This window comes from Kogia breviceps, chromosome 3 (genome assembly GCF_026419965.1).
Source record: "Kogia breviceps isolate mKogBre1 chromosome 3, mKogBre1 haplotype 1, whole genome shotgun sequence".
NCBI classification, from domain to species: Eukaryota; Metazoa; Chordata; class Mammalia; order Artiodactyla; family Physeteridae; genus Kogia; species Kogia breviceps.
In genome coordinates this window covers 2,398,030-2,948,094 of record NC_081312.1, presented here as the reverse complement: position 1 = coordinate 2,948,094, position 550,065 = coordinate 2,398,030, and the positions used below count along the sequence as shown (strand labels likewise).

The 550,065-nt window shown below is 50.0% G+C and overlaps 7 protein-coding genes, 2 long non-coding RNA genes and 1 pseudogene across 29 annotated transcripts; 7 read left to right on the top strand and 3 right to left on the bottom strand.

Annotated features, from left to right (window-relative positions):
- The first annotated feature begins 63,406 nt into the window (after positions 1-63,406).
- On the top strand, positions 63,407-178,027 carry RCOR1 (REST corepressor 1). The gene is made up of 12 exons (XM_059058253.2): positions 63,407-63,954; positions 64,030-64,089; positions 137,922-138,005; positions 156,751-156,803; positions 158,281-158,442; positions 159,451-159,569; positions 162,083-162,161; positions 166,123-166,317; positions 172,419-172,496; positions 172,724-172,781; positions 173,419-173,648; positions 176,973-178,027. The coding sequence occupies exons 1-12, from the start codon at positions 63,657-63,659 to the stop codon at positions 177,012-177,014; spliced, it is 1,458 nt and encodes a 485-aa protein (XP_058914236.1). The 5' UTR covers positions 63,407-63,656; the 3' UTR covers positions 177,015-178,027.
- LOC131753216 (ribosome biogenesis protein NSA2 homolog pseudogene) lies at positions 86,151-87,021 on the bottom strand (annotated as a pseudogene).
- A 48,353-nt stretch (positions 178,028-226,380) lies between the features above and the next one.
- On the top strand, positions 226,381-344,331 carry TRAF3 (TNF receptor associated factor 3). Of its 11 annotated transcripts, XR_010839376.1 has the most exons (14): positions 226,461-226,625; positions 288,159-288,282; positions 310,476-310,721; positions 312,415-312,466; positions 315,254-315,358; positions 315,977-316,144; positions 323,119-323,199; positions 325,852-325,926; positions 327,567-327,659; positions 331,843-331,983; positions 338,166-338,340; positions 339,117-339,931; positions 342,391-342,511; positions 342,627-344,331. XR_010839376.1 is itself a non-coding variant. In XM_067027698.1 (13 exons), the coding sequence occupies exons 3-13, from the start codon at positions 288,272-288,274 to the stop codon at positions 339,686-339,688; spliced, it is 1,719 nt and encodes a 572-aa protein (XP_066883799.1). In that variant the 5' UTR covers positions 226,549-226,625; positions 265,754-266,210; positions 288,159-288,271; the 3' UTR covers positions 339,689-344,331. The 11 variants fall into 11 exon arrangements, 6 of the variants coding, with proteins under 6 accessions (XP_066883803.1, XP_066883802.1, XP_058914233.1 ...); XR_010839375.1 differs by having other exon boundaries at positions 342,391-344,331; XR_010839374.1 differs by having other exon boundaries at positions 339,117-340,869; positions 342,391-344,331.
- A 3,944-nt stretch (positions 344,332-348,275) lies between these two features.
- AMN (amnion associated transmembrane protein) lies at positions 348,276-363,982 on the top strand. Of its 9 annotated transcripts, none has more exons than XM_067027704.1 (14): positions 348,276-349,710; positions 352,199-352,317; positions 352,422-352,466; positions 358,750-358,837; positions 358,979-359,196; positions 359,315-359,452; positions 359,645-359,753; positions 359,876-359,958; positions 360,154-360,331; positions 360,772-360,865; positions 360,936-361,793; positions 362,407-362,545; positions 363,441-363,607; positions 363,760-363,982. In XM_067027704.1, the coding sequence occupies exons 1-11, from the start codon at positions 349,638-349,640 to the stop codon at positions 361,288-361,290; spliced, it is 1,500 nt and encodes a 499-aa protein (XP_066883805.1). In that variant the 5' UTR covers positions 348,276-349,637; the 3' UTR covers positions 361,291-361,793; positions 362,407-362,545; positions 363,441-363,607; positions 363,760-363,982. The 9 variants fall into 9 exon arrangements, with proteins under 9 accessions (XP_066883805.1, XP_066883806.1, XP_066883809.1 ...); XM_067027705.1 differs by having other exon boundaries at positions 363,110-363,607; XM_067027708.1 differs by lacking the exon at positions 360,936-361,793 and adding an exon at positions 360,420-360,609.
- CDC42BPB (CDC42 binding protein kinase beta) lies at positions 363,195-473,835 on the bottom strand. Of its 2 annotated transcripts, none has more exons than XR_010839371.1 (37): positions 473,413-473,835; positions 434,731-434,822; positions 428,361-428,444; positions 424,447-424,542; positions 416,583-416,731; positions 408,006-408,099; positions 405,990-406,190; positions 403,925-404,173; positions 402,233-402,312; positions 400,143-400,309; positions 399,945-400,064; positions 398,958-399,091; positions 397,530-397,772; positions 395,539-395,649; positions 393,628-393,872; positions 393,418-393,523; positions 392,925-393,049; positions 392,365-392,470; positions 389,678-389,826; positions 389,269-389,363; positions 387,338-387,417; positions 383,114-383,203; positions 382,738-382,815; positions 381,026-381,131; positions 380,248-380,384; positions 379,546-379,685; positions 378,279-378,360; positions 376,862-377,078; positions 376,673-376,735; positions 375,268-375,680; positions 372,217-372,314; positions 372,040-372,124; positions 371,800-371,917; positions 371,603-371,720; positions 371,066-371,171; positions 370,895-370,965; positions 363,195-364,566 (listed from the first exon to the last, which is right to left on the bottom strand). XR_010839371.1 is itself a non-coding variant. In XM_059058195.2 (37 exons), the coding sequence occupies exons 1-37, from the start codon at positions 473,585-473,587 to the stop codon at positions 364,435-364,437; spliced, it is 5,139 nt and encodes a 1,712-aa protein (XP_058914178.2). In that variant the 5' UTR covers positions 473,588-473,834; the 3' UTR covers positions 363,195-364,434. The 2 variants fall into 2 exon arrangements, 1 of the variants encoding a protein (XP_058914178.2); XM_059058195.2 differs by having other exon boundaries at positions 375,084-375,680; positions 473,413-473,834.
- Positions 473,836-478,213: 4,378 nt separating this feature from the next.
- On the bottom strand, positions 478,214-489,862 carry LOC136793752 (uncharacterized). The gene is made up of 3 exons (XR_010839369.1): positions 489,687-489,862; positions 478,699-478,930; positions 478,214-478,385 (listed from the first exon to the last, which is right to left on the bottom strand). It is a non-coding gene; the product is annotated as an uncharacterized lncRNA (long non-coding RNA).
- LOC136793753 (uncharacterized) lies at positions 489,222-491,834 on the top strand. The gene is made up of 3 exons (XR_010839370.1): positions 489,222-489,535; positions 490,946-491,381; positions 491,516-491,834. It is a non-coding gene; the product is annotated as an uncharacterized lncRNA (long non-coding RNA).
- A 1,495-nt stretch (positions 491,835-493,329) lies between these two features.
- On the top strand, positions 493,330-496,245 carry LBHD2 (LBH domain containing 2). The gene is given in 4 exon segments (XM_067027594.1): positions 493,330-493,356; positions 494,915-495,008; positions 495,011-495,088; positions 496,116-496,245. Coding segments are annotated over 4 exon segments (297 nt in total). The 3' UTR covers positions 496,214-496,245.
- A 9,255-nt stretch (positions 496,246-505,500) lies between these two features.
- Positions 505,501-514,546, top strand: EXOC3L4 (exocyst complex component 3 like 4). The gene is made up of 11 exons (XM_059058214.2): positions 505,501-505,912; positions 506,796-507,447; positions 508,425-508,536; positions 508,891-509,013; positions 509,381-509,481; positions 509,680-509,760; positions 510,883-510,997; positions 511,573-511,692; positions 511,777-511,929; positions 512,605-512,726; positions 513,994-514,546. The coding sequence occupies exons 1-11, from the start codon at positions 505,501-505,503 to the stop codon at positions 514,184-514,186; spliced, it is 2,184 nt and encodes a 727-aa protein (XP_058914197.1). The 3' UTR covers positions 514,187-514,546.
- An 11,292-nt stretch (positions 514,547-525,838) lies between these two features.
- Positions 525,839-540,746, top strand: TNFAIP2 (TNF alpha induced protein 2). 2 transcript variants are annotated; one of them, XM_059058215.2, is made up of 12 exons: positions 525,839-525,866; positions 528,724-529,087; positions 529,395-530,040; positions 532,191-532,305; positions 532,461-532,583; positions 532,771-532,871; positions 533,481-533,579; positions 534,115-534,238; positions 535,145-535,267; positions 535,467-535,622; positions 535,811-535,932; positions 538,902-540,746. In XM_059058215.2, exons 2-12 carry the CDS (start codon positions 528,745-528,747, stop codon positions 539,041-539,043), a joined length of 2,094 nt encoding a protein of 697 aa, XP_058914198.1. In that variant the 5' UTR covers positions 525,839-525,866; positions 528,724-528,744; the 3' UTR covers positions 539,044-540,746. The 2 variants fall into 2 exon arrangements, with proteins under 2 accessions (XP_058914198.1, XP_066883797.1); XM_067027696.1 differs by lacking the exon at positions 525,839-525,866 and adding an exon at positions 525,885-526,009.
- Positions 540,747-550,065: the final 9,319 nt, after the last annotated feature.

Below are 550,065 nucleotides of genomic sequence, written 5' to 3'. Positions count from 1 at the left end.
CGGGAAGCGTAGGGCCTTGAATGGCTAGACAAGGAGCTTGGGTTTGTCCAAGGACCCGGAGGTTTGGAAGTTAGTGGATTATTATTTCAGGCATACAAAATGATAATGTAACTTTGAAATGCCTGGGAGCCCATGAGCCAGTTTAAGAACTAACGTGAGGAAATCTGAAGGCCTGCGTGTCTGTCCTGCCGCCCAGTCCCAGCGCCGGCGCTTTCCCACGGTGGCAGCTGACACTGTAACCCTCTCCATCACCCTGTCAGCGCTCCCTCTCAGCAGCTTGCCTTTTTCTCCCACGGTCACTTTTATTTATATGTATTATTTATTTTTTTATTTTTTTATTTTTTTGCGGTAGGCGGGCCTCTCACCGCTGTGGCCTCTCCCGTTGCGGAGCACAGGCTCCGGACGCGCAGGCGCAGCGCCCACGGCTCACGGGCCCAGCCGCTCCGCGGCACGTGGGATCCCCCCAGACCGGGGCACGAACCCGCGTCCCCTGCATTGGCAGGCGGACTCTCAGCCACTGCGCCACCAGGGAAGCCCGCCACGGTCACTTTTAGACTCACCCTCTGGGGTAGGCGCCGCTCTGAGTCACACGTCATCTCTGTTGAGTCTTCTTCTGATGAAAGCTGTCCCCTGTGCCCAGCGCTGCCGTGAACAGCCTGCCCGCGCCTCCATGGGGCTGTGGCAGAGTCTGGGGCGGAGACGGGGGGGGGGAAGTGCTCCCCCTAAGGAAGCAGCGTCCTGTGTCGGGTTGCTGCCCTCTGAGGCTGCGAACCCTGGGGGTGGGGTCGGGGGGATGGGCAGAGGACTCAAGTCCCAGAGAGACTAAGGGGGCCGGGGGTGGGGGGACTGCCCGGTTCAGGCCTGGCTCACCAGCACAGCCTTCTAAGTATGGCTTTGACCTTTGACCCCGTCATGCGCCCCTCTCTCCTGGGAGAGCTTGTCCCTCCCCCCACAGGCAGGCGGCGTCTGTGTGCAGCCAGGTCGGAGGGATAGTGGGCGAGGCTGGCTGCCTCAGGTTTTCTCAGGCTCCCTCTCGCCGCGGGGAGCAAACCCCAGGAGGAGAGGGTGGAAGCCCCAGTAGCCCACTGGCCTGGGAAGGGGTGGCAGGGCGAGCGGCATGGAGGCACTGGGACAAGCAGCGAATTCTGTGTGGACTCTGACCAACTGGGGTGGGTGTGAGAGGGAGAGAAGAGTCTAGAATGCCGCCCGGGTCGGGGGAGGAGCAGGGGGTGGGGCGTCCCCCGAAGATGCCTGTCAGCCACATTGGGGTGTCCATGGTAACGGGAGGTGGAGGGGGAAGCCCCGCTGGTGACATACAGCTGGGGGTCACAGGAGCGAGAAGGTACTGAAAGCATGACCCCCGGAGAAGTCTCGGGGACTCCCCTGGCGGTCCAGTGGCTAAGACTCCACGCTCCCAATGCAGGGGGCCCAGGTTTGATCCTTGGTCAGGGAACTAGATCCCACATGCCGCAACTAAGACCCAGGGCAGCCAAATAAATTAATTAACTAAATAAAACATTAGGAAAAAAAGAACAAAAACGGAGTGAAGGCTCGGAGGCCAGGCTGGAACATCTAGCATGTAGGGATGGGGAGAGGCCCTTGGAAGTCAAAAGGGCCCAGGTGTCCGGAGGAGGAGGGAGTGGCCACCTGGGACAAGTGCCCCCAGCGGGATTTGGCTACATGGAGGTCATGGTGCCCTTTGCAGAAGGTCATGGGACTGCAGGAGGAGCCTATGTGGAGAGGGGCGTTGGGGGAGGGACTGGGAAAGACCTGTAGGGAGGAAAGGGGGCCTGGAGGTAAGTGGGTTAAAGAATAAAAGAGCAGAGAGACGCCCCTGGTGGTCCAGTGGATAAGACTCTGGGCTCCCAGTGTAGAGGGCCCGGGGTTTGATCCCTGGTCAGGAAACTAGATTCCGCATGTTGCAACTAAGACCTGGTGCAATCTCAGTAAATAAATATTTTAAATAATTAAAAAAAAAACTGGAGCCACGAGTGTGTGTGTGCATGCGTGTGTGTACACGTGTCTGTGTGCTGCATCTTGCCCATGTGTGCACGTGTGCTCATGTGTGCAGCACACTGGTGCACCAGAACACTGACGCAGGAGGGACCTATGGAGCCCTGACCTGGAGGCCGGCAGGGACTGGGCTGCCATGGGCATGGACAGTCTTTCCTGGGGGGCAGAGTGTCGGGCGTGGATGCTAGTGAGAGCACAGGTAAAGGGGAGTCAGAGAAGTCTACTCAGATGGCTTCCATCTTCAAGGTCGTTCGCTGAGAGTGACAAGGGGTGGAGGGCAGCGCTCGAGGAGAGGGTTTCATTGACCACGGGGAGATGCTCCCTGACCTGAGCCCCAGCTGCCCCCGGCAAGCCCAGCAGAGCCTGTCATCCGAGCAGGGGGGATCTGGCAGGTGGCCCAGGACTGGGAGCACAGCGTGGGGTTTGTGCTGCAGGTAGAGAGGAGGGAGGGCAGCTTCCTGGGGGAGGAAGCTGGTGCCAGACGAGCTGGGTTCTAATCACCACTCACCAGCTGTGGGACTTGGGCTGCGTAACTGCACCTGTCTGAGTGCCAGTCTCTATCTGTGACATGAGTCAGGTGGATTTTCGGATCTCAGAAGGAAGTTGTTCCAGGGGACAGGATTGGCCAAGGCCAGAATGGGAAGTGGCCAGGACCAGGGGAGGGGGAGGGGTATCCCTCACCCACCCCCACCTCTCCTGGGTCCTGCACCACCACTACCTGGCTGGACTGGGCCAAAGCCCACCTGGCCTCCACGGGGTCTGCATTCAGAATGTGTATAAGGAGCTCCTGCAACCTGTTAGAAAGATTAACCCAGGAAAATGGGCAAGAGGTATGAATAGGCAATTCACAGATTGGCCAATAAACCCGTGAAGATGTTCAGCTCTGTAAGAAATGGGCAAACGTACAAGCTCTTGTTTTGCCTATTGGCAAAAACTGAGGATACCAAAAACAGCCTGTACTGACAAGGTCAGTAATCAAGCCCTCACTCTCATGCAGAGGAGGGGAGGGCACCTTGGAAGGCGCCACCAGCAGGGAAGATGCTCGTGGTCTTGGGTCCACCAGTTTCTTTTGTAGGTATCTTCTCCCAGGTAAATACTGATCCAAGCGCCGAATTCCATGTACGACGCTCACTGCTATGGTTTTGTTCACGTGTTTAATTCTTTACAGTTTTATGAAAGAATTCAACCTTAATTTTACAGGCAGACCTCAGAGGTATTGCAGGTTCTGTTCCAGACCACCACAGTAAAGCAAATATTGTAATAAAGTGAGTCACACAGATTTTGTGGTTTCCCCAGGCATATAAAAGTATATTCATTCTATACTGTAGTCTATTTTTTTAACATCTTTATTGGAGTATAATTGCTTTACAGTGGTGTGTTAGTTTCTGCTTTACAACAAAGTGAATCAGCTATACATATACATATGTCCCCATATCTCTTCCCTCTTGCGTCTCCCTCCCTCCCACCCTCCCTACCCCACCCCTCTAGGTGGTCACAAAGCACCGAGCTGATCTCCCTGTGCTATGCGGCTGCTTCCCACTAGCTATCCACCCTATTTTTGGTAGTGTATATGTGTCCATGCCACTCTCTCACTTTGTCCCAGCTTACCCGTCCCCCTCCCCATATCCTCAAGTCCATGCTCTAGTAGGTCTGTGTCTTTATTCCTGTCTTGCCCCTAAGTTCTTCATGACCTTTTTTTTTTTTCCCTTAGATTCCATATATATGTGTCAGCATAAGGTATTTGTTTTTCTCCTTCTGACTTACTTCACTCTGTATGACAGACTCCAGGTCTATCCACCTCATTACAAATAACTCAGTTTCATTTCCTTTTATGGCTGAGTAATATTCCATTGTATATACGTGCCACATCTTCTTTATCCATTCATCTGTTGATGGACACTTAGGTTGCTTCCATGTCCTGGCTATTGTAAATAGAGCTGCAATGAACATTTTGGTACATGACTCTTTTTGAATTACGGTTTTCTCAGGGTATATGCCCAGTAGTGGGATTGCGGGGTCGTATGGTAGTTCTATTTTTAGTTTTTTAAGGAACCTCCATACTGTTCTCCATAGTGGCTCTATCAATTTACATTCCCACCAGCAGTGCAAGAGTGTTCCCTTTTCTCCACACCCTCTCCAGCATTTATTGTTTCTAGAGTTTTTGATGATGGCCATTCTGACCGGTGTGAGCTGATATCTCATTGTAGTTTTGATTTGCATTTCTCTAATGATTAGTGATGTTGAGCATTCTTTCATGTGTTTGTTGGCAATCTGTATATCTTCTTTGGAGAAATGTCTATTTAGGTCTTCTGCCCATTTTTGGATTGGGTTGTTTGTTTTTTTGTTATTGAGCTGCATGAATTGCTTATAAATTTTGGAGATTAATCCTTTTCCAGTTGCTTCATTTGCAAATATTTTCTCCCATTCTGAGGGTTGTCTTTTGGTCTTGTTTATGGTATCCTTTGCTGTGCAAAAGCTTTTAAGTTTCATTAGGTCCCATTTGTTTATTTTTGTTTTTATTTCCATTTCTCTAGGAGGTGGGTCAAAAAGGATCTTGCTGTGATGTATGTCATAGAGTGTTCTGCCTATGTTTTCCTCTAAGAGTTTGATAGTGTCTGGCCTTACATTTAGGTCTTTAACCCATTTTGAGTTTATTTTTGTGTATGGTTTTAGGGAGTGTTCTAATTTCATACTTTTACATGTAGCTGTCCAGTTTTCCCAGCACCACTTATTGAAGAGGCTGTCTTTTCTCCACTGTATATTCTTGCCTCCTTTATCAAAGATAAGGTGACCATATGTGTGTGGGTTTATCTCTGGGCTTTCTATCCTGTTCCATTGATCTATATTTCTGTTTTTGTGCCAGTACCATACTGTCTTGATTACTGTAGCTTTGTAGTATAAGTCTGAAGTCAGGGAGCCTGATTCCTCCAAGCTCCATTTTTCGTTCTCAGGATTGCTTTGGCTATTCGGGGTCTTTTGTGTTTCCATACAAATTGTGAAATGTTTTGTTCTAGTTCTGTAAAAAATGCCAGTGGTAGTTTGATAGGGATTGCATTGAATCTGGAGATTGCTTTGGGTAGTAGAGTCATTTTCACAATGTTGATTCTTCCAATCCAAGAACATGGTATATCTCTCCATCTATTTGTATCATCTTTAATTTCTTTCATCAGTGTCTTATAATTTTCTGCATACAGGTATTTTGTCTCTTTAGGTAGGTTTATTCCTAGATATTTTATTCTTTTTGTTGCAATGGTAAATTATACTGTAGTCTATTAAGTGTGCAATAGCACTATGTCTAAAAAAACGAGGCACATACCTTAATTTAAAAAAAAACTTTATTGGTAAAAATACTAAGTATTATCTGGGCCTTCAGTGAGTTGTCGTGGTAACATCAAAGATCACTGATCATGCATCATCATAACAAATATAATAACAATGAAAAGATGTGAGATATTGTAAGAATTACCAGAACATGGCACAGAGACGGGGAGTGAGCAAATGCAGTTGGAAATATGGTGGTAACAGACTTGCTAAACGTAGTGTTGCCACAAACCTTCAACTTGACAAAAACATAGTATCTGTGGAGCACAGTAAAGTGCAATAAAATGAGGTCTGCCTGCATATTTTATTTCTAACTATTTCAGAGTAAAACCTTTGAAGAGAATACAGGTTAACTACCAACTGTTAAGGAGGTACAGTCCCTGCTGTGTTTTTAATAATAAAAAACTGGAAACCTGGGACTTCCCTGGTGGTCCAGTGGTAAAGAATCCACCTGCCAATGCAGGGGACATGCGTTCGATCCCTGGTTAGGGAACTAAGATCCCACATGCCACGGAGCAGCTAAGCCCGTGCGCCACAATCACTGAGCTCGTGCGCCTCAACTAGAGAGCCCGTGTGCCGCAAACTACAGGAGCCTGCGCGCCACAACTAGATAAGAGAAAACCCACACGCCACAACTAGAGAGAAGCCTGCGCACCGCAATGAAGAGCCCACGCGCTGTAATGAAAGATCCCACGTGCTGCAACTAAGACCCGATGCAGCCAAAAATAAATAATAAAATAAAATCTTAAAAAAAAACCAAACCGGAAACCTCCTAGTTGACCATCCAAAGGGGAACACCAAAAATAATCATGATGCATCCGTCCCAGCTGGGATGATTTTTGCATCCTTCCCAGCTGGGCACTGCTCCTCTCCTGGCTCTTGGAGAGGAACTTGCGTCGGCCTGGATCCTAGGGAGCATCTCCCTCGAATCCGCCCCCACCACCAACCCGGTGTGAGACTCTTGCTGGTGTCTCTGCGTCCATGTAGGATCCCTGGAAACAGCCGTGCCCGAGGACTCAGGCTTCCTCATTAAATGAGCCAGTTGAGTTTTTTATTTTTTAATGTAATATTTAATTAATGAAATAAGTGTTTATTTAATATTTATATTAAAGGACATTTCATCTTTAATAATTTTATTTAATCTTTTATTTAATATCTAAATAATCCAGTTTGGGGATCAGGCCAGTTGGAGACGGGGGTTTATCTCTTGAAAAATTCCTGACTGATCAGGACAGTGCTTGCCATCCCAGCGGAATTATAACAGTGTACCCCTCGCTCTCAACACGTGCTGGTTTAGGAGGTGAAACCTACCGCTGCTGCGGGACTAACTAGCACAGCCCAGGTATCATGCAGCCACAGGCGGCAATAAAGCGCCTGAGTTTCCTCATCTGTCAAGAGGAGATAAGAGAGCCTTCCTGAGAAGTCACTGAGTTCTTGCAGGACACGGCAGTAACAGAGCTCCTAGGATTAATTTTCACTAGTTCAACATAAAGATGTTAAAAGACCCGTGCCCCTTGCGTTGGGAGCGCAGTGTCTTAACCACTGGACAGCCAGGGAAGTCCCCATGTTGTTTGAAAAATACTGGAAGCCACACAGTCATCTGTGGACTGCAGGGCCTCCTGGGGAGAGCATGGGGGGGGGGAAGGAAGGGGGGAGGGGGAGGGAGAGGAGGAGGAGGAGGAGGAAGGAGCTCTTAGTTTTTATTCTCTGTGCCTTCTTTATGGTTTGAGTCATTCACCAGGGGCACATATTCAAATATTATTTGCATAATTAAGGTAAGTTTTTAAAGAGGCAGGTCCCGCGGGCAAAATGCTCTCTCAGCCGTCATCTCATGGGCTCACAGGGGAGGTAGGCTGGATTGTCAGCCCACTTTACAGGGAGGGAAACAAGCTCAGAGAAGGGACAGGGCTTTGCCCACAGGGCTGGAGCGTATAAGCCTCGTCCGGGCCTAGGAAGGGAAAGGCTTTGGTTTCGTGAGTTCCCAACCCCTTGTGAAAGCTGAGGAAAGTTCTGCTAGAAACATCTCCCACTCCCAGGATGGAGGGGCCTCAGATGCAGGTTGGGATGGTGGGCTGGGGCCCCACCATCCCTCGCCAGGGGACTCAGACGGTCAGCCAGCCCTTTTGAGCAGCTTAACTCAGTAATTCAACTAACAAGCCCCTGCAGCCGGCCCTGAGGACCACAGGTGGGTGGGCAGGAGAGGCTTCCTGGAGGAGGAGGCTACCTGAGATGAAGAGGAGTCACCTGAACCCCTCACATCCCCTCCTGGACTCTGTGTCCAAACACCCCGCCCCACCCCCCTCGCTACTCCATCCCACCTCCCAGGGCCAGGCTGCCCTGGACCCTCCAGGCTCCAGCTTCAGCCCCAGCCTCTTGAAGCCTGAGGGGATCCCGTCAAATGCAAGTCAACTCAGCCCTTCTGCTAGGAGCCCTCCCTGCTCAAAGGTGCCACCCACCCGAGTCGAAAACCCCTGCTCTGCCTCAGGACCAGAGCCCGTCCCGTTCCGCGAGAACCTGGGCCTTCAGGCTTAAGGGCCTGGAGCCCTTGCGCTGCAGTCGCCTGCTCCCGGACTGCCCATCCCCAGCAGTCCGCACGGACTCACCGCAGGTGCCACCCGGCTAAAGGAGCTCGCCCAGCCTCTCTGGGCTCCGCCACAGGGTCCTGCACTCCCGGGGGCTTCTCCTGGGGGAGGCCAGCTCTGGCAGGGCCAGGATGCTGGCGGGGCAGGCCGGCTGGCCCTCTCCCTGAGCCTCCCAGCACGGAGGGGCTGGATGCCGGCCTGGCTGTGTCACCTTGAGCGCGTCGCTGCCCCCTCGGGGCTCCACGCCCAGGCCTCGGGCTGCCCTGGGGAGAGCGGGCAGCGCCCCGTCCCTGGGTGCTGAGGGGCCACAGCCGAGGTGGACCGGGCCAAGGGCAGCCCCCCACTTCGTTGCACCTCCCGCTTTCTTTTCCACTGTCCCCTTCGGTAAATAGTTGTGGTTTGCAGTGAAGAGAGTCAGCAGGGGAAACTAAGGCCTGGCCCTGGTCACACAGCTCAGATGAGCCCGAAGGATAACAGCGGCCCCGCCTGCCAGCCGCGCCCAGGAACCTCCCGCTCCCCAAGACCCCCCGAGCAGTCGGGCCTGGATCCCCGAGTCTCACTATCACTTTCTCTCGGGTGACACGAGGGGACACTAAGGTCCGGGGAGGCGGAGCCACTCAGCAAGGGGCTGGAGCGGGCGTGGGGGGACGGGGACGTCAACTAGGCTTACGGGACTCATCGGGTCCGCGGCTTGGGGAGGGAGGTCCCCTTATGGGATCCCGCTGTGCGGCCCCACGGGGGAGGGGGCGAGGCCCTGGCTGGAGCCACTGAGGGCCGGGCCTCAGTTTCTCCGTGCGCTCAGGCCTGGAAGCGCTGGCCTGTCACAGCGCCCGGCGCGGGCCGACACCGCCCCCTGGCGGCCGCGCGCGTCGTCGCGGCCCTCGGCCTGGCACGGGGCTCAGCGAGGGAGCGGGGCCGGGGCGCCCCGGGTCACTAGCGGACAGGGGACAACGGAGCGCCTTGCCCCGGCGGCGGGATTCGCGGGTTCGGGTCTCCACCCTCGAACAGCCCACCCGGGTCTCCACTCGCCACGTGGCCGCCGCAGGCCCCTTCCCATTCTGGGTCTCAGTCTCCGCCGTGAAAGAGCGACAATCGTGCCCAGCCCACGCCTGTGGCCACTCGGCCGCCCCCTCGGGCTCCTCGAGCCCCGCTTTCCTTACCCACGTCGGGTCCCCCGGGGTTAGCGGCCCCTCCCTTTCCTCGTGGGCGGGATCACTGCCCCGATAGGCCAATCCGAAGTCCGGGGGCGTGACAGGGAGGGGGGGCGGTGTCCGATGGGGAGAGCGCGAAAAGCGAGGGGGCCCCCCGCTCTGCGTTTCCCCCTCCCCTCGCATCCCTTCCTGGGGCGCCCCCTTCCAGGGAGTCCTCGAACCCCGGCAGGGCGCAGGGTGCGGAGGGCAGCTCTCCGGGAGTGGATAGAGGCCGAGGGGTGCTTCTGTTTCCCGTCTTCGAAGTGAGGACGATCGCTGCCCCCCTGGTCCCCGTAGCTAGACAGCCACAAGGCCCCCAACCCCGCCTCTGCCCTCCAGCGCCTGCAGCGGCCTACGGGCCACAGTGGCCCCCGGTGACCCGCTCTGCCCAAGCGCTTCGCTCAGCCCTGCCTCTCCCCCGGGGAACAGAACTTCCTGCTAGCTAGCTGTTCCTTCGCTTGGAATGCTGTCCACCCAGCTGAGCCTGCTGCTTCTGCAAGCGGCCTGACTGCTCCTCTCCAGGGGAGGGTCCATCGTACCCCGGCCCATTTTACAGAAGGCTGACACTGAGACCAGAGTGTGCAGAGAAGCCAGCCACAAGGTGCCCAGCTGGAGGGAACCTAGCTGTCGGTTGTGACCCACTCCTGGGCCACCCACCCCCATGTCACTGTGTCCCAAGCCTGTCCTCTGCTCCCACTCCAGGGAGCAATGGACGGGCCATGCCTAGCAGAGCCCCCTGACGGTCCAGTGCAGTCTGGATGGGAGGGTCAGGGATCCTCGGGCTGTGGCCCCTCCACTCTGCCACCCCTTGTCCAATGGGGCGCTAAGGTCCTAGAGGGGCAGGGAGGGCCTTACCAGGTGTTGCTAAGGTCCTAAGCTTTCCTGATGACTCCTGTGGGGGGAGCACAGAAGTGGGCAGGTGAGGAGACAGGTCAGTAAGGCCTGGGAGGGGCTGCCCGGCTCCAAGGAGGGGAAGGGTTAGGCAAACTGCCAAACTCCAAGAGCAGTGAACAGGAAAGCAGGAAGGAGGGTTGGATGGGTAGGTGGGCTGCAGTTATGCCAATGAACCCTGAGAGACAAAAGTGACTTCCACAGGTGTATCAGTTACCTACTTCTGTGTAACAAACAACCCCACAACTGTGGCTTGAAACAACAATGATTTTTTATTTCTCACCATCCTCTGGATTGACTGGACAGTTCTTCTGCTTCATATTTTGTCCTCTGGGATCATTTATATAGCTACAATTAGCTGAGGGCTCAACTGGGGTGAAACGTCCAAGGTGGCTTCTCACACATGGCTGCAGTTGATGTTAACTGTCAGCTTGGGAACTCAGCTGGCTGCCAGCGTGGGCTGTCATCTCAGGTACAGTGGCCCTCTGTATCCACAGATTCCACATTCCTGGATTTAACCAATCAAGGATCGAAAATATTTGGGAAAAATATTCCAAAAAGCAAAACGTGAATTTGCCTGGTGCCAGCAAGGATTTACAGAGCATTTACATTGTCTTAGGTATTATATGCAATCTGGAGATGATTAAAAATACAGAGGAGGGGGTGCCTAGGTTATATGCAAATACTATGCCATTTTATATAAGGTATTTGAGCATCCTTGGCTATTGGTATTTGCGGGGGTCTTGGAACCAATCCCCTGTGGATACCAAGGGATGACTGTACTTTGGTTCTCCTCTGCTTGGCCTCTACCCAGGGCTAACTTGGGCTTCTTCACAGCATGGCAGCTACGTTCCACTGAGAACAATCCTCAATATGCAAGAGAGCATCAAACTTCTACTTCCATCATATTTGCTAATATTTCATTGGCCAGAACAAGTGACATGGCCGAGCTCAGCAACAATGTGGAATGAGACCTCCCCAGGACATGAATACTGGGAAGCATGGTCCATTGTGTGGCAGCAACTTTACAGCTTACTGCAGTGGGAAAGGAAGGAAGACAGGAGACAGGAAAGCTTTAGTGGCCGGAATAACCAAGGAAGCCTCCTGAAGGAGGAAGGGCTTGGCTAAAGAGGGCCTGGGAGCTCTGTTCTCCTCCCTGCTCCCATCTTGGGGCCCATGGAGGATGGAGGATAACCATCCACTAAGTCAATATATAAACTGGGAAAATATCTGGAGATAAGTGCTCTGTGGACAATGAAAATAGGGTGGTGATAGTGTGACGGGTGGGTGGGACAGCTGTTTTAGGTGAGGTGGTCAGGGAAGGCTTCTCAGAGGAGGTGATGTTTAGGCTGAGTTCATACTGACTAAAGGAGCCAGGCTTGGGGAACGCAGAGGGAAGTGAATTGCAGGCAGAGGGAACAGCTGAAGCAAAGGCCCTGAGATGGGAATGAGCTTGACACCTTTGAGGATTAGAGGGAAGATCGGGGTGGTAGGAGGGGAGTGGGCAAGGGGGCAGGGTGGGTACGGTGGGATTGTGTTGGATCTTGTAGGCCTGGACAGTGAGGCTCGCCTTTTCTCCAAGTGCGACGCCTCCTGAGGAACACTATGACTCAACCCAAAGTGCATCTACCGAGCACCTACTGTATGCCAGGCATTGTTCTAGGCACTTGGGACTCATTGGTGAACAAAACAGAGGAACATCCCTGCCCTTGTGGAGTGTGATGTGATTTGGGGATTTTTTTAAAAAATCACTGCTGAAAGGGAACAAAAGGAGGTGGCTGAGTGCAAAGAGAAAAAACGGAGGAGGTGGAACTGTCAGGCCTAGGAAGTGGGGGGTGAGGGATAAGAAGATAAATTAAAGAATGAGCTTGGGAGATCGTCTTCATGACCTTGGGTTAGACAAAGAGGTCTTAGATTTTTTTCCTATAAAACAAACTAACAAAAATGATAAATTGGACCTTATCAAAATTGAAAACATTTGCACTTCAAAAGATACCATTGATAAAATGACAAGATAAGCCACAGACTGAGGTAAAATATTTGCAAATCACATATCCAGAGTATATAAAGAATTCTTTGAACTAATAATAAGAGACACAACCCAGTTTTTTTTGGCGGGTGGGGTGGGGTGGTGGGTTGGCCGGGTTGCGCCGCCCTCAGCAGTGAAAGCGCGGAGTCCTAACCACTGGACTGCCAGGGAATTCCCACAACCCAGTTTTGTTTTTGTTTTTTTAATGTGCTGTAGTTTATTTATTCATTTATTTATTTATTTAGGCTGCGCTAGGTCTTAGTTGCAGCGTGCGGGATCTTTTATTTGCAGCAAGTGGACTTCTTAGTTGCGCCATGTGAACTCGTAGTTGCGGCATGCATGGAGGATCTAGTTCCCCCACCAGGGATCGAACCTGGGCCCCCTGTGCTGGGAGCACGGAGTCTTACCCACTGGACCACCAGGGAAGTCCCCCACAACCCAGTTTTTAAAGGGGGCAAACAATTTGAACAGATACTTCACCAAGGAAGATATATACAGATGGCCAATGAGCATATGAAAACGTGTTCGTCATCATTAGTCATTAAGGAAATGCAAGGTAAAGCACAATGAAATGCCACTACACACCTATTAGAATGTCGAAAATGGAAAAGATGGACCGTATCAACTGTTGACAAGGACGTGGAGCTAACTGGAATTCTCATACATTGGGAGTGGGGTGCAGCCACTTTGGAAAACAATTTGGCAATTTCTTAAACTTACCGTATGACCCAGCAATTCCACTCCCAGGTATCCATCCAAGAGAAATGAAAATCTATGTCCCCACAAAGACTTGTACATGAACATTCACAGCAGCATTGTTCGTAATAGCCAAAAGGTGGAAGCACATGTCCACATGCCATTAACTGGTGAATAGATCAAGGAATTGTGGTCTATCCATACAACGGGAAATTATTCAGCAATAAAAAGGAACAAACTCTGATATGTGCCACAACAAGGAGGAACCTCAAAAACATGATGCTAAGTAAAAGAAATCAAACACACCAATGGTCAACAAGAATGTATTGCACACTTAAAATTGTGTTAGGATGGTAGACCTTATCACAATAAAATACAGCTTAACAGCGCTATTTACAATAACCAGGACATGGAAGCAACCTAAGTGTCCATCGACAGATGAATGGCTAAAGAAGATGTGGCACATATATATACAATGGAATATTACTCAGCCATAAAAAGAAACGAAGTTGAGTTATTTGTAGCAAGGTGGATGGACCTAGACCTAGAGCCTGTCATACAGGTGAAGTAAGTCAGAAAAACAAATACTGAATGCTAACACATATATATGGAATCTAAAAAAAAAAAAAAAATAGTTCTGACGAACCTAGGGGCAGGACAGGAATAAAGACGCAGAAGTAGAGAATGGACTTGAGGACAGGGGGAGGGGGAAGGGTAAGCTGCGACGAAAGAAGTGAGAGAGCGGCATGGACATACATACACTACCAAATGTAAAATAGCTAGTGGGAAGCAGCCGCATAGCACAGGGAGATCAGCTCCTGCTTTGTGACCACCTAGAGGGGTGGGATAGGGAGGGTGGGAGGGAGGGAGACGCAAGAGGGAGGGGTATGGGGATATATGTAAAAAAAAAAAACCTTAAAAAAAGAGAAAGAAACCAAACACAAAAGACTGTGTATTGTATGATTCCATTTTCATGAAGTGTACAGAAAAGGCAAGTGCAATATATAGATATGGGAGCAGGTGGGTGCTTGCCTGGGGCTGGGGGTGGGGGCAGGGATTAACTTCAAAGAGGCGCAGAGAATTTTGCTGGAGGGTGGAAATGATCTAAAACTAGATTGTGGTGATGGTTGCACAATTCTATAAAAGTACTAAAAATCATTGAATTATGCCCTTTCAACTCCAGAAATTTCATGGTATATAAGTTATACATCAATAAAGCTCTTGAGAGAACAAGAGAGAAACCAGGGCTAGGCCTTCAGAGTGGGCTGGGGCTCAGCTGAGGGCCCACCAGTGCTGGAGACAGCCCTGAGCCTTCCAGGTTTCAGATCCCAAACGCTTGTGGGCCTGTGTAGTATTGCAGTGCCCTGGGGTGCCACCCCTTGTCCCTTAGGCCAGGAACCCCAGCTGGGTAGGAGCCCAGATGATGTGGGGATACCTTCTAAGTTGTTTACAGAAAACCCTCCATAAGGGAATGAGGCCTGTTTTGAATGATAAATGCTACAAACCAGAAGAAGTTACCCCCCCACAAGTCTGAATTCTCCCAGTCTGGAGAAATGCGTTTCCTCCCAGTAACTAGCTCCAGGCCCAGCGGAGGCCCCGCCCAGCTGCACAGGAGACGTGGCAATTGGTACAGGGCAATTAGAGATGCTCCTCTCTTGGGATGGGGGGCCTGGCTCCCCTGGGCAGACACTTCGGGGAGGGGAGATCTCCTGGGAGAAGTAGACAGAGTGTGTGCCTGGCGGAGACAGCAGCACACACACACCACTCCTCCCCCGAGCCCCGTGGTCTGGAACCCACAGACCGCTGTGCTCAGAGACTCGCTGAAGAGCCCGTGCAGAGGGTCCCACCTCCCAGCAGGACACCCTAGGACCTGGGTTTTTCTGATCTAGGCAAGGCCGACAAAGCACAGGAGCTGAAGTCCTCACTGTCGGGCTCCCTGAATGAGAAAAGGGGCGCTGGCAGGAAGGCACGGCTGCCCAGGAGAGCAAGGCGGCGTCTGGAGAGCCCCTTGGCCCCTCTCCTCCACACACACAGCTGCAGCAACCAGTTCCCCAAACACCAAGACCCGGGTGCCTCGTTAGGAGAAGGGGAGCTGGCGGGTCTCAACCGAGCAGCAAGTCTCCCCCTCACTCCTCCCGCCCTTGTTTATCGGCAGGCTCGGGGTTCAGACCCCGAGAGCCAGGGTCAGCTCAGACCCTGACCCTCGGCCTCCCGCCTGCAGGGGGTCCTCCAGGGCCCACCTCGGAGGAGCCACGGGAGCTAGAAATCTGAGGGCGGCGCGGGCCGCCGGGAGAACCACGGGTCCCCAGGCAGCCTCACGTGAGCCCGCTCTCCCCACCACTGATTGGACCAGGCAGAGCACCTGACCATGGAGAGCCCATCCATAGGCTGACCAGTGACCTATCAGGGTGGCCTGGTGAGAGCCATGCCATTAGCCACAGCTAATCAGATGCCTTCTGGGATTTGAAGCCAAAAGAGACCGAGAGGGACACGCTGGGCCGTGGCTGGCCTCCGGGCTTGGTCTGGGTAGGGCTGACGAGAGAGAGGAGGGCCTTGGAGACGGAAAGACAAGGAGAGAGGCCTGGGCTTGGCCTCCGCTTGACGGGGCTCCGACTTTCTCAAAACCTAGTGGTACCCAAGGCATGCGGGGCCTTTCACTCCTCCACCGTCATTCTTGGATGTTTATACTTACATCACCATCACTTGGGCGGCGCCCTAAGCATTCATGTCTGTGAAGTGTGGTGTACTTGTCATTTGCTCCAATATGTGTTCAAGTGAATTCGCCACCATCAAAAAAATCTACCTCATTTGCACACCCATGTTCAGAGCTGCATTCTTCACAGTAGCCGAAATGTAGGAAAAGACCAAGTGTCCATGGATGGATGGATGAATGGATAAAAAAAAAAAAATGGAACCTATACGGACAATGGAGTATTGGCCATAAAAAGGAAGGAAATTCTGGCACATGCTGCAACATGGATGAACCTTGATGACATTATGCAGAGTCAAAAAGGACAAATGCTGCATGATCCTACTCAGATGAGGTACCAAGAGCAGTCATATTCGTTGAGACAAAGTAGAAACGGGTGGTTGCCAGGGACTGGAGAGAAGAGGAGAAGGGAATTCTTGTTTAATGGAAACAGTTTCGATTTTGCAAGATGAAAAAAAGTTCTGGGGGGCTTCCCTGGTGGCGCAGTGGTTGAGAGTCCGCCTGCCGATGCAGGGGACACGGGTTCGTGCCCCGGTCCGGGAAGATCCCACGTGCCGCGGAGCGGCTGGGCCCGTGAGCCGTGGCCGCTGCGCCTGCGCGTCCGGAGCCTGTGCTCCGCAACGGGAGAAGCCACAGCGGTGAGAGGCCCGCGTACCGCAAAAAAAAAAAAAAAAAAAGTTCTGGGGATGGATGGGGGTGACAGTTGCACAACAATGTGAATGAATGCATGTAATACCACTGAACACTACACTTAAAAATGGTTAAGGTGGTCAATTTTATGTAATTTGTATTTTAGCACGATTTTTAAAAATGAAATTCCTCCAGGCACCCAAGAGCTCATCCTACCCTCGGATCCACCCACTGAGCGAACCTGGAGGGCCTCTATGCTGTACAACCAGAAGTATTTGTCTCCTGGGTGGACTTGCTGTGGTCCCGGCCAGGGCAGAGCAGCCAAGCCAGAACGCCCTCACCCAGCCAGGCCTTGAGACTGAACAGTGAAATCTGGGCATTTCACCCACCCGCAAGGAGACATCACAGTTGCCAGTGGGAAAACTCGGATTCCAGTGGCCGGGCAGGCTCTCCTGCTGGACCCTCAGTCCTAAGTGAACTTAGGAGCCTGGAGTCAGGGGAGTCAGTTATGGGGGTCAGCTGGATCTGCTCCATGTGGCCGCCCTGGAGAGAAGCCTCACAGCAAGGCAGGAAGCCCTCATGAAGCTCCTCTTCCTGGAAGCGGTGAATGGAGGACAGGCACTGCTTACAGCAGCCTCAGTAACTCTGCTTCAGTCTCCTGAGTCTGCCCAAGACAGCTTCTGATGGACCCGGTCTCCCTGTACAGAGTGAAGCCCTCCACAGAGCCTCTTGAAAGTTCTTGGGGACCTGCTCTGTGCCAGAAAAGAAAACAGCATCCTGACTACCACGCCACCTACCTCCATCCCCACACTGGCCTCGCTGGGGAGTGAAAGCCGAGAGGAAATGGAGGCTCAGAGAGGTTAGGTGACATGGTCAGGGTCACACAGCTGACAGCGTCAGAGCCACAACTGGAAACCAGTCATTCTGACTGCAAAGCTCATGCTCTCCTAAAACTTTGTTTCTCAACTAGGAGTGTGAGTGCGTGTGTGCATGTGTGCGTGTGTGTGTGTGTGTGTGTGTGTCTGGCATGGGGTGTGGAGGAATAGCCACGATAGACACAGATCAGCTTCCAGAGCATCAGGTTTAGTCAGGCATTTGGGGTGAGAAGCAGGAAATTGAGTGACTGCATAAAACCTAACTCTTGTTACTGAAGCATTCCCATCTTAAAGGGAAAGAGCCCAACACCCACATGAATGTTTCGATAAACCAAGGGATTCTGTGCCAGCATCAGGTCCCATCCTCTGAGCTCACTGGCCTCCACAATTAAGGAAATGTTGGTGGAGAAGTTCGAGAAGCTTGTGTTCCATCTGCCACTTTGGGGAGAAAGCACCACCCTGTCTCGTGACGCACTTCATGATGACTCAGCAAACAGATGGATGGGTCCCCTGGAACGCAGGGGTCAGCAAGGGTGTCGTCTGTGGCCGCCTCCGGGCCCCCTGGGTTGGCAACGTGCACGCCGGCCCCTCACCCCAGAGTCCTGCTCATCTGTTCTCTCTGAGTCACAGAGAGAGGCAGGCAGGGCAAGGTGCCATGTGCCCACTTGACAGAAGGTAGCCCTGGCACCCAGAGAGGCCAGGGGCCCATACACGCAGGAGGAGAGGCGGAGAGGTGCTGAAGGGGTCTGGTGGGGGGACTGTGGCCCCAGCCCCTCGTGCTCCTCTGGGCTTGACCCTGATTCCAGCTGCCCAGCCATTGCCAGGCAGTATCTTGGAGGCGGCGAGGGGGCCGCTGCTTCTCTCACGTCTCTCGGCAGGGTGAGGAGGGCTCGGGGAGGGATACAGCTACACCCTGAATTGGTGGAGCCCGTGCCCGGCCCCAGGGGGTAATGGTTGTTGGCACCTGCAGGCTAAGTCATTACAACCTTCCGTTAGTCAGTCTGTTTGTCAATAAGGGGGAGCAGGCAGGCGCTTCTGAGAACAGAGCCTGGGCAGGTGCTGGGTGGGCTCAGGGGCTTTGGGGCCCGTGAGGGGAGGCTGCGCAAGGGAGATCCCACCCCATGCCTTTCAACCGGAGCTTCTCGACCTTAAGAAGGGATTTTGTTGTTGTTCTTGGGCCTCTGAGTAAGATTTCCTTCCTCGGGGGTTAAGCTACTAAAACGACATTAGGGGCCCCTGCACTCCCATGAGGCATCAGGTCCCAAGCCCCAGGGTCTGCTCTGCACCAGGACCTGCTTGTTCCCTGTGGGGCCTCCGTAGAGAAGACACCCTGGGAGAGGAAGCAGACGCAGCTGGCAACCCAAACTGCCAGTGGCTGCCATAAGACGGAAGTCTAGTTTTCTCTCACCAGGAGCCTGGGCTCCTCCTATACGTGGCCCTGCCACGCACAGGTTTCGTTCCAAAGATCACCTTGTGCTGCAAGATGGCTCCCGAAGCTCCTGCCATTGTATCTGCATTACAGGCAGCAGGAAGGAGAAAGGGCAGCAGGGTGTGCCTCGTCCTTTAAGGACCCTTCCTGAAATTAAACACTATTTACATCTAGGCCAAAACCTAGTCATACGGCCACACCTAGGTGTACGAGGGGCTGCGAAGTATCTTAACTCCAGGCAGCAAATGGCCAGGTAAACCTTCAGAGGTTCTATTTCCTTGGACAGTGGAGGTGGTGGAGTGGGAACAGGAACCTGAGGGGCGGTGAGAGGTCTCTGCCCCAACCACTGGCAAGCTGTGTGCCCTTGGGCAAGTCCCGTCACCTCTCTGAGCTCCTGCGTGTCTCTGTGAAATGGGGGTGAAGGAAGACTGTCTCCAAGGCCCTTCCCTGCCCTGACGTTTCGCGACCCTGCAGCAGAGAGCTCACGGAGGCCAAAACCAAGGGTAGAACAGCTCCTGTTTAAAAGGCTCCTGTTCCAAGACTTACAGATTCACAGCAGCCTAAAACTTGATTATTGATTTTCAACCTGCAACCTGATTAACACAGACAGGGAGACCGCTGGGGGGGGGCCTCCAGGGTCATCCTGAGACAGGAGGGGTCTGAGGGGACAGAGGACGGCTGGGCATCATATCTCTTAGGGTCACAGAGGTGGCAGGGGGAGAGAGGACCAAGACTGGGGGTGGGTGCCATGGGGGAGGGACTCGGGGGCTGGTGAAGAGGGACGGGGGGCAGGGAGGAGGCCACCACCGGGAGCTGACATGGCTCTCTGGGGGCGGGCGGGTAGGAAAGAAATCATGGGTGCTTTTCCTCCCAAGCCTTTCTATAGCTCCCTTTTCTCCTAACCTCCCCCCTTGTACTACTGTGTTAACAAATATTAAAGAGCTCTAGGGAATTCCCTGGTGGTCCAGTGGTTAGGACTCTGCGCTTTCACTGCCGGGCCCCATGTTCAATCCCTGGTCGGGGAACTAAGATCCCACAAGCAAAAAAAAAAATTGAAGTAAGGCAAAGCCATCTGGCCTGCTGGGGAGCCAGGGCTCCGGGACACTCCAGTAGCTGTTCTCAGGCCCCTGAGGGGCTGGCAGGAAGGGGTAGGGCCCTGGGGAACTGCAGGGGGTCTGCTATGACCCAGGCCTGGGGGTGGCTCGCGACTTGTGTGTAATCAAAGGGCGATTCCGGGCACCCAGGCCCTGGGAACGGCCCCGCCTTCCTCCCTTCCTGTCCCTTGACCCCCATCTCTGTGGGGTGGCCCTAGCAGTCAGGCAGCCGGGAAGCATGTCCCTGTGACAGAGCAGATTTCCTAGTCTTTCTCCAGGCCTGAGCAAGGCCCAGGAGCGCCTGGACTTACTGTGGATGGGGTGAGGGGGCCAGAAGGGCAAGAAGGACATTCTCCCTGTTTCAAGATGGGTGCTCAAGCGGTTTAATACAAAAGCCTCGTGACCTTGGTGGTTAAGAGCGGGGATTCTGGGCCAGACAGCCTGGGTTCAAGTCCCGAGCCCTACACATACCAGCTGTGTGACCCCAGACAAGTTACATAGCTCTCTGTGCCTTACTTTCCTCATCTGCAAAATGAGGAGTTGTGAGGTTAAGGGAGATCCTCTACAGCAGCCCTCAGAGCAGCCTAAGTAAGTGCTTAGTGAAAGCTAATAGTATGATTGAGACGGTCAGGGACAATGGTGGGAAACGTAGGGGACTGACCTGCCCCCGGAACGTTGAGGGCACTGGCCACACCACGGCCGTGCAGATAAGCCAGATCCACACTGGCCGGCCTGCTTCCCCTGGCGAGGCAGACAGGAGAGGGCGGGGACGCGAGGCTTGTTTAAAAGGCAGACGCCAGCCTCCTGCCCGCCCCGCCCCCCCAACCCCACCCCCGCATCCCTGTCTGGACTCTCCGCTGTGATTCGCTCCCGGGCAATTCCCACACAGACACTCGGAGGGCAACAGGGCTGGCAGAGGGCTTCTGGGGTCCCCCAAGCCCTCAGACCTCGACTGCTGTGGAGAGGTGACCTCCAAGGGGGCCCGGAGTAAGCAGTGGGCACCTCGACCCTCACGGATGCTCAACACAGTGCTGTCCCTGGGCCTGCAAAGCCTGGGACCAGCTGCCCAGTCACAGCCCCAGCCAAGCCCCCGAGCAAGGCCCTCAGGGGCCTGCGTGCTCTCGGAGGCCCCAGGCCAGGGCACACCTGCTCTCTTGGTATCTGAGCCCCCCTCTCCATGGGCCTCTGAAGTGGAAAACTTCCTTCCCCAGGCAGGAAGCGTCCTCAGGCAGTTCCCCCTCCTCCCAGGGCAAGATCTGGAGTCTCTGTTCCTGTGTCTGTCAGCCCGACGGTGAGGGCCACGGAGTCTCCACCTGCATCTTGTCAGGGGCCCAAGAGGCCAGTGCTGAAGGCTCACTGACCTGGCTTCAGATCAGCTTGGCCACTTCCAGGCTGTGTGGCTTTAGGCAAGCCACTTAACCTCTCTGAGCCCACTTCGTCCGTAAAATGGGGAAAACGTGAGATTCTTGTGAGGCTGTGAATAGCACCTGTTGATCTGTGTGTTTCTGTCATTCAGACTTTCCTACTTTCCACGGACATTTGCTCAGCAGCACTTGGTGCCGTGTCCTTGGCTCCCAGAGCGGGAGATACAGGCGCCTGCCCTGGGGTTGCCCGCTTCCGCGGGGGATGGGAGGTCAGGGCCCACCACGCTGGCTGGTGTAAATAGCAGGAGCTGTGATAACGTGGGAGGGGGGAATTAGTTCTGAGGACGGACAGGTGGGGAGGGCAGGCAGAGCCTGGCCAGCAGGGCCACGGCGTGAGCGAAGGCCTGAGGTGTGGACACTTAGGGCTGCAGGCAGGGTGACCAGCAGTGTGTAGCACGGTGGGGGTGGAGGGGGAGCCCGGGCACGCAGGGAGGGGCCATCGGTAGGGCTGAGCTGCGGGGAGGGGCCGGGGGGAGCTCCAGGTCCTGTGGTCCTCCCCACAGCCCCTGAGATGGGTTATTACCGTTCCACAGACTGGAGACTGAGAGCAGGGAAGCGTGAAATGCCAGGGCTTTACATGGACCCCTGGGGGCTCAGATCCCCTCCTCTAGGCCTGGCCTCCGCCACCATTTGGGGCTCACTGAGGCTCTGTGGAGGTCCAAGGTCTGATTAGGGCATCACTTGACGCTCTAGTCAAAGAAGCTCCTCCCAGGGCCTCCAGAGACACTCGGGGTGTGCCCACGCCCCAGCCTGGGGTGGGCTCCGGGCATGCCCTCTGCACCCATGACCGTGATGCTCCCGAGGCTGGGCACGTGCCAGCTCCCCGGCCGCCCGAGCAGGGCTGTGCAGGCCCCCTGGCCAGGTTTCTCACACGGCCCCAAGTTGGGGAGGGGGGGATGCCTCAGAGAGCACAATGGGAACTGAGACGCTGGAGGCCCCGCCCCTGGGTTCCTGGAGCCCCGCCCCATCCTGAGCAGCCGCTGGGGCCAGGGCCAGGAAGACATCCTCAGGACACTGCAGTCCTGTCCTGAGAAGGATGGGTGGGTTGGTGGGTGAGCTCCACGGGGCCCTGGTTTCCTCCTCCACAGATGTGGACATTGCTCCCTCCCGGTGACCCTGCAGGGCAATGACAGGAGCCTCCAGGATGGGGCTGAGCCCCAGTGGCAGGATTCACTCACCCAGGCTCGGAGACTGGGAGAGTCCGGAGAAGAGCCCCAAGATTCTGCAGGAAGAGCTCCACTCTGCCCGGCCTCGGACCTGGGAGACTGAATGAAAAGCACTAAGCTGCATAGAGGACAGTGAAGATTTTACACTCCACCCCCAGCAGCCCAAGCTCTGGAGCACGTTCTTGGTCCCGCATTCCCTGTGCTGGGGTTCTGGAGTCTGGGATCCCGGGAACTGGGTTTTGAGGCCCTGGGTTCTAGCATCTGGGGCCCACAGCCCCTCTAGTGATCTGGGAGGGAGGTGAACGTGGTGCGGTGGGGAGGGCAGCTCCCAAAGTCCACGAGGTCCGGCCCAGCTCAGAGCCCGGCCCCGCCCAGGCAGCTGAATCGGAAGCCCCTCGTTGCACAGAAGTGGAGCCTGACGCCTGGGTCTTCGGAGGCGGCCAGGGATCTGTCCCAGAGCGCTTTTGAGCCAGGGGTCTTGGGGGTGGGGGGTACGGCCCCCCATGACCCAAGACAACACCCGGGTCCCCTCCTCCATCAGCAGGAGGCCACTGCCCTTTGGGGCCCAGCCTCTCTGGGTGGGGAGGATGGAGGCCCTTCCTAGGGAGCCGGAGGCTGTGCTGCCCCTTCCCCCAGAGCTGGCAGCCTCCCATCCCCATCCGGTCTCCTCCTCCAGAGCCCGGGACTGGCTGGCTGCTGCCAAGACCGCCCACAGCCTGCCAGGCCGGGTGGGGAGCATACACATGCCCGACCCCGCCCCGTCCTCAGGGCTCCTCTAGGCTCTAGGTGGGTCTTCGTGGGAGAAACGGAGGCCCAGGGGGCGTCGGGGCCCCCCGGCCCCCACCCAGGCTCCACAGGAGTTTCCACGCATACTTTGGAGGCTGTGCTTCAGTGGGGTCTCCCCACCCCCTCTTGAACCGTGAGAGTGGTAAAGGGCCGGCTGCCAGGCCTGGAGCCAGGGCGGGGGGCGGGGGAGTGGGGAGTTGGCAGGGGTCCTGGCGGGAGGCCGGCAGGGAGAGAGACCAGGGCCCCTCTCGGGGCGCCCTCGTGACGCCTGCCCCACCCCCTCCCCAGCCCCCCTCCGTAGCCCTCATCTTCCCAGCAGGCTGCCCAGCAGGCTAGGAGGGGCCCCGGGGCCCAGAGGGGCTCCAGGGCTGCGCTGGGAGGCCCTGTCCGCCACACACACTCCCCGGCGGCACAGAGGAGGGTCCTGATGGGACCCAGAGCTGGGGCGGCTGGACACGCACGGCCTCTTAGGAAGGGTACACGTCGCCCCTGCGGTCTGTCCTGGGGTGCTTGGCAGGGCGGTGTCTGAATTCAGAATGAAGGAGGCCAAACATTTTCTTCCGCCTGCTGTGTCACCTCCCAGGATGGAAGTTATGCCTGCCCGCGGGGTGAGCCTGTTGGGTGACAAGTGCATAGGGGCATTTTTGTGTGTATGTGGTGAGGCTCTGGGCTGGGATGTGCCTGTAGGTGATATAAATCTCTGTCTCTCTCTGTCTCTCTGTCTCTGTCTCTCTGTCTCTCTGTCTCTCTCTCTCTCTCTCTCTCTCACACACACACACACACACACACACACACACACACACACACACACACACACACACACACACACACGGCTATTGGGATATCCAGGGCAGACTTCCTGTTCCAAGCACACCTCTGCCCCTCCGTCAGCTTGTCTGGGATTTCTCCGGAGCATCTTCTAAGTAGAGCACACTGTTCCCTAAAATGGAGGGGCCGCGCCCAAGCCTGGAAAACAGACAAGGCTTAACCTGCCTGAGTGGCAGCTTCCCCAGCCGTAAGGCAGGTGACTTACCGGCTCCCTCCTCACGGGGTTCAATGCAAGCATGGCACATGCTGACGCATGAGAAGAGCTCAGACGACATGCCCAGGACGCTGGCAACGTGGATAGGGTGTGGAGGGCTCCTGTCCCTCAGCCTGCGCTGCTCCTTCCTCCGGAGGGGACCCCAGCAAGGGCGGTGGAGCTCTGTGCACCGGCTCTAGTTCCCCCGCCTCCGTTTCACCGGCTGGACAAGGAGGAAAGGGTCTGTGCTCTCCAAAGGTTTCCTCCTACCTGGTTCACTCTACTCCCTCTTTCTTTCTCTCCTTTCACACTTTCTTCATCTTAATCCCTTTAAGCCCCACGAGGCCTGGAGCTTGTCGGCCTCTCTCAAACTGAGTCCCAAGTGCCAGAGCAGTGATCAGAGACCCCGCTGGATGGGTGGATGGAGGAGCCCCCAGCCTAGCACCCAGGCTGCATAGCTCACTCATTCCCACACGCTCATACAACCACACCCATGCTGGAGGCCAGGAAACTGAGGCTCACGATGTGAAAACCTTGCCCAGAGCCCAGGGCCACGCCTGACTCTCAGACACCGGAGGGACTAGGCCTTCCTGGGCTCCTTCCTCCACACAAAACACAAAACAAAAAAGTTCCACAAAACAAATAACAAAAAACAAACAAAAAAAGTTCTATTTTATGACTGCATTCGTATAGAGAATATATTAATAATATATATTAGAACATTTTCTTTGCCCTAAAAGTTCCTCTTTTTTCTCCTTTCTGATTTTAAACAGAATTGAAACAATTCATGGGCCCCTAAAGGGCTGTGGCCTCAGGCACTGTGTCGCTGTATCTGAGGAAGGGGAGTTGGCCTGGCAGCCTCCTCCCATTGGAAGCTGATTTGAACCCGGGTCTTGAACCCGGGTTTTCTGCACCCCCAACCTCTTCTGCCCACCGCCTGCCGCTTGGGGAAGGACCTGGTGGATTGTTGCTGCTTTCTGGCATTTCTTACTAGCCATCCTATGGCTTTGAATGTCTTGTTTCTGAGTGCTTATAACAACAACGATAATTAATAATAAAAATAGGGTGGGATGAATTGGGAGATTGGGACTGACATATACACACTACTATATATAAAATAGGTAACTAATGAGAACCTACTGTATAGGTAGGTTCTCATTATACCTACTGTATAGGTAGGTATAATGAGAACCTGCTGTAGAGCACGCGGAACTCTACTCAATGCTCTCTGGTGACCTAAACGGTAAGGAAATCCAAAAAAGAGTGGATATATGTATATGTATAACTGATTCACTTTGCTGTACAGCAGAAACTAATACAACATTGTAAAGCAACTCTACTCCAATTAAAAAAATAATAAAATAAATAAAATGTTAGCTGTAATCGAAAACAAAATAAAAAATAAAATAACAACAGCAAGAATAATAATGCTAGTCCTTCACAAAGCCCTTGACACTTTTCAAGCCCTTTCATCTCTGTTTTCTGGTTCCCCCAACAATCTAGGGAAGAGCAAGGACAGCCACCGTTACTTCTGTTTTATAGCTGGGACAACTAGGACACAGAGGACAGATAAGTGGTCCCAGCTGGTAGGACCAGAGCCCCAGGCTCTTTGCACACCCTCTAGCTGCAGTCTGGGTGAGCAGGTGGCAAGAAGGGGCCTCGGAAACATACATACCTGGGTGAGGTGGGAATATTGGACTTCAAAGGGCAGGAGGGGAGCAGTGAAAGGAGGGGTGGGCAGGTGAGGGCAGAGGGTGGGCTGCAGCGGAGGAGAAGGAGGTGTAAGCAGGGGAGTGAGAGGTAGCTTCTGGCTGCCCATGGGAGCAGGAAGAGCCCGGTGCAGCTTTCTGGAAGGAGCTGAACTGAGGGGGGCGGTGTGATTACGCGAGGAAGCGAAGGGGACCACGGGATACCTGGGAGGCACAACCACTGAGCCTTGGTGACTGATGGGGTACAGAGGTAAATGTGGGGCTCGACAGAGATGTTCCCCAGATTTAAGCACTTAGAAGCCCCAGAAGCTGAAAAGGCCATAGCACGGTAGGTAATTACACCATAACAACGCAGCAGAAGCTTTCTTAACCCAGCTGCACTTAACCAGCTCACTACACGGAGCCACTCCACACCCTCTGTAAAGCACATGGGCAAAAACTGACGTTCGCTACTGACCCTTTGCAAAGCCCACACACACCCATCCATGACAATAAAGTGGGTACACTTTCTAGGAGCTCCTGGAACCTGTAAGCCATCCTCCCACCCCAGCCAGGGTAGAAACCCCTGAGAGAGGCTGCTCTGTGCCTACGCTAAGCTTCGGCCCTACTCGGTGAGATCACTGCCTTGTTCTCCAACCTCTTTATACCCTGAAACACATTAGTGTGAGTCCTTTAATTGAGTGATACACAAAGTGCTGAAATATAAGGGTGAAAAGAGAGTCACTGCGCCTATGCAAACCAAGTTGGCAAGTTGGAAAGACCTGTTCATAGCGATTTAATTTTTAAGATTGCTATTGAATTAGGTATCGATGAGACAGTTGTAAAGACCAGGAGAAAATGTAAACTCTTAGAAAGACCCTGAGCGTAGATCTGCTTCCAAGCTCCCCTACGGGAGGCTGGCGGCTTCAGGGCCTGGCGAAGGGGGCCTGGCCACAGGGCTGCTCAGGGCATGGCACCCCACACCCCCAGCGAGAGAGGGAGAGAGAGCACCGCAAACAGAAGTCAGTCTTTTTATAAACTAATCTCAGAAGTGAAGATGCCATCAAGCTTGCTCTTTTCTATTGCCTGGAATAGGTCATTACTTTCCGCCCACACTGAAAGGGGCGGAGATTACGCCCAGCTGTAAACGCTGGACCCGGGATCATTTGGGGTCTTTCTTGAAGGCTGCCCGCCACAATCTCCCGGAGAAGATGTCCCTTTTGAGTGGGATGAGGGGTCTTCTTAGAGTCTAACACCCTCGGAACGGAGCCCTTACTGTGCCGGGAACTTTACGCGGACCCCTCTGTACCACCCTATGAGGTCAGCACTATTGGTACCCCCATTTTGGGGGTCACAGGGAGGGAAGTAGCTCGTTCTCAAATCCCACAGCCTGTAAGAGCTGGAGCAGGCTGGAATTCGAATCCACACGGCTTTCAGCCCGAGGAGGAAGTTGGGCCGGGCCTGGTGTGTCCGCGGAACGTGGGCGCTGAGTTCCCCCAGGGCAGCCGTTATTTGGGTCTGAAGTTCAGGAAGAGGCAGGTTGGAACTGGCACGGGGTGGGCGCCCTTAGCTGGGGGGGCGGAGGTTGATGAATCCCGGGAGGGGAGCTCCCCCCAGGGAGAGTGGGTACAGATGGGACAGAAGAGGGCTCTGTGTCCCGGGGCGGCCAGGGGAAGCAGAAGGCAACGGAGGCGGCAGGGGAGGCGGCGGGCAGGAGGGGTGGATGCCTCGAGGCAGCAGCCTGGCTGTGAGGGGGCACAGAGGGCTGGACAGCTGTGGAGGAGGCGGGGGGTCAAGGGATGAGGGGTTAAGATTTCTGCTCCGGGTGGCCAGGTGTGGGGCTGGGGCCACGCCCTCTGCGCTCTCTACAGCGCAGTGTTGCCCCAGACCCCAACCAGGGCGACACCCCCGGATGCGGCCTCTGAGGTCACCGGCCTCCAGGCAGGGGTGTGTCACGGGCGCCCCACCCAGAGGCTGTGCCCCCTCCCCAGCCGGTCCAACCAGCTTGCACCCTGTTGGCTGTCCTCTGCCCTCAGCCCCTGCTGCCCCTACCGCCTTTCATGGAGGAACGCACCACCTCAGACCAGGCTGTCACATTGCCAAATGCCTCCTCCTCCAGGGAGCCCTCCTCCTCTGGGAATGGTTAGGCCTCCTAACCATTCCCAGGCCTTTGGAGGGGGCAGAGGAGGGATTTGTGCAGAGAGGGCTGCTAGAATCACCCCCCTCCCCCGGCAACAAACGCAGATATTTGGTGGTCTCTCCCCAGAACCAGCTTCCCGGCACCCACCAGATGCAACAGGCCCCGCAAGCCCTGTCCTCCTTCCCAGTGGCCCTCCCTGCCCCACTCCTGATCAGAGGCAAAATCTCTCCAGCAAACACTGGACAACCTCCTGGCTGCTCCCCTGATTCCATCTGACCGCCCGGCTCCTCAGATGCCCAGCTAAGCCTCAGTGCACGGGGGGCGGATGCCATCCAGCGTGCTGGGCCCTCGCCATCTGGCCCGACCTCGCTCCCGGCTGGCTTCCACCCCTCTTGGTAGCCCCCGCGTCCTGGCCCGCTTCCCTGCCTTTGCCCAAGCTGTTCCCCTGCCTGACACCAACCCTCCCTTCTCCACAGGAGCAGGTCTCTCCCATCCTTCAAGGCTCGGCTCAAAGCTTGCCTGCTGAGCTTGAAAAAGCTCCCTCACTTCTCTGAGCCTCAGTTTCCCCGGCCGTAACAGGAAGCAAAGCGGTGCCTCCCTTGGGAAGCTGGGAAGAGGGAAGAAAGCTCTGCTTGTACGGGGCCCGGCGTACAGGAGGGGCCCCCGGAGCCTCGCGGCCTTCTGGGCACATCCGCCCAGCCCGCTGTTCTCCTCATGCCGGCCAGGTGCTCGCTAAGCCTTGCCAGTTGGGGACGAAAGCACGGGTGGCCCATCCCCATCCCCCAAGAGCCAGCGAAGGGCCCCTAAAACGCGGCCCAGGAGGCCCAACGGGAGAACATCTGGGATGAAATCCGAGAGCCCGAGGCTCCCCTCCCAGCCGCGCCACAACCGCGGACGCACAGCCTGACCCGGGGCTGGTGTGTGTGTGTGTGTGTGTGTGTGTGTGTGTGTGTGTGTGTGTGTGTGTGTACGCACAGCCTGACCCGGGGCTGGTGTGTGTGTGTGTGTGTGTGTGTGTGTGTGTGGACGCACAGCCTGACCCGGGGCTGGTGTGTGTGTGTGTGTGTGTGTGTGTGTGTGGACGCACAGCCTGACCCGGGGCTGGGGTGTGTGTGTGTGTGTGTGTGTGTGTGTGTGTGTGTGTGTGTGTGGACGCACAGCCTGACCCGGGGCTGGTGTGTGTGTGTGTGTGTGTGTGTGTGTGTGTGTGTGTGTGTGTGTGTGTGTGTGTGACTGTTTCTGACCGCTCAGCCCCAGCGGAGCTCAGGGAGGACCCAGCCCCGCCCCCAGCCGTGCGCCTCGGCTTCCGCGACTGTAAAATGGGGCGATGGCACCGCCTCCAAGCCGTGCCCCTAACTGCGGGCCTCTTGGAGGACAGTTTATTGTCCAAGACCAACAGTAATGAACAGTCACTGGAAAAAAACCACAAAAAACTCAGAAAAGAACTCCCCCTCCCCCCCAAAAAAAAACCCCAAAATATTTGTGAGCCGGGCTCCACCCCCAGAAATACCCTCGCAGCTGCCGGGAGCCACTAGAGGTGCGCTCGACTTCACGAGGCAGCTTCTATTATTATCCCACGTTTCGGGTGAGGAGAGGGAGGCACAAAAGGGACTAGGTGGCCTCCAAGGTCTCAGGAGGGTGGGGTGTCGTCGAGATTTGAACTCCCGCCCCCACCCCATCAAGGGCTGCAGGGTTTTCCTTGGTAAGGACGCGCCCCTGCCGCGTCACCTCCCTCAGCTCAGCCTGGGGGGCCGCACCGCGCGCCACCGCGTGGCCTGGGGACCGAGCCTCCCGCTTCGACACCCGCAGGGCTTGCGGACGGGGGTGTCGTGTGCGGACGCGCAGTCCGTGGACTTGGGGCTCCGCGCCTCCGGGCACCCGCGGGTGGGCGGCTCCCCCAGCCCAGTGCGCATGCACCCCTCCGCGTCACACCCGAGGAGATTAAGTTGGAACTTTGAACCCTGTCCCCAAGAGCTGATGGGGAGAATTAATCCGATTGCTTTCAAACCCTGGCCTTGCAAACTCCCCCGCAGCCAGCCTGCCCGTCCCCTCTCTCGGGCTGGTCTGCAGTGCTCCCTGGCCTCGTACGGAGGGGGATCGTTGACCCATTTTACAGGCGGCAAATGGGGCAGGGCAGTGACTTGGCCAGGGATTTGAGTCTTCCAGTGCTCTTTCCCGTGCTTGTGGACGCCTCCCTCCCCCCGCTGGAGGCCCACCTTATCCCGGAAGCCTTCTCTCCACTTAGTGACTCACCCCGCCCTCCCGCCTGGGCTGGGTCCTTTGTTCAGTGCCCCGGGTTCCTGCTGGGGCGGGCACACATGTGACTGCTTCTTCCTCCGACTCGCCAGCCCTGCTGTCTGGGCTGGACCACTGTGGGGTCTGGAGCCGTCATCCTGCAGCCTTGCACTCCAGGCGCTGGGCTCCGTGACCTGTGACCGCCCTCCAGGGCTGAGTCTCCTGGGGCCGGAGGGCTGCTCCCACCCCTCTGGGCTCACCCTGAGGGGTCCTCTGGCCAGCTTCCAATGCCTTCTTCTTCAGATAAGAGCACCCCGGGTTTCCAGGGGGAACCCTACCCAGCCAGCCTGCAGGCATATGGTATGGTGGGTGGCACCCCACCCTCCTAGTTCTGGGCCTGGCAACCAGCATTCTGCCCCATTGGTTTGGAGAAGAGCACCCAGCCCTGAAGGTCGGGGGGGGGGGGCTGGTGACCTGATGCTGCCAGGGCTACCTCAGGCAGGGACCCCATCTGAGGGAGGCTGAGGGGGCAGAGAGCATAGTTCTGGTGTCACAGAGCCCTGGGCGCAGCTGAGGCTGAGGCTGGGTCCACACTGCACTTGTCCGCTTGGCTTTTTGGCTTCAGGCTGCTTACAGCACGTTCCCCTGACCCTGAGCACCCTCTGGGCTTGGTTAATCTGTGCACTCTAAGCTGCAAAGTGGGTTTCGCTGTCCCGAGTTCCATATTCCTGCTTTCAACACCTACTCTCTGAGATAGCCTCGGGACATGTCCTGAGTGACACAGCCACAGCCACGCCCCCCCACGGGTCTTACAGCCTGGGGATGGTACAAGGTGGTCTGTGCCCCAGAACTACAGAGAGGGGGATGTCAGAGGGGCAGGGACCCAGAGAGTCCCTGAGGAAGAGACACTGAGAGACCTGCAGCGTGAGCTTGGAAATGACTAGGGAAAGGTCTGGAGTTGGAGAGACAGAAAGGGCTCTAAGCAGCTGGCCCTGAGAGTGGAGAGGACTCCTGGTCTCCCTTGAAAGAACAACGAGCTGGGGGCAGGGAACAGAGACGGCCCCGCAGAGCACTGTGGGCCACTCGCAGGCCTTTGGATTTGGGCCTAACAGCACAGAAGGGCCACGGATGTGTTGTAAGCAGGGGCGTAGTGCAGCCAGTTAGGGTTTTAATAGATCCCTCTGGCCCTGGTGCCTTCTCAGGGCTCTGACAGCTTGGGGAGAAAAGAATGTCTTACTCCATCAGGCAACCCTGCAACCTCCTCGCCCGGGTCGGCTTTGTGGGAGGATGAGGGAGATCGATGGTATGCCCATTTTGCAGATGTTTGTCGATGCAAGATCCTGGACCACTTAGAGAAGGCTTCTCAGGAGAGGGGCCCTAGCCTGCAGATGAGTAGGAATCACAGGAAGATATGCCAAGAGGCAGGGGGTGGGGGTGGAGGAGTACCAGAGAGGGAACAGCATGTGCAAAGGCCCAGTGGCAGGAAAGAGCACAGTGCGCCTAGAAAACCCCCGAATTAGAACTTGAGTGCAAAGAATTTGGAGCGTGTCTGCGCAGGTGTCAGTGTCTCTCTCGGAGGCTGCGAAGGTGCAGGCAAGGAGCAGCAAGAGGCCTCTGAATTGGGTGGGCTGGTGGCTGCAGGAGGTGGGTGGTGGAGGACAGGCAGGGGGCAGGGAAGACCACATCAAAGCCAAGGCTGTCAGATGGGGGAGGGTTAGCTGGTGCATAGAGCCAGGAGGTTAAACCTGGAGAATCAACCTCATGCTTATCTCAGCTTCCTCTGGAAACTTTATAAAAATGATGGCCAAAAAGTTTAAAAAGGTATAAACACGAGAGAGGAGAGAACTGCAGATGAGAGGTCCAGCACATTTTAGGAAGGTAGAAACTGACAGGACTCAGCAGAGAAGGGGGACAGCTACCTGTGTGCCTCCCTGAGGTGGTATATACCATAGACCAGCATGCACAGACCAGCAGAGACCGGGGGGACTGGGCTGGGCACTGTGGAAGGTGGGGGCGGGTCTGATGACAGCCCTCATGGTGGACAGGCCCTAATGTGACCTCCATGATTCTGTCCCCCAATGTTCACACCCCTGTGTGATCCCTTCCCCTGAGTGCAGGCAGGACCTGTGACTTGCTTCTAACCACTAGAACATGGCACAGGTGATGGGACGTCCCGCCTCCACCTCCGTCTAAGCAGATGAGGGAGAGACTCTCCTGGCGGGCTGGATGAGGTAAGCAGCCCTGTAGGCAAGGGACCGTGTGTGGCTTCCAGCCGCCAGCCCGCAAGAAGCCAGGGCCCTCAGTCCCACAGCCACAAGGACAGAAATCCAGCCAGCGACTGACAGAATGAGCTTGGAAGCAAATTTTTTTTCCCCCAGCCAACTCTCCAGATGAACACACAGTGGGTGGCACCTTGATTGCAGCCAAGTGAGACCCTGAGCAGAGGACCAGGTCACCCAGACCTCCAACCCCTGGGAAATGTGGAAGGATAAATGTGTGTTGTTTTCAGTTGTTCAGTCTGTGGTCATTTGTTACACAGCATAGAAAATGTGTACACTCTCAAGTCCTCCCACAGCTGCTCACCATCTACTTCCCTGTTTCCACCCACCCCACCCTGCCCCCCCTGCAGAAGACAAGGTGCATCGTCTCTGGAGAGAGATTCCAAAATCAGGGCATCAGGCGTGGCAGAGGCAGGAATGAGTGTGGAGGTGAAAAGGATGCTTGAGTGAACAACAGCTTCACAATCCTTCCCTGGCCTGCTCCTAGAATGCCAGGAACCAAGCATGTGTCCCCAGGTGGGAGATTAGAGGGGTCTTCTGTGGAGACCCAAAAGCACCAGCATGGGAAGATTCCTGATCACTCACTGCCCCTTGCTGTAAAGGCCATGTGGCCTGCTTTGGTGAGTGAAGAGAGAGTGGAAGCGCCATGTTGCACTTGCTGAAAACTTGAAGAGTCATCCTGTGGTCCCGCCATTGCTCTTTTCCCTCTGCCATAGAAGAGCGTGTCCTAGAAGGGGGCAACTCCTTCAGCCCAGGTCCCCGTATGAAAAGGACACATGGAGCAGAGCTGCAGCAACCTGCAGACACCGCATAACACGAAGGAGAAAGAAACCTTTGCTGTTGTGTGTCACTGAGATTTGGGGGGTTGTTTGTTACTGTAGCATAACTTAGCAAAGCTGACTGATGCACCCAAGAAAGCTGTCTGGATGCCTGAAAATCCAACAGGGAGTCCTTCAACACAGAGAGATTCCAACTGGCCTGTCCGTGCTCTACGGTAGTGTGAGTGGCAGCCGAGGATCACCAGGCCTTAGAGGAAACCCTCCAATGGAAGAACAGAGACCAAAACGAAGAGAGAAAAGGAAGTAGGATGAAAAGAGAGGATTCAGGGGGCAGAAGAAAATGTCAAAATACATCCTAATTCCTTAGAGAGGACATTAAACCAGAACAATGTTATTTGTTTTAATGGAGCAAAGAGCATGTAGACGTTTAAAAGACAATAGTCAAAATAAAGGGTGGAAGTAAAAGTTAGGGAAATCCCCTAAAGAGGAGCCCTAAATGACAAAGAAATAGAAAATAGGAAAAGAGAAAAACAACAAAATTAGAGCATGAACTCAGGAGTGCTAAGTCCAAGTACAGGAGTCCCAGAAGGAGAGGTCTGCAGGGTTTGAGTTCCCAGAGCACAGAGGCCTGCCCTGCACAATAGCTGCACAAAAACCACCCTACCCTGTCCCCCGGCAGAGGGGTTGCAGAGCACCAGGGCTAAATCAAAGATCCTAAAAAGTTCCAGAGAGGAAGAGCAAGTGTCATGAAAGGATTGAGGGTCAGAGAGGCTGTGGGCTTCTCAACAGCAGCACTGGGAGCTAAGAAGGCAAAGGAGAAATGCCTTCAAAATGCTGGTAAAGGGCTTCCCTGGTGGCGCAGTGGTTGAGAGTCCGCCTGCTGATGCAGGGGACGCAGGTTCGTGCCCCAGTCCGGGAGGATCCCACATGCCGCGGAGCGGCTGGACCCGTGAGCCGTGGCCACTGAGCCTGCACGTCCGGAGCCTGTGCTCCGCAACAGGAGAGGCCACAGCAGTGAGAGGCCCAGGTACAGAAAAAAAAAAAAAAAAAAAAAAAGATTTTCAATTTGAAATTCTATATCTAGCCAAGCTATCACCATGCATGCTGTTGAATGAAGACCTTTTCAGATGTGCAAGGATTATACTAATCAATTTTCCATGCACCTTTTCTCAGGAAGCTGCTGGAGACAAGGGAACCAAGAACAGAAAAGATGTGGGATCCGGGAAACAGGGATCCAACCCTAGAGAGAGGCAAAGGGGGATCCCAGTTCAACAGTAGCTGTGCTGAAGGCCCAGAGAGCAGCTAGCGTGGACTGTTGCAGGAGGGGGGGCTTCTGGGAGGGAAGATGTGGGGTGGTGGGGAGGACAGATTTTGTGATAGGTAGGAGATAGTATTGCAATATTATTCAAGCATTGGGAAGATTTAGCGATGGATACAAAGCAAACCATTAGTAATCTATTGCTGTGTAACAAATTGCCACAGATTTATCTTACAGTTTCTGTGGAAGTCTGGGCATAATTTAGCTGGGTCCTCTGCTCAGGGCCTCGCAAAGCTACACTCAAGGTGCTTGCTGGGACTGCAGACTCATCAGAGGCTCGGCTGGGGAAGGATCCACTTCCAAGCTCACTGAAGTTGTGGCTGGAATTCATTTCCTTGCTGCATGGGACTGAGGGCTTCAGTTTCTTGCTGACAGTTGACCAGCAGCTGCCTTCAGCTCCTAGAGGCCACATATAGTTACCGTGGCCACACAACATGGCAGCTTGCTTCTCTAAGCCAGCGAGGCTGCAAGAGATGCCAGCATGATGGGCTCTGCAATCTTATACTGTATCACATAATCATGTATATCCTATCACCTTTGCCATGTTCCATTGGTTAGAGTGAGTCACCGGTCAGGCCTGCACTCAAGGACAGGGGCTACAAAGGGGTGTGAACACCAAGTGGTGGGGACCTTTGGAAGCCACTTTTGAAGCAGCCTAAACAAAGCTAATTATTAACTTCGTGAAAAACTACAAGTTAAACCGGAAAGGAAATTCAGCCATAGTGCATTACTTGATTCAGTAGCAAACAATGTTTATATAATCATTACGATGAAACAACTGAATATTGGTTGAACCAAAAATTCTTACATATCGGTAATGAGAAGTGACACAGGGAGAGTGTGTTGTGTGGGTGTGTTGGGGGGGGATATGTGAGAAAGCTCAGCCCTTGTCTTCTGTAAGAGGAAGTCACTAGATAATGGCTCAAATTGGTAAATCAAGTAACAGCAGCACAAGCGTGCTGTTTATAAACATGGAGATAAAATCCAGAAGAAGCCCAAAGCTTTGACTGGGGTTGTTTCCGGGGAGGGATGGGGGTGGGGCAGTTGGGGAGGGGCTGCTGCTTTACATTATAGGCCCATTTATCTTTTAAAATTCTTTGCATGTCATGTGCGTATACTTTAAACTATTGCATTGCTTCGATAAAAATACACGTTAATTAATAGAGAAAGAGATAAGGAGGAGGAGGAACATTCCCTGGTGTGAACAGTGAAGTCCCCAGCGGTCCTGAACAATCCGAGCTTCTCCTTACCCTGGGGGAAGGGGCTCCACGGATCCAGGGGAGCACCCAATTGGCACATACACGAGGGAATATGGTAACCGGAGCTTCCACAGGGAGAATACGGTAACAGCCTGGGGACGGGGAAGTCGTGGTGCTTGGAGGGTTTGGGAAGGCAGTGGGGAGGGCGGGAATGGGGATCCCTCCCCTAGGGTGGGGGGAACCTCAGGCCCAGGGTGATATGCCCCCACCCTGCTAGTCCCCCTCTCAGTAGACATTTTTTCTTGGGAAAACTCTGAAGGCTCCAATGAGGTTTCGCTTTGTTTTTAGTTCGGTAGATTTTGTATAACTTGTTCTTATCTACGTAATAAATGTTTCCGGTAAAAACCCTGGGAAGCACAGGGTGGCTTGGAAAAAGCCCAGCCCAGCTCTGGTGCCCAGCGGGGTGACCGCTGTCAGGCTGTCTGGGTTTCCAGGTGTCCTCGGGTTCCTGTCGATGTCAGTCTCTCTCTTCCAGGCACACAGTGGTCTCTCTCTCCGTGCCCATGGTCTGTGCCCGCTTTATTCACTTAGCCACCTGTCCAGGCGCTCTTTCCATGACAAGACCTCCAAAGGGGTCCATCTTACTCGTTTTCCAGGCCCCTGTGCCGGGAGCGCCCATTGGAGCGCCCAGTCCACAGTGCGGGTGGGGGGTGGTGTTCGGGTTGAGCAGAGGATTTTGCTCTTAGTAACTCAGCTGCAGCTGGGACACCTCCAGGTGGCCTGCCAGGCTTTCTTGCCCCCAAGGCCCTGGGAGTCTGGCTGCAAAGGCCCTCACGACAGTGTGGCCTGAACATCTGAGGAGGGTCTGGTGCAAAGGAGCTGGGAGGAGAGGACAGGTGTGAAGGGTGGGAGGAGAAAGGGATTTCTGGGGTGTCTGGCAACCACTCAGGGCACAGGGACATGCTGGGCTGCCCACCTGCGGGGTGGGGCTGGGACTCGCGGAGCCACCCCTTACCTGGAGCCTAGTGGTTGGAAGGCAGCTCTGGCTCCGCCACTCCCTCCCTGCACATACTTTATTTTTAAAAATTAATTAATTAATTAATTAAGTAATGTTTGGCTGCGTTGGGTCTTTGTTGCTGCACGCGGGCTTTCTCTAGTTGCGGCGAGCGGGGACTACTCTTCGTTGCGGTGCGCGGGCTTCTCACTGCAGTGGCTTCTCTTGTTGCGGAGCACGGGCTCTAGGCGCATGGGCTTCAGTAGCTGTGGCGTGCAGGCTCAGGAGTTGTGGTTCGTGGGGTCTAGAGCGCAGGCTCAATAGTTGTGGCGCACGGGCTTAGTTGCTCCGCGGCACGTGGGATCTTCCCGGAGCAGGTGGGATCTTCCCGGACCAGGGCTTGAACCTGTGTCCACTGCGCTGGCAGGTGGATTCTTAACCACTGTGCCACCAGGGAAGTCCCCCTGCACATACTTTAAAGTGGCCTTGACAACTTGCTTAACCTCCCTCGGCCTCGGTTTCCTCATCTGCAAAATTCGGGTGACACCAGCGCAGCTGTCGTGGGAGGCGAGGCAGGAGACAGCGGGAAGGGCAGAGACAGGAGTCAGGGGACCCTCCCCAATGGGACTGGGCTGCGAAGGCAAGAAAATCCTCCTGAGTTGCATCGGAAGTGGGTGTGTGTCAGAATTTTGGTCTTAATGGCCTGCCCCTGTGGCTCCAGCCCCTCTTGTGGCAGGGCCGGCAGCCCGGCCCTCCTAGCCTCAGCTTCCTCAACCTATTAATGGGCACGGCAGCCCCACCCTGGAGACACGTGGCTGTGAACGAATAACCCTACTTCATTTCCAGCCCACGTGCCCAGGGGACCCTGCAGCCCTGGGATGCGCCAAGCCCAGCGCCCCCTGCTCTTCCTGGGGACAGTTTGGCCAAGTCCCATTTGCTGTTCTGCTGGGGACAGGCACACGTCCAGAGACAAGGAGTGTCACCGAGTCCGAGGCCCTGGGGGTGTCTGGGCTCCTTCCCTGAGCTCCTTGGCCTCCCACAGTCATGGCTTGGGACCTAGCAGTGGAGGAAGTCCTGACCATGGGGGTGGGGTCCCAGAGGAAGGGCTGCTGAACAGCAGGAGTGGGGCTGACCACCAGGCTTTCCCTCACTCTAGAAGCACAGTTGGGACCAGCCCAAGTGCAGGGGCCTGAGAGCAGTAATGGCCCGAACACTCTCCCAGGGACTGTTGGGGGTCCCAGGGCCTGGTCCCAGATCTCCAGGTCAGGTGGGGGTCTCTTTCCGGGCACGGACCATACTCCCCACTCCTACCCTTGCTCAGAGCAAGGCCTGCAGAGTTCTGATGCAGACCCCCACTTGCCCCTGACCAGGGACAAGTGGACTCCAGAGCTGGCTGCTCCACCATGGCTGCGGGAAGGATTATATTCCATCCCATGTCCAGTGCATTCCTGTTCCCTTACAGAAAGGAAAGAAAAGCTTGTGGAACAGAGCTTACCCTTACAAAGTACCGTGTCTAGCCTATCCGATTTAATTTTTTTTTAACGCTTTATCCATAGTTCGTCCCAAACTGGAAACAACCCAATTTCCCATCAACCATGAATGGATAAGCAAATGTGGTATATCTGTAAAAAGGAATGCTGCTTTGCAGTGAAAATAAACAGACTACTAATATACACAACACCATGCGTGAATTTCACAGACATTACAGTGAGTGAAAAAAATCCATGTACAACGGCTACGTACTGTATGATTCCACTTATGTGAAACTCTAAAACAGGCCAAGTTAGTCTGTGGTGACAGAAAGTGGATCTGGGGTTGCTGGGGCCCCGAGGATCGATGGGGAAGGGGCACTGAGGGACATCTTGGGGTGATGGAAACGCCCTATATCATAATTGATGCATACATTGGCCAAAACGTAAAGAACTAGATACTTAAAATGGGTGCATTGCACCGTATGACAATTTTGCATAAAAGAAAGAAAATGCTAGTTGTTCCATGAATTGATTTCATGACCCACTAATAAATCAGTGGTCTGCCACCGGGCTGTGCTAACATCTGTGGAAAAGAGGGACAGGGGAGTATCGAGGTGTACAAGGGAAACCTGGCCGTGGTGGTGAGGTGGGGAGATTGTTTGGGGAAAGGAGATTTGAGGGGGGAGCAGGACAGCAGCTAAGCAGGAGGGACCAGCACCTGCAGGGGAGTTGGAGGGCTGAAGACCCTGAGGTGGGAGGTCACAAAGCACTGGGGAGAACTGGTGGCCCTTGTGGCCTGAGTGCCCCTGGAGGTCGGATCTTCGTCCACTTTGCTCTGTGATGTATCCCCAGCGCCTGATATGTGGTAGATTTTCATTAAATGATGGACGATAGAAGAACGAGGGCTGGGAGAGCAAGGGAGGGGAGCGTCAGGTGAGGCTGCGGCTCAGCTGGTGAGACCGTGAGGGGCTCGAGGCCACAGGGAGCCCACCGGCTTTATCCCCATGGGAGGATGAATGGATGAATAACGGGGTTTATCCCTCCAGTGGAGTATATTTAGGCCTTAGAAAGGAAGGACATTCTGACAGATGCTACAACATGGATGAACCTTGAGAACGTTATGCGGAGTGAAATAAGCCAGTCACGAAAGGGCAAATGCCCATGACCCCTCTTATGGGAGCGTCCCTAGAGTAGCCGAAATCTTACAGACAGAAAATAGAATGGTGGCTGCCAGGGGCTGGGAGAGGGGGAAACGGGGAGTCGTTTATGAGCATAGAGTTTTAGTTTTGCAAGATGAAAAGAGTTCTGTGGATGGACAGTGGTGGTGGTCACACAACGATGTGTATTACTTAATGCCACTGAGCTGCACACTTTGTTATCCTTATTATTTTAGTTGAAGTATAGTTGATTTACAACGTTGTGTTCAGTTTCTGGGGTACAGCAAACCGATTCAGTTATACATATGTATAAGTATATATGTATATATTCTTTTTCATATCCCTCCATTATGGTTTATTACAGGATATTGAATAAAGTTCCCTGTGAACTGCACACTTTAAAATGGTAAATTTTATGTATATTTTTACCACAATTAGAAAATAATAATTAAACAAGAAATCCTCCCTTGGCTCTGCATTGCCTCATGGCAGACCAGCTACATAATTTACAGGGCCCAGTGTAAAATGAAACTGCAGGGACCCCGCTCAAAAATTAAGAATTTCACATTGGCAACAGGAGAGCGTTAAACCAAACATGGGCTCTTCTGGGCAGGGGAGCCCCATGGCATTGCACGTGCCAGAGCCCAAGGGGCTGGCCTCCCCCCCACGCCGCCCCCTGGGGTCCTCCTGTGACCGGGCTTTCTTTCAGCTTGGGGAAGGGCCCCAGACTTCTAGCCTCTGGGACTTTGTCTATGCTGTTCCCTCAGCGTGAAATGCCCTTCCCCGGCAGTTTCCTGCATCTTCAGATCCAGGCTCAGCTCTTCTTAACAGCAAGCGGGGTAGACAGTGCTGTCTGCTCAGTGAGGGTGGGGACATCTGGGTCTGGTCCTGACGCAGCCCAGCACCCACCCCGGGCCTGTCCAGACCCCAGCTCGCTGGCCATTCGATGACTGAAGCAACTCAAGCCAAGTCATCATGTTTTATTCAGAATAATGACAGTGGCTCTCAAGTAGTGGGTAACTGCCGCGTCGCAAGGCTCCTGTGGCCTTCCCGCCACATGAGCCTCACCCATGTGACAAGGGCGGGAAGGGGCGCAGCAAGGGGAGGGGCCCGCGGAGGGGCCCGCCCCAGGACACTCAGGCCCCGCCCCAAGGGGGAAAGTCAGGGTCTCCGCCTTTCGGACAGGTGCCCGGGCTCCGCCCTGGCGGCGTGCCCGCCCACTTGCCGGGTCAGGAGACCGAGGCCCGGCCTGGAAGTGGCGGCCCACCGCCGGCCGCTTCCCCCCCGCCCGCGGCCGGGCCCTCGCAGGCAGCGGGTGGAGGAGGCGCGGCCGGGAGCTGCCGGGAACCGTAGTCATGGTGACCGCGGGAGACAAAGAAGCGGCGGCGGCGCCGGAGATGCGGGCTGCGGGGGAGGCGCCGGCCTCGCGGAGACCCCCACGGAGGCCCCGCGGCCCAGCCGCCGCCAAGCCCTGGCCTCCCGGTGGCCTTGGGCCAGTCTCGCGCCCTCTGGGCCTCAGTTTCCTTATCTGGACAACGGGGTGGGGACCCAGTAGCTCCTCCAAACTCTCGCTGGGTTTGGCGGTTCTTTTCTTTCCTTTCGCCTCCTCCTCCCTCGGAAAAATAAATCGATCTGGAAGGTCCTCTCAAGGGGGACCTGGGGAGGGAGTGCTGAGTCCTGCGGGGGGCGAGGGTGGGGGCAGACTCCTCCCTCCATCGTAAGAGGAGACGGGCCTGCCAGGGAGGAGGGGAGGGTCACCTGGCACCTGTGGAGGCCCGGGGCAGCCCCTCCCGGCGTGGGGTCAGGCTGTGGGGAGCCGTGGGGTGACCCGCGTGATCCCCTCTCTTCGCCTGGCCCTGCCTCAGCATCTGCCACAAGCCAAGGGTCCCACAGGACCAGGCCCTATTCCCCTGGTGACAGAGGGCCACGTCACTCCTCTTCCGGGACGCTTGTGCCCTCCTGGTGGGTAGGCCAGGCCCTGCCTGGCTCCCCAGCTCCTTCCTGAGAGCACTGTTAGTCTACAGGCTGGGGGACACTGGTCCTACCCTTTACCCCAAGCTGGGCCTCAGTTTCCCCATCTGTAAAAGGGGATGAGCAGAGGTTTAGACTCAAGCCTCTTGCAGCCCTAGGCTCCCCAAGGCCTGTTCCAGTCACCACAGGCTGGTCTGAGGTGCGGTAGGGCTCAGGGCCCCTCTGGGCTGTGTGTGCCACCCCAGGTGCGTGAGGAGTGTCTGCAGGTAGCAGGTGGCTTCCTTCTGTGCCCAGCCCCCTTGGGCTAGGCTCCAAGGCAGAGCCCACAGACCCAGGACCCAGCAGAGGAGGCCAGGTGGGGCCCTGAGCTTGATTCCTCACCTGACACTTGGGGGTGACCCCAGTTCCTCTCAGTTTGTGGTGATTCTGACCAGTGGGGATGGGGATGGAGTGGAGAGGCCATTCCTAGTGGGCAGAGAAAAGTGATAGGTCACGCCGGGGGGTCATCAGAGAGGCTCAGCCACTCCTGCTGCTCTAGCCCACCCTCGGGGGGCTCGGTGAGGGCACCAGGACCCCCTGCAGGTGTGACATCCTCCCTGCAGGTGACCTAAGGCAAGCCCCACCCGTGTTCTCCCACTAGGAAGCAGGACCTGCCGAAGTGCAGCAGTGCCTGCAGCAGCATGAGATGTAGATAAACTGTGTCAGAGGATGAATGTCCTCCTGTCCTGCAAATCCCACCCCCTGCAGCCCTCAGTCCCCCTGGATCCTGAGCCCCGGGGCTGCTGTCCTCTTTGTCCTTCCCACCCTGGCCCCTTGAACCCTGCTCGTGTGTCTGAGGAGCTGCCTGTGATACCGTGGGGGCACCCCATGGAGCCCAGTACCCCTGCCCAACTGGGAGCAGGAGACTTGGTGGGGTGGGAGGGGGCACTTGGTGGCAGCCCTGCCAGGAATCACTCAGCCGATCAACAAACTGCAGCATCACCCAGCCCATGAGGTGGGTGTGGGGAGGCAGGGAGGGCCCTGCCGTGTCCTCCAGCCGAGTCCTTCCCCGAAGTTCAGAGATCCTCAGCCCAACCTCCCTGGGATGGGGAGTTCCCTTCCCCATCAGGGCAGCCACGGGCCCCCAAACCCTGCCCCATGACAAATGCCAGCCTTCCTGCGCACACCTCGGCTAACATCCCTACGCGCTCAGGTCCCATCGGCAAAGATGAAGATCTCATCTCGGCCTCGCTTCTGTGGAGACTCAGGAAATGTCCATGATGTGGCCCTGCCCACCCCCTCACCCTGGAATGCAGGGGCCAGCCTGGGTTACCTGGGCTGTGGTCGGGGTGGGCTGTGCGCTGGAGAGTGCCCTCCAGCTGAGCCTGAAGCCTGGACCAGGACAGATTCAAAGGAGCAGGAAGGGCATTCAGGCAGGGGGCCCAGCCTGGGCAAGGGTGCCTCGACTTGCTGGCAGCAGCAGGAAGACAGGCCTGCCTGAAACTGAGGCTTTTCAGTGGGTGCGGCGCAGGACGACGGCAGGTTCCGCAGGGTCTCCAGCAGCCCCTCCTCCCTGCTCAGCCACGTGGTCCCAGAATTTGTGCACGGGGTCAAATGTACCTGCTGGGTTTTCCTCATGTATAATCTGCGATCCATACCACTCTGTCTTCCAGAAAGAATTAGCAACAGCCTACGGAAAGTCAGAAACAATGAACTCGTAACAGTAGGAGCAGATAACATTGAACAGTGAAGAATGTGGAGAGACGTGCCTTTTCCAATACCAGGGCATTAATGATCAGTAAGTAATTGGGCATCAAATGTAGCTGTGAGTTTACTGGCAGGCAAAGCATAAAGGGAATGAGAATGGGAATGAGAGCTTCAGTATTTGATCAAGGGAATTACACCAGGAGTTAGGAGACACACACTTATTCCCAGAAAGAAGCTCTCCAATGAACATATACCCCACACCTCAGGCAGCAGATGTTTTTTTGTGGGTGGGCCTGTGGGAACAGACCAGAAATATCTGTGAGCTGGGTGTGCGCCCTTAGGGCCCTGCCTGCTGTGTGGTACCAGGGTGTCCTGTCTTCTCTGGGCCTCTGGGCCAAGGCTAGCCCAACCCTGCTGCTCTGGGTCTCGGGACCTTAGGGGCCCGGGGGCAGGTGATCAGGGACGCTGCCCTGGGTCCTCACGCAGGCTTCCCCCGAGGCATCACCCTGCCCTCCCTCTCTACACTGCGGGGCGCCTGCGGGCAGAGGCTCTGCTCACACTGGCGTCTCCCCTGCCTTTGCACATGCTTTCCCAGCGCCTGGCATGCCCTTCCCACCCTTGTCTGCCTGGCAAACCTCGAACTGTTCTTCACCCTTCACTCAGTTCACAGGTCCTCTCCTCCAGCCCCGGCACCGACCCAGACAGCACTCGTCCCCACCCGGGTCACACAGTCCCTTTACTGGGCTGTCTCCCTGACAGCCAGGGACAGGACACCGCCTCTCTGGGTGGGCGTGACATCTCTGGCCCTCCAGGCCTCAGTGCTCATGCCAGGCTGGCATCGGGAGAGCCGGGCCTGGTGTATTTGTGGAACCATCTGATAGAGAGTGTCCTCTGGGTGAGAAAAGACAGGATCAGCCTCCCCTCGGTGCAGATGGGGAAACGGAGGCCCTGCGATAGTAAGTGATGGGGCCCCAGGCTGCCCATGGTGCCCAAGCTGGGGCCACGACCAGTGTGGCTCCCTTAGGTGGGGGACAGCGGCACTGAGATTCAGAGGGTCTGGCTCCTTGGGTTTGAGTTCCCGCTCTGCCGCTTTCTCACCCACGTGAGACAGAGCAGATCACTTCTCCCTCTGGGCTTCAGACTACTCCTGTGCTCAAGAGGACAATGACAGGGCTTCCCCGGTGGCGCAGCGGTTGAGAGTCCGCCTGCCGATGCGGGGGATGCAGATTCGTGCCCCGGTCCGGGAAGATCCCACATGCCGCGGAGCGGCTGGGCCCGTGGGCCATGGCCGCTGAGCCTGTGCGTCCGGAGCCTGTGCTCCGCAACAGGAGAGGCCACGGCAGTGAGAGGCCCGCGTACCACAAAAAAAAAAAAAAAAAAAAGAGGACAATGACAGTTGATAGCTTCACAGGAGCCAGTGGGTTAATCCACGGAGGCAAGAGCTCAGCTGGGCTGACTCCGATGAGGGAGCCTTGGCTACCACCTCCTTGACCTCCATACACCCTTCACCAGCCCGAGGCAGAGCCAAGGGCTGCTCTGCTGCCCTTTCCCCTCCTACCCATCATCCAGCAGCAGAGACTTGGAGCAACGGGACAGGCGAGGGAACGCAACGAACCAGACGGAGGGAAGGGACCAGGCAGGGACCATTCTGGGAACAATTTGGGATCAGCTTCCTTTTCCAGGAGCCCCGGGCCCTCAGGGGATGGGAGAGGCTGGAAGGGACCAGACCACGAAGGGCCTCAAATACCAGGCTGAGGAGCTTGCCTTTTGCTTGGAAGTGGCTGGGAGTCATCAGACGTTTGGAGCTGGGGTGGGCCGTGCTCGTGTAACTGGGGGCTGGACTGGAGGGTCTGGTGGGGACCAAGTGAGTGGTGTGACGGCCTCCGGGACAAGGCGGCTGTTGGGCTGATGCAGTGCTGGCCCCAGTACCCAGCTCAGGACGGCACAGAGCAGACCCTCCATGAATGAATGAACAAATGAGGCGTGTACTTGGGAGGTGGGCCCACCTGTCCCGTGAGTACAGCAGCCCTAGGGAAACTGCCTGCGAAGGGGCTCTGCACGCGGCTGTGATTCCCTCAGGCCCACACTGGGCCCGAGAGAAGAGCGCCTCTGTGTCCAGAAATGGGAAATCACCGGGTTCCGTCTCGGCTGCAATTATATTTGGGGATCCAGCTGCCCCCGGCATACACCTGCCAGGCAGTCTCTCTAGGAAGCCACAGCTGTCCTCCAGGGTGGGACAGGTGGCATAGAGGGGGGCTGCCCCTGTAGTCACCCTAGAGCTCTCTCAGACCACCAGGCGACCCAGGACCTGGGACCCACCAAGATCACAGTTCCCATTCCACAGCCAGGGGACTGAGGCAGGTGGTGAGTGGCCAGCCCTGCTGCCCGCTAGCCGTGAGGTATGGGCAAGTCACTTCCTCTTTCTGAGTTACATCATAGGGAAGGGCTGGAGTATGGGATAGTAACAAATGACCCCAGAATCTTTTGTTCTTTTTTAATTGCCTACAGATTTTTTTTTTTTTTTTTTTTTTTTTTTTTTTTTTGCGGTACGCGGGCCCCTCACTGCTGCGGCCCCTCCCGTTGCGGAGCACAGGCTCCGGACGCGCAGGCCCAGCGGCCACGGCTCACGGGCTTATTTGCTCCGTGGCATGTGGGATCCTCCCGGACCAGGGCACGAACCCGTGTCTCCCGCATCGGCAGGCGGACTCTCAACCACTGCGCCACCAGGGAAGCCCTACAGATTTTTTAAAAATAAAAGATTTACTGAGATGCCATAAAATTCCCCATCTGAAATGTACAATTCAGTTAGTGTAGTCACGGAGTTGTGTAACCGTCACCACAAACAATTTTCGAACATTTTCATCAGCCCCCAAAAGAAACCTTGCACTCATTAGAAATCCATCTCCATTAACCCACGTCCCTCCAGTTCCTGGCAACCACTAATCCTTCTGACTCTATAGCATTATCTATGCTGGATGTTTCATATAAATGGAATCTTATATGTGGCATTTTGTGACTAATTTACTTACCATAACGTTTTCAAAGTTAATCCATGGTGTACTTAATTTCCTTTAATGGTTGAATACTATGCCATCATACGGATAGACCACATTTAAAAAAATATTTATTTATTTATTTGGCCGCGTCAGGTCTTAGTTGCGGCACACGGGATCTTTCATTGAGGCGTGCAGGCTTCTCTCTAGTTGTGGTGCACGGACTCAGTAGTTGTGGCGCATGGGCTTAGTTGCCCTGTGGGATCTTAGTTCCCCCACCAGGGATCGAACCCACGTCTCCTGCCTTGGAGGGTGGATTCTTTTTTTAAAAAAATAAATTTATGTATTTATTTTTGGCTGCGTTGGGTCTTCGTTGCTGCACGCGGGCTTTCTCTAGTTGAGGCGAGTGGGGGCTACTTTTCACTGTGGTGCGCTGGCTTCTCATTGCGGTGGCTTCTCTTATTGCAGAACAGAGGCTCTAGGCGCGCAGGCTTCAGTAGTTGTGGCTCGTGGGGCTTAGTTGCTCCACAGCCTGTGGGATCCTCCCAGACCAGGGCTCGAACCCGTGTGCCCTGCATTGGCAGGTGGATTCTTAACCACTGAGCCACCAGGGAAGTCCCTGGATAGACCACATTTTGTTCATCCATTCATCAGTTGATGGACATTAAATTCACTCTACTTTTTAGCTATGATGAATACAGTAATGCTGTTATGAGCATTTGTGTACAAGTTTTTGTGTGGACATAAGGTTTCATTTTTCTGGGGCATAGACCTAGAAATGGGATTTCTGGGTATTATGTTTAACATTTTGAGGAACTGCCAGAATGCTTTCCACAGTGACTGCACCATTTCACATTCCCACCAGCAGGGCATGAGGGGTCCAGTTTCCACACGTGCTCACCAACACTTGTGATTGTCTACCTTCTGGGTGTGGGATCTCACTGTGTTTTTTTTTTTTTTTTTTTTTTTTTTTTTTTTCGGTACGCGGGCCTCTCACTGCTGTGGCCTCTCCCGTTGCGGAGCACAGGCTCCGGACGCGCAGGCTCAGCGGCCACGGCTCACGGGCCCAGCCGCTCCGCGTCATGTGGGATCTTCCCGGACCGGGCACGAACCCGCGTCCCCCGCATCGGCAGGCGGACTCTCAACCACTGCGCCACCAGGGAAGCCCTCACTGTGGTTTTGATTTGCATTCCTCTCCTGACTAACGGTAGTGAGCATTTTTTGATGTGTTTATTGGCCATTTATGTAGCTTCTTTGGAGAAATGTCTATTCAGGTCCTCTGCCCCATGTTAAATTTTTAAAAATTTTTATTGAAGTATAGTTGATTTACAATGTTGTGCTAGTTTCTGGTGTACAGCAAAGTGGTTCAGATATATATGTATATATATTCTTTTCCATTATGGTTTATCACAGGATATTGAGTATAGCTCCCTGTGCTGTACAGGAGGACCTTGTTGTTTATCTTCCTGTTGTAGTTGTTGTTGTCTGAGGTTTATTGACTATATTACAGCCCAGCAGGAAGAGTCGAATGGCTGCACACAGTGCTTTGAAATTCACCCCAGCTGGAGGCTAAGCGACCTGCAGGTTGGACAGACTGCCAAAGTCCAACAGCTTCAGCATTTCCTTAGTGTCAGGATCTACTTCAATGACCTCCTGATCCAGGGCTGAGACCTCAGGCTCGTAATTATCTCTTCTCTCTCTCTCCTCCTGCAGCTTGATGGAGATACCTCTCACTGGGCCCCTCTGAATCTGCTTCATCAGACATAGCCTGCTATCTTGTTGCAGAGCATCTTGCTGGGAATAAAGATGATATCCTCGCGCACGTGCTTGTTGGTATGGAAGTCGTTGCCCAGATGAATGTAGTACTTCTCAGTGATGACCCGGGCCGCCTTCTTCACGTGGTTTTTTTTTTTTTTTTTTTTTTTTGCAGTACGCGGGCCTCTCACTGCCGTGGCCTCTCCCGTTGCGGAGCACAGGCTGCGGACGCGCAGGCTCAGCGGCCACGGCTCACGGGCCCAGCCGCTCCGCGGCATGTGGGATCTTCCCGGACCGGGCACGAACCCGCGTCCCCCGCATCGGCAGGCGGACTCTCAACCACTGCGCCACCAGGGAAGCCCTCACTGTGGTTTTGATTTGCATTCCTCTCCTGACTAACGGTAGTGAGCATTTTTTGATGTGTTTATTGGCCATTTATGTAGCTTCTTTGGAGAAATGTCTATTCAGGTCCTCTGCCCCATGTTAAATTTTTAAAAATTTTTATTGAAGTATAGTTGATTTACAATGTTGTGCTAGTTTCTGGTGTACAGCAAAGTGGTTCAGATATATATGTATATATATTCTTTTCCATTATGGTTTATCACAGGATATTGAGTATAGCTCCCTGTGCTGTACAGGAGGACCTTGTTGTTTATCTTCCTGTTGTAGTTGTTGTTGTCTGAGGTTTATTGACTATATTACAGCCCAGCAGGAAGAGTCGAATGGCTGCACACAGTGCTTTGAAATTCACCCCAGCTGGAGGCTAAGCGACCTGCAGGTTGGACAGACTGCCAAAGTCCAACAGCTTCAGCATTTCCTTAGTGTCAGGATCTACTTCAATGACCTCCTGATCCAGGGCTGAGACCTCAGGCTCGTAATTATCTCTTCTCTCTCTCTCCTCCTGCAGCTTGATGGAGATACCTCTCACTGGGCCCCTCTGAATCTGCTTCATCAGACATAGCCTGCTATCTTGTTGCAGAGCATCTTGCTGGGAATAAAGATGATATCCTCGCGCACGTGCTTGTTGGTATGGAAGTCGTTGCCCAGATGAATGTAGTACTTCTCAGTGATGACCCGGGCCGCCTTCTTCACGTGGTTTTTTTTTTTTTTTTTTTTTTTTGCAGTACGCGGGCCTCTCACTGCCGTGGCCTCTCCCGTTGCGGAGCACAGGCTGCGGACGCGCAGGCTCAGCGGCCACGGCTCACGGGCCCAGCCGATCCGCGGCATGTGGGGTCCTCCCGGACCGGGGCACGAACCCGCGTCCCCTGCATCGGCAGGCGGACTCCCAACCACTGCGCCACCAGGGAAGCCCTTCTTCACAGTTTCTGTGCAAACATGGCCCATGTTGGCAGGTCCTTGGTAAAAGAGTGTTTATTTTATATACAGTAGTTTTTATCTGCTAATCCTAAACTCCTAATTTATCCCTTTCCCCCTTTCCCCTTTGGTAACCATACGTTTGTTTTCTATGTCTGTGAGTCTGTTTCTGTTTTGTGAATAAGTTCATTTGTATCATATTTTAGATTCCACATATAAGTGATAGCATATGATATTTGTCTTTGTCTGGCTTACTTCACTTGGTATGATAATCTCTAGGTCCATCCATGTTGCTGCAAGTGGCATTACTTCATTCGTTTTTATGGCTGAGTAGTATTCCACTGTATATATGGACCACATCCTCTTTATCCATTCATCTGTGGATGGACACTTAAGTTGCTTCCATGTCCTGGCTACTGTGAATAGTGCTGCTGTGAATATTGGGGTGCATGTATCTTTTCGACTTAGAGTTTTCTCCAGATATATGCCCAGGAGTGGGATTGCTGGATCATATGCTCTGCCCATTTGTTTTAAATTAGACTTTATTGTTTAGGTTCACAACCCAGCTGAGTGGAAGGTAGAGCTTTCCCATATGCCCCTCCACCCCTGTCCATTTGTTAGTGGCACAACACAGCAAGGGACATTTTCTTGCTCTGGTTTCATGTCCATCACGGGCTGGCAGGGTCTCTGTTCCAAGTCTTCTCACTCCAGGGCCCAGGCTGATGGAGCTACACCGATTGTCATGGCAGGGGGAAGAGGAGGAGGAAGTGTTAAGTCACCCATGGACTCATAAAGCTTCCACTCAGAGAGAATGCATGTCACTTCCACTTGCATTTCAGTGGCAAAGTGAGCCACCCAGCCATGCCTACCTCCAAGGAGATATGCAGTCTTCCCATGGGCTTGGAAGGAGAGGATTCAAACCTCTGTGAACATGGGCTTCCCTGGTGGCGCAGTGGTTGAGAGTCCGCCTGCCGATGCGGGGGACGCGGGTTCGTGCCCCGGTCCGGGAGGATCCCACGTGCCGCGGAGCGGCTGGGCCCGTGAGCCGTGGCCGCTGAGCCTGCGCGTCCGGAGCCTGTGCTCCGCAACGGGAGAGGCCACAAGAGTGAGAGGCCCGCGTACCGCAAAAAAAAAAAAAAAAAAAAAAATCTCTGTGAACAGCTCTAATGACTCATCGCAGTTAAATAAGGTTCTTTCCTGCAGGACTTCTCAGTGCCTTTACTGTACTCTCGCTCACCGTCCCTCTCTGGAGGGAGTGGGATGCAGCAGGCAGAGCAGGCCAGATTTACTCACCTGGGGAACCCTATTCTCCCAGAGCATCTCACGGGATGAGTGTTCCCTGGAATCCCCTTTGGGAACCACTGCCACTTCCTAGAGCAGAGGTGGGCAGACCTTTTGGAAAGCGTCAGATAGAAAATAGTTACTCAACGCCGCTGTTGTAGTGAAAAGCAGCCACAGGTAATATGTAAACAAGTGGGTGTGGCTGTGTTCCAATAAAATGTTATTTATAGACACTGAGTCTTGAATTTCATATAACTTTCTGTGTCACACACAGTATAGTCTTTTTCTTTTGATTTTTTTTCCAACCGTTCAAAAAAGTAAAAACATTCTCAGTTCACGGGCTGTACAAAAAGCAGTGGTGGGCTAGATGTGGCCTGTAGGTGGTAGTTTGCTCACTCCTATCCTAGAGGATAAAGGCCGGCACCTTCGCCCGGCATTCAAGCTCCCTCACGCTCCCGGGCCTCGTCTGCCATCACATCTCCATGCAGAACCTGGGCTTGGGAAATGGTGGGTTGTTTTCCACGAAAAACTCATATTCTTTCACTCCCGGGGGCCTTTGCACAGGCTCTTCCTCCTGCTGGGAGTGTCCTTCCAACTATTCTCGGTTTGGGAACCCTGCGGCCTCTCTCGGCCCCGGGTAGAATCAGGAGCTGCCACCCCCATTGGCTCCTTCACTCCCAAGATGCCGTCGCCTCCTTGTATTCTGATTTTTCATAGACGTATCTGCTTCCCCAACTAGGCCCTGAGCTTCTGGAGGGTGGGGACCTTGTCCTCCTGAATTCTGATCTCCAGGACCACGGGAGGGAGAACTGGCATGGAGTAAGGGCTGCTGAGGAGGGAAGGAAATGGGACCAGGTGGGTGGGGGAGCTCCACGTGGGGATCCCCGCCCCAGCAAAGGTGCCGAGGTGCGGATGAGTTTGGGGCCTGGGGGAACCTGAAGACCAGTCTGCTGCAGCTGGGTGGGGGGTGACAAGGGACACGTGTGGGGCTTTAGGGTGATGCTAGGGAGGTAGGCTTGGTGCGGCTCAGCAGTGGTAGCCATGGAAGGTTCTTTAGCAGAGGAGTGGCTTGATGAAGTTGATGTTTGGGGTGACCTAGCTCCCACCTCGGTCCTGGCCGGTTCCAGCCCCTCTGGCCATTCTCCGCGGCCCCAGATCCTGGTGGAGTCTGTGAGCTGAGCTTGGGTCCATCTGTCTGTGATTGAGAATAGGGGGCCCTTCCCAGCTTTTGAGGCTCCCTCTTGACACTTCTCAGAGGTGTCCAGATGAGAGTCCTGAACCAGCAGTCAGAAGGCCCATGGTCAAGCTGTGGTTCTACCCACCCAGCTTCCTGTAGGGTCTGGAACAAGTCACTTGCTCTCTCAGGGCCTCATTTTGCACATCTGTCAAATGGGAGCAATAAGCCCTGTGCTGGAGGCCTCCTGGGGTTGCTGCAAGGGTCAAATAAAGCCAGGTCTCAAGGGGACTGGGACCGGGATAGGGCTGACCTGGCTGCGGGAACCTGTTGCTGCGTCCCTAGCAGCCGGCATGGCGGGACACTCAAGATGTGTGGGGCTAACCTGAAGAGGGAAGGAGGCTGATGGGAATTCCCTGGCAGTCCAGTGGTTAGGACTCAGCATTTTCACTGCTGGGGCCCGGGTTCAATCCCTGGTTGAGGAACTAAGATCCTGCAAGCCGTGTGGCATGGCCAAAGAGTGAAAGAGGCTGAGAGTGGGCTTGAGTGAGAGGGGCTCAGGTCTCTGAGATTGTTCAGAAAGAACCGCTCAGACCCCACTGGCACGTGGCACGTGGCACGTGGGTCCTGCGCTCTAGGATGGGGGCAGAGCAGCTTCCTGTAGCAGGTAGCATCTGGACCTGAACCTGAGGCAAAAGCCCTCTCATTTTACAGATGGGGAAACTGAGGCCAGAGAGGCCCAGGATGGGCTCAGGGGCCCTCGGGCTGCCAGAGGTAGAGCCAGTCCTAGCCCAGGTTCAAGGCCCCACTGCCCTCTGCCCTGGTCCATGTGCAGTGCCCAGAGAGTCTTGGCCACCGTGCCCTCTCCCTGGGAGACACAGATGCCAGGATGTGTGGGGAGCTGGTGCCGCTAATTAGTCCCATCATTTCTGGCATCTCACACAGCCTTGGGGAAGTGTCATTGTCAAAGTATTTTTGAATATTTGCCTTCTCAGCAAGAAGATGCTGTGAGAACACTGTGTCTTGAATATGAGTGGATACTAACAAAAATAACAAGCACCGAGAGCTGGAAGGATCGGGGAGCTCCGGAGAGAGGCCTGGGGGAAACCCTGGAGCTGCCGGTCACAGTTGCATGACTCTGCCCCTCTGGGCCCTGTGTCCTCACCCTAAAACGGTTCATTCATTTATCAGATGTTTATGGAAGCCCACCGTGTGCCATGCACTGCTCTAGGTTCTGGGGAAACAAGAGTGAACAAAACACACAGAGATCCTTGTCCTCAAGAGGTTGCCATCCTAAGGGGGAGACAGACAGTACAAGTCCGTAAAATATGCGAGCTGATGACACGTGCAAACGAAAAAGTGTGTTGGGTGGAGGGTGGCCTGTTTCAAAAGAGTGGTCAGATCTGAAGGAGGTGAGGAGTGAGCCGAGGGGGTCTTTAGGTGAAGAGCATTCCTGGCACAGAGAACAGCAGGTGCAAAGGGCCTGAGGTCTGGGTGTGCTTGGTTTGTTCGAGGATCAGCGGGAAGGGTAGTGGGGCTAGAGCCAGCTGGTGACACAGAGGAGGCCAGTTGACAAGACAGGGTTCAAGAGGTCACTGGGGGCCTGCTTGGGTAGGGCCTTAGGAACCACTGGAAAGCCTTTTTTTCCTTTCCGAGTAAGATGGGAGCCAATGGAGGGTTTAAAGCAGGGGAATGATGTGATCTGGTTTCTGTTTTTTTTAATATTTAAAAAAAATTTATTTTATTTATTTATTTTTGGCTGTGTTGGGTCTTCGCTGCTGTGCGTGGGCTTTCTCTAGTTGCGGCAAGTGGGAGCTATTCTTCGCTGTGGTGCGCGGGCTTCTTATTGCGGTGGTTTCTCTTGTTGCAAAGCACGGGCTCTAGGTGCATGGGCTCAGTAGTTGTGGTGCGTGGGCTCAGTAGTTGTGGCTCACTGGCTCTGAAGCGCAGGCTCAGTAGTTGTGGCACACGGGCTTAGTTGCTCCACGGCATGTGGGATCTTAGTTCCCCGACCAGGGATCAAACCCGTGCCTCCTGCCTTGGGAGTGCGGAGTCTTAACCACTGGACCGCCAGGGAAGCCCTGGGCTCCAACTTTGGTCCCTCAGTTCTCCTGTGTGTGTGTGTGTGTGTGTGTGTGTGTGTGAGAGAAAATACACATAACATAAAATGTATCACTTTTGCCATTTGGGCTTGTATAGCTTGAGTGGCTGTTAAGTACGTTCACCGTGTTGTGCAACAATCTCTAGTATCTGTTGCAGAACCGACAGGAAACCCCGTCCCCATAAACAGCCACTCCTGTTCCCTCCTCCCCCAGCACCTGACAACTCAGATCCGCTGTCTCTATGGACTAGTCTGTATTTCATAGAAATGGAATCAGACTCCATGTGACCTTTGGGGGCCGGTTTCTTTCACTTCGCATGTTGTTTTCAGGCTCATCCACTTTGTGGCCGGGTCCATAAACAGTTCATCCCTTTCTTTGGCTGGATCCCTCCATCCTGGGCCAGCTCTGCGAACCTGAGTTGCACAGTCTCCCACCCTCCATCATCGGGTTGTCAGGAGGACCCTTAAATACACCAGGAAGTAGTGAGCCCACTTCCCACTGGGCAGAGGGGGAGGGCCTGGTGCCCACAGTGTGGACGGGAAGGCTTTGGGGGTTTGCATAGTCCGGGGTGACTCCTCAGATTTCCCCACAGCTGGATCTGGTACCAGCTCTATCTGGTGGGTGAAGTCGGTGACCACTCTCCCATCTGATTTTCAGCTTCCAAGATTCTGCTGTTGTTTTTGTCCCTTCGTTTTCGTTTTGGTGGGGTTTGGGGCAGGGCCGAAGGTGAACAAATGGGCTCCACCAACCATCTTTCCATTCCTTCTAAGGATTTCTGAGATTTTTGAAGCAGCCCTTGGGGACAGGCTTCACCGCTCCTCAGAGGGGAAGCAGGGTCACGGAGGCTGCATGTGCGGAGGCCACACCCAGGAGAAGGAGCAGGGCTGGCCCAGGTCTGCCTGATTCCTCCACTGGCTCTGCCGATGTCAGGCATTTGGTAAAAGGGCCCTGATGTTATTTGTGCTGTGCCCCGACCTAAAAGGATGCCATCCTCTTGGGCCACTCATCAGAACCCCTCACCTTTACCGAGGCCCACGTGTTCTAGGTCAGTGAGGGGACAGACGCCGGCAAGACAGAGGTTCGGGGGAATTCCCTGGTGGTCAAGTGGTTGGGACACCGCGCTCTCGTTGCTGAGGGCCCGGGTTCCATCCCTACTTGGAGAACTAAGATCCCACGAGCGCGCACAGGCCGCAGGGAGGAAGGCTGGTGAGACAGCGGGAGGACCAAGGAGGGGCTTTGGCTGAGCCCTGCCCTGGGGCCACGGCAGTCCTTCTCGAAAGCGGCCAGGTGGCCTTCACCGGGCCTCCCCTTCGCCTCCATCACCCCCAGCACCCCCCGACCTGCGTGCGCGCCATGGGGGGGGGACGCTGAGGTGTATTTTGCTCTCGGCCAGGCACCGGCCAGGGCTGGAGGGCGCTGTGCGCAGGATAGACGGACATGTCCCGGTGCCCAGGTGGGCTCTATTGAGTGAGTAACAGCAAACAAGAGCAAAGAGGCACAGCTGTCACTGCGAGAGGGCTGAGAGGGCGCTGCGGGGTTGGGGGTGGGGCGCTGGAGGTGGGAAGGCTCTCCGAGCAGCTGATGGCCGAGTCCGGTGCGGAGAGGTGTTCCAGGCCAGGAACAGCCTGTGCAAGGTCCCCGAGGAGGCGAGGGAGAGTGGAAGGCGGGGAGGGAGACACGTCCCTGGGGGCTGGAGCTCTCGAGGGGGCTTTGAATTCTATCCTCAGCAGGAAGCCCTGGGGGTTGTGAGCTGGGAAGGGCTGGATCCCGTCCACGCTTCAAGGCTATCCTTGGCTGTTCCGGGGCGAAGGGATGGTGTCCGACATCCAAGCAGGGAGGGGAGGACGAACAGCGCAGGTACCTCCCCACCCTGCCCAGGAGAAGGCCCCCTGCGGCTCCTGTGGCGGTGACCTGGCTCCAGGACTAAGCGCTCCCACGCCAACTGCCAGGGCCACCTGTCTGCCCTGTCTGTGTGTCTGTCTGCCTCAGGGGGCTTTATCAGGTTTGCCTTTTTCGGACACAGCATCCTGTGGGGTGAGGGGAGGAGGGGGTCCTACTCCCACGGTCGCTCCTGTAGATAAGGAGTGGGTCCTCGGACAGGAAACCGCACGGTGGAAGGCAGGTTCTAGGTGAGGGAGGAGCACTCCTGTCTCTGAGGGTCTGACTGTTTTTTTTTTGTTTTTTTTTTTTTTTTTTGCGGTATGCGGGCCTCTCACTGTTGTGGCCTCTCCCGTTGCGGAGCACAGGCTCTGGACGCACAGGCTCAGCGGCCATGGCTCACGGGCTTAGTTGCTCCGCGGCATGTGGGATCTTCCCGGACCAGGGCACGAACCCGTGTCTCCTGCATCGGCAGGCGGATTCTCAACCACTGCGCCACCAGGGAAGCCCCGGTCTGACTGTTTTGAGTGCAGCCGGGCGGCAGCCTGAAAGCCGGCATCTGCCAGCCACGGGGCTACCTGGGAAGCCAGTGCTCGGCTCAGCATTTACTGCCCAGCGATGTTTACGCTCTGACTCAGGTCTTGTTTAAATGTCTCAGCCTGACCCCGCGACAGTCAGCGGTGGTGATTTAATGAGCCCTGTTGTGCGTGGGGCTCACAGACCGCAGGGTCGCCTCAGGGAGCTCACTTTCCAGGGGAGAGAAAGACAGTGCCACACACAGACCGTTATAATTGTGATCGGTCCCAGGAAGGAGGAGCACAGGGACCTGGGCTGGGACAGGGGCCTCAGGTGGTCAGGGAAGTCCGAAGGGCTCCCTGGAGGCTGTGACCTGTGAGCTGAGACATGAAGGAGTGGGCCACGTGGCCTGGTGGGAGCAGCAGGCTTGGGGCAACCCCGGGAAGGGAGGGCTCCCCAAAGTGTGGAAACTTGAGACAGACCTAGGGCTGGAGGGCCACTGGTCTCTAGCGAGGAGGTCTCCCTGAGCTGCCTGAAGGCCTGGGGCTAAGGTCTGTCTCAGCTGGTCCTCTCACAAGCCTGTAGCCCCTTGAGGGGGTCACCCTCGGAGGCCCCACGCTTCTCCCAGGCCTGTGGCCATCTCCCAAATTCTCTTGGGGAGGGCTCTTAGATAAAGAGTGAAACGTTCCTGAAGGTACTTAAAGAAAGAGCGGTGGGAACTGGGCAGGAAGGGCCTGGGCCTGACACTTCCACTCCAAAGTCCCACCCTGAAGACAGGCTGTGGCTTGGCCTCTGACTCTCATTGTAACGTGGAGGTCGAGGCTGCAAGACTTGACCTGGGGCTGCCATAATGCACAGCGGGGTCCTGACCAAGCAGGGACCTGTGAGACAGGAGCCTCAGGTGGCCTTCCTGTAGTCACCATTGCTGGCCCTGGCATCCGGGCATCCGCAGCCCCCGAGGAGGCCGGTGTGGAAAGCCGGACCTGAGATCTCCAGGCCCAGCAGGGAGGCTTTATTGAAAACAGTTTTATTGAAACAGAATTCATATACCATACAATGTACCCATTTAAAGTGTGTAATTCAACGGTTTTTAGCATATTCACAGAGCTGTACAACCAGCACTACCATCAATTTTAGAACATTTCCTCACATCAAAAAGAAACCCCATTTCCCATCAGCAGTCACTGCCTAGTGCCCTCCTCTCCCAGCCCCTGGCTGCCCCAAATTTTCTTTCTGTCTCTATTCATGTGCCAACTCTGGACATTTTCTATAAGTGGAATCATATAGTATGTGCTATTTTGTGACTGGTTTCTTTCATTTAACCTAATGTTTTCAAGGCTCATCCATGTTGTGGCACATGTCAGTATTCGTTTCCTTTTTATGGTTGAATAATATTCCATCTTATGGGGGAACTCCCTGGCCATCCAGTGGTTAGGACTCTGCACGTCTGCCGCAGGGGGCACAGGTTCGATCCCCAGTTGGGGAACTAAGATCCTGCAAGCCGCGACATGGCCCCCAAAATAAATTAATTAAAAAATGAAGTTAAAAGAATATTCCATCTTATGGATAGACCACATTTTGTTTATCCATTCATCAGCTGATGGACATTAAGTTTTTTCCACTTTTTGGCTATTGTGAATAACACCCTATGAGCATATGCACAACTTTTTGTGTGGGCATATGTTTTCGTTCTTTTGGTTACATATCTAAAAGTTGGATTGCTGGGTCATATGGTTACTATATTTTTAGCTTTTTGTGTGTGGGGGGGGTACGCGGGCCTCTCACTGTTGTGGCGCACAGGCTCCAGACGCGCAGGCCCAGCGGCCGTGGCCCACGGGCCCAGCTGCTCTGCAGCACGTGGGATCCTCCCGGACCAAGGCATGAACCCGTGTCCCCTGCATCGGCAGGCGAACCCTCAACCACTGCGCCACCAGGGAAGCCCTATTTTTAACTTTTTGAGGAACTGCCGGACTGTTTTTCAAAGCAGCTGCATCATTTCACACCAGCAGTGTATGAAGGTTTCAACGTTTCCACATCCTCCCCAATACTTGTTATTACCACTCTTTCTTATTATAGCTAATATCTTAGTGAGCTAGGATACCTAGTGGGATCTCACTGCAGTTTTGATTTTCATTTTCCTGGTGGCTAATGTTGGGTAACTTTTTATGTGCTTATTAGCAATTTGTATACTTTCTTTGGAGAGATGTTTATTCAGATACTTTACCCATTTTATTCATCTTTTATTATCGAGTTGTGAGAATTCTTTACATGTTCTAGATAAAGTCCTTTACCAGGCATGTTTTGCAAATATTGTCTCCCACTGTGTGGACTGTTTTTAACTTTATTGATGGTATCATTTGCAAAAAAAAACCCCAAAACAAACCCAAATTAAAATTTTGATGAAGTCTAATTTATCTACTTTTTCCCTTTTGCTCCTTATGCTCTTGGAATTGTATTTAAGAAGGCTCTGCCTAATCGAGGGCACTCCTTGTGAAGTGAAGATTTACTCCTGTGTTTTCTCCTAAGAGTTTTATAGTTTTAGCTCTTACAGTTAGGTATACAATCCATTTTGAGTTTTATTCTTTGGTTATTAACACATTAAGTAACAAGATCTGGCAGCAGGTCCAGTATCTTCTGTAATTTTGGAGATGAGTGTACACACTGTTCTGAGATCTCTCCAACCTGTAATGTGATGAGACAGTATCATGATTTCTAGGGGTGGCATAGTCCCAGCCATTGCTAATACCACCTACATTCATAATTGAAGAAAATACTATATTTCAGTTAAAGTTTCATTTAAATAAACCTGTAACTACCCTCCCAGGTTCATGGTACCCCTGAAATCTATCCACAGACTGTAGGTTAGGGACTCCTAGGATGGGACTTCCCTGGTGGCACAGTGGTTAAGAATCCACTTGCCAGTGCAGGGGACACGGATTTGAGCCCTAGTCCGGGAAGATCCCACATGCCACAGAGCAACTAAGTCTGCGAGCCACAACTACTGAAGCCCATGCACCTAGAGCCCAAGCTCCACAACAAGAGAAGCCACCGTGATGATAATAAGCCCGCCCACCGCAACGAAGACCCAACGCAGCCAAAAAAAAAGAAAAAGAACTCCTAGGATGGCTAAAATTCCTGCCCAGTCTCAGTTTCTGAAGAGCCTTGGGGGGCAAATGAACCCTCCCAGGACTGGCTTCTGGCTGTTTTCCTGCCAGCCCACACCCTGCCTTCTGCCTGGTCCAGCTTTGGGGAAGCTATTCCTTGCCTGGCAGAATTTTCTAACAAGCCATCTAACAATACTAAAACAAACAAAAAAAAGCAGCAGTAAGAATTATAAACACTACGTGTAGAATCAGACAAGGCATTCTGCCCACATCCTCATCCCTGGTCCTCCCAAAATTCTTAGGTCTCTGGTGGGGCCTGCAGCCCCACGGCTACGTGGCTGAGGCCTGCCGGCGAGTGGGGTCGCACGGTTCAGGCGGAAACTTCACTTCGAGGTGCTTCAGTTTCCCTACCTACAAGGCGCGGACGAGCCGGTCATAACCGTGTACGCCAGTGGGAATACTGGGCGGATTAAAAGCGCTGACGGTTTCTACACAGAGAGTACAACCAGGCAGTTACACCCTGAAGATATTAGCTATTATCTTTAAGCCTTTCACAGGTACAGGAAGGTGCTATTTCTCTGCCAGCGTCTCCTTTCTCTCGTTCTACACAGGATTAATGCCTAATTATTCATAACATCCAGGATTCTTTGCGTTGTAACAGAAAGTCCAATCGCTCTATTTAGAAAGCCAGGATTTCAGGCCTGGCTTATGCGGTTTGGACAGTGGGGAGAGGTCAAAAGATCCTATCAGGACTCAACCGGCCTTTTTCCACAGACTGGTGGGGTAAGAAGGGCTCCCTGGAACAGGCCCTGGACTGGGGTGGGCAAGCGAGCCCCCGGGGCGCAAACGCCTCCTTCAGCCTCCAGCCCCCGGGGGGGGGGGGGCTGTCCTGCCTGCCCCATCCCTGGCCCTGCTTTGGAGGTTCTGGGCTTTAGATCCTTTGGTCCTGATTTCAGAGAGAGAAAGAGAGAGAGAGAGAGGTCCCTTCCTTCCTGATAGTTCCAGGAAAAAGTTCCAGAAAGACCCTTGATTGGCCTGGGTAGGTCATGTGCTCTTGTGGAGCCAATCACTGTATCCAGAGGTCTGAGGTGCTCTGATTGGCCAGGCCTGGGTCACGTGCTGGTTAGAGATGGAGAAGCCCCAAGCCAACCACCGGGAGGAGGATGTGGCGGACGGGGTTGACACTTGGGAGATGCTGGGCTGACAAAACCAAAGGTCCCCCTTATAGGGCATATTTCATATTGTCTTGGTCGGACCTCACCTGTGCCAGGAACCTTCCCCGCACTAGGACTGGCTCCTGCTCTGTGCACCACCCACGGCAGCCTGTGTTCCCTTTCATTATTTATCCCTCTGCGGTTAATGAGTGCCTACTGTGCATGCCTACTATGCATCAGGCACAGAGAAGGGGGCCCAGGAGGAACCCCAACAACTACAGGTTGGAAGGAGAGGGTGGAAGCTACACAGGGGACTGACTGAGGGGGAGCGGTCTGTGAAGTAGGAGGGCAACCAAGGTTCAGACTAGAGAGGGAATTTCCAGAGGGAGGAGTGGTGGACTCAGGTGCTGCTGAGAAGGCCAGTGTTCCAGGAAGTGACTGCTGGATCGGGCAGCCAGGAGCTTGTGGGTGACCTTAGCAATAGGTAGGAGTAGGCACACAGGCCTGCTGGGGTGGGGTGAGGAGAGACTGAGAAGGGAGGGAGTGGGGAAGGCAGGTATGGACGCATCTTTGGAGTTTTCTGTCTACTGTCGTGGGAGTAGAGAAATGCGGAGGAGGCGGAAAGGGGCTTGGGAGCAAGGGAAAGGTTTTCCCCTTGTTTTGGGAAAATGCTAGCCAAGGGGAAAGAGAGAGAGAGGCTGATGGTACAGGAGAGCAGCGAGGGGAGGGCAGCCGGAAGTGGGTGCCTGAGATCAAGATTGGGATGGGAGAGACTGAGGGGGAGGGGGTGCCAGGCAGGCAGATGTGTCAGTTTGGGGACTGGGAGATGAGAGCCGGTCTGATGGATTCAGTTTTTCCCACTGAAGAATGAGGTGAGGTCACTGGCTGGGAGTGAGGGCAGAAGGGGCTGTGGGGAGTGTGAGGGGAGGAGAGAAGGTGTGAACTCTTAGTCTCAGAGGGTGGGAGAGAGTGTCACCGAAAAACATGGTGGGGCTGCTGACTCTATGGAATGCCAGTTTGAAGTTCTGAGGTCACAAATTCCCAATCAGAAGGGTTGTGTGGGGGCCACCTTCCCCCACCCCAAACAATAGGCAGGGGCAGGAAAGGGGGTTTCCTTCAGGTTGAGGGGTTCCCTATGATGGAAGAAGAGGCGCTGGAGAGATGGAATCTGTAAAAAATCCACCAGGCCAGGAGGTAGTTACTATTATCTGTGTTTTACAGACAAGGAAGCTGAGAGGGTCAAGGCCAGTATGGCATCTTGTGTGGCTTTGGCGTCAAACTAGAACGGGGCCTGGCACATGTTAGGTGTTAATATTTGTTGAAAAAAGTGAATGGCTGGAAGGTCCAGTGATGCACCCATTGTTCTAACCCAGCCAGGAAGTAGGTCCAGCCTTGGGGTTTGGTAGGTGGTGCTGGTGACCCCATGTGCTGTGCCATTCCTGCTGCTCTAATAAATGACTCAGTATCACCTTTGTGCCCTTGTAGGCTCGTCTATCCAGAGTCTCGTGGTATAACTTCACAGACACTAAGCGAGCAGGGCAGAGTGCTCTTAACCTCATTCCTCACACAGTGCTCGCCTCTAGATGAGTCACCGTCCTCGGCCAGGTGGTTCAGCCTGGGGAATGCCACCTCTGGTTCCTAACCCTTGGCTTTGCTGTCTGCATCCTACCCAGTGGGGAGTATCCCAGGGCACACACCTGCACTACCTGGGCTCTCCTAGGAGATGAGTGTCCCTTTAAGGGGAATCCAGGAGCTGCGACCCTGAACTTGGTGGGGGTAGTTCTCCTCCATGGGGAGGGCTCCCAGCGCTTTTTCTTACAGTTCATTCAGGCAGAATTGAACATGGTCACTTCACTTAAGTAATAATGATGGCTCATGCTGCAAAAAACGTGGAGAACATCCTGCTTATTTATTCCGGCTTTAAAACCATAAAACTTCAGATTTCTCCTCGTAGCTATTTATAACCAGAGCTGGTGTAAACTGTCCCCATATTAAGCTCAGGTTTGAAGTAACTTAAAAGAAAAATAGCCATCCACTGCATTAAAAATATATATATATATTTCATTTATAGACCTTCTCTCGCCTCCTGATTATTCCTGATTATGCACGAAGAGCGTGTTGTTTAGGGGGATCGGTAGGGGTGGGGCAGATACAGACCTCCAGGGGAGTCACACACTCTCCCATTCCCCCCCCCCCCCCCCCCCCCGGCTATAAAAGCAGCCCCGTGTCGGCCGGTGGTCACTCTCCGGGGCAAGGATGTTTCGGGCTGGCTCGAGCTCTCCCTCACTGGGTGCCCGCGGTGGAGTGGGGGAGGCAGGGCAGGCACCAGATCCGGAAAAGTGGCTCTTGCCTCGGAGGAAGTTGACCCTCCTCCCCCACCAAAGGCTTGGGATGAAAACAGCTTCTTCCTCTTTACCCTTCCCGGACCCCAGCCCATTTCTGTAAGTCCCCCACCCCATTTTTAAGTGCTCCCCTCCCCCTGTGACAATTCGGCTCCTTCACAGCTCTCCAAACGGCCATCCGGGACGGCAGGGACCCCGCGCCCCGACTCTGCGACCGGGCAGGGGCAGAGGACCCTGTCCTCCGGCCTCGCAGGCGCGGCGCGCCCCGAAGCTCGGGCAATCGCGGCGACTTCCAACCTCCCCCCACCAAATTAGCAGAAAGCTCCACTAAACCCCCTGAGCTCCTACACTGCTTTCTTCTACTCCGGGGGTGACTGTCACCTGAGAACCCTGTCCCCTGCACCAGGGTTCCCCCGGTGCTAACCCCCAAATCCCTTGAGAAAGGTGGGGGCGCAATTAGTTTCTTCCAATTAGTTTCCCTTCTTTGTATAGAACCCATTCAAACTGTGAGATGTAATCCTCCGCGCGAGGGGGAAAGTAGTCCCAACCTTGCATTCAATTTCTGTTCTCGTATCGCGTATATTTTACTTTTTCAAACCGATGGGATCCTCAGTGGAGCCCTTCGGGGAACGTGGGGGCAGAGGCCGCGGGGGGTGCGCGCAGGTGAAGGGGGGGCCGGCAGAAGGAGGGGGCGGGGAGGACAGCTAACTCCTCGCTATTGCCTAGAGAGATGGATCATGGGGCGTAGAGAGATTGCAAACCTCAAACCACGTACAGCGGACGATACGCGTCAACCGAACCTGACCAACGGAAGCCCGGAGCCTCCCCCTCCCCGCTCTCCCGCCCCGGCCCCTTGGACTGACGGGTACGCGGAGCCAATCTGGCTGCCGCTTGCCGTCCAAATCCCACAAGAGCCAATGGGAGCACGCCGGAGGCGGAGCCACCCCGCGCCGGGTTGGGCTGCGCGCGGCTTCCCCCGCTCGCCCAGGCCCCGCCCCCCTCCCCTCCCGCTCGCTGCTCCTGGAGTAGTTAGTGCCAGTGAAGTGCGGGCGGCGATGAGAGCGAAAGTTGCGCTCGGCTCGGCGCTGGGGGCTTGAAGCGGCTCCGCTCTCCGCCCGCTAGGGCCGCCCCAGCCCCAACTCGCGCCCGCGAGCTCCGGCCGCGCCCGCCCGCCTCCGCGCCCGCTCTCACCCCCCTCCCCCGGCCAGGCGCCCCCTCCTCAGGAGCAGCGAGTCCCCGCCACTTTCGCCCGCCCCGGGCCCCCGCCGATGCCGGCCATGGTGGAGAAGGGCCCCGAGGTCTCAGGGAAGCGGAGAGGGAGGAACAACGCGGCCAACGCGGCCGCCTCGGCCGCCGCCGCCTCGGCCGCCGCCTCGGCCGCCTCCGCCGCTGCCGCCGCCTCCTCGGCCGCCGCCGCCTCCTCGGCCACCGCCGCCTCCGCCTCGGCCGCCGCCGCCCCCAATAATGGGCAGAATAAAAGTTTGGCGGCGGCGGCGCCCAATGGCAACAGCAGCAGCAACTCCTGGGAGGAAGGCAGCTCGGGCTCGTCCAGCGACGAGGAACACGGTAGGTGGCAGCCGCCCGCGCCGCCCCCGCCCGCTCGCCCGCCCGCCCGCTGACCTCCTCTCTGCTTCCCCGCAGGTGGCGGCGGCATGCGGGTCGGACCCCAGTACCAGGCGGTGGTGCCCGACTTCGACCCCGGTGAGTAGCGCCCCGGCCCGGCCGGCCGGCCGGCGACCCGAGGGGGCGGACGGCCTCGGACAACTTTCTTTTTGCCTCTGTGGGTCCTGCTGTCCGCGGGGAGACACCCGCGCAAGCGTGTCCTGCCGGCGTGCCTGCTCCCGGGGAGGCCCCGGTCGCTGTGGCGGGTCGGATTGGAGGCGGCGGCGCGCGGCCACACCTGGCCACCTGGCCCGGGGGCTCCGGCGTCCCCGGGTCGGCACGAGCCGCGGCGGGGCCGGGCAGGGGCGGCCGCGCCGGAGAGTTAGCGTCCTGCGAGCGCCCGAGCTTGGGACGTCCTCGGACCCGTTTCTCCCCTGCGGAAGGTTGCTCCCCATGCCCTTTCTTCGTCCTGCTGGCCCCTGGGTTCCTGCCTGCCCCCGACTCCCCTCCCTTCCTGAGATCTCCCAAAACCAGTTAATAAAAGAAGTGTGCTTCCCAGAGGGCGCCTGCCCGGGGAAGAGAGACTGGCTGGTGGCAGTTTGATTTGAGGACTTATTTGTAAATGTGTGTATTCCCCCCCACCCCCGCTTTTTTTAAGGAACGGGTTGTGAAAGATTAGAGCCTTCAGAAGCTTTAGCCTAACATATGATGTCCGCCTCCAAGAAATCCCTACCCCCTAGCTTGGAACATTTGCTACTCTTGCTGCTCTTCTGTGTGGAAGCACATTTAAAGTACCAGAAAAATCCAATCAGACAAAGGAATTCGTCAGTGAGATTCTAGCCTGTCTCCGTATAAGATTATCTTTAAAAGATTGTTGGCATGGAAAATGTTTGAAAGGACGTGGGTTTTCTTTCAGAAATAAAACTCAAAAGAGAACCTTGTGGAACTGGAGTTAACAGTCCTCCTGGTTGGAGGGCTTTAGAACTGAAGGTTCTCTATGTAGGTTATACCACGAGTTTGAGAAGATAAATGCATAAATGCTTTTCCTTGGAAACAAGACTGCAGAAAATTGCAAGGATCTAGCCCTTGAAAAAGGCGATTGCTCTTAAGCTGTTATTTAGGTATGAAACTCTGGGTGTTGTTTGAAGTGAAAATACATAGGGATCCCTGAGTGAGCTCTTGGGCACTCTGGAAATAAATAACCTTTCCCGTATTTGCCTTCTACATTTTGGTCTGTTGATTTAAATATCTTAAAGTATATGTAGTCTACCGCCCAGGTTTGTATTCCTTTTAACTTCTGGTAGAGTCTTTTTGATAGTTTCCCCTTCCCCCGCGTCTTCCTTTTTTGGTAGTCACTTCTCATTTATAAGAGTGACAGGATGGAACTCCGAGACAAGGCTTTTTCTCTTCTGTGCATGCCTTCTCCATTCCGTGGTTGGCCACCAGGGGAAGCATACTGTTTTTTGGTTACAGTTGACCCTATCTTCATTTTGTAGGTCAAGTCCATCTTTGTTTTAATACACAGAACATAAAGCAAAGCTTGTCACCAAGTTTCCCCCACATATTAAAAAAAATCAACTTGTATGCATCTTTTAGTTTTAGTAGGTTGGACAGTTTTTTGGTACATTTTGTTTATATTCGTTTTGAAAGCTTTATTTAAATATGTTGGATGTGACTAAAGACAAGGGCATGTTTGATGGCAGCAGCAAGAATTAGAATTCTGACATTCTTGTAAATATTGATGTCTAGCTCAGCATTGTTAGGAATGAGCCTGATTTCGATGGAGTTGTTCGCTTTGAAATAGCACATGTAATAGGATCATATTTTGAGCTGTCCTTGCAATTTTGATGGAATAGATGCAAGCATACATTTGCGAGAGACCTGCCACTCTGAAAAGTACAACACTCTAAATGTTTTGCTGCATGGTCTTACTGCCAGTTGATTGGGTCTTGTTTATTTCCTATATTGTGTTTATTTTAATTTGGAAAGGAATCTAACTGGCATGAGATAATTTGAAACCCTGTTTTGCCAATCTGAGCAGTGGGACGAATTCCTAGGTATGGCTGGAAATTGTAGGACTTCACTGTTTTCTATTGATTTATTTTTTTAGGTGTGTTCTCATTTAACTTAAAACCTAAGGGATGGGGCTTCCCTGGTGGCGCCACGGTTAAGAATCCACCTGCCAATGCAGGGGACATGGGTTTGAGACCTGGTCCGGGAAGATCCCACATGCTGTGGAGCAGCTAAGTCTGTGCACCGCAACTACTGAGCCTGTGCTCTAGAGCCTGTGAGCCACAACTACTGAAGCCCTTGCGCCTAGAGCCCGTGCTCTGCAACAAGAGAAGCCACTGCAATGAGAAGCTGGTGCACTGCAATGAAGATCCAATGCAGCCAAAAATATAATTAATTAATTAATTAATTTTAAAAAATCTAAGGGACGGGGAGACTTCCATTTTGGAATAGAAATGATACACCAATTTTGTTTCATGGCAAAAAATTTTTTCCATCTTTAGACTTAAGACAGTTTCTTTCCATGAGTGCAAGTTAGGAATAACATGGAATTGAGATTGTGATTGTTACTGGTTTTTTTTTCCCTGCCTGAGTTTTGAATATTTGTTTTTTTATTTTTACAAATTTGAACAGACCGGTAAGTGTGAAACTCATCAGGAAACTGCTTGTTTAAAAAACTATTTCTGTAAAGATGTATGAGTGGAAGAAGTTGATTTTAATTTTTTTTCAGGTCAGATTTTATTTACCCACAGTATCCCAACTTGACCCTATTTAGCTTTAAAAGCAAATGGTTGAAACTAGATCCACCTGATACTCCCTGTATAGCCCAAGGAAGATTCATTTCTGTCATCCCTCACAAGTACTGAGTGCCGTCCTAAAATGCTGATTCAGTTCTTATTATCTAATTAAGACCTAAACTGGACCACTGGATCAGAACTTGGTAGTTAAAATAACATCTGTGTTTATAATGATGGAAGAAGTTTTATCTGTTAGATTTAAAAACAAGACCAGAATGCAGTTCCATATCTTTAACTTAGTCTTTGTTCTCACGTGGGGTCCAGACTGTCTTTCCATACTCAGTGCCGTAGTGTATGCTGAGTTGTCTTTGGTTTCTTTTATTTATTTTTATTTCTTATTTTTTAAAAAATTTATTTATTTTTGGCTGTGTTGGGTCTTCGTTGCTGCATGCAGGCTTTCTTTAGTTGCGGTGAGTGGAGGCTACTCATTGCGGTGTCTTCTTTTTTTTTTTTTTTTTTTTTTTTTTTTTTTGTGGTACGCGGGCCTCTCACTGCTGTGGCCTCTCCCGCTGCGGAGCACAGGCTCCAGACGCACAGGCTCAGCGGCCATGGCTCACGGGCCCAGCCGCTTCGCGGCATGTGGGATCTTCCCGGACCGGGGGACGAACCTGCATCCCCTGCATTGGCAGGCAGACTCTCAACCACTGCGCCACCAGGGAAGCCCTGCGGTGTCTTCTCTTGTTGCGGAGCACGAGCTACGTCTAAGCACACGGGCTTCAGTAGTTGCAGCATGCGGGCTCAGTAGTTGTGGCGCACAGGCTTAGTTGCCCTGCGGTGTGTGAGATCTTCCTGGACCAGGGCTCGAACCCGTGTCCCCTGCATTGGCAGGCGGATTCTTAACCACTGTGCCACCAGGGAAGTCCCAGCATGTGCTATTACTGTCAACTTCTATCTGTGCTGGTTTTCAGTATCACAGTTCACTAATAGTAAAACTAAGACTCTTACAGAAGAGGAAATGTTAATGGTAAATATTTTTGAGGTAATAGCACTTTAAACATGCACCCTGTATTTGGAACATTGAATCCAGTATATTTAATCAGATTAGAAAATTTGTGGTTGTCATTGGCTCAACTGTCACTTCAGAGTTGACTTGTGTTAATAAAATGTGTTATGTTTTAATGTGGAATAATTTTTCTGAAGAGGGTGTCTTGACCTGCTTTTCATTTCTTCTTACTGGTGGTTCTGTGTTCCTCATTAAACACATTGCTTGCTATGTTTTAGTTTTACTGTAAAACTCAATTTTAAAGATACCCCAAAATTCATAAGTTACAATGAATACTTCGTGATGTAGACGTACTTTGAGGTAGTGTTTACCCAAATGAGAGGTCAGGGTAATGATAAATCCTGTGAGTGGTGATCTCACCTTCATGATGTAGTGAAAAGTAGGAGATACTTAAAACTGGTTGTCGGGAGGTTGAATGCCCTGTCTCTGTGGTTAAGAAGGTGGTTTAAGGTCGAGCTTGTCATTTTATCTCAGGAGCCTCAGTTTCCTCCATTATGAATCAGGATTCTTTCCCTCACTTGTGGCCTGTGATTATGTCAGTTATAGTCATCTTTTTAATTTACGGCTTCTGTCAGAAGCAGTATACAGTAGACTGTGAGAGCTTGGGCTATGAGAATGGTCAAACCCAAGTTCAGATCTTGGCAGTGCCTCTTGACAGCTGTGTTTTGCCCCTGGGCAAATTACTTTATTTTTGCTTTCATCTGTGAAGTAGATGGAAGTAGTGGAACTTCTTCCTCAGGAGAAGAAATTAACTGAGCTAATACATGTAAAATGTCCAGCGCAGTGCTTGGCACACGGTGAGTGTTAAGTAAACATTGTCTGCTATCTTATTCTAATTATCATTTTGGAGACTTCAGTTGCCAAGCAGTGGTCCCCCATTGCCTGCTTTATTGCAGAGGTAAGACTGAATTATAATGAAGCTGTAGATTTGAATGAATCATGCACTGAGATATTTGAAGATGATTACTTTTAAGTTACCTGCTGCAATTTAGGTAAATATTCTTTCCTGGAAGAGGGAGAACTAGTCCAATACATTTATATAGCAGAAAAGTACACTGAGATCCAGAGAGAATAGGTAAACCTGTTCAGATCAAATTTCTGGATAGTACAAAAGAAACCTTGAATCCATCCCTGGGCCAGAGTGAAGTACACATTAACTGTGTTCTGAGTTAGGGAGTTTTTGCTCTAAACTTTCAAGTTCTTGTCTTTGAGAGTTAATGTTTTTGAGGTGAGGTTCTTCTGCCGCAATGTTCCCTTCCATGGGTGATGAGTGTGATTCAAAGGTTAGCTGGTTGAGGCTGATCAGGGTAGCGTTGTTTTAAAAGCAGTGTTGAAAGTCATTGGTACTGAAGAAATTTAGGCTTACTCTTTTTTTTTTTTTTTTTTTTTTTTGTGGTATGCGGGCCTCTCACTGTTGTGGCCTCTCCCGTTGCGGAGCACAGGCTCCGGACGCGCAGGCTCAGCGGCCATGGCTCACGGGCATGCTGCTCCGCGGCATGTGGGATCTTCCCGGACTGGGGCACGAACCCGTGTCCCCTGCATTGGCAGGCGGATTCTCAACCACTGCGCCACCAGGGAAGCCCTAGGCTTACTCTTAAAAAGCTATTTTCCATGGTGTTATAAAGTTCTATGGGGCAATTTAGTTGCAACTAACTTCTTAGTCTTTGGAGATGAAACATTAAAGTCTATCCAAGTTACTGTATTCTCCCCCAGTTTATTTTACTTTTTATATTTTACTCTCTGCTATATAGATTGTTGTAATTAATTTGTAATTTAGCCCTCACTTTCTTCTGAGCCTTTCTTTAGAGGTCCATGCATAATGTAAAAGTAAGAAATAAGGCTTGTATTGGTTTTTATATTTAAAACAGAGCTGGAAATCCCTTTTGTGTAGGGAATCTCTGTAGCAGCACAGTAAAAGTCTGAATAAGGTAGGAATTGGGGATTGAATGCTGATTTAGTGATTTGGAGTGAGTTAATTCCTACAGCTTTAAATAGCAATTATGGAAAATATTTGTGACCCTAGAAATGATAAGGGGTAATAGTTGTAATTTAACAATTTCTTCTGTTTTGTGTTATGGAAATTCTTCTAATACATATATCTGTCTTCTGGTTGAGCTTTATGTTTCTGTTAGTGATTTTTTAAAAAAGTATTTAAAAAATAGAATGGTTTAAGGTGACAAAAGGTGTTTTGCTAAAATGCTTGAGACATATTTTAAAATAACATTAAAATGTCATTTAAATGAAATGTTGACAGTAAACCCTAAAACTCCTATTTTTTTCAAATTAGTCAAATTCTTTAAAGATGGTGATCTTAGTAAAAATCGCACAGTAGACATATTTCTTTGAAATTTCTGGATTTTCCCTTCCTTGGAGTAATGAGAGAGAATATTGTGGTGTCTGCCCAGTCCAGCCTTCCTGTGTTCTAGCTGAGGAAAGTAAGGCCTGCGGAGACAAAGTGACTTGTATTTGTCTTTCAGTCATTAAACGTATCTCCAGGTAGACTTGAGGCCAATGAAGCCAAACTTAAAACTCTTAATGTTTTAGAGCATTGTTACTGCATACGATAATTGGGAACGGTAATACGGGTGCATGATTTTAGAACCAGGAGTAAGAGTTAAATTTCTAAAATTGAAGTGATTAGATAGTGATTAGATGTTGGAATGTTTTTGTAAATTACCATAAGGTAGGATAGAATTGTAAAGATAGAGTTATTTTAAAAAAACCATTCAAATAAAAAAGAAAATAATATCTACAGTTACATGCCCACCACTGTGATTAAACACTGTTGATATTAGGACGTATTTGCTTCAGGTGCAGGTAGAGGCTAGTCCTTCCACTCCTGCCTTCACTAATTGGAAGTTGATTTTTGTTATCCCTGTGATAGTTTGCATCCTCTATGAAGCAGATGCTAAAATAGAATTAGACGTGCAAGGGTGTCATGGGGTAAATGCCTGTGATGATAGAAGACGAAGAAGGTTAGGTGGCAAAGCCTTCAGAATGGGTGCAGGTGTGACACCTGTGAAGGAAAACAGAAGGAAGGATGATTGATGATTGGATCCAGGAGCCTAAGAGTGCAGTGCAGCCAGAGCACAGATTGTTTGTTTAGAGTGCATTGGGCAGGAAAGGGCCTGCCCTAGAATGCCGGCTGTGTTCAGTCATTGGCCTGGCGTTGGTATGAATGCTGCAGTGGACCCCAAAGGTGCTGGGCAGCTGGGGCTGTCAGCTGATTACACTTCTCGCAGCTCTTTCTCTCTTGAAGGGAGGTCTGAGTGGCACGCTCTCAGAGCCAGCAGAATGCCCACGTGTGTTTTTGTACTTCAGTGCGTACTTATGTGTGAAAAGCAATATGTTTTGTTATTGTCAAAGTCTTTTTGTAAATGGAATTATTTGGGCATATTCATTTGCTTTGGTGTTTTCCAAACAAGTACATTGCCACTAACAGGCACAGAAAATTCCTTTCCTTCACCCAATTTTCACTAAGGTGTTAGGTTTATTAACTTTTTGCAGTACTGTTGTTTTGTGGTTTATGTTGGCATTTTTCTAAATTACTGGTGAGGTTAAGTGTGCTTTTATGTGTTTTTTTTGCTACTTGGTTTCCTTCTCTGAATATATCTTTTGCTCTTTTTCTGTAGGGTGTTCTTTTTCTTACTGATCTGTGGGAGTTCTTTATATATTTGGATACTGATCCTTTATTAGGGTTACATATGTAGAGTTTTTTGTTTTCTCTCTAGTATGGGGGTTGATTGAGTTTCTTTTCAGGAAGGAGTAAAAATATATCCCAGGTTGGATATGTTTCTGCTCAGAGATTGGACTTGGTACATAGCTCCTATAATAATTGTCACTAGGACTCCTGGTTTCTAAGATGAATGTCACTGAGAATTGACACATCTTTTTTTGTTATGTTTCAACTTCATTCAGTTCATTTGGTGTACTAATTATTAACCGATTGACCTAAATTTCAGTACCCTATGACTTGAAAAGCTCTGATTTAATTTCTGTCCAACATCTAGTTATAACAGCATACTAGTTAGAGGTTAAAGTTACAGCTTTAGTTTCCGTGATGGGCAGTTAGTTTCCTATAACAGGTTAACGTGCTGTGGACTAAAACCAAATTCAGCTGTCTTATGGGTTTGTCACTGATTATAAGGGAGTGGGCGAGTGTGTGGATGGGGAGGTGCGGCTAATAGGAGACCCTTGAAGGAATGATCTGTCAGTGCCAGGCTAGTGTAGTGCTGGCTGTGTGCCAGACTGGTTTGAACACTTTATACCTGTTAATGATTTAACACAACAATCACAACAGTCATATCAGATAAAGTTATCACCATTTTCCATATGAGGAAACAGAGGCATGGAGAGGCTTATTGTTATGGTTCAACCTAGTAACTTGCCCACCGTAACCCATTCTAAGATGCCAGCCATTGTCAGAAGCACCATTATTTTATATGTCACTAAGAAAGGAAAAACACCAAGATCCCATTAAGTGTAAGTTGCTGTCAAATTTCAATCTAGTGTATTTCAGGGAGAGCCAGCAAGAAATCCTCTTTAAAAAAAAACACTTAAAAGCAATACTTTATTGGATCAATTGCTTAGTCGTTTCCATGTGGTCCCAGGTATTGTGGAGTTTTATGTTTAGGGTTGCCAGAGCCTGCTTCATGTCCAGTTACATTCCTCCTCTTCTTGTCAGTGAAAACACAAATAAAATGGGAGGTATCTGGCTTGGTTGACTGGGGCAAATTGGAATGAGTTGCTTTACTCCATGTATGTCAAAAGAGTCACTTTCAGAGTGTAAAATACAATTTTTTTTTGAGGGGAGTGATTTCTTGCGATTGGATGACATAAGGTTACAATGGACCCTGTTATGTTGGTTACCCTTTAGTTTAACAGTTGAGTATAGCATTTAAATATCTATCCCCCCATATGTTTTTCTACAGATTCGTACTGAACTTGACTGTGGAATGAATTTAAGAACCAGGTCTTAATAAAGTGTGAAAAGATACACTAATTAAAATATCTAAGAGAGCATTTAAAAAAAACCCCTTGGTTTCACCTGTACAGTTATCTGGTTAGTATTGTTCAACAACTAATTTTCCTTCCTTGTATATCATTCCCATCCTTCCTCCCCCATCAAAAAAACAAAAACCAAACTAACCCTGCCCCGCCTCCCCCAAAATCCCCAAAGTATATATTTCTTGGTGTTATTAGTGAATTGTATTCTATTTTTCAAAGACCAGAGTATACTTAAAGAACATTGTAAGCTTTATTCTGTTTGTGAAGTTTGCCGTGTTTGATTTGATCATAGTGTAAGTTAACTAAGGACTAGTTTTTGTCTGCCCAGAACCCCAAGGTTTGCCTCGTACTTATACCGAGGGCACTTGGGTGAGTCTCTGCTCCTGAAGTTTGGCTATAGTTATCCTTTTCAGCAGTTTCATCTAGTGACCAAGAAATACTACCTGATGGCCCTATTTATGCCTGAAAAGATTAATTAAAATTTGGGGTGTTGGTTAAACATTCTATTCACTTAAACTGTGCTGTTTTACACACATACATACTCTTACTGAAGATTGCAGATCCTGCTTTACTGACATAGAAGCTTCTGGGCTTGGGCTAGTTCTGCTTTCAGACTTAGTGTGGATATAGGGCGATCAGGATGGTAAGAAGAGTAGGGTAAGTACTTGGCTAGTCTGGTCTTACTCGGTTCCATAAAGTCTTCGTGGTGTCATGTGCTTCTGCTTTCTTAGTTTTTTGAGCCACCAATTCGGTTTCAATATCTAAAGGTTTCTCTTCTCACTTGTTTAATAGGAACATTTGTGTGCACTGACTGACCTACCTTGAATAGGCATTTTGTAATGGACAGTTGATAATTAAGCACCAAGTTTAGTTAAAAAATGGAAACCCAAGGGAAAAAAATGAGCTTTAAAGTTGCACTTAAAAGCTGGTTTTCCCTGTTTTCTGTGCCTTTTTAGTAATGAATTTGTATGAATTAGAGATACACATCTTAGATGCATTCTTAAAAATTTATTTTTATCAAGGTGAATTTCATATGACATAAAATTAACCATTTTAAAGTGAAGAATTCAGTGGCATTTAGTACATGTACATTGTGTGCACCCACCACCCACGCCATCTAGTTCCAAAGTGTTTTCATCACCCCACGCGGAGGGTGCTTTGAGGCATGGTGTCACGGGGTCACCTGACCCTGGGGTGGAGGAGGGGCATTGAAGAAGCCAGGAAGAAGTTTTAGGTGAAGTGGTCCTTTGAGCCAAGCCTTAAAAATAGGAGTTTTTCTGTGTTTATGATTTTATGATGTTTATTAATTTAAAAATTAATATATATAAGCTGTAAATGTTAAAAAATTATTTTGAAAACGCTGATCTTTCTTAAGAATTTCAATCTAGGTTTTCTTTTAAATTGTCTTGAGCTGTGCTGTCCAGTAATATAGCCACTAGTGATCTATAATTATTTAAATTTAAATTTATTAAAAGCAAATACAATTAAAAATTCAGTTCTGTCACACTAGCTACATTTCAAGTATGTAGCTATTGGCTGCTGTATTGGATGGCACCGAGTAGGACATTTCCATTATCCCAGAAAGTGCTGTTGGACAGCACTGATCTGGAGGTTCTGATGAAAGCTTTGTTCTTTTTATTATTATTATTTTTTTTTGCGATACGCGGGCCTCTCACTGTTGTGGCCTCTCCCATTGCGGAGCACAGGCTCCAGACGCGCAGGCTCAGCGGCCATGGCTCACGGGCCCAGCTGCTCCGCGGCATGTGGGATCTTCCCGGACTGGGGCTCGAACCCGCGTCCCCTGCATCGGCAGGCAGACTCTCAACCACTGCGCCACCAGGGAAGCCCCTTTTTAATTTTTATAATTAGTTCAGTAGTTTTGCCTCTTTAATCAAGGTGCATGATGAAATGTGATATTGGAACAGCCAATAAATATTATGATGGCTGTGTACTGAATTCCTCTAGTGGAGTATTTGTTAAAATATTGCTATTAAGGTATTCAAAATAGGCTTCTTGAGAAAGCAAGTAGAAATTGGAAGCTTGGAGAGGTTTGTTTTTTGAGGTGGTTATTTAGTACCTAATTAAACCAAAAGGATGATTAAGATATATGGCTCTATTGAAGATAAATGTAGGACTTAAAAAATAAACAATATGAAGGCTCAGCCTTTTTTTTTTTTTTTAAGGGATCTTTATTTTCATTTATTTATTTATGGCTGCGTTGGGTCTTCCTTGCTGTGCGGGCTATCTTTAGTCATGGCGAGCGGGGGCTACTCTTCATTGCGGTGCGTGGGCTTCTCACTGCCGTGGCTTCTCTTGTTGCGGAGTACGGGCTCTAGGCATGCAGGCTTCAGTAGTTGTGGCATGTGGGCTCAGTAGTTGCGGCGTGTGGGCTTCAGTAGTTGTGGCATGAGGGCTCAGTAGTTGTGGCTCTTGGGCTCTATAGCGCAGGCTCAGCAGTTGTGGCGCATAGGCTTAGTTGCTCTGTGGCATGTGGGATCCTCCCGGACCAGGGCTTGAACCTGTGTCCCCTGCATTGGCAGGTGGATTCTTAGCTACTTTGCCACCAGGGAAGCCCTGAAAAGGTTAGGTTTTTAAAACAGCTTTATTGAGGTTTAATTAACATAAAGTAAACTATACATATTTACACATACACAGGTGTGCATATATTAGGCTGTTTGAAGTCCCGCAGCTTACTGATGCTCTGTTCAGTCTTTTTCTTTTTTTTTTTTTTTATAAATTTATTTCTTTTTGGTTGCGTAGGGTCTTTGTTGCTGCACATGGGCTTTCTCTAGCTGCAGCGAGCGGGGGCTACTCTTCGCTGCAGTGTGCAGGCTTCTCATTGTGGTGGCTTCTCTTGTTGTGGAGCACAGGCTCTAGGCATGTGGGCTTCAGTAGTTGTGGCGTGCGGGCTCAGTAGTTCTGGCTTGCGGGCTCTAGAGCTCAGGCTCAGTAGTTGTGGCGCACGGGCTTAGTTGCTCCGCAACATGTGGAATCTTCCCGGGCCAGGGCTCGAACCCTTGTCACCCACATTGGCAGGCAGATTCTTAACCACTGCACCACCAGGGAGGCCCCTCTCTTTCATTTTGAATGCTTTCTATTGCTATATCTTTAAGTTTGCTAGTCTTGTCTTTTGCAGCGTCTAATGTGCTGTTAATACATGTATTTTTTTCATCTTCCAGGTTTCATATCTAGAAGTTTGATTTGGGTCTTTCAAAAAATTTTTCATTTTTTAATTGAAGTATAGTTTACTAACAGTGTTGTGATAGTTTCAGGTGTGATTTGGGCTTTTTAAATGTATCTCAGGTCTCCTGAGCATACTCAGCCTTGCCTCAAACTTCTCAAACACTTTGCAATACAGTTGTAATTGTTTTAATGCCCTGATCTACAAATTCTCCCATCCATCTCATTTCTGAGTTGGTATCAACTGATTGATTTTTTTCCTTATTATGGGTTGTCTTTTTCTGTTTCTTTGCTTGTTTGGTAATTTTTGTTCGGATGCCAGACATTATGAATTTTACTTTGGATGCTGGGTATCTTTATATTCCTATAAATATTCTTGCGCTTTGTTCTGGAACATGGTTAAGTTCCTTAGACATGGTTTGTTCATTTCAGATTTTGCTTTTTTAAGCTTTGTTAGGTGGGATCAGAGCAGCAGTTAGTCTAGGGCTAATTATTTCCCACTACTGAGCCAAAACCCTTCTGAGTACCTACTCTACCCAATAGTCCTTTAATTCTCAGGTTTTCCACTCTGGCTGTTGGGAATAGGCACTCTTCTTGGCCCTGTGTGAGCCTCATGGATTCTTCTTTTTATTCTTCTGAGTAATTCTTTATCCAGAAACCTCAAGTATTTTCTTCCCAGGCATGTGCTGATCAGTACTATGCTGAATACACAAGGAGGAGATCTCTGGAGTTCTCTTTCTGTGCAGCTCTCTCTTTTCTGGTATCCTGCCCTACAAACTCTAGCTGCCCTGGCTTCCTTGGCCTAAGCTTGCCTCCTAAACTTGGGGAGATTGCCTGACTTTCCCTGGGTTCTCTCTCCCTGTGCTGCCAGTTGGAAACTCTCTCCAGGCAATAAACTGGTTCCTGTCTCTCAGGGATCGTTGTACTCTGTTGCTTGGTGTCCAGTGTCTTGTAGACTGTTGCTTTGTACATTCGTTTTTAGTTGTTCATAATGACAGGGTAAATCTGGTTCATGTCACCCCACCTTGGCTGGAAGCAGAAGTCTAGATTTTTTAAAAAAGAAAAGTAGAGGAATTGGTTATATTTCCTTTTTTAAAGAAAACGTTGGTACACATTTACATGTTGTCTTTTACCCCTAATCTGTTTAGTTTCTCCTTGAAGCTGTTAGGGCTTTTTTTTTTTTTTAAATTAAAATATAGTTAAGGTACAATGTTATATTAGTTCCAAGTATACTACATAATGATTTGATGTTTGCATGCATTACAAAATGATCACCAGGATAAGTCTAGTAACCATCTGTCCCCATACAAAGTTATTACAATATTATTGACCATATTCCTATGCTGTATATTACATCCCCATGACTGGAGGTTTGTACCTCTTAATCCCTGTCACCTATTTCACCCCCCCCCCCCTTCTGGCAACCAGAGTGTACTGCCTGTGTTTTCTTTTAGGAGTTGTATGGTTTCAGGTCTTACATTTAAGTCTTTAATCCATCTTTGAGTTTATTTTTGTATATGGTGTGAGAAAGTGGTCCAGTTTGATTCTTTTGCATGTAGCTGTCCGATTTTTCCAACGCTATTTATTGAAGAGGCTGTCTTTTCCCTATTCCATATTCTTGTCTCCTTTGTTGTGGATTAATTGATTGTATAAATGTAGGCTTATTTCTGGGCTCTCTATTCTGTTCCATTTATCTATGTTCCTGTTTGGGGGCCAGTACCATACTCTTGATTACTGTAGCTTTGTAATGTAGTTTGAAATCAGGGAACATGATAACCCTCAGCTTTGTTGTTTTTTCTGCAAATTGCTTTGGCTTGTTGTGGCTTTTAAACTTTTAAGTTTGGGTTTTATGTTCATGGAAGCATTCTGTAAATAGAATAAAAATAATGCTTTTAGAAACCAGAATATCAAATTTTATGTTTTCATATAGCCACTGTTCATTTCAGTGTTCATGATAGAGTGCTTAGTCTGCCTACTCATTGAAATCTGATGATTCTAGCCAGAATTTTCCAAAGCAGGAATTTTTTTTTTTTTGAGTTCACTATTCTTTTTTTTTTTTTTTTTTTTTTTTGCGGTACGCGGGCCTCTCACGGTCGTGGCCTCTCCCGTTGCGGAGCACAGGCTCCGGATGCGCAGGCTCAGCGGCCATGGTTCACGGGCCCAGCCGCTCCGCAGCATGTGGGATCTTCCCGGACCGGGGCACGAACCCGTGTCGCCTGCATCGGCAGGCAGACTCTCAACCATTGCGCCACCAGGGAAGCCCGAGTTCACTATTCTTTATAAAATATATTATTTAAAAACTATTCGTTCTAATAAGAACTAAAATTTTTTCAAAGAAAAGTATACTTTTCTCTTTGAAAAGTATAATTTAGGAAATATCTCATTCTTGGACTGTCTTAGGCTTCCATCTTGCTGAGATGTAATAAGTATTTGTGTGTGTGTGTGTTCCTTTTGAAGCACTTCTTACAGAATTTTTATTGTTTCCTAGTCATTTTCAGCTCGATGCCTTTTAGATTTTGAACATCTGGTGCTTTCATATGCCATATATTGATCCTCCTAAACTGAATTAGGGTTTTATATAACTGATGAACTATCATTTTGAGTCCTTGCTGGTGTTCTGCTTGCTTGGTAACTGGTCAGTTTCCATGGCATTGCCATTTTTGTACAATATTGTTAGTGGAGCAGAGAGATTGGGGGTGGGCATGCAGGCCCCTCACCCTGCTAAAACAGGGTAGAAGCTGGAGTAGCTGAGCTTTTATTTAGTTTTGCATTTTAAGTTCCTAGATAATTTTTAAAGTAAGAGTTGTATTGCTGTAAAAAAGCGTTGAAACCACACTTTCTATCTTATTAAGAACAAGTAGCAGTAGCAAAGTGAAAGTGTTGATACCAATGATTTGAAGTTTAAGTTCTGCAGACTTTAATGCAGTTAAGACAAAGCTAATAATCATTAGGCATTCTAAAAGCATGTAACTTTTGCCTCAAACACATTCATTGGTGGACTGTGTTTAATTGTGAAGGAAAAAAACCAATTTAAGAACATATATGAAATTGGAATTATGCTCTGGAAAAAGTAAGATGAGATGTAATTAGGTGTTTTTTAGTTTTAGCTTTTCAGGAACGTAATTCCCCTCTGACACATCTATTGTCTTGCTTTTTTACACATTGCACTTTTGTACGTACTTTCAAGAACTCATGTGAGAAAACGATGGACTCCTTTTACTTCTGGTGGTCTAAGAACACTAATTTTTCTCTCTGTTACAGAATTTTACACTTACATAGTTTTCCTAAACATTAATGAGTTTGCTTTTTTGCTTATGAAGAATATGAACATGTAGAAAACAATAGAAATACTAATGAGTCCTGTATGTCTGGCAACCAGATTTAATAATTGTAAGATTTTTTTAAAATTACGTATTGTATTTTTAAATTTTTGGCTGCATTGGGTCTTTGTTGCTGCGTGCAGACTTTCTCTAGCTGCGGTGAATGGGGGATACTCTTTGTTGCAGTGCACAGGCTTCTCATTGCGGTGCCTTCTCTTGTTGCGGAGCATGGGCTCTAGGTGCGCAGGCTTCAGTAGTTGTGGCACATGGGCTCAGTAGTTGTGGTGCACGGACTTAGTTGCTCCGCAGCATGTGGGATCTTCCTGGAGTAGGGCTCGAACCCGTGTCGCCTGCATTGGCAGGTGGATTCTTAACCAGTGGGCCACCAGGGAAGTCACTATAATTGTAAGATTTTTGTCATCTTTGTTTTAGCAAAAAAAACCTTTTTTGGCTAAAGTTTAGTAAATTTGCTTTTCCACATTACAGAAAATGAAGTTGTATATTAGACTTATTTATTGAATACTTACTATACCCAGTAGTCATAAAATGCCTCGTCTGGTGTATGTGAGTGCCGTGTGATAAAGTATGCCTGTGCTCTGACAGCCTGGGGGCATGGTGGGATGAGGTGAGGTGGTTGAAATTGGATATGGAAGGGAGGGCTTTCCTGAGGTGACCCTTAGGTAGGTCTTGAAGGGCATATGAAGGGAAGCTCTCCAGGCTGAGGGATCCATATGTTTAGATCCTGTGGGTAGAGAGGATGTGACATTTTTGAGGAAGCTTGATATAATTGAGGCTTGGGGAGGTAATCAGGAAAGTGGTGGAGAGACTGACTGTAGGGGTAGGCACATGACAGATCACAAGGGCCTTGTGTGCAAGCTAAGGAGCTTATTTTATTTTTAAATAATAGCTTTACTACGATACAATTCACACACCATAAAATTCACTCTCTTAAGTGTACAGTTTGGCAGTTTTTTTTATATTCACAGAGTTGTACAACTGTTAACCACTGTCTAATTTCGTTTTCATTACCCCCAAAGAAACCCTTTACTTACTAGCAGTCATCCTCCATTTGGAATTTATTTTAAATGTCATTTAAATGTTTTAATTTATTTTATTTAATTTATTTTTTGGCCATGCTGTGTGGCTTGTGGGATCTCAGTTCCCTGACCAAGGATTGAACCTGGGCCACAGCAGTGAAAGTGCAGGGTCCTAACCGCTAGGCCACCAGGGGACTCCCTATTTTTAAAAAAATTTTTATTTGTTTTATTTTATTTATTTTTTGTCTGCGTTGGGTCTTCGTTGCTGCACGTGGGCTTTCTCTAGTTGTGGTGAGCGGGGGCTACTCTTCGTTGCGGTGCGTGGGCTTCTCATTGCGGTGGCTTCTCTTATTGCAGAGCACGGGCTCTAGGCGCATGGGCTTCAGTAGTGGTGGCTCATGGACTCTAGAGCACAGGCTCAGTAGTTGTGGCGCGCGGGCTTAGTTGCTCCGTGGCATGTGGGATCTTCCCGGACCGGGGCACGAACCCGTGTCCCCTGCATCAGCAGGCGGACTCTCAACCACTGCGCCACCAGGGAAGCCCTATATTTAGTTTTTTAAGGACCCTCCATACTGTTTTCCATAGTGGCTGCACCAATTTACATTCCCACCAACAGTGCACCAGGATTCCCTTTTCTCTGCACTCTCTCCAGCATTTGTTGTTTGTAGACATTTGTTGATGATCATTCTGACTGATGTGAGGAGTTAACTCACTGTGGTTTTGATGTGCATTTCTTTAATAATTAGTGATGTTGAGCATCTTTTCGTGTGCCTGTTGGCCATCTGTATGTCTTCTTTGGAAAAATGTCTATTCAGGTCTTCTGCCCATATTTTGATTGAGTTTTTTTTTTTTTTAACATCTTTATTGGAGTATAATTGCTTTACAGTGGTTAGTTTCTGCTTTATAACATGTTTGGTTTTTTTTGATACTGAGTTGTATGAGATGTTTGTATATTTTGGATATTAACCCCTTGTTGGTCACATCACTTGCAGAGATTTTCTCCCATTCTGTAGGTTCTTGTTTCGTTTTTTCAGTGGTTCCCTTTGCTCTACAAAATTAAGAGTTTTTTTTTGTGTGTGTGGTACGCGGTCCTCTCACTGTTGTGGCCTCTCCCGTTGTGGAGCACAGGCTCCGGACGCACAGGCTCAGTGTACATGGCTTACGGGCCCAGCCGCTCTGCGGCATGTGGGATCTTCCCGAACCAGGGCACGAACCCGTGTCCCCTGCATCAGCAGGTGGATTCTCAACCACCGCGCCACCAGGGAAACCCTTAAGTGATTTTTAATAACCATTTGTCAGTGGTTCCCATTGCTGTGCAAAATTAAACGAGTTTTAATGACCATTTAAGACTTATGTCTCTTAAAAATAACACATTAATGTTTGTGTTATGGAAGCAATAGTGTAATATTTTTGTGAAATACTACCTGTCATACTGACCATGTGTTTTAAAGCTACACTGCCCCACTTAGGAGAGTCATTGCTCTTCACTGAGCAAGGATGGAGAGTTTTAAGCCCCAGAGTGCTGTGAATGTGATTGCAGTTTGGAAAGGTCATTGGTGGTTGTGATGAGGAGAGCTTGTGAGAATGAATTAACAGACGGTAGAGAAGACTGCTTATTTATTTAGGAACTTGTAAATGAGCATGAACTATGTGCCAGACACCATTGTAGGCACTGTGGACAGACTAGACATACTGGCCCTCATGGAGTCAAGTTCTGGTGAGGGGATGCCGTGGGGGTAGGAGGGAAATGAGGATGTGTTGGAAAGCTCTTAAGCGGTTAACAGTGGACAGACGGCAATGCTAGATTTAATGTGGGGCCCAAGGAGGCGACGACAACTCCTAGGACTTTGGCGTAAGTGACTTGGTGATTGGTGGTGCCATCCGCCGAATAGGGGATGTGGCAGTTTGCAGGTTGCGATACCCGCACGTGATAATTCAGGCAACATTTATGGAGAATTATCCTGGACTTTTCTCCCATCTTTTCTCTAAGTTGCGTCCACCTCGTCTGTCTTCCTCTTGTACCTTGTTAGTTACTTCTGTCATAGCACTTTCCATCTTCAGGTAAGTATTAGCTTCTGTATCTTCACCACCGCCCACTGAGGGTGGGAACTGCCTATATCATTTTCGTATCCCTGCCTACAGACCCTCTGCTAGCTTGGAGAATATGATTGCTTCTTACTTGCCTCCACTGTAGCTGTTCTCCTATAAGCCATCATCATCTATAACTTTAATTACTGAGGTTGCCTTCTAGTAAGTCTTCTGCTTCCACATGTTAAAATGTAAGTCAGTATGTTTCTCTACTGCTCAAAACCTCACAGTGGCCCGTGTTTCATTTAGGGTAAAAGTGAAAGACTTCACAACGGCCTTACAAGACCTACTTAGTCTGGTTCTTATATTACTTTTATGACTTTTATCTCCTTTGCTTCTTATAAATCTTTGCTTAAATGTTACCTTCTCATGAGGCCTGTCTTGACCTATCTATGTATCCATCTGTAGACTGACAGTCTAGCATCATATTGTATTCTTTCAACTATGTGATATTCTGGAAAAAGCAAAACTACATAGACAGTAAAAAGATCAGTGGTTGCCATAGGTTAGAGGAGGAGGCAGAATGATTAGGCAGAACACAGAGGATTTTTAGGGCAGGGAAATACTCTAGGATATACCATAGTAATGGACACATGTCATTATACGTTTGTCCAAACTCATAGAATGTACACCACCAAAAGTGAACCCTAGTGTGCTATGGACTTTGTGTGATTTTGATGTGTCCACATAGGTTCGTCAGTGGTAACAAATATCCCACTCTGGTGGGGATGTTGATGAGAGAAGCTATTCATGTGTAGGGGCAGAAAGTTTATGGGAAATCTCTGTATCTTCCTCTTGATTTTGCTATAAACTTAGAACTGCTCTAAAACAATTAAGTCTTTAAATATAAAAAACAACAATAACAACAAAAAATCTAAGCACAGGTAGCACAATTAAATAAAATTAATATTTGTTCCTTAGTATAATTAAGTCTCCAGTTGTCTCTTTTTAAATAGTTGTTTAGATCAGCATTCAAACGTGATGCACATGTTGCATTAAAAAAATAGGTTTATTGGGGCTTCCCTGGTGGCGCAGTGGTTAAGAATCCGCCTGCCAATGCAGGGGATGTGGGTTCGAGCCCTGGTCCGGGAAGATCCCACATGCAGTGGAGCAACTCAGCCCGTGTGCCACAACTACTGAGCCTGCGCTCTAGAGCCCGCGAGCCACAACTACTGAAGCCCGCATGCCTAGAGCCCATGCTCCGCAACAAGAGAAGCTACCACAATGAGAAGCCCGCGCACTGCAATGAAGAGTAGCCCCCCACTCGCCGCAACTAGAGAAAGCCCGCGTGCAGCAATGAAGACCCAATACAGCCAATAAATAAATTCTAAAAAAAAAAAAAAAAAAAAAAAAGAATAGGTGGATTTAAGAGAATCTGTGAAAAACAAAACACACACACACACACACACACACACACACACACAAATAGGTTTATTGGGACTTCCCTGGTGGCTCAGTGGTTAGGAATCCTCCTGCCAATGCAGGAGACATGGGTTCGAGCCCTGGTCTGGGAAGATCCCACATGCCACGGAGCAGCCAAGCCCATGCGCCCGCGAGCCACAACTACTGAAGCCCACGTGCCACAGCTATTGCAGCCCGAGTGCCTAGAGCCTGTGCTGTACAACAGGAGAAGCCGCCGCAGTGAGAAGCCTGCGCACCGCAACGCAGAGTAGCCCTTGCTCGCAGCGACGAAGACCCAACACAGCCAAAAATAAATAAATTTATTCAAAAAAAAAAAAGCTTTATTGGGACTTCCCTCATGGTCCAGTGGTTAAGACTCCGAGTTCCCAATTCAGGGGGCCCAGGTTCGATCCCTGGTCCAGGAACTAGATCCCACATGCATGCCACAACTGAGAAGTCCACATGCTACAACTAAGAGCCTGCACGCTGTAACTAAGATCCCACGTGCTGCAACTAAGACCTAGTACAGCCAAAATAAATTGATAAATAAAATATTTAAAAATAGCTTTATTGAGGTATAATTGACATTTAATAAACTGTCATATTTAAAGTATACGGTTTGATTAGTTTTTGTTTTTATAAATTTATTTATTTTTGGCTGCATTGGGTCTTTGTTGCTGCGTGCAGGCTTTCTCTAGTTGTGGTGAGTGGGGGCTACTCTTCATTGTGGTGTGTGGGCTTCTCATTGCAGTAGCTTTTCTTGTTGCAGCACATGGGCTCTAGGTGCACGGACTTAAGTAGTTGTGGCGCACGGGCTTAGTTGCAGCATGTGGGATCTTCCCAGACCAGGGCTCGAACCCATGTCTCCTGCATTGGCAGGTGGATTCTTAACCACTGCACCACCAGGGAAGTCCCAATTTGATTAGTTTTGACATATGTATACACCTGTGAAATTATCACCACAATCAAGATACTGAATATATTCATCACCCCCCACCCCCCAATTTCCTCATGCCTCTTTGTGATTCCTCCTACCTTCCCCTCCTCCCCCAAGCAACCACTGATTTGCTTTCTGTCACTGTAGATTAGTTTGCATTTTCTAGAGTTTTATATAAATGGAATTGTAAATTATGTACTGTCTTGTCTGGCTTCTTTCAGCATAATTAATTTGAGACTCATCCACATTGTTGCATGTATCATTTGATTATTCTTTTTTATTGCTCAGTAGTATTACCTTGTATGGATACACTAGAATTTTTTTTATTCATTCACCTCTTGATGGACATTTGAGTTATTTCCATTGTTTGGCTATGACAAATAAAGCTGCTGTGAATAATATTTGTGTACAAGTCTGTGTGTGAACATATATTTCCTTCTCTTGTGGGTTAATGCTCAGGAATGGAATCATATAGTAGTTGTATACTTAATTTTTTAAAGAAACTGCAGACTTTCCCAAAGTGGTTTTATAATTTTACATTCTTACCAGCAGTGTATGAGAATTCCAGTTGCTCCACAGCCTTACTAACACGTGGTATAGTCAGTCTTTTCAATTTTAGACATTTTAATATGTGTGTAGTGGTATCATATTGTGGTTTTAACTTCCATTTGCCTACTGACAAATGATATTGAACGCTTAAAAAATATGCTTATTTGTCGTCTCCATAGCTGCTTATAAAGGTTCTCTTCACTTTCCTGGCTCCATGGCCTGGAAGCTCTCTCAAAGCAAGAAGCTGGGGTAGCAGTAGGGCTCATCTCCTTTGTTTCCCTTTTTTCTTTTTTGGGGGGGCTGTGTGGGCTCTTCATTGCGGGCTTCTCGGATTCTTTCTCATTGTGGTGAACAGGTTTAGTTGCCCCGCAGCATGTGGGATCTTAATTCTCCCACCAAGGATCGACCCCGCGTCCCCTGCGTTGGAAGGTGGATTCTTAACCACTGGACCACCAGGGAAGTCCCTTGTTTCCCATCTTTCAAGGATCACTGATGTGTGTCCTCTGGAAGACCGTTGTTTCTTATATTTTGTTTGTTTGTCTGGATTTTTCAGGGAGGAGGGTAAATCTGGTCTCTGCTACTCCCATCTTGGCTAAAAGCACACACATAAATCTTAATATAGAGATTTTCCCATCTTTGTTTTTGATTTCCCTCGTAATTTAGTTGTAGAAAACCACTAGATTGTCTGGTTGAGTTTCCCTCATTCTGGATTTTCTGATTGCATCCCTGTACTGTTTATTTTTATTTTTTAAACTAGGCCATTTTAATTTTTTTTTTTAAACAATAGAATAAATAGTTTTCTTGATGACTGCAGACATGTAAAGCGATTGGTAGTATTCAGAAATATCAGAGTAATGGTTTCCTGCTTGGTGTGTAGTCTTCAATAATTATAAGGAGTTATTTGTATGTATCTGCTGTCAAACCAGTAAGACTGCATTTATGCATCCATCATTTTCAGGATTGTTGGTAACCTGGGCATATTTTCCCCAAATGACCTTGCCTCCTTGTGTCACTAGGCCCAGCTCGCTCATGTTCACCTCAGCGACAGTACCTTTGGTGATAGCACCCGAAGCTGTATATAGTGGGGGTGAGGGATTCTTCTTCACACCACGTGTTGGCAGGCGGAAGGTGGCTTTCAGTTCCGGGTGGTTACGTGGGCCTTCTTAAAACGTAATCCCGTTGGCCTAATGAATCTTTCATATTTAGGTGGTTTTCGAGCAAAGCCATCTCCAACAAAGCAAACTATAGTAACCATCCTCTTCCAGGCTTGCTTCTCTCTCTTTCCTGTTTGAATAACTTTTCATGCTCCCGTTTCTCCCTGGACGCGAACTTTGGGCAGAGGGACTCCCCACGTCCCCGCTTTTTTCTCTTTTCGTTTTTGTTTGACCATATTGGAAAGTACTTTAGCTCGAGACTGGCCCTCTCTGTCCAGTAGATACGCAGGGACTGCTCCTTGGGGAGTCTTTTCATCATTCTTCTGTTTGGTGTTTCTTTTTTCATGCATCTTAATAGTCTTTTTCATTTGTATTTTCTCAGCATGGCGCTGCTTATGGTAGAGCTTACCTTTCAGACCAGTCATTTTTTGGGTCTTCTTTGAACGTTCATGAGCCTCTAGACCTTCCTTCTTTCTCTTTTTCTCACGGTAATCCAAACGATATCCATAGCGCTTATGGTGTAACTCGATATATTCATTTCGTGGCATGCTAACGGCGGCCGCCAAGCCACCGGGTGCAGCCGCCGGGGCGCGAAGAAGCTCTCAATTTTCTGGTCTTAGAGACCCACCCCCTGTACTGTTTTTAACGTGTTCCTTTATCCTTTATATTTTCTACAAACTGGTGGTTAAATTTAGAGGATTGATCAATTTCTGATTAAAATTATTTTGGGCAAGAATAATTCAGAGGAGATATTTTGGCCATCCTAGTTAAATGAAAACCTCCAGTGCACTCCAGTCCCGCTTATCCTGGTATACTGTTTCTTATTTTCATAGCATCTACTAACATAATATAAATGTACATATTTGTTTAATATTTGTTCTAAAACTTAAACTCCATAAAGGCACAGGTTTTTGTTTATGCTATATTCCCAGAGTCTAGAACATTGTTCAGCACATAGTTGGCACAAAGTAAAAATCTTTTCAACAAATAAATGAATGAAATACAAAGGCACAGAACTGGTGAACTCTCATTACTTTCATTACCATTCCTAGAAAAGTAACATTTTCTTTTGTTAGAATAATTGTGCTTAACAACACTATTAAAGACAATGTAAAATCTTCTGGAACTCAGGCAGTTAGGAACTCCAGAGGTAGATTTTGGAGGAGGGCTGTGTAACCTGCTCTACTTCTTCCTCTGAGAATAACCCTCCTTTTGGTAGCTACCAGAGATTTATTGGCTCTTTAAAATCCGAGCTCAGAGTCGCAGCATTTTTCAGGGGATCAGGAAAGTGTTCCTTTGCTCAGAGTGAGACCTGCTACTCTGCCAGCCTAGAGGCTTCAACAGAAGTTGAAAGGAAGCCCCAGAACTTCAGATGTTCCTGGCAAGATCCTCACCCCACCTTCCCCTCCCTCAGTACTCCTAGCTTCTCTGTCGCTCTCTCTGCCATTGGTATTGATCTCATTATGTGCTTTTTTCTTTTCTTTTTCTTTCTGGCTGTGCAGTGTGGCTTGTGGGATCTCAGTTCCCCGACCAGGGATCAAACCTGGGCCATGGTGTGAAAGCCTGCAATCCTAACCACTAGGCCACCAGGGAAGTCCCATATGTGCTTTTTTCTTGGTGATCAGTCACCAAGAAGGCCAGGATTCCTAGGTCATCCCCTCGTTCTATAGGCTTTAATCTCTAAGACACTGTACATTTTTTTTTCTAATCGCATCTCGCACCCCTGACCTTCTCTTGACACTTTTATACTGAGCCTTCTGAAACTCAGGGTACATCAGCAGAATCCCCCTAATCCTCAATTTCTTTTGTGAATGCCCCTCACATTCTTTTTTTTTTTTTTTCGGTACGCGGGCCTCTCACTGTTGTGGCGTCTCCCGTTGCGGAGCGCAGGCTCAGCGGCCATGGCTCACGGGCCCAGCCGCTCCGCGGCATGTGGGATCCTCCCGGACCGGGGCACGAACCCATGTCCCCTGCATCGGCAGGCGGACTCTCAACCACTGCGCCACCAGGGAAGACCTCCCTCACATTCTTGTTCTTACTGCAAATTCGTTGTCTCCTGATGGCACTATTTTCTCTGCAGCGCTCTCACGTGGTACTTGCCTTTTCCCCTACATTCCTCATATCACTGTGCCTGGAAGTGGGATGTCTTCCTTGTTCAGTATTGCCACTTCTGTACCATTTTTTTCTCTTCCATAAAAACACCCACAGTGAATATGATGTCATCAGATTATACCACTCACTACTGCTTTTTGCTGCTTCTCCAAAGGTCACTGTGGAGGATTCGAACCCCTTATTATGGAGTCACTCTGTACCTCTTGTAATGCTTCTTACCTCATATCAATAAAGTTACGCCAGTTTCTTTTTGTTAGTGTTTGCGTAGTGACTTTTCATCTTTGTGCTTTCAGTCTTTCTTTATTCTTATGTTTTAGGTATGTCTTTACACATTTTTATCCAAATCTTAAAAGGAAATTTTTGCTTTTATGTAGGACATTTAGTACTGTTTACAGTTTCTTTTAAGTATTTGCTCATATATTTGTAGTTAGATTTACTGATTGAAAGCTTTCTATTTATTTGACCCACCTGTTCTGTTTCTTTCTTGTTCCTTTGATCTTCTTTTGCATTTAGTATTTATTATTATTCTACCCTGTCTCCTTAGCTTGATAGTTATATGCTTTTTCAAAATACTATTCTCTTAATGGTTTTATTTTGGTTTGCAAATTTTTTTTATTGTGGTAAAATACACAGAAAGTTTACCATCTTTAATCATTTTTAAGTGCACAGTTCGGGGTATTAAATACATTCATGATGTTGTGCAACCATCACCACCCTCCATCTCCAGAACTCTTTTCATCTTGTAAAATTGAAACTCTGTACCCATAAAATACTCTCCATTCCCTCCTCTCCCAGCCCCTGGCACCCACCCTTCTACTTTCTGTCTCTCTGAATTTGACTGCTCTAAGTGCCTCATATAAATGGAATCATACAGTTGTTTTTTTTTAAATTCCTTTGGCATAATGTCCTCAAGATTCATCCATGTTGTAGTATATGTCAGAATTTCCTTCCTTTTTAAAGCTGTTTAAAGAACACTTTTGCCAGATACAGGATTTTTTGGTTGATGGTTTTTTCCTTTTAGCACTTTGAATATATTGACCCACTGTCTTCTGGCCTCCAAAGTTTCTGATGAGAAATCTGCTTATAATCTTATTGAGGATCCTTAGAATGTGACGAGTCATTTCTCTCTTGCCTTCAAGATTCTGTCTTTGTCTTTGACTTTCACAAAGTTTGTTTCAGTTATACATATATATGTATATATATATATACACATTCTTTTTCATAATGTTTTCCATTATGATTTATCACAGGATATTCAGTATAGTTCTTTGTGCTGTACAGTAGTACTTTATTGTTTATCCATTCTGTATATAATAGTTTGCATCTGCTAATGCCAACCTCCCACTCCATCCAGCACCCCCCCTGCCCCGCAACCACAAGTCTGTTCTCTAGGTCTGTGAGTCTATTTATGTTTGTAGATATGTTCTACATATGTGTTGTATTTTAGATTCCACATATGAGTGATATATGGCATTTGTCTTTCTCTTTCTGACTTACTTTGCTTGGTATGATAATCTCTAGGTCCGTCTATGTTGCTGCAAATGGCATTATTTCATTCTTTTTTATGGCTGAGTAATATTCCACTCACACATATACTACATCTTTTTTATCCATTCATTTTTCAGTAGACATTTAGGTTGTTTCCATGTCTTGGCTACTATGAATATGCTGCTATGAACATAGGAGTGCATGTATAAAAGCTGAAGTTGAAATTAACACAATTTACCTTCCAGCCCTTTTTCTGGAAGTTGCAAGCCTTCAATAGACCCCAGAGTTACTCAGTAGTTACATCAATAGATTCTGCCAGTGCAGTTGTTGTCTAGGTGGGGAGACAGATTTTGGGTGTTTCTTATTCCACCATTTTCCCAGAATCTTCTCCCTTAGAGATTATAATTTACATCCTTGATTTATCAATCTGATGTAAACTAGGTGCTTTTACCCTCTTAAAGGGCAGTGCAAGGACCATAGAACCCTTCAGTTACCCCTTGTGCTCCCCGTGTGCCTTGTTGTTTTATATTTTGTCTTAAATGTTTTAATTCCTATGAGAAACAATTATCTTACACAGTTATTTCAGTAGGACTTATTCTCACGTTTACCCTTTTTGTTGCCCTTCGTTCCTTTGTGCCCCTCATAGTTTTCTATCTGGGTTTATTTATTTATTTATTTATTGGCGGTACGCGGGCCTCTCACCTCCGCAGCCTCTCCTGCTGCGGAGCACAGGCTCAGCAGCCATGGCTCACGGGCCTAGCCGCTCCGCGGCACGTGGGATGCCCCCAGACCGGGGCACAAACCCGTGTCCCCCGCATCGGCAGGCGGACTCTCAACCACTTCACCACCAGGGAAGCCCTATCTGGGTTTATTTTTCTTCTGCTTGCAGAATATCCTATGATATTTCTTTTCGGGTAGGCCTGCTATTGATAAATCTATCTGAAAATGTTTTTATGTCAGGTTTATTCTTGAAGGTTATTTTTACTGGGTATAGAATTCTAGGCCACAGTTATATTCTTTGAGCACTTCAGAAGTATTTCATTGTGTTTTGTCTTTTTTTAAAAAAATATCTTTATTGGAGTATAATTGCTTTATAATGGTGTGTTAGTTTCTGCTTTATAGCAAAGTGAATCAGCTATACATATACATATATTGTCTTCTTTTATTTTTTAGTAAAGTAGTATTATTGTAACCTGCCTGGTTTTTTTTTTTTTCAGGTGGTTTAAAATTTTTTGTCTTTGTTTCAACTACTTTATTGTGATATCCCTACTATGAATTTTTTTTTTAAGTTTGTTTAGGATTCTTAGGGCTTCTTGAACCTGTGGCTTGCTGTCTTTTCATTAATTTTAGGAACTTCTCAGTCATTGTTCAGTTATTGCTTCTGTTCCATTCCTTTAATATCTTTGGGCTTCATTTGACTTATTTTATTCTAAGTTGTCTTTCTCTATCTGCTTTTAAAGCCATCCATTGAGTTCCTAGTTTCAGTTTGTATAGTCTTTTTTTAGTTTTAGAGCTTTCATTTGGTTCTTTTTTTATAGTTCCTAGTTCTCTGCTAAAATTGTATATCTTGTCTTTTATCTCCTGGAACATTGTAAGTATAGTTATTTTAAAATCTGGTAACTCTTAATATGGGAATGCTTGTGGATCTGTTTCCAGTTTATATTTCTGCTGTCTTTTGTTCATATTGTATTGTTTCCTCATATGCCTGGTCATTTTTTATCACATGTTTTATATCAAACTTGCAATTTGCAAAATTGGTTATAAAAAATTTTTGAGGCCCAGGATAATATCTTCTTCTAGAGAGGATTTATTTACACTAGCACTCTGGAATCACCTTAATCCAATTTCAGATGACCCAGTTGAAATGACTCAAAGCTGAACTGCAGTCCCTTTGAGGGTCTGTTTACTTCAGTTTCATCCTTAACTCCTAGGGTATAGCCTTTTGGAGTGTCAACCAAGAAACGGGCATTCACTAGCTGCTGTCCTTTTCTCCTCTCCCCAGTGGCAGTACTTGTGGAGTCCAGTGTCTTTGCCCTAACTCCCGAAGCCTGTCAGATTCATTACTCCATCTCTTAATGGTCCCCTATGAAATTGGCAAACATCCTTGAGGGGAAGAGTGACCTCAGTATCTGGACATCCCTTCCTAGGCTTCAGTCCCTTCTGCATTCTGGCCTTGTCTTGTCAGTTGTCTGACTCCTTCAAGCAGATGTTTCAAATATTTTGTTCAGGTTCTCAGAGAGGGGTCTGAGTTACTAGTCTATTACTAGAACAGAAGTAGCTTCTACCTTTCTGTCCCTTAGTACAGTACAGTGTCTGTAGTCTTTTATGATTTCAGTATCCCTGAAGATAGTTGATCCCAGAGCAGCTGTGAATGACTGGACAACAGTTAAACAACAGTGACCCCGGTCCTTAAATACCTTGGCTTCTTAGTTCCTTGACCTCTCTCCCAGGTATCCTCCTGTTCTCTACCCTACCTTGTATACCCATTCCCTTGAATTACCATTATCTGAAACACCCCTGTCATCTTTGTTGTTTTTTTTTTCCTTCGGTACGTGGGCCTCTCACCGCTGTGGCCTCTCCCGTTGCGGAGCACAGGCTCCGGACGCGCAGGCTCAGCGGCCATGGCTCACGGGCCCAGCCGCTCCGCGGCACGTGGGATCTTCCCGGACCGGGGCACGAACCTGTGTCCCCTGCATTGGCAGGCGGACTCCCAACCACTGCGCCACCAGGGAAGCCCCTGAACTTTTTAGCTCACGCCTTCCACCATCCCGTTTCCTGTAGTCTTCGGCCCCATCGTGACCTTCAGGTCATTGATCCTACCACCTTTTCCCCTGAGCATTCTCATGTTTTTGTTCACTTTAAGTTCCACAGTCAATCGTTACAATACATCCTCTGCTCCTATTACCTTGTTTTCCTCTAGTTTCATCTATAGTCTTGGCTAAGCCACCACCTGTGTCTTAGCCTGGATTCTCCGGAAAAGAGTGTAAGACAAAGCTTATATGCTAATACTTTAGGTGAAGTTAGAGTGAGGGGGGGAAGAAGAAAGTTAGGCAGAGAAGGAGAGAAAGCATATACAAAGTGAGTGGTATGTTACCAAGCTGGCCACAGTTTCACAAGAACCTTAGCTGGTTGCTAGGCAATGCTGGAAACCTCCAGAGAATCATGGCACCTCTCAGAACACTCCCAGGGGGCAGGTGTGTGGGGAGGACAGCTGAGAAATGTGTTGGCTCCTTCCCGTTTCCTGTCTCTTAATGGTCAGAGTTGCCCCACAGGGTCTTAACTATTCTGTGCTTTCGGGTTTGTTACTTGGGCTCTCCAGGTACCTTCTGGAGAAGCAGCTGAATTTGGGCATTGGAGCTGCTGTGGCTTCTGCCACAGTGGGCAAAACAAAGCTCGCCAAAGCCCCACCCTCACCCCTGGGGGGAGGAAGGGACAGCTGGCGCTGTTAGGAAGGGACACACGGATCATGGGCTGGGGCTCTGTGAAGCTTGTGAACTTTGGCTAGGCCTGGTGGGGCAGCTCTAGCTGGGAGGTAGAGCAGCAAGCGAGTCTGGGTGGATTTGGAGGAGGGGCATGAACTGCATCTGTTCTGGTCTGTTTAATCCAGCCTCTTGCTTATTTTTTGCTTGGGTCAGTATAGCTGCAATGTGGCTGGAGAAACCCTACTGACTAGTCTCACTTTAGAGTCATGATCACCAAAATCAAGTAGGCCTGTTATTGGTTATATTCTGTTTTCTCACTCCATTTTCTCTCCTGGACAGTATTTAAATATCTCACTTTAAACCTTCAATTCTTCCTTCCCCATCCTTCCTTTATTTCACTGGGAAAAAAACTGAAGCAATTGGAAGAAAACTTCCACAAGCTCCCACTGGCATATGGCACCTTCCCACTTCTGTGCCTGACCCCCTGCCTCATCCTCTGTGTTTATGCTCCTGGCTGAGGCCACCGTCTTTTCATGTGCGTTTGGCCCCGTCACCTTCTACCTGCTCAAAGACACCACTCCAGTAATTCATCCTTTATTTGCATCATCAGATTTTTCTTCTCTATTGTATCATTCTCAGTAACATATAAAACGCTGTTATTTCTCCCTTGTTTTTTAAAAAAATTCCTCTTGTAATTAATTGTATTCTCTTCTTTCCTGTTCCCTTATTCTTTCTTGAACACATTCCATTTAGGCCCTGCTCCTCTAAAATTGCTCATAACATCACTGGTGACTTCCATGTTGCTAAATGCAGTGGTCACTTTGCAGTCCTCACCTTATTTGACCTTTTTTCCCCGAGAGACCCTGTAGATTACTCCTCTTTGAAGCCTAATTAGGCAGGGTTCTCCAGAGAAACAGAATCAGTAAGAGATACATCTCTGTCTGTGTCTATATCTATATCTGTGTGATTTATTATAAGGGATTAGCTCATGAGACTCTGGAGGCTTAGAAGTTCCAAAATCTGCCATCAGCAACCTGGAGACCCAGGAGAGATGATGGTGTAAGTTCTAGTTTGAGTTCAAGGGTCTGAGAACCAGCTCAAGTCATCAGGTTGGAGAAGTTCCCTCTTACTCATCCTTTTTGTTCAATTCAGGCCTTCAACTGATTGGATGAGGGCCACTTACTTTATGAAGGGCAATCTGCTTTACTCAGGCTACCAATTCACATGTTAATCTGATCCAAAAATGTCCTCAGTGACAAACCCAGAATAATGTTTGACCAATATCTGAGCACCCTCTGGCCTGGTCAAGTTGACACATAAAATTAACCATCACAAACCCTTTCTTCTCGTGACATATAGAACAATATGCCTATTTAGTCCCTACAGGATCTGGTCCCTGTCACCCCTGACCTTAGCTCCCACTTTTCTGCACTCTAGTCACAGATGCCTCCTTGCTCTTTCTTGACCACTGTCAGACATGCCCCTTGCCTCAGGCTCTCTGCTGTCTGAACATTTCAGCTGTATCCCTGGTGCTTCCTGTTCCCTTTCCTTGCTTTATTTATTTTTTTCTTATTCACTCTCATCAATCCAACATACTTGCTTATTTATTTTGTCTGTTGTCTGACTCCTCCAACTGGAAGGTAAGCTTTGATAGGTGAGGGCTTTACAATCTTGTTGCCTTTCATACCCCCAGCTTCTGAGATTGTGCCTGGTACAAATTTGTCTTTCAGTAACAGCTTTCTTTTTGTTTAAAAACATGGACAGAAACTCTTCCCAGGAAGTTTACAAAATACAGGTTTCTAGCCTCGAGTTCTCAGCAGTGAATACCTTTATTGGCTTATAGATGCCTTTTGTATATGTCTTTTCTTAGCTGTGTCTTCGATAGTCTAACTATGGATGAGCTGACGTAATTCTGAAGGCATATTACCAGCTTTCTCACCTCCTTTCTTTCTAGCTCCGTGTGTGTGTGTGTGTGTGTGTGTGTGTGTGTGTGTGTGTGTGTGTGTGTGTGTGTGTGTGTAAGAACCAGCGCTGCTGTGGGACTTCCCTGGTTGTCCAATGGTTAAGACTTCGCCTTCCAGTGCAGGGGGTTTGGGTTCCATCCCTGGTCAGGGAGCTAAGATCCCACAGGCCTCAGGGTCAAAAAGTCAAAACATAAAGCAGAAGCAATATTGTAACGAGTTCAATGAAGACTTTAAAAATGGCCCACATCAAAAAGAAAAATAAGGGCTTCCCTGGTGGCGCAGTGGTTGAGAATCTGTCTGCTAATGCAGGGGACAAGGGTTCGATCCCTGGTCTGGCAAGATCCCACGTGCCGCGGAGCAGCTAGGCCCGTGAGCCACAACTACTGAGCCTGCGCATCTGGAGCCTGTGCTCCGCAACGAGAGGCCGCGATAGTGAGAGGCCCGCGCACCGCGATGAAGAGTGACCCCCTCTTGCCACAACTAGAGAAAGCCCTTGCACAGAAACGAAGACCCAACACAGCCAAAAACAAACAAATAAATAAATAGATAGATTTTTTAAAAGGAAAAGAAAAAAGAACCAGCCCTCTTGAAGCCCTTTCCAAACATGATCTTATTTAATCCTTAAAACAAGCCTGCAACACAGGTTGTATCACCCCCATTGTGCAGAGGATGAAACTGAGAGTTAGCGAGCTTAAGCAGCTTGCCGGAGGTCTCAGCTGGCGGGCGGCAGAAGCCAGCCTGGGGTGACTCGGTCTAATAGATCCTCTCTTCTTGACCGTTAGTGCATTGTATGCCGCCTTCTAGACACAGAGGTGTCGTCTTCTTTTGTGACATGCAGGGACTTGGAAATCTTGGGCAGGCTGTTTGTCGCCATTCAGCCATGATGATGATAAATATTCAAGGTGCTTAGAATGCAAAGCAACCATGCAGAGTTAGGAATCCTCTCCAACATCAGTGCAGCAGTAACTGAACCTCAAGCCTTTCTCAGCTTTAGCCTCCTCAGATCTTCTTGGGTCAGTCTGCCTGTTAGGTTCCTGGATCCGAGGTCCATACCTTGTCCAGGAGATTAGAAGGGTGATGGTGACGGCCATCACGAAAGAGCTGGCCCTTTCTGGCTCAGGTTATCAAATCATCTCTGCCTACCACTGGAGTATTCCATGAGGAATTAGAGGAGTCCCCTTCTCCCTCAAAGGAAAGTGTAACAAACCACTCAAACTTCATGGCCTTAGATAAGAACTCTTATTTCATGGTTCTTGCTAAGCTGGATAGCTGTTCTGCTGGGCTTACTTGGGGTGTCTCATGTGGTGGCTGTCTGGGAGTAGCGGGGGTTGGTGTCATCTGATGGCCTTACTGAGATGCTGGGACAGCTGGACCTATTTTCTTCTCTGTGTAGTCTCAGGACCTATCCTTTTTCCAGTGGGCAAGGTGTCCACTGGGATAGTCAGATTTCTTATGTAGTGGCTCAGGGCTCCCCTAAGCAAGCATTCCAAGAAGGAGGAAGCAGAAACTCCTAGTCTTTTTTTTTTTTTTAACATTATAAAAAAAATGCATTGGGAGCTCCAAGTCTTAACCACTGGACCGCCAGAGAAGTCCCAGAAATTGCTAGTCCTTTTAAAGTGCAGGCCCAGAACTGGCATGTTATCTTACTCCTGTCACATTTCCTTGGTTAACATGAGTCCCGGACCAGCCCAGATGTGTTGTGAGTTTTACTACACAGATGTGTTGTGAGGTGTGTTGGTAACTAGGTGTGGAGCAGGTTCGTTGGTAGTAGACTAGTCCAAACCCCTTTTTTTTTTTTTTTTCTGCGGTATGCGGGCCTCTCCCATTGCGGAGCACAGGCTCCGGACACGCAGGCTCAGCGGCCATGGCTTGCGGGCCCAGCCGCTCCACGGCACGTGGGATCTTCCCAGACCAGGGCACGAACCCGTTTCCCCTGCATCGGCAAGTGGACTCTCAACCACGGCGCCACCAGGGAAGCCCCTCAAACTACTTTTGAAAGTGAACAGCGGCCTATTAAAAACTATGCTGGTTGGTGGGTATAAACTGGAACTGTCTAGGACCCACTTGGGCAGTGGTTCTCATCGTCATACTTGGGCCCTGGAGGAAGCAAGAGCGAGGTATTGCCTTGAATCTTTCCTTGTGATTCTCTTATTGTGAAGCTATGACCATGTTAAGTATGGGTCTCATGTTTTAAATTGAACATGACTTTTTTTTTTTCGTATAAGTTTATTTAATTTATTTATTTTTGGCTGTGTTGGGTCTTCGTTGCAGCGCACGGGCTTTCTCTAATTGAAGCGAGCAGGGGCCACTCTTGGTTGCGGTGTGCGGGCTTCTCATTGCGGTGGCTTACCTTGTTGTGGAACGCAGGCTTCAGTAGTTGCAGCATGCGGGTTCAGTAGTTCTGGCTCATCGTCTCTAGAGCGCAGGCTCAGTAGTTGTGGTATACGGGCTTAGTTGCTCTACGGCATGTAGGGTCTTCCCGGACCGGGGCACGAACCCGTGTCCCCTGCATCGGCAGGCGGACTGTCAACCACTGCGCCACCAGGGAAGCCCTAAGCCCATGACTTTTAAATAACAACCCAGCAACTTTATTTGGGTGCTCAGTGAGTACAGGAGTTACTTATTTTGGCAATGGAGGATTTGAGCTTCCTGTAATGATTTTGTTTGTTGGCCTCCAGCGGAGAGCTTTCCTGAGGTATTTTTCAAGATTGATTTTGATTGTGTGCCATTTTCACGTTACCTGATAACTTGGAACCTAATCCTCTTGTAAGATATAGCTCCATTCTGCAGTTAATCAGATGATCTCAGAAGGTCTCTTCCAGCTCTAAAATTCTCTCTAATCTAGTAGAAAGTTGTTACAGGTGGCCACAGGACAACTGGAAAGCTATAATAAAGGCTTTCACAGCTCCTATGTGAAATGGGGCCAGGTGGGATCCAGAAATCCTTATGGGGTAGAATCCTTTTTACTCTATACTTTGAAGGAATGTTAGTTTGCAATCCAAAATGGAATTTGTTCTCAGTTGAATATTAGGTCTTGAAAAGTTGACTGTAAAACAATTCTAAAATTAAAAATCCTATTTTTCTATATAAAAGAAGGTAGACTTCTGAGGCATGACCTTTAAGATCCCATTTTGATGTGAAGTGCCTCCAGAGTGTCTCACACCTACATGTTTGTGCACCCCACATAATTGTGCTTCAGGAATGTGGGATGAGGGTCCATTTTGTCTTTCCTGCAGCTCAGTGGCGGGGAGAGGATGCAGTTCCTATGGAATGCTTGCCTGAGGCCCTTTGGTATCTTTCCCCAGCTGGTGAGAGGTAGGGTCAGTGAAAATTCTAGGCTTGAATGTGGTGTGATAGCCTCTTTATTAACCCTGACTACTGTATAAAAAAACAAAACAAAACAAACCTCCAAACTGGGTTTCTGCAGGTTTGAGTAGTTGGGAGATCTCTTTTTCCCTAAACAAGTTGCTAATGTGACTGTCGTCAAGTGAAGCACTATGCTTTCTGCCACTGGGGGCAGAGGGTTCCCACTAACATGGGTTTCAGGAAGTATATACCACATAAATATTCTGTATCTTTATAACATCTTTTCCACAGCATGTTTCGTATTACATTTTAATGATGCAGCAGCTCTAACACTAGTTATGTTTATAGTAAGGATAAAGGCTAACTTTATATGTTGCTGTTTGTCTGTTGTCTACTTCTAGGAAGGGGAGGAAGGTATGTTGGTAACTAGGATGACTAGTGAACTTTGTATTTGTTTGACAGGCTCATATATATTGAGATTCAGGGAAAATGTTAGTTTGTTTACTTTTAAGATGACTTTGGCATAGGTAACGTTAATTTTTCAAATCATTAAGTAATCACGTAGGGAGAGGATTATCATTTGTAGAACACCTTTTATATATACATTTATAGCAGTCTTGTGAAGAACACTGACCTTTTACACAGGAGGGAACTAAGACTGACCTGCCAGTGTTACATAATTAGTAATTGTCAAAGCTTGGATTTGAGCTCAGGTTTGTTTGACTTAAAAATTCTTGTGGCTCACCCCCTCACCTACCTGCCCACCACCCCCCCGCCCCGCCCGCCTGCGGGGCTCCCCCCCACCATTTTGGTTACTTACACAAAGATCCTTCCCAGCTAGACACTGTCCGTACTTTCATAGATCCACACCGCTAGGAAAAGTGGTTCCATTTGGCTATATTGCCTTGCATCTTCCATACTCTTGTTTCTTACGCTGTTGTAAACATGCTGACCATACAGGGTTTTTAACCTGGGACCTAGGAACCCTCTGACATTGTGTGCAAAATGTTGTGCTTTTTTTGTGGAAAATGTCAGCATCGATAGCTCTCATGAAATTCTCAGTGGTTTCTGACTCAAATAAAAGAAAACACCAACCCCAAGAACCACGGCTTTATGCCATTAGTATTTTCCCAACACTGTTATTATATGAATTAATATACATAAAGTGCTTAGAACAGTGCCTGACAAGAAGTAAGTTCACTATTAGTGTTGTTATGATGTTAACAGTTTTTATGTGCATGGCCTTCAAAACTTTTAATAATTGGATAACAGTCCATGGAGTAGAATACCACTGCTTATTGTTGGCAATATTTTGGGTTTAAACAATTGTTCTTTTCTTACAAGCAGTTTGAGATGAATCTCCATGTATTCAACTGGTTCCCTGTATTTTGGATTATTTCTGTGGATTCCCCAAAGCGAAATTACTAGGTCAAAATGTATGAACATTTTGAAGATCTTTAGACATGTTGCAGATTGCTTTCCAGAAGGCACATACTAGTGCATAGCAGCAGTATATTGCAGTCTGTTTTGCTATATATACTCTTGCTTGCACTAGACAAATAGATGAACTTAGTTGCATATTAATATGCAAAAGATTGCCTTGTTTAATAAAAATTTTTCCAGCTTTCAGAGGTGAAACATTTTCTGCATACTCTTTTATGAATTGTCTTTATGTCTTTTTCTCATTAAATAGGGTTTTTATGGTTTTCTTATCAACTTGAGATGTTAACACTTAGTCACCTGCTGCAAATATGTGTTCTCAGATTGCTGGCCTTTGGAATATTTAGAGGTTTTTTTTTTCTTTTTGTTTGTTTGTTTTAGTAAAATCTGTGGGTTTTTTTGCATGTGCTTCTGTTGTTTATAATTTTTAGTTCCTCCTTCCCTTGCCCATTTCTCCTGGTTTTTCTCATGCAGACTTTAAAATTTTCCTCCATATAAACTTCTAAAATCTCCTATAGGGAGAAATACTGAAGCAACATATATTAGACTGTATATATTCATATGTAAAAATGAGCAGCTATTTTTCTTCATAATGATTGTGTAGAGTGTTTGTATGGATTTAATCATGATTTGACCCTATTGATAGACATTTTCTTTTTTTTTTTTTTTTTTTTTTTTTTCCGGTACGCGGGCCTCTCACTGCTGTGGCTTCTCCCACTGCGGAGCGCAGGCCCAGCGGCCATGGCTCACGGGCCCAGCCACTCTGCGGCACGTGGGATCCTCCCGGACCAGGACACAAACCCACGTCCCCTGCATCGGCAGGCGGACTCTCAACCACTGCGCCACCAGGGAAGCCCAATAGGCATTTTCTTTTCAAAAAAGTTTTTTAAAATTATTTTTTTTTATTGGAGTAAAATTGCTTTACAATGTTGTGTTAGTTTCTGCTGTAGAACAAAGTGAATCAGCCATATGTATACGTATATCCCCATATCCCCTCCCTCTTGAGCCTCCCTCCCACACTCCCTATCCCACCCCTCTAGGTCATCATAGAGCACTGAGCTGAGCTCCCTGTGCTAGGCAGCAGCTTCCCACTAGCTATCTGTTTTACACATGGTAGTGTGTATATGTCTATGCTACTCTCTCGATTCGTCCCACCCTCCCCTTCCCTCACTGTGTCCATAAGTCCATTCTCTATGTCTCCGTCTCTTTTCCTGCCCTGCAAATAGGTTCATTTGTACAAATTTTCTAGATTCCATATATATGCATTAATGTGTGATATTTGTTTTTCCCTTTCTGACTTACTTCACTCTTGTATGACAGACTCTAGGTTCATCCACGTTACTACAAATGACCCCATTTCGTTCCTTTTTATGGCTGAGTAATATTCCATTGTATACATGGGCCACATCTTCTTGTTTCTAATATTCTCTATTACAACAAATTCTGCATGATCATCTTGCTACATATAATCTCTGTTCACTTGGGTTAACTTTTCTGTACAGTAAATTCCTAGAAGTGGAACAATTGGATCAAAATTTAGATCTAAACTTCCAAATTGCCTTCTGCAAAGGCTGTTTTCCCTGTAGATTTTGAAAGTGTCCTTATTTTAAGAGTAATTATCCTTTTAACTAGTGAACTTAACTTCATATATTTATAGACCATTTGTCTTTTTCTTTTCTGTGTGCTGTTTGTGACCTTTGCCCGTTTTACTTTCTTATTGATTTATGAGGACTGTATGTTAAAGGAACTTGCCTTTTTTTAAAAAAATAAATTTAGGGCTTCCCTGGTGGCGCAGTGGTTGAGAATCCGCCTGCCGATGCAGGGGACACGGGTTCATGCCCCGGTCTGGGAAGATCCCACATGCCGCAGAGCAGCTGGGCCCGTGAGCCATGGCTGCTGAGCCTGCATGTCCGGAGCCTGTGCTCTACAAAGGGAGAGGCCACAACAGTGAGAGGCCCGCGTACCACAAAAAAGAAAAAAATTTAAAAATAAATTTTACTTATTTATTTTTGGCTGTGTTGGGTCTTCGTTGCCGCGTGCGGGCTTTCTCTAGTTGTGGAGAGCCGGGCTACTCTTCATTGCGGTATGCAGGCTTCTCATTGCGGTGGCTTCTCTTGTTGCGGAGCACGGGCTCTAGGCATATGGGCTTCAGTAGTTGTGGCACGTGGGCTCAGTAGTTGTGGCACACGGGCTTAGTCACTCCGCGGCATCTGGGATCTTCCCAGACCAGGGATCGAACCCATGTACCCTGCTTTGGCAGGAGGATTCTTAACCACTGCACCACCAGGAAAGTCCCAGCTGAATTCTTATTAACAGTTGTTTTTATTTTATTTTTAAATTTTTATTTATTTATTTTTTTGACTGTGCCGCCCATTATGTGGGATCTTAGTTCCCCAACCAGGGATCGATCCTGCGCCCTCTGCATTGGAAGCGCAGAGTCTTAACCACTGGACTGCCAGGGAAGTCCAACAGTTGTTTTTAGAAATACTGTTTGGGCTTCCCTGGTGGCGCAGCGGTTGAGAGTCCGCCTGCCGATGCAGGAGACACGGGTTCGTGCCCTGGTCCGGGAGGATCCCACGTGCCGCGGAGCGACTGGGCCCGTGAGCCATGGCCACTGGGCCTGCGCGTCCGGAGCCTGTGCTCCGCAATGGGAGAGGCCACAGCAGTGAGAGGCCCGCATACCGCAAAAAAAAAAAAAAAAAAAAAAAAAAAAAAAAGAAATACTGTTTGAGGGTAGGTTTAAGGAGGGAGATTCTAATAGAAGGCTGTTTGGGACTTGTAGGTAATGGAGAGATGAATTTTAATGGGAAGGGTACTAGACATTATTCCTACCTTTATAGTATTGTTTTCTATCCAAGTTTTAAATATGATTCTCTTGGGATTCTTTTCTTGATTTGTAGAGCTGCCACTGTACTGTTCATGACTGTATCCATGGGAACATAAGTAGGATGACATAAGTTTATAACTTGTTGCTAGGCAGATGTAGCTCGAAATGTAATAAAATTTCCTCATTAAAAAGTGTTTGGATGTTTTACCTTCTGTGGGGGAAGGTAATGAAACAGAATAGTCTGGAATTAAAACTGTGAAATTGTATAAACCTTTTAGAGTGGAAAGGACAGGTCATGTTTTTAGTTAGTTGAATGTTTGAAATTGAAGAGAATAAGGTGAGATAACTGCTATAAGCTTGGCCTTTTAGGTTTAAAAGGTCAGTATCCAGATGCGTAGGGACTAGATGTGGACCACCTGATCCGTCCTAGAATATATATCGAATCCCAGAAAGACGCCAGGTATTTTAGGTCGTCCTTCTGACTTGCAGACTCGGCAGACTAATGAAGGAGGCCTTGTGGAGATTAAGATACCTGTCTCTTATTTTGGCTGAAGTTTTCTTTTTTTTTAATTAAAAATTTTTAATAGGTAATGGTGTCATTTGTATGAAACAACTAAATTTGAAAAAGGTATAGAGTGCAATGTAATTGGTTTCTTACCTATGTCCTCTTAAGTCACACAGTTCCCCAGAGCCCACCATACTTACTAGCTCCTTGTCTGATTATAATTTAAAGAATTATTTGAGCAGCTATTCAGTAGTAATTGATAATAGATAACATTTATACGTTTTGTGCGCCAGCCACTGTGATCAGTGCATTACAGGGTAACCTAGGAAGTAGTTACTATTCACTCCATTTTACAGATATGGAAACCTTCTCTAAGGCTTAGAGAAGTTAAATAACTTGCACAAGGCTTAATATTTCTTGCCCACTAGACTATATGCTCCAAGAAAGCGGGGGCCATGTTTTATTTCTGCTTTATCCCCCTGTATCAAATATAGTTCCTGTGGGATTTGCTAGTGTGTCAAACGTAGTATGAAGGCTGGTTTTACAAAGGTGGTTGGTTGTATCCTCATTTATTGGCTTTGAATTTGTGTAGCTGTGACTCAGACTTCTCTGTGTAGAGGAGTCACATTGAGGATTGGAGCAGCACTGCATCTGAATATTTATGAAGTGAACCTTATATTTCTGGCTTTCATGCTGGGAACATTTGGGAGAACCTCCCTTGTGATTGGATAAGGTCCAGTATTGGGGATGAGGGTGGTTAGCATAGGGATTAATATAACTGTGGCTCCATTGCTTTTGGGTGTGTTTAGTTTGTACCCCCTTTCCTCCACTCCTGCCCCAGCTATATCTTGGCCCAGTGTCCTTTTAGTTTCATGATCTAAGAGAAGGAATAAGTAGGACTAGAAGGAGTCAACTAGAAGGAATAAACTCCTTTGTTAAATGCCGGTATTACCGAGTGTCTGTGATCTTGAAAATCTGTGTTTAGTGTAAGTTGTATGTCGTGCCTCCAGTTTCTTACTTTTTTTTTTTTTTTTTGCGGTACTCGGGCCTCTCACCGCTGTGGCCTCTCCCATTGCGGAGCACAGGCTCTGGACGCGCAGTCTCAGCGGCCATGGCCCAGCCGCTCTGTGGCATGTGGGATCCTCCCGGACCGGGGCACAAACCCGTGTCGCCTGCATCGGCAGGCGGACTCTCAACCACTGCGCCACCAGGGAAGCCCAGTTTCTTACTTTTGAATTGTAGAGAATAAAATTGTAGAGCTTGGGTAAGATTATTGAGATTATTTGGCAAGAGGAAAATGAGGGACAGTTCAATTCCATAGGTAATTGTTGAATTACTTTCTTTGTTAAGTTAGGATGATATTTATCTCATAGGGTTGATATGAGGATTAAGAGATAATCCTTATAAAAGTCTTGGATTGATTATTTAATGATAATACTAATTGTTAAATTTGCTGAACACTTTGTATGTGCTAGCATAATATGAGCCAGAAAAATATTCTGAGACATAGGAAGGACTGGATGGAATATAGGAGGAGAGTCAGGAAGTCCCTTTAAAAGATTTTATAGTGGTAGTGAAGTGAGAGTGAAGGCTGAACTAAGCATTAGAAATGGAAAAGAGATTAGATTTGAGGGGATGTGAAGAAAGCATATAGGGCTGGCAGAAAGGCAGGGAGGTAAAAAGACTGAGTTTTAATGCCTTGAGTAATGGGATACTATAAACAGTAGAGCAGTATGGAGATATCACTAATGTTTTAGAAACTGAAAAATAGGTTAATGTAAACTAATTACCTTGGCAGAACTGAGAAAGCTGAAGCAGAAGCAAAGGTATGACTCCAGTAGGAAGCAAGCAGATTGCTGCAGCAGAACCTCCGAAAGGCCTGGGGAGTAGAAGTACCAGGTGTCTCCGAAGGCTAAGTGTGGTGTGGGCCGGCCTCTACGGCAAGGCTGACCAGAAGGCTGCCGGAAGCCCTCTAGAGTCTGGCTTCACTCCCGCAGCCCAGCAACCGCCCCTTTCCTATCCCAGCAGAGGACAGGTTTACTCTTCGTAGAGTTTGAACCAAAGGGACGCTGGATTTGAGGGGCGGAGGATGGGTGCCTACATATGGGAGGGCGGTAGGTGTGTAGGTTAAATGAAAGTTTGCCTATTGAATGGTGAGAACCTCAGAACATCCCAGAATTCTTGCAGCAGATTAGAAGATGCTTCTTGGAGAGAAACTGGCCCAGATGTAAAGGTCTGCAGCAGCTCACGGTTGTCACACTGTCTGTATTCCAGTTAACTGTTTGCGTTACTGTTTTCACAACTATTGCCTGGAAACAACAGCAGTCATTTTATTATCTCTCACAGTTTCTGGTGGTCAGGATTTAGGAAGAGCTCAGGTGGGCAGTTTTGGCTTGGATTTCTCTTTAGGTTGTGGTCACATGGTGGCTGCACACAGATCTGCAGGGGTGCTGAAGCAGCTTGAGCTGGCCAAGCACCTTTCTTCATGTGGTCTTAGCATGGGCACATACCGGGAGAACCGAGTGTAAGTCATACGGCCTTTATGACCTAGCCTCAGGAGCCACACGGCATCATTTCTGCCGTAGTCACACGTCTGTTCAGCTTCAAAGGGAGGCAGCATAGATTCCATCTCTTGAGAGAAGTTGAGTCAAAGTCTGATTATGAGGAGAATATGTAGGATGATGATGTGGCCATCTTTGGAAAAGATGATTTACCACAGTTCACCCTTTAGTTATAAGATGTTCCTATTACATGCAAATTATATTCATGCCCTCCCCCAGGTCTCTTCCAGTTATAGCATTAGCCCCAAGTTCAGGATCTTGTCATCTAAATCAGGCCCAGCTGTGGCCAGATGAGTTTCCTCAGGCATGGTTCTGGATCTGGACACATGTGAACTTAAGAGACAAGTAAACTGCCGTTCTCTCCAACTTAAAATGGTGGGTCAGGCTTAGGATAATTGCTGTAGACGCATCTGTTCAGAAAAGGAGAAAACAGGCGTAACAGTCACTGGTCCAAAGCTTTTCTGAAATCCAGACAGGCACAGGTTGCCAGTCCTTGATTAGGACTCAGTTCTCTTACTGGGAATGATTCTCCAAGGCTCTTGGCTCTACGGTGAGAGTTTGTTTTACTTTCTGAGTTATCCTTTTCCGTAAGTCATGTCTGATTTTTTTAAACCTGTGTTAAAATACACATAATAAAATTTACCATCTTAACCATTTTTGTAGTTGAAGTGTAGTTGATTTACAGTGTTGTGGCAATCTCTGCTGTATAGCACAGTGACTCAGTTTTATACATACATTCTTTTTTAAATATTCTTTTATTTTTTAAATTTTTGGCTGCATCAGGTCTTCGTTGCTGTGCGTGGGCTTTCTCTAGTTGTGGTGAGCTGGGACTTCTCACTGCAGTGGCTTCTCTTGTTGTGGAGCACAGGCTCTAGGTGCGTGGCCTTCGGTAGTTGTGGCACACGGGCTCAGTAGTTGTGACTTGTGGCCTGTAGAGCACAGGCTCAATAGCTGTGGTGCACGGGCTTAGTTGCTCCGCGACATGTGGGATCTTCCCGGATCAGGGCTCGAGCCCATATCCCCTGCATTTGCAGGTGGATTTTTTTTTTTTTTTTTTGGGGTGGGGGTACGCGGGCCTCTCACTGCTGTGGCCTCTCCTGCTGCGGAGCACAGGCTCCGGACGCGCAGGCTCGGCGGCCATGGCTCAGGGGCCCAGCCGCTCCATGGCATGTGGGATCCTCCTGGACCGGGGCACGAACCCGTGTTCCCTGCATCGGCAGGCGAACTCTCAACCACTGCGCCACCAGGGAAGCTCCTAATATTCTTTTCCATTATGGTTTATCCCAGGAGATTGGATATAGTTCCCTGTGCTGTACAGTAGGACCTTGTTGTTCCATCTTAACCATTTTCAAGTGAACAGTTCAGTGGTATTAAATACACTCATAATGTCGCACAGCCATCAGCAGAAATCCACCTCCAGAAAGCTTTTCATCGATAGCGTAAAACTGAAACTCCATCACCGGTAGAGACACTAACTCCCATTCCCACGGCCCCTCTCCCCAGCCGCACTCCTAGGTCCTTCACTTCCTCCGACTCCTTGTGAGTCTGCTGCGGGGTGGCCTCTGCGAGAGGTCTGAGGAGCTCCACTGTTTTAATGGAGAGGCTCTGTAGAGGTAGCCCTGAAGATTTTTAGAAGACCCGTGGTCTGTTTAAAATGCCAATTTGGAACCTTCTCGGACCTTTCTGAGATATTTAAAAAAGTTTTTCAACCATAGCCTGGATTCGGGCTTCCCTGCTGTAGCCATTTTCTATTGTGAGAATCATTTTGCCTTCGGGAGAGGCTGGGGATGAGCAGTGGCTTTATTTTTTATTTTTTAATTTTTTTGCATTTTGGCTGCACTCTGCGGCGTGCAGGATGGTTCCCCAACCAGGGTTCGAACCCCGGCCTCCTCAGTTGAAGTGCTGGATCCTAACCATTTGGCCCCCAGGGAACTCGCGTGAGCTTTGTTTTTGAACCCAGCAAGTCGTGACCTCTTACTTTTAACAGTTGGTTTTCCTCAGCATCCTCACCCCTCATGTTATCACAGGCACCCTGAAGCAGTGGGGTGGCGCTTTCACGTGTTAGCCTGGGAATCTCCTTTTGATAGGTCACTGAGCTGATCAGATAAAAAGATTCCACGTGACTACAGGCCGCATTTCCCACCACCGCATAACAAAGGTCCCCTTTTCTCCAGTGTATAGTAATATTTTTCTTACTTTCCACTAAGCCTTTACCAAGAGCCTCCTGGTCGAGGCCCTTCCGGCTTTCAGTAGCAGTCTCCCCAAGGCCTCCCAGCCTCCACCTGCCACCCCGTCTCAAAGCCACTACCACACGTTCTAGGTTTTGGTTGCAGTGGCATCTCACTTCCAGGTGCCAATATCTGTTTCACTTTTCCTGCCTAAAAAATGACCCCCCCAAATTAAATGACTGAATACTTGACTGGTTTCTTTTTTTTTTTTTTTTCCTTTCCATTAATTTTTTTTTTAACATCTTTATTGGAGTATAACTGTTTTACAATAGTGTGTTAGTCTTTCCTTTACAACAAAGTGAATCAGTTATACATACACAGATGTTCCCATATCTCTTCCCTCTTGCATCACCCTCTCTCCCATCCTCCCTATCCCACCCCTCTAGGTGGTCACAAAGCACAGAGGTGATCTCCCTGTGCTATGTGGCAGCTTCCCACTAGCTATCCAATTTACATTTGGTAGTGTATATATGTCCCTGCCACTCTCCCACTTCATCACAGCCCACTCTTCCCCCTCCCCATATCCTCAAGTCCATGCTCTAGTACGTCTGTGTTTTATTCCCGTCCTACCACTAATCTCTTCATGACATTTTTTCCCCTTAGAGTCCATATATATGTGTTAGCATATGGTATTTGTTTTTCTCCTTCTGACTTACTTCACCCTGTATGACAGACTCCAGGTCCATCCACCTCATTATAAATAACTCAGATTCATTTCTTTTTATGGCTGAGTAATATTCCATTGTATATATGTGCCACATCTTCTTTATCCATTCATCTGTTGATGGACACTTAGGTTGCTTCCATGTCCTGGCTATTGTAAATAGAGCTACAATGAACATTTTGGTACATGACTCTTTTTGAATTATGGTTTTCTCAGGGTATATGCCCAGTAGTGGGATTGCTGGGTCTTATGGTAGCTCTATTTTTAGTTTTTTAAGGAACCTCCATACTGTTCTCCATAGTGGCTGTATCAATTTACATTCCCACCAGCAGTGCAAGAGGGTTCCCTTTACTCTACACCCTCTCCAGCATTTATTGTTTCTAGAGTTTTTGATGATGGCCAATCTGGCCGGTGTGAGATGATATCTCATTGTAGTTTTGATTTGCATTTCTCTAATGATTAATGATGTTGAGCATTCTTTCATGTGTTTGTTGGCAATCTGTATATCTTCTTTGGAGAAATGTCTATTTAGTTCTTCTGCCCATTTTTGGATTGGGTTGTTTGTTTTTTTGTTATTGAGCTGCATGAGTTGCTTGTAAATTTTGGAGATTAATCCTTTGTCAGTTGCTTCATTTGCAAATATTTTCTCCCATTCTGAGGGTTGTCTTTTGGTCTTGTTTATGGTATCCTTTGCTGTGCAAAAGCTTTTAAGTTTCATTAGGTCCCATTTGTTTATTTTTGTTTTTATTTCCGTTTCTCTAGGAGATGGGTCAAAAAGGATCTTGCTGTGATGTATGTCATAGAGTCTTCTGCCTATGTTTTCCTCTAAGAGTTTGATAGTATCTGGCCTTACATTTAGGTCTTTAACCCATTTTGAGTTTATTTTTGTGTGTGGTGTTAGGGAGTGTTCTAATTTCATACTTTTACATGTAGCTGTCCAGTTTTCCCAGCACCACTTATTGAAGAGGCTGTCTTTTCTCCACTGTATATCCTTGCCTCCTTTATCAAAGATAAGGTGACCATATGTGTGTGGGTTTATCTCTGGGCTTTCTATCCTGTTCCATTGATCTATATTTCTGTTTTTGTGGCAGTACCATACTGTCTTGATTACTGTAGCCTTGTAGTCTAGTCTGAAGTCAGGGAGCCTGATTCCTCCAGCTCCATTTTTCGTTCTCAAGATTGCTTTGGCTATTCGGGGTCTTTTGTGTTTCCATACAAATTGTGAAATGTTTTGTTCTAGTTCTGTAAAATATGCCAGTGGTAGTTTGATAGGGATTGCATTGAATCTGTAGATTGCTTTGGGTAGTAGAGTCATTTTCACAATGTTGATTCTTCCCATCCAAGAACATGGTATATTTCTCCACCTATTTGTATCATCTTTAATTTCTTTCATCAGTGTCTTATAGTTTTCTGCATACAAGTCTTTTGTCTCCTTAGGTAGGTTTATTCCTAGATATTTTATTCTTTTTGTTGCAATGGTAAATGGGAGTGTTTTCTTAATTTCACTCTCAGATTTTTCATCATTAGTGTATAAGAATGCCAGAGATTTCTGTGCATTAATTTTGTATCCTGCAACTTTACCAAGTTCATTGATTAGCTCTAGTAGTTTTCTGGTAGCATCCTTAGGATTCTCTATGTATAGTATCATGTCATCTGCGAACAGTGACAGCTTTACTTCTTCTTTTCCTATTTGGATTCCTTTTATTTCTTTTTCTTCTCTGATTGCTGTGGCTAGAACTTCCAAAACTATGTTGAATAAGAGTGGTGAGAGTGGGCAACCTTGTCTTGTTCCTGATCTTAGTGGAAATGGTTTCAGTTTTTCACCATTGAGAACAATGCTGGCTGCGGGTTTGTCATATATGGCCTTTCTTATGTTGAGGAAAGTTCCCTGTATGCCTACTTTCTACAAGGTTTTTATCATAAATGAGTGTTGAATTTTGTCAAACTCTTTCTCTGCATCTTTTGAGATGATCATATGGTTTTTCTCCTTCAGTTTGTTGATATGGTGTATCACATTGATTGATTTGCGTATATTGAAGAATCCTTGCATTCCTGGAATAAACCCCACTTGATCATGGTGTATGATCCTTTTAATGTGCTGTTGGATTCTGTTTGCTAATATTTTGTTGAGGATTTTTGCATCTATGTTCATCAGTGATATTGGCCTGTAGTTTTCTTTCTTTGTGACGTCTTTGTCTGGTTTTGGTATCAGGGTGATGGTGGGTCAGGAATTTGGGGGAGCTTTGCTGGCCGATTCTGATTGTGACTCAGGTAATTTCTGTGGCTGCAGTCAGTCGGTGGGGCTGGAAGAGTCGTGGGCACAGGCAGGAGAGTCTGGGTGTGTGGTGGGCCCGTGGCTGGGCGTCTGTCGCAGATGTAGTCTCACGACCTCTCCACGAGGTCTCTGCGTGTGGACTAGTTTGTGCCCCTGCTTCAAGCACTCAGATCGCTTACACAGACACATACTTTCCAAAGGTATGTGTCTCAGGAGAAACAGGCAGAGTCTGTTTCATCTCTATGATGTAGTCTTGGAAGGCATTTCATGTCATTTCTGCTGTAGTTACAAACTTGCCCAAGTTCAAGCGGGAGGGAGCATAGACCTCACCTCTTGAAGGCAAGAGTTACAGTTGGTCACAACGTAAGAAGATCACACGAGGTAGGAGATAATGTGGTCAGCTTTAGAAAATACAGTCCACCATGGGTCTTAGTGAAAAAGTTAGATCCCTGTCTGATCACCCTGCAGGCAAGCCTTGCTACTTAAGAAGCCTCACCTGTGCACGTGAAATTAAAACCTACTTTTTAGTTAGGACTTCCTATGACCGAACAGTCAAGGATCATTGTAAACGTGAAGAAAGCCTCTAACAGTCTCATGCAAATAGATAAAAAGAAACGGAATGAAGAAAGAAAATGTAAGTTGTAGAAGGAAAGTTCAAACTGCAAAAACAGAAGGCTTAAAGAACTAAAAGAAAACGTTAAATTCATGATGCAAAAATAGGATTATACAGGGACTTCCCTGACGGTCCAGTGGTTAGGACGCCACACTTCTACTGCAGGGGGTGCGGGTTCGATCCCTGGTTGGGGAACTGAGATCCTGCATACTGCTCAGGCCCCCCCCAACCCAAAAAAAGGGATTATACAAAATAGGGAACCATTCAGAGAGTAAGAAAGAGCTCTTGAAAAATTTTCAATAGGAAACTGAAAAAATCTTCCAGGAAGTATTAGGCAGAGACAGATGAGAAAGAATGGATAGTGCCTGAGCCTTGATTGGATCATTGATTGAAAAACATTGTTTGAGGTGAGAGGAAAAAGTGTGGAAATGTTAATATGAACTGTATAAAGAATGGATTGAGAATCTGTATGACTCTGGAATCTCAGTGGCAGTGGAATAGTGCCCTCAGATTCTAGTGCCTTCCAACCTAGGATTCTACACCAAGCTCTTCTCCATTCCCAAGTGGCTGCATCATTTCACATTCCCCCCGGCAGTATGAAGAGGGTTGCAATTTTTCCACATTTTTGTCTATACTTGTTATTGCCTGTCTTTTAAATTATAACCATTCTAGTGGTGTGAAGTGGTATCTCACTGTGTTGTTTTTTGTTCTTCTTTCTTTTTTTCTTTTTCTTTCTCTTTTTTGGCCACGCCACGCAGCTTGTGGGATCTTAGTTGCCCGACTAGGGATGGAACCTGGGCCACCGCAGTGAAAGCATCGAGTCCTAACCACTGGACAGCCAGGGAGTTCCCCTCATTGTGGTTTTGATTTGCATTTCCCTGATAGCTGATGATGTTGAGTATCTTTTCATGTGCTTATGTGGACGAATGTCTTTTTATTTTAATTGGGTTATTTGTCTTTTTTATTATCGAGTTGTTGACTCCATCATTATTCTTATTTTTGGCTGCGTTGGGTCTTTGTTGCTGCTCGAGGGCTTTCTCTAGCTGTGGCAAGTGGAGGCTACTCTGTTGCAGTGCGCGGGCTTCTCACTGCGGTGGCCTCTCTTGTTGTGGAGCACGGGCTTTAGGTGTGCGGGCTTCAGTAGTTGCGGTGTGCCGGCACAGTAGTTGTGGCACTCAGGTTCTAGAGTGCAGTCTCAGTAGTTGTGGTGCACGGGCTTAGTTGCTCCGCGAAATATGGGATCTTTCCAGACCAGGGATCGAACCCCTGTCCCCTGCATTGGCAGGCGGATTCTTAACCACTGTGCCACCAGGGAAGTCCTCCATTATTTTTCAATATGTCACTGTGTATTTCCTATAAATAAAGGCATTCTCCTTTATAACCATGTATCAAAATCAGGAAATTGGAACATTGATCCGGTAATACCTCTAATCCACAGACCCATTTAAGTTTCATCATTTGTCCCAATAATGTTCTTTAAGGGTCTGGAATACAATCCTGGATTATGTGTTGTATTTAGTTGTCATGTCCCTTTAGTTTCCTTCTGTCCATAATTGTTCCTTGGTTTTTCCTTGTCTCTCATGACCTTGATATTTTTGGATAGTACAGCTAGTTACTTTACAGAATGAGCAATAAATCAAGTTTGTCTGATGTTTTCATGATTAGATTCCAGTTTTGAGTTTTGGGCGGGGATCCCACAGAAGGGTACTGTGCCCTTCTTAGCATATCATGCAGGAGGTGCATGATAGAGGTTTGTCCTTTATCTCTTGATATAAGTTGGTGTCTGCCAGGGTTTTCCACTGTAAAATTATTTAAGAAGTATTTTTATACTTATTAATGTGTAATAAGTATTTTGTGAGGAAATAGTGTGTGGCTTCTACTTCTCTGCCATTTATTTATTTATTTACAAATCAATGTGGACTCATGGTTTTTCATTTTACTCAAAGTTACAATTCATAACTATCATTATTTATTTGATGCTCAAATTATTCCAGATTTGGCCAGTGGGAGCCCCTTCAGGTGAGTTTCTGTGTCCTTTTGACACATTTCCATCATTCTTTAAGTACTTCTTTGCTTGTGGATATATCAAAATATTGCAAGTTCATCTTGTATTTTCCCTGTGCCATGCTGTAGTAAACTCTTCCTTCAAGAAGCACTGATTTCTTTTAGTAGAGGGAATAGTATTGTAGAAACCAAGGTCTGGGTGGTAGATCTCATTGCTGCCAGGGTGTCATTGCTTCTAGGCCTCTCAGTGGGCAGAACGAGGAAGTAAATCCATGTGTTTACTACACACCTCTAGTATCTATTTCTATATGTATACATGTATTTGTATTAGAAACCATGAATTCATACCAACGCCGCCATTTTGGATCCAGCACTGTAGGATCCATTCTGGCCTTCCTCGTTTCCTTTTTCTGAACTCCCTTCTTTGACAGTGAGAGTCCTGGTTCTCATTGTTCTCAATATATTTAACCATTTGCTTAATCTTCCTGAAAGCTTCGCTCAGACATGGAATCCAGGAAATGGGGAATTCAACAAGGGGGTAAGCTGAAGGGAATTTCTAGAGTGATGGTAAAGAGAAATTTTGGGATAATAGCTGTGGAGGCATCAACCAAACAGTCCAGACTGGTGAGTGCAGGCAGGGCTCCAAAGGAGCGGCTTCAAGAAATAGACAGCTGATAATTACCCGTGTGTTGAGATTTGTACTTCTAGTGGAAGTTGGGGTGGGAGGGATCGTGAAAAGTATACAGAAAACTGAGCAAACAAAAAAAGACAATTATTAATGATTCAGCTATCAATAATATTTACATAGCTGTGAAAAATAAAAATGTTGATTTAATCAACACCTGTTAAGCATATTGTAGGATGATTGGAGGAAGGGAGAGGTTGGTTGTGAAAGAAAGCCAAATCCTCTTCTTTTATATAACGTAGTGAATAGACAGTATTGAAACGGTGGGGGGGGGCGTCAATAGAAGCTTAAGTATATTGTTTAGAAATACCGGAAACAGCTAATAGAGTTGAGAATGATTCCACTCTACAGAGCGAGGTGGGAGGAGCCATCACACTGAACTCCAGGGGAGCAATTTAGGGAATAAGCTAAGAAAAAAATGGGCCCAGGCCTTGGGAGGTAAGCGGCTAGAATGGTGTCATTTGTGGGTATATGTTATGCTTTTTGGCCACCAGCACTTTTTTTTTTCTTTTTGATTGTGTTGGGTCTTCGTTGCTGCGCGCAGGCCTTCTCTAGTTGTGGTGAGCGGGGGCTACTCTTCGTTGCGGTGCGCGGGCTCCTCATTGTGGTGGTTTCTCTTGTTGCGGAGCACGGGCTCTAGGCTCAGGCTCAGTAGTTGTTGCTCTGCGGCATGTGGGATCTTCCCGGACCAGGGATCCAGCCTGTGTCCCCTGCATTGGCAGGCGGATGCTTAACCACTGCACCACCAGGGACGTCCCACCAGCACCTTTTCAACACTGTCTTTGGGGGGAATTTCCCACACTGTTCATCCTGAAATAGAAACTGTTACTATGCTTTCCCACCGTTCCTTGTGGTTAGCTATAGGCATGTGACTTCTGCTCCATGAACCAGGCCAGGGCAAGACTGAGATTGGGAAGCAAGTGATGTGAGGGGAGCCAGGAGGGCTGAAGGATGCCAGCCTCTAGGCAGCAGGTTCTAGGGCTGGGGTTCACTGCCGGTGACCTTGTCGTGTGGAGCAGCTGAGGTAGTAAGATCTCCCCTGAAGCAGTTCTGTGGGATGCTTTTGGTGTTATACCGGCTGTATGCCCTCTAATGCTGATTCTCTGACCCTCCTAGAGATTGTGTGAGCCACTGAACTGCTGGCTTAGAATGAGTTCTGTCTACATCCATCATCCAGTCTGGGGTTAGGGTTAGAATGAGAACTGTAGGGACTTCCCTGGTGGCGCAGTGGATAAGACTCCGTGCTCCCAGTGCAGGGGGCCCTGTTTCTATCCCTATTCTGGGAACTAGATCCCACACACATGCTGCAACTAAGAGTTCACGTGCCACAACTAAGGAGCCCTAAGTCTGCAACTAAGGCTGGGTGCAACCAAATAAATAAATAAGTAAATAAATATTAAAAAGAAAAAAGAAGAATGAGAACTGTAGAATGAGTTCTGTCTACAGTAAAAAAGTCTGACTGATGGAAACTGGCATTCGGAGTAGGATCTATCAGAAAATTGATTGGTTCTCTAGCCTGGCTGTATATGAAGGAAGTGAAACAAGGAGAGAGCTGGAAGAATCGTAGTGATCAGCAACGGTAATGACTGAGATTATTATGAAGTCAGTGCATTAATAAAATTTCAGGAGGAAGTGAGTGAAAAACACAAACTTTACAAACCTCACCACACCCATCAGTAAAACAAACCAAAATAAGACAAAACAGGACTTCCTTGGATAATGGGAAGAGGGGGTCAGACTTCAAAGTGTAGCAGACAGGATGCTGCCATTTCATTTGTCTGTTAAGTGGAGTCTAGAGGTCAAGTGCAGTTCTCTTATTTTACTGATGGGGAAACAGTCCCAGATACTTTCTGAAATTTCTCTATTTTTGCAGGAGTTTGGTCATTCTGCAATTGTTGTATATGAAGGAATAAACCCTGGGGTTATTGGACTCTGTTTCTTCTTATTGGTATTATGGGTGTTCTTTACATCTGAGTTTGGAACTGATTTCCCTGAGATATTGATTGATTGATTGATTGTACGCGGGCCTCTCACTGTTGTGGCCTCTCCCTTTGCGGAGCACAGGCTCCAGACACGCAGGCTCAGCGGCCACGGCTCACGGGCCCAGCCGCTCCGCGGCACGTGGGATCCTCCCGGACCGGGGCACGAACCCGCGTCCCCTGCATCGGCAGGCGGACTCCCAACCACGGCGCCACCAGGGGAGCCCATGAATGTTCTCATTTTTAAAGTTAACGCCTAATTTACTAGCAGCTGATAGAACCCTCATTGGTGCACTGCACGCTGTTGAGTGTGATTGAGTAGAATAATTTGACAGTACGTTTTGAGTATCGCCATTTATGAGCGTTATAGAATTAAAAATAGTTTAAGAGACTGGAGTAGAAATGCTAGATATGAGTAAGCGTACTTGCAAAATAAATGGATTCCCTAATTATTTAGATAGTTGCATGTCTCTGATATCTTGTGGCTGCAAGTTGTCTGAGTTGATTATCAGTAGGCCTTTTAAATAAAAGGAAATTTATACTAGAGGATCTTTATGCTGAGTTGGCTGGAATAAGTAGGAACTGTTAGGTCTGCTTTAGCTGAGAGCATTGTAACCAAGTCTCTTAGAAACATCTTTATGATTGAGTCTAGTTCTGATGTCTGGATCGATTATTTTAAGTCCCTCCTATGTGCTAAAACCTTTGCTGCTTGTTTTAAAATGCTGTCTTACTTAATCTCTCTGAGGAAGAAATTGCTTCTTCCATTTTTACAGAGGAGAAAACTGAGGCTCAGAGATATTCGGCAACTCTCCTTCAATCTAGGCAGAGTTGGGTTCCATTCCAGAACTGTTCCACTAAACCACATAAATGCTGCACCAGAGAATGACTGACGGGGATGGAAGAAGGATGCTGACAAGTGCCCTGTGGGCACCCTCTTGCCTCCTCTGTCTTCGTCTAGCAGAGATCAGATTTCTCAGGCCTTTGCCTAATTCTTGTGTCCTCAAACCAGGTGTTTTATGTGATATTATTTGTTTCTTCCTCATAGTAAGCTTGCCTATCTGCTTCTTCCTCTGAACATTTCCCTTCAAGTATTGTACCATCCACCCACATTAGTATTTAAGTATTTTATTGTGTCCTTTCATTGAGACCCTAATTTGGGTGAAAATTTTCCAAACTGCATTTCTTTCTAGCATATTCTGTTTTTATCAACCTAGAACCAGCCTCCCAGCTGAGATTTTTTGCTTAGAAACATAACAACCATCTACTTTTAACATTTTCTTCCAGTTGACAAAAATATTACTATTGATAAATAATGAATGTACTTAGAATGTATAACTGTACACATAAAATGGGAAGGGTGTGTGTCTATTTGAATATACCAACTGTTGAATTTTATAGTGTTATTCCTTAATCATTCTTTTTTATTTTTAATTTTTTCTTTTTTCTTTTTTTTTTTTGGCTGCCCCTTGCAGGGATCTTAGTTCCCTGACCAGGGATTGAACGCACGCCCCCTGCATTTGAAGTGAGGAGTCTTAACCACTGGACCACCAGGGAAGTCCCCCTTAATAATTCTTAAAAGGTTCCTGTGTCATGTTTATAACCATCAAGTAAAATGTGGATTCCATTTTGAGTTGGGCACTTGCGTAAAGCTGAGGAGTAAGTAAAGACGAGATTTAGTTCTGATTTGAGCTAGTCATTTGGTCATTGAGTGATGCCTCACAATGGCGGTGGGGTTCTGACAACATACCCCCTTTCTGTGATGTGGAAGGCCTGGAGAGAAGGATGTTTGTTGGAACCACGGTGTTCCCTGGCAGAGGGAGGTGATCGAGGCTAATCTCTGTGATTCAGAATTGGTGGTCATGGCCACACCTCTTTCCTGTAGTTAACTTTTTTTCTTCTTAAGTAAAATTTTATTGAATATTTGGATAGGTAATATAGGCATGTGGTGCAACATTAAAAGAAGCAAAAGGGTATGTAGTATAAAAAGGAGAGTTCTCCTGCCTTTGTAGCCTTCCATTTCCCCTCCCTGGAGACAACCATTTTTACTAGTTTCTTCTGTGTGTGTTGACACTGGCTTCCAAAGGAGTATCTGACCTGTCGCACTTTAGAATGGCAGAAAGCTGAATGACTCACTCTCAGACGTTTCTTTTTTCCTTTCGTGAAGCCCATTGGCTGGCATTCCATCTTCTCAGGACCTTTCCTATGGCACGTCTCGTAATTTGCTTTTTTTACTTTATCATGACATTTTCTTATGTTTTTATGGTCTTTCAATTTTTAAGAACTGGCTTTGGTATCTGTTTTAGAGATGATTACAAGCTAATGTTTGTGAAAGTGTCTGGCACATAATAGTCGGTCAGCAAATATTTCCTTTTATCTTGTCCCTTCTCTCTCTCCCACTTGGTGTGTATAAAACAAAAAATAAGATGAAAAAAACTCTGTGAACCAGACAGTGCAGTGGATTCCAAAATTAAGATTAAGCTTGCGTGAGTTGTAATATTTCTTGGTGAACCCATTCGAGTAGAAATAAATTATTTTCATACTTTTAATTCACTTTGCCTCAGCTATTAAAAAAAAATTCATCAAGTCTAGACTTGTTTTTTTCCCTAACGTAGTTTTGTTAGGTTGATTATGTAAACCCAAACACATACAGGGTAGAAACTTGTAAGAAAGCTTTTTCAACATATCTTTGCAGAATGTTGCTCATCGCCGTGGTGGATACGGATGTGTGCCCTGGGTCTGGACTTAGGATTTCTCACCTGTGCTGTTCTTACAGCGAGTCCTCTTCGGTGACTTCATGTCCTCGTGGTTAAGGCATACAGACATAGTGGCTTTTTGTTAGGTGCATTAAAACCCAAGTATTTTAATCCTAATCTAGGACTGGTTTACTTTCACTTGGAGCTAATTTATATTAACCTTTCTAGGGAGGTTGTCTTTGCTTCAGGATAAGATTGTATAACACAGAGGTGTTGTGAGGATTAGTTAGTTAATGGCTTCTGAAGATGAAAAGAATTTTCATTATTGGTGTATAATTAAAATGTCTGTCATTACCCTGGAAAAGCTATCTGGAGTATAAAACAAAACTTTCAATCTTACCCATCCTTTTTGACATTAGAAAATTTGATTTATTTATCTAGTGGGATTTTAAATATTACATGTTTGCCCATAAGATCTGTTATTAAGGATAAATTTTTTTAAAAAAAAATCTATTTATTTATTTATGTATTTGGCTACATGGGATCTTTATTGCGGCACACAGGATCTTTTTCTTTTAATATAAATTATTTTATTTTATTTATTTTATTTTTGGCTGCCTTGGGTCTTCGTTGCGGTGCGCGGGCTTCTCATTGCGATGGCTTCTCTTGTTGCGGAGCATGGGCTCTAGGCACGTGTGCTTCAGTAGTTGTGGCGCACGGGCTTAGTTGCCCTGAGGTGTGTGAGATCTTCCTGGACCAGGGCTCAAACCCGTGTCCCCTGCATCGGCAGTCGGATTCTTAACCACTGCGCCACCAGGGAAGCCCGGCACATGGGATCTTTAGTTGCAGGATACGGGATCTAGTTCCCTGACCAGGGATCGAACCAGGGCCCCCTGCATTGGGAGCGCAGAGTCTTAACCACTGGACCACCAGGAAGTCCCAAAGGATAAAATTTTAACTAGGCCGTTTCCCATTCATTGCATTGCTTCTCTGAAACAAATGCAAGGTTTTTCTTTCTGATGAGTGATCTTTTTTTTTTTTTGATGAGTGATCTTTTTAAAAATGAGCTGCAAGCTGTAGTTTTGATCTTTTCTTATGTTTATTGCACTAATTCTGGGAGTTTTTAGGGTGTTACTTTCTCAGAAACAGAGTGGCTACCAATCCTTCTCCCCTTCCTGTACACTATAGATTATCAGATCCCTCACCCAGTTTTCCTTAATGGTAACCTCTTACATTATCATTACATTATATCACAATATCAAAACTAAGAAGCCAACACTGACATTACTGTTAACTAAGCTGTAGCCTTTATTCAGATTTCACGAGTTTTCCCATTAATGTGCTTTTTCTGTTTCAGCATCTAGTCCAGGTCTCCACATTGCATTGAATTGTCCTGCCTCCTCAGTATCCTCTGGTCTGTGACAGTTTCTCAGTCTTTCCTTGTTATTCATGATCTTGAGAGTTTTGAGGAGTTTTATAGAATATCCCTGAATTACCTGACCTTTTTCTACAATTAGGCTGGGGTTATGGGTTTGGGGAAGGATCTGCAGAGGCAAAGTGCCCTTCATATCTCATCATATTGGAGAGGGGGGTGGTGGTGTACATGCTAGAATCATGCGATGAAACATGCAAAGTTAACCTTGATTGCCTGGCCAAGGTAATGTTAACCAGGTATCTCTCCTGTGAAGTTACTCCCACCCTCTTTCCTGCTCTGTTCTTTGGAATCAAGTTACTAAGTCCAGCCCACGTGCAAGTGGTGGGGAATCAAGCTCCACCTCCTGGAGAAAGGGAGTATTTATGTAAATTATTTGAAATTCTGCAGGGAAGCCACTTTTTCTAGGAAATAGCTTCTTTGCACATTTTTCTGTTGGCTTATTGGGTTTTTTATTTGACTTTTAAAAGAAGTGCTTTACATAGGATCTTCATAAATATTTGGATAAATTATTGAACTTACCTATTTGCATATAAACAAGTTGGTTTGTTTTGTTGATAGAAAGTTATGAGATCTCTACTATCAAAACAAATAGATCTTCTTCTCATCAGCATTTATAAGCAGGCAGCTAGGTACCAGAATCATCACAGCCCATAAGTCTTCTATTTTTATTTTGGCTATTCTGGTGACAGGGAACATAATATTAACAACAACAACAACAATTACCTTGTTTTACCAGAAATTCCTGTGAAAGCGCCACAGAATACCAGGACACAAGGAACCACACTCGTTTCTTAAACACGAAAGTCTGGATGGGATGCGATCAAGTATGGTTGAGAGCCGTGGGCTGAAACGGGTGGGAGCCTTCATTAAAGACTTATTAGCCTTGGCACTGTATCACCTTGGGCAAGACATTTCATGTCTAGAGTATGGTTTCCTCACTTGTAAATTAGGCAAACTCTGAAACTCTTTGTAGCTGTAATATTATGAGTCAGTTTCTGAGCTGGCATGAATTTTGGAGAAATTCTTGCAAGGTGATGTGAAGTAGTATTACACAGACCGTACAGGACAGATACTTCTTGCTGCTGTTTATGGAGTAGATTTGGATTTGGAGGCAAGGGGAAGAGGCAGAAAGTTTGGTAAGGATGTTATTGGGACCTGCACTAGCCACTGAGGGCCTAGACCAGTGGTCTGGAATGTCGGAGAAGAGAGCCATAGCTGAGAAGCGTGAAGGAAGTTATGTTTAGTTATTTTCAGGTGGTTCTTTTTGCTTGTCTTGCTCCAGACACTGGCTTTCATGGTAAGAATAATCAATTTTTCAGTTGAGAAAATAAAGGCTTCCTTCTAAGGAACTTTTCCAGTGTCTTAACTTTGTAGGTGGCAGACCTGGAATTCTAACCTATGGTAATTTGAGGTTTGAGCCCATCTGTTTAACCAGTTCATCTTAGTGGTTTCTCTGTGGATGTGAACCAGAGTTTGTGTGGTTCATGTGTTCTGGTGAACGTTAACATTTTGCTCCTTTTTAGTAAAATAGTTCTATGAATTTGATATACAGTGTAAGTGATATTTGTTGTGATTTGTGATTTCCCTAACAAATATGAAAATCTGAACATACTTTTGCATAGGTTACTTTATTGGACAAAAATAAGTTTCTTTTCATATCTTGTATAATAAAATTAACTTTTCAATCTGTTCTAAATTAAGATGCGCCTTTTCTATGACTAGAGTTAAGAAATTGAGGGCATCTGGTTTTCCAACATTGTTAAAGTGTGTGATATTACCAGATTAGTATGCTAATGAAGATTGTATGACAGTTTTCAGTTTCAACTATAATATTAAGGATAGAGGTTTCCTTAATATGATGTGACTTGTATAATATTGGCTTAGATTTGTTTTTAAAAGAAAACAACCAGTAAAATTGTATATTGTGGTATTGCTAAACTCTTCTGGGATATGATGTGGTTTATTTTTGTATATATATGTTATTATTTGAATTAGAATAGTAATAGTTGTAGCTTCAGACTATATGTCCAATGTAAGATCATTGCTTACAGGAATGAGATGGTACCCCCCCCCAAAGTTTGTTATTAAGTTGTTTGTATATCAAAAAGAGAGGAATTCCCTAATTTCTATTTAAAACCACAGTGAAGGACGTCCCTGGTGACGCAGTGATTAAGAATCCTCCTGCCAATGCAGGAGACACGGGTTTGAGCCCTGGTCCGGGAAGATCCCACGTGCCGTGGAGCAGCTAAGCCCGCGAGCCACAACTACTGAGTCCGAGGACCACAACTACTGAAGCCTGCGTGCCTAGAGTCTGTGATCCGCAACAAGAGAAGCCACAGCAATGAGAAGCCCACACACTGCAACGAAGAGTAGCCCCCTCTCACTGCAACTAGAGAAAGCTTGTGCACAGCAACAAAGACCCAAGGCAGCCAACAATAAAAAAATAATAATAAATTAAAAAAAAATAAAATAAAACCACAGTGAAAAGTCTTATTTTTAATTTGGTTTCATGCATTCTGGAACCTAGCTTGTTTTAAGTGTAGACATTTAACCTTTTGGGTGCAAAGTGCTTTTGCCCTGCTCTTGGGTCCAATTAGGTTAATGACATTGTAGTCATAGAAATTATGTCTACTTTACATATGTTATATTTCTCTCAGTGGTTTTTTTTAGACTCTCTGTGGGACCAGGAATGTCCATCTTTTTTTCAAAGGGATAAAGCACTGTAAAGAGAGATTGCGGAGGCAGGAATCTAATAGAGTCCTCACAAATCTGGATTAGTTATGGAATAGTTGGTAATAATTTTAAAGGTTTTTAAAAATTTGATCCATAGTGCTGTTTTTCAATTCCACCAAAAGATTGGATATTCATTCCTTTTTCTTTCATTAAACTACATCAGTGGCTTTATACTCTCAGCATCCCCTAACCTCATAAGACATCAGATGGAAGGAAATAATTTCTCATTAAGAAAAATTCTTCCCTGGTGGCGCAGTGGTTGGGAGTCCGCCTGCCAGTGCAGGGGACACGGGTTCGTGCCCCGGTCCGGGAGGATCCCACATGCCGCAGAGCGGCTGGGCCCGTGAGGCATGGCCGCTGAGCCTGCGCGTCCGGAGCCTGTGCTCCACAAAGGGAGAGGCCACAACAGTGAGAGGCCCGCGTACCGCAAACAACAACAACAACAAAGAAAAATTCAGTCAACTATTTAATTATTTGTTAAGTGTTAAGCTGTGGGAAAAGCACTGGGGAGAGAGCACCCCCAAGGACAGAGGGTGCTCTTGTTAGAAGTAAGCACGGGCGAGGCAGGTAAGGCAGAAGAAGATAATTAGCTGTATCAGGGTTTTAGTGTATATGTAGTAATGTTTATGGAAACATAATTTTAATTGGATATGCATTGTTTTGTATTGGATGATTCAGTAACATGCAGTGCTTCCTGTAGTCTGCTCTGTTTTTTACTTGATGTATTGTTTCCCCATGTCATTAAATGCACTTTTTAAAAAACTTTTTTTTATTTTATAAAGTTATTTATTTGTTTATTTTTGGCTGCATTGGGTCTTTATTGCTGTGGGCAGGCAATACCTAAAATAAATATTTATAAATAAATAAATAAATAGATTCATCCATGTTATTGAAGAAAAAACCAAAACATGGGTACAATTTTAAAGATATTTGCTCAGCGAGTGGTTCAGTGATTGAAGCTTTCCCTGGGCCGTGGAGAAGTGGGGATGACGCCGGGAACATCGTGTTGTAGGGTACACCGTCCCAGTGTATTTCTCGTGATGGCGGCTAGAGGGTTTTTTCCTCCTTGGGGTGCTTAGTGGTGCAGCGTCAGTAGTCCTGCCCATGCTAATGAGTGTGGCTTTGTGACATTGAGTTTAAGAGAAAGAGGGGGACCCAGAGCACAAAACTTTTCACTGTGAAATTAATTGGTGTTTGAAGTGTTTTGTCGCTCTCTGTTTCGGATTAAGGATTATATATAGTGACATTGGTGTTAAATAATGTGTTTGTGAGGTGGACAGCATGGAAGGAAAGTCTGTTTTCTCTAGAGACTGATTCTGAGTTCAAGACACATGTAGGTCAGAGAGAATGAGAGAAAACATGATGTTTTTAATCAGAAAGGAACCAAGTACACAAGTGGAATTTCTAGTGTAGAGTTTACTTCAGTAGCATTGATAAGAACCTAAATTCCTGAGGAATCAGGAGAGGGACAGAGATCAGGGTTGGCTGGACTCAGGTTACTGGGCAGTGATGCAGCCAGTTCTGAGGGAAGTATTCACCCAGCGTTGTCAAATTGGAACATTGTACATCATTGTATGTTTTGAAATGGCCTTCTTGTCAGGCTGTATTCTCATCCCCTCTGTTCTGAGGAGAAGTACAGGAGAGGGAGGGGAGGCCTGCGCTCTAGAGGGCAGAGGTCAACATACCGCTCCCTTCTAAAAGCTTTCCATTAGTTGGCCACCTAACTTGTTACTTTATGCATACTAATTTTTTTTGGCGGTACGCGGGCCTCTCACTGTTGTGGCCTCTCCCGTTGCGGAGCACAGGCTCCAGACGCGCAGGCTCAGTGGCCATGGCTCACGGGCCCAGCCGCTCCGCGGCATGTGGGATCTTCCCGGACCGGGGCACGAACCCGTGTCCCCTGCATCGGTAGGCGGACTCTCAACCACTGCGCCACCAGGGAAGCCCTATGCATACTAATTTATTCAGCTTTTATGAAGCAACAATCGTGCCAGACAGTGAAGACACAGAGGTCTCAGGGACCTTAGTGTAACAGGGGAGACCGAAGAGAATAATTGCTATTATTTATTATTATTAAGTGTGTACCAGGTACTTAACATGTGCCCTTCCTAATCCTCAGAGAAGCCCAGGCTCTAGATATGCACATCCTCTCTGTTTTCCACACGGCTCCGTGAAGCTGAGTTCATCATCACCCAGCAGCACAGTGGCTAAGTGGGGATTCAGTCTCAGATGGGAGCTCAGATAATGGCCCTCGTATGAAAAGATTCAAACATAAGGTAAAACCATTCTTATCTCATAGGGTTGTTTTGTGCATTATATGACACAAACATGTAAAGTACTTTAGCCCTGTTTCTGGCACATAGTCATAGGTAATAATTAGATCTTACTGATCCCAAAGCCACTAGTAATAATTACTACCAGTAATAATTGAGTTTTACTTACAAAGTCTACAGCAGCATGCATCTTTATGCAAACCATTAATAAGAGTCTAAGCTGTGATAGAGGCTGTCCCCAAAGTTAATGGGAGTGGTGAGGGGGTGGACCGCTAACCGGCCTGGGAGAGTTAGAGCTGTCCTTCCGAGGGTGGTGACCCGGGGCTGTCTTACAGGATTGGTAGCAGTTAGCTGGTGGGAAAAGATAGGGAGGGACATGGCAGTGAGAAGGAAGTGGTAAGAGGAAAGACGTGGGAAAGTAGAAAGGCACAGTAATGCAGTTACCACGTGGGCGGTGATGAATCGTGACAGTGGGACAGGGGATTAGAAAGGTAGGCTGGCCAGGTGGTGCAGGGCCTTGGAGTGCGTGGCTTTTATCCTAACGACAGCGGGGGAGCTGTGGAAGGGTTTGTTTTTCAAAGTAAAGTTTTTACTTCAGAATAGTTTCAGATTTACAGAAGTTACAAAGATAGTACAGAGAGTTCCCACATACCCAGCACCCCATTTCCAGTTACTGTCTTACATTAGTATGGTACATTTGTTACAATTAATGAACCAATATTGATTCATTATTATTACCTGAAGTCCATCATTTATTCAGATTTCCTAGTTTTTACTTCCTTAATTTTACTTTTTCTGTTCCAAGATCCCATCCAAGATACCACATTACATCTAGTTGCCGTGTCTCCTTGGACTTCCCTTGGTTGTGATGGTTTCTTTTTCTTTTTAAAATTTTATTGGAGTATAGTTGATTTCCAGTGTCGTGTTAGTTTCAGGTGTACAGCACAGTGATTGTTATACATTTACAGATACTCATTTTTTTTCAGATTGTTTTCTCATATAGGTTATCACAGAATATTGAGTAGCGTTCCCTGTGCTATTATATAGTAGGTCCTGGTTGGCGATCTGTCTTGTATATAGTAGTGTGTGTATGTTAATCCCAAGCTCCTGATTTATTCCTACACCACCCCACCCCTGCCATGTTTCCCCTTTGGTAATCAGGTTTGTTTTTAACATCTCCAAGTCTGTTTCTGTTTTGTAAATAAGTTCATTTGTGACGGTTTCTTAAGACTTTCTTGGTTTTGGTGACTGGCAGTTTTGAGGAGAACTAGTCAGGATTTTGGTAAAATGTTCCTCAATTGGGATTTGCCTGATGTTTTTCTAATGCTTTTGGGAGGAAGACCCAGAGGTAAAAGGCCATTCTCATCACGGCTCATCATACAGGGCACATACTGTGAACGCGACCTAGTTGCTGTTGCTGTTGACGTTGTCCCTGGCTGAGGTAGTGCTTGCCAGCGTTCTCCACTGTGAAGTTCGTCACCCTCCCCACCCCTTCTGTACTGTCCTCTTTTGCAGGAAGGCACTGTGTGCAGTCCACACCGAAGGATTGGAGAGTTGTGATCCGTCTCTAGGAAAGGATTTTAAACACTGGAGTGATTTGCTCTGACTTGATGCAGAAAGATTGCTCTAGCCAGAGTGGAGAGACTGAATTTGAGGATAGGTCTGTGTGTTGGGTCTTGGTTAGCTGGAACCCTTAAGACAAGGCAAGACAAGACAAGACAAGACAAGATGAAGGCCTGAACTTATGGCAGTGGCAGTGGGGTTGGAGAGGGAGTGATTGATTGAGAAAAGTTGAGGAGGTTCAGTGGGGAACTGGTAGAGGGGATGTTGGGTGTGCAGGGATCTGGCAGGGGTTGGCGACTCATCAGGGTGTACACTGTTTACATGACTTACACTTGTTGAAGTTGACTTTCATCACCTGGCCGTGAAGACGGTTTGTCAGGTTTCTCATCAGATTTAGGAGAACTTGCGCAAAGTTTGAGTTTTTAAGGGATTTATTACGTTCCTATGCTTATTGTAGATTTTAATTCCAGAGAGCTGAGTGAAAATTGTGTATTTATTTATTCCAGTTTAAACTTTTAGCATTTAAAAAGGAAGAGCCTGGGGGAGAGAGAGCCAGACAAAGAAGTATATACTTCAGTGGGAGAAAGATGCAAGTATTTAAATACCAAAATTGTTTCTGACTTCTTTGTTGTTGTTGTTTTTAAATTTTAATTAATTTATTTATTTTCATTTTTGGCTGTGTTGGGTCTTCGTTTCTGTGCGAGGGCTTTCTCTAGCTGCAGCGAGCGGGGGCCACTCTTCATCGCGGTGTGCAGGCCTCTCACTGTCGCGGCCTCAGCACGGGCTCCAGACGCGCAGGCTCAGTAGTTGTGGCTCACGGGCCTAGTTGCTCCGTGACATGTGGGATCCTCCCAGACCAGGGCACGAACCCGTGTCCCCTGCATTGGCAGACAGATTCCCAACCACTGCTCCACCCAGGAAGCCTTGACTTATTTGTTTTGTCTAGGACAAACCGTTGTCATTTGAGAATTCTCAAGCCTTTAATTTAAGCGTTAAAATACTTAGTGGGAGAATATTATGAGGAAAAATGTTACCTTTTTTTTTTTTTTGGCTTGTGGTCTCTCAGTTCCACAACCAGGGATCGAACCTGAGCCATGGCAGTGAAAGCATAGAGTCCTAACCACTGGACCGCTAGGGAATTCCCGAATATAACTTTTAAAGCAAACAAAGCAGCCATCTTATTTATGAGAGCTAATTTGAGATTAAGGTGGTTTGATAATATGGAGATATTAGTGTGGATACAATGACCCTATCGCACTCTATACAGGATTATAATCTTTTTGAGCCCTGAACTCCCCGATGGTTTTGGATGAGTCTTTTTTTTCCCCCCACACCACGTGGCATTTGGGATCTTAGTTCCCGACTGGGGATGAACCCACAGCCCTTGCCGTGGAAGCACGGAGTCTTAACCACTGGACTGCCAGGGAAATCCCAGGATTATAATTTTTTTTTTTTTTTTTTTTGGTGGTACGCGGGCCTCTCACTGTTGTGGCCTCTCCCGTTGCAGAGCATAGGCTCCGGACGCACAGGCTCAGCGGCCACGGCTCACGGGCCCAGCCGCTCCGCGGCATGTGGGATCTTCCCGGACCGGGGCTCGAACCCGCGTCCCCTGCATCGGCAGGCGGACTCTCAACCACTGCACCACCAGGGAAGCCCGGATTATAATTTTTTAATTTAAGTTTTCTTGCCAGGAACTTGAGCAAGAAGGTAGCATTTGATTTTCATAGCTTATTATGTCATTACTGCCATTTTCTTTCTTTTTTTATTTTTTGGCCATCCCGTGCGGCTTGCGGGATCTTAGTTCCCCAGGCAGGGATTGAACCTGGACCCTCGGCAGTGAGAGCACCAAATCCTAACCACTGGACCGCCAGGGAAGTCCTGTGTCCACTTTTTTTTTTTTTTTTTTTTTTTTTTTTTGTGGTTTTTGTGGTATGCGGGCCTCTCACTGTTGTGGCCTCTCCCGTTGCGGGGCACAGGCTCCGGATGCGCAGGCTCAGCGGCCATGGCTCACGGGCCCAGCCGCTCCGCGGCACGTGGGATCTTCCCGGACCGGGGCACGAACCCGTATCCCCTGCATCGTCAGGCGGATTCTCAACCACTGCGCCACCAGGGAAGCCCCTGTGTCCACTTTTTTGATTCCTAAAATTATTTATACCTTCTCTTATTTTTCTTTTATCAGATTCTGCAGAGATTAGTCTCTTAGGGGTTTTTTTTTTTTGGCTTTGTTAAAATCCCCTTTTTATATCTTTGTTTCCTGTTTCATTCATTTATGCTGTTCATTGCCTGCCTTCTGCTTTCCTTGGATTTATTCTGTTGTTCCTTCCATGTTCTTAAGTTGTATGCTTAGCGAAGTAATTTTTAGCCTCTCTGATTTTATGCATTTACAGATATACATTTTTTTGTAAGCTACCTCTTTATTGTTTTGCATAAGTTCGTAGTGTTTTACTGTTGAATTTTAAGTAATTTTATTTATTTTTTCTCAAGATTTCATCTTTGACCCAGGGTTATTGAAGAGTATTTTATCATTTTTGAATGTTTGAAGATTTTTGGTTTATTTTTAAATTATTGGCTTTTAATTGCATTATAGTTAGAAAGTATAATCTGTATGTTACCTATTCTTTGAAATGTGCTTAGAGTTGCTTTATAGCCTTGTACATACGTGGTCATTTTTGTAAATATTTTGTGAATTTGCTTATGAAGAATGTTTATACCCTAATTATTAGATGTATCCTTCAAAGTATGTCCAATAAATAAAACTTGTTCATTGTTTTTAGATCTTATATATCTTTTTTGTTTGGACTGTCAACAGAAATGTTTTACTCTCCCAGTATGATGATGTATTTGTCATATTTCTGTTTTTCCATCAATTTTTATTTTGAAACTTCTTTATTTAGGTACATATAAAATTATAATTGTGATATCATTTTACTTTATCTTGTCCTATTCTTGAGGTTTTTTGGTTGCTTTTTTGTTTGGTTTCTTCCAGTGTTATTGAGATATAATTGACATGCAGCACAGTATACGTTTAAGGTGTACTGCATAATGATTTGACTTACACAATAAGTTTAGTGAAATCCATTATCTCATATAGATACAAAATTAAAGAAATAGAAAAACATTCTTCCTTGTGATGAGAACTCGGCTTTACTCTCTGAGCAACTTTCACTTGTACTGTGCAGCAGCGTGCATTATCTGGATCATGTTGTGCAGCACATCCCTGGCACTTATTTGTCTTACAAATGGAAGTTTATACCTTTTGACTGTCTGCATGCAGTCCCTCCCTCCCCTCCAACCCCATAACCCCAAATCTCATCTCTTTTTCTATAAGTTTGTTTTTGAATAATTGACCTACAATACTATATTTGTTCCTGTTACACAGCATAGTGACTCAATATTTCTATACATTTCAAAATGATCACCACAGTAAGTCTAGTAATTACAGTGTGTCACCATACAAAGATATTACATAATTACTGACTGTGTTCCCCACACTGTACATTTCATACCCGTGACTGACTGACTCACTTTGCAACTGGAAGTTTGTACCTTATTCTCCATCATCTATTTCTTTCTTCCTCACCCCACCTCTTGCAACGGCCTGTTTGTTCTCTGAATCTATAACTCTGTTCTGTTTTGTTCTATTTGTTCATTTGTTTTGTTTTTTTAGATTCCACATATAAGTGAAGTCATACAGCATTTGTCCTTCTCTGTCTGACTTACTTAATTTAGCATAATATCCCCTAGGTCCATCCATGTTGTTGCAACTGGCAGGATTTAATTCTTTTTTAATGACTGAATAGTATACTCCATTGTGTATATACATCACATCTTCTTTATGCTTTCATCTATTCATGGGCATTTAGGTACTTCCATATCTTGGCTATTGTAAATAATGCTGCAGTGAACATAGAGGTGCATATTTCTTTTCTGATTAGTGTTGGATAAATACCCAGAAGTGGAGTTGCTGGATCATATGGTAGTTCTAGTTTTAAGTTTTTGAGGAATTTCCGTACTGTTCCATAGCAGCTGCATCAATTTACATTCCCAGCAACAGTGCATGAGTGTTCTGAGTGTTCCCTTTTCTCCACATTCTCACCAGCAGTTTTTATTTGTTGTCTTTTTTTTTTTTTTTTTTTTTTGCGGTACGCGGGCCTCTCACTGTTGTGGCCTCTCCCGTTGCGGAGCATTGGCTTCGGACGCGCAGGCTTAGCGGTCATGGCTCACGGGCCCAGCCGCTCCACGGCATGTGGGATCCTCCCGGACCGGGACACGAACCCGTGTCCCCTGTGTCGGCAGGCGGACTCTCAACCACTGCGGCACCAGAGAAGCTCCTATTTGTTGTCTTTTTGACAATAGCAATTCTGATAGGTGTGAGGTGATATCTCATTGTGATTTTGATTTACATTTCCCTGATGATTAGTGATGTTGATCATCTTTTCATTTGCCTGTTGGCCATCTGTATGTTTTCTTTGGAAAAGTGTCTATTCAGATCCTCTGCCCATCTTTTGATTGGGTTGTTTTCTGGATGATTTTAAAAAGGTCTTTATTTTTATTTATTTATTTTTATTTGATTCTGCTGAGTCTTAGTTGCAGCACGTGGGCTCCTTAGTTGTGGCTTGCTGCCTCCTTAGTTGTGGCATGTGAACTCTTAGTTGTGGCATGCATGTGGGATCTAGTTCCCTGACCAGGGATTGGACCCGGGCCCCAGGCATTGGATGTGCAGAGTCTTAACCACTGTGCCACCAGGGAAGTCCACTGTTTTTTGGATGTTGAGTTGTATGAGTTCTTTGTATATTTTGGATATTAATTCCTCATCAGATAGATCGTTTGCAAATATATTCTCCCATTCAGCAGGTGGCCTTTTAAAAAAATTGTTGATAGTTTCCTTCGCTGTGCAAAAGCTTTTCAGTTGAGTGTACTCCCATTTATTTTTGTTTTTGTTTCCGTTGCCTGAGGAGACATATCCAAAAAATTACTAAGGTCAGTTTATGTCAGAGAGCTTACTCCCTGTGTTTTCTTCTAGGATTTTTATGGTTTCAGGTCTTACATTTAAGTCTTCAATCCATTTTGAATTTATTTTTGTGCATGGTTTGAGAGAGTAGTCCAGTTTGATCCTTTTGCATACAACTGTCCAATATTCCCAACTCCGTTTATTTTTTTTTTAATTTATTTATTTATGGCTGTGTTGTGTCGTCATTGCAGTGCATGGGCTTCACATCGTGGTGGCTTCTCTTGTTGCGGAGCACGGGCTCCAGGTGTGCGCGGGCTTCAGTAGTTGTGGTGCATGGGCTCAATAGTTGTGGCTTGCGGGCTCTTAGAGCACAGGCTCAGTAGTTGTGTTGCACGGGCTTGGTTGGTCCACGGTATGTGAGATCTTCCCGGACCAGGGCTCGAACCCGTGTCCCCTTCATTGGCAGGCGGATTCTTAACCACTGCGCTACCAGGGAAGTCCCCACACCATTTACTGAAGAGGCTGTCTTTTCCCCATTGTTTTTTTTTTTTTTTTAAATTAATTTATTTAGTTTGGGCTGCATTGGGTCCTCGTTGCTGCAGGTGGGCTTTCTCTAGTTGCGGCGAGCGGGGGCTACTCTTCGTGGCGGTGCGCAGGCTTATTGCAGTGTCTTCTCTTGTTGCGGAGCACAGGCCCTAGGCATGTGGGCTTCAGTAGTTGTGGCACGTGGGCTCAGTAGTTGTGGCTTGCGGGCTCCAGAGCACAGGCTCAGTGGTTGTGGTGCATGGGCTTAGTTGCTCTGCGGCATGTGGGATCTTCCTGGACCAGGGCTTGAACCTGTGTCCCCTGCATTGGCAGGTGGATTCTTAACCACTGCACCACCAGGGAAGTCCCAGTTATGGGTTTTTTAAGTTGCTTGTTTGTTGCCCAAGTGTTTTTAGGCACTAGATCTCTGGTGATGTGCCTCACTGTAATTATATTGGGTTAGCCAAAAAATTCCTTTGGTTTTTAAGTAAAATAAAAGACACATTTTTCATTTTCACCAAGAACTTTATTGAACAGCTTATTCACCATTTTGTTCCACTACCTTCTGCCGTTTTTGAGGCAACTTCATAATTCCATCTTCCCAAAACGTTTTATTTGTTTGAGTAAAGAACTGTTGCAGGTGACTTTTACAGTCTTCCAGGGAATTAAAATTGTTTCCATTAAGATAATTTTGTAAAGACCGAAATAAATGGAAATCCAAAGGTGCAAGCAATGTCTGGTGAATACGGCAGATGAATCAGAACTTCCCAGCCAAGCTGTAACAGTTTTTGCCTGGTCATCAAAGAAACATGCAGTCTCACAGTATCCTGATGGAAGATTATGTGTTCTCTGTTGACTATTTCTGGACGATTTTCATCGAGTGCTGCTTTCATTTGGTCTAATTGGGAGCAGTACTTGTTGGAATTAATCATTTGGTTTTCCGGAAGGAGCTCATAGTAGAGGACTCCCTTCCAATCCCACCATATACAGAACATCACCTTCTTTGGGTGAAGACCAGCCTTTGGTGTGGTTGTTGGTGGTTCATTTCGCTTGACCCATGATCTCCTCTGTTCCACATTGTTGTACAGGATCCACTTTTCATTGCCCGTCACAATTTGTTATAAAAACGGAACGTTTTCATTACATTTAAGTAGAGAATCGCATGCAGAAATATGCTCAAGAAGGTTTTTTTCGCTTAACTTACGTGGAACCCAAACATCAAAGTGATGAACATAACCAAGTTGGTGCAGATGATTTTCAGCGCTTGGTTTGGATATTTTGAGTGTGGCGTCTGTCTCCCGCGTGGTATAACGTTGATTGCTCTCAATTAATGTCTCGATATGATGGTTATCAACTTCAACTGGTCTACCCGACCGTGGAGCGTCGTCTAGCGAGAAATCTCCAGGACGAAACTTCACACACCACTTCTGACACGTTTGATCAGTCACAGCACCTTCTCCATACACTGCACAAATCTTTTTTTGCATTTCAGTTGTGTTTTTACCTTTCTTGAAGTAGTAAAACATGATATGCCGAAAACGTTTTTTTCTTCCATCTTCAATATTAAAATGGCTACACAAAAATTCACCGATTTTGATTTTTCATGTTAAATGCACACTGATATGATAGCTGTCACAATACAGTCTAACAAAATTGTTTCAAATGAAGTTAAAGACAAGTAAGCGCTACTAGAGCCATCTTAACGGAAGACACAGAACGAACTTTTTGTCTAACACAATACTATGAAATTGTAAGAGTGAGATCAAATTTACTGAAACTGTGATTTTTGCTTTCCTTTATTTCCATTATAGTGGATGTCACTGTAAGAGCTCAGAGTTCTTTAATTCTGAAGATATATTTAGTTTACTCTTTGTAAGTAATCTGTGCAGGTTTTCTACTTTTTTAGGAAATGAGCATAAGAGATATAAAATTATAATCATGAAATAATTCTTCACAAGTTTTAAATTTCCCTTACTGTTTTTCTTTAAAAGAGAATTTAATCGTGTAAGTAGTATTTGAATGCATTCTTATGAAGACAATCCAAACAATAAGGATGTGGAGCAAAAAGCACATTTTTTCCTCTCAATTCAGTGCTCCCACTTCTTTCCTAGGATTTATCCACCATTTAAATTTACTGGGTGTTTTTTCTTACCTACAGTTTGATATTTTCGCTTTTTAATTCATTTACTCATAAAGAAATACACATGCTAGAAACAAAGCAGGCATTCTCACTTTTTTAATAACGGCTTTACTGAGATATAATTCACAAAATGTACAATTCACTTGTTTAAAATGTACGATTCAGTTGTTTTCAGTATATTCACAGAGTTGTGCAGCTGTCACTACAATCAATTCTAGACCATTCTTATCATCCCATAAAGAAATTTTCTACGCATTAACAGTCACTCTCCATTTCGCCCAAACACCCCACACCCTCTAGCGACCACTAATTTATTTTCTGTGTCTATAGAATTGCCTATTCTGGACATTTCATATAAATGGAATTGTATAATATGTCTTTTTTGTGTGTGCGACAGGGCTGCGTTCACTTAACATGATGATTTCAGGTTTTATCCATACTGAGTATGGATTAATACTTCATTCCTTTTTATGGCAATATAATATTTCATTATATGGATATACTAAAATTTGCTTATTCATTCTTCAGTTGATCTATATTTGGATTGTTTCCACCTTTTGCCGCTTATGAGTAGTACTATGAACAATTGTATACAAGTTTCATTTATTTATTTATCTGTTTATTTATTTTTTTATTGGCCACGTTGGGTCTTCGTGGCTGCCCACGGGCTTTCTCTAGTTGCAGCGAGCGGGGGCTACTCTTTGTTGTGGTGTGTGGGCTTCTCATTGCAGTGGCTTCTCTTGTTGTGGAGCACGGGCTCTAGGTGCGTGGGCTTCAGTAGTTGTGGCACATGGGCTCAGTAGTTGTGAGCATGGGCTTAGTTGCTCCATGGCATGTGGGATCTTCCCAGACCAGGGCTCGAACCCGTGTCCCCTGCATTGGCAGGCGGATTCTTAACCACTGTGCCACCAGGGAAGTCCCTATATACAAGTTTTTATGTGGACATATGTTTTCATTTCTCTGGGCTATATACATAGGAATGGAATTACTGGGTTATAGTAACTGTGTTTAACCTTTTGAAGAACTGCTAAACTGTTGTATTTTCTCCTTTCTTTCTTTCTTTCCTTCCTTCCTTCCTTCCTTCCTTCCTTCCTCCCTCCCTCCCTCTGTCCCTCCCTCCTTTCTCTCTTTTTCTTTTTTCAAATATTTATTTATTTGGCTGTGCTGGGTCTTAGCTGCGGAACGCAGGATCTTCATTGCCACATGCCAGATCGTTTTTTAGTTGCAGCATTCAAACTCTTAGTTGCTGCATCCCCTGACCAAGGATCGAACCCGGGCCCCCTGCATTGGGAGCACAGAGTCTTAGCCACTGGCCCACCAGGGAAGTCCCTAGACTGTTGTATTTTCTGTATTTGATTTCTTTGAATATCCATATTATGATTTAGCTAATTCCCGTTGATGGACTTCGAAGATTTTGCTGTATCACAGTACCATGAACAGTGCTGTAGTGAGCATCCATCTTAGAGTTCTTCAGAGGAACAGAGCCAGGGGTGTAGGGGTATGTGTGCAGACATTTATTTTAAGCTGTTGGCTTATGTGACTGGGTGCCCAGCCAGTGTGAAATTTGTAGGTCAGGTCCTACAAGGAGAAGCAAAATCTAGAACACATTGATACACAAGATTAAATAAAAGACCTGACAATTTCATAAAAGCAGGAATTCTTAAACCAGGCTTTTTGAATTTTACAAAAGTATGTTTATACTGGTATATGTGTGTGTGTGTGTGTGTGTGTGTGTGTGTGTGTTTATGTTTAGTTGAATTTTTTATTTTTGGAAGTAGATTCCATAACTTTCATCGTGTTTCAGAGGAATTTGTTCAAAGGAAAAAAAAAGGTCCAGAAAGAGAATGCCTTTAGAATGAATGAATTTGGGTCTAAGCAGTCTAAAGGCTGGTTAGTGAGCCTCTCTCTTCAATCTGTTGTACCTTTGGAAGATAATGTTTTAATTGGCTCTGTTGTAGTATGTGACTTGTTTGTGGTTAATCCAGTGGAGTGGTACAGTCAACTCAACACCCGGCACTTGTAAACCTTTTGACCTACTGTTTTGTATCACAGATTTTTAAGAATTTGAATGCACTTCAGACGTTTCGTTTCAGATTAAATCTTTTTAATGGTACTCTTTATTAAAGTTGTTAAAAGAATCTTTGGATTCCTGCTGTCAAGTCACTAAAATTCCCAGTCACTAATGGTAGTGAAGGGTAAGGTTATTCAAAGCACACATGAAGAACTCGTAGTTTAAAAGAATATTTGAGCAGCTTGCCACTTGCAGCTTCCTTTCTGTGTCCCCATCTGGGAGCAGAGCAGCAGTGTATGGTGCCTAAACCCGCAGGCCCTGTAGCCGCCCTGCCTAACGTCAGTCCAGCTCTGCCTCCTCGTGGCTACTGATGACCTGTTTAGTTTCCTCACCTAGAAAGTGAGAGTAGTAATCATACCTACCTCATACGACCTGTTTGTGAAATCAGTAAAAAGTTAGGTAGAAAAAGACTTAAAAGTAGAAATATTTCAGCACATTCAGAGCCTCCCCACCCCTGCCCTCGCCCTGTGTTAAATGTGCGGGTTCCCCTGGGGCTGACTCCAGTCGAGGGGGGGTGATGTCGTCATCTTCCGAGGTCTAAAGAAGACCAGAGTGGTGTGGTTGTGTGAAATTTTATACCTGAATGAATATTTTATTATAATTAAAGACATTAATTTAGATGTATTATGAATAGTTTGTGGGTTTTTATCCTTTTTCTTTTACAAATATACACAGTCATAGTTACAGATGAAATTATACAGTATCTTTTGTTTAACTCAAAACAATACAGGAATGGATCTGCTCTCACCACTCCTATTCAACATTGTGTTGATGGTGCTAAGTTAAAGAGAATCTAAATAAACGGAGAGAGATACCATGTTAATGTGTTGAAAAACTTAATTTGTGAGACTGCCCTGGTGGTTCAGTGGTAAAGCATCCACCTTCCAATGCGGGGGACATGGGTTCGATCCCTGCAGAGTGGTGGTGTTAATTGTCGCTTGTTATGTCTGTTAAATTATAATAAGAGTTTTCTTTTTTTATTTCTACCAAGCAAAACTAGCAAGACGCAGTCAAGAACGAGACAATCTTGGCATGCTGGTCTGGTCACCTAATCAGAATCTATCAGAAGCAAAATGTAAGTTTTAGAGCACTTTTATTTTCCACCTTTCTTATTTACTGCAAGCTTTTAAAGTTACTTTTGTAGGTAAAAATCTCTATATATATTACATTTATTTTACATTTTTAAAGTAAAATTTTGAAGAATTTGAAAGTGTGTTCTTTATTGTGGCCTGTCATAGTGATTTTTTTTGGTCATAGTGATTTAAAGATTCTTAAGCTGTGGTTTTATAATCTACTTTTTATTCAAAATGCTGTACCAGCTAATATTCTGAAGTAACTAGGAGGAAGGGTTCAGAGAGGAAAGAAAATTATAATGTAGTGTATAACTCCTTCAGCTGGGAATTTATAGATTTATTGATATAAAGGTGAAGAGTTTAACAAATTTCTAATTGGAAGGATTACACAGGGCAAATGTATGTTATTGGAAACAGGTTTTATAATGTAAGACTTCATCCTAGCTAGAAGTAGAAGTTTTGATTTGGCTCTTTGTTTTGTGTTTACATTTTTGTTAGAATAAATATTCTGAGCTACTTTGGGTTTTCTTTTGGAGGGGTGGGTAGGGGTCCTAGAGCTATTAGAAAGATTAATTGTATTTCCAGAGTTTGCTTTTTCAGTTTTCTGTCCCCTTTGCTCAGATGATACCGTGTAAGAATAATTTTATATTTGATATATTGCCGTAAGCCTTTGCCATTTTCAAAGTTTTTGTTTTCTTCATAACTTTAAAGAGAGAAGAAAAAATAAATTCCCCCTTTTGAGAATTTTTCAGTGGTGGGGGTGGGTGGTCCATGTATGGAATTTACGGTGATTTGTGAACTCGTAAATCACAGCCAAAAATGTTTTGGTGTATGTACGTTTTCCTGCAGAAAATTGGATATTTAAAGGGCTCTTTGACAAAAATAGGATAAGAATCAATGCTCTAAAACGTGGTAGGGCTTAGAAAGCCCTCAGTGGTAAATGTTGGTCAGGAAACGTTAAGTTGTGAATAAAGGCTGGAACTCTCAGGCTTTGATCAGGATTTTCCAGATTGTGTTTTGCAGTGTTAGAGTAGGTGTTAACAGGTTTCCGCTGTCAAGTAAGTGTTAGAGATGATGAATATTAAGTATCCTCCTCTTGTATAGTTAACATTCATGTTCACATTAAGGTGCAAAGAGCTCGGATGGTAAAGAAACGTTTGATTTTGACCAAGAAGGACCCTTATTTAAAAATACAGTACCTTCCATGGAACATAGGAAATTGAACTACTCTTAGTAATGCTTAATTTAGCAAGAATAAAATAATCTCAGTCTAATCTGATTTTCATAGTATCTTAATTTTGCCAGCCTGCTGCTTGATGAGTTTATAATGGAGAACAGAACAGCAAAAGGAAGTATATTGGCAATTCTGATGCCTTTATTGTGCCGGGGAAGACCTTTTAAGTATTTCCTGTTTGTTTTTTCCCTTTGAGCATTTGCACTTAAAAATAGCAATTGGGCTTCCCTGGTTGCGCAGTGGTTGAGAGTCCGCCTGCCTGCCTGCCGATGCAGGGGACACGGGTTCGTGCCCCCGTCCGGGAAGATCCCACATGCCGCGGAGCTGCTGGGCTGGTGAGCCATGGCCGCTGAGCCTGTGCTCCGCAACGGGAGAGGCCACAACAGTGAGAGGCCTGCGTACTGCAAAAAAAAAAAAAAAAAAAAAAAAAAAAAAAAAAAAAAAAAAAAAAGGCAGTCTGTTCCATTTTTGAACATGTTGTTCCTTCTAACAGCTGAAAATCTGCATCTGTGTAGTTTTTAAAGCTTTGTTTTCCTGAACTCTGTTAAATAAGTCTGGTTCCTTATGAGTCTTTTAGGTGTTCAGTTCTCCCACCTTCTTTGCTGTCCCAGTTCAAGTTAAACCTGCCTGGTTGCCTCAGGTGTTTTCAGATGGTCTGATTTTGGGGTCTTTTTGTCTCTGTTGCACTGCTGGATAGATTCTGATGGTCTGATTTTGGGGTCTTTTTGTCTCTGTTACACTGCTGGATAGATTCAGATGGTCTGATTTTGGGGTCTTTTTGTCTCTGTTGCACTGCTGGATAGATTCAGACGGTCTGATTTTGGGGTCTTTTTGTCTCTGTTGCACTGCTGGATAGATTCTGATGGTCTGATTTTGGGGTCTTTTTGTCTCTGTTACACTGCTGGATAGATTCTGATGGTCTGATTTTGGGGTCTTTTTGTCTCTGTTGCACTGCTGGATAGATTCAGACGGTCTGATTTTGGGGTCTTTTTGTCTCTGTTGCACTGCTGGATAGATTCAGACGGTCTGATTTTGGGGTCTTTTTGTCTCTGTTGCACTGCTGGATAGATTCTGATGGTCTGATTTTGGGGTCTTTTTGTCTCTGTTGCACTGCTGGATAGATTCAGACGGTCTGATTTTGGGGTCTTTTTGTCTCTGTTGCACTGCTGGATAGATTCTGATGGTCTGATTTTGGGGTCTTTTTGTCTCTGTTACACTGCTGGATAGATTCAGATGGTCTGATTTTGGGGTCTTCTTGTCTCTGTTGCACTGCTGGATAGATTCAGACGGTCTGATTTTGGGGTCTTTTTGTCTCTGTTGCACTGCTGGATAGATTCAGACGGTCTGATTTTGGGGTCTTTTTGTCTCTGTTGTGCTGCTGGATAGATTCCGTTTGGTCACGGTTCCCATCTTCAATTATGGTTCCTGGAACTGAATATTAAAAACAGGGAGCATTTGTTGAGCACTGTACTAAAATGCTTCCCATGTTCCCGTATCATATTCAGTCTTTACTGTAAACCAAGAGGACGCTTTTGTCCCCATCTTACAGGTGGCATTCCGCAATTCAGAGAGGTTGTGAAACTAACACAGAGTCAGTGGTGGAACCAGTAGTATCCAGGCTTGCTGACTCTTCACCCTGGCTTATGCTCTAAACGTGTCCCTCAGGTCGAGTTCGTCAGGTCTCAGTCCCCTCTTCATCTCAGTCACTTCCTGCTGTTATTACAGTGAAGATAGTATTAGTACCTCTTGATGTTATTGTGTTACCTTTGGAATCTTGGGAGTCAGAATTTAATTTTAATGTTATCTTATTTTTCCTAGACCTGCAAGAAAAGAACAGAATATGAAAAGTTAATAGATTTTTAAGCAATGGTATTGCCTAACATAAATTTGCAGTTTTAATGTAAGTCCTGATAGTATTGATTAAAACTTTAAACTCTTAAAACCAATCTAAAAGTAACATTTATATGTTGTTGAAAGTTCAGCAGGCACAGAAAAATATAAAGAAGAAAGAGTTCACGCATTATTTCATTACAAAGAGATAACTGTTGTTAAACATTTTGGGATATTTTCCCAATCCCGTTTTTTCCTCTGTGCATATTTTTATAAGTGAGATGTTGGTATTTCTATGTATGTGAGTGTGTATTGTCTTCCTGAACAATGACCTAAGCATTCGTTACCTTGCTAAACCCCTTGTAAATACTTAAAATAATGTTTAATATTTTATCATATGGATGTATCAGTGTATTTAAGCATTCTTCTATTGAAAATTTAGGTTGTTTCTAATTGTTGCTAGAAGGCAGTGGTGAAAAACTGAATCAGAGCTTTGTTCCCTTTTGTTGTTATTGTTGTGTTTTTAGTATTTTCTTAAGATACATCCCTAGGCATGGAATTGTGAATCGATGAGAGTTTGCTTAACTGCTCCAGTGTGAGGATGTGAACACAGTCACTGACGTGAGTTAGGTTGCATTTGTGGAGCTTTGGGAGTCATACTCTTTGACGAGGAGTCTAATCGTAGTTATGCCTTGAAACGTAACCATAGTGTCATCGGGGACAAGTGTACATAATTTGTTCTCTTTGCCATCTACCATCTTCCCCTCAGCTCTTCTCCCTCCCAGTACATAGACAAAAAAGAACGATTTTCTACGTGCCTTTCTAATTTATTTTGAAAGAATGTGGAAGTGTTGGTTGTCCAACAATTGATTCTGACTTGAGGAAGAAATAGGAGATTTGGGACATCTGTAGACTTCTAGTAGATGTCCCCATGTGTAAGGATGTCTGTAGATACCTGGCTTTTCCTGGGTTGGTTTCTTTTTTCTCAAGTAACTGTTTATAGAGTTCTGCCTCTTAAGCTTACTGCAAGTTTACAAAATTATTTTGTGGTTATAGAAATAAATACTGTTTTAGAAATTTCAAACGATATAGAATGTATAATGTAGACAATTAAAGAAAGCCCTCTTGGGACTTTCCTGGTGGCACAGTGGTTAAGAATCCGCCTGCCAACGCAGGGGACATGGGTTTGAGCCCTGGTCCGGGAAGATCCCACATGCCGTGGAGCAACTAAGCCCGTGAGCCACAACTACTGAAGCCCACATGCCTAGAGCCCGTGGTCCACAACTCAACGAAGAGTAGCCCCCGCTCAACGCAACTAGAGAAAGCCTGCTTGCAGCAACGAAGACCCAACGCAGCCATAAATAAATACATGATTGAATGATGAATGAATGAATAAATAAATAAATAAATAACCTTCTTTTTAAAAAAAGCCCTCTTATAGTCACTATTTACAATATATATACTTTTCCTAATATTTTTATATATCTTAATAAGTATATGACTTTTAAATCACATATATGAGCTGTTTAGCAATTTGCTCTTAACAAAATATGTGGGACTTTGTTCTGTTTGAATATATTTATTGGATTGGCCAAAAAGATCATTCGGGTTTTTCTGTACCATGTAATGGAAAACCCCAAACAAACTTTTTGGCCAACCCAATACAATTACCTAGTTTTAAACTACCAAGTATGGGTCCACCATAATTTAGTCTTTTCTTTTTATTTATTTATTTATTTATTTTTAAACAAATTTTCCTCCAAATTATCTCATTTAGGGTTATATTGAATTTGGGTTTATTTAGTGAGAATTGGTTTCATTCACATTTTTAGTGAGCAGTTTTGTGTTGCCTGGTAGTGTACCAGGAGTGAGGGATTCAGGAAATTTATATTCTGATGAGAAAGAGGAGAAAAATGAACATGTAAACAGATAATTTATATGTATTTCCTTTAGTCCAACTGTTTCTTCTTAGTTGTGAAAAACTGAGATCTAGAGAAGTTAGGTCAAATGCTTAAGGTCCCTCAGCTAGTTGGTAGCCAAGTTCGGGCTAGATCTCTGGTCTCCAGACTGCATTTATTACACACATCTGCCTTGGTGTACTGTTTAATTCAATAAACCAAAATACTTAAAGCATTACTGGTACTACATAAGTTGCTCTGGGCTTGTGTCTAAGTAAAACTTCCTTAAGGATAGATACGACCTTTGGAGTATGCCTAGAAAAAATGTGCCTTGTAGAGACACATTTCATGTAGAGGAAATGTAAATGATTCCAAGTAGCACAGATGAGAACAATAGGATTTAGATAGTATTGTAAAAACTATTGTGGAAAATTACATGATTAAATGATGACATGATATTTAGGGGACAAAGGTGTGAATGAAGGTTAAATCATGTGGTGGAATCTGGAGGTTGGACAGACAGTGAGAGACTGGAAAGAACTCACTAATTGGAAGAGAGAGCAGCTGATTTTTACATTACTTCAGCATCAGGCATCTCCTGTGTACTCTTAGTATTTGGATGCACCCCTTGGGACCCAGCAGAAAGCACTCTGTTTTCCTAGGTAGAAACAAGCAGTGGAAACAGATGGCATTTGGGTGGGACACTGAGGAAGGAGTAAGTGCACTGGCTGGATGAGGGGCACCCACGCGCTCTAAGAAGAGGGGATAGCGTTTGCGTTTGCACAGCATTTAGAGACCTGCCGGGCCGTGACGCACGTTGTCCCTGGGGAAGGGAGAAGCAGTGAAGCTGGAATGACAGGCCCAGTTCTTAAAGGGGTGAGGATTTTGGCGGGATTTTAGCTGGAAGCAGTATCGTGCACATTGGAAAGCTCTTGACGGCGCTGTGGTCTAGAGGAGAGCTGGGGCTAGAGGTGGTACCTGCTGGTGCACTTGCAGGGGAGGGATGCTGATGCCTCTCTGGGCCGTTGCTGTTAAAGGGAGGCTTGATGGAGATTTAGGAAGTCAAAACATCAGTGTTGGGAGTGCTCAGAGGAAATGAGATGAGAGGAGTGAGGGGTTAGCTGGGTGGTCCAGGTGGCCTTCACAGGCCTCTAAAGCGGGATACCTCTCACATCTACGTCATCTGCATTGTTTCACCGTTCATTCCCTACATTTTCATTGGCATACCTACTAGGCACTCTGTTTCCGTGGTAGGATATCGTCTCCCGGACGGCCTGCTCCCCAGGTCCCTGCTGAGGTGTGTACTGCTGCCCTCCTGCCTGGATGCCTTCCTCTCCTCTCACCTGTGGACACCCTCCCCACCCTATTCCAGGCTCTCCTCCCTCCTCGTCCCACTTGGTCTGCACCCTGGATGTCCACCTTGCTTGCCCCTAATGGCTTTAGGGCAGTCTTCTCTTCTCTCAGTGGGATGCTGCTGCCCTGGGTGCAGTGCTGGAAGCCTTTTTTTTTTTTTTTTTTTTTTTTTTAGGCTGGCCGAACTATTAACTTTAAAGAAAAAAAATTAACACATATAGGGCTTCCCTGGGGGCGCAGTGGTTGAGAGTCCGCCTGCCGATGCAGGGGACGCGGGTTCGTGCCCCGGTCTGGGAGGATCCCACATGCCGCGGAGCGGTTGGGCCCGTGAGCCATGGCCCGTGAGCCTGCACGGGAGGGGCCACAGCAGTGAGAGGCCCGCGTACCGCAAACAAAACAAAACAACAACAAGAAAAAAACCCACATAAAACATGATAGACATAGAATTTAAAATTGTGTCAAAAGGCAAGTCAAATTAGAGATTTTAAAATAAGATTTAGCTTTCTTGGAATGAGAACCCTCCTTAGACCTGCAGTATTTGCAAAAGTTTCTGCATTAAGTCATTTGACTTCAGTACACATTTTCAAGATTATATGGTGAGTGAGATCTTCACAGGTATGTAGTAAATGTCTAAACTTTCATAGAAATATATAGTAAATGTGGGGAGTCTATATTCAGGACTTTCTAACTCACTGCAGATTGAAGTCAGAAGACCTGACAGTTGCCACAAGGCTCTTGGTAGTCTGACCCCACTTCTGCCCTCTGGAGCTCATTCCGAGCGCGCTGTCCAGAGCCTCTTCCGTCCCCTTTGTCTGGATCACTCTTCTCCCAAGTGTCCACGTGGCGCTCTCTCCCTCAGTTTCTCCTGGTCACTAGGAGGGGGGCCCTTCCTGACTACACTACGGAGTAGAGACAGAGACCACTACTGCCTTATCTTCGTTTCCTTCCTTCCTTTTGTCGTCACCTGGCATAGTATTACCTACTTTATGTCCCTCCTCTGTACTAAAAAGAACGAGCAGAGGAACTTGGCATGTCTGTTCAGCTCTCTGTCAATCCTCTGTTGGCGTGTGGTGGGTAAATACTTGTCCAATGAGAAAATGATGGGGTGTGGACACTCCTTTGTAAGGAGATTTGCGAAAATAGGCTTTTTGGCTGTTTGTTCTGTCACTTGGGTCACTTGGAGCCCTCTAACATTTTCTTCTTTGCCACTCACCTTGTGGTGTCCATTTATTTACTCAGTAAATATTTGAGTGACTGTTTATGTGTCAGGTCCTGGAGGAATACAAGAACCCACGATCTGACAAGTCTGCCCACGCGTAGCTTACAGTCTGGTGGGAAACTGCCCTGGTAAGGTACCAGTGCGTTGACAAGAGCGAAGAGTGTACTTAGAACTCCCGTCTGTTAGGCCTGGGGCCGGAGTGAGGCGGGGGTGGGGGGGGGGGGGGTGTCAGGTAAGCTAATACTGGCCTTGGTTTTCAGCCTTTATAAATAAATGCTTATCGGGGGCTTGAAGTTTGCGATGAAAATGGTGTTTTTCAGGGTGTGAAAACTACTTTTTTTTTTTTTTTTTTTTTTTGGTATGCTGGCCTCTCACCATTGTGGCCTCTCCCGTTGCGGAGCACAGGCTCCGGACGCGCAGGCCCAGCGGCCACGGCTCACGGGCCCAGCCGCTCCGCGGCACGTGGGATCTTCCCGGACCGGGGCACGAACCCGCGTCCCCTGCATCGGCAGGCGGACTCTCAACCACTGCGCCACCAGGGAAGCCCGTGAAAACTACTTTTTAAAAATCATTTTTATTCTTTTCAGTGCTCTAGAGTTAACTAAAATGTGTAAAACTTAATAGAAGAGACAAAGAGCTGCATTTATAAACGATAGTGGAAGCCCTCCATCAGTCCTCCTTTACCCTTCAGTCATATCAGTGTGTCTTATCATCCTTTTAAACTTAAAAATTTTCAATTTGTTAAGTTGTAATTTATTTATCCTTTCTGTTCACAATGGACATCTCAGTTTTTTATTACTGATTACTACTGGGAACATTCTTTGACTTATTTCTGATACCTTTTTGGAATATAGATATTTAGATCAATGCCAAATTATTTTCCAAAGTGTTGACGTCAAGCCGGTTTATACTGCTACCAATGAAACACACAGCTTATTTGCTCAGTGTTCTCTCCCGTGTTTGTACTTGTTGGATGTCTACATTTTAGACTGTCCAATGAGTATGACTTTGTTTCTCATACGAGGGAATTTTGCTATTTTTGTTAGGTGTGATGATGACATTATGGTTCTGCAAAAAATAGATCCACATTTTTAAAAAGATGAATACTGATTGATATATATATATGTATATATATGTGTATATATACATATATATATATAGATAGATAGATAGATGAAATAACTGGGATTTACTTTAAAATTCTTTAGCAAATGTAAAGCACATTTTGGGTCGGTTGGCCAGATCAGAATACAGATTAAAGTATTGTTTCAGTGTTAAATTTACTGTTCTGTCGTTACATAAGAGCACTACTCTTAGAAAATATACGCTGAGTATTTAAGGGTAATACTCAGCATATATTGTATGACACTCTCAAATGGTTCAGAAAAGTAATTACGAGTATACATACAAGCTTGTTTTTATTATTAAAAGTAGCCTGTAATTTCTTAATCTCGTCACATTGGCTATAACCACTACTTAAATTTTGCTTTCATGTCTTTTCTCTGAGCTTGTGTATACTCTGGTTTTAAGCACAAATGGATCATACTAATGTAATAGTTTTCCAATTTTAGTTTTCCTATGATTAAAAGTTGCACTGAGGTTTGGTCCTGAATAATATCCCATCAAATAGCTTAATTTACTTAACCATGTCCCGATTCTTGGACATTTATATTTTGTGTTTTTTCCCTACTATAAATAACATATGAGTAAGCAGGAATTTATAATGTCCTTTTCCAGCAGAAAAGAAAGCCATCCTGGATTTTGCAGATCAGGTTTCCCAGTTAAGTGCATTCATAGTTATTTTTCTCTGGCACTTACGACAATTGGAACTAATTACTTGTGTAATTATTTCTCTCTCTGGCCAGACTGTGAGTTCTATGAAGGCAGAGACTCTCCTTTTTAATCATGGATATATAAGCAGTACTGGGCACACAGTAGGCCTAAAAGATGTTTTGAATCAGTGGGGAATAATTAAATGTAAAACAGATTAGTTTATTATAAAATATCTCTCTTCTGCAGCCTACTTTGAAAGCTTAGGTTTCTTTAGTGGATGAAGACGCTCCCCCTCCCCCACAAGATTCAAGCATTGGCTTGAATGGGCCGATTCAGTGGGAATACCTGCCGCCTCCCCAAAGACATGCCCCCCATGATCTCATTATCCCGCTGTGCAGTCTAGCTTTTGTTTGTAGAGCTGAAGAAACCAGGCCCACAGAGAAGGAACTTGTGTAAAGTTTGTGGTGGGCAGAGCCTTTTGTCACCTTCCTGTAACCTAGCCTCCCTCTGAGTTTCCCTTGGCCACTTGAGTCTCTTTTAGGGCCCCTCTTTCCAGTGTCTTGTATACAGATGGACTGTACTGGAGGGAGGAGCATTGTATGTAGAGTTTGGAAGAGGCAGGGTTACAGGACAAGTGTCCCTATGAAGTGAGGTTTGTATACAAGCTAGAAGGAGTCACTAGGATTGACAGACGTTTAAACCCTTCTTCTGACCACCTCCTTCCTCCCCTGCTCAGAACCCTGCAAGCAGGAGGTGTTTTTTTTGCATGATTGAAATTCACAACTCACAAATTCAAAAACCTCATTTTATATAGCAGGAACTTTTCTTCTCATTTCTGTGGTTCTGAAATGCCAAAACCTTAAAATTTTGTGTTCATTGAGATGGTTTTTATCACATTAAAATAGGGAATGGTCTTTACACATTAACTTCATGCTCTAATTCATTGATTCTCAAAACTGGCCCACCATAATCACCTGGGAGTACTGTAAAAACAAACCAAAAACATCAAGAGTGTGTTAGATTCTTTCCGTGATCTAAGTGTATTCATTTTCTGAGAATTCACCTCGCTGTACCCTTATATAAGTGCTTCTCTCTACGCACATCATACTTTACTAAAAACTCTATGCATAAAGTATACGTACACATCCATGCACACACATACATACAGACATAAACATGAACACACATACATGCATATACACATACATTTACAAAACAGGGTGGAGCCCAAGAGGCAGTATTTTAAAGACGTTTGTCAGATGATTCTTAGCAGACAGGATGAGCAACTGTTGAATTGGAGCACAGCTCTGATGGATGGAGTTCAAGGACTGGGCAGGTTCTCTTGCTAAACTAATTCTGTGGTTGTAAACAGCTGCATCCCTTCCTTCAGGTTGAATCTCACAAATATTTATGAAGGAATTAATTTTAATACTTTTCATTTGTATATTTCGACTCTTCTATTTTTAATTTTTATACAAAGCATATATATGTGTATATATATATTTATATATGTGTATTTTTATACAAAGTATTTATAGAATACTTATTATTTTACAAGTGATGAAATGGGCTTAACCTGCAAGTTCCTGATGGAAACTAAAGACTTTGACTCATGGTCCAGGACTCTTTCCACTCGAGTCTGCTATGAGGTTATAGATGAAACAACTGTTAGTCTTTCCCGCCCCCCCTCTTTTAATGTCAGGGAATGTTGCCTTAATTGAGGGAGATACAGACCTTGTTGTGAGCATGGTTCCTTCCTTCGGTTCATGTGCACAAAGCAAAGCACAGGAGGGCAAACAAGACTATTTCGAGTGCACAGTTGCCTGCTGTGAGGGACTCAGTCATCAAGTAAGTTGACTTGGTGTGAAAGAGATGCAAGAGGATAGTGTGTCACTGCGTTGATCTTACTCTTTACCGTAGACTTTGGGCATTTTTAAGGAGAAAGGTGGTTATTGTTTTGATTAGTCACAACTAAATGTCATTCATTCTAGTGATGATCAGTTTTTAAAATATGGGAGATTCTGAGTATGCCTTTCTGGAGAATACACAAATGTATGAATACTAGAGTAAAGGGGGAGCGATGCTTTTATCCTTCTTGGAAAAAATGTTTAACGCAGCACACACAAAAAGTTTAAATTTAACATTTAGATGTTTTAAAAATTACTCTTAAAATGTTAGCCCTGGAAGACATAACGATCAATCCATTCTTACGTGATGAGGAAATTGTGGCACAGAGGCAGGGGTAGGACTTGTTCAGAGTCGTGTACGTTGATTCTGGGTGGATTAGGTAGGAACGGATGCCAGAAGCTGAATTTCAATGTGTATGGCTTAGTAGAGTATTCATATTTCTTTTTTTTTTGTTTTTTTTTGGTTTTTTTGGCGGTACACGGGCCTCTCACTGTTGTGGCCTGTCCCGTTGCAGAGCACAGGCTCCGGACACGCAGGCGCAGCGGCCACGGCTCACGGGCCCAGCCGCTCCGCAGCATGTGGGATCTTCCCAGACCGGGGCATGAACCTGTGTCCCCTGCATCGTCAGGCAGATTCTCAACCACTGCGTCACCAGGGAAGCCCGATATTTCTTTTTTCTTTTTCTTTTTTTTTTTAAAGAAGATGTTGGGGGTAGGAGTTTATTTATTTATTTATTTATTTTTGGCTGTGTTGGGTCTTCGTTTCTGTGCGAGGGCTTTCTCTAGTTGTGGCAAGCGGGGGTCGCTCTTAATCGCGGTGCGCAGGCCTCTCACTGTCATGGCCTCTCTTGCTGCGGATCACAGGCTCCAGACGCGAAGGCTCGGTAGTTGTGGCTCACGGGCCTAGTTGCTCCGCGGCATGTGGGATCCTCCCAGACCAGGGCTCGAACCCTTGTCCCATGCATTAGCAGGCAGACGCTCAACCACTGCGCCACCAGGGAAGCCCGGGTATTCATATTTCTTATTTCCACTTGATCAGATTGTCTATGAGACTGGGCTGGATTTTGTAGTATTTACTGGGGTGCTGGAGGGTGGGAGGAGCTTTTTCTATAGAGTGGGATTTTAACAAAACTACATTACGACATAGCATTGTCATGAAGAAGATGTGTTTCATTATTGACTAGGAAGGACTGGTTCATTACATTATATTGTTCTCTGGCTGAGACTCTGTGGCTTATCTTACTTCTTAAGCCTTCTATCCCCACCTCAAGATATTCAGAGGGATCACTGAAGTATTAGCTGTAGTAATGTCTGTGCCCACCAGGTGGCATAGTTGCTCCACCTAAATGATTTAAGCTCATTTTGATTCTCAGTGAGTTACAGTGATAACTCATTTCTTATTTAATAATGAAAAGAGGTGCCACGATATTTGTTATCATATTTTTGAAGAAAACTTAAACGCTCATTTTGAGTTACGAGAGAGAAATTGGTACCGTATTTCCTTTGCAGCACCTAAAGCTACTGTAAATGTTATGATGGTAAAAATTGTAAAAAGCTGTATTAAGGCTGCAGCTTTGTCCTCAGCACACCTTATGGTGTCAGCCTCTTGCTCTGCATAGACTACGCAAGATCATAAGGCATTCCGAATCGCTGCAGTATCTGGGGGAGGGAAGGAAGGGTGAGTTAAGGTTAAGGGGGCAGTTTTCACCTGCGTTCTTCCCCTTTTTGCAATTGAATTTGAGACTCTTACTAATGGTACTGGGAGCATTTAGGTCATTGGGTTAAAACATGAATATAGAAACCAATGCAGCCTCGCAGGAGGCAGCCATTTGCCTGTTACCCTCAGTTTCTGTCCCTTCCTTCATCAACCACAGTTCTGTTTTCTTAACTTCATTCAAACTGAATAGACCGTGTTGATGTGCCTTGCTCAGCTTTCTCTGTCGTGGAGACTGTTCTTATCTGACACGCCCTTCCCCCTGTCTCCCCTATGCAAGAGGTGGGATAGTGAAGGGAGCTTTAACGCCGTGGGTCCTGGGGCCAGACACTCAGGGTGTACATGAATCGTAGCGCTGCAGCTTAGCAGCTGTGTGACCCTGCCCAATGATCTGACTGCTGTGTGCCTCAGTTTCTTCGTTTGCGAATGGGAGTGATCGTAGAATTATCGGAGAGGATTAAAAAGATAATCCTGGTAAAGAGCTTAGAACAGTGGCCCGAACGTAGTAAATTCTCAAACGTTAGTGACTCACTTTCGTCAGCATAGCTGGTGAATCTTTAGGAAGCTTGTCTTGATTTATCACCATCACTATTTACTGATTGTGTTGCATTCTCACATTATCCTACATCTACACTGTTATTTTATGTATTTATGTTCTCCTCTGTCACCCGCGTGTTGTTTCAAGCTACTGCAATAAATCATTTTTCTTTTGTGTTTTGGCCTATTTGGTACAGGGTTCAGTACACAGTAAGGGTAGTTCAATAAATGTTTGACTAAGCTTTACGGATTTTGTAAATTTTTTTGGTGAATCTCACACATTCTACATTTTTTAAAATAAATACGTTTATTTGTTTATTTATTTATTTATGGCCTCATTGGGTCTTCATTGCTGCATGCGGGCTCTCTCTAGGCTCTCTCCAGTTGTGGCGAGCGGGGGCTACTCTTCATTGAGGTGTGCAGGCTTCTCATTGCGGTGGCTTCTCTTGTTGCGGAGACGGGCTCTAGGCGTGAGGGCTTCAGTAGTGTGGCTCGTGGGCTCTAGAGCACAGGCTCACTAGTTGTGGCTCACGGGCTTAGGTGCTGCGCGGCATGTGGGATCTTCCCAGACTATGGCTCAAACCCGTGTCCCCTGCACTGGCAGGCAGATTCTTAACCACTGCGCCACCAGGGAAATCCCTCACGCCTTCTACCTTTAAGTGATATTACCCCAAAACATAATTCATTCACCTATTCTTTCTATAATGGTAAGGTCTTGTCGATAAAAGCCGTGGTTTGTATAGTCTGTGTACTTCTTAAAGGATCAGAGTGGTGCATGTGTCTTTATCCATCATAATTTAAGATGAGACAGTTCTCCCTGGTTGTTCCTATAGTTTTCAAGGTTTTAAAAACACTGCATTATTTCTTTTTAAATTGTTTTTAAAGCAGAGTACACTTAACTCTGTGTCTGATTCTTCTGCTGCTGACGATGGATTAGACTGTTAGCTAAGCTGCACAAGAAACACGTGCTTCTGGCCTGTGCTGTCCCATGTGCCTTGGGGAAGGCTGGGGGGTGCAGATGCCCGGGCCAGGGACCTTGGAATGTCCTGATCACAGCTCATTCAGTGACTCTGCCCGCAGGGGCTCCTCGCCCCAGATTGGGATGGACTCTGGTTAACCTTCAATCTTCTAGAGGCAAAGTCAAGATTATTGTTGCCAGATAAAAGAAAGTGTCGGAAATGACCCCATGGACCCCGGCTTTCTTTGTCTCAGGCAGCTTGTACTTCTCTTGCTTCCCTTCCTTCCTGTTTCATCTTTTGTCCACGGACAAGGCAGTTGGGAGTGGATTTTGTTTTCTTAGGTTGAAAACTCATTTTTGCTTAAGGAAAGCACATGGGAGGTTTTGAAAAATGTACACTTCGCAGTTTCTTCATGACCTACCCATAGTTCCTGGCAGGCTGTGTCAGGCAGGTGGTGGCTAGGGCATCAGGAGTCCGGAAGCTGTGGTGGGTGGCCATGCCCTCTGATGACGAAAGGGAACGAGGGCTGGGGACTACACAGCGTGGGAAGGTAGTGAGAGACAAGCCCTGTCCGCAGCATTGTTTGTGCCAATGGCTGTATTCTGAATTAACTCTAGTCCGAAACGTTCTGTGAGGAGGAGGGGAAAGGAGGGGTTCCTGCTGTGTTTTCAGTCAGGTGATAACCCAGCTATTCGGGTGAGAGCAGCTTCCTACGAAGGTTTAGGAAGTTGCTAAGGGTCACACGGTCTCAAATATGGTGCTTACTATGCGCCAGGCACCACTAGCTGTGAACTCATTTTATCAAGAGACAGAGCCAAGATTTGACCTGAGTCTGTCTTACCCCATACCTAACCTGTGCTGCCTTTCCTCCCCTCCTTCCTTCCTTCTTTCTTTTTCTTTCTTTCTCTCTCTCTCCCCCTCCCTCCCTTCCTTTCTTTTTAAATTGAGGTATAGTTGATTTACAATATTGTGTTAGTTTCAGGTGAACAGCAAAGTGATTCAGTTTTTTACATATTTTTTTAGATTATTTTCCATTACAAGGTTATTACAAGATATTGACTATAGTTCCCTGTGCTATACAGTAAATCTTCGTTGCCTATTTTATGTATAGTAGTTTGGATCTGTTAATCCCATACCCCTAATTTATCTACTCCTCCCCCTTTCCACTTGGGTAATAACCATGAGTCTGTTTCTGTTTTGTATATAAATTGATTGGTATTATTTTTTAGATTCCATGTATGCGTGATGTCAGGTATTGGTCTTTCTCTGTCCTACTTACTTCATGTAGTATGATAACCTCTAGGTCCATCCATGTTGCTGCAAGTGGCAATATTTCATTCTTTTTAATGGCTGAATAATACTCTGTTGTGTAAATACACCCCATCTTCTTAAGTCAGTCATCTGTTGATGAGCACTTGGGTTGTTCCCATGTCTTGGCTATTGTAAATAGTGCTGCTGTGAACATTGGGGTGCATGTATCTTCTCCAGATATATGCCCAGTAGTGGGATTGCTGGATCATATGGTAGCTCTACTTTTAGTTTTTTAAGGAACCTCCATACTGTTTTCCACAGTGGCTGCACCAGTTTACATCCCACCAACAGTGTGGGAGGGTCCTCTTTTCTCCACACTCTCTCCAGCATTTGTTATCTGTAGGGTTTTTAATGATACGTGCTGCCTTTCAACTTACTAGAAAAAGAACCAAAAATGTTGACATTGTACATATCACAGGTCCCCCAGCATTCATTCAGCAAATGTTTGTCTAACCTTTATTGGACATTGAGCAATGAAAAGAATGAAAAATTGTATTTTTGCTCGTGGGTATCAGATGGTAATTCTTTTACAAGTTGCAAGGCTCCCCATATATTAATTCATTTCATCGCACCTTAAAGGCGCCTGATAGACGTACCAGGTGACTTACTTAAGTAGCTATGACAGCGTTCTTCCTTTGCTTTAGATTTGAGTCCACAGGGTGGTCTCCAAGAAAGCCTAAAAGATGTGTGACCTGAAAAGCCACCGTATAAGAGCACCTTGTGGTTTACAACGTGGCAAATGTTACATTTACCCTTAGCTGCAGCAGCTGGAATCCACTGTGTTAGTCTGTTTTCCTGGCCCTACCACCAGCTAATTTTCGTGTTAAAACAAAAGATGAAAATAGAAAAAGCATCTAAAGAATGTTCTAGTTTCCCTTGTAATTTTCAAGGTAAATCTGGTAAGAGACAATGGGGACAGGTGTACTGGACTCTGTTACTGGTGTAGCAGATTCTGGTTCTGCCCTGAGAGCGAGAGCTGCGGGCAGAACAGGCTCTCGAGGGCCTCCTGCAGCGCATCCAGCCTGTGCGTAACTTGCTTAAAGATCATTTGACTGACTGGTGATCACATGACTGAGTGTGTACACACATCGCACATTCCTCACTCAGCTAAGGTGAATAACAGCATCTGGAAACCTGTATGCTCGCAGAGTTGAGATTATATAGCAGAAGTTTGAGGTTCGTTTAATGTTTGTTCACTAAATATTTATTCAAAGAAGGAACCCTTAAAGCAGACCTCCAGGGTTGACCCTCAGTTCACTGTACATTGTTTTTCTCTCTTCCTGTCACGTGTTCTTGACTTGAGCACATCTCATTACCTGGTCTTTGTCCTCTGACCTGCGGTCCAGCCCCGGGCTCTAGGTGCCGCTGGCAGCATCTAGGCACCTCTCAGAAGAGTTCTCTCCGGCCAGGTGTGCACAGCCACCCACTCTGTGGCCTTACTTTTTGTTGGCTTTTTTTTCTTTTTTTTAAGAACCTTTGAGCATTTTTCTCTTATTTGGCATAATCTACCGTATTGTGAAGTAAAGCAAGGGACACACTTTGGAATATTTCCGCCCCCATTAAAAAAATCACCAGTTTTTGGACTTCCCTGGTGGCGCAGTGGTTAAGACTCCACACTCCCCATGCAGGGGGTCCAGGTTCGATCCCTGGTCAGGGAACTAGATCCCACATGCATGCCGCAACTAAGAGTTTGCATGCCACAACAACTAAGGAGCCTGCCAGCTGCAACTAAGGAGCCCACGTGCCTAAGACCCGGCACAACAAAATTTAAAAATAAATGAATGAATGAATGAATATTTTAAAAATAAATTAAAATCACCAGTGTCAACTTTGGGGACAAACAAGGGCCTTTATCATTCACTGACTCGCAGGTAAATTGGAATTTTACCCTCTTCTGAGTGGAGTAACCAGTCAGTTTTTGAGTATTTTAGGTGTAAAAAAGAAAATAGAAAATTAGTGCCTTAATATTGAAATGCACTCACTATATGTGGTTACTGTTTGAATTAAATTGACTCTTTTTTGTCGGCGGAAAAAATTTTCCCCTTATATTAGAATATATGCTAATGAGTTTGAGTTCTTTTTCAAAATTGATTTCTTTTTCCTAGTTAGTTGTCAGTTATACCACAATTAGGAAGGATGGTTGTGGTGGAATTGAATAGCATTCTGAAACTTAGAAGCACTGACTTTTATTAGGTGTCTGCTGTAACACGCAGCCTGTTTTCTCAACTCTAAGTTTGGTCATTGCACCTGGAGAGTGAGTTTTGAGGGAAGGGCAATAGGGGCTAGTAAGATTTAGTGTTTCTTTCATACAATTCTGTGCTACTTGATTTTCCCTTTTTGAGCTTGTATTATTTTCGTAGTTTATAAAGAAAAGTCATACATGAATAAAGAAGTGCTATTGATTAGTAGTCTCTTATTTTTCTGGAAGAAAGACTAGAAAGTGTAGAGAGGAAGTAGATTTGTCACTGGGGGCGGCAGCTTCTGGAGTTTGAGTGTGTTCGTTTTCCTTGGTGTTTCCTTAGTGCTTGAAAGCTGGCCTCAGCCACCTTGTTTTGGAGTTTGAGAGCAAATACTAGGCGTTGGTGCATGTAATTTATCTCTTAGATTTTTTTTAACATAAAAGTAGGTTGCCTGTTCTTCAACATCAGCTGAGACTTAAAAGCAAACCCCCATTTAATATTTCTAAATAATTAGTTTTCGAAGTACCAAAGTAATATTTATCGTAGAAAATTTAAGTAGAACCTTGTTTAAAAAAAAAAACAAAAACAGACTTATAATCTCACCATACAGAAATAAGTACTGTATTTTTTCAGCCATTTCTCTGTGGGATTTATATATGTAAGATCCATAATGAGATCATATTATACAGCTCTGTTTTGTTCCTGTATAGTCTTTATTTTTATTCTTGTGCATGGCCGGCCTGAAATATATATACGTCAGTATCAATTCTGGTGCCCGTAGACTGTGCCCTGTCCCTCCGTTTGTTTACCGGCCTCTTGTCTTGTTTTTCAGTGGACGAATACATTGCCATTGCTAAAGAGAAGCATGGGTACAACATGGAACAGGTAATGGCATGGTTTTCTTTTGTTGTTAAAAATGGGGTTTATAGTTGACCTGTTCATTTTTTTTTGTTCTGTGTGTTGGGTAACATTGTTTTCTCATTAGCCATGTTTTTGTAGTCAGTAGCCGTATTATACAGGCTCTGGTCGCCTTTTTTACTGCTTGAGATGAGTGTAGAGACCCTTTGATTGGAAAAGCGTGTGTGTGTTCCTGCCAGTCTGCACTGTTCAGGGCAGCAGTGGCGCTTAGGTGCTGCTTACTTGGGCATAACGCTTTCGTATTTGAATATGTGATTTGTTTATCATTCTTGTGGTTGTGTGATGGTTTTTTTTTCCTGACTCATGGTGTCACACTCAAACCTTCTCAAACCTGTTTTAATATTAATTGCTTTGAATCACTTTCTGGTTGTAAAATTTGATTAAGGTTTTTAAAAAATTGTTTGGAGCCAATTAATGAGAAATCCACAAGATTAATTTTTCTCCCAAAGTGTGATGATATCTTATTTCAGTCTTATTTCTAATTACGATTCTTTTAGGTAATCACATTAAGTTGGATTAGTGCTTTCCTTTGTATTGATCTAGATTTTACAGCCTGTAAATTACCAAAATCTTTCATTTACCCTAATGCCTGAGGATACCACTGATTTTGGTTATATAGACTTGGACCCTTTCTTTCAGCCTTGGCCTTACTTTTAGTTATTCTAACCCTGGTAGAACTGTCAGGAAAGCCAATTACAATAAGGTAGTTTCAGAATCTTTCAAAGCAAGAAGTGTATGCTTCTCTTTCTCCAAACCCTACTTATGAACTTCACAAAGCTGCTCAGAAAATCATCGATTTTTTTTTTTTCTATTTAGAATGTGTAATTATTATTGGGTGATTGCTGATTACACTTGTATGAATTTTTAAGGATTTTGGTCTTAAAAGTATGATCATTTCCACTTTAAAATTGACATACAAGGAGTTTTCTTTGGAAAGTATTCCTGAATTCTCTTGTTTCTAATTTGTTCCTTACCCATTTGTATTTTTTTTCCTTTCTGAGCTGGCAAAAACTCTTTATATTTGAAATTTTTTGGCAAAAGAATAACAAACAATTGTGTGCTTTTTGAGTTTACCTTCTCCTTCGTACCCAGTGGCTTTAGAGTGTGACCTGTACGAGCACAGATTCCAGAGTCCCACTGCTTCCGCTGTTTACTAGCTGTGGCCACGGGCAAGTTACTGAATTTCTCAGGGCCTCCATATTCCAGCTTGAGAATTGAGAATAATGGAACTTATCTCATAGGGCTTGAGACAAATGAGTTAGTGTACAGAAGGGCACGGATCAGCGTCTGCCACTTGGCAGTGTATGTGAGTTCACCATTTGTGAATTTGTCTGGGTATGAAGAAATACTTGCTCTTCTTGTGCCAGCCTCATTTCCACTTTAATGTTTCAGTCATGTCAGCCATGCTGTTGGTCTAAAAATTTCACTGATACTATTTTTCTAGGCTCTTGGGATGCTCTTTTGGCATAAGCATAATATTGAAAAATCATTGGCTGATTTGCCCAACTTTACCCCCTTCCCAGATGAGTGGACTGTGGAAGATAAAGTCTTATTTGAGCAAGCCTTTAGTTTTCACGGGAAAACTTTTCATAGAATCCAACAAATGGTGAGTAGGTGAGACCATTCACTGCGTGCCCCCCTGCCTCCCCGGCCCTGCAGTGTACCTGAGGGGTAGGGCTGCCATCCTCGAGCACGAGTGTTCCCGTTTTCAATAAAGCAGCTCACTGCGAGCTGCTGGGTGGGTGAGAGGCTTCACATTACAAGAGTGAAATATTCCCTAGCACCTCCCAGCTTGATAGATGTACCTCAGCCCACCCCACCCCACCCCACCCCACCCCACCCCACCCCACCTCTCTTGTCCGGACGACCCAGAGTGTTCTTTTCATTGGGTCTTCATTGCTGCGCGCGGGTTTTCTCTCTAGTTGCGGCAAGCAGGGGCTACTCTTCATTGCGGTGCGCGGGCTTCTCATTTTGCAGTGCCTTCTCTTGTTGCAGAGCACGGGCTCTAGGTGCGTGGGCTTCAGTAGTTGTGGCACATGGGCTCAGTAGTTGTGAGCATGGGCTTAGTTGCTGCATGGCATGTGGGATCTTCCTGGACCAGGGATTGAACCCATGTCCCCTGCCTTGGCAGGTGGATTCTTAACCACTGCGCCACCAGGGAGGTCCCCCCAGAGTGTTCCGATAGAAAGGGTCTCTGATGCTGGATGAGGCCAAACATCATGAGGCCCCTGTCTCCCTGGGGAGTTTGCTGACCTGTCACTTTTAGAAAGGTATTTGGTGGACTCCTACCGTGAAAGCTTACTGACGGTTACGTTAGTGCTAAAATGAATTTTTAAAAAAATAACCTAGAACTTACGTTAGAAGCTGTAGTCGTGTGAAAACTCTGATCCATCTTAAGCTGACTGCAGTCTTTCATGGGCTAAGTTTCACTTACAGTCAAGCTTCAGTCATTTGACAATGTGTCGATGAGAGTTCTTCTGTGAATTCAGAGGAAAACAGCGGTGACTTAGGGCATTTCTGAATATGTGAGAGTGATCCTTATGAAATACATCTACACACATCTGATTTTTAAAGATTAGCTTTAAATCTAAACCAACTCATTTTTTGTATTTAGCTTCCTGATAAATCTATAGCAAGTCTGGTGAAATTTTACTACTCCTGGAAGAAGACGAGGACCAAAACCAGCGTGATGGATCGCCACGCCCGGAAACAGAAACGGGAGCGGGAGGAAAGGTCGGTGCGCACGCGGGGTGGTGTCTCACCCCTTCGGAGATCTTTGCACCGGCATTGCTAAGAGCTGGTGGGTATGCGGAGGAAAGGTAGAGGGACCGGATTTCCCCCAGTTCCTTCCTGGTGGGACCAGAACGTACACAGATGTTCTTCAGCTCCACGCTCATGAGCTGTGTTAATGCATGAGTGCTACCTTCTAAAGGTGTCTTTTCTCACCGCTGCAGTCAGCACACTTTGTTCTGAATGAGTGAACTTTGCAACACATTCCTTTGTGCCCCTTAAGGGTGTCTTCTTTTAGTAAAAAGGAATTTCTTACTTCTTATGTTAAAATTTACTTGGTGTGCTTCTGCAGGATTCACCTGACGTTTTTATGTTTGGTATGTTAAAATCTACAGTTTGGATTTCCTTCTTCCCTTTTTTGACCATCCGTTTTGTGTATGTGAGTGAGAGAGAGGGGAACATTTTATGACTTCTTAATAAGGAGGTTAGTTTTAAGGACAGCTTAGTGCATAGGACGCACCTTAACCATCACGCCCTCAGCCTTACATACAGCAGAGTCAGGGAAGCAGCCTTTGCTCACCCGCAGAAGTGGGTTCTGGTCTCAGCTGAAGGGTCTGCTGATGGTCTCACAGGCGGGTTGGGTCAATGCACTCCTTTCCAGGCCTCTATCTCCTCAGCTCTAAAATGAAGATGCTTCAAGTCTAGAAGGCAGGGCACAAACATAGTGGGTTTTATGGTAGTGGGAATATAGGTGGCTTTTAAAAATTATATTTTCTATAATATATTATTTTTATAAATTAACAGTACCAAATAAAATGAAGGACTATAAACTATATGATCTCTGTGGCCCTGTCTTAGGAGAGTATCTTATAATTTCAAACGAAAGAGAATAACTTTTGGAGACGCCTGCAAAGCTCTTTCCAACCATAAGATTCTATAAAATTGTTGACCTTGGCACATCTGCTTTTTTTTTTTTTTTTTTTTTTTTGCGGTACGCGGGCCCTCTCACTGTTGTGGCCTCTCCCGTTGTGGGGCACAGGTTCCGGACACGCAGGCTCAGAGGCCATGGCTCACAGGCCCAGCCACTCTGCGGCACGTGAGTTCTTCCGAGACCGGGGCACGAACCCGCGTCCCCTGCATCAGCAGGCGGATTCTCAACCACTGCGCCACCAGGGAAGCCCTGCATATTTTTTAGTTTGCAACATACATAACTAGTGGGTCTACTTATGCATCAGTACTCTTTGTAACCAAAGAAAAATAGCAGACTCTACTGAATTTGTTTTTAGTGTTATAGCAATTTTTGATTAAAATTTCTTGTTTCCTTTAGATGTTAGGTCTAGTTTACTGTTTATAAACTAAGTCTGTTACTGCAAACAAGTACGGTTTACTAAGCTGAAACCAGAATTAAATTTAAAAAAAGAAGATTGGGATTTGTTATCCTTGAGGATGGAGCGAGAAGGGCACTGTTCTCCCTTTGCATCTGTGCGAGGGTGCGCGTACCTTCCCGGTGCACCTTCTCACCGCCAGGACGCAAAGGGAGGAGGGGCACCCCGGCCCCGGCAGAAGCACCCGAGAGATTGTCGTCTTTCTAACGGGACCTGCCCGTGAGAGGAATGGCAGGGCCTGGGAAAATTCCCTCCACGCCGGCCCTTTCTCCTCTCGGACATGCTTTCCTCAGCCAGAACTTCTCACCACCGTGGGCCTTGGGGGCGGCTTGGGGGAGAAGGAGAGCACAGTGGGTGTGTCGCCTGGGATGGGTTCCCGAGGCGAAGCGGGTGGCGACGTTGGAAGCCCTGAGTGCTCTGCTGCCGCCTCTGTTCAGCTGGCTTGAGCTGCAGGCAGACCGGGCCCGGCCGCCCGGCTTCTGGGAGCCTTCGCTTCCACACTCTTTTCAAGCAAAAGGCCTACCACAGAGCTTTTTTTTTTTTAAGTAAGAAATACTGCATGGAAGGATATAAACAAAAGCATGCACCATATCAGTGTGAGCGTTCTTTTTAAAATTAACTTCAAATATCAGTTAATTCGAGCCACCAAAAAGCCTCTCCCATTCTCAGACTTGTGTGGTTGTGAGTAGACAGGTGGGACTTGAACATGGATTTTTACTTGTTGGTGAATTTATTCCCAATACAATAGGTTTTATTCCTGAATAATTTCTCAGTTATATCTAATGATCATGTCCTGGTCCTCCATTAGATGCTTATGGAGAATTAAAGTAAATGTCTTAAATTTGACATTTTTAGTTGAGAGAAAACACTTTACAAATAATAAAGTGACAGTGTTCTAGGCCTGGTTTGGGAGTTAGAAACCCATTTTAATAGCTTTTAAAATCATTTAGACTAAAAGAACTATGGAATTGGTATTTTATTTGAATTGTAAAAATGTATTTATCCCAGCATTCTGAAAACATATACTAATTTTGTATTACATCTGTCATTAAATCAATATATTGCTTACATTTGTGTATTAAATAGAATTAGTACAAAGTAATCTTTCAGTAACTTATTTTTGTCTTCCAGTGAGGATGAACTGGAAGAAACAAATGGAAATAACCCCATTGACATTGAGATTGATCAAAACAAGGAAAGCAAAAAGGAGGTATTTTTTTCCCCCCAGTACTGTTAAGACAAATAAATTTCATTACTAGTTTCATAAGTAAAACATTCCTTTTTATCATTCTACTTAATATATTAAGTGCTGTGTACAAGGCATCATGGTATAGCTTTTTAAACAATACTAACTTTGCTTTGTAGAACTTAGAATTTTGTTTGCCAAGAAATATGAGGAAGCAAGTCTTAAAGGGAAAACTGGCCTCAGCGAGGAAGGTTGTTATTTAGGGCCACAGTTCTCAGTGCCTTCTTTCCGGGGCCCTTCACTCAGCAGGTTACACAGGGGCCTCGTGAGGACCAGGCTCAAGCTCGGCCCCTCCTTTCAGCTCTGGTGGCCTCCTTCCTTCTGTATCTGCCCGGGGCCTGCACCCTCTGGGTCATGGTGAAGTTTTAATCTCTCACGTTTTAAAAATCATTACGCCAGAGGTTTATAGTCTGTGGATCCAAGAGGTCCACAAATCCCTACAATTATACATGACCTTTGGGGGGTATATCTATAACATTTACTTATTGTAAACTGTCCACTGAGAACAATGGGGTGTCTGGACGGTCTTAGCCTTTTGAAATGGGGGTTAGAGTCTTGCTTTATTTTGCCCATTCATAAAAATTGAATAAAGCATATGTGGCGTCCTCTGGGGAGACCAGGGCTCTGTGGCCTAGTTGGGGACCCCCGCGGTACAGAGCTGCCTGCAGCGGGTCCCTGATGGGTGCCACCACCACAGCTGAGGAAAGCGGGCCTCAGCCCGTTGGTGCCCATTCAGCCCCTCATGCAGGGTGGAGTATGGAATCCCAGCGTGGGCATGACTTTTACACGTGTTCACATACGTGTTTTTCTAAAGACCGAGTCTGTAGTTTCAGTAAAATCTGACAAGGTTTTCTATCTCAAAAGGTACTAAAGTATGAGAAAAACAAAAGAGTTTAGACATACCTAAACTTTAAAGTTACACCAATAATGTATGATTTTATAGACACGTAGGAAATACAGCTAAACAAAAGGGAAAAATGAAAATGATTTATCATTTCATCACCCATAATCACTATTAACACTTTGGTGACTCCTTCCAGATGCCCTTCTCTGTAAAATATATATGCCTATACATAATTCTGAATCTGTACACTTAAAAATATAAAATCAGATCTTAATATATAATTTTATAACTTTTTAAATTTACTCTGCCTTGAACATTTTTTTTTACTTGAAGTATAGTTGATTTACAATGTTGTGTTAGTTTCTGGTGTACAGCAGAGTGATTCAGTTTTATGTATATATTCTTTTCCATTATGCTTTATCACAGGATATTGAATATAGTTCCCTGTGCTGTACAGGAGGACCTTGTTGTTTATTCATTCTGTATATAATAGTTTACATCTGCTAATCCCAAACTCCCAGTCCATCCCTCCCCCAACCCCCTCCCCCCAGCAACCACAAGTCTGATCTCTGTGTCTGAGTCTGTTTCTGTTTTGTAGATAAGTTCATTTGTGTTCTATTTTAGATTCCACATGTAAGCGGTATCACGTGGTGTTTGTCTTTCTCTTTCTGACTTACTTCACTTAGTATGATAATCTCTAGGTCCAACCATGTAGCTGCAGATGGCATTATTTCATTCTTTTTTATGGCTGAGTAATATTCCATTTTATATATGTACCACATCTTTTTTATCCATTCATCTGTCAGTGGACATTCAAGTTGTTTCCATGTCTTGGCTATTGTAAACAGTGCTGCTGTGAACATAGGGGTGCTACCTGTATCTTTTCGAATTATAGTTTTGTCCAGATACATGCCCAGGAGTGGGATTGCCGGATCTTATGGCAATTCTATTTTTAGTTTCTTGAGGAACGTCAATACTGAACCTTGAACATATTTTTATGTCAAATATATTTGTATGCATAGCTGTATGTTATTCCATCATTACAGATCTTTTATAATTGAGTTAATTAATCTCATACGGGATTTTACAGTCTTTTTCCCTGTAAGTAATGCTGAAATGCTGATCTCATGACTACATATTTGTGCACTTAATTTTTTCCATTAGAATTAATTTCTGGAAGTTGAATTATTGAGTCAAAGTGTTCTAGATATATTCTTAAGGCTTCTTTTGGTATTGTATATATTATCAAATAGGAAACTGGTAATTCTTTCTGGATAGCACTCTTACCAGTGATTTATATGAGTGCCCAAATAACAAGATCATTTTAAGGATTAGCTAAATTACGTTGCTTGGGAAATCAAATTGTACTTGCAATTTTTAGTAAGCTTTGTTTTTTTGTTTGTTTGTTTTTTGTTGTTGTTTTGGGTTTTTTTTGCGGTACTCGAGCCTCTCACTGTTGTGGCCTCTCCTGTTGCGGAGCGCAGGCTCAGCGGCTACGGCTCATGGGCCTAGCCGCTCCGCGTCATGTGGGATCTTCCCGGACCGGGGCACGAACCCGTGTCCCCTGCATTGGCAGGAGGACTCTCAACCACTGCGCCACCAGGGAAGCCCCTAAGCTTTGTTTTGATGCGTTGTTATTTATTAGGTTCTTCAGCGGAACATTTTAAATGAAAGAGGCTTGGTTTTATATTAATTTCTGTAATTGTTATTTATATAGCAGTTTCTAATTTAAAAAGAAAAATGGTTAAATTTCAGTTTCTTTACCTACTAAAACGTTATTAAAACAGACACATGGTCAATAGGCGATCTTTACTGAATAGCATAGTGCTATTGCAGAACATAGTTTATTGTCTACTTATATTTTTATGTGTTGTTTATTACCACTTGTTCGAGGGGTTATTGGTACCATCATGGTTTGCATTGCCTTTTTATCTCAGCCTTTTAAAATATGAAGCAAAAAGCTGAATGTATTTTCAGCTTTACCAGTCAATGTTAATACACTGACAAGATGAAATTATAAACAGTTAACCAAAACTTCTTGTTCTTAAAATGGTTACCACTAGGATGTTATCCATTCCTTGCCAAGATACTAGTGCATTTCATTTCCAAAGGTTTTGGTTTTAGAGAAAGCATTTAAAAAAATAAGCAGCAGTCATGCATTTTTAAATAACAGCATATAGGGGTTTTTTTGTTTATTTATTTAATTTATTTACTTATTTATTTTTGGCTGTGTTGGGTCTTTGTTTCTGTGTGAGGGCTTTCTCTAGTTGCGGCGAGAGGGGGCCACTCTGCATCGCGATGCACAGACCTCTCACTATCGTGGCCTCTCTTGTTGCGGAGCATAGGCTCCAGACGCGCAGGCTCAGTAGTTGTGGCTCACGGGGCTGGTTGTTCCGCGGCATGTGGGATCTTCCCAGACCAGGGCTCGAACCCATGTCCCCTGCATTAGCAGGCAGATTCTCAACAACTGGGCCACCAGGGAAGCCCCCAGCATATAGTTTTTGAAGCAAGTTACACAGTTGCCCTAAAAGTTGTGTCATCCAAAAAGAAAAAAACCGAAAAGGTGTATAAACAAGCTGCATATTGAAGTTTTTATTTTTATAACCATCTATAAAGATTTAAAGAATTTAAGTGGATCCTTATACATTTGCTGAATCATTTTTTTTTTCCTTTTCTTTTTTCTTTCTGTGGCCGTATGTCCATCTACAGTTGCCAGGGACTGTTTGGATAAAATAACTCCTTATTCATAAATACAAAGCTCACCAGAAGGGAATACAGGTTATTTTTTCTTCCTGTGTTCCTCCAGGAAGCTGGGAATGCTTCTTGTCGAGGTTTATAAATAAGGATGTATCTGTATAGGAAGGAAATGGAGTCCACTTTGAAGTGTTTATTTAGCCAAAGTTGAATGGCCAATGTTTTTGTCTGTTAACTATGTATTAGAACTTGTAGATGGTAATTATGAGATGGTGTGGTATTTGTCTTAGATTGTTTGGAGCCATGTTAAGACAATATGCTTATTACTGTTCATTTGGCATTTTAATTTTTTTAGTTTCTCATTGGTCAAATACGTGTATCATGCAGGTGCCCCCTACTGAGACAATTCCTCAGATCAAAAAAGAAAAACATAGTACACAAGCTAAAAATAGAGCAAAAAGGAAACCTCCAAAAGGAATGTTTCTTTCTCAAGAAGACGTGGAGGCTGTTTCTGCCAATGCCACTGCTGCTACCACGGTGCTGAGACAACTGGACATGGAGCTGGTGTCAATCAAACGACAGGTACCCGTGAGCCCAGTCCTGGGTGCAGAGTTAACTGCACTTTAGACGTGTTCTTACTTCTCACTCACTTGGATGTTCTCTTTCCCCAAATCTCAAAAGCGCATTTTGTTTCTAAGGAATTGGACAGAAGATCTTAGGCCCATTGATTTTTTTCCCTTAGATTAACCATGAAGTTGAAATTTTATACAGATATCGATATAGATACAGATCTCAGGGACTTCTCATAATGTGAACACACCCAGGTAACCTCTGTCTGGCTGAAGACATGGAGCATCGCCTCCACAGCCCCTTTATCTCCCCTTGAGAAATGCGTCGTTGCCTCAGAAGCCTCACTCATGCCCCCTGTTCATTACCCACCTTCTCCCGGGGGGTGGCCATTGTTCTGACTTAAAACCATATGTTATTTTAATCTTTTTTTGGATTTCATAGAAACAGAATGATAAAGTAGGGGTGTGTGTGTCTGTCTGTCTGGCTCTTACTCAACATGTGAGATCTGTCCAAGTAACAGAGAGCCATACTTCTTGTTCTTTCTCATCGCTGTATAAATACCCAACAAATGATCCATTTTACTTTGAGTGGACATTTGACTCTTACACATGATACTGATAGCAGCGTTGTTTTATGTGCCTCGTGGTGTGTTGTGTGTGCATCGGAGGTACACCTAAGAGTGCAGTTGTTGGGTTACCGAGTGTGCACATGTCCGACACGAGAAGACAACGCCAGACAGTTTCCAAAAGTGGTCATGTCACTGTACGTGAGCTTTGGTTGCGCCACATCAGGATTTCCTAGTTGTAGCACTGTTGACATTTTGGGCTGGATAATTTCTTTGTTCTGCCCCTTGTAGGATGTTTAGCAGCATCTCTGGCCTCGACCCACTGGATGCCAGTAGCACCCTCCCCTCCACCGTGCTGTTGTGACCTCATTGTGGAGTTGTGCGGGCAGTGGGGGAATTGTCTCCTGTTTCCCATTCTGAGGACTTCTTTTTCACTCTCTTGGTGGTATCTATCTATCTATCTATCTGTCTATCTGTCTATCTATCTATCTATTATTTATTTATTTATTTATGGCTCTGTTGGGTCTTCGTTGCTGCACGCGGGCTTTCTCTGGTTGCGGCGAGCGCGGGCTACTCTTCGTTGTGGTGCACGGGCTTCTCATTGCAGTGGCTTGTCTTTGTTGCGGAGCACGGGCTCTAGGCGCGCAGGCTCGGTAGTTGTGGCTCTAGAGTGCAGGCTCAGTAGTTGTGGCACACGGGCTTAGTTGCTCCGCGGCATGTGGGATCTTCCCAGACCAGGGCTCGAACCCTTGTCCCCTGCATTGGCAGGTGGATTCCTAACCACTGCGCCACCAGGGAAGCCCTCTTAGTGGGATCTTTTGATGAACAGAAATTCTTAGTTTTAAGGTTGTCCAGTTTCTCATTCTTGTCTTTTACAGTTAGTGCTCTTTGAGTCTGTTAAGAACCTTTCCTGAGGTCGTGAAGATACTCTTGTTTTGCCTTTTACATTTTGATCCTCAGTCTACCTGGCAGTGTTTTTGTTTGTATGTTGTTACATGTAGGGTCAATTTTTTTTTTTCATATGGATATCTAGTTTACCCAGTACTATTCATTAAAAAAGACTATCGTTTCCCTGTTGTAAGGCTGTGGGACTTTTGTCTTAAATCCGGTGTCCATTGTGTGTATCCGTCAGGTTTGGAGTTCTGTTTGTCCATTCTTCACCAGTACTGTATGGTCTTAATAATACATAGATTATGAATGGATATGTGTGGTAGGAGGAGTCCTCCAAGATGGTCGTGGCTATTCCTGGCCCTTGTATTTCCATATAAAGTTTAGACTCACCTTCTCAATTTCCAGAAAAGTAATTCTGCTAGAATTTTGACTGGGATTGTGTTGAATGTATAGATCAATATAGAGAATTAACTAACATCTTATGATCCATGAACACGATACATTCCTGCACTTCTATAGATGTTTAGTTTCTTCCAGTATTTTGTCATTCTCTGTGAACAAGTCTTGTATTTCCTTTATTAGTGTTATTCCTACATGTTTGGTACATTTTTGATGCTCTTGTAAAGAATATTGGTTTTAAAATGCATCCTTTCCTGATTATTTGTGGTTCGTGTGAGAAATGGCCCCTCCTTGTCTTTTCATCCGATTTTGTGTAAAAGTCAGACCCAAAGTTAGCCGAGTGGCCCAGTGCTGCCCTTCCGTCAGTCACCTCCCCCCGACCCCAAACTGAAGATGAATTATGGACTGGTGGTTCACTTTTAGTTCTTGCTGCCTTTGATTTGTCAATCTTGATGGCTGCCTAGGCAGGGCTGGGAAGAGAAGGGTGGGGTCTGTGGCCCCGGCTGTCCCCTGGTGAAGGAGGCCGCACAGACCAGGACCTGGCATGCCCCTCGGAGTTGTGGGCTTGCGGCTGCCACAGCTGCATTCTAATCTTAGGAGAATCACTTAATCTTCCTGGGCCTCTTTTCAAATGATGAGATTAATCCTTGCCTGCCTGATCTTACAGGATGTGTGCGGGTGTTGTAGTAAGCCGCATCTGCGCTGGGAGAGCTCTGTGCGTTTCACCTTCCTCTCCGGGGGCCTCAATCCCCTCTGCTGAGTGAGTTCCTGACTCTTGTGTTCGGTGTCAATATGTCGAAGAAGGAAAGAGGCCCTTTCTTCTACAGAGGTGTTACTGACTTTGTAGTATGATAGATGAAGAGCCTTTGGTTTTCAGAGCCAGGGTCAAGAGCAGGGATTTTTTATTTGAAGGTAGCTGCTCAGAGTTGACACTGTTGAAGAGAGAACGCTCAGAGGCTGACTTACGAAGAGATGAGGTCAGTTGTTTACTTGCCACAGCCTTTAGGGCTTCTGCCAGCTGCACTTCAGACGCACGTGGCAGTCAGTCGCACAGTGGGCATTTTATTCTGGATGCCCCAGTGTCTGGTTGTGTGCCAGGGAAACAGCCATCCAGGGAGGACAGGAAACCTGACTAACAGCAGCTCAGACAGCGAAGGATTTATTTTTATCAAATAACAAGAGATTCCAACGTCAGCGATGGCTGGCGTTAGTTCCTCTGTTCAGTGATGCTCTCGGGGACCCAGATTCTTTCAGATTCTCCTGCTCCACCATCCTTAGCTTTTAGGCTTTTCATCTTGCTTGTTGCCTCACGCTGGAAGCTGCAGAAGCCATTTTGTCACCTTCGTGTCTGCATTCAGGGCAGTAAGAAGAGGGGGTGGAAGAAAAGCTTTTGCCTTCCCAGAACCTCCTGGACTTTCTCTGTGTGGCAGGGCTTTGCAGCCCGGCTCCTCCTAGCGCTGAGGAAATCGTCAGCCGCTGTCCAAGACACAAGTGAGAAGGGGGCTGGGAACGGCTGTCAGGTTAGCCAGCAGACACTGCTGCTTGCATCAGGTCTTTCCGGGTGGAGAGAATGAAATGGTCTGACCTTAGAGAAGAATCACTAAATACCCAATAAAATAGAAAAAATAAGTTGTGTTCAGCCAGGAGCTCTAGGTAAGGCACCAGGCCAAGTCAACTGCTTTTTTTGTTTTTTTGCTTTAAATGCTGGTTACTTTTTTTATTCTGTTTCTTATCCAGTTTGTTGGCACGCTGGCTTCCTTTCCGGTTGGCATGATGCTGGCAACTAATCCCTGTTCTTATTCTGATTAGTAAGCACTGGACATTGCTAATTTGGAAAACGATTAGGAGCAGACACGTAGGTAAATGAGAATGTAGAGCTAACTTTTAGTTCAGGATTTGTGGATGTTGTACCGTGTAGCCACTCATTTAATCTCGATGCTTCTTTATCCATTGATTTTAGAGGGAAAATGCATGTGTTAAACAGCTTGGTCTCCTTGGAAAATGCATGTTACTTAATCACATGGAATGCCGGGGGGAGGGGGTGGGGTGGGGGGGACATGAAGTAGTCTATACCTCTGACTTGTGTGTGTGTGTGTGTGTGTTCTAATAAAACTTTATTTATAAAAACAGCCAGTAGGCTGGATTTGGTATGTAGGTCATAGTTTCCCAACCCCTGCTATAAATGAAACAGAGTTTACCATGATTAATAATTATGAAGCTCAGTTATATCTAGACCCCTGACTTTTGAGAATTTTCTCATTCCCTGTCAGAAGTTTCTAGGCCTAGTTTTCAGAATTCAGAGAGTGCCTTGCAGTATTTTGTGGGTATTTTGTGGGTTGTTGGTAACTGTGAGCTCTGAGAAGAGTCTAAGATTATGCTGTTCAGTGTGGTAGCCACATGTGGTCTTTAGATTTCAGTTCGGATTATTTAAAATTGGAAAAATTAAAAATGTGACTCCTCGGCTGGATAAGCCACTCTTCAGGTGCTTAGTAGCAGCGTGTGGCAGGTGGCCGCCTTGTCGGGCAGCCCAAGTTTAGAATATTTTCATTATCAGAGAGAGTTCTGTCAGCTTATGCCGGTCTGAGAGCTTGGAATTACTTACTGTGAGTAAATTTCAAGTATTTTCTTCTGATTTGTACCTTTTCAAAATAAACCAAAATTTCAGTAAAGCAAGGTCCTGGTTTTTGGTTTTACTGTAGAGTGAATTTTGTGCATGTTTCCGGTATTTTTCTTTTCAGTTGTTTTTATGTTCTGGTGTGGCATCGTTACAAAAGATTTGGAGTGGACTGTATTTCTGGCAGACTTTCAGGCCCTTGGTGAGGGCAGACAGTGTCGGTTTCTGATCCTTACAAGTGCTGGTCTTAATTACTTGCCCACTGGTCGCATAGCATGGAAATTTTTTCCTGTACCATCCCCCCGCCCGACCCCTTAAACCTTTTAGAAGAAGTAAAACAAAGGAGGAAAGGATCTGTGAAACTGGAAATCTATGAAATGTAAGTCGTCGAAAGTGGGGTTTTAAAAAATTGTATAAGGGCTTCCCTGGTGGCGCAGTGGTTGGGAGTCCGCCTGCCGATGCAGGGGACACGGGTTCTTGCCCCGGTCTGGGGGGGATCCCGCATGCCGCGGAGTGGCTGGGCCCACGCGCGCTGAGCCTGCGCGTCCGGAGCCTGTGCTCTGCGGCGGGAGAGGCTGCAGCAGTGAGAGGCCCGCGTACCGCAAAATAAATAAATAAATAAATAAATAAAATTGTATAAGTATAAAAAGTTTTTTGAAAGAGGAGAGAGATTTACTAAAAAGTGAACCACCACCTCCACTCGTCTCCCACCCCTTCCCTATCTCTACAATGTCTGCTTTTCTTCCTTTGCCTTAATAGGGTTTCTGCTTTCAAGGGCACCTTCCACTCGTGGATATTTTTGATGTCTTACTTGGGAAAATGAACCTGTTCCTCTGCTTGCTTTCTTATTTGCTCAAATGATTATTCAAGAGTGAAAAATGATAGGGCCAGAGTTCCCCTAGTGCTAGGCCCAGAAATGCCCCTCTGCTTGGAATTGAGCGAGAAGGGCCCCTCCTGTGACCCAGCTTGTCCAGGAGCGCGTGCAGAATCAAAGAGCAGCCGTGGAGTGATTGAGTGCTTTGTATTTACTGTTTGTGTCTTTCTTTTGATTAGGCAAGGACAGTGAAAGGTCCACTGAATCAAAGCAAGAATGTGGGAAAGATAATTTGTGAGAACATGAAGTTACCATTGCTCAGAATTAGACTGTGGAAAACTGACCTACTGCTTTCTTTTCTCCTCCCCGTTAAAGAAGTCTGCAGGTGGGGCTTCTGCCCTGTGTAGCGTCCGTGTGGCGCTCGGGGCCGTGAGGCTCTCCTGCCTTGGCTCTGCCTGCTCTGTTCCTTCAGCTCCGTTCTGCGTGGTGGGAGCCCAGGCACTGTCTGCTGTGTCCGACTGCAGCTGTGCGCCCCGTGGCCCAGGCCGCCCGTCCCGCGCTGGTGGATTGGGATTGGGCGCGCAGGCATCTTTTTCCGCCATCTCTTCCGTCTTGGTTGTCTCTTGTCCGGTGCCCTAAGCAAGTCAATTACAGAACTTAGCTAGCTGCCCTCAAAGGATGCTATAGGTACCTCAAATGTGGGCTACCTTACTGGCCAGGAACTTCTTTCCTCTTGGTTTTTTGTTTCTTTTAGCTTTCTCAGTTCTCTTTTCTTTTCATACCTTAATAAAAGTGTTTCATTTTTTAAATGAAAATCTTCTTTCCCTCAGATTCAGAATATTAAACAGACGAACAGTGCTCTAAAAGAAAAACTTGATGGTGGAATAGAACCATATCGACTTCCAGAGGTAGGATTATGTTAATATCATCTTTGAAGTCACACCTGAGTTTATGTGTTTAAGAATGTACTGTCTGTGTCTCCAGTACACATCTCTTAGAAGGAAAGGTGTAGTACATAATTTTATAAGCCTAGTTGATGTTAAAATTCTGATATGAGAAAAAGATTCATTAATTTTCATAAGGACATACTCATCTCTAAAGGTAGTATGCTAACGGGGCTCATTTGGATACCCAGGTCATTCAGAAATGTAACGCACGTTGGACCACAGAGGAGCAGCTGCTCGCCGTGCAAGGTAGGAGGACGTTCTTATAAAATAAAGGTTTAGGAAGAGCAGTCGCCTTCAGGAAAGCATTATACCCCGTCCTGCTCCCAGCACATCATTCCTGTTGGAACAAATTCTTGGAGGATCACTTCCTTCTAGCGGGCATCATTTTAGCTAAGTTACCGCGTTCTCTTTGGGCTTTACATTTTTCCTTTCCCACGTCTCACAAGGTGTAAAAGTTAATCTGGAAGCCTCCGCGTTTAAAGGTGTGTTTCACTTTAGCAGCTCCTCGTTGGGTTCTGAGTAGTCAGGAGGTACAGCTCGCGTGTTGGGGTTGTATGGTTGGAGGTGTTCTCGTCCTGGGGACCCTGAAGAGGCCACTGTAGGATGTCCATGGCAGAGGGTAATTGCTGGGTGACTTCACTTACCACGCGACGTATGACAGGGAGGTACAGACCCTGCGTGACAGGGTCACACGGAGTGTCTCTGCCAGACATCCACGCTGGACTCTGTACTGCTCTTTTCCATTGGTATAGTACGCTAAGATTGTGCCTGCTGTTGAAAGCCTCTGTGTTTCCTTATCTGGATAAGGGGTAAGTCTCAATTGTGTGTGTGTGTGTTTTATTATTTTTCTCGTGTTGAAAAAAATGCTTTCTTACATCCTTAGCCATCAGGAAGTATGGCCGAGATTTTCAGGCAATCTCAGATGTGATTGGGAACAAATCAGTGGTACAAGTGAAAAACTTTTTTGTAAATTATCGACGCCGCTTCAACATCGATGAAGTTTTACAAGAATGGGAGGCAGAACATGGGAAAGAAGAAGCCAATGGTCCCGGTGACCAGAAACCCGTAACGTCCCCGGATAATTCTGTCAAGATGCCTGAAGAGGAAGATGAGGTGAGTCTGAAACCGTTGATCTCTGCCAGATTCGTGCTTAGCTCTCCAGTTAGTTTCTTCATTGATGACCTTTCCCATCTGTAGAGATACTTGGAGGTTTCGGCTATGTCAGTAATTTGACTTTTACCTGTAAATGCCATAATACATGTGTTGATTTCAGTCACTTTTTGGTCACTACTTATTTTATTCACATTTTAATTTCTGGACAAATTCTTAATTCCATCCTGGTTTCCTCTGGCCACAGAATATTCCACATTACCGATGTTTCCTTAAATACAATGACAGCTTTGCCCTAAAACGGTAAGTTAGAAATGCCTTGAGTATCAGGAAAGCTCAGTCGTGTGAAATGTGCTGTCATCTCCTGTGAGGTTTATGAACGTACTGGGGAGTCCGCAGGTTCCTGGTCTGTCTGCTTCCGCATCTGCTTGCCTTGCTGCTGAAGTGCTGATGGGGACACTTGTAGGTCCTGGGTTGCGTGGAGCCTGGCATCCTGTTCGTCTCCTGGGTGGCGGCACGGATTTCATCAGCCCGGGCAGCGGAGGTCGGGGTGGGGGAGATTGTGGAGGCTGCCTCCCCGCTTCCGGTCCGGGTGGCCTGTCTCTCCCTCTGCGCGTTTACCTTCCTCCTCCCCGTGCCCTCGTGTGGTGAGGCAGGGCTGGGAGCCAAGAGTTCATTGCTGCTGCCTCTACCATTTGCATTTGCTCGCTGACGTGGCAATTTCAGGGTTAAGTTGCTCATCCCTTTCTTGTCGAGGCCCCCCCACATGAGGCAGGGGTGATTCGGAGCCACCTCTGTTGTACTGCCCGTGCTGCCCTTTGCCCCCAGGCGGGGAGCCATGCCAGCAAGTGGCTTTGCGAGGCCTGTCGGGACAAACGCTAGTTTTGTTAGAATTAGACTCTACAGAGCCTTCCACCAGAAGATCTTTGTAGGAAGTGTACTGACGACGTGAGTGGGGTCCCTGAGTCACACCCGGGCATGGCCTGCCCGCGGAACAGGATAGCACAGGAGCGCAACAAAGGTGTTTTTCTCTGTTGGCAGTGATTTCGGTCTGTGCGCTAATTTCCCCTTTAGCAAGAAATTAACTTCCCTGAAGTCCTGGACTCAATTTAGGAAGTGCTGAAAAGATGAGGATTACTGGGGAAGGAACGTCAGAATTTACGAGAGTGCAAGCTTTCTTCCAAGTATGTTTTCTGCCTTAAGTCCCAGGAAGCAGAAATAATAGGAAACTCAGATCTCACCTCCCGCCTCTCAAATACAATCAAAGCCGGCTTCAGCCGGGTTAGCATTAAAGATGAGATCGTCGGCTGAGCTCCCACGGTCATGGTTTTCTTAGACCTGGCTGTTTGACTGACTAGCTTAAGTCAGTCAGCTGCCTTTTCCTCATTTCTTGTTAGTCCAGAAGTTAATCCTTCATGGTCCACTTGCCGTGCCGATGGCACATCAGAGTCCCGTCACCCTGTCTGCCTGGCTCATCGGTAGCTGACCTCCCCCGCCCAGCAGCACGTCCTCTCTCTGGTGGTTGGTGTTCTCTGTGTCTGTTTACCCAGGCTTCTCTTCAGAAGGAATGGGATTATCTAACTCCACCTGAGTATCTAGTCTTTATAGCTCCTTTAAAGCTTTTTCACTTCTTTAGTCATTTAAAACTCTCTCACACACACACACCCACACACAGACGTGTACTCATGTGCATGCCTATATTTCCTTTTCTTTATCCCTTTTTATTTATTTATTTAAAAATTTTTATATATTTATTTTTTTTTATTTTTATTTTTGGCTGCGTTGGGTCTTCATTGCTGCACGCGAGCTTTCTCTAGTTGCGGCGAGCGGGGGCCACTCTTCCTGTGATGCGTGGGCCTCTCAGTGTGGCGTCTTCGCTTGCTGAGGAACACGGGCTCTAGGCACACAGGCTTCAGTAGTTGTGGCACGTGGGCTCAGTAGTTGTGGCTCGCGGGGCTCCAGAGCACAGACTCAGTAGTTGTGGCACATGGGCTTCGTTGCTACGCAGCATGTGGGATCTTCCTGGACCAGGGATCGAACCCATGTTCCCTGCACTGGCAGGAGGATTCTCAACCACTGCCCCACCAGGGAAGTCCCTCCCTTTCTTTTTATGTTTCTTATGGTACCAGCCCTCCTGCTTCACCACCCTGGTTTTCTGTTCTCCATATGTTAGTTTGCAGAAGGAAATTAATCTGTAAGGACCGGCTGCTTCTCTGTGTCCACCAAGCACCTAAGGGAACTGGTTAATTGTCTGATCAGTGCTCAGAACTTAGTGTCCTTGTAAATTCCCACTCTGGTTTATCCTTTGGAATCCAGCTACTAAGAAAGATGTCTGCTGGTGTCCTGCCTGCCCTCGGGTTTTATGTATTTATGCAGCATAGACAGGGAGGAGGCCATCAGATTTGAGAAGTTCTGGAAACATAGCTGTCTGTCAGCTGCGGGCTTTTTTCCTTCAGAGCTAAGGAGAGAGAGCAGCCCAAGAGGGTTGAGCTTTTGAGACTCAGAGTTCTCTGGGGTGGCCAAGGATAGAGTATGGGGAGGTGTCAGAAAAGCACAGAGGGATGCTAAAAGTGACTGAATTGGAGATACACATTCTCACTTAAAATTATAGAATGAGTGAGTGTATTACTAGTGAGGAGTAATCTGATTTGACTAACAACAGTTCTCGTAAATTGGGATTTCACCTGAAGGCACAGCTGTTTTCAGATTTTGGACTCTTAGCTCAGCTGCTTCCTTAGAAGTAAGACACCACGGGGGTAGCAGTGAGCTCCATGACTTTTAGGCTTGGGTCTGGAAGTCAGTCTTAAAACATGAGAGTAGAGAGTTAAGAAATGCCTTTGAAGCTTCTAAGAAGATCCTGCGATCTTTGGGATCATCTGTACCCCAGCATGTTCTGGTGGCTCTTAGCTAAACGGGGTGGGCACCATGGTGTCCCCTCCGGCCGGTCCTAGGACACCTGAGTGTTGCCGTTTGCCAGGCGCTGTGCTGATAGGCCCTTTGCAGGGATTCTTAGTTAATCCTGCGAAGTGGACATCGTTACTGTGTACATTCTGCTGATGAGGAAACTGAAGCTCAGAGAGAAATGATACCTCGTCCAAGAACACACAGCTAGAAGGGACAGAGCCAGGATTTGAGCCCAAGACACGTGGCCGCAGGGGCCACGCTCTCGCCCTCCGTCTGCCCGCCTGGCCTCGGCACAGGCATCGCCTCAGGGCCCTGCCCTTAGGGACGGTGTTTGCGGGGCAGAGTGGCTTGGGCCGCGCCAGAGCGGAGTTAGCGGTTATATTGTTGGCCTGTCTTCGATTCTGCTTTTTCTCCTCTGCGCAGGCTGCTTCTGTTCTTGACGTCAGATACGCATCTGCCTCATGAGAAACTGGTGGCTTTGAGCACTTGGTATGGACGACGGTGTTATCCAGGATTCAGGTATTACAGGACATCACCTAGCCATCCGCATCACATCTCTGTGGACAAGCAGCTATTACCAAAAAGGCATACACTTCCAGTCCTGTGCTACATCGGCCTTAATTCTCTGCTCGTTCCTCCGTGTTGGCGCCGCTTCCCAGAGAGCTCTTTGCGTCTCTTGCTCTGCCTGAGTGGGGGGGTCCCGCGGCCTGCGCGCCGCCTGCGACCCTGGGGACCCCCGGCCCAGCCGCAGCCGCTCTTCCCCCCGGCGGCTTCGGAGCAGGGAGTCGACTCGGAAGGCGCGACTCTGTTCCCGCATGGCCTGCAAGCTCCACTTTGTGCACAGTGTAATTTTCAGAGTAACTGTGACCCCATTGGCCTTCCAGGAAGTTTCGTTTGTTCTTTTCTGAGGCATCCACCTAAGTGATCTCATGCTTCTTTGGAAATCACAACACATTGGCAGACTGCGTCATAACCGTTATCGTGCCAAACAGCTGACACAACTCACGTTCCCCTAACTGTCGGTGTAATTTTGGTTTATAAATTTAGTTGGCTTCGGCCTCTCCCTTCTCCCTTCCCGCGAGGTAGAAAGCTCATTCATAGCAACTGTCCTTGGACCCTGTAGCTCAGAGGGAATGTGGACTCAACACTTTGTGCCGTCAACTTTCAGATTGTCACCCCAGGATGGGCGTCACCCTGTCTGTTCCTGACCCCCCACCCGTACCACCGCCCAACTCCAAGAGATTTGGTCCATACCACTGTACCTGGTGCTTGTACAAAATTTGGAATTGGTGCCTTCTCCTTTTGGCAACCGTGTTTTCAACCCTTTTTCTGTTTCAGTGTCTTGTTTCTCCTTTAAAGTTTATAGCTTGCCAAAGATGACATCACTGAGATTAGGAGACGGGAGAACTTGCTGCAGGGTCTTGACAGAGTGCAGATTTTCAGTGTCAGTTAGGGCAATAATAAAGGGTATTGGAATAGCTGGTGATGGTTTTATGAAAGCTACGTGCTGTTTGTTCCCCGGCCTGTTGGTATGCCTGGCCTTTCACATGTCACTCCACATAACCTCTGTGTCTGTCCTGTACTGATGTGACCACATGAGCACCATCCTCTCTCAGTTATTATATCGATAGTACAGGACAGAGACATGATCAGTTATTATAGCGATAGTACAGGACAGAGACGTGATCAGGTATTGGCTCTAGTGAGACCAAGATGGAAAGAAACAGTCTGCGAAGTGGTATGTAATGCCTTTGGTTGGACTGGGAACAATTACGAATGTTTAATAAATGTTTAAAACTTCCAAGATCACCTTTTTTTTTTTTTTTTTTTTTTTTTTTTTTTTTTTTTTTTGCGGTACGCGGGCCTCTCGCTGCTGTGTCCTCTCCCGTTGCGGAGCACAGGCTCCGGACGCGCAGGCTCAGCGGCCACGGCTCACGGGCCCAGCCGCTCCGCGGCATGTGGGATCTTCCTGGACCGGGGTGCGAACCCGCGTCCCCTGCATCGGCAGGTGGACTCTCGACCACTGCGCCCGCAGGGAAGCCCCCATAATCACTTTTATTCTCTTGCCGGACTGTAGGCTGCTGAGGGGTTGAGGGTAGACTGCAGGGTGCGCTCTAATGTGACCCGTTCCCCATCCCACGGTCAGTTCAGCCTGCACTAAATAAATACGTTGAAGGAGCTTTTTTTGTTGTTGGTTTTTGCATCATTGAAATATTTTTCATGCTTTCAATACCAAAAAGAAAAAAAATTGCAGATGCTTTAAGGCATAAACAGAATTCTTAAGAATTTGAAGTATGCAATTAAAATTTGATGTGTTTTGACTCCCAGGCGCCTTGGTTTTTTTTGTTTTTGTTTTTTTTTAAGTCAGCTGGTTTTCTCTTTAGGAAGAGGGTCAGCAAGAAACCTAGATTGTTTGGAATTGTACTTCTTTTTTTTTGAAATCTAGAGAAAGGTCATTCGAAAGGGGAGTGAAATGGGACTTTGCCGGTTTTCGACACTTGTCCCTGCGAGAGGTGAGGTGTCCATTGATCAGGAGCTGGTGAAGGGGAGCGTGAGAGAGGCTGGGGGGCGTCACAGCTCGCCGCTGCTACCTGCGCGGGGCGGCACAGTAACACGAGTCACAACGTCGGGCTCATTTTGTTTTTATCGTGAGCCTGCCGCATAATTGGAAAACGGCAGGAAAAACGTGGGTAAGAGGCGGCATAAGTTTTGCACATCGCTTAAAGGGGACACTAGGCCTGAAAGAAGATTTCGCTTCTCCTTGCTTCTTCTCGAGACCTCCTTCCTCTTAACGGAAGCAGTAGGCAGTTTGCTGCAGTGGTTTCCCTGCAAGTAGAGCTGCTGTTCCTCTCGTCACCCCCAGGCTATTTTCCTTAAGAATCAGTCCCCTTCGGCAGTGCTTGAAGGTTTGGTGCCGGGTCCTGTGTGGCGCAGCAGGCATCTCGGCAGTGCCAGGCCTCTGTCTGTGCTCCGACGTCCCCTTACCTGGTTCCTGGCACCAAGTGTTCCCCAGTCCTGAAGAGTCACGTGCTGGAGTCCTTGCTACCACAGCTGCTGAATTTCTGCTTTCTCTCCGAGGGGGAGGGGCATGTCATTTCCATTTGCCAGAAGGAAAACAGACAGTTGTCTTTGCCTGACTGCCTTCACTGCAGTCTCATGCATAAGGTAGCACTGTGTTTTCAACTGTTTCATGACACTGTCTTGGCAACGATGTTGTAAATGCAAGAAGTCGCTTAGCTTTAGAGCCAGGTGATTTGGTCTTATTTTAGGGGAAGACCCTGTCTAACATATCAAGACTTCGGTGCACCAGCAGGTTGTGTTGGGATGTGTAAGGGGTGCACAGTGACAGCTGCTTCGGATGCAATGTTCACTTAAGCTTTGTCTTCTTAAAAATTATCAATGTGAATGTCATAATTATATATATATTTTTGTGGAAAATTTCTCCTAAGTATAAGTTATTGTGCAAAATATAGTACCATTGAAGCAAATGATAGTTTAACTTTTAGTTTAGAAATCCTAAAAGATATAAATTGTATTGCATATGCATTAAAAGTTTGTTTTATTTAATTTTATGTAGATGTGTAAAGTGTTAGGTAAAATTTTTTTTTCACACATTCATTTAAACACCTCGTTACTTGAATATTGTGTTTACTGGTCATAAGCAGTGATGGATTGTGTAATGTAGGTCTTTCAACCAGGAAGCAAGCTTGCCTCAGTTGTGCTGATCAGGTGAGCAGTGGTGCAGGTCGGTGCTGGTGTCAGCAGGAACCTGAGGTTAGCGCGACCCCCTCCGCACCCCACTTCCCTCGTGTCGTCTTGGTACGTTCGTGCCTACCAGACACCAGTTCCTCAAGGTGGCTTTTGATAGTTTTTAACCTTTGATGGTCATAAACCTCTAATCAAAAAATGAAAAAGAAAAAATAGTTGAGTTTTAAAAGCTTACTGTGGTGGACTAAGTAAGCAGTAGTTTTCTGTGCGTATAAAGTTTTCTCAACCACCACACACTAAGTGTGCTCGTTGTCACTTTAAATTTCAATTATGCCCTATTTTTGTCTTTCTGAATATCAGATGTACTATTGGTATAATTGCAGACCAAAAATAAGCCAAATAGTGCATTACACTAACTGGATCCCTTCTTACATGAGCAAAGGACGGACGGAGCCAGCCCACACGAGAGCCTCATTTCTCGTGTCTAGCCTGATCTAAATCAAGTGACCCAGGATTGAAGCTTTTAATACCAAGGGAAGCTCTGCCTCAAGTTGACTCAAGGTGGTTAGTTAGCCAGTTTGCATCTAGTGCTCTCGTGCGGCGCTCAGAGACAAACACCCTTTCTGCCACCCCCGGATCTCTGCGGCTTTCCCTCCTCACAGCCCAGCACGACCGCAGTAACGTTGCAGTGCAGCGGGAGGAAGGTCAGTATAGCCTATGCATGTTGTATGATACTGGGTGTTCACGGTCCCTCTCCTAAACTCAAGCTGATACTGGAGCGGCTAGTATTCCAGTACGTAGACCTACCAACTTTGCTAAGTGCTTTTTAGACTGCTTAAGAATTTTTCAAGATTTTAAAAGATGTATAAGGTTAAGTTTGCAAATATAATGGAAATGCTGTATATCTTTTGAAGTGATAAAAATCCATGTTGAAATTTTAAAGAAAATATGTTGTAATAATGCTGTTGTAAGTAATATTTTAACGTCTCTTTTTGCCTGTTTTTCTATTTCAGCACATTCATTGTGGTGAATGTTCATAGCATTATCATTGCTTAGCCATTGAATGATAACATTTGTTAGTAGAGATTGAAAATTTTATTTGTGAAATTCTGCAGAATTCATTTTTCTATTTCCAGTATTTGCTGAAGTTAAATAAAAATTTTCAAGCCATTGATGTAATAAAATAGGAAACAAAAGAATTTTCTGACCCTCCACCCTCCATCAAAGCAATACCCCACCCCGATACAAAGTGGGTTTTTCCCGGCTTTTTTGCACCGGGCCTTGGGATTTCTGAAAGTGTAAATTCCCCAGAGCTGTGCCCTGTGGGAGCACACAACCAAGGGTGCTTTTGTTTTTAGCCTCTATCTCTACCTGAACTACATTTTAATTTTATAATATATGATAAGCTTATGGTTGGGATCAAATCAAGGTACATAAGTTTGTAACGTCTGTGATAGTTGAGGGCTTAAATGTATAGGTTGGATGAGAGGAGTTTTTTTCCCCGTTAGTGACTTTTCTCTTTTCTGGCCGACCAGGCTTGGGCACGTGGACGCTGTGGCCTCAGCACAGCCTCAGCACTGGCAGAGAAGAGGCGAGACCACCACCTCTGTTGCCTCTGGTCGGCCCAGTGGACGAGGCCCAAATCTCAGCACGGCTCTGAGTAGCATGAAGAACGCCTTCAGCATCTGGCGGACGCCTCGGGGGCCTTTCTTAGCTGGAATGTAGGATTTGGTTAGGTAACTACCATGTAAAAACCTGACTTCCAGATCCAGCCTCGCCCAATGCAGCATTTAAAATACGCAGATCCGGTCGCTCCGCGTGTGTGACTTTGCGTGGCACAGGAGGGCTTTACGTGGCGCTTCTCAGAGTCCCTCGCCTGGCAGACTTGGTCGTGGCGCCGCGTGTCCCAGGAGAGCGTGCCCAGTGCTGCCGGAGGGTCTGTGTGGAAGGGAGGGTGAGACCTGAGGGTGGCCCCTGGGAGAAGCGGTCAAAGGCTCGGAGACCTCAGAATGTGCCTTGTGGAGGTGACTCCTGGTACGGAACAGGGGGGAGCAAGTGCCAAGGCCAGAGCCCTGGGCTTTGCTCCAGGAGATGGAGGAAGAAGTGAAGCAGAAAGGCAGAAAGGGCTCAGGAGGTGGCCACTGTCTGCTACTGGACGTCCGCTAGGACGGGCCCCGGGGTTGGGGGCTGTCCGGGCTTGGTCTTTCTTAACTTAGAAGAACAGTGAGCTCAGGGTAAAATGAGGGGTTACGGAGGAGCTGTGGGGAAGGCTCCCGGAGAGCAGCGTGGACCGCCCTGCATGTACGAGCGGAGATTAGGACCGGCGGGAGTTGACTCAAGGGTCCTGAGTCGAGGGTGCATGAGGAGCAGGGGTCCGGGCCCCCTTCCAGCGAGCAGGAGGGAAAGGACTCCTGCGTCCAGGTGCGTCCAGGTCGCCTGCTGTGCCACATCTCTGGTCCGTCCCGACCCGGAGCACACACGCAGGTCCCAACCTACGCGGCAGGAGAGGGGCGGCAGCCCCGGGAGGGGGCTCGGGATCTCCCCGGCGCCTCCCTCTGCCTCCCCCCGGCGAGTGCGCGCGCTTCCTGTTCTCCGTGCTTCCGTGTTCCCAGGGCTGTGCTAGGTGCTGACTCTTGGAAGTGAGAGATGCGTGGAGCATTCCAGGTGATGGAATTCCTTTCCTTCTTGGCAGGGTAAAGACCACCATGCTTGTTCCTCTCTTGCAGCTGCTTTGCGCTTGGGGCATCGTGAGAGTCTAGACAAGCTCACGGGAGATCCTGACTTACTCTTAGGCCCCGGGCTGGATGGAGCCAGTCTCCCAGGGCAGCCTGCCCAGTCTGCTTTCCTGCAGTTGCAGGCCTTAACGCAACCCCTGGCCTTCCCCCTCTTTCAGCTCTCCCTCCCCGGACCATCTCATCCCCCACCGGGGCCTCTGCTTCACCTGTGGCCTGATAGCTGTCACACTGTGAGCCCCCCGCCCGTCGGAGCTCACCCCTGTGTCCGTCAGTACCTCAAGATGACAGGTCTGAGGCTGAGTTCCCTCCCCCACTCCTGTTTCTGAGTTCTCTTCCCTGCTGTGTGGCACTGCTATACCTTAGCTCGTCACACTAGAAACACGGGTGTCCCCTGCCTCTGAGAGTCCCCTCGGGCCTCCTTCTCCCTCACGGCGTCCAGTGTCCGCTCCCGCCCCCCAGTCTCCTGGGCTGATGCCTGAGCCCCGAGTCCATCTTGTCCCCGACACTCTTTTTTCCTTCTCTCGCCCACTCCTCATCTCCCCACCACAATCCGGGCCCTTTCCTGCTTAAAACGCTCCATTTGCCTTCTACAGAAACATGCCACCCTTCATTCTGTCTTAAGCCATATGACATTCCTAGTGCAGGGCCACTCTCTGGGCTTTTCTCGGCCGCTACGCCTTCGCCCTTCCACGTGGCCCTGCCCCCTGCGGCTCAGCCACAGCTGCTGCTCTGAAGTCCTGACCTCACGCCTCCACCTTCAGCAGAGGGAATGGGTCTCGGGGCTTCTGCCACCTACAACTTTCTGCGCTTCCCTCTTCATACTATACTGTAAGGAAACGATTTGTTTTCTATCCTTTTAAATAGGTAACCCGTGTACTCGGTATAAAAGGCAAACAGTGAGACCTAAGTTCCCCATCCGTGTCCTCCAGCCACCCAGCTCCTCCACCGGCAGTTGCTGCTCTGGCACATCTTTCGAGAGAGGGTCAGTACGTGTGCAAGCATGCACGCTCACTTGCACGTGTGCAGATACTCATTTTTCCATACAAATGACATACAGCCACCCCTCGTCCCTCGGAATCTGTGGGGGGTTGGTTCTAGGACCCCTGCAGATACCAGAATCCAAGGATGCTCAAGTCACTTACATAAAATGGAACAGTCAGCCCTCTGTATCCTCGCGTTCCAAGTCTACAGGTACGGGGGCTAACTGTACGACGTATGCCCTTCTTACCTTACCGTTCTTACCTCGTTTTTTTACTTCACGTGCCAGTATCTTAGTCTTTCTGCATCAGCACATGGATACGAAGTTGCTTCATTCCTTCGCATTGGTTCCATGGTATCCTGGTTATGGTATCTAGTTATGACTAGGTACAGTTTATTTAAACCACCCCCGATTGATAGTCACTGAAGTCCCATTTGTAATATGGGCAGACTGTGTCATTTTGCCGACGTGCAAGTGTAGCCGTAGAATAAATATATGGGGTTAGAATTGGGGTCCAAAAGTCTGTTCGCTTTCACACTTGACACGTACTGTTCTCCGTCTTCCGGGGGGGTTGTACCAATTTCTCCTTTCATCCACCACGAATGAGGCAGCTTGTTGCCCTGTGCCCTTCCCAGTACTGCGATAACTAAACATTTTGATCTGAGGTGATTTATAAGCTTCTCACGGGATCAGGACTGTCGTCGTCATCTCGGTCCCCACGACTGGCGATAATAGCCACATAGAATAAAGAAATGGGGGGGTCGCGTGCATTGAGGAAGAGAAATGAATGCCTGCTGGCCCCTGTGCTTGGGGATAAAAGGCCCCGTGATGGCTTACGGTGGACGCCTGGGGGAGGGGGGGGTGGGGGAGGGATTTGCAGCTGCCAATTCCTGGGCATCCAGAGGTGGATGCTCTGAGGTTTGGGGTTTTCTGGGCTCTTGGCTTATTTCTTGAACTATTTGCTATTTTTTATTGCCTGAGTACTGGGGGGAAAATGAATTCGAATTAAAGATCTGGTGCTTGTACATTTGAAATGAGGTTGAAGAGAGCTCTGCGGATCCTGGTTTTCTGGTCCTCCGTTTCTACCCACTCCTCACCAGCCCCTGCCCCATCGTGTGAGCTGGGTGCCTGAGGTGTGAGCAGACAGACGTTCGGGGTTCTGGCCTGGAGGCGCTGCACAGACACCTTGCAGCTCAGACGCCCTTTGCTGGGCAGAGCTTCTCAGCTCTGAGTGATCTGGGGGGAGGGACCATCTTGCCCGGGGCGCTCTTGGGGAGGGTGTCCCCGAGGAGGCGACAGTTGAAGAGGGAGCGACAGCTAGTCCAGGTACCGCAGCAGACCCTGTGGTTTACGTGGGATGGGCCAGGCCCCCTTCAGTCGAGTTGAGGCTCTGTTTTTGCCTCACCATCCACCGGAGGGTGTTGGAATTTCATGTGGTTCCATGGTGATCCTTGCATCAGCCTGGTTTCCCACCCATGGCCGAGGCCTGGTGAATGTTCACTGCTGCTCAGAAACTTAGAGAAGCTAAGTTCCCCTGTAGGCACTGCAGACAGGGGCTGCTCCAAAGGCTCCCTTCTCTAGGCTGCCCCGACAGAGGGTTTGGGTGGGAGTCCAAGGACAGGAGGTGGGCTGAACACTGCCAGGTGGCTCTGCAACTGGGGTGTATGTTAGGAGTCCCCCGGCCTCAGGTCAGGGCAGTTGATGGTGTCCCCTAACCTCTGGCCAGCATTCAGCCTGAGGAAAAGCTTTGCTAGAGGGGCCTCCTAGTCCTCCTTCAAAGACTCTTTGTGTAACCAAGTTATTTTGCATGTGGTGGCTCATGGCACTTAACTGATTGAAAAGTAAATTCAGCAATAAGTCTTTTTTTTTTCTTTTCTATTTTGGCTGCGTTGGGTCGTCATTGCTGCACGCAGGCAGGCTTTCTCTAGTTGTGGCAAGCGGGTTTCTTTCTCATTGCGGTGGCTTCTCTTGTTGTGGAGCATGGGCTCTAGGCGTGCGGGCTTCAGTAGTTGTGGCACGTGGGCTCAGTAGTTGTGGCTCACAGGCTCTCGAGCGCAGGCTCAGTAGTTGCGGCGCATGGGCTTAGTTGCTCCGCGGCACGTGGCATCTTCCCGGACCAGGGCTCGAACCCATGTCCCCTGCATTGGCAGGTGGACTCTCAACCACTGCGCCACCAGGGAAGCCCAACAATTAAGACTTATACTCCAGATCATTGTGAATAGCAAATTTTTTGTGGGTTTTAGTATTAATTGCTTAATTTGTTGAAGACTGCCTTGGCCCCTAAGGACCAAACATACCTTATTTGATGTAATGCTCATAGCAGCCTTACGAGTAGGGACTGTTACCCAGTTTTAATAGAAGAGGAAACCAAGACTAAGAGAAGAACGTCTTGCCCAAGCGGGACAAGGAGAAAGCGCCTGAGTCAGGGCTGGATGTGCTGGGGGCTCCACTCCACTGTGCGGCCTCCCCGCTTAGGCCCCGGGCCTCGGACTCGGGCCTCGCTCGGTGATGAAAGCTGCTAGAATCTTGCTCGCTCCCTTAGCACCCCCTTAGCCCGCCTCCTCATCTGTAAAGCAGGGATGGTAGCGATTTAGCTGAACCGGAGGTAGTGCCTGGAAACGCCTCCGTCCAGCCCAGGTGCTGTGCAGAGAAGAGATGCTTGACAAAGTGGCTCATCCTTTCCTTCAACAAAGATCAGAGTGTGTGTCGCCGCATCTCCTGTGGGCGGGGGAAGAGCCAAGCTGTTCACAGCTCGTAGGCCTTCGAGCAGAATTGTCACTTCCCTTGCGGAATCCCTGCCTCCAGTCTCACCCCCAGACCAATGACACTCAAGTGGTCTCGGCGGCACACTCTATCCGGAAGGAATTTACTGACCAGGCACCTCCGTGTTTGTGTAGTCATTTATAATGCGCACGCTGGCAGCACCTGTAATTAGTATGTTCAGGATTAGAAAAACCCAAGAAGCCATTTCCTTCCTGTCCCCACTCTTCTAGCCAAGGGACGCTGACAATCCCTTGTCGTTACTGCTCTGAGGCTTGGGAGTACTGCTCTGTGAGGTAGGTGGTCCCCCGTTCATCCGAGGGAGCTGAGGCCGGAGCGCCGAGGTGACCTGTTGGAGGTCAGTCGGCTGGTGGCTGGTGGGTTGGGCTGGAGGCCCCGGTCAGCTGGCCTTGAGACAGCTCCTCTCCGGGCCTCCTGCCGTGGCTGCTGTCAGGTGGCTGAGCTGCCGTGGGGAGGACGAGGTGGGGCCTCTTCGGTTTGGCGGTGGCCCATGGCCGGGCCCCTCCGGAGCCTCCCCGCCGCCAGCTGCAGCAAGCATGGCCCAGGTCCCCGTCTTGGATCCAGGCCCCGGGGCCTCTGCTGGGGTGTCCTTCCCTGCCTGCAGCCTCCGCCAGGCACCGGCTGGGAGTGCGCCCTCTCCCTGCAAGGGAACTCGCGTCCCCAGGGCCCTGTGCTGTCCCTCGAACAGGCCTCGGTTTCCTCATCGCACCCATCACAGCAGATGGGGTTCAGTTGCCCTGCCGGTGGCGGAACGCCTGCCCGCAAACCCGGATGGTGCCCCGGGCTGGCTCGACCTGGCGTCAGCCCTGCTCATCAGCTAAGGCCCGGTCACTCCTCCCCTGCATCCCTGACCTCTCCACCCCTGGCGCCGAGCTGCCCAGAGAGGACCCTGGAATTTTCCCACTATGTCCCTTTTCGGGCCTGTGTTGAAATGCCACCCAGCCACTGACGTCAGTCCCACAGGTCCCTGCTTCCCCAGAGGGTAAAATCTCCAGCTCCTCTGCTGCCCCGGGACGCCGAGCCCAGTACTTGGCGGTGCCCGGTGATCCTGTCCCTCAGCGCCGTGCGGCCCGAGCCTCCATCTGGCCTCCGTGCCTTCACAGCAGGGCTAGGACATAATTCTGCCCCCGTCTGGCCCTGACCGCACAGGTGGCCGTGGACCCCCCTCTCTCTGACACCTCTGGTAGGAAAGGCTGTTAGAGGAGTGGCCCAGGGAGGGACACGTCTGAGTGTGCCTGCCACGTGCTGTCACTCGCCCCGACTTGCTCATGGACTTGCTTTGCCCTGTGGAACCTTAGCAGGCGTGGCATGAGCGTCCGGGCTGGCTTCCTCTCGTTGCTGAGAACTCTGCCACCTGATGGAGAAGCTTGGGACCACCTTCTGGAGACGGGTGGTCCAGGTGACAGCCAGCACAGACCACCAGACCTGCGCGTAAAGCCGCACACCCCTGGTGGGGCCGCCCAGGGAACAGGAGAACTGCTTGGATGAACCCAGGCCACACTGCTGACCCACGGGATTGTGAGCAAAGAAGAGGATGGCGGTGTTCCCGGCACTGAGGTTTGGAGTGATTTTCCACGCAGGAGCTGATAACAGGCACCTGGAGAGGAGCGCAGCCAGGGGCGCTCGTGAAGGCTCAGGCTGCAGCGCTCGGGCTCCGGTGCTTGGGGTCTGCTGGTGTCCACGGCTCTCAGAGGCAAGGCCACGTGTCCCTGCTTGGAGGAAGCTGCAGGCTCCCTGCCCGCCTGGGAGGCCACCTTTCCTGGCTCAGGGGGGCTGGTGGTATGTGGTCCCCGTGGGACACTCACTGCAGAGAAGCACTTGCAGCCCCTTGGGCCTGTTCCGCTGAGATCCCCGAGACAGGCGCCAGGACTTCAGCACAGAATGACTGGGCACATTTTGTGGGGGGTTGCTGCTGGGGCTTTCTTGGCACCTGCTCTAAACAGCCCTCTAAGCTAGTTTACTCTGGGCCCTATTGGCTGACTGCTTTTTTCATGATGGAGCTTCAGAATTGAAATGCTTTCTCTACCTTTCCCTTTCCTCATTCTCTCAACCCACATTCTCCTTGCCTTCCTGCTCCAGCCTGCAGTTGGCTGGAGCATTTCCGAGCTCTGTGAAGCCAAATCATGCCTCGCTAGGAATCAGGGGCTTGGATTCTGTCCCTGAGTCACTGTGATCTCAAGTGAGCTGCTTCACCCCTCAGCATTCTGGAGTCTGTTGAAGCCTTGCCACTTCCAGGGCAAGTCTTGGACAATAAGTTGTAATTGCAGGTGACCCTTGAACAACATGGGGGTTAGGGGCACCGACGTCCTGTGAAGTCAGAAATTCACGTGTAACTTTACAGTTGGCCGTCCATACCCACGGTTCTGCATCTGTGGATTCAACTAACTGCAGATCGTGTAGTACATATTTATTGAAAAAGATCTGGATGTCAGTGACTTGTGCAGTGAAATCCATGTTGTTCAAGGGTCAACTGTACTTTCCATCAATTTCAACTGATAACATAATAGCAGTTACCAAGTCTCACGGCAGGCGGCCAGGTGCCTGTTCCTAGAGCAGCTTGCACACAGCTTGTGGGAACAAGGATCCTACTTTCTGAATACTGGGATCTGTGTTCTGAACCCTGGTTACTGCTTCTGATCGTGGAGGTGCAGACAGAGACACGCAGTCATGAACACACGCCCCCACCATCGTTGCAAAAGCCCTTTCCCCTCAACGGAAGCAACACTGGGGCATTTAAAGGGCCAACGATTTTTTTTATCCACCCCCCCCCAACCCCCACATTTTCCTTTTCCCCTTTTAGGAGCCAGACATTGAAGACAAGGGCATTCAAGAGCAACTGCAGAGAAAATCAGCCAGGGGAAGGCAGAGACTCAGAAAATGTCTGAGAAAACCTTAAATTTACACCTCACGCTGATCCTTCGCACACAGATAGCCTGTAACAAACAGCAAACGCTGGGGAAGGGGGAGAATCTGATTTTCAGAATTACCACATTATTAGACTCAAATGTTGGTTTCAACAACAACAAAAATCACAAGGTATACAAAGAAATGGCCTATTCAAAGGGAAGAAAAGCCAACAAACTTTCCCTGAGAAAGACCAGAGGGCAGACCTACTAGACAAAGTTTAAAAACAACTGTTAGAAAGATGCTCAAAGAACTAAAGGAAGATGAGGGAAAAGTCAAGAAAACGATATGTGCATCAAATGGAAATAGCAATATGGAGCTAGAAAACCTAAGAGGAAACGCAAAAAAATTCTAAAGTTGAAAACGATAATGATGGAAATGAATACTTCACCAAAGAGATTCAACGGCAGATTTGAACAGGCAGAAGAATGCTCAAATCTTGAAGGCAGAATACTTGAAATTATCGAGTCTGAGGAACAGAAAGAAAAGAGATTGATGAAAAGTGAGCCGAGCCCAAGGGACCAGTGGGACCCCATCAAGCAGATCAATGTACACGTTGTGAGACTCGCAGATGAAAAAGAGAGGATATTTGAAGAAATAATGGCCAAAAACTTCCCAAGTTTTATGAAAGACATAAAATATAAACATCCAAGAAGCTCAACGAACTCCAAGTAAGATGAACTCAGAGACCCACGCAAAGACACGTGATAATGAAACCATCAAAATCCTAAGAAAATCTGGAAAGCAGATTTTCTTAGAGAAGCAACTCAGCACATACAAGGGGTCCTCAATAAGATAATGAGCAGACTTCTCATCAGAAACATTGACATCCAGAAGGCAGTGGGTTGATAAGCTAAAAAAAAAAAAAAAAACCCCACAATCAAGAATCCCGTATCTGGGGCTTCCCTGGTGGCACAGTGGTTAAGAATCCACCTGCCAGTGCAGGGGACACAGGTTCGTGCCCTGGTCCAGGAAGATCCCACATGCCGTGGAGCAGCTAAGCCCGTGCACCACAACTACTGAGCCTGTGCTCTAGAGCCTGTGAGCCACAACTACTGAGCCCACGTGCCACAACTACTGAAGCCTGCGTGCCTAGAGCCCGTGCTCTGCAGCAAGAGAAGCCACTGCAATGAGAAGACCGCGCACTGCAATGAAGAGTAGCCCTCGCTCGCCAAAACTATAGAGAAAGAACGTGCAACTACGAAGACCCAGCACAGCCAAAAATAAATAAATAAATAAATAAATAAATTTTAAAAAGAATCCCATATCTGGCAAAACTGCCCTTCAGAAGTGAGGTAGAAGTTAAGAGAAGATAAGCAAAAGCTGAGGGAGTTTGTTACCACCAGACCCATTCTGCAAGACATGCTCAAGAGAGTCCTGCAGAGTGATTTGGAAGGCCATTAGACAGTAACCTGAAGTTATATGGAGAAATAAAGACCTCAATAAAGGTAAACACGGGGCAACTGTAAAAGCTACTATTATTGTAACAATGATTTATAACTCCGCTTTTATTTTCTGAGAGTAGTATATTTAAAGCAAATTACAGTTGACCCTCCAGCGACTTGGTTTTTGAACTGTGTGGGTCCACTGATATGCAAATCCTGTTCCATAAATATGTACTACAGTACTACACGATCCGCAGTTGGTTGAATCCACAGATGCAGAACCTTGGATACAGAGGGCCAACTGTAAAGTTATACACGGATTTTTGACCTGTTGTTCAAGTGTCAATTGTAATCTAAAAGATAATAATATTTTGGCCTTGATTTATAACTGCATATTTTGTTTTATACATAATTTCAAAGACTAATGCATTAAAAGAAAAGCCATGGTTAGTTTAAGCTTCTGGACACAAAACTTATAAAGATGTAATTTTGTGACATCAAGAACTAAAAGATGTGGAGATGGAGCTGTAAAGGAGCAAAGTTTTTGTATGTTATTGAAGTTAGGCTGGTGTAAATTCAAATTAGAGTGTTACAACTTTAGAATGTTAGATGTAGTCCCCATGGTAACCACAAAGAAAACAGTGGTAGAATATACGCTAAAGGAAACAAGAAGAGGATGCATTTCCCTATGAAAAATCAACTAAACACAAAAGAAGACAGTAATGTGGGAAATGAGAGATGACAATACCAATAAGGAGTATAGAAAACAGATAGAAAGATGACAGAAGTAAGCCCCTCCTTATCAGTGTTTAAGCGTAAAAGGATTAAACTCTACAATCAAAAGGCAGAGATTGGCAGAATGAATTTCTTTGTTAAAAAAATGGTCCAACTGTATGCTGTCTACAAGAGAATCACTTTAGATCCAAGGACATAAATAGGTTGGAAGTGAAAGGATGGAAACATTTCATGCAAATAGTAGTCAGAGGAGAGCAGGGGTGGCTATACTAATATCAGATAAGATAGACTTTAAATTTAAAACAGGTTACGAAAGACAAAAAAGGACATACAGTAATAAAACATTCAAATACAACAGGAAAGTAAAGCAACTATAAGCATTTATACACCTGACAACAGACCATTAATATATATGAAGCAAAAATAGATAGTTCTGTGATAATAGCTGGAGACTTCATTCCCCAATCTTAATGGATAGATCAACCATGCAAAAGATAAAGAATATAGAGGACTTGAACAACACAATAAACTATGTCTAACAGACATATTCAGAACACTCTACCCAATAACAGCATACACATTCTTCTCAAGTGCACATGGGTCATTTTCCAGGATAGACTATATGTTAAGCCATAAATTAAGTCTTAGTAGATTTAAGAAGATAGCTATCATACAAAGTATCTTCTCCAACCACAACAGGATAAAGGTGGAAATCAACACAAGGAAAACTGGAAAATTCACAAATTTGTGGAAATTAACACATTCTTAACCAATGGCTCAAAGAAGAAATCTCAAAGGAAATTAGAAAATACTTAGAGGTGAATGAAAGTACAAACACAACATACCAAAATTAGGGATTGCATCAAAAACAGTGCAGTGGGGAAAATTTATAGCAATACATGCTTACTTTAAAAAACAAAGATCTCAAATCAACAAGTGAACTTTACAAATTAAGGAACTAGAAAAAGAACAAACCAGATCCAAAGGTAGCAGAAAGAAGGAAATAGTAAAGATGAGAGCAGAGGTAAATGAAATAGAGAATGGAAAACCAATGACCCAAAAGTTGGTTTGTCAGAAAGATCAACAGAGTTGACAAGCCTTTAGTTAGATGAACTAAGAGGAAAAGAAGGCCCAAATTGCTAAAGGTAGAAATAAAAGTAGGGTCATTACTACTGATTCTTCAGAAATAAAAAGGATTGTGAGAGGACTATGAATAATTGTACACCAACAATTTGGATGAAATGGACAAATTGCTACAGCCACAAAACCTACCAAGACTAAATCATGAAGAAATAGAAAATCTAAATAGAACTGTAACTAGTAAGGAAATTGAATCAGTAATAAAAAAGTTTTCCAACAAAGAAAAATCCTGGACCTGATGGCTTCTCTAGTGAATTCTATCAAACATTTAAAGAGTTAACATCAGTATTTCTCAAACTTTTCCCCCCAAATTGAGGAGGGAACACTTCCTGATTCACTTTATGAGACCACAGTAACCCTGATACCAAAGCTGGTGAAAGACACTATGAGAAAAGAAAACTATGGACCAATATCTTTTATGAGCGTTAATGCAAAAATCCTCAACAAAATATTAGCAAACAATTCAGCATATTAAAAGGATTATACACATGACCAAGGAGAATTAACTCCTGAAATGCAAGGGTGGTTCAACATATAAAAGTCAATCAACATATCACATTAACAGAATGAAGGAAAAAAACACATGATCATCTTCACTGATGCAGAAGATGCATTTGACAAAATTCAACATCCTTTCATGATAAAACACTCAACAAAGTAGGAATAGAAGGAATCTAAATGAACATAATAAAAACCGTATATGAAAAACCCACAGTGAACATCATATTCGATGGTGAAAGAATGAAAGCATTTCCTTTAAGATCAGGAAGAAGGCAAGGATGCCTGCTTTCACTACTTCTATCAGTGTAGTACTGGACGCCCTAGCTAGAGCAATTAGGCAAGAAAAAGAAGTAAAAGGTATCCAGATTGGAAAGGAAGAAGTAAAATTATCTCTGTTCATGGATGATATGATCTTATATATAGAAAATCCTGAAGATTCCACAAAGAAACTTAAAGCTAGTAAGTTCAGCAAAGTAGCAGGATACAAAGTCAGCACACAAAAATCAGTTTAACTTTTATATACTAACAACGAACAATCTGAAAAGTTGAAATTAAGAAAACAATTCCATTAACATTGGCATCAAAAAGAATAAAATACTTAGGAATAAACTTAACCAAGGAAGGAATAGGTTTGTACACCAGCAACTACAGAACATTGCTGCAAGAAATTAAAGAAGGCAAACGGAAAGATATCCCATGTTCGTGGATTGGAAGGCTTAATATTGTTAGGATGTGTGGTGAGAACATTTAAGATCTCAACAAATTTCAAGTATACAATACAGAATTGTTATAGTACAGTCACCATGCTGTACGTTAGATCCTCAGAATTTATTAATCTTATAACTGAATAGTTGTACCCTTTCACCAACATGTCCCCATTTCCTCCACCCCTATACTACATTCACTTCACATGTCACCCTAGACCTGCCCACATGCCCTGCTTTCTGGTCCTTGCATCCTTGCATCGGCTTGTTTGTTACCATGATCATGGATCCAGGTGTGCTGCAGCAGCAACTTCTCCTGGACTACTGCTGCTCAAAGCACACTCCATCAGTGCTTCACCTCACACCCAGACAATGTACCCCTTGCCTCCAGGCCTGGGACTTCCCTGCCACTGCTGAAGTACAAGACACAGCCGGATCTTCTCGGTACCCACAAATGTGCCACATGGCACTGCAACAGGTGTTGATGCCCTCCATGGACTCCAGCCATAGGAGGTGGGACTCAGCCTATTAGTTCTTCTCTCTCACACCCTGGACTCTGCAGAGATGTAGTAGCTTCATACAGCCTCTCTGAAAGTTTACCATGAGACTGAACAAATTGGTTTGTCCAGAAGCCATAGCTGGTTCAGTAATGCACCCTCGTTTATTTGTTCTTGCTGCTTCCTTTATTCCTCACTTCTTCCTTGCATTGCACTTGCTGATAAAGAGCTTTTTCCTCTGGCTCTGTTTTCCAGGGAGGCTGGCAGTCTGCAGTCCTCTGACTTGCCTTTCTAGTGAGCATGCTACAATCTGGGGGTGAGGATGGGTATCTGCAGGACTCGGTTTGCTAGTGACAGAAACGAACTCTGGCCAATGTAAGCAAAAGAAGGGACTTCTTAGAAAGGCATTAGTTTCCTCAAAAAGTTAAAAATAGGATTATCGTATGACCAAGTAAATCTACTTCCTGGGTGTATATCAAAAGAATTGAAAGCAAGGTCTTGAAGAAATATTTGTACACCCATGTTTATAATAGCATTACTCACAGTAGCCAAAAGGTGGAAACAACCCAAATGTCCACCAACAGATGAATGGATAAACAAAATGTGGCATATGTGTATAATGAATATTATTCAGTCTCAAAAGAAAGGGAATCTGATATATCTACAACATGGTTGTATCTTGAGGGCTGTCTTAGTCCACTTGGCTTGCTGTAGCAAAATACCATAAACTGGGTAGCTCATAAACAAAAGAAATTTATTTCTCATGGCTCTGGAAGCTGAGAAGTCCAAGATCCAGGCATCAACAGGTTTGGTGTTTGATGAAGGCCTGTTTCCTAGTTTCCAGATGGCTGTCTTTGCTGTGTCCCCACAAAAGGGGCAAGGGACCTCTCTGAAATGTCTTTTTAAAAATATATATAGATTTATGTTTTTTTTTTTTTGGCTGCGTTGGGTCTTCGTTGCTGCGCACGGGCTTCTCTAGTTGCGGCAAACGGGCTACTCTTACTTGTGGTGTGTGGGCTTCTCACTGTGGTAGCTTCTCTTGTTGCAAAGCACGGGCTCTAGGCACGTGGGCTTCAGTAGTTGTGGCACGTGGGCTCAGTAGTTGTGACTCGCAGGCCCTAGAGCACAGGCTCAGTAGTTGTGGAGCATGGGCTTAGTTGCTCCGTGGCATATGGGATCTTCCTGGACCAGGGCTCAAACCCGTGTCCCCTGCGTTGGCAGGCATATTCTTAACTACTGCGCCACCAGGGAAGTCCTGAAATGTCTTTTATAAGAGCACTAATCTCATTCATGAGGGTTCTACCCTCACGACATAATTACCTCCCAAAGGCCCCACCTCCAAATACCATCACACTGGGGGGAGGGGTTAAATTTCAAAATATGAGTTTACAGGGACACAAACATTCAGTCTGTAGCAAGGACACTATGCTAAATGAAATAAGCCACAAAGTGACAAATACTGTAGGATTCCACTTATATGAGGTGTCAAGAGTAGGCAAATTCAGAGACAGAAGGTAGAACCGTGGCTGCCGGGGCTGGGGGAGGGGTAGTTATTGTTTCATGGGTACAGTGTTTCAGTTTTGCAAGATGAAAAGAGTTCTGGAGATGGTTGGTGGTGATGGTTAATGAGAATATACTTAATACCACTGAACTGTACACTTAAAAGTGGTTAAGATGGTAAATTTTATGTCATATGTATTTTACCACTGGAGGCACTGAATGAACATTTCCAGTACTGATGGTGGAATGAAGTGGTCAGGCCACCTCATTGGCAGATAAGAATGATAAAATTTGAGCAAAATACTGAAACAAATGCATTCCAACTATTTAAAAGAACTGGAAAGCACCCCCAAGCAGAGAGAAACTAGAAAAGTATTCTTCTTGAAAAATTGCAACTACAAGGGATAAGAATTATGAGTTTGTGTTTTTTCCCGATGCTATTGCCCCATGATGCCCTTTGCCATAGTGGAGGAAAACAGCAGCGGGGCACCACATCCCTATCATCCTGAAGGAGCAGAGAACAGAGTTCAGAGCTGAAAGAAAACCCGGGCAGGGACTTCCCTGGTGGTGCAGTAGTTAAGAATCTGCCTGCCAATGCAGGGGACACAGCTTCAATCCCTGGTCCGGGAAGATCGCACACGCCCCAGAGCAGCTAAGCCCGTGAGCCACTACTACTGAGCCCATGCACCGAGAGCCTGTGCTCCACAATGAGAAGCCCACACACCACAACAAAGAGTAGTCCCCACTCTCTGCAACTAGAGAAAGACCGTGTGCAGCACCAAAGACCCAACGCAGCCAAAAATAAATAAATTAAAAAAAAAAAAAAAAAAAACCCGGGCAAACCTCTGGAAGTGAGAGAACCACAGAAGGGATGACACTCAAAATTTGAGTCAACCTTTTGCTCAAATCACTTCCTGACCACAGATCTATGCATGTGCTACAGACTCAGTGAATAGACAGGGATCTATTCTTGAGAGGCAGCTACACTAGATGAGATTTGTGAGTTTACTGCTTTTTATCTGAGGGCATTCCCCAACTGTGTACAGCATGGGTGGTAGAAAGCTGTAGCCTTACTGGCTTGAGGTATCAGAGAATATAACTTGATGATGGTAGAGAAGCTGTGAATTTAGGAGGGAATCCTCAGAAACAAGGAAACCACGGAGAGGATGAGCTGCTGAGTATAAAGTTTACTGAGATCCTTGACTGACTGCCAAACTATGCAGGCAGAGGGGAGTATCCCCAGCGTAACAGAGGAACAAAAGCTGGGGCTACAAGCTAAAGATAGCAGCTGCTGCACCCAGCCGTGGGAGACAGAATTCGTAGTTTGAATACAGGCAAGTTAACTTCCCTCTAAAACAATAACAACAAAACAATCATCGTAAGAACACAACAGAATCCAGAGACACTACAATATGTTGTCTGAAATATCCAATTTTCGACCAAAAATTAGGACATGCAAAGAATTGGGAAGATATGATTCATGGTCAGGGAAAAACAGTCAATAGAAATTGACTCCACATGGATCTGGATGTTCAGTTTAGCAAAGACTTCAAAACACCTGTTATAAATATGTATCAAGGGACTTCCCTGGTGGTGCAGTGGTTAAGAATCCTCCTGCCAATGCAAGGGACACAGGTTCAAGCCCTGGTCCGGGAAGATCCCACATGCCGCGGAACAATGAAGCCTGTGTGCCACAACTGCTGAGCCTGTGCTCTAGAGCCCGTGAGCCACAACAAGAGAAGCCACTGCAATGAGAAGCCTGCGTGCCACAACAAAGAGTAGCCCCCGCTCACCGCAACTAGAGAAACCTGCACACAGCAACAAAGACCCAACACAGTCAAAAATAAATAAATAAATAAATTTAAAAATAAATATGTATCGATAATTAAAGTATAATTATCTTAATTAGTGAACAGATAAGGAAACTCAAAAGTTAAAAACTGTTAAAAATGAATTTCTAGAGCTGAACAGTATGAAAACTAAAGTGAAAAAATTGTGGGTTTTTTTTAGATGGTTTGAATAGCAGATTAGAGATAGCAGAAGAATTAGTGAACTTCAAGATAGATCAATAGGAATTAACCCCAAAAATGGAGAGAAAAAAGATTGAAGAAAGATGAACAGAGCCTCAGATATGGGGGACAATATAAAGGAGCCAATATATATGTGATTGTCTCAGCAGGAGAGGAAATGGAGAAAGGGACAGGTGACATTTTTGAAGAAATAAAACCAAAACCACCCCCAATTTTGTGGAAAACATTAAATTAAAAATCCAGGGCTTCCCTGGTGGCGCAGTGGTTGACAGTCCGCCTGCCGATGCAGGGGACGCAGGTTCGTGCCCCGGTCCGGGAAGATCCCACATGCCACGGAGCGGCTGGGCCCGTGAGCCATGGCTGCTGAGCCTGCGCGTCCGGAGCCTGTTCTCCGCGAAGGGAGAGGCCACAACAGTGAGAGGCCCGTGTACCGCAAAAAAAAAAAAAAAAACAAGAATATTGGTGAACCTAAAGCAGGATAAAAACAATGGAAACCACTCCCCAGAACATTATAGTCCAACTGCTGAATGCCGAAGATAAGGAGAAAGTCGTGAAAGCAGTGAGAGAAAAACAACAGGTTATATGGACGGGGAGCAATTCTACAACTGACAGCAGACTTCTCAACAGAAACAATGGAAGTCAGAAAATTTTGGAATGTCTTTCAAAGTGCTAAAGTTAAAAATTATCAAACAAGAACTCTATATCCAGCGAAATCTTCTAAGTGAAGGCAAAATAAGGACATTTTCTATAAACGAAAATTGAGAAAATGTGTCACAAGCAGATCTCCACCATAAGAAATGCTGAAGCAAGTTGTTTAGGGTAAAGGGAAATGAACTCAGATGACACCTCTGATCTATGGGTAGGAATGGATGGCAGTGGAAGTGGTAAACTTGTGCGTAAAAGACTAGGTGTAGCACTCAATGTCTAGCCAGAAGACAGGAACCACTTATAATGTGAACAGGGAAATGTTAACAGTTATAAACTGGTAAGAGAGGGTTAACTACTAAAGTGGGTAAAAGAGAACTTTAAGGGTCACAGATGCCAAATTCCAGCTGCTCTGTGCAGTGCTCAGGGGGGCAAAGTGAGAAGGCGGAATGTCTCCCCCAACAAGACACCGCCCGCCCCCCCCCCATGGAATTCGCAGCCTAGCAGTGGTGAAGAAACGGGACAGAGCAGTGCCGGCTGAAGCTGGTTCATAGGAAGTGACCCACTGGTTAGCCGGGAAAGTCGCTGGAGAGTGAGCACTGGTGGGCCTCCTGCCAGCGGCTGGCTGCTGTGCCACAGGTGGATGAAAAGCACCTGGGAACCAGGACGAGAAGCCGTGGCTTGCCTGTGGCCTTGCAGTGGCCCTCTAGTGCCCTCTACTGACGACGCTGCAGCATCGTCCAGCAGGCAAAAGATGTTTCCGTGGTCCAGCTCCAGTTCCACAAAGCAGGACAAAGAAGGGTAGATTTGGAGCCGAGAGGCAATAGACTAACTTGCACGCCGTATTACTTCTGCTTTTCTTAATTCCTTTAAAGGACATTACTACTTAAAGCAAAAGTACTAACACTGTATTGTTGTGTTCATAACAAAGATGTAATATAGATGGCAGAGTGGAGATGTATGTGGCCGTATTTTACCTGAAGGAATCCAATACTAATTCCATGTAGACTGGGATATGTTCAAATGCGTACTTTAATCTCTAGAGCAACCACTGAAAAATAACACATGCAAAGACATATAGCTGGAAATCCAATGGGAAAATTATGGGATTCTAAGAAATACTGTATTAACACAAAAGAAGGCAGGGAAAGAGGAACCAAAAGAGATAAGACAAACAGCAAAATGGCAGATCTAAATCTAACCTAATTGCAACCAAAATTCTATGTAGATGGAATAAAAACTCCAATTACAAGGTAAACGTTATCGTACTAGATGAAAAAGCAAGATCCAACTCTATGCCATCTACAAGAGACACACTTTATACACAAAGGCACAGATAGTTTGTAAGTAAAAGTGTGGAAAAAGAGATACAGACCAACCTCGGAGATACTGCAGGTTCAGTTCCAGACCAACTGCAATAAAACTAATATTGCAATAAAGCAAGTCACAGGAGTTTTTTGGTTTTCCAGTGCATATAAAAGTTATATTCGTACTATACTACAGTCTATTAAGTGTGCAATAGCATTGTCTAGAAAACAATGCACATACCTTAATTTTAAAATGCCTTATTGCCAAACAATTGCTAACCATCATCTGACAACACAGGGTTGCCACAAACCTTCAATCTGTAAAAATTCCAATATCTGAGAAGCACGATTACATGGGTGTTCCTTGCAAACAGCCTAGGAAAGCTGGAGAGATTATATTAATATCGCACAAAGTAGACTTTAAGGCAAAGCATATTATTAGAGGCAAAGAGGGACAATTCATAATGATAAAAGGGTCAGTTCCTCAGGAAGACATAAAGTTATAAGTGGGTATGCACCTAATAACAGCTTCACAACGCATGATGCAGTCTGACAGCCAGAGGGAGGACACAAATCCATAACTGCAGTTGGAGATTTTAACCCACCTCTCACAATAGCGATGGAACAGCTAGATAACTAAATGATGTAGGACTCCGGAAAGAAGGTGGGGACGCCCACAGGATCTCTGAGGAGGGATGAGAAGCAGGCCTGGAGGCCCCGCTGCTGGGAACAGCACCCCGCATTGCAACCTAGAAGCACTTCCACGAGAACCCCGCTGCCTTGGCTCCTGGCCACAGATGCCGCAGGGCTGCACCCACCCCTGCCGCTGAGGCTGGACACTGGAGCTGGAGCCACGGCCGCCTGGGCCCGGACACCTCAACCGCACGACCGCAAGGCCCCCGCCGTTCCTGCCACCCGCTTCCGATCCATCTCCTGAGCCCATCCTCTGCGCCTGCGCTGTGACTGGTACGTCATCTCATGTGGCTTCCTCTTCCTAACAGCGGTCATTTCTCCCGTTTGTTGATGAGACGGGGGTTTGGAGAATCCTGCAGCAGGAAGCGCCGCGGCAGGATTTCAGCCCAGCCCCGGGTCACTCCAGGGCCCGCGATCTGGAGGCTCTCCCACCAGGCCTCCCTCCCTGCCAACACCCGTCAGGACGGGTGCCTCTCCGGGCCTCTGGGGTCCCCCATCCCTGGAACCGTCAGTGCCGTGGGGCAGGGTGGATGCGGCGTGGAGGGGGCAGAAGCCTGCTGGGTCTCCGAGGCGGGCCCGGGTTGGGGCGGAGGGCGTCCGTGGGACAGAGGAGCCATGGCCTGGCCGAGGGCTTGGACGGTAGTGGCGGGCGTGGCCCCGGCACTCAGGTCCCGTGCACGTGGCCAGAGCCGCCTGGGCCACCGCGGGCCCAGCTGGGACTCCAGGTCTGGGGGGGAAGAGTTGCCAGGATGAGGGGCCGTCAGGCTTCTCCGCCACGGGTGGCGAGGCCAGCTGTGGAAGGGCCCTCCCTGTTGGCCAGGCGGCGGAGGGGCAGCTCAGGCCCCTCAGTCAAGCATGGTTTCAGCGGAGATGCCTGCCCCAGCCTGTGCCCTGGGGAGGTGAAGCGAGGCCCACACAGTGAACACGGCCTTCCAGGGAGTTGCCTGGCTGGAGGGTGAACTCCCTGAGGCCCTGGGCTCCAGGAACTTCCAGAAGCAACCTTGGAGGTAACCAGGGCCTGCGTGCATGTAGGGGGAGTGGGAAGGGGGCGCAGTGCCTTTGGGGCCATTGCCATTCCCAGGACCCCCTAGCAGGCTCGGGGTACAAAGTCCCCAAGAAGCCACTGTGGTGGCTCTCGGGGCAGGCCCAGGGACTCCAGGAGAATTCTGGGGGCAAATCCCTGTCCTGGCCCTCAGTCCACTCTCGGGGGACGTCAGGTGCAGGTGGCAGCCCCGGAAGCCAGGGAGGAGAAGAGCCTCTGGTGAAACCCAAGCGGACCCTCCCAGCCTGTGCCCCGCTCCGGTGGGCCGCCGTGCCCTTGGTGACCCCTAGGACCCTCCATCCTGCTTGGACCGTCAGCGTTTACAGCCTGGATCCTGGGCCTGCAGGCAGTGACTCACCGGTGGGGCCAGGTCCCCGGGGCAGGGGGGGCTTCAGTGGACGAGGGTGCACAGCACGCAGGGGGCTGCTTCACACGCTCTCCCTCCATCGGGAGCTGTCCTGGGAAGCGGGCTCCCTGGGGGAGCCGGTGGGGAGTAAACCCGCCCCAGGAGTGAGGGCAGTTTGTGTTTCCCACAAAGGGAGCATGTCCCGAGGAGGAAGTGGGCTCTTCAGAGGGGTCTGAGGTGGTGGAAGCCCTGGAGGCTGGCCCCTGCCGTGCCTGCAGAGCTGGGTAGCCAGGGACCAAGCGGGGCAGGAGGCGGGGAGAGGGCAGGGGTCCCAGCAGGCTGGCTGGAGCACCGCAGGGAGCGTGCTCAGCCACCAGCAAGGCGGGGCCGCTGCCTCTTAGGGCATCCTGTGCACCAGGCGAGGAGGTGAGCGGCGACAACAGTCTTGTGCCAGGAGCCCCGAGAGAAGGGGCGCCTGCCCACCCCGGGCCCTCTACCCCCGACTGATGCTTCACGACGGCAGCCAAGCACACGTGACGCGCCTGGAGGGCAGAGCTGGCCCCGGCCTACTCAGAAGGCCTTCGTGGGGCAGGGAAGGTGGGCGGGGCTGTTCGCTTGGCCGCCTTGGGGCTGCGGGGCGACCGTCTGCCCAGGACCAAGGTGAGCCAGCTCTGTCCCCTGTCCTGCCCAGCTGGCAGGATGCCATCAGTGAGGGGCCTTCAGGGAGGCTCCGTGGGCAGGGGAACGCTGGCTCCCCCGCCCCCGCCCCGGCCCTCCCCTCCAGCCTGTCCGTCCCTCCACGCCCAGCCAGATGCCCACCCCTGCTGGCTGCAGCCTGGGCACTGCTCCCACCTGCGGGCAGCTGTGCCGGGCGGGGAGCTTCCTGTGTGACAGGTGGCACGCTGCAGCTCCAGCAGGGGACCTAACGAGGGGGGTGCCCGGGGTGGGTGCTCTGGATTCTCCACCCTGGAGGGAGGGCAGCAGTCTTGTCAGGGACAGGGTCGGGCTGTGGTCACTCTCTCCAACGCCACATTAGCCTTGCAAGTCCCCAGCTTCTCGAGGGGGCACGGGGGCAGCACCTGCACCCTGCTGCCAGGTGCCCGGCGCTGCAGTGCCCCGAGCCCAGGCCTGGGAGCTGGCTGCTCACACTCACACAAAGGAAGCTGACTGCAAACCCTGCGCCCTCTGGCCACGCCAGGAATAGTCCACGAGATGCGATATTTTGAAGACATGAGCTGGACGCCAAAGACTGTAGGCCGGCCTTCTACCCCGGATGTCTGGCGCCCCGGCTGCTGTATTTTGGTGACCGAGCCATTTTAGCCTGCAGAACATGTTGCTTCTGAGAACTTTTGGATTGAAATACCATCCGGCAGCAGCTTATTCTTATCAGCCGTGTGGGAACACAGGGCGGGCCTGGCGGCCCGGGGCTGGGGGCGGGGGGCGGGGGGCTGGGGCCCCGGGGCTGGGGGCGGGGGGCCCGGCCTCTGTCCCCTCTGTGCGGGGGACTGAGATGCTCATGCCCGGCTCGCCCACCCACTGGCCCAGCTCACGTCCACCTTCCCCGCCCTGGCCCCGGAAATGTAGCCCACAGGGGACTGGGTCCTCCCTGGCCCCGCTGAGCTGCCCGCTCCCTGTGGCCCGCCCCCATTCCCGTCCCCCTGTGAGGACAGACTCACGGTCCCTGAGTGCAGGAGAGGACACTGCACCCGGAGAGTTAAGGGGCATCCCGGTCACACAGGGACCAGGACGCCAGCTCTGGCTCTGAAGTCCAGGGCGTTGCCTTGGGGCTGCAGGAACTGTGGTTGGCCCTCAAGCCGGGGTGGCCTGTCCCTGCATTATATGGGGCCTGCTTCCCCGGCCCTGCCGGACAAGGGTCGCTGAGGGTGGCGGATCCCCCCCTCCCTCGTTCCCCCTGCAGCTCAGCTCCAGGACCTAGGGTCCCACCGCCGGGCTCATCCTTGGCTGCAGCTAGCGGGTGATGCCCCCGTGAGGTGGAGGCTCCCCACGCCCGCCATGCTGGGGGCCTATTTCCAACCCCCCCTGCCGGGCGGCCAGGTGGAGTGGGTTCAGGGGCAAGGCCCCAGCTATTTTCAGTGCCTTTGGCTCCAAGGCTGCCGTACAACGCTGTGTCCCAGCCTCTCTGGGCCCCAGAGACCTCCCCTCCCTGGCAGCACGGCCAGGACTGCAGGTCCCTGCAGGGCCTGGAGGAAAGCCTGTGAGATTTCCCGCAGAACTCTCCTCCTTGCAGACTCGGGCCTGCATCCCTCCAGGCCCCGGGTCAGCGACTTCTCCCGGAGTTGGGCGTCAGGGCCGAGCCCACGTCTGGACCAGGCCGCTCCGCAGGGCCGCAAGTGCCACAGGCCCTTCCTAACCCGGAGTCGCCGTGAGAAAAGCAGGGCCCTGTGCGCCAGCTGCCCGCGTCCCCGAACCGCCACGGCCCCGGCCCCACGCCGTGCCCAGCGTAAGCAGACGCGACGGGCCTGTGTCCAGGGAAGTCCCTCTCCCTGGAGTCTGCAGGGCCCGGAGCCCTGCGGTCACAGCCCAGGCCACGCTGGGGTCAGTTCCCAAACCTCCTGAGGTGGACACGAGGTCTGTTATGCCCCCTGCGGGTGCGGAAGTTGGGGCTCAGAGAGGTCCCACGGCCCATCAAGTGCCCAGAGAGTGAATAAGAACTTGGGTCCAAGCGCTTCGTCTGAGTGGATCCCGGGAGGCAAGGAGGAGCCCGGACGGAGCTGGCATGGGCGGAGTGACGGAGCTGGTCACCCGTGCAGGCTCCCGGGCTCAGTCTGATGGGGACGCTGGGGCATCGTGTATCACACACCTCGGGGTGGCCCACCGGAAGGAGGGGAAGCCGGTACTCCTCCAGTGGCTCCTGATCCAGTTGGGTGGGGGGTCCCCCCGGGGCCGATGACACTCTGGCACTTTCCGCTGGGAGGGGCTGGGTGGCCTTCCTGGCTTCAGAGAAACCCGTGATCCCTGGGGCCAGAAAGACTGCTCGGCTGGGGCAGGCCTGACACAGGGCCCGGCCTCGCCCAGCACTGCTGGGCACCGCTGCGCAGAAATTGGGCTTCGGGGCAGGGACACCCAGAGAGCGCATCGGATCGGGGCCTTGGGGCCTGGCCAGGTGCAGGCTTCAACCACGCGGCCTGGAAAAGCAGGCGACGATGCTGACAAAGACGTCTACTCCACCAAAACGCCCAGAGACTTGAAGATCCACAAAACCCTTTGCTTTTCAGCCGCAGCATTTCGGTCCAGGACCCCACAGAACGGACTCTGCAGGGAGCCACCTGCCCAGGGCTCAGAGACCCCGAGACCAGGTCTCCCGTGGTCAGGAACGAGGACGTGGTCACAGGGCGACCTCCATGGAGGAGGACAGACATCCCGGTGCAGCTCCATCAGGGCCTGGATGGGGGAGAGGAGTCCGGGGCTCATGGTGGGGCTCTTAAGTGCCATCCCTGAGGCCCCAGGAGCCGCCACAGGGCTTTCAGGGGCCGAGAATGCAGACAAGCCCATCCGAAAGTGTCTGCTTTGGCGCCGTGTGTACTTGCTAAGTCGTGAGCCTGTCCTAGAACTGGGCTCACTGGTGGAGCTGCTGTGATGTGAGAGCGGGAGGCCCAGGCTCCCGCAGCAGTGCTCAGATCGCAGCTCCACCACTCAGGGGCTGTGTGACCCTGGGTGGGTTACCTCCCCTCTCTGGGCCTCACTGTTCTCATCTCTAAACAGAGATGACGGAACCTCCCACGGGGCAGTAGTGAGGACCAAGTGAGATGCTTATGAGGGGCACTCAGAGAACTGGGCAGAGTGGGCTGGCGGAGGGACCGCCACCACCACCACCACCATCATCATCATCACTATTATTATCAGCAGTGCCGTGGACAGACGCTCTTCCTTTTCAGATGTACTCTGTGGCTTCTCTTATGACCCACACTCAGGGGCTCCCATGTCCCCTCCTGGTCCCTCCCTCCCTCCCTCCCTCTGTCCCTACAAGGGTCTGAATGGGGAAGGGCCAGCTGGGCCGAGGCTGGGGCCGCAACCGAGGGCCACGCCTTCCTTGTCCAGAGGTCGGGGACAGGTCTGGAGGGTGGGGTGCAGGCTGAGGTGGGAGGGGGGTTGGGGTGCCCCAAGGGGTCGCAGGGGTTGGGGGCAGGGGTGAGGACCCAGTGCACACGCAGGGCTCAGAGAGCGTTCTTCTCACCCGGAGACAACACAGGAAAAATGAGTGTTCATGACCTTTCTCCCAATTCAAAATGAAGATAACTTTATCAAGACGCATAGACAAAAATTATACAGGCAGACCTCAGAGATACTGCGGGTTCCGTTCCAGACCACCGCCGTAACACAGATACCACAAGAAAGTGAGTCACGTGAATTTCTTGGTTCCCCAGTGCATCTAAAAGTTATGTTTACGCTATACTATAGTCTATTAATACTGTGCAATAAATAGCACTTGTCTAAAAGAAGTACATACCTTAATTTTAAAGTACTTTATTTCTAAAGAAACGCTAACCATCAGCTGAGCCTTTAGGGAGTCATGGTCGCCACATCCAAGGTCACTGATCACAGGTCACCATAGCAAATAATAACAAAAAAGTGTGATATACTGTGAGGATTAGCAAAATGTGACGCAGACGTGAAGTGAGCAAATGTTGGAAAAGTGGTGCCTGTAGACTTGGCTGACGCAGGGTCGCCACAAACCTTCAGCTTGTAAAAACAGCTCAGTGTCTGCAAAGGGCGATTAAACGAGGTGTGCCTGCACCCTCACGGTCAACACCTCTAGATTATTTCCCGGAAAATACGGCCTGCCTGCTTCGTCACTGGAACGTTCTCATAACTGAGAGTTTGGTGGGCCCGAAGCTGTTCCCTGGGGCTGAGGGCCGTCCATGTGGCCTGCTTCTCGGGTCACGTGTGGGCTGGAGGTCAAGGCCACCCGGGGACCCTCTGGAGCCGACACCCGGTCCCACACCCAGACGTTCACCCCCCTTGGGCCCCTCGCCCTCGGCAGAGCCGTCTCCTCCATGTTCTCCCTGCCAACCCGGGCCCAGGCCCACGGCCTCCGTGCCCGAGCCAGACCCTCATGCTGCTGAGGCCCCTGCCCGTCCTGGGTCCTCCGCCCCGGGCCCCGCCTCCCCACTCCCCAGGAGCTGGCTGCCTGCCCTGCAGGTTCTGGCCCCGCACTCCAGAGAACTGGTTTTGTCCAAGGTCTTCTGGACTCTCCCATTTGCCAAGTGCGGCTGGGGTTGTGCTGCCCCCTCGTGACCCCTAGGCACGATTTAGAAAGGGGCACCCCTTCCTCAAGACCCTTCGCTCCATCTAACGGAAAGCGGTCGTAATTCTGCTTAGTTAGAACGCGTCCCTTTGCTGTACCCAGGGCTGAGCTGTCTGCGTTGAGAACAGTACCTTCTCAGATGTCTGGCGTCGTGCAGTGCGCAGCCTGTGCAGCCTCACGGGGCTGCCCTGGAAAGCACTCTGCAGTCCTCGCCCTGCTCTTTCCCAGAAGCATCTAGCGTAGGTGCTCTCTTCACAGTGCAAAGTTTGGATCCCGTCGGTGCCCTGATGGGGTGCCTTCTGGGGCTCCCCATTACCCCTGGATAACCTCCAGGTTCCTCCCCAGTCTTCGGGCGCCGTCCCCTCCTCCAGGACGCCCCCTCCTCCTGGCTCAGCCACGGCTCACCTCAGCAAAGCCCTGCCAGGCCCCTGGACTTCCCTGCAGGGCCCTGACCCTGTCCCATTCGTGGTTTTATGTTCGCTCGCGGGACACTTTAGTGAAGGTCTCCTGTCTGGATGCGCTACAGGGACACGTGGGTGCTGATGGCCCATGTGGACCCCCCTGCACACAGCCTGACCCCTGGAGGCCCTGAGAGGGAAACGGTTGAATGACTAAGCACGCTGTCCTGGAAACTTGCTTTTCTGCTGTTTCCCGGCACCTGCCCCCGCCAGGCCCTTCTCCCACAGTCCTCGGCCTCTCCCGGGACCCCATCTCAGCAGGCCCCAGCCCTGAGCATCAGCCGGCTCGCCAGCCCCTCATCCATCAGCCGGGTCTGTTTCTCCTCCAGCATCTCCCCAGGCCCGGCCTTCTGCCGGCTGCCACGTGCGGTCTCCCCGGGGCAGGTCCTCAGACGCCTCCCCCAAAGCTGCTCCCGCCCTCCTCTCCCTTCCCACCAGTCCATCCTCCATACTGGCCACCACGGGACCTTCTCCAGCATGCGCAGCACTGTCCGTCTGTGCAGGTGCCTCCCCTTCTGTGGCTCCCCCAGGCCCTCAGGATCAACCCCAGCTTCCACGCCTTTGCTCCCTGACGTTCCCCAGGGCCCCCTCCGGCCCTCGCTCCTGCCACGCCCCCCGCTCTGCCTGGACCTCCCTGCCGCCTGGTGGCGCTCACGCATCCCCCGCGCTGGGGAGGCCCTGTGATGGCCCCAGGCCCCAAGCACCGGGCCTCCGCCTGTACTGACCACACTGTGGACGCTGGCTGTTTCCCCACTAAAGGGAAGCCCTTTAAGGGTAGCGACCTTGTCTTATTCACCCTCAGGCGTCCCTCCTCCGGCTGGCAGACGCAGCCCCCCGGCGCCCTTTAGTTACCTCCGCAGGCATTTGGACCCGCTCCGCGTGTTCTGCGGCAGAGTGACACGTGGGCGGCCGGTCCGGGAGGACTGAGTTGCGCAGCCGTCGGGGTGCTGGGGGGGTCCCAGGCCGGCAGGCTGTGCACAGAAGCGGCCACCCCTGCTTTACCGGAACGGGACTCGGCCGGGCATTGCTCGCCCCGGGGGTGAGGGTCTGGGTTCTCCAAGCTCTTGGCTTTTGGAGGTGATGAGCTCACCGTCAACCAGCGAGGCTGAATTCCACCTCCTAAGTACAGACGGAATCGCATTCTCAGAATATGCATAAATCCTTATTTTAGGCCTGGCCAGTTGGTGTCAACATCTGACGTCGGCATGATTTTGGGGGGCCTGTCTGTGTATATTCAGGACGGTGGTATGTTGGGAAGGTCAGTAACTCGGCCAGTGTCATCGTGAACAGCACTGGCCTGAGAGAAGGGGAAAATGGATTTACAAAGCCCAGGACGTTAAGCCAAGTCCTCTGGGGACAGAGTGCACAGAGAGGGCTGGCGGCCCGAGAAGTCACTTGAGGACACCCCAGAGCCAAACACGCCTTTTCATTTATTTTGACAGGTGGAATTTAGTTTTAATTATTTAAGAGAATACTTCATGAGATATTTTCAAAGAGAAATGAGATCTTAATAATCTAAGCTCTCGTTACACCCCTCAGCTATTAAATCTTTATAAATCTCTGCTGGAAGCTTGGAGAGGAGGCCGGGTTTCGGAGGCAGGTGTGAGAGGAAAGCGGGGGCTTGAAAGTGGCCGAGGCTCATTTTCCCACCTGGGGCCTCAAGGTCAAAGGTGAGGGCTGCTCCCTGGGTGACATCATGGGAGGGAGCGGTTCTGACAATAGCAGTCGATAATGGGAAAACTGAGGCCGGGGTGGAACCAGCTTCCAGAATCCAGGAGGCGGCCTGAGGGCACCTGGACGCTCGCCCAGCGAGCTGGCTTCACCTCACTCTTGCTGCAGTTACCCCCCTCTGAAATTGGGGGGTTTCAGCACCCAGGGGAGACACCGAGCCTGAGTTATTTTTACTGCCCCAGATGAAAGGATGCATGTCCACTGGCTGTGTATGTCACCAAGACCTATTTCTGCTCCCTTGATTCTCTCTTCCCTCCTCTGAGGCGTTCAGGCTCACGGAAACTGACGGAGGCTCAGGGCCCAGAGGACTCACCAGGCCTCTGGCCACAGCGCTGCTTCCTGCTGAGAAGGAATGCCTGGCCAGGGCCCTGTGGGTGTATTTCCTTCTCTTTGGGTCCCCTGTCCTCACTTCAAAGGCTCCCAGCTCCACCACCGCCCCCCGAATCCCCGCAGCTCCCTCGGGTCTCCCCGGACGTGGGATAGGAGCCTCAAACTGCACACGTCCAAGCCTGTGACGGCTCTTCCTCCCCAGACCCACCCTCCCCGCACCTCCCGCCCCAGGCGCCTGGGCTGGAGCCCTTGGAGCCTCGGCATCCACCGCGACTTCTCCCTCCAATGGCCAGCTGGTCACCGAGTCCTGTTGATGACAGAGACTAGCCCACCTCAGGTCAATCCCAGCCTCCCACCTGCCAGCTGCAGACCCTCAGCACTGCTGTCCCCAGGCCTGGCTGGTCACAGCAGCTGGCCACCCTGCCCGTGGCTGCCTGGGCCCACAGTTCCCTTCCTAAAAGGGATGTGAGCATCCCGTCACTGCTCTCTCAGCCATCTTTGACGGGAGCCCACACACAGGATGCGGACCCGCTCCCAACTTTCCCACCACAGCTAGCGACGACCCCAGGGGGGTCCCTGCTGCTCCTCTGTGTCCCGAATGCACGACACCCTGGTGCCCCTCTGCCCCAGCCCATCTCCAGTCCACTGCCTCCTCAGTCTGGACGGCCCCAGCTGGTCCTGAGAAGCAGTTTAACCACTGCTGCCTTTGTGGAGCCTAAGAAACCCAACTAATGTCATGGAATAAATGAATGAATGAATGAATGAATGAATGGATTCTTCTCCTTGTTCCTTACCTGCCACCGTCATTGTGGAATCACAGCACATCTGTGATAGGAGGGAGGTGGAAATCCTCTGGGCCTCTTCGTAAACAAGGAAACGCTGAGGCAGAGCCTCCTGACTTCCAGGACAGAGCAGGGTCTGCAAGACCACAGTCTCCTAACCGGGACCCTGAGCTGCAGGCCAGAGCAAACATGTCTCGAAGCCTCATCGGAGCCTTCTCCCTGGCAGCATTTCCCTGAGGCACCAGCCGGGGAGACCTCTCGGGTGCCTCCGAGAAGAGTCCAAGGTCACAGTGTCGGCGGATTGACATCCTCTCTTGTTCAGTGTCAAGGATCAGACACACAAAGAAAACTTCAAGTGAATGGCAAAGTTCCCACATAAGCAAGGCATCTTTTTTCTTTTCTAGCAACTAGTCCTAGAGCCCAGCACAGGTATCAATCACAGAAGGAGAAGACATATACTCTCTGCAGCCACGCCCTGGAAAGAAAAGCATGTGTCTCCGGGAGAAAACAACTCAGTGGCTTAGTTAGAAACCTATTTGGAAAATATGCCTACGTGCCATCCCTCTGCTGACATCAGACACCGTATATCAGCGAAACCCCCCTCATCATGACAGATTGGGATCCTCTGCACCTCATCCACTGTCAGCTAGGACACTTTACTGCAAGTAACAGATCCAACTGGATTAAACGATAAGGAAAGCCATGTGTCCTTTCCCAGGAAGGGCAGCTCTGGGCTGAGCAGTTCACCCCTCAGTGACATCTTGAAGGGCCATTCTCTGACCCTTTTGCCCTGCCGTGCTCAGGTGAGTCCCCAAATGGTTGCGATGCAGCTGACACGATTCTGGCTGTCACGTGCAGACCCAACCAACAGAAGAAAAAAAGTCATCTTTGCTCTCTGTCTTTTATCAGCCAAGAAACCTTTCCCAGCATCCCTCAGAAGCCAGCCCCCCACATCTCATTGGCTAGGATTGGGTCACATGCCCTATGCTAAGCCAGTCATTGGCTAGGAGAACCATTGGCTTAGCCAATCAGAGTTTACAACTGAGGCACACGGGGCAGGGCCTGGTCCCCAGAGCAAAAGTGGGCTCTGTCAGCATGGACGGCCCCCTCTGTGTGTCACTCAGGTCCCCGTGCTTGTTCTGCCAAAGGCTGTCATAAAAGCCACTTGTACTTGTGGCAAAACCCTCAGATGGTGCTGTGCTCTGCCTGCGTCTGGGTCAGTCTGAGGTCCCTGTGGGAGGAGAAGGCTCTTTCGAGAACTTTCTGGAAACTGGAAGGACCGCCATTGTATGTTGCCTGAGGCCCCCTCGCCTAGAAGCTGTGTGCGACCCAAACGCAGCTCCCAGAGTCGCTCACTTAATCCCTACGGCAGCTCCGGAGCTGGGGAGACACGAGGTCAGAGGCCGAGGCAAGTCACCTAAAGCTCCACATCTGGTAAGTGGGGGAGCTGGGATCGGACCCAGAGCTCATAGTGTCACCCACACCCGGCCAGCGAAAGCCTTTTAAAAAAATTGAATGTAATTTGCATACCGTACAATCTACTCTTTTGAAGTGTATGATTCAGTGGTTGTTGGTGTATTCACAAGGTTGTGCAACCATCACCACAATCAATTTTAGAACAAGTTCATTACAACCAAAAGAAACCACTCAACCCTTAGCGGTCACCCCCTGTTTCCCTCCCTCCCGCCCCGGGCAACCACTGGTTTACTTTCCGTCTCGTAGATTTGCGGATTCTGGACATTTTATATACTGGAATCCTACAGTATGTAGACCTTTGTGTCTGGCATCTTCCACTTAACATCGTGATTTCGAGGTTCATCCATGTGTAGCAAGCGGCAGTGCTTTGTTCCTTTTACTGCCAAACAATACCCCGTGGCGCGGGCACACCATACTGTGTTTATCCAGTCCTCAGCTGTTGGGTGTTGGGCTGTCTCCAGCTTTTGGCTGCTGCGACTGATACCGCAGGGAGCAGTCATGTACAGGTTTTTGCGTGGACGGAAGTTTTCATTCCTCTGGAGTAGATACCCAGGAGCGGCATCGCTGGGCGAAAGTCCTTTTTGCGAGGTGAAAGCAAGGGTTAGAAGGGGGTTCAGAGTGTTCCGAGCCCTGGAGTCGGGGGTAGGAGGTCGTGGTTCTGGCTGTGCTGTCTAGAGGCTCTGGGACCTTGGGTAGATCACGGCGACAAGGGTCCTGGAGTAGATGCCCCCAGCCCTACCCTGGGAGGGTACCTGCAGGCCCACTTCCTCCCTGCCACTGTGCTGGGGAGAGATGATGGTGCCCACCCGCAGAGGGCATAGAAGGCACTGGGTGTGGGCATCTGCTCTGGCTTTGGCTCCCTGACCAGGCCCTTTTCTCCCAGAGCTGGGAAGACACTGCCCTCCTGCTGTGATCAGCACCAGTTTTTCATTTGCATTTTAATGTCTACACTGCTTTACTCTGTGGTATCCACTTAGACTTGCAAGTAAGCCTTAGCCGATTCTAATAAAATAGCCGTGCAAAGCTCTGCCAGAAATTTAATTGTATTTACCAAATAGCTAATAAATATTTACTGCAAATCTCATTGCTCCATAAAATTGAAGACTGCACCTTCTGCCTGCTTTCTTGGCTGAGAGGCAGGGCAGGGGGAGAGAGGGAGACAGGGCTGGGAAGGGGAGGGGGAGGGTTTGACCTGTCTACTTGTTATAGCGTAAGCGTGGTCCTTCGTTTGGGTTCTCTGTAATGAGATCTGATCACTCACCAGAGCCTTTGATCTGAGGTTGGTCATTTTATTCAGAAAGCAAGCTCTTACAGGGGTTCATTTCAGTTGCATTTCCAAACCAGATCTCCTTGATTATGCATGGAAAGCTTACAAAATTTTCCACTGAGATGATTTTTGAATTAACTGAAAACTTAGCAGTTTCATAATTTTTGAAGTGTAGATTTTTGCCACTCCTTCTTGGTCTCATAAGTCCATCGCTGGGTCTTTCTAAACCTGAACTTTGCCATAGGCTGAGTCCACAAAGAAAGATAGATACCCCCTTTCTGCCTGGCACCCGCTGAGGCCTCCCTGTCCACGTCTCGCAGCCTGAGGGCAACATCCTCCGTGACCGGTTCAAGAGCTTCCAGAGGAGAAACATGATCGAGGCTCGGGAGCGAGCCAAGTTCAAGCTCAAGTACAAAGCGAAGCTGGTGGAGAAGCGGGCGTTCCGCGAGATCCAGTTGTAGCTGCCGCGAGATGTTGGAGCCCCCGCCCTTCAATACAGCACCTTCTGACCACCACCACCAACAACAAAAAAGATAGATACCCTTGACATTGAAAAAAATTAATGGAAAATCACTAAATCCCATCCAATGCTACAGTGAAATGTAGTTACAGCTCTTTCCTTGTGCCCAGTGAGAATTTAATCATAGCAAAATCTTAATGTTTAATATTGAGATCTTTATCCAAGAAACCCAAAACATGTTTTGCAGGGAGCAGCTTGGCATTTTCCAAACCTGCTGGCATAGCTCCCTGGATCTAAGTTGAAGCTGTGGCAGCTGGAAAGATGACCCAGTGACCCTGACTTTTACCCAAATCTGCAGTTTGGGGCCCCAGAGGTCAGAGACCTAAAGGTAAAAAGCACGGGCTTGGAGGCATTGTTCTGGGGATTCCTCAAGGGCCGGTTCCTATTTGCCTCCAGGACCCTCAGGAGCTCCAGAGTCTCTAACTGGTCCACAGGCCTCATTTATGGAGTGGGGGGGCTCTGGCTCTTCAGGGAACAGTCCTGGCCGATGTCTCTGCAGGTCAGTGTGAGTTGCATGCCGAAGGGTCAGAGGGTCAGAAGGCCAAGGACCAGACCTAGGAGAAAATCCCTCTTTTTCTCCATCCCTGCAGTTATAGGGGCTTAGCAGGCCTTTAGGGAAGCTAGATTTCTGTACTGGACACTATGTTTCTTTTTTTTTTTAATTTTTAAAATGTTTTGGGGCTTCCCTGGTGGCACAGTCGTTGAGAGTCCGCCTGCTGATGCAGGGGACACGGGTTCGTGCCCCGGTCCGGGAGGATCCCACATGCCGCGGAGCGGCTGGGCCCGTGAGCCGTGGCCGCTGAGCCTGTGCATCCGGAGCCTGTGCTCCGCAACGGGAGAGGCCACAACAGTGAGAGGCCCACGTACCGCAAAAAAATATATATATGTTTTGCTGTGCCCTGCAGCATGTGGGATATTAGTTCCCCAGCCAGGGATCAAACCCATGCCCCCAGCGATGGAAGCACAGAGTCTGAACCACTAGACAGCCAGGGAAGTCTCTTTTCCTTATGTTTCTTTTCTTTTTTAATTTTTTTTGTCATAGTGGACACTATTGGTGCCTGTGTTAGTTAGCTTTGATGTGTAACAAACAACCCAGAAACTTAGTGACTTAAAATAACAAGCACTTATTGGCCTTTGATTATGTGTGTTGGCAATTTGGGCTGGGCTCAGCCGAGTGGTTTTACTGGTCTTGCCTGGGCTCACTCATGCGGCTCAGCTGAGGTTGGGTGATTCGGGATGGCCTGACACACATTTCTAGCAGGCGAAGGCAGGTGAAAGGTATTGGCCAGAATGCCTGGGTCCCTTCCGTGGGGCCCCTTGGGAGTTAGCTTGCTTTTGTTCCCATAGTCTCAGCGTTCCAAGTGCCACAGGAGAGCGTAAACCAATGCACAAGCACTTTTCAAGCCTCTGCGTGCATCATGTTTGCTCATGTCCCATTGGCCAAAGAAAGCCACATGGCCAAGCCCAGACCTGAGTGGGGAATAGACTGCTCTTGATGGAAAAAGAGTCCAAGTCAAGTGCAAAAGGGCATGGATGCAGAGATAGGTGGGACTTGTGCCTGTTCTGCAATCGACCAGAGAGCCCCCCCCGACCACCTTTACAGGGCTGGTGTATCCATTCCCCGGCTGCTGTGCGTGCTGGCCACGAACGAAGCCGCCTTCTCCTCCAGAGAATGGCCTCGGCTCACGAGAGCCACACACCCCAGTTTATATTCTTCCGCTGTGCCTGGGGGGCGGGGCTCGCAGCCAGTGGGTACATGTTTCTCTACAGTGTGTGCCCTGGACACTCTTCCTGTTGAGAGGCGGGGTCTGTGTCCCCTCTCCTTGAACCTGGGCGGGCTGGTGACTGTGGCGGAAGGGACGCTGCGTGACTTCCGGTGGCAGGTTATGAGAGGCGATGCACGTCCCGCCGCGCCGACTGGAAGCCCGCGCCTGAAGCCCTCAGCCTGCCCGTCGGCCCCGCGGCTGAAGGGCGCTGAGGAAGCCCGGGCGCCCCGCCTGGAGGGAGGCCGGCCGGCCCCACTCTGTTCGCGCGCTGCCGGCGTGTGACTGCGCCCGACACAGGCCCTGCCCAGCTACACCTTTCCCGAATTCCTACCGCAGGAGCGGTGAGAGAGAATAAAATGATTGTTGCTGTCTAAGCCCCTAAGTTTTTATCTACCTTTTTGTGCACTGATCTTCCTAGACCGTGTCCATCTCCCTATTATCACGAGGAACATAAATAGACGGGGTTTCCCCAGGACTTGGGCTACTGCGTCCAAACTGCGGGTCCTCCATTCTCACTCCTGCACGGGTTGCCGTGTGTGTGTGTGTGTGTGTGTGTGTGTGTGTCTGTGTGTGTGAGTGTGTATGAGTGTGTGTCTGTGTGTGTGAGTGTGTGTCTGTGTCTCTCTGTGTGTGCGTGTGTGTGTCTGTGTGTGTGTCTGTATGTGTGTATGAGTGTGTGTCTGTGTGTGTGTGAGTGTCTGTGTGTATGAGTGTGTGTGTCTGTGTGTGTGTGGTGTAGTGGTGTGTGTGTGTGTGTGTGAGTGTGTGTGTGTGTGAGTGTGTGTGTGTGTGTGTGGCCTTTTAGTCTCGTTTGTCTTTCCAGCCCCAGAGCCTCTCAAAGTGCTTGGCTCACAGTAGTGTCCATGAATGATCCTGAAAGTTCCTGCACCTCAGGGCCCTCACGTCTTTAGCCAGACAGACCTTCCACATCTCTGGCAAGCCATTCTGCCCCTCTAACCTCCTTTCCACTAGAGGATGCAGGAGAGAAACTTCCAGAACAGGAGGTGCCTCTGTGGTTGCCCAGTGGAAGGGTCGGTGCTGGGGTCGGTTAAAGGTCTTCTCCGTTGGAAACTCTAGAGGCACGCCAGGCGCTTAGGTTCCAAAGGAACCGAAGTTTGTCTGGACTTGCTCTCCGCCTGCTGTGTGCCCTTCCAGCCTGTTGGAGCAGATCTGTAATCCTGGGAGTGCACGCAGCTCCGCAAGACAAGAGGACCTCGAGTTTTCAAGGACTAGGAGAGCGGGGACGGGCCAGGAAAGCGCTGCTTCCTGGGGTCAGAGCTTTCGGGGTTACGATGCGGTTTAGAGGCGTCGGCATCGGTCCCCAGCCACAAAGGCTGCCCACTCATTAGCCTTTGCTTAACAGCTGAGTCTGGGGGATGAGTGACACCCTTCATCACCCAGGAGGCTGGAGTGCTTGGGGGGAATGGTGAGCAGCAGGCGCGGGGGGGGGCAGGCAGGTGATAGGAAAGGGTGGTGGCGGGCAGGGAGGGGCTTGGAGGAAATCCCAGCATTTTTGAAAGATCCTAACTTCTCTGTGTGTAGCTGAACGATGCTACTGGATTTGGCCTAATTCCAAAAGGTATTAGGAGTTGTATGTTTAGGATGTCTTGTTTTCTGGGCAAATGTCAGAGATTCTATTGCATTATTAGGGTTTCAGGTCTTCTGACAATATGGTGACAGCTGGACCCTCGTCCAGGGACAAAAACCTCACAATACACAATTCCGAAATCACATTCAGCGAGTTCATGGCTGCCTCGTTTCCAAGTCCATCCCAGGGGTCATGAAGCTCGAAGTTCGCACAGAGTGAGGTTAAAGAGGGGTTCGGGGAGATGCCTTCAAAGGCAGTTCCTAGCAGCATTAGTTGGGTTCACAGGGTGGGGTGCTGCAGTCCCCCATCCCCTGCAGGGCTGGGCAGCTTTTGGGGGTTTACAAGTGGAACAGGCTCGGGGTAGATCCCTTTCCTCAAGTGTCCAGTGAACATTTTAAGTGTATGAATGAATGAATGAATGACTATTTCAGAGATACGTAAGTGGATGTTATTTCTTTACTGATTCTGGGGCAAAATCCATCTTATTTATCCTTAAAAATGGTGGGAGAAAAAGTGGAATCAAGGCTCTGGACAAACTGGGGAACTTTTCCTTAATCCTTTTCTAACTTTTTGTTTGCTTTGGGGAACCAAGAGACGTCACATTTACCTGAGTCCCATTTCCTAATGACCCAGGTGACTTCAGACAGACGCAGGCCTATTCAAATTGTTTCCCGGAGAGGACAGGGTCAAAGTGAAGCCCAGGGTCCAATGGTACCCTTTCCGGGGAGCGATCTGGAAGCCGCTGCCCAGAAACGCCTTGATTCTGGGGCCCTGGCCGCGCAGTTTCTGCATTTGGAGTTGCAGAATGAAGTGCTCTGTCAGAAGAATAAAATCCCCAAACCAAAGTTAGAGTGTCCGATTTTGGTTCCTTAACCATCTGTGGGGAAATTTTTTAGTTTGCCTCATACTCAGAAAGAAACAGCAAGGGAGGAAAGGCCGTTTCCTGTCAACACAGCCATTGGGGCAGCTTCCCTGCCTCACGGCCCAAGCGCCTGAATGCCCCCTACCCCCGCAGGCCTCACCTCCACGGGGCAACCTCACGGGGAGGTCTCGCGTGAGCTCTGGCCCACTGACTTAAACTGGCTGCTGCCTATTATTAGCCCCCAGAACACCACCTAAGAGGTGCAGGGATGGGCCCAAGACACCTGGGCTCTGGGCCAGAGGGTCGGGAGAGAGCCCAGGTGGACACCCGCGCCAGTCCTGTCCCTTTAGTCGTGTCCTCAAGGCTCCTAACGCCAGCTCTGCCTCGCCAGCTTTAGGAAGTACCATACAGCTGGTGTTTAGCAAGCTCTTGTTAGACTGAGAAAGCAGGTTATTGAGGTAGCCTGCTAATTACAAAGAAAATAATTATTTACTTAAAGAAGCCCCAAGACTGTCATTTTAGGTATCAGCACATAGCAATGTTAGCTTCCCCCCTGTGAAATGAGCTTATTTGGGTCCATGTTGAAAAACAGTAGAGGGAAATTCAAACTTGGTAGTTTGAAAAATCACCTACGTTGCAAATCATCCACGGAAATTAACGTCTTAGAGCAATAGATTAGCCAGAGCTGTAAGGAGAGCCTGAATTTGTAAGTCTGCTGATGTTTTATCCTTGTCACCCAGGACAGAGGAGGTATGGCCATTGCAGGGCTAATTAGATCCCTTTCAGCCTCCAGATTGGAAACTCCATCTCCGCTGTGGAAGGATAGGCTGGACTGTATTCCTTCATGCCAGCTCACCCACCGGCGGCCTCCGCTTATGCTCGAGGCCTTAAAACGCTCCCAAGTTTGGTTGCGGCTGGCTTTCTAATCACATGTTTCAAGTGAATCACAAGACACAAGTACAACTGGGCTGCCCCAGACACAACCTGGGAAGAAAGAACAAAGAGCTGCTTAGGGTGGCAGCTCCCCCAAACGTGAAATCCGCAGGGTTCTACAGTGGGTTCCTGATCGGCCTGGGGCGGGCACATGCCAGGCCCTGGGTTTCCTCTGAATCCGCCCTCAGTGGTGAGCCCGAGGGGTGGCCAAAGACCCCCAATCTTCAACAACCCCAGATCTGCCCCAAATCCCCACGTTAAACAGAGGACTTGTGCTTGCGCCGACAATGAGGATTCAAGACAAGCCCTCGGACACTCGTCTAGACAGACGATCGCATGGTAAACCTCTCCTGTGCGGAGGCTTGGAGGTGGCCCCAGCCCTGGACCCACCGCAGGCCAGAGTCCTGGGTGGGGGGCCGCTTACTGATGAAGCAAAACTGGAGGTACACGAACTGGACGGGAAAGAGTTGGCCTGGGGCAGAGGGCCCGCTCGTTCCTCCCTGCCGCCCGCCTTCCCTCCTGCCTGGCTCACTTAGCCACATGTTTTAAGGGCTGCGCAGGGCTTTCCACCAAGCAGAGAGTGAGGGAACTGGCCAAGCGGACCAAAGCCTCTGGCAGCGAAGTGGACGGAAAAGCGGGCCCAGGGTCCTGCGCTCAGGACTATTCAGGAGGACGCATGCAGGTTGAGCCGCACCATTGTTTATTTTTTGAATATAACAAACCTCATTAACCCAGATGCTACTAATTTTGAGTATTTCACCCAAGAGTGGGTGGAAATTCCAATGGGCAGGGCACACGAGACCGATGTGTCAGCACACGTGAGGAAAATAACTTTTAAACTACATACACTTGATTCATGTTTCCATTAGCATAATGGCTTTTCGAACGTCTGCAGCAGAACCTACAACAAGAAATACATTTTACCTCAGGACAGACAAACTTAGTTGTGTATACTCATGCAGAACTAAAACAAAAGTTTCACAGAACTACACGGACCTAGTAAGTAAGAAGCATTTTGCTATTTCCTATTTTATTTTATTTCCTTTCACTTTTAAAAAAGATGCCGCTCATACCCACTGAACTGATTTTTCAACCAATTAGTAGATTACAAACTGCAGTTTGAAAAACACCACATTCCAGGTAAAGGCGCTGGCACAATTCTGACAGCTTGTCATATCTACAGCGTAGGTCTGAGGGCCAATCCCTCAGAAAATACTTTTCAGGGAATTGATAATCAAGTTTGTCGTCAATTTAACATCCCTGACAGTGTGATGAGAAAGCATTAGGTAACATCCCTGAAAAACAGTGGGGCAGATGTGACTTTTACTCCTGGCAATTGATCACGGACACCTGAAATTAAAACAATCCCTCCCTCCCCGGAAAGCTGGGTGAATCCTTTTTATGTAATAAAGGCAACAGCATCAGAAATACAGCCCTGTGCCTGCCTTCTGGGTATCAGGACGCTTCTCAGGGACACACTGGCCGCATGGTCCCCACTGGCCTCAGCCGCCTTCTCAAAGCCCCGTTGGGGTAGGGCAGGCAGTCATATTTCCGTTCTGCAAAAGGGGAAACCCGGGGCCGGGGAGGTAAAGTGCCTTCCTAAGATCATACAGCTAGTTAGTCATGAGTTGAGTTCTGCTTTTTCGATTCCTGCACCAGAATTCTCCTGCTTGAGTGAATTCCTCCCGTTCACCTTAACAAGGGAACTCATCACTGGGATATTCTGGGGAGCTTGTCCCTGGCATCGTGTCAGGCCAGGGGCCCGTTTGGAGGTGCACCGTGGTGAGTCCTGGAAACGAATCTTTTATCTGGAATCCCCTCAACCGCCTATGACCCAAAGGAAGAGAGAGTCAGTCACGTAAGTAGCCGCGGGAAGCGCGTCTGGACTGAGGGAACAGCGTGGGCAAAGGCCCTGCGGCTGAGTCAGCCTGGGTCCACGGAGGCTCCCTGGAGACCAGTGTGGGTGTAGCAGGTCAGCAAGGGGCAGCCACGGGGTCTGAGGTGACAGCGACGGCCCCTCGGTTCCTCCTAGGGCCTCGGCCACTGAGAGCAGCTCCGCAAAGGCCGCTCTGTGGGGACAGCGGTGCTGTGGCCAGAGCCCTGGCCTATGGGACAGCGGTGCTTGGCCTACGGGCAGCGTGCTCTGGGTTCTCGCCCCCATCCGATAGCAAACGCGGCACTCTGAGCGTTGGCTGGGTTTAGAACACCACCCTGACGGCCGCCAGGCAAAGGGTGATACCCACTCCCTTCCTCTGGCTTTGAAGGTGGGAGGTACCTAATGGTTTCCTGGCGTTTGGTCTTATTTCTTTGGAAGAGTCCCGGATGTGGGTCACTGGGCCCGAGGGCTCACACCACGCGCCCACGCCGGCGCCCAGGAGGTTTGCGTTTCTGGTTGCTGGCTCACACCTGTGTGTGTGCCCGTTTGCCAGAGCCGGGCGTCCTTGGCTGTGATCGCGTCCACCACGCGGCAAAGTCACGCCCCACCCTTTGGATTTGCCCGGGGCCCGGCACATGTTTATTGGCTGAAGGACAATGAAGTATGATCAAACGCAGGGTCGGTTTGGGTAGAACGCAAGCTACCAATCAAACTTTACAGTGGCCCCGACCTTGGAGCAAAATCAAAGTCCTGGTGATGACCCAAAAGGCTCTGCGTCTCCAGCCCTCCCCAAAGCCCCACGTCACCTCCATCCTCTGTGACTCTCCCCTGCTCCCTGGCTCTAGCCACACTGGCCTCCCCAGTGCTCACTGGCCTCAGGGCGTCTACCCATGCTGTTCCCCCTGCGCCGATGCTTTGCCCACGGACGTTCGCATGGCACCCTCCTCTCCTCCTTCGGTCCTACGCTCAGATTGCACCTGATTCGCCAGCCCTCAGCCACTTGCTCCAGGCCTCCCTCCTTCCCCTCCTCTTCTCTAGCTTTGGTCACAGCTCTTGTTATAGATTCACTTGCGATTTCTTTATTTGGTCTACACCTGCTAGAAGGTAAAGTCCCAAAGGACAAGCGTTTCATTGGTTTCATGCTAGAAGAGAGCTGGGCAGGGGTCATGCTCGGCGAGCAGGTCTTGACCAAATGAACTGAGGGACCAGGGGAAGGTGGAATAAGCTGTTCTGATCCAGTATCATGTGACATTTCAGGCTTGTCCTCACCAGACTTGAGAGAGGAGGAAGGGCACCACAGTTGCCTGTGTTCGTAGTGAGATGGCATATGGCAATGTTGACGATTTAGAACTCTTGTACTTTTCAAACAGTTTGTCTCGTTAATCCAAGACTTGATTTGGACCCGATAACCTTTTCCCTCATTTCTAATGTGTGTGGAGGAGCAGAGCTCGCTTTGGATGCTGCCGGGGTGGGAGGAGCTGGGTCTCCCGAGGGTACCGCTCCACCAGCCATTGGCTTTTGTTTGCCAAGCAGGGTCTGCCAGCTAAGGCCAGAGCTGAGTTGTGGGGGGACAAAGAGGCTACGAGGAGCCCACCAGGGGGACGGTGACCACAGGGGCAGGTGGAGCCTCTGAATGGGATTGTAGGGCAGGCACTCAGCTTCTCACACGTTTCATGAGTTTGCTGTGTGAACTTGATGCAGACCCTCTCCCCTGTCTCCCATGAGGTCTGCAGTAAAATATCCCCCTTTCTTGGTGGAGTTGAATCTATGTTTTGGAAGTGAAGTGTGGGTGTGGGGTTCTAGTCAAGGCTACCTGCGGGAAGCTGGCCTTTACCTGGGGCTCATGTACTCCTGAAGGACTGGGGGAAAGTGCCAGAGCTGCTGCTGGTGGTGGTGGTGGTGGTGGTGGTGGTGGTGTGTGTGTGTGTGTGCACAGAAATCCCAAACCAGGTTTCCCTAAAATGAGGACACCTTCACCTTCCCAAGAGGCCCACAGAAATGAGAGAAAATTAAAACTTTCTGTGGCCAGTTGCACAAATCTCCCACCTTGCCTTTCCTTCTCTCATCACTTGCACGAAACCCGTGGCTGTGTTTGCATACCCACCCTTAGGCCTCCTGGGCCTCTCCAGGCCCCATTTCCTCTGCATTTGTTTTTGGCCATCCCTGTCTGGAGAATGGGCACCTCTGCTGTTAGCCAGGGTCTACTTGAAGGACTGGGCTGGGCAGGGAAGGGGGGCTGGAGTCCTTGGAGTCCTTTGCAGCCCAGCACCACAGTGCACACTCATGATGGAGCAGGAGGGAGAGGGGTGCTTTCCCACGATCACCACCCCCAAACGCCGGGCCACTTCCACCATCTTCAGCAGCTGTTTTAGTTTATGATAGTGTTCTCAAACTTCAGGTCATGAGCCAACAGTGAGTTGAGAGAGTCACAAGCAGCATTTAAAAAATAAATAGAATGCAATAGAAAATAACAGAGTACATCACATGTTTGAGATTGAGCATTGTTATATATGTGTGTGTATAAATGCACATGTGTTATACACAAGGGCTTTGTAACGTAAAGTGTATTCAAAAAGTTTGGAAGCCACTTGTCTGAACAATTAGTGGAACTCTTTTTGATTTTGCCAGGTGCCAAGGCCCACCTGAGGTGGTATTTCATACGTTTCAGTGGGAGAAGTTGCTAGCACTATTCAGCCCAAGTCAGACCCATGGGAGCTGATGGTCTCAGAGTGGGGAGGTGTCACTTGCGTGTCTGATCATCACACTCGGGGAGAGGTCTGATGAAGCCCCTCTCATAGGCCTGAAGACCCCTTACACTAAACAGCGAATACTTTCTCCTCTCTGGAAGACAGACAGGAATGGCTTCTGAGCCATTGTACTTGAGTCACTCTAATATCTGTGTGCACTTCTCCCAGAAATGCAGCAAACAGAACACGTAATGCTACATAAATTCCTGCGAGAAATTTCTTTGTCCAGAAATGGTGTCAGCTTGTTGTTACACGTTGCCAGGGAACAGAGAGCTCTGCCTTTGAAATGCAGCGAGGAGAGCTGTGATTGGCTCTCCTCGCTGCCCATCACGGCTGCCCAGCGGCCGAAACTGCAGAGGACAGAACGCCCGCCCCCAAAGCCGTTGCCCTGTTTGGGGCAAACTTCTTTGTGCTGCTCCCCCTCCAATTCCCCAAAGCAGGGGATCCCGAACTGCTCAGACGGTTGGAGAAGAGAAAGAAGGGAGAGGAAGGGGAAGAAGAGAAGGAGCAGGTCCTCACTCCCCAGCAGAGGGCTCAACCACAGCTTGTACCTGAATCTGTTCTTTCTGAATGCTGCTTGATACATCTTTGGTAGAGGATAAAACGAGTTGTAGAAAACCCCTCTGACGGGTCTTTGAAACTTCTACCTTGTTGCTTATTTTAAAAGAACCAAGAATAGTCCTGCCTAGAGAATTTTTGGCAAACTCTGATTTTGGCAAAGCCTTAAAAAGATCCCAATATAGTGTGAGGCAGGAGGTGAGAGTGGGACCCGGCTGAAAGGGTCCCAGGACTGTGACCTGAGCAGGCCTGGGGAGGAGATGGGCGGATACACAGAGGCCTGGGAGCCGGGGGTGTGGGAAGCAGTGTGGACCCTGCCCTTTGAGGGCAGGGTATTTACGGCTTCTGACAGGCAGGAAAGGACACCCAAAGCTCTGGAGAGGAAGCCATGGAGAGGGAAGGAAGGAGGCACTCATCTGGTGACCTAGGTTCGGGTCGGAGCCCAGGGGTCTGTGTGAGAGGGTTGGCTGGGGCTGGCCTGTCGCCCTGACATGGGTGCTGGGGGAACAACAGCCATCTTGGGTTCTCTGTCTGAACTCAGCTGTGCCCTTTCAGTGGCCCAAGCAGGGGCACTGCTGTAGCCTGGCCGAGTCCCCACCTCTGTGGCTGGAGAACAAGTACCAGTCAGGCTGATGGGGCCAGAGCTGTGGACTGTCGAGGGTTCTGGAATGTTCCACAGAGGAAGCCTCCAGAGGAGATGCTGGACTTCCTGCCTCTATTCAACAAGTCATTGGAGAAATATAAGGGAGGCTAGCTTAAGCTGGTCACACAGGTCTCAGCGCTGGTCTAGGGATCTTTATGAGCCTTCCCGAGCAGAGAAAAAGGAAACATCCATTCCGTCTCCTCAGTGTTAACTTGTAAACTCGTGCAGAGGTGGCCTTGCGCTTTGGTTGGCCTGGAGCCTCACAGAGACAGGCCGTCCATTGCGCCCCATCTTGCCAGGCCCAGCCGGACTGGACACCGTCTTAGAGGACCATGGGGAATCCTTCATGATCTGGGGGTCAGAGGGCCGAGGCCCCTGGAGAAGTGAGTGCCCTGGCTCTGGAGGCCGCACACGCCCCTGAAGGCGTGGGGTCCAGGGAGGAGAGGGGTGCACGGGGCAGCAGGACCGCTGTCCTGGGGCCCCAGGCCAGCTTATGGCAAACTGGCCACACTCTTCGCACTTGACCAAGACACAACTTCCTGGGTGTGGGAGGACCCCAGGGAGCGAGGAAATGCCAACCAAACCAACGTTGAGACAGCTCCCTGCTGAGTGAAGGAGATCAGGGCCCAGATGTCTCAAGTCTCCTTCAGCTCCACCACCTGTTCGTGTGGACGAGAGGGAACGAGTGTAGGAGCGAGTGTATATGTGTGAGAGTGTGCCGTGTGCATGGGTGTGAGGAAGCAGGGGTGTGAGGAATGCGTGCACAAGTGTGAGAGCACATGATCGTGTCTGTGACCAAGTGTGTCTCCGAGTGCGTGTGAACATGTGTCTGAGAGTATGCATGTCTTGGGAGCATGTGTGTCTGAGTGTGAGGGACCGTGTGTAAGAACGCATGTTGGCTGAGTGTGTCTGAGCCTGTATCTGTGAGTAGTTGTGTGAGACTGTGTGTTGAATGTGTGTCCGTGTGCGTGTGAGCGAGAGTGGCTGCCCTGCTGAACCGGGTGACGCCATCGCTCCCGACTGCGAGGGGACCTGCACCTTTCGGGCCCCCATCGAGGCTCCCGTGGCTTTTCGACCCGTAAAGGGTTGGAGGCCCGGGGCGGGGGCCGCTCGGAGCCGGGGGACCGGAGGGCGCGCGGCGGCGGGCAGGCGCTGGGGGCGCCCGAGGCCGCCCCCGCCCGCGCCGTGGCGCCGTTGCTAAGGCCGGCCGACTGGCGCCTGGCGGGAGGGCTTAGCAACGGGAGGCGGGCGCGCGCGGGTTGGGCGGGGGCGCGCGGGGCCGCGGCCCGTGGGGCCGGCTGCGCTCACGGGCTCCCGCAGCTCCCACGCGCGCGCGCGCCGGGCCTGGCGGCGGGGGCGGGGCGGGCGCGCGCCAGGGCGCGCTCCAGCGGCCGGCGGGGATTTCCAGCGCGCGAGAGGAAGTGCCTGTAAGAGGGTGCGTGAGGGCGAGGGAGCGCGGCGCGGCGCGGCCGCCGCGTGCGCGAGCCGGGTTGCAGCCCAGCAGGGACTTTCCAGCCGGCGGCGGCGGCCGCCGGCCCTTCCCCGCCCCCCGACATGGGGCTGCCCGGGGAGCAGGACGCTGCGGACCGCGGCGGAGGACGCGCCCGGCGCCCCTGAGCTGGCCGAGCGGCGCGGACGCGGGTAAGGGGCCCGGCGGGAGGCGGGCGGCGGGCGGCTCCATCCCCGGCGGCTCCATCCCGCGCCCTCGGCGGCGGGCGGGCCCCGGGCCGGTCGGCACGGGGCCGGGGCGGCGCAGGCCCGGAGCCCGGCGGCGAGTGCCCGGTACGGCGCCGCCTCGCCCCAGCCCGGGCCCGTCCGCCCCCCGGACGCCTCAACTTCGGGAAACTTTGTCCTCCAACCGGGCCCGGCCGGGGCCCGCGGGCCGGGGCTCCCGCAGCTTTTCAGGAAACGGGGCGCCGAGGCCTCTTGGAAACGTGACCCCCCCCTCTTCGGGGTGGCGAGAAATCAGCATCTCCTGCGAGGCTGTATGTTGCGGGGTGAGGAGCGGACCGATTCGGGTGTCTACATAGCCGAACGTGTTCACTCTGGGCTGGCTTAGGTTTTTTTTTTTTTTTTTTTTTTTTAAGCCATTATTTAAAAGTTTATACTGAGTCATTCCTCTGCAGATGAACCTCTGACCGATTCATAATCGGAGAGCTGCAGTGGCCTCAGAGGCAGGCGGGTACTGGGATCCAGTTTGGGGCGAAATGCACACATTCCGCCTTTGGTTAATTGCTCCTGCACACTTTGCCACGTTTTCACTGTCACCCCGTTGGGGACATCTATTTAATATTTAGGCCTTTAGAAAGAGTTCCGTGTGGAAGAAAATTCTTTACCTTTCACTTGATAACATAGCAGCAAAATGGAAATGGATGGTGTGTTGTGGACGTGCTTTGAAATTTAAGAAGCCTTCATATAATTGTCCATTTGAAGGAAGCAATTTTTGTTAACATCTGTATTGGCGTATAATTGCTTTACATTGTTGTGTTGCTGCTTTATAACAAAGTGAATCAGCTATACGTATACATATGTCCCCATATCCCCTCCCTCTTGCGTCTCCCTCCCACCCCCCCCTCTAGGTGGTCACAAACCATCGAGCTGATCTCCCTGTGCTATGCGGCTGCTTCCCACTAGCTATCTATTTTACATTTGGTAGTGTATATATGTCCATGCCACTCTCTCACTTCGTCCCAGCTTACCATCCCCCCCCCCATGTCCTCAAGTCCATTCTCTATGTCTGCGTCTTTATTCTAGTCTGAAGGAAGCAATTTTATTTCATGTTTTTCGTATTAAGCCGTGAATCAGTTTTCAGAGTGAGATGGGGAGTGTGTGTGTGTGTGTGTGTGTGTGTGTGTGTGTCTGTGTGTGTGTGTTATTTATTCATTTATTTTTGTGGAGTCATATAGGCTGTATTGAGTAGCGTTGACACCGCTTCTTAATTTACATTCACAGCATACAACTGAGGAGGAGCCATAATTTTTTTTTTTCCCCTAGCGTTTGCTGGTGAAGCTTTTGGAAGTGTTGTGTTCTGTAATCTTGTATATGTCTATAAAATCCTTATCTAAAGAAATGACCAGGTGGACCATCAGTTGGTGCTAAAATCTTCTCCTTTCACATCTTTGAAAATGGCCTGTTTAAAAGACTGCATCATATGTAGGATGTCTGGCAAAATAGTGTACATTCGTTTTTCAAGTGAAAGGAAATACTTGTGTTTTCACCGTGTGGTGACAATATGTATACTGAGGATTCGTCCAAGATGAAAAATTCTTCGGCCAAAACAAAAATAAGCCTTATCAATGTGAAAACTGTAAAATACATGAGATTGGAAATCTGGTGAGTAGGTGCTCATGACAGAAACCCTGACAGACCTGGGATTCCCACATCACTAGTTAAAATCAGACCTTATCAGGGACGAGGTTTAAGATGTAAGGTGTCTCACCCAGACGCCATCTGTTCCAGCTGTCACAATGCAGAAGCTGGGAAAGCAGAGAGCTGGCAGGGAGAATTCCAGCTTTTTTTTTTTTTTTAAGACGTTCATGTGAATTTTCTGTGAGGGGAAGAAGACCAATTATTTTCCTTGGATGCTATCCATTAATTTTGGAATTAATAAGATGGCCTCACTCCTTGCAAAGAAGGGTGTAAAGACATTCCACTGGAAACAGGCAATAGCAGCGGCCAGTTGTTTCTGTGAATACCATCAAAATATTCCTACTCTTGTTTGTGCCTTGAAGAGAGTCCTTCGTTTAACTGAAACATCTGAGCTGCTTCTTGCTGTTTTCCCCTGTGTTTGGGATTTTGATTCTGTAAACAGCCCTGCTAGAATCCCTTTAATTGTTCACTGTGCAAAGGGAGAAGGGCCTTGGGGGGTGGGGTGGGCGGTGTCAGTATAGATGTGCTAGTAAGCTGAAGGATGAGAATGATTTATCACTCTCTTAAAGTCCTTTTGTATGATGTTAAAGCTGTACTTCAAGAAAAACTGTCACTGTGGTGTTGCAAGTCTATGCTAGCGCAAGCAAACAAAGGAAATTGCGTTAAATTTGCCCATCTCTATTTTCTCATCTTTGTAGAGCAAGACTCTCCAAGCAGCAAGTGATCTAACCTATCAAATGTTGTGCAATAGCTGAGTTTCCTTATAATGGTCAATTTAAGAACTATTAACTTAGCAGAGGAGACCTCTTATGGCCAAGGCCTCTGCATCAGTTCCATGGACTGAGGACCCCCCCCCCCTACATGCTTCTTTACAAATGTTTATAGAGGAAGAAAAATTATTATTATTATTATTATTATTATTTTTTTGCTGGAGGAGGAGAGTCATAATATTGACTTCAGATACAGAGAGAAACTGGGAAGAGAGCTACAAAGTGAGAAAGAAGGAGGTGAGGCCAGTGGATTTGGAAGACGACCAGGGAGAGGCAGCCGAGGCCTAAATGTGGAGATGATGCTTAGACTGGTTCTGGGCAGGAGGAACGAAGCTAGTGAGAGAGGCCGGTGCCCGCGGACAGGAGGGCAGTAGTGAGAGGCGAGTGGGGATGGGCGTCTTGTGCCGTAGCAGCAGGCTTTGGGGCCAGAGGAGCTCATGGAGGTAGAAGACAATGCAGTTTTAAACAGAAAACATCATGTGTGCTTGTGTCATATCTATTATTCATAATTAACTAAAAAATACAAAATGGCTTTCTCGTTTTGCAGGGCCTTTACTGCCTGTGGTCTGCGCAGCACTGTTCTACACAGAGTGAGGGGTGGGGGCTGACCAGTCTGGGAGGGAGAAGGTGAGATTTTCATCGTTAAGCATCGAAACCTTTTGGGGGCCAGAATTGCTTGTCTCCCTGTGCAGACTTGTTGGGGTGAGGCTGGCAGGTGGTGAGATGTCATAAATGCAGGTGACTGTTGGTTTCTGTCAACTCCGGAAATCAGGTGGGAATCTCTTGCTGAATTCTGTGTTCTTCGAGATAAGTAGATCGTTAACTGGGATTTGGGAGTCTTTTTCTCATTTAATTTGATGTTCAGTGAATGTGCCTTGAGTTCCCATAATGTTCTAGTTATCGTGCTAAGTTGAGGGAGATACTGCACCTGCCTTTGAGGGCATGGTCTGCAGAAGTCCAGGGCATCTTGACCCCTGTGCATGGGGAAGGAGATGCCAGAAACCAGTGGGTATTTGACTGAGGTAGCACCAGGACTGAAGCCTGTGCCAGGGAGGGTGAGGAAAAATGAAGATTTTACCACCCTGCCCTCAGGGAGCTGGCTGCTCAGCTAGAGAGTGAAGACCCACTAGGAAGAAGCCAGAAGAGTCATACATTGTAGGCTAAAATGAATTAGTGGATTGTGCAGAGGACTGGAAGTATGGTAGAAGTTCAGAAAAGGGAAGGACAGCTCCTGGCTGGTGGGGGCAGCTAGGGAAGGCTTCTGGGAAGTGGGCGTTGAGACCCAGTGTCGGGAAGGCAGGTGCCATGGGCCCATCCGGGGCCTCTTGCAGGGCCCTGAGAATGGCAAGAAGAGGATTTCTGCCCTCCTGGCTTTGTTTCGGTGGCATGGCATCTGACAGTGTGCGGTCCTGTTGCTTCTTGCCAGTAGATACAGTCCTGGTGATGCTTCTGGTCAGTGGGTTTACGGTTGTGATGTTTCCCGTGCTGTCCTCTGGCGCCTGCCAGGCCCTTTGTGACCAGGAGCTCAAGCGGGTCGGGCGGTCTGCCCCACGGTGGGCCTGGTCTATGGTGGGGAACAGCGCAGTGGGCCCCAACCTGGGCGGCAGCACTTCGCTGTCCCTGACGTTTCTCGTTGTAGGTGGAAAGTCTCAAAAGGTGGTGGCGAGGGGAGGGGTATAAATGTTAGAAAGCCCCTTCCCCCCAAATCTACTGCTGTGTCATCCATGCTGAAATGACCGAAATCTCTTTAATTCGCAAGAAATAAAAAAGTGCCCTCTAATTTCATTTCATGGTTTACTTTTTCCTGGCGTTTGCTCCATGCTGGTTTTTGACTCCATGTTTTTTTTTTGTTTTTTGTTTTGGCCTCGAGGCGAGGCTTGTGGGATCTTAGTTCCCTGACCAGGGATTGAACCCTGGGCCCTAGGCAGTGAAAGTGCAGAGCCCTAACCACTGGACCGCCAGGGAATTCCCAACTCCATGTTTTTTTAATGGAGGTTATTTGGTAACTTTTATGAGGCTATTCTACCAAGAAAGATATCATGCCTGCTGTTCTGATATCCTGATTTCCTTTCCAATTAAAACACTGATTCTATGGCAAAACCCAAAAGCATATTTGTTGGAAACTGTTTCTTTAAGTGGAGAGAAAAGCTAAATTGACTAACTGATTGGGATAGTGTCATCTTTAGGACAACAGTAGCATCAACATACTAAAACATTAGTTTCCGGGAGTCATAATTATAGTGAAGCTTTTCAGAGACTTACTTTGTACCCTGGAAGGTTGATGTCCAATAGGAGGCCTGTATACACTTGAGGTGATGAGGTGCTGGTCAGGCCCCCACTCCCCTCCAGGGCCTGGCACGTGGTGGACTGACCCTCCATCAATGTTTGTGTTCAGAATCTGCAAGTTTGGCAAGGAAGAGGGGTGTGACAGCTGCCCACACAGTGGCTCCATGTGGTTTGGCATACGTGTCTGCAGGTGGGTGTTCCCTGGAGCTGCCCTCCCTTGACTGGGCTTCCACTCCCCTCACCCCCCATCCCCTGTTCTGGTGGTGCGTATCTCCCTGGTTTGTTGCGTTAGGGGGCTTGTAAGATGGGAGGCTTCATTTGACATTTTAACTTTCCTGGGTGCATAGCCTGATGTTTGAAATGTTATTATAGGGTAAATTAAGTGTTTTGGTTTCAGAAGGCTTTTCTGTGTGAGAAAGGGCATGGCATGGTTTTAGTACAGTATGTCTCAAACCCTTGATAGGAGTCTAAGCCCATTAAAGTTTTATCTTAAAATTGAATAGGACTTTTACATTGTACTCAGTAATATGTCCCCCCGAGTTTTTGAGTACATTCGATTCTCCAAAAGATGCATTGTGTTCATCCTTGGCTTCCCTGGGATCTGTGAGGGGTCCCAGGGCATTCCTACCATGTGTCCTTGGGGCTGTCCACCCCCTCACTTGAGAAGTGTGGGCATGGTGGAAGGCACCAGCTTTAGAGGTCAGAATCCCAGTCCTGCCCTCTGTACACACTAGCAGAACAACCCTGGGCCGGCTGCTGGGCCTCTCTGAGTTGGTTTATCCATCTGTAAAATGGGATGAATAGCACCACGCACAGACTTGCTTCGTACGAATGAAATGGACAAGAAAGCCTTCTACTGATGGCAATTTGCGTCGTAATAGAGGGTTGAGATGGAATGGAGTAAGAGCGTTAAGATCTTAGAATAGAAACATAACGTGTCAGATCTCGGTGGGGACTGTAGAGATTTTCTAGTTGAGTTCCCTCATTTTATATGGGAGGCAGCTGAGGCTCAGAGCGTTTGTGTAAGTAACTCTCCCAAGTCAGGATCATTATCTGGCAAAGCAGCGACTATTCACCCAGAGTAGTGTTTTTTGGGTTTTTTTTTTTTTCCCCTTGCGGTCTTCATTTTTCCAAGATTGGCCCCAGGGAAGCTGCTTGGCCTCTAATTCCAACTTGGGATAATTGAAAATTATTTAATCAACACATTTTTTGAGAACTTACCCAGGAGCAATGCTGGTTGCCAGAGCTACAAAGTAAAGTAAGATGCTGTATGGTCACTACCCTCAAGGAGCTTCTGTGAGATGAGGAAGCCAGCAGAACCGTTTGGTGACAGCACAGTGTGGTGGGCGCCATGATGGTGGGACAGAGGCGCGGTGGGAGCGCGGTGGTGTTTTCCGAGGAGGGCGAGCGTGTCAGAGCGCCGGTGGGCCGCGGGGGCGCCCTGTGGCTGCCGTTCAGGGGGCGGGGCTCCGGGGAAGGGGCTGGCCGCCTGGGGTGCCGCCTTGGTGCCAGCCTGACTTTAGAGGGAAGACTCATCCCCATTTTACAGATGAGGAAACGGAAGAGCATCGGGCCTGTTGGACTCTATTAGAGTTCGTGTTTTCATCACTGTGCTCTGTGGTCAGTTTAAGCTGAATTACAATCCGGTTTTAGATTTTGTTCTTATTCTAGACTTTTTAGTTTTGCTTTCAGATTCTAGATGTTTTAGTTTTGCTGCTATATAGTGCTTTTTAAAAGACATTGTGTATTTTTCCAACATATATTTTTCATGCGGCCTTTCCTTTCCTCCAACATCTGTTTTGCCTGTATCGACTTACTTTTCCAGGTGGTACTCCATTTCTTCTCTCTGTTGTGAGTTATTTTCTTAGAGCAGCAACATTGCATTCCACATCCTTTAATAAGTTCAGTTAAGGCGTTCTTTACCCTGTGGTTCTTGCCGAGGAAAGGTCCCAAACTTGATTTACTAATGTGTTTTCTTTCCCCTTTCTCTCTCTTAATTTACATTTAAACCGGTAGTCTAGTAATAATGATAGAATTTAGTCATTATATTTTTACAGGGTTTTACAAATATTAGCTAGTTAGCAGTGAACAAGTCCCGGAGGCCTGGTCACCCTGTAGAGAGCTGGTTACAGCCAGCATAGGCAGCTTTCCACCCATTCATCTGGAATTTAATTATAACTGCGGATTGCTTGTGGGAATATGAGTTAAAGGCAATGAAGCCTTCTCCACAATAGCAGGGAAATGATGTCATTGGCTATTTTGGAGAAGATTTTACATGGCTCTTCTGCTAGAACCACTGTAAAGTTTTGAACACAGAACCAGGAAGGGTCGTGACGGCTGGACTGAGGTGAGGGGGCTTGTTTCATAGCCATCTGTACCTGCTCCAGGGAGGGCTGTAAGGGGACACAGCTGGACACTGAGGCCTCAAGGGCAGGTTCCTAGAGTGACAGAGGATAGATTTTCTTTGTTCTTACACCCGGTTAGACCTTTTGGGGTCAAGGCAGTGGCATGGGAGAGAGAGCAAGGGCCTCAAGTTTCTGGAGAAGCCTGCACTGCTTTCTCCAGGTTGAGGGATGTTCTGGTGCATCTTGGGTGGGTCTCTAGTGTTGAGATGATGAGCTTCTTAAGGACAGGATCACTTCATCGTATTTTCAGTCTGGCTTAAGATGTACTTAGGCCATCTTAGATTAGACGAATTTATGTATGAAAAGAGTATGGGTCTGAAGTCAGACCCGATTTGAATTCTGGTCCTTCCTTTAGCTAACTATGATTGTAAGTTCTTTATCCTTTCTGAACCTCAGTTTTCTCATCTATGAAAAAGTAGTTGTGAGGACCGAAAGTGAGAATGTGAGTGAATGTGAGAACCTAGCATAGCATGAGTGGTAATTCCTTTCCCTCTTTCCTTTCCTGAGCGATTCCCTAAAGGGAGAACATGCCTTGTTAGCAAAGTGAATGATGGACTCTCTTGGGAGTATGGCCTGGCCCTGGATGACAAGTAGGGGTAGAAGCACATTATTGGACTGTCAAGAAATTATTTGTAACAAAGAATAAAATATCTGGAAACTAAAAGTCACTGTATATTTGCAAAAAAAGGAATAAATCTCTATAGATAGGCCCTCACTTTTTTAGAAAAACAAATTTTACATATGATGATATTTGCTAAGTCAAAAATGGCATTTTAGTACATTTTTTCCCATTATTTAGCAGAGTAATATTCTTAAATTCATTCCAATCTCTGTTCAGATATCACCTCTTCTAGGAGGTTTTCCTGATGCTGTCACTCTCTAGTCTCTTAACCTTGCTTTCTTAATTCATAGCAGAAAATTTTTTTTCAACACCTTAACCCAGTTACCAGGAGAGTGCCTGGAGTATGTTAGATACTCAAGTATTTGTATGAATCAATCTATCAATAAACTACAGTCCAACCAGATTTTCTTTTATTGAGGCAAAATTCACATAATGTTCAGTTAACTATTTTAAAGTGTATAGTTCAGTGGTATGTAGTGTATTCATAATTTTGTGCAACCACCAGCTTGCTCTAGTTTCAAAACTTTTTCATCACCCTGTAAAAAAATCTGTACCCATTCAGAAATCATTCCCCATCCCCCCTTTCTTCTAATCTGATAATCTCTAATCTGCATTCTGTTGCTATAGATTTGCTTGTTCTGAGTATATCATATAAAAGGGATCATAAAGTCCGTGACCTTTTGTGTCTAGCTTCTTTCACTTAGCATAATGTTTTTGAGGTACATCCAAGTTGTAGCATGTATCAGTAGTCTGTTCCTTTTTTGTGGCCAAATAATATTCCATTGTTTGTATATATCACTATTTATCCATTCATCCACTGTTGGACATTTGGATCGTTTTTACCTTTTGGCTATTATGAATAATGTTTACAAGTTTGTATGTAGACACAGTGTTTTCATTTCTCTTGGGTGATATACCTAGGATTGGAATTGCTGGGTCATATGGTCATTCTGTGTCTAACTTGTTCCCACCTGCAATGTACAAGGGTTCCAATTTCTGCACATCTTTGCCAACATTTATTTTGTTTTGTTTTGTCTTGATTAAAGCTATTTTAGTGGATATAAAATGGTATCTCATTGTAGTTTGGTATTTCCTTAGCGACCAACCAATGATATTGAACATCTTTTCATTGTACATCTTTTTTGGAACAATGTCCCTTCAAGTCCTTTGTGCATGTTTTAGTTGGGTTGTTTGTCTTGTTTTTGACATGTTTGTTGAGTTGTAAGAATTCTCTATATACTTTGGGTATTAAACCCTTAATAGATATATGACTGACAAATATTTTTTCCCATTCTGTAGGTTGTTTTTTTACATTCTTGATAGTGTCCTTTGATGCACAAAAGTTTTTAATTTTGTTGTTTTTGTTCCTTGTGCTTTTGGTATCAAACCTGAGAAACCATTGCCAAATCCAAGGTCATGAAGATTTACCCCTATATTTTATAGTTCCACCTCTTACATTTAGATCTTTGGTCCATTTTGAGTTAATTTTTGTATTTGGAATGAGGTAGGAGTCCCACTTCATTCTTTTGCATTTGGTTATTCATTTGTCCCAGCACCATTTGTTGAAGAGACTATTCTTTCCCGTCGGATGGTATTGGCACCTTTGTTGGAAATAAATTAGCCGTGGGCATTTGAATTTACTTCTGGACTCTCAGTTCTATTCCATTGGTCTATATGCATGTCCTTCTGTCAGTAGCACACTGTTTTGATTATCGTAGCTTTGTAGAAAGTTTTGACGTAGTAAGTTTGAGAAGTGTGAGTCTTCCAACTTTATTTTTCTTTTTCAGTATTGCTTTGGCTACTTGGCACTTCTTGTAGCTCCATATTAATTTGAGGATCGTTTTTTCTCTTTCTGTAAAAAGGTCATTGGAATTTTGACAGGGGTTGCATTGAATCTCCTTTGGGGAATTGCCATGTAGTACAAAGTCTTCCAATTCATGACAATGGGATGTCTTTCTATTTATTTACACCTTTAATTTCTTTTTAAAAAATTAATTAATTAATTAATTTTTGGCTGCATTGGGTCTTCATTGCTGCGAGTGGGGGCTACTCTTCATTTTGGTGCGCGGGCTTCTCATTGCGGTGGCTTCTCTTGTTGTGGAGCATGGGCTCTAGGCACATGGGCTTTGGTAGTTGTGGTTCACAGGCTCAGTAGTTGTGGCTCTCAGGCTCTAGAGAGCAGGCTCAGTAGTTGTGGCACATGGGTTTAGTTGCTCTGCGGCATGTGGGATCTTCCCAGACCAGGGCTCGAACCCATGTCCCCTGCATTGGCAGGTGGATTCTTAACCTCTGTGCCGCCAGGGAAGTCCAACACCTTTAATTTCTTTCAGCAAGATTTTTTAGGTTCAGTATATAAATTTTTTACCTCCTTGGTTAAATTTATACCTGGGTATTTTATTCTTTTGGATGCTATTATAAATGGAATTGTTTCCTTAATTTTCCTTTTGAATTGTTCATTGCTGGTGTATAAAAACACAACTGATTTTTGTGTGTTGATCATATACCCTGCGATCTTGCTGAATTTAGTTATTACCTCTATTAGTTTTTCATGGGCTTTTCTATATATAGAACCATGTCACTGGCAAATAGAGATAGTATGTTTCTTTCTTTCCAATGTTGGTGCCTTTTATTTCTTTTTCTTGCTTAATTGCTGTGGCTAGGACTTCTACTGCAGTGTTGAATAGCAGTGGTGAAAGCAGACATCTTTGTCTTGTTCCTAATCTTAGGGGAAAGCTTTTCAGTGTGATTATGAAGTTATGTGTGGCTTTAAAAAAAGTAAATGACCTTTGTCATGTTAAGGAAGTTCCCTTAAATTCCTAGTTTACTGATTGTTTTGTGATGAAAGGTTGTTGAATTTTGTCAAATGCTTTCTGTGTGTCTATTGATATGATCATGTGTTTTTTTCCCCCTTCTTCTATTAATGTGGTGTGTTTCATTAATTGATTTTTGTATTTTGAACCTCCCTTGCTTTCCTGGGATATATCTCACTTCATCATGGCACAGAGTCCTTTTAATGTGTTGTTGGATTTGGTTTGCTGTTTTGTGGAGAATTTTCGCATCTGTGTTCATATGGGATATTGGCCTTTAGTTTTCCTTTCTTGTATCTTTGTCTGGCTTTGTTATCAAGGTACCAACTGCATTTTGACTATACATTGTGTTTCTTCAGAATTTTGAAACCTGTCCTGAGTAGTGTCTAGAAAATTCTAGGAGGGTTTTGAAGCAGACGGGACAACTCTTCAGTGATGATCATACCACATACCTCCTTGCTTTCTTACATGAGGCTGCCCCAATGGCTAATACCTAGGAAAATCCTGGCTGACATTACCACCATAACTCTGTGTCCACCAGTGGAGAATGGAGGAAGGGGTTCCATTCCTGATGCCAGTGCTGGAGATTCTGTCATTTCCTGAAAAAGCCACAGATTGTTCCAGATAATGAGTGCTGAGTAACAAACCATCCTAAGCATCTGTGACCTAAAATAGTAATTTGTCATTAGATAGTATGGTTCTGTGGGTTGGTCAGGCAGGGCTCAGCTGGGTGATTCTTCTGCTCTATGTGGCATTAACTGAGGGCACTCACTGGTATTTATCTGGCCTCTGGTCTGGTCTGGAGGGTCCAAAATGGCTATACTCACATGCTTGGATGGTTGGAAGGCCAGGCTTAGTGGTTCCTCACTTTCCACGTAGCGTCAGGGCCTCATCATGTGGCCTTTCTGCTCGGGTGGTTGGACTTCTTACGTGTCAGCTGAAGACTCCTAGAGTGATTGCTCTAGGAGAGTAAGTGGGGATGACAAATCGGTGTAGCATTACTCTTTCTTTTTCTTTAATGTTTATTTATTTGGTTGTGCTGGGTCTTAGTTGCGGCAGGCAGGCTCCTTAGTTGTGGCATGCATGTGGGATCTAGTTCCCGGCCAGGGATCGAACCCAGGCCCCCTGCATTGGGAGCACGGAGGCTTATCCACTGCACCACCAAGGGAAGTCCCAGTGTAGCATTACTCTTGCTGTGTTCTGTTAATTGAAGAACCCACAGAGTACTCCCAGATTAAGCAGAGGGGACATAGAGCCTACCTCTTGATAAGAGGAGTGTCAAGGAATCTGTGACTGTCTTTAATCCACTACATGTATGGTGGTTAGAGTCCACAGTGCTGTCAGCAATATACATGTTGTATATACTTTTTAAGAGAGGCTGTTGTGGGCTAAAATGGAAACCCCAACTGTTGTGTGTTAACCATTTTCTGTGAGAAAGTGCATTCTGTATTCTGAATGGAGAATTCATGAATAAACTTTTGGAATATACCCATTCATAAAATGGTAATTATCTGTATAAAATGTGTGCTTTATTTAATCAGGCATCCTTGATCATCTATTTGCCAGGAGTTTTTCAAGTATAACTTTGAGTCCATAAATTTTCCCTTCCTATTAGTTCATTTAAAAAATGATTTGAAAACTTCACTTTCATTTTGAAGAGTATTGTAATTCTCTCTGTTCTTAAAGTTTCATTGAGAATATATTAGTAAGCTTATATATCCTAAATTTCCCTTTTTCACCCTAGATCATTCTAGTAAATCCCCTAGAGATGTAATAGAATAAGGTTGGAGCTGCTTGTGTATAAAAGGGTGGGATAATTTGACAGCATGTGCAAGACGTGTGTATGCACTGGTTCGACTGGAAATCTCATTTTCTGTAAATCTGCCTTCTCCGCCTATCTCAGCGGATTGTTGCAACACTATTTGAGTGGGAGCAAATGTGATGAGGTCAGAGGGGACTGAAGGTGTGGAATTAAATAATGAACGAGGAATCTGCATCTTTGTTCCAGTGGGGCCACCAGGTATGGGGATTAATATGGTGGAGGGGGGCGGAGCTGTGTCCCACGTGCGCCCTTTGCTTGCACCCTGCGCAGAGAGCCCCACTCACACAGTGCTACCCTGAGGCCTCCGGGCCCAGAGGCGCACAGCAGGATCTGCCCAGCTCTGTGTTTCCGAAAAGTGGCTTGCCTTTGTTCCCAGATACCCATCACCCCTGGACATCTAACCTTCTGTCTGAAGTAGGTGTGAATGAAGAGAGTCAGCCACTTTACGTGGTTGATATGCTGGAGTGACTGACTGATGCATGGAATTTCAGGGAGTCCTGGGAGCTCCTGGACCTCCTCCCTTTGTGCCTGTTGTAAGAATCTCTGGTCTAGGTGGTCTGGGGTCTCTTATAATAAAGTTTTATGTGAAATTTTATGTGTATACACACACACACAATTTTTTTTTTTTTTGGTATGGGGTGCCCATTTCTTATTCTGTCCTTTCTATGAATTCCAAAAATTTGCTGGCCTTTGCCATTTCATCAGGGAGAAAGTAATTGCTCTCTGCAGGTTTTGGGGGATGCTTCTTTTGATACTACTTACCGTTTTCATTCACTATCACCTTTAGGATTTTCTCTACCAGAATGTTGTGACTGTGGCCCAGGGGTGACGAGCACAGGGGCTGAAGAAGGGTAGTGAGACTTGAGGACTGGGAAAGCTGGGAACCAAGGCAGGGAGGATGGGGGTCAGGAGGGCAGTGGCTCTCACAGTGAAAGATAAGAGCTCTTAAAGCTTTGACATTCTATTCTTCTAAGTAAATCACTGCAGACGTAAAAGTTTCAAAATTACATGGAGACCACTGTTGGTGGGCCAGGGGCTGGATTGGTGGGGGTGGGAGGATAGTGGCCTCCCATCAGTAGAAGCCCTGCCGTGGCAGGACAAGATTCAAGTAGGCGTAGGGTGCGGGACAAGATTCAAGTAGGTGTAGGGACCAGCGAGCTAGACCCACCAGTCTTTGTGGCCTCCGGCAACTTATTTAACCTATGAAACCTCCGTCTCCTTTCATGGTAGGCGGGAATAGTAGTGTCGTGGTTGTTGTGAAAATAAAATAGTAATCTTTAAAAGATGAATTCACCAGAAAAATGAAATATGGTATTTTAATTTTATTTATTTATTTATTTATTGCGGTACGCGGGCCTCTCACCGTTGTGGCCTCTCCCGCTGCAGAGCACAGGCTCCGGACGTGCAGGCTCAGCGGCCATGGCTCACGGGCCCAGCCTCTCTGCGGCACGTGGGATCTTCCCGGACCGGGGCACGAACCCGTGTCCCCTGCATTGGCAGGCGGACTCTCAACCACTGCGCCACCAGGGAAGCCCGAAATATGGTATTTAAGACTAAAGGAACAGACATTTTTCAGCCCGGGGAAGAGAAAATAGAGGATATGTCCAGCAAACATTCACCATTTCAGCACATGTTTATCTACTGGGTGCCTGGCTGAGTTTAGTGCTCATTTGTGTGTGTGTGTGTGTGTGTGTGTGTGTGCGCGCGCGTGCACGCGCATATGAAGTGTATAAGGAAAAACAACATTTAAATGAACAGTGACCAAATTTTGTTTAGTTCAGCAAACTTAAAAAAAAATTTATTGAAGTATAGTTGATTTACGTCATGTTAGTTTCAGGTGTATAGCACAGTGATTCCGTTATTTACATATACATATGTATATTTTTCCCTTATAGGTTATTACAAAATATTGAGTATCGTTCCCTGGGCTATACAGTAGGTTCGTGTTGGGTTTTTTTAATTCATTTAAAAAATTAATTAATTAATTAATTAATTTTGGGCTGCATTGGGTCTTCGTTGCTGCGCGTCTGCTTTCTCTAGTTGCAGTGAGCAGGGGCTACTCTTGTTGCGGAGCATGGGCTCTAGGTGCTTGGGCTTCAGTAGCTGCGACACACGGGCTCAGTAGTTGTGGCTCACGGGCTCTAGAGCGCAGGCTCAGTAGTTGTGGCACACAGGCTTAGTTGCTCCGTGGCATGTGGGATCTTCCCGGATCAGGGATGGACCCCGTGTCTCCTGCATTGGCAGGCAGATTCTTAACCATTGTGCCACCAGGGAAGTCCTATCTATTTTATATATAGTAGTGTGTATGTGTTAATCCTAACCTCCTAATTTATCCCTCCCTCCTCCTTTCCCCCTTGGTAACCATAAGTTTGTTTTCTATGTCTGTGGGTCTGTTTTGTAAATAAGTTCATTTGTATCTTTTTTGTTGTTGTTGTTAGATTCCACAGATAAATGATATCATATGATATTTATCTTTCTCTGTCTTGCTTACTTCACTTAGTATGATAATCTCTAAGTCCATCCATGTTGCTGCAAATGGCATTATTTCATTTGTTTTTATGGCTGAGTAGTATTCCATTGTGTGTGTGTGTTTGTGTGTGTGTGTGTGTATATAACACATTTCTTTATCCATTCATCTGTTGATGGACATTTAGGTTGCTTCCATGTCTTGGCTATTGTAAATAGTGCTGCCATGAATATTGCGGTGCATGTATCTTTTCATTTATTTATTTATTTATTTATTTTGGCTGTGTTGGGTCTTAGTTGTGGCATGCAGGATCTCTCGTTGCAGTAGGCAGGCTCTTCGTTGCAGCACACAGGCTTCTCTCTAGTTGTGGCACGCAGGCTCAGTAGTTGCGGCGCACAGGCTTAGTTGCCCCACAGCATGTGGGATCTTAGCTCCCCAAGCAGGAATCAAACCCACCTACTCTGCATTGGAAGGCAGATTCTTAACCAGTGGACCACCAGGGAAGTCCCACATGTATCTTTTCGAATTATAGTTTTCTCCAGATATATGCCCAGATTGCAGGATTCATATGGCAACTCTATTTTTAATTTTTTAAGGACCTTCCATACTGTTCTCCATAGTGGCTGCACCAGTTTACATTCCCACTAACAGTGCAGAAGGGTTCCTTTTACTCCACACCCTCTCCAGCATTTATCATTTGTAGACTTTTTGATGATGGCCATTTTGACTGGTGTGAGGCGGTACCTCAATGTAGTTTTGCTTTTCATTTCTTAATTAGCAATGCTGAGCATTTTTTCTCATGCTTGTTGGCCATCTGTATGTCTTCTCTGGAGAAATGTCTAGGTCATCTGCCCATTTTTTGATTGAGTTGTTTGTTTTTTTGATATTGAGCTGTATGAGCTGTTTGTATATTTTTGAAATTAATCTCTTGTCGGTCACTTTGTTTGCAAATATTTTTTCCCATTCTGTAGGTTGTCTTTTCGTTTTGTTTATGGTTTCCTTTGCTGTGAAAAAGCTTTTAAGTTTAATTAGGTACCACTTTTTGTTTGTTTTTATTTCCATTACTCTTGGAGACAGATCTAAAAAGATATTGCTGTGATTTATGTCAAAGAGTGTTCTATGTATGTTTTCCTGTAGGAGTTTTATAGTATCTGGTCTTACATTTAGATCTTTAATCCATTTTGAGTTTATTTTTGTGTGTGGTGTTAGGAAGTGTTCTAATTTCATTCTTTTACATGTAGCTGTCTGGTTTTCCCAGAACCCCTTATTGAAGGGACTCTCTTTTTTCCATTGTATATCCTTGCCTCCTTTGTTGTAGATTAATTGACCATAGGTGCGTGGGTTTATTTCTGGTATTTCTATCCTGTTCAGTTGGTCTATAGATCTCTTTTTGTGCCAGTATCATACTGTTTCGATTTCTGTAGCTTTGTAGTATAGTCTGTAGTCAGGGAACCTGGTTCCTCCAGTTCTATTTTTCTTTCTCAAGATTGCTTTGGCTATTCGGGGTCTTTTGTGTTTCCATACAAATTAAAAGAAAATCTTTTGTTCTAGTTCTGTGAAAAATGCCATTGGTAATTTGATAAGGATTGCACTGAATCCATAGATTGCCTTGGGTAGTACAGTCATTTTAGCAATATTGATTCTTCCAATCCGAGAACACAATATATCTTTCCATCTGTTGTGTCATCTTCAATTTCTTTCATCAGTATCTTATAGTTTTCAGAGTAAAGGTCTTTCGCCTCCTTAGGTTTTTTTTTTTTTTTGATGCGATGGTAAATGGGGTTGTTTCCTTACTTTCTCTTTCTGATCTTTCGTTGTTAATGTATAGAAATGCAGCAGATTTCTGTATGTTCATTTTGTATCTTGCAACTTTACTAAATTCATTCATGAGCTCTAGTAGTTTTTTGGTGGTGTCTTTAGGATTTTCTATGTATAGTATCATGTCATCTGCAAACAGTGACAGTTTTACTTCTTCTTTTCCAATTTGGATTCCTTTTATTTCTTTTTCATCTCTGATTGCTGTGGCTAGGACTTCCAAAGCTATGTTAAATAAAAGTGGTGAGAGTGGGCATCCTTGTCTTATTCCTGATCTTAGAGGAAACGCTTTCAGCTTTTCACCATTGTGTATAGTGGTAGCTGTGGGTTTGTCATATATGGCCTTTATTGTGTTGAGGTAGGTTCCCTCTCTGCCTACCTTCTGGAGTCAGCAAACTTTTATAAAGCACTTCTTGGATGCCAGTCATGCTGTTACATGCTAGGGGTATGTGTGTGTGTGTATAAATACTGAGACACTCTCTGTGTTCTCAAGAAATTCAGACTGCTCATTTCAACCTGGGACGTTACGCTTTATGAAAGAGGCATGTTATTAGCTCAGGCTGACCTAACAAAATATCATAGATTATGTGGCCCAAGCAACTTATTTCTCACAGTTCTGGAGGCTGAAGGTCCAAGATTAAGGTGCCAAGCAGTTCAGTTTCCAGGTGAAGCTTTTGTTCCTGGCTTGTAGGTTGTCACCTTTTCACTGTGTCCTCACATGTTGAGGGAGAGAGAAACAGGAAGCAAGGTCTCTGGTTTCTCTGCCGCCACCTTTTTAAAAAAATAAACTTTATTTATTCATTTATTTTTGGCTGCATTGGGTGTTCATTGCTGCACGCGGGCTTTCTCTAGTTGAAGCGAGCAGGGGCTACTCTTCATTGCGGTGCGCGGGCTTCTCATTGTGGTGGCTTCTCTTGTTGCAGAGCATGGGCTTTAGGTGTGCGGGCTTCAGTAGTTGTGGCTTGCAGGCTCAATAGTTGTGGCTTGCAGGCTCTAGAGCACAGGCTCAGTAGTTGTGGTGCATGGGCTTAGTTGCTCCATGGCATGTGGGATCTTCCCGGACCAGGACTTGAACCCGTGTCTCCTGCATTGGCAGGTGGATTCTTAACCACTGCGCCACCAGGGAAGTCCCTCTGGTTTCTCCTCTTATTAGGCCCCTAGTTATTTCCCAAAGGCCTATCTCCAAATACTATCACATTAGGAGTTAGAGTTGCAACATATGAATTTTGGGGGGCACAATTCAGTCATAACATCGTGCTTTGGACCCCATAATTCATGTCCTTCTCACATGCAAAATACATTCGTTCCATTCCAGCAGCCACAAAAATCTTAACTACAGTATCACCTCTGAAGTAAAGTCCAAGGTCTCCTCTACATATCATCTAAATAACATGTGGGTGAGACTGGCAGTGTGATCCGTCTTGAGGCAGAATTCCTCTCCACCTGTGAACCTGTGAAACCCGGTAGGTTATGTGCTTCCAACATATAATGTTGGGACACGCATAGGATAGATATTCCCCTTTGAAAAGAGAGGAATAGGAAAGAAGGAAGTGTGACAGGCCCCAAGCATGTCCAAGTGTAGCAGGCAAATTCCATTCAATCTTAAGACTTGAGAATAATCCTCTTTGGTTTGATGCTCTGCCTTCTGGACTCACTAGCGTGGAGGTCCCACCTCTGCTGGAGCGGGGCTGTGCCCCCAAAGCAGTGGGCAGCTGCCGCCTGACCTGTTGAAACGTGGGTGATGGCCACCCCTCTTTGAAACTGAGGAGGCATCCCTGATGCTCTCTGTATGGCCTGAAAAACAGTAGAACAAAAATAAAAGGGGGAAAATTACAGGATGAGTCAGGAAGTTAGTAAGCTAATACTTGGATCAGAATAGGAGTCTTGTTTAGTTTCACGAGGACTTTTACCAAATGAGCCTCTCAAGAGACCTGACATCAGGGTGGTGACCAGGCTGGCATATGTACGTGTCACATCGGAAGTGACCCAAGCCTGGGTGTGGAAGGCGATGGCTAACTCGGCATTTGGGAAATGGAGTTAGGTCTGAGGAGGCTTTAGGGGGCAGCCTAGTGTCATGGGACGCTGTTCACGGTCCTCCTCGTGACGGGCGTGTTCAGGAGAAGCTGGCAGACACCTGTCCGTGGGAGAAGCAGGCTGCGGGACCACTGATGTCCCTTTCAGTCTGAGGGTTCGTGAACGTAGTTTAAAGTCCACTGTTTGACTGGTGTGTGCACTCAGTTCACGAGCTCATACCCACAGTGTAGCAGCAGCCTGAGCGTGACAGCTTCTTCTCTCATCCTCTTCTGCCAACTGTTCCTGCTGGCAGGCGGGCAGCAGTACTTCTTGATTCTGAATTGATGTGTGGTTGCCCCATAGGACTCGGCCTTTAGTGTGGTATGTCTCGGATTTCACTGGTTTCAAAGGAGGGAAGAATGCTTGTGACCCACAGAGCCTGGCATGGTTGAGGTATGCCGTCCCTGAGGAATTTAATAACATTTCCTGGTCGTTACTGGAAGCCTCTCAGACTCCTCTGATGGACTGTGGCACTCTGAAGTGGAACTCCTGACTGAGCTGCAGGCTGCCTTCACAGAGGCTTCTGTTGTTAGTGCTTGCTTTTCTTTTCTCTTAATGGTTTCATGTCAGCGACTCTGAATCCCAGCTGTACATTAGAATTATTAGAAAGAACCACAAAAGCTGGGGGCCTCACTTCAGACTATTTCAGTCAGTTAAGACTCCAGAAATCAGATTTCCTGGATATCATGCTGATGTGCCCTCAGCAGGGCTGAGAGCCTGTGGTTAAGTAGAAGGAGCACACTTCTCTCTCCCCAAAGGATGATTCCTGTCCTTAGAAATGCAGGATCACAGGCCATCCCTCACACCTGCTGAGTCCCAGAGTGCTTCAGGTGACGGACAGGCTTTGGTGCAGAGAGTGAACTTGAGCAAGTCACTTGACCTTCCTGAGCGTCGGGCCCCTGCACATACAGTGAGGACGATAATGCGGGCGCCTAGTTTCTCAGCCACAATTCTGAAGCCACAGAGCCTCTGAAAATGGAATGGTTTTGTCATAGGTTTGGTTATGGCTGCTGTCCCAGACTTCGCTGGGGGTGTTATGTAATATATAATGTATGCAATATTTCCTTTCTAAAATCCAGACAGTTCTGAACTCTGAAACACATCTAGCTTTGGTTGGGGTAAAAGGGATCATGGAGCTGCAGGGACTTGGCTTCCAGGTGGTTATAGGGAGTCAGTATATATCATATTAATACGTGAGTATGTATATAAAACTCCTGGCAGGGCTTCCCTGGTGGCGCAGTGGTTGAGAGTCCGCCTGCCGATGCAGGGGACACGGGTTCGTGCCCCGATCCGGGAAGATCCACATGCCGCAGAGCGGCTGGGCCCGTGAGCCATGGCCGCTGAGCCTGTGCGTCCGGAGCCTGCGCTCCGCAATGGGAGAGGCCACAACAGTGAGAGGCCCGCATACCACCAAAAAAAAAAAAAAAACAAAAAAAAAAACTCCTGGCAGTTAGCAGGCATCCAACAGATACAGCTGTTAAGGCTCTTGTAATTCTGCCACTTATGGGTTTGTTCTTTCCCCCATTTGGTTCCTTTGTTTTCCCAGCACCTTTACATTTGGTATGCCAGACTTTATTCTTAAGATAATTCAATATCTTCTACAAATCAGAAGTTAATTGAATCTGCAGCTGGGTATCCATCACTTACTCTGTGCATGTGTCTGGGCTAGATATCACAGCAGAGTAAAAATCTGCATATAACATGGTCCCTGCTGGCAGAAAGCTTAAGAATTCGTCCTGGAAATAGAAAACATGGAATTTTTTTTTTAAGCACCTATTTAATAACATTTCAAGCCAAGAGGAGAAGGTGTGTCAGAAGGCAGCCTTTCTAGAGGAGGGGGGATCCTTGTGGGGCACGAGAAACCTGTGCGCTTCTGACTGATGGCGTCTCCCGCAGGTGTTGTGTGCCTGGGGAGGCCCCTGGGGCTGAACCCTGTGGTGGTGAAAGGCCTGAAGCCTGGAGCTGGCTGGCCTCCACCTCTCTCAGCCTGCCCTGTCATTTGGGAAGTGTCTGAGGACCACTGCACGTACCACAGAAACATGCACAAGTATAATTCTTTTTAAAAAAATTAATTTAATTACTTTACTTATTTTGGGCTGTATCGGGTCTTTGTTGCTGCGCGGGGCTTTCTCTAGTTGCGGCGAACGGGGGGCTACTCTTCATTGTGGTACACGGGCTTCTCATCGCAGTAGCTTCTCTTGTGGTGGAGCATGGCCTCTAGGTGCACAGGCTTCAGTAGTTGTGGTGCACAGGCTTCAGTAGTTGTAGCACACAGTCTCAGTAGTTGTGGCTCACGGGCTCTAGAGTGCAGGCTCAGTAGCTGTGGTGCACGGGCTTAGTTGCTCCGCAGCATGTGGGATCTTCATGGACCAGGGCTCGAACCCGTGTCTCCTGCACTGGCAGGTGGACTCTGAACCACTGTGCCACCAGGGAAGCCCCAAATATAATTATTGGCTTGAAGGAGGTGACCCTATGAAATTGGCTAAAATTCAGAGAAACGATATGTTAACTTATGTGCCTTTATAAACAGCTCCCGCTCCCCAGTTTACTGATTTTTCTCTCTGGAGATTTAGAACCTTGGGTTGTCTGGCGTGTTCGTCGGGATTCCTTTGATCCATGACTGACCCAGGCTAGGAAAACACTTGGCCGTTTTCGGTGCACAGTGGTGGATGATGAGTATCAGCGTGTCCCAGAATCTCCACCGTGAGGCCCCTCAGTGACAGAAGAGTGGACCTGTGACATGTACCACATGTCACAAGAGGGCCGAGGTGCAGCATTCTAAAGCAGCCTATTCTCCACGTGGAGTTTTCATGGTCTCTTTTATCTGAAGTTCACGTGAATTTTGCATTTTCCTATATAATATGTGTTCTAATGTTACAAACCACTAAAGAATCCTCCTGTGTATCAAAACTGACCCTCTGGGACAAGAAAATGTGCCAGTGTTCCCAAGGGCCCCTTACATACCTCTGCACTTTGAGAGGCACGAGGAGAGATTTTGACCTTCCTTGGGCAGAGCAGAGTCTGTGTTGAGATTGACACATCTTTAATCCCTTAACTACTTCTCTTCAGTTTTCTTTTCTTTTGGCCCTTAAGGGACTATTTGTTCTCCATGTATATTTGGTGCCTTTTGATTTAGGTAATTTAGGTAATTGGCAACCACTTTTGAGCTTATTAAAAACTTTGAGCTAGGTACCACCATCACCAGTCACACCCGAGGTCCATTTGGAGGGTTGAGAGACTCACTGGGTGCTTGCTGTGTGTGTGTGTATGCTCTTTTAAGATGAGAGGAAAAAGTTAAAACCTGAAAACTCTGTGGTAAACTGATGTGGGAATCTGATACTACAATGTCTCCAGTGATGTAAAGTGTGTAAGACTTATTAACTTTTTTATAGAGAGCAGTGAGCATAAACGCAATGACAGGTAGAGAAAAAGCCCACGTGAGACTGTCACTGCCCCTGGTCCATGGACTCCGGGGTGCTGGAAGCCCCTTGAGGAGGGACTCACCCCGGGGCTGCAGACAGCCCTCCTTGGGGATGTGATGCGCGGGGGCCTGGAGCCAGTACTGCCTAGTCGTCTGCTGGCTCCTCCTGGCTGCTGAGCAGGGAGGGCCGAAGAGGTGCCAGGGAGCTGCCTGCATTCAGCCATCTGCGTGCTTCCACCCAGTTGTACATGTGTGAGAACAGCTCCACAAGCCCGTGTTCTCATGTGTGCCTCAAAGGGCCTTGGGCTGACACAGGGAGAATCTTCATCCTGTAGAAAAAGAGAGGCTTGATTATGAGTTCCCTCACCCGGAGTGTGAGCAGCCCTTCCAAAGATTCTTGCATTTAGATTCAGACTCTCCAAAGGAAATGTCAGCATTTCTTGATGTCATGGTTCAAAACCTCACCAGTGTGTGTGTGTGTGTGTGTGTGTATCTGTTTTGCTTTCAGTTTCCCTAGAGGATGTAATTTGGGTCAGTTTTTAAGTGAGCAGTTCAAACTTAATAGAATTTTATCCCTGTTTCCTTGGTTCTGTCAATAATATGGAAAGACCATTTGGGCTAGCATAGTCATTCTCAACTGGGGGAGGGGGTGGCAGTTTTGTCCCCCAGGGGATACTTGGCAGCATCTGGAAATTTGCTGGGGGTGGTTGGGGAGTGCTACTGGTATCTAGTGAGTACAGGGTAGGGGCCCATGGACATCCTGCGGTGCCCGGGATGTCTCCTGCAGTAAAGAATTATCAGTAGTGCCAGGGCTGAGAAACCCTGGTGTAGAAGTTCTTCAGAGATGTTCTTTTCTTGATTTCCAGTGATGTATGACTGTTAAGATTTAATATTTTTGTAAGGTGAGGTGTTTTCTACAAAAATTCAGCCATTAAATGAGATTAAATGAGATCTTAAGAATTAAATGAGATCTTAAGAATTAAAACAACCTTATTTATTTCATTGAGGTATATTTGATGTACAGTATTATAGATAAGTTTCAGGTGTACAACATAGTGATTCAAAATTCTTAAGGGTTATACTCCATTTATAGTTATTATAAAATATTGGCTATATTGCCTGTGTTGTACAAACAAACCTTTTTAATATAGTGAGGTTCTACTAGAAGTGCGTATTATACTTAGAAGAGGGAACAGAAGCCCAGAGGTCCATCAGGTCAGTTTGGAAACCCTTTTTAAGTTAACATAATTTGCATTGAAACTTGGTCAGCCGAATGGGAATTTTTTTGTAGGTACCATCAGAAAAATAAAATAATTTTCCAGCTGTGGTTCCCAAGTTCCCCAAATTTGTGTCTTTAACCCATAGCTCTCTTTGAGCTTTAGATTTGGCCCCAAGTATTTAGTGAACAACTGATGACTGAGTCCTCGGTGTGTGCCAGGCACCGTCACGAGTGCAGGTAGCACCCCGTTGTCGTGAAGCCTGTGCTGTAAGGCAGGGCTGGAGGACGGAGAGGGAAGTCCACGTGCTGCTTCCAGGGGAGCGTGGCATTGGTGGGACGGGGTAGGTCAAGAGCAGGGCACTTCATGTGGCTGGTCTGGGAGGAGCTGAATGACCAGCACCTACAGGAGGAGGAGGCATGTTGTCCGTGAGCCCTGAGAGGGAGTGACCAGACGCACCTGAGGCTACCTAGTGTTTTCACTTGGATGCTACTTAACCTGTCCTCAGCAGAACCCTTGAGTCCTTCCTACCCCCCACCTTCTCAAGCCAGGAGAGTGGGGAGCATTCCTTGATCCCTCTCTTTCCTTCTGTTTGGTCCATGGCATTCAGTCCTACATCCTGCTTTTCTCCACCTCCCTGGTCCCTAGCCTGGTCTAGACCTCTTGCTGATGGCCCCTGATTAGTTCTGCGGGGTCACTCCGGGCCCTTCTCCGTGCAGTGGCCAGAGAGGTCATTTAGAAACACGTGTTGCCTCCTGCCCTTCACTGAAAACCCTCCAGTGGCTTCCCACTGCTCTCTGGAAATTCAGTGTCCTCCTCACCAGGCCCTGTACTGTCTGTCCTTCCTGACTGAGTCTGGACAGTCTAGCCTCCCGTGGGCCTCTTCCCAAAAGAGGCCTCTTCCCTGCCTGGCCCGAGGCCCCATCCATCCTCCTCTGGACTCTGCCTGCCTGGCCCGTGTCTCCATCCCCCTTCCTCCAGGGGGCTCGGAGCCCACCTTCTTGCCCCGCCTCCTGGATTCCTGTTGCCCTGTGTCCTGCAGGTGCAACTGGCAGGGCTGTGTCCTTCACGTTGGCCATATATTTAGATGAGAAGTCCCTCACCTGGTGGCGTTCTCTCGGAGGAGGAGTGGATGATTCACAGGTACCCACCCTCCTTCCCGCAGAGCTGGGGTTTTTGCATAGGGGATTTTTCTGTCAGTTATTTTTTCCTCACCTTCTGGAGTATTAAAAGAGCCGAGGCAGTGGTGTGTGGGGTGGCAGTGCCCGCACCTCCAGGGGCTTCCCTGATCCCTGCAGCCGCCTTACCTTCCACCCTGTGCTCACACAGCACAGAAAGAGAGCCATGCACTGACTCTGTTGGTAAGCTTTTGAAGTAAAGCATTGGGAGTTAGGAGGCCTTTCTTATTACAAAAAAAGGAAATGGAAAGGTAGTGCCACGGTTTTGGCGTAATTGCTCCAGCATGCAAATCGGTGCTGGAAGGAAGTTGAGGTAGTATACGTATATGCTCTACTGGTCCTTAAGACGTGTGTGAGGTAGATGAAGTCTTGTTTCGTTAGATGTGAAACAATGCACGCTGCAGGTGTACCTAACTGAGTAATAGTGTATTTGATTGGCTCAGGTTTTTGGATGAGCAGGATGCGGGAAGTGGGCACAGAGGGGCCAGTTGGCCTTGTCCCTTCTGTGCCACAGGCTGCTGCTGGAGAATTCCGAAGTTTCCAAATGGAAAATGAGTATGAAAGAAGGCCCATACTAGTCAGGAGTTAGAGGGATTCCCAGGTGGCCTCTGGGAAAAGGAAATGTCTGAGAAGTTACGTGAAATGATTTGTTGGTCACAGAGAAACCTCTGAATCTGTGTAGCAGGTGGATCCCAGACATGGAGCTATTTCACAAGAAATAATAAGCTGGAAATACTGAAGGTACATCGTCCTCTTGAGGGAGAAATACATCCTCTAACAACTGATTGTTGTTTCTAGAAAAATTCGAGTCCTGGTCTCAATTTGCATTGTTTTGAGCTTGTCAATAGGATTGAGGAGTACATATCTCCTGGAAACCCGAGTGCATAGCACTTGAGGGTTATTTTTATGTTTTCTAATAAAATCGTTCACAGCATAGAATTTTAAAGACCTTTGTGGACAGGAACAGCTCTTTGAAGGTAAACCTCAGTATGGCTTAGAAGTTCATCTAATTGAAATTAAACTAAGGAGGTTCACATCTAACCCCAGGCAATCTTCATGTGTTCAAGAAGCTCATTAGAAATCTGCTTTACCAAAAACAAGTTCTTCAGCTACTTGTGATGGAAAATGCTTAAATAAGCAATTTAAAATTCAGCATACTCTGTTCAAAAGTGATCATTTTAAAAGATTCATGGACAGAGCACTTTATATGTATTAGTATTTTATAGTAGGTGCTGTGGGGGATAGAAATAGAGTTTTCTTGCCTTCAAAGAACATGCAGTCTGAGGAGGGGCAGACACGCAGAGAGTGTGAACAGTTAGACAAGGCAGAACAGGGCACCGGCTGTGATAGAGGGATAGTATTAGTAATCGTGGTAGCGACAGAGGCAGAGGCATCACGGCGTGGGGCGTTGGAGCACAGCGTAGGAGGGATGGTGCTTAGAACCATGGTTGGAAAACTACACGTTTGAAAATGATTTTTAGGCTTTTAAAAGGTTGTAAAAAAAAAAGCAAGAAGAATATGTATGTGACAGAGTCCATCAGTGGCCCACAAAGCCTAAAATATTTATTTATTTATTTATTTATTTTTAATAATTTTATTTATTTATTTATTTTTGGCTGCATGGGGTCTTTGTTGCTGCGCACAGGCTTTCTCTAGTTGCGGTGAGCAGGGGCTACTCTTCGTTGCCATGTGCCGGCTTCTCATTGCAGTGGCTTCTCGTTGTGGAGCACAGGCTCTAGGTGTGTGGGCTTCAGTAGTTGCGGCTCGTGGGCTCAGTAGTTGTGGCTCACGGGCTCTAGAGCGCAGGCTCAGTAGCTGTGGCGCACGGGCTTAGTTGCACCGCGGCATGTGGGATCTTCCTGGACCAGGGCTCGAACCCATGGCTCCTGCATTGGTAGGCGGATTCTTAACCACTGCACCACCAGCGAAGGCCCTAAAATATTTATTTTCTGGCCCTTTGCAGAAAAGAGTTTTCTGACTCTTCTTGGTTTAAGGGTCAGGAAATGCTTTATAAAGACTAAAATTTGAGCAGGTGGTTTACAGGATAAATAATACCTTGATTTTCAGGGCAGCACGGATGTTGTGCTGCAAGAGGGCCAAAGGTGAGAGAAAAGATGGGGTGGGGAGCACAGGGACCGTAAATCACATACCATGCTGTGGGTTGTGGTTGGAGCTTAGGGTGGGCGAAGAATGTCTTGGGACCTGGGGAAGGGGGGGCAGGGGCAGAGGGCGTGGCTTATCTTAAATACCAACAGGCTTGAACTCAATTCTGAAGTGAGTTGTGAGCCCTCAAAAGCTTTTGAGTAAGAGAATGTCAGTGTTGTAATTAGAGTTAATTGTGAGAAATTGAAATAATAGTCCTTTTTTTTTTCTGAGTCCTGCTCTCCTAAACTGTAAAATAGTCCTTTAGAAGTGATTGTATTGCTTAATAGGCCACTGACTCTATGGTAGTTGATGTGCACTTGGGTCCAGAATTCCTGGTTTAAGGCTGAAGATTGGTTGATGTGCTTTTCATACTTGTTTACATTTCCTGATCAGCAGCAGACCTTGGTGAAATCTCAGTGATCACGTAGATTGAGGAACTTGAAAAAATCTCTAGAAATGTGGAAATATTCTTGCTGAAGTTGATAAGTGTATTTCCACTGTTAAACTTCTGCATGAAGGATTTCAATTTTGTGTTCTCTGTCAGCCTGCCCAGGTGTGGTTGTATTCTCTGAGAGGTGAAAAGTAGAAAAGGTACCCTGATGAGGGTGGACGTCTGGATTCCCAGTGATGGACCTTCTCTGAAGGCAGAGCCTTTACAGTCATCTGTTTCCAGGAGGGGGTCTCCCAGGAGAAAGCTGGGTAGAGGTATCCTAACTTTATAAGTGTGTGTACCCAGAGAAAATGCGTGAAGATAAAAATAAAGAAAATAAATTTTCTCATTATCCCCCACTATTAACATATAGGTGTACAGTCTTTGACTCCTTTTTCACTATGTATGCACTTAGATAATTTTGTGAGAGTCACGTCCGGTACCTTGTACTTTGTTACCGGCAGTAGAGTGCAGTGTGGCCTGATAGGTAAGGGGGATGCTGAATTGCCGTGTTTCTTTTTTTCTTTTTTTTTATACAGCAGGTTCTTATTAGAATTGCCGTGTTTCTATGGTTCTCCCTGGTGCCTCCTTCATGCTTGCTCTCTCTTGGTTCCCTTCTGAGTAAAGGAGGGGTGCTCTTGATTGATTCTGAGCCCTCACCAACAGGGAGCCCTTGGCATGGGGACTGTTTTTTGCAGAAATCAGAACCCTGGTCTCAGAGTGAGAAGTTGATGAAGGCCTTCCTTCTAACCTCTTGATTGGATTCTTGGCTTTGTCCAAAGTTGCTCAGATGGGCTATCATTGTAAACAATATGCTGCTCCAGCCAGATAGCAGCTGCTTTTCCGAACCAAGCCCTTCAGAAAGGTCTTGTTTGCACCAGGGTCATCCCTGAGGAGTCCTGACCAGTCCTGGGAGGTCAAGGCTCCACCCCCACCTGGGCTTGTCTACCCAGAGCCTCCCTCCACACCGTGCCCCTGAGACTTGCCATGGTCTTGGGATGCAGCTGCCACCCTTAGTGGGGCTGTGTGACCCAGTCTGCCCTTCCCCAGGACACCTTGTCTGGGAAATTGGCCCCCTTGGAGTTAGCGACAAATCCACAGGTCCCTGTGGACTTCCCTTCAGAAGGGGTTCATCCATGTGACCAGCATCTGCTTACACCCTCTCTCTCTTGCTGCGCTTCCCAAGAGCCACACTGCCCCCATACTGGAATTTTAGCGTCCTGAAAGAGGTGTGCATGTGCATGTGCGTTTGTGTCTTTGTTTTAAGCAAAAAGCCAATGTAGTCATGGTAGAATATTTAGAAAATGTAGATATTTTCCATTGCCTCACCACTGTTATATTTTGGTATATATCATTCATGCCTCCTTTGGGGGCATAATCTTAATGCATTTTTACAGAAATAGGAATATAGTTAAATAATTTTTAGTTTTTAAAAACACTCTTTTCAAATTAAAAAACACCCCTTTTTATTCAAAAAGCAATGCCCGTTCAGTTATAGGAAAATCATTTATTAAAACCAAACGATGGGGCTTCCCTGGTGGCGCAGTGGTTGAGAATCCGCCTGCCGATGTAGGAGACACGGGTTCGTGCCCTGGTCCGGGAAGATCCCACATGCCGCGGAGCGACTAAGCCCGTGAGCCATGGCCGCTGGGCCTGCGCGTCCGGAGCCTGTGTTCCGCAACGGGAGAGGCCACAACAGTGAGAGGCCCGCATACCGCAAAAAAAAAAACCAAACGATGAAAAATATAAATATCGTTCTGCCCACTCAGCTCACTACTGTGTATGTTTTTCTAAGCCATCTTTGTGGCATGCATATACTTTCTTTTTATAAAGATAGAATTATTCTATATAATACCATTTTATAATATGCCTTTTAAAATAATAACTATTGAGATGTAATTCAGGTATAACATTCACCATTTTAAAGTGTACAATTCTGTCATTTTTAGTATATTTAGTAATTTGCAATGATCACCACTTTCTAATTTTAGAACATTTTCATCATCCCCCAAAGAAACCTTGTACCTGTTTGCTGTCACTTCTCATTCTCCCCCTCCCCCAACCCTAGGCAGTCATTCATCTATTTTCTGCCTGTACTGATTTGCCATTTCTGGAAATTTCATCCAAACGAGATCATACAATAAGTGTTCTTTGCACCTGATTTCATTCGTGGAGCATGATGTTTTCAAGGTTCATCCACGTTGCAGCACATAACAGTAGTTCATGTTTATAGGCAAATAATATTCCATTGTATGGATAGACCACATTTTGTTTATACATTCATCAGTTGATGGACATTAGGTTGTTTCCCCTTTTGGGATTTTATAAATAACGCTGCTATGCACAATCCTGTAAAGTTTTTGTGAGAACCTAAGTTTTTCTATCTGTTGTAAACAAAGCTGGATCATGTGGTAACTCTATGTTTAACATTTTGAAAGACCGCAAGACGATTTTGCAAAACAGCTGGGACATTTTTGCATTACCATCAGCAGTGTATGAAAGTTCTAGTTTCTCCATGTCTTCACTAAACACTGTTATTGTTCATCTTTTTTATTTTAGATATCCTAGTAGGTGTGAAATGGTATCTCATTGTAGTTTTTGGTTTGCATTTCCCTAATGACGAATTATGTTAAGCATCCTTTTGTGTGTTTATTGACCATTTAGATATCTACCTTGGAAAAATGTTTATTCATATTCTTTGCCCATTTTTAAGGTTGGGTTGTCTTTTTGTTATTGTTATTTGTATAAGAGTTCTTTACATATTCTGAGTACAATTCTTTTATCAGATATATGACTTATAACTATTTTCTCCATTCTGTGAGGTGTCTTCTCACTTTCTTGATGGTGTCCTTTGATGCACAAAAGTTTTTAATTTTGATGACATCCAGTTTATCTGTTTTTTCTTTGGTTGCTTGTGCCTTTGGTGTTATACCTAAGAAACCATTGCCTAATCCAAGATCAGGAAGATTTATTCCTGTTTTCTTCTAAGAGTTATATAGTTTTAGCTCTTACCTTTACCCTAGGATCCATTTTGAGTTAGTCTTTGTGTATGGTGTGAGGTAGGGGTCTAGTTTCATTCTTTTGCATGTGGATATCCAATTGTCTATTAGTTGAAAAGACTATTCTTTTCCCCATCGAACGGTCTCAGTACCCTTGTCAAAAATTGATTGACTACAGGGGACTTCCCTGGCAGTCCAGTGGTTAAGACTCGGTGCTTCCACTTCAGGGGGCACAGGTTCAATCCCTGGTCAGGGAACTAGGACACACAGCAACACAGCGCGGCCCCCTGAAGAAATAAAGATTAAAAATAAATCAATAAATAATTTTTTAAAGGATTTTAAAAATGAATTGACCACAAATGTAAGGGCTTATTTCTGGACTCTCAATTCTATGCTGTTGATCTATATGTCTGTTAAAATTGGGTATCATGAATCCTCCAAATTTGTTCATTTTCAAGATTGTTTTGTCTGTTCTGAGTCCCTTGCATTCCCTTTTGCATTTTAGGATCAATTTCTGCAACATATAACTTTCTTTGTTTCACTTATTATATCATGAACATTTTCCTTTTTCTTAGTCTATAATTGTATTATAACACAGTAGCCCTGAGTCACGTGTGGCTAGTGAGCACATGAAATGTGGCCAGTCCAGATTGAGGTGTACTGTAGGTGTAAACTGACAACAGATTTCCAAGAGTTAGTGTGGAAAAAAAGAACACAAAATATCTCATTAATAATTTTTTATATTGATTACATATTGAAGTTATAAAATTTTATATTGGGTTAAATAATATACATTACATAAGTTTACCTATTTCTTTTTACCTTTTTAATTTGGCTACTAGTAGATTTAAAATTATGTGATTCTCATATTTATGTTAGAAGTACTTTTTAATAGAATGGCATCCAATTTGGTTGATGATGTGGTGGTTGTATGATCGTGTCAGAGTTTCTTGATTCAGTTCTCTGTTGTTGGACACTTGGGTTGTTTCCAGTTTTCTCCATTTACAGCGTTGTGAAGGGTAACCTTGTAGCCGGGTCTTCCTGCCCCGCTGTGATGCTGCCAGGACAGAGTTCATAAGGAGGACTTGAGAAATGTGTTTGCTGTACTTCTGAGTCAAGGGTATGCAAACTCTTGTGTTAAAGTGTTGAGTAAGTGAGTGAATGTTTCATATTAACGAAAAAATCTTTCACAGTAAGGCTGCAAACAGATTCAACAGATACTGATGGAGCCCCCTGCTTTAAGTTGGGTTCTCATCCAAGAGTTGGGAAAACAGTGGTGAATGAGACCAGATTCTAGCCCTCTCGAAGTTTATATTCTAATGGGGGAGAGGGATAGTCAACAAACCAATAAGTGTATCAGTGGATGCTAAAGAGTGATGTGAGGAGGACAAAGAAGCAGGCTTATGGGCTAGCGGGTAGTAGCGTGGTCAGGGAAGGCCTTTCTGAGCAGGCAGCATTTACGTAGGGACTGAAACACAAGGAAGGAAGGGAGTCATGTGAAGATCTGGGAGAAGAAGGTTTTTAGGTAGAGGGCTCAGGAAGTTCAAACACCTCGAAGGGGGAATATGTGTGTTTTAGAAACAGCAAGGAGGCCAGTGTGGCTGGAGCTTGGTGAGAAGTGTGGTTGGATTTGGGATATGTTTTGAAGATGGAGCTGACAGTCTTTGCTGATGACTGCGTGTGGGGCATGTGAGGAAGGGGAGGCTTTTATGACCTGAGCAATTGTATGGTGCCATTTACGGAGCCAGGGATTGCTAGAGGTGGGTCAGAGGGGAGGGGGCACCCAGAGTTCAGAAGTGCCTTTCGGGTACTCAACGTGGAGATGTTGAGTTGGTAATGAGGTGTACCCGCCTGGAAATCACGGGGGAGGTGGGGCTGGAGAGACATTTTTGGAGTCAGGAAAAGCTACTTGGACATCAAGCAGGTCAAGTGAGAGCTGACCACTGGATTTGGGGACATGGAGGTCTTTGAGGACTTCGGCAAGAGTGGTGTCGGGAGGCTGCTGTAGTGTGGCGGGTACAAGTTAAGGGAGGATGGGACGTGTGTATCGACAGCTCCTAGAAAGAGTGTGCTCTTGGTGAACAGAAAGATACGGGTGGGGAGCTGGGATAGGCTGCCTCTTCCTCGGGCACTGGTGGGAGTGGCCCTGGAGAGAGGCTGAGGTGGCAGGGGCTGGGGTCCAGGGCCAGGGTGGAGGGGGAGGTCTTGCCCACAGGATCAGGAGAGAAGGCAAAGGAGACTGGCAGGCCTTTCGCTTGGCCGTGGGAGGATGAGAAAAGCTCAGATTGCCTCTGTTTCCAAAAGCTAAGAGTGACAAGGAGGGAAGGGGTGTTGTAGGATGTTGTGGGGTTAAATGTAAACTTTGTATGAATTTTTAACGTGAAACCTAAGACTTCACGAAAGTTGAGTTGCCTCAGAATGCTTACCCTCGGGGTTCTCTCTCCTGTGACTTTGGGTGTATTTTGGTGGAAAAGTTTGAGAAGCCACTTCATTATTGTATTCTATTGTTACGTTGTTAAATCTCACTCCAGGGCTTCCCTGGTGGCGCAGTGGTTGAGAATCCGCCTGCCGATGCAGGAGACACGGGTTCGTGCCCTGGTCCAGGAAGATCCCACATGCCGCGGAGCAACTAAGCCCGTGAGCCATGGCCGCTAGGCCTGCGCGTCCGGAGCCTGTGCTCCACAACAGGAGAGGCCACAACAGTGAGAGGCCTGCATACCGCAAAAAAAAAAAAAAAAAAAAAAAAAAAAAAAAAAAAAAATCTCACTCCAGTGAGTATTTAACCTTAAAGAGTTTGGAATTCACTTACACATTTTGTTACCTTAATAGAGCTTTTGCAGCTGCTCCAAATATCCCTCTGTTGGAGTGAAGTAAGTCAGAAGGTGCATCTTAATAGTTGCTTGGCAAGCACTGCATTCTGCGAGGGGAAGGCCACGGGGGAAGCCACGGGGTGTCTGTAGGTGGAACGCGGCCCTCGATTCCACCCCTTTCCTAGGTAAGGATGTGGAGGAAGGCTGGGCCCCTGGAGTGCCACAGCTTCCAAGGACATTTTGGTGAACTTTTTCCTGTTTTCACAAAGTGATTAACAGCTATGCTGTGCATCTTTTCATTCTGGCAGAGTGGTTTGTGGGAGGGTAGTGCTGTTAGCCAGCCTTTTACGGGACTTAATCAGCCCTGCTGAAAAGCTATTTGTCTTCTTCCCTAGTTATTGCATTGCCTGCTTTCTTTTCTTTCTATACAGCTTTAGTATAATTAAGTCCCCCTTCCCCATTTAGGTCCTTCAACCTCCTCAGTAGAAAGTGCTGTGAACAGTCAGATTCACTTCATGGGGTGGGAGCGTGTGAAACATCGGGGTTCTGGTCCCTCTTTTTGTTGACAGATGAGATGGCTGAGGCTTAGAGGGAGCTTGATTTGTAACTGGAGGTTTATTTGCATGACTAGGTCACATGTCCCTTGCTTCCCAGTTCTCCCACGACCTCCTGGACAATCGTGTGGAGCCTGCTCCTTCCCTCGCCCTGTCTTGAAATCCAGAGCAGGGCTCCCATTCCTGAGGCTGGCTTCCTGCGGGCACTCGGAGGAGAGGCCTTCCCTGACTGCCGTCCGCGTGGCTCCGCTGGAGTGTCTGCACGGGCACCTTCTGGCCTTCAGCTTCTGACCACGGCAGTGTTTACCACGTGCGACGGGGAGCATTCGCTCGGTACTCCCTGAGTTCCATGAAGGCAGGGACTGCAGCCTTGTTTTCAACCTGCAGTATCCAGCCTCTGCTGAGGGGTCTGGCACGCTCGTGCCCAGAAAGTTTGCAAGACAAACAAACGTGTATGTAAATCTAGACTTTTAGTCCGGATTGCTGTTGTCTCCTGGCCATTCGAGGGGGCTCATGTGTCCCTTTTTTCGACAGGGCTTGTCCTGTTGTCATTTAACAGTCCTTTGCTACTCTTGGGGCTGGGGTGTTTTGGAGTTTGGAATTTTGGAGATTTTAGAATGGAATGCGTGAATAGACCACACACACTCGTGGAACATCCTAGGCAGCACCGTGTAATCAGACACTGAGATCTTTGCGGCAGGTGTGTGACCATTCGCGGCCCGTGGGACAGAGGCTGTGGGAGCCCCACGCTGCGCCAGGGCGTGTTATGAACATGTTTTCAGAGCTTTGGGGATTTCGGAATCACAGATAAGGGACCGTGGACCTGTTTGGGTGCGTGGCTGTTTTTCAGGCATTTGTGCCACGTGGGCTGGAAAAGAGGAAAGCACAGTGCCTGTGCTCCCTTGGGGTGCTGTGAGGAGCACACATGGGGAGGGCAGTGCTGGTGGTCACTGGCTTTGCTGTCACCCCCCGCCCTAGCTTTCGGGAAGTGTGCCCCCCGAGGCGCTGGCTGTGGGGCGCCGTGCTGCGGTGCGGGGCGTGTCGGCGGTGGCTGTCCTGCGTCATCCCGGATCCCTTCCCTCGAGCCTGGCCACCTGGCCACAGGTTCAGGACGGAAGAGGGAGGCTCGGACGAGGTGCTGCACGGCACGTGGTCTTCCATTCCAGACCCTGTGCACGTCTGTCCCCTCCATGGTTGCGAATCCAGCCTCACGGCTGCGAGGAGAACTTTGAGGCCCTCAGCTCTGGGGTGACCGGTCTGTACTCTCACACTCTGCCCTCTTGAGCCAAAAGTTTTCAGCATTAGTTGGATTTAATATATGTTTTCTGACTTTTAAAATGTGAGTATAGTTTTATTTTAATGTTTTAAGGATGCATTTTTGATGTAAATAGAAATCTTTAATTTAAAAAGCTTTACCTGCTTTCTGAGATGGTGCTTGTATTTTGAAAAAATGTTTAATTGCCAGGCTGCAGGAAAGCTTGCCTTTTTAAATTAGAAAACAAAGAGCCAATACTGAAATATGTCTAAATATGTGTATTTCAGGCATTTGAAAAGGATATAGGGTGAAATAGTTTGTACTTGAAGCAGGTGTCACTTTGTATCTGAAGTTTTTATGTGGTCTTTGATGAATTATGTAGATTGTATTAACTCTCATCTGAGTATATACATTAAAGATTATTCTTTCAAAAGATTTAGAATTAGTTTTGTCCAAGGTACTGGACTTCAGATTTAATGAGCCATGCCACTGAATCAGAAACACACTTTCAGTCTTTCAGATTTTATGAGATATTATAGTTTTCAAAAAGACTTGTGAGAATGGTCTTTTGCGATATATTTTAAGATAGTTAAGAATAGCGTTTGTATTGTAAAAACTTCCTTCAAGACACATTCTGGGGTTTTATGAGTGATTAATGGTGGCATCACCCAGAGTTTTGTGGTTAATATTTGCAAATAATTTATTTAACAGTGTTTAAAAGAGACTCCCCGGGCTTCCCTGGTGGCGCAGTTGTTGAGAGTCCGCCTGCCGATGCAGGGGACACGGGTTCGTGCCCTGGTCCTGGAAGATCCCACATGCCGCGGAGCGGCTGGGCCCGTGAGGCATGGCCGCTGAGCCTGCGTGTCCGGAGCCTGTGCTCCGCAACGGGAGAGGCCACAACAGTGAGAGGCCTGCGTACCGCAAAAAAAAAAAAAAAAAAAAAAAAAAAAAAAAAGAGACTCCTCCTTGTGTTTTATAGTTACCCTTTTGGGGGGACCAATGTATAACATAAAAAGTATCCAGTGGTATTATCTTTGCTACAGATGTATTATGTTTATAGAATTGGAAATATTTGATTTCTTAGAGTGTGTGTATCAATAGTTTATGTAGTTTAAAATATTTGCGTCTGTATTTCATGTATAGACATATCAGTTTCCCAGTGTAGCCTTTAGAGTATCATAGGAGACTAAGGGTATTTTAAAAGGTCATAATTGAAAAGTTGTGTGTGTTTTAATTACTTGTTTTTTCCTCCCAGGGGTGTTAAAAAAACAAAACAAACACTGAATGTAACATATGAGAAAATGTTAAATGGATGCAATACTGCATGTAAGATTTTCCACAGACGTTTTTATTCACAGTGAGCCACAATGGGAAGGCTCCATTAATCAACACATTAGATGGTGTCATAATTCTGGAAAAACCATTTCACCATAGGGGTGTTTGCAAAAACCGAAGCCATCTCTGCCAGGTTTTGACATTGCTTAGCTATTTAGGTAGCAAGAGACGCAGCGTCAAAACCAGTTTAAAATTACCTATGTTGTCAACATGCAGATTTTCTTTATTCAGTATTTAAACTACGGATTTACCAATCTGAGTAGTTTGAAATACAGTAGCATAAAAAGAATTAGATCTACCAAACCGAAAATGTGTGCATATCTAAAGAAGTTTCTTTTCTTGATTTTGGTTAAGCTAACAGAAGTATCTTCACATCTGTAATTTCTGGTAACTTAATGAGAACACACTGAACTTTTGGGTCACAATAAATTTTCCCATTATGTAAAATATTTTACACACTGGTTGACTCATTGTGAATTGTGAGTAGACATGATTCTCTTCCTGCGGAAAATAGAAACACACATTATTGTAATGATGATTTTAGCCAATTACAGAATTGTGCTTAGGTGGCTATGTTGCCTTCTGTTGGTTGGGTTTTTGAAAACTTTGAGATGGACACACAGCAACGGGAGTGAGTTGGGAGCTCTTTTGCTGGGTGTAGAGGATGTAGTCTTTCTATAAATCTGTTATTTTATATATAGGCTTGTTTTTGTTTTTATGAGTTTTATGTTCAGTCACTGCGTGTGTTTTCTTTGACTATATTGACTTCAAGTCTTATAAATATTTCTGAGTCTTAAAAACCCAAGTGCTCATATTTATTTCATAGTAGAAAGAACTAACGAGTACTTTTCGGGGATGGTGGTGGGGTTGGTAGTTTCCCTAGTGATCATCCTCCCTTGTATTTAAAAGTGCTACATTTGTATATAGGTGTAATTTATATTTTACATTAAATCTAAAATCAATTTTTTTGTTACAGAATGGGTGAACTGTGAGATTTGGGGGAGAGAAAGAGTTACCAAAAATGGTTATGAGTTGTTTTGAACAATGAGACGCTTATTTACAATTATTTGGAAGGGGCACTCCCCAAATAATGCATTTTTGGGGGGCAAAATGAAGACTTGTTATAAGGTGTTCCCTTTTTTCTTTCTTTAATTGAGATGGTGAGCTGCATCTCATTAAGTGATGTTAATTAACCATCAGATGTTTGGCCTTTTGCTTGACTGTGTCTTCTTTTTTTTTTTTTTTTTTTTTTTTTTGGTGGTATGCGGGCCTCTCACTGCTGTGGCCTCTCCCGCCGCGGGGCACAGGCTCCGGACGCGCAGGCCCAGCGGCCATGGCCCACGGGCCCAGCCGCTCCGCGGCACGCGGGATCCTCCCGGACCGGGGCACGAACCCGCATCCCCTGCATCGTCAGGCGGACTCTCAACCACTGCACCACCAGGGAAGCCCTGTGTCTTCTTTTTAAAAGATACCTTTATTGAGATGTCACATAGCATAGAGTTCACCTCTTCTAAGTGTCCAGTTCAGTGGTGTTTAGTATATGCACAGAGTATTGTGCAACCATTGCCTATTCTGGACATTTCATATGAATTGGATCATACAGTATGTGGTCTTTTGTGTCTGGCTTCTTGCACTTAGCATCATGCTTTCAAGATTCATCCATGTTGTAGCATGTGTCAGCAGGCTGTTCCCTTTTGTGGGTGAATAATACTCCTTTGTGTGGGTGCACCACATTTTATGTATTCGTTAAGTCCATTGATAGACATTTGTGTTGTTTCCCCTTTTGGGCTGTTATGAATAGTGCAGCTCGGAACATTCGTGTACAGGTGTTTGTGGGACAGATGTTTTCATTTCTCTTGGGTGTAGACCTAGAGGGGTTTGCATCAGCTTTGACTTACTGTTCAGGTTCCCATTTAAATTTGTAAAGAGGCTTTACTTCTTGTAACTGGGGCCTTTATTGGTGACCTGGTAGCTCCTGTTCCATGTTTGAAGCCCCTGGGCCCTGTTGCCTGGAGAAGCAGCCAGAATTTACAATATCCTTCTTTCCTAAGATCATATCCCATCTGACAGTCATCACAGGGTCTTATCAAATAAGTGTCCCATTAGATTTTTTTGCAGCTAATTAAGCCTGTTCTGCATCCAGGCCAGCCAACTCGTGTCTGTGTTTTTTTTTTTTTTTTTTTTTTTTTCAGTACGCGGGCCTCTCACTGTTGTGGCCTCTCCCGTTGAGGCTCCGGACGCGCAGGCTCAGTGGCCATGGGTCACGGGCCCAGCCGCTCCGCGGCATGTGGGATCTTCCCGGACCGGGGCACGAACCCGTGTCCCCTGCATCGGCAGGCAGATTCTCAACCACTGCGCCACCAGGGAAGCCCTCGTGTCTGTGTTTTATGTTGATATTTTTCTTGTATCCTTCTCCCTGCTTCTTCTTGGGGACACCCTTTGTTCTTCGGCCCCAGCAGCACAAGGAGTGACTGAGTGATTTGTCTGTGTATTTTCCCTTCAGGCAGTATACGCTTACTCCTTTGGCTTTTTTTACGGTAATTTTGGTAACTGGGTTGTCTATTTTTGAAGTAGTAAACACCTTAAGATAGTAGTGATACTCTTGAGCATTTTCTTAAGTATCCAAATGAGACCTATAGGGATGTTTCCATAATTTGTATCAAATTCATATAAATGTACATTAGCAATATTAGCTAATTGCCTGAGTTAGTTATGAATTTCGTTATTGCTCTTTAATAAAGGAGCAGGTTGTGCCGTGGTCATTCCAATTAATGGGGAGAGCCCTTCAGGTCTCTCATCATGTATTTAAACTGAGTTAAGGTTGGAAGAGTAATTATTGAGTGCTTTGTGGATACTGGCTTTATTTTGTGACAGTTGTGCCTTACATTTTGAGAAGCTTATGCTTTCAGGAACCTTCTGCATGCATTAAAGCAGTTAATCAGTTCAACTCTGTGCGGTTTGTAGGATAAGTGTTACTCCTTTCCTACAGACGAGAGATTCCAGATTAGGAAGCAGAGCCATCGGTTGGGAGCCGGTGTTAGAGGGAGCAGGGTGTGCGGGAGCGGGCCCTGCCCTCACGAGGAGGGCCGTGTGAAGTCCAGAGCCCACAGCCAGGCGGCCCTGCTTGAACGCCCGGCGGTACACCTGAAAAATTCCTTCTCGTGTTCGAGTCCGGCCGCCTCAGCGTGCAGTGGAGACGGTAGGACGCCGCTGCCCGGCGGGTGGGCGGGGCCTGGCTCTGTGCACTGCTGGGCCTGGCTCGCTGCCCTTGGCTTTCAGATGGCAGACCTGGGAGGCGGGTGCTGTGTGGCCCCGTAGCGGCCCCCCCGCCCAGCCCGCCGCCGCTGGCCCTCGAGACCCCGGCCCCACGCAGCTCTCAGCCCCGGGCCGCTGTCGCCCCTCCCGCACCTCGAGGATTGCTTGTCCGGGAAGCACAGAGTCTTGAGGTAAGACCCCTGCCAGCTCCTCCAGACCCTCCTGGGAGAGACCGCTCGGGCCAGAGCCCCGGGTTCTGGCGACCCAGGCTCAGGTTTCCGAGGAGCTGACGAGTTGTTTGACAGCAGTGCGGCCTCAGAGAGCCACCTTGAGCCCCGATTTGAAAGGTGGCATCTGGAGGAGCATCTGGGGGGAGTGCCTGACGGGTGCCTAAATGTGCCGGGAGGCGCATCATGGAAGTTCCTCTGCGTCCATTAAACCACTCTAGTGGGTCTCTGTAAAGCAATGAGAAACGTCCTCACGCTGTCTCTTTCTACCTTCCCTTCTGATCATCCACCTTGTGCTGTGAGATGATCCGGCCAGTCAGGAATTCACACGTGAGGTGCCTCTGGTTTGGTCTGAGATATTCATTTATTCACGTCACGCCTTTCTGGGGAGAGATGGGGGTGGGAAGGCTACAGCATTTCCATAAATGAGCTCCCTCCTGCTCCCCTGAGTGAAGCCCCAGGGAGGCACCCTCTTCTCCAGGGGTTGCTGCTGGGCCTGGGCCCGGTGCCTGTGGTGAGGCTGTGGCCTGTGGAGCCGGAGCTGCGGGGTGTGACTCCTGGGCCTCCCACCTGGCCCGTAGCTGAGCTCCTCTGCGCCCCAGGGGCAGGGGACGCGGGAGCTCCTCGGCGAGGAGCAGGGGGCTGCCCCGTGGGGCCGACGGCCGTACCGGTGATGTGCTGGGCCCTGCAGACATGCATTGTCACTTCCTTATAGTGTGGTCGCCACTAGGGCCCATGGGAGCCCAGCGGAAGGGTCCTGGCTGCTGGGGGTGGGAAGGGAGCTGGTGAGGACTTCCTGGAGGAGAAGATTCCGGAGCCTGAGGAGTGAGGGGAATCGGGGACAGAAGGAAGGCAGAGCAGGGTTCTCCCCCGAGAGAAGGGCAGGCTGTTTGCGGGGAAGCCACGGGCCGGGTCCTGCCGCTAGATGGGGGGGTGGCCAGTAGTAGGGTCCCTGACTTGCTGGTTCCCTCACCTGGTCCGTTACCTGGTCAGCGTCGCGCTCGGCAGCTTCCATGGTAACCTCGCCGGGAGGTGGCGGCTGGAGCCGCAGGGGGACCGCTGCTGTGTACTGAGGGGCCTGGTGCAGGGCCGCCCTGTTCCGTTCAGAATCTGCCACCTCCGCTTGGTGGCCGTGCCCCCAGGGCGAGTGTGTGCTTCAGGGACCGGGTGCTTGGGTGTCTCTCGGGGCGGCCGTGAGGGTCTGACGGACTTCAGGACGGAGCCTGCAGGCGCTTTCGCTGGGGACTCGCTGGCACGTGCCGAGGAACGCTGCACCATTTTGAGGGTGTTCTCCCCTCATCGCCACGTTTTCTCAGCGGGGGGCACATCCTTTAGCTCCTGTTAGATGTTCTTCCTCATAGAACCTTGCCCTGGAACCCCACACCGGCTCCAGTTCCGTCTCTCCCCGGCTGCGCTGCCCTCCCCCACATCCCAGTCCTCAAGCCTGGAATGACTTGTCCTCCGTGTGTCACCCCACTGGAGAGCCCCTCGCCATCAGGACAGTGAGCTCGGCCTGACTCATGTCCTTTCACAGGTGGCACGTGGTTAATGCTCACTAAGTAAACGGAATCAACGAAGATGAAAGGTCACTTAGTAAGCATGCCACTCTCTTAAGTGTCTTTTTCTGAGTTTGGTTGTACGGGCAATGGTTTAATATTTCAAGCACGCTGTCTGAGAAGGTAGCTGAGTGTGGAAGGTGATCGCTGCCACTGAGGCACTAGAAGTGCTTGCTGCGCTTGCATCTTCTGGAGTGAAAGCCCTGGTTGGTTCCCAGGAGCTCCTCCGTCGGGCTCTGAAGCTGGTGGTAGGCAGCAGATGTGCAGGATTCTCACCGGGACTACTTGAGCATTAAAGATGGTGTGTCATCACGCACATTTCATTAATTTCCGCATTTTCACACAGCACAGTACATTGTCAGAGCAATCCTCCTGCGAAAACCACGAACTAATCAGCCTTTAGGAAACAGGTTGGAAATCTAGACATACCGCACCCCCCAAGGTTTCTACAACATTTTTTAAGAAGATCTTTACCAAATCTTTGTGATTCAGAAGGCAGCTCTCTGTGCTGGAGAGTCTCTCTCCAGCGCTCTTGCTTCTGAGGTTGGTAGCTTGCGGAAAGACTGCAGTGCAGCGGTTGCCCAAGTCCCTGCTGATACGGCAACAACCAGCAGGGAGGCCTTTTGCTCCCCTTCACAGCTGCTACCTGAGGCCTGCAGTCTGAAGGAGGGGTGACGAAGGGGGTGCTCCCCTGGACTTAGCCGTTTAGTGATAAGGACAGAGGCAATTTTGTGGACACCGTGCCAGCACAGGCATGTCCTGCAGCAGCTCTGTTAAGTTCCCGCTGCGGTGGGCTGCCTGGGGATGTGAGGCTGAAGATGCCTTTGCAGGTTGTGCACGGTAATTTTGTTTTCGTCTCTGTGTTCATGGTGGATTATGAGAAGGTAAGGGACTTTAAAGACCATGCACGGTGTGTATTTTAAATGTTTATCAATGTCCCTGGTGAAAGTAAAGAACTATGACTGAGTAGATCTCTTCTGAACCTGAGAAATAAAACTTTGATTTCTTATTAAAGACAGTCTGGACGTTTGAATAACTACCTTATTTGTGTTGACAAATGCCCTCTAAATAAATTAAAGATGTTTTTTAAAGAGATCTGCTTTTTCTTTGACTTGCTAACATGGTCGAATTCCAGAGATGTAGCTATGGATGTAGTATGTTTGTTTCTTTAGCTTAAGCAACGACAGTTTCATGAATCTGGCATGGAACATTTTGTTTTATAAAATCTCAACCATATGGTGGTGGCTGATGAAGTCTGATTTCCTTAGTTCTTATCTGCCTTCAGATGAGCATTTTCAATGTGTGCAGCCCTGTCCTTATCCTGGGGTGAGTTGGATGCTACCTCCAGCTGTTCTGCTTTGTTTATCTAAGAGACAGGGTGAGAGTCAGAACTCAGATTTATTTTGCTATGAGTTGGTGGCCCCAAACTGTATTAAATGCATTACGGGTGGTAATTTATATGTGCAACGCCTAGAAATATAATGTCATGGTTACCATGGCGACTGCATGCATTCTGAAAAGCTTATGAATGGGTTCTGAACCTTCTGGCATTTTAAGTGAGATGTTCCAGCTGAGAGCCTACATTCATGATCAGTGTAAATAAATTCAGCTTCCCTTGAGCAGCACATCCTTTCTCTTCGGTTACCAGAGTTGTCCCTTCGGCCCAGTTCTTCCTCTGGTGACATCTGCCTTGGTCTCTTGGTTCCTGGCAACAGACTGTGGCCGAGAGATGGTTTTCTGCTTGAGGTTGGGGACTAGCCTGTGTGCGTGCGGTATCCCGGCCTTCCGTGGGCGGGCGGCGTAGAATGGACTGGCACAGCCATGCCTCCTGGGGGCTGGCGTCCTCGACACACCCACAGCACGGCCCCAGCCCTGCGTGCTGCTGAGGTTCTGGCAGAGCTCTCTCCATCTGAAGAGCTTCTTCCCAGCAACACACCCCAGGGCGCCAGGAGAGCGTGACTTCCAGAGAGGGGGCCCCACCTATTTCTGCCTCCAGGATATCAGGATGGCTGGCTTTGGAGGGGGAGGCCCAAGTTAGAAGGACTCACATTCAAAGTGCCAAACTTGTGAAAATAATAAACGAAGGCCTGTTCTCTTCATCACCGAAGGATCGTTTGCTGGTTGTTAGAAATATGTGTAGCGGGCTTCCCTGGTGGCGCAGTGGTCGAGAGTCCGCCTGCCGATGCAGGGGACACGGACGGGTTCGTGCCCCGGTCCGGGAAGATCCCACATGCCGCGGAGCGGCTGGGCCCATGAGCCGTGGCCGCTGAGCCTGCACGTCCGGAGCCTGTGCTCTGCAACGGGAGGGGCCACGACAGTGAGAGGCCCGCGTACCACAAAAAAAAAAAAAATGTGTAGCATAGTTTGTTTGAAAACCAGTTGCCCTGCGCATTTAAACTGTATTGATATCTTGATTGCGTGGGACTGAAGTATCTGTTTGCTAATATTTTGCAAGAGGTGCCCAGACAGCCTGCTGCCAGGGGGGCTGAGGTCTGGGGCAGCCCTGGGGACGAGGACGGCTGCTGAGGCTCTCGTTCCTGAGCTTAGCCCCACTGGTTCGGGAGGACAGTTCACCCTTGCAGAGAGCTCATTTTTGTTGTTAACAAACATTCAGATCATACAGTTTGAACTTTCAACTTGAAGGAGAGTTGACCTCTCAGGCTCATGTCAGTGGGTGTGTTGCAGTGACTCACCTACAAGCCTCAGTTAGGAATCTTCATCTAATTCACTCCCTTTATTTTACAGATGAGGAAACTGAGGCCCAGAGAAGTTATGCCACTTGGTTAAGGTCCCAAAGCGGTGAGAACCAGGTCTAGGATCAGAAACCTGGCTCTCTGTCCTCCTCAGGATCGCTCTCTTGACAGAAGAGGTTTGCTCTCCGTTCACCATTTTTTACTTTCCTTTTACGGAAAAGAGGCCTATCATAATAACTGGAATAGCACTCTCTAATTTGTAACTTAAAAAATCCCTACCTTCCCTTCCTTCCTTCTTCCATCAGTCATTGAGCAGCTTCTGCTCACTGTGCTGGAGACTTCGGGGATGGGGGTGGAGGAGGGCACACCCTGTACCCCCAGGCTGCGCTCTGTGCTGAGACCGGAGCACACAGCCTGGGTGTCGAGACGAATTCTACCTCCACAGCTGCACTTTCGCCTGCCTGCGGTATTTTCCAGCGAAGCTAAGTGCCCAGCAGTCACCAGGGGTGAACCTGAATCATCACCTTTCGAATCAAGGTCACGATACTGTATTTACTAAGGCAGAACAACATAGCAGTATTAGGTGCAGCTTACAAGTCACAGCTTATTGCAAGTAATAAGAGGTTCGGCTCACAGGGCTTGAAATACCACTTGATACGCCAGATGCCGGTTCACCCAGATTTTTAATTTGCCAGTCTTCAAGAAGATTGGGCTTGTATTACAGCCTGTATTTTCCTAAATGGCCTCAGTGACACCTCCCATCCTGTGGACTGTCTCACAGTGGGACTTTGGCCGGGTGGTGGGTCTCAGTTCCTTCTCTATGAACCTGGGCCAGGTGTGTGACCTGCCGCACCCAGTAGTAGGGCAGAAGTGATGCTGTGTGACTTGCAAGCTAGGTCTTTAAAAATTCAGGTTTTGCCTGGCTTCTCTTCTGGGGACACTTGCTGTGGGGAAAGCCATGCTGTGAAGCCCAGCTAACTCGGGCTGGAAGAGCACATGGCAAGGCCCTCAGGGAGCCCTTCTGAGGCCCCAGTCAGCAGCCTCCTGGGAGGAGGAGAGAACTTAGGCACCTGCCTTTTGGAGATAATTTGCATAACATAAACTCTACCCTGTTATAGTGTACAGTTCAGTAGTTTTTAGTATATTCCCAGTTGTTCATCTGGAACAGTTTTTATCACCTCAAAATGATAATCAAAAAAAAAAACACAAAATGATAATCAGACTCTTAATCTAATTTATTCAACAGACAAGTACAAATGAAAGATTAGGATTCCTGTGCATTATGTTAAATTGTGGTGCTGGGTGTCTAGGACCTAGGAGGCACTCGGGCCCATGTTTGCTGATACGTGAACTCAGATTGAAGCGTGAAGATGATAACCTGACAGGTTGAATTGGGTTTGGCTGCAGCGCTTGGAGCATCTGTTGTGTGCACGGGAGTTCACCCTGGGTGTTTGGCAAGAGGTGAGCCTTGAACTGGGTTTTCATGGAGGGGAAGTAAGGAAAACGTTTGAGGGACAGAGACTGTGCTACAGTGGGAAAGACATCTCTGGCTGGCTCCCTGTCAGAGGAGAAGGGAGCACAGGGTGTTTGCTGGGCGGGGCCAGGTTCAGGCGTGTGCTGTGCCTTCGCGCTCCCGCCCCTCCCGTGGGTGTGTGCTGTTCCCTTTCACGCGTGCACACGCAAAAGCTGGCCTCCCGGGCAGAAGGAAGCCGAGGCATGGCCCAAAGAGGAAAGGGCTGCTGACAGCCTAGACCAGGGGTCAGCACACTTCTTCTGTAGTGGGCCAGATAGTAAATGTTTTAGTCTTTGTGGGCCAGTCCTGGGTCTCTGCTGTTGTAGGACATACGTATAGCAATGAGCATGGCTGTGTTCCAGCAAAACTAGTTACAAGACGGTGGACCCCAGTTTGCCTGCCTCTGGCCTACATGAATCCATCCGAGCCACCTGCCTGGTCAGTGGTCCTGACGCAGACGTGGCTTGTGTCGCCCATCTCCTGCTCAGGCTTCGAGGCCGTCGGGACAGCTAGTTCTCGGCCCCTGGCTGCTGCCCCGGCATGGAGAGCTTCATCAGGGCAGCCCGCACCTCCCTCAGCGTTGGATCTCTGGCTCAGTACACAGTAGGAACTCAGCAGTGTTTGAAGCCCCTGAAAAGTGAGAGGGCTGTCGCAGGTTTGGGTGGGGGCGGAGGTGGTAAGCCAAGAGGACAGAAGGAATAAGGCCAGTGGGTAGGTCCAGTAGTTTCTGGACCCCATTGCTTACAGGCATGTGGTAGAATGTGGGGGAATCTGGAACGGTTTGGCCCTGCATGGAGAGCCCAGCACCCAAGGCATTCATTCCACTTAAGTGAGATTAAATTACCTTTCAAGAGAGCTGCCTCAGGAGCCTTAGAAGTAACCTTTCAGGTGGAGAACATTCCTGCTTTTAAATCTTGGGAAACACTGTGGGGTTTTTTGTTTTTGTTTTTTAATGAGGAATCATGTAACCTAGGTGCCTTACCTAAGAGCCTAATAATCAGGTCTCTAAAGCAAGTGCCTTAGCAAACAACAAGGTGTTCAGCTCCCCAGGTAGTTTAATTTTTTTTTTTTTTTTTGCGGTACGCGGGCCTCTCACTCTTGTGGCCTCTCCCGTTGCGGAGCACAGGCTCCGGAAGCACAGGCTCCGGACGCACAGGCTTAGTGGCCATGGTTCATGGGCCCAGACGCTCTGCAGCATGTGGGGTCTTCCCGGACCGGGGCATGAACCCGTGTCCCCTGCATTGGCAGGCGGACTCTCAACCGCTGCGCCACCAGGGAAGCCCACCCCGCCCCCAGGTAGTTTAGAGGAGATAAAGCCCCAGAGGGAAAAGCCTACACACTCATGAACTGTTGACCCCTGTTCATGTCCAGACAAGGAGTAGCCACTCATTTATAGTACGTGCATCAGACACTGGTGTTAGAAGCCTGTGATCAACTAACAATGAATTCAACAGTATAATCTCATTTAAATTGTTCTTTGGCTTAGAAGAATAAAAATTACTTTAATTGAAGAAAAAAAGTATCTTGACTTGTCAAAAAAATGATATTCGGGCTTCCCTGGTGGCACAGTGGTTGGGAGTCCGCCTGCCGATGCAGGGGACATGGGTTCGTGCCCCGGTCCAGGAAGATCCCACATGCTGCAGAGCGGCTGGGCCTGTGAGCCGTGGCCGCTGAGCCTGCACGTCCAGAGCCTGTGCTTCGCGGCAGGAGAGGCCACAACAGAGAGTCCCATGTACCGCAAAAAAAAAAAAAAAGATATTCAATTAAAAATGACAATTTCACAGCCCTGCATATGTTACAAAATGGCATTTCACAGGCAAACTCATTAATTAGGGTTATTTTGCAAGGGTCTTCAGACCCTCAGATCGGGGTAAGCCCCCCTTTCAGGTGCTTCCCTTGGGACTTGTGCTCGGCCATAGGACATCGGTGTAACAAGGTGACTTCTGTCTTCTGAGTGACCACTTTTGTTCCTGAATACACAGCTCACAGAGAAAGTGTTAGGATGGGGCTTGGGTTTGCCGCACCGTGAAGACACGCCTCCTTGTTACTCTCCATGATGGAAGACATGGATTGTGAAATGTTAAAACCTCAAGAAATTATTTCGCTCAGTCCCTCCCTGCCAGCCCTCTGTTTCACTGAAACCCACCCCAGAGGGGAGAGTCTGACCCCTGGCCTCTGGGCTCCTGTCCAGCCTCCCGGGGTGACCTTCATCCTCCAACCCCAGCCATGGGTCTTGTTGCCCAGAGTATAGGAATCTTTCTTAGCTTGGAACCTTAAGTCCAAACCCACAAGAACATTGCTTCCTTTTTTATTCTGCCTGGGGTTTTCAGAACGTCTAATAACGCCGGACAGTTTTATCATTCATCATCATGAGTCGTGTGGCTTATTACAGCTTGCAGCTACAGATCTCGGAGAGCAAATTCATTTTCTACATTCAGATTTGCTCATCTAAAAATTCTGTTTATAATATTAATTTAGAACAAGGCTTCTGTTATGAGTTGTGGAAAAACAGCTCCTGTATCCCCTTTAATAAAGATATTTTTGAAATGTAATTTAATGTGTGGAAGTGAATTACTATTCAGGTTTTAGTTTGTTGCTTGGAAAGAAGTGTGAGAAGAAAAGCATCTTTTTTATTTTCTTTTCTTGTTTTTTGGCCGCACCTCACAGCTTGTGGGATCTTAGTTCCCCAACCAGGGACTGAACCCGGGCCCTCAGCAATGAGAACGCAGGGTCCTAACCACTGGACCACCAGGGAATTCCTGAGAAGTATCTCTTTCTATTTTTATTTCTTTAAATATTTTTTATTTTTGGCTGCATTGGGTCTTCGTTGCTGCACGTGGGCTTTTCTCTAGTTGCGGCGAGCGCGGGCTACTCTTCGTTGTGGTGCGAGGGCTTCTCATAGCGGTGGCTTCTCTTGCTGCAGAGCACGGGCTCTAGGTGCGCAGGCTTCAGTAGTTGTGGCACGTGGGCTCAGTAGTTGTGGCTCACGGGCTCTAGAGCGCAGGCTCAGTAGTTGTGGTGCACGGGCTTAGTTGCTCCGCAGCATGTGGGATCTGCCTGGACCAGGGCTTGAACCTGTATCCCCTGTGTTGGTAGGTGGATTCTTAACCACTGCACCACTAGGGAAGTCCGAAAAGTATCTTTTTTTTTTTTTTTTTCCACGGTATGCGGGCCTCTCACTGTTGTGGCCTCTCCCGCTGTGGAGCACAGGCTCCGGACACGCAGGTTCCGGAATTGCAGGCTCAGTGGCCATGGCTCACGGGCCCAGCCGCTCCGCGGCATATGGGATCTCCCGGACTGGGGCACGAACCCGTGTCCCCTGCATCGGGAGGCAGATTCTCAACCATTGCGCCACCAGGGAAGCCCCGAAAAGTATCTTTTTAACAAACACATTTTCTAAGCTCTGGCCAGCAACCCACTCATTCAATTAATATTTATCAAGCACTAGTATTTATCAATATAGTATATTATTATATTTGTATATGTATTTACATCCTTGTGCTAAATATATGTTAGTGTCTTTATGTATATGTTGTACACTTACTATATACATAAATGTATAAACACTAATTGTATATACATATGTGTACACACTCATTAAAATCAAGGAGAAGTATAGCAAAAAGTTCAATACCCTAGAATTATATGGGATTTTTTTCCCTGTAAAACCTTTAAAATGAGCTATTGAGTTGATGTACAAGCCACTTTTTAATCTGAGAATGTCAGAAATAGTTAATTCCTACCGATCCTTCAGCTTATGGCTTAGACACACTCTCCTCAGGGAGGCCTTCCCTGCACCCACGCCGGGGGTCGCTGGCACATTCATCACTTGCTTCCCTTGGGCAGTTTTCACGTCTCGTGCACGCACACCCACAGATACTTGTGTCCCTCCCCCAGGCAGCAGCTCTGGGCGGCAGGGCCCTGCCCTCCTTGTCCCCTGCTCCTGGCACGGTGCCTGCGTCACCCCGGCACTAGGCTGCATGCTGGGTTCCAAGTGAGACTGGGCACCAGAGTTTTCCTCTGAGGGGGTTGTCGTGCTCTGCATCGACCTTTCCTTTGTAGGGCAGTCTTCGAAGTTTTCAAGTGTTTTCTCATTCAACCAAGAAATCTTTCTTCCATGACTAACTTCTTATTTTTTCAAATGATTGAATACTTCTATTTTCTCCCTCCTCCAAGGAGTTGGAAACTACTAAGAACAGATGACTTTGTATGGGTCCTTCCTTCTTTTGCTCTTCCCTCAAGTTCTTCTTCATGTAAGTGGACAAATATATTGTAAGGATAGCAGATTCAGATGGATCCTTCTAATTTAAGGATAGAGAGTTTTGAGGAGAATGAGGAAGTTTTGAGAAACGAGTAAAACCTGCCCTGGTGCTGTGGATTCTTTATAGGAAGTTCTCTTTCGTTTTCCTCATGGCAGGTGCTAGACTGTGAGAAGGGACCTACCATTCAAAAATATTTATCAGGCACTTATGGCCCCTGGGGTCAGACAAGCCTAGCTTTCGTCCCAGCTGCCCCGGACCATCTGGGGCTCAGCCGGGTGCCGCGTGCAGGTGCCCCACTCCCTGCACTTCGTCAGGGCACGCTCCACTTGCTGGTGCTCTGCTGGCGTCGCTCAGCAGCACTGCTTTAACCTACAGATAAAGATTTATTTTCGTATTATTCCGATAGAAGATTGTATTAATGTAGGCACTTTATTCGTATAAAAGGTGTTGACAGTAGAATATTTTGTGTTCAAAATAGTGATTAATTTTGGGGGAAACCTAAGGGATTTGATGTTGCATAACAAATCTCTATTTAAATTCACTGAGTAAACTGCAGTGAATCGTAACTATATTAAGCCGAAGCCAACACTGCAGAATAGAGTTTCTTTGAAAGAACAATTGGATGAAAATTTCAAGGTGACTTGGAAAGGTTTCACGCTTTTGTATAACTCTAAGTTAAAATAATATGATCGGTCTGATGCCACATAGGAAACTTTGTACTGGTGGGTCTAGCAATCGTAGCAGCAGGGGTCACATTTGATTAGGAAGTAGATTTATTCTAGAGGGTTTATGTAGCATAAAGAATGTTAAATTCAAAGAGATCGTAGCGATATTTAAGATATCACTGGATATCTTAAATTTTCAACTTGACTCTGTCAAAATATTTCTGACATTTTGTATTTTAAGACTAAAGTAAGTATGCAGTGGTAATGGATGTTTGGTCATGATTTCAGGCAAGTAAGACTTCAGAGAAACCTATCACAAGGCCAGAAACGAAACGAAACTCACCCTTGCCTTGTAGTTCCAAACCATGGCATGTGTTACCCAAGGGTAGTTTTAACTCTGTTACCCAGTAGCTTGGGGTAGTCATTTTATTCTTAAGTAGCTCTTTGCCTCCTCCTTGTTCAAATCCATTTGGATAATGCTTTTCAAAAGTAAGCAAAATAATTCTGGTCAATTCTCATATTAAAGTGGCTAGAAACTAAGCAAATGATTATTTAAATGGTGTGAGAAAATTCATTTTAGCTTAGCCAAGGTCTCAGTACCTTCCTTGAAGTCTGAAGTGGCCTTACTTGGTTCAGCTAAGGGTGCTTTTTTTTTGGTGCATCTGGTTGTGAGTGCCATTTGTTAGTCCTAAGGGAATACTGAAACCCAGGGATGTCAATGCTGAAATTCAAAGCAACGAAAAAAGATGCCTGGTTTTAACAAAAAGGACAAATACATCTGTTAGGCATTACTGATGTCTTGAGAATTTTGAGGAAGAAATAGAAAATATGAACAGACCAGTCACAAGTAATGAAATTGAAACTGTGATTTAAAATCTTCCAACAAACAAAAGTCCAGGACCAGATGGCTTCACAGGTGAATTGTATTTCCTCTTTGATTCCTTCAGCGATCTCTTGGTTATTTAGTAACGTATTGTTTAGCCTCCATGTGTTTGTGTTTTTTACATTTTTTTCCCTGTAATTCATTTCTAATCTCATAGCGTTGTGGTCAGAAAAGATGCTTGATATGATTTCAATTTTCTTAAATTTACTGAGGCTTGATTTGTGACCCAAGATGTGATCTATCCTGGAGAATGTTCCGTGCACACTTGAGGAGAAAGTGTAATCTGCTGTTTTTGGATGGAATGTCCTATAAATATCAGTTAAATCTATCTGGTCTGTTGTGTCATTTAAAGCTTCTGTTTCCTTATTTATTTTCATTTTGGATGATCTGTCCATTGGTGTAAGTGAGGTGTTAAAGTCCCCCACTATTATTGTGTTACTGTCGATTTCCTCTTTTATAGCTGTGAGCAGTTGCCTTATGTATTGAGGTGCTCCTATGTTGGGTGCATATATATTTATAATTGTTATATCTTCTTCTTGAATTGATCCCTTGATCATTATGTAGTGTCCTTCCTTGTCTCTTGTAACATTCTTTATTTTAAAATCTATTTTATCTGATATGAGTATAGTTACTCCGGCTTTCTTTGATTTCCATTTGCATGGAATATCTTTTTCCATCCCCTCACTTTCAGTCTGTATGTGTCCCTAGATCTGAAGTGGGTCTCTTGTAGACAGCATATAGATGGGTCTTGTTTTTGTATCCATTCAGCAAGCCTGTGTCTTTTGATTGGAGCATTTAATGCATTCACATTTAAGGTAATTACTGATATGTATGTTCCTCTGACCATTTTCTCAGTTGTTTTTGGTTTGTTCTTGTAGGTCCTTTTCTTCTCTTGTGTTTCCCACTTAGAGAAGTTCCTTTAGCATTTGTTGTAGAGCTGGTTTGGTGGTGCTGAATTCTCTTAGCTTTTGCTTGTCTGTAAAGCTTTTGATTTCTCCATCAAATCTGAATGAGATCTTACCGAGTAGAGTAATCTTGGTTGTAGGTTCTTCCCTTTCATCCCTTTAAATATGTCATGCCACTCCCTTCTGGCTTATAGAGTTTCTGCTGAGAAATCAGCTGTCAACCTTATGGGAGTTCCCTTGTATGTTATTTGTCGTTTTTCCCTTCCTGCTTTCAATAATTTTTCTTTGTCTTTAATTTTTGCCAGTTTGATTGCTGTGTGTCTTTGCGTGTTTCTCCTTGGGTTTATCCTGTATGAGACTCTCTGCACTTCCTGGACTTGGGTGGCCGTTTCCTTTCCCATGTTAGGGAAGTTTTCGACTATAACCTCTTCAGATATTCTCTCAGGTCCTTTCTCTCTCTCTTCTCCTTCTGGGATCCCTATAATGCGAATGTTGTTACATTTAATGTTGTCCCAGAGGTCTCTTAGGTTGTCTTCCTTTCTTTTCATTCTTTTTCTTTATTCTGTTCCACGGCAGTGAATTCCACCATTCTGCCTTCCAGGTCACTTATCTGTTCTTCTGCCTCAGTTATTCTGCTATTGATTCCCTCTAGTGTAGTTTTCATTTCAGTTATTGTATTGTTCATCTGTTTGTATTTTCTTTAATTCTTCTAGGTCTTTGTTAAACATTTCTTGCATCTTCTCGATCTTTGCCTCCATTCTTTTTCCAAGGTCCTGGATCATCTTCACTATCATTATTCTGAATTCTTTTTCTGGAAGGTTGCCTGTCTCCACTTCATTTAGTTGTTTTTCTGGGGTTTTATCTGGTTCCTTCATCTGGTACATAGCCCTCTGCCTTTTCATCTTGTCTGTCTTTCTGTGAATGTGGTTTTTGTTCCACAGACTGCAGGATTGTAGTTCTTCTTGCTTCTTCTGTATCCTGGATAACATTTTAAAGATAATTTGAGTATGCAAATGGCAAATCTGATTTTGCAGCATAAATCTGTATTGATTCCCACGACATCCTGAGTCAGTGAGCACGCCTCTGTTGGTGCAGTCTATCTGGTAACAGACACGGATGTTAAGCACATGGGTTCCAGGGGCAGACTGATCCCTGACTTGCTAATGTGTAATGTTGCAAAGTTGCTGAATCTTTGTGTTTCAATTTCCTCATCTCTACAGTGGAGTGGAAAAATGAGAAAGGTATTTGTAGAGTTGTGAGGAATAAATGAATAACTAAAAGATTAAATTAATACTAACTAGTAAAAACTGTGACTAATGTGTATTGAGTGCTTCCTGTGGGGTAGGCACTTTCTAAGTGCTGAGGATACAAACCTGACAGAGACACAGTTGTGTCTTCAGGAGGCTCACAGTCAGGTGGGAGGGAGAAGGAAGCAAGGCTGGTACAGGCTCGTACGTGTTGTGATGGGTGTCCTCCTCATACAGTACAGACCAGGGTTTGAGGAGGGTGACTTTCCCTGGGAAGGGAAGGTTCACAGAAATACGCGAGTTTAAGCCCACGTCAATTAAAAGGAGTTTAATTCCCCAAAAAGCAAGTGCTTGCAGTGTGTGCCTGGCACCTCGTTAAGTGCTAAGAGTTAGTGTGCATAGTAGATTTCAAGACATGTGAATGTAGTCTTGGGGATGAAGTGTCTGTCTGGCAGGACAGTGGAGGGGGTGGGAGAGAAGGAGCATGAACACAGGAGGAGAAAGGGCACCGGTGGAGCAGAGCTTGCAAGCCCACCCTGGTGTTGAGAGAGGCTTGCTCTCGGCAGACAAGGGCCTGCTGAGCCAAGCTGGGGGAGATAGACTCATGCCCAAGGCCAGGTCAAGACAGTGGGGAGGGGAGTGAGTGAGGGTGCTTTGTGAATTTGAATGTGTTGGATTGTTAAATTAATTTGAGTTTCATGAGTTCTAGACTGTTTCTTCATATAAATTATAACTTTTAACCATGGCTTGTCTGTGGCTGCTTTCATACGAAGTATGTAAATGAATGGCCGTGGACGTGTTCCAATAAAACTTTATTTATAAAAATAGTAGCAAGTTGGATTCGGTCTTCAGGCCATAATTTGCCAGTCCTGGTCTAGAGACAGTTTCTACATTACAGGACAGGCAGGGAGAGCAAAACCAGAGTCCACTAGCCTTACTGAAGTAGCAAAACAGAGATCAGAGTTTGGAGAACACAAGGCAGCTAGAATTTGAGGGGCAAAGTATAGGGAGTAGGGAGCTACTTAGAGAACTCCAGAGATCTGCAGAAGGACCTCCTGAGGTTTGGGCCGAGTGTTGATCTGCGCGTACATCAGAGGAAACACCTCAAAGCCAGGAAAAGTAGCGCCAGAAAGGAGTGGACTCAACACTTTTGGGACCTCACACAGAACTGAGACAGTTTGTGTTCCCACCACCCAGGGTGGTATCAGTTAGGTCCTTTTAAAGCTTGTTTTTTAATCTTTGTGAGGGTGGGTTCAGAGCAGCTTTTTCATTTAGGGCATCAGGTAGATTCCTCAGAGGGGTACCACCATAGTAATGGGACTGAGTCAGCCCTGGACTAAAAGACTGCTGCAGACCTGCCTTAACTGATTCCAGGTAACTTAACTGTATTCCCAGAACAAAGCCCCAACTATATTTAAAAGGATATGATAAAATCCAGCACCCAACAACGTAAAAATGTTTGTCCAGCATCTAATAAAAATTACCAGGCATGCAAAGAAGCAAGAAAATATGATATTAACCAGGAAGAAAATCAATCAATAGAAACCCAGAAATAACAGAGATGATGAAATTAGCAGACAGGGGCATTAAAATAACTATTATAAATAAGTTGTACATATTCATGGGGGAACATGAGCATAATTGAGTGAGTGATAATGAAAAAGACTGAACTAGGACTTCTAGAGATGAAAAATATAATAGAGAAGTGAAAAATACAATAGATTAACAGCAAATTGGCTGTACAGAAGAAAAGATCAGTGAACTTCAAGACATAGCAATAGAGGACTTCCCTGGTGGTGCAGTGGTTAAGAATCCTTCTGCCAACGCAGGGGACACGGGTTTGATCCCTGGTCCGAGAAGATCCCATGTGCTGCAGAGCAGCTAAGCCCATGCACCACAACTTCTGAGCCTGTGCTCTAGAGCCCACAAGCCACAACTGCTGAAGCCCATGAGCCTAGAGCCCGTGCTCCACAACGAGAGAAGCCACTGCAATGAGAAGCCCGCGCACCGCAACGAAGAGCAGCCCCCGCTCGCCGCAACTAGAGAAAGGCCGCGCGCAGCAACGAAGACCCAACGCAGCCAAAAATAAATAAATAAGGTAAATAAATAAATTTATTTTTTTAAAAAGACATAGCAGTAGAAACTATCCAAAATATGGTACAAAGAATAAAGAAGATTGAACAAAATAACAGAGCATTAGTGACCTGTGAGACAAAATCAACTGTTTCAAGATATGTATAACTGGAGTTCTAGAAGGAGAGAAGAGAATGGAAATGGTGTTTGAAGAAATAGTGGTTGAAAAATGTCCAGATTTTTTTTTAAGACTGCAAACCATGATGCTCACAAACCCCAAATAGAGCAAACAGAGAAAATCATACCAAGGTGCCACGTAATGCAGTTGCTGAAAAACCAGGGATGAAGGGGAAAAAAACCTTAAAAAGCAGCAAGAAGGAAAGAAGACATGTTACAGAGGAACAGAAATAATGTCAGAAGACTTCTGGCCAGAACTTGTGTAGGTCAGGAGACAACAGTGCTGTTTTTTTTTTTTTTTTTTTTTTTTTTTTTTCCGGTATGCGGGCCTCTCACTGTTGTGGCCTCTCCCGTTGCGGAGCACAGGCTCCAGACGCGCAGGCCTAGCGGCCATGGCTCATGGGCTTAGTTGCTCCGCAGCATGTGGGATCTTCCCGGACCAGGGCACGAACCCGTGTCCCCTGCATCGGCAGGCGGATTCTCAACCACTGCGCCACCAGGGAAGCCCAACAGTGCTGTTTTTAAAGTAGTGAAAGGAAGAAACCTGTTAATTTAGAATTCTGTACCCAGTGAAAATATCTTTCAGAAATGAAAGTGAAATCAAATTTCTAGGCCAAAAATGCTGACAGAATTTATTGTCAGCAGAACTACAACTACAAGAAATTTTAAAGGAAGCTCAAGTAGAAGCAATATGATACCAGATGGAAATTTTTACACAAAGGAATGAAAAGAACCCAAAATGGTCAATAATTGGCAGATATTCACACTTTTAATGTTTTTATAATTGATTATTTAAAGCAAAAATAACACTATTTTGGGATTTATAATACTTGTAGAGGTAAATAAATAACAATAGCACAAAGGTTGGGAGGAGAGAAATGGAAGTACAGTATTACTGTATCTCAAGTGGTATATTATTTGGAGGTAAACTGTGATGAGTTGAAGATGTATATTATATCTAAAAAAAAAATCTCTCATCAGTGGGGAAAAAAGCAACATTAATTGCCAGTATCAGGGATGTAAAAGAGGATATTATTACAGATCCTACAGATGTTAAATGGGTAATAAGGAATATTGTGAATAATTTTATGCCAATAATTTTGACAACCTAAATAAAATGAACAAACCCCTTGAAAAACATAAACCACCAAAGCTCACTCAAGAACAAATGTATAGCATAACTATATATTTATTAAAGAATTTGTAGTTAAAATCCTTACCTCAAAGAAATCTTCAGGTGCAGATAGGTTCACTGATAAGTATTAAACAGTTAAAGAAGAAAGAATACTAAATCTGATGAAAACTTTTTCAGAAAATAGAGGAGGAGCGAATGTTTCCTGTCTCATTCTGTAAGGCCAGCCTTATCCTGAAAGCAAAACCAGACAAAGACATTATAATAAAGGAAAAACCACCAAGCAGTATTTGTCATATACACAGCATCCTCCATAAATTTTAGCAAACAGAATCCACTAGGCAGCCTATAAAAAGGATGTTACATAATGATCAAATTTATCTCAGGAATGAAAAATTGGCTTAACATTGGAAAATCAATCAATGTAACCCACCACAGTAATAGATCAAAAGAAGAAAAACGAGAGTGAAACACAGAGATGGGAATGTGGAAAGCACGAAGGGAAGGCAGGAGGCTGGAAATAGTGAGCTCTGACACATGTATAATTGGTTCTGAGGAGAGAGGAGAGAGGAGGGTGCAAAAGCAGTATTCGAAGAGATAATGGCTGAAAATTTTCCACAGATTATGAAAGAAGCCAAACCACAGATCCAAGATGTTCAACAAATGACTGGCAGGATAAGTAAAAAGAAATCCACCCAAACACATAGTGAAACACATGATTCCCTATAAAGGAACAATAATAGGCTTCTCAACACAGGCAATGAAAGCCAAAAAGACTTGGGGTAATAGCTTCAGTACAGTAGAAGAAAGAATTCTGTATCTTTTTTTAAAAAAATGAATGAATATTGTGTAAAACATTAACAATGACGAAAAGATACACACATGCATACACACACAACAGTAGGATATAAGTTGGAAGGATGATGAATGGGGTTAATATTTTAAGGCCCTTGCTGTCCAAGGGAAGGGTAAATATATTGATTAACATTGGACTTTGGTAAGAACCTGTACATTATAATTTCTAAAGCAATTACTAAAAGAGTAGAAAAAATATGTAATTTCCAGATTACTGGGGAGCGGGGACTAGAATGGTAACAAGTAATGCAAAAGAAGCAAATAGAAAGCCCCTGGTAAAATAAGAGAATTAAATCTAAATGTGAGTAATTGCTTCTGGTGTAAATAGCTTAAGTGTTCCAATTAAAAGACAAAGATATCAAGTAAGATATTTTAAAAATCCAACTGTATATTGTTTATAAGAGACCCACCTAAAACATGAGGATTAAGAGATGTTGAAAGAAAAATGATGAAAAAAATAAACTATGCAAAAACACTAGCCAAAAGCAAGATTGTATAGTGTCAGAAAAAATACAGTTTAAGGCAAAAAGAAAAAACAGTACTAGAGATAATGAGTGTCATTTCACTTAATAGAGTTGGCAACTAGTTCCTATAACAAAACATTCAGTAGTTTATTATAAGCAAATTCGTTTCTTACACAAAGTCCAGTACAGATAGTCCTGGTTGGCAGATTGCTTTCCAGATGGTCGTTTGGGGATTCAGCTGCTTCTACCTGTGCCTCTGCCATCTCTTAGGCCTTGGAATACTCTGCAGGAGCCTCTGCATTTGGGGGAGTAGGGAGACTCACACCAGTATTCACGGGCTAGGAGGGTGGGGTACATTACGATCACATTCTGTTGGGGGGAGCCCAGGTCGTATAACCAAACTTAACTGCAGGGGAGGCTGGGAAATACAATCTAACTTTGTGCCCAGGAAGTAGAAGAAGTAAGTTCGGTCAACCTGTAGTCTCTGTCACGGTTTGTAATGGTAAAAGGTTCAATTCAAAAGAGAGTCATAATAATTCTCAACGTGGAGAAGCCTAATAATATGACTTCAGAGTATCCAAACTAGAATTTGCATAATAAGTACAAGGAAAAAATTAAGAAGTTTACAGTTATCATGGCGATTCCAACACCAATCTCAGTAACTGATAGAATAAGCAGGCCAAAAGTTAAAAAAATTCTGTAAGGACAGATGTTTTACATAGGATCAATACCCTTGGTCTGATGTACATATAAATAACATTCCATCCCAAACCTGCAATGTATACTTTATTTTCAGGCACGCAGAAGACATTTCTAAAAATTGACCAATACTAGGCCATAGTGCAATACGTTTCAAAGATTATAATGATACAGATTATAATCTCTGACCTCAGTGGAATTGAGCTATAAATCACTAACAAAAAGATAATTATAAAATCCCTAAGAGCTTAAAAATAAAGGAATATTTTAAAAATATTCTAAGAAGATGACATAATGGAAGTTAGAACATGCTTTTAACTGGCTGAAAATGAAAATACTATATACATCAAAACTTGTAGAATGAAGCCAAATCTCTCTGTCCATGGAGAGAGATTTTATAGCTTTAGAAAGGTAGAAAAGCTGAAAATTAGTAGGCTAAGTATCATTCTAATTAAAAATTGGAAAAAGAATAGCCAAAAAACCCCAAAAAGCCCAAAGGAAGAAAATCAGAGCAGAATTAGGCAAATGGAAATTTTACAGTAGAAAAGAACAACAAAGCACCCAGATTGGTTCTTTGAAGAGTCTTGTAAAATTGACAAACCTCTTGTGAGATAAGGGAGAAAAAAGAGGAGGCACAATCAATGAAAAGAAAGGAGAAAAGAGAAGCTACTTTGGATTCAGTAGACTATAAAAAATCATAAAACATTATTAGAAATGGTATGTCAGTATATTTGGAAATTTAGACAAAATAAATTTCTTGAAAAATGTGACCTTCTGAAAGTAGCTGCAGAAAAAATAGAAACCTTCACTAATCCTATGACCATTAAAAAAATAGAATCAGTAATTAAAATTTTCTAGGCACAGATGGCTTCATTGTTAAATTCCACCAGACTTTCAAGGAAGAACTAATTCCAATCTTACCCAAATACTTCCTCAGAATAAACCAGGGAACACCTCCTAATTTATTTTATGAGGTTATCATAACTTTGTTACTAAAACCCAATAGGGATAGTATAATTAGTGAAGTGTTTATAGCAGACAAGGACAAATAAATTATAGCTATTGATTTTTCATTCTCTTGCCAAAGAAACATTCAGAGTTAACTTGCCATTTGGCAAGAACTGTAGTTCAAGTTTGGGTAATAAACTGTTTTGACTTACAAAATGTGATTGAAATAATATGGAGGCGGTGTGTGTGTGTGTGTGTGTGTGTGTGTGTGTGTGTGTGTGTGTGTGTGTATGATCGTGTGTTACCTTAATTGATCTCTGCAGCTTACTGAGTAGATTAAAATACATGTTTTATAATGAGTGATCATATCAGTGAGGGCTCTTTCTGATGTAACTGGACCTTAGCTGTTACAAGCAAAGGGGGGGATTTATTGATCACCTAATTAAAAAGCCTCAGGGCTGGCTGCAGTTGAGTCAGTTTCTTCCCCAGCATCTTCCTCCATTTTTGCTCTGTTCTCAAGGAGCCTCTTCACTCCCATGTGCTCATGTTCAGGTTCTTTGGGAAAGAGTGAAAATCTCTTTAAGCCCCAGAGGAGGAAGAAAAGACTCGATTCATTTTGACTTGGGTTGTGTGCTCACAGAGATGAAACAACTCTGGCCGGGAATAGGCTGCTCTTACTGGCCAGCCCCCCACCCCACCCTGACACCCGTCCCCTTGTGCCTGGGTGTTGGAACCAGTGTCTCTGGAAGCTGGTGGACTGAGAGTGGGGGGGTTACACCTGGTGAGAAATTGGAGTGCAGTAACCATCGGAAAAGTGAACGAGTGCTTGGTTGCAAAATTAAATCTCCACTGCAGCAATTGTCAGATGTAAAATTTCATGAGGTTTTCTCCTAAGTAATTATAAAATTTTACATAATAAAGGATTCTTAAGACACCACTACGTAGCCGTTCAGTTAGCAAGAATTTAAAATAGTCTGACAAATTTTGAAAACGTTGAGCAACAGAAACTCTCTGGTACCTTCTTGTGGGAGTGTAAACTGTTACAGCCCCCTGGGAAAGCAGTTTGTTCGGCCTTATGTAACAAAGCTGAATATACACTTACCCAGTAATCTAGCAGTCACACTTGTAGGTATATACACTAGAGGAATATATGCCTATATGCTTAAGATAGTTGTGCCAGAAAGATCTCAGTAGTGCTAATATTTGCTCCAAAGCAGAAATTACCCAGGGGACAGGGGGATGGATAAGTAAATTGTGGTATATTGCATGATGGAATATTATACAGCAATGAAAACAAACAACAGAGCCAGCAACAACAGTGGAGGAAAAACAAAGCAAGACAGAAGAAGACACACTGTATGATTGTGTTTATGTAAAATTCAGAAGCTGGCAAAAATAAACTATCAGTTAGAGCTACATGCCTAGATGATAAATCTAAAGAAAAGCAAGGAAATGATCACCATAGTTAGGGCAGTTGTTACTTAGAGGCAGAGGAAAGGGTTTGGGATCAGAGAGAGACACCCAACTTTTTTTTGGTTGCAGCAGTGTACCATTCCTTAGTCTGGTGGTAGTTGGACTAGTGTTTGCATAATAACCTTGTGAAACTGTACATACATGTTTCCTGTGCTTTTCTATGTGTAAATAATCCAAAGTTATCCAGACTTTGTACTTTATGTTCAACTCAAAAAATGCAGAAAATCCAAAGCACATGCTTATATAGATGGTTAAAAAAGTTTTATCTTAAACTTCTTATTTTATCATTTTTTAGAAATTTCCATTTTTGAAATTCTGTTTTTAAAATTTTCCACATGTGAGTTAACCCACGTATCTTACTTCCTAGGTAAGGGACTCCACTACATTATCTGAAGAAGGATAAGGTTGACGCTGCTTTGCTTTTTCTTTATTGAAATCTCTTCCCGCCCTATCAAGCTTAGATACATCTTCTTACAGCATATGACACACAGGTATGTCACTAGAAAATTTTAATTTGTGTGGATTTCCTTCTTCAGCTGTTAGTTGTTTGCTTTGCATGACAGTGAAGTAATTAAATTCAAAAACATCCTGAACGTACTCACTTTTGGCTTTAGCAGTTTCATTCTATAACAGGTGTATTGGACTGCCTTCTGCTTACATGGCACTGTATTTTGGTGTGCATCTGACTTTTTCTCTTTTTAAAACCAGCATTAAAGTTTGCAAGTGATAGACATTACACCTGATGTCTTAGTAACGATAATGAGTTTGAAAACCAAGGTGTTAGCGGCATGCATCTCTGCCTGCCCTCTGAAAGCCCTGAGGCCCAGCCTTCCCTCGGAGGATGCCGCTGCAGTAAAGGTGCCAGTGGCTTGAGGCTGGAGGCCTGCCCAGCTGAGTATTGCATCTTTTTCTTGCTCCTTAACCATCTTTCTCTAGGAGTTTGAAAGGAAACAGAACACCCTGTGTTTTAATCTGTAATTTGTGATTGAGTGCCATTTTATACTTGAAATTAAGAACTCTTTAATATGTTAGAACATAAAAATGAATATGAAACGGGTTTGAAATGTTTGCGTCCAAAGTAAGATTTCATACATAGCTATGTTTGATAAATTCATAAGTATCAAGAAAACTGGTATTTAAAATTTTATTCATAATCACAGTACCATTCAATTTTCCCCAGTAGTCTCAATTTTTTTTAGTTTGCTTGAAGCAGGGTCCAAACAATTGCATTTAGCTGATCTGTCTCTTAAGTCTCTGTTAATCAATTGATTGCTCCACCCTATCCCTTTTCTTCCTTGCATTTTCTTTTTTGGAAAATCCAGGCTGGTGGTTCTGTAGTCAGGGGTGTCCCTGTTTTGACTTTTGCCGTTTCCATCGAACACATTCTTCTAACCCGTTATTTCCTGGGAGGTGGTAGGTAGATCTAGAAGTTTGACTGGCTCAGCCTTTGAGCACGTGCACTCGGAGGTGGTGGTGTGTCCCCTCACCAGGAGGCACTTGGACTCACAGTCATTAGGGGTTGTAAATGATGATAAGTTTCATCCTTTACTCTGCCTTTTTGTTGTTGTTGTTTAATTTGGCTGCATTGGGTCTTTGTTGCTGTGCGCGGGCTTTCTCTAGTTGTGGCAAGTGGGTGCTACTCTTCGTTGTGGTGCGCAGGCTCTGGGAGCTCGGGCTCAGTAGTTGCAGTGCGTGGGCTCAGAAGTTGTGGCACACGGGCCCTAGAGCGCACGGGCTTCAGTAGTTGTGGCTCACGGGCTCTAGAGCGCAGGCTCAGTAGATGTTGCACATGGGCTTAGTTGCTCTGCGGCATGTGGGATCTTCCCAGACCAGGGCTCGAACCTGTGTCCCCTGCATTGGCAGGCGGATTCTTAACCACTGAGCCACCAGGGAATTCCCTGCCTTGATTCACTGAAATACTAACTGTTTGGTTACCCAAAGGGACAATTCAAATAGGAAAGGTAGGGCACATGCCTGATTCTGTCTCTTTATGGGTTCTCAAAATAATGAGATGGCCTCATAGCCACTTCACAAGTGACCAGGGATTAAGTGTCAGTGTAAACTCACGAACTTAAGTATATGTGGCGTGTTGTAATCCATCGCAGTTGTTACTCTCATGGATGCTAGGATTGTGCCACTTTTGCCAGTGGAGCCTCTTTAAGTTGACTTCTTGTCCTTTGACGTGACCCGTAGCCTTCCTTTCCTTGGTCTCTGAAATGGTAAGATGTTTCGGATTCGTTTTGTACTTTTTCACCCCAGACCTGGAATTGGCTATTTCTCTAAGCAGCTCTGGTTCCCTCCTGTAGAAAACGGTACCTTGAGACCACAGACTGGGCACTAGGGATACTCGTTGCTATAAGGCTGGTTATTGTCCTGGGCCTTTTTGGTGGACAGCCAGGAAGTACACTTTTTAATCATGAGTTCATACTGATATTTTTGTTTCAAATTAGGATTATATGGTTTTTACTTCTTTGATTCTATATTGATGTGTCTTTTCTCTTATGCTGAAAATCTCGGTTCCTAACAACATTCACGTCATTACTTACTTGTTTTAACCTATAAAATAAACGTGATAGTTCTAGAATAATAATACCAACATATTGCCAACCAGTGTATGATTACTGAAAACTGTTCGAGATTTTCTGCAGTTCTTTTTGTCCTCAGGCTAGGTCCCTAGGGATGTTCTGCCGAATTATTAAGTTTTAGCGTCACCTGAGCCACTTCTTCAGCGTGCCGCCAACTTGCTACACAGTTAGATTCATTTATTTTATTTTTATTTTAAGGAATAGCTTCTTCTTAAATTTTGCATTAGATGTTTATAAAAAATATTTTCATGGTTACAAGTCAAAATAAAGTATTTTCAGAAATCTAGCTTTCATTCCTGATCTTTGTACCCTGTTTCTTCCCTCCTCCACAGTTAACTTTTTTTTTTAGTTTTTGGTTTATCTGTCTATTTGTAATATAAGTATTTGTGTGTGTGTGTGTGTGTGTGTATGTGTGTACCTAAAGCCCTCTTTCTTAGAAAATGGTCGTATACAGTACAAGCTCTTCTCCATCTTTTAAAAATTTATTTATTTATTTATTTAGGCCATGCCAGGTCTTAGTTGCGGCATGTGGGATCTTTAGTTGCGGCACGCAGACTTCTTAGTTGTGGTATGCAAACTCTTAGTTGTGCCATGCATGCGGGATCTAGTTCCTGACCAGGGGTTGAACCCAGGGCCCCTGCATTGGGAGTGCAGAGTCTTACCCACTGGACCACCAGGGAAGTCCCTCTCCATCTTTTTTTTTTTTTTTAATTTAACAACATATCATGAGCTCACAGCATAGCAGTATATAGAGATTCTCCTCATCCTTTTTTACAGCTGTATGGTATTCCATCATGTTGGCTGTACTATAGAAAAGAATTAACTTTAAAAAATATGTTGGCATTAATCAGTATATGTTTCTCCTGCATATAAATGTCATCAGTTTTGCTCTTTATCCAATTGCAGATTTCTCAGTAATTTTGGGACCTTCCTTGCAAGTGCATCACTTGTCTTGGCCTGGTTTTCCTTATGTGTAAAATGAGAGACTTGGACTAGAAGCTCAAGATGGGCTATTTTAGCCGGCAGAGACTGCAGATGAGTAAAGTGAACCTGAGAGCATCTCACTAGTGACAGAGTGACCACCCCATAACCAAGGCCACGGTGGTGATGGGGAATTAGGTTGGAGGCCATGGAATCAACAGGTCTTGATGAATGATTGAGTGTCAGAATCAGGGAGGTGGGGACAGTTCTGCCTTAGGCAGCTGGCCAGGTGATGGCGTCACTCCCTGAGATGGGAGCAGGTGGTTTCTGAGTAGGCAGAGAGGTGAGTTGGACAGGAGTGGGAAGCACTGAAGATGACAGATTCCATCTGGGCTGTGTCGACCATGAGGCGCCCGTGCGGTACGACCAAGAGGGCTCGTCTCAAAGCTCAGCGAGTGGGGATCAGAGCCAGGGGCTCGTCTGCGCAGGTCCGATTGCCCAGCGGGAGAAGGAAGGGGACCTCGATCAGCACCTGAACGGCTCCTGCCTTTCAGCCACGGGTAGAGACGGGGGAGTCTGCGAAAGAGACGGAGGAGGAGCACAGAGCCTAGAGCCACTGATTTTTTTAATTCCCGTGTTGTATTCTAAAGGTGATTTAAATATTGTAATCCACTCCTAAATATGGCCATGTTTTATGCTTTTCACTCATATTTCCCAGTAAAGTCGATGCTCCAGGAAAATGAACCTTATCACACAACCTGCAGCTCAGGAGCCTCCAGGCCGGGCATGGCCTCAGGGCAGCATCCACTTGGAAAGGTGCGGCCCCCTCTTAGTTGCTTGTCCGGTGGACGGAGCCCTCAGCTCTTCACTCGCCTTCCTGTCCAGATGGCAGGACTCTGGCCCTTGGCCAGGAGAGGCACAGCCTTTGCGCACATAGTCAGAGTTGAATGAATGCTTTTTTGAAAATCCTAAGTCATTTGAACCAAGCGCAGTTGGCAGTGTTGGGCCTCAGATAGCTATTGTTTTCCTAAAGGAAAGCCCGCATTTTATACTATGGTTTTAATCAGCGTCTTTTCCGGCTGCGTGCCTGTGTCAGTCTGTCTCTCTCCCTTTCTCTGTCTCCTGTGTGGGGCTTTTCATTTGTGATTATGAGCTGCCTATTTGTTTGGATAAGAATCCAGCCTCCTCCTGTCTTTGCTTTCCCAGTGAGTTAGGCACGCACTTGCTCCCTCGGCAGAGTGTCTGGTGTCGGGTATCATGAGAAGAGCCAGTATGCTGAAATGTTTGCATAAATATGGATTGCCAGAACACTTTTTTTTTACCAACAGGGCACAACCTGCCTGTCTGTGGTTTTCTCCCTTCTCCCTTTTTAATTTCCCTCCTGGGCTTGATGTTGAGCTTGTTCTTCTGCGTCTTTGTTGTGTTTAGTACTTTCTTGCTGGCAGCAGCCATTTTCTTTATCTGATGCTTCCCTTTTTTGGTTTTCCCCGGGCTTTCCAGTTCTTGGAACACCCTTTTGTCAGCAGATGTACATTTGTTTCCAGTTTCTAATCTCCAAGTAAAATGTAGCTCAACTTAAATCACAGAAGTAGGGAACATAAAATAAATCATTAGGGTAATGAAGGCATAGAGGAAAGTGAAAGGAATCCAGTCCAATTCTTTGCTGTATTTCTAAGTACAGATGTGCCTCAACTGTGAGAGAAGGGCTTCCTGAGTAACTGGCTAGAAACTAGAATTTTATGAAACGAATTTCTCGAATAGAGACTTTTTTCATTTGGGTAAAAATACGGCCTCAAAACACAGTAAATCCTAATGCCTAAAATGTCGCAAACAGTAAATAATATAAAAATAGAGTAATAACTCTACTGGAAGCTGCAGAATCAGAATTCTAGAACTGAGCACGCTAGACTCTGTGACAGGCCCCGGTCTGTGGTGCAGGCCCAGGACACCAGCTCCGAGGCCACTGCTTCCTGGGGCTTCTGGTCTTGCCTCCTGTTAGGTTCCTCAGAGCGCACTGACTCGGGTGCTGTTCCTTGGTGGCATACTTTCCCTTCACTGTAGCTTCGTTTGCACTCTCTTTGCCTTGTGTATCTGTTGTAACTATTCAGCAGAACATTTTTCTTTATGTGTGTGGGAGCAGACATCCTCTTTCCAAACCTGATGCTAGAATGAGGGTGGGAAAGGGAGGTATTGGCAGTGGCGCAGGGCGCTAACCAGAGGCATGTGTGTCCAGTCTGTGGGCACCGTAACCTCTGAGCCGCTTCCCCAGCCAGGCTGTTAAACATGTAGTCTGTAGGTCCCTAAAAGTTGCCCCCTCCACCATCTCCTTAAGGCATTTGACTGAGTTTACATAGTTTTTCTTAATCAACACAATCATTATTATAAATATTATAGAATTTCATTAACCTATAATTGTTACATCTAAACTTTAGGATTAAGGTAGAATTTAACTATTTTTATACCCACATAGAAATAAGTGAAATAAAGGTATTTACATTTTAATCAAGCAATCTAGTCAGAGGTTTCCACAGTCCCCCATTTTGGAAGCTTCCAAAGATGCGGCTTTGCTTATTTACCACCCCTTCTGGTGATCGGCCTCCGTGTGGGGCACATGTGTGATTCCTGGCCCACCTCCGGGTTGGTGTGAATGACCAGATGCAGTTGTAGATTAGAAATAACCATCACAGGTATTTTAGGAAAAATTAGCATTTTAATTTTATATGTTTGTTTTAGAGAATTATAATAAGAACCAAGGAACTTTTTTTTTTTAACAGTGGTTTTTAGTTTGGGGGTCTTTGAACATGGTATCAGCTCTTGTCACTGCACGTGTAGCCGATATCGTTGTTCCAGCCGAGGACCAAGAGGCGGTTGACTCCAGTGGACACGCATTTACTGTCTGCACTGGCATTCAGTGGGGTCCATGTTTGGTGTTTGTAGTTTTCCTTTGGCCACTTATTAGCTTTTCATTGCCTTCTAATAGTTTTACTCCTTTCCACTTTTAATTTTTCTATTAAAATACGTGCAATGATGTCAAATTCTTTGGATCTAAATATGAACAGAATTATATTACATCAGGTTTAAATGTGCTAGCCATTTCTTTATGTTGTTACTGCTATTATCATTTTTTTGCTGGGGTTAGTGAGGAGTGGTTATCAGGCTCTGTGATGAAGAAAGATTGGAATGTCTAAGCTCCTTAGACTTTTTATTTTTCATTAAAAATTTTTTACAATTTTTTATTATGAAAAAATTCATTATTTAAACCATTCAAAATGTACAGTTCAGTGGTTTTTATTTAGTATATATTCACAGTGTTATACAACCATCACCACTGTCTAATTCTAGAACATTTTCATCACCCCAAAAGAAACTGCATACAGTCACTCTTTATTATTCTCCCCTTGCCTCAGCCTTTGACAACCACTAATTTACTTTTCGTCTCTGTGGATTCGCTTGTTCTGGACATTTCACACATATGGAATTATATGATTGGCCTTTTGTTTCTGACTTCTGTTACTTAGCATAGCAGTTTTCTTTCTTTCTTTTTTTTTTTTTGCGGTACGCGGTCCTCTCACTGTCACGAAACACAGGCTCCGGACGCGCAGTCCCAGCGGCGATGGCCCACAGGCCCAGCCGCTCAGCGGCATATGGGATCCTCCCGGACCAGGGCACGAACCCGTGCCCCCTGCACCGGCAGGCAGACTCTCAACCACTGCGCCACCAGGGAAGCCCAGCATAACAGTTTTCAAGGTTCATTCATGTTGTAACATGTATCAGGACTTCATTTTTTTATGGCTAAATAATAGTACATTGTATAGATACTTATAAATTTTTTTTATCCAGTTATCTCTTGATGGACATTTGAAATGTTAATATTTTTTGTCTCTTATGAATATTACTGCTATGAACGTTCATGTACAAGTCTGTGTAAATATATGTTTTCACTTCTCTTGGGTTTATACACAAGAGGAGAATTGCTGGGTCATATGGTAACTCTGTGTTTAACTTTTTGAGGAACTGCCAAATTGTTTTCTGTGGATGATGAACCACTTTATGTTCAGAAATGTATGAGAGTTCCAATTTCTTCATATCCTCACCAACACGTAATTTTCCATTTTTTTAAATCACAGCCATCCTGATAGCTGTGAAGTAGTATCTCATGATGGTCAGTTTTTTTAATAGTAATATTTTATTTTATTTATTTATTTATTTATTTTGCAGTACGCGGGCCTCTCACTGTTGTGGCCTCTCCCTTTGCGGAGCACAGGCTCCAGACACGCAGGCTCAGCGGCCATGGCTCACGGGCCTAGCCGCTCCGCGGCATGTGGGATCTTCCCGGACCGGGGCACGAACCCGCGTCCCCTGCATCGGCAGGCGGATTCTCAACCACTGCGCCACCAGGGAAGCCCCGATAGTAATATTTTAAATTGACATAAAATTGACAGAACATAAAATTAACCATTTTAAAGATTTTTTGATGTGGACCATTTTTTAAAAGTCTTTATTGTATTTGTTACAATATTACTTCTGTTTTACGTTTTGGTTTTTTGGCCATGAGGGATGTGGGATCTTAGCTCCCCGACCAGGGATCGAACCCGCACCCCCTGCATTGGAAGGCGAAGTCTTAACCACTGGACCGCCAAGGAAGTCCCAAATTAACCATTTCAATGTGAACATTTCAGTGGCATATAGTACATTCACAGTGTTGTATAATCACAACCTCTCTGTGGTCCCAAATGTTCTCATTCCTCAAAAGGAAACCCCTAACCCATTAAGCAGGTATCCCTCATTGTCCTTCTCCTTATCCCCTGGACAACCACCAAGCTGCTTCTGTCTCTCTCTATGGCTTTACCTACTCTATATATTTCATATAAATGGAATCATACAGTATGTGTCCTTTTGTTTCTGACGTCTTTCACTTAGCATAATGTTTTCCAGGTTCATCCATGTTACAGCCTCTATCATCACTTCCTTTCTTTTTATGGCTGAGTAATGTTTATCTCATATTTTGTTTACCCATTCATCTGTTGATGGACATTTGGGTTGTTTCTGTCTTTTGAGTATTGTGAATGGTGCTACTGTAACCATGTGTGTGGGTATGGTTTGAGTACCTGTTTTCAGTTCTTTTGGGTATATACCTAAGAGTGGAATTGCTGGGTCATATGGTAATTTCATGTTTAACTTTTTGAGGAACTGCAAAAATGTTTTCCACAAAAACTGAACCATTTTGTTTCCACCAGCAATATATAAGGTTCCAGTTTCTCCACATCCTCACCAATCCTTGTTATTTTACCTTTTTAAAAAAAAATTATAGCCATCCTGGTGGGTGTGAAGTGGTAACTCATTGTGGTTTTGATTTGTATTTCCCTAGTGAGTGATGATGTTAAACATCTTTTCGTGTGCTTATTGGCTATTTCTGTGTTTTCCTTGGAGAAATGTTTATTCACATCATTTGCTCATTTTTTAATTGGGTTGTTTGTCTTTTTGTTGTTGAGCTGTAAGAGTTCTTTGTGTATTCTGGCTACTAGACCCCTATCAGATATGTAATTTGAGGATATTTTCTCCCATTTTTTTGTTGTCTTTTCACAGTCTTAAAATTTTTTTTTAAATTTATTTTATTTATTTATTTATTTTTGGCTGCATTGGGTCTTCGTTGCTGCTCGTGGGCTTTCTCCAGTTGCAGTGAGCAGAGGCTCACTTTGGTGCGCGGGCTTCTCATTGTCGTGGCTTCTCTTCTTGTGGAGCACGGGCTCTAGGCATGTGGGCTTCAGTAGCTGTGGCTCATGGTTTCAGTAGTTGTGGCTCATGGTCTCTAGAGCGCAGGCTCAGTAGTTGTGGTGCTCGGGCTTAACTGCTCCATGGCATGTGGGGTCTTCCCAGACCAGGGCTCGAACCCGTCACCCCTGCGTTGGCAGGAGGATTCTTTTTTTTTTTTTTTTTTTTTTTTTTTGCGGTATGCGGGCCTCTCACTGTTGTGGCCTCTCCCGTTGCGGAGCACAGGCTCCGGACGCGCAGGCTCAGCGGCCATGGCTCACGGGCTTAGTTGCTCCGCGGCATGTGGGATCTTCCCGGACCAGGGCACAAACCCGTGTCTCCTGCATCGGCAGGCGGATTCTCAACCACTGCGCCACCAGGGAAGCCCGGCAGGAGGATTCTTAACCACTGAGCCATGAGGGAAGCCCCTTTTCACATTCTTAATAGTGTCCTTTTATGTACAAAAGTTTTCAAATTTGGTGAGACCACTTTATCTTATTTTTCTCTGTTGCTTGTGCTTTTGGTGTCATATCTAAGAATCCTTTGCCAAATTCAGCATCATTAAAATTTACCCCATGCTTTCTTCTAAGAGTTTTATGGTGTTAGCTCTTACATTTTAGTTGTTCATCCATTTTGAGTTAGTTTGTGGGTATGGAGTGAGGTAGGGGTCCCAGTTCATTCTTCTGCCCGTTTACCCAGCTGTTTCAGAGACCATTTTTTTCCAACTAAATGGTCTTGACATCCTTGTCAAAAATCATTTGGCCACGGGTTTCCCTGGTGGCACAGTGGTTGAGAGTCCGCCTGCCAATGCAGGGGACACGGGTTTGTGCCCTGGTCCAGGAAGATCCCACATGCTGCAGAGCAGCTAGGCCCATGAGCCATGGCCGCTAAGCCTGCATGTCCGGAGCCTGTGCTCCGTGGTGGGAGAGGCCACAACAGTGAGAGGCCCACGTACCACAAAAAAAAAAAAAAAAAAAAAAAAAAAAAAAAATCATTTGGCCATAGATGTATGGGTTTATTTCTGGACTCTCAGTTCTATTCCATTGGTCCACATGCCTGTCCTTATGCCAATATTACACTGTTTTGATTACTGTCATTTTGTAGGCAGTTTTGAAGTAGTAAGTTTGAGAAGTGTGAGTCATTCAACTTTCTTTTTCTTTTTCAATACTGTTTTGCTCTTTGGGGTCCCTTTTGTAGTTCCTTGTGAATTTTAGGATCAGGTCTTTCATTTCTGTAAAAGGAAGGCCACTGGAATTTTAATAGTGATTGCACTGAATCTGTAGATTGCTTTGTGTACTATATTAGTTAGCGTTCTCCAGAGGAACAGAACCAATAAGGGGTGTTTGTGTGTGTGTGTGTGTGTAGAGATATTTATTATAAGGAATTGGGTCTCACACAGTTATGGAGACAGGCAAGTCCCAAGATATGCAGAGTAAGTTGGCAACCAGGAGACCCAGTGGCCTAGTTCCAGTCTGAGTCTGAAGGCCTGAAACCAAGCAAGACAAAGGCATAGTTCCTATCCAAAAGCCAGGCTCAAGATCCAGGAAGAGCCGACATCAGTTTGAGTTTGAAGGCAGGAAAAAAGCCAGTGTTTCAGTTTGAAGACAGGCAGAAAGAATCTTCCTTACTTGAGAGAGGGTCAGCCTTTTTGTTCTGTTCCTATTCAGGCCTTTGACTGAATAGGAGGCTCACCCACATTAGGGAGGGCAATCTGCTTTACTTAGTCTACCATTACTTAGTCTACCAATTTAAAAGTTAATCTCATCCAACACTGTCACAGAAACATCCAGAATAATGTTTGACCAAATATCTAGCCACCCTGTGGCCCAGAGAAGTTGATTTATAAAATTAACCATCACAAGTAGTATTGCCAACATAATAATATTATCTTCCAATCCATGTACATAGATTTGTTTTGGAACAAACAAATATCTTGCCATTTAATGGTGTGTTCTTTAATTTCTTTCAGCAGTTGTGAACAAATATTTCCCCTTGTTGGTTAAATTTATTCCTAGGTAATTTATTCGTTTGGATGCTATTGTAAATGAAATTGCTTTTTAACTTTACTTTTCAGATTGTTTGTTCCCGTTGTATAGAAACACAAATGATATTTCTTTGTTGGTCTTTGTACCCTGCAACTTTGATGAATTCATTTATTAGTTCTAGTTGCTTTTCTTGAGAATTCTTTGGGATTTTCTAAATATAGGATCATGTCATCCATGAACAGAGATGGTTTTATTTCTTTCTTTCTAATTTGGATGCCTTTTATTTATTTTTCTTGCCTAATTGCTCTGGATAGAACTTTCAGTATAATATTAAATAGCAGTGGTGAAAGCATTCATACTTCCCTTCTTCCTGATCTTAGTGCAAAAGCCTTCAGTCTTTCACCATTAAATGTGGGTTTTTCATAGATATCCTTTATCATGTCAAGGAAGTTTCTTTTTTTTTCTTTTTTTTTTTTTTTTGTGGTACACTGGCCTCTCACTGCCGTGGCCTCTCCCACTGCAGAGCACAGGCTCCGGACACGCAGGCTCAGTGGCCATGGCTCACAGGCCCAGCCGCTCTGCAGCATGTGGGATCCTCCCAGACCAGGGCAAAAACCCGTGTCCCCTGCATCGGCAGGCAGACTCCCAACCAGTGCGCCACCAGGGAAGCCCAAGGAAGTTCCTTTTTATTCCTAGTTTTCTAAGGGTTTTTATAATGGAAGGGAGTTTGGTTTTGTCAAATGTTTTTTCTACACCAGTTGAGATGATCATGTAGTTTTTTTCCCTTGTTCTATTACTGTGGTATATTACATTGATTGATTTTTTTTTATATTGAACCACTCTTGCTTCCCTGGACAAATCTCAGTTGGTTGTGGTGTATAATACATTTAATATGCTTTGGGGTTTAGTTTTCTAGTATTTTGTTGAGAGTCTCCTTCATTTTTGAAACATAGTTTTGTTGGATAGAGGATCCTTAATTGATATTTTTTTCTTTCAGCCCTTCAAGTATGTCATCCCATCATCTTCTGTCCCCCATGGTTTCTGATAAGGTATCAACTGTTAATCTTATTGAGGAAATTCTTTTATGTAAGGAATCACTTCTCTTGCTGCTTTCAGAATTCTTTCTGTCTTCCAGCCATTCATTTATAATGTGTATTAGTGTAGATCTCTTGGAGTTTATCCTGCGTGAGCTTCCTGGATGTGCAGATTAATATTTTTCATCAAATATGGGAAATTTTTGTCCATTACCTTTTAAAGTATTCTTTCCACCTTTTTCTCTCCCTCCTCTCCTTTCTGGGAATACCATAATGTATATGTTGGTATGATTGATGTTGCCCCACAGGTCTTTAAAGCTCCTTTCATTTTTCTTTATTACTTTTTTCCTTCTGTTACTTAGACTGGATAAACTCAACTGTCTTATCTTCAAATCTCAATTGACCTGCCTTCAGGTTCTCTAATTCTTTCTTCTGCCTGCTTGGTTCTCCTGTTGATCCCCTTTATTGAATTTTTCATTTCTTTTATTGTGCTTTTCAACTCTAGAATCTCCATTTGGTTCCTTTTAAAATTTTCTCTTTATTGATATTTTCTGTTTCATGAGACATTGTTCTGATGGGTTTCTTTTTTTTTTAATTTCTAAAAAATATTTATTTATTTATTTATTTATTTATTTGGTTGTGCCGGGTCTTCATAGTGGCAGGTGGGCTCCTTAGTTGCAGCTCACCAGCTCCTTAGTTGCAGCACATGGGCTCCTTAGTTGCGGCTTGTGGGCTCCTTAGTTGTGGCAAGCAAACTCTTAGTTGCAGCATGCATGTGGGCTCCAGTTCCCTGACCAGGGATCAAACCTGGGCCCCCTGCATTAGGAATGCAGAGTCTTATCCATTGCACCACCAGGGAAGTCCCTGATGGTTTCTTTTACTTCTTTGGACAAAGTTTCCTTTATCTCTTTGAACTCACATAAAATCATTGATTCAAAGTCTTTGTAAGTCTGATGTCTGGGTTTCCTCCTAGACAGTTTCTGTTACTTGCTTTTTTTCCTATGTATGGGCCACACTTCCTTATTTCTTTGCCTGACTTGTAATTTTCTTGTTGAAAATGGACATGTTGAATAGTATAATGTGGCAAATCTGGAAGTTAGAGTCTCCCCAGTATTTGTTGCTGCTTATTATAGTTATTGTTTGCATAATAACTTCTTTGAGCTAATTTTGTAAAGTCCATATTCTTTATCATGTGTGGTCACTGAAGTCTCTGTTCCATTAGTATAGTAGTCAGCTAGTAATCAGACAGAGATTTACTTAAGTGCCTGGAACCAGAATTATCTCTGAGTCTCTTCAGACAGGGTCTGTATGAGTATTGGGGTATGTTTTCAGCACTCGGCCAGGCAGTTGACAGCTTTGCCTTAGCATTCACTTCCTGCCTGTGTGGAACGTGAAGGTCAGCCAGGGGTGAGACCTTAGAGTCTTCTCAGGTCTTTCCTGAGTGTGCACACAGCCCTGGGCATGTGCTTGGCCTTCTAGAATCCGAGGAACATGCTGGTGCTTCTCAAAGCCCTTATTTCCCAGCATTTCCTGTCAGCCTCTTGGTTTGTCTGTCATTTGCCTCAGCTGTGACTGGTTGCCCCAGGCATCAGCAACTAACACGTTTGTCTCTGGACGTTTTCAGTATATACCCCCTGCCCCCTACCAGTAGCTGCCTCAGTGCTGGGAGAGTCCTGAGTTTGGTGAAGTAAAGACAAGCCATTTGAGCTGGTCTTCTTGGGAGCCACCAGATAGGTCATAACCTACTACTGAAATCCTTTGCAAATGAGATCTGTTCTGCTCCACCCACCCACCCCCAGCCCCCCGCCAAGTGCCTGTCCTGGGATTGCAGGCTTTTATCTTCCAGGCCCCTACCTCTTGGGGGATGGGACCAGGGTAAGGTAAAATGCCACAGAGCTCACTTGTTCTTGCCAGGGGTTCGCTTGATTAAGTGTTCCTCTGAATGTTGTGAGCTTTTGGTTAATCTTTAGGGTTCCACAAAAGTTGTTTCTGACAGATTTTGCCAGCTTTTTTCCTGCTTTTATTGAAGGATGGACTTTTGGAATTCCTTACTGAGCCCTTTTCACTGACATCACTCACTAGTCTGTTCTTTTTTTTTTTTAATTTATTTTTTGGCTGCAATGGGTCTTCATTGCTGCACGCGGGCTTTCTCTAGTTGTGGCGAGCGGGGGCTACTCTTTGTTGCAGTGCACGGGCTTCTCATTGCGGTGGCTTCTCTTGTTGTGGGGCACGGGCTCTAGGCGCACAGGCTTCAGTAGTTGAGGCACGTGGGCTCAGTAGCTGTGGCTCACAAGCTCTAGAATGCAGGCTCAGTAGTTGTGGCACACGGGCTTAGTTGCTCCACGGCATGTGGGATCTTCCCATACTAGGGCTCGAACCCATGTCCCCTGCATTGGCAGGCGGATTCTTAACCACTGCGCCACCAGGGAAGTCCACTAGTCTGTTCTTAATGTTGTGACCAATTTTGAGTTTGCCTAATCTATGTACACCCCACCTGATTTTTAAAAGGAATTAAGATGGCTTACAAAGGTAAACGGTACAAAAGATAAATTATTATGAATGTTTGTGTGCCTGTTGGCTGGAGGGCATTCTAGTAAAAATTGTGTCCTCCCTTGTTGATGTTGAACACTTTGGTCCTGCAGATAGAAATTTTGTTTCCTTTGCTGACCTTGAGGTTTTCAGCCTCCCTGGCAGGGCATCCGAAGCAGATGCACCTCAGTGGTTCCCCTTCTGCATGACTTTGTGTGTGGTCTTACGGGATACTCCCCGTCAGCATCCAACTCTAGCAGTGCTCACTGTTGTCTGCCTCTGAGCCGATTGTGAAAAATTTGCCTCCAAAGGTGGTTTTCCTAAATCCAGAACTCCCTTTTCCTCTGGACACAATAGGTGGGTAATTGTCTTATTTTCAGACTTAAAGACATCGTTCCTGTCGCCGTAGTTTTAGTAGGTGATTAGGTGATTCTTACACTTCAAATCAGAACTGACTTCTTGTAGCGACCTTGATCTCTGGCAGAGTCTGGGATTGTCAGTAAACCTGAGAGTGTTCATTCGTCCACCAGTCCTGGCACCTGCCAAGGAGTCAGGCTCCTGCTTTCCTTGGTCCAGCTAAGGCCCACATCAGCTGTCTCACTGATACAGAAGGGCGTGGGCCCAGGCCTGCCCACTGGGCCCTGCTCGGGGTCCATCTCTGTCTTGAATAATCTTTTGTCTAGAAAGAATATTTTCCTTGAGCGATATGAGTCTATTTGACATAGTTGGTGGTACATTTGCTAGTTTTATTTGAGCAGAATATCCTTCTTTTGAAAATAATTCTGTGATAGAATCAGAGCTGTTTTCTAGTTTGGTTTCCTATATACTAGGTCGTCCCTTTTTCATCAGCATCACCCATGAGCTAATCTGAATATTTTTAAAAGGCCAAGATACAGATAAAGATTATCCTTTAAAAGGATACATCTGACTACATTAAAATTAAGAAATTCTCTTCATTAAAATACATAAATAAAGTCAAGACGCAACCTAGGGGGAAAACATATACATATAACTAACAAAAGATTAGCAGTCAGAACATATGAATAACACCTACAAATCAATATTTTAAAAGACCAATAACCCAATTAAACAGTGCAAAGGAGACGCAATCAGGCGTTTCAACAGAAGGAAAATCGCAAGTGGCCCGTGAGCGTACAAAAAGGTGCTAAGCCTATTTAATCAATCAGAGTAAGGAAGAAAAGGGACCATCGTACCTGCTAGGTTGGCAGAAATTAAGATGTCTGGTGATACCCAGTGTTGGTGAGGGAGGGTGTGGGTTAAGAGAAGCTTGTAAATTGGCCCACCTGCACCCTGCTAACCAGCCGTTCCTCTGCATTCTAGAGGTAGGGTTCGGGGCAGGGGCTGGCAGACGCTTTCTGTGAACGGCAAGGTGGTAAATGTTCTAGGATTTGTGGGCAGCGCACAGTCCTGTCACACAGCTGCCTTTGTTTCATTTGTTTGTTCGACTCTTTAAAAATCTAAAAACCATTTTAAGCGCAAGGGCCTAACAAAAGTAGGCTACTGACTATCTTTGACCCGTAGGTTATAGTTTGCTGAACCCCAATCCCCTGGTCTAGAGTACGTACCCCAGAGAAACTTATATGAGATGAGAGCCCCAGAAGAGATGTGCCAGAATGTTCAGAACAGACTGTCTATAATAGCAAAAACTGGAACCATCATGGAATATTATACTGCAGTGAAGGTGAAGTGTGTCTACTATACACAGCAGACGTGGGTAGATGTAATACTGACGGCAGAGGGTACAGATGGTGCATCATTTTCATGAGGTTAAAAACGGGCCAAAGCATGTTGTTTAAGAAGAAAAATATATGATAGTAAGAAAATTATAAATACGAAGTTCAGGCTGATATTTACTTTTGGAGAGAGGCAGGAGGATAGCTGAGGAAAGAGCACACCTGTAGACGGTGACTGTTAAATGGGCAGTGGGTTCTGGGGTTTTGTTGTTGTATTCTTACCTTGTGTGTATATTGCACATAATCTTTGTTATGTGTCAGATATCACACAGTACATCTTTTGAAAGGCAGGGAAGGATATCAGCCAGGGAGGTCTTAGACCCCCCCAACCTGTTCTCCATGACGCGGTACTTTCTGTCCTGGAGTTCTGCTGAGTTGACCAGCTGGGAGGGAGGAGGGAGGTGTCTCGACAGCTGATGGGCTGTGGCCACCAGCACAGACTGAAGGAGCTATGAGGAGCATGGCTAAGAGGGAGCCTGCTTTGTTCTGTGACGGTGGTGAGATCGCTGACCCTGAGTGCATCCTGTTCGTTCCCCATCGACGGTCTCGGCACCCTGGTCAGAAACCAGTTGACCATAAATGTAAGCATTCCTCTCTAGACTCTCAGTTCTGTTTCATTGGCCATGTATCTGTCCTCACTGCCAGTACCATAGTATCCTGATTAATTTGTAGTAAGTTTTGAAATAAGGAAGTGTGAGTCCTCCAGCTTTGTTCTTCTTTTTCAAGACTGTTTTTTCTGTTTTGGGTCTCTTGTACTTCCATATGAATTTTAGGTTTAGCTTATTAATTTCTGCAAGAAAAAAAAAAAACAAGCTAGGGTTTGTTTTTTTGTTTTTTTTGTTTGTTTGTTTGTTTGTTTTTTTGTGGTATGCGGGCCTCTCACTGCCGTGGCCTCTCCCGTTGCGGAGCACAGGCTCCGGACGCGCGGGCTCAGCGGCCATGGCTTACGGGCCCAGCCGCTCCGTGGCATGTGGGATCCTCCCGGACTGGGGCACGAACCCGCGTCTCCTGCATCGGCAGGCGGACTCTCAACCACTGCGCCACCAGGGAAGCCCCAAGCTAGGGTTTTGATAGGGGTTGAGATGAATCTGTAGATCAGTGTGTGTAGTATGTTAAGTCTTCCAGTCCATAAACATGGGGTATCTTTCCATTATTTACATCTTGAATGTCTTCAACAACGTTTTATGATTTCCAGAGTACACATTGTGCCCTTCTTTGGTCACATTTATTCCTAGATACTTCATTCTTTTTGGTGCTCTTTTAAATGGATTGTTTTCTTAATTTTATTATTGGATTGTTCATTGCTAGTGTATAGCAATATAGCTGGTTTTTATATATTGATCCTGTATTCTGCAACCTTGCGGAACAAGTTTATTAGTTCGGCTTGTTTTTAGTTGATTCCTTAGTATATTCTATACACAAGATTATGTCATCTGAAAATGGGAAAAGTTTTACTTCTTCCTTTTCAATCTGGATGCCATTTATTTCTTTTTTTCTTGCCTAATTGCTGAGAAGGGGCTTTTCAAACAGGCTTTGAGCTAAGATGAGGAAACAGCGTGATCCCATCAGACTTCCCGACCCCAGCTGGAGGAGAGTGTATCTTCTCTGTATAGTGCTGCAGAGTTTGTAGAGGGATTCTCTGTGTAATATATCAGTGACGCCTGGTAGTGCCATGAGAATTAGGGGTAGTAATTCTTTTTCCTTTTTTCACGGGAACAGAAAAAGTGAGGCCCAGAGGATAAAAGCTGTGCCCGAGGATCTGCCTCAGGGAAGGGGCACCGGTCTGTCCTTCCCACCCAGACCCCTCAGGGCCACATGCCCTGCCTGTCCGGCTCCTCCCCCAGAGCTCCCAGTTCCTGGCTCCCCTCCACAACCAGCTAACGGTGCTGTGTCTGCCTGCCCTCCTTCTTTCCTCCTCTGCTAGAATTGGAATCAGACCACAAATCCCACTCAGGAAACCCCCCATCTCCCCCAACTAGAGGTGCTAGCCTCCTGTTTTGAAGGTCCGCAGCCCTTTGTAACCTCTCAGGTGGCGTTTCTCGGCGTCTGCCGCCGCTTGTACCTTTTAACGCTGGAGTGCTCTCACCTGCCTCACGGCTCCCGCAGAGGCCCCTAAGGGCGGGACAGTCTCCTTCATCCCCGTGCCCTGACACGCGAGGCACAGAGCTGTGTACGTTGTAGGTGCCCAGCTATCTGTTGAAATAAAATGTGGTTGGTTTGGTGTACCTGTGCAGTCACTCACCTGAGTAAGGGCTCTCCCACTCTTGGAGGAGGCCGGCAGGTGTGCCCTCCAGCGTTGCGTGGCAGTGCCTGCCGACAGCTCTGCAGAGAACCTGAGATGTGCTCACCAACAAGGGCAGCAGTGCCCTCCAGAAAACCCGGCTGTGGCCAAAACAAAGTCGGAGCATCAGTGCTTGAGTGAAATGAGCTACTGTCCTCTAAAATAATGTTTATTAGTTTACTAACCATTGGAGGAAGTACACAATGGACAACCTTTTTAGAAAGATGTTTGCTAGTGATTATATATGTATACGTTTTTTAAAAATTTATTTTTGGCTGCGTTGGGTCTTTGTTGCTGTGCGCAGGCTTTCTCTAGTTGCGGCGAACGGGCTTCTCATTGCGGTGGCTTCTCTTGTTGTGGAGCACAGGCTCTAGGCACGCGGGCTTCAGTAGTTGCAGCATGCAGGCTCAGTAGTTGTGGTTCGCGGGCTCTAGAGCACAGGCTCAGTAGTTGTGGCGCACGGAATTCGTTGCTCTGTGGCGTGTGGGATCTTCCCGGACCAGGACTCAAACCTGTGTCCGCTGCATTGGCAGGCGGATTCTTAACCACTGAGCCACCAGGGAAGCCCCGAGCAGTGATTATGTATTTTAAAATGCACATCATCTTTGACCCAGCAGTTGTGTTGCTGTGTGCTTTCCTAAATATACAAAGATGCATTCAGGAGTGCTCACTGCAGTTTGTTTATAATATAAGCCAATACCAGCCTAGCTCGCCACGAGTAGAACTGGTAAACCATGCAGTGGAGTGCTGTGCGGCCCTTCACAATAATGAAGTGCATCTTTACATGCTGATGCGGAAAAGTGCCCAGGATACATTATAGGTGACGAAAGAAAAGCTGTAGGTTAGTTTGCATGTACAGCACAGCTTGTGTAGAGACACGTTTTCCTCTGTGTGCATTTGCTGTTTTTGGACATCTGCGTAGTTGCACTGAACACCCAGCGGAGCGTCTGCCTCTGGGGGGTTGCAGTCGGGGAATCTGGTACTTACTCTACGCGGTACCCCCGTGTCTAGTTGTTATTGTTTTCTCTGTGAGCAGGTACTGTTGTTACAAAGAAATCTTAAGGTCCCCTCCTGTGTCAGGCACTGCCCACAGCATCAGGCGTATCCACTTTTGGTTTTAGTCTTACATTTTAAAGTGTATGACACTATGTATAAATGTCACGAATTAACCAAACCCAAATGGAAGCAACCACCTTAAACAGTTACTTTGTAATTTTCTTGGTTAGATTTTAAATTGAAATATAATTCACATACCATGAAATTCACCCCTTTAAAGTGTCCAGTTCATTGGTTTCTAGTATATTCACAGAATGTGCCATCGTCCCCAGTATCCAATTCCGGAACACTTTGATCACCCCAAGAAGCCCTGTTCCCATTAGTAGATGCACCGACTCCCCCCAGGCCCTGGCAGCCATGAATCTACTTTGTGTCTCTATGGATTTGCCTATTCTGGACATTTCACGTTTAGATAGTTTTCTCCTTCCTTACTTGTGAATATTAGGTAAAGGAGGTCAGGTATTTTTCTTGTTCGTGTCTAAGCACCGTAGGGCCTCTTTCCCTCCTTCCCCCAAAGGCTCGTTCTCCAGTCAGCAGCTTAGCTCAGGAGTGGGCCATGCGTGGGCCAGGACGCGGGGCACTGAGCAGGGCTGTGAGAGGCCCCTGGGGCCCGCTGCAGAGATACCCACGCCAGCACCTCACATTCCAGGTGAGTCCTGGCACACCTGCTGGCCGCAGGCTGCGCTCTCTGCCTTTCAGGACAGGCTGCTGTGACGTCTTCCTTATGTTCTTGGGATACTTGCATCCATTCGCTTATCTTAAGCAGCCTATAAAAACCAAGGATCTAAAACTATAGTCTTCATTTGTCTATACGGAGTATGACACGTTATAGGTAAAGGAACATTTATTATTTGTCATTAACTTGATCTTAAGTTAATTGTCTCTCATATTTGAAATAGGAATTCACCTCCAAAGAATCAAACATTTCTCACTAAAAACTTTATTGAACACGCGGCTTCTTTACGCACTATAGGACAAAATACTAAACCAAAATTGCAAGTAGCTTATAATCTAAGCAAGGGTTTTCAAGGTATGAAGCTGTAAGATCAGATGTGAGATCTGAAGTTTTCTTATCCTGTTTTTTTTCTTTTTCTTTTTTCTGGTTTCACAGAAACACAGTTTGGTATGAGTGGCTCAGACCTCACCTTTCCCTCTATTTGTTAACTCAACAAATGTGTATTTTTGAGTTGAGATAAGATGAGAACCTTCTACCCATCAGACACGAGCAGTTCTAGATGCCTGGTGTTTGTCAGTCAACAGAACAGATCCAAAACCATGTTTCTGGGGAGCTTGCGCCCTGCCACAGGGAGACAGGCCGTGAATAGACCATAAACGAGCCGTCTTAGGGGAACGGGCCGAGGGGTGGAGTGTGGGGGCTGACTAGGGTGGGCCTCCCTGAGGGGGTGGGAGGGGCGTTCCCGGCGGGGAGCAGTGAGCCTGGGGTCAGCCTCTGCAGAAGGGCAGGGGCACGGCCAGTGGCAGCAGGTCGGCTCCTGGTTGACCCTTTTCCCTGATGGGCACCTTCCTACTTAGCATCTTGGTGAACAGGATTCTAACCAACAGGTTGGTGAGCAAAGGGTCGCTGGCCTTTTGGGGTCATTTTGAAATCTTCTTTGTTTTGGTTTCACAAATAGATTTCATAGGAGGCTTCTATGCTTTGCACGATAATGTGCTATTTGTTAAAAGTAACCCAAGTGTGGCTGAAAGACCAGGTCATTTACCTGTCACATGTACTGCTGCCTGTGTGGTTCCTACACGTCCCAGCTATGAAATGTTCATTCCCTCGGCCCCATGGAGAGGAAGGAAGAGGCGGCCTGAGCAGTGAGGCGGAGAGAGCTGGGCTCTGCGCCCTGGTTCCCGCAGAGCCCGAGTCTGTGGCCCGGCCTGCCCGGTGAGGGGCCTCAGGCTGCGGAGGGCAGGGTGGGCATGCGGGCCGATGCCCACAGCCTCGTGAGGAGAAAGAATTTGGCCCTTATTTCTGTCAGCAGCAGAAATCGATGGATCGAGCGGGAGTGCAGCGTGGTCTTGAGAGACCTGGTGAGCTGGGAAAGAACCTTCTCTGCAGGGTCACCAGATGTGCTGCTGCCGAGGCTGCTGGGCCTGGGGGGGTCTTCGTGGCAGGTCTCCAGGCACCTCCTGCTTTGCCTGGCGATGGGGACTCACAGATGGGGACCAGCCACCTGTGCGCTCCCAGAAGGCAGAGGGCACGGAGACCCAGCCCGGCGTCCCCTCCACCGGCCCGCCCCGGGCACAGGGTCCCCACAAACCCAGGACGCACCTCCCAAGGCTGCAGGGCACAGGCTCAGTGCATGGGGCTGGGCGGGTGCCGCCCCGTGGGCAGGCAGAGTGCGAAGGACCCCAAGGGAGGTGCCATCGCTGGTGAGAGGAGCAGGTCCGGCCTTGGGCTCCACAGTGACACTGCCCTGGGTCGGGTCGTATCACCTGGCAGCGCAGCGAGGCTCACAAGGAAATGAAATTGGCTGAGAGCAGCTGTGGCTCCAGCCATGCCATCAGAATGATGCGTAGAATTTAAAGTTACAGCAGAGTATCAGCTGTATTTTAAGTTAAAGAGCCTTGATAATGCAATTTGTACCTTGTAGCAGGTCCTTGGGTGGGAGGTGTGTCTGATGGCAGTGTCCTGCTCCGTCAGGTGCTGGAGGCTGGAAGGGCACCCGTGTGTCCTCGACGCTGAAGGAGAGCGCACGCGCTGGCTCTCCCGGGCCTCCCGTCAGCACCCTGTGCTTCCCGGTGTGTGTCTCTGATGGACAACCCCCTCCACCCCCCACAGGATGGAGCCGAGTAAAAAGCTGGACGCAGCCGGCGCCCTGCCAGCCAACCCCCCACTGAAGCTGCACCCCGACCGCGGCGCCGGGCCTGCCGTCCTGGTCCCCGAGCAGGGGGGCTACAAGGAGCGCTTCGTGAAGGCCGTGGAGGACAAGTACAAGTGTGAGAAGTGCCACCTGGTGCTCTGCAACCCCAAGCAGACCGAGTGCGGACACCGCTTCTGCGAGACCTGCATGGGCGCCCTGCTCAGGTGGGTGCCCCAATGCAGGGGACCTGGGCCTGGCCCGCAGACTCAGGGAGCCCCTCCCCAACTTCTCCAGTGAGGTCTTGGCCCTGGTGCCCGGGTCTCCATCTGCGTGGCCAAGTTTTGCTGGAGGCGCTCACGGTATGGGGAGGAGACATCCCGTCTGCAAATAACGGTGGGGCCCTTTGGGGCGAGCGCCTGGGGACTGGGACTGGGGGACAGGGCCACGGGAGGGATGGGCCAGGCCGAAGCTGAGTGGAATCCAGTGAGTGTCAGGGAACCCGCAGCAGCCCTCACGGGCCTGTCAGCTGGGCATTGATGCCATTTAGAATCACGGGCGTCAGAGAGGCTGGAGTTTTACAGCAGAGCTAACGTTGGCTGAGAGAGCATCTTCATTCATCCCACAGGTATTTCCTGGGCAGGGTGCCGGGCACTGTGCTCAGCCTGGGTCCCCAGCAGTGGACAAGGGCCAGGAAGGCTGCCCCGCTGCTCCTCCAGACCCACCACTGAGCGCAGCCTCTCCCTCCCGGCACCCTCCTGTGGGTACTTGCCGCCGTGCTCTCATCCACTCATCCCCAGCGGTGAACTCAGCTTTGTCAACTTGTGGGTAAAATAGCCCTTGGTTGGAGCTTAGTGATGGCAGAGTAGGCTCAGAGCCCCTGATTTCCCTGCACTTCGGCCCCGCGGAAGGGGCCGGGGGCTGTTGCTCTTCTGGTTTCGGCCCTTCTTTGCCTCCTGAGCTCCTCGTGCTCTGTGCTCCGCAGGTGTCGGGGTCCCGCCCAGATGCCACTCAGCCCCGGGCTCTAAGGATGTGAAAAGATCCCCGTGATTAAAACAGTTTGGCACGAGCTCCATATTAACGCGGGCTGAATGAGTGAGCTTTTATTTTAAAACGCGTTAATTTCCTCCTGCCCCGACCCTGGCCCTCCTGCCCCTCCGCAGGGCCCCAGCGCACTCGTGCCCACCCGCTCCCCGCTCCTGAAGCCTCTGCTGCCGCCCCCTGGCCTGGACTCCTGGCGCCTTCACGCTGTCTAGGGCAGGGGCCCTGTAAGTAGGCTGGAGCGCTCAAAATTAGTTTTTATTTTTAATCTCTAGGAGGTGGTTTCCAGGCCCGGGATGGGTGAGAATCAAGTCCAAACAAGGGCAGCATGGGAGCAGTGGCTGGTATCCTGAGTTTGGGGACAAGAATAATGTAGGAGACCAGTGGCTTCTTTAGACAGGGTCAGCTTTAAATTCCCACACTGTTCAAGTCCACGGGATGGCGTCATCCTTTCACTACACTGTGAAGGAAATAGCCTGTGGATAAAGCATTGGCTGTGCTTACAAAGCAGACCGTTCGGAGGCTTTCCTGACAGCTGTGGACACTCACGCTGAAGAGCGCCTTCACAGAGAGCCGCTTTTGGTTTCTGAAATACAATTTCACCTTGAATTGAAGGGGACTTTCCAAGAGGGCCTGATCTAAGCTGTTCTGCTTAAAAACTTCCTTATGAAAAATTACTATTAAAAGAAGAATTTTAGCCCTTTTCTCCTATTTAAACCGTATTTAAACCAAATTCACCGGGGCATCCTGAAGCTCTGGTGGTTGCTCTGAGCTTCACACGGCAGACGTGACCCTAAAGTGAATGGTTCACCGTATCCAGTGGGTTCAGATGAGAAGGTGGCTTTCACTCTAACACATTTACTGTGTGTTTCCCCTCAGCTCCTCCAGCCCAAAATGCACTGCGTGTCGAGAAGGCATCAGCAAAGACAAGGTATTCTTGGTTTTTAATAAATTATTTTGTCACTGTTTTGCGCTGGCTAGTGCCTCCCACGTAATTTGCATCCAATGCCCTGGCTCCAAGTTTCTCTGAGTTGACAGCTGATGGAGCAGGGTCGAGGCAGCGGACTGTGTCACATAAGCACCGGGACAGATGGGGCAGATCCTCTGGGCAGGTCCCCAGCCACGTGACCCCCGAGCCTGTCTCCTCACCTGTGTCAGTAATGGGTTCACCTCCCAAGACCCCCAGGTGGGTGAGGAGTAAGTAAAGTGCAGAGATGTGCACTGTCATCTCGGGTCCTTATCCCAGGGGCCTGCACTCTACCTTCAAGCAGCGCTAGTCTGAGGGGTTCCATTGGATTTGCTCTCTCCCTGCCCCCAGGAAGCATCTCGAAGTCATTAAGGCACCTGTGAGATTTCAGCCCTTCCCTCCCCCGCGTGGTTGAGAATGCCAGCGAAAGCTCACGAGGGCCCTACAGATCAGCGCACAGGGGCCCTGGGCGCCCACCAGCTTCCCCCTGGGCCCTGGGCCCTTCTCACCCATCCCTCTGGTCATCCACGCCCTGCCACGCCCTGCCAGGCGCACTTCTAGTTTGAAACGACTCGTTCTTGAAGTACTTAAAATATCAATAAAAATATGTGGTTCTGATATTTTGATTAATGAACCTAACAATTTTTTAAATGTAGGTCATTAAATTGTACAGTAAAATTCTCACTCTGGGGTTTCCCCATGGCTTTGTTATTAAGCAGCACAGGTGAGTGTGGTGATTTGAGGGTTGCTGGTGACAGGTGCCCATGGGCTGCCAGGACGGGGCATTCGATGTCACCTGTTCTGGGTGGTTCAGAGACAGAATTGGCCAAACGTCCATGTACCTGTTCTTCCTTAGCATTTACCTGCCACTAAACACTTCACTTAGTTTGGAAGGGATTGTTTTTAAGAAAAACAAATCACTCAGTTCTACCTCGTCTTAACATGGCAACCTGTTAACTTGTTAACGTGTATCTAACCAATGTGACCAGGAGAAGAGGTTGAAACAATGGGCTAAGATGAATTTTTTAGTGTCTCATTTCATTATTTGGAGTTATGCCTTATTTTTCAATGGCATTGATAGCTGAAGAAGAATTACTAGATTTGTTGAAGAATCATAAATGAGACTGACTGAAGCCGTGGATCCTCGTGGGAAAATGTGGGGCTGGTTGGGCCCCAGGAGACCGAGATCAACCCGTTGGCGGGTCACTGAGGGTGGTGGCCACCCCAGGGCCTCCACTTCCCCATCTGTAAAATGAGACAGTTGTAGTAATGATACTAGATCTTTTTCAGCTCTAAAATTCTGTACTTTTATTATTCTGATATTTTCATTCTATGTTTTTTCTCCCTAAAGGTAAATGATTTAAGAAACTTAGGAAATTCCCTGGCAGTCCATTGGTTAAGACTTGGTGCTTTCACTGCCGTGAACCCAGGTTCGATCCCTGGTCAGGGAACTAAGATCCCACAAGCCATGAGGCATAGCCAAAGGAGAAAAAAAAAAAAAAAAAAAAGAAAGAAAAGGAACTTAATGGCACAGAAAGGAAGCTTATTTATTACTGGTTAAAAATACCTGTTCTGTTTACTTTAATATCTAAAATTATGACCTTTTTTTAAAAAGTCATGTTTACAAAGGATTAGATTTGACTCCCAATTAGTTTATTTTTAACTTTTAACAGCTGTTGATGCTATTTCTTTTCTTGTGGAGTCTAGAAAGGCATATTGAGCTCCCTGTTCCCCCTGTTACCAAGTCAGCGTGTGGGCGTTTCTTAGAAATGCCTGAGGATGAGGATGGTGTAGCTTGTGTTGTTAGGAGTGAGAGTATTTGTTTTCCAAGGGAAAAATGAAATTAAAGGGAGGTTTTCATTTTCAAAGGGAAACATTTTCATTATTGGATTAACCCCAGTCTTTGCAATATATATATATATATATATATATATATATATATATATTTTTTTTTTTTGGCAATACGCGGGCCTCTCACTGTTGTGGCCTCTCCCGTTGCGGAGCACAGGCTCCGGACACGCAGGCTTAGCGGCCATGGCCCACAAGCCAGCTGCTCCGCAGCATGTGGGATCTTCCCGGACCGGGGCACGAACCTGTGTCCCCTGCATCGGCAGGCGGACTCTCAACCAGTGCACCACCACGGAAGCCCTGCAACATATATTTTTAAAAGTTTCTTACATAGCAGATTAATGCTTTCTTCTTGGTGAAAAATGAGTTATTAGTGACATAACCTTAGGAGCAAGAACCAAACTAAATGTTTTACAAACCATCTGCAAAATGTTATCTTTTACAGTAGTTTCTCTCTTTCTCTGGCAAGGATCTATAAAGGCATCAAGTTGTAGCGGGCTCTGCCCTGGTCTCTTGATGGGAGGTCCCACCGCGGCAGTGCTGGCGCCTGGAAATCTCCAGGATCTAGATGTGAACTTGGTCCTGGTGTGTCCTCGTCTTGAGTGTGTCAGTTAATCCAAAATGTGTGCTGCTCCAAAGTGATCTTCAGTTGTTCAGTATAACTTGCTTACTTTTGGTTTATCTAATAAAAGGTGGTAGTTAAGGTTTTATTATTTGCATTGTGTCTCTTAGTGGGGGTGGCTCCTCCATTCTACTTAGATTAAAATGGTTCTTAGTGCTTTCTGAGGCCCACTTAAGGGATGTTCTCATGGTTTTTTTACAGTGGTTTTGCCTTGTCTAAAGTAGCAGCATGTGGAGATTAAGAAATATTAATCCTCTAAAATAGCTAACTTTCAATTTCAGGTGTTTAAGGATAATTGCTGCAAGAGAGAGATTCTGGCCCTTCAGATATACTGTAGGAACGAAGGCAGAGGCTGTGTAGAGCAATTAGCACTGGGGCACCTGCTGGTAAGTAGGGATGTGACGTGTCGGCTTTACATCCAGAAATACGAGTCCATGCTCAGTACGATGTGGCCCCTTAAGATCATGTTTGCATTAATCTTTCAGACACAACCAACTATGAAAGCAGTCAGAGCCATTTGGGTATGAAATGTTATTTTTAATGACATCATAGGCAGAACTGTCAATTGGTTTTTGAACACCCCACCCTATTTAGAGTAGAAAAATCTGAATTGAATTTTGACTGTAGAAGGCCCATTTAAACCTTCTCCTTTTTATAACCATAAAATTCCACATAACGTCTTATGTTTTTTTGATTAGTATCATATTTTATCCTGGAAAGATATTTGAATTGGAATAAAACGAAGTCCTTAGCAGATAACCATTTATTTGTCCAGGAAGAAGAGTTAATTGACTTAATTCTTCAAAAGCAATATAGTTTGCGTAATCATTAAATGGAACATGAAATTCAGTGTCTCTTGATACATTTGTCACTCTTCTTTGTGAAAAGCTGATCTAGCAGCAGATGGAAACGTTTTTTGTGGGATTTAATTGCATAGAGGCTAGAATTTGGTATTTCAGATCGGAGTTTTGCCGATTAAGAACTTTGAATTGTCTGTCTTACAGGTGCATTTGAAAACTGATTGCCAGTTTGAGGAACTTTTGTGTGTCCGTGCTGACTGCAAAGAGAAAGTACTGAGGAAGGACCTGCGTGACCATGTGGACAAGGCCTGTAAATACCGTGAGGCCACGTGCAGCCACTGCAAAAGCCAGGTCCCGATGATCACGTTGCAGGTGCGGTGTTTTCTTGTTTCACCCACCTTCTACTCCATCCAGATGTCGTTTGTCCGCAGAATAGCTTGTTAAATGACTATTCTAACAGAAATAAAGAGAAAAGATAGGAGTAAATAGCAAATTTCATCTGACTTTATTTCAGAGTTAAGCTTCATTTGTTTTTCCCATTTTGATTTATGCAATTAATTTTCCATTGCCTAGATTGACTGCCATTTGGGGTGCCAAAATAACGAAGACCGATTATTCAAAAAAGGTAGAATTTTTCACTTGTGCCAGGGAATAGCCTCTAAAATCTTGTTGGATTGCTTAATCATTTTACAGCTCCATGACATAACCATCACTTCAACAGGGTAATTTATCCTGCAGTATTGAAGTGCAGCGGTCTCTCCTGGAGAGAGATGAGAATTTAAAATATTTTCATGCCTCCATTATTTTGGCACGGTTTTATATTGTGCGCGTGTTAAAATCAGATCACTTGTATGTAAATCAAAGAGAAAAAGGTGTTGGGATGGAGGACAAACTTTAAAAAGAGTCAGTGGTGTAGACACCCTCAAATATTTGTTTTGTTGAATACGTGTTTTCTGCATACCTGCTGTGTACTGGGCACTGTTCTAGGAGCTGCAGGTTCAGTGGTGACCTTCATCTTCCAGTGGGAAGAGATCATAAGTCCTATGAAGACAAACTGGCAACAGGAGAGGAGGGGTGGTCAGGGTGGGCCCTTCTGGGGCATCAGGACAGCGCAGGAAGAGCCCCGGGGCAGAGGAAGCAGCGGCGCGGCTCAGGCTCTGAGATGGAACAAACTCAGCAGGTAGATTTCCCTTTGCACAGAGCAGAGGCGCGGTGCGAGGTTGATGGGGGCAGCCTTGAGCGAGGGACAGATGCGGTCATGGTTAACGCAGAGCCAGTGGGATTAGCCGATGGCTCGAGTATGGAGTATGAGCTTGGAGGACGCCCAGCATTTGTAACTAGAGCAGCTGGACCGACCAGAGTGTCCTACCAAAGTGGGGCTCAGGGGAAGAGAGGAGGCTTTGTGGGGGATAGAGAGTGGTCTGGGCCGTAGGTATGTGTAAATAGGTGGTACTCGCAGCCCTAGGACTGGAGCAAGTAGAGAGAAGGGCCAGAGTCGGAGGACAGAGGCCTGGGGCACGTGATGCTTACAGCTTACTAAGACGGGGAGGTCACCCAGCCAAGGCGTGGCCGGCGTGGAAGGGTCAGGAGAGTGACGTTCCAGAGGCAGGTGGAGCTGCAGGGTATGTGGCACAGGTGCTGCTGAGAGGCTGGGCTTGGAGGGGCTGGGAATTGGCTGCTGGCCGAGGCAGGATGGCGACTGGTGTGTCACCAGATGCGAGGGGACCGTGGAAGAGCAGCCAGGTGTGAGGGCCGCAGTCGAATTCCTGGCAGATATTCGGGAGTACTTACCAAAATTGAGGGACAGTTTTCTTTGTTTTTCTGTATGAAATGAGATGTATTCTACAATCTCTTATCTTACCTTACCTTGTATAACTTTCCTATGCCTGGGACTCTTCCGTCGTGAAATCTGTTTCCTGTATGATTCTCTTGTCATTTCCAGTTATTAATAACCTTTAACAACTGTGCCCTCCCCTTTGAAAAACAGCAGTCGTATTTCTAATTTCTTCAGTAATTAAATTCAAGTGAATGAGACGGTATACCCAATGAGCAATACTCCCAACCTTACCCATGTTACTATGGTGCTATCAAAGTTACACTTAGCTTCTTGCCCCAAATCAATTACCTTTATTTGCAGGATAGAATCCAGGAATTAATTTTCAACTGAGAAAGAACTGTAAGCATGTCAGTTAAACAGCCTGTGAGTAACCAGCTCTGGGCTCCAGCCGAGGCTTAAAGAGGTTGGTTTTGGAATAACAGCATCGCACATGGAGTCATGAAGCGTTTGTTGACTGCTCTTGGGCACCAGACCCTGAGCTAGTTGCTCAGGACACACAAGAGAGTAGATTTCAGTCTCTCCCCTTCGTTTTATGGTCTGGTAGGGGAGACAGTCAGATATACAATTATGTACATGGTGGTATGGGAAGAGACAGTTAACATGGCCTGATAGGGTCCAGGAGGGCTTTGGAGAGCAGGTGGCATTTGCTCTGATCTGGGTCTTCAATCCGTTGACTGCAAACAGGAGAGAGAGACACAGCAGGTGCAGAGGCACAAAGTGGTAATTGCCAGTTTGGGGCCTGAGTTGTGCAAATAAATATTCATTAAATCTTACTACGCTTTTGTGATGAAAACTTTTGTGTGTGTGTGTGGTATGCGGGCCTCTCACTGTTGTGGCCTCTCCCGTGGCGGAGCACAGGCTCCGGACGCGCAGGCCCAGCGGCCACGGCTCACGGGCCCAGCCGCTCTGCGGCACGTGGGATCCTCCCGGGCCGGGGCACGAACCCGCGTCCCCCGCATCGGCAGGCGGCCTCTCAACCACTGCGCCACCAGGGACCCCGATGAAAACGTTTTAAACTGTCTTATCAGTGTTGACGCTGCAGCGTGTCTTGGGGCAGATGTTACTTTCTGTCCACCTGTGATCACTGTGAGAGGCACCCTGCGTGGGCTTGCTGCTTGTGCACCGGCCGCCGGTTCCTGGGGCCCTCGGTGCTAGCAGGCGGCCACACCCACCCACCCTTGCTCACACACCTGGAAGCAGCCAAGACTCCCCCCGGGCCCCCACCCTGTCAGCAGTGGTGGGATCTGGCTCCCAAGTCTTGTTCTTTCAACCCTCACAGTCTCATCCTCTCAGGCCTTAAGATTATTTTTAAAAAGAGCCGTTACTTAACTTAGGCCTGGAGCCCCAGGTCATCCTGACTTTCCTCCATGTCCTGCGTTTTGTGGTGTGACAGAGACATCAAGTGTTGGTAAAATATAGGTTGATAAAGTGCCAAGACTCCAGGGACTTCGCCTTCCAGTTCAGGAGGTGCGGTTCTCTCCCTGGTCGGGGAGCTAGGATCCCACAGGCCTCGAGGCCAAGGGGCCAGAGCAGAAGACAGAGGCAATGCTGTGGCAAAATTCAACACAGAGGGCTTCCCTGGTGGCACAGTGGTTAAGAATCCGCCTGCTAATGCAGGGGACACGGGTTCAAGCCCTGGTTTGGGAAGATCCACGTGCCACGGAGCAGCTAAGCCCGTGCGCCGCAACTACTGAGCCTGAGCTCTAGAGCCCGAGAGCCACAACTACTGAAGCCCGTGCACCTAGAGCCTGTGCTCCGCAACAAGAGAAGCCACCACAATGAGAAGCCCTTGCACCGCAATGAAGCGTAGTCCCTGCTCACCACAACTAGAGAAAGCCCACATGCAGCAATGAAGATCCAATGCAGCGAAAAATAAATAAAATAAATAAATTTTTAAAAAAATTCAACACAGACTTTAAGAATGGTCCCCATCAAAAAAATCAAAAAATGCACTGACGCTCTGGACCATTGTAGTTCATGTGAGCATTTCTTTTCTATCTTTAAACCATGGTATTGGCAGCTATTTTCAAGTTTTTTTTAAAATCTGTTAGCAGAATTTAAAGTGTCAGAAAAAAATCTCTTCTTTTCCATTTAGCCCAGAAATTATCGAATATCATTCTCTTTAAACAGTTCTGTTAATTTGTGAAAAGTCAAGAATTGTAAAGATCTCGTTTTATGGGAACGTGTATACAGTTGGCCCTTGGCTGACACAGGGGTTGGGCACAGACTCTCCAAGCAGTCTCGAACACGAGTATAACTTTACGGTCAGCCCTCCTAGCCGAGGTCCCGCACCCACAGCGCCAGCCGACTGTGGGTTGGGTAGTGCCACAGTGCACACACACCTGGTGAAAAAAACCTACGTGTAAGTCGGCTCACGCAGTTCATACCCAGGTTCAAGGGTCAACTGTGTACTGTAACGTACAGGTACAGCCACTTTGGAAAACACGTGGCAATATTTTATTAGGTTGAAAACTCATGTTCTCAACTAGCAGTCCCTCTCCTAGATGTTTAAGAGAAACTGTCGCACATGCACTGCAGAGAGTATGTCAAGCATAACGAGAGGAGCAGAGATCTGGGAACAACCCAAGCATCCACCTGTTGGAGAACGGACACGTCGCTTGTAGCGGACCCCGTGGACGGTGTGCACAGCAGGGAAGGTTGTGTGACGGTGGTGACAGTGGGATCCACAGGTCCGCTTATGCGACTCGTGGGTTCACCCGAGAAGCGTGATGCTGAGCCAGGTCGCAGAAGAGTCGAAAGGCGGAGTTCCATGTTAACAACATTCAAAAGCACTCAAGACGAAACAGTACCTTACCCGTTACACGTACGTGTGTAATGAAACTTTTTTTTAAGCAAAGGAAGCAAAAGCGCAGATTCAGCCTTGTGGTTTTAGTCGGAGAAAGCGGGGCGAGGCAGAAGAGCGTGCAGGTGATGGGCGTTGGCTACGTCCTCGTCCCTGGTGGGTGTTCACTGTGCAGTTACGCTTTATGGCCCCCACACGCGCGACATCCATTCTGTGTGCGTATCAAAGTCACATTGGCTCTGACAGGCAGGACACATTTCATTAATATGCAAAGAGTTCTTACATATCGACAGATTAACAGGGGTTTTTTTTGGAAAACGGCTGTATTACCTTCCTTTGGCTGTCATAACAAAGTACCATAAAGTTGGTGGCCTAAAACAACAGAAATGTGTTCCCTCACAGCCCTAGAGGCAGAAGTCTGGATCCAAGGTTTCCTCGGGGCCGTGCCCCTCTGCAGGCTCTAGAGAAGACCCCTCCCTCGCCTCCCCACCTCCTGGGGGTTGTGGTCCTCGGGCTCCCAGGCTTGTGCCTGCGCCGTTCTGACCTCTACCTGCATTGGCAGTCTTCCTGCTGTACGTCTTCTCCTCTTACATGGACAGTGTCACTAGGTTCAGGGCCCAGCCTAATCCAGGGTGGCCTTTTAACTCGTTATATCTGCAGAGACCCCTTTTCTGAGGTTCCGGGGGGACATGAACTTCGGGGGTCACTGTTCAACCCACTGCAGTGGACAAAAGCTATGAAAGGCAATTCATGGGAAATATAAATGGTTAACATAAAAAACATACTAATGACTACACATCATTAAAGAACTGCAAATCATACTCACTTCACCTGTCACTATCAGAGGTGGGAACGTTTGATAGAATTTGACTGGGGCCGTGCGTTCTCACCGCGGTGAGGGTGGGCTTGTGTAGGCTGCTTGGACGGTAGTCTGGCAATACCCCTCCGAATCCCATTTTAAATGCTCCGCCCTTTGAGACCCAAAGAAGCCCATTTCTAGAAACTCATCACTTGGACGTCCTTGCACAGATCTGCGAAGGTACACAAAGCTATTGATGGGTCTGGCCTGCGGGCCCAGCCTCACCTCCGGCTCCCCCGGCTCTGCCCTCCCCGGTACCCTGCCCCCGCCCTGGTCCTTCCTCCGGGCCACCGCCCCCTGCTCGCTCCCAGCCCCCCTGCCGCTGTGGTGGTGATGTTTGTCCTGGTCGGCCGCCGCCGCCACCCAGTGCAGGCCTGGCCTGGTGAAGGAAGGCGGGGTCGAGGGCAGGCTCAGGAGGGAGGCATGGCATCTGCGGAGTGTCACGTTCGTTCTCCAGGCCCGTGACAGATTCCGTCCTCACAGATGCCCTCTAGGGAGGGCTGGGCACCCCCCCTCTTACAGGTGAGGCCGAGTGAAGCTCTTTGGCCGAGGTTTCCCCCTGACAGGCGTGACGGCACCTGGGAACTCTTAGGGGTTCTGAGCGCAGCCAGGCACCCATCGGGGGTCCCCTCTTGGGAGGTGCTGGTCAGGCTCAGTCCAGTCAGGTGACTTGTGCTGAGCTCGGGACGGCCGTGGGCTTGCCGGCCGTGGGCTTGCCGGCCGTGGGCCTTGCAGGCCTCTGGGGACCAGGCCCCGGAGCAGAGCGGCCACGTCCAGGTGTCCTTTCTGCGCCTCACACCTGCAGGGCTCTGGTCCAGACAAGGGACTTCGGATGGCGTTGCACCTGGCTCCAGGCCTCCCCGGAGGAGAGGAGTGTCCTCTCGGGCACCATGTCCTTGACCTGCACGCCTGCCGGGTCCGACGGCCTCGCAGGCAGCGCTGCCCCAGATACACCTCAACAGCGGCCTAACTGGAGGCCCAGCCAGGAGAACTGGGAGTGTCCCGGGGCCTCAGAGGAAACCCCGCCACATTCTCTTCTTGCTGAGGGATGCCGCCTCCAGGAGCCTGGCCTCCCGTGGTTGTGTTACGTGGCAGGTCTGGCTCTGCCTGCGTCGGTCTCCCTCCAGCGGCCCTTTGTCATATGTCTGGAGGTGCTCTCCAGAGCCTTGGGTTTGCTCTCCTCGTGGGAGCTCTCGCCTGCGCTTCACTTGTGGACAGGTGTACCAGACAGGTGCCCAGGGCACCGAGTTGAACGGTCACCGTCATCCAGGCTCTGTGTTGAAATCTGTGCCATCCAGAGAAGGGCTACACCAAAATTTATCCAGATTTACCACGCGCTAAAGAAAGATCAGATCTCAGGACAGTAATTTAAATACCCAGTAGATCACATTGGTTTCAGGCTCTTGAGAAGCATCATTTCCAGACCCCAAACTGAGAAGCCAAAGAACTGTCCTTCTCTCCAAGCAGCAGAGGCTGGGCCCCGCCATCCACCTGCTGTGTGAGGGAGGCCAAGGCCCAGCCTACCTGGGCACAGGTGTCAGGGCAACACCGGCAGACGGGCCACAGCAAGAGGGAAGGTGCCGTGAGGGTGCCCCTCCGCGGGCTGTGCTGTGAGGGGCCCCGACCAGTCAGATCTGAGTAGCTCTTGTGAGGTGCCCTCTTTGCAGCACTCAAACTTTGGTAACATAGCGACCCATCCAAATGTGATGCGAGTCTTGTGACTCAAGGACATGACCATGAGCAGAGGACTTCCCCTGGGCCCTTGTGTGGGTGCTGGGAGCACTGGTGGGTCCGAGGGGAGGTGGCTTGTGTTTCAGAGTTGGCAGCCCTCTCTCTTTCTCCTTCAGAAACACGAAGACACCGAGTGTCCCTGCGTGGTGGTGTCCTGCCCTCATAAGTGCAGTGTCCAGACCCTTCTGAGGAGTGAGGTAAGGGGCGTGGCTGGGCCTGTGCAGGAGTTGGGGATCCTTCAGGACCCCGCTCTTCCCTTAAAGCTGAGGTCAGAGGTTTTCACAGATTGTGATAGTGACACTTACAGTAGAAAAACAGTGAAACCCCTCATGCTGGTTTTGGAAGTCAGATATTTCAGAAACAAACAATTAAAAGCTACAAAGTGGTAAATTCAGAGCAAAATATTAAGAATTGAGAAAATGGGAATATTTACAATGCAGGCAAAGGTGACACTTTTTACGTTTTAAATCTGTAAACTAGGAATTACTCTAAGATTATCTCAAGGAGATCAGTTTAACTTAGGGATACTCCTGAACCACTTAGGCCACACGTGCTGTGCAGGGCCTATGCCGGGGGGGCACGTGGGTGCAGGGGTGGTGCCCACACTTCAGGGGCCGCTGGGAAGGCACCTGGACAGCCTCCCCCAGAGGCTGCCCTCGGGCACACTTGCTTTAAGGCAGGTAGATTTTGCAGTAACCTCATTTTGATTGGGATATATCCAGAAGGAACAATTCCAAGCATTCTTAATGTTTTCGCATCTGATCCTGACCTGGACCCCCTCTGGTTGGTGTTCTGGGAACCGTCTGGGGCTCCTTTGGGCTTGGTGGGTGCATGCCCCCCGCCCCCCGGTCCCCACGCCCGGTTCCCTTGGTCTTGGGTTCTCTGATCTGAGGAGCCTGCTCACCTCAGCCTTTCCAACAGCCTGGAATTTTACACCTGGATATGGGGGAGGGGAGCTCAGTCTCTCAGGTCCGTGACAGCGAGAGGACCCGTGTGGGCCGAAGGCCACTCTCACCGAGGTGCGCCCTCCCTGGACGCTGACTGCTGGGCAAGGGCAGGGTCTGGACTGGCGACGGTGGTCTCTGGGCCCCTGAACGTGCCTCTGGGAGCAGCAGGGAAACGCACGTACATTATTTCCACAACTGGAAAGTCCCTCTGTTAAAGTGAATGTATGAAGAGTCTGTATTGTTGGAATAATTTCCTGGGTTTTATATACCTTCCTAAATTTTTACTCACTCAGGGCTATCTATATTCGGGGCAAAAGCTGCCTCCATTTTGCCTCTTAAGTTATTTTTATTTTTAAAAATCTTTAAACCTGCATATATCTTGGGTTTCTAGTGAAAGGTGCTATTGGTTTACAGATGATTCTTGCTTTTATCCTCAAGCTCTGGTAAATTCTGTAGGGCTCTGAGATTAATGATGATAAAGCCAATGTAGAAGAAAGTACAGCCCTTTCAGTTAGTGCACTGAAAATAACATCAAACTCGATATGACCCTGATTTTAACATTAGGAGAGTTAGCTGGTTAGATTCACGATTGTATTGATGGCACTGAAAGAATATGTTTTGAAATTTTCAAACTGATGTTACTACGCACACGGTGTCCTTTTGGGTTTCTATGCCCGTCACCTGCAGTGTGCCCTTTGGGTGCTTTCCTCCAGTTGCAGGCCAGAGCCTCTGCGGCCACCACGACCCCGCCCTGGCTCAGACCTTCCGCAGGGTTGGCCTTGGCCATGGTCAGGTGGGTCCCTCAGGCCGTTCTCTTTAACTGTCACGGCAGGCGGGAGGGCTGTCCTGTGAGCCTCTTCCTCTTGTCCTCAATACTGACCTGAAGGGAGAGGAATGTCTTTGTCCTGGAGGACAAGAGGAGAAAGGTGGAGAAGCTGCCTGCACCCACCGGAGTGACACACCCCCGCGAGCCTCCGGGAGAGCGTGTGCTGGCTCGCGGGGAAGCACGTTCCCGGGGCCGCTGTGCACCCCGCTCGCTGAGCACTCTCCCAATTCAGGGTCTCATCGCTTTCTATAAAGAAGATCTACCCCTCAAGTTTCCTGATGAGGATTTCTTCAGTAAAGAAAGAAATTATCCTCAAATTGTATTAGCCTAACACAAAACACTGTGTCTTTAAAATGTAGATATTTCAATTCCCTTTACTCTTGAGGGGGCACCGTAGGTGGTTTTTATTTGATGATTTGCTAACATTCAAGCTGAACACAGGGGTTTTTCCTTGCAAGGGGAGTTATCCTCTCCCAATCCCTCCTAATTGTCCTCCATGAACTGGAGGTGACCATCGTAAGATTCATGTTGTTAGAATGACCTTAGAGGTCTTTGAAAAGCTACCTGAATTTCTGGCCATTACAGAGGGAAGAAAGTCTTTTCAGAAGTACTGAGAGTAATGGTACATTGTGTAAGCTTGCTTTGGAAAGATATTTATTTTTGTGTACTGTATATTAGGTGTGTGACCCAGTTGCATCCTGAATGCTTTCTATTTTTTGTGTTTCATGCAATTTTTGTTTATAGTCTTTAAATGTGCATTTCAGTTTATGTTTTTTTTTCCTTTCTTTTTAAAATTCTGGCACTGCAGACAGCATGTCGCAAAACAACTTGTTCTAAAGAAACTGCAAGTTTAAGAAATGTTATAGTAAATGTATTTCTGTATATTGGTGTATATATGTGTATACACGTGATGATACTGTATATTTACTGCATGTAAGTCTAGGAAGCTGATACACACCTGTAGTGATAAACACCATTCGTAATAGTACAACCCAGATGCTATCTGTGCCCTTGATATGTTTGAACATTTTCATGCAAACGTTCGTGCCACAACTCACGTCTCTTTCCCGTTGCAGTTGAGTGCACACTTGTCAGAGTGTGTCAATGCCCCCAGCACCTGTAGTTTTAAGCGCTATGGCTGCGTTTTTCAGGTCAGTATCCGACATTTGTCCTTCCCAGTCACTGACATTTCCACCGTGAGAGAAAGTTATTCTATTAACATTTGAACATGCAAGCTCTGGGCTTTCAGTTTTGACTTGCAATGGAATCACCTGCCGCACGGGTGACGAAAGCCACGTGCAGCAGATGTGATGCTCGCTTTCCAGGCCGCGGGGTATCATGAGACTTGAGGTAGACCCCTGTGCTGGGGGGGAGTTAACGCATCAGGAGAACGGTTACATTCAAAACTGACATTCGGTGGGGTTTCTGGGTAGATTTAGCTATGGAATTTGACCTGCTACTTGAACGTAAGTCACTGGCAAACTGGACGTGGTTTCGGCAGTGTGTGCGTCAGCGCACAGCTGTGAGGATGGCACGCGCGTGTGTCCGGAGTGCGTTCCATGTACGTGCCACGTTTACGTGCCGGAGGGCCATGTGGAGAGGAGGTCTCCGCCACTGCCACCCCTGGGCCATGAGAACGCTATTCCTGGGGTTTTGTTTTTGTTTTTGTTTTTTTAACACATCTGAGATGGCTAGTGAATTTGAACTAGTTTTCATTTAAATGTATATCTTGATCTTAAAACTATCAAAGGGCAGTCAGTATATACTCCAATTAAAGTATTTTGTATTTGATTTTTATGTATTATCAATACATTATTGTGAAATCAATACAGAGATATTGGCATCTCAGTGTTTTCTTAGAAAGTAAAAAGCCTGAGAGTAAGAATGACTATAGCTTTCCCTTTGCTTCAGTCTCTTATGAGACTGAGCCCTCACCACTGTTATGTCGTATGTACATATATATCATTCATTCTGTGTATGTATATATATATATATATATATATGTTTATATATAGCCATACTTATATCAACATATATATATGACTAGTCTATGTACAGAGTATATGTTTTGGAGATCATTAAAATGCTTTCTGTGGCTTTTAAATATTCCAGTATCAAAAAAATTATATTCTTATACCAATTACTTTGTTGAATATATGAAGCACTGTTTCCCACGCTCATTACTGACTCTAAGATGGTCTGCATCTTATGTACTCTGTAGATTGTTTATGTTCTGTATGTAACTTTCTAAGTATACATAGGATAGTTAGGAACAGTAATACAGTGTATTTCACTGGTAAGTTAATACTTTAATAAATCATTTAGAATCCTACTTTGATTACATATTCACTAGATTATTATAGCAGCATCTAGCTATGACTTACAGGTGTCTAAACATTTTCCATTTATATTTTAATGCAAAAAAATTTTTAGGGAACAAAAATGGTATATCTAAAGTTTAGTTTCTTGATGTTACCATATGAAACGTAGGTAAGAAGGCCCCTGATAAGAAGCTTGAGGAGTGAAGCTCACGGCCTCGAGATAGTTGTTATAGAATTCGCAGTGTCTTGTCTTTGAGCTGCTCCGTTCTTCTCGAAACAGCCTCCTCACCTGCACACAGTAGATCGGGGCCACTGAGCGCACCCCTTCTGAGGCTGGACATCCCCCGTGAACCGTCCATGAATAAGTCACACACACCCCCATCGTGTAGTGCTGGATTGAGGTCGGCTGTGAGTCCTTCTGACTTCGACGGAGTGAGGTTGGGTAACGCGTTGCCTCTTTATTCTCGCAGGGGACAAACCAGCAGATTAAGGCCCACGAGGCCAGCTCCGCAGTGCAGCATGTCAACTTACTCAAGGAATGGAGCAACTCTCTAGAGAAAAAGGTACGACGCACCACCTCCTGCTTTTGTTGGTTTTTAATACTTTCTTCAAATTATTTAAAGAAGAAAACCTTGTTTATAGTTAGTGATGGATTTTGCATAAAAGAAACAGCATCCAGAGTGTCAAAAACGTAAATTCTCTTCAAGTGATCCTGTATAAATGAAGCTGTGTGGTTTTGTTAGCTTGTTCTTTGGGGGTTTTTTGTTTGTTTATAAATGTATTTACTTATTTATTTATTTTTATTTTTGGCTGCATTGGGTCTTCATTGCTGTGCGCGGGCTTCTCATTGCGGTGGTTTCTCTTGTTGGGGAGCGTGGGCTCTAGGTGCGGGGGCTTCAGTAGTTGTGGCATGCGGTCTCAGTAGTTGTGGCTCGTGGGCTCTAGAGCGCAGGCTCAGTAGCTGTGGCGCACGTGCTTAGTTGCTCCGCGGCATGTGGGATCCTCGTGGACCAGGGCTCAAATCCGCGTCCCCTGCACTGGCAGGCGGATTCTCAACCACTGCGCCACCAGGGAAGTCCTTGCTCTTTGTTTTTTAATTGCCAAGCAGGTATGAAGTGCTTTAAAAAAAAAAAAAAATCACATCGTGCTTCTCTTAGAATTGATCTAGGACAGGGATTATCACTTCCAACCCCCGTCCTCCGTGCACCCCATCTTTTTGTAAATGAAGCTTTATTGGAACGCGGCCACACACAGTCATTTCCATATTATCCACGGCTGCTTTGCACCAGGACGGCAGCGTGGATGAGCAGAGATAGAAACAAAAACAGTTCTCTGGCTCTTTACAGAAAAAGCCTGCCAAGCCCCGATCTGGAAGGTCATCAGTGTTACCTGCTTTACCATCCTCTGTCTTCTCGGAGACGAGGAGAGGACAATTGCACATCGCGAGTGTGACCGTTGACCATGGGGGTTGGGGGACCACACATCCCCTTGCCGGACTCATCTGCTCTCCTGGGTGTCTCCTCGAGGGTCCCCAGCTGTGGGGTCTGGACTCCTCAGCAGGCCCCGCCCACATAGCACTCCTTCCTGGGGAGTTTGTCCTGTGCTCAGCTCGCCGGGACTTCTTACCTGAGGAAAAGATGAAAACCTCCAAGACTTGACAGAGCAGGAGGTTATAGGATCTCCCACTGTGGCTTGTGGCTTATGTACACAAATAAGAAGTTAATTTGATATTCAATGAACATGTGTTGAGAACCTGCGGTGGGAGGGCACTAGGATGATGACAGCAGCCGGGGAGTTGGTGTGTGTGCTTTCTGAAGGTTTGGGAAGGTTTGAATACCTTGTTTGAGTATTAAATCCGAGCAATTTAAAATGTAAATGTACTTAAAACAGTCTAAAGTTTTAAATCAAAAGATGTTTATTAAATCTGACATAAAATAGTTTTTTAATATCAGTGCTTAAGCTGGAGGTGAGAACCAATGAAAGGACTTGTGTGCTGTGTACACACACGTGGGGCAGAGAGGCCTCTTCTGCTTCTCAGTGAAACAAAATCCGTTACGTGAATCATTTATGACTTTCCCAGGAGCACATATTTGCTCTGAGTTCAGTGACGGTTTACCTATGAATCTTTTTTTCCCCTCTTTTTGAAGAATGCATTGTTTCTGCCTTTTTTAACTATAGGTATAGATCTCAGGGCTTTTGGTCTCTCACAGACACAGCTTCTCATTTATCTAGAAGGTTCTTCCTTTCATGTAAAGTGAATTGGTTATTCCAGCTGTGCTGGCTACGTAACCATTGAGCAGGGCTGGGCTGCGGTGCGCTCACCTCTCAGGACGGTGGTCCTCGGGGGCCATCGTGGGGGGGCACGCGGAGGTCATCCTGCCACTTGCGTCCTCCTGCCCTGCCACCTCCGCACTTGTCCCCCTCAGAGCATCCGCTTTGCATCGTTGGAAGCCCCAGGACACAGCTGCACAGCCAGCACCCCTCCCCAGAGCTTCTCCCTCTGTGCACTGGCCGAGAGGGGGCCGAGTTGCTGCTGATACATTTGAAACGTCTGTCCTCTTGGTTTTGCTGGAGGGTCAGCCTCTCCCGGACTCGGTGGCCCGTGCTCAGGTCAGCCGGGCCTCCGCCCCGCGCAGCCTTGCTTGTGTTCAGGAGAAGCTGGCTTCTCTTCACTGGGCCCAAGAGCAAAACCTGGACAATGAACGGAGGTACTTGTATTTTCTTAAAATGGGAATTTATTTCTCATCATAGCATTATTCAGTTGGACTCTCCTGAGTTATTTTGTTCATCTACAATAGAAAAGAGAGCGTCTGGGGTGATTCAGAAAGACGGATCATTGTATTCACAGTCAAACCAAAGAAAAACTGTTCTGTAAAATCCAGCCTTGAAAGCACCCATCTTACGTTTTAGGAAAGCTTAAGTCAAAGGGAAGTGTGGAGTGCCCACCAAAACAGGCTGGGGTAAAGGATGTTCCTGGTGAGGAGGGTCTCAGGAAGGATGAGGGGGCCCCTGTTTTCATCTGCTGTGTGGATGTCACACTGTGCTTCTTGGAAACACACCTGCCAGGTAGACTTTCCTGTACCTGGTAGACTGGTGAAAGCAGGGGTCTGCAGGCACCCAGGGGCTGGGCCCCTTGATTAAAATATGTAAACAAATAAAAAATCAGTTTAAGGTCAGTCCCTAAATTAAGAATTTGATGTGGCATGATGTGTGGTCATCAGTGTGAGATATTTCTGTCATCCTCAGGTCGCTTGATTTGCTGCAGAAAAAAATTGCCATTGGTTTTGGAGACATGGCTGAGATTTTTATCAAAAGGGCTGGCCTGTGTACATGATATCCCTTTTTTGGTGTGTGAGAATAAGGCCTGGGAATCGTGTCCGTCTTTGACAGAGGGGAGTGAGTGAATTGTCATTTCAGAAAAAGCAAAAACACCGCTGCCTGCTACCCGCGCCCCCGTCTGCATACTGCAGGCTGACCACTCGCAGGAGGTCGTGGGCCTGTGAGACGTCATATTTTAGGAAGGAAAGTCAGTTTGTGCCGAGTGAAACCCTGGGCGAGTGAAGTACATCCTGCAAGTTCTGTATTCCTTCATAAATACATCTGTCATAAATAAAATAGAATGAGGTGTAGCACCCAGAGGCGCCGCCTGCCGAGCAGACTGAGAAGCGTAAGGGCGCCTCCCTTTAGGTTGCTCTTCAGAGGGACCAGGTCCTGAGATGCCCGTGGGCCGTCCCCACGGCCAGACCGTCCGCAGCTGCTGGGGGTGTTAGAGAGGCACCTGCGAGTAGAGCTGTTCCGACCCGTCTCGGAGCTCTGCGTCCTCCAGGGTGGCGGCCACGGCTGCGCGTGGACACAGACAGCTGTTGGCGGAGGGAACCTTTCCAGGGCCCAAAGTGCCCCTCGTAGAAACACCGTGAGAAAGAAGCCTTGTAGGCGCGCCCTGGAGCCCCTCAGCCCGGGGACTTGAGTGTAAACTGGCTCTTGGGAGCCAATCGTTTTCAGAAAGGAACTTTGAAAAACTCAAAGGTGGGTTCCCTGCTGGGAATGGCGCCGCCCCCGCACCCAGCAGACCCTTCCTGGCACCCCCAGCCGGCAGCTCCTCTGTGGTGGGGGGGCGCGGGGGAGGCTGGGAGGCTGGCCCCGGGACTCACTGCAGCGCGTGTGAGACTCCTCCCGTCGCGCCCCCTCATGCCGCTGGGAGAGCTTTTCACAGGGCGTGTGTGGCCCACTGGGGGGCGTGAAATAATTTAGTGGGTTGAAACTAGCATTTTCAAAAGTAAAATAGAGTAGAACAGAAAATATCTGGGTGCATTGTGATCAGGGCAGGTTTGGTTTTGAGATCCCTGTTTTTAGGGATATGCACACGTACACAAGTGTCTGTGCAGAAGAAGTGAGGTGTAAGGATGTGTTTCCTTGTCCAAGTTTGAAAGCCACTCTGGTAAAAGATTTATTAATTTTCAGCAAAAACTTTAAAAAGCATCCATTCTGAAATTCAGTCACTGCTGTACTTTGCATCATCTTATTTAATTCCTGGAAGAGATACTGAGAAATGCAGTTGTAGGATCCCTGTTAAACTACCAGGACTCCCATATCCTGTGTGAAGGGATTTTTTTTTTTTTTTCCTGGAACTCCTTCAGTGAACAGATAGAAGGCCTATATTGTAAACATTTAATTACCATGATTATAATTGTTATAAATTGATATTAAAATCACTTTGTTTGCTTAATTGAAGACTTTCTTTTTCAGGTTTCCTTGCTGCAGAATGAAAGTGTCGAAAAAAACAAGAGCATACAGAGTTTGCACAACCAGATATGTAGCTTTGAAATTGAAATTGAGAGGCAAAAGGAAATGCTTCGAAATAATGAATCCAAAATACTTCATTTACAGGTAAGAAGTTTAAGATTATGGCTGGATAAAAGGGAACGCATCTGTGTTCCCCTCCAGGACTTTCTCAGGGAGGTATTTGAGCAAAAGCCCTGACCTTTGTCAAACGAGGCAACTGTTTCTCTTGCTTAAGTGAAACTCGGGGAAGGTGGCCTGGGTTTGCGGGCCGATCTGGGAGGCTGTAGGCACCTCTCCTCTCGCCTTTTCCTGGGGGCCAGCCCTATCACCTCTCCTCTGTGCCTTTGGTTCATTGTTGGTGAAATAAGACTCAAAGCCTGTGTTTTTAAAAATTAGCTGTTTTATTATTATTATTATTTAAGATTTCATATTGTTCATGAGTAGTTATGTGTAAAGTTTCACTTCCTAAAGTGAACTGAAGCCCAACTATTTTGTTCTGAATCTTCTAGCGATGCACGTACACAGTCACCTTATTTCACCACAGTGAACCGCAGGTACCTCCAAAGTAAACACATAAACCTTTGCTGCTCCCGAAAAAGGTGGTGTATAAATAGGCCTGATTAAAATGTGGCTCCTCGTTTCTGTTACCAACACAGGCTTCCATTAGGTGCTTGTTACAGATCATTCTTCTAGACACTGTCTTCACCTCAGCTTACTTAGAGTGTACCTTGGTGGTGGTAATTCTGGTGTGTATCACACAAACCCATGGGAGAATCACGTGTTGCTGCAATGGTCTTTCAGTGCTTGTACTTACAGTGTGGTTCCCTAAATTATCTGGAAGAGAAAATATTTCTAATAGCTCAGAGTTACAGCATCTTTGAGATTTTTGCCTTTCCTCCCATTTTCATGTTGAGATTAGGTATAGTGCCTTGAATTGCATAGGGATTTATTAAATTAACTTCATTTCTATTAAACTCTGTGGTTGTCCCGAGACAAGGGAAAACATAATGAACCATTAGATTGTAGTAGAAAAGATAAAAGTCATGAGTATTGAATCAAGTCAGAAAAGTACAGTGTCACGTAAAACACCACAAGCCTCCTGCAGGAAGTCTGTGGCGTTTTCCAAGGCCTCGGAGGTGCTGGTCAGCGTGTCCAGACAGAGGCCTATGCTGCCATCCGGTGAGCAGCTCCAGCTGTGTGCAGGGTGGCCAGGGCTCAGAGGGGTGCGTGGAAAGGCCGAGGAAATTATGTTATGCTAGAGAACCACTCGTTCAGGCATATCAACAGCAGAAAGAAGAATGAGTAAGTAGTGGGTTGTGTTTTTTTTATATTTAGTTTTTATTTTAATGTAGTGGTTTCCAAAGGTTTTTTTTTAATTGAAGTAGAGTTGATTTACAGTGTTGTATCAACTACTGCTGTACAGCAAAGTGACTCAGTTACACACACACCCACATTCTTCTTCATATTCTTTTCCATTATGGTTTATCATAGGATACTGAATATAGTTCCCTGTGCTGTACTGTAGGACCTTGTTTATCCATTCTCTATACAATGGTTTGCAACTACTAACCCCAACCTCCCAATCCATCCCTCCCCCACCCCCTTCCCCTTGGCAACCACCAGTCTGTTCTCTATGTCTGTGAGTCTGTTTCGTAGATATGTTCGTTTGTGTCATATTTTAGATTCCACATATGAATGGTATCATATGGTATTTGTCTTTCTCTTTCTGACTTCACTTAGTATGATAATCTCTAGTTGCATCCATGTTGCTGCAAATGGCATTGTTTCATTCTTTTTTATGGCTGAGTAGTATTCCATTGTATATATGTAGTAGTGGGTTCATTTATAACCAAAAAAAATGAGAGTGTCCATAATGAGGTCATGGATGCACTCACCCGACACCTCGGAGATTTTATATGCATTCCTCTCCTCCATTCCCCACTTCCAGCATGAAAAGTTTGAATTTACTTTAATCATTCCCCTGTGCGTGATTCATATTTTAAAACCTCCACGATTGAAGAAACCACTGAGATCTAAGAGAGATCCAGCTCCAAGCTGTGGAGCCCGGGGAGGTGAAGGCTGAGCAGTGCCATGTCTGCAGGCGGCGGTGACCCGTGCCGGCGCTCTTTTCCTCCTCCTTGGAAGGCGGGCACGGAGGAAAGTAGGCTGCATTTCAAGAGAGGGACAGAGGTCAGGAACAGGGGCTGACGGGCTGGAAATCCCGCCGGACGGCTGACCGTTTCCCGATGGTTTACACGGAACCGCGTCCCCTGGACGATCTCAGGGTCGGTAATGTTCGTCACCATGGTTTGCCAGCGCTGAGAGCAGCCTGGACCATCCACCTCTGAGTGAACATTGATGGCCGCCCTGCGGGCTGGGGCTGGAGGTGCCGGCTCTGGGCGGGGCTCTCCCTCCCGACCTCCACCCCCACCCCCTGTTTCAGCAGAGCCTGGCTCAGACCTGCCCCTCAGTCCTTACCCTAGAAAGTCCAGCTGCCGGAGGACAGTTTACCTGAGCGCTGCACCGTGGCTCGGGACGCCACCACCGCGACTGGCCGCTGTTCCTCGCTGCCGCCTTTGCCACTCTCTCCGCGGCAGGGTGGGCCTTCCCGCCCCGCCTCCTTTCCTCAGGCACCTCAGATGCACTGTAAATGCCACCTCCTCCAGGGAGCCTTCCCCACCCTGTGCACTGGACCACCTGGATGGTGACAGACTTGTCTCTCTCTATGTCATCTCCTCCCTTGTCTGAGTCTCCAGTCGACCCTAAATCCTGAAGACAGGCTTGTACAGGAGTCCACACACAGTGCAGAGCTCCTGACGGCCCCAGATAGGGCGGATGGGATGCCGTCAGAGTTGTGCAAAGGAAGTGGAACTTAAGAGTGGGTTAGCTTTTGCCAGCCGTGGAAGGGTAGTTTCTTAATATTTTACTTTGTAAAGAACTCTTTTTTTTTTTTTTTGGCCGTACTGTGCAACATGTGGGATCTTAGTTCCCTGACCAGGGATCGAACCTGTGCCCCCTGCAGTGGAAGCACAGAGTCTTAACCACTGGACCACCAGGGAAGTCCCTTTTTTCTCAATTTAAAAAGACAGCCTATGGGCTTCTCTGGTGGCGCAGTGGTTGAGAGTCCGCCTGACGATGCAGGGGACACAGGTTCGTGCCCCGGTCCGGGAAGATCCCACATGCCGCAGAGCAGCTGGGCCCGTGAGCCATGGCCGCTGAGCCTGCGCGTCCGGAGCCTGTGCTCCGCAACGGGAGAGGCCACAACAGTGAGAGGCCCGCGTACCGCAAAAAAAAAAAAAAAGACAGCCTAGGGCTTCCCTGGTGGTGCAGTGGTTAAGAATCCCCCTGCCAATGCAGGGGACAGTTTTGAGCCCTGGTCCGGGAAGATCCCACATGCCGTGGAGCAGCTAAGCCCGTGAGCCACAACTGCTGAACCCACGTGCCTAGAGCCCACGCTCCACAAGAGAAGCCACTGCAATGAGAAGCCCGCGCACCGCAACAAAGAGTAGCCCCTGCTCACCGCAACTAGAGAAAGCCCAAGCGCAGCAACGAAAACCCAATGCAGCCAGAAATAATTTATTTTTTAAAAAGGAAGACACTACAATGAGAAGCCCGCGCACCACAACCAAGAGTAGCCCCTGCTCGCCACAACTAGAGAAAACCCACACGCAGCAACAAAGTCCCAACGCAGCCAAAAATAAATAAGTAAAATAAATAAACTTTTTTAAAAATGTAAAAAAAAAAAAGCCTAGATGTGAGCTTCATTCCCATGGGTTGCATCGTTAGCAGGAGCTGGACTCCCGGCCGTTCCCGCAGTCAGTGGCTCTGCCGGGCTGGAGCGAGAGCGCTCTGTCCACAGGCCCCTTGCTGGGCCCGGGAGTCCCACCCACATCAGCTCGGGGAACGGATGGTGCCAAGTGACAGACGGCGATTTAAGCCCTAAGTGCACGAGCATGAGACTGATAGACTGGCGCTCTGTGAGCAGGTCTCCTGATTAGGGTTTATTCACATAGTATGTGATCTGTGCTGTTTCTCTCAGCTCCTGAATCCTTTTTTCTAGTAAAATCCTCACCTGCATTTAAGATTTGTTTTTTATAGAAGCACTCACTACAGGGGCTGAGTGTAGACTCCTCTTCAAGAATGAAATCATTGGGCTTCCCTGGTGGCGCAGTGGTTGGGAGTCCGCCTGCCGATGCAGGGGACACGGGTTCGTGCCCCAGTCCGGGAAGATCCCACATGCTGCAGAGCAGCTGGGCCCGTGAGCCATGGCCGCTGGGCCTGCGCGTCCAGAGCCTGTGCTCCACAACGGGAGAGGCCACAGCAGTGAGAGGCCCGCGTACTGAAAAAAAAAAAAAAAAAAAAAAAAGGAATGAAATCATGTTTGCTGCATCTTACAGAGAAAGCTTTATTTAGGTCAGCATTCTGCTTTGACCTCATACCCTTTCTACAAATGAAAGGTCTGTTTGAAAATAGCACATTTTCCCTTGCTGTGTGAGGAGTGCCTTTTAAACAGTGGTTGGGCCGTGTGTGTATGTGTGTGTGTGTCTGTGTCTGTGTGTGTGTATGTGTGTGTGTGTATGTGTGTGTCTGTGTCTGTGTGTGTGTCTGTGTGTGTGTCTATGTCTGTGTGTGTGTCTGTGTCTGTGTGTGTGTGTGTCTGCGTGTGTGCACGCGTGTGCTCGCTCCCATGTTCCCTCCTGCCCGCCCCCTGCCTGCTGACTCCATGTTCCTGGCTTGTCGTGGGGGGCCTTGCTGTCATTTCAGACTCCACGGTTCTGCTCCCTCTCGAGAGCGCCTCATGCCTTCCTGCCACTGTCCCATGTGCGTCACCAGTCCCAGGGCTGGGGGGGGAGGGCTTGGAAGTGATGAGCAGCTTGTCCTCATGGTTTACAACAAGGTCCACCAAGGAACTGCCGCTGACTGTTTAGGTTTCCATTAACTCCCCTCTTATTATCACTAGTACCCACAGCCTCGTTTGTCATTTTGTCACTTGAGCAGGTAGAGGACAGGAGAAAACTTACAGCTGTTCATTATGGGTGTGGGTGTTCACACATGTCAACAGGGTTGTCCCCAGAAAATAGACTTTGTGAACTAACTATGCTTCTCGCCATATATATTTTAAAATAAAGTGGTATCAGTGTAGAAAGAAGTGTTCTTTAGAGAAATCGTCTTTACTTTTTAAATGTTAGCCAATATCAGGGTTTCTTGGAAAGAAGAAGAAGATTAACACTGTATTTTTACCCAGAAAAAGTAACCCAAGCCTACATGTTTGTTCCTTCACGGTTATTAAGAGCCAGCAAAGGTGCTGAAACCTCGATGTTTAAAAATAGTCTCCCAAAAGGAGAAGTGAGCTCGGCAGGTCCCCGGGGCTCTCCCCTGTGTGGCGTCAGCCTCAGGGGCAGCCCAGCCACTCCACAGCTTCAGGGGCTGAACCACCCAGCCTTCAGGAGCTTTATTTCAAAAATGCAAATTCTTTTTAGAAGTGAAAACCCTTTGGGTCCCTGGCTTCATCTAACAAGTGGGCAGGCCCGTCCTGCAGACAAACTGGGCCGCCATGGCTGGCACGCCAGGCTCACCCCTCCAGTTACTGTTACAGATGCGCCGGGTCATGTGCTTCTGGAAGAGCGGGTTTCTGAATTGTTTAAATCAAGCCTCGCTGTCGACAGCCACGTGTCTGTCAGCAGGCTTGCTCTGCCCCAGCGGGCAGGGGGCGCTGGTCGCGGAGCGCGTCCAGGGAACAGAGCCCCACCTACCCCGCCAATAGGCACTGGCCCCTTGGCTTCACCCGGGGCCCCAAGGACCTGTCTCCAGGGCCGAGTCCTGCTGCCAGCCCTGTGCTGGCAGCCAGGTCTCTGGAGCCAGGTGGCAGTGTGGTGGCAGCTCTGTCTTCTGGGACCCAGGTGGGGTTCTGAGTGCTCTTCACGCCACAGGAACAGGGCAGCGCCTCTGGCCCTGGAGGGGCCCACGTAGCTTGGCCTCTGCTGGTCCCTCGACCCTGCAGGGGTTGGAGGCCTTCAGACGGGGCCAGTGAGTGTGACTCCAAGTCCCGAGCTGAGTCGCTAGGACAGAGGGATGTGGGAGCCGCGTGCCCTGCACTTGGTGGGTGAGGCCTCTCTGTGCCTCGGTCCCCTCCTGGAACTAGGGGCCTGTGGCTCTAAGGTAAGATGCCCCGGGAGGGCTGACGCGGGCTGCCCTGTTCCTGACCAGCGGGCGTCTGATGGTAGTGGCGCAGCGCTGGCAGCGAGTTCTAACTGTGTTTTGCCTTTTTGACACCTTTGATGTGGAAGCGAGTAATAGACAGCCAAGCAGAGAAGCTGAAGGAGCTCGACAAAGAGATCCGCCCCTTCCGGCAGAGCTGGGAGGAGGCAGGCAGCATGAAGAGCAGCGTGGAGTCCCTCCAGAACCGGGTGACCGAGCTGGAGAGCGTGGACAAGAGCGCGGGGCAGGCGGCTCGGAACACAGGTGAGCGCGGGCGGCCGAGCCCCGCGGGTCCGGGAGGCCCCGGGACCGAGGAGCCTGGTCGGGTCCCAGGGCCCCGGGTCAGAGCCGCGGCCACCTTCGTGAGGTGAGCAAGGTGCGTGCTGCCTTAGCACAGCGCCGTCCCGTCCCGTCACGGACGGCGCTCGTGATGCGCCTGCCGGGGCAGCTGGCTTCCTGCCGAGACGCCCGCACGCTCCCCTCCGTGCGGTGAGGCCTGCGGGGCAGAGTGGGCGAGGGGCGGCCTGCGGCTCTGCGTCTCCAGCCCCGCCCGGGAAGGCCTGGAGGGCCCAAGGTGACCAGAGGCAGCAGGGGACCCGGCAAGCCCAGCAGTGTGTGTGACACCTAGAAAACACCGGGGCGGCTGCTTCAGGGGCTGAGCGAGTATTCTGAATGTCTGCACGAGAAGGATTAACCAGGGAAAGAACAAGGATTATTGTGATGCGCGTGGGGCTGAGGACGTGGAGTGGGGTGGGGGGAGGAGCGGCTTAAGCCCTCATAGGGCGCAGGTGACCTCGAGCGTGGGGGCTGGAGGGCAGGGGCCGCGAGCCAGAGGGCAGGCAGCCCCAGGCTGTCGCCCCTCAGCAGGCTGTGGACCCCGAGGACCCCGAGGCCTGCGTTTCAGGCCCTCCACGGGGCCTGCGCCGCCCCCAGCAGCTGCGTGAGTTTGGGCTCTCCCGCCCAGATGCTGGTGGGGATAGGCTTCTCCCGCCCCCGTGATAGTCACGTGTCTCCGCGCCCATCTCTCCCGCCCGCCGCAGGCCTGCTGGAGTCCCAGCTGAGCCGGCACGACCAGATGCTGAGTGTCCACGACATCCGCCTGGCCGACATGGACCTGCGGTTCCAGGTGCTGGAGACGGCCAGCTACAACGGCGTGCTGATCTGGAAGATCCGCGACTACAAGCGGCGGAAGCAGGAGGCCGTCATGGGGAAGACCCTGTCCCTGTACAGCCAGCCCTTCTACACCGGCTACTTCGGCTACAAGATGTGCGCCAGGGTCTACCTGAACGGGGACGGCATGGGCAAGGGGACGCACCTGTCGCTCTTCTTCGTCATCATGCGCGGGGAGTACGACGCTCTGCTTCCCTGGCCCTTCAAGCAGAAGGTGACGCTCATGCTGATGGACCAGGGGTCCTCCCGGCGGCACTTGGGGGACGCCTTCAAGCCAGACCCCAACAGCAGCAGCTTCAAGAAGCCCACCGGTGAGATGAACATCGCCTCCGGCTGCCCGGTCTTCGTGGCCCAGACTGTGCTGGAAAACGGGACGTACATTAAAGATGACACCATTTTTATCAAAGTCATAGTGGACACTTCGGACCTGCCAGACCCCTGACAAGTCTCTGGGGAGGCGGGTCGAGCAGAAGGCAGCCCCTCGGGGGTTTGAAGTGGCCTCGCCCCCACCGAGGCCCTCACGCCCAGGAGGGCTGCGGAGCGGAGGAAGCGGCGGAGGGCGGCCGCGGGCCGGCGGGAGGGCCACGCGCCAGGACACACGCCCCACGTTTTCTAGTAGACTAGCGCCGCTTCACTCAGAAGAATTATTTATCCTTCGACGAGAGAAATACTGCTGTCAGAGAAGGTTTTCGTTTTCATTTTTAAAGATCTAGTTAATTAAGGTGGAAAACATGCTAAAGAAAAGAACCATGATTTTTCTTCCTTAAACACCAAAAAGAGAACACACACACACACACACGCACACACACACACGCACACCCATGCACACACCTGGGGATAGCTGGACATGTCAGCATGTTAAGTAAAAGGAGAATTTATGAAATCATAATGCAGTTCTATATTCATTCTAAGATTCAAGAGTGCAGTCCTGTTTCAAACGTAGCCCGTTGTCTGTTTTAAGGCCTCATCTGGTCTCTGCTTCAATACTCTGTCAGAAGACCCTGAAGTGCACCTAGGTCTTTTTTGAAAGTCTCTAAATTCAGAATCGTTTTTTAATTTAAAGTTCTAAGATAATTGTTACTGCAGACATTTCATTTTAAAACGTTGATAGACTGATATTTCTTGGAAGAAAATGTAAAATATCAAACACTGGTTATCACTTGTGATAGGAAAGAGAATATTCAATCTGTTGTTATTTCTCGTTAGAAATGTAAACCTTCAATACCTGTCGTAGTTAATGACACTACTTCAAAATTACTGTGAGAGGAAAATTGCTCATGGATGCTGTGCATCATTTCAGATTTATAATTGTTTTCACCCTAAAATAGGGCATTAGTTGAACTTTGGAGTTCGAAACAAACTCCTGTAGGTTTTTAAAGTTCTGCCCCACGTGTTCAGACAAGTTCTCTATTGCTGACAGCACCGACCTTCCGTGTCCAGTGTCCGGGGGTGGGCAGGTGACTTGTGCTTGAAGGAGGCCCCAGCAGATGTGTTTCTTCATCCTGTCATATTGCTGCATTTGTTAACAACGTTTGCGTAGAGATGGTGGCATACTGTACATGTGCCTTAGATGTGACATGCTGCTTCTCGACCCCAGCTTTGTGTTCACTCTAATTCCAGAAGGTGATGGTTCAGCCAGACTTTTCTCTTGATCACTAGACCTTTTGCCTCTTCGAGGGCCCTCAGACAGCCCTGTACCTGCTGAGGAAGCCGGGCCCCCTGGTCGGCTTCCGGAGCCTCCACTGCTTCGTTATCACAGGTTCCAAATCTCTAGGCCCCAAAAGCGAGCCGCCCAGTCCACACGCAGGCAGGGACAGGGCAGGAGCCGCGCCTCTGCGTCCCCGGGCTGCGGGCGCTCACGGCACCCGCCGCGGGGCCCTCGGGGCATTCCAGAGCCGCCACCCGGGGGCCGCCCGGGCTGACCCGCAGCGTCCCGGGGCCGCCCCTCTCCCGGGAAGCGTGGCCCGGGGGTCTGTGGCCCCGGCCTGCGCCTGTCCGGGCGGCATTTCTCACCCCCGTTTACCTTCCCTCAATGGTCCAACTGTGACAGAGCGGGCCCTGCTCCTGCGCCCCCTGCTGTGCGCCACGCTCCATGGGTGCTCTTACCGCTGATGGGTGCTACACGTGACGGGTGCTCCTTAGGCAAAACCAATGTGTGTGAACCGCCGCATCTGTGCCGCTCGTCCGAAAGACGCGCCCACGATTGGCCAGCTGGGCCGCGCCCCTCCGACTGCCTGCCTCCGGGCTCCCCGTGGCCATGTGGGGACGGCGGGGTGGTGCCCGGCGGCCCCGTGTCTCTGGTGCTGCCCTCCGCCCTGGGTGTGCCTTTGCCCCAGTGCCTGCTAGAAGCACCTCCCGGCCACCACCGTCCCAGGCTTCCATAAGTGACCTCATGGGTTCCAAGCACCTTCCCTGCCCTTTGGCAGTTAAACGCTCAGTTGTCTTCATCTCTTTTTCTTTCCCATCCCGACCCCAGAATTGCTTTGAGGGCGAATCAGTGTCATCGGTTCTGCCCAGTAAGGAGTCGTGTGTCCCCGCTCACAGAGGAGGGCCCTCCTGCAGGTGCTGTGGGACCACTGTTCCCTCCAAGTGCCCGACCTCCTCCAGGCCTGGGCCCGGTTCTGCCCCGGAGGCCCGGGGGAGGGAGGCTGCCCGGCAGGCCCCACCTGGCCTCAGATGGCTCTCCCGAGGCCAGGGGTTACCAACAGGAACTTCCTCCCCCTTCACGGAAAGTATGGGCGATGTTAACAAATTCAGGGTAAGCAACATCTCAGTCCGGTAAAAAAAATTCTTTCCCTCCCCTGGGTTGGAATCCTGTGGGGGGCGGGCTGCTGGCAGCGCCCCAGAAGCATCCGTCCTTTGGCGGGGGTACTTTTCCAGCAGCTCCTCCTGGTGGGAGATGCCAGGCCCCTGGTTGCCACCCGGGAGCCCAAGGGACCCAGCTTCACTGTCCCCCCGCGGGAGGCAGGGACGCGGCGGGAGCTTCAGGCCGTGGCTCGGTGACGGTTGGTGGTAGCGGGTCGCACGCCTCCCTGGTGCCCGCGGGCCCTCCCGCCACCGGGGCCGCAGCGACAAGTGACGGGTGTTGGACACGGCGCGTGTATGCACTTTTCCTGTTTACTGAAAGTGACAAATTCCGCACAGGACAAAACCGCTCCAGTGCCGTAGAGGAACCAACGCCGAGTCCCGTGCAGGGTTAGCGCCTCTGCTTCCCCGTCGTCGCCTGTCCTGGAAATGAAGACCGGCCGGGTCCGCCTGCCTGCAGGTCTCTGGTCGGGAGTGGAGGGCCAGGGTGTCGGGCCGGCGGGGGCCAGCGAGTGCCGGGCTTGGGCTCTGGGGCTGGAGCAGCCCGGGCGGCTCACCTGGGCCTCTTTTCACAGGTCGGGGTTCTCGGTTTCCCGGGTTTGTGGTGACGCAGAGGAGACGGGTAAATTGCTCCAAGACCTGTCACACGAGAGGGTGGCGCCAGCCCCGGAGAGCAAGTCAGGCGCGGTCACCGAAGGGCCGCCGTCCGCCCCACCCCGGCCCCACCCCAGAGAGCAGCCGCCAGCTAGCTGAGCCCAGGCTCTTGGCAAGGCGGCCCTCCTGACCCCGCCTGTCACCTCCCTGTCCTGGTGGCCGACTCCACCAGGCCCCTCAGATGCCGGCCAGGACGGCGCAGCCTCTCCCCAGCAGCTCGTCTCCTGCAGCGTCCCCAGCCACCCAGGGCCACGCGTCCCTGTCGACCCCCCGCTGCACTCTCAGCGTCACGGGGGTGGTCGCCCGCGGTGGGCCGGGCATCCTGCAGCCCGTGGGCAACATCAGGCGAGGGAAAGGGCGGCTGGACGAACCCTTACGCATAGCAGGGCCCCGAGGGGGTGGGGAGAGAGGCGGGACCCCGAGTGCACGCTGGAGGGCGCGCGGGCCCCTCCAGCCGTCCAGGCCCGCTCCTCCTTCCCGCCCACACGCGGAGGAGTGGCCATCATCCTGTGCTGGACGCAGACCTTCCCGGCGCCAGCGTCCCCGCCCGTCTTCACACGCTTGGGCAGGAGATGAGATGCCGCGTGGGGCCTCTTGCCCACACCTCCGCTCTCCAAAGCGTGTCCCTCTGCTTGCGGTGACTGTCAGTGCTGGAAAGGACTCAGGCGGAGCCGTAAAATACTATTTTTTAACTTCTAGTCTAGATCTTTACTGATCAGGCCGCCGAGGAGAGCTGGGGGGAAATCCGGGAGTTCCTCTGCATCTGTGACATGAAGGGGGGTGGGGGTCTGTCACCCAATCTCCTCAGCCCAAGACCATGGCTCTGCCTTCTGTTTGCAAATCTTGACAGTTGTGTTTTTTCCAAAGTAGAACGTGTCCACTAGGGTCGGGTCCGACAAGGTCGGCGGGAGGCTCCAGCGAGGGCAGGTGACCGGGTCGGTCGCCTCTGCTGTCTGCCGGGGGCGGGGGGGGGGGGGGTGCTGATTGTCACCAGGGCCCTGGGGCAGCGGGGGCAGGGCACAGACCCGGAGGCATCCGGGGCGTTTTCTGCCGGCCTCGGGCGACCCGGACCACAGGTGGTCGGTGCCGTTTGTGGAGGCCCAAGTGGCACCAAGCAGTGCTCACATTTCATTTCTGCCACTGCTGCTGTATCTAGAGTCTGTCTTGTGAACTCACGACGAGAGAGGTGGAGTCCAGGACGGCTGCACCACTCCTGCAGTTCGTGTTGGTCGGGTTGTAACTCAGTCCCCTTAGACCAGTTTGAGAAAACTTCCACAGCAAACTCAACGACTTAATCGGTAAACACAAAAGCTGGCATGATTCTCAAGGATTTCTATAAGAATTCTCTGTAGAATAACGTCTGTGGTAAAGGAAGCGTGTAAATCCGCGCAGACAGTTGGGTCGCATTTCCAGAATCGATTCTTTCTCTGATGGCACCCTCTGCGTTCAGTTCTCTTACCCAAAACAAAGACCAAAGAAGGCCAATCTCTCATTTGACTCTGTATTTTTAACCTGCCTGTTCTAAAAATTGCATCTGTGTAACCGCTCGCTGTGAGGACCCATCTTGACGGTCCAAGTGATTGTGACCAGTGATTCACGTCCCGTGTTCTGCTCTTCTAAGAAAAAGACACAAAAGGACAGTGTAAGTTATTGCCCAGCAATAACCATGTTGTTACTGTGGGTTAGCAACATGGCTGACTTCCTGGTAGCATTATTACGTTGGATATTTTTGTTTACTGTACACTGTGTGTGGTTTTATTTGGTATTTATTTGTGTTTTGAGGTCTTGCAACGTTTTTGTGTTTCTGATGCTAATAACTAAAGTTTGTAAGAGTGTAGAATGCAAACCTTTGAAATGCTAAACTGTCTGATTAGAGGAAAATAAATCTGACTAGGAGTCTTGGTTTCTCTCTCACGCTGACTCATAGGCCCGGGCCGCGGCCCAGGGCCCCGTGAGGGGGCCCCTCCCTCCTGCGGTCACTGTCCCGGGCCCAGCGTGCATGTTTTTTGCACTGGCCCCTGCAGAGGGTGCCGCTGGCCCTGCCGTGGCTTCCCGGCCTTCCCTTCAGGCGGTGGCTTTACCTTGAGGGGGCGTCCCCGGGGCCTGTGCACCCAGCAGCTGCGCTCAAGTCCATGGCTTGGTCCAGAGCAAGCCAGGGGGCCCTCACCCTCCCGGAGATCCTGTCCCATTTCCTCCACTTTATCAGCTGTGGGACTTCGGGCTCTTTGAGCCTCGGTTTCCTCGCGTGTCAGGGGAAAGACAGCATCTTCCTCCTTTCTGAATCCAGGGGGCTGGCTATGAGCCCCGCCAGTGCTGACACCGCTGGTGGTTGTGGGGCCTCCAGGCGGCGCCTTCCACGCAGCCACCCGCAGTGCGGACACTGGGGGCACAGGGCCAGCACGCGCCTGCCCGGCCCAACACCAGCGGGCCAGTCTCCCCAGGCAGTCAGGCCCCGGAGCAGGAAGCCCTGCATCTCCCACGGTGTTCCCCCGAATCCCCACGTGTGCGGGCTGCTTTCCAGCCCCGCGAGGCAGCGCAAAGGCCCTGGGGGCCGCTCAGCCCTTCCCCCACTCGCCCTGGTCCTCCACGCGTTGCCGCCGCAGCCCCCGAAGCCCGTGCTCAGCCTCACTCCTTCTCTCAGTCACGGCTCAGCCTCACCCCTTCTCGAAGTCACGGCTTGCGGCCCGGGCCTCCCCGTGCGCCCACCGGGCAGCAGGAAGGGGCAGCGCAGGAACCAGCCCCCAAGGCTGCTCCCACCCAGGGGCTCGGGGCCTGGCACCCCACCTCGGACCTGATGCCACCACGGGTGCTGAGTGAGGCCCTGGGGGGCCCTCAGCCCTGAAGCTGGAGCCCCTGGCGGGTGGCAGCGCGCAGTGTGGGCCGCACCGCGGGCGGGCAGCGCGCGGAGCCATGTCCGCGGGGTTTCCAGCGCCCCCAGAGGGGCCGCTCAGCCGGGATTTCGGAAGCCGGATCCCTTCCCCCTTCTGGAGTTTTTTCCCCTGCGTCTTACGGGGCAAGAATTGGCAACAACTCCCAGGATGAAGGGCCCTCCCCGCCGTTGCCCCCGGGCCGGGGCCGCAGACCTGGGCGCCGCTCGGCCGCAGGGCTGCTGAGGGCGGGGCCTGCCGGCGGCTCCCCGGGGCCTGGCCCCGCCCCACCTCGGTCCCCGCCCGCGGAGGGACCCTCGCCGCCTCCCTCAGCCCCGGGCGCGGGGTAGGCGGCCTGTTCTGAGCCCCGCGATGAAGCGGGGCTCCCGGGGAGCTGGGGACTCGCTGCCGCTGTCCCCTCGGCAGCCGGGTCAGAAACGCCGCCACGCTCCCTGGACCGCCCGGAGCCCCGGTCCCCCGCACGTGCCCCGGACGCCTGTGCTCTGCGGGGTCTGTTTTAAGTAAGAAGAGCGAGGCCTGGAGAGGAGGGGGCGCGGCCCCGGAGCCACCCTGCGCTTTGCCGTCTCGCGTGTGGCCGGCCTGTGTGGGGACCGCTGGGACCTCAGGGGGTCGTCTCCAGCTGTGAGATCGAAATCGGCGTCGGCGGCCTCTTGACCCCCCAACCCCACCCACTAGGGGAAGCGGCGCCAACGCTGACCCCGCAGAGGCCCAGGGCGCGCGTGTCCCTGGAGAGCTTCGGCTGCTTGGAGGCTTCGTCCTGAGCCCGGTCACAAGATCAGAAGTCAGAGACTGAGATGAAGGTTTGAGTGACCAAGCCCCGGGCCCCCGCCTTGCTCCCGGGTGACCCCTGGACCCCAAGGGAGGCCTCGGAGGGCGGAGGGCAGACCCCAGAGACCCAGGCAGCCACTGCCCCCTCCAGGCCCCGGGGTGGGGGTGGGGGGCTGGGATCTGAGGACCAGGAGAAGGCTGGCCCCGGGGGGTGGGGGGGCCAGGGCTGAAGGCAGAGCTCCCCCACCGCCCCCGCCCCGCGCCGAGAACCTCTGTTTCCTCGTGGGTGAAATGGGGATATAGCAGCGCCTCTGTTCGCGCAGGCAGTCGTGAGGCCGCGTGAGGCCGGGTGGAAGGCGCTCTGGTGGGGGAACATGTGCTCAGCCAGCGGCGCCGACACACCTGGACGGAGCACCTTGAGGTGACCTCGGCCTGCTGGGCAGGGTGGCCCGGCCCTGGACTTGGCCTCCGGGCATTCAGCTGAGAGGTCTCCAGCCACAGAGAGGCAGCCCGAGACTCAGGGACCACGCGGTGGCCGTGGCCCTGGGGGCTCCAGAGGCTCCCCCTTCTCCGGACGCCTGCCGAGTTTGGGGCGCGGACACCTAGTTGACGAAGCCTCCGTGGGTCCGGCCCCTTGCGGCGGCCCTCAGCCTCGGCCCTGTGTGTCCCGTCTCGTGCACTCACTTGTCCTCGCCCAGCCAGTCCAGGGCGGGGGAGAGGGGACGGGGGGCCTCTGACCTCCAGCTGTGGCTCCTCTGGGCCCAGAGGCCTGCGAAGTTCCCCCGACAAACTTCCCCTCCGTACAAAGGTTGTAGGGGCGGTGACAAGCTCCCCCCGCCCCTCCCAGAGAGGGGGCAGGGGCGGGCAGGCGGGACAGCGCAGGCCTGGGCTGGACCCTTGCGGGACCCCTCCCCAAGGTGGGGGGGGCTTAGCGACGTGCCGGGGGCAGCTCCCAGGTCAGTGTCCCCCGATGTCCTCTTCTTCCCAGCGTCCGCAGACAGAAAAGGGATGGAGTGTCCAGGGCTGAGCGTCTCCTGGGGCCCTGTGAGGCGGGCACTGCCACCCAGCTTTGCAGGCGACGGACGAACCAGGTTAAGTGAATCGTGTGGCCTTGCCCTGCATCCACACCCAGGACAGCCTGCATCCGAGCCTGGCGCCCCACTGCTGGACAACAGAGCCGCCCCACCTGTGCTCCCCTGGCGGACAGGTGGCCAGCTCAGCCCCTTCCAAGCCAGGTGGAGACCCCCGTTCACACCCCCCTCATGTACATCAGACCCAGCCCCCAGCACTGCCCTGGCCTCACCTCCTGCTGTGCTCTTCTCGCCTTCCTTGGAGCCTCAGGGCCTTTGCACCAGCTGTTTCCTGCCAGGTCTCAGCTGGCGAGTCCACTCCTCACAGAGGCCTGCCCTGGCCACCTTGCCTGAGGGCTCCTGCGCAGCCTCACGGCACACTCCGGCCCTCCCCGGATGCTCCGTGCTTCCTCAGAGCACTGACCAGTCCATCATCCGTCCCCCCGTCCGATGGCAAACCCAGGAGGCTGCGCTCCCAGCCCCACTGCAGGCCTGGTGCCAACCGCGTGGATGAACAAAAGGCCCGAAGAGAAATCCGGAGGCTGCAGGGAGGCCACAGGCCTGAGGGCGGGGAGTTTTCCAGGGGTCAGAGCCCCTGAGCTGGTAGGTTGTGGGGCGGCAGGGCCTGGGAGGTGACCGGCCGGCCCCGGGGAAGTGCCAGCCATCCCTTCCCCTCACGAGTATTTTTGGAGCATCTCCTGTGTTGCAGGCAGTACATGGGGAGGGTGAGCAAAGCCCTGTGGGCCCCATGGGGCACGTGGTGGCAGATGCTGACAGTGGGGTGTTTGTGGCCAAGGTGGCCTCTCTGGGGAGGTGACTATGTGCAGAGACCTGAGTAAAGGGAAGCCCTGCTGAGTGGGGCGGGGGCTGCCCTCTATCCCTCCCCACCCCCGCCCCTCCTCCTGGTGTCCAGGAACAAAACCGTGTGTACTGGAGCTTCAGTTCCTGCAGAGCGACACTGAGGCCCAGAGAGGTATAGGGACCTGCCCAAGGTCACACAGCCAGTCAGGGACAAAAGTGCGGGAGAAGGAGCTGGGGAATTGGCGTGGGGGGGGCATGGCTCTGTCCCCACACACTTGTGGGGACGGGGGGTCTGACCAGGGACCATGGGTGCAGGCCGTGTGGGGACCACCCGCACCCCCAGGGCAGCAGGACTCACTCACAGCGACCTCAACAAAGGGAGGCTGCCATGGCCAATCGGAGCACAGCAGCTCCGGGCCACAGGACTGGTACTCAGTGGGAAACGGGAACCTCACTGAGACTCTGCACAGTGACCTGGTTGGGGAGGCAGCAGGTCCAGGTCTCCCAGGAGAAGGCTGACCACAGAGGGCAGTCAAGCCAAGACAGAGCCAGACAGACAGACGCAGAGTCTGAGAGACCGGACAGCCCAAGCCCCTGGATCCAACCTTGCCTAAAGCAGCTGCTGCATGGATTTCCTAGTTACTGGAAGAAATTCTCTTTGAGACTTGAATTTTCTCCTACTTCCCACTGGGGTCCTGACCAGTTGGAAAGAGTGTGCACATATATGCACCTGCGTGTCTGGGCACCTGTGCGTGCAGTTGCAGGCCTTCTGTGAACGCAGGTTAGGGTTAGGATTAGGACTGCATCTCAGTCCAGCCATTCCTTACCTCATGTCTTTGCTTCTGAGTCATTCCAGGGACCCTTTGGCAGCTCTGGGCCACGGCTGGTGCCTGCCTCCTGCCTCAGTGTGGATGCCTCTTTGGGCCACCCTCTGATAGCTGGACCCACCTCCAGCCTCTGCTCAAGGATGCCCCTTTCAGCGGTGGACGCCAATACCCCACAGCCAACGACCCCCGGCTCCTCCTGTTCTTCCACTTTCAACCCAACCTTTAGCTGCAGCTGTGACCTCATCCTTCCAGTCTCAGCTTTAACACCACCTCTTCCAGGAAGCCTTCCTTGACTGCTGTGGAGGATGGAGCTTCCTGTCAGCCCTGCCAGTGGCCAAAGCCAAACTCAGGACCATGCAGACCCACCTTCCCCACCCCAGGCTGGGCTGGGAGCCAGCCCCTCCACACAGATCTGGCACCGCTGAGCCACTGAGAGCAGGTGCCCCGATCCCACCCAGGAGAAAGGGTGGGACAAGCTGGTGTGCTCACTCCCTCCTTCCTAGTCAGAGAAGTCTCCGTCCCTACCCACGGCATAAAGTGCTTTGAGTGCTCCCGGCGGTGGGCCCCATCCTCCTTGGATGAAATATCTTGTGCTGGGGAGGAGCAAAGACCCAGTCAGAGAGAAGAGCGCTCAGGACAGGAGGTGTGCAGGTGAGAGGTAGGTGGGGATGGCAGAGGAGAGGGCAGGTGAGCTGGAGGGAGGGAAGAAGGTGCGGAGTAGTTCCCCTTCACCCACAGCCCTACATCTATACATCCACCTCCATCATCTACCCTCCATCCATCCTTCTGTATTCACTCATCAACCACCAAGGCATCCTGAACCCAATGGCCCACCCACCATTCCTCTCCCTTCCAGCAACCATAACCAACAAGGCGTCATCTGTTGGCCTCTCACCCCAGTCATCTCACCATTGATTCACAGCCCATCCCCTAATAGTCAGTTCACCACTCACCCCACCACCCATGACCGTCCAGGTTACCAAGCCCAGTCTATCTGACCCCCCACTCACTCTTTACCGTCCCGTCTCTAACAAATTCATTCTCCACCCACTCACCACCATCACCCCTATGTGCATCACACAGAGAGCCAAGCATCCACCTCTCCGGTTACACACAGCCATCTACCCCAGACTCACCCCTCCAGCATCCCCCCATCCTCCTGTCCATCCACCCACCCATTTATATCCAGTCATCATCTCTACTCTCATCCATCCGTCCACCACCCCTCTACCGACCATCCATTCACAATTCATCCGAATCCCATGTGCTGTTCATTCGTCCGCCATTAATCCATTCATCCACCATTCAGCTCATTTACCACCCATTTCCATCCGTTCCATCCAAAATCCACAACCGTTTTTCACCCCCCATCCATCTCAGCAAGCCATCCACCCGCCCATAGACCAGTTAACATCCACAATTTATCTTCCACCCACCAACCATCCATGTATCCAGGCACCATTCCATCTTCCACCCCTTACACTACCTTCTTCATCCAACTACCGTCTACCATCCATTGCCGTCTTTCCACAATCTCCTCTCCTCTATCCATCCATCCACCATCCATTTATCATCAATTTATCCATCCACCTCCCACTAACAGCTATCTACACTTACCCGCCACCGTCATCTGTCTACTCACCATCAACCATCGATCCTCTATCCATCCACCATCCGTTATCTCGCCATCCATGCGTCCAGCTACCATCCAACACGCGTCGATCATGCACTACTCATTTTCCATCCGCTGTCACTCATTTACTGTCCATTTGTTTATTCACTCACCATCTCCCATCCATCCAATCCTCATCCATCCACGAACCCGCACAGATACGCTCCACCACTCCCCATGCATCCACGGTCACCTGCTCACCATCCCTGCACACGCGAGACACCAGGCCCCATCTACCTGCCACCACCCACAGCCCATCCAGCCCAGGAGGCAGGAGGGCCTGCTTGGGAGGGTGGACACCCAGACCCACTAGGTGGGCAGCCTGGGTGCAGCTCCAGCTGCATCTGGGGCGGGGGGTGGGGGTGGGAGCAGAGGTTGTTTACCCGCCGCCCCCAACACACCCGTTATTTTGGACAAGCGCCCAAGGTCCTCAGGTCCCGGAGGGCTGAGTGTGTGGGCGGGAGGGGGGCGGGGCCGGCGCCTCCGAGGCGCCTAGGGGTCGCAGCAGGCGGGTCTGGAGGTAAATGTGTAACCTTCCGCGGCCGCCCCGCCCCTCCCCGCCCGGTCACGTGGGCCCCGCGGGGCAAAGTCTCCGGGTCAAGACGCGGAAGCCCGGGCGAGATGGGCGCGCCGGGCCGGGTCCTGCTGTGGCTGCAGCTCTGCGGTAAGGGTGGGGGAGGGGGGGACGCGACACACCTGGAGGCCAAGGGCCCCCGAGGGGCGGGGAGCGAGAGCTTGAGGGGCTGCGAAACCCGGCCGGGCCTCCAGGTCCCCTCCGCGCTCAGCGCCCGCCAGGCTGGGCGGGAGGCGAGGAGCCCGGGCCAGACCTACGCCCGGACCGCGCCTGCCCTCGGGCGCTTGTCCGCCTTCGACGTGGGCACCGCCCCGGTCCCCTCCCGAAGCTCCGCCGCCGGCCTCCGGCCTCCAGGCCCAGAGGGCGCCGCCGACCTCCCCGGCGCTCCCAGGCCGGCGCGTGTCCTTGGGGCCGGCCCCCAACCCCCGGGAACTTTAAAAACTGCAGCCCCGTCCCTGTTCCCCTCTTTTAAGCCCCTCGCGGCCCCCTCAGGACGCAGCTCCAGTTCAGAGCCCATCTGGACGGGTCCTGCGGCGCCCCAGCCCCTCCTACCTGGCAGAGGCCTCCGCTGCCCCATTCGCCTCTGTCCCCTTGCTTGTCGCCATCCTTGCCTGGCCCAGTCCTCGGCTCCAGCGCGGGGCGAACTGCGGGCGGGCTAGGAGGCGATCTTGGCGGGCGTCCTGGAGGAGGGCACGTTTGTGCGGGCTCTGCAGATCCCGTAGGAGTTCGTCAGGGAGCGTTGTGGCCAGGCTCCTGCAGGGTCTGGTTCGACGCCGGGAGCGGGAGTGGCGAGGGCCTGTCTGGGCGAGGTCGTCCTTCCTGGGCCACTGGGGCGTCTGGGCGGGATCCCCGGATGCCGCGGGCCCGGGAGCACTCAGTCGCCCCCTCCCCAGTGCTGACGCGGGCCGCCTACAAATTCTGGGTCCCCAACACCGACTTCAACGCCGCCACCAACTGGAGCCAGAACCGGACCCCGTGCGCGGGCGCCACCGTCGAGTTCCCCGCGGACAAGGTGCCTGGCCCCCACTGCTGGGACTGGGGCGGGGACCAGCGTGGTCTGGGCCCACTGGGAGCCCAAGGCTGGGGTCTGCTCGCTGATGGCGCTTCTGCCTGCAGATGGTGTCAGTCCTGGTGCGAGAAAGTCACAGCATCTCGGACATGGTGAGGCCGGGTAGCAAATGGGCCTCAGGTCGGTGGGGGGCTGGTGGGTCCCGCCGGGGTCAATTCCATGCCCCTTTCTCGCCTCCTGACCGGCCTGCGCACGCGTGGGGGACCCCCCGGTCCACTGGCCGTCAGCCTCTGGAGGGGCTTCGGGAAGGTCCGGGACCCACATGGGGGGGGGGGACGCCGGTCCTACAATCCCAGCCCAGGCTATGCCCCAGCCTTGTTGGGGGGTGTGGAGGGCGCCTCTTATCCCCACTGCCCTCTGCCTCTGGCCCCTGCCCCTCTGTCGTCTGTCTTCTCCAAGGTTTGCTCTGGGAAAGCCCCCGCTCCCCACCCCATCAAAGCCTTTCCCTGTCCCGGTGCCTCAAACTCCACCAGCAGAATTCGAGGGGACCTTTTTCTCAAACTGCTTCACAGTGTGCGTTCCAGGGTGGGGGGGTCCCCTCACCTGGAGGCCGCTGGACTCCGTGGGTGAATAGGGGCAGTCCGGGGGCCCAGGCCTGGGACTCAGTCTCTTGCCCAGATGCAGGATCTGGGGACCCCTTATTTCCACTTGGAGGCAGCTCGGTTAATTGATGGTTTTCAAAAGCGGCATTAATTCTGGGAGCCTGGCGCCACGTGGGGCGGGGCTGTGGGCGCAGTGGAGCCCCGCCCTCACCTGCAGCCTGGGAAGGGGGCATGGGGCAGGATGTCCCCGCCCCCGCAGATCCGGGGTCGGGATGTCTTTCCCGCATTTGTCCAACCCAAAGACTCAGGTGCGGAGGGAGCAGTGGTGAGGAGGTGACAGCAGAGCCGGGGAGGTAGGGGCGCAGCAGCTGCACCGAGGGGACCCGCCTCCGCAGTCCTGGTAGCCAAGGCAACCAGGAGGCGGTCAGGAGCGAGCAGGGAGGGGTGCCTGGAACCCGCGGGCAGAGGACTCAGCTGCAGGGGAGGGTGCCGGGACTTGGGGGCTCCTCCTGGCTGACTTCGTTACTTGGATGGTCTCCTCTGGGAGGGCTTGGGGATTCTAAAAGACGCAACATTCGTTCATTCATTGTTCACTCGTTTATCGGGTCCCTCCGTCTGCCCCTTCCTTCCCACGCCCCGCCGCCCAGACGCGAGCCCTCCCCCCCGACCAGAGGCTTCCGCGCGCCTGCCCCCCTGCGCACGGCCCCGTGGGCCTCTCCCCCACCTCCCCTGCCTCTCCTCCGCTCCGCGGGGTCCGCTCCCGGAGGACCCGGGTGGGAAATGACCAGGGGCCCGGGGACAGGGGGCTGAACGGACCCAGCGCTGCCTGAGGCCCCTCCCACCCCCGCTGCACGCGGGTCCCCAGCGTTGTCGGCTGCTGAGATGTCGCCCTAGTAACAGGCGTGACGACTGTCAGTGATTTCATTTGCATTTCTCTCGGTCTGGAACTTCCCTCCCTGGGAATTTTCTCTTCCTGAACCCTTCTCCCCTCCCATTTCTACCCTTAGCCCAGGTTTCTTGTGCGGGAGGGGAATCTCCTATTTTCTACCCATTCATGATTGTTGAGATACTGCAAGTGTCTTCTCACTGTGGACTTTGCCTGCGTTTCCCTTTGCTGATCAGAAACCCCCATTATTAATCTATCGAATGCAAAATCTGTTGCGTTATGACTGTGTTTTTGGTGTTTTGTTGAAGCATCTTTTTCCTGCTTCTCAGTCACAACCATAATCAACTATATGTCCTATTAAGTCAGGGCTTTGCCGTCAGGGGCACTAGCTAGGGAACCAGGCGTATTTTTTCCTCCTTGGAGTGAGCCCAGTTTCCAATGAATGTCCTCCTCCACACCAGCAGCCTGTCCCCCGGCTTTGTGGTGCTGCGGCCACTGTTCACCAGCCGCCCAGGGAGAGCTCTCTCTGAGCTTTGCCTGCAGTTCCTTTGATCGTTTTGCCGGTTCTCCTGCCGGCACCACGCTGCCCCCACCCTGGGACTCTGCGAGTTGTCTTAATCTCCCACTGGGTGACTTGCCTTCTTCACTCCCCTGTTGCGAGGTGGACTAGTTCTTTGTGGCTCTGATTGTTGCAGAGGGATTATAGTGTGGGTTTATCAGGTAACAACAGCACCACCACCAAAACCCTGGAATTTGATTGGGAATGAATGATACCTTTATACAAGCAAGTCACCCATTCAAGAGCGTGGATTTTCTCTCCAGATATTTCAGATCGTTGGTCATAAAACTCTTTACTAGAGTCTTAAAACGGTCCACATGAGGTTTTGTGTAGTATTGGTTAATTTATAAATACTTTATAGTTTGGTTTCTATTGTGAATGGTGCCCTGTTTTTAAGAATTATATTTTCTATTTGGTTATCTTTGTAAATAATGACCGTTGTTCCTCTTCTCTTCCAGTCCTAACTCCTTTATATATATATATATATATATATATATATAATTTATTTATTTATCTATTTATCTATTTATTTATTTATGACTGCGTGTGGCCTTCGTTTCTGCACACGGGCTTTCTCTAGTTGCGGCGAGCGGGGGCTACTCTTCGTTGCAGTGCGCGGGCTTCTCATTGCAGTGGCTTCTCTTGTTGTGGAGCACGGGCTCTAGGCTTGCGGGCTTCAGTAGTTGTGGCACACGGGCTTAGTTGCTCTGCAGCATGTGGGATCTTCCTGGACCAGGCTCAACCTGTGTCCCCTGCATTGGCAGGCAGATTCTTAACCACTGTGCCACCAGGGAAGCCCCCCTAACTCCTTTATTTCTTTTTCTTTCCTTGTAGCAATGTCCAGGGCCTCCACCCCTATGTTAAACAAAAGTGACAAAATTAGGCATCCTTGTCCTGTTCCAACATGAAGAGAAGTCATGTCAGGTTTCTCCATTGAGTGTAATGTTTGCTGTAGGGTTTTGTACATAAACTTTCTTTAATTGTGGAAATTCTAATCTATTTCTAGTTTGCTAGAAGCTTTAAAAAAAATCATAAATATGTTGAACTTCTCAGTTTTTTTTCCTACATCCATTGAGATATAATTTCCCCCTGCCTCCTTTAGCCTATTAGTGAGGTTTTCTGAGGTTGAACCGTCCTGGTAAGACTGATGTCCTCCTGGCACCTTCCTTCAGGTGCAGGTCAAAGTGTGCCACTTCTTCAAGACACTCGACTTCTGTCACACTGATTTTGCTGGCACAAGACTCTCCACTACCATCTGCTGGGACACCATCGTACATACTGCAGGGAAGTCGTGATGGGAGCATTCCCTATCCCTTCCTTCCTGCATTCTTGGGACGTGAACCCTATGATCACCATGTATTTTTAAAATACATTATCAGATCCAGTCAGCTAATATTTTATTTAGGATCTTTGCATTTGCATTTATAACTCAACTGAGCCTGTAATTTTTCTTCTTTTGTATTGTCCTTCATTTGGCTTTGGAATCACACTTATACTGGCCCCATAAAATGGGCTGGCAATTTTCACTCTGTTTTCCAGAACAACTTCCTGCAAGAAGAAGTTACATTTTCCTTGAGGGTTTAGTATACCTCACCTATAAAAAACACTTGGACTGGGAATTTAGGGAACAGGAAGTCTTTGACTAACATTTAAAACTCTTTGGACTTCCCTGGTGACGCAGCGGTTAAGAGTCTGCCTGCCAATGCAGGGGACATGGGTTCGAGCCCTGGGCTGGGAAGATCCCACATGCTGTGGAGCAACTAAGCCCGTGCGCCACAACTACTGAGCCTGTGCTCTAGAGCCCGCGAGACACAACTCCTGAAGCCTGGGCGCCTAGAGCCCGTCTCCGCAACAAGAGAAGCCACCGCGATGAGAAGCCTGTGCACCGCAACAAAGAGTAGCCCCAGCTTCGCAACTATAGAAAGCCCACGCACAGCAACAAAGACCCAACACAGCCAAAAATAAATAAATAAATAAAATTTGAAAACAAAAACAACTCTTTAGGGACTTCCCTGGCAGTCCAGTGGGATTAAGACTCCGTGTTTCCACAGCAGGGGGCGCGGGTTCATCCCTAGTCAGGGAACAAAGATCCCGTATGCCACACGGTGTTGCCAAACAAACAAACCTTTAATGCTTACTTGTCTATTAAAATTCTCTATTGATTCTTTTTTTTTTTTTTTTTTGCGGTAGACGGGCCTCTCACCGCTGTGGCCTCTCCCGTTGCGGAGCACGGGCTCCGGACGCGCAGGCTCAGCGGCCACGGCTCACGGGCCCAGCCGCTCCGCGGCATGTGGGATCCTCCCAGACCGGGGCACAAACCCGTGTCCCCTGCATCGGCAGGCGGACTCTCAACTACTGCGCCACCAGGGGAGCCCTGCTTCTTATTTTAAAAAATATTTTTCTTTATTGTTTTGGCTGCGTTGGGTCCTAGTTGCGGCACGTGGGCTCTTCGTTGCAGCATGTGGGCTTCTCTCTAGTTGTGGCGTGAGGGTTTTCTCTCTCTTGTTGAGGCACGCGAACTCAATAATTGTGGCGCACGGGCTTAGCTGCTCTGCGGCATGTGGGATCTTAGTTCCCCGACCAGGGATAGAACCCCACGTCCCCTGCATTGGACGGTGGTTTCTTTACCACTGGACCACCCGGGAAGTCCCTCTATTGCTTCTTGCATCAATTTTCATATTTTAAAATTTTCTAGAAATTGGTATATTTTATCCAGGTTTTCAGGTTTGGCAGTCCTGATTTCTTAATCTTTTCAATAGCTGTATCTTCCCTCGAATAAGTAAGTTCTTTTTTTTTTACAAGTACTTTACTGTATGTCCGTGCGCTTGTGGTCTCCCCATCCCCCATCACATTTTAGTCCTAGGTTTAAACATTTATTGAGACAACAATAAGCGTCATCAAAGTATTTCATCACCCTACTTCCTAGATCTCTTCTTCCTTACTTTCTCCAAGCATGTTTTCAGGGCAGGTCTTGGTGTGGCTATCATTCTGAAGTCTTTTAGGCTTAAAGGTATTTTTATTATCTTTTAATATATGTAACATACTATTCTGGAGTGCAGGGCTGTGTCTAGGGGCGTGCCTAGAGGTGGCTGCAGACTCCAGAAGTCTTCTGGCAGCCTGTTCTGTCACATGCACGCATTGTTGTTGCTGAGAAACCCGATTCCTGAATTTTTTCCTTCCTGGGTGATCTGTTCTTTCCCTCTGCCGCCTTTAGAATGTTCTCTTCGTCTTTGATATTCATGAACATAGTGTCCTGTGATTTTCCTTATTTGGCATTCAATGAGACCTTTCAATCCGAGGTTTCCCAGCTTTCTTCAAATATGGAAAATTCATCTTCATTGTTTTTCAGACCACCCCCCCCCCCCCCCCCCCCCGTATCTGAATGTTGGTGCTTCACTGTTGGGCGGGCTGCCAGCTCTCCTGGTCTCTCCTGCGCAGGCCTGTCCTGCCGTCTTTCAGCTGATGCATTTATCATGTAGTATGTACACCTCCCGCTTCGGTTCTGTTGAAAATCGAGTTCTCGTTCAGGCTTCACACTGCTAGTATCCACCTCCCCTCCTGAGGCGCATCGTGTCTGTCTGTCCGTGGCTTGTCCCCGGCACCTGCCGTCACAGTGCCGCACCCTCAGCTGTGGAGGCAGTTGGCCTGTGACCTTGGATCTCCCCAGCGTCAGCCTCTTGGTCAGGCCCAGTGCTTGGGGGACTGAAGAGCAGGCCCTACCGAGCAAGTTGGGACACAAGGCTGGGCCCTGGGTGGTTGTCCCCTGAGACGTTGAACCCCCGTGACCCCTGCACTGAGCAGCTCCCCTGGTCCAACCCTCACCTTCAACCCCAACCCTGGCGGGGGCAAGGAGGAGAGGTGGGGTCCTGGGGCTTGGAGCGGCGGGGTGGGGGGAGGGGAGGGCCAGTCAGTCCTCCTCCCCCTGGCCTTCCCCGCTGCCCTATTTCCTCTGACACCTGAGGCCTGGGCTTCCGTGCTGAAGGGGCTGCCCAGGCTGAGGGGGGGACGGGTGGCTCCTCCCTCACAGGCTCAGGGCTGACTCCAGAGTCGCCAGCAGCTTGGCTTCTGGGAACCTACGAGCCCTTGGACTGTAGTTTTTCAGGGGCGACAGGGGAGGGCAATGGCCCTGACAAGAGTCACCCTGCCCCAAACGCCCCACACTCCCAGGTCTCAGGCTAGCTCCTTGCGCCTTGGCTTGCAGCCCGACTCCCTGCGGCCTATCTGACCTTCAGGCGGGGCGAGGTGCCCCCAGGCCCTGACCTCGCCTGCTCACTCCGTGGTCTACAGTCTTCTCCCCAGGGACAGGGGGACCGGGGGTGGGCGCAGAGTGGGACCCTCTGATGCCCGAGCCCACCGCGCAGCGCCGCCTCAGCCTGCGCTTCCTACAGCTCTTGCCGCTGGACGGGGAATTCGTCCTGGCCTCAGGTGCCGGATTCAGCGCTCTGGACGCCGGCTCGCACCTGGACTGTAGCACAGGTGAGGGGGCGGGCCAGGGGCAGGGCTTCGAGGGGGCGCGTTCGTGGGTGGGGCCTGGAGGGGACGGCGAGGTCCGGGTTGGAGCGTGGCCGCGTTGGAAGGCGCGTTCTGGGCGGAGCTCAGGGTCGCGCGCTCGCCCAGGCGACCCCGCGCTCTTCCGCGACCCCGACCGCTTCCGCTGGCACGACCCGCGCCTGTGGCGCTCCGGAGACGCGGCACACGGTCTCTTCTCCGTGGACGCCGAGCGCGTGCCCTGCAGCCACGACGACGTCGTCTTCCCGTCCGACGCCTCCTTCCGGGTGGGTCTCGGCCCGGGCGCCGGCATGGTGCGCGTCCGCAGCGTCCGGGCTCTGGGCCAGGTAAGCCGGGCGCGCGGGGCGGGGCGGGGGCTGGGGTCACAGCTCTGCGGTGGCTTCCGAGCATTCAGGTGTTGTCTCGTACTCGGGCTGGCTCCGGTGATCACCCGGCCACCGGCAGACGTTCACGCGCGACGAGGACCTGGCTGCTTTCCTGGCGTCCCGCGCGGGCCGCCTGCGCTTCCACGGGCCGGGCGCGCTGAGCGTGGGCCCCGAGGCCTGCGCGGACCAGTCGGGCTGCGTCTGCGGCCACGCCGAGGTGAGGGCGGCCCGCAGCTGGGTGGCTGGGGCACCGCACGGCTGGGCCTGGGTCTGCGCCGGAGGTCGGAACTGTGCCAGGGGCCGCCGCGCCCCGCCGTCTCTGGCCCGCTCGCCTCCCCGGGCGCGTGGTCCTCTCACTGCGGTCTGCTCCTCGCCGTCTCCGTGCCGACCGCCGCTTCTCCGCTTCCAGGCGCAGCCGTGGATCTGTGCAGCACTGCTCCAGCCCCTGGGTGGCCGCTGCCCCCAGGCTGCCTGCCGAGACCCCCTCCGGCCCGAAGGGCAGTGCTGCGACCTCTGCGGTGAGCGCCCCGCCCGGCCCCTGCTAGCTAGGACGGCTTGGCCACCCTGGCTCGCCCCCAGCCTCAGTTTCCCTGTCGGGCCCGGACCCGCGGTGCTGACCCTCACCTTCCTGCTTCTTCAGGAGCCATCGTATCGCTGACCCATGGCCCGGCCTTTGACCTGCAGCGGTACCGGGCGCGGCTGCTGCACGCCTTCCTGGCCCTGGTAATGGGGCCGCGCGCCCGACCCGGGCCCCTGCCCTTCCGCAGCCCCGGTCTGGAACTACCCTCTCCGCAGGGATCCCCGGGCCCCACTCCGCCTCCTCACTGAGGCGTCCACTCTCCGCCTGTCCACCGTTTGTCCCTGCCCCCAACGGCCGAGGGGCGGAGTTCCCCGGGCCAACTCTGTGCCCCTCTCCAGCCCCAGTATCAGGGGCTGCAAATGGCCGTGTCCAAGGTTCCGCGCCAGCCCCGGCTCCGCGAAGCCTCAGGCGCGAAGGCGGACACGGAGATCCAGGTGGTGCTGGTGGAGACCGGGCCCGAGACCGGCGGCGCGGGGCGCCTAGCTCGGGCCCTCCTGGCGGACATCGCGGAGCACGGTAACCGCGGGCACCCCCTTCCCAGCCCGGCACCTCTGCCCCGCCCCGCCCTGCTCGGGGCCGACTGAGCCGGCGCCCTCCATTGCAGGCGAAACCCTCGGGGTCCTATCGGCGACCGCTCGAGAGTCGGGCGCGCCCGTTGGGGGCGGCTCGGCGGCGGGGCTGAACGCGCCGGGGCCGCACGCGGGGCTGGCGGGCGGCCTGGCGGCCGTGCTGCTCCTATCACTACTGGCGCTGCTGGCCGGGGCGCTGCTGCGCTGCCGCGCGGGGAGGCTCAGGTACGCGGGGCGGGGCCTCGGCGCTCAGGCACGAGGCGCTCAGGCACGCGGGGCGGGGCCTCGGCGCTCAGGTACGCGGCGCTCAGGTACGCGGGGCGGGGCCTCGGCGCTCAGGCACGCGGCGCTCGGGCACGCAGGGCTCACGCGCGTCCCTACCTCCAGGTGGAGGAGGCGCGACGAGGCGGACCCCGCGCCGGCTGGGGCGCCCCTGGGCTTCCACAACCCTGTGTTCTACGCGGCAGACCCGGCGGAGGCGGTGAGCGGTAACCCGGGGGCGGGGGTGTGGGACTTCCCGCGGCCGGATCCCTGACTCCGCGCTCCCGCAGCTCCCCGTCCCGCAGCCGGACTTCGGGAGCTCCAGCCGCAGCTACTTCGTTAATCCGCTCTTTGGCGAAGCCGAGGCCGAGGCCGAGGCCGAGGCCTGAGCGGCCGCGGAACCACCCCCGCCCCGCCGCCGGCGTCGCAGGCCCGGCGGGATACCCCCCCCCTCCGCTGGCCAAGGACAGGGTGGCCTTGCTCATTAAAGGGCTTTCCTGCACCTGCGTTCAGCCGTGGACATACTGCTTCCTGCGTTGCCACCCCTCTGCCCCTGCCTGGTGGGGTGGCGAGGGGTGGTCCGCAGAGCCTGTGCTGGCTGGCGCCTGGCCACCCGCCCAGGGCAATCCTGGGTGCTACCTGTAGGCTGGGGCGGTCCGAGGCTTCTGGTCTGCGAGGTTCCTTTCCACCCAGAATTAGGAGGGGGCTGCCCCGGTTCTGGAGGAGCCCATGGAAGAAGCCCCTAAGTCTCGGGAGGGGACGGCAGCAGGAGGGGGCGGTGGGGAGAGGCAAATCCGAGTGAGGCACCAAGGCGGGTGGAGAAGCAGGCTGCCAGGTGCCCCCCTGCCTCATGCCAAGCTGCTCAGGCCCAGGGCCAGCCAGGTGGACCTGGACTCCCGGCAGACGGGGCTGCCCAGAGGAGCGGGTCCCAGGGACACAGTAGATCTGTCCCCTCTGCTGGGGGCAGGGGCAGAGCCGCCCGCCACGGTGGTGGAGCGTGTCAGAGAGCTGGCAGTGCGTCCTGCTAGGTGCGGGCTGTTTGGTGTCCATCGCTGCAGGGCCAGGCCTTGCCCTCCCCCTTCTGAGGGCAGCTCTGACCTGGAGGGCGGGTGTCGGTACTGAGCCGCTCTGAGTAGGACACTCACTGGGTAGGTGCTTGATGGGGCAGCAGTGGGACGGTGGGGTGTGTGTGTGAGTGTGTGAAGTACTGACAGATGCTCAGCTTGAACTGTCAGGGAGGGACACATCTGTGTGAGCAGCACCTGAAAACACCACCCCACCCCCACCCCCACCCCCCGCCGAGGGTAACCACCTGCGAGCCTCTAACAGTGAATTTGCTTGTAAGTTTCCGTCACTCGGGAAGCCGTGCTCTGTGGCCAGTATCCTGCCTGTGAAGCTCACCCATGTTGTGGGTGGTCTTTACTCTTGGTGCTGTGTAGCTGTTGCAATAGCTAATATTTCATTTAAAAAACGACTGACACGTCAGCACCCGTGTTTCAGACCTGTGAGAGGTGCTCGCCTCACGTGCGGCAGACCTCAAACGGAGGGAGGGCCAACGTCCGATCCCATCACCTCTGACCCTGAGGCCCTGGCTGCCCACTACCCCACACGGCCACCCACTACTGGCCTATGCTCACTTTTCAGTTTTCCAGGTGCTGTGATTTCAGTCAGTTGTCTCTGTCTGTGCTTTGGGTGGTCCCCTTTCAGGGACAGGTGGGAGGATTGTGTCTGCTCCTAAAATTTGCCATGCTCCTTCCCCAGCTGTGACCACGGAGGCCCACAGTGAGACGGGCCCGGGTCCCCGCCGGCTGGCGGGGCTGTTTTGGCTGCGGAGCCCAGGCCGTGCTGACTGGCGGAGCCGCAAGGGTGCCCAGGACGCTCCCCAAGCATCACCTGCCAGGTACCCGGTGGCTGCTCTCTGTGCTCTACTGTATCCTCACACCACCCTCTTCGGCAGGTGCCGTCACTGCCCACGTTACCAGGCGCTTACTGGGGGTCAAACGATGAAACCCAACTCACCGCAGGCTGCTCCCCACCCTGGGGGTGGTCTGCCCCACCCTACCCCCCGGGGCTGCTGAAGGGCCAGCGCACGTCTGTCCCATGCAGCTTCCCTCCCGGCACGTTGCTCTGCCTTGCAGGCATGGGCACATCGCCCTTTCCCAGCACTGGGGGCCCCGGTGCAGCAGCCGGCCCCGCCCTACCCTGGCCCTGCAGGGCACCTGCTGCTCTCAGGCTGAATGCCCATCTGCCTGTCCTGGCACGGACACTTGGCCAGATGGCCCCCATCTCCAGCCAGCGGCCCACCCCTGACCCTGCCTACCATGGTGCAGGGTGTCCCCAGGAGGCCCCCATCGTGACATTGGCAGGCAAGAGGTCCCAGCTCTGGCGGCCAGTTCCTGCCACGTGGACACTAACCTTTAGCGTGGACCCCGCCTGAGCTAATGACCAAGAATGGCTTCCATAGGCAAGACGGTGCTTTCCAGCACAGGGCGCTACTGGGGGGGCCCAGACACCGGGTGACAGGTGGTCACATTCAGACAAACCACTGAGAACTTTAAAACTGCCGTCTTCTGCTTTATTGACAGGTAATTGTTCAAAAATGTTCTCACGATTCAATAATTACAAAGACTCAGACTTACATTAGAAAAGTAAAAACCAGAACCCCCAGCAGGTGCCAGCCCCAGCAGAAGGCCCAGGGGGCGGGCAGGTGGGTCCTGGGCGTGTGACACGCACAGGCAGGCCACGGTGCCCAGGTCACTCAGTGCCGACTCAAGGTAAGTGCACGTCTTCAACAGCGTTGCCAAGAACGTCGACCGGCGGGAGAACGGGGCGAAGCCCAGCGGGGCGAGTTAATCGCACGCCTTTACAGAGACGGGAGGCTGCCTGATACTCACAAGGCCAGGGGGCAGGCAGGCAGATACACGCGGGCGCCGCGGGCCGGCCCACCGGGCGGAGTGTGGCGGTGAGTCTGCACGATCCGCAAGGGCGCTAATCACGGGGCTCCATGCGGGGTGGGGGTCCTGGCGCCTGCCGGGGGCTCCCCGGGGCTCTGGCCTCCTCTCGGCCCGCGGGCCTCGGGGCCCGGCTGCACGACACTCACTGGTTTTCCAGCAGGAGGCAGAGCTGTAGAAGCGAGCGGGAAACGGAGCACAGCTGACTTCACAGTAGTAGATACGGGTGACACTTCGTGGTTGTGACCAGAAACGGACTGACACGGGGGACCAGGACAGGGCAGGCTTCACACGGATGGGCCTCTGTCCGTGGCTACGAGGCCGGCAGAAGGGCTTCTGCATCTGACTATGTAATCGGCTAAATGAATAAAAAGGCCACAAACTAAGCTCCACTTTCCTCTGTCTTCAAAACTCTAAGGACACTGGGAATGATATACAACTTCCAACTATTCTCCTAAGGTCCTAGGGAACAGGGAACAGACGCGGCACCGAGGCCGTCCCAAGCTGCCCGCTTGCTGCAGAGCCCCCCGGGCGCCACTGGGGTCTGCAGGAGGCTGGCGTCACAGGCCCCCAGCGCTGCCTCAGCTGGTTCTGGGCAGGAGGGGCCGCAGGCGGTCCTTCGTGTGCAAACGGAACAGCTGTGCAGATGAGCAGATCTGGCCTACCGCCTCGGTGCGGCATAAAACCAATCATTATTATAATAAAGTATTTTCTTCATCTCCGTATCTACAAATCGATTCTACATTTCCTTGGACAACACTGGAGGGTCAGCTCAGTCTTGGCACTGACACTGGAGGCCACCTGGGCCCCCCGGCCCTGTTGCGCTGAGCCGGCAGCTTCAGGCATCGCAGGACGGCTGCTCCAGGCCTTCAAGGGGGAGCTGGCTCCTGTGGGGGGAGTTGGGGCTTGGTGGGCCGCTGGGGTTGGAGCTGTTCGATGGAGTCGAGTGTTTGGTGGAATCCGAATCAGGCTGTGAAGACAAGAGGGCCAGCGTGAGAACCATCGCCCTGGGCCTGTGGAGGCGATGCTGCCTGGGCAGGTGTAGCCCCTGCTGGCTCCATTCTTGTTGCCAGAGCACCCTCTCTGCAAGCTTGTCACGTGGCTCCTTGCTGGTGAGAAATCATAAACCGAGGCCCAACCCCACAAATGACTCAGGAACTATTACAAAAAGGAGTTAACTCCACAGCGAAGAAACCAGACAGCATGGCAACCAAGCAGTCAGAGGTCACAGACGTGAAGCTCCTTCATGATAAAAGCACGAGGAACAGAGAGGAACTTTCTCAACATGACAAAGGTTACCATGAGCAGCCCACAGTTAACTTCACACCCAGTGGTGAAAGGCAAAGCTCCCTGCTCTGAGCAGGAACAAGACCAGGGTGCTGCTTTCACTGCCGCTATGTGACCCTGTGCTTCAAGTTCCAGCCAGGGCAAGAAAAAATGGCATCCAAGTTGGAAAAGAAGAAGTAAAAGCATCTCTCTTCACAGCTGACATGACTCTGTATAGATAGAAAATCCTAAAGAACTCCACAAAGAACAAATTCAACAAAGTTGCAGGGTACGTGATCAACAGACAAAAATCAGTTGTTTCTATACATCAGCAATGAACAATGTGAAAAAGAAATTAAGAAAACAATTCCATTTACAATAGCATCCAAAAGGATAAAATACAGCTAGGAATAAATTTAACCAAGAAGGTGAAAGATTTGTATACTGAGACTATAAAACATTGCTGAAAGAAATGAAAGACCACCTAAATAAACAGAAAGGCATCCTATGTTCATGGATTGGAAGACTATTGTAAAGATAGCAATACTCCCCAAAATGATCAACCTAGAGATTCAATTCAGTCTTTACTGAAATTCCAATGGATTTTGGGGGGAAGGGGCAGAAATGGAAAAGCCAATCCTCAAATTCATATAGAATTGCAAAGGACTCGGAATAGTGAAAACAATACTAAGAAAAAGTGGGAGGACTCACACTTCCCAAACTTACTACTTCAAAATGTACAACAAAGCAACAGTAATCAAATACAGCGTGGTAGTATTAATATAAAAACCAATGCAATAGAATTGAGAGTCCAGAAATGTATTTATCAACCTGTGGTCAACAGATTTTTAACAAGGGTGCCAAGACCATTCCATGGGGGAAGGAACAAATGGTGCTGGATATTCACCTGCAAAAGAATTAAACTAGACCCTAGGGGCTTCCCTGGTGGCGCAGTGGTTGAGAATCCGCCTGCCGATGCAGGAGACACGGGTTCGTGCCCTGGTCCGGGAAGATCCCACATGCCGCGGAGCGGCTGGGCCCGTGAGCCATGGCTGCTGAGCCTGCGCTTCCGCAGCCTGTGCTCCGCAATGGGAGAGGCCACAACAGTGAGAGGCCCGCATACCGCAAAAAAACAACAACAACAACAACAAAAAAAAAACTAGACCCCTACCTCACACCACACACAAAAACTAGCTCAAAATGTAAAAAAGACCTAAACAAAAGCTAAAACCATAAAACTCTTAAGAAGAAAACAGGACTAAATCTTCATAACCTTGAATTTGGCAATGGATTCTTAGATATAACATTAAAAGCATGAGCAACAAAATAAAAACATAGAAAAACTGGACTTCACCAAAATTAGAAACTTTTGTACACTGAAAGACAGAATTGTGAAAAGACAATCCAAAGAACGTGAAAAAAATATTTGCAAATCACATATCTGATAAGGGTCTGGTATCCTTTTTTGGCTGTGCCACACCACACAACTTATGGGATCTTAGTTCCCAGACCAGGGATGGAACCCGGGCCACAGCAATGAAAATGCCAAGTCCCAACCACTGGACCGCCAGGGAATTCCCTATCCATATCATATAAAAATCTCTTACAACCCAACAACAAAAACACAAATAATCCAATTTAAAAATGGGCAGAAGACTTGAATAGACGTTTCTCCAAAGAAGGTATACAAATGGCCAATAAGCCCATGAAAAAGATGCTCAACATCACTAATCATTAGGGAAATGCAAACCAAACCACAATGAGATACTTCACACCTGCTAGGATGGCTACTGAAAAATAATTTTCTTGCAAGAAAAAAGTAAGTGTTGGCAAAGATGTGGACTCAACCCTTGTACACTGCTGGTGGGAATGTAAAATGGTACAGCTGCTGTGGTTCCTCAAAAAGTTAAAAGTAGAGCCACCATATGACCCAGCAATTCCACTCCTAGGTACATACCCCAAAGAAGTGAAAACATGTACTCAAACAAATACATGTATACAGATGTTCCTAGTGCACTATTCGTAACAACCAATGAGTACATGAGATGTGGTCCATCTACCCACTGGACTATTTGGCAATAAAAAGAAACAACTTACTGACACACATGCTACAACATGGATGAACCTTGAAAACATGATGCTGAGTGAAAGAAGCCAGACACAAAAGGCCACGTACTGTCTGATTCATTCCACTTATATGAAATACCCAGAACAGGCAAATCCATAGATTGTTAAGACTGGTGGTAGCCAGGAGCTGGGGGGAGGCAGGAATTGAGGAGAAACTGCTCAGTGGGTGGGGGTTTTATCTTGCAGTGAAGGGAGTGTTCTGAGTAGACAGAGCTGGTGGTTGTACAACACTGTGAATGTACTAAACAGCCACTGAATTGCTGACTTATTTAATTTTCGGCTGCATTGGGTCTTTGTTGCTGCGTGCAGGCTTTCTGCACACAGGCTTTCTCTAGTTGCAGCAAGCGGGGGCTACTTTTCGTTGCGGTGCGTGGGCTTCTCGTTGCGGAACAGAGGCTCTAGGCACACGGGCTTCAGCAGTTGTGGCACGTGGGCCCAGTAGTTGTGGCTCACGGGCTTAGCTGCCCCACGGAATGTGGGATCTTCCTGGACCAGGGACTGAACCCGTGTCCCCTGCATTGGCAGGTGGATCCTTAACCATTGAACCACTAGGGAAGTCCGAACTGTTGACTTTTAAATGGTTACTTTCGGTTGTGTGCATTTCACTTAAACAAACTTAAAAAGAGGAATAAAGAGGTCAGTACAGGACAAACAGATGCCATGTGCCTCAGGATGCAACACCCCAAGAAGGACACCACGTCCTGTGTGCCGTACTCTATCCTGGGACACACAACCCGAATCTCAAAAGACAAGGCAATGTCAGACACCCAAACCGAGGATGTTCTAGAAAATAAAAGATGTGTGCTCTGCCAGGCAGGCTGAGGGCCGTTCCAGAGTAAAGGGACCAAAGAGATGAGGCAGCTGAATGCCACGCACGCTTGGGGACTGGCTCCTGCAGCAGCAGAGATGCTTAAGGACATGATGGGGACACGCGGGTGGCTTCATCAGTGTGGCAGCTGTACTGTGGTCACGTGAGGGGACAGCCTTGCCCTCAGACAAAGGGCACGACGTGGGCAGTCAGGAAAAAAGTGTGCGTGTGTGTGCGCGCACTCATACACACTTGTTTGTTGGTCCCTGGGAGAACCGGGCGGTGGGGAAACAGGTGCGGGGACTTTTCACTGTTTACCCAATTGAAAAAAATCCGACAAGCCTTGACTGAGGAACGTTTTGCCAAAAAACCGCACTTTTTGTAAACAAACTGCACAGTAGACTGAAGACTAAAGAGACGCGCCTACTAAACGCAGCACGTGGCCCTGGCTGGGTTCTAGGTTTAGGAACAGAACGTCACCAGGCAGCAGGGAGATGCCCTCCCGAGGGAGATGCGGGAAAAGTACTTAGGGGTGGGTAATACTGCAACTTACTTTCTGCTGGTTCCTCCCCAAAAACCCAAATGGGGAAAATGGGTTACGTAGAGCTTATGTGGGTTATTCACTCTACTATTCTTACAACTTTCCTGGAAGTCTGAAATTTTTCAAAACAGATAGTTGCAGGGAAAAAAAATAAGAAAAAAATCCCCAGAAGACCTACCTCTCTAGCCATCAACCTCAGGCCCTTTAAAGGGAGGCCTATGAAACCTTCCAGGAAAAGAAAACCCCTGTATGATGGCAACTAAGAGATCCGGATTTCCTAAGCCAGAGTTGAGGCTGGTGCAGCCCTGAAGACAGCTGAAAGAGCAGCTCAGAAAAGAAGGCACAGATAACCTCACTGATAAACACAGATGGAAAAACTGGCATCAAAGTGTTCACCAACTGAATCTCTCACTGTCCCACGTTAAGAGGATTATATTTTATGCACAATGGCAACAAGAACCTTGGAATGCTTAAGAATTAACTTATTACCCACCAACACGCACAACCTGCAAGAGGGAGAGACGTGCAGTGTCCCTACACAGGGAAGGTCGGGATGGTGAGCAGCCCCCAAATGAATCTACAAATCCAACACAACCCCTGCGAAAAGCTCAACACAATTTTCACTTTTTTAGATTATCATGGAGACAACAAGCTCCATAATCTAAAAAAATTTTTAATTTATTTTTGGCTGCGTTGGGTCTCTGTTGCTGCATGTGGGCTTTCTCTAGTTGCGGCATGTGGGCTTCTCACTGCAGTGGCTACTCTGTTGTGGAGCAGGGGCTCTAGGTGCACAGGCTTCAGTAGTTGTGGCTCGCGGGTTCTAGAGCACAAGCTCAGTAGTTGTGGTGCACGGACTTAGTTGCTCCACAGCATGTGTGATCTTCCCGGACCAGGGCTCAAACCCGTGGCAGGCGGATTCTTAACCACTGCGCCACCAGGGAAGCCCCTAAAAAGATTTTAAAATTTATTTGAAGGAGAAGCTAAGAAAGTGTTTTGGAAAGTGGGAATGAAGAGATGTGCTCTACCGGCTCTCAGGTTATAGGTGGTGCAGCAGAGGCTCCAGGAATAGAGACACGTAAACAAAGGAATTTAACAAATAAAGGGTAACACTTCAAGTTGGAAGTAAGTAAGTGGTGCAGGGCCAGCGTGTCACGTACCTTAGAAAGAAAGCAGCTCAGGTCCTTGCGCGCACACACATACACGCTAAGACACACACACTCACTCTCACACCCCCTCGCAGACACTTTCACGACGTAATGACAAACAAAACCCTACCAAGCTCTCAGACTACAAGAGAATGTTTATCTTAATTAAAAAGCTAAAGACTCGACTACGAGAATTAAAAATTTCTGTTATGAAATTAATTACAATTAAAGACAAAATTAAAAAATCAGCGATAAGGGGAAAAATACCTGCAACAGATTAACACCCACAATCTACGAAGAGTTTCTATAAGCGAGTAAGAGGAAAGCATGGTGACTCTACGAAGAGTTTCTATGAACGAGTAAGAGGAAAGCATGGTGACTCAAGAGAAGACAGGTAAAGGGTGCAAAGGTGGACCCAGAGGAAGAAGCAGCCGATCCACAGCTGAAAAGCCGGCCAAGCCAGGAAGGTGAGGACCATGTGGAGCGAAGCCCTTCTGGTTTCCGCTGTCAGCTCAGCAGCCCCTGTGAGTACGTGCTGTCGGTGCCAGGGCTCTTAGAACAGCCAGTGCACCCAGCCCCTCTCCTCCTTCCCACGAAAGTGCTGCTGGGGCACAGCCCTCAGGCTGCCATCCCTCCCATCCTCCTCCCCCACCACACACACAGGGAACCAAGGACACTGCCACCAGGAGCTGGGTCTGAAAGCCCAAGAACACTTGAGCCAGGGACGCCCCCACCTGGCCCCCCACACTCTGATCCCAGGGGGCTGTCAGAGGAGGAGAGGGCAAGACGCATGAGGCCACCTGTGCTTTAAAAGGAACGTGCCTACTGATGTGTTACAGCCACGTGCATAAAACTACATGGAAGAGTCTAGGTGGGAGAAGCCTTCCTGCGCTTTTCACAGGAGGGCTTTCATCTCTCAGTTGTGCACGGTGACGCCCACCCGCAGTCAGTGCCCAGGAGGAGAGCCGGGCCCCAGCAGCTCCCTTGGCCCACCTCCTGAGCTCTTGGCGGCATCCTCCCAGGGCTGGCCCAGCCTCGGGCAGCCACGGCTGGGGGCAACGGACCAGGTGACTCGGGAGCAGGGCCTGGAAGGAGGCCCGGCATCAGGCCGCAGAGGCCTTGGTCTCCCTGAGGCCTGAGTCTCCCTGAGGTCATGACCTGGAGGCGAGAATCCACATCTTTCTCCCAACACACTCACAGCCACAGGGTCCACGTCCTCCCTCCTCCCGGCCTTGGCTCAGCCTGAGCAGTCATGGGTGGGGAGCTCCGGGGGGCTGGGGACCACTGAGGCCCTACGTGGCCGCTCCAGGGGTGATGGAGTCTCCTTCTCCAAGAACAGCTGCTTCGGGTCTCCTGCACGTGTGGAGCTGCAGACCCCAGTCCTTGTCCCTTATAACTGGGCAAGTCTTACCTCTTTGTCAAAGTCCTGGTCGGGATCAGACATACTCCTTAGAGGCATAGCCACACCGGGCTCAGATCCACCTACAGAACACAGGCAGCCAACGATCACCTTGGAGAAAACAGTTCAGAGACGAACTGAGGAGTCCCAGCACCCAGGCCCCGCCCTGGGCGCCCCCGGTACCTGATGAGGGCCACGAGATGTAGGGCTTGTTCCTGGGCGGAGGCTGGCGGGACAGGCTGGCGGGAGCAGGGCCAGGCCTCTCCTCCTGGGAGGGGGGCACGGCGCTCTGGGCAGAGAGAACAGCATGTCAGCATGTGAGCACGCCCGGAGGGAGCACGGCCGGGCCCCGGGCAGAGAGCGCAGGCCAAGTGCAAAGTCTGCAGCACGATCAGGCCAGGGCCCTGGGCCTCGACAGGCAAAACGGCCTGGGGAGGGCCTGTGCACAGTGGCATCGGGTCAGTTTTGAGCTAAGAAATTGGCAATAGTGGCTTCAGGCCAAGTCAAATTCTACAGAAAACACATCTTTTAAGTAAAAAAAAAAAAAAAAAAAAAACACCCACAAAGTATGCTACCTGCCCATACTCAGATGTTTTAGCAGTCACTGTTGACAGCTATTTCTCACAAACCCCCTAACAGACTGAGATGGTGACAGACACCTCAGGAGCCACAAGGGAGCCGGGGTGTGGGGAGGGCAGGGGACAGCACCCGCAGGCTCACCAGAGGCAGGTCCATGAGCACCTGCATCCCGTCGCCTGGGCCCATGTGGGCCACGTGGTTGAAGTTGGTGGGGTTGGAGATCATCTTGGATCTCAGCTCTGGGTCTCTGAGCATCTCTCTGGGGGAAGGAAACACGTGAGGTTCAGGAAGGCGTCAGGGTTCTCTGGGCCCTGCACAGCCCCCAGCCAGGCTCCTACCGCCGCTGCTGCAGCCTCTCCTCCTCCGGCACCTTGAACACAAACCGCCTTTTGCTTCTGGTCCGCAGCATCTGCTTCCTGCTGTTGTCAGAGGTGTCGGGCACGTTGAGAGCCGCCCCTGCAGGACAAGGAAAGGCCGCTGTGGCTCCGTGGGGCCGGGGGGGAGGGCCACACGGCCGCCGACTCCCAGGCAGGCCCCCTCCAGCCCCCGTCCTCTGCTCCCCCATGAGAAGGGCTCACCGGAGAACTTGCTCTTGAAGTAGATCAGGCGGGGAGGTTCGCAATTGAGGAGGTTGAGGCTGCCCTCTGAGTTCAGTGGCCGGATCTGCGTTGGAAACCAGAGAGGGAGGCTGGCTGCTGGGGCGGCGGCGGGGGGGGGGGGGGGCGGGGGAGGGGCCGGGCACCGCCGGGCCTTACCCTGCGCAGGCCGACCGTCTGGACCCACTCCATGGTGCGAACGTCGAAGACATCCACGCCATACTCGCTGTAGACCGTGACGTGCGCGGGGCTGCAACCTGGCGCACACGGAGCAGAGCAGTGAGGTCAGGGCCCCCCGTGCCGGGGGCCGCCCGCCCTGCGTGGGGTGCAACGGCCCAGGCCGCAGGGGCCCTGCCCCTCACTCTAGAGGGAACCTTCACTTCAAGGTTCAGACAAACACAACGGACGTCTGAACACTTTACCTCCACCCCTGAAACTCAACAGCATCTCAATACCATCGCATAGGTTCTGAAGCTGATCTGTTTAAACACCTGGCTTCCCCTTTAGCTTTCTTACACAACTACTGCACAAGCCTGTCACTTCAGGCTCAACACATCTGAAATCCAGGCAGGGGCCCAATGTCCTGTTTCTTAAGGCAAATCCCTTCTTTCAGAGATGCCAAAGGGTCAGATTTCTGGGTAAATATTTAAAATCTCCACCCAGAGACTACTGCTGGGCTCTGGGCAAGGGTGCTGGCTTACTCTGGAGCTGCTTTCAGGCAGCCCTCCTGTAATTCGGTCTGAACACACACGCAGTAAAACAACAATTATTCTCCCGCGATGAGCTGGGGAGTTGGTGCTGTCTTTCCCCTTCCCTGCTAAGGGACGGGACATCGTCAGGTCGTGATGGAAAACCTTCCCAGCGAACCAGACGTGTGAGACCGAGGACTGGTGGCCCTGCGGCACCCGAAGTTTAAGGGGCCTTTCCCACGTTTAGGACAGCGGTAAAAAAATATCTGAACTATCTGAGAGCGAGTGAGCAGCGGTGGAGGCTGCATCCCGCCATCCCGCAAGGGGAGGCACAAGGCTGGGGTCCCAGCATGCTGTCGTCACACGGCCTCGCCCGGGCCGGCATGCAGAGCTGGCAGGTGGCTCTGGCGCAGCCCCGGCTCCTGCTCCTTCTACCTTCCAGGGCTAATCTTCCTCATATTACGCTTAACTGAAGAAGAATTTCTAAAAAACGTCTGCTACGCTGCTATTACAGATTCCAAATGGGCTCTCCGATCACACCTGTTCTTTTGAACACAAAAAAGAAAATACAACAGGGTTTAGGAAACAGACAAAAGATGCTGCAACCAGTCACCAAACTGTCCCAAAAGTGACATCTCTGACAAACCGTGAGGCCGCCTTTTTGAGTGCCACATGCGAAAAAGATGGTCAGAGAAACCAGAGGGCCCTGAAGTAACTCAGAGGACCTTCCCCCACATGGGGGCTTCTGGGGCAGCTCTTCTTACTTGTGAGCACGTGGGGCTTCATCTGCAGGGAGCCAGGAGAGATCTGCGCGTACGACTTACTGATAAAGTGATAAACTGAGATGTCCAGTCTAAAGAGAACATGGGCCGTGAAGTCTGACAGATCCGAGTGTGAAGCCAGCCCCTGCTGTGTGGTTTGTGCAGGTCACCTCATCTCCTGGCCCTCAGGGCCCTCCTCAGCAGGATGGGACAGATTAACGCCCCCCCGCCCCCCGAGTAACAGGAGAGGGCGGCAAGAACGCAGGCATGCTCGGACGGGGCTCGGGACGAGCAGGCAACACGTTTAGTGCTCCATCCTCAAAGTTACTGCATTACTTTTTGCCAGCCCTGAAGCGGACTTGGCATCTGTGCTGTGCACGGAGGTGAAACCAGAGAGCACAAAGGCAGAGAGAGAGCTAGAATCAGAGAACGAAGGAACCTCGGCGTCCCCGCCAGGTCACTGACGGTCAAGATTACAGAGCACGGCACTCGGTGACCTGCATCCTGTCAGACGTTACCGGGTGGTCTTGAGGCCACTCCTGCACTGGCCGCCCGTGAAGACGAGTGGGCACGGCAGGGAGAGACCAGGAGGAGAAGCGCCAGGGCCAGGCCTCGGCCCCTCCTGCCGGCTCTGGCTGCCCGCACTGCACCCAGGCCCTGGCCAAGGGCTCACGAGGCCGGGACACGTCCAGCGAGCCTCCACCGGCTGAAGGTGGGCAGCTCCCCTCACGGGCCGGGCTCCTGGGCCCAGCGCCTTGGCTGTTCTGCCAGCTTGGTGAAGCCGGCAACGAGGCAGCCACTAGACTGTACCTTTGGGTAATTAAGGAAACACCGAACTCCCACCCCCTCGACCCCAGCCCCCCCCAGCTTGAAATCAACATGTGCCCTGTGGCTGCCTACTGACTCCTCGCCCCCCGGCCTTCGGGTGTCACGGTGCACCCCACCTGCTATACTCTATATCGAGGGGGTAGAATTTGAGGTTTAGGGTCTTCAAAAAGTGCTCGGCCAGCAGGCCCTGCAGGAAGCGCCCCCCGTGGAGCGCGGACTGCAGGGCCTCGCGCCCAGCGCTGTCCCCCACGCAGAAGGACACGTAACTGAGCCGATTAAGCAACAATTGTTCTCCAGAGCAGCTCCGACCCCTCGGAACAGTATTTGTCCCAAGAGGAACTCTGACCTGGACCTCAGAACTGGGTACTTCCTGGTCACTGTAAACCTTTAGCTTGTTTCCATCACCGTGTAAGTTTATACATCATCACGAAGAACATCTTTTAAAACGTAAAACAGCGCAGGTCCTGTCTTCCCTTGGCCTCGCCTTCCCCCAGGGAGGCCAGCCGTCTCTGTCGGGCTCCTGGGCTGAGGGGCGCCCGCAGGGCCCGTGAGAGAGGAGGGCAAGCCCACTCCAACGGGCCCGGGCCGTGGCAGTGGGACCACCCTGCCCCCCGCAGCGAGCCGCAGGGCCGCCTCTCCCGACTCCTCGGCTAAGGGAGCTAGAGGACAAACCAAAGCAAATAGGACACATGCTGACCGGTGATGCGACAGTGGCAACGGGGTATGGCAACAGAAAACATATACATACTACAGGCAACGGGCGCCGCAGGCCACATGAGCTCCTGCGTGCGTGACCTCCGACCTTGTGGGTCCACGTACAGTCCCATGTGGCTGAAGCAAAGCAGGTACTCCTCACTTTTGAGCTCCACAGCACAAAGGGCATCAAAAGACTGCTGTGAGAGGAACGCAAGCGAGGGGTCATTGGGATTTACCAGGGTTAGAGCCTGCCCATCTCCCTGGGTGCTCAACAGAGAGAACCCGGAAGGGTAGCCAACACAGAGCTTGTCCTTGACCACGGCCATCCACTGTACATTGCCAGGAGCCACAAGCTCGCTGAACTTCCTGTGGAAAGGCTTAGTTCTCTGGATCTCATAGCAAAGGACCAGCCGCTTCACCGCCACGAACAGGCAGGTGGGGCCGCTCTTCTTCAGCGTCCCGGTCGCCATGAGCTGGCAGCCTTTTGTCTCCGGAAGCTTGATGTCCACGCTGCTCTCCGCGCCGTCGAAGGAGGACCACGGGCACAGGTGGACGTGGTGGCTCCGGCCGCAGAGGAGGACGGCGGCTCTCTCTCTGGGGGCAAGCTCGATCTGGTACACTTTCTTATAGTCGGCCACACGGACGATCACTGCGGGATGGGGGCGAGAGCGTGAGGCCAGGGCCTCTGCTCGCGGCCCACCAGGAGCGCCCCCTCCTCGTCATCTCACACACACCGCTGGCGCCAGGGTCCTGGCTGGGAGGTGCCAAGGGCAGTGAGGCTCTGTGTGGGTGGATCTGGACGCCCTTCCAGCTCATCCCTGAACCCAGGAACCACGTTTGGAAAACAAAAAAACCCCTCACTGGATCCTTGGGTAAACTCGCTGAAGGCTCCCACCCGTTCACTGGGCCCCCAGTCCAACTCAGGACCCTCGATACCCTAACTGGGGCAGGGCCTGCACTCGGGCTCTGAGCGAGAGCCGGGGGTCTGGACCCCGAGGGACAAACAGCCACCATCCCAAGGCCACACGCGTCCCCTTCTGCCACTGTGCCGGTGTGCCGCGGCCCCAGGCTCGCCAGGAAGGGACCACGGCCACCTCGGGGCAACTCCCTGTTCCTTGGGGGAGACGCCCAGAGCTGGGCCCAGGGAGGTGAAGTGAGGAGACTTGGGGGTACTTTTGCTTTTTCTTCTGGGAAGAATGAAAGGTCAAAATTTGAAGCAAAGGAGGGCGAGTTCTGCTAAGGCCTCGGTACACCCAGGAATTAAGGAAGCATTTCCCTTCCTGGGAAGCTCTCCCTGCCCCGACCCCCTGCTCAGTCCTCTCCCTGAAGGGCCTAATATACACGGCAGTCAGCTCACCACCAGCCCTCGAGGGTGGTCTCTGCGTTTCACTGGACCCGTCGGGTGGCCCCCACCCCCGCCCACAGCCTTCGGGGCTGGGGGACACGAGACAGTCACTGACCATCTGTGTTATTTGTGGCGCGCGTTCTTCTCAGCCGCTGGCCTTTCCCTTTCTTTATAAAGCTCTCTGACGCGGTGACTTACTGCTCTCACCCAGGGGATCCGTCGTAACCCTACACGTTGCTCCACCGACCCCGCGCACGGGGCGCCAAGCAGGCATCCCGAGCGCCCAGCTCACTCACCGTCCCGGGTCACCTCTACGACGTAGAGCCCTTCCTCGAGGCCGATGGCGATCCTGTCCCCGTCTGCGAACAACGTAAAGCGTCAGTACCGGCGCGCGGGCCGTCTGCTTCCAAAGCGGCGGAGAAACTACCAGTTCAAACGGGCCACACTGCTGAGCCCGCAGGCGGCCGGGACGTGGAGAAACGCACCCAGGATGGCGGCCGTGAGGACGGCCTTGATGAGGGGCAGCGAGCTGTCGTAGGCCTCCTGTGGCACGTGCACCACCAGGTTCCTCAGGCGGTTCTTGTGGAGGATGGCCTGCAGGCCTTCCAGGATCCCCACCCACTTCCTCTTTTCATTCTCATTTTCCGTCAGAATGAGCAGCGAGCTGGTCTTAGAAGGTGTACCTAAGAGAGAGGCCGTCACCTTCACGACAGAAAACAAAACAGACAGAGAAGAGCCATAAGACAACCGGACACACCGAACCAACGCCACGCGGCCTGCAGGGGTGAGGGCGGGGGCTGCTGCCTGGAGAGCTCGCCTCCGCAGGCCACCAGGGTTCTGGTCCAGCCGCCTGCGGGCCGCGACAGCCCGGCTCTCACACGGTGCCTGCAGCCCGGCCTCGTCAGAGCTCAGGTGACTCGGCTCTGGCCAGAACCGTGGTTCACTGTTCACTCAAAAGCCACCTTCTTGAATGCTCTGATCACAACTGAGAAACACACTCTCAGAACACGTCGAGGAACAACAGGATCTCCCCCTGTGGGCGCTCCCCAAACACTTACTGGGACACAGGACAGCCTTAGTTGCTACAAATCATCCTTTAGGCACGCGATGATGGGAATTTTCTGTATTGTATACAGAGACAGTTTCTGAAGAGATGTGATTTAACAGAAAGTGATCCACAGACTTGGTTTTGTGGTCAACCAAATTTCTCTGTACTTATAATAAAAATTCCCAGTGGATGGGGATCCACAATCTTCTAGAAGCTTCCTGATGCCACAGCATCTAACACTAGCTCAGCAGGGGACACTCCAACTCAGCCAGCAAGACCGCTGATAAGCAATGTCTACTGATTTTTTTCCCGGCTTTGCTCCAGTTAATGGCCAACAAGTCCTCAGGAGGGAGGCTAAAGGGTCCATTTCATCTACAGCCAACCGTGTGTCGGCCTCCAGCATCTAGTGCACCGGACTGGAGCAGCCAGGACAGAGACCGAGGAGGGAGGACGGAGCGGGAGGGCCTGACGCTGGGGAGACAGGGCTCTGCCGTGTGCAGAGAGGGTCTGTTACCCAGGACGGGGAGGGGGACAGGGACACGGGACACATCGACAGGTGTGAAGGATCTGGAGAAACGGGAGGTCTGCTCTGGGTGTGCGCGAGCCCCTTGCTACAAGACAAGGAAATGCTCACAACAGTCCTTTTATTTTAACCACATGGATTTTTTCTTTTTTTTTTTTTTTTTTTTTTGTGGCTGCACCACGTGGCATTCGGGATCTTAGCCCCCCGACCAGGGATTGAACCCGTGCCCCCTGCAGGGGAACTGCGGAGTCTTAACCACTGGACCACTGGACCGCCAGGGAAGTCCCCCTATGGACTTTTTATCATTAAAAAAATTGGAAAGAAAACATACCCTGAATATACATGGAATATCTCGGCGTGAAGCGTGTATGACGTCTGAAGCCAGGACTGAGCTCACAGAGAACTCTTCATCTCTGGTAAGAAATAACACATTCAGAATATCAGAAAAGAGACATGCACACAGGACCCTGTCCTCCACCTTTTAGGAACGTTATGAGAAAGGATACTTTGGGGACTGTTTTCTAGAATACAAGGGAGGCTCCTCGCCTCCACCAGGCTAAGAAAACGCTTATAATGACAAAGCCAACAAACAAAATACAAGAATCTTGCATGCGTTTCAATGATTCGGGATGATTGTTCTATACTGTGCCAGTCTGCTCCACAAGTACAAACACACCACATCTTAGCTTTGGCCTGTACCTGACTATAAACGGGAATAAAAAGTGCTGAGATAAATCTCCTGCAGTTCGCTCTAAACCCTGGGCTACGAGCAGCATTACGCCTCGGGACACCTGCCAGTGCTCTCGTCACTGCTGGGCCAGGTGCACACGTGCGTGTAGCGGGGGACGAGCAGGATCACCCGGGGACGCTTGCAAATCACCGGTGCCCAGCTGTGCAGCCCACCCCGTGGCTGCCGCGAATACCGATGCTGGAGAGTGCAGCTCCAGGCCGGGCCCTAACCCCGGACAGGTGCCATACCGCATGGCACTGGGAGTGCGTGACAGAGGGACGGGCACTCCACCTTGCCAGCAGAGGACATGGCGGCAGTGACAGCAGCCCCACCCGCCAGGCTCTGAGCTAAGCACACCCTGTCTATTCACTTGCTTAAATTCACCTCCCCAACAACCCCCGTACCTCATGACGCTGCTATTGCATCCATTTCAGAGAGTTCACCACAGAGAAGGTGGGGAGGGAAGGGTGCTGTGCCTTTTTGTACGTTGATGGCAGCAACGCATCTAACTAGAGACGGAAGCCCTAAGAGACGGTGCCACTCAGCAAACGCTGTGGCCACACGAAGACAAGGGCTCATGAAGACAGAGAGCACAGACTACCTGAGGCTGTGCAATGTGTCTCTGGGATCTTTTCTCCTTGTTCTTGGGTATGTAGTTTTCTTATTAGATGCCTATTTGGCAAATCTTTCAGGGCAAAAACATTCACAGCAAGAAAGTTTCTAGCAGGCACCTGTTTTTGGAGCTGCCCAATAATTAAGGGCATGAAGGTAGAAATGGGGTTAAAGACTACCAGGCAACAAACGCTCATTCTCAGATATATAAGTGAAGTAAACCTCCTAGAACGAGGATAGACTACACCACACTGACCTGAGGTCTAGGACTTGGCTGGCCACGACACCAGGCTGGGTGGACTTGCCCTCGGGGAGATCGTACAGAAAGAGCTTGCAGTCACAGACCACTGCGTAGGCCCGCTGCCACCCCTTCTTCACCCCGGTCGGCTTGGGGACCTGCAGATCAAAGTAACCATGTTCCTCTGGGCCAGGGGTGCCAGCCGCAACACGGCTGGGCAGCAGGAAGTGGAGGTGGCAGGCCCAGGAGACTTCTTGGAGGCGGCTGCTGTGCAGTGGTCCACTCCTAGCTGCTGCACGGCCAGTCCAGGCCGGTGGCAAAGCTGGGGCTGGGCCCAGGATGACTTGGGCAGTATTGCGGAGGGGCTCCGCCCACGACAAAAGGTGACGCAGGGGACAGTGCACACAGCTCAACGAATGTGGGTGTGTTCACAGCAGACGTGGAGCATCGTGGAAGGCTGGGCCGGGCACAGCGCCTTCAAATGGCACTTGGCTTTGCAACCTTAAGCGCATCAGCCCAGGAGGTGGGGACGAGAGGCCCCAGCTGATGCTGAGTGTGTTTCGGGGGGGGTCCTCAGGACCCCAGGAGGGGAGGGCTCCCAGGACCGGCATGTGGGTCACTTCATGCAGCAAAGGGACCGATTTCCAGGGCAGCTGGGCATGGCCGTGGGTCACCAGGCTGGGTGGCCTGCCTGGGCAGGCAGCGGGGGGAATGTCCTACCTTTACGTAGCCCTTGTAGGCCGTTCCTATGCCTCTCTGCACATCCACACCAAGAGGCCGCTTGGACTGCTCGGCGGGTATGGGGCACACCTGGGGAGCGCTGTCCTTGCAAGACACGTGGCAGGCAAACGAGCACACTGCAGAAGCACAGACACACTGTCGGGCCTGTGCCCCCACAGCAGCAGCGGCCACAGACACGCGTGGCACCCCAAGAAGGAAACGGTTTTTAGGGCAGTTCCCACTGGCATCAAGCAACTTCTCCACACGCTCACTAGCACCCGCTGGGGGGCTGGCGCCTGTGCTCGGGGGCTCCGGCCCCAGGCTCGTCACACTTCCCACCGCAGGACCTCGGCTGGCCACGCGTGACCGCCCAGCCCCAGCACAGGGCAAGGGCACAGCACAGAGGCCTGAAATGCTGACAATGACAAACTAGAAGAAAAGAGACCAGACAGTGGTGCTTATCTCCAAATGACTTGAGAGTGAAAGACCCTAAAGTCCTTTTTACTCTCTGCTTCTCCTCATCCTGGAGAACGGTCATGGACGGGATGTGGATGCTGCATTTTGTAACAAACAAAGGACCAACAGACACCCTGGTCGCCCCAGAGCAGCGCGCTGCCCGCTGCAGCATGATCGCAACTCAGAGACCTTCACCGAGCGCTCTTAACGCCGGAGAAGGAGCATGTGCCCTGGGCCCCTCACGGCTAGGCTGCCCTTGGCCTCGCCGGCCTTCACCGTGACTCCCACGCCCGGCCCCTCTCGGCTCGTGGGCCGCACTCACCCTCGCAGGCGTAGCCCTGGCGGATCAGCCCCACCATCAGGGAGGTGCAGTGGCTGCACTGTGTGGGGCTGGAGAAGGACTTGATGCTGAACTGGTGCGCTTTCGGCTGCGGGAAGAAGGTCAAGGCGGTGAGACGTGGGCGGTGGGGACCGGGGACATGTCTGCTAGTAACCAAGCGTTCCAACAACTGGAGTGCACCCTGGAAAAGCTGAGCCACACGCTTTCACCACGACGTGCGCGGCTCCCGGCGTGACCCCACGCACGGAGCCTGAGCCAGAAAATGAGTCCACACGTGCGGCCTTCAGTGAGGACCCTCGCTGCCCACACCAGCGAGGCTGGCCGGGCTGGGGTGCCGTGGTGACCCGAGCCCCTTGCCTGCCAGAGGCTCTGGGGCTGGCCTGGGCCATGTCTTGGAGTGGGCTGCCACCTACAGTGGGCTGTTCCTCCCAGCAAGAGTCTGCAAAGACCCAATGCTCCTTGTCGGGAGAGCAGACACAGGACACCACGGACAATGGAATGAGAAGCCCAGCCAGCGTCCATGAAGCTTAACACGGCAAATGAAAGGATTCATTTCAGAGGCACGTGAAGATGTGGCTCCATTTGTAGGAAGCAAGGGAGTGACCAGCACAAAACCCAGAGAGCAGTCTGATCCCTGATGCCACGAGAGTCACAGTCCAAAAGCCAAGCTGTTAGCTGGTCTCAAACAAAATCAAGCTCCCTATCTCTAGCTGGCATGGCTGTCTGTGACTGAAGCCTTAAAAAAGACCATGTCTACGTTAAAGAAAAAGAAACATCTAGTACGTAAGGCCAGACACCTGCTAAGCTTGAAACCAGGACCTTGTCACGCCTCGAAGCCATGACCTACACTGAACCCACGCATACTGATGGCACAGCTCTCCAAGATACATTTACGAAAAAGACAAGTTACAAAGCTGCACACTGAGCAGAATTCCATTTACGCTGAGGAAGAAGTGCCTCCCATAAACCACGTGGTTCTCGGAGGCTCAAAGTGCAGCCATATAAATGGGAACAAATGTGCAGAAGGGACTTAATGGACACAGAGCACAGAGTGGTTACCAGTGGACTAAGAAATGCGGTCTGGGGAGTGAAGACAGAGGGCCGGGGAGGTTAAACTCTGAAATAAGCCAATTAAAATGCATTCATGTCTCATTGGCTTAATCAAGAAAACACAGGGGGATTCCCTCGTGGCGCAGTGGTTAGGAGTCCGCCTGCCTATGCAGGGGACACAGGTTCAATCCCTGGTCCGGGAAGATCCCACCCGCCGTGGAGCAACTAAGCCCGTGCGCCACAACTGAGCCTGCGCTCTAGAGCCCGCGAGCCACAACTACTGAGCACGCGTGTCACAACTACTGAAGCCTGTGCGCCTAGAGCCCATGCTCCGCAACAAGAGAAGTCACCGCAATGAGAAGCCCGCGCACCGCAATGAAGAGCAGCCCCCGCTCTCTGCAACTAGAGAGAGCCCACGGGCAGCAACGAAGACCCAACACAGCCAAAAGTAAACAAAGAAATTAATTACTTAAATATATATAGTTTTAAAAGTATAGAAAACACAGGGTCCTAATGCTTTCTGGATTACACACTACTCAGAACAAAACATTACTGTGTATGTGAAAATACTAAGTTTGTCTTATTTCCACAGAAGTTGTCTAAATCCGAGAAGGCCCCCCGGGGAAGAGCAAGGTCCCGCCTACCTTTGGTCCTGCCAGAGCGAGGGTCTGTGCGGTGGGCAGCGGCACGGTGGGTGGCCTCTGAGGGGCCCGAGCCACATCCTGGGGGACAAGCGTGGACACGTGAGCACTGTCCTAGCTCAGCACAGCTCTTACACAGCAGAACTGATTAATAATGAACGGTCCTGCGTTTTACTTTACTACATTGTTGAGACACCTGTCAAAGCAGCCCTCATCTGGCTGATGCACTGACAGTAATTCTCAAACGCAAGCCGGGCTTGGAGTGACAAGCTGTGAGGCATCAGGGCAGCTTCTGTTTGAGGGCCCGCGAGGCGCGTGGACGTGGGGGCAGGGGGCAGACCCCAGGGCTCTCGGGGCATCAACAGGGCAATGCTCTCACCTCCTGCTGTTCTGTGCTTGTGGCCACAGAGACTGGTGGGGGTGCCTCTGGCTTTGGAGCTTGTGTTTCTTGCTCACTAGTTGAGCTGGTCTGTGAAAACAAAGGCAGAGAAATACTGTGGGAATAAAAGAGCTTATTCTGCAGAATTTAGACTCCAACTACATGTTCTTTATTTAAAAAGTGCATTTCCTTGGGGACCTAAGGTCCCAGCACCGGTCCTTAGTCCTGGGACGTCCCGCCACGGACCCCACCTCACTCACAGCTGTCCTACCTTCTCCGAGGCCTCTGCCCACAGCGTTCTACGGCTGGGGTGGCGACCGCGTGGGAGGGTGGACTCTGACAAGTCACAATGATTGCCAAAGGCCTCACCCTCCGACTGCAGCCCAGACCCCCCCACCCTCCAGCCCCAGCCATTTAAGGGCAGGAACGGGAGCTGCCAACCCTCTGAGATCACTCAGCAGTGATTTTACTCTGCACTCAGGAGCCCTAAGATCAAGTAGCCACCTGCTCCATAACCTCAACTCAGGGATCGAGAAAAAATACTAACGTCAAAACAGGTCTATGGACCTGTGACCCAAAGCAGGAACTTCCCCGGAAGCTCTGACGCAGGGAAGCAATGTTCTGTTCTGATAACTCAAGATTCCCAATTTACTTCCACAACTTGAAGCTCAAGCTGCATTCTAAAACCACCTAAAAATGACTTCACATTCATGAGTGTTCCTGATTCTAACATTTCCTCATCACCAGCAATTACGATTTACACAGATGCACATATACAGTTTACAAAGCTTCATAAATGTGACGCAGAAGTAGCTGGGTAGGTACCTACAAGAGCAGTTTACAGCTGTTATCTTGTGTTCCGAATCGAAATCCCATTGAACTAAATCAGAGAAACACTTTCCAATGGCTCGAATTAATTAGGCTGCTGTCTAAGGAGCCAAATTCAGATGGGAAGGCAGCACATACACAAAAAACACATGTACAACTGTGTACTCCAATATTTGAATTTGTAAGCAAACTCACAAGGGAAAGGGTAGATCAATTAGCTACAAATATAAGCAAGTTTCTCCCATAAATAAGGTATGTTAAATGAGTTACGGTTCCATCTTTAGATAAATGAAGGGCAAAAGAACATAAGGTAATTTAATTTTAGCCGTGTAACAGCCCCACTAGTTTCATTTTGTTGGTTAATTAGTCAAAAGGATGCAAATGAAGGAGGAGGAGAGGTGCACGTCCAGTGCCACTCTGCTGATGTGAGTGAGGGCGCGGGGAGCCGGCGCCGGCGGTGACTTCCTTCTTCCCAAGAGGCTGGCAGAGAGGAGGAGGAGGAGGAGGAGACAGAGTCCTCGGTTGCGACAGACGGGAGGAACAAAATCATCATTCCCACCCAATAAAAACTTGCGGGAGGGGCGTCCCTGGTGGCGCAGTGGTTGGGAGTCTGCCTGTCGATGCAGGGGACGCGGGTTCGAGTCCTAGTCTGGGAAGATCCCACATGCCGCAGAGCAACTGGGCCCGTGAGCCACAATTACTGAGCCTGCGCATCTGGAGCCTGTGCTCCGCAACAAGAGAGGCCGCGACCGTGAGGCCCGCGTGCCGCAATGAAGAGTGGCCCTCGCTTGCCACAACTAGAGAAAGCCCTCGCACAGAAACAAAGGCCCAGCACAGCCATAAATAAATAAATAAATTTTTTTTAGAAAGCCTCCTTAAAAAAAAGAAAAAAAACACAACCTTGAGTGAAAATGTACTGATTCACTCATTGTGGCAAACATTTCTAGTATAAACAGCAAGCTGAATAAGGGGAAAGCAGAAGAGAGGCTTCAGTCAGACATTTCTCGTGTCTGGAAACCCTCCTAGCACTCAGACTCTGAGCAAGGACTGTTTTCTTTCCATCCGTAAATGTCCTTCCTACTTAAAGCACAGGGTGGTGAGGGACTAAAGCACGAAAGTGGCAGGGTGCTGGCTGCAGTCTTGAGGCTGAGGTCAGAGCCTCTGCCACCATGCTGAACCCACTCCGCTGGCCGCCCACGGAGATGGAAGGCCCGAGCCAGAAACCACCTGCCGCCACACGGACTGCTACGCTGTCCAACAGTGTTACAGAAAAGCCACTGCTGTCCGCCCCCACCCCCACCCCACCTCCGTTAACAACCCGAGTGTTTGCTTCTCGGGAGTCTGTATCTGCCCCGACGACGGCGTCTGGCCGTGTAGGGCCAGGAGAAGGCACCAGGCTACGCAGCGGCAGGTTTTGTACGTACCGCGGGTGTGAACGGTTGCATGTACTTGCCTCTTAAAAGCTGAGGACTTCGGGGAAAAGGTAGCATCACAAATTTGATTAAAAAAACCCTCTTGACAGGTGAATGTAAACAGGTGTGTGCCCAGAATGGTGGGGGCAATACAGATCCACCTGGATTTTCTAACAACTGATCTAGGCAAGGATCACGGTCGTCCGCTAACCCACGGTGACCGCTGATTGCTCCCAGGGCCCTTCCCGGGGTGGGGTCTGGTCTGGCAGACACCACCTCCACCTAAGGGTCAAGAAGCTTAGCGTCCCTAGTGCTGAGCAAACTGGCCTCCGCTCACGGGGAGAACACACCATCTCCCGCGCAGAGTTCACATCAAGATGTTCAACCCACATCTAATCAAGAGGAAGAGTGGAGGGCCTTGTACAAGACAACTGGTCTAGACACTACAAAAATATCAATGCTATAAAAAACAGGGGCTTCCCTGGTGGCGCAGTGGTTGAGAGCCCGCCTGCCGGTGCAGGGGACGAGGGTTCGTGCCCTGGTTCGGGAAGATCCCACATGCCGCGGAGCGGCTGGGCCCATGAGCCTGTGCGTCCGGAGCCTGTGCTCCACAACGGGAGAGGCCACAACAGTGAGAGGCCCGCGTACCAAAAAAACAAAAAAAAACAAAGTTGGGGGGCTTCCCTGGTGGCGCAGTGGTTGGGAGTCCGCCTGCCGATGCGGGGGGCGCGGGTTCGTACCCCGGTCTGGGAGGATCCCACGTGCCGTGGAGCGGCTGGGCGTGTGGGCCGTGGCCGCTGAGCCTGCGCGTCCGGAGCCTGTGCTCCGCGGCGGGAGAGGCCACAGCAGTGGGAGGCCCGCGTACTACAAAAAAAAAAAACCACAAAAAACACCAAAGTGGGGAGTGGGGGAGACAGGGGCACGGCTCCAGATTAAAGGAGACTGAAGAGACACGAGCTCTGGCTCCTGAGCTGGAGGGAAGGCGGCTGTGCGCTGCGGCATCAGTGCAAACCATCCCCGCGTGGTGACGGCACTGTGGATACGCAGGGGAACGTCTTCAACTCAGGAAAGAAACGCTGGAGTATTGAGTGTATTAGGGGTCAGGATGCCTGCAACCCACTCTCAAAGCTCAGGGGAAAAAGGTCCACGTGCGTGTGGAGAGAGAGCAAGAGAGAGAGAAAGCAAGCGCAGCGACGTGCCAGATGAGACACATATGTTCACTGTACTATTCTGTCAACTTTCCTGCAGGTTTGAAATTTTCTAATAAAAAGTTAGAAAACAAAAGCGATGGCAAACACATCAGAAGTCCCATCAATGAGCTCTCCCTTCACTAGTTTCCCGCTGCGGCTTGCCTGAAGGGGCTGCTGGGAAGGGCCCATCCCTGCAGTTTTGCAGAGACCACCCTGCCTCCACAGAGCGACGTGAAGAGTGCGCAGCGGAAGGGGAGGGAAGCGGGGTCCACTCAGACCAGTGGCCGCTCCCCAAGCTGGAGGGGCTGCTCGGGGCTCCTCCTGTGCGGTCGGGTCGCCCTGAGCAGAGGCGATGAGCTCCAGCACCGGGACCGCAACACGGGCCGGGGCCGGACTGTCCTTCCAAGCCACCCACCTCCGCCCCGGCGAGGCTGCACCGCACTAAAACGGGAACACGACCGGCTATTCTTCAGCGTGAGAATTTGTGGTTTAAAAACTGCCTGAAATCTTCAGCACACAGGTAGAGGCCAGTGTGGACTTCCTCCCGGAAGATGCCAAGCACTCTCCTACCCTCCACCTACCTTGTGGGGCCTCTCTGTGAACGTCTCAAACACCCTAACTGCTCCCAACCGTACACATTTAGCCCCTGGTCAACTGCAGGGTCGGCACAGCTGAGCTAAACTGCCAGGGGCCAACGTACTGTGGGTCTGCGGCCCCGCAGGCAGTCAAATCACAGTAAGCGGTTTCTCACTTGTCATCAATTCATCTGTCACTTTAAAAAAATAATTACTTACTCTAAACGTCAGATCATGCGCAAGAGGTGCAGTGTTGAAGTACTCAAAAATAGAATCCTGAAAATCTGGAAGTTTGAGTCCTGTAAGAACAAAACGAGACTAGTCAAGGTAAAAAATTTAAGGTGCAAAGACTCTGTCATCGAGATATCAATTCTCTGTCAGTTAACTGATAAATCTGAGTGAGTAACTGAGGAAGACTATCTGGAAATCTCTAAAAATGAGGAGGTGGGTGGGGGGAAGAGACCTACCAGATACTAAAGCAGATTCATTAAAGCCTCTCGAGTTAGAATCGGGGGTCTTGCCCACGGACAATGAGCAGGGGAGAAAATCCAGGAAGAGCCCCCAGTGCCCGTGGTAATTAAACCTCATCTATGATAAGACTCACATCTGAAATCAGTAGCGAGGGGAGCTTTTTAATAACTGGTACTGGACAACTAACTAGTCACAGGAAAAAGATAAAATGGGGTCCGCCCCTCAAACTGTACATCATAGTAAATTCCAGATAGGTCAGTAATCTAAATGTTAAAAGTGAGATATGCAAGTGTCAAAAGAAGACATGGGCGAGTTACTTGAGCAACTGGAGACTTGGGGGTATTGCCCTGTGACTCAAAAAAGGGAAAAAACTGATAAATTTGACATACAAAAATTTTAAAAAAACAATAAAAACACCTTACACTTGGCAAAACAAAAAAAAAAAACAGCAAAAAAAACCATAAACAAAGACAAAAGACAAACAAGGAAAAATATTTGCAACTTCTGTCAAACAAAAGGTTCTAGTCCTCAATATACAAAAAGCTCCTAAAAATTAAAAAGCCACAACTTGAATTTTAAAAAATGGGCAGAAAACACAGATACATAAATCACCAGAGTAAGAAATACAAATAGCCCTCAAACACATGGAAAGACATCCAATCTTGCCCATAAGAAAAAATGCAAATGTGGTGATAACTTCTCACCCATTCAGGGTACGATCACACTTTGTGGGCGAGGCTCTGGGGCAGGAACCCTCGCCTGCACTGTGGTGGAGACACAGATGCACAAGCATCGGAGCAGAATCCAGCACCGTTGAGGCCAAGTGTATGCATGCTTAACATCTGACTGGCAATCCCACTTCTGGAAATCTATCCCCAAAATGCACGGAAAGAAAAGGGAAATGCTATATGCACATGGCTACTCACCGCAGCACTCTGTGACAGCAAGAGACCAGAACAGCCCAACACCCAGCAGGGTGCTGTGCTGTGCTGGGCGAAGGGTCCAGGACCAGCTGAGGGCTGTGGCCTCGCCCGAGCACAGAACAGAGCAGGGCAGGCCTTTGTGAAGTCATGGGGGACACAACTGTCTATACAGGTACAGGTATTTGCTTTATATTTTCAAGGTAAAACAAAGGAAGAATAAACCAAACAAAATCTGTAGCTACCTTTGGAGAAGGCATCTTTGAACGAACTCTACTTGAGAATTTGGACTTTGGAATTATGCTAAGTGCTTTCTTTATGTAACTAAAAACTATTAAACCTAAAAGAAACGAAATCTAAAATAAAACCATTTCATTAAAAAAGGTTTATATTTAAATAATTCAGGGGCTTCCCTGGGTGGCACAGTGGTTAAGAATCTGCCTGTCAATGCAGGGGACACAGGTTCAATCCCTGGTCTGGGAAGATCCCATATGCCGCGGAGCAACTAAGCCCATGTGCCACAATTACTGAGCCTGCGCTCTAGAGCCCGTGAGCCACAACTACTGGAGCCCACGTGCCTAGAACTCGTGCTCTGCAACAATGAGAAGCCACCGTGATGAGAAGCCCACGCACTGCAACGAAGAGTAGCCCCCACTCTCAGTAACTAGAGAAAAGCCTGCACACAGCAACGAAGACCCAATGCAGCCAGAAATAAATTAATTAAAAAAAAAAAATTCAGACGTGTTGATTCTAATTTACCAGTATCTGCTCTAAACTTTTCTTCCATCTTCTTCTTCAAAATTTCCATTTCTTCTACTAATTCTCTATTCTTGGCTTCGGAATCCTTTAGTTTGCTAAAATGAAAAATAAACAGCTTTAAGTGCCCAGAGCCCAGGTCATCTCCGTGCTGGCTCAGAGAGTGTGAAGATGTTGGGGGGTGGGGGTGGGGTTAACCAGGTGACTGGGAAAGCGGCAGGGCAGGCACGACAAGTACCCCTGTTCATACACTTCAAAACTGCAGACTCTCATGCTCTCATTTTTTCCTGAAAACACTAATAAATAAGCACAGCCCCCAGGAGGTTAAGTGCTCACACATACCCGTGCACCCAGGTCTAACTGAACACCGACTAAGTGCCAGCCCCCGGGAGGCCCAAGGCCCCGCAGGCACCTTTCAAAGGAGAGATTCATGTCCTTGACCTTCCTCAGCTCCTCCTGGACGAGCTGTTTGGCCCGGATCTCCGCCTCTAGAGCTGACTGCAGTTCCAGGCGTGCAGACATGTCCAGCTTCTGACTACGGCGAACTTTCCAAAGGGGATCCTGTAGGGATTGGTTCAAATATTAAAAACACATCCTTAAGCTATTTACTTATTTAACAAAATTAATGCTAACAAGTAATTCGTCTTCTTTGAATCTTAAGCTTTTATTATATTTAAGTATCAACTCTCAGATGTTATTAAAGTCCATGGGATCCAATTTTAGTTTTGTGACTTCTTTCTTAGAGGTCTTCTAAAGAATAAAATTTATGGGTTTTTTTTTTTTTCTTTAAGAATAAACTGATCCTATAGTGTAATTCCTACATGGCTCCTCTACACTCTTACAAATTTAAGTTACATTCTAGGATCACAGTTATCTTATTTTTCCTACGTCTTGAAACATTTTGCTATTTCATCATCTTAGTAACTATGTCATTACTCACCAATTATTCCTACCTATGATAAAAGAGTAAAATAATAACAGAAAGGAAGAATGATGGAATGACCTAGAAGGTTGAAGCCATAGTGAAATAAACCAGCTTGAGGACAGCATTCTTCCATTTTCTTACTGAGCTGCCTGATGTATCTCACCAACTTTCAAGAACATTAAGAGAAATCTGGAGAGATTATCTTGTAGACTTTTTTTTAGGCTTTCACTGAATACGGTTAAGAATTCTTCATTTTTCCTCCATAACAAGAAAGAGGAGAAAACAGAGTGAGGGAGATGGTTCACAATCAGAAGAGGGTATGGAAGAGCAGAGCAGGGCTCCATCTAGTGGTGACAGCAGGACTGATAAGCTGAGAGAAGGCTCAGGGGATTCCATCCTAGAGGAACTTTCTCAAGAATGGAGAAGTGAACAGACAACACACTTCTAAGGACAATACACTTCTAAGGACATTCTCATCCAGTTAGTCCTTCAACACGAAGAACTATCCACACTGTATTTTGCAACAAGAATCTCAACGGGGGGCTTCCCTGGTGGTGCAGTGGTCAAGAATCTGCCTGCCAATGCAGGGGACACGGGTTCAATCCCTGGTCCGGGAAGATCCCACATGCCGCAGAGCAACTAATCCCGTGTGCCACAATTACTGAGCCTGTGCTCTAGAGCCCGCGAGCCACAACTACTGGAGCCCACGTGCCACAACTACTGAAGCCTGTGTGCCTAAAGCCCATGCTCTGCCACAAGAGAAGCCACCACACCACAACGAAGAGTAGCTCCCGCTCGCCTCAACTAGAGAAAGCCCGCGCATAGCAACAAAGACCCAACGCAGACAAAAATTAATAAATAAATTTTTTTAAAAAAAAGAATCTCAACAATCCCATTTTGCTAAAGGGACATATTTTCATCTTTTATGAGGTTTGTGCACAAACTTTATTTAATGCAGTTTATAAATGCCAGTGTACTTGTAAACATAACTGGAAGAAAAGAAAAAAATAGAAACAAAAAAATTTACTGCACATTCTAATTGGTGTTTATAAATGTAAAAATGAAAATGTTTTCCAATCGTGGAGCAAAGAACACAGCGGTATTTTTTCTTTCAATGAAATTATGAGCTGTCCATGTTTTCAAAAGTATTGTGTTCTGGACTTTCCTGGTGGCACAATAGTTAAGAATCCACCTGCCGATGCAAGGGAAACAGGTTCGAGCCCTGGTCCGGGAAGATCCCACATGCCGTGGAGCAACTAAGTCCGTGCGCCACAACTACTAAGCCTGCACTCTAGAGCCACAACTACTGAAGCCCATGTGCCTAGAGCCGATGCTCCACAACAAGAGAAGCCACCGCCAATGAGAAGCCCGCGCACTGCAACCAAGAGTAGCCCCGGCTCGCCGCAACTAGAGAAAGCCCGCGCGCAGCGACGAAGACCCAACACAGCCAAAAATAAATAAATAAATAAAAACAAAACAAAAAATGTATTGTGTTTTGGTGACGGAAACACAAGAAGAGCTAGAGGTCAAGGATGAGCTGGAACCTATCAGAGACAGACTCCTGAGGTTCGGCGTCTACAAGCCACACGTGCTCCAGGCCCTGTTGGACGGGGGCCAGCAGTTCAGCCCACCCGAAAGTACTTGCCCCCCCACCTTGGTAAATATACCTTCAAACCAGGAAAACATGGAATAAAACTGTGCGTTCACTAAGTTTAATTCTAGCCAGAATCCTAATGAAGTTGTTCCTCTTCACCTTTATTCTTACTCTGTATATTATTCACAGAGTAACTCACACATATGTATTTTAACAAGGGTAAATGGTGGAAAGAAGGGGGCGCGAGCTGCTGCACAGGGACCAGCACCACCAGCCCAGCGCTCAGAGTCACACAGGCTGCTGGACAGACGGGCAGACCTACACATACACACTAATAAAGCAAACCTCCTCGATGGCGGAATCCTGTCCTGCTAAGTTAAGACTGTGCCACAGAGCCTGATACTCAACAGTGATTTGCTAAATAAGTGAATGGTATCAAAGTAATCTGCCATCTCCTGACGCCCGACAAGATGTCAGCCACACAGAAACCTCCCACGTCACTGAATTACCTGCACATTCACATCTGGAGCCACCAATGATCCCCCAGCAACAGAAGTGAGCATTTCAGACCCAGACCTACCAGTGTCCTTGACCCCAGGCTGGAGCTCCTCAGCGCCTCAAGCTCTTCGGTCATCTTCGAAGCCAGGGCCTGAAGATAGCCCCGGGCATCCTTCTCATCGCTGACCCTGGAGGGGAACAGCCATCCCATGAGCGAGAGGCGCCCACCGCCCCTCCTCAGGACACGGCGGCCCAATGCCACGTCACCCCCCGTCACCCGTGACGAGCCCACACCCTGTTAAGGGAGGCCAGTCCCAGCTAGCTCTCTGGGGCTCCTAGGCCTTCATGCAGCCGTGCTTCCCAGAAGCTCTGCCTCTGTTTCAGCCAGGACGCGGGGGGTGGGCCAGCACGACCCACACCCTTGGGGACTTGGTGGTGGTGTTTCTCCACCTTCAGTCCAATGTCATGATCACTGGACAGAACTGCTGCCCCCAGACGGTACCGATTTGGGGGAAACAGGCGAGATCTGTAGGGTTAGACCTCAGAGACACAGCCTGAGGTGTAAAGGAGGAGGTGGCAGCTGGGGGAGACCATGATGGGGGCGCCAGCTGGGCCGCACTGCGGGGCTCGCCGTGCACGTACCACTGAATGATTTCCGCGATCTGGGCTTCCCAGTGGGCGACCGACTCCTTCTTGGCTGCCAGATCCTGCAGTTCGTCCTCCAGCTGTCTGTTCTGAGCTGTGAGTTTATCCACAAAGGAACAAAGCTGAAATTAAACAATTGTAACACAACTCGTTACTGGGCATCCTTAGCATTATGAAAACTACAAGTTCTTTTGAATTTTGAAAGTTTTCTTTAATCGTTATGAGAGTTTCCCAAACGAAGCTTCCAATGTGGACTTTCTGACCATATCTAACTTAAGTCACGTTTCAATACAAATCTTAACATCAAAGTGATCAGAGCTACTGGTTTCAGGTAATTAGCAGCTTGTAACCAAATGAAAACATCCCACTTAAAAGATCAAACATATTACTTCACTTAAAAATTAAAATACTTAAAATACCAAACTTCTAAGACTCAAGAACGAAAAAACTACAGCATCCACAAAGTGACAGTTCAGATCCTTTAAATCACCTTTTCGTTTTCAGCAGTTAATTTCTTGTTTTCCTCAAGCAGCATCCCCCTTTCTCGTTCGTACTTGTCTTTGACTGTGCCCACGGCCTCCTCCATCTCACTGTGCCTGAGAAGGTGGGAGAGGTTTTAGGGGTTCCTGACTTTGCCAACGCTCCTCCCCGGGCCTGGTGCAGCCCGAGGCCTCTGCGCCGTGGGGCTGTGTGGACTCACCGCTCACGTTTGGACTTCTCTAACTTGTCCTTCAGCACCAGGACCTCCTTCTGCAGGGCCAGCTGCTGGCTTTCAGAGTCGTGCACCTCTTTCTTCACATTCTTCACCTCCAGCACGTGGGAGGCCTCACGTCTCACCAATTCCTCTTCATAAAATAGGACTTTCTTCTCAAGCTCAGATTTTATCTTGGAAATCTCCTGTTGATGTTCTAAGGCAGCACCTGGCCCACGGCCTCCTTGCTTCATCTGAAGATAAAGGTTGGAATAAATTACAAATCTCTGCGCCCTCCTCGAGAGTCAAGCATCACCCTGAACACAGCAGACACTTGCAAGTGCTTCTTTCTCTGCCCTGCTGACGGATACAGGGCAGGCTTTGGGGCGCGCGTGCGTGTGTGTGTGTGTGTGTGTGTGTGTAGGCTTTGTGTGTGTGTGTGTGTGTGTGTGTGTGTGTGTGTAGGCTGTGTGTGTGTGTGTGTAGGCTTTGGGGCGGGTGTGTGTGTGTCTCTGCCCGTGTGTGTGTGTGTGTGTGTGTGTGTAGGCTTTGGGGCGGGTGTGTGTGTGTCTCTGCCCGTGTGTGTGTGTGTGTGTGTGTGTAGGCTTTGGGGCGGGTGTGTGTCTCTGCCCGTGTGTGTGTGTGTCTCTGCCCGTGTGTGTGTGTGTGTGTGTGTGTGTGTGTGTGTGTAGGCTGTGTGTGTGTGTGTAGGCTTTGGGGCGGGTGTGTGTGTGTCTCTGCCCGTGTGTGTGTGTAGGCTTTGGGGTGTGTGTGTGTGTCTCTGCCCGTGTGTGTGTGTGTGTGTGTAGGCTTTGGGGCGGGTGTGTGTGTGTCTCTGCCCGTGTGTGTATGTGCCCAGATCTGCCTGGGACCCAGAGGCCCCGTCTCACTGACACGAACGGTCCTCAAGGTCTCCTCACACTGTTCGTTCACTCACGCAACAGTATTCTATGGAGGGCTGACCGTGTGCCAGGCGCCCTGCTGCTAACAGGGCCACATGGGGTGGTGATGTGGGAAGTGAGCCATCAGGCTAGGAAGGTCTTCATCACGGGGGAGGCGGGGGCCCAGCCAGGGCAGAGGCACTGAGTGAGGGGAGTGGGGGGACAAGCTGCAAGTGTCTGAAGAACAGGAGGAATCGGGAGGCACGAGGCAGGAGGTCAGGGTTATTCGAGCACCGCGGGAAGCCGTCAGAGGGCAATAATGACATGGCGAGCTCTGACGTTGGTGTAACGAGCTGCTGTGTGGAGAGTAGACTGCAGAGGGCACAGAAAGGGACGGGGAGACGCAGTTACAGGCTACCGAGTCCAGGCAAAAGGTGTTGCCCATGGAAGCAAAGACGACGGGGAGAAGCTGACACCTCGGGGATGTGTGCTGGGGGGACGGGCCAGGTGTGAGGGCGAGAGAAGACCCATCGTCTGCATTTCACAGATGAGGAAACCCAGGCTCAGAAAGTGGACTGCCGGATCTGAAGTCTCACCAAGCGCATGAGGAGCCACTACAGCCCTCCCCCGCTCCCCCACCCCTCCCCAGCCACCCCACTGCCCTCTTGCCCTGGACGAGGGCCCCGGGCCACCAGTCCGGCTCTTCCACTGTCAGCGCAGGACATGGGCTGTAAGCTTTTCCAGACACGGATTCCACCAAATTTAGAAACCCCAGACACAGAGAAAGCATGAGGCGCCAGTTTGCTAGGGCTGGCTCTAGACTGCCGGAAACATTTACACAAGGAAAGAAACGAAGGGACCCGGTTTTCAAAGGTGAGAAGCTCCCATAAGCTTTCACAGCGCGTTCCCGGCCCCCCAGCCGCAGGCCGGGCCTTGTCGGAGCCCCGGCAATCGCATCGTTTAGGTGACCCCCGCCCGGCAGCCGCTAAGGGTGAGCGTCTGCTCTCTCATTAAGAATAAAGCCCTGACCGAGCGCTACCTTGAGGGCTGCGAGCTCACTTTCTATTTGCTTGGAGAGGTTCTCGCTGTGCTCACGCAGCTTGCGCTCCTTGGAGGCCTCGGCCACCGCGTCCTCGAGCTGAGCTTCCAGCTAAGGAAGGAGAACAACGCTTTTTATCAACACAGACCAGCTCCACCGCAGCAGCTAGACCTTTACCCACCCAGAAGGAACTCTAAACAAACGAAACCTTGTAATTCTTCGCTCTTCATCAGATTTTGAGCACAAAGTAAAGGCTGAGAAATACACTTCAGGACTTAACTGGAATAGCTGGTTAGTAAAACAAGTTTAAAACAAGTTTAAATTCTAATTTAAATTGATACTTTAAACTATATTTCAAGAAAAGATACCAGTTTGTGAAAACAAATACTCCAATACCTGTAGAATACAGATTGGTTTTTTTTGGTTTTTGTTTTTTTTAATTTTACTTATTTATTTTTGGCTGTGTTGGGTCTTCGTTGCTGCCCGCGGGCTTTCTTTAGTTGTGGCGAGCAGGGGCTACTCTTTGTTGCGGTGCGCAGGCTTCTCATTGTGGTGGCTTCTCTTGTTGCGGCGCGCGGGCTTCAGTAGTTGTGGCATGTGGGCTCAGTAGTTGCGGCTCACGGGCTCCAGAGCGCAGGCTCAGTAGTTGTGGCGCACGGGCTTATTTGCTCTGTGGCATGTGGGATTTTCCTGGACCAGGGCTTAAACCTGTGTCCCCTGCACTGGCAGGTGGATTCTTAACCACTGCGCTACCAGGGAAGTCCCAGATTCTTTTTTTTTTTTTAATGGAAGATTTGAAATATACACAAAAGTAGATAGAGTGGTATAATGAAGCCCATGTGCCATGACCCCGGCATCAAGAGGTAGCACCCTGGGCCTGCTTCAGCTGCATGGCTACTCCCCAGTCATTTTAAAGCAAACCCCAGACACAGTATCATTTCACCCAGAACTGGAATGGTCATGCTTAATTCGGGGTTCACTACAAAGAGTTACCGTTGGCTGGAACTACAAATGTACTGGGGTTGCAGAACCAACTGTCTAAGAAGAGAACAAATAGGCATCTTGAGGCCAAAGGACAAAGAGCCCTGAACACGAAAGGAACAAGAGCAGGTACTTCTGGGCCCTCCCACTCAGTTTACCGAGTAAACCCTAACAGAATTTTAAAGGAAGGGTTGTGGGAAACATGTTGCCTGTTGGTAGTAGAAAGTTTGAAATCATCTCGGGCAGCAGCTCAAAGTGGGGTCCTGAGGCCCTTTTAGGGTCTGCAAGGCCCTTCCCCTCCTAAGTCCCTACCTTAGGAGCTGGGCTTTCTTCATGCATTATACAAAAAAGCGTATCACTCCAGACAATGCAGAAACAGATATGAGAACCCGGGTGTTTTCTATTAAGTCAGACATTAAAGAAAAGCGTAAGCATGTTAAAAATGCCGCACTTCTCACTGTATTTTAAAAAACGAGTCACTTTTCATAAAAATGTTATTTATGTTAACATGTAATGAGTCTGTTGTTATACTGAGAATATTTTCAGTTTTAATTTCTAACATGGTAAACATTAAGACCTATAACCACACAAAGAAAAGCCCTTCGGGGCCCTCAGTGATTTTTGAGTGTCAAGGGTCCCGAAGCCGGTCTCAGGTCCGCTGCTCTGGGGCAGCCGGCGTCACGCACCTGGAAGCCTTCGTGTCTCCTGAAGCCATGCTGCGTCACATCATGACGTGTTTCTATGGTATTTCTTGTTCATGAATACCCTCTATTCTGCTTTAAAATTTTAGTACTACAGGAACTTCCTTTAAAAACTTCACAAATAGGGAACAAGGGCTGAGAGAGAGCTACAAAATAAACGCTTAGCAAAGCGCCTACTTGGCTTCACGTGAAATTTAAGATCCATTGTATTTTCAAGTGATTTACGTGACACAGCCTAAGCTCCCAAAGCTGTTTTACTGGGATCACCCAGGCGCCCCACCAGCATCCCCCGAAGCCCCGAGAAGCTACCTCCTTCCTGCTCTTGTCGGCCCTGCGGACCTCCTGCCTCAGCGCGTCCATCTTCTGCACAGCCGCCTCCACCTCCTCCTCCCGGTCCCGCAGCTGCCGGGACACCTTCTGCTTCTGGGACCGGAGCTCGGCCATGCGCTCGTTGAGCTCTGAAAACTCCTGCAGGGCCAGCTTCCGCTGCTGGTGGGCGTCTTTCAGTTCCCGGGCCTGGGACTTCAACCGCTCGGAGGCCTCAATCAGTTGCTGAACACAAAGAGTTAAATTACAGATGGTTTACGTTTGCCTAACAAGGACTGGAAGGCAAGAAGCGCTGTCTTCCACCGTACTAAGGGGTTAAAGTGACAGCAGATCTGGTTACAGGCTGTAGCCACAGTCCCAAGAACTGACCTTCCTGGAAAAAGCCCTTTGTCGGTCCCAGCGCAGCCTGGAGAAGCCCACCTGAGACCAGTGAGACCCTCCTATGACGCGAGCAGACCGCTCACAGAGGCAAGTCTGGCTCGGGAACTCCGACCTCTCCCGTGTCATCCACGCAATCACACAAGCAGATGAAGCATGACTCTGGTCACCAATCTAGTTACTTAAACCCAGCAGAATCAGAAAACAATATATTATATACAAAAATGCTTAAGATTTCAATCGAAGTAGAGAACTGTATAAAAGCAATCTACTCCCTGCAGCCGATCCTTGACAACGGGGCTGCTCGGTCACCGTGGCACCTGCTGGCCTGTGGCTGGAGCAGCAGGATCTGAGCAGGCCGGCAGGGCAGCTGCCGCCACAGGGAGGAGAAGCCCCTGTGGACCCGCCCGCTGCAGGTTTCTCCAGCCCACCTGCGCCTCTGAGACGAAGCCCCGCAGGTGGTACCATACCACGGGGAACGGAAATCCTGCTCGATTCGGAAAACAGACCCCAACCACAGGGTCAACAACCGAATGTACTTTAGCCAACATGGTCCTCACCGGTGTGAACATACTGCCGTCTGAACACGGTTGGACGCGTCTCACTGAAAATCAGTGTTATAAAGGAGCTATGGCCTCTTTCGCAAAGCCTGGCCAGAACTGCAGGCAGCTGCAGGCCGGGCAGGAAGGACAGGGGCTCTGGCTCGGGTGAGGACAAGCGCCCTAAGCCAGCTGGGCCAGCGCAGGGAAAACCCTCAGTCCTCCCACGGGGATACCGCCCGCTCAGCAGGCTGTGTCCGAGGTTAAAGACGATGACCGGACAGTGCGCCCGTGCAGCCGAGGCTCTGAAGAGCGCCCACGACCGGGATCGGCCCCACGGGTTTCGCTCCCTGTGAGCCTCGGGCAGCAGGGGTCAGGATCCCGCACACAGACGAGGGGCCTGGACATCTTCGAGCGTACGCACGAACTCAACCTCACACTCCGTCCGCAAGATCACGTAAACCTCTCTCACACAAATGAGGCCTCTGACTACCTTGTGGAAATCCTCCTTTTCCTGCCGCACCAGGCGGTACTGCTTCTCCAGGCCTTTCAGTCGATGCGTGGAATCCTCGTGCTCCTGGCGAAGAGTCACCGTGTCCTCAAGCTGTCGCTCGAGCCTATTTGAATCTAAGCAAGAGAGAAAAGAAAGCGTATTCCCTTACATGCAAAACTTTGTGATCTGACTTACTGACAGGGAATTATTTAATAATCCCAAATGCCCTCGAGGCTTTTTTGATGTTCTCTCTCAGGCACGCACACGGCCACCGGCACACCTGAGCAGACCCACCAGACTTGGCTCTGGCCCTCTGTCCCGGGACCGTGAGCCCCAGGGCGGCGTGAGCCTCTCCGTCTCGCCCCTGCTCCCTGTGTGAGCCAGCACAGTGCAGCCGAGTGGTGCAGGAGGGTTTTAGTAAGTAATGGACTCAGTGGATCGGGATGGTGGGTCCCAGATAGGAAACAGAGAGAAGGCAATTGACTCAGGTCTGATTTGAGATGAGTCAAGTGCAGCAGCAACCCATGTGTCAGGTAAAGGGTTAAGACTTAAAGGTGACTTGAGTCTTCAGGAAGCTCTGATAACCTAGGAACCACAAAACACACACTGTCGTGACAATCCAACCAGCACCTAAAACACTGGAAAGTAAGTACAGCCACTGAGGGAAGCTTCAGAAAGGAAAGTTACGGCGATTCCGTCTTAGAACGACAAAGAGGAGAATTAAGATAGAGAAACGCCAAATATTCTGAGAGTTTATGCATAAAGTATTAAGAACTGATTCTAGCTGTTAACTATAACATTATAGTATAAGAGTTAAGCAAGTTGGAGAAACGATTTTAAATAAACTGGCAAAACACCAGAACTCTTTGCTAAAGTTTAACCTTTTTTTCCTGCTTTTCCATCCAATGAAAAGGACTCTGGAAATTTTCTTGGCAGAGACGAATGCCCAAGAATAGAGACTAAGCAGTTCGACTTTAGAACACTTACCTGCTATTTTGTTCTTCAAACGTTCGATTTCTTCGTTCAGCTTTTTGATCTCTTTATCCCGGGCTGAGCTGCCCAGGGCCCGGGCCGAGCCGTGGAGGGACTGGACGGTCTGGGTGGACTCTGGGGAAGGGACACACGTGAGTGCAGGCCCACGCAGCGGCAAGCAGACCCCACTGCAGAGGCAGCACTGCCACTCACCCTGCAGCTTCCTGCTCAGCTCCAGCCTCTCCTGCTCCAGCCTCCGGATCCTCCTCTCATAGGCTTCAACCTGCAGGCTGTTCTCCAAATCCCGCTGCACGCCCTCGTCTTTGGTCAGCGCGCTGGACTGCATTATGCTCTTCAGAGCGCCCCGGTCAGAAAAACAGCTGCAGAGAAAGCAACAGGGTTTTCTGATCTACTGAGAATTTACAGAGTGATTCCATTAGCATTTAAAAACTTCCTGGGTAAAAGATAAGCCTTTTTAAACTGGCAAACAAAAACACTTGTGAAAAGACTTTATTGTTTATGGAGCCAAAATTAGACAAGAGTCTTCCTTCCTGCAAATGACTGGGTGACACGGGCAGCGAAGAGGACGCCCTCAGAGCTGGTCAGAGACATTGCCTCTGCAGGGGAGGGGACGGTAATTTCTCTCTCTCTTGTTGAAGTACTGTTGATTTACAATGCTGTGTTAGTACAGAGCATAATTTCTAAATCATCGCGTCCACTCAACTAGACACTGAAAAGAGAAGGCCTTCTGCGTGAGGAGCTGGGCTGGTGGGTCCTGGCTGGGCTCAGGCAGAGGCTTCCCGGGACGCCCACCCTGGAGGCCTGCGGCGAAGGGAGCCGGCGAGGGCACGCTGGTTCCACACTGACTGGAGATGGTCCCTTCAACCCTCCGGGGCTCATCTTCCCCCGAGGACTAAACACCCTGTAAGGTTCCTTCAGTTCCAGCACTCTCACCAGCACAGTTAAGCTCCTCACCAACGACCAGCCGACTCACAACGCACAGACTAAGGCCGAGGATGGTTCTCTCCATCAGAGCTTAACTCGGGGACAGGTTACTTAGTGCCTCTTGCTTTTACCGTGGCAGTGATGTCAGAGACACTTCTGAGTCCTACGATGCACGCAGCGAGGCACCCGGCGAGCACGTGCACACACACTCACAGGAGGGGCTGGCTGGGGTTTCTCAAAGGTGGCCCGAGGGTGCTGTGCCGGCTGGCACTGCCGGGGTCCGGGATCCGCTCCAGGAGGAGGTCCCTGGACCCAGCCCGACACACCTGAGCCTCGGTCGGGGGGCGGGGCTGGGATCCACAGGTGTGATAAGCACCCAGTGAGCTGAATGCAGTGGGAAGGTCTAGAGCCTCTGCAGAGGGGCTAATAAATCAATACGCCCAGCACACCCTGGAACGCCTCCTCTTGGCTGGAAGGCATGTGCCATAACTTTGGCTTACGTGCTGTTTAACTCTGGCATCCACACATGAAGAGAGTTTCTACAAGCTTGAGCACAAGTAACCCTCTTCTGCAAGGAATCTGCATCACTTCAGGCACCGTGGCAGCTCCGTTTGTTTTATTTTACCTGCCTTTCTGCCTAACTCCTCTCTTCTTGGCCCAGTTTCCTTTTAAAAGCAAGTTAGAGCGTCTCCGGCAACACGACCCTGCCAGAGGCCCATCCGAGACAGAGGCCGACGCAGACCAGCACCAGCCGGGGGCTCCCGGGGCTGGAGCCACGCACGGGGCTCATGCTCTCAGCTCCGGCGGGGACTGTACCGAAGCCGCACCCGTGGGAGCGACGGGGCCGCGGCTAAGAGCCCTGCAAAGGCGAGCGGGAGCCCCGATGAAGATGGCGCGCAGCCGGGCGTGAATGGACACCGGGCCACTGATGTCCCATCGGCACAGATCTTGCCAGCGCCGATGGCCTACAGAGCTCAGGCGCCAGCAAACTACGGCCCGAGGGCCAAATCCTCCCGAGCCTGCTTTTGTACCTCCCATAAGCTGAAAATGGTTTTTACGTTTTTAATGGGTTGTTAAAAAAGAAAAGTATACGACAGAGATCACAAGGCCTAAAGTATGTGCTACCGGGCCCTTTATGGAGAAAGTCTGCCGACCCCACTGTACGTGGCATCCCGTGCAGCACCAGGTGTGCGTTTTTAAAGGACAAACCCACCCGACGCTCCCGTAAGCACAGCCCTCTCAGCGCCCGGACGCAGGCATGGCCTCACACAGAAGCATGCCCTCGGACCGCTTATCCCCTCCCGCCCCCCACGTGGGAAGGCTCCTGCTCTGCTGCTGAACGGTAAATGCTGACATACCTTTCCGTGGTGAACGTAAAACCGATGAATGGCAAATGTAATCCAGAAAAGCCCGTGTGAGAACCCGGAGGTAATATTTCCTGCGCAAGAACACACACAACATAGAGGAAATTATGTTCAAACAAATGGCAAACGAGAGAAAAAGTATTACCCCAGGATGAACTCAAGAGTGCAGCGGGGAGAATGGAGGGCGCTTCTGGAATGTTGCCTACATGGTGCCACCTGCATGGGGCCGGGTACCAGCAGGTCCACTTCCCGCTCCTCGCAGGGGCCAAAGCGTGACGCAGCTAAGGGGATAAACCACTGCTTTTGATGATCGTAACGGCACGGACCCAACTTGGATCAGGCTGCTAACCGTGAACCGTCTAAAGTGGCAAGATCCCCACTCACCGTGACCCTGAGCAGGGAGGAGTGGGGGACACGGGGCAGGGGCTTGGGCTCTGGATTCTTGGCCTGAAACAGAGGCCAAGGCAGAAGCAGTGTTTGGAACCCAAAGATAGACTATTTTAGATAGGTTTACTACAACTCTGTTTTTCAATATAAGGGTCCTTCTCTATTAAAAATAAAAGAGGGCTTCCCTGGTGGCGCAGTGGTTGAGAATCCGCCTGCCGATGCAGGGGACACGGGTTCGTGCCCCGGTCCGGGAAGATCCCACATGCCGCGGAGCGGCTGGTCCCGTGAGCCATGGCCGCTGAGCCTGCGCGTCCGGAGCCTGTGCTCCGCAACGGGAGAGGCCACAACAGTGAGAGGCCCGCGTACCACCAAAAAAAAAAGAAATTAAAAAATAAAAGTTATTTATCTGGAGAATTTCAGTGTGGAAACAGTTTCTTTGAAGTCCAGGAAAAATCCTTTCAACAACGGTAATACTTTTCTCAGTCTTTTTTCACATCATCTAAACGTCTGCTCTTATTTTACTAAGAAAAAGTCTGTAGGGAATAATCAAGATTTTTCTTGCACTTGGTTGAAACCTCAGTTTCTCTATCCCCAAACAGAGACACACGTATAGACTAATAAGGCTGAGTTTGACGAGGCCAAAATAGTTTTACAGCATATGAGCAAAACTCTCTGGGGGCCAAAGGGATACTGACAAGTGCATCAGAGGCCCTGGCAGAAAAGGTCAGACAGCAGCCGGGTCCCAGGGCCACATCTCAACTTGGAAAAACCCACGACCTGAAACACCAGCAACTCAAAACCGGCCCGTCACCACTGTCACTCCTGACCTCCCAAGGCGCAAGGAAACGTTCACGCACACGCTGAACACACGTGACGGCAGGAAGTCCGGACGTCCTCACACACAGGGGCAGTGAGAAGGACCGGAAACCCTGAGTTCCACGTACTACCTGTGGGGCCGCAGGCGGGCCCCTGGCAGTGGTGACCACAGAAGTGACGTTCTAATGTGACGCTGTTTCGCAAATGTACAAAGCCATGAAGATAAAAGTAATTCTGTTGAATTCTAAAACAAAACAGCTATTTAATAACTCCATTTTACTCAAAGTGAGTAACCCATCATCATTTCCAAAAAGGGATGTTAAGGACCAAGCCGTAGGCTGGGATAAAAGGTACGTTTCCTTGAGACAATTGCCAACATTTCTAGAGCCCAGCACAGTTCTAAGATTTGCCACCTCCAAGGCGAGTGGCCCTGTGCGCCGCAGACCCCCTGGGGTGTGACACGGGGCGGGCCGCCGCACTCACAGCGTTCCTCAGCACGTCGTCATCCACGTCGAAGTTGGACGTGTCGGAAGGACTGCTCACATCTGGGATGTAAGGGGCTTCCAGGTTTCGTATATTTTCCCAGTTCAGTCCTTGGAAAAACGCGTGCTTCTTGAAGTCCTCCACCCCGTTCTGTCCCAGCCGGCGCTCCCTGCTGCAGATCAGCCTTTGGATGAGGTCTTTCGCCTCCTCGGACACGTCCGTGACGTGGGATGGGAACTGAAACCGCTCCTGGAGGGGGAGGGGGGCAAGTCAGAGGACACGAGATGAAAACACTCAGAAAAATCTAAGGTGCACAGACATCACAGGGAACAGAGTAGAAACAATAGCTCCAAAGCAACAGTCACTTTTTATTTCGTGGTAACTAAGTGCAACCAAAGCTAATGAAGCCAAATTCCAGAAAAGCAAACATAAAAATCATAAGTCTTGCTGGTTTTCCTCATGGCAGACTTGTTATCACATTGCACGTAAATTAAAACAGTGATAAATGTTCACCTATCAAGGTGGCAAAGAATGCAGACAACAGGCTGTGGGTGGAAGAGGAGCTGGCACAGCCTTTCAGAATGCATTCTGCCAACAGCTGTGGCGGCTCCACTTCTAAACATTTAGTCTAGAGAAACGGTCCCAAAGAGAAAACATAACATGTTCATGATGCCATTCTATTCTGACCGAGAACACTGAAAATTACCTAAACGCTCATCAAAAAGGGACTTGTTACAATAAGATACGGTGCCCACATACACGGAAGGTAAGGTCCACTTCCGTGTGCTGAGCAGAAAGATGACCAAAGCCCCGGTCACGTGCAGTGTGACCCATCTATTTAAACGCCCCCCCCCCCCACCAGCTGAAGTCCACGAGGCCACACCCCACCACGGCCCAGTGGGCCTGAGCTCTGAGCCGCCCCTGCCGTCCAGGCCTCACCTCTGTGATCTCTCAAGGAGGACAGCAGCACAGCTGCACAGGGCTGCGGTGGAGACGGAATAAAAGAACGAAGAGACCACTAGGCCAGGCCCCACAGGCAGCAGGCGCTCGGAAACAGCAGGTCTTAGAACTTAACCAAGTCCTATCTGTTACCTTAACGACGCTCATCACTGAGAAGTGCATGGGGTGTTTTTCACCATCTGTTTACTGCATGCACTTTTGCATGTCTGAAGTTTTTATAGTAAGTATATATTAATTTATAAATAAAAAAATATTTCTACTTTGGGAAAAGTGTTTTTTTAAAAAACAGTATAACTTGCTTTGATTTAAACAGAAGACCCTTTACCACTTCAGTGTGAATCTGCTCCCTACTTGAGCAAATAAAGGGAGACAGGGCTGCAGGACAGAGGGCAGACAAGTGGGAACCTTGCTGGGGTGTGTGAGTGACAGAGCAGGTGGGGAAAAAAGAATGCTGTAAGCAAACAGGCAGCAAGGATGAAACTGGCATTAGAAAGACATTTGATAAGGAGTATGAAGAAAAAACAGATGACAAAAACATTACAGATGGAAGAAGAAATAATAAACAGAAAAATGAAGGAAACAGAAGAAAGCAATGTTGAAGTGAAAAATGAACAGCTGAGACAAGGAAAGGGGAAAAATAAGAGGAAAAGAAATAGGATCAAGAAAGGACTAAGAACGCTACTACGTTGAGATGTGTGATCTGTTCATGACAACTGACTTCTGGGCAAACAGGTGTGAGAGTCTGAGCTGGCATGTGACGGATCCAGACGCACAGGTCAAAGTGGTCAGTGGGCCCCCCTCTCTGGCAATTCCCACCCCACGTGGCACCGCGGGTACCTGCGTCTTCCTACCGAAGCCCACTTCTCCTGCAGGGATCCTGGCCCGATGAACCCATCACCCTCTGCCAGGAAACAGGACCATCCCTGGAACTTCCCCTCCCACCCACGTCTTCTGTGTCAGCAGCCCGTGCAGACTCCCGTCTGGCCGCCCACCCTGCTCCACCCCACCCCTCTTCCCCAGCGACTCCCCCTCGGGCTGCTTTCCTTGACTTGGGGCCTGCGCCTCAGGACTGGAACAAACAGGGTGTGGAAATGCAACAGCTTACTTCATGGTTCATGATCTTTCCATATGTCTCCACAAGGGATTCTGCATAAAACGGTGTTTCTCCATAAAGCATCTCGTACATGCAGACACCTAGAGACCACCAGTCGCACTCGGGGCCGTACTTGCCCATGCCGTCCTCCATCGCCTGCAGGATCTCTGGGGAGATGTAGTCAGGGGTGCCCACGGCCACAGAGGACTGCACCTTAGGGGAGAGGGCGGTTGGTGTTGAAGGGAAACCCTAGGGCATCTCTACTTCCAAATTCCTAATTATTTTCTCTAAAACAGGGACAGCAGATGATGAAATCATCATGGAATAAAACTGGCACCTGATCATGATTTAAAAACCTAAGAATTCAAAATTCAATGCAAATAAGTGTTCCTACAGCACTAAACATCGGGCCGTGTCCAGAATGCACGAGACTCCTGCACACTGGGTCTTTCAACACCCAAATGCCCACCAAGCCTCCACACGGCACTGAAGACCCACATCCTCCACTGCGGCTCAAAGTGTGGTCCAAGGACCATGTGCATCCAGCCCAGCACTTCTCAGACTTTCCTGCAGGGACACCAGGTACCTGTGAGACAGAGGTTCTAAGACGCTGCATTTCTAACATGCTCCCAGGGGAAGTCCAGGCTGCTCACCCACACCCTACCCTCTCGCCCCCAAACAGGAACGTCTGGAAGTAGGTCCAGGGACCAGCTGGCTGCCCGGACACTCCTTACACGGGGCACTGGGAATGGACCTGAACGTAGCGACACCTCTGTGGAGAGCTACAACTGGCGAGGTGGCAACCATCCCGGAGAAGCCAAGGGGGCTGCGCAGGCTGAGAGGTCACAGACTGGCCTCAGAGCACGTGGAGTCCTCAGGCCTGAGGGTCAGGCAGGACACGGAGACAACAACCAAGAAGGCCCGTCTGCACAAAGACCAGGCTCTCCCTGGGTGCCAGCCCCAGAGCCATGTGCATGACCCAGCGGGGAGTCCTCAGGAGCTCTGACCGGGCAGCGGGGTGAGGGCCACCGGGACGGGAGTGCCATGCAGCTAAGAAAGGTGACCAACGCTCTGGCTCAGACCAAGGCCACTGCTCCCGTCATTACGAGACTGGCTTCGGGGACAGCACCAATATATCAGTCAACGCGGGGTCAAGACTTCCAGAAATAAGAGATTGGCTTTGTGGAGAGAAAGTGAGTAAATCGCTTCACTCTTCTGAAAACACTGTCAAGTGATGCCAGTTTTACAGATTCTTTTGCTGCTGCTTGAAAACTCACAGTAAGAAGGGGGGCAGGGGTCTGCTCTCCTCTGGAGAAGTAGTTGCATTAGACTTTATGATATGTGTAGGTTCTAAAGAAGAAAAGTCTCCCAAACACCTCACACTGAAACTGCGACAAGGGCCGCAAGGGAGAATGCAGACGATTCCCTAACGCAGTGGAAGCCGCTGGCTGGAAGCAGCTGAGTGAGGTGCGGCGGCCCCACGTGAGGCCACTCAGCCAGCGTGCTGGTCCCGCTGAGGCCCAAGCCCAGCCTCCTGGCGACTCCCACTCCGGGGAGGTCCTCCTGCTATGCAGGGAGTGTCCGTTGGCCCTTGGAACAGGGGTATCAAGGCCCCCATTTCTACATCTGCAACACCCTTGGCTGACAGGAAGTCCCGCCCCAGACAGAAATGAGAACGCACCGTCACCCAGTTAAGGTCTGTCCACCTGGCAGGCATTTTAAGCAAGGACCCAAGGGCTGCCTCTCTCTCACTGCCGTGCTGACACGCTTTTAGCTGCCTAGGGATCTGAGGAGACCTGACAACCCCCCGTTTAGAAGGCATACGTACTATTTTTGTAAACATAAAAAACAATAAAGATGTTTTAAACTTAATAGAAAATTTCAACTGTTTCCTAAGTGCATTCGTCTTAATTTACATTAATAAACTTGGTTTCTTAATTGTATCTCAAATTGAAAATGTAAATAAGCCCCTTCTAACTGCAAGCAAACCCCCAAACCAAATGGAAAATCTCCAACAAAAATACCTACAGTTCCATCATCATTCATCTTCAAACACGATCCAAAGTCAGCCAGGCGGATATGACCATTCACATCCAAAAGGACATTGTCAGGTTTAATGTCTCTGTTAGTAAAATAAATACATAAATTAACCATTTCCATGCAACACATTAGGTAGGTCAAAGCCCTTAACTGGTGGCGGATCATCGGGGGAAACGCCAGCATCAGTCACGACAGCTGTAACAATCCAAGAAAACATCCCGTGATGATGCAGTCGGGCATGGCAGCAGCAGTCACCAGCAGCGCCCATTCCCGTACAGCAGTTAATCCCCCATTAACACGCTGAGACACCGTTACTGTTCCCGCCCACCCAGCCAGCCTGCGAACCGATGCTTCCAGGGCACCTGCCTCGCGCCAGGCGCTGCTCTCGAGCCCGGACCTACGACAGTACCAAGACGGCGCTGCCCTGCCTTCACGAAGCCTCACACCAGCTGGGGTGTCAGGAAATGAACATGCAAATGCACAGACATGCACATGGTCTTGGTATCCCTGAGTACAATCCACAGGGCAAGTGCTACAAAGAAACAGGAGGCGATATAAAAAGAGGTAGAGGGATAGAGTGTGAAGCGAGTCAAGGTGGCCATTACCACTGAGAAGAGACACCTGAGCAACTGGGGCAAAACAGCTACAGACCAACAAAGCACCACGTACCCCCAAACTGTATTTTATAGACAACAACAGGGAAGCTCCAGAGTGGAGCAGTCTGCCCAGCTATACAGCAGCAGGAAAGTAAACTGTCCCACTAAACCTGTGGTCTTACTGACTGTCCTGTGCACTTGCCAACACCGGGCAGGGATGGGGGACAGCAGGGGGAACTTTAAGGAACTAGCCCTCCCTCCTGGCAGAATAAGTTTATGCGACTGGAAAAGCCACATAAGCACGAAAAGCAACATAAACTTTAAAAGCAGAGGAAGACATTCACCAAGAGGAGTACAAGGATGTTTCCAGCAGCACGACTCATAATAGCCACAAAGTGGGATCCACCTAGCGTCCACCTGCAGGAGACAGGTAAAGCAGCGGGCTGGCCTCGCGTGACAGAACGCTACACCTCAGTGAGGACACACGGGAGCACCAACTACTCCCCACACCACAGACGAGTCTCACAGAGAAATGCAAGCAAAAGGTGGTGACAATTCTCACCCAAAAAGATAAACAAAGCAAAAAACCCTTCTAGCACTCCAAACTGAAATAAATCTCCTTAAATAAACACTCAGGAATATGAAAAACAAAACAATATAATCCCTCAGTGAGTCAGAAAAATAAAAACTAAGAACAGGGGACTTCCCTGGTGGTTCAGTGGTTAACACTCCGTGCTTCCACTGCAGGGGGCATGGGTTCAATCCCTGGTCGGGGAACTAAGATCCCACGTGCCCTGCAGTGTGGCAAAACAAAAAGCAAACAAACAAAAAAAAACTACAAACAGAACTAGACGAACATAGGGAGAAGTGAAAAGAGAGTTGATTTAACCCAGGAAAGAAATAGAAGAAAAAGACAAAATCTTAATAGAAATAAGGACTAAATTATAAGATGCCAAAGGAGAATCAATTCAAATAAAAATCTAATGAAAGGCATTGAAGAAATGGAGGGAAAGGTCTGGAAGAATAAAAATGAGACAAAGAATTAAAAAGGGTCAGAGAGAAAGTAGCTGGAGACTGAAATGGAAGACAAGCAAAGAAGGCACAACATATACGTAACAGGAGTCCCTAAAGAAATCAAAACAATAAAACATAACTAACATTTGAAACTATACTCCAAGAGAACTTTCCAGAAGTAAAAAAGACCTGAATCTACAGACTAAAGGGCCCATCAAATTTAAAAATAAATAAATAAAATGTCCCGTTTTTTGGAGCCAGACAAGTTTATGGAACAACCAACCTGGAAGAATAGCTAGAAAAACACTGAAGAGAAAGAGGTATGATGGGGGGACTTGGCCCTACATGATTTCAAGCCTCCATGATTAAAGTAGTGTGGTCCCAGAGCACAGAGAGAAAGACGACAATGGAACAGAATAGAATGTCCAGAAACAGACTAAATTCATAAAGAAACTGAGTACATAATAAAGATGTTATCTCAAATCAGTGGGCAAAGACACAAATAAGTTTCATGCTGGGACAAATGAAGAGCTTTTTAGTTAAAGATAAAATAAAAAAAAAAAAATCAGATCCATTCTTTTTTTTTTTTTTTTTTTGCAGTATGCAGGCCTCTTCCGTTGCGGACTCTCCCGTTGCAGAGCACAGGCTCTGGACGCGCACGTTCAGCGGCTGTGGCTCACGGGCCCAGCCGCTCCGCGGCATGTGGGATCTTCCCGGACCAGGGACGAACCCGTGTCCCCTGCATCGGCAGGCGGACTCTCAACCACTGTGCCACCAGGGAAGCCCCAGATCCATTCTTTATACAAGAATAAACTCCAAATGGATCAGAGATCCATATGTAAAAAATAAAACTATTAGAAGAAAACATGGGTTTTCTTTTTCTCTGGGGGTTTAAAAAAAAAGTACTTCTAACTATGACTCAAAATCCCAATGTAATAAAAGACCAATAAATTTAATACATTAAAAAATTCTGCATGGCAAAAGACTACCATAAGCAAAATCAAAAAGCAAATGGCAAACTGGGAAAAAATATCTGCAACATATATTACAGATAAAGGGTAAATATTTAGCAACTGAAGGGAAAAAGCTAGAAATCAGAAAAATGGACAAATGACATGAAATAAACAACTCAGACACACAAAGATATAAAAATGAAATTCAACTCCACAAGAAAGACAAAATACAAAAACAAAATAACCCAACTGTATACCATCTCTAATCCATCAGATGACAAAAGCATAAAAATACACTATGTTGCCAAGGCTACAAGGAAACAGGCACTTTCACACACTGCTGGTAGGAACACAAAAAGGTATATCTCTAGGGAAGGAAACTGGCAACATCTGATAAAGCTAATAAAAAATATTAGTATATATCTAATATATATTTTATTTCTCTGTTGATCCAGTGATCCCACTTCTAGGAATTCACCCTAAAGACACAGCGACAATACAAAAAGATGTATGCACAAGGTTATTCATTACTGCATTATTTATAATTGCAAAATACTAGAAACAACCTAAATATCCACCCACAAGGGAATTAACTATGGTACCGATATATGTGGAGTGCTATGCAAATGTAAAAAATGAAGAGCTCCATGAACTGATACAGAATGATTTCTAGGATATATGTTAAGTGAAAAAAACAAAATGTGTAAGTGCATATTTAACCATGCTACCTTTTGTTTAAGAAAAGGAGAAATAAGGAAACATACCTGCTCATCTTGCATATATAACACACACACACACACACACACACACACACACACACACACACACACTCACGATAAACAGAAAACAAAGAACTGGTTACTTACAAGGGGCAGGGAATGAGGTGGATGCGATAAGGAAGGGAGTGACAGTTCTGAGTATAACCTTGTTTAGTTTCGGTATTATCGAAGCATGCTTGTGTTCTACATGATTAAAAAATGAAATGAAATCAACAAAGATGGGAAGGGGCGCCTGAAATGGAAAGCTGATGGAATCAGTGAACCCAACTGTATTTCAAACAAATAACACAACAGCACTGAAGGGAAATGGGGTAGAAAAAACCCCCAAACCTAAGTAACTTAACGGCAGAGAACCTGACACTTGCAGTTGGGAGGTGGGGTTAGGGCTAGGGTTAGGTTTGTTTTTAGTAGGATAAAAGCAGAGCGGGGGTCCCTGGTAGCTCAGGACTTCCCTGGTGGAGCAGTGGTTAAGAAATCGCCTGCCATCGCAGGGGACACGGGATCGATCCCTGGTCCAGGAAGATCCCATGTGCCGCGGAGCAGCTAAGCCCGTGCTCCACAACTACTGAGCCTGCGCTCTAGAACCTGCGCACCACAGCTACTGAAGCCCACGCGCCTAGAGCCCGTGCTCCGCAACAAGAGAAGCCACTGCAATGAGAAGCCCGCGCACCACAACGAAGAGTAGCCCCCGCTCGCCGCAACTAGAGAAAGCCTGCGTGCAACAACGAAGACCCAACACAGCCAAAAATAAGTAAATAAATAAATAAATTTATAAATTATAGTAATAAAAAAAGCAGAGCGATTCTGAAGCTACTTCAGATACATGGCAGGGCTGGGCAAATGACTGGACGTGCTGGTGCTGCTGAGAGCCAGAGGAGGAGGCGGAAATGGAACGGGAGAAAGCCGGAAGGGTAACTCGTGATTCCCAAATTAGACATGGGTCTGTGTGTATAAATGCGGACGTTTACGGACATGCACTTTACTCTGTCCACTGAGGGGCCTAAAGCAGACACCCTGTAACTCTGAGCACACCCAGCACCCAGATATGGTCTTTAAAACCATTCCCCACTAAAGGAACCAGGGTTCCTCAGAGAAGGTACGAGATGAGCCAGAAACTAAGGCAGTTCTCAAAAATGATGAGGGCATGTCAGAAACATGGGAGTCAGCTAGAAGGGGCTTCCACTGGCCAAATATGGGACAATATAAGCATAAAAAGAATTCAGACAATGACAAATTATAAACCCTTGGGGCGACAAAGGATCCACGTACCCACACTGATAATAAATAGACAAATGGGAGAGAAGGGAGGTGCTTCAATGTGGAGGGGATCCTGGAGTTTAGAAATCATCAGTTTGCACCCATCACAGTAAAGCCTGGCCCGGGCAAAAATCGTCAACAGACACTAAATGTAGGAGGAAACTCTGAAGAGGATGCATGCATGATCTTAAAGTGTCTCCCCACAGATTGCTTTTAGATACAAAGGGGGGAAAGTCCTAACTATGCAGCAGTGAATCACTACTTGAGTCTAAGAAGATGGGTGCGGAGGGTCTTCACAAAGGCCGCCCCTCCAGAGGTGTTCAGCTGCTAACCATCCGCGTGCACCTTTTCAATGGTGTTGGATTATCTGGGCAGCATGATTCTCTATTTAAACTATAATATCACCAATAAATGTTATTTTAAAAAACTGGAATTGCCCATTTGCATGCAGGGAGCTTACAAAGAAAGGCCCTCTCAGCGCAACCCCAGGGAGGCCGAGGGCAAGGACTAACCCAGAGCTCCTACCAGCAGTGCTTCCGAGCTGGGCAGGTGTTCCCCACAGCACCAACTGAGAGAGCAGCCAGTGCAAGGGCTGAGCGTCCCCATGGACCACCACCCTACTTGGGACTCACCCAGCCCATCCTCCCTCCAAACCCAGCGGTGGTCGCTTTTCCAGTAGAGTCAGGCGCACAGCTGAGAAGCAGCTCCAGGCCCCCAAAGTGCCTTTTCTCTAAAACGGTGGAACTGGCCGGGTGGGTGGGAGGGATTACAGCCCGGACAGAGTGCGGTCCGTTTTCCTTCCCTGTCTGCCCTTGATGCGCTGAAGAGGGAGGCCCTCCCGCCCGCTGCCGTCCCGTTTCTGAGAGACACACAGCGCGCCCGTGAGGCTTCCTACCGCAAAACCAGCCCGCAGGCTCGGTGGCGGTGGCGCGGGGCTGGTCCCCATGCCTCCACGGACGGGCCTCCGCGCAGGCCTGGCTCCTGGAGGCCCTGGGCCCCCTCTGTCTTCGTCCAGGTCCTCTACTCCTACTCCACACCTCTTCTACTCGACTTTCTAGTTTTTCTTTCCTAAGGCCTTTTTTGTTCTGAATATTCCTTCTCTTAAAAGTGTACCTGTTCTCATTTCGATCGTAAGCTGTATGTATTCTGTTCTCTCTGCCGATGAGATTTCCCAGCCGCAATCCTTCGGGAGCCTGCTGCTCTCGGTCTCCGCCTTTGCTGGTATCTGGGGCTGACCTCTCGGGAAGCGGCGGCAGCCACCGGGGTGGGGGGGCCCCAGGCCCGAGCTCCCCATTGCCTCTTGCACAGTGAGCCTCGCAGGGGTTCGAGGCCGGGGAGCAGCCATTCCGCATGCAGAAGGCCGGCCGGCGGGGCAGCGGGCACTGCCTGAAGCCGCCAAGGCCCACATCCTCCCACGGGAAAGGGCCCCAAGCTACGGTCTGAACCACGCTCCTCAAATCCACCAGAGATAACACTCTCATGCTGATGAAACTCATTTACTTCTGGCCCTGCCAAATGCAGCCTCAACTTACAACACATCCCCCTGAGACTGGGTAGGACTGACTTCCTGTATTACCTAACTTTGTGAACTTTCTAGCAAAATGCAAAGCTTACTGTTTTCACTAGGTCATTCAAGCACTTAGTCTGAATATGGAGTTGACTTCGAGGGAAAAAAAGTTTTCGAATTATATGTTTCCTACCATGCCCAGAGATTAAAAGATAGAGCAAAACTTCTACACAAGCAATTAAGAAAATGAGGAGAAAGCTTTCTAATTAGGGAAAAACAGGAAAGAATAAGCTATTCAAAAGGCAGTCAAATTAATTTCCCTGGAGCTCTGTGACAAATACAAAGACATTCATCTCTCTGTTGTAAATTAGGCAAAGTTCTCTCAAGAAGAGTATAAAATCTAATGTTGAAAACAACAATAACTGTTATAAAAGCAGGCATAACGACATTAAAGAAAACAGGAAAAAGAGGAAATGCCCTGTCCCAAACCTCATGGCCCTAAAAGCAGCAAACGCTATCGGGGGCAGCTCCCTGGGCTCGCCCATGACACGGGGACCTACGCACAGCGCCCTGGGCAGGGGCGTGTGGCCCCAGGCAAGCTGCCCCCCCCCCCCCCGCCAGGGCAATGAGGTCACACTCTTGGCAGGACTTGAAGGGCTGTTACTTTGACACTGGGAGCCATTGCTACCCTCAGAGCAGGAGCTGCGTCCGCTTAGGAAAATCCCGGACAGGCTCAGAGACTCAGCCCAACCACACTGCAAGGTCAGGGGACTCACGACAGCTGCAAAGCTCTCGACGGCAACACTGAATTCCACACGGGATCATCTATCAGTCACGTACGTGAATGGAATTAAGATGCTTCTCTCAAAAAAATTATTTCACACACCTCCTTTTCCAGAAACTATTGGAGGGTATGTGCCACCAAATCAAAAGAGTAAACCAAGAAAGAGAAAGACGCACAACTCAGAAAACAAGGGAGCCCATCCCAGGGAGACGGGAAGAGAACCTCTCCATTCAAAAAGAAACCTCAGGATGAGAGCCACCAGAGCAGGAAGGCGTGGGAAAGACAGATGGATGGATCCAGGAAGGGAGACCGAGGATGGCTGGCGCGTCTGAATGTACAGAACTTTAAAATTTGGTCACGATATTTGGGGATAGTTAGTGGCAGCTACATAGAGAAGTAGCCTAAGAAAAAACAGTGCAATTATTAACTTCAGAGGAAACAAAACTTTATATAGGAAGTGTAACTATTTATACCACAAGACTCATCTGTAATATTTACACAGTATATTATAAACACCAAACACTGATCTAACCAAAAGTTATTACATTTGACCCCTGAACAACACCAGGGCTGGGGTGCCAACCTCTGTGCAGTTAAAAATCTGAGTATAACTTCACAGTTGGCCCTCCATACCCGTGGGTCTGCACCCACAGACCGTGTAGGACTGTAGTATGTATTTAGCGAAAGAAATCTGAGTATAAGCGGACCCGTGTAGTTCAAACCCATGTTGTTCAAGGGCCAACTGTACTTTACTAACTGGGGCCAGATGGGAGAGGGAAGTTTGAGAGTTCGTGTGGGAGACAGGGATGAGAGAGAGATGTACTTACTTGTGTCAAAGAGTCAAATCACCATTTTGATAGACGTGGTCTAAGACCTGCCCACCCCCCACACAAAGTGAAACAGCAACAGAAGCCCGTTATTTAGAAATATGAAAGTAAACAGAAGAAACAAGTAAAAATTGTCCATCATTACCTATGGCAAGAGGCATCAGTGTGGGGGACGGCTGGAGACTCACGTTTTGTTATAAGCCCTGTACAGCTATTTGACTTTTTAAAGCTACTGCCGTGAAATACTTTGATAAAAATAAAATAAGTAAAACAGCACAAAACCAACAAAACCCCACCCCAAACCCAGAGGACTAAAGCACTGTCTTAAATGGCGGAATGAGACTGACACGGAGGCACAGGCTGGCTGAGGCACTAAGGCTGTTGTCCTGGCCGGGGTGTGGGGTGGGGGGCAGGAGGGGGCCCCCCACCCCCGCCTGACATGCAAGAGCAGTTACACTCACTCAATTCAAGTCCTTTACGATGCTGTGGTGTGAGCCCCTCTCCTCAACCCAAGCCCTCTTTCCTGAGTGTTTTATGGGTGATTGAGGCATGAGCTCTGGGGGCTGGGCAGGGGAGAACAGAAGCCAATGGCAGGTAAATATCAAAAGACAAGGTGACTTCAGCTGACAGCAATCAGAGTGTCACAACAGTCACATAAAGCTGGGGTCTCCTGGGAGCCAGGTGCTGGGGTGTAAAGCAACGACCTGGTAAGGCATCCTGCACCATGGCAGTCAAAGGGAGGACCCACTAACCGCACGACTTCCCTGCATAGCCTGGAACTGGGGTCCACGACTCAGGGGACTCTGAAAGGAATATCCTGACACACAAATATATAACAAGGTGATTACCTGTGCACGTAATGAAGCTGATGGATGGAATCGATAGCCAACACCATTTCACCAATGTAGAATCTTGCCATATCTTCTGGAAGCTTGTCCTCAAATTTACTGAGCAGGGTCAGTAAATCACCACCCACGTAATAATCCATGACTAAGTACTACAGTTAGGAAGAGAAGGGCAGAGAAGACAACATTCAGTCACCACGAAACCTAACAACCAAAGGTCAGCTTTCACCGCAGGAGCTCTGGACTCCTCTAGTCCGGGTGGATGGCTTCCTGCTGTTCCTGTCACCCAGGACGTCCCCCCAGAACAGGACCCTGATGGACCATAATGCTGCTGTAGTTGCGAACAGATTTCAGCAAATACTTATCCTTCTTGTCAATAAAATTTCTACCTGTACAACACAATCAGATGGTATCAATACAGAAGTCACATTCTATTTATAAACTGATGAAAGAACCACTGGTTTCTTTTTTTTTTGGATTTTATTTTATTTATTTTTATACAGCAGGTTCTTATTAGTTATCTACTTTATACATATTACATATTAGTGTATGTATGTCAATCCCAACCTCCCAATTCATCCCCCCACCTCCCCTTTCCCCCACTTGGTGTCCATATAAGGGGATACCTGTGTCTCTATTTCTGCCTTGCAAACTGGTTCATCTGTACCATTTTTCTAGATTCCACATCCATGTGTTAATATACTATATTTTTCTCTTTCTGACTTACTTCACTCTATATGACAGTCTCTAGGTCCATCCATGTCTCTACAAATGACCCAATTTCGTTCCTTTTTATGGCTGAATAATATACAAGATATTGTCATGGGGTTTTTTTGCCCCACCAGGCGGCATACGGGACCTTAGCTCCCTGACCAGGGATTGAACCTGCACCCTCTGCAATAGAGGCGCAGCATCTTAACCACTGGGCCACCAGGGAAGCCCCCGAAAAGACTGCTGATTTCTTGATATCGTTAAATCTTCCTATGTAAACTAGCAGTGTTATTATTTTTGATTTGTACAAATCATTTTTTCATATTCTTCAGAAATATTTTACCCCAATCCCCTTCATTTTTATTGAAGACTCTTTAAATTCTATAGTGCTTTACAATTTTGAAGTTTCACACACATGTTCCCATATAATCCCACAGAAACCCCCTTTCAATTCCCTACCTCTGTACTGCGCCTCTCCGTTCCCTCTCCCCAATGGTAACCATTAGTTTGTTCTATGTATCTGTGAGTCTGCTTCTTTTTTGTTATATTTACTAGTTTGTTGTATTTTTTAGATTCCACATGTAAGTGATATCATACAATATTTGTCTTTCTCTGACTTATTTCACTTAGCATAATACCCTCCCATCCACCCATGTTGCTACAAATGGCAAAATTTCATTCTTTTTTATGGCTGAGTAGTATTCCATTATAGATATGTTATATACATATATACATCTTCTTTATCCATTCATCTATTGATGGATGCCTAGGCTGGCAATTGTAAAAAAAAAAAAAAAAAAAAAAAATGCTGCTATGAACACTGGGGTGCATATATCTTTTCAAATTAGTGTTTTTGGTGGGTTTTTTTTAGATATATACCCAGGAGTGGAATTGCTGGGTCATACAGTAATTCTATTTTTAGTTTTTTGAGAAAATGCCATACTGTTCTTCATAGTGGCTGCACCAATTTACATTCCCACCAACAGTGTAGGACAGCTCCCTTTTCTCCACAACCTTGCCAACGTTTCGTTATTTGTGTTCTTTTGGCTGACAGCCATTCTGACAGGTGTGAGGTGATATCTCACTGTGGTTTCGATTTGCATTTCCCTGATGATTAGCGATGTTGTGCGTCTTTTCATGTGCCTGTTGGCCATCTAGATTTCCTCTCTGGAAAAATGTCTAATCAGTTCTTCCGCCCTCTTTTTTTTTTTTTTTTTTTTTTTAATTTATTTATTTTGGCTGTGTTGGGTCTTCATTGCTGCGCGCGGGCCTTCTTAGTTGTGGTGTGTGGACTTCTCATTGCAGTGGCTTCTCTTGCTGCAGAGCACGGGCTCTAGGCGTGCAGGCTTCAGTAGTTGCAGCACAGGGGCTCAGTAGTTGTGGTACATGGGCTCTAGAGCACAGGCTCAGTAGTTGTGGCACGTGGGCTCAGTAGTTGTGGCACACGGGCTTAGTTGCTCCGCAGAATGTGGGATCTTCCCGGACCAGGGATCAAACCCGTGTCCCCTGCACTGGCAGGTGTATTCCTAACCACTGCGCCACCACGGAAGTCCCTTCCGCCCATTTTTTAATCAGGTTAAAGAAGAATAAACAAATAATATTTTCAAAATGTCTGAAGAAAAAAAAACAGAATGAAGTCCCATAACATACATTAAAAAGAATTGAAGGGCTTCCCTGGTGGTGCAGTGGTTGAGAGTCTGCCTGCCGATGCAGGGGACACGGCTTCGTGCCCCGGTCCGGGAAGATCCCACATGCCGCGGAGCGGCTGGGCCCGTGAGCCGTGGCCGCTGAGCCTGCGCGTCCGGAGCCTGCGCTCCGCAACGGGAGAGGCCACAGCAGTGAGAGGTCCGTGTACTGCAAAAAAAAAAAGAAAAAAAAAAAAAAGAATTGAAAATTAAAAGTTTTGTGTTGATTCACAGATATAGTGAGAGACTAATGAAATACAAAATTCAAAAGGAAAATAAATGTATATGGAAATTTAACCTACAGTAAAGGCAGGAGAGGAAAGAGCAGATGCAGATTCACGGTGTCTCACTGGAGACCCCAGCCCACAGATAGGCAGCTGAGCCTCTGTCTCTCCAAGTGTCTGCTCCCCGAAGGGATGGTGTTTCTACACGTGCAGGGAGGATATTTAATGTTTGAGAAAGGGCATCTTGGGCTATGGTTTGACGGGTATCTCTGCTGGCTCAGCACACACTATATAACCTGTTCTCAGAGCCCGTGCTGCATTTCCCAGTGAGCTGAGCTGTCACTGCCGTCAGTAAAGCTGTGTCACCTGCACCTGACCCGCTTTCTCTGCCCGGGAACCTCGGGAATGGCCACGCCTCATTTGAGTGATTCCAGCAGTTGATGACCTGCCTGATTCTGACTCTGGGGGGGACTCGACTCCCCCAGGGCCATGGGTGGTAAGAGTCTGCGATCGGTCCAGGGAGGGACCAAGCGTGTGGGGACGTGGGGGCAGGACATCCCAACATTTGGATACCCTTTGTCTAGACCACCAACTGGCACAGGCAGAAGATGTCAACTTCTTAAAAAAAAATGTGGAAATAACAAACATCCTTGATTAAGAAAAATAGATGATCTTCTTCTGAAGATACGCTAGAATGAAAACTTCCTGGACAGGAACTTTTTCTTTTTCTTTGTGAGAAATCCTTCCCCTCCAAAATTGGAAGGACTTTATAAATCATGTCAAGAGGCACACACAAACCAGCATAGGCAGAAGACGCCAACTCCTTTAGGAAAAAAAATATGTGGAGATGACAAACATCCTTGATTATGACAGACCATCTTCTTCAGAGCAAATGCTAAGATAATAACTGCCTAGATGGGGAAAATACATATATACACGTACATATATTTAATCAGTGGAAAAAATGACTGAAGGGTTCGACACTCCAGGGGGTGCTCTAAAAGCTAATGGCCCAAAGTGGAAGCACAAATAATATTCCATCAAGTTCTATGCAGTTTAAAACTATTTCTCCAGGTTCTCCTGCCACACGAAGAGGACACAGGACCAGAGAAGGGAGGTGAATACCTAAAATCACAAAACCAGCGGCTCTTATTAGAAAAACAGTTTCATGAACAAACTGAAAGGTAAGTTCCTATGGGTGCATCCCCACGGAAGGGTCAGAGAATGCACTGCTGGAGTGGAAACCAGAGCCCCAAGAGGGCAAAGGCCGAGGCACTGGGTGCGCTCCACCAACAACACCAGGCCGTCCCTTCACCCAGCGCTCACGGGCCCCGGGCCAGCAGTGCTGGGCAGCCCTTCACCGGAAGACAGTCTTCCACCGGAAGACAGCCCCTCTGGCTGCACCCTGAAGGCTACGGTGGAGGAGTCCCAGGGGCTGTGGAGACCCGGTGGGGTCATCCCACCAGTCAGAGAGAGACTGGCATAGCCAGAGTCAGGGCGGCAGCCAGCACCCCTACTGCTGGGGCTGCCGAGCAGAGACTGCTGGAGAAGCTGTTCCTCACAGGAACCGCCCCCTTTGATGCTTTTAAGAGATGGATGCTCTGGTCTGAGCAGTTAACTTCTAACCAATGAACAGAGAGAAGAAGTCCCACTCCCCAATGGCTCAGCCAGAGAGACAATCCTTTAGTATTACGGAGATCTTAGTACTAAGAGCTACCGTGCGTGGTGTAACTATGACGTGCTACGCCTTCAGGTTCTATGACTTACGGCCACCATCACTGTTAATCCTCAAAACAGCCCTCACCACAGCTACTGTCATGACCGCGGTTTACAGATAAGGAAAGGAGGCTTGATGACGCGGCCTAAGTCACCCAGTTAGCAAGTGGCAGAGCTAGGATGTGAACCCAGGCAACTGGACTCCAGGCCCCTGATCTTAAATGAGGCATAGCGTCTCCTGGGAGAGGGCCGCCATCAGCCTGTGGCCGGGCCTGTCTAAGGAGGAAGGCTTCCCTGCAGACCCCTGCTCTCAACAGCCCTCCCGTCCTGCCTCAGAACTCGGCTTTCAAGACTCACCTCACTTGACCCCTCCGCCAAGAAGCCTCCCCGATCTCCCTGCCCCCTCCTGCCCAACGGCAGCCTCAGCCAGGCCTCCCACCCTGGCCTCCTGGCACTGTCGCCCACCCCTTCCATCCAAGAGCGGCTTCTACGGGCAGGAGTCCTGTCTCTCCCACACTTGGCACAATTCCGGTCACACAGATGACTCTCAAAGGACGTTTGCTCGCTCACTCTCTCAAAAACAAACTTGTTGGCACCCGCTAGGCGACGGGTCCCTCCTCCACGGGGCTGACATCACGTCGGGGGAGGTGAGCACAGGAATTCAGAGTGACGGGGACCAGGAAGAAAACCCAACTGTAGGCGTGGGAGGGCCCGATGGCAGCTCCTGCACACGGACCACGCGAGGACCCAGGCCCAGGGGTCTGAAAGGCGGGAGGTAGCCGGCTGGGCCAGGGTCGCCTTCCAGACAAAGGGACTGAGAGGGGCAGGAACGTGGGCCCTGGAGACACGGGGACTAGCGACTGGGGCAGAGCACGGCGGGTGCAGATGGGGCGAGGCCAGGCCCTGCGGGCCACGGCGGAACTGCGGGCTCCACTCTGAGAGCCGTGAGAAGCTGCGCCCCGCTCCACGTGTACAGCTTCCTCTGGCTGCCCTGTGCAGGGCAGACTCAAGGGGGAGGGATGAGAGCAGGACGGAGAGGGGCCCGGAAGGAGGAGAGGGTGGGGAGAGCGACAGCTGGGCCGAGCGCAGGTAATCGGGGCAGCAGACCACAGCCCTGTGGATGGACACGCGGGTGAGCGAGAGTCGGGTGCCCCTAAAGAAAACAGTGGGAGTGAGGCAAGCGCCACATCTAGCGGAGCTCAATGGTTTCCCTGTCCACCTAGAAATCTGAAAAAAACAAAAGTGTATCACAGCAGTGCCAAATATGATTGATGGGCTCCAGGAAAACAAGTTTACAAGAAGAGTAACCTGCAAAGGCTGATAAGGCAGGCAAGTAGAAACGGATTTTTGGAATAAGAGAACGCTACCAATTATATCCCCTGTCACATAACACAGAATCCTGACTTGAGTCAATAAGGCAACACCCTTTTAGTCACTGGTGAAACAAGTTTAATTTTTATAAAACGCCCAGTCTAGATACCCACAGTAGCAACTCTAACGCAAGCGGGCTCCGTGTCACGGACGACCCCTCACCCGCTGCACCCCGCGCCCCAGCGGCACTCAGGCCGCCCACTTCCCACCTCGTCCCTCCTCACTCCTCCCCGCAGGGCAGCGACTGCCCCTAAAAACGCCACTCGTGGGTGGCAGAGGCAGGAGCCAAACCCGGTCTTGCAGCCCCGTGTTCACGAGCTAGGAAGGGCCAGGGCCCCTGCCATCCTTCTGTCTGCAGTTTCCACCACACGTCTGATTGGGCAGCCCCCAAACTCAAGAAGATGCTCCATCATCGGAATTCCTTACCGGCCGTCCCAACTCAGAATAAGCTGGCAACACGCTATGCTGACTGCAGGAAAATATGTGAAACAAAAAAAGTTGCCTTCCTTCTGTACAGACCCAGACTAGAATTCCTTAGAGACTTCATTCCGTTCTTATCAAAATAGGAAGTGAACTGGAGGCAGTTCACTCAACGCAGGGACACTACTGGTCCCGGAAGCAATGGGTTACGGAGAGATGGCCCCAGGGCAAGAGGACTCTGCTCTCGGCCAGAGCGAGGCCACCACGCACCGCCTCCTGCCAGAGGGGCCCGGGCTGGGTCCTGGCACAATCCCTGTATCTGTGTGATAAGCTTGGACAAATGACTTCCTCCCTCTTTGCCCCAGACCCCAATCATAAAATGGTGAAAGATCATGAATGCCTAACTCAGTTGGCCACTGGGAAGACTGACCGTGATAACCCACAGGCTGTGCTCGATAATCCCCAGCTGCCCCTTCCATCAAAACACATATTTTGGGGCTTCCCTGGTGGCGCAGTGATTGAGAGTTCACCTGCCGATGCAGGGGACACGGGTTCGTGCCCCGGTCCGGGAGGATCCCACATGCCGCGGAGCGGCTGGGCCCGTGAGCCATGGCTGCTGAGCCTGCGTGTCCGGAGCCTGTGCTCCGCAACGGGAGAGGCCACAGCAGCGAGAGGCCCGCGTACCGCAAAAAAAAAAAAAAAAAAAAAAAAAAAAAAAAAAACCAAAAAAACCAAAAAACACATGTTTTGTCAATCTAAATAAAGAGTATAACAAACTATTTTACCTAATCCTAGACTACTGAATCTAAGAGATTTCTCTGATGTCTGCAAGAGATTATTTTAAGATAAATAAAAGAAATCCTCCATGACTCCACTTGCTGTAAGCAAATGGAGCCCACCACTGAGAGTGAACTTACAAGTCAGCTGTTCTTGAGAACACAGCCGAGGCCCCTGCCTTCGGAGCCCCATGCGGCCACTGCTGGGGGAACGTGCCAGCTGCGCCCCGGCTGGAGGAGCTGGGCTGAGATCGGCTTCCCTGAGGTCTGCCCAGGCCCCGTCTACCCAGAGCTCCACGGTGCGGACATTTTTAGGTTTAGGTAAACCTGGGAAGTCATTCTCAGAGTTAAAAGCCCTAACAAAGCGGTCGTGAGTCACTCAGGGCCTGAGCCAAAGGTCTGGTTTCCCTTTCACTCCGAACTGGTTGTCTCACACCTGCTCTACTAGGCGTCTGAACTCAATTCTACCCACACACGTGAATCACAAAGCTGACTAGCCTACACTGCAAGTGAGCCCCAGCTCCAATCAGAACAAACAGGTAACAAGAACCACCCCAAAACCTGTGTCAGCGGCTCCAGTGGGGAGGGCTGCAAACGAGCACATGCCACCCGACCTGGCCGTCAGGGAAACGTGGCAGAAACACCCACTCAGTTAAAGGGTCAAACATTTTACATCCCCACAGCAATTTCTTATTCTTTTACATAAGATAGGAAACGTTTTAAACCCCCAGTTTATAATAAACCAAGTGAATAAAATAAGCACCTTATCTAGTGATTAGAGGAAAAAAGTCCACCTGATGATTACATGAAAACAAACCCTCAGTTTTATCTGTCAAATATACATTTAAGCAGCGACAGTTCCGAAGTGTCTCACTCATTTTTTAGTGGCAGCACAAAGGAATCGAAACACTTCAGTGAGATGCCATTTGATAGAGTCCGTAAGTTCTTGGTGACCCACACCTACCAGGTAATTTTCATCCTGAAAGGCATAGTGCAGCGTGGTGATCCACTGACAGTCCCCATTCACCAGCACGTCGCGTTCTTCCCGGAAACAAGCCGTCTGTAAAGAATTGGGGAGAAAGTCGGTCTGTGTCCATCGGGAAAGTGCCCTGCAGAGCACAGTCCCAAGTAGACAGAGGCTCTGGAGACAGTGTCCCCTGTCCTCTGGGACGCAGGGACCCAGGCGCACCGCCGCCTCCCGGTGAGGCTCCTGGCACCAGCTGAACCTCTGCTCTCTCCTACTCCTGCAGCCCGACCCTCACCCCGGTGCACCAAGGGCCGCTGAGAACTCACCTCCCCACCTCTGGCTCGCACCCCACACACACACACACGCCGCTTCCAGGGCCAGCACTCCAGGTTCACCCCAGCTCACACGCGCGTTTCAGCTACAGCTTCTGAGCTGACCCCCATTCCAGCGTCGCCGACTTCTCGGGGTAGCCTGCGGTGTGGCTGCCCTTCGTGTCCCGTCCCCTCCACCCCACCCCCATCTCAGGACTAGAGTTCAGGAGCCACACGGCTGGTGGGACAGGGCACAAACCTGCTTACTGATCTGAGTTACAGATCTGGGTCCGTTATTTGCAAGAAATGTGATTTATTTACAGCCTACCGATGCACACAATCCTAACAGGATTCTACTATGAAGAGCCACGGCCTGTAGCTCATGGGCAACAGGCCGTCTTTTAGGCTGCTGTGGGGTGGTGGTTGTTTTTTTTAAGAGCTTTAATACACAGGTAGAATCTGTATTTAAAAGAAACTAGGTCTTTGGCATAATTATAATAAGATGTCCTCTTTCTTGACCACAGAAGATTTTAACTCCTCCTTGTATTTCCAACTTGCAAAGCTTAAGAAAAATAACAGCACCCCTAGGGGAGGGTTTATACACACAGCACCGCAGCAAGCTCTCCACCTGTTCTCTCAGGGAGTCTCCTGGTGACCTTTAGAACTTGTTTTTCTACAAGTTTTTCTTTTCTAAACTTTTAAAAAGAGTTTTTTTTCCTTCGAAAATGGGATTGAGGTAGATGTGCCCCATTCTCCTAACTGAAGCAGACGAGAGAACGAACAACGTCCAGATGTGCAGAGACGAGTGGTTCTGGAACTACCATGGTCCCCAGACCACAGGCCTGGGGAAGGGGCGGCAGAAGGAAAACCTGAGTCCCGGGGCCTGGGCCAGCCCAGAAGCCCCAGTGTCTGGACCACTGCTTCCACCAGATTCTGATCCACATCCTCAAGCGCCTACCTAACAACATTCAGCATGAAGCCCATTCTTACACCGGGATTGCCAGCATGGCACCCACACGGAGGAAATATACATATTGTTCAGTAGTTTTAGGAGCAGATGAACTTTCTAATGTTTTTTTTATGACCAAAAAAAAAAAAAGAACTAAAAGCCCAGCCTGGTCTACAAGTTATGAACTTCCATTGCCTAGTGACTTTTCTACTGCCAACTCTTGTTGAATTCATGCTTTTAAAGATGAGTTTTTGAAGTCAATATTATAAAATTAAATGTTTAAAATAACCTTACTAAGGGCTTCCCTGGTGGCATAGTGGTTAAGAATCCACCTGCCAATGCAGGGAACACGGGTTCGAGCCCTGGTCCAGGAAGATCTCACATGCTGTGGATCCCACTAAGCCCGTGCGCCACAACTACTGAGCCTGCACTCTAGAGCCCATGAACCACAACTACTGAGCCCATGTGCCACAACTACTGAAGCTCACATGCCTAGAGCCCGTGCTGTGCAACAAGAGAAGCCACCAAAATAAGAAGTCCACGCACCACAAGAGGAGCAGCCCCTACTCGATGCAACCAGAGAAAGCCCACGTGCAGCAACGAAGGCCCAGTGCAGCCAAAAATAAATAAATAAAATTTTAAAAAATAAAAATACAATTAGGCCTACTAAATGAAATGTGAATAAAAAGATAAATTACCGTAACCAGCATTGTATCTATATTACATTTTTGTATGTATCACACACACATATACTTACAGCCCATTGTACACATTCTAGGATAATCACCATGATTAGCAGACAATCTTGGACTTGGTGCTGAGTATGCCAGTTAAATAGGTTCTGTGTAACCAGATTTACATTTAAAAAGCAATATTTACTTGTTTAAAATGTACTCACTCACGGTGACATCTGGGTAAATATTAACTAGTGTGATAAGGTGAGAATCGCCTCTCCCTAACCTGAGGACCTCACACACACTTCACTCCAGAGGTTAACATAACAAGTCATAGCACATATGGCTCAGTTATCACCTTTCAAAAATCAATCACTCCTGTAAAAATATAAACTTCAATAGAATTTGCTACTAGTATTTCTTTCTCCAAACACTTATTCCTTTCCCAAACTTTCACGCAACAGTAGCTTTTTTCCCCCACAAGAGAACTGCTTCAGTGATTTTCCTGTGTTTGCCAACATGCCAGTGATGACATGAAGAAGGGATGCTGGGGCCGAGGCTGCAGCACGAGGTGAGGAAGGCGATGGGTGAGGATGGTGGGGAGGATGCCAGCGGAGCCAAGAGGGACGGAAGCTCGGAAGGGGGTGGCTGAGGCCAAGTCATGGGCCACCCACATTTCGAACCCTGGTGGCTGCAAAACTGGTGATGACTCAGTCAACCAGCATACATTTATTGAGCAATAAACAGGTGTAAGACCTTGTCCTGGGTGCCACAGCTGGAAAGAGGAAACGGGTGTAGACAGGGAAGGAGGAGAAGCCACACACAGTTTAATACGATGAACCTGAGACGCCAGGGGGGATGCTGAAGCGGAAGTGCCCGGCGAGGGAGGGAAAACCCGAGCTCAGGAGAGCCACGCAGCCTCAGCGAGAGGCGTGTGTACTGTTCGCACAAGGCGGCGACTGTCATCGGCAGGTAAAAATCCAGAACAAAAGAGGAAAGGGCCGCCTAGAATCACAAGGAGGGTTTAGTGACAGGATGAGAGAGGCCAGAAACCACAGAAGAATCGTCCAAAGGAGGAGGTGGCTGATTCTGGAGGGGAGAGCCCCGAGCACACACAGGGCAGCAGCGGCGTGAGGAGGGGAACAGCGGCTTGGGCGCAGAGCAGGCACTGAGCCAATGAGAGGACAAAGGACAGTGATGGGGCAGCTCAGAAAGGACAAAGCCAGGAGGTTGATGGCAACATGCCCTTGGAAAGGAAGGACCCTTGGATCCGAGGCGAATGTGAAATGGAGGAACACACAGGGCAGGTGGTACAGAGAGACGCTGGGAGGCAGTGGAGGTGAGTCTGGGGAGGACCAGAGGGAGAACCTGTGTCTCAGTGGGGGCTGGGCGTGGGGCTGGGGAGAGCGGGGTCGGCGGCATGAAACAGCCGCCACAGGGATGGACGAAGAAGAAAGAAAAAGCGGGTCAGAGGCTGCCATGCAGCAGCCATCTACTTTTATTTATAATCTCCACTCCCCTCGAGGAGGGAATACAAAACACTTCCATATTCAATAATTCCTTCTGCAGAGGGAGCAGAAGTGAGATAAATGCCTGAAGGGTTTGGTTTTGTTTTTTGGGTTTTTTTGGCCACTCCACAGGCATGCAGGATTCTAGTTCTCCGACCAGGGATCGAACCCAGGCCCCTTGCAGTCGAAGTGTGGAGCCTTAATCACTGGACCGCCAGGGAAATCCCCCCATGGAGGATTTAAACTGCCCCTGCAGACACCCCTGAGGGGGAACTCGTGAGCAGGGCACCTGGTAGTGAGTCAACAGCAAGGCAGACGGCGCTGGGAGGGGGCTGAGGTCCTGCCGACAAAGAGCGGCCTGCTCTTGTCAAGGAAGGAAGGCCAGACGTGGTCTTACCCAGCTGGGCTTCATCACCCCTTTCCTTGCATATAAACCCGTTTACTTATTTATTTAATGCTCCACACTTACCTCTGCTCTTTTAAGCATCTCCCACTTGTTGAGGATTTTCATGGCATATATGCGTTCAGTGTTCTTCATTTTGACAACAGCAACCTGCCACACAAATGGGAGTTTAACAAAAATTTAGTTAACAGAACACAAAAGGTCGGCACATTTCATATAACTACAGTGAAATCTCAATTGCCTGGAAACCCTGGAAAATGACCTGTTAAGGAAAGTAAAGTTTTCTACGTGAATAAAGATTTGCCCTTTTAAGCATCAAAACTTGATTTTCACTACACTGCAGCTTGAATGATCTCACCTGCTCAGTCCAAAACGCTTCAGTGCTGAGCACCGGTGCACACAGGGGTCTACTGGCCTCTACTCTGGTGCGTCTGGGGATTTTCACAGTAATGGCTCTTGAAGTTCGTCAGTGGCTCCCAAGCTCCCCTCCTGCATTCAAGGGCTCCATCCCCGCTCACGCCTACCCGCCTCCACCAATGCCCATGTCCACTTCTCATGCCCACGGCCAGCCTTTGCACGTGCCCAGGCTTAACTCCGGGATCTTTTCTTCACTGGGTTGGTGAGTATCTAGGGGGGCTCTGGAGTGTAACTGGGGCAAATTCACTTCTTTGTGCCTCAGTTTCTACAACTAGAATGGATAACAGCAGGACCGGCCTAAGACTGCTGTGCAGATCAAACGAGTCAACATGGTTAATGTGCTCAGAATGGTTAGGCACATAGTCATTAGCCCGTAGCGTGCTGGCTGTCAGCCACATTCTTCAAGGTACAACTCAAATGCCACCTCTTCCAGGAAGTCCTCTTGGGACTCCTGGTCTTCATCAAATTTCAAATGAACTCTTCCATTACTACCAACACCAGATGTGATGTCTGCACCATCATACGGTACATCCTACCCTATATAAATCTGTCATTCGTTGACCTAAGTCCCCTTCACAAAGCCATAAGCAGTGATAATAACTTCTGAGCCTTTCTGCTGCCAATGGCAGGCAGCCACACAGCAGGGTTGGAACAGAGTTCTAAAAGTGAATCACTTACTTCCTCACTTTCTAAACAACACCACTACACAACAATATCATTGAAGTGACCATGAGAGCTGACACGCAAGGAACACTTCCCACGCCCAGAGCTGTGTCAAGCAACGGACCTGCACCCTCTCAGCTAATCGTCTCCAGAGCCCTAGGTGGTGGCTATTTCTAATACTCTTACTTTACAGATGTGAAATCTGAGGCGCAGAGGGGTTAAACAACGTGCCTAAGAAGCGGCAGAGGCTCATCCTCAGGCGCGTGCCTTTCAGAACTGTATGATACTGACAGTCATAATTAGATGTAATCCTCCCGGAGCCTGATGACAGCGTGCGGGGCTGAGGGTCCACCACGGACATGCCCTGATGTGGCCCCAGAGCCTGCAGATGGTCAGAGGCACCTGCCCTCCTCTGCAGGGCTCCCAGCCAGGGCCCCCTGCCCACAAGTGCGCCGAGATCGCCCTCCGTCACCCCTCTCACTGCCACTCCGTGGCACACCATACCCAAGCTGCTGTCTATTCGCTATGGTCTTAGAAATCACTGACCAAACTCGCCATGACTCTGAATAAATTAAAAATAAACGGTGCGTAAATAAAGGCATTGTGGCCTCTCCAACATGTCTGAGAACAAGAATTCTGGGCACACACTTTGTCATCATGTTAGAAGTGTCTCTTTCTTCCTGGGAATTAGCTATAATCTAGATAGGTGAGATATTAGAGTTTAAAAAAAAAAGGCCACATAGTAGTTACTACACAAAGGGTCTAACTTGGCTAGAATGGTAGAGTTGCTAACCTTTGAGGAAAATAATGAAATTCTGAAAATGACGAGCCTCATGAATGATCCAGATCTTGCTGGAAATGAGACGCAGAACACAGGACGTTTGATTCTTTACAAGAGGCCTATTAGGGCACAGACCATTTCCAGAAAACATGCAAGATGGCTCTGATAAAATACGCAGAAGGAAAAAGAATGTATCTGTCCGTGGAAAACATGTATCAAACCAAGAATATGTAGACAAGGACTTCCCTGGTGGCGCAGTGGTTAAGAATCTGCCTGCCAATGCAGGGGACACGGTTTCGATTCCTGGCCCAGAAGTTCCCACATGCTGCGGAACAACTAAGCCCGTGCACCACAACTACTGAAGCCTGCACTCTAGAGCTCGCGAGCCACAACTACTGAGCCCACATGCCACAACTACTGAAGCCCACACACCTAGACCTCGTGCTCTGCAACAAGAGAAGCCACCTCAAGGAGAAGCCCACGTACCACAATCAAGACCCAACGCAGCCAAAAAAAAAAAAAAAGAATAAGTAGACAAGTAAAATTTAATGTAAAAAAACCAAAAACAACAAACCTTCTCTATTGTACAACGAGCTATAAAAGAAATAATTTTTAGAGAATCTTGTTTGGTTTACCAGAAGCTTCTTCCTAGCCAAAAACTTAGCCTGAATTCCTTCAAAGAGAGATGATAATTCTACAAATCTCTACAAAATAAGACACTTAAGTAAAGAAATACAAATCAAAATAATTTTACAAAACATTAAAAAGTGATTCTGGAACACGACAATTAAGTATAATACCTGATGCTAGCGCAGATCCAGTACAAGAGGGAAAAGGTAAAACAAAGAACATCACTGGGCCAAACTGGTATAAGACAGCAGATTGGATAAAAAGTGTTCTATCAGGGGGGCTTCCCTGGTGGCGCAGTGGTTGAGAGTCCACCTGCCAATGCAGGGGACACGGGTTCGTGCCCCGGTCCGGAAAGATCCCACATGCCATGCAGCGGCTGGGCCCGTGAGCCATGGCCGCTGAGCCTGTGCTCCACAACGGGAGAGGCCGCAACGGTGAGAGGCCCGCATACCGCAGAAAAAAAAAGAAAAGAAAAGAAAAGAAAAAGAAAAAGTGTTCTATCAGTTCTAAATTTAAGATTATGAACTGTGGTCATGTCAAAGACCATCCCTATCAGAATAGGAACTAAAGTATTAGGGGTAGAGGGCCTTGCTTGACATAAGCAACTTATCCACAGTGGTTCAGTAAAAATTACACACACACACAGGGAGGGAGGGAGGGAGGGAGGGAGGGAGGGAGCAAGCTCAAGCGAGAGCAGCACAGCTATAATATGATCAAGAAAACGAGAAAAAAAAAAAAAAGAAAAGAAAATGAGATAAAATGCTAACAAAAGGGAATTTGGGTAAAGGGTTAGACTGTTTTTGAACCATTGTATTCAAACAGCTGTTCTGTTAATTTGAAACTTAAACAAAGCTTTCGAAGCTTTGTTTCTTTAAGTCATTCTAGGAACCAGAGAGACGCAAGGCACAGTGTCTGGACGCACAGGCCTTGGGTCACGCAGGTGGGGTTCACGTGGCGCCCCCAGCGCCCACCCTGGGGCCAGGCCCCCCGCTCCGGCCTTGACTTCTCGTCTTGCTGGTGGGCCAGTGGTGTAGCCGGCGGCCGCAAGGCTTCCAGGGGCTCACGTCTGTGAGAGCACGCGGGGCCTGGGTTGCCCGGCACGCAGTCACCTGCGGGGAGCTGCTGTCACGCCGAAAGCACGGCCCTGGGCACCGCACCCCGGTAGCTGAGGAACAAGCCCCCAGAAGGGCGCCAGGGTCTCAGGAACTTCCTGGGCCACTGTCGCCGAGATGCCGAGGGGAGGACGAAGGTGTTCTCAAAGCCACCGTGCTCCAGAAAAAGGGCAATGCCCCAGGACTCCAATCCTTGTCTGAATAATAATCTAGAAACGTTTTGCTAAACTCCGCTGAGGTAAGCGTTTCATACGCTGCCCTCACACCGGACCCCGCAAGCTCTTTCTCAGGGGCAGGGCTCTTGAGCAGCCCGTGCCATGGTCTCAGCAGCACAGGTACACACATCTGTGCACCAAGGCGGGTGCGCACACAGACTCTCACCCTTCCCTGGCCTGTCATTCAATCAGAACCGTATGTGAAGAACGCCCTGGACGCAACAATGATTAAGGGTATCCTCACTTCTGTGATCCACTTGGCGCTGTCAGAGACAGAGGCTGCAGTTGGCCACGTTTCAGGTACATGGTTACGAGACTGTCCCAGGCAGGCAGCGCGGTGGCAGGAATACAAGCCACAGAGCCCGGAATTCTGGATGTGGCAGGAAGGCTGGCACCCGTGTGCAGGGGACCCAGGATGGCCACGGGGCCAGAGCAGCTGGGCAAGGAGGGCTGGCGTGCCGAGCGCAGGGCCCAGGGAGAGATGATGGAGGGGGAGGGGGTGGGGAACGCACAAAGCAGCTGCTAAAGCCTGGAGAGGGAGCAAAGGCAAAGGGGCGATCTCCGAGAACACGTTCTCTTAATTTGGGAAGAGCTAAAAGTGATCAGTGTTATCTTCTCCAAACTCAGGAACCGAGTTTCGCATCAAGTGCTCTGGCAAAGAAGAGCACTAAAAGTAGCCGCCAGCTTTCCTGACACAGCAATGCTCTCTCCTGTGCTTTCTTTTTACCTCCCAAAGGCCGCCCGGTTCCTGCCCTGGAGTCTCTCCCTGCCCCGTCCCCCAACACCCTAACGGGCTCGCCGTAACTGCGGAGGTCTGCGTGGGCCTGGGCCTCGCTCAGGGCTGTGTCCAGCAGCCCGGCACAGCTCCTGGTACAAGGGGGCCGGTCGGTGAAAGTATACAGCGAACTGAACTGGGTTTAGCTTTCAAAGGCTTTCTCTTTCTTCTCACTGAGCAACAACAAACACCTTCCCTGACCTCCTCACGTCCTACCTAGAGCTCAGGGGTCTATTATTTCTATGCAGAACTCAATGTTTTCCCTGTCGGCGGCCATCGGGAGAGTGGCCACCCGGGGAAGGGTGGGGCTGACAGGAGGTGGAGGCTCTGGAAAGAAACAGGAAGGAACTTTCTAGGGAATAGAAATGCTCTATATAGACTGGTGTGCTGCTTACACAGGTGTAGACATCTGTCATAACTCAAACCATACACTTAGATCTGTGCATTTTACATGTAAGTACACCTTAATATTTAAAAACAAAAACCCAACAACCTCCCTGTCCTGTCCCAGCCCAGAGCTGAATTCAGTCGGGGAGTCCTGGATCCAGGGTCGTTCCGAGGTCAGCCTGGGAGGACATGCCGTCCCAGAGGACAAGGCTGCCACCAAAGCAGCCCCCCGGGGGCGCTACTTCCCCTCTACCCGCTCCTTGGTGAGATTCTGCTCTCAGCAGCGGGCTGGGAGAGGGGTGGGTATGAAGCCCAGGTTGGTGAGGGAGAGGAGGGTAGGAGGACGAGAGACGGGGCTCGCCACAGAGCGTGGGGCTGGGGTCTGATCTGAGGCCAGGGCGGTTTCCAAGGAAGAAATGAGGGCACAACACACAACTGCCCACATTCACGCAGGCAGGCCAGAGCTTTCTCACTCGACTATTTTGAAAGCATTTTCGTAGGAATGTTTTCTTTTGGTGTATTCTACTGAAGCCCTGAAAATAAAGTAGGGCTGTCATCAGATGCTGGTAGCAGAAGAATCACCAAAAATATTGAGATGTTTTCTAAGACAGACCACAGGCCTGGTTTCCACTCATGAGCTACTTCAGAACAAAGCAGCCATCTCGTTAAATTCCTGCTTTGCTTTCTTCCAGGTATATTTTGCCCAATATGAAGTGTACGCTGTGCACAACAAATGCTGTCTCCCACCCTGCAGCACTTTAGAGTCACGTCCGGCAGGGCTGGGTCGGACAGAGCCCACGCGCTGCTGGACAGGACACAGAGCATCTCATTAACCCACACGCACAGCTCCGCAGCCTGGGAGCTTTGTCCCTTGCCACGGGCAAACCCTAAGGAGAGGAGTTAACGTAGTTCAGTCAAGCGCCCGACTGTAAACACACCCGGGCGGGCTGGATGTGGAGCCGGCAGGAGGGACAGCAGCTCCAGGCGGGGCGGGGCGGGGCGGGGCGGGGCGGGGTGGGGGCGCGCAGGGCGCGTCACCGGGACCCGGGACCCGGTGCACAAGCTGTTCTCCTCCAGACACAGGGGGCGGGACGCACAACCGCACGAGGACTGACGGATGGGGGGCAAGCTACGAACGATGAGCACCACTCTGATGCGACCCTTCTTGCATTTTTTTTGAAAACCGCCGCCAAGACTTTTTTTTGATTGACAAACAGATGTTTTTAAAAACTTATCTGCCAGAAAGAACTATTTTGGTCAAGACAATTTGCAGGGTAATTCACCAGTCACCACCTTTAGTTTTTGTTTTTTCCCTCCTTAACTCTTTCAGATTTTATCCACCAAGAACTCTCCAAATGATACCAATAATTACCTCGTCCCAAAATCAATGTACAGGACCCTAAAACTGCTAGATGGGAGCTGCTAGGCAAAATGAACAAAAATAAGTTTATCTTACCTCACCAAAAGCACCTCTTCCGATTACTTTAATTATTTCGAAGTCTTCTCGATGAAGTTGCATTTCCTTCACCAGTTGTGTAAATGGTTTAGCTACAAATTAAAAAAAGTAAAATTAACAACTTACTCTAATAACTTGACAATAGATAAAAATTTAATTGCGGCATTCCATTAAGTTATACTTTCTTTAGAAAAAACTTTACTTTTTAAATGAATGCTTTCTAAGACACTTAATATCTGTAAAGTCATTAACATTTGGAAAAGTCGGTATTTATGCCAAATTAACGTGGATGTTCATACTGGCACCTGTACTTCAATATCTGTTATAACAAATACCATCACAACAAAGATCCCCTGGAAAAATCATGAAAGGTGAGCTCTCCCCGCTGGGCACCCGTCTGTTCTGCAGAGCGGCACAGGCAACGGCTCACCAGGTCCGTGAGCTCTGGGCACCACATGCCAGCTCTCAGGGCCACAGGGCAGCTGGGGCGGGGGGACACAAGGCGTTCTCCACGACAACGGGCAGCCACCCTTGAGAGACACGCGGAGCCCTGACAGCAATGGGGACAGGGCTGGGAGCCGCACCCCACACGGCTCGCACGAGGTCCGCACACACATTCCTGAGATTCATTCCATGACCATCCACGTTTTAGGAAGAAGAAAACTGAGCCAACTTTCTGTGGCAAGTGGACTGGGTTGGGCAGTGTCTTCCCAAAACCTGTGAATGTGACCTGATTTGGAAGCGGGCTCTCTGCGATGTAATCAAGTTAGGATGAAGTCACAAACAGGAATGGGGTGGGCTCTAAATCCAGCCTGACTGGTGTCTGCATAAAAATAAGAGATCTGGACCAGAGACACGGAGAGGGGAAAAGTCACGTGAAGATGGAGGCACAGATTCGAGTGATTCAGTTACAAGCAAGGAACACCAAAAACTGCTGCCACCACCAAAGGCTGAAAGAGACAGGGACAGACTCTCCCCAGAGCCTTCAGAAGGAGCATGGCCCTGCTGACACCTTGACTCTGGACCTCCGGCCTCGAGAACCGTGAGAGAGAAGAAAAATCTCTGCGACCTTACGCCCCCAGTTGGTGTTAATTAGTCACAGCAGCCCCATGACCAGAAGCCCCGCGCTATGAGACTCCAGAAGCAGCACCTGAGCGCTGGCCACCCGCCCTCGGTCTAGCAGCCGCTCCATTACATCTCCTACACCTTCTCCTCTTTTCAACTTCAGATCTAAATCCCTATGTTTATGCCAACTTTTTTTTTTTTTTTTTTTTTTTTTTTGCGGTACGCGGGCCTCTCACTGCTGTGGCCTCTCCTGTTGCGGAGCACAGGCTCCGCAGCCATGGCTCACGGGCCCAGGTGCTCCGCGGCACGTGGGATCTTCCCGGACCGGGGCACGAACCCACGTCCCCTGCATCGGCAGGCGGACTCTCAACCACTGAGCCACCAGGGAAGCCCTATGCCAACTTTTATTTGTTCTCTACAGATCTTTTACAAATCCTCCACCATCACAGCTTCGCAACATTCCCATGGCGCGGGGCGGAGGGAATGGGCAAAATGTACCAGGGCTCTTTCTGTGTTGTTTCTTATAACTACACGTGCATCTACAATTATCTCCCCCCAAACCTGCAATCTGGTATTTTCTGGGCTTCTAACTGAGCTCCATATTATGAATCTAACTCCAAATTTTTTTCTCCTTAAATAGTTGCTAAGTACCACCAAGGTTTGACCACCATGGTTCACTGATCCAAGGAACAAAAGCCACAGCACCAGAAGGTTCTTGGTGCCTATTCATAGGCACCAAGAACGGTAAATACCCATTGGCACAGAGTTTAGGGAACAGAACACACAGGCCCTGAATTATTTAGGGCGGGGGGGTGGGGAGCCAGGCTAAAGAAAACCCTTGAGCTAGAACTTAAAGGTCACCTATGGTTCATCTTTCTTCCAAATATCACCTAAAATATCCATTCCCCAAAATCCTCATGGAAATACACACTTTAAACAGCCACTGAAGATCACAGCCTCTCTTGGCATCTTCTAGGGGAACCAAATGGCACCTCATTTTACTGTGAAGAAAAGCATCCCAACAAATCACCAACAGGACAGCGAGTCTGGGAAGGAGATGATGCCACTCCGCTCCCCTGGGAAGGACGCACGCCACAATCACGCTTGGCACACACTGCCGAAACACTCGCTCTGGCAGGGCTTCAACACAGCATTCTGGACTCTTCTACAAAAACCCTAAAGGCTCACAAAACCTGCTGGCCAGTGTTTTAAACGTGCAAATCAAACAGCAATTTCCATGGAAATCAAAGAAAATTCCACCCATAATTGTGCCATGAACCACTTTAACTTCACATGTTCCCATTCCTGCCCCTGACCGTAGACATGGTCAATGTTTATATAGCTATTTTTGTGTATTCTGCTTTTATCTCATTTCTTACATTTTTCATGGTTCTAGACCACTCAACTAACATTTTAACAGTTGCATAATATTTCACTAAGTTGACACACCAACAATTTATAATTGTGTCTACTGAATGGAGAGGTTAAATGTTTTTTTAAATTATTTTCTTATGGTGAATAAATCTGCAATGAACTTTTCATGCACACAGATTTTTTTTACTATTTTAACTTAATTTTGAGGATGCAACTCCAAGACTCTCCAAAGGGCACTAATATTCTATCTGGTTCCTAACCTGCCTTCCAAGCTGCATCTCCTGAGTCACACCCCCCTCACAGCCACACACTGGCATCTCATCTTCCTTTGAAATCAGCAGTTCTTTGATGCCTGGCGACGCCGTGTTCTCCCACATCCGGCTGTGCCCTGTGATGTTAATTATCCATTCATGACACTTGCTCATTAATCATGTCTTGATGTTTTTTAATCAACTGTGTAAGCGCTTTACTTTGGCTCTGTCACACGTAACAGCTGTAAACACTGTTCCTCCATTCTGTTGCCTCTTTTCATCTGAACTATGCTATTTTTATTTTATAGCAATTATTACTTCCAATAAAAGTATCATTTTTAATAAAATCAAATTCATTTTTCCTTTGTCATTTTCTTATTAAGGCTTAGAAAGTTATGACTCGTTAACAATCTGACAGTCAATCCTGTTTTTGGCCAAATGGCTTTTTAAAATAGTCAACCCATTATTCATCTGCTGTTTAGAGTATGTTGGAGCACGGTGTGAAGTGTTTATCTTAACTTCTAGTGGTAGCGATCTGTGTGTATGTAAGTGGTCCAACGATACACTATCCAGTTCTGTTTACTCCTGCCCTACTTGGCAGGAGGAGGCCCAGGGAAAAGCCCTGGCTTCCTTCCATTCAGGAGAGTCAAGTCCTAAGCGGGGCGCCTGGTCGCCACGCCATCTTAGCAGAGTCATCTGCTCCTCTGTGACTACACTGTCTTATCACTAAAATAGGCAGAAAGTCCCCCCTCCCGCCTCAGTGAAGTCTGAGGCAGAGAAGCGTGAAGTCCCTTGTGGCGGATGAGACCTGGCTAGCTCTCTCTTCATCTTTTCTTTCCACATCAATTGTCTTACTTGATGTTCCTCATACTCTTTTAATAGAACCTGTTTCTGTTGCTTATGCATTTTACACAGCCCTGTACAATTTCCCTGAAATGCGTGAACACGGATTTATCAGGGCCAGTCTGATAAACGGGGCAAGAACTATGGAAACACCCCAAGTGAAAGCTTGGAAAGATAAAGAAACTAAGAGTCAAGCAACAGGAAATCAACTATGTGAACAAAACCTAATGTTTAAAAATAGAGGGCACTAAAAAGGATCCAGAAGGAAAGCATTATTTTCGAAAAATGTTAAATATTTTCAAACAGTTCTGAGGACACAGTTAAAATATTGTAGTGCTATGTAAAAATCATTAAGACTGCATTAGCTAGAACCAGAATAGAAAATTCAATCACAGCAGCAGACCACCCTGCGAACCACACAAGTACTCAGAGGCCATGAAATCACTCTGACAGGAGGGACTAATAAGAAAGACTGAAGGACTTACACCCGCGAAAAGGAGAAAGAGTGACATTTCAAATGGGGTGTCAATCAGTGTCAACACAAATACAAGGTGACCCCACCATCCAGACTGAGTAGAGTCAACAGACAGAAACCACACCAGTTATTTGAAGAAAATGTAACAGAAAGGACTGTTAACTAGGTAACCAAAAAAGTCGAAAGGGGGTATTTCCCTGGTGGTCCAGTGGTTAAGACTTTGCCTTCCAATGCAGGGGCCGAGGGTTCGACCCCTGGTCGACCCCCGGTCAGGGAGCTAGGATCCCACATGCCTGGTGGCCAAAAGACCAAAACATAAAACAGAAGCAATACTGTAAGAAATTCAATAAAGACTTAAAAAAAAAAGTTAAAAGGGAGCGCTGGATTATCAGGAGACAGCAGGTGCAGGAAGCAAATGCTAGGCTTAGGATCAGGAAACCAAAGGCAGAAGCTAGGATTTGTGAAACCTGGGCCAAGGGCCCCGCCCAGCTGAAACTCTGAGGCTTGGCTGCTGCTGCCGTTTACTGGGGTCTCTAAACACAAAGGCGGGCCCTAAGGGCTGGGACCTGGGGAGCTGAGAGGGGCACTCGCCAGCTGATGCTGGGGTCTCTGCAAGTGCGGGAAAATGCCCAAACCAGGACCAGCGGCCCACTACCAGAAGACGCTTCCTGCCAGGAGAAGGCTGGCTGCTAAGGTGCCACAGAGGAGGGAAGCTGGCAGGAAGCTGCAAGGCCCGCCGACCCCCCCCCACCTCCCTCTAGCGCCTCCTTTAGGCAGAGCCCAACGGGAACCGGGGTCGGAGCCAAAACTGGGTGACGCTGGGGTAAGGAGGACGTATGTGTGGGGACAGGAGATTGTTACACACAGAAGGATTGATCACATCAGTAAACAGCTTCAGGATAATGGGGGCCACAGCTTCCTTACTGTCAGAAAAGGGAGTTACAAAAAAGGGAGAACAGACCCTACAACACCAGATTAGAAGTGGAGGCATCAGTGTGAGCTCGTGGTTTTCAGTATGTGGATGCAGAAAAGATGCAGACATAAATGGGTGTGTACACACACGGAAGCCCTAGCTCTGCCTCTGGAGAGGGCCAGGAGGCGGCAACACCCCAGCAGCAAGAAGCATCACTAGTGACAGATCTTGGTTTCTAAATACCATTCTCCAACTAAGGGACCAGGATACCTCCATCAAGTCCAGAGGTGGGTCAGGAAAGTGCAGGTGAGCCTGGAACATCTTCTTGTGCCCGAAAATAAGAAAGCGCTCAAAGAATGGGAGTGAATCAAAATAAATATGGAGAGTCACAGATTATCCAGCCCACTAAATAAAACAAAATCAGGAGTACACACTGATATTAAATAAATCAATGTTAAAATATCTGATGAGAAATGGGACATTTACATAGCTTCAAAGTACATCCAAACGAAATACTTGCTGCTCAAACAGAGGAAACACTGCTTTTGCAGTGCAGTCTGGCAGACACTACCTAAACCAAGCGATCAGAGTGATGCGATCAGGGTGAGACTGTGTGCCACCCTGAAGGACGCAATGAGAAAAACACAGCGTCACCTCTGTGATTTTCCTGGCAAAGTTATAAAAGCTGAATTTAATCATGAGCAAACGGGAGGAAAACCTAAACTGAAGAGACGGTCTACAAAAATGACTGGCCCGCAAGGGTTTCCGTCATGAAAGTCAGAAGAGGCTAGAGTCCCCACAGAAGGGAGAGAGGAAGACAGCGCGGAAGTCAAGTGAGCGTTGGCTCCCAGGCTCCTCTGCTATACGAGAACGGCAGACTGGGGCTGGGTGATCCCTTGCTAGCTCTGTGTCAATGTCATATTCCTGACTTGCGGCTAGAGACCAGCCCGGGCTGCAGGAAATACACGCCAAACTTTCAGTGGGGAGCGGGACCATGCAGGCAACTTACTCTCAATTCCTTGAGGCACTTCTTTATACTGTTATTTGTAAGTTTGAAACTGTTTCCAAAAAAGTTTTTAACCTCTTTTTTTTTTTTTTTTTTTTTTTTGCAGTACGTGGGCCTCGCACCGCTGTGGCCTCTCCCGTTGTGGAGCACAGGCTCCGGACGCGCAGGCTCAGCAGCCATGGCTCACGGGCCCAGCCGCTCCGCAGCATGTGGGATCTTCCCGGACCGGGGCACAAACCCGTGTCCCCTGCATGGCAGGCGGACTCTCAACCACTGCACCACCAGGGAAGCCCAACCTCTTTTTAAAGTTCATCTGTCGCTATTTGGAAAGCAGGCCATGAGGGCAAGCACAGGAGAGCTGGGGGACGCCGCTTCCCACAGGAGGTAAGCGGGGCTCAGGGTGTCAGGCCTGGAGCCCCGAGGAGGCCGCATCTGGTTTCCCTCTGGAGGCGCAGTTGCCTGCGACGTGCCTGAAGCAAGAGGAGACTCCAGGATGACTGCTGGGTTTCCAGCCTGGGCAACTTGATGAGTGGGTGCCACTTAGCCATGCGGAAAGACCCAGGGGTGATCGGGTGGGGTGGAGTGGGGAGGGGAGCGGTGATGGAGACACTTCACAGTTGCTGCTGCAGAGCCTGAGACAGAGAACAGACCAAACTGATTTTTCTCACAAGATTCTACCGCTTTCCACGTTTTCAAAAAAGTATCCCTTCGGAACAACCAGCTGACCTGGGGGTGGGTGGGAGGGGAGAACCAGCCTCTATGGCTAGGAAACTGGAGCTAGAGCTTACTGGGAGGAAGCAGGGCAGTGGCACCTGAAAAGCATAAGCCTAGAGCTTGCAATGCTCCTCAGAATACAAAATGTTATCAGCAAAATTTTATGAATTGAACCCACTGGGGTGCAACACAGCTTGTCACTCACTCTTAAAACATTCAGGATGCAAAGCAAAACCAAAACGCCATTAGGGATTCATTTTGAATATCATTTATATTAAGATTAGAAGACAGACATTAAGGATAGCCTGAAGAAAACAGATCAGCTGTAATGCTTAAAATAATGTTTGCTTTTCATGGTGATAATGAACTGGTAGATTCTGAACTAAGACAACATCACTATTCTAAATTTTAGGAAGAGTAAAATGACCTCTCCTTCCCATGCCCGCAACAAAACGCTGCCGAGTCAGCAAACACTGACTGGGCCCCCAAGTGGGCCAGCACCGGGACCCTACGCCGAGGACCGACGGGCGCTGCCGCCCTCCGGCTCAGAGAAGCGGGCGCAGGCCAACTGGCTGGCCCTGCGGGGCTCCGCACTCCAGCGACTGCTGGGGGTGAACCCCACTCGGAGTCCTGCACCACACACACCCTGACCTGCAGCTGCAGCCTCAGACCATTCCCCAAGCCCCCATCCCCATCCCCGTCCCTCCGACGCAGACCATCATTCGCTCCCCTGCTCCTGCAGCTGGTCTCCTGCACCCACTCGCCGCCTCTCCAGCCCTCTAGCCCCACGGCACCATCTCTTCCAAAACCAACACAATCCCATCACGCCCCTGCGGACGATTCCTCAACAGTTTCGCATGGCTCTTCGACAGCACCTAAATGCTCACAGAGCTTGCTGCACGTCTGGGTCCTGCCTGCCTCCCCCTGCCCCGCATCGGCCCTGTGCTCCCCTCAATCCCACCACACCGGATTTTCAGCTATTCAGGCCCTCGCTCAACCCTGGGTGGGTGGGATAACCCCCGCCCCCATCTCCCGCACCAGCTGCTACTGTCCTCGGGGTCTCTGGCTCCAGCCAGGTGACTAGGTCAGGAGCCCGCTAGCCTTCTAATCAGTGAGCCTCGCACGTGTTACCTGCTCACTGCCATCTTCCCCCCTGGACTGGAGGGCCCAGGAAGGCACGGTCTACCTCGCCCTGGTTAACTGCTGCCCTGCAAGCCCTGACACAAACAGGGAACACAAAAGGGAACGCAGTAAGCACAGCTGACTCAACAACATTCTCAACCACCCGTCATCAGGAAAGGTTACTTTCTCCACTGGGAGGGCGTTTATTTTTTTCTAAGGTAAGAATATATTCAAAAACTTGGGTTATTTTCCACCAAAAAAAAGACTGAATAAAGCTTTAGCCCTTAGATAGCTAAACTTTAATTAGGAGAAAATTTTTCCTAATCTCTTCATTCTTCTACAACCCAAGACTGTCCCCTATAAAACTTCTCTTGATGCCCTAAAAGACAATGAATCAATCAACCAAGCAAGGGCAACCACCTGCAAATATGAGGTCCCAAATGCAAGGGAAAACTGGGAGCCCAGTGTCCCCTTTAAACAGGAAAAGGCTTTGCCAGGAAGGACAGGGTGGAGGGAGGATCTCCAGCTGAAACTGACTGAAAACAGTTGTGAAATGAGAAACTGCCCCCCCTCTCCGCACCCCCCCCCCACCATTGGTTTGTTTATCAAGAGAGGAAATCAGATCAGACAGGCTGGAAGGAGTGCCAGGGAGGGGCTACATCAGGAAAGAGGACCGTGTCACGGGGCAGCAGCCCAAGGGCAGCGGGAAGCCCGCCCAGCCCCGCCTGGCCTCTTCCCCCGAGCCCCACCCCCGGGACCCGGGCGTCACCCAGCCTCTCTCCTGACATGGCCTCAGCCCCTTGGCAATCACACATGGAGAACTGGAAACGGTCTTTCAAATTATCCAGTCCAAACCGTACATTTACTAATGAGGAAATGGGAGCCCAAGGGCCAAATGACATGCAGAGGACACGAGGGGCAGCTCTCCTCCCTCCTGAGTAAACAGCAGCTCCGATCCCGGGAAGTTCCCCCGGGCCTCCCCCCACGATGGAGACCCTCTGCTGCCTGTAACAACTACCCCCCACCCCCCGCTGGCCGGGTACAGTGACGGGCAGCTCTGCAAGGCGTCTCGTGTAGGGGAGGAGAGGCCGGCACAGCACCCCAAGTACCCGGGAGTGTGGCCACAGGCAGGACAATAAAGCAGATAGACGTGAACTCAGCCCCTGCTGAGCACCCACGGCATGAACTCCCCACGGGCCCAGGAATACAGGGCCAGGGCCAGGTCCTGATCCAGCACATGGCAGGAAAAGCAAGCACTCTTCCACCAGCCCCAGCTTTGAAGGAGTTCATAGTTGCAAAGTGGCCTGAAATCTGCTCTCACAGTTCAAGATCGCTGATACACCTATGGAAGAATAACACCTACCATAAAATTTTTGAAAAATGTGCCTAAATTACATTAAACGGGTTTTACTTGTTTTAATAACTAAGATTTTTTGTTAAATGACAGAATACGATCCTCCATAGGGAGCCCGTCACAAATCCTTCTCAATATGAATCAGTTTGAGAAAGCTGAATCTTCCAAGAAGCCCTATTAATTCCCAAATAAAGTTCTCCAAGTACGAACTCTTCCACATAAGCTGATAATCAGGAACTATAATGCTGTGAAGTGAACAAACACTGATTTTAACTTAATGCAATTTAAGATCTTAGAGGATTGAAAAGGAAGTCCTTATATGTATATGTATAGCTGATTCACTTTGTTATAAAGCAGAAACTAACACACCATTGTAAAGCAATTATACTCCAATAAAGATGTTAAAAAAGAAAGAAAGAAAAGGAAGCCCTTTAATACTGTGACTCAGAAGACAAGTAAGGTTCAGATTGAGTCAGTGAAAATCTGAGAAGCTGGGGTGGGGAACGGGTGAGGAGGCTGTACTGAGTCAACAGTAAACCAGGAAAAATCTCATTCCAACAGCCTGCTGTCATGTGAAGGCGGTTACCCTTCCTAGACCCCCTTGGGGACCGACCCAGGGGTCAGTCACGTGTTCCTTCATCTTTGCCTCCACTCCATAGTTGATCGATTGCTTTTCTCAATTCCTTTTCATTTGGTCCATCTTGCTTTGTCATTACTGAAATAAAATCCTATTGCCTCACTACCGGGTATCACTTAGAACTGTCTGCCTTCCTGCCTGAGAGTGGCACGTCCCACTTGAAGCCTCCAATCAAGGAGGTAGTGACCCAAAGACAGCGGGTCTCCCCCACGAGCTGCCGTGGCACTGCCCTTTGGGATTCCTTTGTCAAAGCAAAGAACCTGTGTAAAGTGAGTGACCTTCACAGCACACATCTCTTTTCTAAAGCCAATTCCCAGGGCTTCTCTGGTGGTACACTGGTTACAAATCCGCCTGCCAATGCAGGGGACACAGGTTCAATCCCTGGTCCGGGAAGATCCCAGATGCCGTGGAGCAACTAAGCCCATGCACAACTACTGAGCCCACGTGCCACACCACTGAAGCCCGTGTGCCTAGAGCCCGTGCTCCGCAACAAGAGAAGCCACTGCAACGAGAAGCCCGTGCACTGCAACGAAGAGTAGCCCCCGCTTGACACAGCTAAAGAAAAGCCCACGTGCAGCAACGAAGACGCAACGCAGCCAAAAATAAAAGAAAATAAAAATTTAAAAAAACCAACAACCCCAGTGTACAACAGCACAATAGGAAAGAGCCAACACCATCACATCCAGATTTCCCGCTACCCAAAGTAGAGTGCTCCAAGGAAACCTTTCCTAAGCCAAACGAGTAAAGCGGCAAAGCAATCACCTTAGGATAGACACATCTTGCTAAGTGACGCACGGCGGCAAAGCAGAGACGCTCGCTCTCATACACAGTGCGCAGCGCTGGGAAGATGCCGGGTGTGGTCCCCAGGGAGGGAGCCTGGCAGGGGCCCCTGTCACTGCTGAGGGTGCTGCCTCTATAATGGCACTCAGCAAAATAAACACTGACCGGTATTTTCACTCTTTGCCTTTTTTCCTAAAAGTGGAAATTGTCCTAGGATTTCTCTTGGTTGTCAAAAACAGGTAGGTCTTTCATAAAGGCTAAGTGGCAGAAACCTAATTTTTGATGAGCAGGGGGTACCTGTATACAAGTCACAAAAATGCAATACAAGTACAAACAGATGACAGCACTGTGCTTTGATGTTTACACCAAAGAGACAGCTAGTCTCCAGGCCATTTCTTCTGTGAGCCATAGAGACATCCTATATACGTGTATTCTAAATTTAAGAAAAAGAAAAATCAAAAGTACAGTATGAATACTGGTGAGCAAACTGGCAGGGGAGGGGTAAAGCTCCCCCAAGATCACTGTCCCATTACTCAGCAGAAGGCACACCCGCACAGCCAGGTCAACCACGACCGTGTTAAGCCCAAACACCACCAGGCCGCTGCGCGAGCCTGGCAGATTTCCCTGGCACCTCCAAGGCTGTCTCCTCACCCGCTGACTGAGAGTAACAGCGCTCCTCCAAGAAGTCACCGGCAGTATTAAATCAGATAATCCCCACAAAGCTTTGAGCACTGTGCCCAGCATACAGTAAGTTCTCATTACACGGTAGCTACTGTCATTATTACTGGATGACACTGTTTTCTAACCAGTCATATTTAACAAGTAAACTATACCACCCCAAATTATCCTAGAATCCAGCTAACTTACCAACCAAGAAGGTACACTTGTTACAAACAAGCTCTACCTGGCAGGTTACACATAGATGACACCTGGGTAGCACTCAGTAACTGCTACTGAGTAGCCCTGCAAACCAAGTACCCCAAAAAGGGCCCCGTGCAGCTCGGGAGGAGGGTCCCTTCTGAGGAGGGTGTAACATAACCCACGAGCACGCCTTCCACAGCAGGGCTGCTCCTGGACCTGCTACATTAGCAGAGGGAGGGAAATTTTACCCGCATGGTCCAGACCACCCCACGGTTTCCATTCTGCCGGCCCCATCCCTGGAGAATAAGCCATCACTGACCTTCCACTTTAAGCAGCATTTCTGCTGCTTCCCCCTCACGCACCAGAGGGCAGCTGTGACTCGTGGAAGGCACGGAACAGCATTCTGGCTGTTGTGACGACCTTCACGTTTCCACACACATAGCTACTCTTCAGTGATGCCCCGCTTAAGAACTCCTTTAGAAAGGTGAAACACAAAGGGTCAACTAAAGTGCAATTTCTGCCTGAGGCAGAGACTGTGATAGGCCCCCTCGGGGCAGGACTTTAAGCTGCCCGCTGCTTCCCCAACTTGCCCAAAGGCTCGTCACTAATTACAGTACGGTGACTGGCGAAGCACACGCGCTGAAGACACGCCTGAAAGACCATCAGATGTATCACCCTATTGCTTCCGGAGAAAATGGGACAAAAACCTTTTAAGAGATTCATATTTTTTTCTGTAGTAAGTAGAATTTTTGATGTATGAGTTTTAGTTCTCTTTCTGTTTTGTTTGACCTCATCTTAATATGACAGGTAGAGGGCAAAGTCTACGCAGAGTGTGAATGCGGAACAGTAACTCACTGATTTAGGGCGTTTCCTAGTGTGTCTACTGCTGAACCCAGCATCGGAGTGGCCACCAACAGCAGGCCCTGAGTCTGCACCAGAAGAAAGCTACTACTGCCATCCCCCCCGCAGCGCCAGCCACCCTAGAAGCTCGGTGGCATCACCCCCATCCTACGAGTGAAAAACTGGAGCTGCACCCTGACCTTAGAGCTTCTTGAACCCAAAGCTGGCGTGGTGCCTCAGGCCCGTGTCTTCTCAGGGCACTGGGTCAGGTTTCTGGGACTGGTGGGGAATGCTGTCTCACCTTTCTGCGTCTTAGATAATCTAGTGGGAGAAAAATGAGGCACCAGCGAGCAGCTTAGAAAGTGCTAAGGGCTTGTCAGAAGGGCCAGTTCTAGTAATCTTCCCGTAAGAGGTCATCTAAGCTACCTTGTTGCTTTGGGATTACACTAGCAAGACATATACTAAGGGGGAAAAGTTTTAGGTTTTTGTTACCCTCTAATGTACCCCATTCCAGAATTTAACCCAAAAAATTTTTGTCATTTAACAGAATCAGGGACATAGAGAATAGACTGGTGCTTATCAAAGGGGAGTGGGGAGGGAGAGGGGTGGACTGGGAGTTGGGGTTAGCAGATGCAAACCGGTACATATAGGATGGATAAACAACAAGGTCCTCCTGTACAGCACAGGGAACTATATTCAATATCCTGTGATAAACCATAACGGAAAAGAATATGAAAAAGAATGTATATATATATATGTATAAATGAGTCACTGCTGTGCAGCAGTAATTAACACTGTAATTCAACTATACTTCAATAAAAAATAAATTTAAAAAACTTTTTTTCATAATTTAATATGACATCTTGTCTGTTTCTTTCACTATATTTTCCACCAACGAAGAAGAACCCAATCATGGAGTGAACAGATCTGGTAAACTGCTTCTCCTTCTCGACTGGAACAATCACAGCTTCTCGTTCCTTTCAACACTGTTCAATTTTCTAGGGCCTTTCAGCCATCTCTGCAGTTTTTCTTCAAACCGTAAGTCTCCCACACCTTTACTACACTGGTCTTCAAATGCAACAGTTCTGAAGAAATTTCACTTTAACATCTGGAATCATTCACCACAGGGTGAATCCGAAAAGGCCCAGCTCCGTGGGCAGGCAGAAGGTGAGGCTGGCTGGTCCTTGCCACGTCCGTCTGGCCCACTGCTGGGTGCAGCACCTGCTGGCTGGCATGCTCCCCTTGCTGTACGCAGTCTCATCTCACAGTGACCCTCCGGTTTGTCCTGTGGGAGGGCCCTGCCTTTTTCTCCATCCCTAACACTCCCTGCAAGATCTGAGGAATGCAGCCCTCCAGTCCAAGTTCAATTCAAACCTCACTTACTGAGGAAAGCCCGACTGGGCACCCCTACCAAGGCCGACTCCCTGCCGTTCAGAGTTCCCTTGGCTTGGCAGAGGACAGGGACAGAAACACACTGAATACAGCACACGGACGAGCAAGGTAAGAGCCATAAAGAATTTTAAGAAAAAAGATGTATGGGTGAATTTCATGGTCTGTGAATTTTATCCCAATGAAGTTGTTAAAAGAGAGAGAAAAGAAACCAGCTGTGAGGGTATGAGGGCGGGAACTTACAATCTTTTTTGCTTTTTTTGAAGGGAGATGTGAGGATAGAGGTAGAGGGAAAAACAAGTAAAAGCTCTGTGAGGACACAGCTTTTAAAAGCAACCCTAGGGCTTCCCTGGTGGCACAGTGGTTGAGAATCCACCTGCCGATGCAGGGGACACGGGTTCGTGCCCTGGTCTGGGAAGATCCCACATGCCGTAGAGCAGCTGGGCCCATGAGCCATGGCCCCGGAGCCTGTGCTCCGCAACGGGAGAGGCCACAACAGTGAGAGGCCCGTGTACCATAAAAAAAAAAAAAAAAAAGCGCAACCCTAAAGTCCTGCTACCGTATTAGACAGGAAAAAGAGAGAGAGAGGGAGGGAGGGAGGGAGGGAGGGAGGGAGGGAGGGAGAGAGGTGCATGCTCACATCCATCAGCAGAGTGGTTTAGAAAGAGCAGCCGGAGCAAACAGAGGCAGGGAGAAAGGAGCCACAGAGCACCCGAAAGAACACCCAGCAGGGCTCGGCTGCAGTATAAATTACATGTAGGCATGCGGAGAAAGATCTGGCCGTGAAAGTGGGACAAGCCAACGTGAACACAAACATAGCATCTTTATCTCTTTTGGGGGCCAGAGCAAGGAACCCATGGATTTTGTACAGGGGTCTCATACAATGACTGGCAGCTGTGCTAGCTGAATAAACGAATTATGTGAAAGCATTCTGTAAACTGCAATCCTGCATATAAATGCTATTGGCAATGACACAGTGACTACCACCTAATCAATAAGGACCCAAAGGGCTTTCTATACATGTTTCAAAATTATCAGAATCAATTAAACAAATACTTATTACGCGCCCACTGTTTGCAAGGAACTATTCTAGGCAGTAGGAATAAATCTGTGAACAAACAAAAATCCCTAACTTCATCCGGCTTACCTTTTAGTGGAGTAAGACAGAAAAGAAACAATACATATAAAGAACAAGTAGATTATACAGAAAATAGTAAACCCTTTGGATAAAAGGGAAAAAAAGCAGGGACACTGGGAGCGTGGTGGGGCGGGGAGGAGCGTTACCGTGTATACGGTGGCGGTAGTCTGAACAGTCAGATTCTGACTATATTTTGAAGGTGGAACCAACAGGATCTCCCGCTGGACTGGATGTGCAGTGTGAGAATCATCCAAGGCGTTGGCCTAAGCAACCGGGAGAAGGGAGCTGCCAACGAGGGAGGTGGGGAAAGCAGGACAGGGTGGGCTGCGGGGTGAGCTGCCGGTGTCCAGCAGACGCCCAGGAGGCAGCCGGCAGCCAGTGCACGAGTCTGGATTCTGGAGAGGAGCCCAGGCTGGGGCTGTGAACTGGGGTTTTGGTACACAACTGCATTAGGGACAGGAGCCTGGAAGAGGTCCCCCAGGGAGTTAGCGGAGTAAAGGAGGGGACCGAGGAGGACTAAGCCCAGGGAGCTCCGGTAGGAGGATGGGGAGAAGAGAAGGAAGCAGCCGGGAGCCTGGGGGAACAGCCAGCACGGTGCGCCGGAAGCCAGGACTTCCGTCCTGATGCTGAGAATTAAGCAGTTTCTGCCATGTGGAGACCACAGGTGGCCTTGACAAAAGCAGCAGTTTTGAGGGAGTGGTGAGGGACAAAAGTCTGATTAGACTGAGATTGAGAATGGGAGAGAGGGAATGAAGACAGTGAGAACAGACAACTCTGAAGAGCTCTGCTGCTTTAAAAAATAATAATAAAAAGCACAGGGCTTCCCTGGTGGCGCAGTGGTGGCTTCTCTGGTGGCGCAGTGCCTGCTGATGCAGGGGACACGGGTTCGTGCCCCGGTCCGGGAGGATCCCACATGCCGCGGAGCGGCTGGGCCCGTGAGCCATGGCCGCTGCGCCTGCGCGTCCGGAGCCTGTGCTCCGCAACGGGAGAGGCCACAGCAGTGAGAGGCCAGCGTACCGCGCAAAAAAAAAAAAAAAAAAAAAAAAAGCATGGATTAGATGTTTGAATTCATTTTCACCAAATGTTTTGTTAAAAAACAACAGGACTTCCCTGGTGGTCCAGCGGTTAGGACTTCACGCTTCCACTGCCAAGGACCAGGGTTCAGTCCCTGGGGGAGCAGGGGGGGGGTGGGGGGACGACACTGAGATCCCGCCAGCCACAACCACACTCATTTTGGAATGGAGGGGAAGTCGATCTATTCCAAACCTGTGCTCACATCACACTGACCAATTAGCCCAACAGCACGGGGCGGGGCGGTGGGGGAGGGGGTTAGTATTATGGACATCTCAGAGGTTGTAAACAAAAAGGTCACTTTCACTGGCTTAGATGCTAACAATAAACCATGACTCTAGGGTTACAAAGATAAATGTCTCAAGCTCCAATAAGCAATCCACAGAATACAGGTATTTCTTTAAAATGAATATCGGACTTCCCTAGCAGTCCAGTGGTTAAGACTCCACGCTTCCAATGCAGCGCATGCAGGCTCGATCCCTGGTCGGAGAACTAAGATCCCACGTGCCCTGTGTCGAGGCCAAAAAGTTAAATGAAATAAACTAAATTAAAATGAACGTAATGGCACTCGATACTTTTATGGCTAGGTGCCAGCGCTTGGCGGTGTCTCCCCTGATGGGCCCGCTCACCTGCATCAGGCTCCCTCCCCACGTACCCTCACTAGCACTTTATTACTATGAGGGGGGGTGGAATTAGTGATTTTACTCTATGGTTTTTCTTCAGTTTTTCCAGATTTTTCTCTACTGAATTTTGAGTAAAAACTCTGATAAATAAACTATATTGATAAACATACAGACTGCCTTATCAAATCAACTACTGGGATTATACACATATATATTTTGATAATACACAGATTTCACAACATGCCAAACTGAAGTATTTAAAACCATCTACGATAACAGAGTATGGCTTTTTGCTAGTTCAGCAACACAGTAACATGGCCATCTAGAGATGGTTTTATAATTCCAAATCTTACTTGTTAACTAAATAGATATCTAGGAAACTTAGTAAACGTTTCACCCTCAGCATTCTGAGTTACTTTAAAGACAAAAAGCAGTACACAGTGGATTCTGTGGTTACAGATGACGCCCTGCAAGTCAGCTGGGCAGGACCGTGCACACACCCAGCGCTGAGACAGGACGCCCTTGGAGGGCTCGGCCACCACCAGGAAGAGGCATCGGGAAGTGAGTTTAGCTGCGGCGGAGCAGGAAGAGAAACCCTTGAGCTCCTCACCCCTTCCCAGCACCAAGCCAGACCGGGGGACACCCTCCCACACACTTACAACTGGGCTGTGACCCACGGGGGCAAGAAGGAGGGCGTGAGCTGCGGCAAGGAAGCGGATGTCTACAAGTCTTCCTCCAAGAATGCCTCAGGTTTACAAGGCCTGTTGGATTGAGGCTGAGGGGCAAAAAGGAGCTCAAAGCTTCGCCCCTGGAATCCTGTAACAGAGTGAGTCCTCATTTACTCTTCCTAGCCCCTGACTCGCAAGTCTGAGCTTGCTGGCACGTTTCTAGAAGACACTGGTCCTGAGGCCTTTATCAAAGAACACTGATAAAAACTGTATCTAGGAAGGAAATGGCAACTAAGAAGGGAGTGGGGGGAGTAAAATAAGAAAGTAAGAAGCTTGCAAATCATCAGCAAATTAGTACATTCAAAGGAAGGCAACTTATTTTCAGTAGTCAGTAATTTGGAGGAATTTTTAGCAAGCGAAAATATTCACCAACATTATGTTATGATTAAATCAAACTTGTGCCATGGTTCAATTTAGGAAACCTAAGAAGATAGGATCTTGACTTAATATTTTAAATTTGTCTTTTACTCTCTTTTCCACCTCAAATATTTGATAAAATTATCACCACTTTCTGAACATCTACATATGTGTCAGGAATGTCACATAATAGTTTCAAAAACCTACAAGATAGATATTATCTGCTTTTGATAAATAAGCAAATTGAGAAAACACGAAGCCCAAGTTCATATAAATGCTTGGTATTTTTATTCCCTTGTTATTTACCTGTATTTCCACATATGTGACTTCACATTTCTTATAAAATTAAAAAATTTCAATTTTAAAAAACAAGGGAAAAATTAACTCCACTTCTTCTTGTTCTTAATCATATCAAGTCGGCAATATTTTATCAAAATTTTGTGTGCCATTGCTGCGAATTCAGAAAAGCCTGGTTTTCTTTCTGCACAGAAAAATAACAGCTGCTTTTTTTGTGATATGCGGGCCTCTCACTGTTGTGGCCTCTCCCGTTGCGGAGCACAGGCTCCGGACGCACAGGCTCAACGGCCATGGCTCACGGGCCCAGGTGCTTCGCGGCACGTGGGATCTTCCCGGACCAGGGCACGAACCCGCGTCCCCTGCATCGGCAGGCGGATTCTCAACCACTGCGCCACCAGGGAAGCCCTAACAGCTGCTTTTAATTTCATGATTAGTACACCTTCTGAGGAACTAGCGGTCAATGGTAGCCAGTATCATTTTAGTTAAAGGTGAACTGTATCACTCAAATTCTTTGAAAACTGGTAATCCAAGCAAACAATTCTTTAACTATCCTCTAAACAGAATATTTGACTTATCGCCCTTCCATGCCCCCATTTGTGTCTGTATCTCTTAAGCTAACATACCCTACAACCCAGTTACACCTTCCAAAAAGACAGAATGTTCATAACAGCTTTACTAATAACCCTCAAAAACTGACAGCAACCCAGATGTTCGCTAACAGGGGAATGGAGAAAAATCTGTGGTACTCCTGCAGTGAAATTCTACTCATCAGGAAAAAAAGAATGACCCAGTGCTACACACAACACTGATGCACCTCAAGGACAGAGCAGGAAGCTCAAGAAATCAGACACAAAATATCCTTGATTTCATTGTGTGAAACTCAAAACCAGACACAACTCCAAGAAAACTCAAAGGGGAGAGAACAGTCTCTTCAACCAACAGTGCTGGGACAAATGGGTCAACCACAAGCAAAAGAATAACTGCACTCCAACCTCAGACCACAGATGAAAATTAACTCAAAACGGATCAAAGACCAAAAAGTAAGAGCTAAAACTATAAACCTCTCAGAAGAAAACACAGGTATAAATCTTTCTGACCTTGGATTAGGCAATGAATTCTTAAATATGAAACCCAAAGCACAAGCAAGAAAAAATGTTTTAATTAGTTAGACTTCATCGAAACTAAAAATGCTTGCTTCCAGTTGTGAGACAAAAAAGTGCCAGGATGTCCCGCACAACATGATCCATATCATGCACACTGCTGCGTGGTCTACGTGAAAGCTGCTCAGAGAACAAAGCCTTTTCTAGGTCTCTCCTGTTTACTGAGCTCTAATCGACGCACAGCACCGTGTAGGTAGACGGTGCACAGCATAGTGCCCTGACTGACACATACTGTGAAGTGATGACCACGATAGGGTTAGCGAGCCTCCGCCATCTCACACAGACATATTAAACATTAAAGAAATTTAAAAATATGTATTTTCCTTGTGATGAAAACTCTTAGGATCATAATTACTGACCATACTCCCCACACTGCACATGTCAAAGCTGTGACTCGTTTATCTCGTAACTGAAAGTATGTACCTCTTTATCTCATCACAAGGAAAAAATTGTATTTCTATGTCTTTAATTGGATAAATGGATAAACAAAATGTGGTCTATCCATACAATGGAGTATTATTAAGCCATAAAAAGGCACTGGTGAATCTTACAAACATTGTGCTAAGTAAAAGCCAGTCACAAAGACCATATATTTTACGATTCCATTTACATGAAATGCCCAGAACAGGCAAACCCATAGAGACAGAAAGTAGGTCAGTGGCTTCCAGGAGCTGGTGGCAGGGGGGATGGGGAGTGGCTAGTAACGGGGATATAGGGCTTCTTTTAGGGGTGATGAAAATGCTCTAGAATTAGATAGTGGTGATGGTTGTACAACTCTGAATATACTAAAAATCACGGAACTGTATACACTTCAAAAAATAACAAACTTAAAAAAAACAGGCATTAACTAATCGGTGATAGGGGTCACAGCAGTGCTTACTAGTGGAGAAGGAATTCTACACGGGGGGACAAGGGGGTCACAACAGAGTCTGCTTGGGTTCATGACTCATTCATTCACTTACTCAAAAGGTATTAGGGATATTTAAAGAAGTTACTGAAATGAAGCAGACACAGTGGCTGAGAGGAGGCACCTGAGTGAGACCTGGCCGCCCCACTGGTGTTGCAAGATCCCTGATCTGAGCCCTGGTTTCCTCACGGGTAAATCAGGGATAATCCCAGCACTGCGGTTACGGGGAAGATTGGATGAGACCTGGACATAAACCACAAGCTCCCTGTATCCAGAGGTGGAGCCATTATCATCGTGTGGGACCACATGCTCATCACAGAAGACTCACTGTGCTCCCACCACCTCGATTCCTTTTCCCAGGGCCAGCCCGTGCTCAGGCAGGTGCCAGCACCTGGCCCTCTCCAGGGACACAGGCTTTGCCTCCCTTGCTGCCTCGAGCCTGGCCGGCCCCGACCGCACCACCAGGGCTGCTCCTTGCGGCTTTGCGAAGGGCCACTCCCTCCCTGCCCAGCCCTGAGGATGCTGACCTCACAGGCCCGCCCTCCGAGAGCACTCCAACACAGACCTGGTTTGAATAAACCAAAATCTATTGCTTCCAAGAAGCATTTTTCAGCATCATCTTATGACCTTCATTATATTCCATGCTCATGACCCATACATATGGAGCAGACTCTTTTATCTGAACACAAGTGCGTGGAATTCTTGGTTAATGGGACTGTTATTTCTTATTAAACTCATTCAACTGAAAACAAGAGAAACACGAACTTACGTCAGGGCTCAAAATAAAATTCTAGCACACGTCCAGAGACCAATAGAGTCCTATTCAAGCTCCTAAACCTTCTATACGTAAACCATTTTCATCAGTGTTCATAATGATTGCCCAGAGCCAAATACTGAAATGACCCAAGTCCGATCTGACAATGTCTCTGAACTGGATGGTTGATATACAAGGTGTTTAAAAAAAAAAAGTGGGGGAGGGGGTTTAAAAGTAACCCTTTTCATGGGTGATCTTCTCCTATTCAAAATTCACTCACGCTTTACCATATTCAGTGACTAGCTCTGTATTTTTGCCCAAGGAATAAATGTCTCTGGAAGGATGTGTTTCTACCAAAATTACATGGATCTTCTAGAACCTACTCCTATGTCAGACATCTGAGGCTACAAAGAAATGCTAGATTGCAGCCCCCAGGGCCAAACATGAGGGAGAATAAGAATATTCAAAACGGCAACAGCAAGCCACAGAGCAACTTCAATATTTAACCTACTTTCAAGGCAACTGCTTCTGAACCAATGAAAAGAACCAAGCAAGCTGCCCTCAGAGCGATGCACTCACTTCCCTTCCAAAAGGGGGAGACAAGGAGCAGCCAGCCTCTGTGCCTGCCTCGGCTCTGACAGAAGCGCAGCTTTGACCTCTGAGCAGCTGTCACCCACCTCAGCCCCAGAAGGGCCTGCGCTTCTGGGCGCTCGAGCAGTTTCAAAGCCCTCGCTCTGCAAGGCTAAGGTGGAAACCAAGCCTTTTCAAAACGCTCATGAGTGTATAGAAGAACCGAGTTGCACGGTTTTGTTTTTTGTTAAAGAAGCTTATAAAGTTGTTGGAGAAGTATTTTACATGCGACAAAAATGGCTTCACTCATTTTATATGCTGTTTATTGGAACATCAACAATTGGATATGTCCAAGGCTGGATGCCACGCTACCCACATTAAGTGGTACGTCACATTATCCAACGGAACCCATGCATTTCTGAGGTACTTTATAAAAAAATAAGTGAACAAGCCCTCTGCATTGTATTTTTTCACTAATAAAATGTCAGCATAAAGGAAATGAAACACAAAGGAAAATAATCCACACACTAGAGGAGGTTAAATGTCCTCCTGTATCTTGTATCTTCAGCTCACCGTTTGCAAAATAAGTTAAAAAGTAGGAAGGAAGCTGTTTGTATATGACTTTTTTTTTTTTTTTTTGGTGGTACCCGGGCCTCTCACTGCTGTGGCCTCTCCCGTTGCGGAGCACAGGCTCCGGACGCGCAGGCCCAGCAGCCATGGCTCACGGGCCCAGCCGCTCCGCGGCATGTGGGATCTTCCCGGATCGGGGCACGAACGCGTGTCCCCTGCATCGGCAGGTGGACTCTAAACCACTGCGCCACCAGGGAAGCCCTATAAAACTTTTTAAAGCATCACTCTGGTTTCATCTAGCCATTGGTAAGCTGGTCCTCTTCTCACTAGACGGCCAGAGATGAGACAAGCTGAAAACAAACAAATGACAAAAGCTTCCCATAAATCAATACAATTTTACTGCAAGGTTGGCAAATATTAACATTTCAAAAAAGGACATCTAGCTTTGTGAAGTCTAGCTTTGCACACTATAAGAACTAATCAAAAAATGGCTTTCTCCTTAAACAATCCTTCAGTAAAAATGAAAGATTTATATTACAAGTGTTATTTGATTAAAAGAAAAAAATCACACTTTTCCAGAATGCCTGAGTGAACTGAATCTGCACACACACCCCTCCTTAGCTCTTCCCCCGAGTGCTCTCAGCAGGAAGCTGCTTGTCTCTCCTAACATTTCAAGGGCACAGCCTTTGTTTGGCCTGTCGGCAGGTTGGCTTCTCAGAGCTGGATTAAAGAAAAAGTAAGAGCTGGATGCACTGGAGGGTATGCCTTCACTGTCAGACACAGCCAAGAATGAACTACTTTTTCTGAAGCCCGATTAAAAAACCAAAAGCTCAAGATGATATTTTAAAAAGTGAGTCCTCACCAATGTCAATTCCAAAGTGTCTCCAACAAACAACTGTTATGTTATATTTAAAACCTGACTTATATTTTAAAAAATATCTAAGATAGATGCTAGGAGCCCAGCGTGTCTCTTGGAGCTCCCTGCTGGTCATCCAAGCTGAACAAGCACCTAAATGAGCTTTTGGCCTTGAAGTCAGCGAGGACTCCTTCCCCACGTCCTGGGCAGCATGGCCGTTTCTGACACGAGAGGCAACCCTGCACCTCTCACTTCCCTCGCCGTCCCCCACTGGGAGCCGTCACATCCTCCAGTGCAGATGACACAACCTCCCAACCAGCCTCGAGGGCTCATCCCACCCTGACCCTGACCGTGCGAACCCCAGTTTAAGAGGAGACACTGAGAATCACTGTGCCTTCCCTATGGGACCAGGCTTCTCACACCTAGACGCCCTGGAACTCTGCGGCGGGATGGGGGAGGCGAGCACCTGACTGGACAGAGGACGCTGAGTGGCGGGGCGGGCAGGGGGCACAGCAGGCTACCCCAGAGCCCCGCCCACCATCATCTCCAGCTGCGCCCTGGCCTGCCCCGCCCTCCGGAATCCCCGGCTGCCCCCAGGTGCGGCCCACGCGCGGAGGGGCTGGCGTGACCAAGGGTGGGGGGTTAAGCGAAGGTGCGAGACGGTGACCGGGAAGGCCCGCGTGGGCACCGGAGCAGCTACCAGAACGCGTCTTGAGGAGACAGGACCGGCGAAGGGGTGGCTGGAGCTGTGTGCCACGGTGTGCAGCGTCCCCACCTCTTCCATAACCCCAACAGTCACGCAGGAAAGGCCGGCGGGGGGTGGCCCGCCGATAATAATGTCACACGGCTACACAGCTGTCTGCACCTCCTTCCACTCCCGGGGTGGCTTCTACCCTCTGAGGATGCTCCTCGCCCCTTCATGGGGCTCTGACCCACTTTCCCAGCCTCGGGCTCCCCACTCCCGGCCTGCACCCTCCACTCAACTCCTCAGCACCGTCCAGCCACGCCCCGCTCCTCCCGCCAGGCCTCCAGGCCACTCTGCTCTGGCCTCCCCTCCCCCGGCTCTGCGACCAGATCAAAGACGATCGATCGGCTCACCTCAGCAAGGTCTCTCATTTCTCCAGACAGAGGAAGCTGCGCTGAACGCTGGACACCCAGCATTTTCTCCAGCTCCACGCCAGGCAGTGCCCACTGGCTGTCTAAGGGCGCTGGTGACAGAGCCAGGCCTACCCGCCATCACGCACAGGAAGAGGGGCACCCGGCACAGGAAGGGGGGCACCCGGCACAGGAAGGGGGGACGGCACTGGAGACCTCAGACCCAAGCACCCTCCATTTCAACTTGCAGTAATAAACTCAGAACAAAACACCAGCGAGTTCTGACAAAAGGCAAACTAAGAAAAACTATCCAACACAGAATATAGAAAAGAAGCTAATTTCCCTAATATAACAAGGAAACAGTAGGGAATATTAAAATATAAAGGTCTAAGAAATTTATACAAAAAAACTGAACAAACCAATATGAAGTGTGGGGAAAAGGGAAGGATACTAGCGAGACATAAATCAACTCTTCAAATTGTCATGAAATGCCGGGGGAGGGCAGTCGGGCTGAATCAGACACATGGGCTCCCCAGAAAGGCAGAGGGGTTCAATATTCTACTCTCTCATTGAGATTCCTATAATAAATTTTTTAATGTACTTAAGAGATAATACCAATTACTATCACTTTTTAAAAAAATAAACTTATTTATTTTTGGCTGCACTGGGTCTTTGTTGTTGGGTCTTCGTTGCTGCACACGGGCTTTCTCTAGTTGCGGAGAGCGGGGGCTACTCTTTGTTGCGGTGCGCGGTCTTCTCATTGTGGTGGCTTCTCTTGTTGCAGAGCTCGGGCTCTAGAGCACAGGCTTCAGTAGTTGTGGCACACAGGCTTAGCTGCTCTGCAGCATGTGGAATCTTCCTGGACCAGGACTTGAACCCGTGTCCCCTGCATTGGCAGGTGGATTCTCAACCACTGCGCCATCAGGGAAGTCCGGTTATCACTTTTATTAACACTAATTACGAAAACAAAGAATATTAACATGAAAAATTCAAGCCATTACAAAAAAGGAACAATGACACTTTCAAACATGGGGTCCTTGACTATTTCATATCTAAATGGACACTGAAGGCATGACAAGGGATATCAGGCTAGAAGTTTTTGACAAATGAGATTCCTTTTACAAATACTCAAATCAATTGAAATCCAAACAGAAAGAATCCAAATCTCCACAAGCTCTTGTCACAAACCACATGGCAGTTTTCCTCACTGGAAGCATATCTGGGCATGAAAATCAGCTACACACCCAGTTTATCTGTTATGAGTTCATTTGTTTTATTGCTGGCATTCCTTCTGGGTCATAAAAGTTTTATGGGCTGGTAAACATTTCGTACAAACTCTGCAAAGCTGCCATGACTAACGGCTTCAGTATTCAGCGTAACAGATCTCTATAGACCCCGACCTGGTTAAGGCAGGTGCAGCAGCACGTACCCTGGACTCTACTTTCAGAAGGTCTAGGTGATGCTCTCTAACTGCTAAATTTTCCCTAAGGACTCTCTTTCACTTTGAAGAAAGGAGAATACCATGGGAAAAGTGGAAAACAACAGTTAAATTTCTCCACACCAAACTTTATTTTAAAAAACACTTAAAGTTCATTTTACTGCAGAATATTTTTCGCAGATAATAAATGTAATATTTTTAGCATCGGTAAACTTGCAATACAATCCACAATAATTACTGTAGTAGGGAAGAAGTAAGCCATAAGAAAAGGGATGTGGGTGGTGCTGTGAAATAGATATTAAGAATGGTGTGAATTTTTAAAGTTTTTTTTTCTTCTTACAAAATGAAGTTTTGTTTATATTACAAACCAATCGTTATGAAAATGCTACCAGAGAGGTAAAACTATAAAATCCGATGGAGGAGGTGGGGGGTGAGGGGTAGGATGAATTGGGAGATTGGGATTGACATATACACACTAGTGTGTATAAAACAGATCATAAGAACCTGCTGTATGGCACAGGGAACTCCACTTCGCTGTACAGTAGAAACTAACACTGTAAAATAACTATACCTCAATTTTTAAAATATAAATAAATAAATAATAAAATCTGGTGGACTAAGGATCTAGCAGTACTCAAAAACATCACCACTCAGTAGGAACAACTAGTAATTCTATATTATTTTTAGGGAAGTTTTCTAAATAATCCACGACAAAAAGAACAACCAAGAATTACCAGTATTTGAAGGAAAATCATTAAGAGGAAAAGTTCCAAGGTGAACAAAGAACTGACCCCACGGGAAACATAAATCACGGAGAACACTTTTAAAAATTCTAATTAGAATCCTCAGAAAGAGAAAATATTACAGCCACCTTCTACCCAGCACCTCACCATGATCATGAAGCAGCATCTTTTTCAAGAGGGAGACATTTCGAGGCTTCCCTGCTGGCACAGTGGTTGAGAATCCGCCTGCCAATGCAGGGGACATGGGTTCGATCCCTGATCCAGGAAGAGCCCACATGCCGCGGAGCAACTAATCCCATGCACCACAACTACTGAGCCTGTGCGCCACAGCTACTGAGCCCGCGTGCCACAGCTACTGAAGTTCGTGTGCCTAGAGCCCGGGCTCCGCGACAAGAGAAGCCACTGCGATGAGAAGCCCGTGCACTGCAACAAAGAGTAGCCCCCACTTACCCAAACTAGAGGAAGCCTGCATGCAGCAATGAAGACCCCACGCAGACAAAAATAAATAATAAATTTTTAAAATAAATTTAAAATATATATATATATATACACATATATATATCCCCCCACCATGAAAAGACTCTTCCAAATCATTGAGCCAATTTGGTAGTTTCTGTCTTTTTAGGAATTTGTCCATTTCATTGACAAAATAAAAGAATCCAAGAAAGAGTGACGTGAGCAATAAGAAACGGTGGCAGCTGAGTATGCCCAGAAGCAGCAAAGCAAGTTAGGAAGAAAGTCCAGGGACTCTTCAATGCTAACATCTGGATGACTTTCCTGCTCAAGGCACAGGATAGGTGCCTTCTCCCTGGGTCCAGTCACACAATTGGGTTTTACAGTGAATAACAGTTACATACCTAAAATTATTATAAATTCTATTCATTAGTTTCCAATTCTTACAACCAACTTAGACAGAATGAAAAAGACTTCACTGTAAGTCACAACATAACATAAATGCTACAAACTTTAACAACTTAAAATTGGTAACCTCCCCTAATTAACTAATGAGTGAAAACTAAAAATGATGTAGCCACAGGCATAAAAGAAATAAAAGTAGTTAAATTATTTCATATACAATTCCATGTTAATAAACCAAAGGTTACTGGTAAAATGAATGGTGTTTCTTAGGGAATATTAATTAGAAAATCAACTAAAAGAGACAGAAAACCCAACAGAATACTAAGTTTGAAAGTTGTCTAAGAATATCCCCCACCGAAAGCCACTGTATTCAGATAGTTCTTCACTCTGTAAAAATATTCTTGAACACAAGACTGGAAGCTTTATAACTTTTCATAAAAAAACCTTATTTCTTAGCATAATTCTGATACCAAAATATTCCAAAGACAACATATGAAAGTTAAAACCACTAATTACAGACTCCTCTTCAATTAATAAACAAAACATGAATACAACAGGTTTGACTGTGCAGTTAGAGAATAAAATGCCATGGCTGTGCTTTATCCTGGCAATGTATGAATGATTTAACAGCATTATGTATATTAATATAAACAATAAAAATTAATAGTCTATCAAAGACAAAAATCACAATCCTCTTGATATATGTAATAACTACATTCTAACATTAATTTCTTATGAAAAATTTTAAATGACTATAAATAGAAATATATTTTGATGTTTAAAATCTTTCAAATTGAGCTTCCCTGGTGGTGCAGTGGTTGAGAGTCCGCCTGCCGATGCAGGGGACACGGGTTCATGCCCCGGTCCAGGAAGATCCCACATGCCGCAGAGCGGCTGGGCCCGTGAGCCATGGCCGCTGAGCCTGCGTGTCCGGAGCCTGTGCTCGGCAACGGGAGAGGCCACAACAGTGAGAGGCCCGCGTACCACACACAAAGAAATATATATATCTTTCAAATCAATATTCAATTTTAATGGAAATTCTAGAAGATACTCTAAAATTTAAAAAGAAGTAAAAAAATTATAATACAACTAAGTAAGGGGAAGAAGACTTTTACCCTCTATGACATACCCTTCTCTACTGCCTGAATTCATTAAATCATGAGCATACATTATTTTTATAATTTTAACATTATTTAAAATAAAAATAGCACTGGCAAAATATAATTCTGTTATATATGTTCTAATATTTTTAATACTTGGTATGAGGGACAATCCTAAGCTACAAAGAACTGTGACTTGGACCATCTGTGACCACCCTCCACAAACTACTACAGAATTCAACGTTTGGAGAGAGGCACTAGATTTAGAAAAATCATTCATTCTTTCTGGAGAATTTTAAAAAACAAAACAATTTCTGGCAGCATCACTCTTCATTAATAGCCCCAAACTGGACAACCCAGATGTCCATCTGAATGAATGGATAAACTGTGGGAAATGAATTCAGTGGACTACTATACAGCAACGAGAAAGAATTAGCTATAGTTACTTACACTCAACGACATGGATGGATTTCAATTACTTTTACTTGCAATTACTTTTTTGTTGAGATAAAATATATATAATGTAAAATTTGCCATTTTAACCATTTTAAAGTTGGCCAAGGGAAAAAAAAAAAAAAAAAAGGAGACTCAAACTGCTAGAACTGAAATGAAAGAGGGGACACTACTACAGATCCTACAGAAATAAAAGGATTAAGAAATACTACAAACAACTGTATGCCAACAAATTAACCTCAATGAAATGGACAAATTCCTAAAAAGACAAAAACTATCAAACTGACTCAAGAAGAAACAGAAAATGTGAACATATCTATAATAACTACAGAGACTGAATTAGTAATCAAGAAACTAACCACAAAGAAAGCCCAGGGACTCCCCTGGTGGCGCAGTGATTAAGAATCCGCCTGCCAATGCCAGGGACACGGATTCGAGCCCTGGTCCGGGAAGATCCCACATGCCGTGGAGCAACTAAGCCCATGCGCCACAACTACTGAGCCTGCGCTCTAGAGCCCACGAGCCACAGTGACTGAGCCCGCGTGCCTAGAGCCTATGCTCCACAACAAAGAGAAGCTAAAAACTAATATAAAATAAATTAATTTAAAAGCCCAGATGGCTTCATAGGTGACTTTTATCAAACATGGGAAGAATCAAATATTAATTTTTTTACAAACTCTCAAAAAATGTCAGAGAGAACCCTTCCTAATTCATTCTATAAGGCCACTATTATCCTGATACCAAAACCTGACAAAGACATCAGAGGAAAGAAAAACACTCCAGACCAATTATCTCTTATGAATATAGATGCAAAAATCTTCAACAAAATACTAGCAAACCAAATCAAGTAACACAGAAAAAGAATTGTACACCGTGACCAAGTGGGATTTATCTCAGGAATGCAAGGTTGATTCAACATACAAAAATCAATTAAATGTAATACACCACAGCAACAGAATAAGAAACAAAAGCCACATGATTATCTCCACAGATGCAAATAAGCAGCTGATAAAATCCAATAAACTTTCATGACAAAAATACTCAACAAACTAGGAATAGAAGGGAACTTCCTCAACCTAATAAAGGGCATCTATGAAAACTCACAGCTAATAGCATACTTAATGGTGAAAGATATAGACGCTTTCTCCTTAAGATCAGGAATAAGAATGCCCACGCTTGCCACTTCTATTCCACACTGTACTAGAGGTTCTAGCCAGAACATTTAGGCAACAAAAATAAATAAAAGGCATCCAAATTGGAAAGGAAGACACAAAACTACCTCTATTCATGTGTGACATGATTTTGTACACAAAAATCCTAAGAAATCCACTAAAACAAACATTAGAACTAATAAACAAGTTAAGCAATTTTGCAGGATTCAGAATCACTATTCAAAAAATTGTAGGGCTTCCCTGGTCGCACATTGGTTGAGAGTCCGCCTGCCGATGCAGGGGACACGGGTTCGTGCCCTGGTCTGGGAGGATCCCACATGCCGTGAAGTGGCTGGGCCCGTGAGCCGTGGCCGCTGAGCCTGCGCGTCCGGAGCCTGTGCTCTGCGGCAGGAGAGGCCACAACAGTGAGAGGCCCACGTACCGCAAAAAAAAAAAAAAAAAAAAAAAAAAATTGTATTTTTATAAATTTGCAATGAACAATCCAAAAATGAGATTAAGAAAACAATTCCACTCGCAATAGCATTTAAAAAGAGACAAACTTGGGAATAATTTAACAAAATAAGTACAAATCTTACACTTTGCATTGTGAATGGAATTAATGCAACTAAATGATCACTCAAAAAGTTAAAATGGCACACTTTATGTCACACCTATTTTACCACAGTAAAAAAGTAAAAATAAGTTAAACTCTGAAAACTACAAAATATTTTTGAAAAAAAAAAGTTTAGAGGTCTAAATAAATGGAAAGACATATTGTGTTTATAGATAGGCTGACTTAATATTGTTAAGATGGCAATACTCCCCAAATTGATCTACAGATTCAACGCAATCCCTATCAGAATCCCAGAAGGCTTCTTCATAGAAATTGACACACTGATCCTAAAATTCACATGGAAATTCAAGGAATCCAGAATAGCCAAAACAATCGTGAAAAAGAACGAAGTTGGAGGACTCAAACTTCCCGATTGCAAAGCTTACTACAAAGCAACGGTAATCAAGAGAGTGTGCATAAAAATAGGCATATACATCAACAGAAGAGAACTGAGAGCCCAGAAATAAGACCATACGTTTATGGTAAGTGGATTTTGACAAGGGTGCCAAGACTATTCAATGGGAAAGACATAGTCTCTTCAACAAATGGTGCTGGGACAACAGGATACCCACACACAAAAGGATGAATGTGAACTCCCATCTCATACCTTATATAAAAAATGATTCAAAATGGATCAAAGACCTAAATGTAAAAGCTAAAACTATAAAATTCTTAGAAGAAAACACAGATATAAATCTTTGTGACCCTGGATTTAGCAATGGATTCTTACATATGACACCAAAAGCAACAAAAGAAAAGTTAAATTGGATTTCATCAAAATTAATAACTTGTGTTTCAAAGGAAACTATTAAGAAAGCGAAATGACAACCTACAGTACAGGAGAAAATATCTGCAAATCACACGTCTAATGAAGGATTTGTATCCAGAATATATAAAGAACTCTCACAACTCAACAAAATAAACAATTTTGTTTATTTTTTAACACAATTTTTAAAAACGAGCAAGGAACTTGAATAGACATTTCTCCAAAGAACATATAAAAATGGCCAATAAACAAAACAATAAACAAGATGCTCATCATTAGCCTTTAGGCAAAAACAAATCAAAACCACAATGAAATACCACTTCACACACACTAGGACGGCTAGAATAAAAAAGACAAATAATAACAAGCACTGGTGAGGATGAGGAGAAAGTGGAACCCTACTGCTGCTGGTGGGAATGTGAACTGGGACGGTTGTTATGGAAAACAATCTGGCAGTTCTTCAAAATGCTAAGCATAGAGTTACCAAATGACCTAGCAATTCCACTCCCAGGTGTACAATCAAGAGAAATGACATAAAAACTTGTACATTAATGTTCATAGAAACATTATTCAAAATAGCTCAATGATAGAAATAACCCAAATGTCCATCAACTGATAAATGTGTAAACAAAATATGGACTATCCATGTAACAGAATATTATTCAGCAATAAAAAGGAATGAAATACAGATATATCCTTGAAAACATTACGCTAAGTGAAAAGAATCCAATCACAAAAGACCACATATTATATGATTCCATTTATAGGAAACGTCCAGAATATGCAAATATATAATGAAACTAGATTAGTGGCTGCTTGGGGCTGGTGAGGGAAGGAAGGAGTTGGGACTGATCGCTAAAGGGTTTAGGATTTCTTTATAAGGCGATGCAAGTGGAAATAAATAGCTGCACAACTCTATGAAATACTAAAACTACTAAACTCCACAACTTTAATAGGTAAATTGCACGTGGATTACATCTCAATAAAACTGTTACAAAAAAAGAAAGGAAAAAAGAAAAGAAATCATTTGGTAATTGTAAATGGCAGAGAAACCTTTCTTTTTCACTAAAATAAACTTAATCAGTTAGCTGTGTAATTCGATTTAAGTTTCTCTCACATTGTTGATAGACATCCAGTTTCTGTTCAATATCCCTCTTAACATATCATTTCACAAGGATTATCAAAACTTCATAAACACAAATCTTGCTTTTTAAAAAATAATTATATACTTGTACAAGAAATATATCCAGGCTTATCACTTTGATTACATAAAACCATAATAATGCCTTATGTTTTGAGAAACATTTTGGTCCTAATACAGTCTAATGTAAATGCTACCCTTGACACCTTAACTGGTGTAGTTGGAAATAGAGCATTCTTAGTAACTTCCCAAAGTGTTGCTAGTCAGACAACATATCCTACATATTTGAAAGCAATGCTTCATCAACATTTTCTCAGATTCATTTAAAGGTACATCAGGGCTTCCCTGGTGGCGCAGTGGTTAAGAATCCACCTGCCAGGGCTTCCCTGGTGGCACAGTGGTTGAGAGTCCGCCTGCCGATGCAGGGGATGCGGATTCGTGCCCCGGTCTGGGAAGGTCCCACATGCCGCGGAGCGGCTTGGCCCGTGAGCCGTGGCCACTGAGCCTGCGCGTCCGGAGCCTGTGCTCCACAACGGGAAAGGCCCGCATACGGCAAAAAAAAAAAAAAAAAAAAAAAAAAAAGAATCCACCTGCCAATGCAGGGGACATGGGTTCGAGCCCCGGTCCGGGAAGCTGCCACATGCCGTGGAGCAACTAAGCCTGTGCGCCACAACTACAGAGCCCGCGTGCCACACCTACTGACCCCACGTGCCACAACTATTGAAGCCCACGTGCTCTAGGGCCCACATGTCGCAACTACTGGCCCTGCGTGCTGCAACTACTGAAGTCTGTGCACCTAGAGCCCGTGCTCTGCAACAAGAGAAGCCACAGCAATGAGAAGCCCGTGCACCACGACGAACAGTAGCCCCCGCTCGCCGCAACTAGAGAAAGCCCGCGCACAGCAACGAAGACCCAACACAACAACAAAAAAAAAGTGGTTGCTTATAGACGTTAGACCCCAAGTGGGCTGGCTGGTAGAGGGACTACTGTTTTGCATTATCTTGAATAACTCTGTAGAACTACTTGACTTTTAAAACTGAGTAAATGTATTACTTTAATAAAAGTAAAATTGTATTTAATGAAAATCACCCCCACGGGATATGGTCAGAGGTGCCGTTCATCTCAACCTCTAAAACTAGGATTAGTTGTATCTTTTTAGGTTTATTTGTTTTATTTATTTATTCATTCACTCATTTATTTATTTTTGGCTGTGCTGGGTCTTCGTTGCTGTCCGCGGGCTTTCTCTAGTTACGTGAGAGGGGGCTACCCTTCGTTGCGGTGCGTGGGCTTCTCATTGCGGTGGCTTCTCTTGTTGCGGAGCATGGGCTCTAGGCGCACGGGCTTCAGCAGTTGTGGCACACAGGCTCAGTAGTTGTGGCTTGCGGGCTCTAGAGCGCAGGCTCAGTAGTTGTGGCGCCCTGGCTTAGTTGCTCCATGGCATGTGGGATCTTCCCGGACCAGGGCTCGAACCCTCATCCCCTGCATTGGCAGGTGGATTCTTAACCACTGTGCCACCAGGGAAGTCCCTTAGGTCAATGTTAAATTCCAGCGCTGGACCCTGGATATCAGACCTGATTTTTTTAAGGCAACAGAATACAAAGGCATTGTAGAAGTTTTGAAAGGGGGAGTGATGAAATGAAAAGCAGTGTTGAAGACTGATCTGGCAGAGATATTTAAATCTTCAAGCGAGAAAGGCTTTAATTTCGGTCTGAGGGCTTGAGAGCTTCAGCTAGGCCAGTGATAATGGGAATGGGGGGGAAAGGAAAGGTTAAAATAAAACTAAGATATTTCAAAGCAGGCGCCGGCAAGGAGGTCCAGGGCTGACCATGGGTCCGTGAAGGAGAGAAACCGTGGTGAGAGGGCTACTTGCTCAGAAATGATTAGGGAACATGTCCAGAGCCCGGTTTACCCAAAGGAGAGGGGAGATGGGGGTGGAGGGCAGATCACGGGCTCTCTCACACTCCTAACCGTTTTCAAACCCATGAATCTGTGATTTTGGAGGTTAGAGGAATCCTCATCATGCCAGTAATGTTAGGACTCCCCCCTGAAGAGTAAATTCCTTACATCTCCAACGAAGCTCCAATACAAGAACAGAAATCATATAAGTCAATTCAAATTTCTCTTCAAATTTCTAATTCTTTCCTAAAGATAACAAAAATCCAAAGCCTCCTATTATAGGGGAATTCCCTGGTGGTCCAGTGGGTACAACTCCGTGCTCCCAATGCAGGGGGCCCAGGTTTGATCCCTGGTCTGGGAACTAGATCCCGCGTGCTGCAACTAGGACTGAGCACAGGCAAAATAAATAAAATTAAATAAAATAATTTAAAAAAAATTTTTTTTCAAGTCTCCTATTATATAATTGATACTTTTTGCAAAGTTTTAATCTGAAAACAATTTTGCTGCCAGTTACCTACTGGCAAAAATGTAATATGAAACACAGATTATTTAAAATCATAATATAAAGTGTGACCTTCATCTCATAGATAGTATGTTTTATTTCAAACGAATAAAATTAAAAAATAAGATAAAATAGATACTAATTGTTTAATTGTTCTTTGGTAGAGTTTAAGTCTAAATAAAGCCTTCAAAAATTACCATATTCCTCCTCGGCGTGTGGGATCTTCCCAGGCCAGGGCTCAAACCCATGTCCTTTGCATTGGCAGGCAGATTCTTAACCACTGCATCACCAGCGAAGCCCCATTTTACCACTTATGATTTTTTAAAAAGGGTAAAAATCTATATGTGGTCTCTTCTAGCATGATCCTTTTACTTTATTAGTCTCAAAAAATACATTTTGCCTCTTTTCCAAGAAAAGCATTCAATAGCTTTGCTGTACTTAATATAGTTTGAAATTAACAGTCCTGTTTGCTCGCATGTTTATCCAGCATCACAGACGTCAGCACAGACAGGACAAGATTTCCAAGGGCGTCAGGTGCTGCAACAAGAGGCAGGGCAAAGGCAAGGGGAGTTCCTGTCAACACGGCTGGGCTGCCGGGGGCGCATTCTGGGTTTTTACCTTATGTGCATTTGCAATTGAAGAGCAATTCACCACACAGCAGAAGTTTTTTCAGGTAGCTCACACGGTGGTATCTTGAAGTGAGAACAACTCACTCCAACTCCAGTTTTACTTATTGCCAAGTCTACATTTAACACAGACACTTCTGTTTACCTCAAAGCCCAACTGTCAATGGAGGAGGTTTTAAGAGAGAAAAAGTAAGGCTGGCCAGTTAATGTTTAATGCTTTCAGCTGTTCCATCACTTGCCATGTAGTCAATATCACCATGCATTTCAAATACCTATTTACAAATCCAAAGTATGTTAACCTAAATTTTACTACACAATCCCACTATTCCCCTACAAGATGGATCTTATTATTCAAAAGATCTGTTTCTTATATCTGTTACTTAAAAAATGTGTTCCTATGTTATGCAAAAATTCTATCTGGAGAAACCATTCGATTAAAACGTATCTTGAGACATTCAGCACCACCAGCTAAGCCTGAACATATTAAATTTGGTAGAGTCACATCCCACTCACACCTAGGGCTGAGCACCCCCAGGCCAAGAGCTACAGGAATTCACACAGATGAAGGAGAACTCTGAGAAGGTACCGCTTCCTTCATAATAAGAAAAATCACCAATGAGGAAATTAAACAGAGGACTACAAAGATTAATTCTAGCCCTTATAGAGGAAGCATGGTGGCACGATGAGAGAAGATGCCCTGGACTGGGAATCGGGAAACCCACGCTCAGGTCTACCGCCAGCAGCGAGCTCCAGGCCTCCCACCTGGTCTGCAGGCCACATGGGGGTCAGAGCAGAGGGCCACTGCGGTCCACCCAATGCCAATGGGCTGGGACTTCAAACATCAACTCTGTCAAAATATAATACCAGCCATTATTTTTAAGTCATGAAAAAAAAAATTTAAGACATGTAGAAGTGTTCTTATATAACGAAGATGAAAGACAACAATTTCACCTCATTTGGTTGTCCATATTTGTTGCTGTTTACTTGTAGAAATTTCAAAGTGTTTCATATGCTCTGCTTCAAACGGTATCAAATTTGCATTTAAAAAATAGCTTAAAGAAATACACATGCAAAGCAGGGTATTTCCAACTTTTAATTAAGGTCCTGGATTTCATAGAGAAAACTAATCAAACTATAAACACAATCAAGTAAAAATTAAAGGCAAAATCTACAGTGAAGCCTAGATGAGTCTTGTCCCAAGCAACCACTGTGGAAATAAGAAAATCTTCTTTTAAAACTTAAAATATTTACTACTTATACTTTCCAAATTTCCTCAAAGATTCCCCAGTAAGTCTCAAATCTGGGCTGAATCGGCTATTTGTCTTCATTAAGTTTCAAGACAGTTAACAGACACCTAGCAAAAGTGGCCCCTCTGCATGAGAGGACTCGACGCATCAGAGGTCTCAAACATCAGGCAGAGTGTAAATCCAAAAACTCAACAATCCGCAGGTTGACAGCCTATGTGTGTGTTTCTTGAGCAGAGCAGAAGTAATTCCACTTGGAAGTCAGGGCACCTAATAATGCTCTGCAAACAATTCCACTTGAAAGACCACTCTGCTTTGCGAACACAATGACTGGGCACTCCAAGTAACACGAAATAACGAGCGCGCACACACCCTAACTAGCAATACACACTGTGGAGTTACAGCGGTGCGCATGTTAACACACACGAGACGAAGTCCTGCTTCTAAAATATATGACTATTCCATGAAAATGCCACCTTAGAGTACATTCTTCTCTGTAATTTACAGTTCTGTGCAGACTGAGTTCTTTAGAATAATGTAATTTATTTGTAATCATAATTTCCAAAGAGCCAGCACACGATTTTCAAAATATTTCTATATTACAGCACACAGCTTCTACTTATACTTGGAAAACGCCAATCTCCTAAGACCTCCCTCCACACATGCAGAGAAGAGCTTCCTCCAGTGAAGCCCACCAGTTCACAGAGTGGCGGGTACCGTCTGGTGGTGAGGGGGCTGCACAAGGAAGGACCACTGCTCCACAGGGCACCCAGCCTTCAGGACGAGCCCCTCCGAGGCGCTGCAGTCCCCAGACCAGAGGCTAGCTGGACCCCACCTCACCTGCTAACTCAACCTAACCTCTGCCTCCTCTTCTCAGTCACACGTTTACTCACATACCAAGCACTGAGTTGAACCTGATCTTGAAACTGGATTTCAAGATCAAACGCTCAGCAAGAACTGCAAAGAGGATACTCAGAAGGCTGGCATGTAACAGGCACCAAAGACTTCACTTTCAAAGCAACCGTGAAGTCAGTTAGTCATTCAGCTGGAAATCATGTCACTGATGAATGACCCCAGAAAATGAATACTACTCTTATTTTACCGATATCGTATATTATCCAGAAAAGTGGACCCCACCAAAATAAAGCATAACAGGCTGTCCTGGGGCTGTGGGCCTCCTCCTATCGCGGCTCTCACAAGACATCAAAACTCCACTCAAGAGCGAAAACCAGAAGCTCTCTAAAGAATATCGCAACTTAAGTTTTATTTTGTAAACAAAATTCCAAATTCGAATTACCATTTTGACAGAGTAGGCGGCCTCACTATGGAATACATTCGTTTGTTTCTTCATGTCAATATCAGCTTTATCAGCCCCAAAGGTTAGAAATTACTGGGTCAAACTGCACAGTCCTAGTCCAATGACGCACATGACCCAAGGATAAGATTTTCATAGATCTGGCCCGAACCCTGAACAGAAACATTGCATCTTCCTTCTCAGTATTTTTATATGAGACTCAGGTCTTGACAAAATGTACAAGTTAGAGAGAGAGAGAATGCAAGAAGATTTCACTTTACACGTTGTAGCTCTCCTTAAGATTCTAACCATTAAGTAGCTTAATCAATTTTTGTCCTAATAAAGCATAATAGCTTGGTTAACCAATGATTAAGGCACGCAAAGATCAGACGAAGAAAGCTCTTAAGTGACTTCCATATACTAACAGTTCCAGCTGCCCCTCAAATATTACAAGGGTCTAGCAAAACTACAATGAAAAAAATCAATTTGCTCTCGCATGGTGTATTCAAAACAAGGCTTTTAACCTTAAAACTCCCTTAGAGGTGGTACAGTCAAAGGGATGTTCAGGCCCCGGACACCAAGGGATGCAGACAGGCTGTCACCTAGGAGGGGCTCCCGGGAGACGCACGGGGGTGCGGGGGGCAGACGCAAAAAGCACACGCCGCTGCCCCTACAGGCCAGCAGGGCGAGCGGGGGGAGCAACTCGACGCGGACTCCGGACCCCAAGGGCGAGGGGCGGATATCCCAGGGAGTGCTGCAGGAAACGATATCCAGACTTGGAGGGTGGATCTAGGAAGCGGCCGGGGCGATGGCCGGGCGCGGGGGTGGGGGTGGGAACGGAGGATGTGGCTCCGAGGGGCAGGATGAGGGGGCGGGTCGGCCGAACGCGGATGTGCGAAGGCCAAAAAGGAGGGCAGGGCGGAATGGAGAGCCGCGAAGCGGTGAGGGCGCCAGGAGCGGCCGGACAGGGATGGGGCGGCGGGCCTGGGAGCGGTGACGAGGCGGGATGAGCGGAAGCCCGAGGACAGGGAGGAGGCGGGCGGAGTGGGGGGAGGGTGCGACCGGGTGGGGGTCGCAGAGCCGAGGGTCAGGCCCGTGCGCACTTACCCCACTCGAGGAACTCGGCCACATACTTGTCGCGGCGCAGGGCCGAGTGGCTACACTCGGTGTACAGGCAGACGAGCACGTCGAGCAGCGTCTCCACGCTCAGGGCGCTCTCGTTGCGCCAGGGTCCGTCCAGGAGCAGCTGCTCCAGCTTCTTGAGCCGCACCTTGGCCGACATGGTGCCGCGCGGCCCGCTCCCAACGCGCCGGCCTCTCGCCGCCCGCTCGGCCAGTCCGTCAGGGCGAGCCCTCAGCGTCCCGGCGGCCGCAAGCCTCGGCAGCCGCGGCCCCTCGTCGCTGCCCCGTCCGCGTCGTCGCGCCCCGGCCTAGGCCGACATCTTGGGCTCGGTCCCGGCGGCGCAGCGTCTGGGGCGCCGGGCCCCGCGGGTCCATGGGCTGGTCTCCTCCCCTCGGCGCCGCCGCCCGCCCCCGCCTCGCGCTCCTCAGCCCCGCCCGCGGCCGCACCCTCCTCACAGCCCGCCGTCGACCTGCTGCGGCGCGGAGCCGACCGCTGCGCAAGCCCGGCCGGCGCCCGAGCCCCGACCCCAGCCCCGACCCGGCGGCCCAGCCCCGCGGCCCGCAGCCAACCAGGGCGCGGCCAGTGCGGGCGCAGCCAACCACGGCGTGGCCGGCCGCCGCCGCGCTGACCTCAGCGCGCCGCCCCGCCCCTGCGCTCCCGGCTCCCGGCTCCCGGAGGGATCGGACCTCGCCGCTTGCCGTAGCGGGGGGGGGGGGGGTCCGGGATGCTGGGAAGGTCGGGCGGGCGGGGTCGAAGGGGAGCGTCGCCCGGCGGGGGCGGGGCGAGCGAACAGCCAGTGCTCCGCCGAGATTGCGGCGCAGGCGCGTGCGCAGAGGGCGGCCGGGCGGCGTGCGCGAGTGCGTCGGGGACCGGGACTCTGTGTGAGAGGCCTGCGCTCCCGCGCGCGCACGTTTTGCCTCCCGAAGGGGACCCAGGGTCTCGGAGTAGACCCGCGGGCCCTGGCCTCCTTGGGGGCTTCGTGGCCGGTGGGCTGACGTGAGCGTCGAGAGCCGTCCGGCAGACGCAGCGCTGGCAGCCTCGGCCGTCTCTTTTAAAACAGGGTCTCATTTGGGCTGGGAGCGGCCTTACGGAAAAGGCGACCTTCTAACTTGACGGGCGGGAGGCTGAGGCCCGCCCGTACAGGGTGGGGGCTGCTGGAGAGGGGCGCCCCCGCGGTCTACCTAGCGCCCCGTGAATTCGTGATGCACCCGCAGTGGCCGCTTCAGACTCTACAGCCCACCTTCCCCTCCCCGCAAACAGATGCCTTGGGGTGGCCGTTTGTCTCCAGGCTGGGTTTGCCTAGCGAGTCCCTGCTTATACCAAGATTGCGGGTTTATTCGTGTATCTGGGGAAGGAGGGTGACAGAGAATGTCTTCCACCCAAACGAACCCTTGGCGTCGGGAGAGGAGGGGCGGCCTAGAACTCGTGGAGGTCACTGAGGCCATGGGGGTGGGCGAGGGCTGGGGAGCCAGGATGTAGGGTTAGGTATCCCCAACCTGGGAAAGGGAGGCGGAGGCGGGGGGGGCTTCAGTAGGAGCAGGGCAGCCAGGTGGAGCAGATGAGGAGACAGATAGATGTTCAAAGATGGAACACTAAAGGAACCTGTGGGGCTTCTCTGGTGGCGCAGTGGTTGAGAGTCCGCCTGCCGATGCAGGGGACACGGGTTCGTGTCCCGGTCCGGGAGGATCCCACATACCGCGGAGCGGCTGGGCCCGTGAGCCATGGCTGCTGAGCCGGCACGTCCGGAGCCTGTGCTCCGCAGCGGGAGAGGCCCCAACAGTGAGAGGCCAGCGTACTGCAAAATAAATAAATAAAATAAAGGAACCTGTGGCAAAACTGGCTCATGGAGATAAAATCACAATAGCGTCTACCTCTGTGGGAGGTACTGACTGGAAAGGGTAGGAGGGAGCCTTCTGGGCTTCTAGAAATGTTCTATAATTTGACTTGGGTGATGGTTATGCAGGAGTACATAAAAGGAACATTCTTCAAGCTGTACACTTGAGTAGTGCATATCACTGTATATCTATTATACTTTAGTTTTTTAAAAGCAGGCAAAAACAATCTTTGGTGTTAGAGGCCAGACTAGAGGATACTTTGGGGGGATTATGAACTGAGGGGCTAGGAACATTCTGTATCTTGACCAGACCCATCTTGGTATATGGGTCTGTACCTAATTAATCAAACCGTACTCTAAATATGTATACACTTCATGTGTATGATACCTCAATTAAAAAAAAAAAATGGCCGAGCAGCCCACGTGGCCATTTTGCAGTTAAAACCAAATTCTTCATCTTAGCTTTTAAGTAGGGTGATCAAACGTCTGAATTTGTCTGGGACAGTCCCCATTTTTTGCCCTTGTCCCAGTGTACGTATAATAACGTCCTTCATTCCCACTGTGTCCACATTTGCACAGTATATTCTCTCATGCTCAGACCCAGCAAGGGTCTGCTCAGCCTTCTAGCCCTGTCCCTACTCTCTTCTCAGTCTCTGACTCCTGTCTCACTGGCCTCTTTGCTGTTCCTCTACTATTCCTGCTCCCTCCTGCCTCAGGGCCTTTGCATTTGCCAAGCCCTTCACGTTGGATGCCCCTCCCTGAGCACCTTCACTTTGTGTGCTCAGCCACAATCTGTTTCAGGATTGTCCCTTCAGCGCAGCCTTGCCTAACTGCCTAGGCTGGATCAGGCCCCAGCTCACCCTATAGTTTTTCTTAGCACTTGCCTAAGTGGATACCTGTGAGTCTTGCCCATTAGTCTGGATACTCGAAATCTTCCTGTGCCTCAATTTCTTCAGAGGTAAAAAGAGAATAATAATAGGACCTACCCCAGTATTTCAGTGAGTTTCTGGAAGGATTCAATGAGTTAATACCCAGAGAGTACTTTGAACAGCGCCTGGCTTGCTTTACATGCTCACATATTGGTAGCTGGTATTGTGCATTAGAGTTTTATTTCTAAAACTAAGGGCTCTGTGACCAGCTGATGGATAGAATGTCTTGGGTTCCCCAGACCAGGGAATCCCAGTGTCCTCAGGCATCCATGAGGTTCCTCTGTGTCTGAATCACTTTGGGCTGCTATAACGAAGTACCATAGACTGGGTGACTTACAAACAACAGAAGCTTATTTCTCACAGTTCTGGAGGCTAGAAGTCCAAGGTCAGGATGCCAGCATGGTCTGGTTCTGGGTGACTGCCCTATCCCTGGTTACAGAGGGCTGTCTTTCTGTGTTCTCACATGGGGAAAGAGGTAGCTCTCTGGCCTCTTATAAACAGGCACTAATCCATTCATGAGGGCTCCACCCTCATGACCTAATCATTTCCCAAAGGCTCCACCTCCTAAAAACATCACATAGCCGGTTAGGATTTCAGCATATGAATTTTGGGGACACAAACATTCAGTCCATAACAGTATCTTTACAATAAACTCCTCCTACATAGGCTGGTACGGTGGGTTTCTGGTCTTTGCAACACTGCAAGCCAGACTAAGCCTAGCCTTAGCCTCAGACCCTGAAACATGTACAACATAGAGTAACCAAGTCACAAACAATGTCTCAGTTCAGAAATTAGAGTGTCCAGGTCTACAGAGTCAAACCTTTGAACCTGATTTAACTTTAAATCTTACCTTGGGCCCTTTAGGGCCTGGGATGAACCCTGGGGAAAAGGGGCTGTGCTCAGCAGTCTCCCTCGTTCCTTCCGCAAGCCGCTCAGCTAGCTTGGCCTTGCTTCCACCCACCGGGGACGGCTGCCAGAGAGGAGGAACGGAGAGGCACTGGGGAGGGCTATGGCCTCACCTCTGGTCTGGCAAAGTGTAAGCTGACCCCCTCTCTCGGGAACATTCACAGGCTCCCCAACAGTTCCCTGATAATCTCTCTCCTGGGCAGCAGTATCACTTTTCTGGGTGGGTGTTTATCTGGTGCCTGCAGGGGACCCTCTGCCCTTCCATGGAGACCAGTGGACAGGACCTAAGATGACCCATCCATGCAACTCCCATCTGTCCACACAGCTCACGTCTGTCCACAGGAAGCACCCCTCACCCTGACAGATGTTCCAGAGCAGGCGGGTACCTACACAGCAGCACACTCCTGGCTCTGCCTCCACAGCAGCTCGTGAGCCTTCTTTCCCGGCTGGGAGTCCATCCCCAGTCCACTGTGCCCCCAAATGAAGGGCTGCTTTTGAAGCTCACTGAGCAATCCCTTGTACATGGACACCAGACAAAGGTCATTGTCCCTTTGCTGGACAGTCTGGTGTTTGCCTGGCACCCCCTGTCCCCTGAACCCCATTCCCCATAAGTCTTTGTTCTGGCTCCACTCTGCTCATGGGATCCTAGAGGGGCCGCCACAGGGGGTGGACATGTCACCCGAGGCGGCTGGTCAGCTCTCCATCTCCCCCCCACCCACAGCGACCCCGGATCAGGGGCACCATATGATTCACGCCAGGCCAATAGGTGAACTCCTTTAGGATGTTGTATACTAAAACTGGGAGAGAGACTTCCCTGGTGGACCAGCTGTTAAGACTCCACACTCCCAATGCAGGGGCCCGGGTTCGATCCCTGGTTAGGAAACTAGATCCCGCATGCCGCAACTAAGGGTCTTCATGCTGCAACTAAATATCCCGCACGTGGCAACTAAGATTCCACGTGCCGCAACAAAGATCCGGCGCAGCCAAATAAATTAAAAAAAAAAAAAAACTGGGAGAGAGTATTTCTCGTCTTTTGCTTTAGACCAGGGCCAGGTGAGCTTTTTCAGCCAAGGTCCAGATAGTAAATACTTAAGGTTTTTCATATCCTAGTCTCTGCCTCTACTGCTACGGCATGAAAACAGCCATAGACAATATGTAAACAAATGAGCATGTGCCCCAGAAAAGCTTTACTTACAAAACAGGAACTTGGCCTACAGGCTGCAGGTGGCTGATCCTTGCTTCGTAGCCTATGTTGTGATGGTGGGACGTCACCCCAACAGCCACAATCCCTGTTAGAGAAAGAGAGAAGGAGCAGGGGGTATTTTGTTACGTAAACAATAAAATTTCCTCATTTCTTTAAACTAGTGTGAGCAAGGGTGTTGCCATTTACACTGAAAAGTGCCCTTTCAAATCATTAAGAACAAATGAAAGTAATCCCAAAGGAAAACAAGCAAATAATATGAACAAGGGTATGTACAGAAGAAGAAACGCAAAGGATCAATAGATATATGAGAATATGCTCAATCTCATTGACAGGAAAATGCAAATTAACTTCTGCTTTCAACCAAGATGGAGTAATGAGGGTCCGATTTCCCCTCCTACCTGAAACACTGAAGAAAATAGTCAAAATACATGAAACAATGATGTTCGTGACGCTAGAAGCCAGATGACAAAGGACTGGTCCCTCAGCCGCCGTAAACAAAAGTGATCCCTATGGCTGTCCATCCAGGGAGGGGTGACTGTGGGGGAGCCCCGTGGGCTGCTTGAGATGAGGGAGCAGAGCTGAGAGTCTGGCAGCTGGAAGGCTCAGGACAACGTGCCAGAGAGGAGGGAGCTGCACAGAGAGAAAAGCCAGATCAGCAGAGGGTCCCCCTGAGTACCCAAGAGCATACTGACTAGCACTTGTGTAGAAAGAAACTACCCAAGGCTGGGGAAAGAACCGGGCATAGGGCCTGGTGCTCACATACACTGAAACTAGTGTTGTTTTGCAGCAGTCAGACTAGAAAAACTTGTTAATTCACCAGCACTGGGCAGAATTCTCTAGAAGGTTATACCTTGGGAGTGGGAACTAGCCCTGGACTGAGCATTGCTCCAGATCTGCCTACTAACAAATCATAAAAACAAGACCCAAAAGTATCAAACCGTTTCCAACTAACTTAACTGCATCCCAGAACAAAGCTCCAGAAAATTTATAGGAACAGAAAAATATCCAGCACCCAAAAAGGTAAAATCACAATGTCTGGAATCGAATCAAAGACTACTAGACATTCAAACAGGCAAGAAAACACAACCCATAATGAAGAGAATAAGCAAATAATCAAAATCAACCCAGAACTTACACAGATGTTAGAATTAACAGAGCAAGACATGAAAGCAGTTATTATAGCTGTATTCCACATGTTCAAAAAGTGAATAGAAGGACTTCCCTGGTGGCGCAGTGGTTGAGAGTCCGCCTGCCGATGCAGGGGACACGGGTTTGTGCCCTGGTCCGGGAGGATCCCACATGCTGCGGAGCGGCTGGGCCCGTGAGCCATGGCCGCTGAGCTGGAGCGTCTGGAGCCTGTGCTCCGCAACGGGAGAGACCACAGCAGTGAGAGGCCCGCGTACCGCAAAAAAAAAAAAAAAAAAGAATCTGCCTGCCAATGCTGGGGACATGGGTTCGAGCCCTGGTCCAGGAAGATCCCACATGCCACGGAGCAACTAAGCCCGTGCGCCACAACTACTGACCCTGAGTGCCACAACTACTGAAGCTCACGTGCTTAGAGCCCATGCTCCCTAACAACAGAAGCCACCGCAATGAGAAGCCCATGCACCACAATGAAGAATAGCCCCCGCTTGCTGCAACTAGAAAAAGCCTGCGCGCATCAACGAAGACACAATGCAGCCAAAAAAGAAAATAATAAAGTAAATAAATTTTTTTAAAGTTAATAGAATCATAAAAGACATTTTTTAAAAACCTAAGAGAACTTTAAGAGATGAAAACTATACTTTCTGAGATGAAAAACACACTGTATGGGATTAATGGCAGGTTAGACATTACACAAGAAAATATTACTGAATTTGAAGGCGTAGCAATAGAGTTTATCCAAAATAAAACGGTGAGAAAAAAAGAATTTAAAAAATGAACAGAACATCAGTGAACTGTAGGACAATATCAAGTGGTCCAATATGTAGATTGGAATCCCAAAGGAGGAGAGCAAGAAAGAGGAGGGACAGAAAAAAACATTGAAGAAATAATGGCTGAAAAATTTCCAAACTCGATGAAAACCGTAAATCACAAATCCAAGAAGTTCAATGAACCCCAAGCACAATAAACATTAAAAAAAAAAACGAAAACAAACAACTATACTGAGGCACATCATAATCAAAACCAGTGATAAAAAAAATAGCCAGAGGGTGAAAAAAGACACATTACGTGCAGAGCAACATATTTCTCATTGGAAATTATGTGAATGAAAAGACATTGGAGGAACATCTTTAAAGTAGCAAAAGAAAAAAATTAACTGCCAGCCTAGAATTCTATACTGAGCAAAAATATCTTTCAAAGATGAAGGTGGAAATAAAGACATTTTCAGACATACAAAGACCCACCATGAAGACAGAGGTCCGTTGCCTGCTTGGCTTCTTTGGATTTTATAGACACGTTTACTACTTGGGTAAGCTTCTCTAATTCATTTACTGGGTACCCACTAAGACTACTAAATTGTGAGTGGAACCCAGAGAACAAATGGGTTCTTCATCAGCTCTAGGCTTTGATGCAAGCTGCCTTGCCACTTAAACCCCATGATCCAGCAGAACCTGTTGTTTTTAGTGTGTGTGGCAGACAGAGGTGCTCTGTGGAGCAAGTCCCAATAGGAAAATCACCGTGTGTGCACCCAGAGTTTTGGAGTCAGGCCATGTCTTCTTCTGCCAACAACTTTTCTCCATTTCAAAGGGAGCTCCTGGCTTGCTGCTGGATCCAAGTGGAGACTTAATGCCTGGCCATGGATACCAAGAAACTATGACTCAAGCTGTCCGTCATAAAATAGATGTTATCTTATCTACTAAATCTTAAACATGGATATGCACACAGCATTCCATTGTAAAATGAAACTGGTCCCTGACAGACCTGGAAGGAACAAGGAAACTTCATGAGTAGGTGACTTAGACTCCATGGTACCTGCTCCTACTGTATTACCAACTCTTTTAAACCCACAGCTGTGCCCTCATGGGAAGTGTTGTGATCAGTCAACAGAGGATGAAAAGGTGTGTGCCTGATTTAAAGGTTTGTCTGCCTGGGGTGGTGACTCCAGGCAGAGATGGATGGCTGTGGCTTTACAGACACACTCAGAAGAAGCCCTGAAAGACCATAGTGAAGAGAAATTCTTCCAGAAGGCAAAAATGTTGATTCTACGTTGACTCATGGGCAGTGGCTAACAGGTTGGCCAGCTGATCAGAGACTTGGAAGGAATACTTTTTCTAGGAGATCTGGGGGAAAGGCAAGAAGATGGAGCTCTCAGAATGGCACAGAGTGAGAATAAATACTCACCAAAGGACATCTACCATGGAGGAAGCTCTTGCGTGTCAAGTGGACAAGATGGCCTATTCTGAGGACATCAGCCTCTTTCCTCCCCTGCCCCAGGGCTTGCTCATCGGGTCCACGTACAAGTGACCAAGGAGGCAGGAATGGAGGCTACGCAGGTGCTCAGCCACACAAACTTCCCTCAGCCTGGCTGACTTGGTTTCCATTATGCCTGAGAGCCCACCTTGTCACCAGCAGGGACCCACGCTGAGCTCCTAATATGGTGCCATTCCCCAGAGGGACCAGGCAAGTTGCCTGGAGATATAGGACCTCTGTCATCATGGAAGGGACAGTGATTTGCCCTTTATTTCAGGTCAGGACTTGTCTTTCCAGCCACATTGCTTCTACCGACACTGCCATTTGTGGACTCAGAGAATGCTTTATTTATCCATCACCATGGCAACTGAAGCAACATTGCCTTGGACTGAGGGACTCATTTTTTAAAAATATTTTATTAGTTTTTAAAGATTTTTGATGTGGACCATTTTTAAAGTCTTTATTGAATTTGTTACAATATTGCTTCTGTTTTTTTTTTTTTTTTTTGGTGGTACGCGGGCCTCTCACTGCTGTGGCCTCTCCCGTTGCGGAGCACAGGCTCCGGACGCGCAGGCTCAGCGGCCATGGCTCACGGGCCCAGCCGCTCCGCGGCACGTGGGATCTTCCCGGACCGGGGCACGAACCCGTGTCCCTTGCATCGGCAGGCGGACTCTCAACCACTGCGCCACCAGGGAAGCCCATATTGCGTCTGTTTTATGTTTTCTGGTTTTTTGGCCACGAGGCCAAAAAAACGTGCCCACGAGGCACGTGGAATCTTAGCTCCCTGACCAGGGATTGAACCCGCACTCCCTGCATTGGAAGGCAAAGTCTTTTTTTTTAATATTTTAAATTTATTTATTTATGGCTGTGTTGGGTCTTCGGTTTTTTTGTGCGAGGGCTTTCTCTAGTTGTGGCAAGCTGGGGTCACTCTTCATTGCGGTGCGTGGGCCTCTCGGTATCACGACCTCTCGTGTTGCGGAGCACGGGCTCCAGACGCGCAGGCTCGGTAATTGTGGTTCACGGGCCCAGTTGCTCCGCGGCACGTGGGATCTTCCCAGACCAGGGCTCAAACCTGTGTCCCCTGCGTGGGCAGGCAGATTCCCAACAACTGCTCCACCAGGGAAGCCCAGAAGGCAAAGTCTTAACCACGGGGCTGCCAGTGGACCGCCAAGGGATCATATTTTGTTGAAGGACGTGTGGCAGAGAGCTCAGGCCCGTGAAATTCCCTGGACTTACTGCGCATGGGCCCCGTCACCCAGAGGCAGCTGGCTGGGGAGAATGGTGGAAGGGTCTGTAGAAGACTAGTTATGGTGCTGGTTGAGAGCCAGCACCCTGCAAGGTTCAAGTGCTGTGCTCCAGGGTGTAGTGTATGCCTTGTCCCAGCAGGCATTATATGGCGCCATTCTCCCACAGCCCAAACGCACGGGTCCAGGAACCAAGCAATGGAGGTGGGAGTGGCCCCTCCCACGATTACACCAAGATTACACCAAAGAAAGAACACACTGGAGGAATGTTTGCTTTCCTTCCTGTGACCTTGGGCTGGTGTCCAAGAAAGGAATGCCTCCATCAGGAAACTCAGTCATGCTTCCGATGAATTAAAGTGACTTAAAGCCGAGGCTGTCCCCTCCCCCGACGGGCTATTTCTGGTTCCTTATACCACGGAACCAGCAGGCATAGAAGGGGGTGTTGATCTCAGTCATCAGAGGGACTCTGAATTGAGTCTACACATTGGGGCCGGGTAGATTACGTGTGGCGTCCAGGGATTTCACTGTGGTTCTTGCTGTGAAAAAGGAAGGGAGTTCCTTGATGATGGGCCCGCAGAGCGCTCAGGTCCTGAAGGAACAAAAGTTGGGGTCATCCCTTGGGCTGCCCCAGGGTTCAGTGGTTGCAGGAAGTTTTGCAAGCAGGCGCTGGCCCAGCAAGCCCCCTGGGGGCCATTTCCTTCTCACCTGCCCGGCTCCACCCTCGCGACCTCGTATGGGGAATGCTGCGCTGCTCACCGCCTCCAGCCTTGGCCTTGGGTCAGCTGCTTCCCCAGTTGCCCGTCACCCAGGGCGATCAGAGGCTGATGTATGTAGCATCGTGCGCCGTGGGTGTTGCGGACACATGTCCCCCACTGAACAGGAGTGGATGCTGAAGGCCAAGGGGTGGGTGCCCCTCCCCGTCCACTCTCCGTCCTCCTCTGCCTGTTTTGTGCCCCAGATGGGCTGTACCCATGGGAGGCAGAGCTCAGGAGAGCGAGCAGGGTGTCTTGTCCCCACCCTCCCATCGCTGCAGCCGCGGCCTGCTCCAGGCCCCTCTCCTTGAAACAGCTGCCCCCAGGTTCCAGCCACCCCTCCCTCCCACCTCCCCTCCCCTCCATCCCTCCCCAACTGCCTGGGATCCTGCTCACAAGTCAGTAAGTAGGCCATTTTATGCTTTCCTGGATCTCCCTGCTTTCGTGTGTCCCTGCTGGGACTCTGACCAATGCAGTCCTGTGTACAGTAATAGTCACGAACCGGTTGCCTGCAATTAAAATAATGAAAATCTAAATGTCCATCAACGGACAGATAGATAACTGATGGTACCTTCAAAATATGGAGTTCCACGTAGCCATTAAAAAATGATACAGGTCCAGCACGGTTGTAGGTGCCAAAGATGCAGCAGTGGCCAAGATGGTTGCCCAAGCGTCCACTCCGGTCCAGGAACAGATTACAGAGGAGTAAAAAGAGAGAATTTTGGAGAATGATGAGGGCTTGGAAGAAAGCGGACACGGTAATGAGATAGGGTGGCGCCTGCCTTCCAGATGGGGAATATGGGGAGGCCTCTAGCGTGGACACTGTGGCTGAGAAGTGAACAAAAAGGAAGGAGCTCTGCGAGGCTTTCCAGGTAGAGAAATCCCCGTCACAGAGCGGGAACGGAACAGCCAGCATGGAATGGCGGAGAGGCGCGCAGGCCTAGATGTGTGTGGCTGGGCCTCAGCTGATAAGCCAAGCGGCTCCGCCTTCCCTGGCAGTGGCTGCCTGGGTCCTGCGGCCCCGCTGTGACCCTGACAGTGGTTCCTGAGGTTTCCTGCTGCCAGCCTTCCTAGGCCACAGTTCTTCCTGAGGGGTGTTTCTCTTCCGCTTTCTCAGCCTCCGACGACGTGGAGAACTTTGAAGGTCAGGGGCAGGAGCAGGTACTCTGCCAAGGTCAGACACAAAGAAAGCGTCCCCACAGACGTGTGCGCAGGAAGGAAGGCGTCAGGGAGCCCACGGTGAGGGCAGCGGGCGAGGGGACGTCAGCCGGTCCTGTCTCAAGCGTGCGGCCTCTTGTTACCTTCGCACCTTGGCATAGAACTGGCTGCAAGTTTGTGAGCCCTGCCCTCCTGATCCCCGCACCATGCATGTCCCTGCGCGAAACGCCCCGCGGCTGCCTGGAATGTTCTCTGCGTCCAAAACCACTGAACCCAGCAGTATGCAGCGGCTGCCCACGTGGGATGCTCTGAGGGCTGGGCGAGATGACCAGACCGAGGCCCAACTCTGTGACCCCCAGCTCCTCCTCTGAAAGAGAGAGGGAGACCCTCCGCTGCAGGGTCCCGGAGAGACTTTAGCGAGGTCACGGGTGAGCTGCAGTCTCACTGGGCACAGTAATGCAGATCGCCCCGGTCACACTAATAGTAGCTGATGGCAGTGATGACGATGGAAGAAGAGAGACTGGAGGTGGCGATCAATACAGCCGATGAAGCCTCAGCCCCAGCCGGCCGCCCTCCCCTACCTGGTAGTCTACCCCATCCTCCACTGGCTGCCAGACGCATCTTCCCAAAGCCTGGCTCTGATCACATCTCTCTCTTGCTTGGAAGCCTTCCTTGGCTCCCCACTGCCTCAGGGATAAGGGGGCCCTTTGGAGCCCTTTTAAAAAAAAATTAATTTATTTGGCTGTGCCGGGCCTTAGTTGCAGCATGCGGGATCTTTAGTTGAGGCATGTGGGACCTAGTTCCCTGACCAGGGACTGAAGCCCGGCCCCCTGCATTGGGAGTGTGGAGTCTTAGCACTGGACCACCAGGGAAGTCCCCTTTTTGAGCCTTTGACCTAGGACTTCCCCTCCCAGAGTCTACAGTGCTGCTGCTGGAGGGAAGTCTACTTGCTGCTGGTGTGGCGGCTGGACCAGAAAGTCAGGGAGGAGGCATAGGGTGGGGATGGGGGGGCTTCGGGGAGGACGTCAAGGATTTGCAGCAAAGACTGCAAACACTCTAAGCGCCCTGTGCTCTTTACAGACTAATTTGCTGAGAACCCAGTGAGGCAGGGACAGGAATTGCCCCCTTTTTCAGAAGAGCAAACTGAGGCTCGGTGACACAAAGTAACGGCCGGTAAAGGCAGGGCCTGCTTTTGAGCCTAGGCACCTTGGCCCACCACTGGGCCACCTTCCCTCAAAGCAGCAGGGGCCTCCTTCTAACCCAGGCTGGTGTCTCCTTCCCAGGAAGAAAGAGTAACTCCATAAGGAGTACCAACCCCAGCTACTGCTGCACGCCAAGCACTTTCCACATGGCCCCTCGCTTATCTGCACACAGCCTCATCCTCCTCCCCACTGTGCAGAAATTGCAGCTCAGAGTGGGTGAGAGACTGTCCAGGGACACACAGGGAGTTGATGGAGGAGCCGGGGCTTCATCTAAGCTCGTGTGGCCAGCAGAGGTCCGAGCATTGACCTTGAGCACAGCCTGCAAGGCTGACGTGTCCTGTTTGGTGCGTGGACAGAGGAGGCCTGGAAGAGGCAGACTGATGACACTCCTGTCCCTGTGGCCACCCTTCCACCTCGTGGTTCTCAAGGTGCGGTCCCCGGACCCGACCTGCACTGCAACCCCTGGAAACTTGTTACAAATGCACCCCAGACCCACAGGAGCAGGGGCCTCCGTGCCATTCTGCTGCACAATGAAGCCTGGGCACCATCGGTGGCTGTTTTCCCTCCAGGGCCTCTGCTCTGGGCCGTGGTGGGCACGCACCTCCCTCCCTCTCCCCTCAGTCCCCCAGGGCTGAGTGAGAAGGGGAGGGAGGGAGACTGCTGGGCCAGTTCCCGCTTCACCTGATTGAGCCCAAGGGATGATTACACCTGTCAGCAAACTATCCCTCATCTGCCGCAAGGGTATAAGGGTCCCCACCTCCCAAGGCCGTGAGGATAAAGTGAGAGAATGCGCAGGGTGGGGCACCGAGGTCACTTCACAGCTCACGTCTCCATCACCGTTAGAACTGCTCATCTTACCGTGGACCTAACCCCACCATTCCACCACCCCGGACCCGCTCCCACACCTCCCCCGGGTGCCGCCCGCAGAGCTCAGAGGATAATCTCCCTAAATTGGCCTCCGAGACCCAGGGCTCCAGCCCCCCACTGACTCTCCAGGGTCAGGGAGTCTGGAAGCCTGGCCTCCGCCCGCAGGGCCTGCCTCCTGGGTCGCCCCTCCCAACAGTTCCTCCGGCCTTTCCCCACCCGACTAGGGAGCGGTGCAGAGCGCCCGGCCCTGGGGCGCGGGGTTTGGGGGGCCTCTGCTCCCACTGGCGCGCTGCGCCTGCAACAGCGGATGTCGCGCTGCGCGCTTGGGGAACGGATGCGGGAGAAAATGGTGGCCGCGCGGCTGAAGGACCAGCCGGAGGTAGGGGTGGGGAGGGAGCGGAGGAGACCGGGGCTGGGGGGACCGGGGCTGAGTGTGGCCGGCGTGGGCTGTCCAGGCCTGGGCTGGCGACCTCCCGGCGGCTCCCGGGCGCAGAAGCTGGGCAGGACCGGGGTGCCAGGCCCCACGCTCAGCCCTGACGCGCGGGGTCACCGCTCGCCGGGCCTCCCGGCGGAGAACCGCGCCCCGCCCCCCCCGCAGGCGGGACTGGGGCCCGGAAGGGCGCCCCGCCCACACCCCGCTCCTGCCCCGCCCCGGCCGCGCAGCTCGAGTTTGCTCAGGTCGGACCTTGCCTCAGCCGGCCGGCAGGGCTTTGCCCCGAGGCGTGCAGGAGAGTCGCGCGGGGGATTTTAGAGCCCAGCTCCCGAGAATCGGTTAAACGCGAGGGTGCCGGGGAGCGGGCAGTTTCTGCGTCGTCCAAGGGCCTAACATCCATCCCGTCCGCTGGCAGGGACTCGACGCCCCTGGGGCGGGGGGTGGGGGCTGGGGAGAGGGAGGACTCCAGGGCGCCCCTTGGAAGGCAGGAGGGGCCGCGAAGACCCGAGTCCCAGCTTCACTTCTGCGCTGGGAGCCCTGGGGCAAGCCGCTTCCCTCTCGAGCCTCAGTGTCTGAGCCCGTATCCAGGAACAGACGTTAACCGCCCTTGATTCCAGGGCTGCTGTGAGGTCTGGAGGACCCACGGGGTTGGCCGGGCCCCAGCGGGGGTGTGGCTGGACAGTGTTAAGTGGAGGTGCGGTGAGAGGTCTGCCTCCCTACCCCTTCGCGCCCAGCACCCCGAAAACGACAGCACAGCCCAGTGGTTTGCAGCAGGTCTCACGTGCCCGTTCAAACCCGAGCCCCGCCTCTGAGCTCTGTGACCCTGGTCAATTTCCTCAGCCTCTCTGTGCCCGGTGTCCTCCGCTTTAGACTGAAGTAATAATATCCCACCCTCACAAGGTTTGCAAGATTAAGTGAGCTTGGCAAAGCACCAGACAGCACCTTGTACACAGGAAGTGCAACGCAGGCTCGGCTAGAATATTGGTGTACTTCCAGAACATTTCAATGCCATACAAACATATATACGTATAAAAGGGCACTTATTCTAAACTTTATGTTTATTACACAAAGGGGCTCAGGACAGGCATTGCTAATTTACCAGTGCGTCTTGGAGAACAATCTGTCCCCACCTCTGTGAACAGGAACTGCAGCTTAGTGGGGTGGCCACGTGGGCAAGACCTGGGGTGTCTCCGAGGCTGGCCAGCTGGGTCCTGCCCTCTGCTCCTGGCAGTGGGCGAGTCCTCGGAAGGCTTTAGAGATTAAAACTCAGGGCCATGAGGGACGTCGCTGGTGGCGCAGTGGTTAAGAATCCGCCTGCCAATTCAGGGGACACGGGTTCGAGCCTTGGTCCGGGAAGATCCCACGTGCCGCGGAGCAACTAAACCCGTGAGCCACAACTAATGAGTCTGTGTTCTAGAGCCCGTGAGCCGCAACTGCTGAGCCCATACGCCACAAATACTGAAGCCTGTGCCCCTAGAGCCGGTGCTCTGCAACAAGAGAAGCCACCGCAATGAGAAGGCCGCGCACCGCAACGAAGAGTAGCCCCTGCTCACCACAACTAGAGAAAGCCCGCGCGCAGCAACAAAGACCCAACGCAGCCAGGACCATGAGCCCTGCGCAGCTCCAGTCTCTCCCTGCGCACATCGAGCAGGGCTGGGGTGAGGCACAGGGAAGGGCAAGCGACAACACTGTCCCCTATGGTAGGCGGAGCGCTGTGGAGGGAATGACCGGGTGGCCCCCTCGGCCGTGGCCTTTGACAGCTCCCTTCCTCCCCTGTTGCCTCGGTTACCTCTGCAGCAGCCCCATGCTCACTTGCCCGCCGCGCTCTCCCTACACCTGGGCTCTCTCGCCTCCATCCCCACCTGTCCCAGGTCACCTGTCCTCCAGGCCAGGCCCGGCGGAGACAGATTCCCCCCACTTCCCCTCTCCGCCCGAGCTGAGTTCCCTGCGCGGGGTGGGGTGGGGTGGGGTGGGGGCGAGCGAGCGCCTCGCGCCTCTGAAATGGAGAGCAAGCCCCTTCCTCCCCCAGAGAGCAGGGTGCCCGCGCCGCGCGGGGCGCGCCTGGCGCTGGTTCCCGTCCGGCTCCGCCTCCCATTCGCGGGCGAGCCCGCTCTCTCCGGGCCCCAGTTTCTCCGGCTGTGCCTGGGGTAGAGGCTGCAAGCGGCGGCGCTGAGCGAGGAAGGAAGGTCAGCTGGATTCCCCTTCTCTGGCTCCTGCAACCGGAATCTCCGCCCGAGGGAGGGCCGGAGACCGAGAGGCAGACTCCGGGCCGCCCACGTCCAAGGGGAGAGCGCGTGTCGCGCCGCGCGCGGCGCTTCCTCCACCGCCCGCTCTTACCGTCGGAGGCGGGGCGAGGCTCCCAGGCCAGCCGCCCTCAATCTGCCTTTCCTGGGTCGGGGGTCGCGGGAGCGAGGCGTGGGGCGGAGGGCCTGGGCGCCCCCGGGCTCCCCGCCCGCGCAGCGTCTCCTCGTCGCCAGCGGGCGCTGGAGGAAGGCGAGCGGGCGGGCGTCGCCCGGACCGGGAGGGGGCGCTCGAGAGAAGCAGGGAACGCCCAGCCCCGACCCTGGAGCCTCCCGGCCGTCGGCCGGCCCACCCCAGCTGACTCCCTGTCTCAGGACCCCAATCCACCCGGTCCCCCTGTCAGGCTCAGCGCAGCGGCAGTGCAGGTCAAGGAGGGCGGTTCGGGTCTGGGGGCAGGCCCGGGTCCCTCTCCGCTCCCCACTCCGGCCTCACCGGGAGGACAGATGCCCCCTACCTCCGGATCTGTCCCCGCACTTGTCCCGGCGCGGCGCTCAGCGTAGGCGGAGCACATCACAGGTCTCAAGGGCTGATGGCAACGCCGGCGGCTCTTGGGATCCTATAGACGCTGGGAAGGGTGCCGTGCACCTGTGTTCTGCACACCTGCTCGCCCGTGCTTTCTGGGTGTGATTCTCTTATTATGGCATTTTAAAAACTCTGAAATCTGATTATTTACATTAGAGAGAAATGTCCAGAAACTTTGTGCAGTCAGCCAATCTTTAGGGGCTGGGGATTTAGTGTTGGAGCAAAGGTTGAAAATCCCTGCCTCAGGGCCTTCGTTCTAGCGGGGTAGGGGTGGGATGTTTTCTCCAGCCGGACCTCCCTCTTCCCTCGCTGTCAATCCACCCCCTGGGTCCGTCCACTCCTCCACTGGGGTCATTTACTTAGGACGCTCCGCCCAGCAGCCCACCAAGGACAGAGGGACTCCTTTCTGGACCTGCCTCTCACAGAGGATCAGCACGCGAGGACAAAGTATAGGACTAAGGCGCCCACATTCAAATTAACACCTGAATTTCCCTTTGCTCTGCTGCGGCTCTCGCGGGAGTCTGGGGTGCTTTACTCTAGAATCGCCACAAGAGGGCGCCAAGAGCAAACCTTCCTGGCCCAGAGCCAGGATTCCACCCACTCTGAGTACCCCCAGCCGGGCGCTGCCCTCACCTGCATTCAAGCTTTGGAGGGTGCGTGTAGGTGAGGGGACTGGGAAGGGGATAACTCCAGCCTCACCGGGGCCAGGGAACATCAGAGATAGTAGGTCCTTACTCTTCATTTGGCACTCCATTCTCTTACTGCATTGGCAGGAACACCAGAGAGGGGCAGGGCTTCCCAACGGCACACAGCAAAGGCTGGGAGCGGCCGGGACACACAGTTCCTGCCTCCACTTCTAACCGTCTCCTGTGGAGAAGGGCCCATGGTGGAGGGCAGAAGCGGGGAGGAAAAGCAGAATCGGAGGCTGGAGGCAAAGATGGGCCCCAAGACTGGATTCTGTGGGCTCAGATACAGGCCTCCAGGCCTGTCCTTAAAGATACTCCCCGTCCCCAGCCGCGGCTCCACCATCAGAGCTTTAAGCCCCAAGGGCCTTGAGCACTTCCTGAGAGCCCTATTAGGAGTGAGCGAACCCCAGGAGCCGTGAGGCCCTTGTCAGCTAACATCTTGGGTGAAAGGCAACACCTTGGGTGACAGCTATCACCCTCATTAACAAGTAGGAAGAGAAAATCCTGCCCAAGTGGAAAGGAGGTGAGGTGGCCTTTGGGGGGATGGGGTGGTGGGAGGGGAGCGTGGTTTCCTGACACAAGGGTGCCTGGGTGTTGAGAGGGTGTGGTTGCAGCCACAGTGACCACTGCAGCTTTGTCCCTGTCCTTCTGGTCCAGGTACTGTCCAATGAAGAAGTGTATGTGGGGGCTTCCCTGGTGGCGCAGTGGTTAAGAATCTGCCTACCAGTGCAGGGGACACGGGTTCGAGCCCTGGTCCGGGAAGATCCCACATGCCGCGGAGCAACTAAGCCCATGCGCCACAACTACTGAGCCTGCGCTCTAGAGCCCGCATGCCACAACTCCTGAAGCCCGCGTGCCTAGATCCTGTGCTCTGCAACGAGAGGCCACTGCAATGAGAAGCCCGTGCACCGCAACAAAGAGTGGCCTCCGCTCACCGCAACTAGAGAAAAGCCTGCGTGTAGCAACGAAGACCAACACAGTCAAAAATAAATAAATTAAATAAATTAATTTTTTTTAAGTGTATGTGTATTGGGGGAGGGGTCCCTTCTCAGAACTTAGCTGAATGGGGTACTCGCCTGCCTACACACTGCCCCCCAGAGCTCCCCGTCGTCACCAGGGACAAGTCCCTTAGCCGGGTACTCCCAGCCTTGCCTCATATCTGCCAACCTCTTTCCCCATTCTCACCTCTTTTCTCACCCACATCATCAGGTCTCCCACGCCGCAGCCACCTTGCCCAGATCAGGCCTCTGCTGATGCTGACGTGATGCCGCCTTCCTGGTCCTCCTCCTTGGAAACTTGTGCAAAGAGCTACGGCCATTCCATGGCCAGAAGATGGAGGCAGCAAGATTTGGACGCAGTATGCATTTTGACACTGACGCTTCTCTGTCTGGCCTGATTCCCCTTTTAAAAAAATTTTAATTTTACTGCAGTATAGTTGATTTACAATGTTGTGTTAATTTCTTCTGTATAGCAAAGTGACCCAGATATATACATATATATAAATTCTTTTTCGTATTCTTTTCCACCATGGTCTGTCACAGAATATTGAATATATAATAGTTCCCTGTGCTATACAGTAGGACCTTGTTGTTTATCCATCCTATATATACTAGTTTGCCTCTGCTAATCCCAAACTCTCATTCCCTCCCTCCCCCCTGCCTCCTTGGCAGCCACAAGTCTGTTCTCTATATCTGTGAGTCTATTTTTGTTTTGTAGATATGTTGATTTGTATTGTATTTTAGATTCCAAATATAAGTGATATCATATGATATTTGTCTTTCTCTGTCTGACTTACTTCGCTTAGTACGATAATCTCTAGGTCCATCCATGTTGCTACAAAGGGCATTATTTCATTCTTTTTAATGGCTGAGTCCTGTGTACCACATCTCCTTTATCCATACATCTGTCAATGGACATTTAGGTTGTTTCCATGTCTTTCTTTTTAATATATTTTTAAAATTTATTTATTTATTATTTTTGGCTGTGTTGGGTCTTTGTTGCTGTGCACGGGCTTTCTCTAGTTGTGGCGAGCGGGGGCTACTCTTCGTTGCGGTGTGTGGGCTTCTCATTGCAGTGGCTTCTCTTGTTGCGGAGCACGGGCTCTAGGCACGCCGGCTTCAGTAGTCGTGGCTCGTGGGCTCTAGAGCGCAGGCTCAGTAGTTGTGGCGCACGGGCTTAGTTGCTCCGCAGCATGTGAGGTCTTCCCGGACCAGGGCACGAACCCATGTCCCCTGCATTGGCAGGCGGATTCTTAACCACTGCGCCACCAGGGAAGCCCTGTTTCCATACCTTGGCTATTGTGATGTTTCCCTTTTTTGAACCATCAGACTGTGAATTCATCAGACTGTGAATACAGATGAGATCTTATTCATTTTGATGATCCTGGAACCCAGTGATAGCACTGAGTAATAAGTGTTTACTATTTATGTTTAATATTAAGATTTATTAATAAATAAATGCTGAGTTTATGAATGAATGGGCAGCAGAATGGTGAGAAGGTGGGTGGATGGGTGAATGATGGAGATGGGTGGTGGAAAAAGAGAAGTGAGAATGATTTACTTCTGTTTAGGTGTATGAATAACATAAGAATATAAGGAATAGATGAATTCATCTCAGAATGATGGATGGGTAAGTTACTAAGTGGGTAGATGGTTGGTGCGGAATGAATGACTGGATGGGAGGTGAATTAATGGATGCGTGATGGATGTAGTGGCAGTGTGTGTGTGTGGTTGGGTGGATGGCATATAGATAACGGTTGGATAAGTACTGGCAGGATGGCAGATAGTGGTGCTAGATGGTATATGGTAGGAAGATGGTGGATGCACCTACCTAATGGTAGTTAAGTGATGAAGACTAGATAAATAGACTGTAGATTGATAGATGGAGGGTGGGTGAATGTAGACACTAAATTGATGGAGTGATGGATACTGAAATATCCATAGATAGTGGATGCATTACAGACGATAGGTGGTGGGTGGTGGATGCTTGTTGGGTGAATGAATCATGGGAGTATGGATGGATAGTGGATAAATAGTAAGTGGATGCTTGTGAAGGATCTAACTGTAGAGAATGGATGGCAAGATGGTAGATAAATGTGAATCGATATATGATTGATGGATGGATCATCAATGATGATGATGGTGGCTGGAGTAAAGGGTCAAGTTGGAGTTAAGGGTCACCTGTGGTACTTTTAAACATGCTGTTTCCTGGGCCCCCAGCCAGAGAGTGCATTTAAACACATGTTCAGATGGTTCTGCTGGGGGACTCAGGGCCATTTAACAAAGTCCTGCCAGCTGTGTGCCTGCCCTTCCTCGATGCACCTTTGGGGGAAGGCAGACACGCACCAAGCAGCTCTCCTTCTGGGTAAAACGGGGGCGGTGGGGAGCTCCAGGAAGGGGACCAGCCGAGGCACAGAGGTGGGTCGGTGCAGGGAAGTCAGGGCTGCTGCGGCGCCGGCTCTGGGGCTGCGGCACTGGTGGCTGGGGACTCTACCTTGGAAGGCCTTGAATGGGAGGCAGAGATGCTGAGGGCACCAGGAGAGCTTGGGGAGGCAGCCCCCGCACGGCTCCTGTGGGCACTGAACACTGAGCCCAGAGCGAGTCACTCAGGTTGCCATGGCAACAGCTCCCCAGCTCCTCCCGAGCTGGGGAGGAGGCTAAGGGCCCAGCAGGACAGACCCCAGGAAGGGGCTTTGCAGGATACGGGAGACAGCTGGGGGCGCACTAAAGCCCTGAGCTCGCTCACCATGTGACCTTGGCCTTCTGGTCTCAGGCTGCTGTTTGTGAAATGGGCCTAAGGGCTGAGCCCGGGTGGGTCCTGTGTTGCCCCGGGGAGAGCCCGCAATCCCAGGTGCTGGGCGTCCCAGCTCCAGCAGTGGGATGGGGGAGGGGCCGGGACCCTCGGGGGGATGTGCAGGTATGTGCATGTGCTCTCCTGGACCTGAAGACTGGGAGGGATGGGCCCCGACTCTCCCAGTGGACAGTGCAGGACAGGCGTGGCAGGGAGTGAGGAGCCCAGGCCTGGCGTTGCCTTGAGCCCTGCCCACCCTCCCTGCAGGCCACGGTGGGTGCCCGGGAGAAGGGCCCTCGGGTGGGCCAGCGGCTGCCCTCAATCGTGGTGGAGCCCGGCGAGGGGGGTGCCATGGAGAACGGGAGCTGCCTTGGCCTCCGGAGGGCGCCCAGAGGGGGTCCGCCCAGAGCCAGGCTGCTGCTGCTGAGCGAGGGGCTGCCTGTAGGGGTGCCAATAGGAGTCAGGAGCCGGGTCCCCCACCCTCCACCCTGCTCGCACCCGTCCATTCGCCTGCCCTGTGAGCTTCTGCTCGGCGCTCAGGCGCTGCCTGGCCTGCCCCTCTCCCTGTCGCCGTCCCCCTCCCATTGGCACACGAGGTCCCCTCATCCGGTCTTGTGGCCCCTGGCCTGGCACACAGGTACGCGTCTGTTCTCACCCCTCGCCACCCGGTCCTGCCCCCTCTCCCCTCACCCTCACGATTCATTACCTTTGGGACAGGCGTGCATTGCCCACCAGGGCGTGCGTGGGGTAAGGGTATGGGTGTGAGGCCGGGGAGATGGGCCAGCCTGGTGGGAGGTGCCTGTCTTGGCGTGGGCGCCCTGGTTAAAGGCCGAGGGGCTGCCAGAGCCAGGGGAGCTTCTGGGAGGGGGAGGTGGGCAGGAGAGGGGTCAGCCAGGAGCCAGCTCTGCGGCGCGGGAGAAACAGGAGGCTGGGCAGTGAGGGCCTCTGTGGAGGGTGCATGAGGGGGGAGTTGTGCCCTGGGCAGCTTTGTCCCCTGGAGACCCCTGGGGAGTCTGTCCCAGGGGATTCAGCCTCAGCTGGGGCTGCCTGACACCCTGCCTGCCAGTTCCTCCTCCCCAGAGGTCAGCTCCCCGCCCCCGCCGCCGCCCTCACTGGTCCGCAGGCCCCTTGCAGCTTTGGGCCCAGAAGGGGCCTGGCCATGCCCGACTGCCCACCTCTCCCCAGACTCCGCTCAGCCTCTGTCAGGTCTGTCCAGGGTCCACCCCTTGGGTTACCAGTGACACGTGGGCTCTGGGGAGGTCCCCGGGCCTCCTCCCAATCTCTGGGGGCCATGCCAGGGGCGGGGGCGCTCCTGCTGCCAGAGCCTGGCCTCAAGGACCACGCAGCCAGCACCCCCTCCTCCCCTTCACCGTGGGGAACTTGGGGCCTGCCCCACCCTCGCACGTTTCCTCGCAGACCTGTCAGAAATGCATCACCCACCAACACGGAGGCCCTTGTGTTTCTGCAGCCTCCTCACCGCGTCTGCCGGGAGCACCAGGGAAGGTTCCAGGTGACACTGGCAGCAAGTGTGCCAGCTCTGAGGACCAGTCCCCCTGCACGCAGTGATGGGACAAGGACATGGCCAGATTCCGCTATCCCTGGGCTCTCACCGCTGAGAGGGCCTCAGCCCCAGAGCGGCTGGGCTGATGCTTAGAGCGGCCCGGGCCCGCCCGGGCGCCCAGTAGGCAGCGCTGAGCTACCACGTCTGCCCTCACCAGCTCCGCCAGCACTGCAAGCCCCTGCCGTCTCCCGTCCACAGCCCAGGGTCCAGATCACACCCCTCCTTGTTCTCTGGTTGGAAGCAGAAATAAAGGCTCTTCCTGGTGGTCAGGGGGCGTGCTTGCTGGGGATTCGAGGAGCTGGTTCTGCCAGTGGCCTTCCAGGCAAGGGCCTCTGTTCAGAGCCCATGCTGACCAGACCGGAGTGCCCAGTGAGTGACCACCGGGTGTTCCACCCTGGGGGTGAGGGGGGCTGGCGGGACTGTCGTGTTTTCTGCTCCGGCGCCCGGGGCCCTCCGCTTGCTCGGCCTCAGCTGAGGCTGTCCAAGCAAGACCAGCTTCCTCTAGGTGGCCTCCCCTACTCCTTGGGGCCTCCAGCCCTGGCTGGACCCCGAGGCAGGACTGCTCCTGTCACCCCCTACCCACTCTGGGTGCAGTGGGGCACAGGAATGGTACATGGGTGGGGTGCACTATTCCAGCTTGAATCTTAGTAAAACCTTGCGTAATCCCATTGTATAGATGAGGAAGCTGAGGTGCGAAGTGAGGTGCCCAAGGCTAGTGCTGGCCCCGGCTATGACGGGATCCCTGAAGTTGGGAAGCCACTGATCCAGCCAGAGTGCCCATGTGGGAGACTGGGTAGCACCTCTTCCTGAGCCACACGAGGGCCCTATCCCTCGATGGGGTACAGCGACATCGTTTCTTGGCTCTGCTGACCGGTTGGGGTGGGCCAGGGGTGCAGAAACCTGATCACCGCCTGGACCCACTCCCCAGCTGTGCCACCCTCCCTCCCATCATCCCAGCCTGGCCCCCTGCTCTCAGCCAGGCTGACCCACTGCCTGGACCCACTCCCCAGCTGTGCCACCCTCCCTCCCATCATCCCAGCCTGGCCCCCTGCTCTCAACCAGGCTGACCCAGGCCTGAGAAAGCTCAGGGCCTGGCAAGGGGGAGCCCTGCATAAATAAATGTTAGCTCAACAAATCCACAGGCCCAGGTGGGTGGTAGTGTGAGGTCTTGGTGAGCCTGGAGGAGGAGGAGGTGGGAGACACAGGCCCCTCTGTTCTTTCCTGGAGGCCTTGCTAACCTCCAGGATGAATAAGGCACCTTCTCCTACCCGCCTTCTTTCTAAAAATAGCCCACCCCCCAAATGCAGGAGAGGTGGGAGGCGAGGTGCAGAAGTTTGCCTGGCAGCCTGCTTTAATTTTAAACCTGTGGCCAGTGCACAGGCCCAGGATGGCTCCTCCTAGGAGGGGGTTGGGCTGTCCTCCAAGGTCCTGCCCCTCTTCCTCGACAGGCCCTTCCTGTCGGCTCCACAAGGGGGCAGGGGGCAGACATTTCACAGGAAGCCTTGCCAGGACTCGCTGACACATGGGATCGGGTCGAGGGCCTGAGCAAGCAGGAGCCATTTCCGGGTTCCTGGTGTGGAATGCTGGGGAGGGGCGGGACGATGGTGCCATTTACTGAGATTTCATCCTCGGCCCTCCCAGGCAGCGTGTTGCAGCCATTTAAACGCGACTTTCTCAAGGTCCCACGGCTGACGAAGAGCCGGGCTGAGACAGAATCCCAGGTGCGCCTGAGACCTAAGCCCTAGCGGTGCCCACCACGCCACTCTGGAGCTCACCCCCTAACAGGGCAGGTCTTGGGTGGAGGCGACCCGTAACGGGAAGTCCCGGGTCCCCGACGTGCCCCGTGAGCTGGGGAATAGGGGTGGTGTCAGGCCCGGGGAGGCAGCCCAGTGGGGGCGAGCTTCACCCTGTGGGTCTGCTGTCCCGCACGGCACAGAGCCTCGGCCCTTATTAAAGGCCAGCAAGCTGAGACCACGCACACAGCGACTGACCCGCGAGCTTGCGCGTAACTGTAGGGGGCGGTGCCAGAGACATATACTCCGCCCACCGACGACCCGGCCCCGCCTCCTGAGGCCCCGCCCCCAGCAAGCAGGAGCGGGCCAACCTAAACTTTGCAACATGGGCCCCGGAGAGCTCGAGGCTCAGAGACAGACACTGACCCCTGCCCAGCCCCACAGCCGGTTAGGGGCAGAGGCTGGAGCCTTGGTGTCCTGTTCCCAGGCTGGTCTCTGCCCTGGACCCGGCGGCAGTGTAAGTGGAATTTGCCGCTTTGGGCCTCTACATTCAGCGTGTAGTAGCCTGGCTCCCCAGGAAACCCTAGGACAGGCGAGCATCTGGTGGTGTGGTCCTTCTCCCTCCCGTCCTGCCCTGGGTGCCAGGTCCTCTGCCGAGGTGAGCCCACTGGATCCCAACAACAACCCCGTTTTATGGAGGAATAACCTGAGGCTGAGTCAGAAATGCCTCTCCCAGGGCTGTGCAGCCCAATACGGGGTAGAGGCATTGTTCTCTTCTTGGGGTCCCCGGATGTGCCGCCCCTTCCCAACTGCCCCCTCTGCTCGGCCTTCTCCTGACCCGGGCCAAACCGGCCCTGTGCCCAAGGCTCCCCTGAGACAAGGCTGGGACTTTTCCAAAGGGATTTTACTGAGAAAGTTGGGGGGAAACGACATGGAAATAGAATAAGGCAAACAGCACAGCCTCGTGCTGAAAAGTGGGCACAGGTTTGGGCAGGGGTGGGGTGCAGCGGGGAGTTGGGAAGAGGTCTGGGGGCAACCCCCCAGGCCTGGGCACCACCCACTTTTTAGGGACCTGTCTTTTGAGTGGAGGTGACCTACACTGGGAGGTCCCAGCACCCAGATGTGCCCCATGACGTGGAGAACAGGGGGGGCAGACCAAGGAGCCCCCAGTGTCCACCGGGGCCCTGCCCCATGGGAAGACCCAGTCCTCAGAGGCAGAGATCTAGGCTGGAAGCCTAGCCTCTTTCTTGCCAAATGTGTGTCTGTGAGCAGGTTCCTGGTATCCCAGTGCAACATGAGTGGACACCAGCTACCCCACGGGGTTCCAGGACTTCCACCGAAGAGCCCTGGGTGATCACCTCGAGGACCCCCCACCCGTCTCTTGAGTTGTGCCTGCCCGTCTCATCTCTTAGTCTCTGACTGTCGGAGACACATGGGACAGGAGGCCAGTGGGCAGGCTGGCCTGAGTGGGGGTGGGGGGAAGTCCCACCCAACCCGCTGGGTGCCTCACAGGCTTGAGCTGGGACTCTTATGGCCCCACTTCACAGAGGGGAACCCAGGGCTCTGGAAGCTAATGACTTAAGAGAAAACTAGAGGGCTTCCTGGAGGAGGTGCTGGCATCTCCAGGTACAACTTGGTCCATGTGCAGATGTCAGCAAGGTACTGCAGCATCTCAGGTGCCTTCCAATCTGTTATGGGCTGGATTTTGTCCTCAAAAAATTCTTATGTTGAAGTCTTACCTCCCAGTACCTCAGAATGTGACTGTATTTGGAGGTGGGTCTCTGTAAAGAGTGACTAAGTTAAAATGAGCCCATTTTGGTGGGTCCTAATCCAACGTGGCCTTATAAGAAGGGGAGATTAGGACACAGACCCACAGAGGGACGACCATGTGAAGACCCAGGGAGAAGACGGCCGTCCACAAGCCACAGAGAGAAGCCTCAGGAGAAATCAGCCCTGTCGACACCTTGATCGGGGACCTTGCAGCCTCCAGAACTGTGAGAAAACAAATGTCTGCTGTTTAAGCCCCCCAGCCCAAGGTGCCACGTTATGGCAATCCTGGCACAGCTCAGGGGCTCGTGTCTGCTCTCTTCAGAGCCCCCCCCGCCCCCCGCTCTGCCCCACGCCCCTGTGGCTCCAGCCCGAGTGAACAGGCCTGGATCTGTCCTCCCTGGATTTTCCCTAAGTTTTTTCCCCTAGGACGCCAGCAACGGAATCTCCCCAGGAAGGTGTCGGGCCAGCCTCTCCTCAGTGACCCTCCCCACAAAATGTCTTTAGCTAGAGCCACCTTGGAGGAGTGGGACCTGTGCTCCCGGCCGATCAGGCTCGGGCCCACCTCCTCATCTTCCCTCATGGGCTGACCCCTGCTATCCCTCCTGTCCCTGAGCGTAAGCCTATCTGTCCTCGAGGGCCCCTCTGCCTCTTCCAGCTCCTGGCAGGTGGCCTACAGTGTTCCCTTTGCTGTCGCCCTCTCCCCCCATCTCTGCCCTCGGGGCTCTCAGCTCCAGGCAGGGCACGGGGCTGCCGCCGGCGACTCTGCCCTGGAGGGAGGGGTCCTTCTGGGCTTGACCGCTGTGGGCTGGGTGCCCCCCTTCCAGCCAGCTGGCGCCTGCTCCCTCTGGCCTCAGTCTGACCACAGGAGGGACGGGCCGCCCCAGCCATCCCAAGCAGCGTCCACCCCCTCCACGGCCTCCAGAGAGCTGCTTCCTCGTCCCTCCCCTGCACGGCCCCTGGCCTGAGCCTGAGCCCTGCGCTGCCAGGAGTCAAAGGTTGGAGTGATTGCCTCTGGAGTGGGAAGGGGGTGGGAGCGTTTCTACAAGTGAAAGCATGGGGCTGTGGTGGAGGGTGGGGCTGGGGGGGGGGTGCTGGGGGCCGTGGCCGGTTTGGCGGTAGCCGGGGAGTCCCAGCTGTTGGTCACTAGCTCTGGCTGCTCCAGAGGCCCCAGCGCCTAGGCCCCGCTCTGAGGCCCCAGCTCGGCCGGCTTCTCCTGGCAGCCCTGTTCTGTTTGGGGCCCAGTGTCTACTCACCCGGCAGGTATGTCTGTGCAGGTGGAGCAGGAGGGCCACCGGGGTGCTGTGGGGAGTAGGAGGGGATTCAAGGGGCTGAGGACAATTCTGCTTCTGCTAGCGGCCTTCCAGGCTGAGCACCCCAGCTCGGAGCCCAGGCCAGAATGCCAGCTCACATCACAGTGATACACGCATGCACACATGCACACACGACACACAGAGATAGAAAGCATACAGACATGAACATGAAGACATGCAGACCTACACGGACTCACGAACAAAACTACTCACAGACACTCTGAGGCACACACATTCTGGAACAGAGGCACACACGTACCGGGAGACACACTCAGGTTAACACATTGTTGTGCAAAACCCATATGCACAGAGTTGTGGCACACCTAGGGGCTGATGCGCCTACATGAAATTGCTTATCTGTTTTCCTTGGGCACCTGCCATGTACCAGCCCTGGCTGGAGGCTGGGTCAGGCCCACTCTCTGCCCCAGGGGGTTCCTGGTCAAGAGGCAGATGCCCCAAACCCTGTAACTGTCCCCTGGTCATGGGAGATGGTGTGCCCAGGGCAGGTACCAGGCCCAGAGCAGGAGGCGCTGACCATGGTCTGGGGCTCAGCTGGTTGGAGAGGGCTTCTTGGGGGAGGAGCCACATGTGCTGAGCCTTGAAGGAGTCAGCAGCTGGAGAAGGCGGGGGTGAGGCCACTGCTGGCAGAGAGAACAGTCTGTACAAAGGTGTGGAGGAGAGGTGAGTGCATCCAAGTGATCAGAGTGGGTGAGTGAGTGAGCAGATGAAACTGGAGGGGCCGGTTAGGAAGGGTCTTGAATGCCCAGCTAAGGAGTCTGTGCTTCTCCCGAGGGTGATGGCAGCCCAGGGTGGGGAGAGGGGTTATGTTTTGTTGCTATTAAAAAGGGAAGCCTTTTACGTGCCTTTTAAAAATAGGCTTCTCTGGAGTATAGGAAAGCTATTTCTAAGCAGATGATCATATCACCTACAAATAATGACATTTTTTGTCAGGTCCTTCCCAATATTTATACTTCTTATTCATTTTTCTTGCCTTATTGCCTTCGCTAGTTCTTCTAGGCAAATGTTGAGTAGTGTGAGAACACATGCTTGTCTTCTTCCTTATTTCAGGAGAAGAACCTTACCTTGCAAGGAAGGGTTTTAAGGGAGGTTTATATTTTGGCAAGCCCCCCCCCATTGCTCTGACGAGATGGGTTCCAAGGGGTCTAGGAAGGGGTACAGTTAGGACCTGTGATCAGGTGATGGGGGGTGGCAGGTGGGAGGAATGAGGGAGACACAGTCCTCTGCCTGAGGTGGCTACTTTGGAGCTTTGAAGGATGGGGTGATGGTCCAGGCCCAGGGTAGGTGGGGAGGTTGGGAGTGGGAAGGGCACCCCGGGGTACCTGGGAGGAGATGTTATAGGAGGGCAGGCCTAGGAAAAGGGGGTGGAAGCTGGGGCTGGGGATAGTAAGTGGTGGGGGAAGCCCAGACTTGACTTCTTGGTCACAGATAGGGTGGCCTCAGATGGGAGCTTCCAGTGACCATGTCTTCTGGGTGGCATTCCTGCCCCTGCCACTGGCCCTGCAGTGGGTGCATTGGCCTGACCTGGAGAACATGGGGCCCAGGGCTCAGGCTAGGCCTGGGCCTCCTGGGCCTTGAAGCTCATCCAGCACCGAGTCCCAGGCACAGGGGCCAGGGCCTCTGAACCCTCAGGGCAATGGGACAGAGAGAAAGAGAGCCAGAGAGAGGCCCCATGGGTGGGGAGGCAGGCACGGGTCAGGGGCCAGGGTAGAGAGTCAGCAAGGAGTCTGCAGCCCAGAAGACACCAGCGTGACGCCTGACCAGGCCAGCCCAGGCAGGGGGGGACCCTTACATTGATGGTTCACTCCTCCTCCAGGCTGGCTCTGGGGTGACGGGGAGGCAGTAGATGAACAGAGGTCCCCAGGCCAGGGAGGAGGCCCCATCACCACAGGGACAGTCCGAGGGCCTGACGAGCAGAGAGGTGGTACAGCACAGCCCAAGGACTCCTCGGAGGTGGAGGCACCTGCACCCAAGGTTCTGAAGACCAGGTCAGATTTGGGGAGTAGAGGGGGCGCTAGACAGGCAAGAGGCGGCTGGTGAGGCCGGATGGGTGCAGCTCAAGGAGGCCCAGAAGTGAGGCTGCAGAAAGTTTGGTCCAGGATGGGGTGCTTCGAATGCCAGGCTGCGGGGCTCAGACTTGGCCTGAGGGCTGCGGAGAGCCACGGAAGGGTTAAAGCAGGAGGGTGACAGGGTGACTTGTGCCTCGTGAAGGTCAAGGATGACTAGGAAGCTGCAGAAGCGGGATTCGGGGGCAGGGGAACCAGCTGGGGCCTCAGCGGGCCTTCAGCGCCGCTCTGATTTGGGACGAGGGTGGTTGAGCAGGGTAGGTGGGCTCCAAGTCTCTGCCTCTGTAACCTCCCATGAGACCCAGCCGCCAGCTGCCCCCCCTCCCCCAGAATTTGCCTCTGGGCTCCCTGGGAGAACTTCAAGTCCGACCCCGCTCCGGGCATCTGGAGCTGACCCCACCTTCCGAACCTCTGCCAGGAGAAAGGGTTCCTCGGGCAGCAGGGCTTGCTGATGCTGGGAGACACAGGAGTCCAGCCTCTGCTCCCAGGGTCCTAGACAGACCTGGGCTGGCCCGGGCTCCCCACCCGGGAGCTGCGTGGCTTAAGGCAAGACCCTGCCCCTCTCTGAGCCTGTTTCCTCGTGTATGAAATGCGGTGAACGACACCCTGCCACTTTGTCCTCAAGGGGATTTGGCGTGTGCCGGGCGTTGGGCTGAGCACGCAGTGGGTGCTTAGTAAGTGTGAGCTCTTCCCAAACAAGGTCAAGGCCAGCTTGTCCTTCCCCCACACTCCCTGGAGACAGAGCCCGGAGCACGGCAGGCTGGGCACAGCTGGAATGGCTTTCTTCGTCGCCACACCTGCCCCTGCTGGGCACTGGGGGACACCGGGGGTGGGGTGGGGGGGCAGTGGGTGGAGGGGCTGGCCGGCTCCTGTAACAATGCTCCCTGCCGTTGGGCTGGTCTGCAGGCAGGGTCCCCGAGTCCTGGCACCAGCGGAGGACAACGACCTGTGGCCAGGGTGGGGCTGATAAGGCCCCCATCGATCACCTGAGCCTGCCCCGCCCTCGGTGGGGCCTCCTTCCAGCAGCTCAGTGGCCTCTGGGAGAGGAAGGTAGGCCTCAGCGGACCCCCTGCGTGTCTGAGCCCCGCACAGATATCTCGCTGGAGGGCATGAGGGGGTGGATAGGGGTCCGGGTCCTGCCCATCCTGGTGTCAAACTGAGGCCTGGGGAGAGGCCGTTCCTGCCCACTACCACCCAAGAGTCAGGTGCTGGCTCCAGCCTGGCCTTTGTCCCCATGGTTGGGGGGTGACCTGGGGATGGGGGGGGGTCTCAGCCTCTGGTTGGTCAGTGACTTCAGCAGGTCCTGCCCTTCTTTGGGCCCCAGTTTCTTCAAGGCTAAAGTGAGACCTTGCTGGGTCCCCACCATCTCCAACCCCTCTGAACACAATGGGGTGGGTGGGAGGTTCCGGCAAGCCAAGAGGTTTCTCTCCTTTCTCCCACCCCTAGCTTAACCTAAAGGCAGAAAGTCAAACACAGCCAGGCTGGGCGGAAAGGGGGTGGGGTGTGCAGAGCCTGGAGGAGCCGGGGTGGGCCAGGGGTAGCCCCTGTTCTGCACCCCCATGCCCTGGGGACTCCCTCCCCACCCTCTGTCGGGGAGGGGCCGAGCACACCTCCCTGGGTGGTGGGGAGGAGATGCAGTGGGTGAGAGACAGCTTGGGAACCTCCCACCCCTGGTTAAATATAGAAGCTTGGCCCCTCCCACGGCCTTCCCCGCAGCCTGCAAGGCCCCGATAAGCCCCCGGTGGCCTGGGCCAGCCTCCTCCAGCCTGACCCCACCTCCCTCCAGTTCTGAGACACCCAGGGAAAAGGCCTGGCCTCCCTCGGGGGTCCCTGAGCTCCGCTTTGAGCAGCAGTTAGGCCTGATGGCTGGATGGGGGTGAGCTGAAGGGGGGGGGGGGGGGCGGTGAGTGGCTTGTGGCGGGGGGCGTTTTAGCCTCAGGACCTGAGGTCCAGGAAGTCCTGGATATGGTTTCTGGGCCCAGCCCCGGGGACTGTGGGCTGCAGGTCAGGCTGTGCCCCAGAACCCGCGTGCTCAGTTCCCTCTCCAGCTCGGATGGGAGGGTCTGGCCTGGCAAAGCCGGTGAGGTGGGTACCTGGGGGAGACCTTCTTGGAAGATGGTGTCAGGGAAGGTTTCCTGATAGAAGCAGCTGTCTGTGTCTGCAGAAGTGGCTGCAGCCTGGTACAAAGAGGGCTCTGGCCATGGGAGCTGCCTGGTGACATTTCCTTTTTGACAGTCCTGGGGTCACCTCCTGGGGAAAGCTTCCCTGACCAAGCCGCTGGGCCCCAGCACACCCCCACAGGGCTCTCACAGGTTCTGTGTCTGCTCCTGGGGCCTGGGCACCCCCCCAGGGCTTCCTGAGCCTCCTTTTCGCCCCCAGCTCTGCTGCCGCCAAGATGCCGTCGCCTCAGACAGCGGCCTCTGGGCCCGAGCCACACAGCCCCAGGGAGCCAGTGGCACCCCAGATCCCAGCTCAGGGCACTCGGAGGGCAAGCAGCGAGGATGCGTCCAGCGCCCATCGGGAGGGCCTGAGGCCTGGCCTGGGCACCTTTCGGCGGGCCTTCTCAAAGGCAAGCCAGCGGGCCTCGGGCTGCGCGCCCCAGGAGGACCCAGGCCTGCTCAGGCGCAGCTCTCGCTTCTTGTTCCGGTCCTTATGGCATGCTCTGGACGAGGGCCCGGCTGCTGACCCGATCCAGGCTACCACTGGGCCGCGGGTGGCCCACGGCCGGGAGGCGCCCTCGAGGGCCACGGACGGTGTCAGCGCGCAGTCGTCCACTGGGGTGGGGCCTGCGGAACCAGAAGGTGAGGGCTTCCTCACCGCTAAGCAGGGGAGGAAACCGAGGCCAGAGAGGGGGCGGTGGGGCCCAGGCTTCCTGACAGGCTCTCCTGCCCAGCTACCCCAAACCCCTGCCCCTGCACAATCTCGCGTTAAATTCTTCCAACATCGCAACAAGGGCAGCTGAGAAAAGTGAGGCTCAGAGAGGTTAAGTGACTTGCCTCGAGTCTCACAGCTGGGAAGTGGAAAAATGGGACGTGAACCCAGATCTGCAGGACCCCAGAACTCCACAGGCTTCCACAGCCTGGCTCCTGGCCAAACCAGAGTGGTGGAGAAGACACTGGCCCTCTCAGATCACAGGGTCACAGAGGGTGCCCGTGAGCCATGGGGCAGAGGGGAGGTCAGGGGGCTGCCCAGGAGAGGACACATTGGAGTAGGGCCCTGAAGCGAGGAGGCAGGTGAAGGTAGAGTGCTCCTAGGGGCTGGAGGTTGGCCCAGAGCAGGGAACAGCAGGAAGTGCTGAAGCTGGACGCTGGGGCAGGAGCCCGGGCAGGCCCAGCCTGAGCTCCGACCTCACTGGAGCTGCAGTCAGAACTGCACTTGAGGCCACCGGGTCCCCTTCTGTAGAGCTGGCACAGTGGGAATGGGAGCGGGGGGAGGGGAGGTCGCGGCTGACAGCAGGGAAGGCAGGGGCCAATCCCAACTGCAGTTTTGAGCCAGGCTTGGGACCTGGGGTTCTGCCTCTTCAGAGGTGATTCCAAAGGACACGACACCTGGGGCTGTCGCTCCTGGAGCAGGCCTTCAGATGCAGCCCTGGGGCCCGGCAGCCTGGCTCCGGATGTGTGGGATCGGGGCCGACCGGCCTAGCTGGGGCGTCCCCCTCATTGACCCTCTTCTCACCCGACCTCGCAAAAGACAAATCTGTGGCCGACCTCATCACGGAGCGGAAGCTTCTGGCGGCCTTCGAGCAGCTGCGGCACCTCGAGACTCGGCTAGTGGCCGAGAAGGCCTCGCGCACCTTCGAGCAGGACCCCACGGGCTTTGCGCGGCGCGCCATGGACGTGTGCCTGCACTACGACGGGCTGGCCGCGGAGATCGGCGCCATCGTGCTCGAGACCCTGGGCCCGGACGGCGTGGACGCGGCCGTGCTCGCGGAGCTGGCCCGCGTGGTGCGCGCGGAAGAGGAGGCCCACCCAGAGCCCCCTGCGGACGGAGACTTTCTGCGCACGCCGCGCCACTGGCGCCAGCACTGGGAGGACGCGGTGCGCCGGAGCGCGCAGGCGCGCGTGCAGCAGGTGAGCGCGGGGGAGGCCCCGGGGGCAGCCGAGGGTGCCTCCGGCTTGGCCCAGCTTCTGGCCGAGCTCGGCCGCTTGGTTCGCCGCGACCTGCAGAAGGTGCAGCTGGAGGTGCACCCGGCTTACGCGGCCGCCGGCTATCCCGCGTGGGAGGCCTACCTGCGCGCCTTCCACGGCGCAGTGGCCCAGCGCCTCCAGGAGCTGGCGCACGACGCCCGTGGCTGCGAGCAGCTCTACGTCCTGCTGGACTGGGCCTCCAATGTCTACAGCAGGTGAGGCCCCAGCCAGGACGCCATGAGGGGCAAGGAGGGGCTCGAACTGCCCACACGAGAGGCCTTCAGGAACCTGCTCTAAAGAGCACAGGGCACCTTTCTTCCCCTTTTCCTCCCCGGGGAGTGCTGGCGATTGGGCGTCCGATCCGGGGGCCTTCGACGTTCTCTTCTCCCCGTTCTAGACCACGGTGGTCTCCCGAGAGGGGAGAGGGGCCATCCATCCGCCGGTTCCTGAAGCTGGAGAGCATCCCGGTGGGGGGCGGGGATTGCTTATGAGACAGGGGGCCCAGTTAGGCACAAGCTAGTCCACGGGGTGCCTCTGAGTGAATTAGCAAAGGGCACCCCTCCAGGCAGGACACAACCGAGGGCTCACAGCGCTGGGCGTGAGTTGGCTTTCAGCCCCGCCCTCGCTTCGGATGGACACCTGGGTTCAGGGCTCTGCAGAACGCGATGGGGTGGCTCGCCTCTCCCGCTGAGCGCTCCCCAGGCCCATGGGCAGACAGGCAAGCCGGAGGAGGACGCCAAAGTCCTGGGTTCCTTCATATGCACCGTGGCCTCAGACAAGTACCCGCCCCTGTCTGGGCCTCCCTAGTGCGGACAGGACAGTGGCTGGTCCCTCAGCTGCATGGTCCTGGGGGCATTCAGAGTTCAGTCTTGGGTGTACCCTGACCGTGAGGGTAGAGGTCACACCCGAGGCAACCTGGTCAAGGTCCATCGGGACGGCCATCTTTATGCATTCTGTGCCCACACGGCTGATTGATTAGGGTGCCAGGAAGTCCTGCAGCCAGAAGCTGCGGGGAGGGGTGTCTGGCATGGAAACCTGGAGGGCATGGTGGGGGGCCGAGTATGTGAGCAGCCCAGATTCGGGGCCCTCGCGGTGATGGCATTAGGCTTTGAGCCTATCCAGAGGGAAGTAGGGGCAGCCGCTGCCCCATCAGAGTTCTGCTCAGAACTTCAGGCTCCACCCTGCCTTCCAGTCCTGATTTCCTGGGCTCCCAGGACCTGGCTCTGCCCTCGGAGCCACTGCCCCCGCTCCTGGCACCCGATGTGTGGGCCCGACTCGAGAGCGACTACACCAGCTTCCTGGAGGTAAGGGCAGCCGGGGGCCAGGCTGGAGGGGGCCCTCGGCCGCCCTGCGTCACTCACGTTTGCCTTGAGCTCCACGGCTGCCTGGAGGAGAAGCAGCGTCCGGTTCCCGTTGCCCAGGTCTAGGCCTGGCTGACCACCCCCCACCTTGTGGAATGTTCCCCGTGGGTGGGGTCCAGGTTGAGTGTGGCCGCCCCACTGCAGGGAGGCTCCGTGCTCTCAGGCGTGGGCCTGTGCACCAGCAGGGTGGCCCTTGTCTCCAAGGGCGCACGACGGGGCTCGGGGCTCGGGGCTCGGGAGGTAGGGGACCTCCTTCCTGGGAGGGTCTCACCGTGGCCCCTTCCTTACCCCGCACAGACCAAGATCGCGAGCTGCTTTGGTGGCATTCTGCAGGTAGAACAGAGTCGCTGGGTGGCTGCCGAGGCCCCCGACATGCTGCAGGGCCACTACCACACGCCGCTGTCCATCGACGTACGCATGGTGAGCCCAGAAGGAGGGACATGTGTTTGGGCCTCAGGCGGTAGAGACACCCAGAGCTGTAAATTAGTCATAACCGCCTCTCCCCATTAGACGGGAGCTTGAGGCCCCACGTGGGGCCGCATCAGAGGCCCTCGGGTCGCCTGGCCAAGCTGGGAGCGCCGGGCCACAGTTCCCAGCTTAGCAGGTGGCCCCGTGGGTGTGGGGAGTTGGGAGGGCTGACCTCGAGGTTGGGGCCGCCGGAAGTGGCTGGCGAGACCGTGCGGAAGAGCAGGGCAGGCTGGAGACGTCACTGGGCCACGAGCTGGGGGGCTGGGGGCATCGGGACTGAGGGCTCAGAAGCGCCTTCAGCGCGTGGCATCGCTCTCAGCTCGTGGCAGAGCACGTGAAGGCAGCCGGCGCCATCTCCGCGGAGCTGGAGGCCACCACGTTGCGGATCTGCGCGCGCGCGCTTGGCCTCTTCCTGCCCAGGTAGGGGCGCATCTTGGGCCGGGGTGTGGTGGGGGGAGTGGCCAGGGTGTGGACGGTGGTCGTCCCTGGGGAGGGCCCATCCTGTTTGCTCAGTGTCCGAGATCCCAGGACAAGCCTCATCATAAGGCCCGAGGGAGGGCGGAAACGAGGTCATAGAAGCCAGAGAGTCTCCAAGACCTGTGCGTACCTCTCCCCCAGGTTTGAAAAGGCTTTCCTGGAGTCGGGGGCGGTGAGCGAGCCTAATCTGTGCGCCAACATCAATGCCTGCGAGGAGTTCAGGTGGGTTTCTCTCGCTCCTCCGCAGGGGCGGTGCCGAGCGTGGCCGGCAGGGGGCGCGCAAACTCAGGGAACCGGGACCCTGAAGGCTACCGCGGCGGCCTCAGGCGGCCTTCCCAGGAGGCCTCCGCGGATAGCCCCCCTCTCCGCCTCCGTCCCCGCTGTGGGGTCCTCTCTCGGCTCCGCAGAGCTGAGGCCCTGGAAGGGATGCGGGGAGTTGCAAGGCCGAGCAGAGGCCAAGAAGCCCTCCCTGACACTCCCCCCAGGGCTTTGCTCCTGCTGGGGCCCGGGTTTATCTACCCCCAGAAGGCAGAGGGCCCCCGTGGGCTGGCACTGGCTGTCCCCCTTCTGTGCCAAGCGTTAGTGTCCCCCCGCATAAGATGCATCAGCTGCTGCAGCGCAAGGGTGGGGTCCCCATGTACAGATGGGAACGTGGAGGCTCGGAAAGGAAACGCCACTTGTCCACGGTCACACAGACAGTACGTACTGGATCTGGGACGTGAACAAGGTCTGTGTGGACCCAAAGCCTGACCACGCTGAGGCACTGCTTCTATAACACTCTCTTGTCCCTAATCCGTGCCAGACTGGCCCTGGGCACGGGGGACCCTGGGGTTCAGCCCCAGGGAACATTCTCTGTTCCTTGGTAGGCAGTCTCTGGCCAAGCCCCTGATGGAAATTTAGTCTGCCTTTCTGTGTCCCTGGGCCGGGGACCAGGCAGAGCCTGGACCTCGGTTTACTCAACAGTGAAATGGGGACATTATAATGTTTGGAGAGGCAGTTAGGAGGCTCAAAGGAGGCCCCCGTGTCAGGAATGGCTGCGTTGCACTGTTCTGTCACCAAGAAGGATGCAGGTTCGGCTCAGTGCTGCCGCGGGGGGAGCTCTGCCATGCAGTGGGACCACCGCCACTCCACTGCCCCGCCCCTCTATGATCTGGGGCACAGTGCTGCCCCCTCACGTGACTCGGCTCCCAGGGCTACTGCACTGTGCAGCCCCAGGGGGGCTGCCCTTCACATAGTCTAAGTGAATGGAGTTGGTGTGGCACCAGCCTCCATGGCTGTAGGCCAGGCCTTGACCCCAGCCTGCTCCCCTTGCTCACTTTGTCCCCTGTCCTGGCCCCTCCCCAGAACTCATCTTCTGGCCAGGTTCCCAGGAAGCCTTGAAGAGCTGGAGAAGCCCCTGGTGGCTGCCACCTGCGCCTTTCAGAAGCGGCTGCTCCAGGGCTTGCAGGGTGATGTGCAGGTGAGGGGGATGGGCCCTTCTCTCCCCACTTTCCATGCCCAGCAGGTGCCCCCTGTGTCCTGGAGCCTGGAAGCCCAAGTCACGGCATTCATTTACTGTGGGGGCAGTGCTGGGGGGCTGTGTCGGGGGGCGGCAGGGAACCCAGACAAGTTCCCAGCTGAGCAGGAACAGTTGGGAAACAACTACCTTCTTCGGTCTCCACGTCTCAGAGAGGGTGTGTCCAAGAAACTGCTCCTCATCTGGCCTCTCAAGGCCCCCCCAGGACTGCCCGAGCAAGGCCTGGCCAGAGGCTCAAATTCAAACTCAAACTCAAACTCTGCCTACTGGGGGCTCCAGGCCTGGAGGAGGCAGTCCCTGGGAAAGGCCTAGTGACATAATTTGTGTCAGGAGAGGGGATGTCACCAAGGTACCGTAGAGAAGGGGGTCAGATAGCTCCCCAGAATTTCTTCCTGTTGACAGACTGTCCCTTGGCCTGAAACACCCCTGTCAGGAGCCATGCACGGGGCTCCCAGGGGAGGGTCTAGTGGATGGGGAGGACACCTGGCTAGAAGACTCCTGACCCCCTCTGCCCCCAGCCGCTCTTCAAGGTCCTGTGCACCAAGGCCTGGCTGACACAGGACGTGCTGCAGCCCCTCCTGGACAAGGTGGTGGCATTTGCCGGCCACCTCGAGCACGTGGTCCCGCCCCGGGCGCAGGTATGAGGGGGCGGGCTGTGGTGGGGGCATGCCCAGGGCCCCTACGGTTGACCCTGACCCAGACCCCCCGCTTTGGCCGCCCAGGAGACTCTGCAGGAGGTGCACCGTTACGTCGTCCGCGAGTACCTGGCGCAGGCGCTGAGTCCCCCTGAACGGTTCCGGGGTGTGGAGCGCGTGAGTGGCTCCCAGAAGATGGGGCTGGACGCCCAGGCCATTGGCAACACCTTCCAGGGCTTGGTAGGAGCACTGCCTGGCTGCCCGGAGTGCTGGCCTCCTGGGGGGGGGCCTCCAGCGTGGGGACCCCCCACTAGCGCCCCCCATTCTCATTTCCGCTCGCACCTTTACGAGCCCCCGCGGGGCAGGCTTTGGCGGAAGTGATTCTGCGCACTCCCCCAGACGAGCGGGCCGGTGGCGACGACACTTTGCATACGTTTGCATTCATTTGCATGCAGCTTGTGGGGTGTGGGGGGAAGGGATGAGGGTCGCAGCCCCGTCTGATGGGCGGGGACTATGGAAGACCTCTCCCCGCGCCCCTGACCCCGAGCAGTTCGAGCTCAGGCACCTCCTCGCTACACATACACCCCTTATCTGGGCTGCTGGTCGCCCACCCGCTGTACGACTCGAGGCAGGACTTGCCCGCGGGGCCTCGGTTTACCCATCTGAGCAGATTCTGGAAGACACCTCCGTTCTCTATCGTGGGGGAGGGAAGATGGCTGTTGAGCTGCGACTGAGTCCACGCTGCCGAGGCCCGCGTCCCCTTCCGCGATGCAGGAGGCAACCCAGTGGGACCGCGGTGGTGGCTTCAGGAGGGCTCTAAGGGGCTCTAATGGAGGGGCTGCAGGCAGGGGCGGCAAGGGGGTTCTGGGGGGGGGGACAGTGGCCCGCCCCGCACGCGTCTCCCTGTGTCCGTAGGGCTCCGAGGCCACTTGGTTGAGCCGAGCTATCCCGTGCGTGGCGGACATACTGGGCGAGACTTACAAAGACGACATCCGGCGGCACCTGGAGACACTCATCGGGAGCTACCCCGACATCAGGTCCGTCCCCCACTAGATCCTGACGGGCCCCGCGGGGCCCTGGGGTCGGGGGACTCGTGCCTTCAGAAGTGCCCCTGAGGCTGAAGGTGGGCGGGCGAGGAGCCTGAGGGCGGCGCGAGCTGGTTCGGGGGAGGGGGAGGGGGAGGGGGAGGGAGAGGGGGGGGAGGGGAGGGGCGCCTCCCGGGCGGGGCTCGGACTAGCGCCGGCCTGAGGGCGCAGGTGCAGGAGCTGCGGGCCCCCGGCCTTCAGGCTGTGGGGAGGCCTCGTGGGATCGGGGCTGCCCTTCCCTCGTGGGCTACTCTCGCCATCCGCCTTCAGTCCTGTGGTGAGATGGGGAGACACGTCCCCACCCCTGGAATCTGAAGGGAGTGGGAGCCCCTCCTCCCGCGTCTGACGGTGAGGACACGTCCCTCCCCCCGGGAGGCTGAGGGGAGGCCGCGGCCCCCACCCCTGGGAGAAGGCCCTTTCTGGAAGCTCCAGACCTGGCCAGGAGGAAGGAGGCTTTGATCCCCGGGTGTGTGTTGGGAGGGGGCGTGGTGAGTCATGGTACCCGTGGAAATCCCAGCCCGAATCTCTCCATGGTCTTGGAGATTCCAGGGTGGGGAGACTGCAGAAAACCCCCGGCCTAGCTCCTTCCTGGACCCACCGCCTTGCCCTGCACCCCGCCCCCCCGGGGAGAATTCCCGCCGCCAGCCCGCAGTGACCACCCCTCCCCTCCAAGCGCCCGAGGTTCCCTTTCTGGCTCCTCCCGGTTTTCCTGCCCTGGGCTGGCCTTCCCTCCCTAGCTTGTGGGGCGGCGCTTCGACCTTCTTGGGGTGCTCGGGAGGGGAGGGGGAGCTCCTGACGCCACTGGGCGCAGGCCTCCCACCCCTGTGCCGCCTCTCTGCGTGCTGCCTGGCTGTGGCTCCCTGCACAGGGCTGGAGGCAGGAGGCCCTGACTCCTTTCTGAGGCCAGCGGCGCCCCCGGCCCCGCCCCCGTGTGGCCGCATTGCTGCCTCCTTCAATCCACTAGGTTTCTTGAACCTCTGCATAGGCCACAGAGGCCTGCGCTCCCGCCTCCACGTGGCTTCGCACGCTTCAGGGCCCAGCCAGCTCCTCCAAGAGCACTGCTCCTCCTGGCTCATTCTCAGTATCTCTGGGACCAGGCTCCAGGAATGCTGGGTGCACTCGTACTTCCAGCCCAAGCCCCCGGGGTTCTCCTCACCTCGGGGTCTGGGGTGTCATTGAAGCTGCTGGGTCTGCAGTGAGGGTCCGCGTGTCTCTGCAGGCGGGACCACGTGCTGGCCATTCTAGCGCTGCGCCGACTGGGCCGCCGTCGGAACCAGCACCTCCTGACGCATGCCCAGGACCTGCTGAGGGCCGCGGCCAAGGCAGGGGGCCCCGGCGCTGCTGGGGGCCACGTGCTCTTCGAGGAGATCGAGGTGCCCACCTCCATGGATGTGCTAATCACCTGCCTCTAGTGCTCCTGGGCCTGAGAGGGGGCCGACCCCAGGTGGAGGGTTGGCCACCTTCCCCCAGGCATTGAGCCCCAAGTCAGCAGCCCGCAGTCATGGAATTTCCATCCTCAGCCACTCATGGCTGGTGACCAGAAGGAACAGCCATGAGAGGCATTTCAGGCATTTGCGGGGGAGGGTTCGGGAGCGTCAGAACTTCCCAGCCATGAAGGCCTCCCAGCGCAGCCCCAATCTGAAAGTGAAGGACAGAGTATTTATTTTTAAACATGAATTAAAATGGTGTCTCGGGGCTTCCCTGGTGGCGCAGTGGTTGAGAGGCCGCCTGCCAATGCAAGGGACACGGGTTCGTGCCCCGGTCCGGGAAGATCCCACGTGCCGCGGAGCGGCTGGGCCCGTGAGCCGTGGCCGCTGAGCCTGCGCGTCCAGATCCTGTGCTCCGCGGCGGGAGAGGCCACAGCAGTGAGAGGCCCGCGTACCGCAAAAAAATAAAAAATAAAATAAAATGGTGTCTCCCTAAGGACGGGCAGGCCAAGTTGACTTCAGGCAGGAGGCCTGGGTTCCCGTGCATCCAGGGTCCAGCCAGGGGTTCCGTGGTGACTCCATTTGGTGATGGCTGTTTCCTGCTCTCTGTACAAATGGGGAGACTGAGGCAGGTCTCGAACTGGAAAGGCTCACCCCTGTGGCTGCAGAGCAAGACAGGCTTTGACCCCGGGCCCCCAGTGCCGTGTGCCTAGTGAGATTTGCCCAGCGGGGGGTGGGGGCGCTGCTCTGTCCAGTTCTAAGTAGGCCTGGGCCCTGGGAGACAAGAAAAGGCCAAGCCTTGTTCTGCAGCTTGAGGTATTTGGGTTAGTTGTGAGAGGGACTTGCCAGCAGTGAGAGCTGCTGCAGGGCAAGTGTCAGCCTGGAGCGTGTGTATGAGGGCTCGGCCCTGCAGGTCTCGGCTCTGGGTGCGGCGCTGCAAGGACGTGACCCCGCTGCGCCCCTGCGCGCGCTCCTCTTCATTTTCCTCTAGCACAAAGTTGGTGCTAAAATTGGGCTCCAGCCTGCAGTTGAGGCTGCTGTGGAACCCATGCGTCCATAACCTCGGGCTTGGCAGGAAGGCCGAGCTCTGAGATGGGCCGACTGACAGGATGCTGCCGGAGGCAGCGATAGGTGCCTTTCCCCCCAGTCCCCTTTCGGGGTCCCGGCGGGGAGCGGGTGCCAGGGGCAGCCTGTTCCATAGGTGCACCTGGCCAGGGGTGGGGCCGGCAGGGTGCTGAGGGAGTGTCCAGGTCTTCCCAAGTGGGGAATCCAGCGGGGGTGGGGTTCAGCAGGGCAGGAAGGAGGAACAGGAGAGGATGGGGTTCCCAGGCTCCGGGAACAGGCACGGGGGCGGGGTGTGTGAGTGCTGAGGCTGACAAGCGGTCTTTGTGTCAGTGGGGAAACTGAGGCCAACGGAGGATGGAGTTTGGCACTGCTTCACAGCAGGCCCCAGCACGGGTGGCCTGGGATCCTCACAGCCAGGGAGAGGGGAAGTATCGGAGGGGCACCTCTCTCCCTAGGGAGGGGCAGGTGATTGACAGGTCAGCCTGACCCCACCTGTAAGCCCAGGGGCCTGCAGTGGCCTGGGCGAGAGTCTCAGGCCGCGGGGTGGGGGTGGGGGGGTCGGGTGAGGGTATAGGAAGCCTTGATATGGTTTGGTCCTGGCCAGGTTCTCCCCTGGGAGCCCCTGCCACCCCATCCCACATTTGAGTCCCAGGCCCCAGGCCCCTCAAGGAGGCCCCCTCCTGCAGCCCCTGGTCCTCACCCTGACCCTGACAGGCCTGACCTTGCCTGAGCCCCTTGGCTGCAGGCTGAGAGTCCTGGGGCTGGGTTTCTAAGCCAGGCTGCAGAGGTGGGAGGGGATCCAGCTCTACCACTTTCCAGCCAGGAGACTAGGCAAGTTTCTTCACCTCTCTGTGCCTCAGTTTTTCCAGCTGTGAAATAGGGGTTCTGTCTGTGCCTCCCAGGCCGGGAAGAGTGAAGTTAAGAGCCTGCCGTAAAGCCAGCCGTGACCCCATGTTCGCAGGTGTCTGGCCAGGCCACCATCTGCAAGCAAAAGCCGAGGAGAGGCTGGATGCAGGGGTGGGGGACTCTGTCAGTGAGTCCTGAGGTGGGCGGTGTCAGTGAGTGGGTGAGGCCCTGAGCAGGAGGCTGGGGAGGGCTGTGGGTCCGCGCGGCCTCCTGATGCGGCAGTAGGAAGGGTTTAGGCTGAGACCCAGGCCCAGAGACAGAGAGTCAGGGTTTTCCTGGCAGGAGCCTCCATGCCCGGGTGGGTATGTGTGCCCTGTGGATGTTCCTGTGAGCCCAGCAGAGTCGGGGGGCTGGGGTCAGCTTCCCAAGGCCAAGCTGGGGTGAGCAGGAAGCCAGACGGCAGCTTCTATGAGGGTGCAGCCGGGGAGGCTGTGGACTGGAGGGAGGGCTGAGGCCAGGGGACCCAGGGCTGGCTCAGGTTCAGGGTTCTGGCCATTGGCTGTTCTGCCCCGGGCTTGGAGGCTGTGCTCAGGACCCCCCCTGCCCACCAGGTCCCATGAGGCCTTGCGAAGAGCCAGAGTGCTTCCTTGGCCATCCTGTTGTCCAGGCCAAGCATGGGGGGAGGGGGCTGACTCTCAGAGCTGCTTCCGGACTTGTGAACCATGTTGTCTGGCTGATAAGGAAACGTGTGTGTGTGTGTGCATGTGTGTGCGTGTGTGTTCACACGTGTGTGCGTTCCTGGAATGTGCCAGCCCCTGTCAGTGCCCGGGGATAGGGGGGCCTTGCCTGGTGTCTGTGTTCCCCTGTGCAGCAGGACATCCTGTTTGCCCCTAGATCTCGGGTCCTGGGCCCTACCTCTGACCCCTGGCCGCACCTCTGCCTGGCCACTCCCTCCCCCCGCATGGCCCCCCACTCTCCCCACTTTGGCTCAGCTTGGCTTCCCCCAGTGCCCATGTTTCCTGGGGCTCCCTCGTGGACTGAGGGTCACCTCTGGTCTCTGGCCCTGAGCCTGTGGGTCCTTGATGAGGCTGGAGGGCAGTGAAAGGGTGTGGGGGCCGCCTGCCCAAGGCAGGGTGCTCAGGTCCGAGGACAGGATGAACCCAGCCTGACTACCCAAGGACAGCCTGGGGTGACAGGAGGGACCTGGGTGTCCACCCTAGCTCCACCTGGGCTTGTACCCTCTGTGGCCCTTCGCCCATGCTTGAGCGTGTTCAGGTCTCAGCGCTGCCCTCCCACAGCTGGTGACATGGGCCCTTTCCCCTCTGAGGCTCAGTCTCCTTATCTGCGACGTGGGAGGGAGCGCCCAGCAGGTGAGGGAACTCAGGGGTAGATGACACCGGCCAAAGAGACCCGGCACCAAGGGCCTGCTGCGAGGGGTAGTCATCGTGTCACCTCCGTGCCCGCACGGCCTCACCCTCTTCCTTCCTTGCCTGGTGACCCCGGCCCCTCCCTTCCAGGCCCGGGACCTCACGGGGCCCCCAGGCGCAGGGGCAGCGCCCTCAGCGGCGAGGCTGTGGTCCTGGCGGGGCCCCTCAGCACTGCCCTGGTGGGGAAAGGAGGCTGCGGGGTCCCCAGGGCCACTCTCCGTCCCCTCCCTTCCTTTGCTGCCCCCGAGCCCCTTAGGCAACTCCAGCAGGTCAGAGCCCCCTTCCACCAAGCTCAGTGTCTGCCCACTGTCCAGCCTTGGCCCAGGGGGAGGAGATGGGACGGTCCTTCCCCAGCCAGCTGGTGCAGAGCACCGGGCAGTGGGCCTGTGCCAGGCACTGCAATCAGATGATCAGCGGGGGCTGCTGACGAGGGCTGAGCCACAGAGCTCCAGGTCTGGGGGAATCAGGGCCCACTGGGTGACAGCGCAGAGCCCTTTCTGGCAGAGTTGCTGGGAGCCGTCACACCGCCGTGGCTAAGTGAGTCTAGGGATTCAGGGCAGCCTCCCTGGGCCCCTGCTCTAGTGAAATGCTTGGAGCGGACTGCTTCTTGGACAGGCCACACCCACCTCTGGGTCCACTCCTCTCCTGGGACCCATGGGGTCATTACAAAACCCTTCATCTTTCCAGGGATTCCCATCCTCTGGGTGCACATACACCCACCTGCTCATTAGCGGCTTTTTTTTTTTTTTTTGGCAGTACGCGGGCCTCTCACCGCTGCGGCCTCCCCCATTGCGGAGCACAGGCTCCAGACACGCAGGCACAGAGGCCATGGCTCACGGGCCCAGATGCTCCGCAGCATGTGGGATCTTCCCAAACCGGGGCACGAACCTGCGTCCCCTGCATCAGCAGGCGGACCCTCAACCACTGCGCCACCAGGGAAGCCCTCATTAGCGGCTTTTAAAAGGCATTTGTTGGGACTTCCCTGGTGGTCCAGTGGTTAAGACCCTGCGTTCCCAATTCAGGGGGCCTGGGTTCGATCCCTGGTCAGGAAACTAGATCCCCCAGGCATGCTGCAACTAAGAGTCCACATGCCACAATTAAAGATCCCATGTGCCACAACTAAGACCTGACCCGGTTCAGCCGAATGTTTAATAAATAAATGTTTAAAAGAATAAAAATAGGGCTTCCCTGGTGGCGCAGTGGTTGAGAGCCCGCCTGCCGATGCAGGGGACGCGGGTTCGTGCCCCGGTCCTGGAAGATCCCACATGCCGCGGAGCGGCTGGGCCCGTGAGTCATGGCCACTGAGCCTGCGCGTCCGGAGCCTGCGCTCCACAACGGGAGAGGCCACAACAGTGAGAGGCCCGCGTACCGCAAAAAAAAAAAAAAAAAGAATAAAAATAATTAAATGCATTTGTTAAATGTTTTCATTTTTAACCTTAATGTTTTAGTGATACATTCACATAGTTCAAAATTTAAAAGGTACAAAAAGGATATACAGTGAACGTCTCCTTATTCCCATCTCCCTGTGTCCTTCCCCACAAACAATGAGGGTTCCTTATAGGACCCTTGAGCTTGTAAGAAGCAATACATGTGGCTATACACATGGCTGTATACACGGATAGTGGGCTGTATACTCGGAACATCCGTGGACAGTGACATTTCAGGCATTGGTGAAGCACCTGCTTTTGTTGGAGGGAGTTGTGTTGGGGGGACGGCAGTCTTTCCTGAGCCCTACGAAAGCAGACGGGAGAGAACCTAACGCTCTTAGATTGATAGGATCCCCAAATATTGGACTCTTAGTATGTGGGAAAGAGGAATGTTGTGAAAAGTCCCACTGTTTCTGGGGCGCACTCTGTGCTGGCTCTGCACAGTGATTTATGACTCTCCTCCTTCCTAAGGATTCGGCGCAGGGGTTAAGAATTAACCTCTTATTTTATAATAACTTTAAATGGAGTATAATCTAGGAAAATACCGAATCACCATGTTGTACACCTAAAACTAATATAATATTGTAAATCAACTATACTTCAATTAAAAGAAAATTAGCCTCTGGATTCAGACCTCTCTGGGCTGGGGTCCCAGCTCTGCACCTTCCTAGCTGTGTGGCTTTGGGCAGTTACCCCACCTCTCTGGGCTCTAGCTCCTGGTGTAAAACTGGGAGCGTTACAGGAGAAAATGCTGATGTGCTGGATTAGGGCCTGGCCTGGCGTTTGCACTCCCTCCGAGTAGCAGTTACTGTTATTTATATGCACGCTCTCCTTGGAGCCTTCCCTGGCAACCCCCTGAGCAAGTGTCTGCTCCATTTCCAGAAGGGATCGGGAGGTCCCAAAGGGTGGAGCAATGTGCCTAAAAACACAGATGTGGGAATTCCCTGGTGGTCCAGTGGTTTCACTGCCCAGGGCCGGGGTTCCATCCCTGGTTGGGGAACTAAGATCCTGCAAGCTGAGGCGTGGCCAAAAAACAAAAGCAAAACCAAGAACCACAGATGTAAGTGGCGGAGTGCCCCAGGGCCCAAGAGGTCCCGTGCCCGAGCCCCTCCATCATGCCTTCCTTCTCCAAAGTCTAGAAGGGCAGAGCTCCCTAGTGTCGGATGAGGAGGCGTTACAACACCTGGATTCGAGGACCTGGGAGGCCCTGTGGTGGTTTGGGGCAGGCTCCCCCACTCCCCTTCTGCCTTGGCCGGCTCTACACAGCACTGGGATTCCCACCAGAGCTCCTGCCACGTGACCTGCCCCTGTCACTGGGTGGGACTTTACACGGAGTAAGGCTGTTTTCCTGGAAATGATGCCGTCTAGAAGAAGGGCCCGCAGGCTGCTGGACCAGGGCAGCCCCGGGTCTGCAGGGCTAGGAGCTGAAGTTGCCACCTTGCATCACCACCGAAAGCCGCCGTTGTGAAAAGCCAGGCCCATTTAGGAAAGAGGCCAGGCCACTGGGGCCGGCACGGAGAGTCCCTGATGCCCTGGAGGGCCATCGCTCCAGGGGGCCCTCCTGCATTACACTCCTCAGAAGGCCACTAGGGTCCTGCTGCCCAGTGGGCCCTGCTTTCTCCCGAGGGGTCCCACCTCCAGCACGGGAAGTGGGCCAGGCTCACTGAGCACCAGTGGAAGCCATTTCTCCTCAGGCCTCATTTTCCCCATCTGCCAAACACAGAAAGGAAGGAGTGTGGGGTCTGACTTCCTCCTGGAAGGAAGAGAGGGGCTGTTAACAAGTAGACGGCTGCCTGGGGGTTGGGGGACCCTGCCTGTCAGGGTACGCCTGCTCTGATGGGTGCCCTCCTGCGAGGGGCTGGCCTGGGAGGGTGGTGCCTGGTCATCTGTCCTGGCCATTCCATGGTCCTCAGGGGGGTCAGGAGACTCTGGCCGAGGTCAGGTGCAGCTGCCAGTGACCCTGAGCGAGTGACTTCCCCTTTGCGGAAGGCTGGGCGGCAGCGGAGATGCCAGCCTGAAGGCCTCAGCTTTTGCATTCACTGACCCCTCCGAGACTCAGTTTCCTCACCTGGCAACAGAGGATCCGATGGCTCTGTCCAGGGCTCTTAGTGAGTGGGACATCCCCGGGATACAAGAGGCTCCAGGAAGGGTCCCAGGTCAGCTGACTGCCTGAGAAGTGAAGGGAGAGCAGCGCTGGGAGAGCCAGGGTTGGAGCAGTGGGAAGTGCAAGTCATCTCACAGAGGGAAGTTGGCAGGGCCTGAGGAGGAAGCCACCCGCGGTCGTCGGCACCACCCTGCCAGCCAGGTCCTCCCGGTGCCGCCAGGTTCCGGCCCCATCCCCCAGCCGGCCCTCGCACCTGCTGAGCCCTGGGCCAAAGGGGCTCCCTTCTGCCTTCCACTCCTCTTTCAGGGAGCTTCGGGAGGGGGAATAGAGGGGGGACGTTAAACACACACCGTCTGCATTATTCTCTGGCTGCCAAGACTGGGTCAGCCCCCCCTGCTGCCCCACAGGGTGCGGGTGAAGACTCAGTTAATGGACTGGACAAGCTCGTGAAACAGATTGGGAAAGCTTTTCTTTTTTTTTTTTAAAGATGCAAAAAGAGTGGAGGGCAGTAAACGCTCCCATTTCTGCCTCGAAGTTTCCTAGCGCAGCAGTCAGTCCTTCCTTGTGTCTGACTTAAATGCATCAAGCTGTATTTCAGTTGATCAACATTAGGGGATAAGTACTATAGCACAAGTCTTAGTGTGTGGCTTCCAGCTCCACCGCTGACCAGCACACGACTGGAACTATCTGTGCCTCGATTTCCTTATCTGTGAACAGGGGATAATTACGGAGTACCCATTTCATAAGACTGTCTGATGAAATCAGTTGGTGCATGCGAAGCACTTAGAACAGAGCTTGGTGCCTGTCGACAAATGTCAGCTGTCTACCCAGAAGAACTGGAAGCGGGGTCTGGAACAGAGAGTTGAGTTCCCACGCTCACAGCAGCATTACTCACAACAGCCAAAAGGCGGCAACAACCCAGGTGTCCATCGACAGATGAAAAGATAAACAATGAAACATTATTCAAGCTTGAAAAGGAAGGACATTCTGATACATGCCACGACATGGATGAACCTTGATGACATTATGCGAAGTTACATAAGCCAGTTACAAAAGGACAATTACTATCCTTTTGATTCCACTTATATAAGCTACTTAGAATAGTCAAGTTTATAGAGATAGAAAGTAGAATGGTGGGTGCCAGGCTAGTGCGAAGGTGAGGAGGGGGAGTTAGTGTTTAATGAGTATGGAGTCCAAAAATGGGCAGAAGAACTAAATAGACACTTCTCCAAAGAAGATATACAGATTGCCAACAAACACATGAAAGGATGCTCAACATCACTAACCATTAGAGAAATGCAAATCAAAGCTACAATGAGATATCATCTCACACCGGTCAGAATGGCCATCAACAAAAACTCTAGAAACAATAAATGCTGGAGAGGGTGTGGAGAAAAGGGAACCCTCTCGCACTGCTGGTGGGAATGTAAATTGATACAGCCACTATGGAGAGCAGTATGGAGGTTCCTTAAAAAACTACAAATAGAACTACCATACGACCCCGCAATCCCACTGCTGAGCCTATACCCTGAGAAAACCATAATTCAAAAAGAGTCAAGTACCAAAATGTTCATTGCAGCTCTATTTACAATAGCCAGGAAATGGAAGCAACCTAAGTGTCCATCAACAAATGAATGGATAAAGAAGATGTGGCACATATATACAATGGAATATTACTCAGCCATAAAAAGAAATGAAACTGAGTTATTTGTAATGAGGTGGATAGACCTGGAGGCTGTCATACAGAGTGAAATAAGTCAGAAGTAGAAAAACAAATACCGTATGCTAATACATACATATGGAATCTAAGAAAAAAAGATGTCATGAAGAGATTAGTGGTAGGACGGGAATAAAACACAGACCTACTAGAGCATGGACTTGAGGATATGGGGAGGGGGAAGGGTAAGCTGGGACGAAGTGAGAGAGTGGCAGGGACATATATACACTATCAAATGTAAAATAGATAGCTAGAGGGAAGCAGCCACATAGCGCATAGCACGGGGAGATCAGCTCAGTGCTTTGTGACCACCTAGAGGGGTGGGATAGGGAGGGTGGGAGGGAGACGCAAGAGGGAAGAGATATGGGAACATATGTATATGTATAGCTGATTCACTTTGTCATAAAGCAGAAACTAACACACCATTGTAAAGCAATTATACTCCAATAAAGATGTTTAAAAAATGAGCATGGAGATTCAGTTTTGCAAAGTGAAGAAATTCTGGAGATGGATGGCGGTGACGCTTGCGTAACAATGTATGCCATCATGCCACCGAACGATATATTTAAAATGGTCAGATGGTACAGTTGGTTATGTGTATCTTACCACAATTAAAAAAAAAGAGTTACCTGTCATTTCCAAGCAGAGGGCAGGCACTTGTCCTGGGCCTCCCAAGCCCCGAGTCGCACGCAAGGGGCTGACTACAGCTCCTGGCCAGGCGCTGGCGCACTTGACTTCCGGGCTGGCCTGGAGGGTCCACTGCCAGTCCGCTCCTGTGCTGCCCTCCCTGCCAGGTGGAACTGGCCTGCAGCCCCCCCCCGCCCCGCCCATCCCCTGGGGAGGTGGGGAATGGGAGAGCAGCTGGCCAGGGACACTCTCAGCCAGCATCTGATGCTCATTTCCTGCTGAGGGTGGAATTCTTGGCTGGCCTTTTGCTCCTTCTGGAAGTGTCTGGTCTCCTGGGGACAGTTGCCTCCTCTGTCAAGAGGGGGCTAGAGTAGCTCCTGCCCCGTGGGCCCCACTGGCAATCACACCCCTTGGCACTCTATGCAGCCCTATTTTCAGAGGATTTACCTTGAGTTGGGGGTTTCGTGTATGTGACGCTTGACCCTCCTGCCTGAACTCAGGGAAAGGGGAAGTGCCTGGTGCAGCCACAGGAGGGGAGGGCAGCTTTTCCCACCCCCCCTGCCCCCCGGCCGCAGCCTGGAGCTCGGTGAGGCCGTGGAGAGGGAGCGCAGGTGTCATGGCAGTTGGGGACGAGGGTGGCTGCCCAGCATCTGCCGGGTGAATCATCCTTCCGGTCCCTGAAGAGCTGGGTCTGGCGCTCTGCGGGGACGGTGGAATCTTTGAGCCTGACACTGTGCCCTCGCCCGTGACCCAGAGCACTCTGGATTCTCCGGCGATTTCCCAATCTGTTTGTTTGGGGTTAGAAGAAGCAGCCTGGCCAGAGGGCGTGGGGATTGGGCAGTGAGGCCACAGCAGGCAGCCACGGAGGCACTGGGCCGGGACCCCTTGGTTCCTGTCCTTGTTACCCTGTTTGGCTGGATGAACTTGGGGGGAGGGGGGGTTCTGGCCTTTAGTCTCCCCATCTATGCACTGCGAGCCCCTGGAATGACCCTCCCCGTCAAGGGCACTGTGACCCTTGGTTCAGATCTGAAAAATGTCACCCGTGAGGCTACAGGGAGAGAAGGGGTGGAGCCCTTCTTACCGCAGCCACCCCTTCCCACCCCCACCCCGCCCCCCAGGGACAGGATCGATGTCCAAGCCCAAAACTGGCCCTTGGCCACCATTCCCCAGGAGGAAGAGGAAGTTCTCAGTTCCAGGGGGCACCCCCATCTCCCCCCTGCCTTGCCCACTTGGCCATGCCTCCCAGGCTGCAGAGACCTGTGCCCAGTTCCCAGGGGGAGCAGGGAACCGGTGGGGAGGGGGAGGGGTGGCAAACAAAAGGGAGGGAGGGGCAGAGGCTCTATTAAGAAGCAGAAAGGAAGCTGGTGCCCAGGCGGGAAATTCCTGAGCCACAGGGGTCCTTGCCAGAGGGCAGGAATTCCTAAGATGTGAAACAGGGAAGGGGTGCTCTTCACCAGCACCCCTCCGGCCCTTTGACAGAGAAACGGGGCTTAGATAAGGAAACTGAGGCCCAGAAAGGGATGCGACCTGCTCGAGGCCACGCCGAGCGCGGACAAAGCTGGGCTGCGTGAGACTCAAGCCTGAGCTGTCGGGGTCCCCATGCGGTGCCTTTAGGAGCCTGTCCTGGCCCAGCGCCGGTCCCTGGAAGGGAAAGTGCTTCAGTGGGAGTCCTACGGGCCTGGGCGTGGGTTCCGACCACCGCTGACTGCCCGTGTGCCCTCGGGCAAGTCACTCACTTACGTGAGCCACCTCTCCGTTTTAAGCAAGACTCGATGGTGACAGCGTATGCGAGGCACCAGCACAGGTGCTTTGTCCATGGCTGACCAACCCCCGATCCCTTAGGGAGGCTCCTCCACGAAGGCCCCCTCCCGTGGCTCTCTGCGGCCACAGTGGGACCTAGAGTGGGAACGCTCTCTGCAGAGGGGGTGATTCTCCGCCTGGCCCACCTCCGAGGGAGTCAGGTGGGACCGTCCCCAGCACCCCGCGGGGGGGAAGGGGACTCCCCACAGGTGGGCTGAGCTGGGGTGGCTGCGGGCTCTGTGATGCGCCAGAGTGGTCCTGAGAGCGGGGGCCCCTCCCAGCCAGCCAATCGGAAGACGCCGTCGTACGACGGGTCGGCGCCAGACCCGTGCCGTCCGCCCTGGGTGCCGGTCCCGCGCCCGACACAGCCCGGCGACGCTTGGCCAGACCAGTCACCCCGCCCGGGCCGGTGGGAGGTCGTGACCCCTGCCCCCGCTCCCCCGCTAGGCAGGCCCCGCACCGCCTGGGGGTGGGGGCGCGACACCGGACACGGGGACACAGGCAGCCCCCGCCACGCTCTACTTTGGCCTTCGCCCGCGGGTTTTCCGCGGAGGCGGTGGGCGGGGCGAGCGGGCCCGGAGGGGGCGGAGTCTGCGTCTATTTCAGGAGGCGCCCGGCTCAGCCCGGACAGCGGCGGCCCGGCCCGGACACAGTGAGTGACCTCCGCCCGCGGCGCGTCTGTCCCCAACCTCTCCGCGCGGCTGCCCGGCCGCCCCGACCCCGAGCCTCCGGCCCGATCCCGCGAGGGAGCGGCCGGCGCGACGGAGGGGACCAAGGGGGCGGGACGGAGCCCAGGTCTCTGGCAGCCCCTCTTCTAGCGTAAACAGGCCCCCGGGCTGAGCTGCTGCGTCAGGGTGCGGAGGGTCCGGGTTAGATGCTGCTAGCGGAGGACTGCGTCCTGCAAAAAGCATCCGGGAGGGGCTGTGGGGAAAGACGCCGGGGGTCCCTTCCTTTTGCGGTAGGAAAGCAGGAGCTCTAGGCACCGGGGCCAGGGAGGCTTGGGTGGACCTCAGCCCTGACCCGGGAAGGAGAGTGAGGGTGTGCGTGCCCGGGGAGGACCTGAGCCGCGGGCCACTGTTGGGCCACAGGCTGTGGCCACAGGGTATGACTCGGAGCGCTCTCCCTCCCGTCTCAGTGTGCCCGGCCACGAGCCTGGCCTTAAAGGGTCCCCCTCCTGCCCTCTTCTGCTGTATCCGGGCACCAGGGTTAGCCTGACAGACACTGAGACACATGACGCAGACCCTTACTAAGGCCTGGCTAGGCGCCAGATGTGTCGGAGTGGTTTCCTCACATCCTTTCAGCAGCACTGTGTGGGGGGGTCCTCATCCCCATTTCCCAGATGGGGAGACTAAGGCCTATGAAGGAAGGGTGAAGTCTGGTCCACACCCTCGTGGGTGGTACAGCTAAGCCCACAGCTGTCCTCTTTCTACTGCACCAGCTGCCTCAGAGTCAAGGCCTGGCACGTGGGCCAAGGGGGCTGCTGCAGGGACCCTGAAAGGTGAGGAGAGTTTGTGCCACAGAGGCAAGGAGGCAGCGAGGCCACGCGGGGACCTGCAGGAGCCAGTTCTGGAGGCTGGGTAGAGCCTGGCACGCGTGGGGATGGAGGAGGTGGGGGGCAGTGAGGGCAGAGGTGAGCCTGGGGGAGCCCAGCGGGTCAGATGGCCCTCTCCCTCACCCCAGCGGGGGGCAGAGGTGGGGCCTGGGGGCCCAGGCTGGCGCTGAGCAGCCCCAGCCAGCCAGCCAGACCAGCTCCTGTGGGTTCCTGGCATGAAAATGGGATGGATTGGGAGGGAAGCTGGGGCAAGGGGTCGGCAGGGCGGACATGCCCAGTGGCCGTGCACCTGGGGACCCTGGCTTTGGGGGTCCCCAGAGTACCCCCTGCTTAGTTCTGGAGTGGAACTCTCAGGCCAAATGGCACAGGGGACACAACGGAGATCCAGCAGTGTAGGACTCTGCCCAGGTACCTGGTGAAACCAGTGGGAGTCGGAGAAAGCCCGGCTCCCTGGCCACTGAGTGGCTCTGGTCCAGCTCGGGGGTTTGGGACGAGTCCCTGGGCAGATGTGAGAGGAGGCTGGGCCGATGGGGAGGCAGTAGGGGTTGTGGAGAGTCTGACAGGCCTAATCCTACCCCACCTCCTGCCGCCTCAATTTCTCTCTCTGGATGATTGGATCACCCCATCTGCCTTGCAGGGCCATTGCAGGGGCGAACTGAAGTCATTGTTTTGCATGAGTCACGACTTGGTGTGTTTACTCTTGGGTGGTGGGGCCGGCACTGTGGTTATGGGTCACCCCAGTTACCAGGGAGGCCCAGCCCTGCCCCGCTCCCTCCTTTGGGGTCAGCCACGTTCCCCTCCACCGGTCCTGGCCTGGTTTCCACAGTGGTCAAGGCGCTGGGGAGGGTGCTGCCCCTCTGAATGCAGCTGGCGAGGTGTTGAGGGCCACGAGGCCGGGATGCCCGGAGCCAGGTGATCTGAGCTCCAGGCGCAGGCTGTTGACCATCGGGGCATTTTAAGCCCCTCTGAGCTAGTTGTGTAAGACGAGGAAACTAACACGCGGAAGTGATGGGATGGGCACTCAGGAAGCGCCCAGAAAGTGGAAGCTTTTGTGGTGATGATGTCACCCCACTTGGGAGCAGGCAGGGTGCCTGGAGCCGGGAAGCTTGGGTTTCCAGTCTGAGTTGCGTGTGACCTCAGACAGCCCTGTGCCGCACTGGGCCCCTTGTCCCTACTGACATGGGCAAGACCCCCTGAAGTTTGAGGGGCCACTATGGTTTCTGTAGACTTGACCCCAAGGTCATAATAGGGGGCAGGCCCTGCCTACCTTGTGGTCCCAGCCGGAGCAGCCGTGTCTCTAATCAGAGCGTTCCTCTGTGACCCCAAAGCTGCACGAGTCGAGAGAAGAACAGGCAAAATGGAGGCCGGGGCCGGGGCTGGATTCCCGCCTCAGCCCAGCCTCTTGTGCTCTGTGACTTTTCTGGACCTCGGTTCCCGCTCTGTGCCGTGGGACAGCGGCCTGTGCTCTACCTGCTCCCCCAGGGTCTCGTGGGATCTGGGTGGTTCTCGTGGGATCTGGGTGGTTTCGTGGGATCTGGGTGGGTCTCGTGGGATCTGGGTGGGTCTCGTGGGATCTGGGTGGTTCTCGTGGGATCTGGGTGGGTCTCGTGGGATCTGGGTGGTTCTCGTGCCCTGCACTCCCCTCTCCCTGCCCAGAGGGTGGGCTGCCAAGGAAGGATTTGCCAAAATGAAGTGAAGGCCCCTTCTGTCTGGAATGTCTCCCAAGCCCAGCTCCCTTCCTGCCTTGTCAGTTCTCTGAGGGGCGGTGGCTCCTGAGGAACTGGTGTCCAGGGAGAGAGCTGAGTTGTTGGTGCCCATCTGGGCCAGGAGAAGGCCAGAGCCTGGTGGTCATACGGGTGAAAACACATCAGCCTGGCTGTGTACCTGGGCCGGCGAGCCGGAAGCCAGGCCCATCCCCTGGTGACCGCTGACCCTTTCGTTCCCTCCCCTTGCCAAGCCGCAGGCCTGAGCCGGCGTGATGCTGAACACCATGACCTTCCAGGGCTTTCCGCACCAGCAGCCTGCACCAGGGGCCCCTGACTTCCCCGGAAGCCCCCAGAAGTTGCCCTTCACCTCGGAGGCAGAGTCAGAAGCCTGCCTGTCGGAGGCCTCCTCCGAGGACCTGGTGCCACCCCTGGAGGCCGAGGAAGCCCCAGATAGGGTTGCAGAAGAGGCCGCGAAGAAGAAGAAGAAGTCGAAAGGCCTGGCCAGCATGTTTAGCGTCTTCACCAAAGGGAGGAGGAAGAAGGGTCAGCCCAGCTCAGCAGAGACAGAGGGCGGCTCTGAGTCCCAGTCCCAGCCGGCTGGCCGGCTGCCCACAGGTAGGCAGGGGCCCCAGGTCCCAGGTGGGCAGGGTCTGGGCAGGATCGGGGCTCACTGGAGTGGATGCCCCACTCACCCAGGACACAGAGGGCAGGGAAGGTGGGCGCGGAGGTGTCTCCCTTGCCGGCTTTTCCCGCGCGCCCTGATCTCAGGGGCTGGGAGTGGGCGGAGGGGCCCTCGGTCCCGTCTGGGACGTCGACTGGCCTCCTCGGGCGCCTCACCTCAGCTTTTGAGGTCTCGGCCCACGGGAGGCGACTGGAGGGTTTCGGGGCCCCGGGCCGCGCTAACCTCGGGTCCTGGCCTTAGTGGAGGAGCTCAAGGCCGACCTGGAGCGCGGGCGGCTGGAGGCGGCGGGGCCGCTGCTGGCGCTGGAGCGGGAGCTGCAGGCGGCGACGGCGGCGGGCGGCATGAGCGAGGAGGAGCTGCTGCGGCGCCAGAGCAAGGTGGAGGCGCTGTACGTGCTGCTGCGCGACCAGGTCCTCGGCCTGCTGCGCCGGCCGCTGGAGGCGGCGCCGGAGCGGCTGCGCCAGGCGCTGACCGTGCTGGCCGAGCAGGAGCGCGAGGACCGCGCGGCGGCGGCGGCGGCGGCGGCGGCGGGGCCCGGGCCCTCGGCGCTGGCGGCCACGCGGCCCCGGCGCTGGCTGCAGCTGTGGCGGCGCGGCGTGGCGCAGGCGGCCGAGGAGCGCCTGGGCGAGCGGCCGGCCGCGGCTGCCGAGGGCCGCACGGAGGCCGAGCGCGCCTTCCTGCACATGGGCCGCACCATGAAGGAGGACCTGGAGGCCGTGGTGGAGCGGCTGAAGCCGCTGTTCCCCGCCGAGTTCGCCGTGGTGGCGGCCTACGCCGAGAGCTACCACGAGCACTTCGCCGCGCAGCTGGCGGACCTGGCACAGTTCGAGCTGAGCGAACGCGACACCTACGTGCTACTGCTCTGGGTGCAGAACCTCTACCCCAAGTGAGCGGCCGGGCGGCGGGCGGCCGGGTGCAGGGCGGGGCCCCAGGGGCAGGGAGGCCGCTCTGCAGGGGCTGTCACGGCTGTCAGGGCGTGCAGGGAGTCCCAGGTGGGAGAACGGCACAGATGGGCTTGGACTCAAGGGGGCAGGGCCTGGGCTGGGTCTGCTTTGCACTTGGAGTTCTTAGTGTCTTGGGCCTCGGCCCCATTCCACAGTTGGGGAAACTGAGGCACAGAGAGTGGCAGGGACTTCATCATTCATTCATGAGTTCCTAGTCTGGGGAGGACATGAAGCAGCGCCTGTCCAGAGCAGTAGCGGGTGTGGCAGGGGAGCCCGGAGGAGGGGGCCCTGACCTCGCCTGCGTCAGCCCAGGAAGCCAGCTCAGAAGAGGCGGCTCAGACTTCTGCCTGCACCAGGAGCTTGCTGCTCACAGTCTAATAGGAGTCAGGCAGTCAGGCAGGGGAGGAAAGAGGAGGACAGGCCAGTAAGAAGGCAGAGGGAGGATGGTGTTCCCCGCAAAGGGCGTCATCTGCCAGGGCCCGAGGCCGAGCTGTGAAGCATTCTGGGAGCTGTGTAGAGCTCGTCAGTGTTTGGATTATCCCGCAGGCTCCTGGGGGCACTCCCAGGCAGGACCGGGAGCAGGGGCAGGGTGGTGCCGCTGGGCCTGTTGTAAAGATGCCCCTCGTGCAGGGTCACTCAGTGAGGCCACGCAGAGCTGGGTTCTGGCCACCGAGGCCTGGAGCCCCTCAGTTTGGGAGGCTAGCTCTGCCAGTGGAGGATACCTGGTTACCAGCTGGGTACCTCCTCAGGCATCCCCGCGTTTCCCCAGACCTCTGGATCTCTGGGCATGCTGGTCGTTCGCACAAGCTGGGTGGGGAGAGATTTGTGCTGCAGCGTGGAAATGACCAGGGCACGAGAGGCCAGGGGTTCCTCTAGGGACTGGCCCCGGCACCTGGTGTAAAGCCCACAGGAAGCCTGGAGGTGTAGCCCATGTGAGCGATGTCCGAGCATCTCAGGGACACAGCTGGGTGGCCAGCGGCCTCGGTTGGTGCTGGGGGGTCAGCCTCGCGCGGGGGCCGGAGGGGAGGGCTGGCTGAGGAGTGCGCAGGGCACAGGGAAGTTGGCACCGGGCAGGGGTTGCGGGAGAGTCAGGGCGGCTCTGAACCTGTTCCTTCTTGCTTGTCCTGACTTACCAGGAAATGCCAGGCACTCACACCTCTCCCCCTCAACCTTTCTGTCCCAGTGACCCCAGGGGCTTTTAGCCTGAGACCCACTGGGGTCACTGCAGCAGGAAACTGAGGCCAGCCGGGCATGGAGCCCCGAGGGGGGGAGTCCAGGGTGGCTCTGTGGAGGCCTGTGTGGCCAGAAGTGCGGGGAGCAAAGTGACACAGCGCATCCAGGCTTGTGGGGGGGCGGGCAGAGAGGGCCATTCTTGAGCCTCCGGGCTCCAAGGTCCCTGAGGAAGTGCCAGGGCCGGGCAGTCCCCACGGGGCTCTGGGACCCAACAGAGGTGCCCCAGGGATGGCTGGATCTGCCTCCACAGAGCAGTTCAGGGCGGTGCGGGAACAGCCCTTCCTGCTAGGACTGGCCCACCTCTGGGGGCAGCAGAACCGGCTGCGGGGGGAAGGGGGCTCAGGGCTAGTGGATGCCCGAGGCCAGCAGGGCTGGAGTGTGGCAGGGGATGGGTGAGGAAGAGGCAGAGGGTGAGGCGTTGCCTTCTGTCTGTGTGACAGCGGGGAGCCCTGAGAGCCGGGAGACCAGACCTGAGAGGTGGTACTGCCTGTCGGTGGAGGAGGGATGGTTGGAGGTGAGGGCAGAAGCGGGGAGCCAGGGAGGGGAGTCCTGCAGGGAGCCAAGCGAGAGAGGGTGGTGGCTGGGCGGTGGGGAACCTCTAGCTGGGTAGCTTGAGGCTCATCGGCTTCAGGGCAGGAGCAAATAGATGGGGGTGAGGCGCGGCGATCCCAGGGTTCGGGGCCTGAATCAGACTGAGCGGGTGGAGGGCCCCTCACGTGAGACGGGGAAGCGGGGGTGGCATTCGGTGGGGGGAAGGCGATGGAGTTCTGGGCCTGCGAGAGGAGAGGCTGGGGCCGAGGAGGAGGCTCTTGCCTGCGGGGTGGCGCGCGTTCTCCTCATGCAGCCCCTCTGCCCGCAGTGACGTCATCAACAGCCCCAGGCTGGCGGGCGAGCTGCAAGGAGTCAGGCTGGGGAGCCTCCTGCCCAGCAAGCAGATCCAGCTGCTGGAGGCCACGTTCCTCTACAATGAGGTGGTGAGTCCAGCGCCAGCGCCAGCGCCAGGGCGGGGGCAAAGGAGGGGCGGGAAGGAAGCGGAGGGGGGGCCGGGGCAGACAGGACGTGGCAGGGAGCCTGACAGGCACGTCCACGTGGGCTTCGCGCTCCCCTGACCGGCACCCCCTCCCCCAAGGCCAGCGTGAAGGAGCTGATGGCCCGCGCCCTGGAGCTGGAGTCGCGGTGCTGGACCCAGGATGTGGCTCCCCAGAGGCTGGACGGCCGCTGCCACAGTGAGCTGGCCATCGACGTCATCCAGGTAGCGCGGGCTGCCCCTCGCGCACTAGTGCAGCTGGTGCAGGGTACCAGGCCCACGTCCTTGCGTGAAAACACACGCTCGCCCCTGAGCGCAGTCCCCCTCTCCCGTGCCTTACCGACCCCCACGCCCGCCCCTGCCCCGGCCCTAGACCAGGTGGGCTCCTGCTCAGCTGACCTCACCCCTGCAGATCATCTCCCAGGGCCAGGCCAAGGCCGAGAGCATCACCCTTGACCTAGGCTCGCAGATAAAGCACATGCTGTTGGTGGAGCTAGCTGCGTTCCTCAAGAGGTGGGTGACGGCCGTGCGCGCCCGGGAAGGGGTCCCTGTGGCCACCCCTCTCAGTGCCCCCGCACCTCCCTTGTGCCCCAGGTGGGGATCCAAGCTAGATCAGTGTCCCCTCCCTGCCCCTCGGGTGTCTGTCATTATGAGCAGGAGTTCTCATCCCCCTGTACTACCCACCTGGGTGCTGAGAGCCTCAGGGAATCTGACCACCTGCTCTCAGCAAAGCTCCTAGCAGAGCAGCCCCCAGCTGCAAAGAAGATGCCCCGTGAGGGACTGAGACACTGGCCTCCCCATCGGGGGACGCCCCAGTGTGCACCCTCATGGTTCTCTTGGCTAGCTCCCTCCCCCTCCCCCGAGGACTCCTTCGTGGCCCAGGGCCTCCAGTCTTCCAGCTCTAGAGGGGGCCTGGGGGAAGGAGGGAGGCAGCAGAGCGGGGCGGACACGCTCTTCAGGAGCCCTGGCCTCACTGGCCTGAGCTCGTGAAGCCAGTTACAGGATGCTTCGGGGCTCGCGGCCCCTGCCTGCGCTGCGGGGAGCCCATGTGTAAACCCGGGGAGGCTGCTCCCGTCCCGGTGTCTGTGCGGGCCCCGCATGTTCCCTTTCGGGTTTCACCAGCTACCAGCGTGCCTTTGACGAATTTCTGGAGAGGTGCAAACAGCTGAGAAATTACAGGGCCACTGTCATCGCCAACATCAACAACTGCCTCTCCTTTCGGTGAGGGCACTGGGCGGGCTGCCTGCCTGTGAGGGAGAGAGAGGGTAACTGGGAGGAGGCCGGGAGGTGCCCGGGGTGGGGGAGGGGGCGGGAGGGGCAGCTTCAGCAGAGATGTTGAATTAAAACGAGCAGGTCCCTAAGGAAATGCCAGGGCCTGTGGCCGGCCGGCAGCGACACCAGTGAACGTTTATCTAGTGCTGGTGGGTCAAACACTCGCGCAACTGATTTACTTTATTTTATTTTATCCTCGTGACAAGCCTATTAGGTAGGGACAGTGATCACGTCCATTAAGCAGATGAGCAAAGTGAGGTGCGGAGAGACCCTCGGTTAGAAGAGGATGTGGTGTTACGTGCGTGCTGGGGGTGGGAAGGCTGGGCCCTACCGAGGCAGCATGGGTGCGATGACTTGGACTTGCTCCCACGGGGAATGGGGAGCCAGTGAGGGTTCTAGAGTGATGGTTTAGGAAGATTTGCCTCAGGCTAACTGGCTCTCTGGGCAGGACTGGTGTGATCTCCCTACCTCCCCGTCCTTCCAGGATGTTCGTGGACCAGAAGTGGCAGATACCACAGGACCTCCAGAGCCACCTGCTGAGCCCCCTGAATGAGCTCAAGAGTCACGGCATTGACACCCTGCTCCAGAAGCTGTTTGGGGTCCTGAAGGTAGCCGGAGCCCCCTGCCGTGTGTCACATGCTGAGTCTGGTGCTGGGGGAGGGCGGGGAGGGCCTGGGAGGGCGCTGGGCAGGGAGGATGGCAGAAGCAAAGAGCTGGCATGTGGAAGGTGTGGTGTGAGCCCAGCCGTAGGGAGGCTGGTGGGGCCCGGGTGATGGGGCCATGACGGGCCCTTGACCTCACTCCCAACCCTTTAGCCCGGGGCTTGGCCTCAGAGGGCCGCCCAGGGCCCTCGGGTGCAGACAGGAAGCTTCGGTGCCCGTCCCCCGCTTAGATGCATCCCGGTCCTCAAGTTTGCACGTACGTTTCCTCCGACTCCCCCAGACCTTCCCGCCCGCGCCCTGTCCCCGTGCCTAACTCCCAGCTGTGATGCTCAGAGCCTTTGGCAGCCATCACCGCGTCTGCTGTGGGCCAGGAAATCCGCAGAAACCCTTTGGCACCTTTAGCACAGGATGAGGCGGGGGTCCCAGGAAAGGAGGAGGAGGGACTCCCTGCCTGCCCTCCATGGGAACCCACCTGGCCTCAGTGCCCAGCAGCTGTGGGTGGCCAGGCCGTGACCCTGGATGACTTGGCCCGGCCCTCACAGGCCCAGCCAAGCACAAGGCTATGTTTATGCAGGAATTTATTTATTTAGGGAGGGCGGCCAGTGGAAAAGGCCTCAGGGCAGGCAGATGGCAGCTGGTCGGCCTCTGAGAAGGGCGTGCAGACCACGCCTCCAGTCCCTGCCTGTGAGCAGGGCCCCAGCGCTCCCTGGCTTCCCTGGGAGTCCTTCACATCCCCAGCCCCTGTCCTGGGCCCCGTGTGGTGTGTCCGTGTGTGTCTGTGTGTGCTTGTTTCTGCGGCCGGCCCTTCCTCTGCAGGGCGTGGCCAGACATCTTGCTTCTCTCCTTTCACAGCCGCTGTTCAAGAGGTTCACACAGACCCGCTGGGCGGCCCCCACGGAGACCCTGGAGGAAATTATCTCCGCAGTGGGCGAGAGGCTGCCCGAGTTCTCTGAACTGCAGGACTGTTTCCGGGAGGTAAGGGGGTGCTGAGCTGGTGGCAGGAGCCGGGGGCGGCGGTGGTGGTCTGGACACGCGTGCACACACGGGCACACACACGGACGTGCTCCTTTGCTCTGGCATCCGTCCCTCCCTGGGCCCTGGCTTCGAAGCTTCGAGGGAGGTGGTGAGTTCCCTGTCTGTTGGCTCACATGACCCCGCCCACTCGCCCACCCAGGAGCTCATGGAGGCTGTACACCTGCACCTGGTGAAGGAGTACATCATCCGCCTCAGCAAGTGGCGCCTGGTCCTCAAGACGCCGGCACAGCAGCAGCGGCTGGCGGAGCACATCCTGGCCAACGCGGAGCTCATCCAGCGCTTCTGCACTCAGAACGTGAGCCCCCGCCCGCCCCTCCCGACTCCCACTTCGATAGGCTGCCCTCCTGCTCCCAGCGCTGCGTGGGCCAGGACAGCCCCTCTGGGCCTCTCCAAACCCAATCCGGTGGGACCTGAGCCCCTCTGGGCCCCTGGGTGGCCTCCGGGGCAGGGACAGCCTCCCTGCAACCAGGCCTGTGCCTGCAGGGCTCCCCGGCAACCTGGCTGCATCGTGCCCTCCCCACGCTCGCAGAGATTATTCGCCTGCAAGACCCCAGTGCCATCAAGATCGAGGTGGCCACGTATGCCACCTGGTACCCCGACTTCAGGTGAGAACGGGGGCACCAGAGGACCTGGGCAAGTAGCATGGCCCTGATGTACCCAGCTGTGGCCGGGGCCTGGTGGAGCCAGAGTGAGTCCCCTGCAGTGCGGGTAGAGCTCAGACGCCATCCACGGTGATGCAGCCCCTTTGCCGAGTGCTGCGTAGCAGCCGCCACGCCCAGACTTCACAGTGGCGGTTCACTCGGTCCTTACTGCCACCCTACGAGGCTGACACTCTTCATCCCCGTTTACAGATGAGACCTGGGGAGCTTGAGGAATGTGTCCAAGGCAACACAGCTAGTCAGTGGTAGAGCTAAGGGGACAGAGCCAGGGGGTCTGGCTCCACAGCCCACATTCTTAGCCTTTATGATACTGTCCCTCAGAGGGGAAACGGAGATCAGAGAGACCAGGGACCCGCTGGAGGCCATGGCAAGTCAGTAGTGAAGCTGGGGTCCACCACTCAGCCTAGGGGCCCTCAGGGGCGTGACCTGTGCCCTGGGTCCTAGTACCCCTGTTCTGGAGTGGAGGCTTAGCCCCTGGCTGCCTGAGGACCTGGTGAGTCAGGGAAATTGATTCTATGGGCTGAGTCCTGTGATACTGTCAGACTGTTCCAGTTATGAGATATGAGTTGGGCTGTCCCAGTGTAGCCTAGTCCAGCCACTGGCTGATCCTCTCCACCTACTCCCCTACCCATGCCCTCACTTACACACTCACCCATCCATCTCCCAACTCATACCAGCACCTAGTTACCCACCATCTTCTATCCATCCATCTGATCACCCGCTCGTCAACTCATCTGTCCATCCGTTGACCCATCCACCCACCTATTCATCCACCTCTCCACCTATCCACCTCTCCACCTATCCACCTCTCCACCTCTCCACCTATCCAGCTCTCCACCTATCCATCTATCCACCTCTCCACCTCTCCACCTATCCACCTCTCCACCTCTCCATCTATCCACCTCTCCACCTATCCACCTCTCCACCTATCCACCTCTCCACCTCTCCACCTATCCAGCTCTCCACCTATCCATCTATCCACCTCTCCATCTATCCACCTCTCCATCTATCCACCTCTCCATCTATCCACCTCTCCACCTATCCACCTCTCCACCTCTCCACCTATCCACCTCTCCATCTATCCACCTCTCCACCTATCCACCTCTCCACCTATCCACCTCTCCACCTCTCCACCTCTCCATCTATCCACCTCTCCACCTATCCACCTCTCCACCTCTCCACCTCTCCAGCTCTCCACCTATCCATCTATCCACCTCTCCATCTATCCACCTCTCCATCTATCCACCTCTCCACCTCTCCACCTATCCACCTCTCCACCTATCCACCTCTCCATCTATCCACCTCTCCACCTATCCACCTCTCCACCTATCCACCTCTCCACCTATCCACCTCTCCACCTATCCACCTCTCCACCTCTCCACCTATCCACCTCTCCACCTATCCACCTCTCCACCTCTCCACCTCTCCACCTCTCCACCTATCCACCTCTCCACCTATCCACCTCTCCACCTATCCACCTCTCCACCTCTCCACCTCTCCACCTATCCACCTCTCCACCTATCCACCTCTCCATCTATCCACCTCTCCATCTATCCACCTATCCATCTATCCACCTATCCACCTCTCCATCTATCCACCTCTCCACCTATCCACCTCTCCATCTATCCACCTCTCCACCTCTCCACCTATCCACCTCTCCACCTATCCACCTCTCCACCTCTCCACCTATCCACCTCTCCACCTATCCACCTCTCCACCTATCCACCTCTCCATCTATCCACCTATCCATCTATCCACCTATCCACCTCTCCATCTATCCACCTCTCCACCTATCCACTTCTCCATCTATCCACCTCTCCATCTATCCACCTCTCCACCTCTCCATCTATCCACCTATCCATCTTTCCACCTATCCATCTATCCACCTCTCCACCTCTCCATCTATCCACCTATCCATCTATCCACCTATCCATCTTTCCACCTATCCATCTATCCACCTCTCCATCTATCCACCTCTCCACCTATCCACCTCTCCACCTATCCACCTATCCACCTCTCCACCTATCCACCTCTCCACCTATCCACCTCTCCACCTATCCACCTCTCCACCTATCCACCTCTCCACCTATCCACCTCTCCATCTATCCACCTCTCCACCTATCCACCTCTCCATCTATCCACCTCTCCATCTATCCACCTCTCCATCTATCCACCTATCCACCTCTCCACCTATCCACCTCTCCATCTATCCACCTCTCCACCTCTCCACCTCTCCACCTCTCCACCTATCCACCTCTCCACCTATCCACCTCTCCATCTATCCACCTCTCCATCTTTACACCTATCCATTCATCCACTGATCTATCCATCCATCCACCCATCCACCCATCCACCCATTCCACCAACAGTTACTGAGTGGTCTCCTACTAGGTACTGGACTCTGTTTTAGGCACCAGGATGCAATGAAGTTCAAGACGGACAAGGTCTTCGTTCTCCCTCACGTTACGTACAGTCTGTTTAAGGTTAGCAATGATGAGGTGATCAGGCAAAGGAGTACAATTGTGAGTTTTAAAGATTGTTGAACCAAGGTTGTGAATGACAGGAGGTGCTGACTTTAGAGATGGGAAGGCCTCTCAGGGGAGGTGACATTTTAGCTGAGAGCTAAAGGCTGAGAAGAAGCTGGTTATCTCAAGAGCACGGGGAAGAGCTTTCCAGGAGGAACAGCCGATGCAAAGGCCCCAGGTGGGCAGGAGCTTGGCGCGCTCTGGAGACGCACGGCGGCCAGTGCCGCTGGAGCTCAGCGGGCAAAGGAGCATGTGGGGGGGGTGCTGCCCGTGGGCAGGGGGGTGGCCGCGGTTCCCTGTGGCTCCGGCCCAGAGTCTGGGGAGCTGGGGGCGGGTGTGGGCGGGGCTGTTGGCGAGCGGGCTGGACTGATGGGATACTCTCTTTGCCAGCAAAGGCCACCTGAGCGCCATCCTGGCCATCAAGGAGAATCTGTCCAGCAGTGAAGTCAGGAGCATCCGGGGCATCCTAGACATCAACACGGGGGCGCACAAGCCCTCTAAGTCCCTGTTTGCACTTATAAAGGCCGGTTAGCTATTTCTGCGGCCTGACCTGCTCGTGAGCTCCTGGAGGGCGTCGGATGCCACCGCGTTCGGGGGCCGTTCAGACCAGCACCAGCTTCACAGCCCCACACGGCCTCTCACGGGCGTCCTGTGTTCTGCTGCTGCTTCTGACCAGCCCCGGCCTGGGCTCAGCTCCCTGGGCCGCGGGAACTGGACCGGCTCTGGCTTGTTTACCCCTCCCGTGGGGGGGAGCTATGGGGACCCCAGGAGGCCACGCGTGAGAAGTTCCCTGTAGAAGACAGTGGGTCTTGCATGCTCTGAAGGAGGGGGCCAGGAGGGGGAGTGGCCCGGGGACAGAGCTCCGGAGTCACCGCCTGTCTGTGGGGTCCTTCCACAGGCTGCCTCCGAATTGCCCTCCTCAGCCTGGGTCTCGGCGCCTCCCCAGCTCCTGGGTGGGGGCCTGAGCCTCACCCCTCCTGCCTTCTCTGGTCCAGGGCTGTGTTGAGCTGGGCTCAGCCAGGGCGTGGAATGGAAGGCAGAGCTGGAGGCGAAAAAAGGGAAAGATGAGCTCTCATCTGGGACCTGGAAAGGGGCCTGTGGGGTCACGTGGCAAAGCTGGGGGCAGAGCTGGCATCAGAGCCCCTGCAGCTCAGCCCCTGGCCCTTCCCTGCTTCCCCACGGGCTTCCCCTGAGGGTGGGTCCAGGAGGAGCAAGGACCTCCTGGGTTTTCTCGGCCTCCGCCTTCCCCCACACGGAGACAGGCCCAGGGGTGCCTCCGCGGGTCCTCCCCTGGAAGTCAGGCTGAGGTCTGGGCAGGGCAAGCTTGACCTCTGACTCCTTGGCCTCTGGATTAGTTTCCTATTGCCACTTCAACAAACTTCCACAAGCTTAGTAGCTTAAAACAAGAACTGTCTTTCAGCTGTGGAGGTCAGAAGTCTGACATGGGTCTAGTGGGCTAAAGCTAAGGTGTCAGCGGGGCTGGTTGCTTCTGGATGCTCTGGCGGGGCATTTCCTTGCCCTTTCCAGTTTTTAGAGGCCAGCCTCCCCTATTTCTTGGCTACTGGCCCCCTTTCATCTCCAAAACCAGCAATGGCCAGTCCAGTCGATCTCTTTTTCACGTCTCAGCACCCGTCTCCTGCCTCCACCTTCCTTCCTTAAGGACCCCAGTGATGACCTTTGACCCACCCAATGACCTTTGACCTACCCAGACAATCCAGGATCCTTTTCTGCTGTTAAGTTCAGCTGATTAGCAACCTTAATTCCACCTGACCCCTTAACTCCTCTTTGCCTTGGAACCTGATGCAGTCACAGCTCCAGGGATGAGGACGTGGGCATCTTTGGGGGGGTATTATTTTGCCCACCACAGCCTCCACCCATCCCCTGCCCTGTGGGATGCCTTGTCCCACCCCAGGAAAACATGGGTTCAGTTACCCTCCTGGGCCTCTGCTTACCCCAGAGGCTCTCGGCAGTCAGACTTAGGCCCGACTCCACCTCGCCTGCGCCGCTGGGCACGCCGTGACAGGGTTTGCAGCCAGCTCTCTTGGGTTTGCGCTCCCTCTTTCCAGGTACTGTGGCCAGAAACTGGCCCATGTAAATGGTGCACAAAGGCCTTTGTACATTTGTAGGAGTTAGCATGTTTGATGTTATTATTTTTGATAGTACTGCTTTTGTATGTGTTTTTTTATAACATGATCTTGGTTTTTATAGCTTGATATAAAGCTGATTTCAGAAGTGGCTGTGGAGTGATTTATTTTGGGAGCAAGGACGGGCCACGAGTGGCTTTCTCAGCCTCTTGGGGTCTGGCAGACCCTGTGCCTCCAAGTTCTGTGTCAAATACCCAATGAGTCCAGCCCCCCAGCGCCTCCTGCCCCCTTCTTACCTGTGAGCGTGAGCTTTGGGAGGGTCTGCTGCGGGGCAAGGCCCAGGCCCGTCACCTCACCCTTCAGTTTCCTCACCTGTAAACGGTGATCATGACCCTGTCCAGCCTCCCCACAGCCCTTTACTGGGCGGGGGGGGCCGGAGCCTCCAGACAATCATTTCAGCTCCACGCATAGGGCCCAGTGGGAACTGACTCATATTTCTGAAATTGACCTTGAAGGCGACATCTGTGAACAGAGCTGACCCCAGCTGTTCTCTACGTCTCCATCCTGGCCCAGGACTGGGGGAAGGGCAGGGTCCCTGGGAGGGAAAGAGGAACCTGGGTGAGCACATTCCACAGAGCTGGGGGGTGGCATCTGGAGTCTGGCAGGAAAGGCCTGGACGGGGAGGGAAGGTCCTTTCAGATGAGATGGGGGTGGGATGGACCCACCGAGCAGGGCTGAGCAAGGAGGGGAGGAGAGGGGACAGTGGCGACTGGGGCCGGCCGGCGTTTGGGCTCGAGTGCGGCGTCCGGGGGCGCTCAGCCTCGCGGTGCAGGGAGCCGAGAAAGGAGCTGAGGACCAGACCAGACGGAAAGTTTTAGATCAGTCCGGGCAGACATTAATGGACCAAAGAGCATGGATTTGGGCCCCAAAGTGCTGGGGTGCTGAGACCCCCAGTCTCGCAGCAGCGGGGTGGGCTGGGGTCTGAGGAGAATAGCAGCCCGAGGCAGGCACCCTGGGGTGGGGGCGGGGCAGGCGAAGGGCAACGAGAAGAGGACGTGGCTGTCGCAGTTAGGGACACCTTGCTGTAGACGAGGTCCCACCAGGGTCGCCAGCTCGGGCCACCTACTTCAGTAACTTCTCGGTCCTTTCAGGGAAGGAGTTGCCCCAGAGCTGGGGAGTGAGTCACTGGGCAGAGGGGACAGAGGGCAGAGCCTGAGCGGGGCCCCAAGACCCGGCTCCCCATCCAGGTTCCTGTGAACTGGAAGGGAGGCCACGGGCAACGGTGGGACAAGCATGGGTGCGACCCTCCAGCCCTCGCCCCCTCCCTGCTGGGGGCCGGGGGAGAGCTGGCCCGGCCCCTCCCTGAAGGGCTCACGTTCCCGGGAGGCCCGGAAAGAACGGGGAGCAAGTAAGTAAACAGTCCAGGCCCCAGTGCAGGGGGAGATGGGGAGGGGGTGACGCCCAGGTGGGAAGTGAGAGGGGCTCAGGCTTTAGGGAAAGAAAGAGCTCGAGGGCCGGGGTGGCCAAGGGTGGGCAGTGGAGCAAGACACCCCCAGAGAAGCAGGCGGGGATCCGGGGGCCTTCGCTGGGGCTGGGAGTTGGGGTTCACTCCAGCTGTAAAGGGAAAGCACTGGAGGGCTTGGAAGGGGCAGTTTGCTGTGATGTGTGACTTGGAAAGGCCTTGCTGGCTGCTGCAGGGAGAGCGGGGGCAGCGGGGAGGCCAGGAGAGCCCTTAAGGGCTGCTGGGGTGCCTGGGGAGAGACAGCTTGGTCTGTGAGCGCTGCGATGGGAGGGAGATGAGCCAGGCTAGGGGCAGGATGAGGGGAAGAGCCATCCCCACCCCCGCCGGGGACCCCGGGGCCTCTTCGCAGGCAGCCCGGGGAGGCCTGGGAGGAGACAGGAGACGCCTGGGGGAGAAATCTGGGGAGTTACGTTTGAAAGATGTGCAGAAAGTGAGGATGGCTCACTGGACTGTCCAAACCTCAAGCGTACGGGTGACCGCAGCGTCCGGGGAGGTTGACGGCCACCAGGCGTTCTCCTCACTGCTCCGGGAGTGCGGTTTCACAGCCCCTGTGGAGGGCCACTCGGCAAGATCAGCGAAGCCCGCAAATATTCCTGTGAACCGGCCATCCCGCCTGTAGAAATGAATCTTATCAACACTCCAACACCCATGCAAAACGACGACACAGGGACCAGGACAGTCGCTTCCATTGTAGCAGCAAAATATTGGAAACTCCCTGCATGTCCATCAATAGACACGGGGGAACCGGTTGCACTGCGCCCAGACAATGGAGTACCGTTCGGCCAGAAAAGAAAATGAGGACGTTCTCTTGGTTCTGATTTGAAAATTGTCCCAACATATAATGTGGAGAAAAAAAGCACAATGCAGAACAGCTGGTGGTGTTCCACCATCAGAAAAACAAAAGTAGGAAAAGATAGACATCCGTGTCTGCCTGTGCGTGCATTAAGGCAGCTGGAAGAACACACCAGGGACTAAGAGTGGTTGTTGGTGAGTGTGTGCGCACAAGTGCGTGTGCACAGGTTGGTGAGGGGGAGGGGGAGGGGGAGGGGAGGGGAGGGGGAGGGGAGGGGAGGGGGAGGGGAGGTGAGGGGAGGGGAGGGGAGGGGAGGGGAGGGGAGGGGAGGGGAGGGGAGGGGAGGGGGAGAGGAGGGGAGGGGGAGGGGGAGGGGAAGGGGAGGGAGACAGAAGTTGGGAAGGAGATATTTCACTGTGTGTCCTGTTTTAATTTTTTCATTATTGAGCCATGTGAACCTGTTACACATGTTATAATCTAACATTTAATTGAGATGCTGGAGGTTCCAGGAGAGAGGAGACTTGGGATTCTCTGGTGTGGGATCATCCAACGAAGCCGAGTGTCCTTGAAGTGGGTTCATCAGCAGCCTGAGATTTTCTCCAGCCAAGTTCAGTGCTCAGGTGCCAGCCTGGAGTCACAGAGTTGGGTTGAACCGAGAACATGGTTTGGGTCAGGCGATCACACCAGGGGGTGAGCAGAGCTGAGGTATGAGGGGTTCCCCCAGGAGAGGTTAGAGCAACGGACCTGGGGTCTCAGCTGGCAGGAGGCTGGTGGGCGTGTGAGACGGGGAGGGGCTGTGAAATGGTGCTGGGTCAGAAGATGGGGTCCCAGGGGGCTGGGGTGCCGCTGCAGGGGTGAGTGGGTGGGTGTGGGGATAGGAGGACAGTTGGGGTCGCGTTACTGCTGCAGTGACCGGTGGAGACACAGTGGGGGTGAGGCTCTGAGACGGCGTGGCTGACGTTGTGGGGAGCCGAGGGCTCCAGGAAGCGGGAGGCAGATGTGGATGCTGACCACGTGGCGGAGGGGGCAGCGGGCAGCGGCTGACGTTCCCCGAGGGTGCCAGGGAGAGACCCAGCGGCGAGCAGACCACGGCAACACGGAGGGAAGCGGAGGTGGCTCGCCTGCGGCGTAAGTGCGCGCGGAGCCATTATTGTCAGGCGGCAAACAGTCCTTGGATTTTGGATGGATCAGGCTTGTGCCGGAGCCTCGCCTCGGAGGGCTGCATGGGGGTGACCCCGGGAAGGAGGGAGCCGTGGTGCTCCAACCCTCTGAGCCTTCCAGGTGGGTGCCACAGATGCTGAGCCTGCATTAAGGACCGCGGTGAATCAGGTGGACTGTATGGACTGTACGGACAGTTATTTCCCTGCAGAGACACCCCGAAGGCCTGGGACAGGGTGGGGTCAGGAGGATGCAGGGATGGTCAGCTAAGACCTCCACTACTGTGACTCTGCTTCTGGCGGATGGGGGGATGGTCCGATGGTTTAGGGCTGGCCCTGAGGCTGGACCCACAGCCTCTCTTGTCCGGATGGCCCTGGGCCCTGAACCGTGGAAGTTTCTGGGTTGAGGAGGATGGCTGAGACAGCTGGGGCCTCTCATCTCCCGTTGTCTGGCCTGAGCTTGTTCACACAGTGGTGGGAGGCCTCCTGCAGCAATCGAGGGCAGCCTGGGGCACAAGCACTTCCTCTTTTTTTAATTACTATTTTAAAATTGAAATATAGTTGATTTATAAAGTTGCGCCGGACTTCCCTGGGGGCACAGTGGTTAAGAGTCCGATTGCCAGTTCAGGGCACACGGTGCCCTGATCCTCCCGTGGTCCGGGAAGTGCGCTCTAGAGCCCGTGAGCCACAACTACCGAAGCCCACGCGCCTAGAGCCCGTGCTCCACAACAAGAGAAGCCACCGCAGTGAGAAGCCCGCGCACCGCAACGAAGAGTAGCCCCAGCTCCCTGCAACTAGAGAGAGCCCGCGCGCAGCAACGAAGACCCAACGTAGCCAAAAAATAATTAATTAATTAAAAAAATAATAATGTGTGGCCAATGTCTGCTGCACAGCAAAATGACTCAGTCATACACCTATATATTTACATTCTTTTTTATATTCTTCTATTATGGTTTATCACAGGTTATTGAGTATAGTTCCCTGTGTTATACGAAAGACAGAAATTCTCAACCATGAATTCTATTTTGTCTTTTTTTTACAAATTCTTTTTGGCTGCACCGTTCAGCATGCAGGATCTTAGTTCCCCAACCAGGGATCGAACTTGCGCCCCCTGCAGTGGAAGCACGGAGTCCTAACCACTGCGCTGCCAGGGAAGGCCCCACTTTTAATGCTTGTGTCACATTTGCTAAGGTCCCAGTGGTCAAAGGCAGTCACGTGACCAAGTCCAGATTCAAGGGCTGGAGAAACCTGCTCCCTTTTGATGGGAGAAGCTGAATGCTGTGGCCATTTCCCCCTACAATCTACCCTTTGACTACAATTATTATATTCCTCCCTCATGCAAAACACGTTCAGCCCCGTCCCCAGATCTCCCGAAGTCTCATACTATCATGGATCAGGCTGTCTGTGATCCCGTGATCCTGTGAACGTAGATGGGCTTCTCAAGTACAGCTCCTTGGGTGGAGCAACTCTTGACCCAGAGTCTTGGGAACTATGAAGCCTGGTTAGACGCCCTACACGCAACACAGAGGAGAGGATGACGTCAGTTAGCAATGCCATGCAAAAAAGGAGGGGCCGGAGGCAACTGAAGGCCAGCCTCTGTGCGCTGCGCGACCCCCTATTCCGGGAGAGGGTGGCTATTCCCTGGGGTGCCCTTGAGCACCCACCCTTCTCCCAAGCTCTGGGCTCCACCATCTCTCCTCTCGTGGCTCCGAGCATCCTTCGGCCATAACCATGGCCCACGCCTGTAGCTGAGCACCTTTCTGGTCTTTGCATCGTTCGGGGTCCAATCAAGAGGTGGAAACCACACGGTAACTGGGACAGGGAACATTTAAAGCAGGAGTGCAGCAGAGCATTGGAGTGACAGGGACTGGTGACCGAGGATGAGAAGTCTCACAGTGCAGGCGCAGCAGGCCCTGCTCAGGGCTGAGACACACTTCCAAGGGAGGAGCAAACCTGGAAGCGTCCCCTCACCTCCGCACCGGCACTGGGACTGGGCTCAGACCTCAGTGGAGAGGATGCGGCCCCGGTGAAGCTCAGTGAGGTGCTCTGCCTGCGGAACTTGCTGGAAAGTCACTCCCTGGGATGGCAGGTGAGCCATGCACCGGCAGGTGCCGCGCCCAGAGCTTGCTGCAAGGCCACCTCAGGAGGTGGCGGAGGACTCGGTCCACGGAGAGATGTGCCAGGTGGCAGCCCACAAACAGTTTGAAGCAGAAGACCCCTTCGCACTTCACCGTCCCTCCAGCGCCCTCTACCGACAAAGCTTAGCACTCTGCAAGGGAGAAAATTCCAGAATCCCCAATCAGGGCAACGAAAGAGGAGTTTGGAGCTCGGGGCCGACGGGCAGTCGGCTTCCAGACGCACCTTTTGCACATACTTAACCTTCCATAAACATCTCCACTCAACACAAGACACCTGTCCTTCGTACGAGTGAAGGCGCTCGCTCTTTCTCCAAAATGAGCAGATGCGGTCCCAAGAGTCACCGTATCCCTCGCTGGCTGTGCTTATTATTCCTCAAATTTAGTCACGGCCCACTGGATAGTCTGTTACCTGAACTCTGAACTGTAAAGTTAACCTCCAACAAATTGCACGTACAATCACAATGTCGAGGGGAGAAAAGAGGAAATGGTTCGCATGTGCAAACAAACGCATTAAACAAGCAAAGAGAATCAGGCAAAGGTGCCACGGCCCTTGTTCCTGTAAGAGCTGGGGAGAGCTTATGGAGAGGCCCTACGGTGTCTGTGGCTTCCTTCTCTCGTCACTCAGCCTTCTTTCCTTACCCAGCTCGGATTTTCCCCACCCTCAGTCAGAACCTCAGCTGGCCAGGGATGTTTACGCGATGAAATAACCTGAATGAAGATTCCCAAGGGGTCTGAGTCCCCAGCTCTGCTGCCCTGCTGTGGTTGATGTGATTTTCCGCTAACCCTTCCTGTTGGTCACGGAAATTGTCAGAAGAGCTGCAGAGAATGCCCTGCTCTGCAGAGCCACCCTCCTGTCCTTACTGCAAAGCAGCAATGCAGCTTCCCCCAGGGATCGGAAATGGTCACTCCAGCCACAGAGCAATCCCTTGCTGGCTTTTTGCTTCCATGCGTAACGAGCCCCAGAGGGCTAGGTGGCAGTATCGTCTTTCAATTTAATGAAGCCTCTGCGTGTCCCCAGGCCACAGTATGCCCCACCTTGGGGACCGAGCCCCTCAGATGAGCAGAGCTCCATGTTGGGTACAAGAGTGAGAGGGCTCTGCACAACTCCACTCCTTAGTCCCTGGGCCAGTGCGTTGTGGCCAAGGCGGAAACAGACCCATGTAACTGTCTCTGATCCAAACATATAAAGAAGCCTGTGAAACTGAGCCTCATCCGTCCTGGATGTTGTCTCCCAACTGGCACCGTTAATTGCAACGTTACTAAGTCGCTCACCCCTTCAACCAGGCCGGCCCCTTCCAGGTGATCAGGTATGCAGGAAGACCAGTGAATTCCATGGCCCGGAGCCCACACGGATGCATTTCCTTGGCTGTGAAATGAGTTGCTTGGCTTCAGAAGCAACGCAGCATGGAAACCGTGAGGGTAAATAAGGCATTTCATGAGTCTGTCAGCCATGGTGCTGACAGAAGCGCTGTGGGCGAGAAAGCCAAATCCACGTCCAGAATGCATCTATTCCAGGGAGGATGAATCGTGGCCCCTTCGGGATGGAAGAGGTCCAATGTAATCAACCTGCTACCAGGCAGCTGGCCGCTGCCCACAGGGAATGGTGCCACCAAGAGCTAAGTGCTGACCTACAGCTGTTGTCAGATAAGGCACTCAGCGGTAGCCAGAGCTGCCTGGCAAGAGCAAGTCTGTGTTGTGGACCCCATGCACAGCCTCCATCCCTGTCACCATAGCTGCTTTGTTCGTGGGTCCACTGAGAAAGCACTGGGGTGGCTGGAGAAAGAGGCTCTTATGGGTAGAAGTGTGTTCTCCCCGCTGCCTTCATATTGAAATCCTAATGCCCAATACCTGAGAAAGTGACCTCATTTAAAGACAGGATCTTTACAGAAGTAATCAAGTTAAAATGACATCATTAGGGTGGATCCTAGTCCAATATCACTGCTGACCTTATAGAAAGGGGAGATTTGGACACACACACACACACACACACACACACACAAAATGCCATGTGAAGATGAAAGCAGAGATTGGGGTGATGCTTCTACAAGCCAAGGAACACCAAAGATTCCCAGAGAACCCCCAGAAGCTAAGCGAGAAGCATGGAACAGATTTCTTCTCACAGCCCTCAGAAGGAAGCCAACAACTTGATCTTGGACTTGTAGTGTCCAGAACTGTGAGACATACATTTCCGTTGTTCAAGCCACCCAGTTTGTGGTGCTCTGTTAAGGAAACCCTGACAAACTATTACAGAGGCTGACTGACACCACTACAGTGCTTCATTCTCTCACCTGATCAGTAAGTGTCTTCCTAAGTGAACGCCCTTTGACAGGTATCCGTACCACACACAAATCTGTCGGCACCCACTCTGAGAGGTGGTCTGTCTATACACTTCTCCCCCAGATTTTCTTGTCACCAAACTCCCAATTCTGTTTGAGGTCCATCCAGCCAAACTGCTAGCAGATGTCTAAATGAGCGTAGATCTGTCCCTTTAGCCATCTCTCATTCTAGACATAGTGGAAAACCAATTGTATCTCTGTGGAATATATTGTAGCAGAGAGCAGTAGAGTTTACATAGTTATGAGGCAACATTGTTAAGGTATACTGTTGACCCTGCCAGGTAAAAGCAAACTGTCTCTGCTGGTCCTTGAACATGAGTACAGAGAAAAAGCTATTAGCTAGGCCAGTAGCTACATATCTAGTGCCAGGGCCATTTTGATTTGCCCCAGCAAACTTACTACATCTGGGACAGCAGATACAAGTGGAGTCACCACCTAAGCACATTTATTAGAGTTCACAGTTGTTCTCCAAGATCCATTCAACATCTGCACAGGCTAAGCTCGCGAGTTAGATGTATGGGACTGTATTACGCATTCCCGTTCCTGCTTCTTTCAAGTCTTCGGTGGTGGCATTAATCTCTGCAGTTACCCAGGGACACAATCAGGGCCAGGACTGGGATGAAGCAGTGAGGCACCAAGGCACAAAATTGAAGGAGGTGCTATTCTAAGGATCACGCAAATACCAAGCCTGAACTTAAACTTTGTGCCCTGGTTGCCTCACTCCTAAAGCAACACCCACTCCCAGGGTTACACAAGCAAAGTGTTGGAAATTAATACATGCACCCACCATTGGTGGGACTGTAACTTAGCACAAAATTTCTGGAGGGCATTTGAATATTTATTTTTTAAAATGTGATTCCAAGGTTTCAAAATTATCTCGTAACTTCTCACAAATTTGTTCTGTCTTGTGAATTTTTTCAAATTTCATTTTATATTTTTATTTACAGACTAACAATGTAAATATTGTTCAAAAAAGTCAAAGAACAGTTCTAGGCTTGTAATTAAAAAAGTCAATTCTCTGCCCCCTGCCACCAGCACCACCTCAGGCAGTGCCTTGCACTCTACCCATGGATTCTGCCCCACCCCCCCCTTTTTTTTGGCGGCCACACTGCATGGCATGCGGGATCTTAGTTCTCTGACCAGGGATCGCACCGGAACCCGTGCCCCCTGCAGTGCAAGTGCGCAGTATTAACCACTTGACTGCCAGGGAATTCCCTGGTCCTCTTTCTTGATTTTTAGCTTTAAATGTTCTCTATTGAGCTGTTGTCATATAGGACTTGAACAATTCTTTTTAAACTTATTAGTAGGCTTTTCATGGTTTTAGCCAATATTGTGAATCAGACCTTTTACCATAAAAACTATCTTATGAGGTCCTGGGCATAGAGTGTTAACCTACTGAGTTTTGTACATTTGTCTTGTAATCAGTGACCTTTCCAGATTGTGTTATTTGTTCTAAAAGGCTTTTAGTTTAGTTTCTTTGATTTTCTGGCTGAACAATACTATCATTGGGGGGCATTGTACACG

What these genes read in the sequence shown, in the direction of transcription:
- RCOR1 (XM_059058253.2), top strand. Translation starts at nt 63,657, where the DNA reads ATGCCGGCCATGGTGGAGAAGGGCCCCGAGGTCTCAGGGAAGCGGAGA. An exon ending in GGTGCCCGACTTCGACCCCG is followed by an intron (nt 64,090 to 137,921) that starts GTGAGTAGCGCC and finishes ATTTCTACCAAG; the next exon opens with CAAAACTAGCAAGACGCAGT. An exon ending in AACCATATCGACTTCCAGAG is followed by an intron (nt 172,497 to 172,723) that starts GTAGGATTATGT and finishes TTGGATACCCAG; the next exon opens with GTCATTCAGAAATGTAACGC.
- TRAF3 (XM_059058250.2), top strand. An exon ending in AGACCCTTCTGAGGAGTGAG is followed by an intron (nt 323,200 to 325,851) that starts GTAAGGGGCGTG and finishes TTCCCGTTGCAG; the next exon opens with TTGAGTGCACACTTGTCAGA. An exon ending in GCAACTCTCTAGAGAAAAAG is followed by an intron (nt 327,660 to 331,842) that starts GTACGACGCACC and finishes TTTCTTTTTCAG; the next exon opens with GTTTCCTTGCTGCAGAATGA.
- AMN (XM_067027704.1), top strand. Translation starts at nt 349,638, where the DNA reads ATGAAATATCTTGTGCTGGGGAGGAGCAAAGACCCAGTCAGAGAGAAG. An exon ending in GCGTCCGGGCTCTGGGCCAG is followed by an intron (nt 359,197 to 359,314) that starts GTAAGCCGGGCG and finishes GGCCACCGGCAG; the next exon opens with ACGTTCACGCGCGACGAGGA. An exon ending in CGGCAGACCCGGCGGAGGCG is followed by an intron (nt 360,866 to 360,935) that starts GTGAGCGGTAAC and finishes GCGCTCCCGCAG; the next exon opens with CTCCCCGTCCCGCAGCCGGA.
- CDC42BPB (XM_059058195.2), bottom strand. Translation starts at nt 473,587, where the DNA reads ATGTCGGCCAAGGTGCGGCTCAAGAAGCTGGAGCAGCTGCTCCTGGAC. An exon ending in AGATGCTTAAAAGAGCAGAG is followed by an intron (nt 424,543 to 428,360) that starts GTAAGTGTGGAG and finishes AATTCTTTACAG; the next exon opens with ACGGCTTGTTTCCGGGAAGA. An exon ending in GAGAAGTCCAAACGTGAGCG is followed by an intron (nt 393,524 to 393,627) that starts GTGAGTCCACAC and finishes CCACCTTCTCAG; the next exon opens with GCACAGTGAGATGGAGGAGG.
- EXOC3L4 (XM_059058214.2), top strand. Translation starts at nt 505,501, where the DNA reads ATGCCGTCGCCTCAGACAGCGGCCTCTGGGCCCGAGCCACACAGCCCC. An exon ending in GCTTGCAGGGTGATGTGCAG is followed by an intron (nt 510,998 to 511,572) that starts GTGAGGGGGATG and finishes CTCTGCCCCCAG; the next exon opens with CCGCTCTTCAAGGTCCTGTG. An exon ending in TGGTCCCGCCCCGGGCGCAG is followed by an intron (nt 511,693 to 511,776) that starts GTATGAGGGGGC and finishes TTGGCCGCCCAG; the next exon opens with GAGACTCTGCAGGAGGTGCA.
- TNFAIP2 (XM_059058215.2), top strand. Translation starts at nt 528,745, where the DNA reads ATGCTGAACACCATGACCTTCCAGGGCTTTCCGCACCAGCAGCCTGCA. An exon ending in TGGCCATCGACGTCATCCAG is followed by an intron (nt 532,584 to 532,770) that starts GTAGCGCGGGCT and finishes TCACCCCTGCAG; the next exon opens with ATCATCTCCCAGGGCCAGGC. An exon ending in CTAGCTGCGTTCCTCAAGAG is followed by an intron (nt 532,872 to 533,480) that starts GTGGGTGACGGC and finishes GGGTTTCACCAG; the next exon opens with CTACCAGCGTGCCTTTGACG.